Genomic DNA, 571,090 nt, shown 5'->3' on the forward strand with positions numbered 1-571,090 from the left:
ATAATGTGTTGTGCAAAAGTGCAGAAGAATTCATGTGTGAGTGTGTGTGTGTGTGTGTGAACTTTGCTGGGTCTGGGAGGAAAACTTCTTTTACCTTCTTAGTTCTGTGGCTGGCCTAAGAATTAAAGTGACATAAAAGAGATTAACAGGAGAAAAACATCCACATTTATTTAATTTTTTTTTTTACATGAACATGGGAGTCTTCAGATGGAAAATGAAGACCTAAAGAAGCCATCAGGCTGCAAAGCTTATATACATTTTTACACAAAGAATGATAAATCGTGGGGATGTAAGAAGACAAAGGGGCTTGGGCTAGAGGCAGTAAGCTGTGGGACAGTGACTAGAAATTATATGAAGCTTGTACATGTCCATTTCAGCCATAACTCCCAGTCTGGTGATAAGAATGTTCTCTTCTTGATCCAGGGAAGGCTCCTTTCTCATTGGAAATTTTATGAGCTGCTCTTAGGTAGAAAGGAGGAGGTACAACAGTCTTCATGCATCTGCTGTTTCTCAAGTGCTTTCAGCTCAAAATAATCAATATGCCAAAGTGGCATATTTTGGGATGGCATGTTCTGAATCTCTTCACCTGATAAACTTTTCAAATCAGGAAAAAGGAAACAGCAAAAGAAATCTTTTTAATTCCTACTATGCAATAAATAATTTTGAATCCATAGATAGTGGTACATATGTATGCCGATTGTTCATAACATCACGGTAATTTGCACAGTAAACACACCACAATCCTTCAGTTAACAGCCTGATAAATAGACTGAGGCTTGTGTGTAATTTAGTCAAAAAATAAGCAATTTGATCAGCAAAGATTTTCAGGCTGATCAGTAAATTGTTAAATCAGTGAGATACTTAAAATTGTAATGAAAAAGATGTACTGCTAGCATGACCTTTTCTCTTTGAATTGATCATTAATCCCAAAATACTTGAATGATGTGATAAGGGAATATATTCAGAAAACCAAGGGACAAAACTGAACACTAAAAAAAGTTTCTTGTTCTAAGCCAATCAGTTAGAAGGTCTGATTTGATTTGCCAAACACTTATGAAATGATGAAATGGAATAGTAAGTGAATGTAAAGTTTGGAAAGACAATAGACGATGGAAATAAATGTAGATAAATTTCCATATAATGTAAAATATGCGCATTAAGGTATTTACAAAGCATGTGAATTTTTATAATGCTGACTTTAAAAGTGGAAGAATCAAAGATAATACAAACACAAATTGTATAATAAAAAAACTAAGATAAGGTATTTGTGTTTCCTCGAAACTAATATTGAATTTAGAAGATGTGTGACAGTTTTTCAATTCCTGCCTTATATATATTTTCTGCTGGAATTGCTTTGCGCTCTTCAGATTTTTTTTTTTTTTTTTACTATGTTGCACCTTCAGATTAGCTGTGCCAAGGGTACAATTTTAAAGATAAAAGAAAATTACTTACAGGCCCAGATAGATCAATAGGCATTTCAGGTCCGTGCCAACTACGAAGTGTACAGGAGGCGTTTGCTCCCTGGGATGGAAGCTCTGACTCCAAGCTCTTGGAAGGCCTGAAGTGTGAATTAGCTCTGTGGATGCAAACCCTCTTTCAACTTGAAACATCCTCATCTCCCTAATGTAGGAGGCTCATCTCAAGCTTAGATTTTTGAAAACTTCTCTCTTAGAAAATACATGATTTAGAAGGTTAAAACCTGAAGGAGAAATAGTGTTCAGGAAATAGAGGTCAGGCAGAGCCTTACAGAAGCCCTGAGGATTATTCTGCCATCCACAGAACAAAGCAATGACGTGAGCGGACTAAATAAACCTAATATCTGTGACACATTAAATGATAATGGATATTTGTAGGGTTAATTTTTCTTACTGTACCTTACAGTGTGCTCAAAACTGTTCAAGGTCTCAATTCTACTGAGATTCAGTGGGGTTGTCTTGTTCCAAATAATATGAATCTTGAGTTTTGTTTTCCAGCTGGTGGTGGCTTGTTTTTGTATCTTTGGTCCTTGATCCCAATCCTCAAGTAGCTTTGTCATACAATAATTTTAAGAATTAAAAAAATTTTAAGTTCTAGATTGTCCTTATTTAACCTACTCCATATAGCCAAGTACCTATTTCTTAATCCTCTCTAACCCCTATGGTGATCTAGTCTTAAACTCTCTTCTTGTCGCTTCACGCTGATTATTTCATTCAAGTCTCAATTGCCTCTTTCAGGACACCATCAAAATACTCCTCAGAGGCCTGGAATTTCTTCTGCCTCTTAGGTTTTCTTTCTTTTTGCTAATGTGCTTCCTCTTCAGCTCAGTTTTCAATTCCCAAACCCCTTTTTCCTCTTTTTAAATTACCATAAACAGAAGTACTTTTCAGTTCTCAATGGCTAACACTGAAATGTTCAGGTTTCAGGAAATAGAATTGAGAAATAAAGCTGTTTGTCACAGAATTTCCCCTAAGCGAGCCTCAGGTAGAAGCAGTACCCATCAATAAGAAAATAGCCCACTGTTTGCTCTTGAAACTCAAATTATTGCGGTTTCAAGGACTGAAGGGCAGGTGTGTGAGAGGTGAGCCAGAGGCACAGGCCTCAATGGATACAGAGCCTGAAGGACAACATGGACAGAAATATTCAGGCCACTTGTCAGCAGGTCCCTGATTACTGCAATACTTGAGCAGACCAAGATGTATTGAATTCCTAAATTCACTGTCTACGAATTCACTGTTTAAATTCCTAAATTTTAAACATCTCTATAGAGCTCTGAAATGAAATATTTTTCAGGTCTTGTAGTATTTAGTACCTGACTCTAAAAGCCTTCCAAGAGAGCCAAGGTTAGCATTTCATGTTTTTTTTTAAAAATTTAATTTAATTAATTTATTTTTTTATACAGCAGGTTCTTATTAGTTATCTATTTTATACATATTAGTGTATATATGTCAATCTCAATATCCCAATTCAACCCACCCCCCTTCCCCCCTTGGTGTCCATAAGTTTGTTCTCTACATCTGTGTCTCTATTTCTGCCCTGCAGACCGGTTCATCTGTACCATTTTTCTAGATTCCACATATATGCATTAATATACGATATCTGTTTTTCTCTTTCTGACTTACTTCACTCTGTGTGACAGTCTCTAGGTCCATCCACATCTCTACAAATGACCCAATTTTGTTCCTTCTTATGGCTGAGTAATACTCCATTGTATATATGTACCACTTCTGCTTTATCCATTCATCTGTCGATGGGCATTTAGGTTGCTTCCATGACCTGGCTGTTGTAAATAGTGCTGCAGTGAACATTGGGGTGCATGTGTCTTTTTGAATTATGGTTTTCTCTGGGTATATGCCCAGTAGTGGGAGAGCTGTGTCATATGGTAATCCTATTTTTAGTTTTTTAAGGAACCTCCATAGTGTTCTCCATAGTGGCTGTATCAGTTTACATTCCCACCAACAGTGCAGGAGGGTTCCCTTTTCTCCACACCCTCTCCAGCATTTGTTGTTTGTAGATTTTCTGATGATGCCCATTCTAACCAGCGTGAGGTGATACCTCATTGTAGTTTTGATTTGCATTTCTCCAATAATTAGTGATGTTGAGTAGCTTTTCATGTGCCTCTTGGCAATCTGTATGTCTTTGGAGAAATGCCTATTTAGATCTTCTGCCCATTTATTGATTGGGTTGTTTGTTTTTTTGATATTGAGCTGCATGAGCTGTTTATATATTTTGGAGATTAATCCTTTGTCCATTGATTCGTTTGCAAATATTTTCTCCCATTCTGAGGTTTGTCTTTTCATCTTGTTTATAGTTTTCTGTGCAAAAGCTTTTAAGTTTCATTAGGTCCCATTTGTTTATTTTTGTTTTTATTTCCATTACTCTAGGAGGTGGGTCAAAAAGGATCTTGCTGTGATTTATGGCAAAGAGTGTTCTTCCTATGCTTTCCTCTGAGAGTTTTATAGTGTCCGGTCTTACATTTAGGTCTTTAATCCATTTTGAGATTATTTTTGTGTATGGTGGGGGTATTCTAATTTCATTCTTTTACATGTACCTGTCCAGTTTTCCCAGTACCACTTATTGAAGAGACTGTCTTTTCTCCATTGTATATCCTTGCCTGCTTTGTCATAGATTAGTTGACCATAGGTGCATAGGTTGGTTTATCTCTGGGCTTTCTATCCTGTTCCATTGATCTATATTTCTGCTTTTGTGCCAGTACCATATTGTCTTGATGACTGTAGCTTTGTAGTATAGTCTGAAGTCAAGGAGTCTGATTCCTCCAGCTCCATTTTTTTCCCCTCAAGTTTGCTTTGGCAATTCGGAGTCTTTTGTGTCTCCATACAAATTTTAAGGTTTTTTTGCTCTAGTTCTGTAAAAAATGCCATTGGTAATTTGATAGAGATTGCACTGAATCTGTAGATTGCTTCAGGTAGTATAGTCATTTTCAATATTGATTCTTCCAATCCAAGAACATGGTATATCTCTCCATCTGTTTGTGTCATCTTTGATTTCTTTCATCAGTGTCTTATAGTTTTCTGAGTACAGATCTTTTACCTCCTTAGGTAGGTTTATTCCTAGGTATTTTATTCTTTTTGTTGAAATGGTAAATGGGATTGTTTCCTTAATTTCGCTTTCTGATCTTTTATTGTTAGTGTATAGGAATGCAAAAGATTTCTGTGTGTTCATTTTGTATCCTGCAACTTTATCAAATTCATTGATTAGCTCTAGTAGTTTTCTGGTGGCACCTTTAGGATTATCTATGTATAGTATCATGTCACCTGCAAACAGTGACAGTTTTATGTCTTCTTTTCCGATTTGTATTCCTTTTATTTCTTTTTCTTCTCTGATCACTGTGGCTAGGACTTCCAAAACTATGCTGAATAATAGTAGCGAGAGTGGACATCCTTGTCTTCTTCCTGATCTTAGAGGAAATGCTTTCAGTTTTTCACCATTGAGAATGATGTTTGCTGTGGGTTTGTCATATATCGCCTTTATTATATTGAGGCAGCTTTTTCTTATAATAAATTAAACATGAACCCTGGCCCAGAAATTAACTGTTTCTGGCTTAACATCTTTTTGGCCAAATGCTTTGATTTCTTAGTTACCAGACATTTCTAGATGTGCTAAATGAAGATTTGGAGTCTGGGGGGATGGGAGAAGTGCATTGTATTGCTTTTGACTAAAAATCTGGTTTGTATACAAATAAAACCGAAACTCGGAGCTGCTGTACCTAGTCAGATTCCAAGGTCTTCTCAAGGTGAAATAGCAATGGCCCAAAGTGTGTCATTGGTGGCATTTGTAAAGCTGTGAGGTAGGGTGCTCCATGTTGTAAAATACGACTCTAGACTTGTAACCATACCCATCATGTTAAAAAAAGGAAAAGGTATGAAAAACTGAAAAGCCAAATCAAAACTACCATCCAAAGCAAAATGCTGATACTAGGATTTTGGCAGGGTTTCTTTACTTGACTACAATCATTTCAAGGGAAATGTAGCCTCTTTCCCCAATCTCATCTTTTCAAAGAAGCAAACTGAGGCAGAAGAATTAGCCCTGATCTTCCTCCTGTTAGGACTCAAAGTGCAGCAGGGAGCTGTGTAATAAAGTTTATAGCATGAAACTCTTGTTTCTGTTTTCCAGAAGCTAATCTGAGGGTTGTCATGGTAACTCACCAGGGTATAAGACTATTGTCAGCTTCAGGGTACAATTTTGGGCTACATACTTAAAAGAGGATATCAAGTGCGTGCATTAAAAGAGTTAGAGAAAAATCTTTTAGAAGTGGATTGAAACTGATTTCAGATTTTGGTTTGGACTTTTGAGACAGTCGGTGCCTTGGGAGAAAACAACAGAAATATCTTGCTATAAAAGTCTTGCTAAATCTTGCTAAAAGTTTGGTGGGGTGAGAGGGGGAGCAGAGGAGAAGATAAGATTCACACCAGGTAGTAGGACTAAAAGAAAGAATCTGAAAGTCAAAAATAGCTCGAGGCACTTGGTAATTTAAATATACACATTCTTATAAGAATCAAAGATATAAGAGGAATTGTGTTCTGCTTTTAGCTTCTCTGTTGTTACTTATGGAAGATTCCATTTCAGTGGATTTTATCCTATATTCTTTTCATTCTGAAATCGTTGCTTTTATGTATTAATAACTTTATTCAGCTTTTCCCCTTTTCACAGAAAATCATAAATGAAACAGATTCTCTTTGCAGCAGTGTATTTTCAGAACAATTATTCCTGGTGAAGCTATTTAACTATATGGAATTCTACAACTAAATTTTTATTTAATTTTTTGAGTATGGTAGTATCGAAACCTGCCTCTTTGGTTTCTCAGATTCAAGTACCATATCCTTGGAGGAACAGGGCTCTGTACAAACCAGCATTGCCTTTCTGGAGCGTTAGCTTTACTAGAAAATTTAGGGTAAAACAGATTATGGGATAGAATGCCAAATTCACAACAACATTTAAGACAGAACTAGAAACAAATTTCCATTTTGAGGCTGGACAGCTTTGCACAACCTGCACTTCCCACACCTGCCCTGTGATTCTCACTGTTAATACTTTTGGGAAAATTTTGAGAAGTCACCATTCAAGCAGTCAGTCTCTTGGGGAAACCTGAGGACACATCTAAACAGTGCAATGTGCCAGTAGCCCTAAATTATTATTTAATTATTTACACTTGGTTGGGGGCCTTGTGATTTGTCCTTTTATAGCAGTCACAAGGTGGAGTGTGGCTTAGTGTGACTTTAAGCCAGAGGTCAACAATCTACTCCCCAAATGCTGAATCAGGTCCCACCACCTGTTTTTCTACAGTCCACAGGCTCAGAATGGTTTTTATATTTTTCCATGGTTAAAAAAATCAAAAGAATATTTCATGATATGTGAAAGTTATATGAAATTCAAATTTCAGGCGTAAAGTTTTTATTGGAATACAGCCACATTCCTTCACTTATGCATTGTCTGGGGCTACTTTCTTGCCATAAGGGCAGAGTTCAGTAGGTGCCACAGAGACCATATGGCCCGCAAAGCCTACAATATTCACTATCTGGTCCTTTCAGCAAATCTTAGAGAACCCTTAATCTAAGTCATGATCTTTACCACTGCCAAGTGGCAGCCTGGGTTATCTAACCATAAAACATCAATCAAATTATATTAATATACTCCACTAATGAGAGCTGTTCTGATAAGAGTTACTTGTCCTGCTAAAGAAGCCTGAAAGTGCAGAGACCAGATTTCTCAATGGTAACCAAGAAGATAAGATACACAAAGAGAATACAAGAGATATTGTTACACTTCTAAGTAATCTCTTCCAAAGGAAATGAAAAACTTTACAATGCTATTTGCTGTTAGGTTTCCTTTTTCATATCAGAAACCAAAATGCCCTAGTTTCAACCCCGTGGAAACGGTGGAGACACTCCCACTTGATCAGCGATTTTCTTTCTGAGGAATTAATGATCAGTGTGTGCAAGCTCAAACTCTGACCTTATTTGTCGAATTGTCACGTTGATTGTGCTGGAGAAATGACAAAAGGAAGGAAGCATTTAGATATATGTCTTCTGAGACTTCATTCATCTTTGATTAGCTGAAGAAGCCATAAGAAAAGCTTTCTGGACAGATAACCAGCTTGAAGAAAGATATTCTTTTGAATTAAAAAGCTAGTTGTGATTTGTGATTCTCTTTTAGCCAAGTCTCCTGTCTAACTCAAGTCTGGAGACTGTAGTACTTTTTCTTGGGTCTTAGCCAATCTTCTAAAAAAAAAAAAAACAGAACAACTGGATAAACAATTGTATCATTGCCTTATTGGAGTGCTTCTCAGTTTTCCTGCCCAAGCACATACTGGGTGATGTTCATGTATTGTGTGCTCAAGGTGATACATAATCCCAGGATCTGACTCATGCAAACACTTGTTTCACACTCAGGCTTATAGAATACAAGAGAATATATGGAAAGTTATCAATCCACTCATGTATATTTTAAATAAATCTCTGTACATTTATGTCAGTTTTAGGACTTGTGAACAACACATTTCTTGAGACACATCTCACACAAATGAGTCACAAGACCTCAGTTGAATGAGAACTATTTAACCGAGGCAATATACCCAAAACACTGGATGCCTTGGCCCTATAGCCTCGGGAGAGCATTCTCAGGGCAGCAACCTGGATAGCAGTGGAGCTGGTCTCAGCATCGGCGTCACCGTACTTGTGTGAGATGAGGCTCCCGGAAGTCGAGCTTGAACTGCCTCGTACAGCCCACATTTGGCTCCGCCCCTGGCACACCTTTCCTCTTTCGAATTCGTTGCCCATCAGTGCAGTGGGCTGCTCAGTCCTACTGGACTCAGGTACAGATAAGGGCTCAACCCTCATCTCTATGGCATTCCCCACAAGCTGCCAAGGGTTCTCAGAATCCTCACAAACTGCTAGGAGAAAGGCTTTGTGACATCAGGATTACTTATTTCTGTGCATGCTCTCCAGAATTTTCAAGAATGGACTCATTTTCTTTAGACATAAAGGACGCTTTTCAAGGTCATACCTTCTCAGAATCTTTTGCCCTTAAGTGTTTAGGACAGCAGGTACTTCAGGCATGAGCAGCCTCCAAAATTGTTCAGTGTGAAAGAAAATCATTTCGCACGTCGTGCCTTCCTTTAATGAGTTTAAGAAATGGAGGGGAAAGTTCTGGTACAGTGAATTTAGGTTAAAAGGATTCCTAGTTTTAAGGAGAGAATGAAACCTCTTCAGTCAATACACTGGCTTTTAGATTTCCTCTGTTTCCTTTCACAGCAGCCTGTGGCTTCATCAGATGTGAGTAGCAGAACTGATCCAGCAGATCAGCGGGGGAGTGCCAGGCAGCAGTAATGTGGCACCAGGCAAGTTAGGATAATTGTGAATCTGCGGGGAATCTTCATTCCTTAGAGAGTTGCAGGTCTAATTGCCAAAAACAGGGACACGTCCCTAGTCCTGAAGTGGAAGAAACAAAGTCATTTGAATATGAATATGGTGGCTGCAGTGTGTTCTGCAGAAGCAAGAAGTCTGCTCTGAATAGAATAAGGCTTGTTGTAAAATCCAAGATTTAATTAATATCAGATCTCTAGGTAATATATTCATACAATATACAACTTAATTTCTGGAAATGGCCTACACTACTTGGCGGCCACAAACTCGACACTAAGGCTGCCCACAGAGCCCTGTCCATCTGGTTTGACTTTTCTACTTGTGCCCCCTGATCAAGAGATAAAGCTTTTTCTTTCTAGAAATAAACAGTTCTTATTTTCTGACTTTGAACAATATCCTTTCTTTTTGTTTATTTTCTCTTTTTACTGTCTTAAATGCTTTATAACAAAGTCATTTTTTCCTCATTTTTCATTTTTTGTTTGCTTTTCCCACTTAGTAATTGTGTTACTTCAATTTAAAATATGAATATGCTGATGTTTTCAAACATCCTCTTTCAAAAGAAGAGATAGGGTTTGATAGATTTTCCTAGTGTCAGAAATCCATTTAGCAATATGTTGAAAAAAAAATGTACCATTGATTAGACTGGATTTTTCATGTCATTCTTATAGTTTCTATTTTTTACAGCTTTATTAAAGTACAAACTACATACAATAAAATCCAATAATTTTAAGTGTATATTTAGAAGAGTTCTGATAAATGTATAAAGCCCTGTAACCACTACAAAAATCGACATAGAGAACACTTTCATCACCCCAAAGACTTCCTTCCTGGCCCTCTGCAGTAAATCCTCTTTTCCTACTCCCTCCCCCAGCCCCTGAAGGGCCACTCATCTCCCTGTCACTACAGTCTGCCTTTTTAGAATTTTGTATAAATTGAATTATATTGCATTATGCTATTGACTCTGGCTTACTTCACTCAGCTTAATGCTTTTGAGATTTGTCCACGTCCAGTAGCTTGTTCCTTTTTATCGTTACATGTATCAGTAGTTTATCCCTTTGGTGAAATGGTTTTCCACTGTATGGGTCTACCACAGTTTGCTTATCAGTTTACCAGTTGGTGGGCATTTGGATTGTTTTCGATTTGGGGCTATTACAAAGAATTTTCTACAAACATTCCCATACAAGTCTTTTCGTGGATACAAGTTTTTGTTTCCCTTGGATAGATACCTGTGAGTGAGATTACTGGGTCATATGGTAAATAAATGTATGTTTAACTTTTTAAGGAACTTCAATTTTCCAAAGTGACTCTTTTGCATCCCCCTAGCAATATATAAGGGTTGTGGTTATTCTACATAATTACCAAAACTTGGAATTAGCAATCTTTTTCACTTGAGTCATTATAGTGGTAATTTATGTGATTTTAATATGCATTTCCCTAATGAATAATGATGTTTACTTTATCTGAAAAGATCTTTGGATTCATTGATTTTTCTTTCTGTTGTCCCTTTGCTGATTCACTGATTTCTACTTTTATCTTTTCTCTTCCTTCTGTGTACCTTGGTTTAATGTGGCCTTCTCCTTAATTCTTAATTTGATTGCTTAATGTGAAAGCTTTAGATCTTTCTTCTCTCCTGTATAAACATATAGCATTGTAAATTTCTCACCAAACACTGCTTTAGCTGCATCACATAAATTTTGCTGTGTTGTGTTTTTATTTTTACTCACTTCAAAGTATTTTCTTTTTACCATGTGTTATTTAGAAGTACATTGCTTAATCCAGATATTTGAGGATTTTCCATGTATCTAGAAAATTGATTCTTATTTCCTTCCATTATAGTCAGAGTCATATGTTTTTAATTTTCAATTCTTTTAAATTTATTGAGATTTATTTTAGGCCCAAATCTGATGTATTTTCTTGAATGTTCCACATACAGTGAAAAAAAAAACCTGTGAGTTCTGCTCTTTCTAGGTGGAGTGCTCTATATGTGTCAATTAGGTCAAGGTGGTGATAGCACTGATTTTGTTTACTACTGCATCCCAAGTACCTAGAACTGTCGGTTCTCTAAACATATTTGTTGTATGAATGAATAAACAAGTGAATACATGATCTATATCATGACTATAATTATTATTTTTATCCTCCACTCAGAATTCTAAATATGGGGCTGGCTGAAGAATAATCTCAAATCTTAACTAGTGCCTCAATCTCAATGGCATCCAAACAATCTCATATGAGCAGTAAGTTGAAAGGCCATTCAGATCTCATTTTCTCCCTTTTATGTCGTTTCTAAATCTATCACTGCAGGGTTTACTGCATATCCCTGGTTATTTAAACTTCAAGAGATTGCTGATCATTTCCTTCTAGAGGTAAATTACCTTTCAATAATGTTCTGAAAGGAAACATCCAGAAGAAAAGACATTAAATATATTTAAGGAGAGTCAGCACATATTTGATTTCAGGCTGGACTGCTGAGGATGGTGGGGGGGTGGCAGAAGGAAGGGAGTTGATGGCACTGAAATTTTTATATCATAAGTACATTCTTCAGAGATTGCAAATCTTTAAAAAATTAATTAATTAATTTTTTTTTTTTTTGGCTGTGTTGGGTCTTCGTTGCTGCGCACGGGCTTTCTCTAGTTGCGGCGAGTGGGGGCCAGTCTTGTTGCGGTGCACGGGCTTCTCACTGCGGTGGCTTCTTTTGTTGCGGAGCACGGGCTCTAGGCATGTGGGCTTCAGTAGTTGTGGCTCACGGGCTCTAGAACGCAGGCTTAGTAGTTGTGGGGCAAGGACTTAGTTGTTCCGCAGCATGTGGGATCTTTCCGGACCAGGGCTCGAACCTGTGTACCCTGCATTTGGCAGGCGGATTCTTAACCACTGCACCACCTGGGAAGTCCTGATTGCAAATTTTTTATTGTACTCTTTCTTTACAAAGCTTTTCTTTCTTTGCCTGACCCTTTTAAACGAGATATTAGTCATGTTTGTGGTCCAGGAATAAAACTTGTAGTACTTGCAATCAAGATGATCAGTCTTTTTAGAGTAGCCTCACCATTCCCCCCAGAAGTTATATTTCATATTTATTTCTTTTCAAAATTCAGGCCAATCAACATTAATTTTATTTTGAGACTTTTACAACATCCTTGAAATCACTGTAGATATACTAGATGCCAGAAAGCCACGATTTCTGGATTGGAATTGTAACTGCTTTGTCATTGTGAAGCCTATTATCTAGAGTTATGGTTTGTGTAGTCTCCAAAAGTGGCGGGAGAGTTATATTTTTCTAAATTAATGCATCTAAATTAATCCACGTAAAATTTGTGCATTATTAATGTCCAGCTTGAGTTTCTGTCATTTCAGTTCTCTGAGAGACTAATACCTTTTTCTTCTTTTTCTTTTTTGACTCCCTACAAGGAAACCTTGATAGAAATCAAGTCTGTCCAGTTTTGTTAGTTCTTGCCTTAAGTATAAGTGCTATCTTTAAAATCATAGAGCCCTGCTTGCTAGTCTGAGGTATTGTTAATTAGGCCAAAACATGTCTTAGCCTGAGAATTCATCTGCATAATTTTAAGTTTTAATATGTAAGAAAGCTAGTCAAGAGAATACTATGTGTGGGTTTTTCTTTTTTTTTTGGTTAAACCTGTTGAAACTAATTTAACACAATTCTTTGTAAAAACTTTCCTCTACCTCCCTGAGATAGTTTAACTAGATACTGCTGTGAGTATGCAAACATTAACTGGACATTCTCTTGTATTTAGCTCATGGTCTCCTACACTTTCCCCCTCACTATTTCTTCTTTATTACTCACACAGGTTACTACAACCCAAAAGGGATTCTTTGTGGCTTGTTTTTTTAGGTAGTCAGGAAGAAAGATTCTGCTCTGGTATGAAGGAGAATTATTCCAAATCCAAAAAGAACTGCTCTGTTCTGAGAGCCTGAGAGGGAGGCCATTAGTCACAGCTTTGGGGACCGACAATGCCCCACTGAGGAAGAAGTGGGTTGTGTGGGGACTTAGGCAACAGGGGCCCAAGCTACCAGTCCCCAGGCTGCCACGGCACCCGGTGCTCCAGTCAGCAAGAAAGACACCACGGACCCTGATCCTTCTGATGCCAAGAGGAGGAAAAACATGCTTCCTCTGAAAAGTGGGTTATAAATCATGGTGCAAGTCTATAGTAATATGGGTCCTCTTTGTCACCTATACATAGGAATTCAGTTGGGACGTTCTGGGATGGTACCTTGAGTCCCTAGTGCCATCCTGCTTTTGAAAAACCTTTCACTTTTGAGTGTGCTTTCATTCTGAGGCTGCACAGGGCCACTGACTCATTCTGGCTTTAAGTGGAAAAGGCACCCCTCCCTAAAAGGCAGGTGAATGCAGCCCTGTGCAGGGCACTCTGCTTGCCCAGTGTCCTTATGTAGTAACAGCCTGCACAAGTGTGTATGTGGCTGCCCTGTAGTTACATCTATGACCATTACCCTAGGGTCATTCTTGGCAGGAAATAGTCTGTCCTGGATGTCTCTTGAGATCATCTCTGAATTGTGATAGTCAGCAATTACAGGAAAGTTACAGGACAGATAAATCTGGCAATTATCACAAGCGCCTCAGAGAAAGGCCATAATGTGTGGAAACCATGTCTGCTCTTTCTTTGGCCTTTCAGCTTAAATTTCCCTTCCTCAGAGAGGTCTTCCTCTATAGACACATCTAAAGTAGAGTCTCATGTTTTTTCTTCTTACAAGTGACAGTTACTGGATTTGTGTGTTTGTCTTATTACCTTTGTTTTCAACTCTCTCCATGAGGTGTTCACAAATATAGTCCCAACACAAAGCTACTACTTGACACAGAGTTGGCATTTAGTAAATACTCCTTGAATGAAGAAATGTCTTTGGCAACCTCTGACAATGGCAAAGATGGGAGGTATGAAGGTGATCTAAAAGAACAAGAGAACAGAGAGTGAACAGCAGCTCTTTTTTTTTTTACACCAAAACTGTTTTATTTTTTATCCTCTTGTGCAGATTTGTTTATTCAGATTTTTTTAAACATCTTTATTGGAGTATAATTGCTTTACAATGGTGTGTTAGTTTCTGCTTTATAACAAAGTGAATCAGCTATACATATACATATATCCCCATATCTCTTCCCTCTTGCGTCTCCCTCCCTCCCACCCTCCCTATCCCACCCCTCTAGGTGGTCACAAAGCACCGAGCTGATCTACCTGTGCTATGCGGCTGCTTCCCACTAGCTATCTATTTTACATTTGGTAGTATATATATGTCCATGCCACTCTCTCACTTTGTCCCAGCTTACCCTTACCCCTCCCCGTGTCCTCAAGTCCATTCTCTAGTAGGTCTGTGTCTTTATTCCCATTCCTGCCTCTAGGTTCTTCAGGACCGTTTTTTTTTTTTTTAGATTCCATATATATGTGTTAGCATACAGTATTTCTTTTCCTCTTTCTGACTTACTTCACTCTGTATGACAGAGTCTAGGTCCATCCACCTCACTACAAATAACTCAATTTCTTTTTATGGCTGAGTAATATTCCATTGTATATATGTGCCACATCTTCTTTATCCATTCATCTGTCGATGGACACTTAGGTTGCTTCCATGTCCTGGCTATTGCAAACAGAGCTGTAATGAACATTGTGGTACATGACTCTTTTTGAATTATGGTTTTCTCAGGGTATATGACCAGTAGTGGGATTGCTAGGTCATATGGTAGTTCTAATTTTAGTTTTTTAAGGAACTTCTATACTGTTCTCCATAGTGACTGTATCAATTTACATTCCCACCAACAGTGCAAGAAGGTTCCCTTTTCTCCACATAGTCTCCAGCATTTATTGTTTGTAGATTTTTTGATGATGGCCACTCTGACTGGTGTGAGGTGATAGCTCATTTGCATGAACAGCAGCTCCTGATCAGAGGGATACAATCTATTGGATATCCCATACTCCAGGGGCTTTTCTTGACTCTTCTACCTTTTTACAGATAAGAGATGCTGAGCAGCTGATGTTTCATTGTTTGTTTTTAGCTGACATCCACTGAGAATGCCAGGCACTGTGCTAAGTGCTTTATTTACATATATTATATCATCCGACCTGCACAAGTACCTTACATGTAAGTACCTTACAAGTACTTACATGATTGGACATGTGAATGCACGTTTGCATCTTTGAAAGTTCGCAATTTGAAGGTTTGTATGCAGGGGACTTACTGTATAACATTTCAATATATGCAAATTGCACTATAACTTTTAAATTTCATTATTCATTCAAACATGTGTGAAGGCCTAGGTGACAGGGAAGAAATAAAGGTAAGTCAGTCGACACCAAGAGGTTAAAAATCTAACTGTGATTATTTAAAACAAGACCCAGATATAATGGAATATTTTGATCTTCTGTTTCAAATCCTAATACCCAGCTTCCCTTCATTAACCAGTCTGACATATGGACCTCCTACCCACAGGACCTGAGCTTCTATTCCTCTGTGTCCTGGTGATGGTTTGGTAGCTTAGCTTGCACGTGAAGAGAACACAGGCACAGGGTAGGGGACGGAGGAGCACTGAGGGGTAATCCATTCCCCTCCTCCTTCTCTGCCTCCCTGGCCCCAGCAAGTGAGAAAATTCAGGCAACTCAGTCTGTGACTTTTCCAGGTCTGAATGTGGGGTAACATGGAGACATATAATCCAGTGATTCACCAGTTTTTTTTACAATCTTGTGTACTACAAAGATATGGCTGAAGACAAACTCAAGTTTAAGCTGCATTTTATTTTGTAAATGTTTTGTAAAGTTGTACTTAATTTTTTTTTTTTGGCTGCCTTGCATGTAGCTTGCAGGATCTTAGTTCCCCGGGCCCATGGCATTGAAAGCACGGAGTCCTAACCACTGGACCGTCAGGGAATTGCCATACTTCATGTATTTTAATTCCCCTTGGTTATTATCCATGCTAGGCAGAAAGTATTTAAAATCGCGAAAACACTTCTGTCTGCACCTTGAGGCCTACACCACCAAACATTAAGAATGGTTCATCTTTCAGGAAAAAAATGGGAAAAAAAATAGAGCTCTTTCAGGAAAAAAAAAAAGAAAATTTCTTACACTGCAGTTTGAAGTCAACCATGCTACTCTTCTTTAGGTTGTTTTGGTCACTCTACCTTAATTATGTGCAGTCAAGATGAAGATGCCATTGGAGATAAATGTTTTCTACATGATCCTGAGCAAGACCAAGCAATTTATTTCAGTTCAGCAAACATTTATCACAAGCCTAGGACCAGGCTAGAAGCTATAGGCAGAGAGTATAAAGAGTAGTAGAATCTTAATAGGGAGATGAGACAGTACAGAAATGACTATGTTACAGAGTAGAACGATTATGTAAACGAGAGAGGAGATTGCAGCTGGTGAGGGTGTGGGTGTGGGAGGAGAGTATGGTAGAGCTGGTGCTAGGAATTGGTGTACAATATCATTTCAATGAAGAATTCCTCCAGACCATGACCTCCTCGAAGGCAGCAGGCAGGACTGTATCAAGGGTCACTGGTTTCTGTTTGGGGCATTACTTCTCTCCCACTCATGCTTCTCCCTTCCAGCCCCACTTCCCTCACCAAAAGAAGAGATCGATGCAAGGGAAAATTCTCTCTCTTCAAATGCAAAATGTATTATTTGGCTGAGGGCCAATAATGTAGACAAACCATCCACAAAATATAGTGAAGGTAAGGGCATAATTCACGCTATGAGAAAGTGATACAAACCTTTTGAGATCTCAAAGAATCATTCACAGGACTAAAAATGGAGGGGGAGCAAGTAAAGCAGAAAAGCCAGGATATGTGTGTTGCCTGTTTAGTATAGTCATGGTGTTATAAAAGGATCCACCCAGATGACCTTGTTTTATTTATTTAATCAGTTAATCACACTCTCTCCGAAACTTTTGGACGCAAGTGCAGAAATAAAGGTATTCACGAAGTCAGACTTGCACTTGCCAGGAAGTAGTAAAGAATGTCAATTTAGTCTCTGCTACCTGGGCAAGTCCCAAGGGGAAGATGAGCTCATGAATGCGTACACAGATCATTACAAGGCAGAATTAAAGTACATTAAATATGAAAGTCGGATATGAACCCCAAGGGTTATACAACATAAAAAGAATAGTTGAAGAACGACCTGAAGCTTTAAAAGGGGGAACAGTTACTACTCGCTCTTCAAGGAAACACATATAAAGCTTAGGATTTGAAAACCGTAGTTCTCCAGCTGATCTAAATGAATGTAAATTGAGGGGGAGGGCCTTCCTTTATCCTTCCTTTTGTGGTCTCCACAGGCTCTGGACCCAACCGGACCTATAACTCTTACCTGAATTGGATAGAGCTGAAATAAAGAGGTAAACATCCTAAATCATCCACTGAAACCTTCTTGAAAGGGTAAGTTTGATTTATTTACCAATTTTTAAAAATGATATAGTTACTTAGCAAAGTATATGCTGTCGGCTAAAAAGTTGAACATTTATTTTAATATTTCATTTTTGGGTAACACTGTCTTCGGTGTGCCCCTCCCCCAGCCCACCAGAAGTGTCACATTCAGGGAGTGTGCTGCGCTATAAACCTTTGGCATATTAATGAATTGGCGTCACTAGGGGACTCAATGGGGACCAAAAGTTTAAACTTTAAAGACTTTAAAATAGAATAAAATGGCTGCCAATTAAAATGAAGAAACATGAAAATTCATACAAAGGAATAGGAAAAAAATGTGAATTAAAGTCAAGACAATGCCGAGACTATGGAAGGCATTAAAAAACGGAGAAGTAGGAATAGGAAGGAGAGTTATGTGCAAAGACAGATTAAAGAACCATAATGTGGACAGGGGATTTTTTTTTTTTTTATGCAGGAGTCAGTTGAAGATTCTCAAAAATAATCCGAAGTGATTGAAAAGAGGTATTTGGTCCAAAAAAATGAACTAATATAGACATTTTTTAAAATTGAAGTATAGTCGATTTACGACGTTGTGTTAATTTCTGCTGTATAGCAAAGTGATTCAGTTATACATATATATATACACATTATTTTTTCATATTCTTTTCCATTATGGTTTATCACAGGATATTGGATACAGTTCCTTGTGCTATACAGTAGGACTTTGTTGTTTAGCCATCCTATATATAAGAGTTTGCATCTGCTAACCCCGAACTCCCCACTCCATCCTCCTCATGCCCCCTTCCCCTTGGCAACCACAAGTCTGTTCTCTATAGACATTCTTTTTGACAGGTAATGACTATGCTAAAAGTTGTGGAGAACCACAAAAGTAAACAGGGAGAGTAAACATTTTGGAGTAATGAAGAAAACATTTACACTGCATAGGTATACATTATTAAAATTTCAGGAATGTCTGCTTACTGTAATAACTAACATGAAAAAAATCAGGAAGACAAAATCTAGAAAGAAAAAATACTGATTGGTTTCTTGTAATCTCAGAAATGGACCTAACCACACATATTTATAGTTAATGGAGATTAAACGATTACTTAAAAGTGGGTTTAGGCTCACAAGCAAATTTATCCTAGAGAATTCTGAAGCAAAAACTCAGCAGTCACAAACCTGAAAACCTGGATGATTCTACCTGACAGACAAATGAGCCTCCAATATTGAAGGAAGTCCTTTTATTCTGTGGTATAATTTCAAATTCTTATTTACTCTACATTCAGCAAACTGAGAATCCTACTAGTAAAAAGTAAATAACAAAGCACACCACCTTGGAATTCTGCATGTCTTTGACTGCAAAGAATCTTTAGCAATACTGCAACTAAAGACCCAGGTACAATTCTTTCAGTAACAAATTCTGACTTAATTTGAAAGTAAATAAACTAATTTCAGACTATAAGTTTCTGAAGGAATAAGGCATTAAGAATTTAAATCTTGTTCAGTGCTTTTCTTCCACAGAGACAAACTAAAATGAGATGGGGGAGAAAAGTCCTGTAAAGAAAAAGTATTCAGTCAGCTTTTGAGTTCTTTGGTGTAAAGAACTGGTCATCAGAGTGAAATTTTACTAATCATTGGATTCTGGTCTGCTCATTTAGTTTCCATCTTGTATAAGCAGAACATCATGTATTTGCATGTTCCTTTATTTGAAGTGATTCCACGTTTAGGGTCAGTTATACCTTGAGAGGCTTTGTGCTTGCTTATTATTCCTGGTATAACAGAAATATTAGCCAATGTGCCTTTAAAGCTTAAAAGACCAGCAAATGTAATTCAGTATCTAAGTTTTAAAATTCTTTTGGTTATCTTATTTGGCATTTAACCGACCTTTTTACGAACTTCACTTTTTACTTAAATGAGTAAATTTTATTTTTTCTGCAGGTATTTGAATCCATAATGACAATTTTGTAGATGCTTACACATGCTTTGAGAAAGTGTGTTGTGTGTGTTCATAACTTAAAGAAAATCAATATCTGTCTCGTGTGCGCCTATTTAGAAGTGTTCACCTAACACATCGAGGTATTATTCTATGCCACAGAACAGATGAGTCATCAGCCTTTGCCCTCAAAGACATTACCATCCATTTTAGCTAATTTAATTTACAATTTATGTTCTTTTCATAGGATGAAAGATTAATAAGCTCTGCGTGTACTGAGTAGGCACCTTGCCTGAGCAGTTAGGAGATAAAAGGATTTTGAAGTCAGATGGACCTGGGCTTGAACCCTGGCTGTGCACACTTAAGACTTTTGTTCCTTGGAGGCTGAGATTTCCACTTATAAAATGTGGGTGCTGATGTTTAGCTTACAGAGGTGTCAAGAGGGTTAAGTGTGATAATGCATATAAAACACCTATCACGTAGATAAGCCCTACATTTTTAGCCTCCCCCGCCCCCGTATATGTTATTTAAATGAAATGCTCAGCTTTAACATTGTCCATAATTTCCTCCATTAATTTTGGTCTAGGATTTTAAAATAATTTCGTAAATGCAACCAGGTTGTAATTGGAGTACTTTGGGAGGTGAATGAGGCGCAATCTAGTTGTTTAAAATTCAGAGACCACATAGGAATGCCAGAGCATGAAGCTCAAAAGCCCAGCCACAACCCTTCACACATTTATCACCAGTCACAGCCTCCGCTGTTAGAAATGATCTGCCAGGGCTGGGAGTGTCCCTAGGGAGAAGAACAGGAGAAAAAGGATTCATCGTGTTTCTAAAAAACCTGGAGAAAAGTGGTGAAGGAGATACAGATTTGTTTTGCCAGTGTTCTATTTAGAAAAGAAAAAAAAAAAGGGCACATAAATTACATCGACAGAATTTGACTAGAAATAAATATTGGGACTTCTCACCCTTCTGCTCCCAATTTACCAGATCCATTGTGTAGTTTTTCACGGAGAGAACACAAAGGGAAGTCCTTTCATTCCTAGCCAGCTCTTTGCCCATAGCCCTCCCTCCTTTTCCCATTCTGTTTAATCGAGTTGAACCATAAAGGAAGTAAACTTGAGGCCAAACTTTAATTCTCTACCTGAAACCCAGATAGTCGGTTTCCTCTTTGTCCTACTGGTCGCTCTTTGTCCTACTGGTCGCTCTTTGAAACAATCTCCCTCAAAAGAGAATCAGGGTACTTCCTACAATGATTGGGGAGACAGAAGGGTGTCCCTAATCAAGAAATTCTGAAACTTAACTGAAGTCCTCAAACCCTACTAGTCTGGGGGGGAGACTTTGTCATTCTTTAATTCTCCTCTTTCCACATTTCATGCCTAATGATTTAGGGAACGTTAAAAAAGAAAACCCTGGATGAAGGGTTATTTTCCTGTATTTTTTAAAGTGGGACCATCTCTTTCATTTTTGTTGAATCTATTGGTATTTTGGTGGAGGCTTTCTAGCTTGTTTTTCTTCCTCCACTGTGATTTTCTTTTAATTTCATTTAAGAAAATTTAAATTGCAAAATAACGTACATAAAGTGCACAAATCTTAACGTATAGATAGCTCAGTGAATTTTTTTTTTCCCCCCCCCCCCCGATACGCGGGCCTCTCACCGCTGTGGCCCCTCCCGCTGCGGAGCACAGGCTCCGGACGCGCAGGCCCAACGGCCATGGCTCACCGTCCCAGCCGCTCCGCGGCATGTGGGATCCTCCCGGACCGGGGCACGAACCCATGTCCCCTGCATCGGCTAGGCGGACTCTCAACCACTGCGCCACCAGGGAAGCCCCCAGATAGCTCAGTGAATTTTTATATATTGCTATACCTGTATACTTCAACCAGAACAAGATCTTAGGATATTTTTAGCACTCATGGAAGGCTCCCTGGTGTCACTTTACATTCAATTAAGCCCTCCATGGTAAACAATCTTCTGACTCCTAAATTTTGCCTGATTTTGAACTTCCTATAAATGAAACCATAACTGTGTACTTTTTTGGCATATGGTTTATTTTGAGCAAAATTAAGTCAGTGATATTCATTCATACTGTTCCATATATCAATAATTTTTTCTTTTGTTTTATAGTATTCCATTGTGTGAATATACCACAATATATCTTTCCCTGTTGACGAATATTTGTGTTGTTTCCATTATTTGGCTGTTTTTAGTAAAGCTGCCTTGAACATCTCCGCTGTGGATTCTTAATTTTCTCCAGGCCCCTTCTCTGTAGGATTGTGATGAGTAGAATTGTGGGGAGGATTTACATGCACAAGTTAATCTTGCTCCAGGTTCATTCTTCAGATTACTTTGGTACAAGGAAGGAAGGGAGGAAGGGAGGAAGGAGAGAGAAAGAAAGAAAGAAAGAAAGAAAAAGAAAGAAAGAGGGAGGGAGGGATGGAGGCAGGAAGGAAGGGAGGAAGAAAGAAAGAAAGGGGGAAGGAAGGAAAGAAGGAGGGAAATGTGTAGGCATGTTAGTAAAAAACAAACTCATAATTCTTTGCAATGGCTAAGTAAGTAATGCTTCCATGATTACAGACTTCTTGACCTCACTTTTGGAAATAATCCATGCCCTCTTGAAATTACTTAAAGAGCTTTGACATATCCCTTTAAGATGCGATAAAGTCATAGTGTCAAGTGCAAGTTCCAGAGCCAAGTTCACTAGGAAGGTTGGTTGACCTTTGAGTATATTTCCTAAAAGGTTTTTGTTTTTTTAACTTCATGAAGAGTCCAAACAGTTGAACAAATCCCAGAGACTGAGGAAAACAGTGAAATGCAGTTTTAACTACTCGCTGCTTTATGACGCTCCATTGCTGACTCTTTATCTTTTGATTCCTTATTCCACTTCCCCTAGATTTTTCTGCTTTTGTTGTTACTTAATTTGCTCCCTCAAATGTGAAAAGTCATTAGACATTCAACTTTTCCTTTGCGCCCTAGAATCTACTACGTTAACAAGTTAGCTAGACAATTACCTAAACACCATCCCTTTTCAACTTTTATATATAGATCATCTTAGAAACTGGTCAATTAAAATAATCAGTGCATGGTAAGTAGCAAATTAATTTTCAACAGTTTTTTCTTATTACAGAGATTTTCCTTTCTATCATTAAGATTAAGGATAGTTTTTAATTGTGTGTTCATTTTGGGAATGTTGGCTTATTTTTAATTGTGTTCTTGTTTAGTTATGGGGAAATATAGATATTCTTTGTAACATCATCACTCAGTGTTTGAAGTCAGATTATAGTCATTTTCAATTAAGTTCATGCCAAATGATGATTGAGAGATTGCCTGAGAAATCAAATTATATCAAGCCATAGAACCTCCTAAGAGAAACCACTTGGTACGGTAGAATAAATTGCAAATGATATGAAAATAGTGACAAATGGCTGTGCAAACATGGCAAGCCGAATTCTGGACGTCAATTCTTTAACCAAGAAGTGTTAATCTAAAAACAAACAAACAAAATTTGTCAATCTCAGGGTTTTAACAATCATAGGTAAAAATTTTAAGTGTGATTAGAATTTGCCTATGACATTTACCCCCAGCATTTAGGGCTGTATGAGTGGAGCTTCTTTGAGTGTTTTGCCTCACCACTCATGCTGGAAACAGTTTTATTTAAAGACAGAATGGAAAGTATATAGGTCAAAGTTGAGAGAGAAAAGGTTAAGTATTTGTGTTAAAGGCGGTGGCCATAGAACTGCATTAGATAAGTATATGAAAGGCTCGTTCTTTGTTACATTGCTTGGAAGGACATTTTTGAGTCTGCTGTGTCTTCTTTAAAAACCACATTAGCAGCTCCATCTGGGAAAGAGTTCTCTGTCCTAACCAACATTCCAAGGCCAACGAGCCCTTTGTTAGCTCTGTAGTTCTGGGCTCAGAAAGGCTGAAGTGATAAAAATATAAATTGTGATTCTATTTAGGAAAAAAATCCAGCGAGAGCTGGTTTTAAATTCCTGTGATAGTGTTTAGCTTGTTCAAGGTTCGCATTCAACATTTACAATTGGCTCAGTGTTATGGAGGAGAAACCTGTTGATACAGCTCCTTTAAGTGCGATGGGTTTCAAAACAACCCTGCAGATAGCACACATTCCTGTGGTGGGAGTCCGAGGGCGAACCGAAAGCCTTCCCCATTCATTCAAAGAAGGAGAAAGAAACTGAACTTACCTCCCAACAGGTGAAGTTAAGCACGTCCTGTAAGTGGATTGATTTGTTCTATAAATCGAAGTTCTGTTCACAGGGGCCTTAAGAAATATGCTTTCTCACCCGATACCCTTCTATTCCCCCACCTCACCCTGACAGCCCCCAGGCTCACTGCTGGGAAAATATTTATTTCTTCTTCAGAGATGCCTTTCTTCCGCCTTGATTATAGTATTTTTTTTCTTTCTTTTTAGCTCAAGAGGAGAATTTTTCCCCCTTTTCATCCTGCATGCCTTGTCTGATACATTGTTTCTCTTTTCTTTTGTTACTATGCTCCTGCACATCTTACAAATGTGAGTTTTATATCAAAATAATACAAAATAAATGCATGCTCTAAAATAATAAAGAAATAGTACAGCTCTTCTCAGTGATTATATTCTATGAGCATTTAAACTTTTGAAAGTGCTTAGAAATTTCTTTTTAAAAAAACTATCAAAAAACTTCTTACAGAAACTCATTTTGTGAAGTTTTTTTTTACTTTTGCTCTTATGGATTGTTTATAAAAAATACCTAGTGTGTTTCAGAAATATGCATATTTTAGTGTAGGGGAGGTTCAATAGTTTAAGACTTTAGACTGATTTTTCATTTGCAATTAATCTGTACATTTATCCATAGAGTGATTTTTATATAATTTTCCGCAGAGGTAGATAAAACATTACTCAGTGCAACAACTTAAAAAAAAAGAATACCATAAGAGTTGCTGATACTGTTCTTTGAAAGCCATGTCCTAGTATTGCCACTTAAAATTTTGTAACTGTTCTCCGACTCTGTAGCAAAGTAGAGGCTTTCTGAGGTGTATCTTTACCTGTTCTGAATTCCTCCCCTTCCCTGTGTTTGGCCCCCCAGTCTCAGTGGTTCTTGATATTCAAAGACAGGCTCCTGAGCTGCTGACAGTGTCTAGTTGGAGCCATGGACTGCTCTGACTCATCCACACTTTTATCTTCTGAGACCATTCATTTTAGGAGCAGTGACATCAGTTTTCCAGGAGGCTGGCTAACTAAGACTACCACTGAAGGAATGAAGTTAAAGGACTTGGAATAGCACCTGATTCATAGTAGGAGCTCTATAGGCATTCGTTAGACAAAAGTTTTCAACTCTTTCTTTCGTGCCAGTTATATTTCTAACCAGGTCATGAGGGAGTGAATTTTCTTTTTTGTTTGTATTGCAGTTATAACCCTGGCTTTGAAAATATTGTGACTTGACATGGTCCAAATTAAGTAAATAAGTTTTACTCTAGCATTCCAAGCCCTCCAAACTTTCCTAGCTTTATTTTCAACATACCCTTTATTTTATTTTTTAATTAATTTATTTAAATTTTATTTATTTATCTGTTTATTTTTTGGCTGAGTTGGGTCTTTTGTTGCTGTGCGCTGGCTTTCTCTAGTTGTGGCGAGCGGGGACTACTCTTTGTTGTGGTGCGCGGGCTTCTCATTGTGGCGGCTTCTTTTGGTGCGGAGCATAGGCTCCAGGTGCGCGGGCTTCAGTAGTTGTGGCACGTGGGCTCTACAGCGCAGGCTCAGTAGCTGTGGCGCACAGGCTTAGTTGCTCTGCGGCATGTGGGATCTTCCCAGAGCAGGGCTCCAACGTGTATCCCCTGCATTGGCAGGCGGATTCTTAACCACTGCGCCACCAGGGAAGCCCTCAATATACCCTTTAAATTTTGCTTAAGGGAGTCGTGAGGGAGGGCTGCTGAGCTGGTGGTGCTCCAAAATCCCTGCCCACCTAAATGAGAGCAGAGTTGCATATTGAACTTTGTTGCACACACGATATTGTTGACTGGGATGGTTTAGCTGAGCGAGAAAATTTAAGTAAATAGCCAAAATCTGCATTGAAAAACTTCTGCCTTAAAACAATCTAAGCCTTAGACAAACTCCACTAATTCACCATTCCCTCTCTAGCAAATTGGGAGGACCCAGTCACCTTTTGATGGGTTCTACCTAATTTCAATTACTTGCATTCTTGCCAGCAGTATAATTGGAAAAATTAGAACATTTACAACTAGTGGGTATGCGTTTCCTCTGGGAAATGCCGATACTACTTAATGAATGGTCACTCCCTTGGAAAAGGACAAAGTTCTCTAGAGCAGAACTTCTCAAACTTGACAGTGTATACAAGATTCACTGGAGACATTTTCACAGTGCAGATTCTGATGCTGTAAATCTGGGTTGGGGCCTGGGGTTCTGCATTTTTAATGAGTCACAGGTGATGAAAATGCAGCTGGTCCACACTGTTGTTACCTGGGCAGTTTTTTAAAACTGTAGCTGCCTGGGTTCCTCCTCCATTTTATCCTCCTATCCCCTTCCTCACCCATGTTTCTAATTGAATCGGCCTGAGTTATGGCCTGAGCATGGAGATTTTTTTTAATCTCCCAGGTGGTGCTAGTATACAGCCAAGCTGAAGAACTTCTAGATCTTGTTTTTAATCAGTTTCTACTTGGCAATCCATCACTTAACACGCATCACCTGCCTGGCTCCTGTAGGCATTTGATTTTCTGCATTAAAAATACCCCATCCTTTCTCGAAGAAATCACATCAGTCTTTCAAAACCCCTTTTCAAATATTACTGCATTTTTCAGATATATAATACATTAAAAAAATTCTTCCGGCAGTCACCTTGCCCTAAGTCCCATACAACTTTATTTGTTATCCTAAGGCAAGGACTGGATTCTGCCTTATAATTATACGTGTATTTATCTTAACCTCCCAAGTTGATAAACTACCTAAAGGCAGACATTGTCTCACCACTTTTATCTTCCCCTGTGGTTTCCCAAGCAGGGCCCCCGCACAGTGCCCTGAACACTCGTGTCTTCACTCAACAAACTTTCATGAGCTGATGTGCCAAGCAGCCTGAGCTATGGTGAGACATGCAAAAGCAGACAACTTCCTCTCCGCCTCTAGGAGCTTCACAGTCAAATGAGGGAGACAGATAGCCACAAATAATGTACAAAAACTAGCATAAGAGTTCAACCAAGACTTGAGGGAATCTGAACTTTTCCAGATTGGAAAGAAAGTCTTTTGGAGGAAATGATTAAGGCCTGAAGCGTGGCTAGGTGGAGGTGGGGAGCGAGGATAAATAACATTTCAGAGAGAGAAAGCTGTAGCTTTTGCATGAGTTTTCAAATAAATTAAAAATTTTTTCAATAAAAAAAGTCTTCCTACCCCATCATCTGTCCACCTAGGTCCCCAGAGAGGTGCGAACTATTATTGGTGTCTGGTGAATCCTTTCAGAGTCTCTTTAAGCATGTTCAAGCAAATGCACAGTAAGCACTATCTTTTCACCTCTGAACCGTGCTTTTTCCTCCTTAACAATTTGTATTTCTTCTCATTTCAGTACAGAGAGAGCTTCCTTATTTTTCATAAGAAAACACTTGTCTTAAAGCTGAACATTATTTTATTGTGTGCATGTATTAACTAGTATATCCCCAATAGTTGGATTGCTTGCAATATTTTGTTACTGCAAACAATGCTGCAATGAATAATCTTGTAATTTAGACGTTTTTCACATATGAAAGTAGATCTGTAAGATCATTTACCAAAAGGGAAATTGTTGACTCACGAGCACATGCATGTGTGATTTTGAGAGATACTGTTAGATTGCCTTCCATAAGTATTGTATCATTGTACATTCTCACCAGAAATATGAGACCCCTTTTCCTTACTGCCTCCCATTAGTATGTTATCAAACTTTTCAGTGTTTTTCAGATCTAATGGGTAAAAATAATGATGTCTTAATAGTTTGAATTTCTCTTATGAGTGAAGTTGAACATCTTATGATACTTTTAGGAGCCATTTACATTTTTTTTTCTGTAAACTTGCTGTTTTCTTATTCCTTGTCCATTTTAATATTCAGTTGTTTGGTAATTTTCTTGTTGATTTTTAAAAGCTCTTTATGTTTTAAAGATATTACGCTTTTTTGACGTGAGTTGCTAATGTCTCCCAGTCCTTGGCATTTACTTACAGTGTTGTGCAGTTTTTTGTCTGTTAGTTGTTTGTTTGCTTGTCTGTTTTTACCTTACAGTTGATTTTGGTTTTGACAGAGTTAAACTTATCAATCTTTCCTATTTTGATTTCAGTATTTTAAGTCATAGTTAGAATGGCCTTCCCCACTCCAAAACTATACATGAATTCTCCCATGTTACATCCTAGAACATTTATAGCTCTGCCTTTTTACATTTAAGTCTTTGATCTTTCTTATACATTTGGTATATGACGTAACGCATGGATTTGAATGTTTTTGTATGCCCATCCACTGTCAGAATACCATGTGTGAAGTAATTTTTTTAAAAAGAACTGTGAGAGCACTGAGAAAGGGAAGAAAGACTCAAGTCTAAGAGACCAGTTCTGATGAATTGGGAGATTGGGATTGACATATATACACTAATATGTATAAAATGGATAACTAATAAGAACCTGCTGTATAAGAAAATAAATAAAATAAAATTCAAAAAAAGAAAAGAAAAGAGAGACCAGTTCTAGGGAAATAAAAAGTCATAGGGTACCAAAGCACATGAAGGGTTAGGGAAATTTAAACATTCAATTTGTGTAGCAAAATGGCCATCGTTTCCATTCCATTACCACCAGCTCTTCTTGGTAGACATGACCTTCTCCTTAGAGCATTGTTTCAGGCAGCCACTTCCAAGTAACCGAAATTGACACATTTGCCATCCTTAATGCAGGGTTTGATTTGGGAGGAATAGGGGAGGAAGAGAAGTGGCAAGAGAAGGGGCTGAAAAGGCAGGAGATGTCAGGGTCTTGAATGCATATTAAACAATGGAGACAATGTGATTTTTTTTTAAGGCAAAAAATGACTTGGTAAGTGTTTTGAGAAAGGAGGGAATGATGGATTGAAGGAGAGAAATCAAAAGCTATTGTAGTCCAATCCAGAGATGCTGAATACCTGAACTCAGATTGTAGAGTGAAATAGAGGGGAAGGGCCATATTTAAGAGGTAACTCAGCAGAAGTTGTAAACCAATTAGCTATACGTATGTAGTGAAGGAGAAGCTAGAATAAAAAATTATTGATCCCTCAAACTTGGGCACGTAGTAGTGCTGAGACCTAGACAGAGAACTTAGGAGGAGGAACAGATCTGGGGATGAAAAGACAACAAAAAGAATGAGTTTGATTTTAAGCTTTTTAGATATCAATACTATATTTGAACTCTTTGCATTTGCCTAGCACTGGGCTAAGACTATGATGTGTTTAGGACTAGAGAGAAGATTTAATGTTGATTCATACAAGGTAATTACATGAGGAAAGAAAATACATATAGAGAAGCTGGAAAATGACAAGTTTGGTCTATGAATTCCCAGTATGTGAAAGATGACTGCCTCTGAAATTGTCAGAAAAGATGGACTTGGCAAATAGAGCATGTAATAATAAGAACAACAAAAGCTGATACAAGTCTACATAAACTAGAACAGGAGGCATGAGTCAGTCTTACAATAATATTTTAGCATTAGTTCCACTTGCCAGTCCCAGCATATTATGTCCGAGCTTGGGCTCCAGGACTTCAGGCATAAAAATCCTAGAGAACATTCAAAGAGCAAGAAAGATAAGTAAAGGGTTAGAAATAATAGCTGAGGCATGAAAGTGTACTTGAGTTGGATAGGAGAACAGGAGAACAAATGAGGACTCCATTCACAATAGGTGAAGGCACTAAAGAAATAAGTATTTGCCCAGAGGTCAGAAAGGGAGTAAACTGTAAATTGATATGCATGAGATAATGGGGTAAAACTTCCTGAGATAAAGGTTAAGTATTAGATGACCCTTATGTTTGGTAGTTCAAGTTACCTGGAGGTTGTGAAATCTTCTGTCTATGAATCTTTAAAGCATGGAGAGCATTTCGCAAACACTCTGTACTTAAGGATCCAGTTCCTGATCCTGTCAGCAAAAATCCAGCACAAATCTTGTGCAAGTGGCTGCCATAAGATCCCTCTTCTAGGAGGTCATCTCCACCATCAGTGCCCCTTCAAGAGCCTTTCATTATTTAAGGACTATTTTTGGATGATACATGTGAGATGGTAGTTTGGGGGCTAAGGAAGGGGAGGAGGTGAACAAAACAGAAGAAAGAGTGTATCCAAAGTTGACGGAGTGTGGCCCTGCATCAGGTACTGAGCAGCTGGCCGCTCACTCCTAAAACCCATCCTCTTGAAAGTCTGCCTCATGCCACGGTCCCCACTTCCTGAATCCTTCCTCTGTTTCCTCCCAAATTCCTCCTGAGTCTGGTATCTCAGAGGTCAGTGCAGGGCACTGGAGCGTGCCTGCTCCAAAAATAAGAAGACAATTCAAGAGTCTGGATTTAATATTTTACAAATAGAGCACAGACTGTCTGTAGTTTTAATTTGTCTCAGAATCATTCAAGACGTAATTTATTCATTGAGCTTACTTTTTTCCTTTTGACTATCTGGTGTCTGACTGTCACTAGTGAATGTGACAGCGTGATGCTCAATGATGGTGGTTACTGGAGATATATTTTAATAAGGGAGTGACTTATTTTAATTGCTCAGATAGGCAAAATCAGAATATACATCACTTAAGTAGTCTGTTTATGTAATACATGTAGATATACCATGTATTTTTAGATGTTTAGTAATGCAAAATACTTGGAAGGAAAGCTGCTACCAGAATATATGTTTAGAAATTAGCTGAATGTTGTTTAAAGGCATATGTAGAATTGGAAATTGATTGCCATATGGATTGTGAGTTCTTTGATTTCTTTGAAGACAGTGTTTGATGGAGTTAGTGTCCTTGGTACTGAACTCAGCATAAAAGCACAGGGCTGTCTCCATCTTTGTAGAAGTCAACCATGCAGATTTAGAAGCTACCTATAGGACAGGAAGACATATTCCTCCCGTTATTTTTATTTACAGGTGCTTTGAAGCATCCCCATATCACTTGATTCAATTCTCCAGGTAGAGAACGTGGCAGTAGCAGAAGGATTAAGGAGAAAAGTTGCAGGGCCAGCACAACTGGAAAGATCATTTTACTGGTAAAGTTTCCAGCAATTCAGAGATGTGCAAACTAACCAGAATAAATTTGTAGCAAATAGTATGAAGTGACCCAGCACTGGAGCAGAGTTTGGCTTGGAAATATAGATATAACGGGGGGTTTTTTTAACTGTACATGAATAGGCAGATTTGATGACTCTTGGAGAACAGAAAATATAAGGAGTTGGGGGAGGGATCCAGAGCATCCCAAAATTAATTGTGTTTTTATAGAACAATTACCTATGACCGTAATAAATCCAATGACCAACTTCCCAAGTATAGGAAAATATGCTAGGTGCTTTATAAACTTATCCTGTTAAATCTTCATAGGTACTTTGTAGTGTAAGGAATATTGTACAGAAGAAAAAACTGAGGCCCAGATAGTTAACAATTTTCCCTACTTAGAAAATGGTGGTGCTTGGATTCAAATTCAAATCTATCTGGTTCCAAATCTGTACTCTTTCCTTATATCACATTGGTCCTTACTATTGTCCCTATTAGTGCACTTTTTACAAAACGAGTGATTTAGACTTTTCCTTTTAAGTTCAAGCATTCCAACACTCCCAGAACTGTTTTGGGTTAAGTAGACCTGCTAAAGTGAACTTTTGCAGTTTGAGGCAGTTAGATGACAACACCAAAACTGTTACTAGTCAGCCATGCCTCCCAGAAACGGGTCAAAGGGATATTTGAAGGACAGAGGGTTTAAAGAGAACTCAAGTGTTTGAAAGAGAAGTTGTAAATAAAGCCAAACAGTTTGGACATCACTGATGATATCTGAGTGTGAGAAATGAGCAAAAAGGGCAATAGCAGAGTTTAGGAAGGCTAAATCAGCTGAGCCCAGAAAACATAACTGAAAGAGATACAGGAAATTAAGGGTGAAAGTTTGTCTGTTAATGAATGATGTCACTTTCAGGTAGAATTTGAAATCCATTTGATAAAAAAGTCTTCTGTATTCAAAGGTGTTCTGCCAGATTACACAAGGACATGTGTTTTCTTGACATGATTGAGTGTGAGTGTTCTGTTCCATCAGTAATCTGACTTTTCCCCTAAGTGTAAGTTGCAATATTTAACTATTAATATTTCTGTTTAAGGTTTGTTTAGAATTGCTTTAGCTAACTTAGAAGTTTTTATAAGAACATAGTCTCCTCGCTCTCCCCTCATTCCCCACCACTCCAACCTCACCCAGTAGTATATAATTTATTTAAATAGATTGTTTCGTAATGATGCATTTTTGTACTAGAAGTAAATGTGTCCTTTTGGGCTCAGTATACATTTCTTTAAACAAAAGAGGCCATATTAAACCAAGTATTTACTGTGAAGCAAACAACCAGTACTCCACACATACAGAGTCTTAAGGAGTAATTTTTATTTTGGCTCTACACCGCTAAAGTTAAAGGCAACCCATTAATGGCATGCTTTAGCTCTCAAAAAGAAGTTTGGCCCTGAAAAGAAAACACTTGGCTTTATAAAGTGACTTATCAAATTTTAAATGGGGCAAAATGAACATACTTTGTTCTATACCTTTATTTATATTGTGTTTTTTCTCAGAAACTTCCTTTGAAAATGAAAGTCTGAAAACATTGTGAATATACTTTGTAACATTGCAAAAGTATTTCATCAAAGTAAAGATGTTTTAGTCTTTCATTTAAGAAAAGCAGAACTCAAGCAAACAAACAAAAAACCACACATGCGCATGTATACACCCTCGTAGGTATATTGACTGGGAAAAATTAGACCAAGGATTCAAAATGTAAGTAAAGGCTTTGTCATTTCCTGAAAATGTATACTCAGGAAGAAAATAAAGAAGGGAGATTATTCAGTAGTCCAAATCTGGTGACCCTTTCCATTGTATCCATCTGTGAAAGAAGGCCTGTTGTTCCCATGTACTGAAAATACAAGATGTGGTGATTGCCTACCCAGGAGGAGGGAAGGGTGGATGTTGTACTCATAAATTAGCAATTTATGTGACTATTTGAGAATAGTCATAATCTTTGTCCAGTAAGGCATTAGCAATTTAAAACTTTGCTGACAACTCTGATCAGCCAGTTATATGAGTGCCCCGTCACCACTGTCCATCCCCATCCCCAAGCCATTTATGAAGTACCTATTGTGTGTAAGGCCCTGGGATGAGAGATGAATGAGGAGAATGCATGCCTAAGATAAGATCTTTTGCCCATCCTGGACTGATTGCTCAAGGACACCAGCAAAGCAGGGATATAAAAAATTGAAGAAAGCTCAGCAAAGATAAAGTATCCAAATTTCTGCATACAAAAAATAACTGGAGAGAAGCTCGATTTATGTATGCATGTAAATTTTGTATTTTGCAGTTTACACCTTGGTATTGACTTTATTTGAACAATACATGAGGAATCACAATCTTTTCAGAGCTCCAGCCCTCAAAAATTCTAAATGAGGCCCTGTCCTTGCCTCCCTTATCTTGAGGAGATGAAAAGCCTCTGATATTTTCTTCTGCTATGTACTCTTCCTTATTTTTTCTCTGGAGATAGCAGTCATATGATCAGAAACGCTAAAATGTGTCAGATTCCCCTTGGGATAAGAAGGCCTCAGTCAGATTTAAGTAGTGAGACCCTGGCAGTAAAAAATCTAATTCTGTCTTGATGGTCTGACTGTTTAGTAGGGCTTCTCTGCAATTTACCACTTCCTTCTTGATGGCTTTTTTCCTGAAGATTTGAGATGAGAGAGTAATGAACATTTTAATTTGACATATGAAAGAGAAAATAATACAAGTACTTATTTTCGTGACCACGAAATATAGATTACTAATCTGTATAATTTCTTAAAAAATAACCACAACAGCAACAACAAGCCTTCTATAATTCTGTGGAAATGAAAGTAAAAGAGCCTCCTTTGAAAAACAAAACCACTTCTGGATTTTGGGAGGATTTTAGAGATTCTTATTGCAGGGCATAGACAGTAATTAGAGAGTGTCAGTTGGAGAGTAACTGTGCAAAGTGCAGATGAGGGTGAAGTCGATGTCAGGGAAAATATCGTCAATGGGTAATAATTTCCCCAAAGAAAAGAGTTTTCTATACAGAGTTACTCATCTGTACCTCAGGCTCACAAACTGGCTGGCAAGTTTTAGTGGCAGGAAAATTGATAAATAGTTGTAGCCTGGAGATACAATTTCTCTCCTTGCACATACATGTCTTCCCATATCCCTTGGCTGTTTTTATCTCCAAGCATTAATCTATGTTTCTTGGGAAAAATAAGTTCCTGATGATGCATCAGTAAATTTTCAACACCTCAAAGATTGCCTTAAAATTATATTTTAAAATGTTACTTTTCTGAATTAAGTTAAGGGTTAACTGTTACCTAAGAAAGTAATCAAAATTGTGAGATTTAAACCAAGGATATATATGAATTCCAATTTGCTGTGACTCTGGATAATTTATTTATTTATTTATTTATTTTTTTGCGGTACACAGGCCTCTCACTGTTGTGGCCTCTCCCACTTACGGAGCACAGGCTCCGGACGCGCAGGCTCAGCGGCCATGGCTCACGGGCCCAGCCGCTCCGCGGCACGTGGGATCCTCCCAGACCGGGGCACGAACCCGAGTCCCCTGCATAGGCAGGCGGACTCTCAACCACTGCGCCACCAGGGAAGCCCTGGATAATTTATTTTTGATCCATCTCTCAAAAATTTGAAACGGTAGGTTTAGAAATCTGCATTAAAACAAAACAAAACCTCCCTCTATGACTCATAATTACCATAATGATTTATTTAAACAAAATAGCTACAACTTCAATAATTGTCCATTCTGTTTTTAAATGGGGTAAACAATGAAGATGCTCATTTAAATAAATGGCCAGTTGACATCATTCTGTGTAGAGAGAGGGCTGGTGATGTGATTTGAGCAGTACCAGCTTCCCACCATTAGCAATGCACCCTAAAGGCAATTATATTACCCAAATTAACAAAACGCAGAAGATAAAGTAACTACATGAATAGCTGAAGAGTGAGGAAGGGAGACTTCTAAGGACTTGCCAACTCTAACATTCTGCAATTCTCAGAATAATTTTTTTTGGTAACCCATAGCCAGACGTTTCTTGTACAATAAGAAATAAGACCAGGAAGGAATTGGAAACAAGACAGGTAGTAAATCTGAGAGAAGGAAAATGTGCATCTGTATATAGTATACTGAATGGCTGGATGTATTGAAAAACTTTAAATACTGAGGGGCAGCCAAAACCCACTGGTTATCTTAGAGGGAAACAGCAATGCCACAGATGGGGGCAGTTGGTTGTCAGTATTTGCAGACTTCACACTTCTGGTGGTGTCTGCTCTATGTACAGTCTATTAAGTGTGTTTTGGAAGAAATCTCCCTGTGAGTTAGACCTATTAAAATCAACTTTAGAAATGAACTTCTGGTATAAGTAACATTTACAAAGTTGTGTACATTGAGCAAGACAGGCAAAATATGAGCAAAATCAATGTCATGTCCACCTCGTTTACTAAAGTTATAATTGAAATATATAAGTAAATGTTTCAATGTAACAATTAAAGTGTACATTGGAACTATAAACATATATGAGCCATTCATCATACATAAGAGAACCTTGAGGCAGATATAGATGAATAACACAGGCTCCAAACTGGGAGCTTATGATAGAATACTTGTACAGTTGATGAATTGTTTGTACTCTGAACATACAAGGTTCTCTCCATAAACATTCATATATCACAGACCCTCCATGGAGCATGAAACTGTAAACTAAAATGCTTGAATTCTTTGCTATTTAATTTGTTCTTTCCTTAGAAAAGTTCAAGATAAATGATAATTGATTCACATCTTACATTGTTTTATATATGTATTTATATTTTAATAGTTGCTAAATTGTTGTGATCACCTTAACAGGCTCATCTTACATTCACTCAGTATTCACATCCACTTTCATTCATTACTCAATACTTAGTATTTATTATGTGTCAGGCACTGTGCTAGGCACTGGGAATACAAATTGAAGCAAATGGCCTCTGCCCTCATGAAACATACATTCTAGTGGAGAGACAAATACAAAATAAATAATCACAAATAATTCACTGCAAATTATGATAGGAACTTTGATGATAACATATTGGGCGGGGTATTGCCTAATTTAGATTAAGGGTCAGGAGAAGTCTTTTGAAGGACGTAAAAATTAAGCAGAGACCTAAATATATAAGGAGTTAGTCAGGAAAAATAGGGTAGGACAATTCCTCAAGTTTTCCAGGCAGAGGTCCTGGGCCTTCTTTCCATTCTACCCAGTTATTCTTGAGCAATCTTATCCAGCCCTGTGGTTTCATCTAAATACTGACAACTCCAAAATTTATTATCTGACTCACACTTCTCTTTGGAGCTTGACCTAGATATTCCATTACCCACTTGACATCTCCACTGAGATGTCTCTTAGGTATCTCAAACTTAAAATATCTCCAACTATTAAGTCTTCATCCTCCATCCCAACCTCCACATCCACCCCCCTCCTCCAGTCTTCTCACTCGTGGCAGAAGATACCTCCGTCTATATAGTTATTCATACCAAAAACCCAAAAGTTACCCTTGATCCCCACCTCACCCCACACACATTCTTATCCAGGGTAGAGCCAAATCTCATCAATTCTACCTCCAAAATGTATCTCAAATCTGATACTACTCTTGACATTACTTCTACACCAGCACCTTTCGCTTAGATTACTGCGATGGCACCAGGGAGTTCAAACTGAACACCTGTGTCTGGATACAACCGCAGCTATGGAGCCACAGACTGAGCATGTCAGTCTCAGATTGGTGGAGGAGACTTTCACTTAATATTTTCCAGAGTATGTTATGACAGGGCTTTGCACTTATACAAATGTCTTACAATTTTTTTTCAGATGGCTAGTAAGGCTACCAATAACTTGAAACTGATTTTTCCCTGTGGCACCCGATTGAAAGGGACAATTTGAAGAAGAAATATTTTCCGTACTGTTGCTGGAATAATTGAACAAGTTATTTCACTTGACATCTATTTTTAAAATGTCAAATTGAATCCCTGATTAGAAAATTCAATCTCTAATTAAAACACCAAACACATCTTAGCCCCGAGTTATACATATGCTTTAAAAAAGTTAAAGATGTTTTCTCAAAACACAACATTACTACAAAGTTTAAAGAAACTTTTTTTTTTTTTTTTTTTTTTTGCGGTACGCGGGCCTCTCACTGCTGTGGCCTCTCCCGCTGCGGAGCACAGGCTCCGGACGCGCAGGCTCAGCGGCCATGGCCCACAGGCCCAGCCCCTCCGCGGCATGTGGGATCCTCCCCGACCGGGGCACGAACCCGCGTCCCCCGCATCGGCAGGCGGACTCTCAACCACTGTGCCACCAGGGAAGCCCTAAAGAAACTTATTTTTAAAAATTATTATTTTTTTTAATATTTTGGCTGCTCCCCATGGCATGCAAGATCTTAGTTCCCCGACCAGAGATCAGGGATCAAACCTGTGCCCCCTGCAGTGGAAGTTGGGAGTCTTAACCACTGGACCGCCAGGGAAGCCCCTATTTTTTTAAATGAGAGCAAATTGTTAGATGAATTTTTAATTTAATTCATGTAACCATAATTTACTTAAAAGTTGCTGATACCTTGTCTTCTGTTAGTACTTCAGGATGGTTCAATAAACATGTTACTGAATGGAAATGGATTAATCCTTGGTGGGTCTTTGATTTGGAGTTATCTCTGAAAAATAACCTTTGAAAACAATCTCAATTTGTGATTAAGAATATTTACCAGTATAGGAATTCCCTGGCGGCCCCGTGGTTAGGATTCTGTGCTTCTACTGCAGGGTGCACTGGTTCCGTCCCTGATCCCTAGTTGGGGAGCTAAGATCTTGCATGCTGCGTGGCATGGCCAGAAAAAAAAAAGAATATTTACTAGTATATAATATCTATGTCCATTTGCAATAGGAATGTGGGGAAAGTATTGATGTCATCACAAGATGAATTTTACTACATTCCTTTTTTTTTTTTGGCTGCGATGCGTGGCATGTGGGATCTTAGTTCCAGACCAGGAACTAATTTATATTTATATAAATATAAATTATAAATATAATAATTATTATTATAATTATAATGATTATTATTCCTCTATATTAGAGGAAGTGAATGTTGACTTTTACAGAGAGAGATGGTTATTTTCCTAAAGCCATTCATTATACAGTAGACTAGATTTTCCTTGTAGAGGCAGGAACTCTGATCTTGGAAGGCACAAATAGCTGTGGGTCATTTCTGGTTTTCCACTGACACACAGAGGGGAAGTAAATAGGAGAAATAAATGAAATTGATTAATGTTAATTAATAAACATTAACATTAATAAATTAATGTTAATTTTTCCTATCTAGAAGACAGTTTGTTTCCCTTTTATTTCTTTGACTTATTTCCCCTTCTGAATCTCACAGTGTGATATTCAAAGGTTAAAAAAATTGAATTAGAAATCTTCAAACCCACATATAGGTATCAAAAGATAGGCCTGTTTTATCTTGAAAAGAACTCTTTACTATAACCTGACAATTCACAAATATATTGTTACTTCTCTTACTCATGACCACATCTCCAACTTTGGTGGTACAACATTTGTTGTGTTAACACAGAATAATGAATACTTCCTTATTGGTCTACTACATAATCTGAAATTTGATGTTTTAAAAAATTTTTATTTTATATTGGAGCATAGTTGATTAACAATGTTGTGTCAGCAAAGTGATTCAGTTATGCATATACATGTATCTATTCTTTTTCAAATTCTTTTCCCATTTAGGTTATTAGAGAATATTGAGCAGAGTTCCCTGTGCTATACAGTAGGTCCTTGTTTGTTATCTATTTTAAATATAGCAGTGTGTACATGTCAGTCCCAAACTCTCAATCTATCCCTCCCTCCACCCTTCCCCCCGTAACCATGTTTGTTTTCTAAGACTGTGAGTCTGTTTCTGTTTTGTAAATAAGTTCATTTGTATCTTTTTTTTAGATTCTGCCTATAAGTGATATCATATATTTGTATTTCTCTGTCTGACTTCCTTCACTTAGTTTGATAATATCCAGGTGTCATTTGATTTCTTGACACTTGGATAGGTTCCAAGGGTTTTGCCTCTGAACGCCTGGTTGCTTTCTGATCCTGATTACTCTATAATTCAGAAATAGTGTTTTTTTAGTCCCTCAAATTTTGTTATTATATTCTAATCCCTTTAATGGTTCTCATGTTTTTATTAAAATTTATTGTTGTCTTTTATTCGATTTGCCTCCATATAAGACCAATTTTAGTTGTTCGAGTTGGTATGCCTCCTTCCAGCTATTGTTAAATGGCTTGTAATAATTTTATTTTGCTGCTCATTTCAGGAAGTTTGGAATGGATCTAGCTCTAGTGTACAGGCTTTTGGCGTCTTTTGAATACTGATGGGTTGACAGGAAGTGTAAGATTATGTATGAATAAAGATGCTTTCATCTTTAAGGAACATAAAACCTGTCAAAAAGTCATTTAAACAATAAGGGAAATTATTACCTCACACAACGGGAATTCTAGAGATAGGGAAGTTTTGAAGTTGAATAATTCAGTGATTCAACAATGACATCAGTTTGCCCAGATGTTTTCCATCTTTCCACTTTCTGAAATTCAGTGTGTTATTTGTCCTCGTGGGCAGGTTATTGCTAGGTTTCCCATGTAGATGACAAAGTCCAGAGGCAGAAAAGGGAAATTTCTCCTTCCACATATCTTATTGGAAGGAAAAACCTTTCTCAGAGGCCCCTTTGGCTTATTGACCAGAATTATGTCACATACCTGTTCCAGAACAGATTGATAAATGAAATGGAATATCATATTGGCTTCAGTCAGCAGTGGTTTATGGAACCTGAGGGCCCTGTGATTCTTTCAGGGAGTTCACAATGTTAAAATCGCTTTCCCTAATAATGCTAAGATATTATTTGCTCTTTTCACTCCACTGTTAGTGGAAAACAGCAACAGTGGGTAATGCTACTGGTTGCTTAGCACAAATCAAGGCTATGATATCAAAATGTACTAGTAGTCATTGTATTCTTTACCGCCAGGCTCTCACATAAAGTTTGTTGTTTTCTGGTCCATACTGAAGCACTTTTGTTATTTCAATCTCATATTTTAAGATTGAGTTGTAAGCTGAAATGGCTGCTTTCTTCATGGAACACTTAAAAAAAAAAACAAAAACCTGAGAGACTGACAAAGTATGGTTATTCAGACTTGGGTGTTTTGCTGACATTTTCTTGAAAATGAACAAAGTGAACCTGTCACTTCAACGAAAACAACTGACAATACTTGTTGCAAATGATAAAATTTAAGCTTTCTGGTGAAAATTAGAATGCTGGATAACTTGTATCCACCACTGTGAGCTTGACAGCTTCCCAGTACTTATATATATTTTCTGATGATATTGGTGGTGATATTAACAAAAGTGATTTTTTGATATGGTGTGATGAAATATGTCAGCATTTGAAAGATCTTCATAATTCAGTGAGTCAATATTTTCCCAATGACCAATGCATGTTACAAAATCACTCATGGGTGATTCAAAGACCAAAATAGACTAAAAGATTTAAGGGTAACTGAGCACAAAATTTTATTGATCTGTTTTCAGATTCCACATTATAATTAACCTTTGAGGAACAACCACTTTTTGAGTTTGGATGTAGTATAAAAGAGTATCCAAAGCTATCTGAAGAGGTTATTAAATCTTTTTTTCAACTATTTATTTGTATGAGGCTGGATTTTCTTAATGCACTTCAACCAAACAACAGATTGAATGCAGAAGCAAATATGAGAATCTACTTTTTCTATTAAGCCAGACTTCTCAAATTTTTTTCTTATTCTGAAAAATATAGCTATTTTTCCAAAAAATATTATTTATATTAATATGTAACAGGTTTATTATTTTTATTTTAAAATTAATGTCTTTAGGATTTTTAGTTTTTAAAATGATAAACATTAATAGAGATGACTCATAAATAAATGTACTTTGCACTCTTCAGTACTTTTAAGAGTGTAAAAAGATCCTGAAACCAAAAAGTTTGAAAACCACCTGGTTTAGTCCAGAGCTTTACCATTTGGGCCCTGGTAGATGATTTTATGTTGTCTCAATAAAATCAGGATTCTATTGACAGGATGGTTAATGGTTTCATTAGAGAGCTGTGATCTGGCCACAGTTTAAACTGAAGGAGAATTTTTCCACTGGCATGTGGCAATCAGCAAACTGTGACTTGTCTTTGGGCAATGTTGGTAAAGGGTTCTCAGGCCTCAGGGACAGGGACCTCATACTGCAGTGCTTCTGGGCTGCCAGATTCTAGGAGAAAGCTTCTTCAAAGCTACACACAGAAAATGGACAGAAGTAGTTAGTTGCCTTTCATGCCCATTGGGGATCAACCTGAGTCTCTGGTCTGCTTCCCAAAAGCAATGGTGTTCTTTGTCCCAAGCTGGGGATGTTTCTTTCTTTCCCAGGGAACACAAAACAATGATATCTCATATTACTGTCTCACACCAGGACTGGAGATCTCAGCTGTCCCTGGGCTCACCTCCAGGTTCCACAAGTCAGCCAAGGCTGTTTTGATTGATTGATTGATTGGTAATTATTTAGGAAAATTAATTCAGTGACAGTTGAGGAAGCAGGTACAAATAGAATTAAACAATATTTGTATGAAATCAGAGAGGATAATTGTGGTAAAGGAAACAGTCATAGATATATGCAAGGATCCTATTAGATGACTGGGCAATTATAATTCTCTTAATCATGATTGAGGACATAATAGGAGCCACAGGATTAGGGTTTAAAACAAGGGCTTCTCCTTTGAACATATTTATTTTAGTATCCCTGAGAGTCTGTAGGTAGATATATCCATTAGGCAGTTGGAAGTATGGTCTGACTTTTAAAAGAGAGATTAGGCTTAGAATACAGATCTTAGAATGTTCATCATGAAAGTCATAGTTGAAGTTATTGGAATTGGTAAGATTTCTTTCCCCCTGAGAGATAAAGTGATAAGACAAGGCAGTCAAAGGTAGAAATGTAGGAAATATCATTAAGGGATGGGAAGAAGAAGAATCCAGTATTAGAGACTGGAAAAGAGTGCTCTTCAGGAAGAGAATAAAGAGAAGTATTATTGAAGATGCTAAAGGAAGAGAGAGTTTCCATAAGGAGACTATCCTACAGTGCAGGATGAAGATTATGGAAAGGAAATATTTGGCAAGTAAAGAATTGATGATGACTTAAAAAAAAAGTTTTTAGAATAGTTTTAGATACACAGAAAAATTGTTAATCGTACAGGGAGTTCTTATATACCCAACATCCAGTTTCTCCTATTAACATCTTATGTTGGTATGATGACATTTTTGTTATAATTAATGAACCAGTATTGGTACGCTATTATTAACAAGTCCGTAGTTTATTCAGATTTCCTTAGCTCCGGACGCGCAGGCTCAGCGGCCATGGCTCACGGGTCCAGCCGCTCTGCGGCATGTGGGATCTTCGCGGACCGGGGCACGAACCCGCGTCCCCTGCATCGGCAGGCGGACTCTCAACCACTGCGCCACCAGGGAAGCCCAGATTTCCTTAGTTTTTACCTGATGTCTTTTTCCTGTTCTAGAATCCTATCCAGGTTATCACATTATATTTAGTCATCATATCTTCTTCGGTTTTGGCAGTTTCTCAAATTGCTTTCGATGACCATGACAGTTTGGGGTCAGGTATTTTGTAGAATGGTCCTGATGTTTTTCTCATGATTAGACTGGGGTTATAGATTTTTAGGGAGGAAGACCACAAAGGGAAAGTGCCATTTTAATCACATTCTTTCAAAGGTACATACTATCGACATGATTTATCAGTGTTGATGTTGACCTTGATCACCTGGCTGAGTTAGTGTTTGTCAGGTTTCCCCCCTGTAAAGTTACTCTTCCCTTTTCTTTCTTTCTTTCTTTTTTTTTTTTTTTTGTGGTACGCGGGCCTCTCACTGTTGTGGCCTCTTCCGCTGCGGAGCACAGGCTCAGCGGCCATGGCTCACAGGCGCAGCCGCTCCGCGGCATGTGGGATCTTCCCGGACCGGGGCACGAACCCGTGTCCCCTGCATCGGCAGGCAGACTCTCAACCACTGCGCCACCAGGGAAAGCCCTACTCTTCCCTTTTCATACTGTCCTCTTTAAAAGAAAGTCACTTTGTATAGCCCGCACTTAAAGTGGGGAGTTATGCTCCCCCTCCTTGAAGATAGACTATCACATAAATTATTTGGAATTCTTCTACATGAGATATTTGTCTTTTTTGCCCCATCTTAAAATTTATTTAATCATTTATTTATCAGTATGGACTCCTGGATATTTATTTTATACTTTGGGTTGTAATCCAAAACTGTATTTATTTCGTTCAAATTGTTCCAGCTTTGGCCACTGGGAGCCCTTTCAGTGGTTCCCATGTCTCTTTTACACAGCCCCGTTCAGTGGTGACTTGAGTTAGCCATTCCACCAGAGTGGTGAACACAGGCGTAACACTGTTAAGAAGTTAAACAAGTGGTGAAGCAGTGAAGCAGAAAAACAGCTAAGTAGTGCCCCAAATCAAGATGAAGCTTAATATTTGTCTTTACAAGTCCTCTAGACACTGTAATTTCAGAAAAACACAAATAGATGGAAGTCCTAGCTGTGCCATGAAAAGCCCCGAAGCTTTAAACAAAACAAAACAAAACCCAGAGTGATCGAATTGGATGAATACTGAGGAGCCACTTAAAATTTATATCTGATGAGACCAAGAAAATAGTTATGGTCTGTTCTTACTACTTTTATATTTGCGGTATGCTAATTTTTTCTTTTAACAGACAGTAATGTGGTAAATGTTAATTATAATGTAAGTATGCCAGAATTTTTGATGTATTCAAAACTTCTCTGTGAATGCCAGCAGTGCAGGATTACAGAGAAAATGATTTGATTTTAGGTCTTATTTAAACTCCGGCAAAGACCTGATCTTCAGAAATGGTATAAAAATGTTTTCCAATGAATGTAATTTTTCTCACAATGAACATCTTCTAGTAGTAAAGCAGTTTAAAAATATTTGGAAGACAAAAGTTGTGTTCATTATATTCCCTGATCATTTGAATTAACTGATGATGTTTTGAAATTTTACCAGGGGCCAAAGAATCAGGAGAGGCTTGGAGATGTTATTTGATAGGGTGTGGACCGGGTAAAGATGTAGAGACAATATTAGCTTATAACTCTTCCCACACATACTGTTATCAGCCATGTTTCATGTTTTGGGTCCTGGGAAGTCATTTCCAGCAGCCATCCCACTAGTATTTACTCCATATCTACTTTGCAGCAAGCAATGTGCTAGAGACTGAGGATACTACACTGAACAAGCAACAGTCCTGTTAACAAGCAATTGGAGAGTATAGGAGACAAAGTTTGGGGTAGACGAGTAAACCACAAGTGCCGTACATTGCAAGCTATGTGCTGTGTGTGCAAGCATATAGGAGGTACAGCTAACCCAGAATTGGTTTGGGAAGGAAAAGGGGCAGGGAAGTTCCTCACTGTAATATCTAAACGAAATCCTGAAGGACAAGTAGGAGGTAATCGGATGAAGGAAGGGGAAGGGGTGCGGAGGAGAGGGGGCACTTTAGGCAAGGAAAAGTGTAACATTTGGGGGAGTAACGAGTCTTTCAGTTTGGCTAGACCGTAGAGTTGTAGAAGTATAATGTCCAAATGATGTTATGGAAAAACCCAAACGAACTTTTTGGCTAACCCAATATGTAATGAAAAAATTTTTAGAAGTCACATTAAGACCATAAAAAGAGTCAGGTAAAATTAATTTCAATAATATTTCTGTTTAGCCCAATATTTTAAAGATCATGTCATCTCAGCACGTAATCAATATGAAACGTTATTAATGAGACATTTTTACTTTTCTTTGTACCATGTTTGAGAAATCTAATGTGCAAAGTACACTTAAAGCGCGTTTCAACTTGGATTAGCCACATTTCAATTGCTCAGTTGTCACATGTGGCTAGGGGCTACTATATTGGACAGTATAGTTGTAGAGTGAAGTGATAAGAGATAAATCTTCAGAGATAATATGGGAACAGATTAGGAAGAATATTGTTTGTCAATGAAATTACTTAACCCAAGGGTGATGGGAGGCTTTGAAAAGTTCATGCATGGAAATGATCTGCTCAAGTTAGTGATAATTCCCATTTTCACTGTGGAGGATGGGTTGGAGGTAGGCTTGACCAGATGCCAACTAGTTCTAGGCAAATAGTTCTAGTTCTAGGAGTGACTTGGGTGTACTGAGAAGTAGGAGTCAAGCGTCGTAAGGAGAGAGTGAATTGAGAGAGGAGGCAAGAGTGACTATTTCATTTCTACTTTTTTTTTCTCCCTTCTGGGAGTATAGCAAAACCGTTTTGAGAACTAGGGGAAACAAGAGGAAGAATGTCAGGATTGGGAGACAATGCGTTCAGTTTGGGACTTCTTAAATTATGAGAGTTGCCTGTGAGACATCAAGTGGAGTGTTTATACCTGAAAACAGGGTGATAGATGTCATCACCATGTAGATAGGAACTGAAGCCAGGGGACTGGATAAAATAATCCAAGTTGAGTGTATAAAACAGTAATTCTCCATCCTGACTTTTTTGTAAGAATTATCTGAGAGGTGATTTAAAATTCAGATTTTGATTTTCATCCCCAAGATGCTGGCTCACTAGGGTGAGGGTTGGAAATTGTACTTTTAATAAGAAGCCCTATAGTCTCTGATGCTGATGCAAGTTGTCCTTAAAACACTCCATTAAAAACACTGGTGTAAAATGATAAATTAGAGAACCCAGAAGAAACTGCCTACATGTATAGGAGTTTAGAGAAAAAAAGACCTTGAAGAAAATAGGAAAGGAGCCACTAGAGAGGCTGATGAAACATCAGAAGAGTGCTATCTGCTGTTAATGTGGAGGGGGAGGATTCTTACCTGAAGAGGGGAGCAAGGCTGGTGGTGGGAAAGCTAGGCAGGTGCCTGACTTGTTGGGCAATCAGCCTGGGAGAAAGGTACCACCCTCTTTGGCTACTTTCAAGCTTTGTGTCCTGGGCAAGTCTTCCTAAGCTACCACCAAACCCATCAAATTCCCTGAGTATTTGAAGGAGGAAGTGGTTTAAACTGCCTCAAAAGAAGCAGAGAAATCAAACAGAATACCCAGTTAAAAGTGACAACTGAATTTAGTAACTAAGGTCATTGGTGGCATTTGGATAACCTGGTAGGGGTGGAAGCCCAGTTTCAGTAGGTGAGTTGAGAAAGTAGGCTGAGTGAGTGTGTAAAAAAAATTATTTTTAAGAATCTTGGCTATGAAAGGGAGGAAAGAGAAGTCAGAATGTATAAATATCCATTGTTCACTCAAGAAATAATAAGAGATACATGCCCTTCTTCTGAAGGTCTGTCCATCCTTGCTTCATTTCTATTGTGTGGACCGATTCAATACTGTAAAATCTCCATTCATCCTTCATAGAAGATAGTTATTAAATATTATTTTGCTTATACATTCAAGTCAATGAAATAATATTCAGTCATACTATCACCTCTTCTACTAACTGTTGGAATGGATAAACCATTTTGCAGAATAATTACTAATGGTTTGAAAGAAGTGCCAATTTATAATAGCTTGGGGTTGGATGAGGGAGACAAGAAAGAAGAAACCAGAAACTTGAACCTGAATTTCTCAGTCTCCTTCTTACCTGTCCTCTACTGGCCAATCATGTGTCACTGGTAGAGCTTGCCTCACCAGTCCCAAACTGGTAAGATTCTGTCATCACTTAACCATGGTTAGTCCACAAGTCAATTCTTTTATCGCTGATAAAGAAGAGCTTACCAAAACTTCACTGTTACAGTAATTTTGTGTTAGCTGCTACGTCCTCTCTACCACTCAACACTACTCCCATTACCAGGTTAATCTAGAACTGACTGATTATCCGTCACCAAACTTTAACGATGCTGTTAAATTGTAATTTAAATTTAACAGTTTAAATATTGAACAAATGCAGTAAATATTTAAACGATGTGGTTTGCTTCCAGTATGGAATGCTACAAAGTATAAAAATTCAAATGAAATATAAATAGGGATGTTAGAGCTTTATTCTAAACATAGCTGAAAGTTCAATTAAGTTAAATGCACATTAGTTATTTTTTTGTTTCCTTCAAAGAGGTGGGTCTATTTTAGAATGGAGCTAAATAATTTTAAAGTCACATTTGCATCACTTTCAAGGCGTGCCCAGTTTGCCCCACAAATGACATGACAGCATCATGTTGGCTGATGTCATTACTGATACATTTTGGTTATCTCACAACTGCTCCAGCTACAAAGCTACTGTTTTGTATTTGAAATTCTTATTTAAAGTATAGGGGGAAAAATTACAGACTAATTTTGAAAACTTATTCCCAAAATTACATTAAAAAACTCTAGATTTATAAAATCATTTATATGCTATAATTTGGTCCAGTTCCTAGAACATTATAGACACTAGGTATATTTGGTTAATTTGCGTTATTGCAATGCTTTATTTTTTTTTACTGTTATTATGGAATTTTTTAAACACAAAAGTAGAGAAAATAGGATGCGCACCCATATAACCATCACCCCCCTCAACAGTTTAAACAGGAATAATCTTGCATCATCTGTACCCTCACTGGATTATTTTAAAGCAAATCTCAGACAATTTTATTTCATCCATAAATACTCCAGTCTATTTCGCTAAAAGAACTTGTTTTTTTTTTAAGCTCAATTTTATTACCATACATTTAAAAGTTAATAATTCCTTATTATCAAATATCCCATTGGTATTAAAAATTTCCTGATTGTCTCATACTTCCTTTTACAACTGGATTCTTCAAATTATGAATCAAGCAGTCTCCCATATTGAAATGCTGTATTTTTTTTTTTTTTTTTTTTTTTTTTTTGCGGTACACGGGCCTCTCACTGTTGTGGCCTCTCCCATTGTGGAGCACAGGCTACGGACGCGCAGGCTCAGCGGCCATGGCTCACGGGCCCAGCTGCTCCGCGGCATGTGGGATCTTCCCGGACCGGGGCACGAACCCGTGTCCTCTGCATCGGCAGGCGGACTCTCAACCACTGCGCCACCAGGGAAGCCCGAAATGCTGTATTTTGAATACTTATTTAGCTATAACTTCATCCAACAATCTGTGCAAAACAAAAATGTCACATGCTCCATACCTTCTAATAGGTTATCTTCTCTGCTAACTTGCCATGTTGCATAAAGGGTTTATAAAATCTATGAAGATTTTGATTAATTTATTTTTTTAATTTTTTTATTTTATTTTATTTTTTTGCGGTACGCGGGCCTCTCACTGTTGTGGCCTCTCCCGCTGCGGAGCACAGGCTCCGGACGCGCAGGCTCAACGGCCATGGCTCACGGGCCCAGCCGCTCCGCAGCATGTGGGATCTTCCCGGACCGGGGCACGAACCCGTGTCCCCTGCATCGGCAGGCGGACTCCCAACCACTGCACCACCAGGGAAGCCCTTGATTAATTTATTGACCACCTTTTTATAAATATATTTATTCTTGAGGATTTTTTTTTTTTTTTTTTTTTTGCCTTTGGGAAGAATTTTTTTTTTCAATTATTCACTAAAGTATTAATGACCAGTCAGGGCTGGCTTCATCATGACCATGCAACCTGTACAATCACATAGGACCCCATGCTCAGAAGGGCCTGTGCTTGGTTTATTGCTCTGCTGTTGCTGTCTTGAAATTCTTAATATATATATATATATTATTATTTTTATTATTATTTTATTATTAATTATTTTTGGCTGCTTTGGGTCTTCATTGCTGCACATGGGCTTTCTCTAGTTGCAGTGAGTGGGGGCTACTCCTCATTGCAGTGCGCGGGCTTCTCATTGCGTTGGCTTCTCTTGTTGTGGAGCACAGGCTCTGGGTGCACGGGCTTCAGTAGTTGTGGCATGCAGGCTCAGTAGTTGTGGCACATGGGATTAGTTGCTCTGTGGCATGTGGGATCTTCCCGGACCAGGGTTCGAGCCCATGTCCCCTGCATTGGTAGGCAGATTCTTAACCACTGCGCCACCAGGGAAGTCCCAAATTCTTAACACTTTTGATCAAGGAGCCCCACATTTTTATTTTTCACGGGGCCCTACAAAGCTATATCGCTGGTTCTCCTGGCAGTATAAAGGCTAGGTAGAAAACACATGACTCCCTCCTAATGTCTCAAGTGGGTTCTCAATAATTATTAGAGTCTACCTGAATTTCCTACCTATATCTAACAGGAATATTAAAATCTGACTAGACTTCAAGTTACTGACCAAAGCACCTTTGATCAAGCAGCATCTTTTTTGAACAGTACCCATGCAAAAAAATGGGAATGGGTTTGAGAATACTTTTTTGCATATTTAATATTTCTTTGTTGACCGTCAATAATGTAAGACTTTGGAACATCAGGGCCTGCATATAGTAAATGCTCTAACTGCTTGTTATGATTATTATTAGTCAATTATTATTATCATTTAATATTGTGTTATTTAGTATCTTGGCTCTCGGTGCAGCTTTTAGAGAAGAAGACTTGAAATGCTTCAAAAGGCATTCTTTGACAGATACTAAATTTGGAACATAATTGCAAAGAGATTATTTTCTAAGTGATCATTATAGTTTTCCAATTTGGTCCCCATTTCAGTAGCACAAATACCACCTGGCCTGATACAGGCGGTCTAGCCCTCTGAACCAATTTAATATCACACACACAGATTCCAAACTTTCAGGCTTTCTGACCTTGTCTTTCAAACTTCCTTAAAAGTCCTAATGGACACAATTATATGTTGGATCTAGTACTTAATTTGGGGGAGCCATTCTCAAGGATCTAGTGTTTGATCTAGTCTATGGATGGACTGGCTAATTCTCCAGGGTTTTCATTAGAGAAGAGCAACTTGGAAATTTTGATAATTCTGTTGATACCTATCAATTTCTATTTCCTACTCCCTTATAACTATACAGTTATAAAAGGAAAATTAGGACATAGAAGACAATGCAGGTGATTCATAACATTTCTCTTTGATAATAGCAAACGTGCAAATATTTCCCAAGTGTGGTTCCTATTTAATAAAAAGGTGTAGGGAAAAAACCCAAACTCTCTCTGCTACAGAGCTTGGTTATTCCACAATCAATATCAACTGGAAAGGTCAGGATACATTCCACTTACATTTCTAACATTGCTAATGAATCAGACATCTTAAAATAAAAGTGTAAAGAACTGGGAAACATACAGGAAGAGGCTCATGCTAAAACCATACTCAAAAGTAGCCACTCTGTTTTATGTAAATTCTAGAGAGTTCAAGTAAAGACTAATAACAGTCACACATGCACATGTGCAGTTCTCTATAAAGTTATTTATAATGTTGTGGACTCACTCCACCCTTAGAAGATAAAAGGCTTTCATAAGAGCACACATTCTGGGTCTCTCGGGACATTGCCCATGCACAAGGTAGAATAGGAGACACATGGTTTCGGTATTCTTCATGTAGAAGCCTCAGTTTACCTGTGCCTACAGTGAGCCAGGGAGACTGTGTGAATGAAGGGGATTTGGTCTTGGACTTGTATAAAGCTGGGAGTGCCATTAGCATTTTTGCTGCCATAGCAACCCATATTATCTCGAACATAGCACTTGTCACTCTGTACTATAATTGTCTCTTTAATTACCTCCCTGACTGGACTGTAAACTACTAAAGGACAAGAATCATATTTTGTTTGCCCTCATTTTCCAGCTACATAGTGGCTTACACATTAACGGAGCACACACTTTTGCCTGTAGGTCTTTTCATCCCTTAAAACTTGCCTTTTTTTCCAAGGTAGACTTAGAGACTTACTGCAAGATTCATCTAAATCCAAGGACTGCAATAAGCAATCCCCTAAATGAATTTCAGTTTAAATCCCCTAAGTGAATTTCAGTTTAAATCTGCTGGGATATATTTGCCTGCACCTGACCAATTATTCATTGATTAGCACATTAATAGCTCATATTTATATGACTATGATCAAAGTCATTAACATACACCTGATTCTGCCTAATTTTTAATATAACTTTACTGGTATAAATAAATACTTGAACAACTACATCAAATCACCATAAAGAGGGGAAAGCTTTCATCTAAACGTGTAACCAGATTGGCTAATTAACATTCTAATTTAAGAGACTGTGGCATAAACATCTCCCTTGGAATTGATTCAAGCTAGTCAAGCTGAAAGATAAAGCAAATGTTCACATTATAAGTATCTTTAAATGTTTTTACTCTATTCTCTATTCCATTTAAAATTTTCATTGACCTGTGACATTTACAGCCTGGGAAGCCACCACTTTATGGTTCTATTTTTTTTAACTACCAACTTTTGCAGAGAAAGTATGTAGATATTCTCACAAAAACTGGGACCTGCACAGAGTCTCTAGATAAGAAGCAAAGTAATGTAAGGATTAAGAGCATAGCCTCTAGAGCCAGACTGTCTGGACTGGGGTCCTGGTTCTGCCACATGCTAAGCACCTCAGTTTTCTTCATCTATGAAATGGGCATAGTAATATCTGCCTTGCAGGGCTGTCATAGCAATAAAATTAGTTACCATATTTAAAGTATTTAAAATGGTGCCTGGCACATTTTAAACCATATACCTTCATGTGTTTAGGGTGGGAAGAAAAACTGTGAAATGTAGCTGCTTAGAGAAAGCAACTATCCTTGTAATTGGAATGAAGTTTGAATGCGATGAAATTATTAGAGCCTGTAGATGAGATCTACGAGAAGGGTAAGCATGTAGCTTGCTAACTGTTGGGCACTGCCAGAATCATTCCTCACAAAGTATTAGGAAGTTTCTAAAACTTGTAAAGATGTGTGCTGGTAAGAAGAGGTGATTTATGGGATTCTGTGGAGAATGCAAAAGTGGCTTATTCTAATAAAAATAAAATGATTTGAGTTTTACTTAGAAACAGTGCAAGAAAAATTCAGAAAGCTTTAGAAACAAGAGAAGCTTCTCTTGTTTTGACAATTCATTTATTGCCTTCTCTAATATTTAGAATTCTGTGGCCTTGTTGCTGTCAGATTTTTAATAAATAAAGGTAAGTAATATTTGTTAAGATAAACCAAGTGTGTCTTGGTTTTAAAAGATGTACTTGTTTTCATAAATGTCATTTGTGAAATGAGTCCCATTATTAATTACCTTGGAAGCCCTAGGCAAGATTTGAAATTTGCTCTCATGTGGTGACATTTTAAAATGAATTTTAAAGTGAGTTTATTAATTTAACTAGTTACACAAATAAACCTGTTTTAAAAAATATTTACATGGTAACTTGTTAATTCATTTCCATGTTGATAATTTTTATTAAACTGGACCATAACCATCCACAAATATTCTTCAAATCTGTAATATTCATGTGGGTATTTATATTACTTCTTTATTCCTTTGGAATAAGAGTTAAGGTTTGGAAAGTTGATTTCCACACCACTCTGCCTCCAGAATTTCAAAAGATCCAAAATGGCTGCCTGTTGGCATCTAGGCCCCCTTGGTTGGTATGAGTGGCTGCTTACCAAGCCTACTGTTTTTCTCCTTGTTAGTATTCTGTGAGTGAACAAGGCTGGCTGGAAGCAAGATTGAGAAGTTGGCAATTTGTCCGTTTTTCCTTCTGTCCCTTTGTAACACACTACCCTTAAGAAATCTGGATACTCAAATTTTCTCTCTTCTTAAAAATTCCTCTTTAGAAAACACCAGAAAAAAATATATTCTCAAAGCAGTATAGATAAGTAATAAAATGGTAGTAACTTCCCTCAGGGTCAAAGTCTCTTTGGTTTCAAGGCCCAGAATGGAATTCTAAATGTGGAATTCCAGGGATTGGTGAGAACAACAGAGTAGGTTTGCGGGAGAAGCTTTTCTGATAACATCATGTGGTCACATCTGTTGTTGGCCTGTTATCCTTGCTCTAGCTCTGAGCTTCTTGATTTTGTTTATTCTTCTGAGTGAGTCTTCCCCTTTCTCCTAGGCTAGGTCTCATTCCTATTTTGAAAGGACTTGGCACGGCGAATCAGAGGCTCGAATCAGAGGCTCTAAGCTTCTCCATTATTGTCTTTCTCCCAGTAGAGATGTCTAATGCTAAGGGCCTTTTGTTTGTATTGCAATGAATTGAAACTAAGGGATCTGGCTAGTCTAATGTTAGCATCATCTAGGAAAATCATATAGAAGTTAATTTTCTACCCTGCTTGAATTGCTGTTTTCATTGTTTCATTTCTCTAATCTATTTTTATTTCTGCAGAGAGGCTGAAACTTATTTTATTGAATAAGCCTAGCAACTCAAAATGATCTCACTTGCTAGGCATGTCAGTCACGTTTGTCTCTCACCAGGGTGGGACTGGTCCTTCTCTCCCTGCCTTTGTGTACCCGTTTCAAAGTGGTGGGCTCTCTGGATGAGGATGGCCTTCTCCATTTCATGAGTGCTGCTTTTTAGAAAGAGATGCAGGGGCAGCTGTGCTTCTCTCTGAGAACTTCCATGTAAGCTCTGAAGGCCTGTTTATCTTCATTTTAGGAATGGCAAGTCTTTAGAAGAGATGGAGCCATAATTTCTCAAGGGATCAGAAAAAGACTGCTCCACGGGCCTCACTTCCCGTCCTCACCATGGGGTTGACATGTTAGGTGTCACCCAGTGCCGCAGGCCTCAAAGAACAGGGAGGAGGATGTAACTTTTATATTTCTCTGGCTTCAGGTCTAATGCTGGGGCCTTAATTTCCAGGCTAAAATATGTAGTCTGTAAAAGTGAATAGGCAGTTGTTAATTTTTTTTTTTTTTTTTGCGGTACCCGGGCCTCTCACTGTTGTGGCCTCTCCAGGCTCCGGACGTGCAGGCTCAGTGGCCATGGCCCGCGGGCCCAGCTGCTCCGCGGCATGTGGGATCCTCCTGGACCGGGGCACGAACCTGTGTCCCCTGCATCAGCAGGCGGACTCCCAACCACTGCGCCACCAGGGAAGCCCGGCAGTTGTTAATTTTGAGGCCTAGATTTAGAACATATTCCTGAGGGCTTCTTTTCCCAACTCTTTAACACCTATTCCTAGTATTTAGCACTCTCCACATCAGGGCTATATATCAATATAATTTAGTCTTCCTTCTCTAGGTATAAACTTATCTGAACCAAACTTTTTTGGCCATATAAAAATCAGTTTAAACTGAACATGGATTTAAGGAGGTTTTGTTACCTTTGATTGTTACTAATCTTGATTCATGGAAAGAACTATTGAGCTTGCAAGGTTTGATTTCTCAGAAGCAGTCATGTTCTTAATAAATTTAATTAAAGGCTCAACTTTGTTGTGTATGATGACAATTTTCTCCTCTATTAGAGGGAAAACCAAGTTTATGACACAGATTTTCTTTATTCACAGCAAAAGATTGAGGTATGAAGTATGGTTCTTATTTTCTCTATTTATTGTAGTTGGTTCTTTTCTAACCCTCTGAGGTGCAAAAAAAGCCATTGGATTTATTATATCATGCTTCACAAAGGTAGATTGGTCATGCTTAAAAGTTTAGATATGTGAAATAAAATTGTGACTGAAGCAAAACAAATGAGAGGTAAACTATTTACACATAGTTCAATACTTTCTCTTCCCCGCATATGCTGCAAATCGTCTGTACTGTTTTATAGTTCAGATGAGCTTCTTTATGAATCACATGAGACGGCTGGAAAAAAAAAAGTCTGACCTTTCAGAAAGTTCCATGATTCTAACATATTAGAAGTTCCTTACCCTAAAACTGGTATAAATATAAAACTGGTGAAAATAAAACATACGTTATAGTGATACTTTTGCTGCACTTTCCATTGTTTACCTCAGCAGGTGATTTTGAGTAAGGCTCGAAATCATTTTCTGAGATTCCTTTTTCCAACAGGAAAAGTAATACACTAGTTTGCAGCTCAATCATTATCCTACTGAGTAATTTTGCTCGAAGTCCTGCCCTGGTCAGTGTGCATATACTTGATCATATATAAATGTTTGAGTGAGTATATAAAAGTGGTAGAAGACAGTCTATTTTCAGTTAGATTACCCTATAGTGTTATGCAGGGATGATATTTAAAATACAAAAATTAATAAAGCATAAGCACCAACAAATTGGAGTGGAAGTCTTTGAGAAGAGTTGGGTCCTTCGGTTTCTTTCTTAGCCAGACATTAACCCTTTAGTTCCTGAAATGTGGGAGGTCTAGAGAATCCTCAGAGAAGGGGCTGGTACAGGGATGGGGATCACAGCCAGAATTCAACTCAGAGATGCAGCTGTTGACCAACTTGTATATTTCAGTATTTGATCAATGGGTCTCTGTGCCTGTGTGTACCAGCTGAACATTGTTAGCCTTGTAAATACATAATTAAAAAGCAGTGAGGGTGTGAGGGCCCTAAAATGTAAGGAATGTAAGTGCTATATTTTATTGAAATTTAGGAGCAAAATATCACATGTATTTTAAAGTTGCTGAAATAATATGTTCAATAAAATAATTATGAGGCTTACAATATCAGGATAATTTGGAAGCTTTTTATGCTTTCGACCCAAAAGACATACTATATTTATATTGATTTTATGAAATCTAAAGACTTTAGTTCTGATTTTATAAAATCTAAAGACTTAAGAATAAATTTAGACCAATTCCCTTAATTTATCCATGAATCTGAGGACCGTGGCCATTGTCTTACACAGTTAGTGACCATGGTAAGACCTGAAGCTAGGACTCAGACTTGATCTCTTTCCTTTATACATCAGGACTGCTCCCTTTCCCTAATAGCAGCATGGAAACCGGCAGGAGTGAGGTCGATGGCTTTTCCAAACAAAACAAAAAAAAGGGATATGAGAAGCTGAGTATCCTGGCAGTCAGTAGGCATTTATTGAGCACCTAAAAGATGTTTTTTGTAGAGATACAAAACAAAAACAAAACAACCTTCCTTCATTAAATATGCAGAATAGCAGGAATATGTAGCCATACTAACTGGGTTTGGATCCCAACTCTTCTCCCTACCTGTTCTGAGGTCTTAAGCAAGTTACTTCTTGTGCCTCAGTTTCCCGGTGTAGGATAATAATACCTACCTCGTCGTGTTATGAGGATGAAAGTAATATACATGTAGAGCACATAGGAAGTACTTGACACATAGTAAAGCTTGCTGTTACTATTGATCATGGTTTTATGCACTCTGCTAGACATCAATAAGGTACGCCCAGGACTCTGGCTGGATACAGAAACAGGCACGCCAGACAGAATAGATAAGCCTCACCATGGAGATCAAATAAGTGCCAAGAAGCAGGGTAATGGAGCAAAGGAAAAGTGTCCAGAGCCACCTTCTAAGAAAGTACGGGCTGTGAATTGCTTACAAAGAGGAGAGGAGACAATTCACATGTCAGGTATGGTGTGAGCAAAAGAATGGAAAGCAAGAATGACCACGATGTGGTCAGGAATCCATGAAATTGCTGGGCTGGATCGGGAGGTGTTGCTATTGGGTGTTAATGAGTTTAGCAGTAGGAGGTGGTGGAAAATTTTGGAAAGTTGTCAAAATCCTCGAGAATTCCTCTAAGTGCGTGATATGCTCTCTGGACTCAACTTCTTTTCGGCTTGTAAGGCCCACAGGAAGTGCTCTTCAGAATAAATTGGGAGGAGGGAGAACTATGCAAAATACCTCGCACTTAGCACTAAATCAGTATTAATTCCTTTCTCCCTTCAGAGACTGAAAGTTTACTTTAATAAAGGGGAGGGATTAAATTAACGTAGATGTTTAACTCGTGTACAGGTAAACATTCTAATTTATCCATCTTAAATCTTCTGGCTGAATCGTTTGCGTTTAGTTTCCCTTACTCATCCGCCTCGCCCGGGCCGCAGCAACCGCCAGGCAAAGCCGGGAGAAAAGGCGAGAGGTAAAAGAGCGCTCCACGCATGCGTTAGAAGCCGCCCCAACTACCTCGCGGCGTCTTTTCTTGGAACAAAACTAGCGCGGAGCCGCGGAGCTCCGCACTTTGCGTAGACTCGAATTTCCTATTGCTCTCACGGTCCGTGTGGAATCCACGAATGGTGCAGTTCCGCTACGCAAGTTGCGTTATTCGAAGTGAATGGCTGGGTGGTGAGTGTACGCCCAGAGCGTAACACCCATAGGCGGACGGGGTGCGGCTGCGCAAGGACCTGAGTGGGCCGTGTACGCCGCTAGCGTAGCGTGGTGTCTGACGCTCAGGTCTCCGCGACGCAGTTGGCGCAGCCGGCTTTGGTGAATACACGATTTAGTGCAGCCGGGGTTTGGTACCGAGCGGAGAGGAGATGCACACGGCACTCGAGTGTGAGGTAACTATAAAACCCCGATTTGTTTACATTCCCTCCCCCAGAACCGGCCCCTTGCGCGGCGGAGACTGCGAGTCCCGGGACAGCGGGGTGGGGGTAGAAAGGGAGACAAGGACCGGGGAGTCGTGGCTGAGTCCCTCGGGGATCCGGGCGCTGGGCTTCGCGTAGCTGCTGCTGTCGTTGGCGGCGGCGGCGGCGAGCCGGGCAGAGCGCGCTGTGGGCTGCGCGTGGGGTGCCGCAGCTTCTCGTGTGCGCTCTGGGCTGCCGCGGGATTAGTGGCTGGGCAGCCTCCGTCCCGCGTGCGGGACCCACGCCCAACTTAGCCCCCTGCCGAGGCTGGGGGCCGCGCGGAGAGTGGGGCAGTGACCACTGGGCAGAAGGTGGCGGTTGGGGGGCTACGCGCGGGCGGCCTGGGGGCCGAGGGTGGCGTCGCCGCCGGAGGCGGGGACACGGTGGCCCGAGGGTGGGAGGATCCGCAGTCCGGTCTCGGCGAACACCCCTGTTCTTCCTCTCGCGTGGTCCTCTCCGGTGTATCACGGTGACCCCGGGATGGAGCCTGGGCGCCGCTGTTCCGGCCCCGGGAGGCTAACGGACGGTGGCGCCTGTGTTCCTACCGCGGGAGGCCTCGTGGGAGCTTGCATTCTCCCCAACCAACCGGAAAGCCGAGGCGGGGCGCGGGGTGGTTAATGTTGAAGCCAGCTGGGGTCCCTGGAGCTGAGGGCTCGGGTTGGGCTGGGGGCTGGGTCGGAGGGGGAGTTCGGGTGGGCCGGGAGGTGGCACGGCAGCCCAGGCTTTGTTCCTGAAAGCTCTTTGGCTGAGAGCGATGGGGGGCCCTGCTGCGGCAGTACGTCGGGGAACCTTCGCGGCCCCCTCCCCGGGTCTCGGGATCTGCTCAACTCCTTGCTTCCCCCTTGGGACCCCTGAGTGCCCAGGCTAAGAAGGGGGCCTGGTGAGGGCGCAGGCGACGTGACGTTGGAGGTCTTCCTGTGGCTTCTGTAAAGAACTGTTCACGTGGGAGTCTGTCCACATGGGCTGTCTTTATGAGCTGGGCAGGAGGAAGAAGCAGGATCCGCAGCCCTCAGTTGGAAGGGTCCTTCACTCAAGTCCCTGTTTTAAGTAATAAAGAGTGACATTAAAGCACATAATTTAAAAAGAAGATGGTAGGTTATACTGTGTGTGTGTTTATTTTTAACTTTAATTTAACGTCTTTTACGCTGTTCAGTTCTCTAGTTTTACCTTGGAACTGAGTCATTCTTGGAGCAAAACAAGCATGTGACAAGTTTGCATTTCATTTGTGTGGGGTTTTTTTTTTTTTTGATGGGTATCTAAATTCTACATAATTAAGAACAAGAAGTAATATATGGGAAAAGCTGGAGATTTAGAATGTAGTTGATTGTAGTAATGCAGTTGAAAGCCTTAAGTCAAGACTTGTGTACTGTTTTTTGTTAGGACTTACAATTCTACAAATTTTAAGTACCTTGAGGCAGTCTCTTGCTCTAGACTTTGGGGTCCACACCAGACAATTTACATCCCTCCATGTGCTGAGTACTCCCATAGGAGAGAGAAATAGGTAGTATCAACGATGAGTGATTTGAAGAAAAGAAAATAATAAATGTACTGGAGGGCCTTTTAAACTTTTTTTGTTTGATGAAACTCTGAATGATGAGTTTAAATGTATGGAAAACGTAGGATTACAAGAGAAACCAGTTGTATTGAAATATAATTACCCAAATGTTAAATATTTATGATGAAGTAATTCATGCTTTAGTAAAGCATTAAATATCAAGAGTAGTGGCAGGTCTGATGACTAATTTCAAACTAGTGAGGACTGTAAATGATCTTTATAGGATTTAATTTGAATGATTTATATTAAGTGTCAGGTGCTGCATATTACTGTGCTTTTTGCCTACATTTATAACTGAAGGGATAACTACATTTCAGAGATCAATTACAATTAGATATGTCTGTCTTTCGTATCCAAATTCACAAACCTGAATTCTTTACACAGCCCCCTGGTTAAGAACCCCTGTGTAAGAATGACTTTGTGCTACTTTAAAAGAAGTGGTTAACTATGAGGTGACATCGATAATATATTGCATGATAACCTTTACTTATTCTTCATGTTAATTTGTATTCTACTAACAGATAGCTTAAAAGCCAACACAGTTCTTCCCCTTTTTTGAGCACTTGATTTGAAGTAGGAGGCCTCAAGTCTGGTATGCAGGTACTAGTCTAGGGGGTGTTTTTGTTTGTTTTTAAACAGATTTATGGAGAATACAGGGTATAGGTATTATAACAAGGGAAATTATTCAACAACAGGAATCATTTGCTTTTAATTAAAGCGAATTTACATTGTTACTATTCTATTACCCACCTCTCCCCCACTTCCTCTACCCCCAGTTTTGGCCGTTATTGGAAAGAATGTACAGCTTTGGAGTGAGACTTAAGGTTCAAAACTGACCCATTATTAACTAGTTTGGTTACCTTGAGCAAGTTGCTTTATCTTAATCTTTTATCTGTGAACTTGAAGTACTAGAAAAACCTACCTCATGGGTTTACTGTGACCTTGAAATGACTTAATGAGCTAAAGGGCTACAGATAATTCATTTTACCTTCTTTCTGCATAGACGTTTGAGTTCTTCATTAGCAGTTGAAGGACTACTTTCTGTCTTGATTCCAGAATGAGGTTTAATGGTCTCTACTGGGCCATTGCAGGGATAAAATTATCTTATTGTTGTTATTCATATGTAATAATTCATAGAATTTTTTCTGCTTTTGCATTTTCTAGTTTATAATTACATACATATATCTTGTTTTCCCTGCCAGACATTCCTTGAGGGACACACACTCCACAGCTTTTTGTGACATAATGCTTGTGACACCTTATTCAGTGAATGTGCAAAGCTTGGTTGTCAAGCTCTTTAATCGAGTTAAAAATGTTAAATGAGTGATACAAAATTTAAATTCAGTATTAACCCAAGGAAATATTAATACTTTGGATTTTGATATGTCAGCCCTTGTCTGTGTAGTGTCTACCTCAAGAATGGAAATGCTCATTTAAAAAAAATTTTATATCAAAAGGACTTTATCATGAGTGCATTTTAAACGTATTCATAAGATGCAAAAGAAAGCACACAGTAGGAAATGGAAAAGAAGTGCAGGTAATCAAAACAGAAAGCTAGTTTTTTTCCTTTATAACAGGTTTTATAACCCTATAAGCCATTTTTCATTATAAGTGTAATTCTCATTAAAAATATACTAACTTTAGCTTCAAGTTTACAAGTTAGAAGAGTGCTATTTGTCCCAACAGTTTGATGCTGCCCCCTAGTGTTTGATTCCCCTTGAAGCTTTCATGCACTTACCTTCTTCATCTTCACCTTTTCCTAAAACAAGACTGTTTAAGTTGTAATTAGATTCCTTAGTGCTATTTATCTAGTCTACCTTGAGATTTCCTCCAGCTGGTTAGTGTTACTAATAAGAGTCATTTTGAACTGGTTAACTTTGATTGCTTTTAACCCTAGTTTTCTGAATGGGGGTGAGTTTGGGTGGAGGTAGAACAATATAAGGCCAAGTTTCCTTGCAAGTTATGTTGGGGGTGTTTTCAAACAGGAAGAGGGCTATATATTAAATGTGTATCTTTGAAGTTAGCTTTGCATATGAATAGCAGCAATTACTTCAGTCTGGGCTGCTTCTGGCTTAATTTAGTCCCATATAACTTTGTGTTGTCTCCACTGTACTGAAAATAATGTTAAAATCACGTGGTGAGCTTTTTTTTTTAAGTTCAAGTGTTTTGGAACTTTGACTTTTATAGAATGATTTTTGAAAAATAGAGCCTCAAGGACCTGTAATAACCACAAGATTTCCCATAGTCATTTATGTAAACTCAAGATTTCAAATTATATCAGTTATCAATATTCCAAACTATTTTTTCATTTTCATTACTTTTTTCATTATTTTCTAATAAGTTTTGTGACTAGACCACACAATGACTTTTAGGTTTTTCCAAAATAAGCAAATATATTCTTGACAAATATTTACTACAATCAGAATATTCAAAAGTGTGTTCAGTAGTTATGAAGGCAATTTTCAACTGAAATTGTAAAGCTTTAAATAACAGTAGCATTATTGAAATTATTTCCAACTGCTTAAGAGACCACACTTTCAATGTTCAGAACACAATAGTTTATCGTCATAGCACATCATAAAAAAATAGTGTCAGATTCTATTATCAGAACATAAGGTTTTCTTTTTTTGTTGTTGCCAGATATAAGAATTGGATATTTAATAGACTTTTAATGTTAAAAGATGTTATTAGAATGGCGTGGTGGTTACAGGTTTGTAAGTATAGGGATAAAATCTAAAATCTTTTTCAAGTAGTGTTTCAATTATTTTCATTAGGAGTCAGTGGTATATGATTTTGTAATTTTATAGTTTATATTTACCCATTATATTGTATATTTTACTGCTGAAAGGGGAGGTATCAGGTAATTGTTCTTGCATTAACATTTCTAACAACGGTGTTTACCCTTAATGTGTACACTGTTTTGGGGGACCATCCATCCCATTCAGAAAAGAGGTTTTTGGGGATTAGAAAAGTGAATCAGAATGTTGTCGGAAATATCTTTATCTTATTAATATAAGATTATGTGCTTTCATAGGACCCAGAAGTATTGTTATTGGAGTTACTGTGAAGTACTGTGTGAGTTATTTTTAATGCTCTAGTAAGTATCGAAGACTTGTCAGTTAGTGATCACTTGAGTTTTTGCATTTGTTTTCATTCATATAGAAGCAGAAAATTAAATCGTTTTCAGTTGTAGTAACAAGGTCACAAATGCATATATCCCACTGCCCTGTTGCTTTAATGTCTGTAAATAAAAAATCATTTCAGATGTGCCTTCGTGCCTCTAAACTTTTTTCTGAATTCACTTTATATATTCAGTGAATGTTTGAGTTTTACAATAGTGGTTTGCCCTGTAGTTGTCTGTTGAATTGGTAAGTTTTAAAAAATGTGTAGATTAAGTCAGGGGTCAGGAAGCTATGGCCTTGGGCCAAATCAGTCTGCTTTTCTAAATTAAGTATTGATGGAACACAGCTTCCTTGTACATTTATATATATTGTATATTGCTGCTTTGTACCATAATGGCAGAATTGAGTAGGTGCCACAGAGACTACTGCCTGCAAAACCTAAAATATTAAATATCTGACCCTTTTAAGTCAGCCAACTCCTGGATCCAGTTCTTCATATTCTGTCATTATTTGATGTGTTGCTGCTTTTAAAATACTTACATTTTCCTACTACCTATATGAGTAAGATACTTTAGTATAAAAGCATTCAAATCTAAATGAATGGGTAATAATGTGAGTTCTCAGGTATTCTTCACCTAAATAGTGTAGAAGCTTTTTGTCTCTCCCCCTTTCCATTTTCCTCTGTAGGAGGAATAGCACCTTTATTTATGATGCTTGGATTTGGAATGTGGCCTTCAACCTTGAGCTACTACTTAACTCTATCACTGTCACAGTTTACCGTCTCTAATTTAACAGGTGACTGTGTCTTCCTTGTACCTCCTTCAGAGCAGAAAATGTTCATATTTTTTATGCCTTCTCCCTGCCCCTTCCTCCTGTCCCCTTTCCTCCTTTTTCCTCTCCTCCCACTCCCCTCATAAAGCAGTTCATGATTGCATGTTTACAGGCCTGTGAACAAGTGTTTTGGTGTAATTCTTCTTAGTGTACCTTTGCTGAAGATGAATCATTACTTTATGCTGTTTACATGTGAAGAAGTATACTTTGTGCTATGTTGTAGAAGAACATAGCCTCTTGATGAAGGGGGCTATGGAAAGATTGATTTATGTACCTTATCAAGCTATGTAGAATAAAATATGATTTATTATTACATTGTAAATCAATGAGATCAGTAAAACTATATTAGAAAAATATTTTATGTAATTATAATGTAATATTTAACTATTACATTATTGTATATACTTACAGAGAACAATTAGATATTATGTATTGTATATAATATATATCATAAAGCAACAGATCATGTTTTCTTTTCCCATGGACCTTTTTTAATGTAGAATTTCAGCTGACTTTGTAACTTGTTAATGTTTAAAACATATTTTAAGATTTTTTTTTTTTTTTTGCGGTACGCGGGCCTCTCACCAATGTGGCCTCTCCTGCCGTGGAGCACAGGCTCCAGACGCGCAGGCTCAGCGGCCATGGCTCACGGGCCCAGCCGCTTCACGGCATGTGGGATCTTCCCGGACCGGGGCACGAACCCGTGTCCCCTGCATCGGCAGGTGGACTCTCAACCACTGCGCCACCAGGGAAGCCCAAGATTTTTGTTTTAAATGAGCATACTCTAGTTTTTAAAATAAAGTGAATAATTTGATATATATAACCAGTGTAAATAAAAAGTTTATTTTCAAGAAAATAATCAATTTTTAAAAACTGAAGAAGGAAACCAAGTAGCTACAAATCAAATCACTGAAAATTTTAAGAAAGTGTTGTTTAAGTTCACTGTAAATACAGTATTATATAATACATAATGTAATTTATGATTTATAAAAAATGTTAAAGCTTTTCCCCTGAAGATTTCTGCCTAAACACAAGTACTTGAAAGTTTTGCTGAGGCTAAAACGTAAACTTTCTTAGTTAACAGATATAAGACTATTGTTTGTTAGTTCAGTGGATGTTTTATTTTCCCTAAAAAAGAAATGGATGTTAGGGGTCATGTTAATTTTAATTATTGCTTTTTTTTCAAAGAAGAAAATATATATTAAATATAGGGAGAAAAAACATTAAATTTAGAAGTCATAAAGAAATTGCAAAAGATGTTCACGGGTTTCAGTGCATGTACGTGAAAATGTCTATACGTGAAAGGGAAAACATTGTAATCAAAGTAAAAAGGCATTAGACAGAATTGAAGATGTTTTCTGCGGAAAATATGACCAAGCCATGTTATGTAAAAGCTCATGCATGTTTATAAAAATATTGAGACACCAGGAATAATTTGAATATAAGAATAAGGTAATTTTACCTGTTCCAAAATTAATAATACCAACTACTAATGAGAATACTATGACCGTACTACTGGTGGCAGTATAACCAAACTTAATTGCTCTAGAAAACAATTTGGAAGTATGTAACAAGACCTGAAAAGTATTCAAACTTTTGTGGTCTTTCCCCACATCTTGGACTTATCCAAGCCAGTAACTAAAAATAATAGCACAAATTGAAATTAAAATGATTACATATTGTGATTAAAACCCTGTAAACAAATGCTTGTGAAAATCTTGAAACTGTAATTCATTTTCTTCCACATGTGACATAAATGTGATTTTGTTCAACAGAAACTTTTTTTAAGATTTATAATTGCTGACTTTTATATTTAGTTTTTTCAAAGTTATGCATGAATACAGTTCTTTAAAGTTTTTAGGGAAAAGAAAAATCAGTCTCCTGCCTGGCTTCTTTTACGTTCTGTCTAGAGAGATAAGGAACTCCTTTAGTTTCTCTAATTATTTTGCTTTTCACTGCTGTGTCTCCAACATGTTCATAGCTTGCTGATTTTCAGTTTTAGTCATAGTCTGCTTCGGATTTAGCACTCTTTCCACCTCTCCATGTACTCATTTCCTATACCCCAGTTTTTCAGTACAATTGTATTGAATAATTTTGGTTTAGAACAGTATTTAGTGTTATATTTTTATGACTGTGAATGTTATTTACAATTGAGTCATTGTAATAAACTGTTACTTTTCCTGCACAACTTCCCCCCCCCCCGGCATTAATAATTTTTTTCTTTTTCAATGTATCTGTATATTACAAAATCTACTGCAGTCTGTGTATCTGAGTGTGATTCTATTAAGAAAGAGAATGTGCCTTAAGAAAACTATGTTTATATAATTTATGTAGTTTTCTTTATGTTGGACAAGGTTGAACTTGGTAATAAAGATGGATTGATACTTGACAATGAATTGGTTGTTTGCTAGTAAAAATTAAGTAGCTTTGACACTTGAACTATACTTTTGTAAGATTCTGCTAAATGGCAGAACTGAATCATTTAACTTTGTTCAAATAACTGTAAGGACAGCTAAAATTAAAGCTTCCCTGGTGAGGAAGAAGTAGTCTGTGTTGTCAGCAGCATCAAAAAAATGTTAATGTTATGAAAATATTGCCCTGGGGACTTCCCTGGTAGTCCAGTGGTTAAGACCCCAAGCTTCCAATGCAAGGGGTGCAGGTTCCATCCATGGTCAGGGAGCTAAGATCCCACAAGCTGTGCTGTGTGGCAAAAAAAAAAAAAAAATTGCCCTGGGTATTCTGTGATTTTTTTTTTTTTTTTTTTCCTAACCTTATGGAAAGGAGAGATCATTTTAGCTGGCAGTGCTTATGAATGGCAAGCTGGTACAAAATCAGGGTCATGTAACAGTGACAAGATGCTGAAAAAGGAAAACAAAGTAAGAGTGAAGATGAATGGAGTAATAAAGATTTAAGGCGGTGGCAGTAACGATTCTTAGAATGAAGGTAACTGAGGGGTGATGAGTTGAAAGAGAATACAGCTCTGGAAGTTGAAGGGAGAAGGCATGTGTGTCTAATTCAGGTCCTAAGGTTAGTGCTCTGTCTTTTAAGTCCTCTTTGTGATTATATGTTGTGTAGGTTTACATGCATCTGTAGTGGAAAGAAGTTGAAGCTTATTTATTGAAAGGGTAACTAAAATTGTAAACATTTTAGTAGCTTCAAAAGGCCTCACAATATTTTGTGACTGATAAAGGTATCCCACCTCATGCATTTACTAATCTCAGATGCTCTTTGTATTCACAAGCAGCACAACAGGCATAGGAATATCATACATGGCTTTCTACATTATGGTTCCAGACTCCTTGTAATGAAAGCTTGAAAAGCAGAGACTTCAGATAATTTTTTTTGAATTTTATTTATTTTTTTATACAGCAGGTTCTTATTAGTTATCCATTTTATACATATCAGTGTATACATGTCAATCCCAATCTCCCAATTCATCCCACCGCCACCACCATCCCCCCCGCCACTTTCCCCCTTTGGTGTCCATACGTTTGTTCTCTACATCTGTGTCTCTATTTCTGCCCTGCAAACCGGTTCATCTGTACCATTTTTCTAGGTTCCACATATATGCATTAATATATGATATTTGTTTTTCTGACTTATTTCACTCTGTATGACAGTCTCTAGATCCATCCACATCTCTGCAAATGATCCAATTTCATTCCTTATTATGGCTGAGTAATATTCCATTGTATATATGTACTGCATCTGCTTTATCCATTCATCTGTCAGTGGGCATTTAGGTTGCTTCCATGACCTGGCTATTGTAAGTAGTGCTTCAGTGAACATTGGGGTGCATGTGTCTTTTTGAATTATGGTTTTCTCTGGGTATATGCCCAGTAGTGGGATAGCTGGGTCATATGGTAATTCTATTTTTAGTTTTTTAAGGAACCTCCATACTGTTCTCCATAGTGGCTGTATCAATTTACATTCCCACCAACAGTGCAAGAGGGTTCCCTTTTCTCCATACCCTCTCCAGCATTTCTTGTTTGTAGATTTTCTGATGATGCCCATTCTAACTGTTGTGAGGTGATACCTCATTGTAGTTTTGATTTGCATTTCTCTAATAATTAGTGATGTTGAGCAGCTTTTCATGTGCTTCTTGGCCATCTGTATGTCTTCTTTGGAGAGATGTCTATTTAGGTCTTCTGCCCATTTATTGATTGGGTTGTTTGTTTTTTTGATATTGAGCTGCATGAGCTGTTTATATATTTTGGAGATTAATCCTTTGTTGGTTCGTTTGCAAATATTTTCTTCCATTCTGAGGGTTGTCTTTTTCTCTTGTTTGTAGTTTCCTTTGCTTGGCAAAAGCTTTTAAGTTTCATTCACAGTTTCAATTTCAGTGCTTGTGACTGGTCTGTTTATATTTTCTATTTCTTCATGGTTCAGTCTTGGGAGGCTGTGCTTTTCTAAGAATTTGTCCATTTCTTCCAGGTTGTCCATTTTATTGGCATATAGTTGCTTGTAGTAATCTCTCATGATCCTTTGTTTTTCTGCAGTGTCAGTTGTTACTTCTCCTTTTTCATTTCTAATTCTATTGATTTCAGTATTCTCCCTTTTTTCTTAATGAGTCTGGCTAGTGGTTTATCAATTTTGTTTATCCTCTTAAAGAACCAGCTTTTAATTTTATTGATCTTAGCTATTGTTTCCTTCATTTCTTTTTCATTTATTTCTGATCTGATCTTTATGGTTTCTTTCCTTCTGCTAACTTTGGGGGCTTTTTGTTCTTCTTTCTTTAATTGCTTTAGGTGTAAGGTTAGGTTGTTTATTTGAGATGTTGATTGTTTCTTGAGGTAGGATTCTAGTGCTATAAACTTCCCTCTTAGAACTGCTTTTGCTGCATCCCACAGATTTTGGGTCGTCGTGTTTTCATTGTCATTTGTTTCTAGGTATTTTTTGATTTCCTCTATGATTTCTTCAGTGAGCTCTTGGTTATTAAGTAGTGTATTGTTTAGCCTCCATGTGTCTGTACTTTTTACAGGTTTTTTCCTGTAATTGATATCTAGTCTAATAGTGTTGTGGTCAGAAAAGATACTTGATACGATCTCAATTTTCTTAAATTTACCGAGGCTTGATATGTGGCCCAAGATATGATCTATCCTGAAGAATGTTCCATGAGCACTTGAGAAGGAAGTGTATTCTGTTGTTTTTGGATGGAATGTCCTATAAATATCAATTAAGTCCATCTTGTTTAATTTATCATTTAAAGCTTGTGTTTCCTTATTTATTTTCATTTTGGACGATCTGTCCATTGGTGAAAGTGGGGTGTTCAAGTCCCCTACTATGATTGTGTTACTGTCGATTTCCCCTTTTATGGCTGTTAGCATTTGCCTTAAGTGTTGAGGTGCTCCTTTGTTGGGTGCATAAATATTTACAGTTGTTATATCTTATTCTTGGATTGTTCCCTTGATCATTATGTAGTGTGCTTTGTCTCTTGGAATAGTCTTTTTTTTAAAGTCTGTTTTGTCTGATATGAGAATTGCTACTCCAGCTTTCTTTTGATTTCCATTTGCATGGAATATCTTTTTCCATCCCCTCACTTTCAGTCTGTATGTATGCCTAGGTCTGAAGTGGGTCTCTTGTAGACAGCACATATATGGGTCTTGTTTTTGTATCCATTCAGCCAGCCTGTGTCTTTTGGTTGGAGCATTTAATCCATTTACATTTAAGGTAGTTATTGATATGTGTGTTCCTATTACCATTTTCTTAATTGTTTTGGGTTTGTTTTTATAGGGTTTCTTTTATATATTTAAAAATTAAAAATTAAAAAAAAAAAAAGAGGAAGGAAAGAGAGAGCAACCAAATCAAAAAACAAATTCACCAATGATAACAAGCTCCAAAAAGTATACTAAAAAAAAAAAATAGGACAGACAGAACCCTAGGACAAATGGTAAAAGCAAATCTCTACAGAGAAAATTACACAAAGAAGCATACACATGCACACAAAAGGAGAAAAAGGAAAAAAATAAATAAATAAAAGGAAGAGAGCATCCAAATCAATAAAGAAATCTACCAATGATAATAAGCTCTAAATACTAACCTAAGATAAACGTAACACCAGAAATAAATTAGATGCAGAAAGCAAACCCCAAGTCTACAGTTGCTGCCAAAGTCCACCGCCTCAATTTTGGGATGATTCGTTGTCTCTTCAGGTATTCCACAGTTGCAGGGTCCATCAGTTTGATTTTGGAGATCTAATCCTCAGTTTGATTGTGGAGATCTAATCCTCTGCTCCTGAGGCTCCATGGAGAGATTTCCCTTTCTCTTCTTTGTTCACACAGCTCCTGGGCTTCAGCTTTGGATTTGGCCTTGCCTCTGCGTGTACGTTGCCTGAGGGCATCTATTCCAGGCCCAGACAGGATGGGGTTAAAGGAGCAGCTGATTAGGGGACTCTGGCTCACTGAGGCCAGGGGGAGGGAGGGGTACAGAATTTGGGGCGAGCCTGTGGTGGCAGAGACCGGTGTGATGTTGTAACACCTGAAGCATGACATGTGTTCTCCTGGGTAAGTTGTCCCTGGATCATGGGACCCTCGGCGTGGCAGGCTTCACAGGCTTCCTGGAGGGGAGGTGTGGATAGTGACCTGTGCTTGCACACAGGCTTCTTGGTGGCTGCAGTAGCAGCCTTAGCGTCTCATGCCTGTCTCTCTGCGCTGATAGCCATGGCTCGAGCCCGTTTCTGGAGCTTGTTTGGGTGGTGCTCTGAATACCCTCTCCTCGTGCACCCTGAAACAACGTTCTCTTGCCTCTTAGGCAGTTCCAGACATTTTCCTGGACTCCCTCCCAGCTACCTGTGGCGCACCAATCCCCTTCAGTCTGTGTTCATGCAGCCAACCTCAGTCCTCTCCCTGAGATCTGACCTCTGAAGCCCAAGCCTCAGCTCCCAGCCACCAGCTGCCCTGGTGGGTGAGCAGAGAAGCCTCTCAGGCTGGTGAGTGCTGGTCAGCACCGATCCTCTGTGTGGGAATCTGTCCGCATTGCCATCTGCACCCCTATTGCTGCGCTGTCCTCCGTGACTCCAAAGCTTCCCCCTGATGCACCCACCATCTCCGCCAGTGAAGGGCCTCCTTAGCGTGTGGAAGCTTTTCCTCCTCCACAGCTCCCTCCCAGAGGTGCAGGTCCTGTCCCTATTCTTTCGTCTCTGTTTTTACTTTTTCCTTTTGCACTACCCAGGTACATGGGGAATTTCTTGCCTTTTGGGAAGTCTGAGGTCTTCTGCCAGGTTCCATAGGGGTTGTGTAGGAGCTGTGCCACATGTAGATGTATTTTTGAGGTATTTGTGGGGAGGAAGGTGATCTCCACATCTTACTCCTCTGCCATCTTGAAGCTGTCCCTCTAATTTCTTTCTTTTACATGTAGCTGTCCAGTTTTCCCAGCACCACTTATTGAAGAGGCTGTCTTTTCTCCATTGTATGTTTTTGCCTTCTTTGTTGTAAATTAGGTGCCCATATGTGTGTGGGTATATCTCTGAGCATTCTATCCTGTACCATTGATCTATAATTCTGTTTTTGTGCCAGTACCATACTGTCTTGATTACTGTAGCTTTATGGTATAGTTTGAAGTTGGGTAGCCTGATTCCTCCATTTTTCTTTCTCAAAATTGCTTTGGCTATTTGGGGTCTATTGTGTTTCTATATGAATTGTAAAATTTTTTGTTCTAATTCTGTGAAGAATACCATTGGTAGTTTGATAGGGATTGGATTGAATCTGTAGATTGCTTCGGGTAGTATAGTCATTTTCATAATGCTTTTTCCAATCCAAGAACCTGGTATATTTCTCCATCTGTTTTTGTCATCTTTGATTTCTTTCATGAATGTGTAGTTTTCTGAGTACAGGTCTTTCGCCTCCTTAGGCAGGTTTATTCCTAGGTATTTTATTCTTTTTGTTGCAGTGGTAAATGGGAATGTTTCCTTAATTTCTCTTTCTGATTTTTCATTGTTAGTGTATAGGAATGCCAGATTTCTTTGCATTAATTTTGGATCCTGCAACCTTACCAAATGTATTGATTAGTTCTAGTAGTTTTCTGATGGCATCTTTAGGATTTTCTATGTATAGTATCATGTCATTGGCAAACAGTGACAGTTTTACTTTTTCTTTTCCAATTTGTATTCCTTTTGTTTCTTTTTTTTCTCTGATTGCTGTGGCTAGGACTTCCAAAAGTATGTTGAATAAGAGTGGCGAGAGTAGACATCCTTGTCTTTTTCCTGATACTAGTGGAAATGCTTTCAGCTTTTCACCATGATGCTTGCTGTGGATTTGTCATATATGGCCTTTATTATGTTAAGGTAGGTTCCCTCTGTGCCTACTTTTTGGAGAGTTTTTATCATAAGTGGGTGTTGAATTTTGTCGAAAGCTTTTTCTGCATCTATTGAGATGATCATATGGTTTTTCTCCTTCAGTTTGTTAATATGGATTATTACATTGATTGATTTGGGTATATTTGAAGAATCCTTGCATTCCTGGGATAAACGCCACTTGATCATGGTGTATGATCCTTTAATGTGCTGTTGGATTCTGTTTGCTAGTATTTTGTTCAGGAGTTTTGCATCTATCTATGTTCATTAGTGATATTAGTCTATAATATTCTTCTTTTTGTGATATCTTTTTCTGGTTTTGGTATCAGGGTGATGGTGGCTTCATAGAATGAGTTTGGGAGTGTTTCTCCCTCTGCAATTTTTTGGAAGAGTTTGAGAACGATAGGTGTTAGCTCTTCTCTAAATGTTTGATAGAATTCGCCTGTGAAGCCATCTGGTCCTGGACTTTTGTTTGCTGGAAGATTTTAAATTATGGTTTCAATTTCATTACTTGTGATAGGTCTGTTGATATTTTCTAATTCATCCTGGTTCAGTCTTGGAAAATTGTACCTTTCCAAGAATTTGTCCATTTTTTCGTGGCTGTCCATTTTATTGGCATATAATTGTTTGTAGTAGTCTCTTATAATCTTTTGTATTTCTGCAGTGTCAATTGTGATTTCTCCTTTTTCATTTCTAATCTTGTTGATTTCTGTCCTCTCCCTTTTTTTCTTGATGAGTCTGGCTAAGGTTTTATTAATTTTATCTTCTCAAAGAACCAGCTTTTAGTTTTATTGATCTTTGCTATTGTTTTCTTCATTTCTATTTCATTTATTTCTGCTCTGATCTTTATGATTTCTTTCCTTCTACTCACTTTGAGTTTTCTTTGTTCTTCTTTCTCTACCTGTTTTAAGTGTAGTGTTAGATTGTTTGAGATTTTTCTTGTTTTTTGAGGTGAGATTGAATTGCTATAAACTTCCCTCTTAGAACTGGTTTTGCTGTGTGCCATAGGTTTTTGGTTGTGGTGTTTTGATTGTCATTTGTTTCTATGTATTTTTTAATTTCTTTGATTTCTTCAGTGATCTCTTGGTTATTTCGTGACGCACTGTTTGGCCTCCATGTATTTGGTTTTCTTTACTGTTTTTTCCTGTAATTGATTTCTAGTCTCATAGCTTTGTGGTCAGAAAAGATGCTTGTTACGATTTCAATTTTCTTAAATTTTCCAAGGCTTGATTTGTGACCCAAGATGTGATCTATCCTGGAGAATGTTCCATGTGCACTTGAGAAGAAAATGTATTCTGTCACTTTTGGGTGGAATGTTCTATAAATATCAATTAGATCTATCTGGTCATTTAAAGTTTGTGTTTCCTTATTTATTTTCTGTTTGGATGATCTGTCTGTTGATGTAAGTGCGTTGCTAAAGTCCCTTACTATATTTGTGTTACTGTCAATTTCTCCTTCGTGGTTGTTAGCATTTGCCTTATGTATTGAGGTGCTCCTATGTTGGGTGCATAAACATTTATAATTGTTACATTTTCTTCTTGGATTGATCCTTTGATCATTATGTAGTGTCCCTCCTTATCTCTTGTAACAGTCTTTATTTTAAAGGCTATTTTATCTGATACGGCTAGTGCTACTACAGCTTTCTTTTGATTTCCATGTGCATGGAATACCTTTTTCCATCCCTTCAGTTTCAGTCTGTATGTGTCCCTAGGTCTGAAGTGGGTCTCTTGTAGACAGCATATATATATGGGTCTTGTTTTTGTATCCATTCAGCCATTCTGTGTCTTTTGGTTGGGGCATTTAATCCATTTACACTCAAGGTTATTATTGATATGTATGTTCCTATTACTGTTTTCTTAATTGTTTTGGGATTGTTTTTGTGGGTCTTTTTCTTCTCTTGTGTTTTCCACCTAGAGAAGTTTCTTCATCATTTGTTGTAAAGCTGGTTTGGTGGTGCTGAATTCTCTTAGCTTTTGCTTGTCTGAAAAGCTTTTGACTTCCGCATCGAATCTGAATGAGATCCATGCTGGGTGCAGGGTATACTTAAAGTGTTGGACTGTTTTTAAGAGGGAAATAAACTTGCTTGTTTCTTAAGCCACCGCCCATTGAGAGAAGTCTCTTTACAATAGCTGCTTAGTCTATGCTGACAAATGCATACTTCATTCAAGTGATTCTTTGGCACACACTTGCTATATAGCTGTTCTAAACTAAAGTTGCAAAGTTTATGTATGATTTACTTTGAAAAGTACTTAACAGAGGGCTTCCCTGGTGGCGCAGTAGTTGAGAGTCCGCCTGCCGATGCAGGGGACACGGGTTTGTGCCCCGGTCCGGGAAGATCCCGCGTGCCGCAGAGCGATTAGGCCCGTGAGCCATGGCCACTGAGCCTGCGCATCCGGAGCCTGTGCTCCGCAACAGGAGAGGCCACGACAGTGAGAGGCCCGCGTACCGCAAAAAAAAAAAAACACCCCCCCCCCAAAAACAAACAAGCAAACAAAATACTTAACAGAGATTTAATATTACCTTTATGATGTCACTCATGTATTTTGCATTCCTATCGTGCTCTCTTGAATGTAAATGATTAGGTGACTTTAGATATTAGAATCTTTGCAGTAAACAAATTGAGTACTATACACTCAAAAAGTAGACACAAATTAAAACTCATATAGACCACCCACAGTTTTTGTGTTTCATGGAGTCATTCATTTGATGTTGCCTGATCAATATATATTTTTTTTTTTTTTTTTTTTTTTTGCGGTACGCAGGCCTCTCACTGCTGTGGCCTCTCCCGTTGCGGAGCACAGGCTCCGGATGCGCAGGCGCAGCGGCCATGGCTCACAGGCCCAGCCGCTCCGCGGCATATGGGATCCTCCCGGACCGGGGCATGAACCCGTGTCCCCTGAATCGACAGGCGGACGCTCAACCACTGCGCCACCAGGGAAGCCCTATATGTATGTTTTATTTTTACCACTGGTACCTATTCATTTGACAGTGAGATAATGTTCACTGAAGAAACTACAAGACATTTACATATCAAATGAACACAGCAGCATTCATTCAGAGTATCGCCTTTCACTAGCATCTCCAAGTGGAAAACCAAGGTAATTGTAGGGAGTGTAATGTCCTCTTTCTGCTTAATAGCGATTGTCTTCATCTGTTCCCTTTCATCTTCATTAGTGTATAGGTAAAACTATGTTTTAAATGGTGACTTTATCTATGAGACTATTATATAAGAAACTGAAGCATTTGGATTAAAAACAAAATCTCAAACTTAATGTAGCTTTGGGATTAAACATATTTTATAGACTAATTATTTTCTAAAATTCTTAAACCACGTGTGATAACTAAACCTAATTCAGGTAATCATAATATTCGATGTAATTAAGTATCATATGAAATCAATGGGAGTGTTTATATAATTAATTTGTATAGGTAGTGGCTCTCAAACTTTAGCTAGCATCAGACTCACTAGGAAGATTGAATGACACAGTGCTGAGCCCTAACCCCAGAGTTCCTGATTTAGTAGGTCTGGGTGGGGTGCAAGAATTTACATTTCTAACAAGTTCCCAGGTAACCATGATACTGCTTGTGCTGTCCTCCAACACGTTGATTAATCACTGATGGCGGTTAGGTATCAAACTTACAAAAAGTATATACAATGCAGATGGACTCCGATTTACGATATTTTGACTTTTCAGTGATGCAAAAGCGTTATGCATTCAGTAGAAACCATTCGTTTTGAATTTTGATCTTTGTCCAAGGTAGTGATATGCAGTACAGTACACTCTTGTGATGCTGGGCAGTGGCAGCGAGCTGCAGCTCCCAGTCAGCTGCGCGATCACCAAGGTAAACCATTCTGTACCCATACAACCTTCTGTTTTTCACTTTTAGTACAGTATTCAGTAAATTACATGAGATTATTATTATAAAACAGGCTTTGTGTTAGATGATTTTGCCCACCTGTAGGCTAATTAATGTAAGTACTCTGAGCGCATTTAAGGAAGACTAGGCTAAGCTATGATGTTCAGTGGATTATGTATGTTAAATGCATTTTCAACTTATGATATTTTTCAAGTTAGGATGAGTTGAGACATAATCCCATCTTTAAGTCGGGGAGGATCTGTATAACACACACCTGAATCCCATTATGCTGCTTTTACAAATATTAAATGTTTTGTCACATTGCTTCAGATTCCCCTCACTTTTTAAGAAATAAAACACTGCAGATGCAGCTAAATATGCATACTTCCTCTACCATCTGACTCCCCTTCATTTCTTCCTGAAAAGATAACCACTCTCTAGAATGTGATCATCCCCATGTTAAGCTCTTGCTACATGTATGTAGAACCCAAATTAAGGTATTTTGCATGTTTTTAATTGTGTATAAATGATATGACATGTACCTTTTTGGAGTTTACTCTTTATGTTTCTAAGAATTGTGTTTGTTGTGTATTTCATAGTCACACATTTATAACTTTAGCATAATCTTTAATTACATAAGTATGCCATATTTTTTTATACATTCTTCTACTGATGGGCATTTAGGTTTGTGGCAGGCACTAATGGTTATATAATCAACTGACATTCCTCATTTACCTCCTTTTTGCTTGCTGTTAGTATGCCCTCCATATGCATAGGAAAGGTGGCTTCTTTCCAATCTCAAGAGAATGAATGTCGATTTGTCTAAGCCGGTCATGGTAATTTCTTCCTTTACCAGTTTTGTTTTGTGTATATAGTACAGCCCTGATGAAAGATATGTTAAGGGAAATCTGAGAGGAACTTTCAGGAAAGATTTTTCTCCCTGGATGAAAAGGAAAAGATAAACCTTCCGTGCTTTGGATATGGTTGTGCAAGGATGGAGTGGTTGTAGCAACAGCAGTTTCTTGAGATTCTGAGGAGAAAGATCTGAGGATGAGAGAGTTTTTGCTTGTGTAATTGTCCTGAAACCACCATTTTCCCCAACTTTTTTTTTTTTTTTTTTTTTTTGTGTGTGTGTGTGCGGTACGCGGGCCTCTCACTGTTGTGGCCTCTCCCATTGCGGAGCACAGGCTCCGGACGCGCAGGCTCAGCGGCCATGGCTCACGGGCCTAGCTCCGTGGCATGTGGGATCTTCCCAGACCGGGGCACAAACCCGTGTCCCCTGCGTCGGCAGGCAGACTCTTCAATCACCGCGCCACCAGGGAAGCCCTTCCCCAACTTTTTTCTTTTTTACATTTTTTTTCCTCATAATGGAGACTTCACAGAAGCTTTGTGCGCAGTCTATAAGCGAACTTCAAGAGTTACTCCTTTGGCAAGAGCACCGGTGCAGACCCTTGGGTCTGTACTGTTGCTGGAGTACATCAGTGACCTTAGAATCAGCCCCTCGGGTCCTCAGCTCCCCAGTGGTATGTTGGCTCTGGGACGTTTCTGCCTCCTCACGCCCAAGCCCTATTTATTATTTTTTTTGCTGTACGCGGGCCTCTCACTGTTGTGGCCTCTCCCGTTGCGGAGCACAGGCTCCGGACGCGCAGGCTCAGCGGCCATGGCTCACGGGCCTAGCTCCGTGGCATGTGGGATCTTCCCAGACCGGGGCACGAACCCGTGTCCCCTGCATCGGCAGGCGGACTCTCAACCCCTGCGTCACCAGGGAAGCCCTCCCCAACTTTTTTAATGTGAAATTTTCCTCTTTGTTTTAACCACTTTTAGTTGAGTATTCTGTTATTTACAAGATAGTTAACATTAAAAAAAAAAAATCAACAATACTGCGTTAGAGATTCTTGAATTTGTCTCCTGAGCATAGTGTAAGAGTTTCTCTAGGGTAGATAGATAGATAAAAGTGGAATTTTGGGGCTGTGGAGTGTATTCATATTCAGCTTCAGTAAATGTCAGATTGCTTCCCAAAACGGTTGCACCAATTTCTACTCCCACCAGCAGTGTATTTTTCTATTTCTTTTTCTATTTCTTTACATTAGATTTTTGCTTAACACCTGGTATTTTCAGATATTAATTTTTGCCTCTTAATGTCTTGGTGTGTTATCCAGATTGTTAGTGATCATGTCACTGCTTAACCATCTGTCCTGTTTATAACCTTTGTATAATTGTCTATGCAGTATTGGAGTGTTTTGTATTTATTTTTATATATATATATGTTTTATATGTTCTGAATACTGATCTTTTATATGCATTGTTTATATATACACATTGCAAATATCTTTTAGTGTATAGCTTGTCATAAACTTTGTTTATTGTGTTCTTTATTGTAGAGTAATACTTAAAGAATTTAGTATAATTAATCAAAATTTCCTTTTAAGGTTTGTGCTTTTTGCATCTTATCTAAAATTTAGTTTAATTAAATTATCTAAAATTTCCTTTTAAGGTTTGTGCTTTTTTTGTCTTTCCTTAGCCTAAAGTCATGATAGTCTCCTATATTTTATTCTAAAAGTTAAGAATTTTTTTGTTTTTCACATTGGGTTTTTAATCCTCTTGGAATTGACATTTGTGTATGGTGTGAGGGAGAACTATTTTTTCACAATCAATATTATTGATTCTTTTTTTTTTCTTTTGTGGTACGCGGGCCTCACTGTTGTGACCTCTCCCGTTGTGGAGCACAGGCTCCGGATGCGCAGGCCCAGCGGCCATGGCTCACGGGCCCAGCCACTCCGCGGCATGTGGGATCTTCCCGGACCGGGGCACGAACCCGTGTCCCCTGCATCGGCAGGCGGACTCTCAATCACTGCGCCACCAGGGAAGCCCCTATTGATTCTTTTTCTGAATTCTGTTGTTTCTTTGGTCTATCTGTATGGCCCTCTGCCAGTTCTGTTATTTTAGTTATATAACTTTATAAGAAGAAGTCTTTATCACCTTGCTAATTTTGTGAACTGTGTTGGTTGTCCTTGGGTTTTTGCTCATCCATATGAATTTTTAGATTAGCTTATGCAGTCTCACGAAAAGCAGACAGCTTCCGGGATTTTGATTGACACTGAATTAGATTTGCATATACACTTGGGAAGACTTTATATACCTTATGCCATTTATTCCGTCCATGTAGGTGGTGTCTCTCCAGTTTTTGCAAATAATGTCATATACATTTCTCCTTTTAATGGTCTTGTTCTATTTATTTCTAGGAGCCTAATAATTTTTGTTTATAATTACATTTTCTAATTGGTTTTCACTGGAGAAAATTTGATTTTTAAAAACTTTTAATTGAAGTACAGTATGTGTACAGAAAAGTACAGAGTATGATAAGTGCAATGAATTATCACAGAGTAAACATATTTGTGTAACCATTACTCAAGTAAAGAAAGAGAACATTACTACAATTTCCAGTCCCAGTTATTACCCTCTACCTTCCCTTCAAAAAATAATCATTGTCGTGGTTTAGTTTTGCTCATTTTAAATTTTATATAAATAGAATTTTGCTCTCTAGTTTATTTAGCATTTATCTTTGGCTCAGTCTCAATTTGTGAGACTCATCTGTGTTAATGTGTGAATCTGTGATTATATTTTCATTCCTGTGCAGTATTCCGTTGTAAAATTATTGTTTTGTTTATCCATTCTACTGTTGATGGACATTTGGCCTTTTTCCTGTTTTGAGCTATGATGAATAATAGTTACGTGAACTTTCATGTTCACTCATGTCTTTTTGTGTCTCTGTACATGTATTTCTGCATATATCCAGGACTAGAATTGCTATATGAGTGGATATGCTTATGTTCAATTTCTGGCAGATCCTGCTAAATAGTTTCCCATAAGATACCAATTTGCAGTCCCACCAGCAGTATATGCAGGTTCCAGTTGATCCATATTCTTGCCTACATCTTTTATACTTTACTCATTCTGGTGGGTATATCGTGGTATCTACTTGTGATTTTAATTTATAATTTTCTGATGACTATTAAGGTTGAGAATCCTTTCATATGCTTCTTAATAATTTGGCTATCCTCTTATGAAGTGCCCGTTCAAATTTCCCATTTTTCCATTGAGTTGTCTCATAATTTTCATATTGATTTGTAGAAGTTCCTTATATATTGACTAGTAACATTGCCATAATTTTCTCCCAATCTGTTGTTGCCTTTTTAGTCTCTTAATGATATCTCTTGATGAATAGAAATTTCTTTATTTTAATGTAGTGTACTTGATCAGTCTTTCCTTCATAATGCACATTATGTCCTATCTTGAAGGTCTTGAAGCTAGTCTCCCAAATAAATCTTCTAGATCTATACTTTCCAGTACAGTAGCCAGTAGCCACATGTGGCTGTTGAAATGTGGCTAGTCTGAATTAAGATGTCTGTAACTATAAAATACATGCCAGATTTCAAAGACATAGTATAAAAAAGAATGTAAAAATTTCATTAATAATTTTTATACTGATTACATGTTGAAATGATAATATTTTGGATATAGTGGGTTATATAAAATACAGGATGACAATGACTTTGACCTGTTTATTCTAGAAAACTTTAACATTGCATGAATGAATCACATCATATTTCCATATTCTAGAAGCATGCTGTCCAGTAGAACTTTCTGCGATGATTGACATGTTCTTTGTCTACACTGTTCAGTATGGTAGCCATGAGCTACATGTGACTATTGAGCATTTAAAATGTAATTAGGTGACTGAGAAACAGTTGTTGTTTTGGGAGCTTTTCTTTTGGGCCGTGCCGCGCAGCTTGTGGGTTCTTAGTTCCCCAAACAGGGATTGAACCTGGGCCACCAAAGTGAATGCACCAAGTCCTAACCACTGGACTGCCAGGGAACTCCCAAGAAGCTGAATTTTTAATTAAGTTGTTAGTTTAAATTTAAGTAGCTGCCCTTGACAAGTGGCTACCATGTTGTGCAGCACAGTTTTGGACCCTGTTTTACCTTAAACTTTACTGTTTTAGATTTACATTTACAATCCATCTGTAATTGATGTTTACATATGGTGTGAGGTAGGGGTCAAGTTTAATTTATTTTTCTTCTATATCGAAATCTAGTTGACCAAGCACCAAGGAAAAGAGAATCTTTCCTATTTTTAGACTATGTTATTTATTTGTTCTTACACCAGATACCCACAGTCTTTAGTAACTGGTAGATAGAGTGTCTTGTCCATTTTTGGCCCTTGGTTTCCATGTAAACATTAAAAATACCTCATCAATTTTCATAAAATTATCTCTGGGATTTTGATTGGGATTACATTGGATCTATGTCTCATCCAATCTTGAACATGATAAAGCCATCCATTTATATAGGTCCTTCATTTCTCTCAATAATATGTGATCTTTTTTAATGAAAAGGTCTTGCACATCTTTTGTTAGATTTATTTCTAGTTATTTGCTACTGTAAATGGTAAACTTTTTCTAATTTCATTTTCTAATTATTGCTGGTGTAGAGAAATACAATTGATTTTAGGTTATTGTCCTTAAATCCAGCAACTGTGCTAAATTAACTTATTAATTCTCATAGATTCTTTTGGACTTTCTGCATACCCAATCCTGCCATTTGTGAATAATGACAGTTTCATTTCTTTCTGATTCTTACATATCTTATCACACATTTCATCTTACTGCCTTATTGCACTGACCAGGACCTCAAGAACAGAGTTGGGTAAACTTTTCTGTAAAGGACCATATAGGAAGGAACCAACATTTACTGTATAAATGTGTATAAAGTATTGTGCTTAAAGGGAGTCAGAGTAGTCTTGCGGATGAGTTTTAAGCAAATTTGTATTAATTTGAAGGGCCTTACACTATTTTGATAAAAGGGGCCATTTTTTATAGAAGCTTGAAGAAGAAAAGAACGATTCATAGGCATGAAAGAAATGGGGTAAAACAATTTGCCTAGTGAATTGGCAACTGCTGGTAAGTTTGTTTATTTTGAGTGTGCATAAGTATAAACTAATGCTTGTTTCTCTTTCCCTTTAGGAAAAATAGAAATGAAGGTACATATGCACACAAAATTTTGCCTCATTTGTTTGCTGACATTTATTTTCCATCATTGCAACCATTGCCATGAAGAACATGACCATGGTTCTGAAGAGCATCACAGACACCATCGTGGAATGACAGAATCGGAGTCAAGCAAATTTTCAGTGCTGGATGCTGAAAATGAAAAAAAATATTATATTGAAAAACTTTTTGATCGTTATGGTGAAAATGGAAGATTATCCTTTTTTGGTCTGGAGAAACTTTTAACAAACTTGGGCCTTGGAGAGATAAAAGTAGTTGAGATTAATCATGAGGATCTTGGCCACGATCATGTTTCTCACTTAGATATTTTGGCAGTTCAAGAGGGAAAGCATTTTCACTCACATAACCACCAGCATTCCCATAGTCATTTAAATTCAGAAAATCAAACTGTGACCAGTGTATCAACAAAAAGAAGCCATAAGTGTGATCCAGAGAAAGAGACAATTGAAGTATCTGTCAAATCTGATGATAAACATATGCATGACCGTAATCATCGCTTATGTCATCATCATTGTTTGCGTCATCACCTTGATCATAACACTACTCGCCATTTTCCTAATGATTCCATTATTCACAGTGAGCATGGGGAGCCTAGCCATGAACCTTCTACAGAGACCAATAAAACACAGGAACAATCTGAAAGTAAGCTACTGAAAGGAAAGAAGAAGAGAAAAGGGAAGAAAAGTAATGAAAATTCTGAGGTTATTACACCAGGTTTTCCCCCTAACCATGATCAGGGTGAACAGTATGAGCATAATCGGGTCCACAAACCTGATCGTGTACATAACCCAGGTCATTTTCATGTACGTCTTCCAGAACATAATGGTCATGATCCTGGTCACGGACACCAAGATCTTGATCCTGATAATGAAGGTGAACTTCGACATACTAGAAAACGAGAAGCACCGCATGTTAAAAAAAGTGCAATTTATTCAGCTGCTAGTCACAAAGATCATAATGAAGATGACCGGCAACATGAGGTAAGCAGAACAAGATGGTTGCTCCGTAATTCTCAGATGATTGTGGAGCATTTTTAGGTAAAAAGAGAAGTAACAGAGGAATAGTCAACCATATTCAAACTTACTTCCAGTTACAAAATACATGAAGGAATCAAAATCAGATTAAAGATTTTTAGCTGCATTTTCACTTGCATTGTTCTCAAATTTGGGTTCCTTCAATTCCTAAATGTTTAAAGGTTGTTAGAAAATATATTCCTTATTTTTGTTCCTTATTTTACTCTCTTGCTTAAGACTTGTTTTGACTCCCCAAATTAGTTTACATGTTGTTACTGTTAGCTGGTTTCTAGATATTTGAAAATTGAAGACTTTTTTTTGTTCAAACTGTTTTCTTGGGAAGTTCCTAGACAGTTTTTTTCATAATTGTTAACTTATTAACTATGGAGTGGTTCCCAGTTATTGATCTAGCTACGAAGTCAGGTATTTTGCACATGTGGTAGGTTTGTTTTCTCTGTCACTTTATCATAGGACCTACTTGCTCATATTAGTCTTTTCTTATGCTTTCAACAGATGTACAATGAATGCAAAAAGATATAATAATGGGAAACTCCAATAGTAATGGAATGGTTTTGTTTTTCTTTTAAATTTTCATGCTCTTTTGAATTCTTTCACATTTGATTGGTTCCTTCTTGACTTTTTAAAAAAACTATTCACCTTAAAAACATTTTTGTCTCATTACAAGTGTATCAACACCCTTATGTATTCTTATATTTAGCCCTCATTAAAGTTTAAAAAAATTTGTTTATTGTTCGGATGTAGAAAAAGCAGCACCATCTAATGTGGAAAATGACCTCAACCTTTGTTGTTTCTGTCTCTTATTATGGAAGTGTGTTTTACATCTAAGTAAATATCTTTGTTTATTTACTGGACAAATCATTAGATATTTGGTTTTTAGCAAATTTAAAAATCTTAGTGTACTTTTAAAGAAATATATTAATTTGTTACTATGGGTAATATCCTAGAGTCTTGTTGATAATAACTAGACATTATCAATAATGTTTACTTTTTGTATTCTACTTGTGGGGTCTGGATCATCAGACTTGTTATTTTGTATCCTCATAGGCCTGATGCATACTGAGGATTTTTTCAAGATTTCTGGAAATATTCTATGCATTGGATAGGGTAGTAGTATCTCATGTAAAGGCCTGAAAAAAATCATTTTTTTTGTTTGTATGTTTTGATTCTGTTTTTTGTACCATAGATAAAATAAGCAAGCATGCAACCAGAGTGCATATGTATGAAAAAGGTAGTGCCATCTCCTTTGCCTCAATTTTAGATATTTGTTTTTACTATATGATGGGTCCAGAATTTTTTGTTACTTGTTTTCTTCTTTGTTTTGTTATATTTTGTACTTAAAGTACCAGTGGATAAAGCTGCCTTTTTTTAATCCTCCAGTTTTAGCATTGGGATAGAATTCCCCTATATGATATTCTTTTGGGGTACCTTAGTGAACATGTCTATATCCTTGTATATTTTAATATAAAGTTGTTAAAGAACTCTTAAGTCTGTTTAACACTGTTTCACAAATAAGAATCTTGAGCGATTGATGATTACACTTTGACTAGGGAAGTGATTTTTTTCCTCACCCCTTAAGGATCTTGGGAATATAGTTCTAAGTCATTCTTATTGATGGCAGAAAGTCATATCTTTTATATGTTGCAGTGGAAAATGGTTCAAATCTATTAAAAGTTTTGGATAATCAAGTTGAATGTATTCCTATCATAAATTCCTGTCAAAAATCATTCTTTGTAATAGGTATCTATATATTGCAGATTATTTTCAAATAATATTTAGAATATATTTTACTATATAATATTTTCTTTTTCTGCATAATCTTCTTAAAGTACTCTTAATTTTTTTTTATCAATTTCCTTGCAGTGTTTGAACGTCACTCAGTTGTTAAAATACTATGGTCATCGGGCCAATTCTCCAATCTCACCTGATCTATTTACGTACCTTTGCCCTGCTTTGTTATATCAAATCGACAGCAGACTTTGTATTGAGCATTTTGACAAACTTTTAGTTGAAGATTTAAATAAAGATAAAAATCTGGTTCCTGAAGATAAGGCAAATATAGGGGCATCAGGTAAGAAAGATTTAAGTTCTTTCTCCTCAAAAATGTCTCTGTACTTATTTTTTATTTTAATGTAATTGAATGAGGAAGTAATTCCAAATGATTGCTTTCCTTTTGGTGACTTTCAGTATGTTTTAATCATGTTTAGGTATGTGTGTTTAGAAAGATTGGGGGGAGACAAGGAGGCACAATACAGTTTACTAATGTCTTCTGACACTACAGAGGAATGTTTTGCTACAGACAGAACTAATAGATTAGAAAGGAAATACAGGTTTGTCATAAATAGATTCTTCTTGATGGGCAAATGTTAATAAGGGGACCCCTAATTAAAGTTATATGATGTTATAATTACTTAACATTTAGCAGGGTGAGGGGCTCTAATGAAAAGATTATTAAGTTCCTGAGGAAGTAAAAAGGGAAGCCAGTGTGGTGAAACTCTAGGAATGTCTCAGAAATGCCAGTGATTGGCACATGAACTTCATCATGGGCACTTCTAGAGAGTAAAACCAAATGGGTAAAACCAAAACTATTTTTAAACTTCTCTCTAGGCTCTTTTTCATCATATCCAGTTGGCTAGATTGCTCCACCTTGGTGTTTACAGATACCTCCCATCTAATATTTCTGGAACTTCTACTCCACAGGAAGTTCATACCTCTTATAGAATCCCAAATGCCATTCCAACTCATTCTTTTGATAAAATCTGAAAATCTTTGATTTTTTTCCCTCTTATGGTTTTAATTTTCATTTCCTATTTCCCCTTGTATAATCAGTTGTCAAGTCCAGTTGAGTCTTAAATATCTTCCAACTGTATCCACTCTGTCATAACTTTAGTTCAGATCCTCCTTGGTTCTTTCCTGAATTGTTGAAATGCCTTCATAACCTTCCCTGCCTGTGTTTTTGTCCCCTTTGTAGGTCATGCTTAGCATTTAAGCTAGATTTATCTTTCTAAAATGCAAAGGAGATACTCTGACATAGATTTTTCTTTTTAGTGATAGCTGGCATTTATTTAATACATATGTTTTCCTTTTATTTATTAAAAAACATGTATTGCAGGCACTGTTCTAAACTCAGTTCATTTACTCCTCACAACAGTCTTATGAGGTGGAGAATGTTACCCTAATAACTTTCCCAGGGTCTCAGAACTAGTGAGTGATAGTGGTCAGATTCAGTCCTGGGAAGTTTAACCATTTTGATATCCATGTTCTAAGTGTTTTACATGCTTTTTTTTTTCTTTTTAGTAAATTTTAATAATAATTATTGAATTATTATGTGAGGGAGCTATTGTATGATTCTTGTTTTTACAGATAAGGAAGCTGAGGTATAGAAAAGTTTAGTAACTTGCCCACAATTCCCAGACCTAGATAAAACCCACCAAGTCTGAGGTTTGTCTGATAAATGTTCTGGGCAATCACTGTGCTATTATTTTCCAAATTTAGCTAATTCTGGTATCACCTTTATGATTTTTGCCACATATTGTTACACTAATATTTTTCATTAGATCTCTATATTTTTCTTCACATTTTTTGTATTGTAAGCAGTAATAGCTATGAGAACATGGATTTGATGTGATGTGCTAGTTATACTTTTTTCCTCATATATTTTAGAATACTGCATTATGCTATGTTGTTCAAAGTTCAGAGTGTTGTTTTTTTTTCTCCTAATCATGCTTTCCAGAATATGATCCATACCTACCTACCTTTCCATCTTTATCCTCCACCATTCGTTTCTTCCCTCTTAGCTCTAATCATAACAAACTCATGGTACTAGATTATGCTGGTTTACCTTCATGCCTCTGTGCCTTTTCACGTTGTAAACCTCTCTACTTGGCTGACTACTATGATTCCTCAAAGATTCAGCTCAAGGATTAGTCTCTCTGAGATAACTTAGTGACCATTCTAGGCTTAATTAAGTCCCCTACCTTGATACTCTCTGGATATTTCCATCATGGTACAGAGTTCATAATTGGATTAGTTACGTTTTTGTTTGACTTCAGTTGCTTAAAGGAAGTGACTGGGTCTTTCATCTCAGCATCCCTAGTGCCTAAGATAAAGGGTACTTTGGACAAAAAGTAAGCACTCATATATTGATTAAATGAATAAGTTGCTTAATATTAGTCTATATGTAAACTTTCAGTTCTAACCTAGGAAGAACACTTGTAAGCCAGCCTAGTGTACTTTGATAATACAGTGTTCTCACTCAGAATGAGTTGTATTTCAGGAACTTCATCATTTGCAAAATCATGATGAATGCAGTTCTGGTTGAAATGCCCAAGATATAGTGATGGTATTACATAGTAATTAAAGTGACTAAATAGATGTGTATGAATATGAGCTGAAAACAGAATTCCAATAAAATAGATGAAAGATTGAAAGAGCAGCATTTAAAATTTTTTCATAGTGTAGCAATAAGGTAGACATGTTTAAGAATATCACATTCTAGTATGAGTTTTATATGATAGAGACATTTCTTAAAGCTTAAAAGAGTACACATAAAAAGAAATGCGCTCAATACATAACTAAGTCTCCTAGGTTCCTGCCTATTCTTGGTTAATTTCTTTGCAATAGGAAAATGACTTCAGAATAGATAAATTAATCATAATAGCCTATATTTATTGGAACCTTACCATGTGCTATTTTAAACACTTTTACAAGAGTTGTTTAATTTGTTACACCCATGAGATAGGCACTTTTACTTACTTCTTTTTGCTGAGGAAAGGAGGCTTTGAGAAGTTAAGTAACATGCCCAAGGTCACATAGCTGCCAGGCAGCAGAGCTGTGATAGGAACTAGAGTATTCTCCATCTAAAACCTGTAATGTAACCACTATGCTCTTCTCCTATGCTGTGCTCTACTGCTTCCTGCTGAAAAGGTTCTTAAGTGTGCTTTGCTAAAATGTAAATGACAGGGAGATAAGGAGAGTGTTAGTGATTTGACAGATAATGCAGACAGAGACAGGAAACGGGTAGAGGTAAATATTGATATAAGTAAGTATTACTATAAGTGTAGATTAGTCATTAAAAAAAAAAAGAAAACAACCTGAGAATAGTCTTCTAGTTAGACAAGCTGGGTTCAGTCTGTTAAGATCTGGAAAGGCAGAGAAAAGTGATTTCACATGCTAGACTTGAATAATGATCTTTGGATAGACAAAATATGTCCTCTTTGTGGCTTCATGCTCATTGATCTTTGTAGATGAGTAAACACCTTGAGAGCCACAGTCTCTCTCAGGTGCTTATAAATTCTCCCTGGCAGGAATAAAAGGGGAAGCTAGGTCTAAGATTATTTAACTTAATAAAAAATAAAATACATTTGTTCTTTGCGGGGAAAAATGGAGACTGACAAGATTGTGGCATCTGGAGTTAAAACTAATAGGCTTTTTTGTTTTTATGGTTTCTTAAAAAAACTCTAGTTCTTTGTTTTCTCATCAGCTGTGGGTTATGACTTAGAGTTGTCTATGTTGTAATATTGACATAATCTATATATTTTAACAAGGCTGTTGACAGATGCTTGACTATAGTAATGTTGAAAATTACATTTATTAAATATGAAAAGCCTTAGAGGAAATTGTACTTGCTTTGAAAACGAATACTTTACTAATGGTGAATATTGATTAGTTGTTTGCAGGTGGTTATTAACATTCTCAGAAATGAAGCTTGAATTAATTATGTCCTGATAGATGTTAATAATTGTTAGAGAGAATGCTCTGCTAGTAATTATTTTCAATGACTGCTGCACCATTAAACAAGGTTAACTTGTTCTGTATAAATCTCCCATAGTGACACAGCTACTACCTCATTAACTATTCAGAGACTGCTGTAAACCAAATATGCTGTATATACTGTGTATGGTAGGAATCGTTTGTTTCACAAGATTGGCTCATTTAGTCATAGAGTTGACCCTAGCTTAATTATCAAGGGGAGTTGTGAATAGGCCGCTCAGCATTTTCTGCCAATTAAAATGCTGAAACAGTGTAGAAAACTGCCATCTTGCACATGCTTTGAACCAAGTTAATTAGAAAGTTTCCACAGATGAGCGCTTCTTTTTAAAAGAATGCATTTTCTCTCTAGATAATGAGAAAGGGAGTTGGTGAATAACTAAGCTTGAAGACCTTTAACGTTTTAAGAGACCTAATTTGCAGAATAAGTGAAGCTTATTTCAGACATTTAGCATTTTTTATTGCATATGGTATCTTGGGTACAAATAAAGAAAACATTTGCTAGTTGTACTTAACAGTTTGCATAGTGTTAGGTTGGTATAAGTTTTATGAGATTCCTTTTATTGTTCATTGTTTATCCTTGTTATTTTGCTTTTTTATGGCTTTATACCAAATTGTGATCGAAAAAACACAATACTTTGGTCGAGAATCAGAAAAATTTTATTACCTGAGTTGCCTTTTTTCTACACCTAAGAAATTATGATAGAGTTTATGTGAGCTTTAAATGTGTATGTTATTAATTCTAAAAATAAGTACATACTTAAATAGCATGGGAATGTATTTCAGGTACAATAAATTCAAAACAACTTTACTTCTTATAGTTCAAAGAAATCGTAATTTTCCTTGAAGAAAATGTAAGTTAGGAGAATGACTACTCCTTAAATTTTTAGTGCTAGAAAGCTAAAATTACTGTTAAAAATTAATAAGAAGTCAGTATAAGAAAACGTATCTGTAATAACATACACTTATGGAATAATAGGGCTGTTTTGCTAATGAAACAGTTGTGATGGAATAGTTGTAATCTATACAAAATATCTAGAAAATTTCTGATTTATCTGAAATGGTATTTCTTCTTATTTTTATGTTTAATTATACTTGTTTTTCTTGTAAATCCTCTTCTATGTGAAGCCATCTCCCTGGGGGTAAATACATAAGTGGTAAATAAATCACTTGGCCAAGAATTCTCTGAAAACACTTTGAGTTACTGGAGAAGACAGTGGATTCAGGAAGGACTTTGGGTTTGGTTTTTTTTTTTTTTTTTTTTTTTTTTTTGCAGTACACGGACCTCTCACTGTTGTGGCCTCTCCCGTTGTGGAGCGCAGGCTCAGCAGCCATGGCTTATGGGCCTAGCCACTCCGCGGCATGTGGGATCTTCCCATACCGGGGCACGAACCCGTGTCCCCTGCATCGGCAGGCGGACTCTCAACCACTGTGCCACCAGGGAAGCCCGGGTTTAGTTTTGACTTTGCCATTTTAGCTAACTGTTTAACTATTTTTTATTATGGTAAAATATATATAACGTAAACTTTGCTGTCTTAACCATTGAAGTGTACAAATTAGTGGCATTTATTACATTCACAATGTTGTGCAACCATCACACTACTTGTAAAACTTTTTTTACCCACCACCCCAGATAGAAACTGTGTAACCATCAAGCAATAGCTCATTCCCCCCTACCCCCTACCCCCAGCCCCTGGTAACCTCTAATCTTTTTGTCTATGAATTTGACTATTGTAGATAGTTAATGTAAGTGGAATCATACAATGTTTGTCTTTTCTGTCTCTTCTTTATTTTGAAATACTCAGCATAATGTTTTTAAGGTTCACCTATGTTGTAGCATGTATCAAAACTTCATTCGTTTTTGTGGCTGAATACTAGTCCATTGCATGTATATACCACATTTCGTTAAACCATTCATTCATTGATGGACGCTTGGCTATTGTGAATAATGCTGTAATGAACAAGGCATACAAGTATCTGAGTTTCTGCTTTCAGTTCTTTGGGATATAGATCTAGGAGTGGAATTTCTGGGTCATATGGTGATTCTGTTTAGCTTTTTGAGGAACTACCAAATCTTTGCTACAGTGGCTGCACTATTTTATGTTCCCACTAGCAACGTAAGATGTTCCAGTTTCTCCACATCTTTGCCAACATGTGTTCTTCTTTTTTTCAAAGCCATCCTAGTAGGTGTGAAGTGGTAATGTTTAGCATTTAACATCTCTTTGCCTAAATATACAAATACAAATCTCTAAAGTAAAAGGACATTGGACACATTGGGGTCTGCTAAATTGTGTTCTTCAGGATACTGGCTCATTGTGCTATATTAATAGGTTCCATGATCAAGTAAGTTAGAAAAATACTGCATATTATTTCCCCCTTGCAGAAATTCACATTGCTCATTAAACTGTTAGAGGCTCTGAGGGAACTTGTTTAATCCAGAATTACCAAGTCTTTTTTTGATTATTAAAATTCTCTCCTCACTCCCCTTGGAATGCCACCTATCTCATAGAATTAGATGAGCAGTTTGAGAAATGCTACTGTAGATTATTAAAGTTCTTTCTAGCTATACAATATGACAATAGCTAGTATGTTGCCAGTTCAAATAGCTACAAGTAAGCAAGGAATTTTAAAAATTCTTTATAAAGGGGCAGAATAATTGGCCTCTTTGAAAATTTTTTTTTTTTTTTGGGGTACACGGGCCGGTCACTGTTGTGGCCTCTCCTGTTGTGGAGCACAGGCTCCGGATGCACAGGCTCAGCGGCCATGGCTCACGGGCCCAGCCGCTCCGCGGCATGTGGGATCTTCCCGGACCGGGGCACGAACCCATGTCGCCTGCATCGGCAGGCGGACTCCCAACCACTGCACCACCAGGGAAGCCCTGAAAATATTTTTTATAATTTCCAACTTTGTCAATCAAGGCAGCATATTCACAGAGGAGTAATTAAACTCAATATATTATAATAGTCTCAGTTGTGCTCTCTATATTTTATGTATAAAAAATGTTACTAGAGGTTATAGGATCCTTTTTAGTTCTAGAATTTATTTTCTAAAATCAATTTGAAAACTTTTGAAGGTAGCAAGCATATTATATATATTTCCTCTAGTTGAAAGAATGAGAAAACTCTTTTCATAGAATATCTTTGGGAGTGTTCTTTTCTCTTCAACTTTTTGGCAGAGTTTGAGAAAGATCGGTATAAGTTCTTCTTTGTATGTTTGGTAGAATTTGCCTGTGAAGCCGTCTGGTCCTGGACTTTTGTGGGAGTTTTTAAATTGCAGATTCTATTTCAGTTCTAGTGATCAGTCTGTTCAAATTATCTGTTTCTTCTTGATTCAATTTTGGTGGGCTGTATTTTTCTAGAAACTTGTCTGTTTCTTCTGGGTTGTCAAATTTGTTGTCATGTAATTGTTCATAGTGTTCCCTTACAGTTTTTTTGTATTTCTGCAGTATCAGTTGTTATGTTTCCTTTTTCATATCTTATTTAGTTTGAGTTGTCTTTCTTTTCTTCTTGGTGAGCTTGGCCAGTGGTTTGTCCATCTTGTTTATCCTTTCAAAGAGCCAGCCCTTGGTTTTATTGACTTTTCTCTTGTTTTTTTAATCTCTATTTTATTTATTTTCTCTCTGATCTTTATTATTTCTTTCCTTCTGCTGACTTTAGGTTTTGTTTGTTCTTCTTTTTCTAATTCTTTTAAGTGGTAGGGTAGGTTGTTTATTTGAGAGTTTTCTTGAGGAAGGCCTGTATTGCTATTAATATCCCTCTTTTGCTGCATTCCATAGATTTTGTATGGTGATGTTTTCATTGTCATTTATCTCAGGGTATTTTTTAATTTTCTCTTTGATTTCATCATTAACCCATTGGTTTTTTAGTAGCATGTTGTTTAGTCTCCATGTAATCGTTTTTTTCTCATTTCTTTTTCTGTGGTTAATTTCTGGTTTCATGCCATTGTGGTTGAAAAGATGCTTGGGATAATTTCTGTACTCTTAAATTTGTTGAGGCTTGTTTTGAGCCCTAGTGTGTGGTCAGTCCTAGAGAATGTGCCATGTGCTCTTGAAAAGAATGTGTATTATGGGTGTTTTGGATGTAATGTTCTGAAAATATCAAGTCTAACTGCTCTATCGTATCATTTAGTATTTCTGTTGCTCTATTGATTCTCTGTCTGGAAGATCTGTTTATTGATGTGAGTGGGGTTTTAAAGTATCCTACTATTGTTGTATTCCTGTCAGTTTCTCCTTTTATGTCTGTTAGTATTTGTTTTATTTATGTGGGTGCTCCTATATTAGGTGCATATATGTTGATGAGTGTAAAATCCTTTTCTTGTATTGATCTTCTTCTTGTATTATCATTATATAGTGTCCTCCTTTATCTTTCTTTATGGTCTTTGTTTTAAAGTCTATTTTGTCTGATACAAGTATTGCAACCCCTGCTTTCTTGTCATTTCCATTTGCATGAAATATCTTTTGCTATTCCCTCACTTTCAATCTGTGTGTGTCCTTTGCACTAAAATGGGTCTCTTGTAGGCAGCATATTGTAGGATCTTGTTTTTTTATCCATTCTGCCACTCTGTGGTTTTTGATTGGAGCATTTAGTCCATTGATATTTAAGGTAATTGTTGATAGATATGTATTTATTGCCATTTTAAGCCTTGATTTCCTGTTGATCTTATATTTCTTTTTTGTCCCTTTCATTGTCTTTTTGTTTTTCTTTTTGTGACATGATTATTTTCTTCTATATTATACTTATGTTCTCTCTTTGTTTGTTTTTTGTAAATCTATTATATGTTTTTGAAATAACCAGTTTCTTAACAATCATTTTATTGTATAACCAATAAAAAACATTTCTATTAAGTATTTTTAAAAAATGTGAGTGTGAGTGTGTGTGTGTATGTATATATATTAACTCATTTTGGAGGGGCAGCTGTCCAAGCTCAATGTAATATCACTTCATTGAACAACTCCACATGGCATAATTCACATTGTATTCTAAGTAAATGACATTCACCCAAAAATACAATGAGAATGGTGCTCTTGAAGTTGGCCAGTACTATGACCTTGGGTTGATTCATGTAAGGCTTTTGGCTTTGTGGGATTGTGATGTTTTCTTGTATTCTCTGAGTTTCAGGTGTCAGATAATCACAAGTACTAGTGATTTTCTAATCATAAAGTGGGCTTCTCTCTTTCAGACATTTCTTTTAGTTTACAGATTTGCTTTCTCAGGAGGATAATAAGGAGATACAGTTACCAGCACTGATTCATGAGAAATTGTACCTGGGAGAGTGTAATATGTGACATATACCCATTTGTACACATATGAACTCATATACCCTTTCACACAGACTTTCCCTCAGCTACATGTGTAAGCACTTGGCTGATTTAATTTGTTCAATCTGCCAGTGCTTGTTCTTCAGTTATACTGTATTTAGCTCACCTGTCAGCATATTGGCAAATTGATTTTCACTGAATTCGATTTTGGTTGATTTGTCATTTGGTAACTTGAGTTTTGACTAATTGACCAGAAGCCATTTGAGATTGTAAATCATCGTATAACACTGCAAAATGTTTATGGCTTCATAGACTCTTGGACTTTTCTTCACATTCAAGATACCCTGAGCCAGAAGTTTATATGATGAGAGTTTTATAAAGGAAATACTTGCTTAGAATAATGTTCATTTTTAGATATAATTTGTATGATTAGGGAACAGAATCACATTTTCTCTCTTTAATGATTAAACTTGGTAAATATGCTTATAAGAATATATGTTGGTATAATTAGGGTCTTAAATTTCATAATCTAATAAGCACAAATTTAAAAATATGTTTAATGCTAATATTTTATTACTTTGCTAAATTGTATTGTATAATTTGTTAATCATCTCACATGTCTACTGCATCAAATTAATAGTGTTCCCTTATATTAAGATTTAGAAATTTAATATTTATTGCAAATGTCTTAATAGGAAAATCCGGAAGTGAATGCATATATATTCCCCAGCGTAGAATATAATGTAACACTAGGAAAAAGAATAAATCAAGTTAACAAGATTTACCCAACTAGATTTTGGCTAATACAGATTTTAATTTAGCAGCTTAATCTGGTTATATGAATTTTCTTGGACATTGGGACATAGAAATAAAATAAATACTTTTATTGGGTAATTTTGGTGAATATTCCAGTGCATTTTTGGTGAAAACAATTCTGATTAATAAAAAATTCTAATAATTATGAAGAGTTAATTAAATTTGTTTATTTTGGCTAGTGTATTTGGGGTCTTGTCTGTAGTTTTGTCAATACTCATCCATACATATTTACATTAGTGTGTATATACAGTTATTTTTTTCTACTTCAGAGTATCTTGGAATATGAATTGCTGGGTTTTCAGTATCTTTGTGCTGTTTTTCTTTAAGTTCTTGATTGAGGTTGCTTTTGGATTGGCTTTTTTTGAGAGATATTGCTTCTAGATTGGATTATTGCCAAACTAAGGAAAAATATATTTGGGAAGGAGAGTTTTATATTAATATATGAGACATTTTATCTTCAGGTTGATGTTTTCATTGTTAGCCTTGGTGTTTCCCATTTAGTTATTGTCAGTACCTTTTGTCTCTCCCTTTTTAATTTTTTTCCCCACTAGTGTGATTGGAGCTAGAGAGCTGCAGTAGTTTTGACAAACCTTTTTTGGTTTAGTTGGCCAGTAGCTTTATTGGTTCTCTGCCTTCATGTATACCTATGGCCACTTTTTTCCAACTTATTCCCTCAGGCTCTCTCACTCACTGATTTTATTGTTCCAGTCTGTATATGGGGCACACACAAAGTAACCTGGTCATCATTATTAAGTCAATCTTTAAAGCTTATTTGACCTTATATTTTTCTTTATACAACAGGGTTTTTTACCTCAGTTCCCTGTGCCTGTAGTTGCATCCATAGTTTGGGGAATCTCCTTCTTATTCTTTGGGTCCACTAACCAACTTGTTGGCTTAATCCTTCCCTGACCTTGGTCCTTTGGGAGTTGAGTTCCTGTTCCTTTATTGCCCCCAAATCCTTAAAAAGGATTGAAGGCACTGTATTCAATCTCTGGCTGTATTTCAGTGTTTCTGGCCCTTTAGATTCCCAATGTTTCTATCATAGTAATTATCTGTTACATATAGTATAAACCACAGAGCTTCCATTAGTAGTAGATGACCTACTGTTTCATTCTGAGCTAATTTAGCTAACAAGAATTAGCTGTAGTGTTAATGGTATTGGATACTGTGACTAAAATGTCCAATGAATAAACAGTTTTATTGATAAAGGTTTAGCATTTAGCAGGTCAATTAAAGTTTTATTTTTTTTTACCTATCCTTACTTCTCTTTGTCTTTGAAAATTTTAAGTTATCTTGATGAAGAAATGCATTTTTCCATTATTCACTTATCACAAGACTTGACATAAAATCTTTCAGCAGATTTATAGTCCTTTTAGATTTGATTAGAAAAAAATCATTTTAGATTAAACATTTTCAAAATTATAACTCTTCAGTGAAATTTCCTATAGATAAATATTAAAATAAACAAATTTTAAACTTAAAACATTTCCGTTTTATTTTAGGCCATTAATAGGAAGTAATTTCTCATTTTAAGTGAAGATGCCTCACCCCCCCGAACTACTGGCATTTATTTCTGATAATCTTATCTGCTTATGAATAGCCTAGATAAAGAAATGTACACAGAATTCCACCTGTTTCTTACAAGTCACATTATGAAAACATTTCTCCTGTGTTCTGATCTGGTTAAAATTATATAGTGAAATAAAAAAAAGTAGTAAATTGTACAGAAAGCTGAATTGGAGGAAAGGGAGTTTGGAGCTGGGTATGGAAGAAAGATGATACCAAGGGAAATAGGACTGAATTATCCTTTGTAAAAATAAGAAATGAAATACAGTGAGGCTACCAGTAATAAGCTTTTTTTGTGTCTTATCTGAGTATATTTATATTTTGGGCTGATACGTTTCTTAAACTTTGTTATTGGAGAGATTTCCATAGATGATGCTGCATTAGATACTTGGCTTCCTTTAATGCTCACGGGAGAGTTTTATAATTATAGTCTCTAAATAAACAGTTTAAGGCTGTACCTTTAGACATCGGTAAAATTTTATTTAAGTCTAGGTAGTGTAAGTGAACCACAGCCTTAAGTCATTTTCAGTTCCTGTTTCTAATAAGGTGGACCACTGAAGATAACTATTTATAACTTGGTCTTAGTTTAATTCTTTTTTTAAGCATTCAAGTTGGTTATATAGTTGTTTGTTTTGTTTGTTTTTAAACACAGTAGTGCCAAAATATAAAATTTTCTTAAAAAGCATAGTCTAGGTAAGGTAATCAGTCTTCCATGACTCATTTATCCTATGTTTTTTCTTCTTTGGAGCTTTTTTGGTTTATATTGTCATACTAATGTTGACCATTACTTTCTTCCTACAGCGTGGATTTGTGGTATCATTTCTATCACTGTTATTAGCCTGCTTTCCTTGCTAGGAGTGATCTTGGTTCCCATCATTAACCAAGGATGCTTCAAATTTCTTCTCACATTCCTTGTTGCACTAGCTGTAGGAACAATGAGTGGAGATGCCCTTCTTCATCTACTGCCCCATGTAAGAAATCTTTTAAATCTTTTTAAGAAGTAAAAATATTTCAGCTAAAAGGATCCTTCATTTGCAAGCTGTAGCATACTAATCTAATATTTCTGTTGTTTTATTTGCTTATAGGATGAAGTATTTTTTCCATTTGTACAGTTTTAAATTAAGCAATATTAAAATAGATTGAATCATTAGATTTTAAAACAGCAACAAAAAACTGGTAGTGTCAGTTTTAACTTCACCTGTCACAGTGTATACATATCAAATCACCACAATGTAGACTTTAACTCTCTTACAATTTTATGTCAGTTATACCTCAGTCAAACTGAAATTTAAAAAATGCTCTTATTAGCAGTTCTGAAAGTGAATACTTGGACATCAATGAGTGTTTTATCTTTTTATCTTTATGGTGTATCAAGAAAGCCATTAGAAGAAATGTATAAGGGGTTTTATGATGATTGTACACATAGCCAGTGCTCCACAGGCATCTTTATTTGAGCAGGAATAGGCAGACATACTCAGTTAACAATTTTAGGCATTTAGCTCTTTACCCATGAGGCCATTTATCTTTTCACCTGGTGTGCCACTTGTGTTCTTCCATTTGGGAACACTTCTAATGATATGATCATAAGCCCACACTCCTAGTACCTTTACCTTGCTTATTAACCTTTTAAAATCTGTCACCAGTTAAGAGTGTTTGAGCCAGTATTACTGTCTTTCCTTCAAATTACGAAAACAACAGGGCTTTTTTCTTTTCCAAATGTAAAATTATAGGTTTGAATATTTTTTTACGTTCTCATCACCTCCCTTCGGGAGTATTTGGGAGACAGAATTGGATTTCTGTGTTGTGTGCACCTCTTCTCGCCTTCTGCACTCCTGGTTGAGAATTCCAGGTCTAGTATCTAGAACAGTGCATGGCATTGCCTTTAAAAAAAATTAATGTTAAGGCCGTGAATATGCATTTTTTGTTGTTGACTTATTATATATCATTTATTTATTTCTCCCTTATTGCAACCCTTTGCCTGCCCTTTCTACCAGCCACCAGGCATAGCAACAGTCTGTTTCAGAACTGGGCCTAATAAATTAGAACAGTTGAAGTGCGAACAATGTTTAAGTGCTATTTAACTTTTTTTTTCTTAAGAAGTGTTAATTAAATGAAGCTATTACCTTTTGTAATGGTCGTATCTTTGAGAGGTTTAGAAACCTCTTCTGTTGACCACTAGCAAATAGGGAAGGAATACAAACAAATGTTACAAGGAGGGAAAATACTGAAGACCAGTTCTCTAACTCTTACATTCTCTTAAGATAAAGATTTAAAATATAGAAAATTAAACACATGTTTAAGTATATTCTTTTGCTCATGTTCAGCAGTATATGCAGAGATAACATCTCATCACTTCTTTGAAATAATTTATAAAAGAAAAATATTTTAAAAATATAATCAGCTTAAGAGAAGGTTAAATTACTGAATATTAAGGCATATATCTGGGACATGTTCACTTCAGTTTATGAAGGACCCATCATTACCTCTTATCTTACTGCTGGTTTGATTCTTTTACTGTAGGATGTATCTTAAACCTGATAGGCATTTGAGTTTTTGGTCTTTGTTTTAGAGTTACCATGAAATGTAGTACTTTCCAGGCCACTGAGGATAGCAAAATTAAATGGAAGACTACTTATATTCAATTGAGATAATAGGGGATATTTTTTCTGGAGATTATATTCTCAAAATAGCATTTAAATTACTTGTTTAGAAGTTTTTCTTATTCTTATTAACAGTCTCAGGGTGGACATGATCACAGTCATCAACATGCACATGGGCATGGACATTCTCATGGACACGAATCTAAGAAGTTTCTAGAAGAATATGATGCTGTATTGAAAGGACTTGTTGCTCTAGGAGGCATTTACTTACTATTTATCATTGAACATTGCATTAGAATGTTTAAGCACTACAAACAGCAAAGGGTAAGTGTTTTTTAATTGTTTATTTTATTTTCTGAGGTAAAACTCAAAAACCATTGTTTTTGGGCCTTATGTTTTTTCTTAATCATGGTGTTGGTGTGTATTAAATATCGTTTAATAGATTATCTTCAGAGGAAAAACTGACTTTGATCTTTGCCATTTTTTTGTCATTACATTTGTTTTGGCATTTATAATCAAGATATAGGAGTCTCAGTTTCAGTTAATTTTGTGTTGCTTCTTATCTAATTGATTTAAATAGTCTGAAAAAGGTTATTGGCCAATTTATTCTTATTAAAAATGCAAAAATGTATAAATAGAAGCAAATCTCATTGGTCTTCATAGATAATATTTTCAAGTATAGGGGGCTTTCATTGCCATATCTTTTAATGAAAATGATTTTGCACAACACATTTCTTTACCAGAAATGCCTTGCCAATGGTGTAAGCACTAGAGGTATGAAGAATTTAGATTCAGGGGGCTTTGTAGGAAGAAAATATAATGAAATGAAGGAAATGGTGATTCATCTCAAGAGTGACAAACACTTCAGAGATGATGCTTGGATTATTGAACTGTCTTTCATGTCACATTTATTAGAATAAGATAAATACCTAAAAGAATTTTTTTCCCCAAGAAAGTAAGTTCAGGTATTACCATCCACTGTGATTTACACTCCTCCCTGTTCACATTGGTTCACATCTGTCTCTAAGGCTCTGTCTTGAATACATCTCTCACTTAACATGTTTGTGATATTAATGCTGATTGTCTTCAGTATATTCTGTTTAAGTAAGGAAATCCAGAGGACACTTTTAGAAAGCTTTCCACAATAACGAGTTAGAAAATTTTTATATCTTGTTAGTTAACTACAAATATTCAAAAAAAAATTCTTCAAGAACACTGGATAGTCATTATCATAATATATACAGCCCACTCTTATGATAAAACTTTAATGCTGTTTTTATGGATATATTCTTGTTTGTGTATGTATGTGTTTTGTATATATCCCCTTGGGACAAAATATGGTATTCAGGGAGAGTGATTCTAGTTCTTGCCCAGCCACAGACTAGCTCTGAAACTATGACTCATTCATCATGATTACCAGTTGCTATCTAAATGCATGGGAAATAAATCCTACTTCTCATCTGTATTTTCATATCATATTCCAAGTAGTGTATTTAATTTTAATGGCCATATTTTAGTCAGGGCATCATATTTAATTGCTTCCAAAGGAGGGTTGATCAAGATGGTGCGCTCAGTGAAGTTTTATCTGAGGAATGCTCAAAGGAACTGGGAAGGATCAACTTAGAGAAACGTGAAAGAGATCTAACAGCATTTGGTTTGGGAAGGGCCATGTGGAAGGTCATGTGGATAGGTGAAGAATTGACGGTGGTGGGAGGGATGCCAGGGTGAGATTGGCTGGAGGGAAATGAGTCAGTGAAGGAGATTACTGCAGAATAATTTAGAAGAGAGGTGCAGAGGGCTTGAGTCATGGCATAAGAAATTGGGAAGAGAAGATGATTAAGAGAATTATTTAAATGAGGGACTCAATAAGAAAACATTGATTAGATAAAGAATTTAAAGTCCATCTCTGTGAATACCAAATTTAGAACACAAATACAAATTGCAAAGTATATAAAGAAGTTTTGGAATTACTGTGAAGCCCTAATTTTCTTCAATTGTGTGTACCTACTAACACTGAAGCAGCAAATATGAAGTATTTAATGTATACAAAATATTAGGGACTGTATAATTTACAGATAAGTATAAAATGTAGTGCTTCAAGAGATAGTCCTTCAAAATAAAGTGGTTTTATATTTTTTATAATTCAACCTTGATCTCATTTTGAACCTAGACTTACTGACAAAATTAAACACATTTATTTTTATAAAGTAAAGTAATATAGAAGAATAGAGTCCCCAGAATATGGCAGGCTTTTGGAAATTTGAAATTGTGGGAAGTAAAAAACTGAAAGTAACACCATTTGCAGAGGGGTACTCTAAATGCAATAGTGAGGAATTCATCAAGTACATCAAAGAAAGGAGTCTAGGGAGATAAATAAGTACATCTCCTTTATAATAAATAGGACAATAAGTAACTAAGATGAAAAAGTATATAGCATTTTTTGAAGAAAGGGAATTAGTGATACTTGAATAGAACAGACATTTGACCGTCTGTATAGAAGAATTGGAAGGAAGCTTTCAGAACATAAGTTAAATAATACACCAGATGCTGACTAGTTCAGCAAGTTGCGGCTTTGAAGGTAATGATTTGGCAAGTTTTTAGGAAAATGGACAATCAGAACCAAAGCAATTAAACAAAATCCCAGCTGATGTTTTCCTTTCTATGTCTGTCTCATTGACTTTTGTACTGTTGTTTGCTCCTCCTTCCTCTTTTTTTTTTCTTCTTTAACTCATGTTAAAACTGCTGTTTCTTTTCTTCTCTTTAGGATGTCTCCATATTATTTTCTTTTGAACATTTTCTATTCCCCCAGTTTCTGTTTTCTATTGCTATGAAGCAGAACAACCCCAAAAATAGCTTGTAACAACAACTTATTAGTTCTTTTAATTTTGTCAGGAATTTAGGCAGGATTCAGCTGGGCAGTTCTTTTGCTCCACTTGACATCAGTTAGAGTGATTCACTCAAACTCTGCTAATCTGGGTTGGCTAGGGCAGTGCAGAGCTGGAAAGGTCCAAGAATGCCTCACTCTGTGTCTGCATCTTGGTACTCCTCCACATGGCCTCTCTTCAGAGTCTAGACTGAGCTTCTTCATAGCATAGTGGCCAGACTCCCTGAGCGAAAGCAAAAGGTGCCAGTCTTGTTGCAGACTAGGCCAGAACTGGCACAGCATCACTTCTGTTGTATTCTGTTGGTCAAAGCAAGTCAAAAGGCCTACTAAAATTTAGGGGCAAGGAATAGACTCCACCTCCTTATGGGTGGAGAAGAATGCTTACACAGGGAGGGAAGAAATTGATGATGGCCATCTTTGGAGACTCTGCTACACATTCAGCTAGCCACAAGAAGCCTACTTATGCAGCAGTTAGAAGACTCAAACATCTGAAACATAGCTCACAGCTTATAAGCAAAACCAACAAGGAAATGCTCTGCCAGTCAGTAAGGATCTTCCAGAGAACTTGATTTTTACTTTCATACTGTTCCAACATACTTGATTATTTGCTTTTTAAAATGAACATTGATTAAAAGTAGAAATTTAAGTTGGAAGAGTTGTTAGTGATAGACTGATGAGAAGAAACCAGACTATTAAGAGAGAATATAGGAAAATCCAAACTTAAACAATGAATTACAATAATTAGAATTTATTAGTAGAGGACAGCTTAAATGAGAAAGAAAACTTGTCTTGATTGCATAGCTGTTAAGTCAGTTACTGCTAGGTCATTTTCATACATCACCTCATTTAATCCTTATAAGAATCTCATTTTCATATTATAGATGAGTATTTTTAGGTTTAATAAATTTAACAAACTTCTCTAAGTCTCATAGAGGTAAACTGTAAATTTAGGATTTTAAGTCAAGCTTGACTCTGCCTATTATGTCACATATGGGGAAAAGTGAGATTGTGTTAAACACAGAATGAAATTGAAAGGATTAAGCTTTCGTTTTTTGGAACTTCCCATTCCCACACACTATTAAATGAGAGCAATATTACATATATTTCACACATTTCATTCAGGTTGCATATAATAATACAGTACTATGTACCCTGTTCTTAACTTGAAAGTATATGAATTGGACCTTTTAGTCGAGTATTCGAAAAAAAATAACATGCAAATTTAGTTGGCTTTTTCATCTGGTAGACCCTTTGATTAACTTCTAAAAAATTTTTCTCACTCCTTTTCTAAATAATGTATAAAATTACCACCATTTATCCCCATAGATGTTAACAAGTGAATACTGTTGCTAATTGTGGCTGTAGATTCAATGCTAATACCAGATGTTTTTTTCAGGGGAAACAGAAATGGTTTATGAAGCAAAACACAGAAGAATCAGCTATTGGAAGGAAGCTTTCAGATCATAAGTTAAATAATACACCAGATGCTGACTGGCTTCAGCTCAAGCCTCTTGCCGGTAGACAATAGTTCTGACTAAAGAGAAACCTTTAAAAGTTGAAACATTGCTTCTAAACTGTGCCTGAGTTGTTTGAAATTTCTTGTCTTTGTTGCTTCTCTAATACTAGTTTCTTTTATTTCCTTACATGTATCTTAACTGATTTTGTTAGTGTTTTCGTTATTTTCAGTGTTATTTATACTGGAATGTGGGACCAATTAATCATATTACAGGGCAAGGAACGCGTTGCACTTTTTACTTTACAGAAGAAAAAAATGAAATAAACAGAACGGCTTTGGATTAGTGTTTTATTTCTTGGTAATGCAAAAATCTCCATGCCCTCCATATGTGATTGTTTTCATGTGAGAAAAGGAGAATTGGTCTTTGTACTTAAAGGAGAGTGGTCCCTGTACTTAAAATCTCTGCTTATCCATTCATCTACTGTGTTTCATGATAGATGTAATGAGGTAGCTTACAATTTTCAGGGAAATAATATTTAAACATAATTTTTCCCCTTTGTGAACTTGTGTTTCCCCTGAGTATACTAAGGATTTTCTGCAGAAAAGGGAGAGCCTAGACGCTAACTGTAGACTCTGCCCCAAAATACAATTTGGAAAGCATTAGAATCTTTGTCACATAATAAATAGCTTTTGTAAACTAGGTGAGAGGACAACCTTAATTAAAAAAAGAAAAAAGTATCAGTGTTATCACTTGTATGGGTTTTTGAGCTTCATTCTAGTAATGATCTAGAATTGATCTTGGTCAGTTAGGTAGAGCACTAGAGGATGCAAGCGATTTAAATTTTGTCTTTGTTTTTTAAATGATAAGAGAAGGTTAGAGTGGGTAAACTTTGTTCTCTGAAAAATTATGGGCATATTTTGTTACCCTGTGAATGCTACAGTAACTTTCCACCCTTTTATTTTCATCAACTGTTGATGATGTGCGCCTTAAGTTTCACAGTATCTTCATGCATGCCAATTTATGTCCTCACTTCACCTGCTATTTCAGTTCCCTTCCATTTACTTCATCTGGTTCATCTTTTGGACTCTCAAAACCCCAGTTTGTTTTGTGTGTGTGCACATGTGTATTTACTTATTTATTAGTTTGATTTGTTTTTTTATATTATTTAGGAATTTTAAAGACATTCACTTAGGAAATGTTCATTACATTACTGCTATTTTGCCTGGGTTTAAATTAAGCAAATATGCATTCATTTACTTGCTGATAAAGCATATCCTTTGCCATTATAAATATAGGAACTGATGACTCGGTTGTTTCTGAAGATCGACTTAATGAAACTGAACTGACAGATTTAGAAGGCCAACAAGAATCCCCTCCTAAAAATTATCTTTGTATAGAAGAGGAGAAAATCATGGCCCATTCTCAAAGTGATGGATTACATGCCATTCATGAGCATGATCTCCATGCTGCTGCACATAACCACCATGACGAGAGTAAAACTGTGCTGAGGAAGCATAATCATCAGTGGCACCACAAACATTCTCATCATTCACACGGTCCCTGTCATTCCGGATCAGATCTGAAAGAAACAGGAATCGCTAATATCGCTTGGATGGTGATCATGGGGGATGGCATCCACAACTTCAGTGATGGGTTAGCAATTGGTAAGTAGGCTTGAAACTTGGGTTATAATTTGTTATTCTTTAAGACCATTTTCCGTCTTCCACTGTTTTAGTACTGTCTTGGAGCTTAACAAATATATTATTATATATTATTCCGTCATTTGGCTTTTCCAAAGGCTATGTTAGTGTTTTTGATAAGTTTATTTGGGGGCATAAAGGTATAATTTCAGTGGGTTTTTCTTTGAACATATAAACAAATTCCACAGTGTACTTCTTTGATACCTTGATTTCTTACTGAAGGCATAGTTACCATATTGAAGAAGCTACTTTAACATATTTTCAATACATTTATATGTTTCTGATTGAGAACAAATGAATTTCAATCTTGGGTTTAAAAATTCTTTTACATTTGAAAAAGTGAAGAAAAATTTTACAATAGTAAAAATCCATTATATCAAATTCAAACATCATATTAGAATCTTGATAATATATACTGATGTTACCAGTTTAGGAGAACATTAAATGTGATCAATACATAATTTTCTTTGAGACCCAGACTCTATTAAATAATCATTCAGAAGTAGGCCTTGGTTTCTTTCAAAAGAGACCATATTTTTGAAGCCACAGTGGCTGTCAGTGTTAAAGAGTAAAGAATTTTACTAGTAGCATCAGATGCATTTGTGCCTCTGATTTCAGTATTCAGGACCATCAGACAAATAATAATTTATGCCATTTATGCTCTAGACCTAGAAAAGTTTGGATAAGGATACTAGGCATTTAAATATCTATAAATATTAGTATGCGAGAGCAAGTGCAATTATAGACTTACATGACTTAAGATTGAGGGTTTCACACTACCAGTCAGGGACTGAAACACTAAAAACTGTTACTACTCCGAAGCTATTAGTGAATTAGAAGGTTACACAAATAGAGAATTTAATTCAGTAGGGAATGTTTCTTTCATTGAGTAGCTCTTTCTCTGGTTGTCACATACCTATTGCACTTCACTCAGTGTATGTTCAAAAGCTATAGTGTGTGAGATTACTGAGTCACTCATACATTATGAAATTAATTTAGATAGGCAAAAGAGAATGCAGCTGTCATTATGAATGAAAATAGAAAAACAGGGCTTCCCTGGCGGCGCAGTGGTTGAGAGTCTGCCTGCCGATGCAGGGGACATGGGTTCGTGCCCCGGTCTGGGAAGATCCCACATGCCGCGGAGCGGCTGGGCCCGTGAGCCATGGCCGCTGAGCCTGCGCGTCCGGAGCCTGTGCTCCGCAATGGGAGAGGCCACAACAGTGAGAGGCCCGAAAAGAAAAGAAAGAAAAACAAAAGATCAGTAAATGTCACTTGAATTTTTTTCTCCCCTCCACCCTCCCACCTCAGGAGCAGCTTTCAGTGCTGGACTGACGGGCGGAATCAGTACTTCTATAGCTGTCTTCTGTCATGAACTGCCACATGAATTAGGTAACATGACCTTAAAATTTTTACCAGATTTCATGAAATGCAAGACTTAATCTAAATGCATCTAAATTTTAGAGATGTTAAAGCGTAAAAAATGGCTGATGGCAAGTATACAGTATCATCATTCTCTTGTTTATTGTATAATTTTTGTTAATTTGCTTCTAAAAAATGTGTATTGTTTTATATGTATTTTTATTTTATGTAAAGAGTATTATGTTATAGCCCACTCTGTTTCTTATCTTATTTACTAATCATTACGTTTTTAAACTCCAAGCAGGTTACCATGAGTTAATCTAATATGTTGTTTCTGCCCAGTACTCAGAGGTGTACATTTACCACATTTTTACGTATTTAGCACCTAGTATTGGACACACCACCTGTTCTTTAATTTCCTGCCACCACAGATAATGGTGCATTGAACATTGGTAGACTTGGTGCTTAGAGACCCTTGTGAGAACATCTTTTGGGGTATATACCTGGGAACAGAATTGATGGGTCCTAAGATATGCATGCCTAAGAGTACCATATCACTATCCAGAGTAGCTGAACTAGTGTCCTCTCTACCAGCAATAACTGAGAGTTCCTATGTTTCCACATCCCTGGTAACACTTGGCATTAACTTTCTAATTTTTGCCAATTTATAAGGTGTACAGTGATATTTCTCTGTTGTTTTAGTGGGCATTTATTGATCTAGCAATGGTTTTTTAGTTTCTCTTCTTGTGTTTTGGTTTCCTTCTATAAATTGAAAAATGGAAGAAAAAAATGTGTACATTCACATAGAAAATATCTGAGGGATGTGAGATGATGTTAATTTGAAAGAAAAAAAAATACATCTTTTCAGTATCCAAGGAATTTCTTCATGTGCCCTTTCTAATTTAAGATTTTTCTTGAATTTATCAGCCTGTGAGACATCTATCATATCATTTGACTGTCTTGATTGGCAGTACACTTATTTGCTCCCTTTGAATAGAATTAATTCATATAATTTTCTTAGAAAGTTACCAACTGCTCACATAAAGCAAAAAAATCTCTTAGTGCTTATTTGGTGCTGATTCTTTAGGGCTTGATTCCTTATAGTTTTGTTTACCTTGTCAACCTTGGACATGCAGTCATATATCTTGCTTATGCCACATAATCCTTTACCCAGACCCTTCATTGTCTTTTGTTTGGGCAGTTTACATAGTGAACGTTTATATCTCTGGTTTCATTCTGTTCCAGTGTGTCTTTTATACCTATTGCCAGATATATCTTCTTGCCATGTGACTGTGTTATTATGTGACTAGATGTGACTTGCTTATTTAATCAAAATCTTTCAGTCCCCTTTCCTTATATATAAAGCAAAAGCTGAGATTCATTAGTTCTATTCTCAATGACCTTCACATCTGCTTCTACCTACCTTTCCCGCCTCACTCACTGTACTTGCTGTTTTCCACTTCACCCAAACACAGTTCACCAAACATGCACTCTGGGTGCCTGAACCTGTTTCTCTGCTTATTCCCTCCTCCTAATTGGCTTGTCCTACTAGCTCTATCTAGTATAGCATGTTAAGAGTCTTTTTTCCTGTAACTTCAGTACAGTCCTCCGGTACCCCATGCCTCGGGATTACTATTTCCTCTAAACTTTATCACTTACTTTCTCTAGGTCCTTCTTTTGGTGCTTAATGTATTTCCATTTTAGATGGAAATATACTAAGCACCAAATAGATGTCCTGCTTCTTACAATGTAGGTTCTTTTGTGCAGATACTGTATTTCACACCCTTCTCTAATTACTTTCCTATGTTAGTAAGAGAATGATATGCCAAATACTTCCTTGCACTTCCATAGCAACACAAATCAAGACTTGTCAGTTTTTATATATAAGAAACATTGCCTAATAGTTTTAACCTTTCTTTCTTTCTTTCTTTTTTTTTTTTTTTGGTCACACACACATCCACAGTATGCTAGGGAAACCTTCAACTTCCTTCCTACCCACCCACTACCCCCTAACAGTAGTATGTCAGGCCACTTCATGATTAAGTGTGGTTATACTGAATTGCCCTTACCCCCCATGATCCACTTCAGCACAGAACTGGTAGCAGAGAGTTTGGGAATGAGGGATGGTTGCCTTCCTGGCACTTACTCCTTTTTTTTTCCTATTGTTTCTTATTGAGGGAGTGACACACAACAATAGCCACATGTAAAACAAATGCAATACGTATCTTATTGGCTAGGTAAGCACTTGCTTGATACCCAGTGCAGAGCTCTGGTGAAAGCTTGAGCCAGGACACCTCAGTGAAATATTGAGACCCAAATCTTTGTTTTACCCCACAAACCAGAGATTAAGGTGTTACTGTTGCTGTGAAAGGAAATACCAATCCAAAGTATACATCTGCTTTGCCAGAAGGAGAGGAGTGAGACATTATGAGAATGTACATTTTTCCCCAATGCCTTGTGCTAAATTGACATAAACTGCCCCATATTCTAGTTGCCTGAGCTGCTAGGGAAGAAAGATCATAAAGAAATAACTCAGCTTCCTCCTCTGGAGGTGACAGAAAAGGCTTCGGCTTTTTTATCCATCAACAAGGTGGAAGTGGTCTAAAGGAAGTTTTAAAAAATGCTCATGTGGGCTTCCCTGGCGGCGCAGTGGTTGAGAGTCTGCCTGCCGATGCAGGGGACCACGGGTTCGTGCCCTGGTCCGGGAGGATCCCACATGCCGCGGAGCCGCTGGGCCCGTGGGCCATGGCCGCTGAGCCTGTGCTCCGCAACGGGAGAGGCCACAGCAGCGAGAGGCCCGCGTACCGCAAAAAAAAAAAAAAAAAGCTCATGGAACCTAATTTTTGCCTTTAAGGCATAGTAATGGAAGTACTTTGGTAAAATAGGGCCAGATATATGCCTCTGCTCTGATTAGATTATCTACTCTTACTCGCTTGGGGAGGAATAGAATATAGAGACAGACATAGAAGCTTCTTAGTTCGAATTCCCAGGCAAGGGAAAAATCAGTCCCCTGGAGGCTGAGAAAGATGCATGGCAGGTGGATAGCGACAAGTCCTCTTCTCACTTAATAGGTTAAGATGTTGGCAAAGCAGCACAATACGTCACATTCCAGGATAATTTATTTAATATAAAACCTGTTTTGCCCTAGCTAAATTTTTTATTATGAATTCTTAAAACTAATCTGAGATTTCTATACTAAAGTCATACCCTAAGGGGGTATGCAGTTGACCTTTGAACTGTATAGGTCACTTATATGCAGATTTTTTCTATAGTAAATACTACGGTACTACACAATCTGCAGTTGGTCTGCACGTGTGGAATTGAGGATATGGAGGGCTGACTGTAAGTTATATGCAGCTTTTCGACTGGGGCCCTGCGTTGTTCAGGGGTCACTTATGTTGAAATTACATTGTAGTACCTTGGAGATCCTGATCCGCAGTCCAGTCAGTAATTCCAAGATTTGATGTTCCTCTTCTGAACAGATTGCTGTTTCCCTAATGGTGTTCCAGGTAGGGTTTTTTTTGTGTGTGTTTAGGAATGTGATATGAAAAACCGTGTGTACTTTTAAACCTTAAAACAATATAGGGAGGTTCACTCTGAGGTGTGCAGAAATTGAAACCATCTGAAGAAATAGAGAACCCATATCTCTCATTTCATGTTTGCTGCGGGGTGTGGTAATGGATGAAATTACCTGATTTATTACTACTCTTTCTTCTATTTTTGCCAAACTTATATAGCTGAATTTAAGTAAGTTGCAATATTATTTTGTTGCATTCTCTCCACTTTTTTCCACCCTTTCAGTAAGGAGCTGTATTTGAAACATTTGAAAAATAATTTGTAAGAAAACCTGTATAAGAATGTATAAAGGGGAAGTGAGGTTGAGGATAATCCAGAAGGGCAGATGATCCAAACTCTCTTCTTGACATTGAGTAATGTTTCAACTTCAAGGAAATAACATTTTGATAAATAAATGTAGCTATGTTATTAAGACTTCGCTTAGAGAGGCTATCTGTAATGCTGTCCATTTTTTCCTTTCCTCTCGTGTGTACTGAGTTAAATAGAAATTAAAAATAAGATACTCATAATGTGCCGAATTGTCCAGGAAAAACTGAACATTCACTGTTTAGATTTATACATGTGTATACATGCATTATTTAAGACAAAAAGAACCTCAAAATACTTTTAAAAATCTCAAGAGTTGATATTAACAGATACTGACATAATTATAACATTGGATCACATTAACAGCTTTGGCAGACACACCTCATTCTCTGTGCCAATGATATCCTTTGTCAGCAGAAAGGAAAGAATATTGACTTATCAAAAGATGAACAGATTTGCTTATTCAGTGTAAATTCCAACTGTGGATATTCCTTTTGATTTATTTTTCAAATGTTTATACAGGTTCTTACTGAGAAGGGAAGGGTAGAAAAATATGCAGATAACTTTGAGGAATTATAACCTGAGGTAGGACTAGGACAAAGATAGATTTTTAAATGAAATAATTCATCTTGATACAAAACATCATATAAAAGTCATTTATATGCTAGCAATGAACAATCAGAAATTGAAATTTTTAAATAGTACTGTTTACAGTAACACCAAAAAACACAAACTACTTTGGTTAAATCTAACAAAATTACATAGAATCTGTATGCTGAAAACTACAATTTGCCAACAAAAGAAGTCAAAGGAAACCTAAATGAAGATCTATTATAGGTTTATGGACCAGAAGACTCAGTATTTTTAATATACTAATTCTCTATATAGATTCATTACATTCCCAGTTAAAATCCCAGCAGGCTTTTTTGGAGATAAATGAGTTTTTTCCAAAAGTTTTTATGGAAAGGGAAAGGAATGGCCAGAAGAATTTTGAAAATGTACACCAAAGTTGAATTTAAGACTTATTGTAAATCCACAATAATCAAAACAATTTATATTGGTTACAGAATAGGCACATAAATCAGTGGAACAGAGTATAGAATCCAAGAAAAATGCAAAGGAAATTCCATGTAGAAAGAATAGTTTGTTCAACAAATGTTGCTGCCATAATTGGATGTCTACTTGCAAAAAAAATCCTCCCACCACAGACAAAAATTAACTCAAAATGGATCATTGATCTAAACGAAGAAAATTTAAATATAAAAGACTTTTAGAAGAAAACATAGGAGAAAATCTTTGTGTTTTTTTGGATTAGGCAGGTTGTTCTTAGATACAATACCAAAAGCATGCTCCACTAAGGAAAAAAGTAAGAAAGTGGACTTCATAAAAAGTAAAAACTGCACAAAAGACATTAAACGAATGAAGAGACAAGCCACAGTCTGGGAATAAGTATTTGGAAAATATTTATCTGACAAAAATTTGGAAAATATTTATCTGACAAAAAACTTAGGATTTTTAAAGAAAACCAACAATTTTTAAGGAAAACCAACACTTCAACAACAACAAAAAATGGGTAAAAGACTTGAACGGGCATTTCAGTAAAGAAGTTGTACCGATAACAGATAAACAAATGAGAATTCAGGTACTGGATTTGTCATCGTGGGCTGAAAAGGGTGGGGAGCAACCAGAACTCTCATAAGTTGCTGCCAGAAACCCCACTCCTAGGTATCTACATGCAAGAGATGAAGACTTTCGCTGACACAAAAATCTATTTATGAATGTATATAGTGGCTTTCTTCATAATTGCCCCAAATTGGAAACAACCTAAACGTCTTGAAGCTGCTGAATGGGTAAACAAGCTATTGTTCATCTTTGGGATATCACTTAGCAGTAAAAAGCAGTGGTTTTCTGATATAAATTGTAACATGGATGAATCTTACACACATCATGCTAAGTGAAAAAAATGCAGACTCAAAGGACTACATACTGTATGATTCAATTTATATGATGTTCTGGGAAAGGCAAGACTGTAGGGACACAAAGCAGATCAACGATTGCCTAGGACTGAGGGGCCTGAGGAAATTTGCAGGGGCAGGGGCAGGTCATGATGAAATAGTTCTGTAGTTTGATGGCGGTTATGGTTACATGGTATGTACTTTTGTCAAACCTCATAGAACACAAGGTCAAAAAAGGGGGGAATTGTGTATGTAAGTTACACCTTAATTTTTTAAAGTATTAACTAAATAATTCATCTTGAATCTTGACTAGTTAATTCATGCTGTTTGGTTGTTATTCAGGGATGAAAGCAATCATCTTCCTACGCAGTAATATCAGGGAAGGCATCAGAATTGATAGAGTTTTACCTGTGATATTTGGTTCATTGAGTATTCAGTAATGCTCCTTTTAAAATCCTATTTTGAAATTACAAAAGGAAACACTGTATTTTATAACCTAAAAGACACTTCTGTAGTCTCATTTTGTATTACCTAATTGCCTGCTTAATGAAATTGTCCCTTTAATACAACTGATGGGTGAATTATTAAAAATATGGTGAGGAGATTTGCAGAGGAAGAAGTTAGGGAACTCTTTCCTTAGAGGAGGCCGAGGAAGAAAGGCCAGAGGAACTTAAAACTCTAGGGGAGAGAAGTGGTAAAAGCTGACATTGAATCCAAGTCTCACCAGGAGAATTAAGTATTTAGGATCAGAGGGAAAAGATGTAGGAAGAATAGTATTAGATGGAAAACTGGAGAATGGCAGTTTAGAAGCCATTGGTAGATAATCTCCTTAGGTGTATTATCTTAACTTTCCCAAATAATGTTGCAGGATGGAGTTTGTAGCAATTCATTGAAACATGGAAAATAATGCCTTGCACTGATTTCTTTGCTGTTAACTTCTGCTTCTCTGTTGTAAATGAGAACCTTGTAATGATAACTTAAAAAAAAAAACAACCCAGATCATGTACTTTTAGTCATGTAAGATCTTCTTAAGGGAAAGAAACAAGCCCCTGCCCCCCACCTCAGTATTCTATATATTACCTTGCATATACTGAATGTTCAGTAATTGATTGGACATTGGCATATTTAGTAACAAAAGTTAAAAAAAATTGTTATAATTAGTAAAACTATTGCTTTTGACCCTTTAGCTTAAAGACTATTAGTTCTAGCAGCATTTTGCCCTTCTAGTAATGTCTCTCTAAACAATATTTAATCCTTTCTTTACCTAGTGTTCCAGCTTTAGATGAGTAAGAAAAGTCTCTTTATTCTTTTTTTACATTTTTAGGATTTTCAGAATTAAGATTTAATTTTTCTTTTGGAATAAATAAAACATAAACAGTATACAGTCTGTTACCTCTGTTCTTTCTTAGCCCATTTCCCTTTGAAAAAAGGGCAGAGATCAGAGCAGAAAGCTCTATTTGCCACTCACGAAAAGAGCAGTGGTGAAGTTCTTTTTTTTCTTATGTTTTTCTTGTGTTTTTTAAAGTTTTCATTTCACGTTATCCAGTAAAATTGACCTTGCTTGTTGATGTACAGTTCTTTGAATTTTAACATGTATATAGATTTGTGTCAGCGCTGCCACCATCAAGGGTAACAGTTCCATCACCTCAACAAACCCCCTCATGCGATCCCTTTATAGTCACATCCCTTTTCTGTCCTTGCCCCTTGATGACCACTGAGTGTTCTCCATCACTATAGGTTTATCTTTTTCAGAATATCATATAAATGGAATCATGTATAACCTTTCAGACTATCTTTCAGCATCATGCCTTTGAGATTCACCCAAGTTTTTGCATGTATTAAGGTTTAAGTAAAAAGTGAAATTTCATTATAAATCTATATCTTTTTTATGTCATTCTTAATTTTGTTTTTTATTGGAGTTTTCCTGCATTTGTGTGTAAAATCCTGTGGTTTTAAAACTCACATTATGTCTTAACTGCAGGTGATTTTGCAGTTCTTCTTAAAGCAGGCATGACTGTAAAGCAAGCAATTGTATACAACCTCCTCTCTGCCATGATGGCTTACATAGGCATGCTCATAGGCACAGCTGTTGGTCAGTATGCCAATAACATCACACTTTGGATCTTTGCCATCACTGCAGGCATGTTCCTCTACGTAGCCTTGGTGGATATGGTAAGACGGCTTATTTTATATTTTTGTTGTTACACTAAATCTAAATAGAATGCAACGTCCCAAAATGGAAGAAATCTGGATGTAGTTTGAAAGACTAATAAATATAACCCATTTTAAAGACATGTGATATCTTAAATAAAGAAAAGACATTTAGGGCTTCCCTGGTGGTGCAGTGGTTGAGAGTCCGCCTGCCGATGCAAGGGACACGAGTTCGTGCCCCGGTCCGGGAAGATCCCACATGCCGCGGAGCGGCTGGGCCCGTGAGCCATGGCCGCTGAGCCTGCGCGTCCGGAGCCTGTGCTCCGCAACGGGAGAGGCCACAACAGTGAGAGGCCTGCGTACCACACACACACACACAAAAAGATAAAATTACAGAATTATTATACTACTTTGAAGGTTTTGTAATATTGGGGTGTAAATGTTTTTTTGTTGTTAACAAAGTGATTCTTCGAGCTTGCTTTATAGCAAACAAGAAGGAAATACTATACCTCTTAGGTAAGCCAGTCTTCTGCAGGAAATGATGTATATTCCAAGGGATTTATGTAATTTCCCTTATTTCTAACTTCAGTTTAAAGTTAATAAATCTAAACACTAACAATTAATTTTACTTTAATATCCTAAATATGTTAGGCAGTGCGTTTGCAGAACTAACAATTGGTTACTTTCTGTTTTTAACTAGATATTGTATTCACTTTTCTTTCTGGTGGGATCTGTTAGATAGTCTCATATCAAATTATATAACCTAAATTTTTAATGACTATTTATTATAGAAAGTTTAGAAAATAAGAAAAAATAAAAATTATTTATATTTTGTACCTAGAGGCAGCCATTTCCCCCCCCCCTCCGTAGGCCTCTAATACCTCATTTATTGTCCTCACGCTCAGCTGATGACCTTGCTTCCTATTTCATGGAGAACACCGAAGCCACCAAGACCAGCTCCAACCAGCTCTCTCATCACCGTTTCTACTCATTTCCCTGTATCGATGCCTGTTTAACGTCGTTCTTTTTACTATGAAGAAATGTTTATGTTCCTAGCTAGAGCCAGCTCCTTCAGACTGTTCCCTAGACCTTATCTATCCCCTCTCTCACTAACTCCCTTAAATTTCCCCCTCTTTTTCCTGCATCATTTGTTTTTCCCTCTCTGCTGGATCATTTCTATCATCGTATAAACCTCGTTACTTTTCCCATCTTAAAACGGTAGGGGAAAAGGGTCTTTTTAAAATCCAGTTTCAGTTTTAGCTACCACCCTATTTATTACTCTCCTTCCCTGTTATAGCAAATCACCCGCTCTTGTTTTTTAATTCTCTTCTCTCAAGAGTCTAGCTCATCAGGTTTTCTCCCTGACCGCTCTGCCATGTTACTTTGTCAGATCTACCACTGACCACGACGTTATTGCTCAGTCCACTGGTCACTTACCCTGTCCATCTTCATTTCCCTTGTCCTAACAGCAGCATTTGGCTGTTGATCATTCTCTTCCCTTTGGGATGCCTCCTGGTCCGTTGGCTTCTGTACCACCACCATTTCCTGGCTTCCCACCTTTCTAGCTTTCTTAGTCTTTTGCTGGATCTTCTTCTCTTCCCTTACCTCTGAATGTTGGTGAAAGGCCTCTAAGTAATCTTACCTAGTCTCATGGCTTTAAATAGTTATTGGCTGATAATTCCTAAGTTCACATCTTTAGCCCAGGCCTTTTCCTTAACTCCAGATTAGCCTGTCTACCTGCTTACCTGAATATCTAGAAGGTGTTGCCAACTTAATATGTTCAGAAACTAGCTCTTGATATTTGTCAACCCTGCTCCTTGCACCAGCACCACCTATAGAATCCCACATCTATTAATAATAACTTTATTCTTCTGGTTGCGCAGATCAAAACCCTGAGTATCATTCTTTGGCTCCCCTCTTTCTGTCCTTCCCACATCTGCTGAGGGCTCCCATCTCCTCATCACCTCCACTCCACTCTCACTCCAGCCACCATCATCTTTCTCTTTCTAACTGTTCTCCCTGCTTCTGCCCTTGCCCTGTCCACCACACTCTATATCTACAACGCACCTTGGGAGATTTTTTTGTGTGTGATCCTTGTAAGATTAGATCATGTCACTTGTGAGCTTCAGATCCCTCCATGGTTTTCCATCTCATTCAGAGTAGAAGCACAAAGTTCTTCTTTTGACCTTCAGGGTTTTTAATCCTCCTGAGCATTACTTCTCCCTTTCCATCCCTAACTAACTTTCCTAACCTTACCTCACCTCCTCTCCTGCTCCTCTACGAGGCACACTGTGCCTCAGGCCCTGGTTCCTGCTGGTCACTCCTGTGGGATATCTCGCAGACATTCTCCTGGCTAGCTCCCTCACTTCTTGAGGCATCCTATCTAAAATGTCAGTCTCTGCACCGACATTTCACATCCTCTTTTCCTACTTTACTTTTCTTTCCTTTGCACTTGTATCTCAATCTACTAATAACACATTAAACGTTTATTGAGCTCATTGTGTGTCCCACTATGATATCAGTTCTGGGAAGGCAGGCGTTTTTGTCATATTTCATTTACTGCTGGAGATGTACCTCATAATTAGTTGAATAAAGAATGAATGAGCTAATTCTTACATTAGAGAGCTAAAAGTGTAAAAAGAACCAGAGAGTCATTACAGTAAGGATTTATATTCTAATGAAGAAGAAAAGCAGCCATTAATTATAATTCTTTGGATACGTGTTATGATAGAGTGGTGCAACGTGTTTGTGGAACTACAGAGGGAGGCTGGCTAAAAAATTGGGTAATAAAATTAGGGAAGTTTTTCTGGAATAGGAAATTTGAGCCAAGTCTTAAAGAAGGTAAAAGAGTTCATCGGAAGCAAGAGGAAAGGGCATATAAGAAAACAGAATAATAAAATAGCATCATTCGTTGACCAGTGAGTCTACTCCTGGGACTGTATTCTGAGGAAATAAAGTAAAATGATTACTGCTAATAAAACAAGCAAATAAATAAAAATAAAACCATACGAAAATGTTCTTTGCAGAGTAGCTATAATGTCACAATTGGGAACACCTAAATATTCTAGAAGACAGGGACAAACTATCCACATATATTTTAGGGTTCACTTAGGAAATAGATAATATATCTACAGTGTCATTAATTAGGTAGTTGGTGATCGGATCATGAGTCACACAACATGCCATGTTAAAAAGATTAGAGCTCATCTTGTAAATTTTGGGGGACCATTAAAAGGTTTAAGCAACAATGACATCTCATTTTTATTTTACAAAGACCACTTTGGCTATAAGGGGGAAGTTTTTATTGATGTAGAGTCATTCAGTAAGATAGCAACAGTACCAGAAGTTTTAGTACCTTTAGGATACCCAGTTGGAAGCATCTGGTTTTTAGGGGGCTTTGGATAGCACCTGTTTATCAACCAATCTGGAGCATTGTTGCATGTTAACAACTGTGGTCAGAGAGGTAGGTACTGGCTGGCTCTTAGCTGTGGTTATGACAGACAACATTGGTGTTGGCATTCAGGATAGAATTGAAGCACTGTGGTGCCTCTTGTTGTTGGTATGTGCACATATCTAGAGGGGATATTTCTGTGAAACATACAATGTTTATGCTTAAGTATTAAGGAAAGTTAGAACTGAAAGTTTTTGTAACTATAAAAACTTGGGGGAAAACGTAATAAAATAGTCTTCTTACTAAAACCATAGGTAGGAACTGGCCAGTTTTAGTCTTAATCCAGGGGTTGGCAAGGGACAGATAGTAAATATTTAAGCTTGTGGACCATATAGTCTCTGTCACAATTATTCAGCTTTGACATTTGTAATGGTCTCTGTCACAACTACTTAATTCTGCTGGATAAGAACAGTAACCTCCATTAGCGTAAACTACTGCCTTAGACTTCTAAACAGAATAGATGACCAGCATGAAGTACTTCTTAAATAGGACCCTCAGGTGATTGTTAAATATACTGTAGCACTGTCAGAGCATGGAAGTTGGATTAATTGTACTCATTATTTAATAATGATTAAGGACGTTTCTTCCTAGGCAGGCATTATGTACTTAACGCTACATTTCTCCTCCCTAAACCCCAAAGCACCAAGATATTGTTTGGAGTAAAGCTTAGTGTCCAATAGAGAGTAGCATATCAATGTCATCTTTCTGTAGATATTCACTGCAAACTTGAAAAAAAACAGAAAAGTGAACATGAAAATTGGGAATAGTTCTTTTGCAATTTTGATTAGGTTTGGGTGGGAAGAATTTATGCTTACAATCACATACATTCCATCTTCAGCAAATCTCATTTCCTTAGACACGTTAAAGATTTAAGTTTTATACTTTGAACTATGGATTTATTTTTAAATTTTTTTAAAATTTATATTTTGGCTGTGTCGGGTCTTCATTGCTGTGTGCAGGCTTCTCATTGCAGTGGCTTCTCTTGTTGCAGAGCACGGGCTTTAGGCGCGCGGGCTTCAGTAGTTGCAGTATGTGGGCTTCAGTAGTGGCTCGCGGGCTCTAGAGCGCAGGCTCAGTAGTAGTAGCAGCGCACGGGCTTAGTTGTTCCGCGGCATGTGGGATCTTCCCGGACCAGGGATCAAACCCGTGTTCCCTGCATTGGTAGGCGGATTCTTAACCACTGCGCCACCAGGGAAGTCCCTGAACTATGTCTTTTTTTTTTTTTTTTAATAAGTTTTATTTAGTTATTTTCGGCTGGATTGGGTCTTCGTTGCACGCAGGTTTTCTCTAGTTGCGGCGAGCGGGGGCTATTCCTCGCTGCAGTGCGCGGGCTTCTCATTGTGGTAGCTTCTCTTTGTTGAGGAGCACAGGCCCTAGGTGTGCGGGCTTCACTTGTTGTGGCATGCAGCCTCAGTAGTTGTAGCTAGCGGGCTCTAGAGCACAGGCTCAGTAGTTGTGGCACACGGGCTTAGTTGCTCCGCAGCATGTGGGATCTTCCCGGACGAGGGCTCAAACCCGTGTCCCCTGCATTGGCAGGCAGATTCTTAACCACTGCACCACCAGGGAAGTCCCTGGATTATCTTTAAATGTAATATATGCTTGTGCTTTAGAAGTTGAGTTGTACTTTTCAATGCACTGTGCCTTTAAAGATATTGGAAACTTTAAAATTTAAAAAATTTTATCACTTACGAGAATAGAGTACAGTGTGAAGGCAGTGTGCTTAACTTGGTAGTTCTGCTGTGTAGCCTTGGTATACTATTTTCTGTGTCTGTTGTCGGAAGGAAAATAATGGCTTTTAAGGGCATAGAGATACCAATTTTGGAATTGTCTGTTAATGTGTACCCTTGATGAAATGTGCAGTTGGAAATGAGAATTTTAGATGGAAAAGGGTGAAGAAATGATACAATTTTGAATGAAATATCCCCCAAAGGAATCTTACTTTCTCAGTGAGCTTGTAAATGTGGGAATTGTGGTGTTCTTTTCTGAGAGTCTTATTTGCAACAGTAACTTGTCTTATACTTTAGCATAAATGTCAGTGGACAGTAACTTTAAAAAAGTGACTAGTACATATATTATGTGCATTTGTTGGGGGATGAGGAGGGTACAGATACAGTGTTTACTTAGTACACGGCTAGAGCATAAAATTTCTTAGTGTTTGACTAAAATGTGTGTTATGGTTAACATTGTTTCAATAAAATAGTTATTAGTAGTTGTGCTTTAGTCACTAGTTTTCTTATGTAGGAAAATGTAAACAAAAATGAGCAAAATATTATACAAAATTGCTTTAAAATATTTATTTTTTAGCTTCCAGAAATGTTGCATGGTGATGGTGACAATGAAGAACATGGCTTCTGTCCAGTGGGGCAATTCATTCTTCAGAATTTAGGATTGCTGTTTGGATTTGCCATCATGCTGGTAATTGCCCTCTATGAAGACAAAATTGTGTTTGACCTCCAGTTTTGACCATTCCCAGCAATCACTGCTGATTACAAGAATGTTACCATGCAGCTTTGCATCTGTTCCTTGTACTGTAAGCACATTGCTCAAAGAGAAGTCAGTGGCTTGCACTACTTACAAGTTCACAGATTTGAGCCTGACCACAAAGACCGGTGCTCAGTACTGTTTTCCCTGCATGAAGGGGTCTTTTAGAAATATAAAGCTTGTGATAAAGAAGGGAGAAAAACGGGACTCTGTGAACCGATGTTGATATAGGTTTGATTAAGACTTTTTAAAAAAATAATCATATAAAACACTAAAGTAGTCTCTTTATTAGTAGAAACTTCTGTGGCTATGCAGAAATAGAAATTGAACCAAAAAAAATCCCTTAAACTTTAAAACTATTTTAAATGGACTTTGGGAAGACTTTTCTTTGTGCTGAAAATGAATTGTATTGTCCTTTAATTCAGCTCCATGTATACATGTGGTAACAGGGATCAACTTGACACAGCTTTGAATCTGCAGAAAGTAGACTATAGCACCTAGAAGAAAGCTCAGGCTGCATTAGAATATGGATTTAGCATTGGGAAAAGCCCTTATTCTTGAATCTAGAGTTACTATTTTTGTATATATTTGCATAGGATTTAAACTTGCAGCCTAAACTACTGAAATGTGTGATTGTACATTTGTGTGAGCTTCAGTTTAATGAAAGATTCATAACGGTCCTTTTATTAATATTATACTTGGTGTTTGGGTTTGCTTTTTTTAACTTTTGTTTCTGTCTTGGGTTTTCTGGTGGGGGTAAGGGGTTGGAGCACGTGGTAAAATGTTTTTTCCTTAAAATTGTAAAAAACCCTTTAGAAAATGTCAGTGAAATGAAGAGCCCAAACGTGGTCTAAATATTCAGATTTCCTTTAGTTATTTGGGAAATTTAAGTTTTAAATGAACGTAGTGCTCTACCCGTTTGGCATTGGAACCTAGAGCACATGCTCTGGCTGGAGGTAGCGTTGTAAGGCGGCAAGTTTACCGTGTCCATAATCTGTACGTGGAGTGTCAAAACGGATATGAGGATGATCTCCATTGATACCATGGCTCTCACGGTACCAGGTAACTTGGAAGATGCATTTAAGTTCAGTAACTCAGCTGAAATCACGTGATCATTTTGTGCCAAGATATGCTGTTGGTGCCTGATAGGAATTAGTCTCTTTTTTTTAGGTACCCTGTTCTCCTGCCATAAATTGTGAATGATTTGTGAGAAATGCAAGCCATGTTTATCCTGAATTTTGACCTAATAATTTGTAGTATTAATCATATGCATGTAGCTCTCTGTGTGCCACATGGTCTTCATTTATGCCAGGTAAACTGTATTTGAACTACGTGCAGGCAGCTTTGTTTTGATCTGCTTGGCTACCTGTGTGGCTGCTTTAAAAATCTTATTGTTCAGATATTTAAGAGCCAAACTCGTTCCATTCCATTTGAAATGTATTCATTTAGTCCTCCTCCTTTCCCCAGTTCCTTTCCTCTTACTCCATGAACTTTAAAACAAAAAACAAAACTGAAAGCAGCACATGCATTCAGGTATTAAGAGTGTTGCCAGTATTTCTTCTTTATGCGGTAAAGCAAGGGAGCTTATTAGATGTTATTTCCTTAATTTATGCCTGAATTTGAAAAATTATTTCTGGCTTTCTCCATGGCCTCCTGTGACAAGTAGGAGTTTTATACGTAGATCACTTTCAGCACTGGGCACTGAATTAGGACAGTCCTCATCTCATTGCTTGGCCCCTCAAGCAACCCAGCTCAAAGGTGCTGATATTTTATTTAGTACTGCCAACTTGAAGTAATTCAAATATCTTGCTTTCTGAACCAAGATATATTTATAGTTCATTTTGGGGTTTTTATGCCCAAGGAGGATTCTGCATTCCAGCATTAAGTCTGCTTATTTTTAAAACTTTTATGAAAAGCAACAGCTGGAATATACTCCCAGACTTAAAAAGAAATGCCTGATTTAAAGCAAATAGGTTATGCTGAAGTATATAAAAGTTTTATATCCTCTCAAAACTGCTATTATCTTTATTTGCTAGATTTCTTTAAACTTTTAAGAGGGCTGTAACAGTTGCTGCTAGTGTTTTGTTTAGGGTTCCACCAGTATTTAGTTTTCACATCATCCTAGTGTATAGTTTCAAGTCTTACTAGACAATCTGAATTCCACTACATTTCTCTTTGGCTCCAACATTCCCTTTAGCCTGACCAGTCTAATTTAACATGTGTTTGTTGGAGGTCATTAATGTTACTTGTACAATGCTGTCACTGTGTGACATCCATATGAATTTTGGTGTATATCACATTGCATTCAATCAGCCGTGATTATGCTTAGAAATACTGTAGTGAGTAGATGCAGTGTGAATTTATTCCATTAACAGTAAGTCAGTGGCTTAAATGTGATTATGGTCCTGCAAGGTGATACTTGCTAAAATATCTAAACTTTTTTTTTTGTTGTAACTGAATCATTTTTTAAAAATTTATAAAGCTGGAAATGATCAAATGCTGTTTTTTTTTCATTGTCAACAGTGGTGTGTCATTTTATGTATGTTCCTAATGCTTATGGAACGCTCCCAAAATAAAGTTATTCAAAAAGAGCAAATATACCAGTGTGTTTTGTTTAGTCTTTATGTTAGATTCCTCACACTGAAGTATGAATCATTTTAAATATAGGCTGCATTTGCACATAAATGAATTTATAATTAAGTATAACTAGTCAAATTGATTTAAACCAAATAACTTCTTTAAAAAGTAAAATATAATTTCTACTCAACCATCTAACAAGAAATAGGAACAGGGAAGTGATACCTTCTAATTATGAATTAAGTTGACATAACAATGCTACACCCCGTCCGATCCAGTGCTCCTTGGGTTGGTCAGAGGGAAGAGTCATGGCAATCACAAAGTTTGTAGAATGGCCAGTGGTGGACAACGTTCCTCTCCGCTCACTTGTCTTATACAATGGGGCAATATAACTTGGTCGTTCTGGTATATCTACCCTCTTACAAGGCTTTAGCCACATCTAGAAGAAAGTAGACAAAATTTAAGTCAAGGCTGTCGTTATATTTACATATAATTGAACCTAATACGGAATCGTTGGCATAAAGTTTTAGTTATGTCTGCAGATTTCTGTGGGCTAAATCGATTTTATCTTTGTCAGCAGTGCTGCCATTGCTCAAAACATTCTTCTTTTAGAGCTCTCAGAGCTATCTTCAGAGCCAGTATATACGAGGCTAAATGAGAAAAGAGTCATTTCCACCTACTCTCTGAAAAGGCATACTATCCGTTGTTTATGCATCTCCCTACCATACCTACCTGAGGATGACCTTTGGTGCTTACAATAATAAAATCAGGTATACTTTTTCAAAGGTTTATCTGCCACCACTGATACTCAAAATCATGTTGCTTTATTAAAGGCCAATCCCAAAATATTCTGAAAGGATTTTTATCAGTGATTGTAGAACGAGGTCGCCTCCCCATGTTACGTGGCTATTTTAAAGGGCCTATTATGTATATTGTGCTGTTTAAAACATAGTTGCCTTTATAACTACACTACAACCACACTATTCTTAGAGGGTCATTAGCCAAGTTCCTAGAATGTTAAGCATAGTTGAACCTCACCAATCTCAATAAGATTTTAGGGCAAGTTGATCTCTGAATATAAGAGTAAAGAGCAAACTGTCATCAGAAAGGTGAAACAATGGTTTTAAAACTCGAATTCCTTTTTCCAGTAGTAATAATAGCAATACTTGAGGTGATAAGTCTCAACAGCCCCACTGTTTGGAGCCCTTTTTCTGGTTTCTCAGGTTTAAGCACAAATTGTATGAAGGAGCTAATTAATAAGGGTGCTAGTCTCTCTCCCACATAACTGTGGAGATCCATAAAGCAGTTTTTCAGGTATCATTAAATACAAGGACTTGCAACACTCAAGTTGGACGTATTTCAACGAAGTGGATTTTTTTAATGAGAATTTTTCTTACTAAATGACTTCCTTTTTTGGGAGAATTATCCACTTATAAAATGCTTCTATTCACCACAAACTTAAGAGTTTCCATATGAAAGGAAAAAATGGATCCAAATCAACTTCTGAAATTGCAAACATTTGCCCTTGTGACTTTCAATTTGGGTCCCATATTTGAAACTTTCTCTGCCCACAGTATCTTGGTATATATGGTAGGTTTCTTGCAATTGGCTGTCAGCTGGTCCCTCACTGTACCTGTTAGAGCCGCTCTGAAGGATTATTGCCTTTGAGTAGCTTCCAGTGTCCCACAAACAGAATTCATGTAAAATTCAGCCTATATTTTATCATTATCCCAGACCAACCCTTTACATTGTGTGAAAATCTATCTAGTCATCTTCTCATGATGCAGTAACAGAAACTTAGCATTTATATAGCTTAGTATGCCCATGCTGAAGATGGGTCCTAGAAAAAAATTTTTTTATGTGTATGGTTTTCATATAATAATCTTTTAATTTACAAGTTTCACATTTTTAGGTCAAGGTATATGTAAGAAAAAAAATCATAAACATATGTATGTGTGTGGGTGTGGATATATGTATACAGTCAATCCTCATTATTCCTGGATTCTGTATTTGCAAATTTGCCTATCACTAAAATTTAGTCCTAATCCTAATGTCAATATTCTGCACTTTCATAGTCATTCACAGGCATTCTCAGAGCAGCAAAAAATGAGTCACCAGCAACCATGTTCCCAACTGAGATTGAACCTGGTGACATTCTGCCTTCTTGTTTCAATTCTCATAACTATAAACAAGTATCCTTTTGACGGTTTATTTAATGCCAAGGTTTTTGCATTTTTGTGTTTTTTGTTGGTGATTTCGTTGTTTCAAATGGCCCCTAAGTGTAGTGCTGAGGTGCTGTCTAGTGTTCCTAAATGCAAGAAGGCTGAGATATGCCTCATAGAGGAAACACTATAAGCGTTGTTCAGGCATGAGTTACAGTCCATGAGTTCTGTGTTAATGAATCAACAGTATATATTAAGTAAGGTATCTTTAAACAGAAACACAAATAAAACAAGGTTATATATTGATCAAGTAACAAAAATGTGACCACAGGATCACAGAAACTTAACCTTACATTTCGCCTAGGAGCTCAGTATTCACTAATTCAATGTTGGAAGCAAGCTTATAGAACACAGCTACTGTGAATAACAAGAGTTGACAGAATATGTGTATGTCTGTGTATAAAATAGCCTCCCATGTATATATCATTAGAAAATACTAACCACAGGTACTGTATCATAAAGAATTTTGGGATGTGATTCTGCAAGTTTCTTGATGTTTCTATTCCAGGAAGCTCCATCCAGAAACAGTCCATGAATGAAAACACCTAAATATAAAAGAAGCAGGTTAATACAAGACTTTACGTATGCATATTGATTGAGTTCTGAAGCTGAAATTCCTGCCGGTGAATGCTGTGCAGGTGACACTAGGTCAGCAAATGAAGGCCTGCTTTAAATGAAGGCAATGTTCTAAGTTTGTGTTAACATTCTTACTTCAAGAATAGCTATACTTTGCCTAGTCAATTAATTCAGTAAAATTAGATGTGGAAGATGAAAAGAGGAAAGGAATATTAAATTAGTCTATGTGAAGTTCTCTGGGCAAATGCTATCAGGTTTATATTTTAACTGACCAATGAGGATAATGTTGTTAAGAGTCCACAAAATCTACAAGAAAATGTCTTAATGTAATTGTAGGGATCCAGTGGCTTCTAGGCAGCATGTGAACAAAATACCCTTCTGCTGATGTCTAATGTCCTGAGAGTTAAATTTCTCCTCCCCTTTTAGAATCTATCCAAGGCCACGCCTCAATCTGTATGCAAGAACACATGGATGAACTCCCTCCAGAATGCAATGTCATACACGAACAGCTGAAGAACACAAATTAAGGAATCCATGAAACCTGGATCACATGCCCTGGCTATCCACTTATGTAAAAGCCTCATGAATTGAACAGGGGTATCTGCACGTGAAAATATTCATTGTAATTGTTGCACAGATATGAAGAGAAGCAATGAGGACCTTAGGAAGACTTAGGTTTTATCTCTTAATGTGCTGTGTGACCTTGAACAATTCATTTAACTTTAGACCCGTTTTTTATCCAGAGGACAACTGGAAAATATTTGTTAAAACAATAATGCCTGCTTTGTCTACCTTGTAGAGTTAGAATCAAATCAGCTATACTGGTGAAAGCGCTCTGTAAAAGTAGGATATAAAAATCTACTTGGGCAGTGCTGTCCAATAGGGCTTTCTCCAGTGATGGAAATATTTTATATCTGTGCTTTCCCATATGGTAGCCATATTTAGCTATTAAACACCTAAAACGTGGCTGGTGGGACTGAGGGATTGAATTTTATTTAATTTTGGTTATAAATTTAAAAGGCCACATGGGGATAGCCCAGTGATGGATGTTAAGGGAAGACTTAACCTTTTCTTCTCTCCAGGTTTTAACTGACGGAAAGCATAGTTGGAATAAAATGTCAACTACTGGCAAAGCACTTGACCAATAACTTCCCAAGTATTACTCTAGTAAAGCTGAATTACAAAATACATCTTGAGCCTGGGGCCAGGTGGGGGGTGGACCTGCCTGCAGGAGCAAGAGAGGTCTGCAAGCACATCCTACATGCTAACGTCTCCAGCCAGACCTAAGCCCACTGGCCAGTCACAATAACAGATGGAAACAGAGAAAGTAGAGGAGACCCTACAGACAGGTCCCAGAGAGCCATTTAATACCCTGGCCTTGCTGACTTGTAGGCACAGTCCAGTAAATCTCTGACTCTAAGCAATAGGATGATCTATTCCTTACGTGGGAAAGATTATGTCAGAGAGAGTAAAGAGAAGAGTTCATTTCAACACCTAAGAAAAGTGGCAATAGGGATAAAAGTTCCCTCCAACCTAACAACAATTTTATAAGAAATGTGATGGGGACAATCAAATACGTTTTTGTTTCTCATGGTCAATAAGGGCCTTAGGGAAAACACAAAATACAAAACGACAGGAGATACTAACTGGGACCTGTTTCACAGGTGCTCCTGCTCTGTGAGTCACACCTTTGCCTCTGTGAGCCGTGGTCAGCACAGGGTGGTGGCCACAGCATCCCCAGGCCCTCTCGTTCACTCCTTCCTGTCCCCTTCCTGCTTTGTAGTGCTCTCCCTGTTGATGACTCTGAGTCACCCTGTAGTGCCCAGTAGTTCAGATAAGATGAATCTTAGGCAAACACATCTAGAAGGTATGACACTAACACTAGGTAGATTTACAATGGCATTGTGGCCACTTTAAAAGTCACTTTAAGAGTGAGTAGCTGGGGCTTCCCTGGTGGCGCAGTGGTTGAGAGTCTGCCTGCTAATGCAGGGAACACGGGTTCGAGCCCTGGTCTGGGAGGATCCCACATGCCATGGAGCAAATAGGCCCGTGAGCCACAACTACTGAGCCTGCGCGTCTGGAGCCTGTGCTCTGCAACGAGAGAGGCCGCGATAGTGAGAGGCCCGTGCATCGTGATGAAGAGTGGCCCCTGCTTGCCACAACTAGAGATAGCCCTCACACAGAAACGAAGATCCAACACAGCAAAAATAAATTAATTAATAAACTCCTACCCCCAACATATAAAAAATATATATATATAATAATAATGCTCAACTCAATACAGAATATGCTATAGAACCACCAACTTTAAAAAAAAAAAAAGAGTAGCTTTTCTCATGACCCCAAAATACACAACACCCCACAAAAGACCTGGAATAACCAAAGCAATCTTGAGAAAGAAAAACAGAGCTGGAGGAATCAGGCTCCCTGGCTCAGACTATACTACAAAGCTACAGGCATCAAAACAGTGTGGTACTGAAACAAAAACAAATAGATCAATGGAACAGGATAGAAAGCCCAGAAATAAACTCATGCACCTATGGTCAATCTACGATAAAGGAGGCAAGATTATACAATGGAGAAAAGACAGTCTCTTCAATAAATGCTGCTGGGGAAACTGGACAGCTACATGTAAAAAATGAAATTAAAACACTTTAATACCATATGCAACAATAAACTCACAATGGATTAAAGATCTAAATGTAATACCAGATGCTATAAAACTCTTAGTGGAAAACATAGGCAGAACACTCTGACATAAATCACAGCAAGATCTTTTTCAATTTGTCTCCAAGAGTAATGGAAATAAAAATAAAAATAAACCAGTGGGACCTAATCAAATTCAAAAGTTTTGCACAGCAAAGGAAACCATAAAATGAAAAGACAACCCACAGAATGGAAGAAAATATTTGCAAACGATGTGACTGACAAAGGATTAGTCTCCAAAATTTACAAGGAGCTTATGCGGCTCAATATCATAAAAACAAACAACCCATTCAAAAAATGGGCAGAAGACCTAAATAGACATTTCTCCAAAGAAGGCATACAGATAGCCAAGAGGCACATGAAAAAATATTCAACATCGCTAATTATTAGAGAAATGCAAATCAAAACTACAATGAGATATCACCTCACACCAGTCAGAATGACCATCATCAAAAAATCTACAAACAATAAATGCTGGAGAGGGTGAGGAGAAAAAGGAACCCTCCTGCACTGTTGGTGGAAATGTAAATTGATACAGCCACTATGGAGAACAGTATGGAGGTTACTTAAAAAACTAAAAATAGAGCTACCATATGGTCCAGCAATCACACTCCTAGGCATATATCCAGAGAAAAACATGGTTTGAAAGTATACATGCACCCCAGTGTTCACTGCAGCACTGTTTACAAAAGCCAAGACATGGAAGCAACCTAAATGTCCATCAACAGATGACTGTGGTACATATAAACACTAGAATATTACTCAGCCACTAAAAAGAATGAAATAATGCCATTTGCAGCAACATGTATGGAGCTGGAGATTATCATTTTAAGTGAAGTAAGTCAGACAAATATCGTATGATATCACTTATATGTGAAATCTATTAAAAATGACACAAATGAACTTATTTACAAAACAGAAACAGTCTCACAGACTTAAGAGAATGAACTTATGGTTACTGGGGGGGAAGGGTGGGGGAGGAGGGATAGACTGAGAGTTTGGGAATGACGTGTACACACTGCTATATTTAAAGTAGATAACCAACAAGGACCTACTATACAGCACAGGGAACTCTGCTCAATACTCTGTAATAACCTAAATGGGAAAAGAATTTGAGAAAGAATAGATACATGTATATGTATAACTGAATCACTTTGCTGTACACCCGAAGCTAACACATTGTTAATCAACTATACTCCAATATGAAATAAAAATTTTTTTAAAAGAGTAGCTTTTCCCATGATGTTTAATTTAACATTAGGTAAATGAGGTTGACTTCTTTATGAGCCCCAGAACCAGGCACATCCTGAAGTTTGTATGAGGAGACAGACTGTGGACTGGTAGAGGTGAGAAAGAAACTGTGCTTCTAGCCCCAGTTGTTCTCAGGTCGGATCTGTGTTCCTTCCCTTAGGGTCCCGTGAGAAATTGTTCCTTGGGGAAAATTCCATTGCTCCAAATCATTCCATGGAATCTCCTTTTCTTTCTGGTAATTTGCTAAGCACGAAGGAAAAAGCTAGAATGACAAAAAGGCTAAGCTGTGGATATCTGTATTTGGAGGAAAATGTTTGTGTGTGTGTGTATAAAATTAATAAAATTCATGATTTAGTGAATCTCTATCAGCTACTGTAAATCAAACCTGGGCTGATTCTTTGGTATTCAGTAAACTGGTTTACTTAACTGATGGCTACTCTTTACTAGGGATCTTGGAACACTAAATGGTCTTTATTGATCTTTAAATAAGTTGTGCTTTATACCTGCTCCACTGTTTTCAAGATAATTTTGGATTTTAATAAATTTGGATCTTTAATAAGAGCAGTTGTGGGTTAAATTAGTAAATCAGTGTAAACGGAAATACCAACTACCTTGTACATCTGAGTTTATATATAACAATTGGAAATTCAAGAGTTTAATCTTAGATATTAACTAGTTTATAAACTTCAGGTAATGCTTTTTTAACTTCTCTATCTTTTAACTGAGTTCAAAAACAAAACTTTGATGGGCAGCATATACTACTCAGACTTCAATTCAAATGCCATCTTCTGCCTTTTATCATAATGATATGAGGAAAATTGAGGGAAAACAATTATTCCATCTGATTTAAATACTTAAGAATCAGCCACAGCTCTTCAAGAAAACTTTCCTTGGGCTTCCCTGGTGGCGCAGTGGTTGAGAGTCCGCCTACTGATGCAGGGGACATGGGTTCGTGCCCCGGTCCGGGAAGATCCCACATGCCGCGGAGTGGCTGGGCCCGTGAGCCATGGCCACTGAGCCTGCGCATCCGGAGCCTGTGCTCCGCAACGGGAGAGGCCACAACAGTGAGAGGCCCGCGTACCGCAAAAAAAAAAAAAAAAAAAAAAAGGAAGGAAATGAAATAATTACAGAGTGTGATTAATGTTTTGAAGTTAATAGGCAAAGTTGTAAGAGAGGCTAACAAGGTGGAGTGAGGGCTTCAACAGATGGCCCTCACTTTTCAGTTATTTGTAAAGCAAATACTTGCTTTACAATGTTGTATTAGTTTTCTGCTGTACAGCGAAGTGAATCAGCTATACACATACACATATCTCCTCCCTCTTGGACCTCCCTCCCCCGCCCCCATCCCACCCATCTAGGCCATCACAGAGCCCTGAGCTGAGCTCCCTGTGCTATACAGCTGGTTCCCACTAGCTATCTATTTTACACATGGTAGTATATTTATGTCAAACCATAAGGAAGTGCTTTCTGATGAACTATAACATATGCTCAGACCTGAAGTCTGAGGAGTGCCCACCATGCTAAGTCTGCTTAGGAATAGTACTACAAAGATCCCAAAGAGAAAAGAGCTTGAGGTGATCTAGGAATTGTGAGAAGGTCCAGTGTGCCCTGTGTGGGGTGGCACAGGATGGGCTCCAGAGGTGGACAGTGGCTAGAATGTGCCTGGCCTCATAGTCATGGTAAGGGGTTTAGAGTTTATTCTAGCTACAAAGGGAAAATGTCATTATTAACTTACTTAGTCCTCTGAATTTCAATGGGGGCTTAGTGGTGACATGATCTGTTTACATTTTTTAAAAACTTCTGTGGCTTCTGTAGAAATGAAGGATTATAAGAGTGTAACACTTGTAGGAAGATAAGAGGCTAGAGCAAAAGTCTGGATAAAGATGGAGGTGGCAGGGCTTCCCTGGTGGTGCAGTGGTTGAGAGTCCGCCTGCCAATGCAGGGGACGCAGGTTCGTGCCCCGGTCCGGGAAGATCCCACATGCCGCGGAGCGGCTGGGCCCATGAGCCATGCCTGCTGAGCCTGCACATCCGGAGCCTGTGTGCCACAACGGGAGAGGCCACAGCAGTGAGAGGCCCGCATACCACCAAAAAAAAAAAAAAAAAAAAAAAAATGGAGGTGGCAGGAGCATTGTAGATGAGCAACTGCATGTGATGTGAGTATGTGAGGGAGCAGAAGAACGAAGAATCCATGGGTTTCTGGCTGGACAGTGGTGCCATTTGTCGCAATTCATTATAAGTTTTACATATCCAGGAGAAAGCAGAAGTGGAGATGTCAGGCAGGCAGTTGGATACAGAGGTCTGGATTTTAGAGGAAAGATTTACACTGGACATTCAAATCTGGAAGATATAATCCAGGAGGTAATATTTAAAGACACAAAAAGTATGAGGTCACTTGGGGAGAGGATGCAGTTAGAAAAGATAAATGCAATTGGGGTCCTTGGGAAATCCAACATTTAGAGGAGGAATAGCTAGCAAAAAGCATGAATGTATCCAGTAAGAAAGGGAAAATCAGGAGAGGGTGATGACTTAGAAACAAAATGAGAAGAATGTCTCTAGAAAGAAGAAGTTGTCAACTGGTAAAGACTGCTAAGAGGTTAAGATGAAGACAGAAGAGAATTCATGGGATTTGTCAACATGGAAGTCATTAGTAATTCTGAAGAGCATCAGTTGACTGGAGACGATGAAAGGTAGACAGGAAAGAGGGAGTGAGAAGCTGGAGACGGCACGAAAATTGTGCTGCAAAGGGGAGCAGAGATTATGGGACAGTAGCTGAGGGGATACGGATATTTAGACAAGTGGCATTTGTTGATTTGTTGTAAGATGAGAGATTCTGGTTGCGTGCTGGTAGGAATTATCCAGTAGTGAGGGAGATAACTGCTGATTCTAGAAACAGGGGGTACAACTGAAGGATAAAAACCCTTGGCAGGAGGAAAAAAATGAGATCTGGACTATCCAGTGGATCTGAACTACCAGAGGGTGCAGCAGTCAACAGGTTTCTGGATTTGGTTGTGCTAAAAGCCCTATTCTGATGGCTGCTTATTTTTTCAATGAAGGATGAGGTGAGATGCGGGGGCAAAGGGCAGGACAAAGAAGGCATACGTGGTTGCTTTGAAAGTGGGAAAGCAACTCTTCCAGGGAACAGTGGTAGGACCGCTTCATAGTGTTATGACCCTCCTTGAGATTTCTGACAGTCAAGGTAAAGTAAAACCAGCCAGCACGGTAATAGGATTATCACACGCTGTTGTGATGACACATCTACTTGTTAGTATCTTCCACCAGAGTACAGATTAGTTGAGGCTCAAGATCCTGTCTACGGTATTCACTGTTGATATTCCCCAGTGTCTAACAGAGCGAGCCAGTGAATTCACCATTCAGTGGTGAATAAGGAAGCAGGATTACCTTTGACACATTAGTAAAAGCAGGGCACATTAATGGTCATTTAGAAATTGTCATTTAAAGACAACACCATTTTGGTATAATTAGGAATCGATAGTATTTTTAAAATAATACTTTTGAAAGGTAGTGGCCCCTTCCATTAAATTTGAAATAAAACATTAGGGTGGCCACTGAGTATTAAAAAGACAAATGATTAAGAAAACAAATTTCCTCACAATGTTTCAATCACAGAACATATGCTCATATTAGCTATTAACTGTATTAAGTTTTGGAAGGACGTATATAACAGGAAAGAACGCATATCTTAGGAGTCTGCAAAGGTGTGCTCTTCGAGGGACCAAGAGATCCTTCTTTTTAATGTTGTGCTCCCCTAATTCCCCAAGGTCACCATAAGACTGTGGTTGATTATCCCATGTATTGTTAATTTGATGATTCCTTTCTACCTAACTTTTTTAAGAAATAACTTCAAAATTACACAATTTTGTAAAACGAAAACAATGCAAGGGACACCTACTCCTTCCTCAGATTAATTTCATCCCCATTTATTTTCTTATTCTTGCTCTCTCTTGCTCACTCTGTCTCTTCACAAATTTGTTTTTCCTTAACCATCTGAGGGTAAGTTACATACATGATGATTAAATTTTTAACAGCTGGGCGAGAGCAAGAATGTTACACTTTTGTTCAGTGTTGAAATATAAGCCAACTCATTCCATCGCTGCACTTACCATCTTCCGGAGCATGCTTGTATTCTTTGTCTTCCATCACTTCATAGTCAAACCCAAGAAGATCAATAGGGATGGTGTATTTCCTGGCATAGTTCTGCTGGGCACCAGTCAGGAAGGCTTGTGTGAAGAAGAAGCCAGAAAGCCAGAACACTGGAGGAGGGCCAACCTCGTACCATTGCTGTGGTGTCAAAGCACAAGTGTCCTGACAACAGGGTCTTTCAACTTTGAATGCAACATGGCTTAGTACAATTTGCCACAAACACTCCGCCTATTATCTTCTAGGTAAACTAATAAATAAGCTAACACTTTGAGGAATAAAAAGTCATACTATCCAAGTTTGAAAAATAGGCAGCATATTCAGCATTCGTTCTGACTTCAATTTCGTATCCATTGCACCAGCTCATGCAATGATATGAATCATAATGTGTGTGAATGCAGATACAAATGTATGTTTTATACATGCCCAGTGATTCCTTCAGAAAAGCTCCATGCAATAGTGAGTTTCTAATATACATTATTGCACGCTACATCACGTTGTTTAATTGAATAAAAGAAGATCTCCCTACAAGGTCTGGTCAGACGATAATGTTTCTTTCACTTTTTTTCCTCTCTGGTTGTTAGTACCCGGTAGAATATTCCTTTTGAAGTCTTCCCTTCTACTTCACCAAAATACAGTGAATCTAACATATGAAGACATAATATTGTACAAGGAACTTCCAGAAGATACAGGGTAGTGAGAGCTTAAGATCTTTATAAATACCAAGATATCTGGATATTCCGTTCATATCATATATTATAACAAGTAGTTGAGTTACTGACTCTAATAGTAAATTATAGAAGTCAGTCTGAAGAAGTGAATTTGAAGAACTTTCCCCTATAAGAATCCAAGGTAGAGTCTTCACTTTTCAAGAACAATCTTAATCCTTCAGTACCAAGTCTAGTATCAAAGAAGCCCTATATTATGGAAGGGGTGTTTTGTCATTTTATCCCCGGAGAAATCTCCTCACAGGCAATTTTTGATGTATTATGTATAGTACCTAGGAAATTAATCAATACTTCTGAGAAATATAGTTGTTAATAATAACATAGTTAAGCACCAATATTGCCAGATAATTAGGAGGCAGGCTTCTGCCCACTCTACATTTCCAAGACAATTAGCCTTTGAGGTTATTACTGACTTGGGCTGAAATAGCAATCTAGTGATTTCATGACCTGGAGGGGTGCTGGACAAGGAAGAAATAATTCTCCTTACTAGTAGCTTGTCTGGCTTTCTAAGATGCTGTGCTGTAGGAATCTCTTTTAAAACTAAATATTTAATGGAAATATCAACATAGCCAGTCCTTTTCCCTCTTCAAATGTCCTTGGCTTGAATGTCTAACTTCACTGAACACAAACACCTGCTCCTAAAGAAGCTTTCCGAGGTTCTACTTCCAATGTTAGTATTTTGACAATTCCATGTAACAGTTCCACAAACTATATGCAATATTGGGTAGTGGTCACTTGTGCCTGGGATGCACAGAAAAACTAGAGAGTCATACTTATTACGTTAGGCAACCTGATGAAGAAAATGAAATCAGAAGAAACTTAATATATGAGCATTTGGATGAACTCACCTGCAAAAACTTTAGTCTTGCAAGGAAGTCATTCACATAGCTCCCAAGTGGTTTGAGGCTTGGGTATGATTTACCCATCCACATTCCTGGAATTTTGACATTCAGAATGCTGCTAACCACTTCCTCAAGATCTGTAGACATCACTACAAGTCCCTGAAACGCATTTAACCATTGTTTAACACAACTGTATTCTAGGTTATGAATAATTTTATAATTGTATTTGTTTACAATTATGATTAGTTGAGTCATATAGCAAAAAAAGAAAAAAGATACTTTCTTTTGCTCACAAGTTGTGGAGTCTTTGAATTATTCCTTAGAAAAATATTAACAATTGTAATCTAATCAAACTTTAGTGGAAAATTTCTTTTCTTGAAATATAATTGACATACAACATTAGTTTTAGATGTATGACATAATGACTCAATATTTGTATATACTGTGAAGTGATCATCACAGTAAGTCTAGTTAACACCCATCACCATACATAGTTACGGCATTTTGTGTGTGTGATGAGAACTTTTAAGATCTACTCTCTCAGCAACTTTCAAATGTGCAATACACCATTATTAACTATAGTCACCAAGCTGTACATTACATCTCCATGACTTATTTATTTTGTAATTGAAACCTTTTGACCCCCTTTACCCATTTTTTTCCACCCTGGAAGATCTCAACACTTGGCTTCTCACTAGCTATTAAATCGCAGCCTAACTTTGACTTAGTTTACTTGTCCATTAAATGGACAACTAATATATCTCTGTCCTGCTTTCTTAAAAGGATAGTGATAAATATAAGATGAGGAAAATGATACAAAGTGCCTTGAAAGGTTAAGAAATCCTGGATTGCAACTATGAAGTCTAACTGATCTTATCCCATTTTGAAATGTAAAATAGATCATTTCATTTCATTGCTTAAAACCCTCTGAAGGCTTCCCTTTACCTTTACACTTTAGAATAAAATTGAAGATCCTAAGAGATGGTAACACTTTGAGGCCCTTGAAAATTTTATTTGATCCTGCAATTGGGCCAGTTGCCATCATCATTTCTGTTTTCTTCATAACTGACAATATAATTCCAACTAACATATGGAAAAGATTTTAGAGAAAATTTAATGGATTAAACATCCACATTTCATTTGCCTCCTTCCCCAAACCCTGAAACAACAGTAAAGGAATTTATTTGTTAGAGGCACAAGCCTAGGGACTTCCCTGGCAGTCCAGTGGTTAAGATTCTGCACTTCCACTGCAGGGGGCGCGGGTTCGATCCCTGGTCAGGGAACTAAGATCCTGCATGCCACACGGCGTGGCTAAAAAAAAAAAAGCCTCCAAGTGCAGGAAAAATAGGAAAAGGCAAGGCAATATTTGGAGCTACAAAGCATGTGGACTGTTGGTAGTTGACTTAGTAGTCAGGAGAAACTGGCAGACGGGAAAGTTAAGAATCGACTAGATATACACTAGGATACTCAAAGTATCAATATTTGGAACTGATGGCCCTAGCTGAAAGGGAGGAGAGGAGGGTGGTGCTAAATGAAGATTGTTGAAATCTGGCTTAAAAAATAGATTCCTGGGTCTTCTCCCACAAAACTGTACCTTATTCACCTTGAATGAAACCTGGAAAGGAAAATGAAGACATCCCTACAGTGGAGGGGATGCCAGGCTCAGGTGGGGTCAGAATTCCCATACTGAAATCAGGAATTAAGTGAATTCATGTGTATTGGTTGCTGAGCTCCCTGAGGCCTGTTTCCCCTTTTATCTCCCAGAATGCGGAAAGCCAGGCCTTCATCTTCCAGGAAGGATACAGGGAGGACCAGGTTAAGGAGAAACACAAGACACTGAATATTTCTTAGCCAAACAGCCCAGCCAGATTATACCACAGCCAGGCGGGCAGACTCCTCTCTCCATGATAACTCATATCCAACCACTCTTCTCCACCTCCACTGCTACAAGAAACCAACTCAGCGGGACTACTGCAATCACATAATTGGGTTCTGCCTGTGCTCTTGTTTCCCTACAATCCTTTCTGCAGTGGTCAGAGCAAACTTTAAAAATATAAAATAGATCATTTCATGTCATCACTTAAAACCCTCTGAAGGCCTCCCTTTACCTTTAAACTTTAGGATAATATTGAAGATCCTAACCTTGGCCGAGAAGGCCATCACGAAGCCCACGCCTTCCTCTCTCTGTCCTACCATTTCCCTCGTGCTCTCTACTCTAGACAAGCCAGCCTTCCCTACCATGCTCCTGGACCACGCCAAGCTGGTTTTCTCAGGGCCTTCGTGCTGGCTGGACCCTCTGCCCAAACGTTCCATGGCTTGTCCCTCCCATCAGGCCTCTCTCTTCAGAGCAGCCTGACCCCAAATGACTGAGTTTCCCACCCATCATTCTCTACATCCTTGTCCCATTTTATTTTTTTCCACTGAACTTACCAATGACTGAAAAAAATAAATTTATTTGTTCATTTTTTAATCGTTTGTCTCCCTAAGAAGTAAGCTCTATGAGAGCAGAAGCTTTGTCTTACTCCTTAACATTTTATGCCGTCTTAGCATATGTTCCATCCAACAAATGATCGCTACATGTACCACATCCTGTACTCATTTACACATTTATTAACTGTCAGCCCCAGAATTCGATACATTTTTTAAGGGTGGGGATTTTTTTTTCCATCTCCGGAACCAAGAACAGTGCTTTCACAGAATCTGTGCCCAATAAATATTTGCTGAGTAAATGAATGATATGTTTATTTCAATGATTTGTCCTTGCTGTACTTCCCCTTACCTTGATTGCTTTCTGGATGTTAATACATGATTCTCTTATGATCTGCAGCAACTTATTGAACCGTCCCATCTCTTGGACAAGCACCGTGTTCATGCTCTGAGTGTAAGTGGTTGGGTATCTCCTCATTGCAGACTCAACATTGAAGTTGTTTGGAAGTTTACCCAAGATGTCCCCAGCGACCTCATGTACTACTTCATCCGATGATTTTGCACCAGACTCTGCTGAACGAGACTGGAAAGAATCCAAACTACGAATCAGAAATCCTCATAAAAAAAAAAAAAAAGAAATCCTCATAAAAGTCTAAGAATTGCTGGATAGGAAAACTCCTAAAGTAAACTTTATAAGAATGAGTACTATTGATACTTTGCTATTTTGACTATGATTCTTCTCCCCACGAGATTTATTGAAGTGATGATAACAGGCATGGGAATGGAGTTTCGGGAGAAAAGCAATTGTTAGAAGGTAGATGTACAATGTTCAGAGGCAAAAGAAGGTCTGGAGGAGGCAAACAAGCTGCACATTGTGCTGCCCGGGGTCAGGGGAAGAGCAGATGGTACAGACAGAGGGAGAAAAAGCGTTCATGTTGGGGGGGGGTGGTCAAGTGACGACGGGCATCAAAGCCCAGGAGGACGAAATCTGATTTTTGCTTTCGCCACAAAATATATTTGGTAATAACTCTGGTGCCTAGTGGTTGCCAAAAGCAGAGATAGAGTTTTTTTTCCTTGAACCAAGAGGACAAAGAAAATAAGCTCATCTCCTCTAAGCAGTTGGAAGAGTTATGGCGATAAGGCAGACTTTAGGGATTCACACTGGAAGCAAGGAAGGGGAATTTCGTTTCAATTTTTATTTTTTATGTTTATAGTGACACCATGCAAATGAATCTATATTTTCTGGGAAAACCCTTTGAATCCTCAGAATAAATGAATGTGTGTGTATGTGTGTTGAGAGAGAACAAGCACTATTAGAAGATAAATGAATACATCTCATACTTTTCCAGTCCGTGGAAACTGTGTTTAGTCTTATTTCAGATTTTATATTTTCTAGTGTCTATATTAGCTCTATTCTATAAATATTGACTGTTACTTCTACTTAAGTTTCTAGTGAGATTTTTAATGCTGCCTAACACATTCCTATGAAGTTGTACAATAAAAAAATTAAATGTTGGTAAGTGTTAATTACATGCTAGCAAAAAAAGGCATATGCCAATATAGTAATCTTTTATCATGATCCCAAAACATTAGGTTTACAACTAAGTATATAAAACAAATTACAGAGAACAAAGAAGGTAATGAACATTTGGCCAAAACCAGTGAAATATCTATTCCCATTGCATTTAAAGAATCATATGCTGATTTCTATTTGTATTTTGATGTGCATACAATATACTATAAACTCAACCATTCCTATTTTCTAACAAGAGCTGTGCCTCCACCAAAAAACCCCGAAAAAAAAAAAAAAGAATCTTAGCCCTATAGCCCTTCAAAAATGTAAGAAAAATAATTTAGTAACACAAACATTTCTATACCTATTCCTCACACACCAAAATCACACAATTGGGGGGGGGGTTTGTTTTAAAAGTAATACCTAACTGATATTGAGAATTAAGAGCAAAAGAGTGTTATTTATTTGTAATTATATAACTTAGCTTTTTTCCTTTTTACCACTTTCCCTTAGAGTTTTCACAAACACCGTTTGAAATCTAATGGTCGTTGCCCTTTTATTAAACAAATAAAGATAAGTGGGATCCATTTTCAAGGAGACATCATGGAATTTAGCCTTCCCATTTCTAGTTTCACAATATTTTAGGTTGAAACAATTTTCTTATTCAAAAGAGAGTCTGGCACACTATAAAACTCTTAGAGGAAAACACAGGCAGAACACTCTGTGACATAAATCACAGCAAGATCCTTTTTGACCCACCTCCTAGAGAAATGGAAATAAAAACAAAAATAAATAAATGGGACCTAATGAAACATAAAAGCTTTTGCACAGCAAAGGAAACCATAAACAAGACGAAAAGACAACCCTCAGAATGGGAGAAAAGATTTGCAAATGAAGCAACTGACAAAGGATTCATCTCCAAAATTTACAAGCAGTCCATGCAGCTCAATAACCAAAAAACAAACAACCCAATCCAAAAATGGGCAGAAAACCTAAACAGACATTTCTCCCAGGAAGATATACATATAAAACAGAAACTAACACACCACTGTAAAGCAATTATACTGCAATAAAGATGTTAAAAAAAAAAGAAGATATACAGGTTGGCAACAAACACATGAAAGGATGCTCAACATCACTAATCATTTGAGAAATGCAAATAAAAACTACAGCGAAGTATCACCTCACACCAGTCAGAATGGCCATCATCAAAAAATCTACAAACAATAAATGCTGGAGAGGGTGTGGAGAAAAGGTCATATACCCTGAGAAAACCATAATTCAAAAAGAGTCATGTACCACAATGTTCACTGCATCTCTATTTACAATAGCCAGGACATGGAAGCAACCTAAGTGTCCATCAACAGATGAATGGATAAAGATGTGGCACATATATATAATGGAATATTACTCAGCCATAAAAAGAAACGAAATTGAGATATTTGTAGTGAGGTGGATGGACCTAGAGTCTGTCATACAGAGTGAAGTAAGTCAGAAAGAGAAAAGCAAATACCATATGCTAACACATATATACAAAATCTAAAAAAAAAAAAGAAAAATGGTTCTGAAGAACCTAGGAGCAGGAAAGGAATAAAGATGCAGACACAGAGAATGGACCTGGGCTTCCCTGGTGGCGCAGTGGTTGAGAGTCCGCCTGCTGGTGCAGGGGACACGGGTTCGTGCCCCGGTCCGGGAAGATCCCACACAGCCCATGAGCCATGGCTGCTGAGGCCCGCGTACCATAAAAAAAAAAAAAAGGATAATGGACCTGAGGACACAGGGAGGGGGAAGGGTAAGCTGGGACAAAGTGAGAGAGTGGCATGGACATATATACACTACCAAATGTAAAATAGATAGCTAGTGGGAAGCAGCCACATAGCACAGGGAGATCGTCTCGGTGCTTTGTGACCACCTACAGGGGTGGGATAGGGAGGGTGAGAGGGAGACACAAGAGGGAGGAGGTATGGGGATATATGTATACGTATAGCTGATTCACTTTGTTATAAAGCAGAAACTAACACACCATTGTAAAGCAATTATACTCCAATAAAGATGTTTTCTTTTTTTTTTTTAAAAAAAGAGAGTCTGGCAGTTAAGCATAAGCAAAAGAGCTCTGCAGAAGTAACATTCTCAGCTCCAATACTGGCTCTTGTCATTTCAAAAGATATTTTGGTTAAATACACAAGATAAAGGTCTTGTCATTGTGACCTTGCTCTCCGACCTGCAGTTCTGGTCTATCTCATTGCCTCTGAATTGTGGTTAATCCCGATGTAGAATCACTGAACTCCTGCTTACCCATTACTATAACTGTACTTGCCAATCTGAGTTGGAGGATATTGAAAGAGGTTGTTTAATTACATACTGAGAAGATACCCCAAGTGTATTTAAACTTATTTGCTTGGCTGTGAGTCATTTTCTGTTGGACTGAGCCCACTGCTTCATGTGGCACAGCCCATCAGGTTTAAATAAAACCAAAAGACACTATAAATCTCCTGCTGTCAGACGGTTGTGTACTACAGGCACTGATGTTCCTAACAATCTACTTACTCATGTCTGTGTATATGCTTTCATGCTCAGGCAACAACTGATTTTAATGGTATTAACGTGTAAAACGGACATAAAAAATAATCTTTGTCCTTTCTGCCTTACGAGTAAATGTCATCTTACAGTAGACCAGAGCTAGAAGTTCCATGAACTCTTCCATCAGTGACAGCACACCATTTCATGCTCCTAATCTGGTTCTTTTAGCTTCCCGCCCCCAACTCCCAACCCAGCATCTCTGGTTATCTGCCTTCTAGGTCCTATCCCATGTTTAGAATCTAGAAAGAATATCACATAGTGGTTCAGAACACAAATTCTGGAGCCAAACTAGTGGGAGTCAGACTGCTTGGCTTTGAGGGCTGGCTTGAAATTGTACTAGCTGACCTTGAGTAAATGACTTAATCTTTCTGTGTCTGAGTGTTTTAGCTGTAAAATGGGCATAATTAGCACCCTCACTTCATAGGACTGTCGTAAGCATCACACTGTTATACATAAAGCATTCAGAACAGTGCTCCCATACAGTAACCACTGTCAAATTATTAACTATTATTAGTATTAATCTGAGATTCCATAAAAATAAAAAAGACCAGCTCGAAATCAGTTTGGGGGATAATTTGCTTGACTGAATAAACATCCTGAACTTACTAAAATTTCATTCAATCACTAAGGGAACTCACCGTTTGGACTAATTTGCTTTCAAAAATAAAAAAAAAAAAAAAACAAGCATATCTTCTAATGGGAGAACAATACAAGGGAAGATCTCTAAATAGACAAGCAAGATTAAATATCTTTCATTCAAATGTACTGACTCGTGCCCAGGGCATGCTGAAATCTGGTGCCTTGGAAGGTCATTCTCCGACATGCGCTTACATTTATGCTCTCACCAGTGGAGCCGCATGTCTAAGAGTCAAAGGTTCTCCTAAACCTTTTAATTTATTTTGTACTGACTATTATATTCCTTAAATATTATGTAATCTGATAAAATACTGATGTGAAAGAAACTATTTCTATGTAAACTAGGTTAAATGTTCTAGAATATTTGATAAAGATAAGTCATTTAAAAATGTTGAATTAGTAAGAGAGAAAATAAAATAGGCAGAATTCTAGATGGATTCTGGCGTTAAACTGCTTCCAGGTATCTTTGAAATTCTTCTTCCACTTTAAAGGAAGTAAAAAAGGATAATGTATTAGGGCATGATTTAAGCAAGAAAGGCAAAATGGAACTCATAGCAGCAGAATGATATCAAAGAATACTCAAAGAATATTATTCAAAGAACTCTTGGAAGCAGAATGATACTCAAAGATTCTTCCCAAATCAAAAGACTGATGAAAACAAAACCCACACATTCATTTACTTTATGTTTAAACCCATTTTTAAGTTACGTATTTTTTTTCTCTTCCTTAAAGTGGTTCTCCACTTGAAGAGATGGAATTCTGTGCCTGGGCCTCTACCGTGTTGTCTCATGCTGCTTGGGGAGCATCCTTTCCAGCCTCAGAAGCCAGTTCCTGCACAGATCACACACCTGCGTGAGAAGAATGTTATCAAACAGCAGTTGAGTTTCTGACTGATCTTTAGTGATATCTGCATTGGCATTCATCCCAAAGATTTCCGGAGCTGGGGTCAGCGGCAGTGTCTTTGTGTATTCGATGTAGCTTTTGTGCTGCAAAGATGAGTAACAAGGAATCAGGAGGTTAGAAATCAGGAAATCAGGTTAGAATTACAGAAATCTAATTATCCTGTAGAGCTTGCTCACTGAAAAGAGATAATTTTTAATACTCAAGTTACTGAGTGGATGAGCCTGTGAGCCTGGACACTGAATGCTTTCATTTTCTTTCAACCTGGGCCAAAGTGTTAAAAAAAAAAGAGAGAAAAAAATGTCCCATTCAACTGGAATGGATCTGAAAATGGAGAGAGGAATATCCTGGCTGCTTCATTTAGAAATTCTTCCAGAGAAATCTTTCTGTGTTGCATTTGCTGATGACTGTTCTTAGTTTATCACAATATTTTTTTTTCCGCTTTAGTCTGATTTTTCTGTTTACTCTTATTGTGATAAATCCACGTAATTCAGAAAAGTGAAAATCATCTGAGATTTTATCATGAGATAACCACCATTAATATGGTAAATCTTTTTATATATATGCAGACATGTTTTATATTTTATTTATGTGAATTTCTATCAAAATTCCATACTTTTCCTGATGCTCATATAATCATATCTGAACATTCATATATTGGGTTGGCCAAAAAGTCTGTTCATAAGACGTTACAGAAAAATCCGAACGAACTTTTTGGCCAGCCCAATACATGTACGGTAGCGGGGAGACTGGTCACTGGTGGTTTTTCGACATGGGTCATGTTACATAACCTGACTTCATCTTTGGCCATCTTCTCACTTACCAAATCATCACTGGAGATCTTGTTACCATGACTCCCTGTGTTGACTTGCCCCACCCAGTCAGTGACCTGGGCTCTGGGACTGATTTTTCTCTTCATCTCTATTAGTGTCTGCCCTCAGCTAGAATCCATCCTAGTGGATGATGGGGTCATGGTTATGTGCCTCCGTTGCCTGTGGCTGTGTTTTTAACTTTCAATATGTGCCCTTTTGACTTCTGGGAATAAAATGAGAACCAATTTAATTCTGCTGGCAGTCCCTAGAAGTCTACTGTGTGATAATCTGAAGGCAGATACCACATCTTCTACTAGACAGGACTGGAAAAAGTAGCAGAAGAGAACCTTGGTCTTGTGAAGCAGGTGTGATACTCTGTCCCTTTCTACCTGTGGGATCTTGGGCAAGTCATTTAACTTTAGTGAACTTACTTTCTCACTTGTAAAAGGGAAAGAAAGAATAATAACTCAAATGTTAATTAGATGCTCCAGTGGGATAATTACATGTAACTGCTTTGTAAATAAGCATGATCTAAATGTTAACTATTATCGTTAATACGATTTTGTAACCCCTTCTCATGTGTATTTCCATTTTAATTGGGGACCATGCCTTTTTTCCCAAAGCACTGAATTCACAATAATAGGATTTCAGGTCACTGAGGAAGCCATTCTTGGGTGAGGAACATTTCTGATAGTCTTCACATTACAGCAAATAGGAAACCACTAACTCCATCTTTGCATGGGATTTGCTCTGTCCCTATAGGACCGAAGAAAGTACACACAATGGTTAAAAAACAAGGCTTCTTTTTTTAAAAAAAATCACCTTTTTCTATGTCAGAGGAATTCCACATTTTACTGCTTTTAGTTTTCTTGAAGAGCATATGTACTTACATCACCAGAAGGAGGCACAAAATAGATGCCACTGGAGTCGAATTTATAGTGCGGATTCTGAACTAATTCCGTGTTGAAGAATTTGTTCAAGATGCTGCGCAGCGTGCGCCGGTCCCAGTCGTCAGTCACGCGGCCGCCGTAATTGCACTCGCCCGTCATGTACTGCAGGGCGTCGTAGGGCAGTTCCTAGAGTAGAGGTCAAGTCGCTCAACCAGTCAAGACTTAGCAGTGGCACATCATACAGGATCGTGTTTCTTGTTTGCTCATGTTATTTAAACAGTTTACGGAAAGTTTGCATCAACACAATTTCCCTTTATGTACTTCCCGGCTAATTTCCTGTAATTTTCCCCAGGCTCTCTCTCTCCTTCTCTGATTTGTCATTTCCATTAGGTCAGTGCAAAGAATAGAAATCCTCTATTAACTTGTGAACTCACCTCTGTTCAACCAACATTAATGGACCACCTACTATGCCTGATGCAAAATTAGTTAGACCATAATCCGATTCCTGAAAATCCTGCACTGTTGAATGACATTCAAAACCAATCCAATATAATTCCGAGATAATCAGTGTTCATTTCCTTCACCACCTCTTTATATCTGTATATGTTTGACAATTAGAATCACACTATATATACAATTTTGCATATAATTTTTCACCAAATCTCATATTATGAGATATCTTTTACTGTTTCACGAAATACTCTTTGAAAAGAGTTTTTAATAACTATCTTCTAATATTGAAGATTTCAGTTGCTCCCAATTTTCTACTTTGTTAAATTGTTTCATTAAATATACATCCCTTAAAATTGCTAATGATTCTTTAGTCTAGGTTCCTGAAAGGGAAATAACACTGTCAAAGGAAAGAAGTTTATAAAAAGCAATTGACTAATGTCACCAAACTGCTTTCCTGAAAGGCTGTAGTAATTGTAGGAATCAGTTTTAAAATCTCTGCTAATTTGATTGACCAAAGGTAATTAATATTGCGTTAACTTGCATTTTCTAGAATACTAATGAAATTTATGATATTTTCATATGTTTAAATACATTTGTTCTTCTGTGAACTAGCCTATTTTTTTCAATTAGTTTTTTGAATTTTTTAAATTTTTATTTATTTATGGCTGTGTTGGGTCTTCGTTTCTGTGCAAGGGTTTTCTCTAGTTGCGGCAAGCGGGGGCCACTCTTCATCTTCATGGCGGTGCATGGGCCTCTCACTATCGCGGCCTCTCTTTTTGAGGAGCACAGGCTCCAGACATGCAGGCTCAGTAGTTGTGGCTCATGGGCCTACTTGCTCCGCAGCATGTGGGATCTTCCCAGACCAGGGCTCGAACCCCTGAATTGGCAGGCAGACTCTCAACCACTGCGCCACCAGGGAAGCCCTCAATTAAAGTTTTAATAGTTTTATTTGTATAAGCTCTTTTATAAATCTACCTTTATCAAATTTCTTGAAATATTTTTACTGTAGGTTTTCCTTTTTATTATATTCTCTAGTACATAGAATTTCTAAGTGTTTATGAATGCAAAAGAATTGATTTTTCATATTGCGATTTTATTTATCCTAAGCATAAATACTTACACAATTCAGTAATATAGAGAATTCTCTCACTGCTCACAACAAAACTATTATCATTTAGGGAAAAAAATGATAATTAAACAATAAAATTGTTTTTAATTTAATTTTTTGGGATATAATTCACATATTATATTAGTTTCAGGGGTACAAATAACGATTTGATATTTGTATATACTGATCACCACAGTAAGTCTATTTAACATCCATCACCGTAATCACAATTTTTTTTTGTGTTGAGAACTTTCAAGATCTGTTTTCTTTAGCCACTTTCAAATATGCACTATAGTATTAACTATAGTCACCATGCTGGACATTACATATCTTAATTTTATTTTACTTATTTTTTTTTTTGATATTGACATTTAAAAAATGTTTATTCACCATTTGTATTTCTTATTGTTAAATTATCTACTTTATTCTTTTATGTGTTTTCCTCATATGAATGCTTTCTTTTTTCATTATTAAAAGCTCTTTATAAAGATACCGAATCAGTTTGTCAGAAAAATTTTAGGTATTTTCTCCAGTTTTCATTTGTCTTTTATTTTTATTGTGTTTGTTTTTGGTATTTTAATATAGCAACGTTTTAAAATGTTTTCTACTAAAATACAGCAATCTTTTTACTTTAGGATTTTTTTCACCATTTTTGTGCTATAAATGCCCTTCTGGCAGTTATCGGCTAAAAGTTAAAGTGTATATACCCTACATCTCAGTGATCCCACTTGGAGGAATCTCTTCAGTAAAAAACAACAGCACTTGGGAAGAATAGGTGGTAGTGATTAGACAGAAGGAATTTATTGAATTCGGGCTTGGGAATTAAGAGACTTGTTACTTGGTAGAATTGGAAGTGAAGGCAGTGAATTTAGGAGAACAGCTCAGTGACCAAGACGTGGTGGAGAAACAAGCAGAACCAGGAGGGAGAACAACGGCACGGTGTTGAGGGGCATTTGCAGATGCAGGCAGTGCTCGGGTTTGCCTTGTTGACAGGTCCCCACCTCATAAAACTGAAATATAGTAAGAAAACTCCTGTGTGAATTAAATAGTATATGAACATGAGCTGGGCCCTGGGAGGGCTTTGTGAGGCAGACATAAGATGAGATCTGGAGGGGAGGAGTTTGGCTTATGTTTAAAGGGTTAAACCTGCCAACATTCCCCTGAGAGCTGATGGGTAAACTTGTTTCTCTCAGTAGCTTGATCACAACCAGGGCCAATCAAACTGGGGAATGCATTCTTCCAGGCGCCCAGGTCCATCGGCTGAGGTCGCAGAAAGAGTAGCAGCTCGCTGCTGGGATTTCTTCTCTGTTCTGTTGTTATAAGAGGGTTGAGACCACAGGCCAGGAGAGAGTGCAGAAGTCGGCAACTATATGCAAGGTTATATATGAAGTTATTCACTTTAACATTACTTATTAGTAAGAAATATAAAGTAAATAAAATCGTGATAGTCGAAAGTGGGAAATGCTGTGTATGCAGCCATTAAAACAAAGATCTGTATCTATTTTGGAAGTTGTCCACAACATATGTGAGTGAGAAAAGCAAGCTGAAAAATGACATACAGATGTAATTATGTTTTTGAGGAAAATGTGTGCGTATATTGTATATATAACTATTTGTGCCTAGGAAAAAATTTGGACAGGCCCTCCTAAGCTGTGAAATTGACTGCTTTGGGGGTGAACTTAGGGTGAGAGTGAGGGGGTGAGCCTTTCTCTCACACACAATCACACACACACAACCCTCCCAAAGGGAATTACCCATTTGCCAAGTACATTATATACATCCACTTGTATTTTCTTCTGTTACAGTTTACTTTTTCTTATTTATGTTTTTTAAATTAAAATATATAAAGAACTCATACAGCTCAATAACAAAAACCAAAAAATCTGATTAAAAAATGGGCAGAGGGGCTTCCCTGGTGGTGCAGTGGTTAAGAATCCGCCTGCCATAGCAGGGGACACGGGTTCGAGCCCTGGTCCGGGAAGATCCCACATGCCGTGAAGCAACTAAGCCTGTGCGCCACAACTACTGAGCCTGAGCTCTAGAGCCTGCGAGCCACAACTACTGAGCCCGCGTGCCACAACTACTGAAGTCTGCACGCCTAGAGCCCATGCTCTGCAACAAGAGAAGCCACCACAATGAGAAGCCCATGCACTGCAACAAAGAGTAGGCTCCACTCGCCACAACTAGAGAAAGCCTGCGTGCAGCAACAAAGACCCAATGCAGTCACAAATAAATAGATAAAATAAATTTATATTAAAAAAATGGGCAGAGGACCTGGATATTCTTCCAAAGAAGATATACAGACAGCCAATAGACACATGAAAAGATGCTCAACATCATTAATCACCAGAAAAATGCAAATCAAAATTACGATGGGATGTCACTTCACACCTGTCAGAATGGCTATTATCAAAAAGACAAGAAATAATACATATGTTGGTGAGGTTGTGGAGAAAAAGGAGCCCTTGTGTACTGTTGGAGGGAACGTAAATTGGTGCAGCCCCTATGGAAAACAGTATGGAGCTTCCTCAAAAAACAAAATTAAAAACAGAACGACCGTATGATCCAGCAATTCCACTTCTGGGTATTTATTCAAAGAAAATGAAAATACTAATTTGAAAGGCTATATATCCCTATGTTCATTGCAGCATTATTTACAATAGGTAAGACATGGAAGCAATGTAAGTGTCCACTGATGGATGAATGGATAAAGACGTGGACTATATGTGGAATACACAATACTATTCAGCCATAAAAAGAATGAAATCTTGCCATTTGTGACAACGTGAATGGATCTTGAGGGTATTATACTAAGTGAAATAAATCAGACAAAGACAAATACTGTGTGATTTCACTTAAATGTGGAATCTAAAAACACAAAACAAGTGAACAAACAAAACAAAACTTATAGATACAGAGAACAGACTGATGGTTGCCAGAGGGGTGGTGAGTTGCCGGGAGGGCAAAATGGGTGAAAGAGATTAAGACGCACAAATTTCCAGTTATAAAATAAATAAGTCATGGGGATGTAAGTACAGCATGGTGACGTTAGTCAATAATACTGTGGCGCAAATTTGAAAGTTGCTAAGAAAGTAAATCTTAGAAGTTCTCATCACAAGAAAAACAATTTTTTTTTAACTCTACGGTGACAGATAACTAGAAGTATTGTGGTGATCATTTTGCAGTATATACAAATGTTGAATCACGTTGTATACCTGAGACTAATGTAATGTTGTAGGTCAATTATACTTCAATAAAAAAGAACAAAATTTTGATTGCTGAAGGATTACGTTCAATTTAGTATCAAAGGGAACTGTGAATCACATTCCACAAAGAATATCTCTGCATTTCTTGATGGGTTATATGCCATGCATGAGTAGCAGTTTTGTGCAGTTTGCTATATGATCACTGTGCTGGAGGAACAGGAGGTACGGCTCAACTGTCATTTCATAGAAGGAACCAGTTCAGTCAGTCCCACGCGTCATTAAAAGATTCTCTGTAGCATTTGCCAGGATGGACAATTCCTGATATTCCATATTTACTCAGTGTGCTCACTCCCCCTTTTTCTCTGGCTGTTTGGCCTGCATTTTCCATTTCTCCTGTCCTCTCTCCTACCATTGATATTGGGTGTTCACCAGCAGCCAGGCTTTAGTTCGTTTTTACGCTACAAGGCCTCCCTTTTAAATCTCAGGTGTTCTCAGGCTTCTCCTTACACATTAACAATTCACAATTCTCTATTTGTGCTCACTCTCTTCTCTCGGGCTTTATGTCCATATGCCAAAAGCCTACCAGATACCATCGATATCTACACCTAGACACCCCAGATGTATCAAATGTACAAGACTGAATTATTTATCCACTCACCCACCCCCATTCCACTGACCCACCTGCTATATACCCATTAATTCCTGATACCTATTCCCTTTCTGGATTAATGAGTGGTGGTAGGACCACCAACTGAGACCCCAAAACTAACATTAACAGACTTCTCCCTCTCCCTTTACCATTTACTATCTAAGTCATTTCAATCCTTTTCCCTACATATCTATTATATCTCTTCCACGTTCCCCATCCTAGCCCAGATGCTTTAGTTTAAACTCATATCATCTCTTGCCTGGGTTATAACTAATACAGGAGACCATTAGTTTTCTAGGGCTGCTGATAGGTGGCTTAAAACAACAGAAATTTATTGTTGAAGAAGTTTGAAATCAAGGTGTTGGCAGGGCCACACTCCCTCCACATCTTCTAGGAGGATACTTCCTTGTCTCTTCCAGCTTCCGTAGCCCCAGATGTTCCTTGGTTTGTTACAGCATAACTCCAATTGCTGCCTCTGTTTTCACATGGCTGTCTTCTCTGTGTATCCAAATTTCCCTCTTTTCATAATGATACCAGTCATGTTCTATTAAGGACTCACCCTACTCCAGTATGACCTCATCTTAGTTTAACTGATTATATCTGCAACAACTCCATTCCCAAATAAGTTCACATTCTGAGGTAGAATGGATTAGAACTTCAACATATTTTTGGGGGAGCGACACAATTCAACTCATATCATCTTAAACTGGCGTGTCATCTAAATCCCTCTAATCTGCTCTCCACTCTGTTGCTAGAGTGGTCTTTCTAAAATGCAAATACTCTCCTAAAAGCAGACCAATAACAATATAATAATTCCAGATCAGCATGGCATACAAGGATGTTCCAAATCATTTATACTTAACCAAACCTTTTTACTTATTGGTACTTTTTTTTAACCTTTTTATTGCTGCTTCTTTACACCATCCACCTGAAAACCTTCTATTCATTGTTTGAGTCCCAAGCAACTGCTCCTCTGTGGAACCTTCCCTAATCACATCCAGCAAGTTGCTTACCTCCTTGTTTGTGTTCATATCTTTAAAAAGCTAGGGTGACCAAATAAACTACTGTCCAAACTGTAACACTTTGAGAGTGAACGTGGGCACTAAAGACAATTAGTATTATGGAATTTTAGAGTACTATATATATATATATATAAAATAGTATACATATAGTATATAACTCTATTTTTATATTGGCAGACCTGTAAGTAGTTTTATTCAAACATTGCTTTTAAAATAAGATAATTACTTAAAATAAGAAATTGAAGCAAAAATTTTATAATGATTAAGAGTTTAAGCAGAATAACTTTTCTTAGTGTATATTCATGTACTTTAACTTCTTAGACATCTTTCTCTCTCAAATAATGTCTCCGATGTTTTCCCGAAGAATGTACTTTTCAACATGGTCTCACTGTTCTTTTTAATTTTTAAAGTAAAATTGTCTATAATGTTTTGCAAAGTTTCATTTTATGGTTACTAAATTTTAAATTGCTGACACTTTTAATTGACTCCACTACATACTATAATATTTTAAATTAGAATATACTCTACAGGTTCGTGAACAAATTGCTAATTAAAGGAGCTCCTCATTCTTTTTGTTTGTATTCAAAAGTGTAATTATTTTAGCTCAAATACTTCCACATGCATTGTTTCATTATAGCTTTTGCCTCCATTCTTAGTATGTTTTAAAAATAAATATTATTACAAGAAAGAAATTCATCAAATCTATGCTTCTTTTGAATGTTTCACCAAATTTTAATGCTGCAAAATCAAAGGCCTTCTCAACTCACTTCATTTTAGTACAGAATACAAATTTGCCCAAAGAAACACAGAAGACCAGACAAATGTTCTTCACCTAAGTTTAGATATGTCATTTGAGCTCTCAATATTTATTTTCTTGTTTTCTCCTTTGTTTTTATAGAGAGAGGATTCAATGACTTCCTGTTTGTAAGCCTTTCTTAAAAAAAAATCACAATTCACTAAAAGTTTCAAAAACCAAAGGTTTTTTTGATACTCCATTGATTGATTTAAAGATTTCCAACTAATTTTGAACAAAATTCTATCAAAATTTAGAGGATTTGCTTTCGAAAAAGTTCCATATCCTTTTAGGACACTTGCACTGATTTACCAAGCACTTCTTCAAAAGTTCAAACGTGGGGCTTCCCTGGTGGGCAGTGGTTGAGAGTCTGCCTGCCAAGGCAGGGGACACAGGTTCAAGCCCTGGTCTGGGAAGATCCCACGTGCCACGGAGCAGCTGGGCCCGTGAGCTATAAATACTGAGCTCTGCGCGTCTGGAGCCTGTGCTCCGCAGCAAGAGAGGCCGCGACAGTGAGAGGCCCGCGCACCGCGATGAAGAGTGGCCCCCGCTTGCCACAACTAGAGAAAGCCCTCACACAGAAACGAAGACCCAACACAGCCAAAAATAAATAAATGAATAAATAAATTTAAAAAAAAAAAAAAAAAAAAAAAAAGCTACTGCCTGAGGCTTAGACTTCTAATTTAAAAAAAAAAAAAAAAAAAAGTTCAAACGTGTTAAAATCCATCTGATAGATAAGCAGCAAAGAGAGAGAGAGAGAGTACATGCATGTGGGTGCACGCGCACAAGCGATGGCGAGAGAGAGAGAAAGGAGAGAGGGGTGGGGAGAGGGAGAGAGAGAACTACAGGGGATGAAATGTGGTTGAAGTGATGACAGTACATTGTGGGACTTCTTCCCAGAATCTGTACCTCAGGTTAACACCAATGACTTAAGTAGTTTGATCGGGACAAACGGCCCAAACTCTGGAATAAAACTACAGTAACATTTCCGTAAAAATAAAGTCATGTTCCAGAACGGAGGGAAATCAGTCTGTTTTTTTTTTTTTTTTCATTTTGGAGACTGATTGATGTTTATGTGTCAAAATAAATGATAAAATACAGGTTCCTAATAGACAAACTGACATCCTAACTACCTACTATGGCAGTTATAATATTCTGTTATAATAAAGTCCTACTTAATAAGCTTTTGGGAACTATCCTCCTATTCATTTTGTAAAAAAAGAAATTAATCAGAAGTCCCTGCTCACTGTACAAACACAACGTGATAAACAGCACAACAGGTAATGTCCTTGCTGTGAGTTTTATGGTACCTCATACTGGTTCAGGAACATGTGGAGTTGCTGTACGCTGATTCTTAGGTCAGTCTCGTTGAACTCATAGGGAATATTCCACCCCAGGGGTCCAAACTTCCGTCTCTCTTGTACCAAAGCATGAAAGAAACAGAGACCATATAGTAACTTCTTGAATTCCTCCTGTAATGAGAAGAAATGGTGTAACATCATTATTTCTTCCCCTAATAATGCATTATGCTTATCATATTTTAAAATGAAAGTAATTAATTCCTTTTGCTTATCAATATATCCATGCCAAAGTAAAACTAAAACAGAATTAACTGTTTCTACCGGCTATTTAGGCTATGCCTATTTGTATACACGCTCAGTTGACACACATAGCTTCTACGTACTGTCTACTTTAACGTTACCTTAGAGGATTTGGGGGGTTTCAACTTAAGCATCAGGAGGCAAGGAGCATGAATTCCAGTGTTTGGTCCCAGATCACCACGGAGAAATTTCAAAGGAGATAGTTCAACCCAATTAAGAAGCTCTACAGGCACTTTGGGGTTGAAATTTTGGGCAGCCTCATGGCTTTTCTGGTTGCTTTTAGGTAAGAGAAGTCCTATCGTCACTGTCAACTGCAAAGCCAGCCTTGATTCAGAAATCAGAAAGTACGATGCAATATATTAATCATTTGTACCCTCCACAAGGAGGATATAAAAATGGTCAAAATAGAGCTTGAGAGACGATTTTTTTGTTTTTGCTTTTTTTTGTTTTTTTCGGTACGCAGGCCTCTCACTGTTGTGGCCTCTCCCGTTGCGGAGCACAGGCTCCGGACCCGCAGGCTCAGCGGCCATGGCTCACGGGCCCAGCCGCTCCGCGGCACGTGGGATCTTCCCGGACAGGGGCACGAACCCGTGTCCCCTGCACCGGCAGGCGGACTCCCAACCACTGCGCCACCAGGGAAGCCCGAGAGAGGATTTGTGAAGAGGTTTCCTTGGAGAGAAGAGCTGCTGTGCTGGGAGTCTCCTTGTCCTCACCTCCAAGGGAAAGGGGAGTGTGGGGTCCAAGATACTGAGAAGGAACTAACGGGGCCCCTTGGGGAGCTGATACTCACGCCCTGAAGCTGGGATGGAGTGGGACAGTGCAAAACTCATGCCTGGAAGAGTAGAGCAGTCTATGGCCTCGGGTCGTGGACTATGGGAGGGAAATCAGTAGCCCTTCCCCCAGATGGTGGGCCAATCTGGCGTGAATCCCAAGGAGCAGACAGGGAGCTGGGCTAGGAATGTCAGCCAGTGGTCATTTTAATGGTTTCCTATTCAAGAGGACTTGTGTCACAGAGTAAGGAACCCCAACAGTAAGAGCCTGTATGAAATGAAGCCTGGAGAACCAAAAGCTGAGAGGAATCAGGAACAGCCAGCTGAAGGGGAGGCACTGCCACGGGTGATGGGGTCACAGAGAAGTCCAGCACGGGAGCTGTAGGAGAACCCATGAGAGACCTCACGAGGCAAAAAAGTCAGCTTTAAATCCCCGCCAAGTCCAAAGAGCTCCAGGCAATAGCAGCCCAGAAGAGGAACCTCTGCCCCTCCTGACTCACCCCTGCACAGGCCCTGAACTGAGCACTCAGTATCAGCAGCTATCATGTGCAGGAGCAGTTACAAAAAGAAAGGTGGGGCTTCCCTGGTGGCGCAGTGGTTGAGAGTCCGCCTGCCGATGCAGGGGACACGGGTTCGTGCCCCGGTCCGGGAAGATCCCACATGCCGCGGAGCGGCTGGGCCCATGAGCCATGGCCGCTGAGCCTGTGCGTCCGGAGCCTGTGCTCTGCAACGGGAGAGGCCACAACAGTGAGAGGCCCACGTACCACAAAAAAAAAATAAATAAATAAAATGTGGCCCAACAACACATGAAAAGATGCTCAACATCACTAATTATTAGAGAAATGCAAATCAGAACCACAATGTGCTGTTATCACCTCACACCATTCAGAATGGCTATCATCAGAAAGACAGCAAATAACAAATGCTGGAGAGGGTGTGAAGAAAAGGGAACCCTTGTACACTGTTGGTGGAGATGTAAAGTGGTGCAGCCACTACAGAAAACAGTAGAGAGGTTCCTTTAAAAACTAAAAATAGAGCTACCATATGATCTAGCAATTCTACTTCCTGGGTATATACCCAGAAGAAAATGAAAATTCTAATTCAAAAATATACATGCACTCCAATGTTCATAGCAGCCCTAGTTACAATAGCCAAGACATGGAAACAACCCAAGCATCCATCAACATATGATTGGTTTAAGAAGATATGGTGTATATATACAATGGAATATTACTCAGCCATAAAAAAGAATGAAATATTGCCATTTGCAGCAACATGGATGGACCTAGAGAATATTCTACTTAGTGAAATAAGTTAGAGAAAGACAAATACTATACGATATCACTTACATGTGGAATCTAAAAAAAATAAAACAAATGAATCTATATACAAAACAGAAACAGACTCACAGACAGAAAACAAACTAATGGCTACCAAAGGGGAGAGGGAGGAAGGGACAAATTAGGAGTGTGGGATTAACAGATACAAGCTATTAAACATAAAATAGATAAGCAGTGAGGATTTACTATATAGCACAAGGAATTACATTCATTATCTTGTAATACCCTACAATGGATTATAATCTGAAAAAAAAATAACTTAATCACTTTGCTGTACACCTGAAACTAACACAGTATTATAAATGAATTTCAATTAAAAACAAGGAAAGATGACAACTCCATTCTCTTTCCCTAGTGGCATGAAGCCCACCAACTATAAGGCCCGAGGCAAAGTGCTAGAGAGTTGAAACCTATGTTTTGAATAAAAGTTGAAATATTGATTAATATATTGTGTTGCACTTTCTGATTTCTAAATCAAGATTGGCTTTGCAGTTTAAAATGACTATAGGTCATTTCACTACCTGACACTAACCAGGAAAGCCATGAGACTGCCCAAAGTTTTATTCAAGGGCAGGGGGGAAAGTTTCCCCCATGGAATAAAATTGAAAGGGAGTGTGTGAAACAAGAGGAAAGTAGCATAAGTTTGACCACAAAGGTGGGAAAAGCAAAGTTAAACACGCTGTGCTAATTCTGCAACTCTTCTCGATATATTAGAGAATTGAGCAAATCAGTAAAATGTGTTGATGATGTGCAAATATGGAATGAGGAAGAGCAGGAAAGAACCCTGGGTAGAGGGACTGAAATTGAAGGTATTGCTAGGAACTCATTACTTCTAAAACATGTATATGAGGTGTGTGCATGGACTTGTTTGTACGTACTATATGTGTGTATACAGACTTGCATATGTGTATTTGTGAGTACATGTATATATTTCCAAGTTCTCTCTAAAAGGACTCGAACCACGGACAATAAATGCTACTTGTTTGGCACCCAAATCTTGGTCTCTAATACCATTCCCCATGAAACAGGAACCAGGGCTGTTCAGAAAAATGGCCGGTTCCAGGACTGGGATACAGATAAGCCTGGAGCAGCTTTTGCCAGAAAGAGGAATAATAATAATAATAATAATAGGACCTATAACAAGTACAAAAGGAGCTCCCTCTGACCAATTCTGGGACAATTTGAGCAAAAGACTTAAGAATAGTAATGAATTATAAACCATTGGAAAAAATGCAAGGAATTCATGAGTCCACACCAATAAAAGATAAATAAATGGAATGGAAGGGAGGGCTGCTGCTGACAATAGCACGCCAAGTGTCAAATGTGGAGGGAGTGCTGGAGTTGGAATCACCAGCGGAAATAAGTGGGTCAAGCAAGAATCATCACTGGCTACTAAATCTGTGTCCCAGGTAGATTTTGATGAGGAACAGGCTATTTGCATGGTCCAAAATGTCTCCTCACAGACTGATTATTAGTTGCAAGGGGCAAAGCAGTTATTATACAGTGAAGAAATCAGACCACGCTTCATCTGGGGGATCAAAGTCAGTAACATCAGCGAGGGATAAATGGGCACCGTGCACCTCCCAGTATGATACTCGAGGACATGACTTCACCCATGTCGTATTGTGGCTCAGAATGCATAACTTGAACCTAATATCGAGGAAATATCAAGCAAGCCCAAAGTGAGAAATGTTCTATTAAAAACAACGTGGTGGGGGGGGATGAATTCTTCACAAATGTCAGTGCCATCAAAGACAAAGAAAGGGGCTTCCCTGGTGGCGCAGTGGTTGAGAATCTGCCTGCCAATGCAGGGGACACAGGTTCGAGTCCTGGTCTGGGAAGATCCCACATGCCGCGGAGCAACTAGGCCCGTGAGCCACAACTACTGAGCCTGCACGTCTGGAGCTTGTGTTCCGCAACAAGAGAGGCCGCGACAGTGAGAGGCCCGCGCACCGCGATGAAGAGTAGCCCCCGCTCGCCACAACTAGAGAAAGCCCTCGCACGGAAACGAAGACCCAACACAGCCAAAAATAAATAAATAAATAAAATGAAAAAAAGACAAAGAAAGGCTGAGGCAATGGTCCAGATTAAAGGAAGCAAAGAGGCATGGTGACTAAATGTGATACTAACCCTGGACCCATCCCATGGTGAACACGGAAAATGCTCCAAAGGACATCACTGTATCAATTGACAAATTTGGGACACAAATACAAATTTGGGTAGGTTAGATACAATAGTGTATACTTGCTAAATTTACTAAAATAATAACTGTAATGGGATAAGATAATATCTCTATTCTTAAGAAATATACACTGAAGGACTTATCTAGGAATAAAGGGCAGTGACATATCTAACTTACCTGCAGATGGTCATGTTAACAGGAGACAAATAGAAGTAAAGGGCATAGGGCTGTTCTTTGTACTACTTTTAAATTTGCAACTTTTCTGTGAGTTTAAAATTATTTCCAAATAAAAAGTTAAAACCAAAGGATTATGGTGTATTGCTTTGGCATTTGAGATCTTGGTTTGGGTTTGGATTTTGGTTCATAAACGCCTGGACTTCCAATCTGTGTGACTACTGCTGGAAAGCCCTCTGGATCTGGAAGAAAGGGAGTAAATTTTTGCAAAAGGGCTTCTGTCCAGCCATCAGGTGCAGAAATGCCCTCACCACCTACCTGGGGGTAACCTGCTCTCTCTGGGCCAAATCATGCACAAGTTTGTCTTAGATGCTTAGGATAAGGTTTGACTTAATTTTAAATACAGGTCCCCCCCCCCCTTTTTTTTTTTTAGTATCCCAGACTTTTGTTTAATGAAAGCACTTCTTTATTCTTAATACTTTCTTTTGATGTGTACTTAAAACATATCCCAACATCAAGAGTGTGAGCTTTTTAACAGCAAAAACTTACCAAGGTTCATAACCCCTCTTAAAAAGAAACTATTCCATTTTTAATTATGGCAAAACACTGTGAAACAATTTTAGGTCACAAACATTCACACACAGAATTCTAATCATGAAAGCAGTGGGTGGCTTCCCTGCTCGCCTGGTGATGCTAAAAACAAAAAAGACCCTTATGAGCCCATCAATCAGGGAGTAAAATCCTTTTGGCTCTCATTACAGTTATATGGAGGAAATATTTTTATGTGTTAATTTAAAGATATGGCTCCAAATAGCAAAGGGCTCAGTTAATATCCTGAAACAAGATTCTCCAACCTTGCACATTTGTACTGGGAATGGCTTACGGCTGACTTTCTAAATAGAAAGCTGCATAATTAATGACACTCCACTAGATCTCAGCTGAGCAGGAATGAGGCTGGCGGTGAAATAAAATAAAATATTAATAAAATTGACTTCAGTACAGTCAATAATCAGTAATCAAAACCAACAGTGCAGGAGGCCTATTTAATTTGCAATTTTACTCAGCACACACATCCAGGATCACCGGGGGCCACTTGAATTGCTTTACGGGGCAGAGGTAGCAAGACCTAGCCATTACTAACATGCTTTTTGCAGCTGCCAAAGAACTCAGGGTCAGAGATTGGGTCCATGAGGTATGATCGAATGATATTAGCCCGTAAACCTTTCGGTGCTTCATTGGTCATTTTCACTCCATTCTGCAGTACAGACACAGGGAAATTTGGAGATGGGTAACTTGTCAGCCAAATTCGGAAATCTGGATGTGTCGTTTCTGCACTTAACTCCTGCAACAAAAGAAACCAGATCCAAAAGGGTCATAAAATGCAAGGAAAATCTCAATCATGTGTGCATGGGATGGGCTGGAAGTGGGAGGAAGCATCTTTACAAAATAGGGCTTATTGCTGCAGTTTAAGGCAAAGGCCTTAAAAACTGATTCTTCCAGGGAAGCAACATACTTCATTGGGAAGGCCCAGAGTTGCTGTCCCTCTCCCTGTTAACAATTAAATCACATGACTGTAAAGTTTACAAAGGCATTACATAATTCAGATTTGGCCGCGATAAAGACTAAGACATTCCAAAAAGTCTTGTATCTTCACTGATGTTGCTGAAATATTTGTAGAAAGACTTCTCTGCCCCAGAGCCAGATTAAGAATGATGCCTTCTTGCTGTAGCCAGGTTGTGAGAATAAGCGACACACTCAGATAAATCCATATTAAACCAAGTAGGGATGAAAAAAAAAGAGCATTTTGAAAGGGAAGAAGAACTGGTATATCCTGAAGCACTAAACCATATCACTATTAGCACCGCTTGTTTACGGGGATAGTCAGGCCTGCACTGTGGAGGGTGACAGAACGCTCATCTATGACTGTCGTGAAGGCTATATTGGGCCTTGGAATAATTACCATGGGTCTTTCCCTCTCTCCTGTTCTGCTCCACTCCCTACTGCTAACTCCTCCAACTGTCCATGTCAGTGGTGTCTATGTTTTTTTAATTGCAAATCTTTAACAGTAAAATAATTTTTGAGCACTCAACTGGTGAAGGGGTGGGTAGGGGAATTGGAAGGATGCTAAGGCACCTACATTTTTAAATAAATGGTGAAGGTACCATATTTCCTCCTACTAGCTGCCCTATGCCCAGTGACTTAGGTAGCATAACTCACAGGACTTTGGGCCAAGTTCACCATCCACTGGGGACAGCTCTTCCCTCTTGGATGACTCTCTAATGGGTATACGATACAATTCAACAGGTCATGAGAACAGCCTAGAGACTGAGGAACCGTGAGGAAACAGGCACAAATACAAAGTCTTGAATATAAGGCCCGAAGCTTGAGAAGATGTTAGTAAGGCAAAAAATATTAAAGAATAGTTTTGCAGATAGAAATAACATCTATCATGGAAGCCTACGTTCTTGAGAAAGTGTGCTCTCCCAATGAAAGTGAAAGAAGGTCAAATGGCTAGAGCACGGAAGTCAAGATGGGAAGTGGCCAGAGACGAAAACTGAGAGGCAGGCGAAAGTCAAATGAAGAAGCCACGATGGGGACATGAACTTTGTCTTCATGCAGTGGGAAGCCATTGAAAGGCTTTATTCATTCACGAGCTCAGGAAAGATTTATTGATTATGTCCCATGAGCCAGGCACTCTTCAAGGTGCTAGAGGTAAACCGGAGAATAAAACAGCACTTACATTTTAGTGGGAGATACAGACAAAACAAAATGGTGACAAGTGGCATAAAGGAAAATATAGTCCGCTCCTTAAAGTGTCAGGTGGATGTCTGGATAGTGCAAGTTATATCAATTTAGTAGCTCGAGGGACTCTGAAGAGAGGGCTAGAGTCACGGGTAATTACGTGGAATCCATTGCCAGGTTTTCTGTTTATTCAGTTGAGCAACGTGGGATTTTCTTCCTGGAATTTCTGCCCACAAAAATAGGGAAGTACCGTGGCCCACTGCAAGGAGGGGGGGAGGAGTGCACTTTTGGTTTCAGATTCATCCTCTGTGGCAGGGTCACTAGCTAAGTGGGTGAGAAGTATAATTAAAGAAAAGTTACATCCTGAAGCCTTTTGGTTTAGAGGGGCCACACTAATTTCCCCCTGCAAAGCTTTCTTTGTTGTTTTTGGTCCACTGCTGTAAAAAGTAAATTGGTTTCTGTCTACCCTGTGGTTTATTCCTATCTTTGAGGCTGCTCCTCTGATTAAGGATATTTCTGACCCACGGGATGAGCCCTTGCCTCTAGTAGGAGAGATTCGGCAAGGCCTGGCCACGTGCTGTCCTCTAGTTCCCAATGTGAACCCATCTCCCCTATAACCCAGCCATCCTGAAACCCTCAAATTACAGGGCAGGAATGGAGTTACTTAGATGGCATGTACATCACTAATTCTACTGGGGAGCTATGATCTTATAAAAATAAGCTTGCATTTTTACCTCGCAAACTTTCTCGAGGGTTGGCATCCAAGAGGTGGCAAGGTGACAATTCTGAAGAACAACCCATGTTCCTTCTTTGACAGCTTTTTCTAACATTTTCATAGCTATGGGCCCTTGGCCTTGACCAAGAGATAAAGACCTGAGTTTTGATGCTCCACATCCCTGTGTACAAGAATAGTGAAGACGTTATTTTAAATCACATTTTAAAGAAGAATCAATATCATCATCACAGGAAATGTTAATATTAAATATATTAAAATTTAACCATGCAGCATCCCTCAAAGGTTCTAGGGCACACACAGCCCTAGAAACCTCTTACTGGTTAAGAAGCCAATAAACAGACAAAAAGCAAGCCAGTCCATGAAGGAAACAGTCGTGGTAATAAATGAAAAATTCTGTAGAGTCTTTGCTTGTTGAGATAAGGGACGGGAAAAAATTAAGAAGACTTTTAATATGAGGAGGAGATGAAAGAGCCCAGCTATCAAGCAGCAACTCCTAAAATTCAAAGCTGAAAAGAAAACTATGAATAGACAGATGAATTTGCCCCAGTTTCCTCCAGATCTCTGAATAATTATATCTTAACTAATTTGGTTACTGCATAAAGTTCAGAGGAAAAAAATCCATTAGCCCCTAATTTCTATTCAAGTTTATTTAAGGAACTCTGTGGGAATGTCTGTCTAGAATTCATTTCTCCTATATCCTGATTCATCTACAGCTTCCAGATATGGTGTCTGTGACCCCCTGGTCTATTTCTAGGGCAGTTACCACCTGAATGCCACTTTGGAAAAGGCCTTGAGTTATGGGAGCAGTATAAGAGAAGGCCCTGTCTGAATGTCCACAGGTTACTGACACAAGCGAAAATAGACGTTTAAGGTACCTGGTCATCGGCAAATTTTAGAAGGGCAGCCATGGGATCTGCTCCAGGAGAGAGCACGAAAATCAGTGGTGCGCAGCAGTTACTATCCGCAAATGCCTTGGATAGATCAAACGGGGGTGGTTCAATGAATGCACGTCCCAATCTGTTGTTTATAAATTCTTGCAGCATTGGAATAATCTAGAAAGGGACAAGAATATGTTTGAAGGAATATTCAAAATCTGCCTAAAACCTTAAAACTTCACATTCAAAGGTGTCTTATGACAAAGGACCTCACATTCGCTTTGGTATTTATAAACGTTGGTAAAGAGTCAAAGGCATCACTTCATACAGTTGTCTTTTAGATAGAAAGAAACTATACATTATTGAATTAATAAAAGGTGGGTGGTCAGTGACACCAGAATTCAAAGGCATTTTTCTTCCTTTTAGTGAGTATTCGACATATCCTAGATGAAGGATATAAAAAACCTTAATTCTTTACTTAAGTTTTAAGTAAAACTTGACTATGTTCCAAAGTCCACAACTCAGAAGTAGAAATTCTAGTGTGATATATACAATCCTATACCACAAAGAAAGATTGATACAGCTGAAAAAAGAAAGAAAAGGAAAAGCACCGCGAAAGAGAAGCCATACTCCCGAGAAACAGGCGAAACTACGTCGTGTAAACTTTCTGATAATACGCCCGTGCATTTTCTGGGAGCGTGTTTGAGAAAGAGCAGAACTTTGGGGCTTGGGGGTCCCTGTCAGGCACTGCTGTGGGAGCAGACTTGTAGAAAGCAGTATGGCTGAGGTACAGCCTCAGGTACATCATTCCTTCTTTCTGATGAAGGGTCTACACCACTCATCTCTGGGTGATGGCTTAGGTGTGTGCCAAGCAAGTAATAAAGCTATGTTTAATGTATCTAGCTTAACAAATTATGGAAGCATCCCAGGAAGAGAAGTAATGAAGTGACAAGAGCACAAAGAATTTTTTGAAAGCTTCAGAACCTCTCTGACTGGACACCTACTTATATCTGAGGATGGAATTGTGTGTAACACACAACACTCCAAATTAGGACAGCAATTCCACCACCCCACTTTTCTGAACTTAAAGCGAATTGCAGGAGCAATTTGCAGATACCACGAATCTCAAAAAGGGGGTCTCCTCTGGAGAAAGTTACAAACATTGCCAAATTTTAACAGTGCATTCTCCAGAACCTCTATCCACACAAGGTTTGTAAGTAAAACTCATTGACTTGTCACAATACTTTATAAACAGTGTCAATCCTGGTATGGATGTGTGTATGTGTATGTGTATGTGTGTGTGTGTGTGTGTGTGTGTGTGTGTGTGAGAGAGAGAGAGAGAGAGAGAGAGAGAGAGAGAGTAAGAGAGTAAGAGAGTAAGAGAGACAGACTGACTGAGGGTGTGAGGGTCTGGAGCTGAGAAACAGTGAAGAAATATCTGTACTTAAATTTTTTAATCCCTCCACAACAGATTCATTCAAATATGGAAAGGTATAAATAGCCAAGATGGGGAACCAACCTAAATGTCATGGACAGATGAGGGGATAAAGGAGATGTGGCATATATACACAATGCAATACTATTCAGCCATAAAAAAGAATGAAATAATGCCATCTGCAGCAACATGCATGGACCCAGAGATTGTCATACTAAGTGAACTAAGTCAGAAAGAGAAAGACAAATACCATATGATATCACTTATATGTGGACTCTAAAATGTGACACAAATGGACCTATCTGTGAAACAGACTCACAGACACACAAAACAACCTTACGGTTACCAAAGGGGAAAGGAGGTGGGGGAGGGATAAATTAAGACTTTGGGATTAGCAGATACACACTACTATATAAAAAATAAACAACAAAGTCCTACTGTATAGCACAGGGAACTACACTGAATACCCTGTAATAAACCATAATGGAAAAGAATCTGAAAAAGAATATATATATGCATATATATATATATATACACATACATATAACTGAATCACTTTGCTGTACACCAGAAATTAACACAATATTGTAAATCAACTGTATGTCATTAAAAAGAATTAAAAACTATGGAAAGGTATAGAAGGGTAATGACACATGTATAAGTGCCACGCTGGCATGGATCTACCTAACAAGATTACTCATATATTGTTCCTATGCAATAGATATCTACTGAACAAATGAATGAATAAATTAGGATGCTCTCTTTTGTGAAGGTGGGATTCTAATTACGGAAATTCTAAACAAAAATTACAGAATAATAAATTCATCTATACATCAAGTTTCGTTTCTTGATAAGTTATTTCATGTTTCAGATATTTTGAATGGGCACAGATATCAAGCTTATGGCAGAAAACTAAAAATATCCTAACTGCCTGTCTCAGGCCTTGTCCTTGCCCTTTTCCCTATTATTCTTTTCCTGTGGCTGTCTTTTCTCACTAGATTAAAAACAACAACAACAATTAACAAAGGAAAACTAAATGGTTTTTTAATAACCTCTCTCCTCTCAAGGCTAACTTCTTCACTAAATTATAATTTTACAAACACAACGAAAGCACATGGCTTTTAAGTGCGTGGTTTTACTTTTAGGAAGTTTGAGCTCTAAACGGCCCCTCTTCTGTGAGTGTTTCAGGCTGGCAGCATCCACAGCTCTCATGCAAACATGGCTGGCGGAAACTGATTCTTAATGTTAGCGCCAGAGAACCCAGTTAGGGGTGCCTGCGTGAGGGTGGGCACAAGTTTCATTGTTTCATTTTTAATGTTAAAACTGAATAAGACCTGCTTGCTCTCAAGACTGAACAGTAACTCCTGAAGTAAATGAAGCTGTGCAAGCTATTCAGTTTGGAAGGCGATGGAATTGGGTTTGCTTCTGCAATCTGATTATGCCAGCATCAGGTTTATAAAATAAAATCTGTCAGTAACAAAAATTATAGACTAATTTAGGCAGCCATCTTCCCAAAGGCAGAAAAGAAGTTTGTGGTCACCTATGTATGTTCTTCTGTGTCTTGCAAGTTCCTATAGGATTTATCTGAGGTCAGAGAAACATATTAACTTATATTTGACAAGTTTCTTATTGAAAGCTGATTAATTTGCTTTTTGTTTACTGTCCAGAAGGAGAGGACTGTGGCCAGAAGCTCTTCATTTTTTTTTTTTTTTAAACATCTTTATTGGGGTATAATTGCTTTACAATGGTGTGTTAGTTTCTGCTTTATAACAAAGTGAATCAGCTATACATATACATATGTTCCCATATGTCTTCCCTCTTGTGTCTCCCTCCCTCCCACTCTCCCCATCCCACCCCTCCAGGCTGTCACAAAGCACCGAGCTAATATCCCTGTGCCTTGCGGCTGCCAGAAGCTCTTCATTTTGTAAATGGGCTCAAAACATTCCACACCTCCATATTTATCCATCTGATATGCTTTTGTCAATAAAACACTATAAACTATTAAATTCTATGGAAGGTGCAAACCCATCTCATTTGTCCTACTGGTGATTCAGTGAGCATCTTTTACATTTTTCCAAACTAGAGCATTAGATAACCTGGCATCTGTGGCTTCTTACCATGGGACGGAGTTGGTTTTGAAGGGAGAGCAGTAGAAAGGAGACAGAAAAAATTGTGCTGACAAATAACATATACTGTAAACTAGAAATCAAACAATTGCTGATTTTCCTAGGGGTGATATATATCTCATGACTTAGAGGTGGCAAAGAAATAATATCTATGTAGCACTAGCCCAATTATTAGCCTCATATAGCACTGTTCCTTTCTCTGGCATGCTAATACCATTTTGTTTTGGAAAATCATTCTTTTAAAAGCATAAGTCATATATTAATTTTAAATATATAGATTCTAACGTCAACGATTTACCACTAGAAATTAAAGTACCTGGCAACAGCAAGACTGAAGGATTTGAGGTTGCTAGTAATATAAGAGCACACTAATAATTATTTCTATATTAAGGATTATGGGTGTGACAGTATAGATAATGGTAACTAGTTAATCACATAGGATAACTTGAATTATGCTGTAGTAGCACACGATTTCCAGATCTCAGTGGTTTAACAAAAGCTTATTTCTTGTCCCAGCAAAGTCATCTGCGTGTCCAGGCAACAAACTCTCCCTGTGCTGGCTCAGCACTGCAGCCTGTTTATGGCACTCAAATATCCACATGTGATTCCACAGTTTTGGTGGCAGGGGGGGAGTGCCCTGGAGAATCTCACACTGGTAGTGAGACGCTTCTGCCCTAACACTTCTGCTCACATCTTACTGGCCAAAGCAAGGTTTATGGCCACAATGCCCCCACCTCGAGTGTACTCAGGAGAGGAGAACCAGAAATACTGGTGAGTAGTGTTAATGTCTACATTCATCCACCAATCCAAAAAAAAATACTCTAGAGGAGATATGGAAACATACAAGAAAAAGTTATAAGACAAGGTGCTGAAGTATTGTGCCGAGTAGGCAAGAGAAGTATGAAACCTTAAGTTTAACCTCAAGTGACTGAAAAACAAACAAAAAGATACAAACAAAAATTCCTCAGCTTGAGTATCTAATTCCCCAGCTCCCTCAAATACACTTTAAAAAGAGAGTGACTATGGAAAGTAATACTGGATCTGTTTGGTAGCTCAACATATTTTCAGATTAAAATGTCCAATTTTTAAAAACAAACTGGGGAAAAGGTATTTATAGATGAAACTGCTGCAATTAGGAAACGGCTCATTAATCACTTCTAATTAAACAATATAAGACATGAACAGAAACTTCTTTGTTTATCAAATATCGAGGGGAGAAGGTCAATGGTACATGCAGAGTCATTTAGCAGAACAGTCTTTAGCTTAGAAAACAAAGTAAAAACCTTTGAAAATTTTAATAAAAGCTTTTAAAGGAAGAAGCCGTATTAGGCAAGAGTTTGAAGCATTTCATATTCTTCCATATTTAATAGTTGAAGTGAAAACTTCTGATGCTTAACGCTAAAGTTCCCGTGAAAATTCATTTTTAAAAGGGCCACCAAGGGGGAGATGTTTCATCAGTTTAATAATGATCCTCAACAACGGGAGGTACTTCCAGCATCTAAGAGCTGGGCAGCATTATGATGTTCTGGGGCCCTCGGCACTTCGTGGGTCCCTTCTTCCATAAATAAATATAAAAAATTGTATTTTACAACTATTTTGGTATAATTACAAATATAATACAGACTGATTTATTTTCTCATTTTAAAAGAAATTAAAACATTTTCATGAACCCCTAAGAGTGTCATGGGCCCTAGGCCCTGTGCCTAACGGATACCTTTGGCCCTGGCTAAGGCCACACCGCCAAGTCAAGCAAGAATGACATGTGTTCATCGAACAGACCATGGCTTACAGAGGAAAGAATGCCGCTACCCTATATTATCACTGATGTGCAGAAAAACTTAAAAAAAAAAATACACTGCTTTCACCACCTAAGCTCTGCTTTTTCTGTTGTTGTTAGAATGGAAGTATTGTATTATATTCCTCAGCAACTCAAATTCTGAATACAGTAAATTTTGAAATAATTATGTATACTTTTACTCAAGCAGTAACAGTGGACAATTAGAATATTTTGTTCAATTTATTTTTCCAACACTCCTAACGTCTACATTTTCTCAGAGTATGTAGATATCTCTGTGGGTATGGGTCTTTACAATTAAGTGAACAGTTGTTTTTTTAAATGGAATTTAATAATACAAATGAGGATGTCAATGAGTACTGCAATCTGTTGATATGACAGGTCAGCTGATTCACTGGTTATATAATTTATCATTTAAAGAAATGAAAATTAATAGTATTGACATTTTCCTTTGTAGTTAGCAGTGATGAATATCTTAATATTCTACTAGCTTTCCAAAAGCCAACAAAAAACCATGTACAGGATAGCATTTGAGGAGCCAGAAAGTCTAGTAAATCAGCTTCATGTAAACCACATTGACTAATTTCATCGAAACAGTAAGAATAAAAATGAGATTACTGCATGTAAAGGAAGTAGATTGTGAGGAATTGGGGAAGCATATAATAAAAGGAAGAATCATAACATAAATAAAACTATAAAATACAATCTGGTGAGTTACTAATTTAGTGTGGTTTTAATAAATATACACTTTTTGAAAAATGGCTGCATTAGAAGGAAGTGGGGTAATTTCCCCCAGGCTCCTTTACGTCCCCCATGACCCACGATTACATAAGGAAACACGTGTTTGGCTGGACTGTGGAGAGAGGAGGGACTGGACTCACTGAGCTGCTTTCAAAGACCACATTTACCTTGTCCGGTCTCAGGCAACGAATGATAAGCATCCTTTGAAACTCACTCGCTTTACCTTCCCAGTCGTCAGGAAAAACCTCATGATGTGGCTCCTAAAATGACAGTGGATATAACTCAATGCTATTTGGAAGACTATTTAAAAGAAAAAAAAACCCCCAAAAACAGTATTTTGACTTTTAAATCGAGTTTTACAGAAAACATATAATGACTAAATGAAATCAAGAATGCTAATGTAAATTTTATTAGGTTGGGCAAAGTTATGAAATAAGATATAAAAAGAAAATTTTAAATGCCACTAAAAACAACAAAACTAAGACATGAATTAAGCGGGTTAATGTCAATGTGAATATTAATCGATAGCACAAAATGATCCCTGTTATTAAAAAAATAAATGTGCATGAGATTTTCCCCATTATTTCTCCAAAGGCATTTTAAAAACCTACCAACTACTCTCATTATCTATTTATAAAAAAAACATTTATTGCAGAAGAAGGATATGTGTTATTTCTTATTTTGAAGAATTTTTGGTACCTTTTTTAGAAAGGGATATTTGAGAATGTGTATATCAAAGAAGAAGTCAAAAGAGTGCTATTAAAAATATGCAAGAAGAAAGGTATCAAGATTCCAGGAAGAGGAGTAAACATGGAAAAAAAGACATCTGCACCTTTGAAACGTTCAGGAAGGCTATGTGGTATCTCAGATCAGAAATCTCCATGCTTTATCATAGGGAAATTTCTATTTAAATTAGAATCAACTATACACAAAGACATATTTGCCTCTGGGAAATGTAGTTTTGTTACTAACTAGGAGCGATCCAAAAGAGATCCAGCCCAAAATATTTAAATTCAGGTGTAGACACAATCTCAGTATCATGTATAATACAACAAACAGGTCACCAAAGAAAAAGTGTTCTCCACGCATCTGGCTCTTTTTCCCCTCCACCCTCCCCTGCAACAGAACTGTTGCATATTAAACCCAAGGAAAGCAGAATGTCCAGAGAGTAGAAACAATAGAAAAAATTAACTGGGAATCATCAAAATATTAGCCCTTGTACTAAAAGAAAAGTGAGGGAAGGCAACAATTCCTACGTATTCTAGAAGGGAAACTGAGTATCATGGTAAATGTCAGCTATCTCCAATTAGCAAGATAGGGTCTCATGAAAATTATTTGAGAACTATTAGCTTTTCCCTTTCATCAAATGACAAAAATATTTATTAGTTTGTGTCCTGTATTCAGAAAATCTAAACAATATCTGTTTTATAAAATTTTAACTCATCTGCCATTATGATTGCCAAAGTACAAGTTGATAATAAATAAAAAACCTGGCATGGAAATTCAAAAAGAGTACTTTTAAGGACCATGCAGCTTTTTTGCATCTCTATATATTTCAAGGAATTTGAAAGAAGTGCAAACAGACCACCAGTTTTGAAGGTGGGGATAGTTTAATCGAAGCACTGATTTTAATATTTGACCAGTTTACAGCTTACTTAAATCTTGTTTTTATTCAAAGATAAGAGTAAATTGTTTGACATTATTTTCTCCATTTAAAAACTCTGAAATAAGCAAGAGGGATAAAAACATACCAAACTATCATATACTTTTTTCCACCCATCCTTTAAGTGCATAAACTCCCTACGAATGGTTTTGAAGGCAGGCAACTCATCTAGTCGACATATTTCATCCCAAGATTTTTGAGGAAGCCACGTACAAGGGTTGGCATGAGGATTATCCAGTCCAATGCCACCAGTTAGCAGAAATCTCCACTCAGCTTTATTAATCTTTGGAAAACAAAGTAGAATGAAGAGTCAGAAATGAGTCCATCATATACATAGTACACTTACAACCATTTAAAAAGAATTGACTATTTGATTTTTAAGCTTTAGGTATGGTCCCCATAAAAGTCTATAGTTACTGGTATAGCTCAGTATTTATTCATAAGAAACCAGTGTATCCATTATAACCAGTTTTCAAAATAGTTCCATTTTAGATAGGTATTTTTGATAATTTTCCCCCAGAATTACTGATCTAAAAATGGAAATCTGAATTTATTCTTTTTGAATATATGCTTTCCTAAATGACTTCTTAGAGTTTTATTGGCTCTAAAAATTGTTGAGAGGCAATCAATCTGTTATGTTTTCAATTATTTTCCATAAAACATAATGAGGTACTGCTACGAAATTTTTGCAAGAAATGCAAAAATAAAGCTTCTACTCCTTCAGAATTCAACTAATACAGTGCCATATGAAATCAATAAATCTTAAACACATAATATAAAATAGTGAACTTATACACCTCTCTTCTAGTCTTAAAGTGCTTCCTATATTTTAATAAATTTGAAACATAGCAAAAATTAATGAATGGTATCGTTAAGCCCAATGGTTAGATTTGACGAACTTGCAAAAGTTTCTAAAAATACGGCCATTTATACTATTACTTGGAGTACATATATCAATATATTTAATTTATATGCATACTTATATGAGATTCTGATAGAAACTATTTTAAACTAAAACATACAAAAATTTAAGTAGTAATAGTTATATAATGAACTCTGCTTATTTTTCACCTCTGTGAAATTCAATCTAGTTGTGATGCCTTAACTATAATTAACTATTTACAATCCTTTTATATATATTCCCACACAAGTTCATAAATTAATGAATTCACGTTAATATTTTTTTCCCTACAAATTAAAACAATACTGACCAAATGCTCATGTATCATCAGATTTACAGTTAGACAAAAGGAAAAGAGTAGTTTATCCTTTTCAAAGAGGGATCGGCAGACGTTAACATAAAGGGAATAAGTGAAGTGATCCTTGAGAATTTGAAGCCTAAGGGTCAACAGAAAGAAAAGTAAATAAATAAAAATGCATTATCCTTTAAGAAAAAATGCTCTTGGGGAAACCTATTATAAACCATTTAGATGTGTGCTCTTCTAATAAGCTTTCTGGTCAATTACTCCCCAAACAAATCAAGGATCCTTATTAACTGGGGGCACCAATTTGAGAGCTACACAATGTAGAAGCATCTCAGTAGAATTGCATTTTTACTGTTGACTGATTTTTTAAAAAACTTAATCTTCCTTTTGGAAAAAAGTCAATGCACAGTATATTAATCTATTACATTTAACAGTTTTTGGACTATTTCTAACTATAAAACATTTCTTGGGGTAAAACTGGATTTCTTTATTCCATAAACACTTCCAAATGTTCTATATTATATATTAAATGAACAGACTAAAGTTAATAGCTCCTTTATTAAATTAACATTAAGTTTAGTAGTGTGCTACTCTGCTCATAAATCCATAAAAACCAGAGAAATCACAAAACTTGATAAACTACGTTTTTATTTACCACATAGACAAGACACAGAAATGTGAATAATCACTATAGTTGCAACTAACAACTTCCTAGTAAGTGCTAACATGTGTGATCTGTATTCATAATAATTCTTAACATGAATATAGCACTTTAAGCATTTTCACTAATTATCTCATGAGGGGTAAACTACAACTGAGACAAAAGTTTTAAAAATACTTTTATTACATAGGTTATACTAGTTATAACAGAAATAAAGTTAGCTGAAAACATTTGTAGTAAGCTAATGATTTATATAGATTAATGACCTAAATTATCTAAAGGATAAAGTATCTAAAGGGAAAATTAGCATAGTTTATGATTAAACAAAATTACATTGGTGTTTCTTAATGTGCCTAGAAAAAAAAAATATCTAGCAGTATAACCATATCTTGGTTATTTCCAGACTGATATCCTAAGCTGTAGATCATCCCTGCTCTAGTTTCTTCCTTACCTCCCTATTTCTTTAACTATTTTATCCCCTGGCAGCATTCCCATAGAAAGAATTACAACAAATTGATATATTTTATTTCTAATTGAGAACTCTGAAAAAGGCTTGGTAGAGAAGTCCTTGAAGCTAGTCGCTGAGATACAGTTGAATTCTTTGAAAATTCAAAATAATCATACAATTCCTGTCCCCATTTTTATGCTAATAGATGGTCTTTTCACACTTGGCATTTAATTTCTCTCGTGTAACAGTACAATTAATATAGGGTGACTCAAATTTGGTCTCTCTAGAATTAAATAATTTCTGCACTTTAAGACAAACTTCCTCTTGTAGAGAGGAAGATAGAAAGGAAAATTATAAGGGTCAATCATACTAGAAATTCAAGTTCATTTTCATTAAATGCCAATAAAAATATATTTATTTTTAAATAAATAGTTTAAATATTTCTAAATACTTAAAAAGCAAGTATTTAAAATATTTTATTAAAATGTCAATTAAAATATATTTTAATAATCTGTTACAGTATAAAAGAGGATAAATTATTTTCAATGCTGATGTGCGGCACAGTGTTGTAAGACAGTCATGCTCCTCTGATGGAACTGTACATTTGAATAACCTTACAGGAAAGGAATTTATATCAGGAGTCTGAAAGAAATGAACAACTGTGTCCTAATTTTGGGATTCAGCCAAAGGAAATAATCAAATGTGGACATTTATATTTATTGCAGTGTTATTCATAATACAAAAGCTGGACACTACTTGAAAGTCTTACAGTAAGAAAATTATAAAGAAAATTATAGTGCATTCACTAAAAGATATATTGTACAGCTACTAAAAATTATATTTCAGAAGAGTATTTAATAACATGGGAAAATCATCTTGACAGAAGTAGAAGGAAAAGAAAAAACTCTGTATGCACCGGCATGTGTGATCTTACATGTATTATTGAGAGAGAGAGACAGAGACAGAGACTGATTTCAGTTTGGTTCCTGTAACAAAGCTATATTCTAGTCAGATTTTTGTTTCTGTGCTTATTTTTTTGCTAGTTATTTATTTTGCTATAATAAATTCTGATGCATTAAAAATTTTATAAAAGATGATCCCGATTATTATGGCTATTTCATAGTACATACCATAGTAGTTATAACATAAATTTAGTTATAACATATGTTTGGTATTATTAAATAATAATTATTACGAATAATAACTATCAGAAGACCAAAAAAATGAAATATTTTTATCTCTGAGTAAAAGGAAATTAGAGATAATTTTAGACCAATATTAAGATTCTCAAACAATTTAGTACTCTGGTGTATAGTCATATGCTTTCTATGCCTTTGTTATAGCTATAATTCAATAGTTGCCCAGAGAACACGGGTTACCTAATTTTTTTTGTTTTTTCCCCCAGCTTTATTGAGGTATGATTGACAAGTAAAAATTATACATATTTAACAGGTTACCTGATGTTTATCAATGATTGACAAAAAACGATTTCTATGAGAACTCTATCTTTAATTTCTGAATGACAGCTAGCTTCTTACTACTTACTTAAAAAAAAAAAAAAGAAGGAAGATTAAGCAGGACTCCTAAAAGAGTCTCCCTTGCTGTAGCCACTTTGGAATTCTGTTTGGCAATATTTATTAATTATATTTTTTGAAATTAATTTATTTTCTTTTTTTTTTTGGCTGCATTGGGTCTTCGTTGCTGCGCGCAGGCTTTTCTCTAGTTGGCGGTGAGCAGGAGCTACTCTTCGTGGCGGTGCACAAGCTTCTCATTGCGTTGGCTTCTCTTGTTGCAGAGCATGGGCTCTAGGTGTGTGGGCTTCAGTAGTTGTGGCTCACGGGCTCTAGAGCGCAGGCTCAATAGTTGTGGCGCACGGGCTTAGTTGCTACGCGGCATGTGGGATCTTCTCGGACCATGGCTTGAACCCGTGTCCCCTGCATTGGCAGGTGGATTCTTAGCCATTGCGCCCCCAGGGAAGCCTGGCGATATTTATTAAAATGGAAAATATGCATACCCTGTGATCATCAATTGTGTTCCTGTATATATACCTACCATACGTGTGTACATACAATACCCACGTACAAGAGTGTACAAGACAGCAAAAATTCATAATAGCCCTAAACTGGAAGCCACCCAAATGTCCTCAACAGTAGAGTGAATGAATAATTTGTGGTATAGTGAAAGGACAAATAAAAACAAGAGGTTTACTTTTTTTACACTGAAAATGTTAAAAAGAGATTTCCCTCTCCTCCTTCTTCTTAGAGAATTTACGTTTGAAAAGTTAAAATTATACATACTTTCTCGTCTCTTTGAAATGTGTATGAATTCTTGTGAAAACTAGGCAGGCTTTCTGTCAACTTTATGACCCAGGAATGTCCTTCTCAAAGACCTGAGAGCCATCTTCATGGGCACCTGGCTCTTCATTGCAAAACTACCTCTTGTCATAAAGATAAGACATTTGCTTTTCCTCTGGATGAAGCCAGTTTGCTAACTCAGTTGGTAAAGTCAGGAGAAGATTTCTGTCTTTGCAGTCTCTTAGTGGATTGCCGGTCGATGCGGATCACATTCTGGTTTAATAATTATTCAATAAAAACCTGTTTTCTTTCTCTACCACTTTGTGGAGAAAACTCCTGGATTGGGAGATTTGCTTTTACACTTGCCCAACAATAATGAGCACAGGGAATGCGACTTAACAATGAAAGTGAATAAACCATTGCTTTGCACTGTGCAAAACAATATAAATTTCACAATGTGAAGTGCAAGATGCCAGACAAAAAAGAGCACAGGCCATGCGATTCCTTTTATATGACGTTCTGAAACAGGCAACACTCATCTCTAGTGTTGAAAGTCAGGACAGTGATTACCTTGGGGGATGGGTTATAGTGATTAGAAGGGGACACAGAGTGGTTTCTGGGCTATTGATGACGTTCTATGCCTTGACCTGGCTGCTAGGTACACAGGTGTGCTCACTTAGGAAAATACTTCTGACTTCTACATGTTTCTGTAAGAATATTAATAACTTCAATCAAAGTTTTCAAGTGCATTTTTTTCTATTTACTCTTTGGTCCCAGAATTATATTTTTAAGATCACTTTAGTCATAAATATGATTTTCATAGTTTCTACATTAAAGGATTTTAACTAAAAATAAAAAGGCACATTTTGTTTTCTGGATTTCAGTCAAATCTTACATCTGGGGAAAAGAATTTTACTTCCTATAAATCGTAAGGGGCTATATCATAGTTATGAAGAAGCAGATGTCATATTTGTGGCTGAGTCCTAATTTAATATAATGAGGTAATAAAGGAACCAATAACTATTTTTAAAGCATAAAATTGTCCTAATTTTAAAATCTTGTACACAAAATATGTCTTTAAGGGACAAAGCAAAGAAAGTTTCTTCCCTAGACTCTAGGACATACCTTGATTTTAAACTAATTAAAATGATAGCATTCTGGTGACCTTGTTTTGTTTTGTTTTGTTTTAATAAATTTACTTATTTAATTTATTTATTTTTGGCTGTGCTGGGTCTTCATTGCTGCATGCAGGCTTTCTCTAGTTGCGGCGCGCGGGGGCTACTCTTCGTGGTGGTGCGCGGGCTTCTCATCGCGGTGGCTTCTCTTGTTGCCGAGCACAGACTCTAGGCGAGTGGGCTTCAGTAGTTGTGGCTCCCGGGCTCTAGAGCACAAGCTCAGTAGTTGTGGCGCACCGGCTTAGTTGCTCCACGGCATGTGGGATCTTCCCGGACCAGGGCTCGAACCCGTGTCCCCTGCATTGGCAGGCAATTCTTAACCACTGCGTCACCAGGGAAGCCCAGTGATTTTGTTTTAACCAAGGTAGAAATTAAGAACTGCAGTGAAAAGCAGAACATCACATACTATGTTGCTCCATGTGATTAGCTCTGTGATAAGTTCTAGGTTCTAGGAATATTAAAAAAAAATCCTCGCCTCAGGGAATTCAGGATCTAGTGTGAAAACCAGACATGCATGTTGAAGTCAATAATGCAAAGGGCTGGGAACTTTTCTAAGAGTCACTTAAATTTTTGTTTTCTGTACTCATTAGTCCTTGCTAACCTTGAAAATGTCAGATACTGGAAGAAATAGAGAAATAAACTAAACATTTTCAAATATCATAATATAAAAAGAAACTTTAAACTCTACCATCATGCATTCCTTCTGTAAAGATACCATCTTCTTCCCTTTCTTTTCTTTCTCACGGGCAGACATTTGAAAAATTGTTAAGCCAAGTGTCAATCCAACAGCTTCATTAGCCTCATATACAGGCTTGTAAAATAATGAATGACACTAACCAAAAATTGCTCGGTCTAAGAACATTTAAAATTTAGCAAAATTCTACCACGATAAATGAAGGAATTCAATTTAGATTTCAAGAGATGAGCACTTTGGATTTCTAAAAGATAATTCTTAACTGTGGGTGATAAACAGTAAATCAAGTTTCTTTTATGGGTATGAAGTATCTTGCTTTGTATTGATCGATAAAGTTATAAAGGGCAAAGGTTGCAATTATTTGTTCGAGAAGTAATTTAATGTTAGACTCTATTAAAAACATGTTTTAATACCAACTAAAATTTATCTCACTGACAACAAATAAAATGAAATTTTATTCTCTCAGAGACTTACTATTAAGTAGGTCTTAGTTCCATTACTTACTGCCATAGCCAACAGTAAAATAAGGTATTTTATATAAATAAGAATAACAAAATCACAAGATTATTTTTCAAAAGCCCTGTTATCTGACAAATTTTATACATGTATATATCAAAATGTGAATATGTAACTTTTCGAATGCAAGCTTACAGAGGTTAAGAGTCATATCTTTTAGGGGGACTACCTCCTCCTTCCACACCTCCCATCACAAATAACTTTTGCAAATGATACACAGAAGTAAATGTTTCCTCTTTTTAGAATTACATTATAATCCCATTATCTATTTAAACAAAGTCCCAGCAGACTGCATTTGGTCACATCTGTTCAATTTATAACCCTCAGATTTATTTCTGGTACAATTATTAATCAAGCTCACGCTAGCTGTGTGGCTGCAAGGTGCACACCACTCTGAAACAACAACGAAGGCCACCGATTACTATTTACTTCTCATGCATTAGCTACTATTAGTATTAATTAGTATTGTTTTTTACGTACCTTTTTGACAAAATTTCTGATTTCTCTGAATTTTCAATAGACAGGATGAAAAGGTTAATAAACCAGGTCAGTGAGTATTGGTACATGGGATCGATGTTAGCTAAATCAGCGATAGAAAAAAACAGGATGGAGGAATGAATGGCAATAGGTCGATAGCCCATGCGGGTGGCATCAATCTTTTTCTCCGTCTCTTCCGCTACTTCCTGCTTTTGAGAAATCTCATCAGCCAAAGCCTTGGAGGAAGATAATATCTTAATGGCAGTTTCATCTTCTAATATATTGCCTTCCGAAGATGAAAGAACTTCTAAAATCTTGTCTTCTATTTCTTTTAACTGCCTGGAATAAAACAATTTTCTCAGAAGAAGAAGAAATCATTAAAAATCACTTCATGTATATGTTCTTTCCTAAGAAACAAAGAGCTTGTAACCTTAAGAAATGCATCACATTGTGACAAATATCCATAACGGTGATGCTGTATAATTAATTTCTTATCTTGCAAAATGTCAAAAAGGCAGGTCTTTCTGCTCCACTTCTCTTTCTAATGATCATTTATGTGGTAACTAGAGAGAGAGATGGTAAGCCCATCTACTCTGCCATTAAGAACCTCAGCCCCCAATGAACGGAAAGTATCACTCCATTTATTTTCTGAAATTTTTCATGACTTCTAGAGCATTACCCTTTTTACCTATGATATAGATATTACAAGCAGAAAATGGAATGCAACATATTCATTCAGACTATGCTCCAGTGAAAACAGGTAACCTCAGTTACATAATGAATACTGAAACTTTTGTGCTAAAACTTCATTGAATAGTTGAAAATATATTGCTTTGACTTGTGGCAGGCCTCTGAATTCTTCCAATGCCTAAGAACTTGTATGTAAAAATATACTCTGCAATGCAATTTTCCAAATTAACATAGAGACTCTGTAATACCATATATTTTCCACTTAAGTCTTTCCATTCAATGCACCTATTAAACCTAACAAAGTAGATCTTTAAAATGTACTTTAATTGATTCTAAGTAATCTTGAAACAAGTAAGAATAATTCTGTGTTTTATAACATTTAAAACCTTTTGTTTTCAGCTCCTTGTAATATCAAGGCTTGCTTTTCTTCTTCAAGGTCTGGCCTTTCTCGTGCCACCACAATTCCCAAAAGCTGATCCTGCATTCCCTCTGAAGTGATCATGAAGTTTAACAGTGTCACCTATAAATGAAAGAGTACACAACAATTGCATCATTATTTCTGTTGAGAAAGCCTCAACAGAGAAAGCCTCTGCTTATACACTTCAAATTCTGATCTTAAAACTGACTCTATTTACCATGGTAGTATGTGTGAAAAGTGGAATTTGTAGAGATGGTGATTAAGGGTATAGGCAAACTGGATTGTTGGATTAAAAACCCACTGAAGTTTCTCATGGTCATAAATGTAATACTTCAGAGGGTTTTGTTTGGTGATCAATTTATTCTTATTTCAAATTGGTCCAATTTCTGACTACCTTTTAATCCCCAAATCAATTAGAATCAGGCTAGAGGCCATCCTTCATATTGGCTGGACTAGCTGATTTATGTTTTAAGGATCCCAGTGGTGTCAAAAAGCAAAGGAGATCTTACAAAGAGATGAGAGAAAAAAGAACAATTACTTGTCATAAGTATATACAGTATTCACAATATGACAATCATATTACGTATTATAATGATATATACAATAATATAATCATATTACAACATAGCATATATTATGTTGCATTATATTATCATATTAAAATATGATACTCAGCCACTACTATGAACTAAGGAATATACAGTTCAACAGTGTCCATCAAGATGCAGTCTGCTAACCCTGCTTCATCCCGGTACCTAACGGCTCTTACAGGCAGGTCTCACTCTGTTGCCCACAACTTAAAGTACTACCCCTCTGAGAGTCCGCCTGCTGATGCAGGGGACACGGGTTTGTGCCCCGGCCCGGGAAGATCCCACATGCCGTGGAGCGGCTGGGCCCGTGAGTCATGGCCGCTGAGCCTGCGTGTCTGGAGCCTGTGCTCCGCAACGGGAGAGGCCGCAACAGTGAGAGGCCCGCGTACTGCAAAAAAAACAAAACAAAAACTCCCCCTCCTGAGTCTTTCCCATAAGTGGGAAAGTAATCATGCTTAGGTCACTCTTTTTAAAAAGCAAAAAACAAATCATCCACACAATCCCTTTCAGCTACTGAACCATCTCCCTTTGTGCCTTCATAACTATATAACTGCAAATGTTACTTGTATATGCTTTCTGTCTCTGCCTCATTTCATTCCTCAGCCCTCTACAATCTGCTCTCACTCCTGCCTCCACATACCTATCAATACACACAGCAATAAACTGCAGAAACTTTCTGGCTCTGGTCACCAATGAACCGATAAACACTCGACCTTGGCTTAAGCTGACCTCCCCCGCCCACCTGCTTTTTTAAGCCTCTATTTTGCAGTCTGCCTGCCCTCACGTCTTGAATTAAGGTCTGCACCTATGTCTTGAGCATCACTTCCCATTCCTCCCTTTCACGTGCCTTTCATTGTAGCTAAGCTGAACTGATTGTGAAATCTCAGACACACACTATGAAACATCTGCACGTGCTTCAGCCCTGACTGAGGAATGGGAGAACTTGGGTCTCCCCATCTTCCCTGGTAAGAGCATATTTCCTCTTCGTGAATGGAGTAACTTTGTTTGTGTGAGAAATTTCCTACCTGTGATCAGGAAGTATGAAACAGCTCCTTGCTGTACCCTTGTGAAGGCAACACCCTCCTCTGCCCAAACCCAGGCACCTTCTCCATGGTGGTGTCCTCGGGTTAAACCGTTCCCCCTGGCTTGCCCCATGGCAGGCCTTGGATGCCACTAAATGTAGATTACACAGGCATAATCATAAATTTATATGGAATAATAAGCAACGATTCTGGAAACTGAGCAATTAAGAATGATTCAGTGTTGTTATGCAATTCTCTACTGCTCTGGCCTTTATTCATGGGAAAATTATCATTAATGTTTTCAAGACATTTTTCCTGTTGGCATGAGAAACCAAGTGCACAGGTTACACTCGCTTTACTCTCCAAACCATTGTCACAGTGCTGAGGGAAATGTATGTTTTACAACTTTTACCTCAGGCACAAAGAGGTATTCATTCATATTCCATTAATGTTAGATGTTCTGAGATCAAGATTTTGCAAATCTAGACATTTGCTCACAAATAAACATTTAAGATCATACAAATATGATTTCATAATTTTACTTTCATTTAGATTCAAAAGAACTATAGCAGCACAATACCATCCCCTGGGTACTTTTGAAAGCAAAAAGTACATAAAAGATCCTAAAAATAAGATCAAGAGGAAGTATTTTAACTTGTAAATGAAAGCAAATAACCGCCTCACTATGTTTTCTAATCCCTGTTTAATCAATCCCAGCAATTAAAAATAATGAAGCAATAAGACATTCTAGGGATCTAAAGGATTTCAATACTGAATCATAAAATAGTTTCCTCTCCACGGTGGTTGGTTTATGACTTCTACTATAACTAGTTATTAGTGTACATAAATTATTATTTATGTCATTTGTGATATTTTCATAAATTTTAATGAAAAGTAAAAAAGGTTTTCCATGCGATTTACTAAAAATTTTTTTTGGTAATGCAGCTTTGGGATTTCTTTTCTTTTATATGTCATTCTTTTTCACATATATTTAAAAGTTAAATAATAGTACTAATAGTTAACTCTCATAACACTATTGCTGGGCCTTACTGTAAGCATTTTACATAGATTATTTAGTATTCACATCACTCTGTGAGATAGACATTTATTATTCCCATTTTATAGACTAGGGAACTGAGGCACAGAGAGGTTAAATAACATGGCCAAAGTCACACAACTGGCAAGTGACAGAGCTGGGATTTGAACCAAGGGAGTTTGGCTCTAGAATCCATGCTCTTAACTACTAGCAGATACCGCCTCTCCTAATAGGTGAACACATGACCCAATTTTTAGGTGTTTAGAAAGCACGTTTATTTTAATTAACTGAAAACAGTCACTAAGAATGTTCATATTTTAACACCGTGTCTTTCAAACTAAGCTCAAGGGTCACCCCACCTTCCCCCAGTCTTCCTGACTTCCCTAAAGGTCCAGTCTAAAGTGTGTCCCCTATGTCTTCTGAGTTCCTCTATGTCTTCCTAGTCATAAATACTGTCACTTGACAAACAGCTTATTTACAGTGTAAGCCTCTCGAGAGCAGGGACCATGAGTATTCACCTTGGAGGGTAGGAATTATGTCATCTTAGTGCCTCCTCTGTCTCTACAGAGAGATGCCCATGTTAATTTAAATATTTCTAATAAAGGACAGCATTTGGATCCTCTGGATAAATCTTGCCTCTATATGTTTCTTTCAAAATCTGAATATTTCTTAATGTTCCCTCCTCCTAGCTTCTATAAATGAAAACTATCCTTCCCTTCCTCATTCGCTCATCCTAAAAACATTTATCAAGTGCCAACCAGGGCTAAGAATTGGGAATAAAAAATGGACTAACCTCCAGAAGCTTGGTTACAGGTCAACATCTCAAGTCATTTTATGAACTTACTTTTTTTTTTTTTTTTTGCAGTACGCGGGCCTCTGACTGCTGTGGCCTCCGCCGTTGTGGAGCACAGGCTCCGGACGCACAGGCTCAGTGGCCATGGCTCACGGGCCCAGCCGCTCCACAGCACGTGGGATATTCCCGGACCGGGGCACGAACCTGTGTCCCCTGCATCTGCAGGCGGACTCCCAACCACTGTGCTACCAGGGAAGCCCTAACTTTACTTTTTAAAGGAATTTTTAGTATTTTAAAAGAACGAGTGATCTAAAATAGTTCCTTTAAGTAACTATATAAAATCAGATAGCAGCAACCTTATTCTGAGAAAGAAGAATGGAGTTCTGTTCCTGAATTCCCATTCTAAGAATTAGCATATTATCATTTATTACAAAGGAAAAATGTGCATATATGTCATCTATTTTTAACAATGCAAATCTAAGAATAATATCACTTGCAGAAATTAGATTCTCATGGTCTTTTTTCACTGCATACTGAAGGCTCCTTTATTACTTGCATGCACATACAAAAGCAACATTTGGAAATTATTATAGCAATTTCAGGAAATGCCAAACAAGGACAAAATCCATTTTACTTAGGAAGACCTGTTTTTCTTATGGCTCAGGAGGAAAATTCAGCCATTAATTGTAAAATCTGGTAAAGAAACATTTGTTTTAGATACTGGCCTTTACTGAAGTTTCAGGAAGATAATGAGGATTTCTTAGCTTGGTAGTAATATAGAAGCGGAAGTCTGGTGAATACTCAATGGTAGAGTCCCCGAGTCGGATACAGGTACTCCCACCCTGCTTAAAGGTCTGTTTTAGTAGAAGAGGTTCCAGGATTGGATCTAGTTCTTCTCCAACATTTTCTAGCAACACTGGAATAAAGTCAGAAAAATATTTCATGTTATTTTAAATACTGACTGTAAACCTTCAACCCTCCAAATTCTTTCAGCCTTCTAAACTGCTACTGTTTCTAGTTACGCATAAAACTATTTCTGTCTTCTGAGTATAAAGAAATGATGCCATACCATCATTAAAAATTCCACAAATGACAAATGCCGGAGAGAGGTGTGGAGAAAAGGGAACCCTCCTTGTAAACTGGTGCTGCAGCCACTATGGAGAACAGTACGGAGGTTCCTCAAAAAACTAAAAATAGAGTTGCCATATGATCCTGCAATCCCACTCCTGGGCATATATCCAGAGAAAACTCTTAATTTGGAAAGACACATGCACCCCATTGTTCATTGCAGCACTATTTACAATAGCCAAGACATGGAAACAACCTAAATTGCCCATCAACAGACGAATGGATACAGGTGTGGTACATATACACAATGAAATACTACTCAGCCATAGAAAGTGAAATGCCACTTGCAGCAACATGGGTGGACCTAGAGATTATCATGCTAAGTGAAGTAAGTCAGAAAGACAAATACCGTATGATATCACTTATATGTGGAATCTAAAATATGACACAAATGAACTTATCTACGAAACAGAAACAGACTCACAGACATAGAGAACAGACTTGTGGTTGCCAATGGGGAGATGGGTCGGGGAGGGATGGATTGGGAGTTTGGGATTAGCAGATGCAAACTGGTATATATAGAATGGATAAACTACAAGGTCCTACTGCATAGCACAGGGAACTATTATATTCAATATCCTGTGATAAACCATAATGAAAAAGAACGTGAAAAAGAATGTGTGTGTAGATATATATCTGAATCACCTGGCTGTATAGTAGAAATTAACACAACCTTGTAAATCAACCATACTTCAATAAAATAAATTTTAAAAGTAAATAACTAAAATAAAATGGGTAATTGCCAAAAGAAATAATTTTAAAAAGAAATGATGCCATAAAAATAAATGGATGTATGTGGAAAGGGCTTCATTGGTGGGGCTATCTGGTCATCCTGCCTGCTTCCATAGTCTTAGTCAGAGTGCTACTCAGGGCTCCCCCCGGCTCTGGGATTCACTATATGCCTAAGTATGATGGCAGTGAGGTATAAGACACCAGAGAAAAAGCATTTCTAGTTGTAGTTATTTAAACGGTTATTATATTTTTTAATTACAAAAGTAACTCACACTTACTGTAGAACATGTGGAAAATATAGAGAAAAAATAAAGAAATGTTAAATTAATTAAACAAGGAGGCCATTAGACTGAGACAGCTGTAAGGTGTGGTAGCTTACATAAGTAAACCAAAATTTAAGCCTGTAAATGCCTCAAGGTTATGAAATCAAAACTCGAAGGACAACCAATCACAAGCAGCCAAACAGGCTTTAAACTGTAGTCAAATAGTTTCCTTTCTTTGCTTCCTCACTTTTTCTGTACAGTATACATCTTTCCCCAGCTCCTGTCGGAGAGCCGCTCCTTATCACTTTTGGTTTGGCACTGCCTGGTTTAAATGGATTTTTGCTCAAACTCTCAAAATTTTTGATATGCCTCACTTTCAACAGATGAAACTGGAAAACAACCTCTAGTCATATTTTCTTAATCTTTCCCTCCCCAAAATATTTTACATAATTTATTCATAGTATATATAACTTGATAGAAAAATGACATAAAACTACATATGAATTTAAATATTTTTCTTTTCAGTATTTTTAATTTTTTTTTGCGGTACATGGGCCTCTCACTGTTGTGGCCTCTCCCGCTGCGGAGCACAGGCTCCGGATGCGCAGGCTCAGCGGCCATGGCTCATGGGCCTAGCCGCTCCACGGCATGTGGGATCTTCCCAGACCGGGGCATGAACCCGTGTCCCCTGCATCGGCTGGCGGACTCTCAACCACTGCACCACCAGGGAAGCCCAGTATTTTTTATTTATCTTTTTCTATACACAGTTGAGACTAAACAATATATCTAATTTTATATCCTAATTATTTTCCTTGACATTATAGCATAAATATTTTCCCATGTTACTAAAAAACACAATAAACATGCTTTTAATTACTGCATAATAATCTAAAAAACACAATAAACATGTTACTAAAAAACTAAAAAACATGTTACTAAAAAACACAATAAACATGCTTTTTTTTTTTTTTTTTTTTTTTTTTTTTTTGCGGTACGTGGGCCTCTCACTGTTGTGGCCTCTCCCGTTGTGGGGCACAGGCTCCGGATGCGCAGGCTCAGTGGCCATGGCTCACAGGCCCAGCCGCTCTGCGGCATGTGGGATCTTCCCGGACCGGGGCACGAACCCATGTCCCCTGCATCGGCAGGCGGACTCTTGGACTCTCAACCACTGCGCCACCAGGGAAGCCCAATAAACATGCTTTTAATTACTAAAAAACTAAATAAACATGCTTTTAATTACTGCACAATAGTCTATAATATTCATGTTCTCTCATTTTTAACCAATACTCCATTATTAGATGTTTGGATTGTTTCCTGTTCTCAAGATTATATGTAGCACCGTCTACAAAAACTTTGTGTTATACAGTATTTCCTTATGATAGCATTCTAGAAAGGGAATCCCAGATCAAAGGCCAGTGACATTGCTAAGGTTCTTGATACATTTGCCAAATTGAAGTCTTACATTTTGGTGTTTGGGGTGCTACCATAGCCAAACTCGAATGGCATTTTGTAGGAGTCCTTCAAGGGACGGGATGTGCACTCTGGATGGGAAAGCAGCAGCTCAGGGCATTGGGATGACAGGTATTTGGATCTCTGTTGCAGCACTTCTTCCCACAGGTTACTCCTGGCTAAATAACATCCTAAAAGTGTCTTGTCAATTTCCTTCACTGCTGAGACTTTAACAAAAACAGGTATGTCAGATGATTTTTAAATTCATTATAATTTTCTGCTTGAATAAAATGATTATTTTTCATGGGTAAATAATATGAGTGCATCATAGTATATTAAATACATTAATCTATTATTTAGATTGTTCCCATTTTTCCAACTGTTAATACTGCAGTGAACATCTTTTTGAATAAACCCCTGTGTTCATCTCTGATCACTTAACCAGGCTGGAGTCCTAGAAGTGCAATTAATGGTCAACAGTTACAAACATTTTAAAGGTTTTTTATATTGCCAAATTACTTTCCTGAAAGGCTGTAGAGGTTTCAGAGTTGCAATAAACACTCACTTTGCTGTTTTTAAACCTGTTTTTATATAATATCACTGTACTTACAAACACTAGGCATCATGTTGGCATTTTATTTTGTCATTATCCTCACAACTTTAAAAAGCATCAGGGGACTTCCCTGGTGGTGCAGTGGTTAAGAATCCACCTGCCAATGCAGGGGACATGGGATTGAGCCCTGGTCTGAGAAGATCCCACATGTCGCGAAGCAACTAAGCCCGTGCGCCACAACTACTGAGCCTGCGCTCTAGAGCCTGCGTGCCACAGCTACTGAGCCCGCATGCCATAACTACTGAAGCCCGCACACCTAGAGCCCGTGCTCTGCAACAAGAGAGGCCTCTGTAGTGAGAAGCCTGTGCACAGCAATGAAGCGTAGCCCCCGCTCTCCGCAATTAGTGAAAGCCCGCACGTAGCAACGAAGACCCAACACAGCCAAAAATAAACGAATAAATTAATTAATTAATTTAAAAAATCTATCAAATATTATTACCCCAGCTTTACAGATGAGGAAACTGAAGCAAGGCAACTGTAGTAAAATTTTCAGTTAAATCATCTCGTGAATGACAAAGCAGGAACTCGAACTAAGCAATCTGGCTCCTTACACAGCTCTCTTAACCACTGTGTGATACTGCCAGCATTAAATGTTATATTCATGACTTTTACAATTTGATAGGTAAAAAATATTGTTAAAATCTGTATTTTGGGCTTGATGTTTTAGGTGCTCCTTGGCTAATTATACTTTTTCTTCTAGAAACTGTATGCTAAAATATTTGCCCGTTTTCCTATCGTGGGGCATGTTTTCACCATTAGGTTCAGCGGCAAGTGATTAAAAAACCCCAAATAACAGTGACACGAACAAGAAGGAATTTATATCTCACGTAAAGAGGAGCCTGAGGTAATCTGTCCAAGACTGGAAGGACAGTGTGTCTAAACTGTCAGAGATCCAAGTTCCTGCCATCTTGCTGCTTCACCATTTTTGGCATACAGCTTTATCTCTTCGGCCAAAAGAGCCTTTCAGAGAACATGCACATTGCAGCCATCAGAAAAAAAAAGAAGAAAAAGAAAAGGAAGAAGTATCCTTTAAGGATACTTTCTGGGGATCACAAATGGTACTTCCACTTACATCTTGACGGCCAGACCACAGTCACATGATGACAGAAGTTAGGAAATTTATTCCTTTACTCTGAATTCAGTGTGCCCAGGTAAACACAGGGGGTGCTAATAGTAAGGAGGTGAGAACGGTTATTAGGGAACACTGGGCACCAACTGTCACAATGTGCTAGTTTTTTAAACTTTATTTGTATTTTTTAATATTGTTGATATTCTCTCTTAAGTTTCTTTTATATAATGTTTCTTGGATTAAATTATAAATTTGTAGAGTCAAATCTATTATTCTTTTCCTTTTGTATCTTTTTCCATTGCGTATTTTCTTAGAAAGTTCTTTCCCATCAAAGACAACTTATTCCCCTATGTTTTCTTTTAGCATTTATGTCTTCTCTTTTTTTCTTTCATATTTAACTCTAATTCATCTGGAGCACATTTTGATGTAAGATGAGACTATGACTTGATATGTTTTTCCACAAAACCAATTTTTGCAGCACCATTTGCTGAATGACCTATCATTTTCCATTGTTTTATAATGCTTACCTTCTAATGCATTAAAGGCTTACATGTATCAATATTAAAGTTTATTCCAGAACAGTTAATTCCAAACTTACTCTTCTTCTGAATTTTTATTGCCTCTGTACTTTCTTCTAGGCTAACTTTAGAAGTAATAACTAGTATTATTTCTAAAACGTTTATTTCTGAAAGTGTTGATATCTTCACAACATTTAGTTTTCCTATCAGTGAAAAAATGATGTCTTACTCAAGTCTTCTTTTTTGTGTGTGTGAAACTTTCTCGTTTTTTTTCACTATGCATTGTTAAAGTCATTCTAAGTTTTTGTTTTAGATAGCTTTTCAGTTAATTCTTTTTGGTTTTCTAGATGAAATATATTATCTACAAATATGATAATATTGTTTCCTCTTTACAAATATTATAGCACCCTCATTGAAAAGAACTTTCCTAATAATGTTAAATAACAATAGTGATAATAGATATCAATTTCTCATTTTTATTTTTACATGATCAGACTTTTAAAATCTATTAATTTGCTAGAGTGTTATGGACTGAAATTGTTTATGAAATATTATAACATATAAGTTTTGTTTAATTGCCTCAACTTTTTTTTTTTTTTTTTTTTTTTTTTTTTGCGGTATGCGGGCCTCTCACTGTTGTGGCCTCTCCCGTTGAGGAGCACAGGCTCCGGACGCGCAGGCTCAGCGGCCATGGCTCACGGGCCCAGCCGCTCCGCGGCATGTGGGATCTTCCCGGACCGGGGCACGAACCCGTGTCCCCTGCATCGGCAGGCAGACTGTCAACCACTGCGCCACCAGGGAAGCCCTGCCTCAACTTTTATTAACAATTTCTGCATAAAATCTAATATTTAAATTATTCTTTACTAAAAAATGATATTATACAATTTCATCCCTTATTCTCCCTAAATTGTTTTAGTTTCACAACGAATTAAGAATGTCTACATTAATATGTATAAATGTCTTTTCTCAAAGCTAAAATATACACTATAAAACTTAAGTATTACAGACTTGATTCTTTTCCCTAAAAGTGAAAATTTATTTCCTCGACAGTAGAATAAAGTCTTAAGCCTGTTAGGAAAGATTTCTATAGCGTCCAGATTTCAAAGAAATATGTTCTCAGCATTGAATATTTACTGTATTATAAGCCTTACTGGAAAAGCAAAAGTATTCTAAGCTTGAAAACAGAAAAAACACAAAAACAAAAAAACCCCAAATCCATATATACATGAATTACCCAGAATGCTCTCCTTAATTTATTGACCCTAACTTTTGATTTCTTTCACTTTTAATTAAATCAAAGTATGTTTCATGTTAAAATACAGGAGAAAATTTATGAGACAGGCTTCTCTTCATATTTCTATCATCAAAGTTAACAGTATGCTGGTTTATGTAAAAACCTCCTTTCTCATTCCCAAAAGCCAGCCCATCACAGTATTTGCAAACCTTGTGGGAAGCCAAGACTGGGAATCCAAACACATGGCTGCCAATGTCTTTGAGTAAGGCAGATCATCTTGCTCAAAGCAGTTGTTCTTAGCAACAAAGAGAACCGAGTATTCTTTTCATATTTCTTTTGCATTTAGGACATTAACTGATACCAGGTTTTTAATTATGAATTATCTACATTAGCCTATGTTAGACTTCAGATTAATAGGAAAAACTCTGCATAGTATGTTCAGCTGCGCAGCATATTGGATTCAAAGTAGATTAATCGATTACTGGGTACCCTCAAAGAGCTGGAGTTGAGAAACATTTATGTACACAATAGCAATCTGTAAAAACCATAGAAATCTGTGAAAGCTTCAGTGCTGGCAGTTCATCGGAGAGGTTAAGAGAGATGTCACAGAAAAAGCTGTTTGAGCCTCATCTTAAAGGGTGAAATTTAAAGTAATTCACCAAATGGATGGAAGAGCACAGACGAAAGCTAAGAGATGAGAAACAACCCCATGTTGTTATATGTACTGCCTGCCCTCGTGTACCCCGTACTCCCATCTAATCCTCACCCCACGTGTAATCTCTGTCTCGCTCTTTAAACCAATAAGCTCCAAGACAGCAGACATCAAGTCTGTCTGTGCGTGCTCTGTTTTCAGTGGCACATGCTAGTTGCAAAATAAATATTTGTTACGTGAATGAATAATGAACAAAGAAATGAGCAAATGAAAGAAACATTGAGCCAGAGGTAGTTTCGCCTCCCTGATACGTTATATGCAAGGGGGGAAGAAAAGGAAGTGCTAGGAGATAAGATAAAAATAAGGAAGGCTCAGATAATGCTGGGTTTTGCTCTAAATGCAAAGAGTTTTTTTCATGGAGTTAATGGAAAGCCATTAAAAGCTCCTCTATACAAGTTGATTTCTTTTTAAAAATTAAAAAAATATTCTTTTATTCTTCCAGTTTTATTGAGGTGTGAACAAATTGCCTTATCAGCAATATTAACATGAATAACATCCTATGCCCACCTTATCCATTGGTACAGCTAATACAGATGTACCTCTGTTTTCTAGAACATTGGCTTTCAAACATTTTTTTTTAAGCAGCAGGATACTTTTTTCACAGAGGATTTTATCTTAAAACTCAATATAAACAACAAAAAAAGGGAGGCCTGCTCTGGTTGAACACAAGGCGGGTGGGTGAAGCCGAAACCTCTGCCTTCTCTACCCAGGCTGCCTGCGAGGGATGAGAGATCAGAAGCCACTGTCCTGGAATAGGTCAAAATCTAAAGAGAACTTCTTAAATGGAAGAGTCTTTAACTGCTTATGTTTTAAAACTGTAACAGTAGCTGATTCTTTTACTTGAAGATTAAATATAAAAATAGTTACAAAATCTGCCATCTGTTTCTCTCTCTATCATAGATTTAAAACTTTTCACTTCTCTCTGATGATTAATGTTAGAAGGCATTGTGAATTATCATTATCCATTTTTAAAGTTATTTCATTCCAAAAAGTAGGTTAAAGCAACTGTGAGTGACACAGTAAACAATGAACAAAGGCAGAAGACCTGGGGACTAGTTTTAAGACTCCCCTTAACTAGAGATACAGTCTTAGTTAAGCCACGTAACATTCTCTGTCACCTTACCTTGTTAATAAAATGTAGTAGTTATTAGAATTACTATTGGACTTCAGATTTTTATGGCCACAACTCCAAGTAAGAAATACATTTTAAATCTTTATCAACTACACACATATGCATAAAACTTCGAAAATTTCATGAAGTAATGCTTACCTTTACTCCATGCTATGCAGCTTTATATGTTCTATTCCACTGCGTTTCATTTAAAAACGCTGGTCATGACCCATTATGTGGGTTCTCTCTCCCACAGTTGTGACCCATAGTTTGAAAAACACTGGACAGATTGTATGGCCCTTTCCTCTCTAAAATGATGCAATACTAACATCAATATATGTGACTGTGATCACACAGATCTTCAAAATGTCAAGCACATGGAAGATGCTCAATTATTACTTGTTTTTACTGTGTCAAGGAAATTCTTTGAATATTTAAGTTAAATTAAGTAATTTTAATTGAAGTATTTAAGGTGCCAATCCCTTCAAGAAATTTTCCCTTACGTAGAACAGTATGGAGTTTCCTTAAAAAACTAAATATAGAACTACCATACCAACAGCAATCCCACTCCTGGGCATATATCTGGAAAAACCATGTTTCGAAAAGGTATATGCACCCCAATGTTCATTGCAGCACTATTTATAATAGCCAAGACATGGAAGTGACCTAAATGTCTATCAACAGAGGAAGAGATAAAGATGATGTGGTACATATATAAAATAGAATATTACTCAGCCATAAAAAAGAATGAAATAATGCCATTTGCAGCAATATGGATACCTAGAGATTATCATATTAAGTGAAGTAAGTCAGACAGAGAAAGTAAAATATCATATGATATCACTTATACATGTAATCTAACAAAATATGATACAAATGAACTTTTTTACAAAACAGAAACAGACTCACAGACATACAAAACAACCTTATGGTTGCCAAAGGGGAAACGTGAGGGGAAGTGATAAATTCGGAGATTGGGATTAATATATACACACTACTATATATAAAAGAGATAACTAACTGTAGCACAGGGAACTCTACTCAATATTCTGTAATAAACCTATATGGGAAGAGAATCAAAAAAAGAATGGATGTATATATATGTATAACTGATTCACTTTGCTGTACACTTGACACTAACACAACATTGTAAATCAACTATATGTCAATAAAAATTTTTTAAAAAATCTTCCCTGATTGCTCTAAATATTCATAGTTCACATCTGTGTCTTTCTTATTATACAAAATAATTATGTATTCTAATACATAATTCTAATATAATTAAGAGATAATAAAAAAGAGATAATATACATAAACCACATAGTAAATCCCCAAACAAAAAATATAAATTGAGCTTATCAGACACTGTCGTAAGTACCCAAATTACAGTAACTCATTTCTTCCTCACACTATATGGTCAAAGTATAAATGGGGAAACAGAGTCTCAGAAAGGGTCACTGCAACCAAGTACTAAGTAACAGAGGCAGGTACTCTGATTCCAGAAGTGCACAGTGGTCCTAAGAAGGGTTAGTGAAGTATGTCCACTTTCTATTTTTATAACAGTTACATAGATTGTCTGATCCTGCCCATTTAACAAGCAAGATATTTGATAGTAGAGAGCAGGTTGTCCCTTTTTTGGTAACTCCATATCATTATACTATACTCCAAGAACACCAGTTGGATGAATGAAATACTATTTGTGTGTCTGTGTGTCCATACATATAAACACAACATTTTGTAGGTAGACATCGTTTTTTTCATTTCATGCTCACCCAAACCAAGCCTAAAATTGTAATTAATATCTTAAAGGCTAACTCATTATTAATATGCAAAAATAAACTGTCTGTAAGTCTATTTGGTATATCTCTTTTGATTCTTCCATGTAACACTCGTTCTATTAGCAACTGGGATTTGCCAAACTTGTCCTGGGGCTAAATATATTGTCCTTTCATAATGTTGGCAATTTACTTGGTTAAGTAAATAGTCAAAATTTGATAGGTAACATGAATTTAAAATGTGACTAATAAGCCCAACATACTTAAATCATAAGCATTTTGGTTTCTGTTTTGACAAATGTGACCTGTGCATAGAGCTTCACTGAAAAATTCTTGTCATGTCCTTAATCTCCCCATTGTAAATGGCAGATAATAGTCAGCCACGTAAAATGTGCACTCACTTCTCTGCCACTTTTGTAGGATAAGTCGAGAGAAGAACAAAGAGATAGTTGGACTAATATTGTGTTAAAATACTTTTGGCATATTAAGTGGCCCTTTTAATTGCAGAAGTGGAGAGATAATGAGAACTAAAGAATGGCAAACAACAGACAAAAATTAAAACAGCTAAATTAGAAGACGTATCCCAAATGAATCTTGAGACAAAGAAAGCATCCTAACCTGTTAGAACTATAATCTCTAAAGTTCTCACTTGATTCATTACCAATAAATAACGAAAGATATTAACAAAGTAATCATTTAAGATGAGTCTGACACAAATATCTTCAAAAGAAAAAAAAAAAGCCCTACATCATTTTGGGTTAATTGTGCCCTCTCCAGGCAATTCCGTAATGTATGCTTGTTATTCAAGTACATACCGGGGGTGCCAAACTGGATGCAATTTTCCAGAGTCCTGGCATAGTCAGGGTCACTTAATTTAATTAGGTGAAGACTATTGGTTTTTTCCATGTTCTTGATCCATTTATTAGCCTGACCTTGAGGATCTATCATCAGAGGCCACCTTCTTGCGTTCCTGAAAGGGAAAGAAAGACAATGCTGGTCAAGCCATGATCTGTCTCTCTGCTATTTAAGAGGCATGCATCACTTTCTTACAGTTTAAACTTTATAGTATTATTTTACTTTTTAGCTTGTTTTGAGAAACTGTGTTCTTGAAGCAGAAACATTTAAATTGAGAAGGCTACTAGAACGGCAACTACAAAAGCCATCTGGCAAACTTAACACAAGTTCTTTTACTCCTTTAGAAAATTACAATTCTCTAAATGTTAAATTATATTTTTGAAAATGTTTGCTGCTCTTGCTAATTAAGTCACAATGATAACCATCAAGAGTACTAGAAATCAGGAAACTCCAATTCTTCACTAGGCCCTGCCATTAATTAATTCTGTGACCTTGGGCAAGCCACTTCATTTCCTCAACTTCTATCTGCTGTCATTTGCGCAAGAGGGAAAGAGAAAGGATGGAGACATCAAATCTCTATTTGAAATCTAGACCATTAAAGATACAGTGGTCTAAAATAACGGTGAGAAGCAAAATTTTATATCATCTAATCTTCATAATAGCCATCGATCCTTAAGTGTTAACACAATTGTTGACCCAGTAATTGTTTCAAATAGCTGTATATTTAATGTCACATATGTAGTTTACTACATACTTGCCTAGAGGTTGTGAGCTTCTTATGAACAGAAATATATTCTATGAAAGTCAGGGTTTTTGCAGTATGAGAGAGCTCATACTTATTGCTTTATTCTCACTCACATCTCCCTTTTAGGATAAGAACAAGAGCAGTGAACCACCACAAGGCGCCCAGTTTACTGCCCAGGGAGTTGTTGGGTCACAAAGAGTTAACCAGTATCTGCCATCATGACATGGTATCCAACCACAGAGCTTTCTATCTGCTGTGAAATGTAATCAGCATTAAGATCACTGTTCTTTTTCTTCCTCTCAGAAGTTTCAGTAAACACAAGTCATAATTTTGGCCAGTTTCCTAAAGATACTGTCATACTCTTCCAAAAGTGAGCACAGCAAATTCATGCCAAGCATCAGAAGAACAGGAGGAGAAAATAAAAGGTGACTGGGGCAAAAAAAAAAAAAAAAAAAAAAAAGCTGGGGATGAATCAGGATAATCTATTCGATTCCATCTCATTACAACACAAATTTAGTATTTCATCGGATCATTTGTCCCAAATGAAAGGAACCATAGTCCTCCAATATAAGCATTACATAATGTATTAGTGAGCTTGGGCTGCCATAACAAACCACCACAGACTGTCAAACAGCAGAAATTTGTCTTCTAACAATTCTGGAGGCTGGAAGTTCAATATCAAGGTGCTGGCAGAGGTCTCCCTCCTTGGCTTGCGGACAACACAGCCCTCTTGTGCCCTCAAGTGGCCTTTGCTCTGTACGCAGATCCCTAGTGTCTCTTCCTTTTCTTACAAGGACACCAGTCCTACTGGATGAGGGCTCTACCCTTATGACCTCATTTAACCTTAATTACCTCCTTGAGGCCCTGTCTCCGGATATAATCACACAGTGGGTTATATCTTCAACATATGATTTTGTAGGGGGTGGGGGGACAGAATTCATTTTATAATATTAATTATATTTAGGAAAAAATGAGACTAAAAGAGTAGATGCAAACAACTAATAAAACGGGAACCATATCCATAAGAAACTAAAGGGAGTAAGAGGGAAATTAGAAACAAAACTTATATGCAAAAGTTTCATTCTGTTACATTTTAGAAATATTTTTAAGGTTGGAGGATTATGTGAGCTTTAGACAGCATTTATGCTTTCCTAAAGAAACTGAAATGACTCACTCTTCTTTCTGTTGCTTCCACATTTTTTTTAGCCACAATACCCCTGTTCATGCTGTTTCTTTGTCCAAAATGCACTTCTTCCCCATCCTTTCATGTTCAAGTACTACTCACATTTCAAGTTCAATTCAAATGCTATGCAGTTCACAAAGCCTGTCTTGATCTCTTTCCTCACTGAACTTCTTTAGCCATTCATCCATATTATATTTATGGTACTTTCATATAATGATAATATTCTATTACGGTAATTCTATAATTTATTAGCTGCATCACCCAACTAAATTGTATATTCTTTGAGGGACGGGTCCATGCTGATTCTTCTTTTTCCTCTTTTCCTAGATCAAATAAAGCTTGCATATGATGATCCACTGGAGTGGGAACAGCAAAAAGAACATCTGACAAACACCATACAAGTTAACTCATTCTAAAAATGGATATTTTATAAGAGATTATCCCTGCATAGAGAAGACTGGTCCAAAGAACACCATCTCAAAATTAGAGGAAAGGACTTCTGGTGTTGACCAAACTGGGTAAAATCCACTATAGCCTACCGTTGTCACTGATTACAATGAAAACTTTAGGATAAAATACAAAAATCAACTACTTGCAGATTCTAAAAAGTAAGTAATAAGAAGTGAATGGGAAAAAAGTTACAACTTGAGTAATGACCAATAAACAGGTGGTGACTTTCTTGTGTGTGTGCGCATGTGTGTTTTCTCCTTATCTTCTGGCTTTGGTCTGAGAACAGGCCTAATGGGGGGAACTGTGCAGCAGGCACAGGTAGCAAAAACTCAAAGTAGAAGATGGAGAAAATGATCATGTGTGAGCCAGAGAGTGGGGGTGGGGGGAATCTCTCTGTTCTCTCTTTTGTCCCTACCCCCAGGTCAACCCAGCCAGAACTATATTACCATGGCAGAGCAGTGGTAATTCAGTCACCTAAAACACTGAGTGAAAATCCATCTCTCTGTATAGAAGAGCCGGGAAAAGGGGCCTCTGTTGTACATAGAGTCTGAGGGGTGTCATAATCTGCTCAGGCTGCTATAACAGGATTCAGTCCAAAATTACTTGATATACAAAGAACCAGAATGTGACTAATTCTTAAAGAAAAAGTAAGATGTTAGATTTACTAGAAAAATACCTTTAAGCAGTTATTATAACAACTCTTTATTTGGTAACAGTGAATATTTTTTGAAATAAATGGAAAGAGAGGTGTTATCAACAGAGAAATAGAAAGTTTAACAAGAACCAAATGAAAATTTTAGAAATGAAAAATATGATACCTGAAATAAAAACTTTACTGTAAGGACTCAACAACAGAAAGGAGACAACAGAGGAAACAATCAGTGAACTTGATGACCCGTGAAAAAAATAATCCAATTTGAATAATAAAGAGAAAAAAAGATTGGGAAAAAAAAGAACAGGGTCTCAAAGACCTGTGAGAAAATATTAAAAGGTTTAACATTCATGTCACTGGGGCCCAGAAAGAAGGAGAAAGAGATTGGTGTAGAAAAGATATTTGAAAAAATGGTTGGAACGTTCCCAAATTCAGTGAAACACATAAATTTACAACTTCACAAAACTCAATCCTTAAACAGGAGAAACCAAAAAAACAAAAAAACCCCACCCACACCCAACCTCATTATAATCAAACTGCTGAAAACCAAAGAAAAAATGTTTTTTTTTTTTTTTTTTTTTGCAGGCCTCTCTCTGTTGTGGCCTCTCCCATTGCGGAGCACAGGCTGCGGACACGCAGGCTTAGTGGCCATGGCTCACGGGCCCAGCTGCTCCGCAGCATGTGGGATCTTCCCGGACCGGGGCACGAACCCGTGTCCCCAGCATTGGCAGGCGGACTCTTAACCACTGCGCCACCAGGAAAACCCAGAAAAAATATTTTTAAAAAAGCAGCAGAGAAAAATGATATATTACATTTGGATGAAAATTATTCAAAAGACTGCAGATTTTACATCAGAAATCATGGAGCCAGAACAGAGTAGAAATGTCAACCCAGAATTCTACGTCCACCAAACATATCCTTCAAGAATAAAGACAAAATAAAAAGTATTCTCAAATGAAGGAAACTAGAAAATTATTTGCCAGCAAATCTGCTCTAAACAGATGCTAAAGTTCTTCACCCTTAAGGGAAATGATGCCACAGTGAACTTTAGAAATAAAAGAAGATCAAAAAATGATAAAGATCAAAAAATGATAAATATGGGCTATTTCCCCCCTCTTAGTTCTTTAAAGCATACATAAATACTAAGACAAAATATTATCATTGTGTGTCTGGGGGGCAGAGTTTCAATGTATGCAGACATAATATATATGACTATGATAATATAATCAGAGGAGGGTATAGGGGACTTGTATGGTTACAAGTCTTCTACATTTTAACTGAAGTGGTAAACTATCTCTAGGTAGATTGTGAAAAATTGTACTAAAAAATAATCCAAAGTATTATAGTAAAAAATAGATAAATTAAAGTGTGATACTAAAAATGGTGGATTATTCAAATAATCTAAAAGAATAAGAAATGAGGAACAGGGCAACAAAAACCAAATGTAAAAACAGAAAAATAATAAAATGTCAGATCTAATTTCAATGATATCAACCATATCAAGTATAAAGTTGTCTAAATTTACTAATTGAAGGAGAGAGATCATCAGAATAGAAAAATACAAGGTCAAACTGTATGCTATCCACAAGGTACCCACTTCAAATATAACAACATATTTATATGAAAAGTAAAATGATGGTAAAAGATACCATGCACACACTAATCAAAAGAAAGCTGGACTGGCTATAGTAATATCAGAAAAAAGGAGGCTGCAGAACAAGAAAAATTATCTGGGATAAAGAGAGATAATACATAATGATAAAAGGGTCAGTTAATCAATAATACACGGCAATCTTAAATGCATATGCATCCAACAAGTGAGCTCCAAAATACAGGAAGCTAAAACTGATAGAAATGAAGAAACAAGTAGATGGAATATTAGCAACGATATGGAAGATATGAACAACACTCTCAAACAACTCAACCTGACATTTAAAGAAGTCTCCATCCCATAATATGTCAATTGCACAGGGAACATTCATATAGACCATATTTATGCCATAAAACAAATTGTAATAAACTTAAAGCACCTGGAATCAGATAATGTATGTTCTCTGAACGTAATGGAATTAAGTTAAAAATTAAAAAACAAATAACAAAAAGAAAGCTTAAAAATTCTCAAGTATTTGGAAATCAAACAATACATTTTTAAAATAACCTATGGTTCAAAAAGAAAAAGTCTCAAGAGAAACCAGAAAATATTTTAAAGGAAATGAAAGTAAAAATACACCATATCAAAATTTGTGCTATGCAGCTAAAGCAGTACTTAATGGAAAATATATAGCATTAAAATGCATAGATTAGAGAAGAAAAAAAATCTAAAACCAGTAACTTAAGCCTCCCTCTTATATCAGAAAAAGAAGAGCAATTTAGGTCAAAAGCAAGCAAAAGAAAAGAAACAGTTAATATTAAATGAGAAATCAATGAAATTGAAAATCAAGCAACCAAACAAAACAAAAACCAAAAAAATAAAAAAGGAGAAAAGCAATAAAAGGCTTGTTCTTAGATAGGATCTACAAAATTTATCAAACTCTAGCTAAACAAAGAAGGTACAAATTACCAATATAAGGAATGATAGAGAAAATTATCACAGACCCTGCAGACATTAATAGGATGTTAAGGGAATGCTACAAACAACCTTATGCCCACAAATTTGGCAACTTAGTTGAAATGGACCAATTTCTTGAAAGACAGAAACTACCAAAACTCACTTGAGAATAGATAACTTGGATGTCCTATAAGTATCTTAAAATTGAATTCATAGATAAGATCTTCCAACAAAGATCAAAGAAGATCCAAATAAATGGAGAGATATACTGTGTTCATGGATTAGAAGACTTACTAAGTTGTCAATTCTTCCCAAATTTTGATCTATAGATTCTGCAGTCCCTATCGAAATCTCAGCAGAATCTTCTGTGGATATTCTAAAATTTATATTGAGAAGTAAAAACTAGACAAAACAATTTTGAAAAAGAAGAAAAAAGTTGGAAGAGAGATACTGTTCAATACCCAGTTAACAACTGCATCAAATTAATTTTCTTCAAACAACACCCTCAAGATAACATCTTTTTGATTCAAAAACAGGACAATGTTGTGGCTTCAGTCTACAATGTTTGCTTTTGAAGATCATAGCTCCCATAGTCTCTCAAGTGGAAACTGAATTATTATAGCACCCAGCACTCCAAGTTTTTTTTTTTTTTTTTTTTTTTTTGCGGTACGCAGGCCTCTCACTGTTGTGGCCCCTCCCGTTTCAGAGCACAGGGTCCGGACGCGCAGGCTCAGCAGCCATGGCTCACGGGCCCAGCCACTCCGCGGCATGTGGGATCCTCCCGGACCGGGGCACGAACCCGTGTCCCCTGCATAGGCAGGCAGACTCTCAACCACTGTGCCACCAGGGAAGCCCCCAAGTTTTGATAGTGTTTGTTCTTTTGCTATTGTCTAGAGAGGATAAATATTTGGTGCTCTTCTGTATTTTTGAAAAATACGGACTTCTAACATGATAATACATGTTCACTGTAGTCTGCAAGGAAGGATGGAATTTGGATATATAGCAGTGGAGCATTTCAAAGAGTTGTGGTATTTTCCTCTTTACACACACACACACACACACACACACACAATTAGATAAAAACAGACAAAGAAAGTTGGGTGTTCCTCTCAGTTATTACTGTTGCTGAAATAAACCTGATTTATCTGACTCCTATAAAAATGAAAACTTAAAACATTTTTTAAAAGCAGAGTTATATTAGATATAGGTCTGATCTACTTACCAAGTGGTTAAACAATCCCAATACTTTCCCTGTGAAATGTTTAGATAGAATCCAATTACATTGAATGTTATCACTAGCCCTTGAAATTCTGATTAGCTAAGGAAACATCAAGTGTCAGTAGCTCCAAAAGTTAATTATGTTCTAACTTGTCCAAATTTTACATATTCTTCCAGTTCCCTAAATTACTGACTCTTCCCTCAGCTGAGATAGTATGTGAAAAGCATTTAGCACAGGCTCAGGTCCTTAGTAAGTGCTCCATATTAGGTATTATCATTATCAAGCAAGTATCTCTGGGGAAGGAAGAACACACTAGAAAATAAGTAAAATACTTATTTCCTACTTAGTAAGGTTGCTACCATAACTTCTTGCTAATGCTTCAACACTTTTACAAACAAATAGCAAACATTTAGGGGTTATGGCTCATTAAAACCATTTTCTACCTCAATCTCTCCTGAAATGGAAGTTTGTCTTGAAAAAGATCACTGAAAGATATGGAATCTTAAAAGCAGAAATATTCATCAACAGTTCCAGTATTATTGAAATATGACTGGACCCAAAAGAAAGGGTACATTTATTTGCTAGAATATAAGAAGTATATAAAAAAAAAAAAAAAAAAAAAAAAGAAGTATATCAGCCTCCGCTGGATAAATGGAGTTATAGGAATACATTATAGATGTCCTCCTAGGTAGAACAAAAGTATATAAATTGCAAATCAAAACAATAAAGACATAACTACTACTATGTGGGACATGACCAAGTATATTCACAATTGTCTGGGAAGATCAAAGCTTTTTTTTCTGAGAGGGAAACAATAGCAACAACAACAACAACAAAATTGGACTACTATTTTAGCTGAAGTTAATTGGTCCAGCTGGACAAAAGTAAAAGGTGGACTTCTTTTTCTATTGAAATTTTTAAAATAAAATTTTATTATCATTAATTATTATTATTTGTACAATATTATATTTTGACTTCTACAGCACGCCCACCACCGAAGGTTTAGTTTCCATTCATTACCAGATCTTTGATCCCCTTTACCCATTTCCCCCTCCTCCCACACCCCCATCCCCTCCCCTCTGGTAACTACTACTCTGCTCTCTGTATCTACATGTTTGCTTTGTTTTGTTTATTATTTATCTATCTATCTATTTATTTAATATTTCACATTGGAGCGAAAGCATACAGTATTTGTCTTTTTCCATCTGACTTATTTCCTTAGCATAACACCCTCAAGGTCCATCCATGTTGTTACGAGTGGCAAGATTTCATCTTTTTTATGGCTGAGTAGTATTTCATCGCACATATACACCACATCTTTAGCCCTTCATCTGTTGAGAGACATTTGGGTTACTTCCATATTGTTGGATAGTATAAATAATGCTGTGATGAACATAGGGATGCACATATCTTTTCTAATTAGTGTTTTTGTTTTCTTCAGATAAATACCCAGAAGTGGAATGGCTGGATCATATGGTAGTACTCTTTTTACTTTTTTGAGGAATCTCCATACTGTTCTCCATAGTGGCTGTACCAATGTACATTCCCATCAACAATATATGAGGCTTCCAAAAGATAGACTTCTAAACTTTCAGAAACCTCCCATATTGTCAATGTCCAATGTGTATTCTCACATTAAATGTCTACGCAAACTGTTTGCCACCTACTTGTTAAGTATTTAAAAAACGAACTAGCTGCCATCCTATACTTCTTAAAAGGTACTTAAACATCTGTTTTAGTTGCAAACTAATGCACATATTTATCACTTATCTAGATTCTATGATTTTTCTTCCAGATTAATGTAGATTATCAGAGCAAGAGTACCCAGTGCTTAATTTTAGTCCACCAAAGAAAAGCTTGATAATCTCATCTCCCAATCAACAAAATAATTAAATGTAAGTTTAGTTCCCGGAAAAGTTTGTTTTTCTGAGTATGATTTGCTTGATTGAAAAATAAGAACTGTGTGACACAGCTTTTCTTTTTTACCTTGGTTATCGCAAAGCTGTGAGCTTAATTCAGGACCCAACTGCAAGGATTAGCTTGTCTCAAGTACCTAATAGTAACTACCTCTTTAATATCCCTAGGTGGTCTTATCAGATTTTATCCTATTTTATGTTATATTCAAACTGCACATGCTTCAAATCCTTTTAGAATAGTTCAGTAAATAAATGCTATAGAAATCCATATGTCAGGATCATTTGCTGAGCAGTAAAGAAATTTGTTCACCAGAATTTTAATTTGTAGAATAATTTTCATAAGTGTTACAAACAAAAAATTTAATAATATGGTTTTTACACATAGTGGTTAATTCCATTTTAAAAAATTTACATGCCTCAACCATTTTTACTTTAAGTACCGTCATATCAATTACTTTTTCAGTAGTAAAGTAACAACTACTCAGAATAGTGATGTAACACAGAACTGAACGTTTCCTGATGGTTTCCCTGTGCTATTTCTAACATGCTAAAACCTCCAAAAAGATTGGCCCAGTGATAGAAGGCCCATAGTAATGTGACCTTGAAAATAACACAATCAATGATCATCCTCACACTAGGACAGAGCGAAGTCCTTGGCTTCTAGGAGGCAACAACTTGAGGAAAGGTAAGGCTGGATGAGCCTCCAGTATCCTCCCGGCCCAATCTCCATGGGATTTATCTACTAACCAGGAGATTCCAGGAACAGCACCACTCTTTTAAAAGCCCCAACCAGCCCAGGACCCAGAAATGTATCCATATCATTTAAGGTGGTTGCACACCCAGCAGGGAATAAGACATCACCAACACAAACCTATCCCTGCATGTTTCACTAACCTATAATAACAAAACCCTGTGTTTTATGGGAATAAAAAATTTGGACTTCACTTACTTATGGCAGGGTTTTGTTCTATTTGCTAAAAATTGATAAAAAATTAAGCAAAAGTCATCTGGGGTTTTTAGTTTGTTTACTACTGTCCCCAATGCTCAACTACTCTGACATTAGTTGGAGAAGGAAGTGATTATCCATATTTATTTTAGCTAATTAGTTAAGTAAAACATTTTTCAATACTATAAAAGTTTACTAGCTGTGTTAAAAAGGTACACAGATAAATAAATCCACTGACTGATAGAGATCATTTGTGAGAAATATTTTCCTTACGTTATGATGATTCCGTTATCAATAGAAAATGAGTCAGAAGGTAATCCAGCAATATTCCAGGCTCGAATTGTCACTGCTTCTCCCAGAATACTCATAAGGGAATAATCATCTGAGCAGGGGATACCTCTTCCTTTGCACAAATTTGTCCACTCCTTGATTTGGTTCTTTAAGACATACACAGAAAGATATAAAAATGAGGTTGGAGGTTACCAAATGGATACCGTGTAAACTCCTCAACTACGCTCTGAGTCTACAAAGCATTGTTGAAACTCTACCTCAAAAATGATTTGTGTTCATCATATTTTTCAAATAAAATCATAATTTAGAAGCTCTACTATGTATTCAAATGAAAATTATATATAATGTTAAGATAAAATTTAGATAGATCACTTACTAGTGAAATCAGAACTTTGTATCTGGAAAAAATAATTGCCAATTATGATTCCAAAGCTTCTGTTGACAAAATACATGGAGATCACCATGTTTTTCTACACATTTTCTTTAAATTATAAATATCAGCACACCTTACTACAATATTGTGGTATAAAAGTAAATCCAATTTGAACCAGTAGGGGACACAAAAAACATTTGTGCCTGGCTCTCACATGTCCTGGGGGAGGGACCAGAGCAGGGTTATTAGGCACCAATAAGGATCAGGGCACATACTGGAGTTTTGGATACCCCACCTGGGGCACAGTTTGCTAGGATGCTCAGGAACCAGAAGCGTACTTCAATCTTAGGTTCGCTCAGAAAATCAGAAATCAAGGTCCAAATTGAGGTTATAGATCAAAGGGTTCATAAACAGTGAAAGACATGACTGGAGAGAAAATAGGTTAGAAAGGGGCAAGGAGAAGGTGGATGTATGTGGTGTTGATACCAGTCCGTGGGCAAATGAGGATGCCGTGTGTACCAAGTGGAGCTAGCTGAGAGCGCATGGTGGGTACTACCCTCTCCCTCGGGTTCCTGCTGAGTAGGTTAGACCAACACTCCCTTCGGTTTGCACATGAAAGGCTATGACAGTTTGGGGACAGCTGATGATTTTCATGACCTTGATTAGCCGGTTATTCTGTAGAATGCCCCACAGCTGGGTCTGTGAGGTATTCTGTCATAAGTCAATTTAGGTTATGCACCTTTGGCAGGAATACCACAGAAATGATACTGTGTTCTTCTCATTGCATCTCATCAGTGGCACATGATTTCCAACTGTCCATTTATGGATGACATTTTTATTTTGATTAAGGCATTGTCTGCCAGGCTTCTGTCTCATAATTATATGATCTTAGGTATGATTAAAGCTTCCTTGGAAGGTGGGCCATAACACAAAGACACTCCTATAGATGAGAGGCAGAACTCTTTGTTACTTACAGCTCCAAATGAGAGAAAGCTGATACACAGGAGGCTGCACCTGGACACAGAGTAACAGCAAGGTGGAACTGTAGGGGACAGTTTATAAACATCAAGCAGAGTGGGGTGGAGTTAGCTAGGTTTCCAGGGCTTCCTGATGACTGGGTCCTTTGAATAGTTCCACAGGCACCGGGAAGAAGGGGCTGTCCTTGGGTGTTAGGTATATGGGGGCCTCTGGAAGTTGGATATGTGCCTATTGTAACCCAGGACTATTAGAGCCTGAAAAGGGAAATGGTTGGCATGAGGGCTTAGCAAACTGCCCACAGAAGGGAATTCAGAGTTGTTAACCATGATTCAAAACTGAGTTAAGACAGCACACTCATGAGTACTTAATGACTATCATCTGGGTTTTTACTTGGTTTGGTTGTTGGCACCAGGACCGATGGCATGGCTATATAGGGTGGAGGAGAAGGCAGCATTTCCAGTTTGATTCTGGCTCCTACCTAGTACACAGTTCCTATGGGCATGTTTTTGATTTTTCGTTGGCCTGAAGACTTTTGTGGGGAGGTCTGAAGGTTTTCTCAGATACAGCTTGATGCTGGTATGGGCATCGAAGCCAGTGATACGGGGAAGAAGTAGGGAAAATGAAAGCCATAGTTGCTGTGGAATGCTATCTATAGTTGATAGGTGTAGTATGTTATCACAGATGAACTCTGGCAATTATACATCTGTAAGGGTGTAGCAGCAAAGAATAAGTGAAATGAACATGAGGGACTCTGAACAAGCATCTCAAAAGACAAGCCAAGGATCTTGGCTGGTAATCAGGTGGTAAGATAGTTGGTGGAAATGGAAAACTGACCACTAAGGGTGCCATCTTGGTGAAAGTAACTACCACCACCAAAGCAGTTTTGACTTTGATTATTGGTAGGAAAAGGTCCCTTAGAAAGTTCAAAGTAATTCAGCTCCAGGGCTTGTATGTCCTTACAGCTTTGTAGGATTTTGTTTTGGAGATAGGCATGGGCATTACAATCGAATACTGTGGGCCCAGTTATGCTAGGAGAATAGAAATTTTCTACATTTTATTATGAGGAGTGCCAGAAACTCTACAAAGGGGTTGATGAATAATTGACAACTACTCAGACTCAAGCTTAGAGGGAGGGGATCTAGCTACTTACTGCAGGCTCTTGGTATCCAGAGACTTTGATGTTAGGAAAAAACCAAGATTGTTTTAAAGCCTTTTTGTCTTACTTGGGTTTCCCAGTAGCAGACTCTGACATGAAGATTTATCTGAAATGATTTATTAAAGAAGGGATACTAGGAGAAGCAGTATAACGACCAGGAAAAAGCCAGTAAAAGGTGAGAGATCAGCCAAAGTTCTGCACAGGTGGTTACACCTTATTCCTATAGGGGCTGTAAGTTATTCCTTGCATTTGTTCCAACCAGAGGAAGGGAGACGGAACTTCAAGCTCTCACCTCTGTCAGTCTTTCATTGAGGTTAGCCTCAGAGGGCAGTAAATTCCCAGCCAATTTTAGCTCTCCAAGCACTGTGCAAAGTGAGTTCTAAGAATCCAAGGGAAGTCTACCAAAAAAGCCACAGGTGCTGGTTGTTGAACGTGAACGCACAGGAAACCAGGTGGGGATCTGGGCAGAGCACTGAAGTTGCCACTATTACCCTCGTGCTTAGAATCGAATGGGAAACTTGATGGGGCGTAAACTACCAGCTGCCCTGACCCAGGAGAAATAGATAAAAGAGATGATTACAGAGCAGGATTCAGAGAATGAATTCAAAGGAAGGAACAATGACGTTAGAGATTAGTTAAGTAAAAGCCTAGGTTGCTACAGTAAAGCAAGGAAGGGATACAATTGCCTTCAAGTCTTCTTAGATGGGACGGGATAAGGTGTCCTCTTGAATCAGGGGTGGGGACAGTGCACAGAAGTTCACAGAAGGAGTTATGAGCTTTGCTTGGAGCTTGTGTCTAGTTTAGTGTTGCTTTGCTTCTGTCCATAAATTTCAAGGTCTCAGTTCAAGCCTCAATGCTTCCTTGAAGCATTTGTGTAGTGGTCTAACTGGCAGCCCCCATTCTGGTGGAAGCAGGTGACCGGGGAGTCAAGCAAGATGCAGTGCTTTGGAAGGAGTCGTCAGAGAGGGCTGGGTTGGGAGGAGTGGCCCTGGCTGGTGACTTCCAGCACGGCACTGGAATGCTCAACAGGAGCCAGTGCAGACACCCGGGGGTATGTTGGGAACCAGCAGAGGAGTGTAGGAGGCTCTGCAGATACCACTTCCATCCTTCCAAGTTGACATTGAAGAGTAGAAAGAGGGCTAAATTAGGATTCAGGTGACAACAAGTCTCATTTCTGCTCTGTCATTAACCAGCTGTGTGGTTCTGAGCAGTTTTCTTAATCTTCATAAGCCTCAGTCTCTGAAAATGTCGAGCAAACAAGTCTATGACTAGGTAAATAGTGTCATGTTAAAAGTTAATTATCTGAACTACAAGATGTCAATGCCATAACTGCAAACAGTCATTCAGACACAAATGAAGACAGAAAGCTAAGAAGAATATGAAAGCCATGCGCCAGGACAAGGGCTACCAGAACCAAAAGATAAAGACAGAAGCATGATCAATGTGAGGATTTTAAACTAGTTTGGTTAAAAGCAAACAAGCAAACCAAAACAGTGGCCACCAAGAATCAACCCTACTTAAGCGAAAGCCCTGAATTCAAGTGAAGCTCAACTGAGACCACGGGCAAAGCGAATGCTTTGTAAAACCTGATAAAGCCACACACAGAAGTGGGTTTTCATTTACTCTTTCTCTCCTCCGTTGACACCAGAAGCTATGGGCAAATGTTTCAAATTTCTCTCTTCTCTTTATTTTCACTGCCTTCTTCTCCTTTTAAGTTTTCTAAATCTCTCCTCCTGCTTTGACAGGGCCATGTCCTGGGTTGTACTCCTAGAGAGAGCTGAAAAATGTGCTGGGTGTCATTGAGAAAGGGACTGAACAGTGGAACAAAAAAGCTGGGAGAAGAAGTAGGGGTTAGGAGTTGGATCAAGGAGGCAGAATCCGTCAAAGGGGTGGGAATTCGAAGCATGGAACCTGCTATTTATTTTCTTAGGAAAGAAGTCACTTATCGATTGGGTTTTAGGTAGGTTCATCTTTTCCTCCCATAAAGTTTCAGTTTCTCAAGTCATTTGGAAATGATTTATTATTGAGATTCATAGAGAGTAGTTGACTAAACAGCCCCCAGCCCCCCAAAATATCCCGATACCTTTATACTTGTTTGGGAACTGAAATTTTATCATTAGAGCCTACCATTTCACATTACATTCTAAAGTAGATCTTTTTGTTTCTAAAACAATTAGAAGAGTATTTGATATAGCACTTTTTTGGCTACCAAGTTAATTTATTGAATAATTAAAATACACAACTAGAAATCACTTGAAAACATTTTTCTACCTCGTACTTACCAAAAAATCCAAACAAACAAACAAACAAAAAACCCCAAGATTAATGTTGATTGTAATGGGAGGGTCAGGAAGAGACCCTAGAGGTCGATGAGTACTCCCTACCTGTCGATAGTTAGATGTAAAGGCTCCGAGGTAAGCGACGACCCCTGAGGAAATGAGGATGTCCCCTGTCAGGTTGATGTACAGCTGCCCCAGCTCCAGAGCTGTTTGGCTCCAGCGAGTTTTCTCACCCCCAAGGCCTCCGATCAACTTTTCAGCTCGTTCTAGCTTTTTGCTACACAGGTCAACCTCAAAAATAAAAGTAAACTTTTATCAACAACTACAAGGAGAATAAGTTAAAAAATTATTTAAATTTCAGCAAGATTTTACCCTGAGGGATAAAGTTTTACATTACAAACACGCCTGGAATTTATTTTTTTTAACATTCTAAAAGAAAAATGTGCAATATCTAACTATGAAGACCGGCAAGTCCATGACCTTTTAGAACATTTTTCATAATAAAGTGTGTACATTAATATAATTTGTGAAATTTGTAACAGATATTTATCATATAATGCAAAGAATAGCTCTATTAAAGGAAATGAGCTACCGTATGAGACACTGAAAGTTAATTAAGTAATAAAGGACATCCTCTTGCAAATATAGACGTTTCCCCTCCATTTTAATAATCTAAATGCATTTTATTTTAAATATTCTATGAACGTTTTCCCCTCATTTAACTTGTGTTTGATTTAATGATAATTTTAAAGGTTAAATGTTTAAAAGTTTTAATAATTTATGCTTACTTACAAAGCACAATTTTCAAGTTGTTAAATTGTGTCAACCTACTCAGACACTTGCAATTAACCTTAAATTAGGACATCAATCAATAGTTGACAGCCTACTTTGTGCAGAAGACTGTCAACCAAGTTTGATTATACATAATTAAGCAATGTTATTTTTAAAAAAGAGGAAGGGTAATTATGAATATGGCAAACTTTGGGAAAAGCTATTTCAACCCATGCAATAGCAATATTCCAACAGAATACCTGAATTATTTTGATTAATTTTAAGTGACTTAGCATCATTATTCTTAGAAGATGACAAGATTAAGTAAAGGTTATCTTAAAGTTCAAAATGAAATAATTTACATGAACAGAAGTAAATAATTGATAAAAGCAGAGACAGATTATTTTGGAATAAGAATTTGTCTTATACTTTTTCTTATGCTATTAATATTTATATTAAATAAATGCTTTTAGATTAAAAGATATAAAATACTGTATCCGTTTATCTAAAGATAGGTTTAAAAAAAGCAGAAGGTATGTAATTGGTAATATTTTTGATACTTCCTAAATAAAAACCTTTCTCTCTTAATTTTCCCTCCTTTAATATCTTTTGCTTCCTAGTTTCTTTCTTCACCCATTCTTCTTTCAACAGTATTAAAATGTTGAATCAGGTCTTGGACTATAATAAAGTTGCCATCAGGAGCCACCAAGTAAAAATATTTTAGCCAAAATTTCTCTTCCAAAAGTAGATCTTTAATACACATATATGCATGCATTCAATTTACATTACCATAATTTTCCAACATTTTATTATGAAAAGTTATTTCAAACATACAACACAGTTGAAAAATGTTTACAGTAAGCAAACACATACCCATTTTTTAGTTATATTATTTAAACTAAAACTGATCACTTGGAACCCATGCCTAATAATAGGTCACATTTTTAAGATTAGCACAATGTCACATATTGCACAAATACAGAATTTGTGCACATATCCTACAGAAAGAAGCAGTCTAGTACAGTGAGAAAGAGCATAGCTATTAGAGTCAGATTGCCTGGGTTTGGATCTTAGCTTAGAAGCTGCATTGACCATGAGTAATTTGCTTAACTTTTCTGTGTTTCAGTTATTACAAAATGGTTCAGAAAGATTACCTCCCTCAGAAAGCTTTTGTGAGAATCAATGAGATAATATACATTGCTCTCAGAACAACAGTGCCTTGCATATAAGCACGCAATAAGTGTTAACTGTTATAAAATGTTTTGACTTTTTTCTGGAACATAATCAGACACTAGCAATTAATTTTTGCAAATGGTATCACTATCGAAGAGCAGTGATTTTAGTCTTAAAAACATTTTCAGTGGACACCCTGTGGTTCTGGGTATTGAGTTCTAATCTCAGCTCTGCCATTCACTCTTTTTTTAAAAAAAATAATTTTTATTGGAGTATAGTTGATTAACAATGTTGTGTTAGTTTCAGGTGTACAGCAAAGAAAATCAGTTATTAACTCTTATATAAGTCACTTAACACTAAGTCACTTAACATTTTGGTTCTCCATTTTCTCACTTATAATGAAGAATGATGTAAATCATCTAGCTCAATATTCTAGTAATCTGCAACAGAGATTATTGACAATTTTTTTCTTTTTGTGGGGTAAAGAGCCAGAAGGTAAATATTTTAGGCTCTGTGGACCAAGAGGCAAAAATGAGGATCTTATATAGGTACTTATATAATCAATCATTTAAAAATGTCAAAACCATTATTAGCTTGTGGGCTGTACAAAAACTGACAATGGTGGACTTGGCCTGTGGTCCACTGTTTGCCAACCACTGACCAGGAAGAAAATAGGATTGCTGTGTTTGTGCCAGCATGAACATCATTTTTATTTAGAATAATTGAGGATTTGCCCACATTTGTCTGTATTATCCTATACCTGGTTTTCCAAGTCAGCCTTCTTTTGTTTATTTAGTTCGAGTGTGTCCTGAAGCTTGGTCAGCTTGTCCTGAACTTCCCGAAGCACTGACTGCTTCTTTCTGAGACCATCCATGGCAATTTTAAGCTCCCCTTCAGCTGCAGCCAGTTTTATCTTTTTGGGAGCTACTATTTTTGCCACTCTGCCAAAAGTAAAATTGGAAAATTAAATACATGTTTAATATTCTAGTGTACTTTCTATCACTGAATTTACTTTTCTAATATCCTTACTATAACTCAAAACGCATCTTCATGTATAACCTATACTGATTTCTATATTTTATATTTCATTTAGGAATCAGTCAAATCTGATCTCAGCACGTAAAACATGACTATTAAAATAGATATCAAATACACATAATGTTTTCAAATAAGTAATTTTTTTACCCAAAATAAAATATTCAGTTGTCACCAATGTCAATTTCGGTGATTTTGGAAAAGGAGAATAAGCATATACATGTAAAATAGAGGAGTGTTTGTGGAAACTAGCCTAATTCGTTAAGGCTTAATTATGATGAGAAGAAGGGTATTTTATTTACATCATTTTACTCTTTCATTTTTAAAAAAAATTTATTATTTTAAATAATTAAATGGGTTATTTTATTTTCATCTCAAAATAGTTAAAATGATTTTGTGTGTGTCCGCCCACTTCCTTAGTTCCCCAACTCTTTTTTTTCTCTTCCAGTTTTATTAAATACATCTAAGAATGACACTCCTGTCTTTATATTGTACTTTTCTCAAATTTCAGAATATATCCATAACTAAAACCAGCTAGCTTATAAATATGTATGTTGGTAATAAAAGGGATTATGTAGGAAAAAGGATGGATCTAAATTCTTTTATCTGGAAAATGGAATTAAGTCATGTTATATTTCTAAATAAATGATAAAACATTAAATTAAAATTTATCATTAACATAATATATCATGGTCCAAAATATACATAGCCTGTAATATATACGTACAATGATTCAAACTGTTTATGAGTTTGAAAGACATCCAGTAATAGTTCCTGTTTTGAAGAAATAACCAAAATTTTTTACTCTGTTTTGTATATAAGTATTTCTCATACAATCATCAAAAAAGGCTATTTGTCTAAACAAAGAATAAATGTTAAGGGTGGTTTTCAAAATGTGGTCCAAGACATGTCCCCTCCCCTTCAGGGACTCCGAGAGGTCCTCCTTGTGCAACTAAACATCTGTGTGAGGCTGCATTTTCCTCATATACTTCAATCAAAACAATATATCCCACAACAGATTGAATGAAGAAGCAGATCTGAGAGTCAAGCTGTCTTTTAAAGCACACAGTAAAGAGATGTGCAAAAATATGAAACACCACCACTTTTCTCACAACTTTTTTTGAAAATGTGGATGAAAAAAAAGTTACTTATGTAAACGTGGAGTTTTTTATTGCTATTTAAAAATGAAGTAAATATTTTTTAAAATTCTCAGTTTTAATTTCTAATATGGTAGATAAAAAAGGTTTTGGGGTCTGCAATAATTTTTAAGAATATAAAGGGTTCCTGAGTCCAAAAAGTTGAAGTATCATTGTATTTAGTTGGTATAGTCTTGCCTCCAGTAAATATGTCATATAACAGGCATTAGACAGGATTTTCTGAGGACCCTCTCACCTATGTAGCTCTTTATATTATTTAAGTGGCCAAACCTGAAAATAAAACACACCAGTTCATTTTCTTTTTGTTAGTACTTACTTGTCATATGAATCCATTGCTATGACCCATTTGCACAGACCTTCGGCTGCTGTGGAAGCATTTCTAATCTTTTCTGGAACAAAATCTGGATTTGGAATATAATTTTTTCTTATGATGTTCATGTAAGCTGGAGGAATATTGTCCTTGTCATATTCATGAAGTGACTGTAGAAATCGAATGTCACCAAGAAGTCTTTTGGCGGGACCCCAGAAATCCTCAATTTTTTTCCCTGAACCCGTTGGGTCAGGGATTTTGTCAGCTTTGATGCCTTTCAAGATGCATACAGCTTCCATAACAAGCTTGACACCAGCGGGAGGACTCTTCATGGATTTTACCACTGTAATGTCCTTGAAATAATAACATGCTATTATTAAAAAAGAATTGTTTACATATGACTTGTAATCCGTTCCTATTTTCAAACTAAGTCATAAGATAGAAACTCACCGTTCATTAGGTAGAAATGGTGAAAGTGATAGAATTGTGTCAAGAAGTGTTGAGAAGTTTATCCCAAAGGAAAAGTTACAGACAAAAAAGAGTAACGGGAAGATACCCTATATGCGATTACTTATGACATGAAATCTACTTCAAAGACACAAGAAAGAGAGTTTGGCTGTCACAAAGTAAGAGTTTTGTTGCTTCTGAAAAGCTATAAATGTCATAGATGCAAACAGAAAAACACAGAGAAATTATACATATGAGTGTCTCCTATAAACCGACTATATATAGTTAGCTCTTGTAAACATTTTCCTTTATATTCCTCTATATCTTTTTCATATGTATACGCTATAAACCAGTGTATATGCTGTATTTTAACCAATGGAATCATAGTATACTTAACATACACGCTGTTTTAAAATCTGTTCTATTTCAATCACAATACATAGCGAACATCCGCTCATGCTAGTAAACATTTGCATCATTTTTAATGGCTGTATAGATAGCCTTCCAATGCGTAGATAAGAACCATAATTCTCATACCCTATCTGTGCCTTTTTCTCTTTTTTACTATTACAGTTGCCGTATTGAATTAAAGTCTTAATGTCTTTTATTGTTTTAAAGCTTTTGACAAATACTGACAAACTGCCCTCCAGAAAGCAGAAGGGTGCCTGCTGCTTTACTACCTACACCCTTAGCAACACTGGTAGGCATTCTGACAGGCCAAAGAAATTTTATTTTGATCTGTATTTCTTTAAATACAAATAAGGAATGATATGTTTATTGACACTTTGTATTCATATGTTTATTGACTATTTGTATTTCCTCCTTTGTGAATTAGTACTTCTTTATACCATTTACTATCTTATCTTAAAGCTTGTTATTGATTTGTAAGAGCTTTTCACATAGAAGCATATTAATATCTTGTTTACCATATAGTTGAAAAGTTTTTCCTCAGCGTTTCTAAAGTTCTGTCCATGGTGTTTATATCAAACAAAATGTGTTGGTTTTTAGGTACTAAAATTCAGTACTTTAAAAAATTTTTATTATTTATGAAAAATACAAAAGAGAGCATATACATTACGAACAATATTGCTTACTGTTTTTTTGTTCCTGATTTCTTATACCAAAGAAACCCTAGGTTCTAGTTTACATTCCAAGATTATTAACATCTGACCCACATTTTCAACCATTTTTATAGTAATATAACTACTTATATTTAAATTTCAATCTGAAATCTATTTTGGAGTAAGGTGTGACGAAAGGATCTAACACTTTCTCCCTTACCTCACCCAAAAGTTTAGCCAAGATTCCCAACACTATTTATTTTTTAAAATTCATCTTTATCTTTCTTAATTGAAATATTCACTTTCACACCTTAATTTTTAATAAATTTCAAAGCTTAGACATGCTATTATAAAATATAACATTATAAGCCATATTATGTATCACAAAAAACAACTGACAAACATTGACATAACACTTTATCATATATACTGTAAGGTATATTCCAATTACAAGTGTCTAAATATGAAATAGGTGCACATAGCATCAAAATATGTACTTGGGTCTTATACCCCTGTTGATTAAAGTTGCTCTGCAAAGTTCCTGAAATAACAGTTGTTGTACGGTTGTTTAGAACATTTGGAAGCTTGCTTCTTTTTCAAAATTGTCTTAGTCATGCATGTTCATTTCTTTTTTTCCAGGTGAATGAGGGAATCTTTTTGCCAATTTGAAAATGATTTCAATCGCATTAAATGTGGAGACTAATTTGGAAAGACAGACTAGATTGTAGCACACAATATTAAGTACTTTCTTAAGCTATGATGATGCGTCTCCCAGCAAGCCTGTGGCTGTGCTCTTACCTGTGCAGTGAGAGTGTCAAGGGCAGCTAGAGCTGACTCTAGTATGGGCAAGGCCCCTGCCAGGTCAGCATCACATTCATCTTTGATGGCTTTGGCAGCCATAGCTTGTTCATTTGCTATTGTTTCATCAGCTTTCACTATTTTTTCAGTTTTGGCAACTTCTACAGACTCCCTCTCAATGATCATCATCATTTCATCAACCTCTTTGCTAGCAACTTTTAATTGAGGATGTAGAGCCTCTAACTCGAATTGCATTGTGGCTACTTGAGATGCAGCAGAATCCAGTTTATCCAAACCCACTTCGTACCTCTTTTTCATTTTCATTACTTCACTGAAAGCAAAGATAAAACAAGGTTAGCTGTCAGGCTCTAGCTCCTCCTTCAAGGAAAAAAATTAAGTGTTCTTGAGCTTTTCAGGCTTGTTCAAGGCATAACTAAAGAAGTGGACCTACTGTATAGCACAGGGAACTATATTCAGTATCTTATAAATAACCTATAATGGAAGAGAATCTGAAAAGTTATAAATATATATAACCGAATCGCTTTGTTTAATACCTGAAACTGACACATTGCAAATCAGGTATACTTCAACTTTAAAAAAGTGGTCTGAAAGTTTTTCACATATATTAACAATTTTGTGAAAAATATAAACTCTAGAACTTTAGATTGTGTGCAATTAAAAGTAGACAGTATGTCTAGGGATTTTTTGTATTTCTAGTACCTGACACAATATCTAGGCATATAACAAATTCAAAAGATAAATACACTAAGTATAAGTCAAGGAACCTCCTTATACCAAGATGAACGATGTGCCTCTATAATTAGTCACCTTGGGAAGTTTATTCCAACAACATTATTGTTCCTTAAAATCTTTTTATAATCAGTTATTTTAAATAGACTTCAGTGCCCAAAATATATTATTTTGAATGCTGCCAAATGTGGCATATAATTTTAAGGTGTGTTAAGTATCTTGAAATAGGAATTTTTAAATTTAAGATAAAAGTGGCCAATAGAGAATAAAGCTCAACACTTTTTTGGTGCAAAATTATTATAAGGTAATAATTGATTCAAAATAATGTTATATATATATATATATATATATATATATATATATATATATATATATTTTTTTTTTTTTTTTTTTGGCGGTACGCGGGCCTGTCACTGTTGTGGCCTCTCCCGTTGCGGAGCACAGGCTCCGGACGCGCAGGCTCAGCGGCCATGGCTCAGAGGCCTAACCGCTCTGTGGCATGTGGGATATTCCCGGACCGGGGTACGAACCCGCGTCCCCTGCATCGGCAGGCGGACTGTCAACCACTGCGCCACCAGGGAAGCCCAAAATCATGTAATATTTTAACATACTTTAAATTTTTATCTGCATTCATATGTGTTCTAGAGATAATTATACATTATGAGTAGAGAAAACGCTTCTTTATAATTTGTTTCATTTTAAATATTTGAGATGCCATAATGTCTCAAAGTAAAAGGTGACACGTTTTAGAAATTCTCTTCAAAAAGTTGGTTGGAGTAGGTAACAAACCAACCTGATAATTGTCTAAAGGTGGAAGCGCACTCTTCAACTGAGTGCTTAACTGGCTTGAGCTGGAAAACTGAAAAGGCTGTCATAGGGAAAAAAAAAAACATTACAAGTCAGGACATGCTACACTTCTGGCATTTGTGATTCCCTCCGAGCAAAACTTGTTACAGCAATGGGAACTGAGGAGACTGGATAGAGGATACCATATTATCTGTGAGTTTGGTTTCAGTGGAACCTGTGTGGAGCAAGCACTGGAAAGGTCTCACTCCTGCCAACATGAAGCAGTTTCAGTGTGGTGGTTCATCCCACATGATGCTTTGCTGGCTAAAACACTGGTTTCTTGGCAGGGAACCTGATAACTTGCTTCGAGGTTACAGTACTACCTGGCTATAAGGAGATCTAAAGACTTTAGCTATTAAAGGAAGAATAACTACAGGGTGGGAATTCTAGTTGAGGTAAAGGAGAACATTTCTAAAAAGAGGAAAGTTGAAAGGCCAACAAGAATATCTAAAAATGTCTAGAAAACTATTACTTTCAAACTTTCTCTAAGTTTGTATATCATGTTTATAATCTTTCTTCCAGTTAGGATGGCCTTAAATACTGTGAGCATATAATCAAACAGAAAGATGAGTGATACCCCCAAATTAATCAGACTCCCCAAGTGGTTTTGATCTCCCTGGATGGGAAAATATGGGGGGAAAAAGCAAGATTCCATTAGGTTAAAGATCCTAAGATCTACATGGAAAGAAATAATAAAATGACAGCCAAAGAAATAGCAAAATTCAGCTAAGTCATGTAGCAGCCTTGGGTGGGACTTGCAGATTTCACTAGGTAGATGGGAAAAATACCATTGGTATGATTCAACACGGGGTATGTGCCATGATGAATAGGAAAGCTATGACACTCCTGCTGTGGAAGGCATTACAAAAGTCACTATAAATGCGGCTAAGGAGTTTCCCAGCAGTATCTAGGTAGCATCTTGGACAATACGAAAAAAGGTACTTCAAAATGCCTAAGATAGTGAGTTAGCCATAGGAAGATTTAGAATGAACTATATATAGTTAATATGCAAAAACTAAACTTATTATTTTTTTGTCAAGGAATCTATGCACATTTGGTGTTTTAAGTATTTTTTTAATATTTAGAAGAATTTGGTCAATTAGATGAACAGATCAGCCTTGTACTCCAATATAATTTATGTAATTGATCAACAGAGCTAATTTGTGCTTTGAAGTAAAAAAACTCATTAAGTTTTTAGACAGTAGTCAAATACTGAAAAGAACTTAAGGCTTACCATATGTATAAGTTTAACTTACTAGATTTTAGAAATTATTTAAGTACCTGGGAAAGTTTAGTTTGATAAATCGGACTTCAAGAGGGAAATAAAAATATTAAAAATTACAAATGCAATATAAAAATTGCTTAAATTCATATAAGTTTATTGATGTTTGTATTGATGTTTTCAAATAAGAGTTTACTTAAAGAAGGAAAGCTGGTTATGTATATTGAGTGGCTGTCTCTGGGTTTCAGCTGTTCAATACCTAAAGAGAAGGTTTATTTATTATCTAATTACTTATTAAAGAAAAATTACTCCCTAGTGTTGTTTACCCAATAGCATTGTCAAAGTATCCTGGAGCCTTACCACAGCTCTGAGTGGCACACCTTCATTCCTTAAACAAATATGATTATGCATTTATCATGTGCTGGGCAATGCCTCTGCACAAAAGAATAAGCCCTGTTCCCTACCCTAAAAGTGTCTGTGGAGTAAATCATTTAATGATGTAACAAAACTCACAGTATATACATATATGAAATAAATCTCTCCCACGTCATTGCTATGTCATTTTTGTCCACACAAATGTTTTTAAAACCACCACAGCTTACTTTGAAATAAGAAATTTTGTTTTTACCTCCTTTTCTTTTCCAACAACAGTTTGAAGGTAGAAATTAATTCAAGATAAGAGGTAGGAGTCACATAATTGTATCTTTGAAGTTCAACATAGAAGGATGTCGATAAATCTACAGCAGAAGTGTGAAAGCTTTTACACAACTCAATACAGCCATCTCGTATTTCCTCTGACACTTCAGTGTCTTCCAAGAAGCGGGAGGCAACTGCCTGTAGTGCATCTTCAGGCCAGGACTGAATTTAAGATAAATGCTTTAGCACATGATCCAATTTACTGACAGGAGTTTGTTATTACTGCGGTCCTTCATGGATGGTGGAAATGCAGGGGAAAACATGAGGGATGGGGGGGGGACAGACACTCATGAGGAACCCCCAAGTATTTGACCCCTTATGACAGGGAGCCAGTAACTAATGTGTATAATATTAACCCTTCATGGTTTGTTCAGGGGTTAGAGAAATTGGGCATGAGTATTGCAGGAGCAAGGAAGAGAAAAGGAACTAAATTTATAGAATGTCTATCTTTGTGTGCATTCTACTATTATTATCTTGTTTAATTCTCCCAACAATTCTGAGGTAAATGTTACTATCCTTTCCCCTAAACTCCAGAATTAGATCAACAACTACCTCTTTGATTTCTCTTATAACCATCTCAAATTTAACAAGTCTAAAACACGGTTCTTATCTCCCCCAAAATAGTTGCAGTCCTCCCCAACTTAGTCAATATCTCCACCATACACCCAGTTGCTCAAGCTAGTCATCCTTGATCCCTCTCCTCTTCCTCAATCCTACATCTATCCCAAAAGCAAGTCCTATGGGCACCATCCCTAAAATAGCTTCCAAATCTTTTCCATTCTTTCTATACCCACAACCATCATTGCAGTTCAACTCTGTGTTACCATCTTCCTGGAATTTTCCAACAGTGTCCTAACTGGTCTCCCTGCTTCTGAGCTCTATGCAGCTGCCAGAGTGATCTTATCAAAGGCAAATTAGCTCTTTTCACACTCTCAATTTACAATCCTTCAAAGACTTCCCAGCACATTCAAAATAAAATCCGGGGCTCCCCTGGTGGTGCAGTGGTTGAGAGTACGCCTGCGGATGCAGGGGACACGGGTTCGTGCCCTGGTCTGGGAGGATCCCACATGCCGCGGAGCGGCTGGGCCCGTGAGCCATGGCCGCTGAGCCTGCGCATCCGGAGCCTGTGCTCCGCAACGGGAGAGGCCACAACAGTGAGAGGCCCGTGTACCGCAAAAAAAATTAATAATAAAAAAATAATATCTGAAGCCCAACTTGTAAATGTCTACCTGATCTGGCGCTTCCCACCTTTCTGACCTCAGCTCTACGACTTCCCCCTCAGTTACTGTGCCCCTGTCACCCAGATTTTCTCTCACGCTGTTCATTCCTTCTATGTAGCTCCTTGTCTTCACTAATTTATTCTCTTACCAGATCCTCTCAAAACTGGCACTTTTTGTCCTTCATCTTTCCTCGTAAAGGTCACTGATTCAGAAAACCTACATGCTACCCTGTATGATGAATTATTTTTCACTAATTTGCAAGTAAGTAAGCAAACGCAAGGAAAGCAGAAGCCTAGTCTATTTCATTTTCCTATTCACCTCCAGCTTTAGGATAAGACCTGCTACAAAGCAAGAGTTCAATAAATATGTCTTTCGTGAAATAATTAATCTTAGCAGGAAATGGAGGAACAAAGGGGCTATGTAAATTCCCCAAGGTCAAAAATTCTTATGTGTTAGATCTCACTTACAGGATCTCTGCCACAGCTTGCAAACTTCCTACCCCACCCCCTTGTCTGCTCAGCACTTCCTGATACTGAAATTTACTAGAAAAAGTGGTCTCTGGGGCTTTCTTCCTTTTGATGCCCTGCTGGGTTTGCTAATGGAAAGAGGCTGGAAAAAAAAAAGAGGTAGAGGCATTTCTACCCCTCTTCCTTTCTAGCAGAAGCTGAGCTCTAGGTTTTGGGTTCCTCTTCCTATCAGACATTCCTATTTCCTCAGCTCCAAGTTCCAGTAACACTTCTTCCCCTCATTCCCTTCTTTACCCAGCTGTAGTAACATCTTCTTACTACACTCCACCAGTTCCTGCCTGACCATCCCTCTCAAGTTCCTTTAATCCTGCTTACACCTCTATGAACAGTCCCCTCATTCAACTTTCCTCAGTGAGGCCTTCCAGGGTGCTCTCTGCTCCCTGTCAGGAACCTGACTGATACACAACTTTATCCTAAAACTTTCTACAATAAATTGATGTCAATGACTGTATGCACTGGCAATAAGAAGTTATTCTATTATAATGATTTTTGAATTATTTCATAAAATACATTATTATTGATCAGAAAATTCTGCTAAGCTACAATTTGGTGGGGGGCTCTAAAATAAGTCATGCTCATGATGGAGATTCAATATTTCTAGAAGTCTATCTAAATTTACATGACAATACCTGAAACCAGTCAATGGTACAGCAGTTAACAAGAGCAGGGAACTTTCTAAGATGAATCCGAAATGCATCTCCAATGGGACTCATGGCAAGGACAACATGCAGTTGGTTGCGGCAGCGATCAATAAACATGTTGAAAAGAGCTATGGGGCTTCCATCAGTTTGTTTGGTTTTATCCCGTTGGCGATCTAAATGACGCATCTTATCACATATCTCCTGCTTCTCATCCAATGCAAAGAGATTCGGAACCTCCCCAGCATTTAGTAGATTGTTGACATCTTCTAGAAATGACTCCTTTTTAATCTGAGTATCTGTAAACAGGAAGACACCCTGCATCTCCCCTTCTGCACATTTCCTTAAGATCACTTTTAAGTCTTCATGCCACTCAGAATTATCATAGCCCTTGGAGATTTCAACCTGGAAAACTGAAGAATCAGCCATGTGGGCAGCTAATCTGGTGACAGACTGCCTTCCACTCCCTCCAACACCAACCAGAAGAGCATGGCTGCGAGGCTGCTTCAGGATCCTGGAAATTCGGCTGATGTGCTCTATGGCAAATCGGAATAAGACAAGGTTCAGGGTTTTTTTGCTCATATTGTTGTATTCTTCTAGATGAGCTTCTACTATCACCCGGAGAGCATCTACATTTGCAACTTCTCTGTAGTTGGTATCCTCTCTCTTGGGATCATGGAAATCACAAAACATTAAGCTGTGTAGGTCGTCTTCTTCCACCACTCCATCATTATCAAAATCCAAACTTTGAAAAAGCTCATGAAAATTTTCATGCATACAGTTTTTCAAGATTTCTTGAATGTAGTTGATCAGCCAACTTCTGTCTGCATTATCCACAAGGCGATCGTAATACACTCTAAGCACCTGTATAATAATTAAAAAGCAGCTTTAAGAACTGACTCCTATTTTTTTAGTTTCATTTCTGTGTTCATCTCAAGTAATATAAAAGGTGCTGTCAAGAAATTTCTATGGGTTTTATTAAAAGCATATCCAAACGAGGACTGGTTCATAATAATATTCACTTTAAATATTAATTTTAACCGTATATAGTTGGAATAATACATAGTTACACTGTTATCAATAAATAAAGGTAAATTGGGGGAACTGAAGTAGATTAAAGATATGCAAAGAGCATTAAAGACTACAGAAGGGAAAAAAGACTAGAGAAGGTAAGGGACTGCATTTGCTGCTCACTCAGATATAGATAACAGAGCTGGGCAGTACTGGTATCTAGGGTTTTGCAACTCCCTTGAAGTGATCTTTTCCTTTTCTCAGCCAGATAACATCTTGAAAATTGTTGTCAAATCAATATATATATATATATTTTTTTAATAAAAGTACATTTTCTAGATAAAGAGGGAAAGTCTTAGGTGGAGGGCAAATTTGTCTTATTTTTGTTGTAAGTAATTGCAGAGGGCAATCTACTAAAATAAATCTCTGCTTATCTGCACATGTTGTGGGACTGCAAAAAGTAGTTAATCAGGCTTGCTACATAAAATAACTATTTCCTCAGAGTGGTATGAATGTCCCTTGGCTGCAGTCTGTTTGGGACTGAACTATGTTCCCCCGCATATTCATATGTTGAAGTCCTAACCCCCTTAATGTGACTGTATTTGGAGAAAGGTCCATTAAGAAGGTAATTAAGGTTAAATGAGCTCATATGGGTGGAGTCCTAATCCTATCCACTGCTGTCCTTACAAGGAAAGGAAGCAACACCAGAGCTCTCACTCTTTCCCTGCAGACACACAGAAGAAAGGCCGTGTGAGGACATAGGGAGGCCCTCTGTGAGCCAGGAAGAGAGCCTTCACCAGAAATCCACACTGACGGCAACTTGATTTTGTATTTTTGGCCTCCAGAGGTGTGAGAAAATAAATTTCTGTTGTTTAAGCTACTCAGTCTGTGGTATTTTTGTTATGGCAGCACTAGTAGACTAATACACACGAAAATAAGTAATGCATATTTTTGTCAGCAAACTTTCTAACATTAAACCTGTCTGCATCAGCTTCTTCACCTTATAAAATAGAAGTAGTAATACCTGCCTTACAAATCTCACAGATGCATGGCAAAAATGAAATGACAACAAATGTGAAAACACTACAGAACTGAGAAATGTAATTATTACAAACTGTCTTGGAATCAGCCTAATTGTGTTCAAGAGTAATGATTTTATGATTTCTTTCCTTCTGCTAACTTTGGGGTTTTTAAGCTCAAAATGGATTAAAGACCTAAATGTAAGGCCAGAAACTATCAAACTCTTAGAGGAAAACATAGGCAGAACACTCTATGACAGAAGTCACAGCAAGATCCTTTTTGACCCACCTCCTAGAGAAATGGAAATAAAAACAAAAATAAACAAATGGGACCTAATGAAACTTTAAAGCTTTTACACAGCAAAGGAAACCATAAACAAGACCAAAAGACAACCCTCAGAATGGGAGAAAATATTTGCAAGTGAAGCAACCGACAAAGGATTAATCTCCAAAATTTACAAGCAGCTCATGCAGCTCAATAACAAAAAAACAAACAACCCAATCCAGAAATGGGCAGAAGCCCTAAATAGACATTCTCCAAAGAAGATATACAGATTGCCAACAAACGCGTGAAAGAATGCTCAACATCATTAATCATTAGAGAAATGCAAATCAAAGCTACAATGAGAAAGCAATAATACTCCAATAAAGACTAAAAAAAAAAAAACTACAATGAGATATCATCTCACACCAGTCAGAATGGCCATCATCAAAAAATCTAGAAACAATAAATGCTGGAGAGGGTGTGGAGAAAAGGGAACACTCTTGCACTGCTGGTGGGAATGTGAATTGGTACAGCCACTGTGGAGAACAGTATGGAGGTTCCTTAAAAAACTACAAATAGAACTACCTAATATGACCCAGCAATTCCACTACTGGGCATATACCCTGAGAAAACCATAATTCAAAAAGAGTCATGTACTAAAATGTTCATTGCAGCTCTATTTACAATAGCCAGAAGATGGAAGCAACCTAAGTGTCCATCATTGGATGAATGGATAAAGAAGATGTGGCACATATATACAATGGAATATTACTCAGCCATAAAAAGAAAAGAAATTGAGTTATTTGTAGTGAGGTGGATGGACCTAGAGTCTGTCATACAGAGTGAAGTAAGTCAGAAAGAGAAAGACAAATATCGTATGCTAACACATACATATGGAAACTAAGAAAAAAAATTGTCATGAAGAACCTAGGGGTAAGACAGGAATAAAGACACAGACCTACTAGAGAATGGACTTGAGGATATGGGGAGGGGGAAGGGTAAGCTGGGACAAAATGAGAGAGTGGCATGGACATATATACACTACCAAACGTCAAATAGATAGCTAGTGGGAAGCAGCCGCATAGCACAGGGAGATCAGCTCGGTGCTTTGCGACCACCTAGAGGGGTGGGATAGGGAGGGGGGGAGGGAGGGAGACGCAAGAGGGAAGAGATATGGGAACATATGTATATGTATAACCGATTCACTTTGTTATAAAGCAGAAACCAACACACCATTGTAAAGCAATTATACTCCAATAAAGATGTAAAAAAAAATGAGTAATGATTTTAATGTTTTCACTGCTGTCTGGTTGACATAATAGTGTCATCCTTTTTTCTAACAGCAGTAGCTACACAAATGGTATGACTGAAGCCTCCCACATACTCCCCCCACCCCAGTTCAAAAGCTATTCCTCTATGAGACAATTGAGTTTCCCAACATATGACAATAGTCTCTTCCTCGGATTGAGATACTGAAGACCTCCTCCTTCTTATGAGAAAAAGGAAACTAAGACAACCTCACATATTGGGCATCAGTGTCTAAGCGTGAATCAAGTATATTATTATCTAGCTGCAATTTAGCAAGAACCTAAGGCAGTGTTTCTCAGGGACTGTCAACACACATGAATCTAGGGCCCCACTCTGGACCTGCTGACTTAAAAGTTTTGAGGATGGCGACTGGGAAGATCTTTATTTCTTTTTAAAAATTTCCTTACACGAGGCACAAAAATCTTACGTGTACACCTCCAGGAACTTTTACACATATTTACACCCAGGTGACCACCACCAAGATCAAGATATAGAACATTCTCAATACCTTAGTAAGCTCCCTCACTCTCACTTCTGCTGATACCTGCCCTCCTCTCTTCCGTACAGGGGACTATTATTCCATTGCCACCCCTTATATTTTTAAAAGTTGACACATAAAATTTTCCATTATAAATCTAAATCTTTGCAGGGGAAGTAATTTCTGGCATATTTATATTGTATTTGTGCTTTGAATTCATTTGCCTCAAAGTCTTGATTACAAATTGCTTTAATTGGTACATAATTTACACATCATAAAATTCACTCTTTTAAAGCATACGATTCAATGGTTTTTGTAGAATAGTCACATAGTTGTGCAGTCATCACCACCATCTAATTCTAGATCTTTATCATCACCCCAAAAAGAAAACCTGTACCCATTAGCAGTCACTTATTATTATCCACACCCCATATGCCGCCACAGCCCCTGGCAACCAGTAATCTCCTTTCTGTCACTATGGATTTGCTTATTCTGGACATTTCATATAAATGGGAAAATATTATATGTGGCCTTTTGTGTCTAGCTTCTTTCACTTAGTGTAATGTTTTCTAGGTTTATCCATGTTGTAGCGTGTATCACTATTTCTTTTTACGGCTGAATAGAGTTCCACTGTGTGTATATAAACACACACACACACACACCACATTTTGTTTGTCCATTCATCAGCTAATGTATATTTGAGTTGTTTCCACTTTTGGCTATTATGAATACTTCTGCTAACACTCATGTACAAGTTTTTGTGTATACCTATATTTTCACTTCTCTTGGGTATATAGCTTGGAGTGGAATTTCTGGGTCATATGGTAACTCTATGTTTAACATTTCGAGGAACTACCAAACTGTTTTCCAAAGCAGCTGCACCATATAATATTCCCACAAGCGATGTTATTATCCAGTTGTTCTTTTTTTAATTACAGCCATCCTATTGGGTGTTAGGGGGTACTCCACTGTGACCTTGATTTGTGTTTCCCTAATTACTAGTGACGTTAAACATTGTTTCATGTACCTATTGGCCATTTGTATATCGTCTTTGGAGAAATGTCTATTCAAATTCTCTCTCCACTTCTGAAATAGGTTATTCATCTTTCACTATTGCTTTGTAATAGTTCTTTATGTATTCTGGATATTAGACGCTCATCGGATACATGATCTGCAAATATTTTCTTCCATTCTGTGGGTTGTCTTTTCGCTTTTTAGATAGTGTCTTTTGAAACATGAGTATTTTTAACTTTGATGAAACCCAATTTATCTATTTTTTCTTGGGTTGCTTGTGCTGAGTATCTATATTTAACAAGCAAACCAGATGTTAGGCACATTTACGATTGAGAGCAATGCAGAAACCAAAGGGAATGCAAAATAGTAAGCCAGTTTTATATCTCAAAAATCATTCAGTGAAATTATGTTGGGTTGTCTAGTTTGGCAAAAGTGTGTGGAGAGGAAACAGTCACCTAAAGTAGTGAACTCTTTTTGAGTAAACAGAAATAAAGCGCAAGTTAAGAGTGTTAAACTCAGTCACGTTCTATTGTTCGAGATGGTGAGAACAATGTGCCTAGCACTGTGCTCAGCAGTGTGGACAAATCCGTGAGGGAAAAAAATCCTCTGCCCCCAGGAGCTGGCATGCCACCTGCAGGAGACGGACAACCAACATAACAAATGGACTGTGCAGCATGTTAGAAGGTGCCACATGCTATGGAACTGCTATGGAAAGAAGAAGAAGAGAGCAAGTCAAACAAGACTGGAACTGCTAGTGGGATGTGAGGCTGTAGCACTAATTAGGGTGGTCGTTGTGCCTCACAGAGAAGGAGAGATTTGATCAAAGGCAGTAGGGAGCCAGCCCAGAGGGTCAACGCCTGGGGGGAGAGCATTCCAGGCAGAAAAAAGCCAGGAGGCCTGTGTTGTGGGTGGACGAAGGTGAGAGCAGGAGGTAACCTGAAAAAACTGGGGAAAGGTACACATACAAGGTCTTATGGACTGCTGGACTTTTATTCCAAATTCCTCCCCACAAAGTCAGGTGCCATTTCAAGGTTTTGAGCCAAGGACCTAAACTCATGACACTATATGAATATGAAGTAGTCACTATAAATGAAGAGTTATTACATTATGAACCTTATTAAATGCCCAAAGAGCTCAACAGCCATTGTCAAAACTCAGTAATCTGACATCTGAGGCAGGACAGGACCTGAAAAAGGCTAAAAAGTTTAACTGTACATACCACAGATATACAACAGCAAATAGGAACTGCTCTCATGATTGGAAGAAAGCAAATCATTATAATCCCACATGACGAAGCATGTTATGGACAGTAAGATGCCTTCTTTCTTCCCTTTATGCACTCATTTGACAATATTTCTGGAGTGCTTGTCATGTATCAGGCATTGTGGAAAGCAGTGAATAAATAAAGCTGCTGCTCTCATAAAGCTTCTGTTCTAGTAGAGACAATAAGTAAGCAGAAATATAGACGGGGTCAAGTGACACTCAGTGTTACGAAGAATAAAGCGAGACAAGGGATAGAGAGCTATAGCGCGTAGAGATGGTCTAAGACGAGCCTCTATGGTAAGGTTATATTTGAGCTGAGATCTTAAGGAGGTAAACGGGCAAGCCGTGTGGATAATGGGTGGAGTGTCCTAGGTAGAAGGAATATCAAGGGCAAAGTTCCCGAGCTGGAGGATGCGAGATGCTTCCTAGAGGAAGATTTGGCCTGTGACCAAATGCTGTCTTAGGTAATGTGCTCCTTCAGTGAAGTCAATGACATCCTCCCCTCCCGCCACTCTCCCTCTATACCTTTCAGCACATTTCTGTCACCCGCGTGGCCTACCAGGCTGACAGCCTGTGTTCATGTCCCAGAATATGGACCCCACTCAGGCAATTAAGTGACCTACAGTGGAATCTGCAGATCATACTTTTCCAAAGAGTCACTTTTAGGGACCTTGCTGTGGCCGAAATTTCTGAGTGGGATGGACCTTCACTTGGGCATATATTTGAATGTGTGAGGATACAGAAATTCAAACTGTAGATCTAAAAAGCCTACAAAGATCGAATTTGGTAAAGCCTTTCTGAAATTTATGTCTCTGTAACACATGGTTTTAACATAGCAGTACATTTCCATTTTCTAGATTTCCTAACTACATTAATTAAAATTAAAATAACCATATTAGTTATATATTAAAAAGAGAAAATTTTCCTCCCACTTTCTCATATTCTTTGCCTATTTTAAAAATATTAAACTTCTTTCTTTTTTTTTGGCTGCATTGCGTCTTCGTAGCTATGCGCGGGCTTTCTCTAGCTGGGGCGAGTGGGGGCTACTCTTGGTTGCGGCGCACGGTCTTATTGCGGTGATTTCTCTTGTTGCGGAGCATAGGCTCTAGGCATGCGGGCTTCAGTAGCTGCAGCACGCAGGCTCAGCAGTTGTGGCTCGTGGGCTCTAAAGCGCAGGCTCAGTAGTTGTGGCTCACGGGATTAGTTGATCCACAGCATGTGGAATCATCCTGAACCAGGGCTCGAACCCATGTACCCTGAACTGGCAGGCGGATTCTTAACCACTGTGCCACCAGGGAAGTCCCTGAACTATTATTTTTGATGCATTATTTTTTGTATTCTTTTTTCTTTCTCTCCTGCCCTTCCTCTACAAGTTTTTACAAGAAAATGTTCACCCATGTATCTCTTCCCAAAGAGAAATATATTTTTATATAATTTCTATGTTCTCAAGTCTAGTTTACTCTGTAGTTCTTTTGGCATCTAATATCACTACAAGTAAGTAATGAACATAAATACATTCACTTCTAATGAAAACAAAAGTGTTCCATCTCAAAATTATTTGAAGTCAAACTAACAAGGATTAAGTCACTTCAAGGAGACCAAGAATGATACCTACTTTGAAATAGCCTATAAATCAACAGAAATTCCTGAAAATGAGAGATAAGGCATCTTAAATGTCATAAAACATATTAGCAAAAAGTATTTTTAGACATTATCTTGACCATTGGCCTTCAGAATGCCAAATAGTGGAATCCATTTATTTAAATTGCTGAATACTTCTTTCTATGCAGTTGTTGGCATGGTAAAATCTTTGTTTCCTGCATCATCATATAACAGTAACATGGAGATTTACCTCATGAACCCAAAGACGTTTAATCACATCTTTGGTTTCTGCTGTTTCTGGTCTTGACAAACACACACCCTGAATGACACGGGAGAAATCTCGGAGGTTGAACAGGTAGTGAGATTTGGCTGGAGTAGGCAAGAGATTCTTCATTGCTTCTTTATACAGAGTCATCGTACCATTTACAATTTGTGTGGTCAAATCTAGAAAACTGTCTGGAAATTTATAACTTAAAAAAATTTTTTAAGTAAAAAGAAAGAAAAATGTTAGCAAATACAGAATTATGATACATAAATGATATTTAGTATGACTAGCATGAATTTTTTCTTACGATTAAATCAATTGATTTTGTTTACAAAATTACCATTTCTTGATATGATAATAGAATTTTTACTTCTTTTAAAGCTACTTTCCATTCATTATTTTATTTTATGTTCAAAGGAACTCCATGAGTAAGCAGGACGAATTTAATGAACTTAAGACTACTGACAGAAAAGCCAGCCAAGGAACCCATATTAAGTAACTTAAACCCAGAGTCCACTAAACGATGCTTCCTAACCCCTTTCACCCCCTGGCATTCTTAATTGCATAGAGATAGAATCCCTGAAGAACACTGGTGAAATGGGTATTTTCAGAGAAAGGGAAGGGAGAAAATAAAAACACAGAAAAAAAATAAAGAAAAGGGAACAAGAAAAGGAGAGTAAAAAGAAAGTAAAATGAACAATGAGCCAGGATTTTTTTTTAAGGGCAAAAGGAATAATTAGGGTAGAAAGAACATGGGGAAAGAATATCCATTTGAAAAAATTGGCTCTATTTCACTTCTGGCTTGACAAGGGGTCCTCCATCATCACTGGATAGGGCAAGGAATGACAATTTCCTGAGGACGGTGTCCACATCAGGGAGCAAGATTTGCACTGCTCAGGTGCACTTGGCTCCCTGACCTCCAAGTATCTTGTGGAGAAGTGCTGAGTGTCCAGAGCTAGGGAGCAACATTTCCCCAGGGTACAGGCTCCAAGGTTATACTCAAACCTGGACATGGACACCCCTGGGGAACTCAAGAGTTTTACTACTGGGTGTCAAAGTCACAGGATAAACCTGGCAATCTTTCCAGCATTAATTGAACTATGTGGCAAAAATTCAAAATATTGATCATTCCAACATGGACATATTATACAGCGTGAGGCAAAACGTGTATGGATTTTTAGGTTAAAATCCAACACTTCAGAAAAATAAAGGAAAAAGAGAAAGATACTGCAGTCCCTTTGTGTTATGTTCCCATACCTGGAGATGGGAGCAAAGGAGGGAAGCAACGTCACCTGTCTTCTTCCGTGTCTAAAGGTGCTTTCATGGAAAAGGTTGAGAAGCACTACTTGTACTGACATGTTCCCCAAAGATTTTACACCCCCCCCAATGAAAAAAATAAACACACCTTCAATTACCTACCAGGTTTTTAAATGCCAGGTTAAGATTCTAGAGAAGATTGTAAACATGGATTTATCACTAAACTCATTGATTGTTATAATATTGAAATGTCGCGTGTATCGAGGAGTTATTGGATTTCGACCACCACCTAAATATTAAAAAGGATAACCCTTAACAGTGTTATTTGTATATACCAGAGCATTTTCTCTACACTTTACAGCATAAAACAACGTGCAAGATGGATAAATTCACAGCACACAGAGAAGAATAATCGATTATTTGGATAACCTTGACCTCAAAACAGTTTTCTCCTCAACCTCAAGGTGTTGTTTTCTAGTTCAATGATCTGAGTAAGTTCAACTAATTAGATATAATCTTGGTCAAGTGTATTTACCAAAGGAAATTCGACCAGACAGAAAGAACCGATGGACACTTTCTCCACGACTCATACACAGCCCAAAGCGGTAAACCATCAAACATTCTCATTACAATACAATATTAAGATACAATGTTAATATTGTATGCAGTATTAACATAACCCTGGTGATTCTCACCGACCATACTTTAGGGTCCTTTCCACATGGCTGAAATTCAGCATGACCTTGGCATACAGCCTCATTCTTCCCCCACATCTTGAAATAAATTTCCCTAGGACTAGTCTATGTGGTTCACATGGCCACTTCACTGGCTGCCTGTAATTGTAAAAACTGGGGGGTTATCTTATTTTCACTAAATACTGATTACATTTTCAAATATGAAGTTTTAGTAACAGACTTAGAATGTAACGTCACTTTACAAAATTGACTGATATTATCATCTTTACGTGTATAGACAAAATGCATTTTCTCTTTAAAGGGATTCTATCATGAAATCTTTGGTAAAGAAGTGGTGTTAAATGTGCATGATACCTTTATATTGCTTAAAAATATGTAAGTTCATGTCTTAAGTTTGTTTTAAACCCGGTAAATCTGTCTTTTGCTTCTACCACTATTATACTGTGCTGATTCTGAAAACATGGATAATGTGTGAAAGCATGTAACTAGTTGCCTATAGATCAAAACAGTTATGTATCTCTATGTATTTAGACGCTTATAATAAACACTGATTTACCTGGGCAAGCTTAAGGAGATGGTAAAAGGGCTGCAGAAGGAAAGGTCAGAGATCATATACTCAGCTCTATCTTCAACCCTTCCTCCCAGAGAATACTCAGAAATGGTGGTCTTTTTAGAAAATGGGGTCCAAGAGGAAAAGACACCTCATGGATTTAGCCTGCTCCTCTGTCCAGTCCTTGAGGAGGCCAGGAAAGTGGAAACTTAGTACAAATGACTGCTGGGTAGTGGGGGAGAGGCAAAGTGGAGCTAAAGTCTGGGACCCAGGAGCAATAGAATTAAAAAAAAAAAGAGTGGGGGGAGGGGGAAAGCATTCAAAGTGGCCCAGGGAGTGTACTGAGAGCAATTACTGACTCAGAGCAAACTGTCTGCATTGTAGGTCAGATAAAGGTCAGGTGGTTCAGAGGCAAATACCGGAGAGATTCCTTGAAGACATGGTACATCAAAAAGGGGAATTTTAAAAAATATAGGATACCAGCTTGAGTTCAGGAAAAGAACAGTTAAAAATGTCCAGTCAGTTGAATCAAGCTGTTTCAGATATTCTAGAATAAAAAACTTCCCCTACATAGAGATCTCTTTGAGTTTACAAATTTCCCCTGAAAAGTATAAAGGATCTCTAAGAGTTAATTATTTTGGCCATCTCCTACTCAAATCCCCCCTCCACAGTCTGTCTAAATCCAGAGACTCACTAAAATGGGAATTGATTGGGGTAGGGGAAAGGTGTCTATTGAAGCAGGGATGTTTCGTACAGTTGAAACTTTAAGGAATGAAACGGAGGAAAATGAGCTTCCCCAGGGGGATCTGGGTTCTCAGGGGATCTGGGACCTCAGAATGCAGGAACAGGAAATGGAAAGCAGAGTCCCAAAAGGTGGAAGAAAAAGGATTTGGAAGAGCTGTTTGGTTTGATGAGAATGACTCCAAGCAAGTCAACCCACTCTGCAGTGCTGATCATTGTGGTCACTCTGTTAGGTCACAACGTACAGACATAGAAAATATATACACAAAACATTGTAACTCAAGTTATCCGATTCCTCTTTCTTTCTTTCTCCTGCCTTTTATATATAGCCAGAGTGATTTTCAATCTTAATCACAAACTCAGAAAACGTACCTGGAGGTCCCATAGCACACATGATTTGAATGTCCACTAGTTTAATCATAGAACAATCTTTTAGGTCATACCAATTCCAGTGATCTAACCATTGTCTAAGTAACTCGATAGGAGGTTGAGCCCCATACACCTCCCGAGCAGGCATATTGACATCATCTACAAAGACAACCTGACAACGAAAGGAGAAGAGAGATTAGAAAATATTAACATCTTAATATAGTGTCCTATGGTGCAAACACTGTTCAGGCAAAGAATCAGGTTATCTTCTTGTGGGGTACATATGTGAGAAATGATGGTTTCTTTTCACATCAGGAATATCCCTTAGCATCCATGTTACCAAGGAACAGGGAGACAGTCTTATTACTAACCTTTATAGTTAAGAGTTTAGAACTTATTAATCCTCTCATGCAACTTTTCTCAGTATTCCTTCTCTTTTTTCCTTGTACAACTTCAGTACATTAAAATAAATGAGGAAGGTGTGATTTTAAAATGATTATAACCTCTGAGTGATGACAGTAAGGTTGGGAAGTGTATTCTTTTTTTTTCTTTTGCGGTACGCGGGCCTCTCACCGAGCCCGTGTCCCCTGCATCAGCAGGTGCACTCTCAACCACTGCGCCACCAGGGAAGCCCGGGAAGTGTATTCTTGGTAGAGGAAAAGTCAATTGATAGCTTGGTTGTTTAAAGGCCAAGAGAGCAAGAAGCAAAGACTCCGATGAGTAAAAATGTTAATGAGAGAACTAGGAAGGTAGGTAATTTCCCAGATGTATATTCTACTTCGAATTCAAAGGACAACTGCTTGTTCTTAATGTCAAGTTGCCTGATGCACATACAAATCTGAACACACTTTTAAGAAAACTTAACCAAAATCTGTGATAAAAAAAACTGTACAAGGGCTTCCCTGGTGGCACAGTGGTTGAGAGTCCGCCTGCCGATGAGGGGGACACGGGTTCGTGCCCTGGTCCAGGAGGATCCCGCATGCCGCGGAGCGGCTGGGCCCGAAAGCTTGGCCGCTGGGCCTGCGCGTCCGGAGCCTGTGCTCTGCAACGGGAGGGGCCACAGCAGTGAGAGGCCCGCGTACCGCAAAAAAAAAAAAAAAAAAAAGAAAAAAAAAAAAAACTGTACAAAAAGACATCCAGTACCAGTATATCTGGCTTCCTCGTTCTGAATGTAACAACGCCCATGAATAGGACCATTGCTGTACTATACGTATAGAAACAGAGAGTAATTACCATTTTCTTGCCCAAAGGAGGTCCAAAAACTCCCTTTCTTCTTTTGTCCAGTTTTGACATGATAATATTCTGAGTTTGAGCTGCTGTAGTTTGTGCTGAGAAGTTAATCAGCAGAGGCTTGTATGTATCTTTACTGAGTTGATTTAAAAGAAAATTCTGTATAACAGGAAATAATGAGCCATAGTTGCAATTATGTTTTGACATTTCAAAATAACCACTAAGCATCATTGTTGACACACCTGAGTTTAATCTTAGAGTGTCATAATGTAAAAGGAAATGGAATCAACAGAAATAACAGTTACCAAGTCAATGGAGTGTGTCTATTTGTCCAGGCCTCCTGGACACGTGGCTTCTCTGATTTCTAAAACCACCATGCAGAGTACACATTCCTGCCTAACATGAAGTCATAGGGACTCAGGGGTTAAGAAACTTGGTTAAGGTCTCAGAGATGACACAAGAATTTAGACTGCCATTTGTCTCTCTCCAGATCAACGTTCTCTGTAATATAGCTCATTAGCTTTCCACTTTCATCAAGTTATCTGACCGTAAGTTAAGAAGCTTACATAGCATAATTTGTACTTTCAAAATGGAATTCACTGGAAAGCAGGTAAAATTACAATGATTCTTAACCAACGTGTTGTTTTCTACAAATCATCTTGTAGAATAATAATGGAATAGGAAAATATTTACAATACCTTAAGTAGAAAAAAGCAGATTACAAAATAAGATGCAAATTATGTTCCCCAATTTTGTGAAAAGTAATTCTTTTTGGCCTGGGCAGTTTATTACCTGGGCTGAATTTGATCAGGGTACCAATGACAAAGGCTTTATTTTTCTCCACCCACTGCCTTGAACCATGTCAAGTCTCCATTCCCTAACTCTTGATAATATCTTAGATAAATCCATTAGCTTTCTGTACACTTTGTTATTTTTTAAAAAAAATCCAGTCCAACTCAACACCTTGATTTAAAATCTCAGTCTAAACATCTTCCCTCCCCACTCCTGGATATTTCTTGATACATACAGCATTTAGTATGATAAAGGTGACATTTCAATCTGTTGGGAAAGAGATTATTCAATAAATAATACCAGGACAATTATTCTACTATATAACCAAATATATTCCAAAGGATTAAAGGACTGGATTAAAATATAAAATCAATAAAGAACTAGAAACAGGTACTGTCACAACTGGGAGAATGTGAATTGACTGGGAAACTGCAATGGGAGAGGGGCCACCGATAGCTCCTCCTCTCTCCTCCACCTCCCTTCCCTATCTTCTTCCTGCCCACGGTCGGGTAGTGGGCAGAGCTGGAGGAAGAGAGGCAAAATTCCCACTTCACTGGTGTCACTGTGGTTCTCTCTTGGCTAATGCTATCTTGCCTGCTGTCATGGCAAGCTTCCAAATGTTTGCTCTCTGAGAAGACCAGATGTGCAGGTTCCTTTCTTACTCCCAAGGGACATTCACATTGCACAGTTCCCTGACCTAAGGGGACTAGTGGAGTTCCCTCACTTCTGTGGGCAGCCATATAGAATGGACTCCCAGGAAGGCTCAAGTCCAGTTACCTTCCACACTGTCCAACTGACCCGGGGGAAACTTGCACTTACTTGCCATGTCAAAGGCTGGAGGTGCTACTCATTAATAGCTCCAGCCAGCTTTCTCCTTTCAGAAATCTGAAACTAGAGGCAAGAACTGATCTTTGATCAGTATGATCCCCTAAACACAAGGGAACAAAGATTTATAATGCTACTGAGATTTGGGGCATATCTGTTGCAGCAGCTAGCATTTTCTTACCTAACACACAAGAGGTGTGATTCCAGAAATCATTAAAGAAAATCAGTCTTATTACCATGTAGTAATTGTTTACATATTTGATACTTTAAAAAATTAAATATCAACCAAAACACCCTTTTTAAGGGAGATAAAATTCTTCATCCTGTATAAGCTATTTTCACTAAAATAACTTTAAAATGGACAATAATTTAGTGATATAAAGTAGCATAATATCTTTAAACAACTTTCAAAAATAAATAGGCAATTACTCAAAAATTCTCTGTGGCTGCAACATTGAAATACGTAAGTATTTAAAAATCATTGCCTACCAGTTCAGGTAGTTTAAAAAATAATTTTCTTAGGACTATCATGCACATTTTAACATGTAGATTTCTACAATACTTACAATAATGTAAACACTCTTTCCAGTTCCTGTTGGTCCTACAAATATTGAAGGCTTTTGATGGGTGGTCAACAATTCCATTAGTGCAGAGCATCGAACTGTGTCCAGAGTTGGTACAATGATTTCATTAAACATCACGTCCTTAGGAATTGGAGGAGCTTCTGCCAACTTCTTTACCCATGGTTCCCATTTTCCTATTCCCTGTTTACAACCAATAACCAAATAGTGAATGTCATGTTGTAAAATACTTTTAGATGGCACTCCTGTGCCATTGCAGAAAAGACGAAAGATCAAGACAACAATCCTTGATATTTATGCACTTGTTTTTATCCTTTAAAACTCTTCACTCTAATCTTTTTAAGTTAAATTTTGTGTTAAATTAAGGAGAAATTGGGCTTTTATATGAATAAAAATGAAATGGCAATGTTGTGATACTTTTGATGTCCTGAAACCACTGACTATGTCAACCCAAAGATCAGTTATTTTGGCCAATCGTTAGATTCTTTAATGGCATTGAGTAAACTGGTCTAATCAATGTGTTAAAGAGTAAAGAATTTTATTCAATACCTGTTCACACAGAAACTGTTCACATAGAAAAATTTTCTACATAGAACATCAGCTGCATATTGTTTGACTTTTATAATGGTACTTACAACATCAGCTTATTATTTCAAGCAAGATTTCTCTTTCTTTCTTACAAAAATTTTTACTGGGGTAGAGTTGATTTTGACTTTGTGTTAGTTTCTGCTGTACAGTAAAGTGAATCAGTTTTATATATATACATATGTCCACTCTTTCTTAGATTTTTTTCCCCATATAGGTCATTACAGAGTATTGAGTAGGGTTTCCTGTGCTATACAGTAGGTCCTTAACAGTTATCTATTTTATTTATAGTAGTGTCTCTTTTTAATTGTAGTAAAAAAACACCTAAAATTTACCTTCAACCATTTTTAAGTGTACAGCTCAGTAATGTTAACTATATTCATGTTGGTGTGCAACAGATATCCAGAACAGACGAGATTTCTTAATATGAGATTATTACTATGAATTAACATTACACTATATCTTTTCATCCAATTAGCTTATGAACTAAAATTTTAATTTGCTAAGGCAGTGTCTATAAAAAAAATTTTCAAAAATATCACGTTAACTCTCTCTCCTTAGACAAACACCACTGGCCTCTCCTTTCTTACAAAATCCAATTTAAGCTCCTGGCCTTTCGAAGCATGTTAGAATTTAGACCCATTCTTCCTTCACACCTTCTTCATGTTCCCCAAAACCCAGCCTCACTGATGGGCCTACGGTTACAAAAATGCCCTGTGTCCCTGGACCTTGACATATAAGACTCTTCTGTCCTACAGTATACATGACACTCTTCTGAAGAGGTTAGGAACTCACAGAGGGCAGCACTGTGCTTTATTCATTTTTGTATCTTCTGGCAGTGCTGTGCACATAGCAGAGAATTTGAGGAGGCTGAATTTACATCAGTCTAAAAATAGTATTGCAAAGAAATTCCTAGAACTTTCTAAAACTGATGAAGAAATAATGCTCTTTCGATACTCTTGATAATCTTTTCTAACATGGATATTTTGCCACCTGTGGGGAAGGAAAACTTAAGAATCACAAAACCTAGAACAGAGAGTCATTTAGAGATTGTGTGATCCTGGGAAAAATCACAAAATATCTCTGAGCCTCACTCAGTTCCCTCAATGGTAAAATTTGAAAAATAATCCTACCTTTACCATTTCACTGAGATGCTGAGAAACAAAATAGAAGTGATTGTGGAAAAGCTTAATAAACTGCAAAGTGCTCTGAAAATGCAGGGTATGGTTAGTCATTTGAAGTAAAATTGGCAAAGATATAAAGGTATCTTGTGGCTGGCAGGGTGAAGAGTCTCTTCTGAGGTGAGGTTGGCAATACATTGTCAAGAGCCATAAAAATTTTTTAAATGATACAGTAATTCCTTTTCTAGGAACCTATCTTAAAGAAATAATCAGATATGTACGCAATGACTTGTGCACAAGAATATTCACAAAAGCATTAAAACTAAAACAACAGAAACACTTCAGTGTCCAAGACTACGAAACGCAATGGATCATGGTCCATCCAAATGGTAGATTATAGGGAGGTTTTAGAAAAATAAATTTATTAAAGAAATATCAGGGCTTCCCTGGTGGCGCAGTGGTTGAGGGTCTGCCTGCCTATGCGGGGGACACGGGTTCATGTCCCGGTCTGGGAGGGTCCCATGTGCCGCGGAGCGGCTGGGCCCGTGGGCCATGGCCGCTGAGCCTGTGTGTCTGGAGCCTGTGCTCCTCAACGGGAGGGGCCACAACAGTGAGAGGCCCACGTACCGCAAAAAAAAAAAAAAAAAAAAAAAAAAAAGAAATATCAGTGAGACAGAGAGTTGTTTTCTTTATTAAGGGAGGAAGGAGGATATACAACTACCCAGTGAGGATATGGTGTGATCCCAACCTCACTTAAATCTGCATATATTTAAATAATATGTATACCAAAACTTTGTCCTCATTTACAGTACTTATGGGAGCTGTTACACAAAAACAAACAAGTGAACAAACACCACCCAGGTTGTATTGTCCAATCTGTTTGAGAAGGGCTGAATTCCTCACCACCCAGCGGCGGTCCTGCAGGACCTCTTAGCCTGTGATGTGCTAACATGCACCATGAACCTCCCAGAGGTGTGTCCTTGAGCAGTACTCGCCTGGTGCTGGACTGGATGTCCTAATGTGTGATTTTTTGCAATGAGTACAACTGGCCCAACAAGTATTATTATTTGTCTCATTTTATCAATGAGAAAAACAAGGTTCAGGGAGATTAAAGAACTAGTCCAAGGCTATATGGCAGACCCAGGTGTGCCTGACTTCACAACCAACGTGCCTTCCTCTACTCCATGCTGTCTCCTAAGGTAAACAGTGGTGACAAGGTGGCCACAGAGCCTTTATGTGCTGTGTGTCTCCAAGGAGACTCTGCCTGGTTGGCAGGTACAACTCTTGCTTCAGAACTCTTACCTCAGTGACAAACTGATAATCATAAATTGTTCCTTTTTCAGGAAATGGAACAGTTAGTGTTTTTGAAGATGCTTGCTCAGTACCACTCAGTAATTTAAACCTATTTCGAGTTATATCTGAAATCGGGCCTTCCATTAGTTCTCGAAGAATCTTATTAAATTTCAACCGATCATCATCTTTACAAGAAGCACCAATGGACCAGATCAATGAAAACAGAAAAATGCCCTGAATTGGAGAGATGAGAAGATAAGTGTGCATTAAAGAATAACTTTAATCTATTCTTGAAGCTTAAATCATATCTGCCAGATTAATATCTTCGAAAGGAAATGAATAAACTGAAATATGGTAGTAGGTTATCTCAGGATTTTGTAATAATTAGTTTTTTCCTATCAAATTACGTGTCTTATAAAGTCTTACTATCAGAGAAGATAATACAATGCAAAGTATAAATTCTAGGCATAGTAAAACCTTAGAATGATTAGTCTGGTAAATCAGATGATAATTTAAATATATGGCTGAACTTTGATATTAAAAAGAACATTGAGATAACTTTTTATTAAAGTACAAAAGCATATTTTAATGAAGAATAATCAACCCACTCTATATATTTATTAAATTTAAATTCTGATGCAGTGTTTTTTAAAAAGTAGAACAAGTTCATATACTTTTATTCACCTGTTGTAATAATTACCTGAGCATTGATTGTATAATTAGAACTGCTAACCTGCAAGCTTTCTTACCAGACTCAGGCACAGGGAACAGGGGAGACAACAAGACACACCACTCAAATGAGAAATCCTGTTCGATAGCTTTAAAATCAAATCCCCTTTTTAATGCCATTAAAACATATACATGTTTTAATGCTAAAACAGTCTTGACTATGCTCATAAAAGTTGTGAACTCCGGCTTCACACTATTCACCTACTCGTAGATTACTCACAGACTGTCTCTCTCTGGAAACTGTTTTAAATGAAACTAAAAATTTATTTCATAAAACATATGGAAAAAGTGACTACATTAGAAGTGCTACCATTAGCCAATACATAATTTTTTTATTAAAGAAGATTCAAGGTCTGTTGATAATTTTATTCCTATATTTAAAACGTTTATAGATTATCTATTTTCTTGCTTTCCTCATTTCAAATATATACTTATACTCAATACATATATATATTTTTAAACATTTATATCTCATGAAAAAGGCAGAAAAGTAAGGAGAAAAAGCAATGAATTATAATTTGGAGGTTGAAGGGGAGGTGAATCCTGTTGTCAATGGTCATTGACATTTTGAGGATTGATCATCTTTGAGACAGGCCAACTGACCCAAGGTAATCAGTAGCAGATCTGTGGGAATCATCGGGCTCCACCCAAACTTCTTGATCCAACAGAACTGCCGGTCAAGGAGCTTTCCTACCAGCACCTGGCATTTGGAACCTGACTTCTTCCTCACTCTTCAGCTACCACCCATTGTCCAGACTCCAGTTCCGGGAAAAATGAGGTTAATTAATTAGGAAGCATTGGGGAAAGCAGTGGATGTCTTCTAGTGCAAGACTCAAAGAGAAATGGACCTACCTCAAGTAAAGAGTAAGTTTCTCGATCATTTCTCTCTCTTACTTTGACTTCATCAGCAAAGTCATTCATAAAACAGTCTATCAGATTCATTAGGGATCGGACTAAGTTTGTATCTGAAGTAGGAGATAATTCCTGAAAAATCAGAGAAAAAAAGTCTGTGAAACAATTTAAATGAGGCACTAACTGAAATAGTATCAACTAATTTTTATTGAACTCATTTAGTTCTAACAGCCAAAGTATCTATGAAAAGGTACTACTGTTATAATTCTAATTTTATAGGAGGGAAAACTGAGGTACATATTAGTTCCCTAGAGTGAGGCAGCAATGGATGTCCCATCCAGGTGGCGTGTACTCTTTAATCACTCTTATACTGATTCTCAAATTGAAAAAACTCAGTTACAAGTTTAGTTAATTTAATCACAAACATAGATTCTATGTTATACCAATTTCATAAACCAAAACACTAAAAAAAAAAACCTTTCAGAGCAGGAAATTAATTTGCTTATCTAACATGTTCAATAAATAAAGCCCATTTTAGAATATCTTTATAAGCTACATCAGTACTCGGAGTAAACTCATGAAATATATTTTTAAGTCTTGAAGAGCATAAAATGTTTCTGGAGTGCTGTAAATATTGTGCACTTTATTTCTCTGGGTCTCACCATGAGAATTTATAAAATAAATAATGTTACAGTTCCTATAACCATGCAGCATACAGCAAGTTCTCAATAAACATTTGTCTTCTTCCCTCCAAGCTCTCTTCCAGCCTTTACAGTTGTATTGCTTCATGGTTAACATGTAAGAGTTAACTCTGAAATGGACTCTCTGAAGATTAGAAGCAGGTGACTTGATATTTGGCCACTGTCCCAGTAGAAGCAGGCAGAAGTGACAACTGAGTGTCTGATTAAGGACAGGGACTAAGTGTTACTGCTGCAACCCTAAAATGCAAACAGTTAACTACTACAAATAAGACAGATGCGTATTACTACTTAGTAAATAACAGGCATTCATAATTTTTTTAAATTTATTTTATTGAAGTATAGTTGATTCACAATGTTGTGTTAGTTTCTGGTGTACAGCCAAGTGATTTAGTTATACATATATATGATAGTTTGCATCTGCTAATCCCAAATTTCCAATCTATCCCTCTCCTACCCGCCTCAGCATACACAGATCTGTGCTCTACAGGCATTCATAATTTCTTCAAGAAAGGACAAAAGTGCGTAAGTACCTTTCAGGAAGTTTATATTAAAAGTGATTTTTAAAAATTCTTATTACAAGAACAAAATTCTACGTATGACAGATATTAACTAGACTTTCTGTGGTGATCATTTCACAGAATATACAAATCATTATATTGTACACCTGAAACTAATATACTGTATGTCAATTATACCTCAATAAAAAAAATTTTTCCCCTATTTGCTATTGAAAAGAGCAGTTCCAGTTATATGGAAAATCCATTTATTTGTAACACCTACCTTCTGTGAAAATGCCAGGAGAAAAAAAACCCTATAGCTTATTTTATCTCAATTGATGCATATTTAATTGATTTTGAAACATGATTACTTCATATGTACAACATATTCCATTACAGCCAAGTTTCCTGAAAGAGCAGCCTACACTCACCATCAAGTCAGTATCACCCACATTCCTAACCAACCGCCCTGAAGTACTCTTGCCTCTTCCCTCAAAGTGCTGGGGCCAGAGCTCCCTCAAGATCTCTACTGCCACTTCCAAGGGACACATGCCAACCCTTTCCTTCCTTCACCTGACTCTCAGTAATTTCTGATAACACTGGCTACTTACTACTCAAAACCTTCTCCCCATTCCCTCTCTCTAAGTTGCTGGTATACCCAGGAATACAGCCTTTGTTCTTTTTTCTCTGGATTTGTCTTTAAGTAATCTTTATCACCGTGGTTTTAAATTTTACTTTCCAAATACGAACACTGAGATAAATACCTGCCTCAAGCTTTTCTATTATATTTCCAACAGCAGGAGAAATCCCAACCCTGTTTCCCTATATTTGATCCGGAGCAAAGTCATGCTAAAAGACCTTTGGTCCACATCTCCCAAAGCAGAAATTAATAATCTTTCCCTACAGTTCCCAGCTGGAGGGTGTTTAAGAGCCTCACTGGAACTCCATCAACTCTCAGAGGCAAGAGACATCCATGCTTCCGGAAATTCATGCTGTCACTTCTCTCCCTTCTACCTTTCCCCCATCTCATCCCCAGGGTGTACTAAAAGAAAGAAAAATGGATTTGTTTGCTTTAGGACCTCTTTCAATTCTTCTACCACAGGCTGGCTTCCCTTTCCGAATCACAGTTGTATTAGCTATCCATAGTAATCCCTAAACAATTAGATGCACTCATGCTAAATATAGCTGATTCCTCATTTAGTATGTCTAAAAAGCAGTAATATGTGTTTCTCCATGTGACCCACTATCCAGTTCTTTGGAAGTCATAAACGAGATTACTTTTTTCACTTGTCCTTTTTCTAATTATAAAATAATATATATTTATTTTAAAAGCGTTGGAAAATAAAGAAAAATTTCAAAATGAAAACTTGCTCCGGACGCACAGGCTCAGTGGCCATGGCTCACGGGCCCAGCCGCTCTGCGGCATGTGGGATCTTCCCGGACCGGGGCACGAACCCGTGTCCCCTGCGTCGGCAGGCGGACTCTCAACCACTGCGCCACCAGGGAAGCCCCAGAGAGAGAACTATTTAGAATATTATTAGGTGGGACTTTGAGTTTGTTTCTTAAGAGAGAAAAGATCCACACAGTTTTCTCAAACCACAGGATGCTTCATTTAACATATTTTTTGGAGAATTATGTTAATTAAAAAATTTAAACTTTAATAAGAAAAGCATTTTTAGTCAAACTAGTTAAGAACTTATTTTAATATCTGGTAGTTGGCAATAAAAGTAGACATTAAAATGTATATATATGGCTAATTTGGATTTTCCATTTATTTTTTAAATATTAAAACTTTCATCCCTCTTACCTTTGTATGCTTTCTAATAAATTCAACAGAAACAGGAACCATTCTGTCAAATAAGCCTATTATAAATTCCTTCTGAATAATACTGATCACAGGAGGTAAAAGATTTATCCAAGACAACATCAGCGGTCTCCAGCCCAGCATATGAGGCTCCATGTAAATCATCCCACATCTGGAAACCTGGAAAAACAATCATTGTTTACCTCCAAGGAACTGCTTATAAAAGAAATATGACTTGATACATCTATTTCTTACAACCTTCAGAAAACTCTTGGGGAAAAAATAGCATACTTTTAGATAATTTCCTGATTTAATTTTTGTGTACGACTTTACCAAATGGTCCTAGGCAAAGAGGAAAATATGCCTGACACTTATATTTGTCAAGGTATGTCGACAGACACGGCTGCTCTTGGAGAATCACAGATGGCTGTTAAAATGAATTCTATAAATACTTTTCATCTAGAGTCAAAGTTACTAAGCAATAAACGCATTTATAACATTTCAAATTTATAAGCAGATGTGAAAACTGAGAACTTACAGTGGCAGGAGAAGCAACTTCTAAATCCATTGGTTCAAAAATAAGATTCATTTGTGGTGACATTTGGATAATCTCCCCGCTCATCAGACATAGTTTTTTGTTGTCATCCAGCACAGTGTTCATATTCTCAATCCATACGGCATCTACTGGCCCATCAAAAACTAACCATTTCCTATCTGGCGTCTGGTTCATGCATACGGTGAATAAAGGACAAAATTGGTCATGGAAGGGAAAAAGTTCAATAATATTATTTTACAACTTTAAAATGTAACCCCTAAAACTAATTGCACCATCAAAATGTAAAGGCATCTCTGGAATAAAGTGTGCATACATGTGTGAATATATATATATTCACTAAAGAAGCCTATATATGCCATGGATGAGACAGATATATATAACATCTTAAGATTCCATCTTTTCCAATGTTTCTAAACTCATATATAACATGTTTTAGAGAGTATCATAAGTAAAACAAACATGTAATTGCCAGGGAAAACAATTTATATTCAGACTGTCTGACTCTATAGAGGTTCTCTTTGGTGTTCATACAGATTACTTACTCTTGGGCATTAAGTCAAATTTTTTGTTCCCTCCACTGAATGAATTAACACGCACATCCTTCTTGGGCTGAACTGTCTCATGGTGGTACAGGGCATTAATATCAATATAACCTTCACAATCCCACAATGAGAAACATGAAAATATTTACATATTGTCCAGAATATAGTAAATGTTCAACAAATATTAGCCAGAGGGAGCAAAAACTGATTCTCTTTTCTAGATCCTTATGAAGCAGCCCTTCTGAGGACACAGATGATGCTTTGGTTCCCCTTCAGCAAATGTGAATTTGAGTTGAAGTAGTGAAGGATCTGAATCCACCTTAACACATTCTCATTCCCTGTGACCAAAGACATTAATCCACAAGACAGTGGGCCTGTCTGGGCTCAAGCCACCCATACCCACACTCAGAAGCTAGCTCTGGCCACGCTCAGGAAGCACGGAAGAGCCTGTTATCTCGGAGATCACCTTCAGAGCAACTTTTCCTCCTGCTGTTGGGTTCCCAGGGCTGCTCATCTTCACTCTAAGATTGCCCTGTAATGGTTGAGTTGTTGGGCTGTGCAGTCTGAAAGACCTCACTTTTAATCTGATTCTACCACTTCCCAGCTGTGTGACTTTGGGACAGCTACTTAACTTCCTGGAGACTTAGTATTTACGGGATGTAGCTTCCTGGAAAATATAATGTGTACTATGTAGCTAAGTGTAAAATGGGAGATATCTCATGATTATTTCTTTATAAATAATGTAGCTGCATACATTATCTGGAGACTTCACGTTAATCTGGGCCAGAGGACATCCACTGTGACAAGAAAGGATCTGAGACATCAAAGGATCTGGGACACCAATGGTCCCAGACCTCTGCCCGCCCCACCTGTGTCCTGAGAGCCAATCCTTACATTATTCATTGCTCAAGGCCCTTCAGGCAATAAAAGCAGAGCTGCAATTTGATGTTTTTCCTGTTATTACACTGACTCATGACGGGCTGGTCCTTAAGTAGGTAAAGAGCACCAAATTTAGGATGTATGGTAGTCAGAATAAAGCAAACATTTATATAAAAAAAGACTTAAAACAAATGTCTGTAGCCTAGGCCCCTTTTCCTGTAAGACTAGCCTTAGCAAGCTGTCTCCATGTAATCACACTCCACTGCTAACATACGACAACCAAGTTAACATTTATTGGTCTGTGGACCCTTTTCTGTAACAGTGGGAAGCTGCCACTCAGTAGGGTAAGCCAGGAGTAGGTAAGTTCCCACTCCCCTTCCCAGCAGCCAGCAGCTGGCACACCCTTTACCTCTTCTGCTTTCCACAGGCAGCCGATTCTCTTCCTAACACACTAAAGGGTAAGTGTTGGAATTTGTAAGACATCATTTTATAAAGGTCTGCAATTTCCTCTCTAAGCACTGGAGTCTATCTAACAATTAGTGGGTGTGACACTGACAGCTAGCTGAGCAGCAGGGCACAGGAAGAACATTATTGAAGGACTGAAAGGATCACGTTACTCAGATGCTCTCTTTCCTGGGTCACTTAGCCTGGAAAAAGAAGATCAGAAATACTCTCCCCAGTCTTCTTTGCTCCTGCCCTCTCTTCTGTGCATACTGAGGAGAAGATGCCTGCCCTCATGGTCTCGGGCCTCTCTGCAGGCACTAACAGTGCTCTTCACAGAAACACTGCCAGATTGTTCAGTAATGTGTTTTATTTATTTATATATTTTTTAACATCTTTATCAGAGTAAAATTGGTTTACAATGTTGTGTTAGTTGCTGCTGTATAACAAAGTGAATCCACTATACATATACATATATCCTCATATCTCCTTCCTCTTGCGTCTCCCTCCCACCTCCCCTATCCCACCACTCTAGATGGTCACAAAGCACTGAGCTGATCTCCTTGTGCTATGTGGCTGCTTCCCATTAGCTATCTATTTTACATTTGGTAGTGTATATATGTCAATGCCACTCTCTCACTTCATCCCATCTTACCCTTCCCCCTCCCCGTGTCCTCAAGTCCATTCTCTACGTCTGTGTCTTTATTCCTGTCCTGCCGCTAGGTCCTTCACAACGTTTTTTATTTTTAGATTCCATATATATGTGTTAGCATATGGTATTTGTTTTTCTCTTTCTGACATACTTCACTCTGTATGACAGTCTCTAGGTCCACCCACCTCACTACAGATAACACAATTTCGTTTCTTATAATGGCTGAGTAATATTCCACATTCCACATTCCAAGATATGTACCACATCTTCTTTATCCATTCATCTGTCGATGGGCATTTAGGTTGCTTCCATGACCTGGCTATTGTAAATAGTGCTGCAATGAACATTGGGGTGCGTGTGTCTTTTTGAATTATGGTTTTCTCTGGGTATATGCCCAGTAGTAGGATTGCTGGATCATAGGGTAATTCTATTTTTAGTTTTTTAAGGAACTTCCATACTGTTCTCCATAGTGCCTGTATCAATTTACATTCCCAAAAACAGTGCAAGAGGGTTCCCTTTTCTCCACACCCTCTCCAGCATTTGTTGTTTGTAGATTTTCTGATGATGCCCATTCTAACTGGTGTGAGGTGGTACCTCATTGTAGTTTTGATTTGCATTTCTCTAATAATTAGTCATGTTGAGCAGCTTTTCATGTGCTTCTTGGCCATCTGTATGTCCTCTTTGGAGAAATGTCTATGTAGGTCTTCTGCCCATATTTAGATTGGGTTACTTGTTTTTTTAATATTGAGCTGCATGAGCTGTTTCTATATTTTGGAGATTAATCCTTTGTCCACTGATTCATTTGCAAATATTTTCTCCCATTCTGAAGGTTGTCTTTTTGTCTTGTTTATGGTTTCCTTTGTTGTACAAAAGCTTTGAAGTTTCATTAGGTTCCATTTGTTTATTTTTGTTTTTATTTCCATTACTCTAGGAGGTGGATCCAAAAAGATCTTGCTGTGATTTATGTCAAAGAGTGTTCTTCCTATGTTTTCCTCTAAGAGTTTTATAGTGTCCGGTCTTAAATTTAGGTCTCAAATCCATTTTGAGTTTATTTTTGTGTATGGTGTTAGGGAGTGTTCTAATTTCATCCTTATACATGTAGCTGTCCAGTTTTCCCAGCACCACTTATTGAAGAGACTGTCATTTCTCCATTGTATATTCTTGCCTCCCTTGTCAAAGATAAGGTGCCCATATGTGCGTGGGTTTATCTCTGGCCTTTCTATCCTGTTCCATTGATCTAAATGTCTGTTTTTGTGCCAGTACCATACTGTCTCGATTACTGCAGCTTTGTAGTATAGTCTGAAGTGAGGGAGCCTGGTTCCTCCAGCTCCGTTTTTCTTTCTCAAGATTGTTTTGGCTATTTGGGGTCTTTTGTGTTTCCATACAAATTGTGAAATTTTTTGTTCTAGTTCTGTGAAAAATGCCAGTGGTAGTTTGATAGGGATTGCACTGAATCTGCAGATTGCTTTGCGTAATAGAGTCATTTTCACAATGTTGATTCTTCCAATCCAAGAACATGGTATATCTCTTCATCTGTTTGTATCATCTTTAATTTCTTACATCAGTGTCTTATAGTTTTCTGCATACAGGTCTTTTGTCTCCTTAGGTAGGTTTATTCCTAGGTATTTTATTCTTTCTGTTGCAATGGTAAATGGAAGTGTTTCCTTAATTTCTCTTTCAGATTGTTCATTATTACTGTATAAGAATGCAAGAGATTTCTACGCATTAATTCTGTATTCTGATACTTTCCCAAATTCATTGATTATCTCTAGTAGTTTTCTGGTAGCATCTTTAGGATTCTCTTTGTATAGTATCATGTCATCTGCAAACAGTGACATTATTACTTCTTCTTTTCTTATTTGGATTCCTTTCATTTCTTTTTCTTCTCTAATTGCTGTGGATAAAACTTCCAAAACTATGTTGAATAAGAGTGGTGAGAGTAGGCAACCTTGTCTTGTTCCTGATCTTAGTGGAAATGGTTTCAGTTTTTCACCATTGAGAACAATGTTGGCTGTGGGTTTGTCATATATGGCCTTTATTATGTTGAGGTAAGTTCCCTCTATGCCTACTTTCTGGAGAGTTTTTATCATAAGTCGGTGTTGAATTCTGTCAAAAGGTTTTTCTGCATCTATTGAGATGATCATATGGTTTTTATCCTTTAGTTTGTTAATACGGATTATCACATTGATTGATTTGGGTATATTGAAGAATCCTTGCATTCCTGGGATAAACCCAACTTGATCATGGTGCATGATGCTTTTAATGTGCTGCTGGATTCTGTTTGCTAGTATTTTGTTGAGGATTTTTGTATCTATGTTCATCAGTGATATTAGTCTGCAATTTTCTCTTGTGACATTTTTTTTGGTTTTGGTATCAGGGTGATGGTGGCCTGGTAGAATAGTTTGGGAGTGTTCTTCCCTCTGCTATACTTTGGAAGAGTTTGAGAAGGATGGATGTTAGCTCTTCTCTAAATGTTTAATAGAATTCACCTGTGAAGCCATCTGATCCTGGGCTTTTGTTTGCTGGAAGATTTTTAACCACAGTTTCCATTTCCATGCTTGTGATTGGTCTGTTTATATTTTCTATTTCTTCCTGGTTCAGTCTCGGAAGGTTGTGTTTTTCTAAGAATTTATCCATTTCTTCCAGGTTGTCCATTTTATTGGCATAGAGTTGCTTGTAGTAATCTCTCATGATCCTTTGTATTTCTGCAGTGTCAGTTGTTACTTCTCCTTTTTCATTTCTAAGTCTGTTGATTTGAGCCTTCTCCCTTTTTTTCTTGATGAGTCTGGCTAATGAGTTATCAATTTTGTTTATCTTTTCAAAGAACCAGCTTTTAGTTTTATTGATCTTTGCTATCGTTTCCTTCATTTCTTTTTCATTTATTTCAGATCTGATCTTTATGATTCCTTTCCTTCTTCTAACTTTGGGGATTTTTTGTTCTTCTTTCTCTAATTGCTTTACGTATAAGGTTAGGTTGTTTATTTGAGATGTCTCTTATTTCTTGAGGTAGGATTCTAGTACTACAAACTTCCCTTTTAGACCTGCTTTTGCTGCATCCCATAGGTTTTGGGTCATCGTGTTTTCATTGTCAATTGTTTCTAGGTATATTTTGATTTCCTCTTTGATTTCTTCAGTGATCTCTTGGTTATTTAGTAGTGTTTTGTTTAGCCTCCATATGTTTGTATTTTTTACAGACGTTTTTCCTGTAATCGATATCTAGTCTCATAGCATTATGGTCAGAGAAGATACTTGATACGACTTCTATTTTCTTAAATGTACCAAGGCTTGATTTGTTACCCAAGATATGATCTATCCTGGAGAATGTTCCATGAGCACTTGAGAAGAAAGTGTATTCTGTTGTTTTTGGATGGAATGTCCTTTAAATGTCAATTAAGTCCACCTTGTTTAATGTATCATTTAAAGCTTGTGTTTCCTTATTTATTTTCATTTTGGATGATCTGTCCATTGGGGAAAGTGGGATGTTAAAGTCCCCTACTATGGTTGTGTTACTGTCAATTTCCCCTTTTATGGATGTTAGCATTTGCCTTATGTATTGAGGTGCTCCTATGTTGGGTGCATAAATATTTACAACTGTTATAGCTTCTTCTTGGATTGATCCCTTGATCATTATGTAGTGTCCTTCTTTGTCTCTTGTAATAGTCTTTATTTTAAAGGGTATTCTTTTCTAATATGAGAATTAATACTCCAGCTTTTGATTTCCATTTGCATGGAATATCTTTTTCCATCCCCTCACTTTCAGTCTGTATGTGTCCCTAGGTCTGAAGTGGGTCTCTTGTAGACAGCGTATATATGGGTCTTGTTTTTCTATCCATTCAGCCTGTCTATGTCTTTTGGTTGGAGCATTTAATCCATTTACACTTAAGGTAGTTATCAATATGTATGTTCCTATTACCATTTTCTTAATTGTTTTGGGTTTGTTTTTGTAGGTCTTTTCCTTCTCTTGTGTTTCTCGCCTAGAGAAGTTCCTTTAGCATTTGTTGTAAAGCTGGTTTGGTGGTGTTGAATTCTCTTAGCTTTTGCTTGTCTGTAAACCTGAATGAGATCCTTGCTGGGTAGAGTAACCTTGGTTGTAGGTTTTTCCCTTTCATCACGTTAAATATGTCCTGCCACACCCTTCTGGCTTGCAGAGTTTCTGCTGAAAGATCAGCTGTTAACCTTATGGGGATTCCCTTGTATGTTATTTGTTACTTTTCCCTTGCTGCCTTAAAAATATTTTCTTCATATTTAATTTTTGATACTTTCATTAATCTGTGTCTTGGCATGTTTCTCCTTGGATTTATCCTGTATGGGACTCTCTGCACTTCCCGGACTTGATTATTTCCTTTCCCATGTTACAGAAGTTTTCAACTATAATCTCTTCAAATATTTTCTAAGTCCCTTTCTTTTTCTCTTCTTCTTCTGGGACCCTTATAACTCAAATGTTGGTATGTTTAATGTTTCCCCAGAGGTAGCTGAGACTGTCCTCAATTTTTTTCATTCTTTTTTCTTTATTCTGCTCTGCAGTAGTTATTTCCACTATTTTATCTTTCAGGTCACTTATCTGTTCTTCTGCCTCAGTTATTCTGCTATTGATTCCTTCTAGAGAATTTTTCATTTCATTTATTGTGTTGTTTATCATTGTTTGTTTGCTTGTTAGTTCTTCTAGTTCGTTGTTAAACATTTCTTGTATTTTCTCCATTCTATTTCCAAGATTTTGGATCATCTTTACTATCATTACTCTGAATTCTTTTTCAGATATACTGCCTATTTCCTCTTTGTCTGGTCTGGTGCATTTTTACCTTGCTCCTTCATCTGCTGCATATTTCTCTGTCTTCTCATTTTGCTTAACTTATTGTGTGTGGGGTCTCCTTTTCGCAGGCTGCAGGTTCATAGTTCCCGCTGTTTTTGGCATCGGCCCCCAGTGGGTAAGGCTGGTTCAGTCAGTTGTGTAGGCTTCCTGCTGGAGGGGACTAGTGCCTGTGTTCTGTTGGATGAGGCTGGATCTTGTCTTTCTGGTGGGCAGAACCATGTCCGGTGGTAGTTTTGGGGTGTCTGTGACCTTATTATGATTTTAGGCAGCCACTCTGCTAATGGGTGGGGTTGTGTTCCTGTCTTGCTAGTTGTTTGGCATAGGGTGCCCAGCACTGTAGCTTGCTGGTCGTTGAGTGGAGCTGGGTCTTAGTGTTGAGATGGAGATCTCTGGGAGAGCTTTCGCCACTTGATATTATGTGGGGCCGGGAGGTCTCTGGTGGACCAATATCCTGAATTTGGCTCTCCCACCTCAGAGGCTCAGGCCTGACACCTGGCCGGAGCACCAAGACCCTGTCAGCCACATGGCTCAGAAGAAAAGGGAGAAAAAAACAGAAAGAAAGAAAGAAAAATATATAAAATAAAATAAAGTTACTAAGGTAAAAAAGATTTTTAAATATTAAAAGTAAAGTAATAAAAAAAAAAGAAAGAAAGGAAGAAGAGAGTAACCAAACCAAAAAACAAATCCACCAATGTAACAAACGTTAAAAACTATCCTTAAAAACAAACACCGGAAAGAAAGAACCGTAGGACAAATGGTAAAAGCAAAGCATATGCCTGGCACAGTATTAGATGCTCAAGATACAGGAGTGAACGAGAGAGATGATGTACTTTGGCCTCCTGAAGTTTATATCCAGTTGTATTTATATCAAGCAGGGCATAAAATTTCCTTGTCCCAACTCTCTCATCCGTGGAGGGAGAAGAGACAGGCACCTCACCCACTCACTGCACTCAGGGGAAAGCGCTCCGCATTCTCGGCCTCGCGAGGGTCTCACCCCGGCACGTGTAGGGCAAGGATGGCGTACCTAGTGCCCAGAAGCCTGTCTCCTTGCGGCATCTGGGAGGTAAAGGGGGGCCACTTTACCTCCCAGCGGGAAACTCAGCGCTCCCGCCCCCAGCCGAGGAACCGGCAGTCTAAAGGCCATGGGCACACGGAGGCGAAGGACGCGGGGGCTTGGCTCAGACACTGGCTGGGGCGGCGGCCGGCGCCTCAAGGATCCCAGTAATGTGTTTTAAATAAGTACCTTGAGCTACAAATACAAATGTTTACTTGAAACAACTGAAAAAAATCATAACTCTTCATAGCATTGAGAAGTGTTAGCACTTACCGATGAAGCAGCAAATGCTCTAAAACTGACAGCGAGGATCCCGTCGGACCACTCATGGGACACTAAATCAAACTGCCCATACAGCTGACCCATGGTGACAGACTTAGGATTTAAAACAGTGATCTGAACCTTGTTTTCTTCCATTAACCCCTTAATAGAAAAAAAAAAAAAAAAAGATTATTTATTTATTTAAAAGACTACTAATACTGTCATTATTCATGGAAAACATGATTGGGCATGTAGAAAATCCTAAAGATTCTACACAAAAACTACCAGAAGTAAAGAGTTCATTTAACAAGGCTGCAGCAAACAAAGTCATTATACAAAAATTGATCGTATTTTCTATAATGCCAATGAACAACTGAAAAATAAAATTTAAAAATACCATTTACAATAGGATTTAAGAACTCATAGCATACTTAGGAATAAAGTACCAAATGTTGGTCAAAAGCATATAATATTTACCAGTGATAGATCAACAGGTTACATATTCTTTTCTGCTTGTCTTTACAAACCTTAAAAATATTAACACCATTCTAAGCTCACTGGCATCACAGAAACAGGCTTTGGGCTGAAGTTGGCCCATGGGCTGTAAGTGGTTGATTCTTACTACAAAACATTCTCTGAGATAAAGTTAAATGATTTAAATATAGGCAAATATGTACCATTCTCACGTTGTGAAAAAATTAATATTGGTAAGCTGATAGCTTCCACCAGAACCTTGAAAGCTGGTATATGGAATTAATAAGAGATGTTAATACACTTGGGGCATAGGCTTTTTAATGTTTTTACTTAATAGACTTTATTTTTTTAGAGTAGCTTTGGGTTTACAGAAAAATTGAACAGAAAATATAGAGAGATTCACATATATTCCCTCCATCTTCCCGCCACTCACACACAGTTTCCCCTACTATTAAAGCCTTGCATTGGTGTGGTACATCGTTATGATTCCTCAATTCCTCAGTTCCTCCGCTGATACGGATTCTTTATTATTAACTAAAGCCCATGGTTTACATTAAGGTTTACTCTTTGTGTTGGACACTTCTATGGATTTTGCCAAATACATAATGTCATGTATCCACCATTACAATATATACAGAATAGTTCCCCTGCCCTAAAAATCACCTGTGCTCTACTTATTCACAATCATTTCTTTTTTATATAACAAGTTCAACTTATAACAGAACAAGTTCAACTCTTTCCCACACTGCTTTCTGCCCACCACCACTGGAGCCTGGGACATGAAGTACCAAACTGAAGAAAACATGTGGCAATAATAATGTGAAGCAGTAAAAAAAAAAAAAGCTCAAGGTCTATGTTTTCTTCTCTGTGCCCAGAAAGGGAATAAAGATGTGTCATCCTTAATTTAGAAACATGGGAAAGTTCTATCACCTTAGTCAGAACAAAGTTGCTGCCATTAAAGCAAGGTGTTTGTCCCAAATGCAACAAAGCTAGTGTGAAGCTACAGCTTGCAAGCAGTGGCTATGGAGCCTTGCCCCTTTTACATTACCACAGTGTCACTCTTAGAATTTCCTGATAATGAATCACTTTCGGGCTTTATATTGGACCAGAATACACGCTCATACCTTCATCTTCTTTAATCTTTGAGTGGCACCACATTTGGCTCTTTTAGAGACTTATTTTTTATAGCAAAAAATTCGCCCCTATAACAATAAAACAACAAAATAGGAAAAATGCAAACAAAAACTGAGGAAAGCAAGGCAGGAAGGATAAAGGGAAAGGAAGGGAGGCGAAGAAAGGAAACAGCATGAAAGGATAAAACCATAAAGGAACAGATGACAGAAATAAGTACATATCAGTTTGTTTGATAATAAATACAATCGAATTAAAATTCCCCTATGAGAAGATAAAGGCCATCAAATTGGAGAAAATAAAAGTTAAAACTAATTATTCTCCATACAAAATAAATCACAGTGACAGCCAGAGTCACAATTAAAGACATGGGCAAATATATATGCAAGGAGAAAGCAGGGGTTGCAATACTGAAATTAGACACAGGGGATCCAAGGCAGATACTACAAGTAGATAATTTTATACTGGCTGAAGGGAGGCTCCACAATGAAGATGTAATGATCACAAATCCCATTTGGCTACAAACACTGAAATAAATGAAGCAAGAACTATTTGAAATACAAGGGTAAGTAGACAGAAATGCAATATTAGTTGGAGAATTTAAAACAGCCTCACTCCTTTAGCCTATCAAAGTAGACCAAACTGAGATGTGTAGGACAGGAATTTTGAATAATATAATCATCGTTATTTACTACACTTACATACGCATGTATTATATAATGCATGCGTATGCTCATGCACGCACACACACGCACGCACGCACACACACACACTTCAGTTAAGTACCACTAGCAGCCACTAACAAGTTTGCATTACAAATCTAAACACCAAGAAAATAAAAACTACTCTCCTAAGAAAGTATAAAAGAGAAAACTGTCAGGTTTTTTCATGTCTTCAGATTTTTTTCTATAATGAATGTGTTATCTTTATGATTAACCTCTTTAAAAAAAAGAAACAAAAGGGCTAGAGGCAAATCTGTGGCATACCCTTTGTATACTGAACTTCCTACTTGCTTTGTATTACTTTTCTAATTTTATTTCCTCTGTATTTTCATAAGTTTAAGTTGCTGCATTAAAGTACCCTTTTAAATAACCATACATTCTATCTTGCACAAAGCTGATTATCAATAAATTAATGCATTAATAACACACTTACCTTCTCACATAGATCATTTAGTGCTCCAGCTAAGACGCGATATGCACTGGTTTTTCCTCCAAACGGTTCTCCAACAATCATAAAGCCATGACGCACAATCATCATTTCATATATCTGAAGAATCTTCTCAGAAAAGAATCTGGTCATTTGCAAATTCATGGAGTCACAGTTGTCTTTGATGGCTCCCAGCAAATCACTGTAATCTGGTTTTGGTAATTTCACCCCAGGAAACAAATCTGAAGTAATTCCCTAATGATAGATGATTTGGGGATTTACATTATCTATCTATACATTCTCATATTCTCTCTCTCTCTCTCTATGTATGTGTATATGTATATATACATATATATATATAGACATGTAGACATACATAAACTTGATAAAATTTCTTACATCCTTGTATTTAACATTGATGGAAATAGAGCCTTTGAGTAATAGTGCAGTATTTTTAACAGCTTCATAGAGGTATGATTGACATACAATCAACTGTTTATATTTAAAGGGTACAATTTGATAAGTGAAACCACCAACTCAATGAAGATAGTCAATATACCAATCACAGCCACAAGTCTCCTTGTGGCCTTTTCTCCTCTCCTTGCCACCTCCTGTCTCCATCCCCAGACAACCAACAAACACTGATTTGCTTTCTGTTACTATTTTTACTTGCATTATCTAGAATTTATTACGGGTGAAATTACCCATTACAGGTACTACTTTATTTTTTGTCTGGCTTCTTTCACTTGTCATAAAGATTTGGAAATTCACACCTTTCACAGCATATATCAATAGTCCATTGTATTGAAGTGTTCCACTGTACTGAGGTGCCAGTTTTTAAATCCATTTTCCTGTTGATGGACATTTTCATTGTTTCCAGTTTGGGAAATAAATAAAGCTACTATAAACATGTGTATACAAGTCTTTGTATGGACAAATGCTTTCATTTCTCTCAGGCGAATAATGAGGAGTGGAATACCTGGATAGTACGGTGAGTGTGTATTTACCGTTTTAAGAAACTGTCTGCTTTCCAAGGTTGTTGTATTATTATATTACATCCCCCCAAGCAGTGTATGAGAGTTTCAATATTTGATATGGTCAGTCTTCTTAATTTTAGCCATAGTAACAAGTAACAGTATCTTCTTGTGGCTTCAATTTGCATTTCCCAAAGATTAACATTTTTTGCATGTACTTGTGTGCCATATGTATATCTTCTTTAGTGAAATGTCTGTTCAAATCTTTTGCCTATTTTTAATCAGTTTATTTTCTTCATGGTAAGTTTTGACCATTCTTTAAATATTCTGCATACAAATCCTTCATCATACATCTAATATGCAAATTTTTTTCTAGTCTCTAGCTTGTCTTTCATTCTCTTACCAGTGTATTTCAAAGAGCAAACTTTTAAATTTTGATGAGTCTATTTTATGAATTTATTGTTTCATGCATTGTGCTTTCGGTGTTGTATTTAAGAAATTTTTGCCTATTCCAAATTCACAAGGGATTTCTCTTGTTTTCCTCCAGAGATGTTGCAGTTTTACATCTTTTTAAGTTAAAAAGTTAGAGGATGAACACGATCTGATTTGAAGGCTTATTATAAAGATGGGGTCACATTAGTATAAAAATACAAAAATGTATCAATGGAACAGAACAGGGAGACCAGAAATAGACCCACACACATGTGAACAACTCATCCTCAACAAAGACTCAAAGGCAATCCCGTAGAGAAAAGATTAAAAAAATAGTCTTGAGCAAATTATGCTAGAGTACCTGGATTTGTCAAAATAATGAACTTCCATCCATGCCTCATACCATATACAAAAATTAGTTCGATGGTATTTTAATCAATCATTGTAGTGGGTAGTATGTTAATCAGCTTAGCTTCTCTCAAAAATGTATGTGCACCTGGAACCTCAGAATGTCCCCTTCTTTGGAAATAAGATCTTTGCAGATGTAATTAGATAAGATGAGATCATACTGGAGCCCAACTCCAGTGATTGGTGTCTTTATAACAGAAAGGAGAGGAAGACCCAGACACAACGACACCCAGGGAAGAAGGCCATCTAGTGGTGGGGACAGAGACTAAAGTAATGACAGGCCGAGGAACATCAAAGATCACCAGTAGCCATCAGAAGCCAAGAAGAAACAAGGAAGGATTCTTTCCTAAAGGCTTCAGAGGGAACCAACACTTTAGTTCAGACTTTTATCCTCCAGAACTGTGAGAAAATCAATTTCTATTGTTTTAAGCCACCAAGTTTGTGGTACTTTGTTATGGCAGCTTTAGGAAACAAATACAATCATATAATGTATGATTGGAAAGAATTATACTTCCATATTTAGTGTATATGAATATACAGAGTTGATTTCAAGGTCTAAGAAACATCCCTTTATAAACCGCTAAGGCTTTTTCATAAGTATTATAGCAACCTATGTGATAGATACAACTATTCATTTTACTCTGAAGATAAAAGTGAAAATTCAGAAGAGCTTAATATGAAAGCATACATTCAAGCTATACCTTAAAACTGACAAACTACCAGTTTAATCACCCCTAAATTTAATCCTTTAAATCCTGTTATGGATAAACTGATCCCAGTTCACTGGAGCAGTAAGTTTCCTTGGGGCAAAGGAGAGAAAAAGGCAACGCAGTAGGGTCTTTAAGATCACTCTACAGCCTAGCTGAGCGGCTGGAACCCCCTCTCCCTCATATACTGGCCATGAATACAAGTTACTTATGATCTCTGTGCCGCAGTTACACCACGTGTAAAATGGGGATAACAAGAGCACCTGCCCCGTTAGCTGCTTATGAGTATTAAATAAGTTGCTATTCATAAAACTCTTAGAATAAGGTCTGGTCCATTGTGAATGCATAGTGTTTGCTAAGTAAACAAAAATATCTTCTCAGATTGTTCAAATTATTTATGGTTAACCTTGAAAGAAGCAGATAATTCCAGACCATATCTGGTAGTCAGTAGGTCTCAGCAAAGACCAGTTCCCTTCACTCTCCCGCCAGGTAGAGAGTTGGGAATATGTGGAGCTGTCCTTCTGGTTCTCACACTGGGAGAGTCCAGAGACACTGGGGGAGGAGGGATGCCAAGTGTTCTGCAGCGTATGGGACAGTCTCTCACAACACGGAACTGTCCTATTTGAAAATGCCAGTTGCGCTCCATTTAAGAAATATTGTTCTTAATATTATTCAATAAATGTTCACTGAATGAATACACAGCTGCATAAGAATACAACTAGGTGAGGTATACTTCCACTTTATAAAAATAAATATAGCTTTTACTCCTGGAAAATCTGTACAGTGTACTAGTACCAAAGAAACTGAGGGAAATTTTTAAGAAGAAAATTTGAACCTATTCCTTGTAGATTTGATCTGCAAAACATCAGCACTGTCAACTCTAAATACTAAGGGAAGTCCCTTTCAGAGTGATGAAACATGGTTGCTATGGATAGCTAACGACACTGGACCACACTACAGTGGCAGTGTCACGTCTCCACCCTCCCTGTGACAGCCTTACGACTTCAGTCTTTAAACTTTGGAAGCTAACTGCCCATACCTCAAGGCAGCACAAGAGAGAGCAACATCTACCATGTGTCAGCAGCCCGCTCCCAAGCCCTCCCCCAATTTCTTCTGAGAATGGGAAAAGGAAAAGAATGATATCACATGACAAAACAGGAACTTTAACCATCATTCTAATAGCTCTTCTCAACTACTTATAATTTAATTGTTAAAATGCAACAAGATTATTAAGCCTAATTCTTAAATTATCCTGAAAAAAGAATTTCATAAAAGCCATTGTACTCTTCTAAAGAAATTAAGCTTATTTATTTTTTTTATTTCTCCAATCATTAATTTGACAAACATTTACCAAGTATCCATTCTGTGCAAGGGATTCAGTGATGTGTTAGACCAATTACTTTCCTCCACGGAGGAAATTCTGGTGAAATTTATAAGCAAACATGTTTTGTAACTTTTGTGTACTTATATTCTGCAGAAAAGATGAAACTTAAAAATCCCAAGTTGTTAAAAGTTATCCAGGGGGCTTCCCTGGTGGCGCAGTGGTTGAGAGTCCGCCTGCCGATGCAGGGGACACGGGTTCAGTGCCCCGGTCCGGGAAGATCCCACATGCCGTGAAGCGGCTGGGCCCGTGAGCCATGGCCACTGAGCCTGCGCGTCCGGAGCCTGTGCTCCGCAACGGGAGAGGCCACAACAGTGAGAGGCCCGCGTATCGCAAAAAAAAAAAAAAAAAAAAAAAAGAGTAAAAAGTTATCCAAGGGCTTCCCTGGTGGCGCAGTGGTTGAGAGTCCGCCTGCCGATGCAGGGGACACGGGTTCAGTGCCCCGGTCCGGGAAGATCCCACATGCCGCGGAGCGGCTGGGCCCGTGAGCCATGGCCGCTGAGCCTGCGCGTCCGGAGCCTGTCCTCCGCAACGGGAGAGGCCACAACAGTGAGAGGCCCGCGTAACGCATAAAAAAAAAAAAAAAAAGTTATCCAAAACAACAAAGCTAGCTAACACACTTCAAATAAAACAGAATGATCTACGTTTTTCTTTGCCATATCATCGTTTTCTGTAGTGGAAGTTTCTCACAGGGAGTTGCAACCATGGACGCTTGATAAATACATTATTAGAAGAGTTTTGATACATTGTAATAATAAAATGTTCTTACCTCAAAGAGTGGTAAATCATGGGATAAAAATTTTGGTAGATTTACATCAATAATAGATCTAAGCAGAAGAATTTCTTCATTTTCATTTGGATATTTCAGCTGAAAGAAAATATGCTCATAATGATATCTGCAGCTATTAACTGCACCCCCTACATGTTCACACACACACACACGAACACCAGGCCCCAGAGGCAATTTAAGCCCATGCAAAAGTGTTGTTCTTACTTATTTCCATTTAATTGGACTGTTATTAATTTTAGAAACTGATGATTATACTTGGTGAATTTTCTACCAGTTTATAATGAAAACCTAAGTTGAACTGACTACTTTTTCACAGATGCCCTGGGTAAAAAGCTATTGGCCATGAATTCCATATAGTTTGGGAGCTGCCGTTGCCTCTATATTGGGTAAGAGCTTGCTTGTCCTATGCATTCAAGACCAGCAGTGGGTTGGTAAAGTGAAAATAATCATTAAAGATGGGCAATCATTTTTAAAAGATGCACTTACATTTAAAACATATAAACATTCACTCACTCTGCCCATATTTTGGTGCCAAGACCTTTTCTCTGAGGGTAGAGTTTTGGACCATTTTTCTTGTTGGAAAAAAAACGCATCAATAATGAATCATCTGCTCTGTCCAGTTTTGTTGTGTTTTGGTTTTGTGTTTTAAAGATGATCATGGTCTTCAGAGATACTTGGGAGACAATCTAAGTGCAGCATCCTTAAAATTTTTAAGGTTTTTTCCCAGTTTTATTCACTTTTCTTATCCATACCTAATTCAAAGTCATTTTTTTTAGCATTTCATCTTCACTGAGTCTTTCTTAAACAATGAACTTAGTTTTCATAAAAACAAAACTCTTCTTTTCATGCTCATATACCATCAATTCCATTGACAATTAATTAAACGACATAACGACAGTAACATGTCCGACTGGCTTCAGGGAGTTTTGGGAACAAGCCACCTGACTCTGGGTGAGGAACAGTTCATCTGATAGAAGGTGGGAGGGCAGAGCAGCACGCTGCCTGCTGGCTGCATGCTTAGTACCAGCGCGCTTGAGTGTGATCCCCAGGCAGAGTGGAGAGGGCTCGTTAATACACTAAGTCACTTAAGTAGAAGGTGCTTCAGAAAACTTACGTTGAATTCTAAAAAATCTGTGGTAAACCCAGAGTTTACTAAAAAATCTGGTTGAACCCTCAACTTGTTGCTCATGTCCATAAGATGGTTCAATAATTCACAAAAAAATCTGAACTCAGAAATATTTCTCCCAGCTTCTATACTTTATTCAACATCGTACTCCAAAGTTTCTCCTACCATCATGCATTTAGTTTTCCAGAATCCTCTTCTTTTTCTCTAGAATCTTTCTAATAAATCCCATGCTCCTACTTAACTGGCTTTAACCTTACAAAGTCAGTGACGCCTGGCAATCAAGGTTAGTTGTCTCTAAATTTCCAGGGCCTCCAAAGCCAAAGCTAGTCCTATTCATATGGACTTTGGATCAACCTAACCACATGTAAATTATGGAGTGTCAGAAGTCTCTTTTGTTATCTGAGAGGCTATCATCTTAAAGCAAATGTTTAAATTGCTTTTTGACATAATAGAAACAAACTTCAAAATATTCAAGCCAACACATTCAACAATTTTCAATTAGCTTTTGACAAAGAATGATAGGATTCATTTGCTGCATAACTTTAATAGCTCAATTCCATAGTCAAGATGTCAGTGATGACATATACTAGGACAATGCATTTTCTTTCCCATTATCTGACCACAATGTAATCATGACATGCCAGGTTAATACAAATTGTTGCTTCTAGTTGCATTTGTTTATTACAAAAAAAAAACAATGACTTGAAGTCATGTTAGGCTAATGTGAAACAGAATATCACCACTATATATCAGAATCCTTGGTAACATTATCATAGAAGATTAAAATGCATGCCATTGTTTTTAATCACACAAGATATATTTCAAAATCTTTATCTTCTGCAGTCATGAACATGAAAATTTTATAAGCTCCAAAGCCACAGTTTGCATTTTGCTGTTAATTATAGCCTATCTTGCTTACTTTGATAAAGAACAAATGTACAGTTATATTTTATGTTTCTACAAAAGACTTTCAATGAAAAATTACCCAAGTCTTCAAACGTTTTATCAATATAGTTATGATTTATACCATCTTAAAATGCAAACATTATATTGTCAATCTATTACTGCTAGTCTGCAGTTGGCTGCAACTGTGTAATTATATTAAGTAACAATGTCTAGGGGCTTCTGTATATATTTATTAATTATACATAGATTATTTCCTTTAAAGCTATTCAATATATATGTTCATATATAAATGCTTTCAAAGTATTTCTCAGCAGCAAGGAATTTTACTCCTTAGTAGAACCTAGTTTCATACAGTTAAAATTGTGGAATGGAACTCAAATCACTGATCACATGTCTAAGGTTTTACAAATCATAAAATGTCCTTTTTCACGTGTGCAAATAATTAATTATGTTAGTACGATAACTGAACTTTTTTTCAGTTGATGAAACTAACCAGTTAGTGTAACTCTTGTGAAGACACATGGTCCTGAGATTTATAAACAGGAAATGAATGAGTAAGAAGCCACTTGAGTTTTTTACCTTTAGATTCCCAGCTGCGGTGAGCACTGACTTCACGGCTCTCATTCCATAGTCATAGTGATGTTGTGATGACAACTGCTCTGAACACAGGCGATATGTAGCCACAATCTTTACCGACAGTGGCCGAGCTGTGACAAAGCCACAGGAGTACAGGACTATTTCGGCAATCATGGCATAATCAGGCACCATCATTGCTACTGTCCGAAAGAGTGCCTATGGGAGGGGAGAAAAGGTGCTTTTTGAAAAAGACCATCATGGAGATAAGCCTACTCTTTCCTTCATAGCATGTTACAATGTTATAGCTTTTCTGCAATAATATTAAGTTACAGTAGCCAGATCATATAGATAAAAACACTTTAAAATGTGACTTCTTGTTATTGTATATAATAACTAGATCATTAACTTTTTATATAAATATGTTTCCTTAAATTATGCTTTGAGAACGCTTCAAATTTCTATCATACCTAGACCTTTGGTGAATTATTAATTTACTTAAGTGTTAAGTATCCATTACGTTCTATTTTTTGTGGGAAGTAACATGCTATAGGGAAAAAGCAGACTCTGCTGGGATGTCCTAGAGCCGGGCTTCTCATCTGGGCTGGTGAGAAAGTGCCTGGTGTTGGGAGACTGGGCTTCAAGTGAAGCTCTCTGGCATCTAATTAATTAAATGATTTGGGTCTCATCAGGTAACCCCTAATAACAAGACTATGTTACATAAATGGTGTAATTTGAGATATTTTTTAACATTTTTGAGTCTGCAGTCACCATGTCAGTCTTTCACCAAGCATAATAAAGGCAAGAAACTGAAAATAAGTCCTGGATAATTATTACTAGAGACGAATCAATTTTCCAAATTCTAAAGATAATTTTTTCCTCATAGTATTTTAAACATTGTGGGACAAATAAATGTTGTGTGATGGAAAGTAAATAGAAAACTGAATAGATTTTAAAAGAATAAATAAGAAAATTTAAGTTTAAAATGTTAGTATGTGTCAGGATTTACTTCAATAGCTCATACATGAAAACATGGCTTTCTTGTACTAAAGCAGGAGAGCAACAGTGCTCTAGAAAAATGATAATCATATTCAGATAGTGAATAATAATTATAGTAAATGACAATTTACTATAATGCAGACAGTTCAGACAGTTTATAAATATCTGCTGGGAATTAGCTGAATTACCGAAAACACAAGGCAGATGGAAAATGAGGACATTTTACTTAAGTGAGCTGTTATGACACTAAAGTTGAGAATAAAAGATTTACATCAAGCAAGATCCTTCCAGTGTGTTACATTAATTACTAGCTAGAGGCCTTAGTACTGCTATTTTATCAATAAGGTTACCATTCAAGAAAGGCAAGAATAAAATGTTAAAAGTATATAGCATGAGCAAATAATTCGTTAACAGAGAAGCTTAAGCAAGTGCTCTAAACCACTACCTACCTGGGAAAAAAGACTGCAAGAGAATTACTATACACATGGTACCTCTTTTAAAGGGTAGGTTCTCAACAACTTTCTTTTAATGAATAAAATAGAGAATGAATGAATGAACAAATGAGTTAGCTGGTCAATGGCTAGGTTAGGGTGATACAATCTTTCTACAATAGTACAAATTGCTACTAGCTTGGGAACAACATCCAGGTCTGTGTGTCAGGTCTCTGACACACCAGGTACTTTACAAATTCCTATTCACATTCTCTTAGCACTATTAGCAAAGTGGTTGTGGAACACAATGAAACAGACATATCAGTGGCCAAGAGAACAAAAAATAAAGTACGGTACAGAAGTTTCAAGGAGTTATCATGGATTCTTATCACAGAGAAAAGCATCCTCATCAAAATATTTTTTTAGGCCTAAACTGTTATGGTGGTAGACATTCTCATTCATTGATTCTCAAACAGAGTGTGTGAAATACTGATATGATACGGTTTGGGATCTGTCAGAGATAATTTTTCAGTAATAGCAGTAGGTTTAAGGGTAATTTAGTGCTCTAAAAAATTAATTTGGATTCTGGTTTAACCAATGGCATACTTTCTTGAGTGTAAAAAAAAAAAAAAAATGGGAGGGTATAGATCCAGGTAACCTGCCAGGGTTTGAATAAATTCCAGTACATGTAATCAATGTGAGTATTACCCTCCATGTTTACCTCAGCAGAAATAAATGACTGACAATAGTTATTTTATTGCTTCTGTCCTATAGAATGGACGAAGAAGGGTGGTACATAAGGAATTACATACACTTCCTAGAGTATGCTTCCAAAGGACTACATTTTGGAACAACGTCAACAACAAAATTTCAAGCAATAACTTCTTACCATTTCTTCCTTTAAGGATTGGAAATAGATTTCATAAATGCGACCTCTTCAGGAATTAGCTAAGTATTAGTTGAGTGAAATGGAGGATTCAGGATCTAGTTCATTTTTTTTCTCTGTACTAATAGGGTGTTTCATGCTACTCACTCTGTGGAAAGTTATGGATCATGTTACTGACTTTGTGACATCAGAAGATCTAGAATACGCCTATCCTCCATACTACCCAAAGCAACCTACAGATTTAATGTGATCTCTATCAAATTACCCATGACATTTTTCACTGAACTAAAACAAATAATCCTAAAATTTATATGGAACCATAAAAGACCCAGAATTGCCAAAGCAATCCTGAGCAAGAAAGAACAAAGCTGGAGGCATAACCCTCCCAGCCTTCAGACAATACTACAAAGCTACAGTAATCAAATAGCATGGTATCAACACAAAAACAGACATAGGAATCAATGGAACAGAACAGAGAGCCTAGAAATAAACCCACACAGCTACAGTCAATCTTTGACAAAGGAGGCAAGAATATACAATGGAGAAAAGACAGTCTCTTTAGCAAGTGTGTTGGAAAAGTTGGACAGCCACGTGTAAATCAATGACGTTATAACAGTGCCTTCAAATCCTACACACACACACACACACACACACACACACACACACACACACACACAAAACCCTCAAAATGGCTTAAAAACTTTAATATAAGACAGGACACCACAAAACTCCTAGAAGAAAACATAGGCAAAACATTCTCAGACATAAATCATAGCAGCATTTTCTTAGGTCAGTCTCCAAGGCGATAGAAACAAAGGCAAAAATAAACAAATGGGAATGAGCAAACTTATAAGCTTTTGTACAGCAAAGGAAACCATAAACAAGACGAAAAGACAACCGTCAGAATGGGAGAAAATATTTGCAAACAGTGCAACCAATGAGGGCTTAACTTCCAAAATATACAAACAGCTCATAAAACTCAATAACAAAAAAAGCAAACCACCCAATCAAAAAAACAGCAGAAGACTTAAACATTTCTCCAAAGAAGACATACATATGGCCATCAGACACCTGAAAAGATGCTTAACTTCGCTAATTATTAGAGAAATGCAAATCAAAACTACAATGAGGTACCCCCTCACACCAGTTGGAATGGTCATCATTAAAAAGTCTACAAATAATAAATGCTGGAGAGGCTGTAGAGAAAAGGGAACCCTCCTGCACTGTTGTTGGGAATGTAAATTGGTACAGCCACTATGGAGAACAGTATGGAGGTTCCTCAAAAAACTAAAAAGAGATTTATCATATCATCTAGCATTTCAATTCCTGGGCATTTATCTGGGAAAAAAACCCAGAAGTTCTAATTCAAGAAGATACATGCACTCCAATGTTCACAGCAGCACTATTTACAATAGCCAAGACATGGAAGCTACCCAAGTGTCCATCAACAGATGACTGGTTTAAGAAGATGTGGTATATATACATATACGCAATGGAATATTACTCGGCCATAAAAAAGAATGAAATAATGCCATCTGCAACAACATGTATGGACCTAGAGATTATCACACTCAGTGAAGTAGGTCAGAAAGAGAAAGAAAAATATCATGATATAACTTATATGTGGAATCTAAAATATGACACAAATGAACCTATCTACAAAACAGAAACAGACTTACAGACATAGAAAACAAACTTATATTTACCAAAGGGGAAATGGGTGGGGGAGAGAAGAGGGATAAATTAGGACTTTGGGATTAGTAGATACAAACTACTATATAGAAAATAGATGTACAACAAGGCCCTACTGTATAGCACAGGGAACTATATTCAATATCCTGTAATAAACCATAATGAAAAAGAATATGAAAAAGATATATAAATACACACATACATATATATAAATGGAATCACTCTGCTATACATCAGAAAGTAACACATTGTAAATCAGCTATACTTCAATTTAAAAAATAGGATAAGTCTATTTTACCATTGCTTCTAACATTTAACTATTCTGAAATGATTACTGATTCTTCAGAATAGTTTTAATATTAAATACAGCTTCTCTAAAGTGGAGATGTGTTTAAGAAATTGCTCTACTATGCAGGTTTTACCTAGATGTACAAGATGTCAAAACTTGAGTCTTTCTTCATGACATGATACATAGCAGTTACCGAAGTATGCATGATCTGCCCAATAATTTACAAAGGAAATATACACAATTCTTGAACCTTCCCATTTACTTGTAGATCATAAAGCATTTGAGAGAATAAGGAAGGAGGGAGGATTTGTAAAAAGACTTCCATCGAAGGGAGGTTTCCTTATGCTGTGAGTCTGCATAAGCCCCCCTCCTCACTCCCAAGTTCAGTAAGAGTTTGATGGGTATCACCCTGTTGCGGGGGAATATAGATTGGTGCCTGACTCACGCCTGAGAAAGCAAAAGTAGCCTGGGGCAGCAAGATCACAGTGGCCTTCACTCCCACAGTCTGTTGGGACAGAAGATGCATGAGATATACACGATAAGGGAGAGAGAGAGCGAAGTTGGGGCCATTTTAAGTCCTCCCCAAGATTCCCTCTGGCAAAGTGAGAGCTCTCCAACAGCAAAATCTACGTGGAATCATCCACCAGCGATCCACGCAGAGTGGAGGGAATGACAACTGGAGAAACAGATTCCATCACTCAAAGTCTCAGGAGTTCCAAGCGGAGAGACCTAACAGGAGTCCCTGTAGAACCCATGGACACGTGCAGGATAGAAAGATGCAGCTGCAAACCTCTGCCAGCTCCAGGGGCTGGACCCAGGTGGTCTTATCTGAACTGTATGTATGTTCGGTGGCTGACTGCTAGCTTAGAGGATGAGTATGAATTTGTCAGGCAGGACAGTGGTGGCTTAGCAGAGCACTCAAGAGAGGGTAAACAGCATGTGCAAAGGCATGGGACCTTCAGAGGCTAGTGAGGCCTGTGTGACAGGGAGATGCAGGGAGCTGGTGGTACAGACGCAACTGGGTCTAATGCCAAAGCTCTTGCAGATCAGGCCAAGAAATTTGAATTTTTTTTCCTGTGGGCAAAAGGAGCCTGGTGGTTTTTTAAGTCTGGAAATTATATGATTAGATTTCTTCTGACAACACAGGTAGCATTACAATGGGGAATTCATTACAATGAATTTCAGTAGGGACTCTTGGTGACAGGTGAGCTGCTGCAATAAGACACACAAGAGAAGACTGAAGAGGGCTGGGAGCAAGGCGTGGCCGTGGGGCTGGACGGGAGCAGCAGGCGTAATAAGACTTACGAAATAGGATTTTGCTGGTTTTGGTAACTGGCTGAATCACTGCGTGAAGAAGAGAGAAGCGTCGAGGATGACCCTGAAGACTGATGATAATACTCTCTGGGCCTCAGCAGGCTTTTAAAAAATAGTATATCTATCTATCTATCTATCTCTCTTTCATTTCAGACTAAGACATTTTTTTCAAAATTGTTAGGTATTTCCATATGTACTTGAAAACAGATATTCTATAGCAGCTCTAACCAAGAAGACTGCACAAAAGTAACAACGAAAACAACAAAAAGCTATCAGAATTTGAGAGCAGTTTTTGGCCTAAAATAGAAGGAAAATACCCCAAGGTGAATATTTTGACACTGTTTCAACATTCACAATAAATAAAACATGGAAAAGTCTGCATGGGGCATTAACAGACTCAACCAATACTGGTCCCAGCTTTTTATGATTAGCTACTCACAGATGTTTGCCTTTACAAATATTTATGTATTCAGATTGATCCTACTGAATAAAAGGAAAACATGAGTGAATAAAAGTACTGCTACAAAAAGAGCTTTCCAAATGTGTATCCCAATAAAAAGTTGCAAAATGCTTCTTAGATGAAGGAGGATTTACCAGTTTCTATTTTTAAGTCACACCATCCTTCACAAAGGCAAAGTACTAAAACATCACGTCTAACATATAAAAGTGTATGGAATAAAAATACCACAAAAATACTTGGCAGCAGTGAGTCCAATCAAAAGTGTTTTCGATGGAAAAGTACCTCAACTAGTCTGAGAAGCTGTCGTTCTAAAAATGTGGATAGTGGAAGGAATGCAGGATTTAGAGTCAGAAGACTTGGTTTTGGATCCGCAATTATCACTGCATTATTCTTCAACATTTTCTCTCTATGTGCTAGCCATAAACATGCAATTCACCAGAAAAGGATATAAAATGTCTAACAAAGATATGGGGAAAATGTCATATTTCACTAATAATTAAAGAAGTTTGTTTTTTAAATGAAGATTCTAGTCTATTCAATTAGCAAACTGTTTTGTTCTTACAAAAAACTACTGCTGGGCATTAAGGAGACTTGAGAATTGATATAGGATATAAATTGTTTCAACCTCTGTTGGAAGGCAATTTAGCAACACAGCTCTTGGCCTTATGACTCTCCTAAGGAAGTATCTTAAAATAGAGAAAAGCCTTAAGTAAAAATTGCTCATTGCAATATTATCTATAATGAAGGAAAACTAAATGCAAGCTAAATGTCAAACAGTAAGCACAGTTCAATAAATTTATTTACAGTTTGAATTATGTTCATAAAGATAGGAAAATGCTCATATTATAATATTAACTTGAAAAAAACCTCAGAATTCACAATTTTCTGATTTCAGCATTTAAAATTGAGGAATACAATATAGTAAGCAGTAGAATGGGTACCTTTCTCAATATTTCCTATGTCTTCTAATTTGTATAATTACCACGAATTTTAAAATAGAAGTTTTGGAAATTGCATAGCTATTTTTTAAAAGTACTCAAAGCTTTAAAATTATTTTCTAAAACAGTTGTCTAAAATGTAACATCTAAAAGCAAAAATTTTACATAAAATTCAAGAACAGCATGTGCTTTCTTTTTATATATTAACTGTGTTAATCACAGAAAGGAAATCGATGATATAATTGCCTTTTCTGTACCTTCAGATTATCCGGAAGTTCTGATCGCCCAGCATATCCAGGGTTCATTGTTATAAAGACAGCGCACGTGGGGTCAAGTTTTAGCTCAGTTCCTTCAAACACTAGTAAATCCACACCTGCATTAATACCTGTGAGTAATCAAGAATGAAATGACTTAGCAATTCCACATATAAATGGGACTGGTGCCATTCATTACTTCCTATATTTCTACTGTTTTCACACAATGCAGAGATAAACTAGTCCATTACCTCTTTGGAGAGTAAGAATTTGTTGAGCAACCACAGACAGTACTTCCAAATCAATTCTGTTAAACTCATCAAAGCAAGCCCAGGCTCCACAAGATAACAGTCCCTGGGAGAAAAGATCAATGAAATTTTTCAATTTTATCTGATTGAATATTACATTGAAATTTGTATTTTCACCTCATCTTTTCGCGGATTTAATATCCTATCAAGGAAATTGCTTATTCACCCTTATCTTTAAAGCTTTAAAGACGGCTTATTCTTTTATTACCAATTCATTATTCTGCATGGACAAAGAGTTCAATCAACTGGAAAATTTTCCAATTGATTTTTTTTTTTACTTTCTGTGTATATCTTTTGCCATTTAGATGTATATCTATAATTTCATAGCCTTTCTTACTTTTTATTTACAAACTGATTTTATTTGCTTTTTCCTATGGACTCCATAGAATGGATTGTAATAATCCTTTAAATAAGATGACTTCTGTTGCCAATGAGACTACTCTCTGGCCTGAGCACCTTAATGAACAACTAACACCGTTTGAGGCACTAGCTTGCAGTTCTAACTCACAGATACCTCATAAGTATGTGCCATTCGGTCATAAGGAAAAACTGGAAAATCAAGCTTGAGTAGCCGAGTCCAAATGTGGACTAACTTTAAAAAATCAACGCAAAAATATGCATTGAATGTACCTTCTATAGATTGCATATGTATGTATGTGTGTTTCACTGAGTACCTAGTATATGCCAGGCATGATGCATGGCACTTTGTATATATCTTTTATGCAAGGAAACTAAGGCTATATCACATAAGATGTTAAGTATCAATAATTAGTATACATCTAACCGTGGCTGACCTTGGATTTGTGTACAGTTCAATCTATTGAAACACACTGGATTAAACATGAATGGCATGCAATCAAAAGAGTAGTACATTTTCATTATTTAGAGAAGACCCTATGACTTAGAAATCTAATACACGATAAAATAAAAGGATTAGAAATCACAGAACAGAATGCTTATGAAGTCGCATGTTCAAACAGTTATACAGATTGTGAGGTTATTAATAGTAAGACCTATGTCTTTTTTATTTTGTACCCCCATTATTCAGCATGATCCTAACACAAAGTGTCCATATGATCAATACTTAGCAATAATCAAATTTAATATTATAAGTATATGAATCTATATCAAAGAATTAAGAATATCATTATATAGATTTGAAAACTTAGCACATACCAGACTTTTCTTTAAACATTTAGGAATATAGTGGCTATTCAAACTACACATAGAATCTTTTAGATTTGCTGTTTATTTCTTTAATCATTACAACAAGGTTGTATATCGTGATAGAGGATGATTAAAATAGTTACTGGTCACTCAAATGTTTTCTTCATGCGTTATTCATTATAATATTTTCTTTTATTTTATTCTAATTGGTTCAGCATCACAAATGTAGAGACTTTTTATGCTCCAAATCTATTATAAAATGACTAGGCCATACTTCAGGGAGGAATAGTTTACTGTATGGGGTAGGGTTGTTATATTCCTTTTTGTTAGTTTGTGTATTTTTTTTTTAATGTTAACTTTGTCTGGAGATACTGTTGAAAAGGATTACAGAATCTTTAAAATGTACTTTGAAAAGTATAGAAAAATAGAAATCAAATAAACAAATAAGTAGAGCCCATAATCCCACACGGATAATTTTGTGTTCAATTGTACCACCTAATATTTTAAGGAATAACAGGCTGTAGCAACAAAGCACTAAAATGACCAGATGTTCATAGGTTACACTGATGAACTTAGGGACTTTATACTTTTAACTCCCCTTTTTGCAATCTTACAGACTTATAAGAGTGGGAATCTGACTCAGAATAAAAAAAAACAAAAGAAGGATTTCAAGTTCACCAAAAAGATTAACAAAAAAACAAAAGAAAGATTTCAGGTTCACCAAAAAGATTAATCAGAATGTATCTATAAAAGTAAACCACTGAACTTGTTAATGATTAATGAACTTGTTAATACCAAGATCTACTGGACGAAGAAGTCTTTAGATACCACAATTTCTACATGATGCAGTGGTTCTCAAACTTCTAGCTGTCCAGTATACAGGAGGGACACCACTCATTCATTTCTATCAGTAATACTGACCCATTATAGCAAGGACTAGAGGTAGAGCTCCTTCTCAAATAAGCTTTTGATATAACCCTACTTCTCTCGAGAATTATTGAGATAATACTTTAACTTTAACTTTGCTTAAACTACAGTAAATCTTTTACTTTCATCAAATTATGTTTCATTATGAACAGCCTTTCTGAGAAGTTATCATATTGCAAATGACGAGTCAACTCAAACCTTAAAGAATTTTCCTAAAGCCAGATAATCCAACCCATCAGAACAGTTGAAAACAACACATTGTTTGGCTACAGCTTTGGCTAAATCTTTTGTAGTTTCAGTCTTTCCAGTTCCAGCTGGCCCCTCAGGTGCTCCTCCAAGGTGCAGATGAAGGGCTCCAAATAAGGTTCTGAAATATAATAAACGATCTTTGTTGAATAATGTGATTTTTATATACATTCTGAAAAGAGGAAAAATTTAAGCTGAGAGCCAAATTTTCCACTTCCCCATCAATAATTCCTTCCTTCCTACTAGTCTATGAAAATCTTTGGGCACTACTTTTGTCTGTTATTATGTTTTACTTCTGAATAGCTGTATATATGACAAAAGCAGAACAAATTCACTTTTGAAATTCAGTGCTGACTTCTGGTCAATACGGAGAATTCAACTGACCCTGAGTCACCCAGTCCCCCTACTGCAAACATATGGAAATGCTACATAAAAGAAAAATATAACAACTTTTGAAATATACAGCCATTTTTGAACGAATGAAAAGGAAATTATCAATGAAGAGGGAATGCATAGCTGGAAAAGTAATTAGGTGCTAGAGCTGTAGAGGTGCACATTGGTTTGGAATTTGCATATAAACACAAGTGTATTTATACCCACATAGAAAATAAATCCTTAGGACTGAGCAAGCTGAGGAGCTGGAATGGATTCACTATTTAAAGCTAGAAGACTTGAAAGGCTGCCTTGTGTGTAAATGGGAACTAAAATTACTCCAGCAACCTACTCAAGAGACAAAGAAGAGTCAACTAAGGAAGAGACAGGAAGCTTACGCTTCATACAGTGCCCAACGAGAAACCTACATTTCACGGAGGGTGGGATTCAGTTCCCATTACTGATGGGTCATGAACCCAAAATGAGAAATTAACATTAAAATTTTGTTCTGAAAACCCTAGAGCCCTCCACAGAGATAAATGTAAAACTGCTCCACATGGACACCTCCACAGCTGAGAAAATGTAAGACTACACCGGGAAACAACCCCTACTAAATTTAGCTCACAGCTAAAACTGGAAAGAGAGATCAGAATTAAGAATCAGACTTGCAGTGACAAAGGCAGTTGGACAATCGTCTGGGAGGGTTACTGCACATATGGCAGTCTGCCTTCTTTGGTATCCTAGCAATTTTTTTAAAATAAGATTTTAAATAAAAAGCAATACACGTCGGCCTTCCCTGGTGGCGCAGTGGTTGAGAGTCCACCTGCCAATGCAGGGGACACGGATTCGTGCCCTGGTCCAGATCCCACATGCTGCAGAGCGGCTAGGCCCGTGAGCCATGGCCACTGAGCCTGTGCGTCCGGAGCCTATGCTCTGCAACGGGAGAGGCCACAACAGTGAGAGGCCCACGTACCTCCAAAAAAAAGCAATACACATCATAAAATTGTGGGGAAAAACAGAAGCCAATTTCATAAGAGAGGCAACATGAAATCTAGCAATGATAAATACAATCACTGAACTTTTGAAAACTCAGTAAACAGAATAAATAGCAGAGAAAACCTAAAGAAACAGAATTATGCACTAGAAGATAAATATGAGGAAATCACCCAGGGAGAGAGGTCAACTATAAGAAAAGTTAAAGACATAGAAGAAGGAAGGAAGAGAATGGGGAAAAGGCAAAATTCAAAAAACAATGGCTAAGAATTTGCCAGAATTAAAGATATTAATTGAAAAAGTCCCAAGTAGGATAAATAAAAACTCATCCACATCTAGTAACATCCAGTGAACATCAACAATAAAGAGAAAACCTTAGAAACTACAATGGAGAAAATTACCTATAAAGGAATAATAATTAGAATAACAGAATACTCAGCAGGAGCGATGAATGCCAGTAGAATATCTTTGGAGAGCTGAGGGAAAATTACTGTTCATCTAAAGTTTTATACCTAGCTAATCTATCATTTAATAATCTAGTGAAGACTAAAAGAAAAAAAAAGAGAAGAAGAAGAAGAGAAAGAGGTAATTTTAGATAAACACTGGTATAGCTCACTACTTGCAGAGCCTCACTTGAACAATTACTAAAAGCTATTGCCTAGTAAGGAGAAAAATTAAACCAGAAATCAGACAAAGAAAGAAGCAATGGCAAGTAAAGACACTGATAAAAGTTTTGGTAAACCTACATAAATATTAGTTGTAAAAAAATGTGTAACGGTATATAAACACAGGTCGTTCTGTGTTAGAATTTTGACTAAAACCCCAAGCTGAGAGCTTTAAAATATTTAAAGTCAAGAGAATGCCTGCAGCTTCTCCTGATGGCAGAGTAGGAGAAAACAGGGACGGTAAGAAAGATCCACTCTTACTGATGGCAAAACAAATGTGTGTATCATCTGGCCAGATCTAGATCCCACTGGAAGGGAACCAGATTTGAGTCAAGCTGAATGGGACCCTATGCACGAGGCCCATGTAGAATCAGAGGAGACCCCAGGAAGAGGGTCAGTGTGTGGTGGACCTCAGCAGAGGCTGAAGCAAAAGTCACCAGCAGCCAGCCAGAGAAGGCATTTTCTGCAGGTGGGAGAAGCAGGTGAGTGCAGACTCCCAAAGAACCCACATAAACATCCCCTGGGAGATCTGGTACATCTAGACTTGTGCCATCAAGGAAGGCACTAAACAGCCAGGAGATAGTTGTCACCCAAGACACCTGTCACCTATAAACCTAACTCTCCCTTTCCTTCTCCTCTCCTCCATCAACCCCCAACACTAGAGGAGCTAAAAGATGAGCTATTGAGGGATGAATGCAAAGGACAGGGACAAAAATGACAAAAGACTGACCACATTTACCTTCCCAAATGCAGGCCATGAGCTTGAGTCAAGCTCGAGCTGGAAGGGAAGGGATGTTTTAAACTGGCTGAAAAATAGTAACTTTCATTTTAGACCTAAATGGACTTTTAGTACCTGAAAATAATAACACTATTCATTAACATATTAAAGTTGCCAGAAAGAGTAGGAATCTACCTTAGATTTCATCCAGAAATGGGGAAAATATTTGATAGAGCAAGTTTAAAAGAATGGTGATAAAAAAGAACAAAATTGCTTTCTGCTTGCATCCTGAGACTGGTTTCGTCAATAAACTACTTACAGTTGAGAAAATGAAAAAAACAAAGATTAACTTAGTATTTGACAATAATTTGGAGTATGGGAGATGTGACCTTGGCGTTAAACATAAAGGTCTTTTATTATTCAGAAGGACAATAAAAAACAATGTACATGTAAATACCTATGAGATATCTGATGGAGATATCCAGCAGGCATGTGTGTGGAGAAACTTAACAGGAGAGAGACCTTGGCTGGCGGTACAGGTTTGGGGATCTTCAGAATGTAGGCTGTTAAAGCCTAAGAATGGATGAGGGCATTCAGGAAACCATGACGCATGAAACAAAACAATACATAAAAACAGAATTCTAGAAAATTCCTTGGAGAAGGAAGAAGGATGTCTCAAATGATCCAAAAGGAAGAGTCAGAAGTTTCAAGAAAGGAGAAATGAACAAAGTAAAAAAATAACAGAAACACCTGATAATACTTAGAGCTCTAGAGCTGAGAGGTAGATGCCAGCAGAGAAAGAAATTGAAGGTCATGTTGAGACAAGAATTAAGGGTCTAGGCAAAGATAACAGAGGATACATTTGGTGCTTTAAAAATTGAGTAATTTAGGAGTGAGTGAAAGTTGTTCCAATTAGATCTTTAAATTAATGAGTTTACCTGTAACACCTGTCAGTGAGTGGAGTAATAACCAGCCTAGGAGAATTACCCAGATATTCATATCCATATCGTAAACCAGCATTAATCATCTTTGTTTCTAAATGATTGTCCTAGTACAAATCAGATAAAATGAAGTTAGCTTAAATAATAAAAATTTAAATAATATGAAACCTCAAGCTCTTAAATAATAGCCATGTTGTAAACAACAACTTTAAATTTCACTTTTCAGGCATCACTTAATTCAATAGAAGAATTCAATATCTAATTTCCTTGGATAAGTAATTGAAGTCACTGGCTTCAATTTTCCCCATAGAACAACTTTGGAAAATGTATTTATTCTTTACCTCTCTTTTCTTTTTTTAAACTTGCTAACACTATTTTATTAAGGTATAATTGACATACAACATTATATTAGTTTTAGGATAAAACATAATGATTCCATATTTATATTTATTGCAAAATGATCACCATAATAAGTCAACATCCCTCACCATACATAGTTAGAATTTTTTTCTTGTGAGGAGAACTTTTAAGACCTACTTTTCGCAAATTTCAAGCATGCAATACAGTATTATTAACTACAGTTGCCATGCTGTATATTACATCCCCATGAATTACTTATTTTATGACTGGAAGTTTTGACCTTTTGACTCCTTTCACCCATTTCTCTCACCTTCCCTACCCTCGCCCCCAGGCAACCCCCAATCTGTTCTCTGTATCTCTCAGCTTGTTTTTTATTTTTATTTTATTTTGTTTTTTAGATTCCACATGTAAGAGAGATCACATGGTATCTGTCTTTCTCTGACTTATTTCACTTAGTATAATGCCTTCAAGGTCCATTCATGCTGCTGTAAATGGCAATATTTCATTTTTTATGGCTTAGTATTCTATTACATATATATATACATATATATCACATCTTCTTTAACCATTCATCCATCCATGAACATTTAGTTTGTTTCCATATCTTGGCTGTTGTAAAAAAAAATAATGCAATTAACATGGGTGTGCATATATCTTTTTGAGTTAAGTGTTTCTGTTTTCTTCAGATAAATACCCAGAAGAGGAATTGCTGGATCATACGGTAGTTCTATTTTTAAAGTTTTTTTGAGGAGTCTCCATACTGTTTTCCATAGTGGCTGCACCAATTTACATTCCCACCAAAAGTACACGAGGGTTCCCTTTTTTCCAAATCCTTGCCAAGATGTGTTACCTCTTGTCCTTTTGAGAACAGCCATTCTACCAGGTGTGAGATGATATCCCACTGTGGTTTTGATTTGCATTTTCCTGACAATTAGTGACGTTGAGCATCTTTTCATGTGCCTGTTGGCCATCTGTGTGTCTTCTTTAGAAAACTATCTATTCAGATTCTCTGCCCATTATTTATTTATTTATTTGTTTAAGTGTCCAAGAGGTGCTTTATTTAACATCTTTATTGGAGTATAATTGCTTTACAATGGTGTGTTGGTTTCTGCTTTATAACAAAGTGAATCAGCTATAATATACATATACCCCCATATCTCCTCCCTCTTATGTCTCCCTCCCACCCTCCCTATCCCAACCCTCTAGGTGGTCACAAAGCACAGAGCTGATCTCCCTGGGCTATGCGGCTGCTTCTGCCCATTTTTTAATCAGATTTTTTTTGCTATTGAGTTGCATCTGTTCCTTATCTATTTTGGATTTAACCTCTTATCAGATATATAATTTGCAAATATTTTCTCCTATTCAGTAGGTTGCCTTCTCAATTTGTTGATGCTTTACTTTGATGTGCAGAAGCTTGATACAGTCCCACTTATTTATTTTTGCTTTTGCTGCCTTTGCTTTTGGTGTCAAATTCAAAAAATCACCAAGACCAATGTAAAGGAGCTTACCACCTACGTTTTCTTGGAATTTTATGGTTTCAAGTCTTACATTCAAGTCTTTAATCCATTTTGAGTTAATTTGGGGGTATGATGTAAGATAGTGATCCAATTTCATTCTTTTGCATGTGGCTGTCCAGTTTTCCCAGCACCATTTATTAAATGTCCTTTCCCCATTTATATTCTTGGCTCCTTTGTTGTAAAGTAATTGACCATATATGTGTATGTTTATTTCTGGACTCTTTATTCTTTTCCAATGATCTATGTGTCCCTTTTTATGCCAATACCATACTGGTTTGATTACTTTAGCTCTGGTAGTATAATCTGAAATCAGGGAGTGTGATGCCTCCAGCTTTGTTCTTCTTTCTCAAGACTGCTTTGGCTATTTGGGGTCTTTTTTGTTTCCGTAAAAAAATATTAGGATTGTTTGTTCTATTTTTGTGAAAAATGCCATTGGAATTTTGATAGAAATTGCATTAAGTCTGTAGATTGCTTTGGGTAGTATGGACATTTTAACAATGTTGATTCTTCCAATCCATGAACACAGATCTTTCCATTTATTTGTGTCTTCTTCAATTTCTTTCATCAGTGTCTTATAGTTTTCAGTTTATAGGTCTTTCACCTTCTTGGGTAAATTTATTCCTAGGTTATTTTATTCTTTTTGAGCAATTGTAAATTAGATTGTTTTCTTACTCTTTTTGATGGTTCATTATTCTCCTATATTTTCAATCATTTGTTCAACTTGTTTTCACTGTAGAGGGAGTATTATCATCATCACCATTTTACAGATAAGGAAGCGGGTGCCTGAAGAGAGTAGGTAATTTGCCCAAGTCACACAACTGGTAAGGGGAGGATGTAGCACTTGAAACAATCAGTCTACAGTCTGAGCTCCTAACCACTGTACTCACGGCCTCATATGGTTTTCCAGGGTTCTGGTTCTTGTAACTCTTCTCTTCCCACTCCATACCTCCCAAAGCCTTTCACAAAAGTGAATATGATAACTTCTGAGTCTCTATCTCCAATCCTCAGCTCTCTCTTCCCATTCTCAGCAGGCCCAGCCTTGTTCACTGTACTGTTCCTGCTCCTCCTGCCTTCCTGATGGTGACTGACATCACCAACTACATAGATCCCCCGATAAAAACCTTCCTCCGGATCATGTTTCTGGTTAGTTCAATTGATCAACAAGAGGAAAGTTTAATGACTAAATCATACTAAAACAGTCTGATTTGTACACTCTTTAGATGCATCAGGAATCTAAGAACACAATTATAAACTGATTAGTTTCAACATTTTACAGATTCAGCAAGCATAATGACTAATTTCAAACGAGTAATTTTTTATAATTACTCATAGTTTGTGTGCATCTATATATGTATGTGTATTTCTATGTAACTATACATTTGGATACAGATATAAACACAGTTTTCAAACACTTGACATATAGTTTTTGGCTGCCTTAATCTTCAATCTGGAGAATGCTTTTTAGGTATAGTCAGCCATCAGCTAAAATCCTAAAATCCTGTATTACTGATACTATTTCTCATGTGAGCTAGCAAGCACAAATTGTATACCTGTGAGCTGAAATTGCTGAGTAATAACATTCAGTGATATTACTTACTTGCCAATAGTACCTAAGCTGACTTAACCATTCAAACTCAGAGTCATCACTAACTTTCTTTTTAACAAGTGTTGTGAGAACATCTCTAGCATGGACATCCAGCACCACGAGGGCTCCCAGAGTAACACGATTCTGCTTGGACAATTTGCCACGAACCAAGGTGACAATATCATCAATTTGTTTGTTACATTTTTCCAAGTATTGCTCAAGAGACTGAAAGAAAATAAGATATAATTACTCAGTGTGATCAGAATCCTTTTGAACAAAAAATTTTTGACCTAGCATGTATACAGAGTATTTTCTACATTTTTATTATAATTTTCCATATGACATAACTTAAAAAAAATTTTTACTACAAAAGTATTAGGTGAACAAGCTCAATCAGGCCAGACATAGTTGACATACATGGTTTGCGCCTACCCAACATTCCCTCCTTTCCATTTCTGCTCTTGTATGCTCTTGTGGTTTTGTGAGCTGTCAATCATATTGCTCCATCTCCAAGGCAACATGAAGGAGGGCATGTGTGACCCAACCAGAGCCAATCACAGTTCTTTCCAGGGACTGCTATACAGATGGGAAGAAAAGTGCTTTTCACTAGGCTTGGGAGACTCTCAGAATGCCAATCCGAAGCTACTGAAAGCCTTCACCCCACTGCAGAAAAAAGCCTGACAGAGACCAGTAGAGATGAAAAGTAGACAACAAAAGAGAAACTGCAGCAGTGATGAAGCCCTGAGATCCTGATTCCAAATGCTCTACCTTAGATCTCATGAATCCTTCTAGTACTACTGTGTGAGCTTCTGAGTAGGATTTGTGCCACTTGAAATGTAAAGATCCTAAAAAACAAAACAGCTAACATTTTAGTTTACGGTGAGCTAAGGCCAGTTCTAAGGATCAGGCTCTTGTGGGAGGGGTCTCTTTTCTGGTGGGTAAATCTGATCAGTATGTGAAAAAGAGAAGAGGGTTTAGGAAAATCAAATTAAAATCAATGAAAACTGCTGTACCTAAGGGAAGTGTAAATATGCTGCAGCAGGCTGATGTGGTCACTTTTCCCCACTCTAATAATATTTAATAAGCATTGGGCACCAATGAGTTTATTTCACTCCTTTAGGACCAGGTTAAGTGGTAGCAATGAAACTAAAAATGAGGATTTCCAAGGATGAGAAAAGCTTAAAGGGTAGAGTTGGAGACTTGTTTCTTTAAGGGTCACTTTTATTACTCCTTGAAATATTTTATCCTTTTTTTTAGGAAGTCATTTTTTCAAAAGTTTGGTGCTTGAACACTCTTCCATTTATATCATTTTCATAATTAATTGCTATTAATTTGCTTCATAAGTAGTGAAAAATAAAATTCTGTCCCACCTATGTTTAAATAACCCCAAGTGTTTAACTTCTTGGAGCCAATTGGTGAATTTAAGTATATTGAGTACACAGATTAGTAAGAATAGTTTTGCTCCTAAGAACACAAACTACCCCAGGTGGTGCATCTTAGTTTCCTAATCAGTAAAAGTCAGGATCTTTGAGAGCCTTACCAGTTCTCACATACTGTAGTTCAACACAAGGCATAAGATTAAACTTTTAATGTTTGGACCTGACGGTATAAATTATATGTCCATAAGAGTTTGTTACTATTTACATCAGCAGAATGTATTTTGCTATACTAGAGAAACAGATATAGGACTAAAATTTAGCTTCAAACTGTGATGAACTAAGTTCTTTAGGAACTATATTATAATAAATCAATGAGAATTCAGATCAGCTAGATTGAAAAAAATGATATTCAATCACTTTTGTTACATTTTATTCATTGTAAACTGTTCTGTACAGTGAACTAATGAATCTAAAGGTAACTATCAATACTTTATATAGCTATCCAAAATAAACCCTGTCTGGAATCATATTTTTATCATACCTAGTTCCCTCTACATACACAATGATAAACAGACTCAAAATCATAGCAATATTTGCAACAACCCAAGCTCTGTGACAGTGGTGATTCTTTCATTCATTTTTAGCCCCTGTAATAGCTCATATACTGACTAGTTCCACAGTGACTATTCCTTGAATAAATAAATGGAAACAGATCCTGAGGGGAATGGGTCCTCTGGAAGTGGGACAGTACAACATGGTGCTATCATAGCATCAAGTTCCAGACAACCTGGAGTGTCTGCAGAGAATGGAAATGTCTAGTCTCCTCTGAGGCTGCCAGGAGTCTCCAGTTACTGAACCAAAGATATCAGTTTCGAATGTGAACCACACATTAATTAAGGAAAAAGTCATCAACACACAGAATACTAAAACATGTGCTACCCTCCCCTGATAGAAACACATATTAAATCACCAATGCTTTAGAATACTAAAACATGTGCCATCCCTTCCTGATGCTGCTACAGAACCTAAACAAACTGAATATGCACGAGATACAGATAGGGACAAGGTACACAGACAGCAGATGAAGGGCATATTGAAGCAGAGTATTCACAAGCAGAGGAAAAAGGAAAGAATTAATTGTTAAGGACACATACAACGCTTAATTTCATTCCATGAAATTTAGCTATGTGAAACATCACAAAACACAACAGAAGAGAACAATCCAGCAAGTAACAGCAAAAAAGCATTGCTAAGTTCCACTAAATTACAGCTTTAGAGGATCTATGTCTATGAAGCTGAGTCCCCCTGGAGTAGTAGTCACTCAAGGCATGGATTCATTCTCATTTTGGCTTTCTCTGTGAATGAATGGCTCCATACGTGCACCATATTACACGAGTGGGATAAAATGGAGTAAACTAATAAATGAGTGAATAAATAACCTCATCTCGGTATCAGTGGATACTGTTGTAAGCCAAAAAAAAAAAATCTATTTGTATCTGTATAAAATATGGTAAGAACAATATGGTAAGAATTGTAGGCAGATAGCTTTGAGCAGAGGACACATTGAAATGCAATGACCTAAATTGTGTGTCCCTTGAGATACAAATTACGCCTGGGAGATGAGTAGAAGCATGAAAGGTTTACATTTAAATTCTCTACCTCAACTCCTACCTGTTCCGGGGAAAAATATCGTTTTGACAGACGGGTGGAGGTTTAACAAACACCACGTTTAAATTGAAGAAATGTGGAAGATGCCTACAAATTTGTCTTATTTGCTCACATTTGCTTCTTTGTTCCCTCTATTTCCCATAGCGATGAATGAGAAAGTTGGCATGGTGGTTTGGGGGGCCAGCAAGCAAGGAGCGAGATCCATGTCCCCCCAGTAACCCACATTGGCGATAGAGGAATCCCTTTGTGTGGGGAGGTGGCTGCGTGGTAGCTTAAAAGTAAACAGACAAAATGAAGTTTCTGGACCCACAGGGGAGAAAAGAAACATGCACATAGACAGCCAAGAGCCCAGGAGTATCCCCAAGGGCTTACTGCTGTAAGGGAAACCCTCATTCCCCGTGCTCTGTTTTCCATGAGGAAAGACTTTTTCCTAAAAATCCCTGACTTCCTGCCCTATGCCCTTATCCTTTCCTCAGAGGAGAAATAAGTGACCTGTTGGTAAGTTGGAGTGAACTAAGCATGTGTCACTCAGCTCCCTCCTCTATGAGACCTGCCTGCTTACAGAGAATACGAGTCTCTCTCAAATCCGACACTCACCAGTGCTCAACAATACCTTACAGACAATAATGCCAAACTCCATGTAAAAAATACATTAAAAACTCATGGTTTTAAACAACATCTGCAACTGCTAGATTCCAACTGACCTATCAGTCAACCAAAAGTTGACCTGCTTGGAATCCTACCTTATGGATAAAAATGCTGCTTCTGTTTTTAATATTATTTTAATATTATTATTTTAATATTATAATATTAAATATATATTTGTTAGAATAATTAATATTAAGCATCATTCAAAATATTATTATTTACTAAAAATCAGTACACTAAAAATTAAAATAGTCAAAATAAGTCAATTAATATCTTTTGTCTTCATAGGGTAGTTTTACTGAAGATATAAAAGAGAATTATGTTATGTTTTTCCTCCTAATCTTTCTGAGTTTAGGACATTTCTTTGTCCTACTATTACTGTATTTTTAAAGGCATAAAAATGTATATAATAAAAAGATCGAGGCTCCAGTATGCTTGGCTTTTTGAGTGGATTGTCTTTATTTTTTTTTAGAATAATTGTATTTTGGCAATTATAACTATTTAAAAAGTGCTGCGAAACCTGTGGGTAATAAAAGCTTACCTTTTGTCCTTTTGCAATAGCTGTTTGTACTTCTATTGTCCAAAAGGTTTGGGATACACAGAGAACTGTTTGTCCAGGCCAATCTCTTACCCAGTTAATTCGTTCATGTTGTGTATAGGCAAAAAGTGCATCTTTAATTACCTAATTGAAAAAGAAAATGCTAAAGGTAAACAATTTCATACTTTACTTGAACAAGCTAAAAAATGAAGAGCTAACTCCTGAGTGGATTATCTGGTACTGCTCAACTTCTTACAGCTTAGCCAATGATGAAGATTTAAAGCACGTAACTGGACAATTTCAAGTTTTTCCATACACCTGAGAGCAAAACAAATATATTACATAGCATTTTATTTTGATGATACATAATCTATTTGTGTGAACCACATTATATGAAATATTTCCTTGGCCAGTCGTAGCCAAAGATGTCCTAGGTACATTTGGACTGAACAAACGCAAGCAATTTAATCACAAAACGTAAGTTCAAATAATTCCAAAATGAGATCTGTCAAATTCACAAATTATTTTCTTTGAACTTAATCAGATCCCCACTCAGCCATGTGTATATTTGTACATGCACACTCAAGCACCCTACACAATTCCTCTAAAGTTCCTCCTGTGTTTCCAGACCTCGCTCCCTCTCAGTCCTGTAGTTTGATGCCCAAGGCTATGATGACAGGGTGGATATATAATTCATTCATGGAGAGTTGAGAGCTTTAAATTCAGGAAGCCTAAGTCATGTACTTTACTACATATGTTTTCAGTGAATTCATAGATCCACTTTTTCTATCAGCCATCAGTGGGAAACATTCCAATCTATTATATGTATCAATCAAAAATAGTAGCATCTATGAGGTGATAGTCACGTTAATGTCTGAATTTCAGAAAAGATTATCAAAATTACATTTTTCTGAGAAATACATAAGGATAGGCAAATCTTTCTGGATTTCTAGTTTAGCTAGGATATTTACGGAGTTGAACAGAAATGAAGGGCAATGTTGTGTATCGATAATAAAGAAAAGGTAAAAGGCCAGAGGAAGCCACAGAAAGGGCAGGTGAAAAGGAGAAACTGAGAGATGGGAGGAACACAGGAAAGAATAGAAGGTACAGTAGAGAAATGCCAAAGATGGAATAAATATGTGTTCTAGAAGGACACTGTGGAGAGAATAGGAGGGAGGCACTAAAATCTAAATCACAAATTTCTATACAGTTGGATGAGGAGAAATATGATTACATAAAGTCCTGTAATATTGTATATAAAACTGTGTATGCCATATATGGCATTATTAAATTGTGTTATTAAACTGTGTGTGCCATATATAAAAAATAACATATTTTGGCAGTAGCAAGCTGCCAAACTACAGCAAACTGCAGTATTAAACCCATGATAATCCAGTAAGATAAAAGGGCAAAGGTGCCAAGAACATGATTTTTTATTATTTAGAAATGACACAAAATTCACTTAATTTAGGCATGCAGTAGCCTTTCAAGCATGCAAATACGTGTAGCACAACACAGTAACACACACAGCTCCTATCTGTAGTATTTTACATTGCGTTCACTTGCATTTTTCCCACCGACACAAACTTACACATGAACATTTGGGGAAGACATTTCCTAGCCGCTTACTTGCCACCCCATCTTAATGCTCTGAAATGGTAACCAAAATATTTTCTCTGAGTACTCTGACAAACAAAATTAAAAGAATAGTTGAAATAGTATTAGATATGTCTAAAATAATGAGTTACCACTGTATACATCAAGTAACAAACCATATAACCAATTCAATGCTGCTAAGTAGTGGTCCAAGTGAAATGCATTTAGCTGATAGCTAAATGGGATAGCTGCGTAAATGCTGCTGATAGCTGCGTAAATGGGAAAGCTGCTTGTCAATACTTATCAAGCCCTACGAAAGCTCATCCTCTTTTGCCCAGTGATTCTACATATGAGAAGTTATCATAAGAAAATAAATAATTCAATCAAAGAAACCAGTATGCATAAGGACATTCATTATCACTTAATCCATAATAGGGGGAAATGGGAACCTGTCCAAAAGATTTTGCATCTATTGAAAAAATACAAAGCAGGCAGATATTAAAATTATATTTAACAGAAAGGAACATTAAGACACATGATGTACATTAAACACCTAGATTCCAGTGAATTTTTCAATAATGTGTGACAGCATCTGAAAAATTCATGAAAACTGTTGTTGATTAGGGCTTGATGCCATATTTCCTTCTCATTCTTTCTCTCATGCTTCCCTGCTCAATCATGATTTTTATTCCTGGTAAGGAACTTGAATGCTAAGTCTACATTATCGTAAAAAATTAATTAACTGCTCAATTAAGCTCTATCTGCTCCCTCAACTTAAAATTCTCTACTAACAAAAATAATTACAAATGATTGAGGTGGTAATATGCTTTCTGAGATATGGAAAATATGAAGTTACTGTTAATTGTAGAAAGTACTTATGATTTTCTAACATTTTGGTACATATTTTATATATTCACAGAACAAAAGGAACCACCAGAGGAGCATACATGTCAAGGAGACTGATGTGAAACTGCAGAGAGGTGCTTCCAAGGCGAGACTAAAGACAGACCATGCAGACCAAAGTGTGTCTAACATTGAAAGCACAGGAAATGAGACAGACTCATGACTAAAACCCAAGTTTGTTGTAGTATGTATGGCATTTTGTCCCACTTTTCAAGTGAGTCACTACAAAATTAGTATCAGAGACCATATCTTTGCCTTCAATCTATCTGTTACAATTGAATTGGTAATTCATGACTCAATTTGTCTAAATAAAAGTGCATTTATCAATAATACATTAACGTTCTATCATCTTTACTAGAAATAATAATAAATACAGTTGACTACCTTATGGATGGATTTAATCATCACTCTCTCTAACTCAGCCAACCACTTCTCCACTTGACCTCTGGCTTTGGCTGTTGAAATGGTGTCTACGAGTTCCACCACTTCTCCTTCACTACTCTTCATGTGAGTGATGTCCAAACTTTCCGTAAATTCCACCTTTGCAATTCCTTCAAAACATTTCTTCAAGTGAGGTTGTACTCTATCAGGAAAAAAAAATGTTTAAGGGACTTAACCAAATAAAAGCAATCCCCTAAATATCAGTGTTCTTTGTATACCAATCTTCACTCAAAATTCATAAATGTGCACTATGCGTGAGGCCCCTGCTAGATGCTAGAGATGAAGCGCTGATAGAAAAAAAAAAAAAAAAAAAGACAATTCTTGCCTGCACGGATTATACAGTCCAGTGGGAGATCATCATTAATGGAATAATCACAGAAAGATCTGTAAAATTACAATTATAATAAGAGCTACATGAGGCTTTGTCTCCAACACAATGAATCAAAAGCTGTTAAAAGTAATACAAGGACCAAACCAATCTTGACCAACAGATAAAATACTAATCTGAAGAATCTTCAAATGCACAAAAAGTAAGATATTTCAACTGGGATCTTCAGAGACTGCTCGCAAATTATGAACTAGGTTTAGTGCTTTAAGTAAATCAACTACTTTGAAGGTGCCCAACTTTAGTCTATTCATTGTAATACAGATGGAACTGACTAAATTCCTCATTCTTGGCACATTACAAATGACCAATTGAATTTATCTTTCAAACAGGCAAAAAATGGGCAGAGTATAAAAAGTCAGGTGGAAATCTGAGTCTAAATTTATCTTTTTGTCTGGATTACTTGTCTCCTACTTTGAAGGCACAAGACACAAAACTGACAAATTTAACAAATGTCTATTCACTGACTGATGTAAACCAGACTCTCTTCTAAGGAACAGGGAATCAGCTGAGAGGGGGAGAAGGTCGAAAATCTCAGCCATCATGGAGCTTATGTTCTGCTAGAGGAAAGCAAACAGTAAACAAAGAAGCACATTATAGAGTAAGCCAGATGATAAAAAGTGTGCTGAAAGAAAACGAGGCAGAGAAGATAATCAAGAAAGGTGACTAGGGAGTGCTGGAAGGGGGTGCCATTTTAAATAAGTGGCCAGGGAAGGCCTTCTTGAGTGGCAGATGTTTGAGCAGGTTTCCACAAAGATCTAGAGGAGGTAAAAGAAGTCTTATGGATATTTGGGTGAGGAGGATCCCAGGCAAAGAGAACAGTACCCTGAGGGAGGAGGCTGCCCCTTTTATGGGAGAATTACAAGGACTGTAGCAGAATAAACAAGAAGAAAGCTAGTGGGGGATGACTAGGAAGGATCATGGGGGAGCATCTGCATGGGTGACTGCAAGCCACTGAGAGGGCGCTGACTTTTATTCTGCATGGGACGTAGAAGAGGGATGTGTTCTGAAAAATCTGTAAGACAATATGTGATAAAACGAGAAATCCACTCCAAGATTCATCATATTTGGAAAAATATCATTCAATGATATTCCTTACGCTTTTAATCGTTATTTAAGTTGATTATTGATATGATTTAGAATAGTCTTGAAAAAAGTTATTACATAAACAAAATCATATATATTTAAGTTCTGCATTATTCTGAAAATTAAAGGCAACAAACTTAGTCATGTATTATATACATATAATATATATGTATATCTTACTTACCTAGTGGGATCTTTAGTCTCAGACAGTATCTCAAGAAGTTCATCGTTAGACAAGAAAAAGAATCTGGGGAAGAAGAGACGCTTCTTTTCCAAATATTCATTAAGTCCTTTAAGAATGAGTTCCAAAAGTTCATTAGATTTTTTCAGCCTCTCCAGCATTCTCTCAATAGTTACAACTGCCAGAACATGTTTATCCTAAAAATAAAAAATGTACAACTCAAAAATACTTGATATTCATATTGACTTTATATTCCTATTATTTTTGAGATTGCATGGCTTTAAATATAACAAATGTTATTCAAAATTTAAAGTGAATACTTACTTATGTTTTAAAAGTACTCTTGCATAGTCTAGATCTAACCAGCCCTTTAATTGTGTAAAAGCCACGTTGACTTGGTCCTCATTGATGTTGGCCACAATTTCTCATTCTAAGTTGGGAACTGTGAGAGACAATGAGTGTGGCAGGAGTGGGGAGGGGGACACTATCTGAACTCACAAGAAGGACAGGAGGAAACAAAAGAGTATGAGATATGTTTGTCTATTGTTCTTCGAGGAAAAGTACTCTAAAAAGATGTCACCATTATAATTATTATTTTGAATATTATTGTTATCAATAATAATAAAATAACAATTCCTGTTTTATGAGGGTAGATAAAAATAAGGGGTTGGGAGCGTGGAGGAAGGAGCTTTCCATAAAGATCTTACATTGCAAAGAACTACCTTTGGAACCGCATTATAACACTCTGCTTGTTGAAGGACTGAAGTTCAAGGTGTGTTCTTCCTGAACTCTCTAGAGACTAAGATTGTTCTACTTTCAAGGCATGGATTTCTGAACATTCTATCACTTGAAAGTGTCACCGTGAGCTGTTTGCTTTAAAGGGATTCAAACACAATCAAGTATTTTTAAAAGCTTTCTTTCATGCTGTAGGATTCAAAATAAGAATGATACCAAAAGCTGGTCTTAAGAACTGATATTTTAAGAAATAGTTTACTGATTTCTCAAAATACCCCTACAAGTAACCACCAGGCTTATGAAAATATTTAGAAATACATATTAAAACACAATCTAGACAGAGCTGAAATAAAATTCTTTTTACTATTTTTCCTTAACACATGATTGATGTCATCCAGGTCTAGTCTTGGTCTTATAATCCCAAACTCAGTGTTCACCACTGACACCAATGACAAAGAAAGAAGAATTCTTTACTAAGTAGGCTTAGAAGTGTGAGAGAGAGGTGGCAAAACACATTAGAGATTTTAATCACCAGACCAAATAAACTTCATGAGAATATACTGGTACATTTAGAAAATTTACATGAAATTAAATCAAGGGAATATTGTTAAAAATTAAAAAGAATTTTAAGATTAACTAATTTAAACCTATTTTTGGTACTTAGCCAAAGGGAGTTTGGTACTGACTGTGAGATCAATCAAAAATTTCAACTGTAAATTGTTTCACAGAGAAATTTTATTCTACTGCAGGAACATGTTTTTGTTAATATACTTTCAATGTGACTGGAAAGATAATTTTCTGCTTTGTTTTGAAATATAACAATGTAACTTGGGAACACAGCAATTTAATCAAAGAACAAAATAATCATCAATACCTGTTTTTTTTTTTTTTTCAGTAGAACAGGTTCATATGGAATATGCAACGTATGCAATTCACTTATCTTTAAAGAGGCACAATTTTTTAAAGGCATTTTATTATATTTCCTAAGAGTTTTATGTTTCAACTAAACATTTAAAAATGCACACAAAAAGAAGCATGACAGAGATTCAGGTCATAATTTAATGTTCAGTTCATTCGACAAAGTATGGAGCAGTACCCTTGTACTCCTAAATTCAAAAACCAAAATGGTGTTCTTAGAGTGCCACCTTCTGGAAGAGTATGCTTCTCTTTGTTGGAAAAAAAAAATGTTGCTAATAAATGTGAAAACTTCCTTTCACAAATTAACAATGTTTGTTTTATTCTCAGCCAAAGAATTTATTGCAATTCGCTATTTTGGATCTGAGATTTGAAAGCTAAAATAAAATCAGTTATTTAAAACAACAGTTCATATTTCTTTCCCTAAATATTGCAATTACAAAAGAAATACCCCTTGGAAGCACTTAGCATTTGAGCAAAAAAATTTTTATTGGATTCCTGAGGTCAAACCTATTTATCTAGATCAGCTCAATGATGCTGAATCAAATATGCTAGTTCTGAATCAACACAGGCGATAATCTATGTACCTTGGTATATGGACTTAAGAAAAAAATATAGAAAAGTAATCAATCATCTCTGGACTGGAAACTAAACACTCTCTTCTCATGAGAAGGTAAACAGAACAGAGACTACATCAGATGAAGAGAACAACAGACCTGGTTCCTAATCACTTAATTAACCTGACTCTCTATTTTCTTATCTCTAAAATGGAGATAAGAGCTCTCTTTCAAAGTTGTTATGAAGACCAAATCAGACAAAATATTGGAAGCACCTAATATGGTGCCTAGAACACACATATGCTTGAAACTACCCTTTCCATTTCGCCTTCTATAACTGTCTCTTGATGAGATACAGACAGAGAGACACTACTCTGGGGGAATTCATGGAGTAAGTCACTTACATCACTCCATTGGTTTAATGGAGTCAAAATAAACATTTTATAAACTGCCATCCTTCTGGTAAGATATTCATCATAGTAAATTAAAACTGGCTTTAAGTTCCTTTAAGCATTGCCACAAAATTCTAGTACAGAGTAGGCATCCCATAAATATTCGTTGAATGCTTGAGTGAATGAGGATGAGTTAAGCCTGCAGACACACAAAGGCACTCAAGGAACTTACGACCCCCCCATTGTACCAACTTATTAGCTAAGGTTCTCAAGACAGAACAATAAGATGTTATAACAGGAAGCTACCAGAAATTTGAAACTAAGTATGACTCCTTTGACGCTTTAATTACTTTTCACCTTTGGGGGAGGAAAAGGAATTATTAACTGCTATTACTTTTTGGTATTAAAGAAATAATTTTACAAATTTTACGTGTCTTCTTTTGCTTCACAAGTATCACCAATCTCATCAGCTTAAATGACAAGCTACTGGTTGATTTACATTTCTAAACCAATTGCCTGTGATATCAGGGCCTGAAACTTTAATTGGGGTACACAGAGAGAGCATTCTAATTACTGCTGCCAGGAAGCTTCACAGAAAGTACACTTAATGGAATTAAGCTCAAGCCAGTTCTATAAACTTCCAGAAGCATAAACTTCCAAATCAGAAAACCCTGGACAACAGAAAACTAATAAGATCCTCTTTAAACCTTTTAAGTACTAAGAAAGGAAATGTGCATTCACTGAGTAGACCTTTATGCTCCCTTACAACTTTCAGATCCTTTGACCTCACCAAAAATAGAAATTCTTTCAAGATGCAGGATGTTTCTAGGATTAATCCAGCTCTTAGGACCCAGGTTTCTAACACTGACTTTTCAGGGAAGGTTTTTCAGAATTCTTAGAACTAGCAATAATTCAAGGATCAATCTCAATTTAACTATTTACCCACTCACTCAACAAATATTTACGGAGGACTTGATAGATGTCAGACACTGTTCTCAGTGCTTGGGCCACAACATGAACAAAACAGACAAACATCCCAGCCTCCATGAGGAGACAGACGATAGATAACAAACATAACAATTCAAAAATCATACACTAAGTTAAAAGGTAATAGATGCTGCCAACACGGAAAGGGGGATCAGGATTGCCCGGAAAGGCAAAGGCAGGTTTCAATTTAAATACGATGCTCAATGTGAGCCTCTTTATAAAGGTAATATTTGAGAAAAGACTTCAAAGAAGCAAAGGTACTCATTAGTTCTGCAGATATTTGGAGGTACAGCATTTCAGGAACAGGGTCCAGTCAGAGCAAAGGTTCTACAGCAAAGGGTGCTTGGCATGTGTGATTGAAAAAGAAGAAGAAGAAAAAAAAAAGGAAGCTAATGTGGCTGGAATAGAGAGAGTCAGGTAAAAGTTATAGGGACAGAGAGGTAAAAGGGTAGAGGGAGAAAATCAAGAACTTCCTGTTCAAGGAAACCATTGCCATGTCCCATCAGAAGCATTTCTCCCTTGGATACTAAGATATTTCAACTAGCAAGAACAAAAGCAGGGAAGCAAAATTGTGAGTTTATTGGGTGAATTGGTATAAAGTGTCACTATCATTTTCACTTCTTAATTTCCAGACCCATGTACTCTGCCTATGGGAGAAACTCTGTATTTGGAGCTGGTTGAGAACTTATGCTATGTATCCTCTAGAACTGCACCCCAAACTCACACTTTTCTTCCTGCTGGAATAGCAACTGAGTCTTCAACATGAGACATTCCACTTTTTACGAGGTCAATGCTCACACAGGACCTGTAAATCTTATGAGTATCAGTCAATTGCCTCATTGCCCTTGTAGTGTGGGTTCCTTAGCAGAAGCAATGTTGTGTGGAAACTGTGACAATAAGTCATTCTGTAAGTCAGTGAATGACAGTGTTGACAGAAACTTGGAATAAGAAAGAAAATCCCTCTGGTGCAGAAAAATCACTGATCCCTTCTAAGTTGAAAGAGGTCCAATGTATTTAATTCCTTCTAAATGGCTGCCTGGTCCCTTCAGGTGTGACCCTGTTTCAGGAGCATGTTGTTAGTTTCTGCTGTTGGCAGCTTGGACACTCAGCAGTGTTGGGTAAGGGACCCGATAATGACAAGTCCTTCCTCTGCCATCATGACTTCTTTGTAGCTTGAGTGACCATATAACGCAGTTTGATGAGGAGAGTTCTGGTCTATGTTTGCTCTCCTAGCTTACGTATTAATTGCTTTAACTATCAGAAATTCTGCAGTCTGGACAACATATCATGCGATTATTCTATTCACACTCACTGTGCATACAATGGCATATACTGACTGACATTCACAAAATAGATCAACTGGGTCAACTAATATTATCAAGTGCCTCCTTTTGCAGTGCTGCATTTTATTAAACACTTACATGGAGCACAGATATACTCATATTCTAGTCTATTCTGTGATCCCTTATACCTCTTCCTCAGACCTCCTTGTTGCCAGTCTTTCAATCTTGTTTCTTCTAAGTCCTTGATCATACAGCCAAACTGTTTGCTACTGACTTTGATCAATGTAGAGCCACACTGCTGGCCATTTGTATAGTCAAGGTCTAAAAAACCCCTAATGTTTATTGAAGTTGTAGGATTCCCTTCCTACTACCCTTTAAGTCAATCCCCTAAGTAGGGGGCGGGGGAGGTTGTAATTTCTGCTTCTGGATGATACACAAGAAATATTTTGCAGAAATCTATAAGCCAGTCTTTAATTTCTTCAAATCATATCAAGGATTTTTGGCATTTCAACTTCATTTAGGTGGGCCATCACGGAAGCCAGGTTTTGGTCAAAAAAGCGAGTAAAACAGAAATCATTCACATCTCCCTGACTAGCTCGTGGAAACCAGGATCTCTGGTAAGCGCACTCACATCAATACATTTGCCCGTATCTAACTTAGGTTCTCCCTAGGCAAGCACTATTGCAATATAATACCTCCTTTACTCCTTAGGATTCCGGCAAGGGAGGCTCTCAGTGTGAGGGTCAGCGTACCCAAAGTCAATCAACTCCACCCAATTGTCCCCATTCTCAGTTCTCACCATCCCACTCTTTCCCAGTAAGTAAATTATCTTTCACAGAACAGATCTGGCAAGGCTGTGAATTAAATTACATTGTAATTTGGCAACCTGCTGGATCAGACTCTATAATTTTTGGCTATGTCAAATTTGTAGCTATGAGAATTAAGAGGTTCTCGAGGGCAACCACAGAAGCACCCTAATCCTCTGACCATGTCTTGAGCAAAGAATTTAAGCCCTGAATTATGCCATTTCTTTCATTTGTCCAGTGTTTTAGAAAAAATTCAGCCCATCTCACACCCCTTGTATTTCAGATTTGTACTCTATTGACCTACCACAGCAGTGAGTTGGTCCACCAAAGCACTGCCTGTAAAACAGACTCTTCATTCCAGGAAGCCAAGAGAATAATTTAAGTAAGTAAATTTTGGAGTGCATGCCAGGTACCACCAGTGTTCCATTTTCAGATGGTAACTAGATTTTAACTACCCTAAGATCCAACTTGGTCATATAGACCAAGATCCTAGATGCCAACTTGGAGGGTTTGATATCTTTATTCAGAGTTCAGTGCAGAATCCTTCTAGGTAATTAAGCAAAAGGGAATTTAATATTGGGAATTAAGTTATTACAAAATCATTAGAAGGTCTAAGGGAGCACACTCCAGGCTGGGTTTCCAGGAAAGACTCCTAGAACCTGTGGAACTGATCTTCCAGGAGTGTTGCCACTTCTGCCTCAGTAAGGACAAAAGGACGCCACCACTAGAACTAACTGCATTCAAGAACACACCACGGTGACTGTGATTCTAGGATCAGAGAGCAGGATCATGAAGCCACTATCATCATCGGCTGTAAATACCCATAAAACTGGTGACCAAACACTGAAGTCTGTCGGAAAAGAAAAAAAAAAAGGTGATCTTACTTGACAGCAGAACTAGCTAAAACGGCAAGAAGATGGCCACTGTATGCCTTCCAAATCCCAAATGAGCGCACCTAACCATCAAAATCGAATTCACTTCCAGAAACTTAGATGCTAAGGAGTCTGGGAGACACAATTTTAGCTTTCCAGCTCACTAGAAAGAGGTGAGATGCTTGGTGCCAAGTGATCATATTTACTATAGTAAAAGGAAAGAGAAAAATAATGACTCTATACTTGTGGCCTGAAAAACAGGGGGAATAGTGTTCATATTTACTGAGATGCGGTTAGACTACAAAAGGAAAAGGTTTGGGGAGAAATTCAAGAGTGCCTTTTCCTGCCTTGTACGAAATACAAAAGACTCATGTGGATCAAAAGTCAAGTTTGGGTACACGCAAAAGATTATCCACTTCCTTCAACCCCAAATGATGGGCAATTCACTGGTCCTGTATTAGGGAGGGGGCCCAAGAGAGTCCCTAGAAAGGTTTTCAAGTGCATGTAAAGAGAGGAGGCTAACGTCTTCTTCTCCAACTGGAAGTCTGTTCCATCACCAGCATGCTGACCTGTGCCAGTGCTATCAGAACAGGAGAAGAACTCTGGGAGAAGGTGGTATGGTGGGACAACCAGGTGAAGGAAGGGCAAGGACCATGTGCTCAAGGTTACCAAGAAGTACAGAAGATGGATCCCAGGTGCTGCAGACCCCAGGTGAAATTAAGGGCTACAGATCTGTGAAATACTACTAGAATATGGGGCCAAAGACATGCATATGAGAGGAATGTGGCAAAAGCCATCATTGGTAGATCAGTTGGAAGATGGAGTCAAGTCTGGCAGAGGATGACCAAACCTAGGGGAGATGCTCAAGATAGCATCCCTCAGCAGCTAGAGCTTGTCGGGGTCTTCACCTGTCCACACTGAGTTAATCTGTGGACTTCACCTCTCCGCAACTTGTCAAAAAGCTAGACTAGTTGTGATGATCAACTGTAAAGGCACAGTGCAGGTACCAGAAACAGGAGGCCATCCACCTTATGACCACCAAAGAAAAGAATAGCCAATTTGGCTGGATCGGTTACATCAGTACATTTTCTCTCCCTCTCCCTCTTTTTCTCTCTCTCTTCCTCTTTCTACTTTCTCCCCCTCCTTCCCTTTTTCTCTTCACCTCCTCCCTACCTTCTTCCTGTCCCAATACCAAGTGATAAGACCAGGAAAGAGAGAAGCAGTGTGGGAGAGCGCAGTCCCCACCCCACCAGAGCCTCAGGGTTACCTGACTACGGGTAGGAGAAGAGTTCTAAGTAGAACAAGAGATTGAGGTTTTCAAACAGGTACAGCTCAGTCTTCATAGGCAAAACTATCTTAATAACCAAAAGTGACTGGAAAATTCTGGAATTACACTGAAATGTCACTAAGGGAGCTTTCCCCAGTGAGAAACAGCCTTTGGCCAAGTGTAGTTAGGAACAGGTACCAAAACGTACAACTATTTCATGCCTATACCTTAAGGAACCAAGATAACCTCAATTCAAGCCATTTATATTAACAGCATCATTTACATTCTGTTTTTAACCTCTGAGCCTTTTCTCTTGGCATAGTTCTAAAAGAACATTTATTAGAAACCCATAAGACTGAAAGTGATGGCTTTTTGTACCTAGCATTTAATCCAGTGGCTTCTACTATACAGATCATCCTCATTAGCCTTCCTGAGAGAATATGGATTTATGTTTCCTTTCAAAGCTCCGGAGAATATGGACAAAAGCTGTCCTGAATACTAACATATCGAGAAAAAAAAAATGTAAAGCCAATTGAAGAAGATAATCAAGTCTTATAGCAAAAGTAAATGAAGTGTCATCCAAAGAAAACTGCTTATTTGGGAAGGAGAGGAAGTAATGCTTTTCTGTTAATATGTTTTTAATGTGGTTTTATAGAATTGAAAATCTTTCTCCTTTATTTACTAGACTCAGCATAGCTTCCCCTTTCGCAGGCATTGAACTATCTATAAAATTTCCCTAGCAATATGAATTTTGAAGAGTATTTTGATCGAATGTCAAAAAAAGAATTTTTTTAACTTCTAAAATTATATTGAATAGGAGAATACAAGCATCTACTTTTTTTCTTTTTTGGGCAACAAAAAAATTCTACTTCAACCGCTTCCAAACAAAAATGTATACATGTTTTAAGGGTTTTGCCCTGTTGTAAGGAAACAATATAAGAAAGGCTAAATTTATAAAACAAATTAATTAGAAATGTGTTACAAAGTGACTCACCAGTAGGCCCTTTAAATATGGAATTCCAGTGTGATTAATTCAAAAAAGTTTGGTTTATACAGAAGCTTTGTTTCAAGTATTATTACATAAAATGAAGTAAACTTATTAAATAAACAGACCCATGTCCATCTTATGGAATATTTTCCTATAAAATCATATAGTTGACATTGATACAGTATCATCAGTATTTAGGATTAGAGTCACAATTTTCAAAGTTTAAATAATAAAAATATGCATATTTCCATTTTAGGGTAGAAAAACTTCAAGATAATACTCTTCCTATCTTACAATATTGTATTTGATCAAAACACCAGTAGAGAAGTTTACATTCATTTAATGATATAATTTAATAGCTAATATTTCTTGTATTTTAATCTTAACTTCCACTAACACACAAACCACGCTTTGCAGGCAGTAAATAAATAAATGTCTTTTGAGCTGAACGAAAACCATACCTTTTTTGGTGTTACTGGTTTTTATTAAATTCCCTCCTTAACTTAAATTCTAAGTTCTCCACTGTACTTGTGTGGTGACTGATTGGTAGATTGCATTTTGTTTGTATTTATTGGGCTCTTTAAGTATATTTACCTTTGCAGCAGCTCTTCTTTTTTTTTTTTTGTCCCTACAGAGAAACTTGTTGATTGAGCAGTTGGCATGCTGACCTTTTCCCACCATGGCACATTTCAGTGGTGGTGCAGCCAGTAACATGGGGGCCAGAGAACAGACAGGACAGTGCGTGCTGAGCACACCGTCTTCCTACCAGAGCGTCCAGTAAGAACCACTGCTAGAACGACTATCATTAAGTAATGCAAATTCAATTTTGACCTTAATAAGTAATCAGGACAAAATACCTATTTTCCTTTTGATGTTTCTTGCTCCTGGGATTCTAAAATAATATCTGAAAAGAAGCCTACGTGGGAAAAAGACAATGGCTTATTTAGATTGTTTTGAACACAAAAATCATGTCACTTCAACAAAACAATCACATTCTCAGAGATTTTTACCTACCTGTACTACGCTTTTCATTATATCTCTCCATATTTTATCCACGGTTGTAAATCGTCTGCCTTCCTCAGGCATTTGAGACATAATGTCCGGAGAACTAAAAATGGGCTCTAAATACAGCCACGTGGCTTGGACCTTGAGCCATTCATCCAGAACCTCCTGAAGCAGCAGGAGTTTGCCCTCCCATTGCCTGAGAAGCAAAACACAGTGGCTCTTATCAACAGCAAACCAAGCAATGTTTCCGATGATAAAACTCAAAACCATGACTAGGCTGTCAATCTTATATGCAATGGTGTTATTCCAATTTCCATTCTTCTACCTACTAGCTTTGTTCTACAAAATCTGTCTCTAAATAATAGCATCAACGTTTATGCTAATACAGATATATACATGTTAGATGTACCTATCTACAAATGGGTTGGTTTCTGTATATCAGTAAACCTTTCTGCAATCCGATTCTATGGACAAAGGGTACAAACTGAGAAATGAGATTTTAGAGATACTAATGGTATTCTCAATCAAGGGCACTCGGAGCTTCTTAGGAAAGGTAATTGCATCCAAGATTTATTTCCTTTAACATTCTTATTTTTTCAGTTTTTAAAAACTTTGGGGCCATAAAGGCTTTATTTCCAGAATAAAATATTTCAATTCATAAGATATAACTGGCATTTAAAGAAAAATCTACATAATCTTAAATACACTAGTGTGGCATTCGTGAGAAGGAAGCATTTTTGAATTTACAATGAGTTATCAGTTTATTTCTAAATATGGAGAACAAAAACAACTTAACTTCCTCAAGAATAAATATTATAATTACAGCATAAACTGACAATTTTACAAGCACAGTTCTATGGTCTTTGCATGTATTTGCTCTATCCTCACAACAACCCAAGGAGGCAGAGTCCAGAGTGTTGTATCTTTTTACCAATAGGGAGACTAAGGTACATAGAGGTAAGTACCAGGTTCAAGCTCACTCAGCTAATAAACAATAGAGCCAGATTTGAACCCAGACCGCTGTAACCACTACACTATAAGAGATAACATAGCCATAAAGAAGAATGATTGGTTAATGGCAACAAAACTTAGAGATGGGATGGCTTTATGTGTAGATTCATACATTACTCGTCATTTATAATTTTAGATTGTTAAAACCAAGAAATGTATACAGGAGTTCAAAAAGTCGCCAGGCATTTTTAAATGTCTTTCTAAAATACCTTCCTTTCAATGTTCATCAATAAATGTGTCTTTCACACAGAGAAATGAACGCCTCTACTTCCTTCTGGTACTCTTCCCTCTTTCTCCATCTAACCCCTGACTAATGCAAAAAATTTCTCACTAGCTAATGATCTCATGAACAGTCCTTAAAAATAGAATCTAGATATACCACTTTCAGAGAAGTTCAAAAATTACTCTTGATGAGCACATTGGAGCAAGCTGGGCAGGAGGCACAGCAATCAAACACTGAGCCAACACCAACAGCTGAGCAAGCTCAGGTTTAGGATAATATATCAATAACCAGAGGCTGATATCACCAAGCAGGTAGCTTTCCCTCACCATGCAAATTCACACTGAAGTTGGTAGTCTGACTTGGATTTACTCTTTTTTTAAGATAAAATATAAGCTGCTTAAAACAAATCACAAAAAATTTAAAAACTGACAGGATGGGCTTCCCTGGTGGCGCAGTGGTTGAGAGTCCACCTGCCAATGCAGGGGACACGGGTTCGTGCCCCGGTCCGGGAGGATCCCACGTGCCATGGAGCGGCTGGGCCCGTGAGCCATGGCCGCTGAGCCTGCGCGTCCGGAGCCTGTGCTCCGCAACGGGAGAGGCCACAACAGTGAGAGGCCCGCGTACCGCAAAAAAAAAACTGACAGGATAAAGGTCAGATTTAGTTGGCTGCGTCAGACGCTCAAAATTCCAGACGAGAATCATAGTTTCATGCTTTTGCACTTATCTAGCCATCCTTTATGCATATGAGTGGAAATTACAATAGGCTTTGAGGAATCATCGACAACAAACTAATTAGTATATTTGGAAAACTACATTATCATCTTCAGTTTTACAGTTTATATGTTCTATAAACTGTGTTCATAGGCATGAGACTATTTTTGAGAGTCAAATGTATAAGATCAGATTGTGGGCAATAAAAATGAATATCTGGAAGCTGACTGTCTACTACCTTTGTTATGAATATACATGACAGCAAAAGGATCAGGACTCTTCCAAAAGCAATAAAGGTTATCATTGCTTACAATACACTATTTAACATATTAAGCATAAAGTACAGAATCAATTTTTAAGAACTGGATATGACATATGAGTGATAATTTTGGTAACATAGTATAAACACTGTCATATAAATAACACTTTACCTCATTTGTTTCTCATAGGGTTTAATGAAAGGAGACCCTCGCATAGTTTGTGTCTTAATAATATGGTCATCCAACAACATCTGAATTTCATCAACTGATGACAAAATAAATGTCCCACTTTCTCTATAAGGAAGAATGACAAATTCCACTGCATCCCATTCATTAATCATCTTCTCCATGGCCTTTTCGAGAGAATATTCTTTGCTAGCTGCTTCACTAATACCTTCAAACCTATCTAAGTATGGTTCCAGATTCATATCTAAAAAAGAGAAGACAGTGGAATCATCTGCTGGCTCCAGGGGGTAACCAACGATGCTGGACATGGCCTCCCAGTGCCTGGGGCGCAAACCAGGATTACAAATCACTTGAATGAGAGGAATGTGCTGCTTGAAATCTTCCACCTTTGCTCTTACTTTTTTTGTCATTGCCAATGCATTTGGAGAATCATGGAAGGTTTTCTCCAGCTTATACAGTCCTCTCCAGTAATTTCCAACTTCTGTTTCTATTTGGTCTGGATTCACCTTGTGATACGGTCCTTCTGTCCATGCCCTGTGTTTGGTGCTAAATTCTACAACAGTTTCATAGAGACGAAGATAAGGGTTCAAACCATCTTGGATTTTTTTACGTTGAGGATATATTGATGGTAGCCAACCAAACGCCTCCTCCTCAGCATTAAGCTGCTCGATCTGGAAGGACAAGTATTAAGTATGTTATTCTGAAAGTGAATGATATTCAAAATAAAGTTTTAAAAAATATTTATATCAAATGTGACCAAAAAAACCTCTCATTAATCCCTAAAGTTAAATTAGGCCATAACTAGAAAAACTGAGCAGTGATCTTTTTTCCTATTTGCTTTATTTTGTTTATTTTTGTTGTTCCTATTTCTTTTTTATTACAGTTTCCAGAGAAAAATGACTGGTTAAGTTAGTTAAAATAGTAAATTTATATATATAAAAAGTCTCTGCCCATCCAGATATACTGAGGATATAGCTTCATTTATTTTATTTTATTTTATTTATTTATTTTTTTTTTGCAGTACGTGGGCCTCTCACTGTTGTGGCCTCTCCCGTTGAGGAGCACAGGCTCCGGACGCAAGGCTCAGAGGCCATGGCTCATGGGCCCAGCCGCTCCGCGGCATGGGATCTTCCCGGACCGGGGCACGAACCCGTGTCCCCTGCATCGGCAGGCGGACTCTCAACCACTGCGCCACCAGGGAAGCCCTAGCTTCATTTATTAACTCACAAGAACTTAATTACTTTTTAAAAAATTTATTTATTTATTTTTGGCTGCATTGGGTCTTTGTTGCTGCGCGCGGGCTTTCTCTAGTTGTGGCGAGCGGGGGCTACTCTTAGTTGTGGTGCGTGGGCTTCTCATTGCAGTGGCTTCTGTTTGTTGCAGAGCACGGGCTCTAGGTGCACGGGTTTCAGTAGTTGTGGCACGCAGCTCAGTAGCTGTGGCCCACAGGTTCTAGAGCGCAGGCTCAGTAATTGTGGCCCACAGGCTTAGCTGCTCCGTGGTATGTGGGATCTTTCCAGACCAGGGCTCGAACCCCTGTCCCCTGCACTGGCAGGCGGATTCTTAACCACTGTGTCACCAAGTAAGTCCCAAGAACTTAATTACTTTTAATAAACACAGCATTGTGTTAGATACTGTGGAAAATAGAAAAAAGTATATTGCAAAGTACCAATTCCAAGAGTCAGTAATCCAGATGAGGAGTTAGATACCAATTATTTAATAATATAAGGCAACAGAAGAGATGTGTTAGAGCAGTAGCCATTTAATATAAAATGAATGGTGTACTTTTAAAAATGCTATCACTCAGAGACAAGAGAGCCTGCTGAAGTAGCGCAATCACAGATGCTAGAGAAGCTACAACCAGGGCTGGGTCTTGAAGGTAAGTAGGATAAGAGACACAAGGAAAGCATTAATTTCCTCTTAGATTAGTAGTGAAGTTGTGAGGATATGGGAGATGTAGATGAGAAATCTATAGAATTGAAAAGAGTGAGATAGATATGTAAATTATGTAGATTACTTAAAATTTCAGTGGCATCAGGTTTAAAAAATCTACAATTTCTCTTGTCTCAACATACATTTACATATCTGAGATTATTATAAACTATTTAATTACCTGAACAAAGATATTAAAATCTTACAATATATAAAAAGTGGTAGAGCATCATAATATGGTCTGTTTTCATATTTCCCCTTTTTATAAAAAACGCAATTAAAAATTTCAAACTTCTAACATGGCAAAGAGTATGGCTTTTTCCCACCCAGCTGCTTCTAATGAGACCACTGATTTCTGAAATAGCGGTACTGGGAACAAAGTAGCTTGATGGGAGAAAATAATGGACCTAATTTAAAAACACAGCCACCAAATCTAAGCTGGCTTCCATGGAGGTGGGAAATCTAAACAGTAACCAGGTATTGTCACATAACGTAAATGATCAAGATTAAAAAGCAGGTGCAGATATAACTCTATCTTTAAAAGATGAAGGCCACTGAAATGTTATTACTACCAATAGAAAACAGCAATGCTGCTCCCTCCTTGAAGCATGTCTATAAAATCTATTGGTGCCATTCATATTCATCTCTAATTAAATGTAGTTTAACTCTTTTATTTGAATCCATTTCTTAAAGGTGAATACCCAATACAAATTCAAATGCTCATTCTGTTGAACTAATTCATCCTATTAAGAATTTTAAAATTATACCTTGTCTGCTGCTAAATCCAACTTTCCATTCAGTGTCTGAGCCTTTTTCAGGTACCGCTGTATATCTTGAAGATCTCCAAATGAGTAGAATTCTTCTGACTGTTTAGCATAACTCTGCAATTCCTCCACAAACCGTTCACACCGTAACTGATAAAAACAATTATTTTCGTTACTATTTTTAAGAGTAAAAACCCCTAGGCATCAAGAGAAAATTTTAGAATTTGTAAGGATTGTCAGAATTATTATTATTATATTCTGTCACTGGCAAAATATGAAGAAAGGGATGATCTTGAAGATGACTGGGATTCAAAATATACAGAATTTTTAAGAGTTGGGATTTAAGATTAATGGATTAAGATTCCTATAATTCACAAATTAGAGAAAGTTTACCCTTGTATTATCAAGGTAGGAAGTTCTAATAAAATGAATAAGAATGTGCTAAACAATGGTATTTCTTTAGTATGCTAATGAAATACGATCACTTGAAAAAATCTCACAATAATCAAGTATGAGGCTAACAGTGAACTCCAATTTTTTTTTAAGGCCTGTAAAGGTAGCATTTTTACAAACAACTGGAAAAAACTGAATTTCTTTAATTGCGTTCTGATATTCAGGTATCTCTTCAATCAGCAATGCTAAAACAAAGGATTCCAAAGTTATTTTTCTTGTCCCATGGGCTCTCTTCACAGGAAATAAAAGAAATAAATCCAGATTTAAAAGCCGAAAAACGAAACCCTGCCAGTATAAAACAGGTGTGTGGTTTTTTTTTTTTAATGAGAAAGGCTTCTTACGAAATTGTCATTGGTAAGGCATTCCACATTAAATGGCTCTTGAAAAAACAGCTCTGAATAAAATATTCGGAAGTCAAATCCAGGTTATTCAAAAATAGATTTTATAGATTATCTAGGTTGATTTCTGTCCTCTTTGGTTTTCTGGCCAATTTATTGCTCTGGCCCAGTGGGGGAAGGAAAATGAGAGGACAAATTCATTAACATTATGTGTAGTTTGTAGAATGGTATACATTACAACGAAGTATAGCTAATTCTGGGCCACCTAGTGACTTCCTAAGGGTCTATTATATTGTAGCATAAGCATCATATACTCACGATGCTTTCTACAGGTTCTAAAAATTTCTGAAATGGCCTAAACATAAAACAGAAATATAGACTTAAATATAGACTTATAGTTTAAAATGAAGGGTTTTTTTTGTTTTGTTTTAAGTCTATAATTTATTCTGCAAACAACATATGCTGAAAATGAGACAGCCCTGTCATCAAGGAGCTGACCAACTAATGGGGAGATGGAAATAATAACATAATGATCAGATAATTAGCCCGGTGCAGGTGTGTTAAAAGTGTCATGGGAGCAGAGGAGAAGCAGTACTGAGGTCTGACTGAAAGGGCTTCTCAGAAAGTCAGCTGACTTTGCTAGATAGACAGGCGGGGCGGCAGGTCACTCCAGAGAGAATGGAGAGAGCAGGTAAGAGATGAGAGGTGTAGGAGAGCGGGGACCAGAAGTTGCTCAGGGTTACTGAAGAGTCAAGAGCAAGAAGTGGGGAGAGGTAGGAGGTGAGCCTGGACAGGTAGATGGGGGGGATCACACACCATCTTATACGTAGGACACACACACCAAAGGTTCAAGTCACGGAACGTTACAGTGGTGGTTCTGGGCACGGTACTTAGGCAAGTTGGTGATTATGAGGTGTGAAGGCTCACCTCACCAAGGGAGCTTTGACCTTAATAAAAAATAAACTCAAGACAGTACTATAAACCGTATAAGATAAATACTATTCTTATTAATGCTCATTTGTGGGCAATATATTCAAATGTTTTCTCCCTTGAAAAATGAAGAAATGATGGCACATCCATCCATTATGTGTCCTATCCTCTACTAAGACTTATGAGAGGAGAGGGCTAAGATATACTATCTGTGAAATAGAGGAGCTGACATTGCTATGTAAGAAGTTAAATATTTCCAGAAAGTGAAAATAATTTAAAATATCCATGATTCCCACCTTAAGACCTTCTTGATATTGTTCTGTTTTCTCCTTAATGATCTTCCTGTGTTCGTCAAAAATTTCATCCATTCTTCCATACCACTGGAAGAGATTATTATTTAGCCTGATGTCTGCTGGAGAAAAGTTGGTACACTCAATGAGGAAGGCGAGGCAGTTTTTAGAATCCACCAATCTCCGTCCCAGTTCAATCATATCAACTGTCTCTACTTTCTGAATATAAGCCTGAGGGAAAACAAAAATTACAGATGGCATTTTAAGGAACAGCTCATGTCAAAAAATAGCCTGTAGAAATACACTGCATAAATATGTACAGACTTGTTAGAAGTATAGACTTTTGGTTCCAAATAGGGGACTGCAGCACAGTCTGCTTCTCATCCATCCTGAAAACCTTTACTGACAGAGCAGGGTGAAAACCAGAAATACTGAACAACACACAAAGAGCACTGGAAAACCAAACGATGCTATGGTTCTCTGGAATATAAGAAGCAGATGCTGAGTGATATCATTTATTCTTTCAGAAGAGCATTTCGGGCACCTATTATGTGCCTGATACTGTGCCAGGTGCTGGCAATACAGTGTGACAGAAACAGACCTGGGCTTTGTCCTCAGACAGCTTATAGTTTAGTGGAGGGGACAGTTAGTCAAATAACCACCAAAACAAATGTAAAATTGCAAACTTGCAACAGACACCAGTGCTGCAACACTTTCCTTAGTTATAAAACTAAAATATAACTGCAGAGAAATTTAACAAGGAAGGTGCTAAATCTATGAGGAAGACTACAGTACTTTATTGAAGGACATTTTAAAAGTACCAAATAAATATGGAAACCCACGGTAAAACATAATATTATAAGATGTAAATTCTCCTCCCACCAGTCTAGAAAGTCAATGCAATTTCAATCAAAATTGCAATGGCATTTAAAAAAAACTAAATTTGATGTAATTTTAAAAGTCTCTGAAAGTACTCAAGAGTAGGCAAAGATTATCATGAAAAAGGAAAACGATCGAGACTAGCCCAGCTAAATAGCAAAATACACTATATAGATGCAATAATTTAAACCGTTCCTGTTCTGGCTCAGGAGTAGAGAATGGAACAGAACAGAGTTTAGAAATAGATCCAAGTACAAATGGAAATTTAGTGTTGAAAGAGAGGCATTTCAAATCAGGAGTGAAATGACAGATCATTTAATAAACTGTACTGAAGTAATTGGCTATTGATTTTGGAAGAAAGTAAGAGCCCTATTTACTTAGTAGAAGTACAGAGAAGGTATACTGTTAAGTGAATAAAATAATTTGCAGGAGTAATGATTCTGTTTTTGCAAAGACAAAGCTCTGTGTGTGTGTGAGTGGGTGAATATATAGGTGTGTGTGTATGTGTGTGTGTACACATGCACATGGAGGTGCCCATGTGTATGGACATATATACATGTAGCTCTCTCAAACCTCTTTTGAAACATACTAATTTATGCATATATCTTAATAATATAAATTCTGAAAGAAACCTGCTACCCCACTGAAAAATGAGAAAACTGCCAATTACTTGTACCTATCTGTGTTTACCTTCCCTGTTATACCCCACACCTCCCTGTCTATGAAGTAAATGCTTCTTTTCTTAATGCTTTTAAAGTTCTTTTAAATCTCTAATAACCACCTCTCTCTGGCTCTCCCTTTTCATCACTCTCCCTAGTGCCATATATACACATAAGTTTGGAAAGAACCATTACCCCAAAAAAAGGAATTATGGAAAAAGAGGAACTTTTACTTTGTACAGTTCCATATTGTTTAAATTTTCACTTTTGTAATTAAAAAGATAAAAAGGACATTGCCTTAAAAGCTTTCATTGATATGTCATTCTAATTAGGATGTTTTTCTGTTGCAAATCCAAACAGTGATCTAAGTGAAAATACATTTTTGTAATTTGGTTAATCAGCTTTTTATGTAGTCAAACAACTGCATTTTTATTTCCTCTTACTGATAAAAAAATGACTAATGTCTGTATTGAATAAACTGAGAAGATATTTATGCCCTTACAAGAATAAACTTTTTCAAGATACAGAAATATTTTAAATATTAGGTAATGAATCCTATTTGCTAATTCTGTGAAATGTTTCTATGAACAATAGAAATTCACACTAAATAACTCCAAATTCCTAAATACTTCCAGTGATGGTTAAGAGGGTAAATAAATAACACTCTTCATACTCAGTATTCATTTTTTTCAAAGGAATTTCCAGCTATGGAACTCTCCAGCTACCTTTCAAATCATCCATAATCAAAGTATCACTCGATGTTCTATAATAACTCATGTAAAATATAAAAAATTCTAAAAAGGATATCATAGGTTTGTTTGTATTTGATACACACACATACACATAAATTCACATGTTAAGAACCCCAATCCAAGTACAAATACTTTAAAGGACATAGAACCCTTTAGAGGCTGATATGTAAAATTTGGTTCTAGTGATTTTCACAAATTTTTCTTTAAGTGAATAATTTAACGTACGTAATCATTTGAACACCTTTTGTAATTTCCTACCTATACAAAGTTTTGAATGATTTAACATGTTTTGCTGGGTTTGCTTAAATATTTTAAAATCTAGGAACACAAGGGTTCTATTTTGGATCTTCAGATTGCTAGAAAAGGAAAAAGAAGATCCTGTAAAAGTGTAATGTTGTAAGAATGGAAAAGGAACAAAATAACTGGATGATTAACCAGGTGTTTTATATTATTTTATTACCATCAGGTAGACTTCAAGCAGAGGCAACAAGAAAAATGATGCAAGACTTCTCTAATATTTTTAGTACCATAAGTCCTATGCTCAAAACACTTTTCAGCAAACTACCACAGAAATGTCTAATATATAATAAAAGCCTATCAAAAACAAAATAAAATATTACTTAAGGATTAAATATTTGTTGATTAAAAAAATGAAGGATGACTGCATATCTCAGGTTGCCCAAGACAGTCCTGGTTTATGCCTGTTGGCATGGTAACAATTATTAATAGTGCTCTCAAAAAGATTCTTGTAGACAACTGCATTAATAACTCCAATACTTCACCTCTCCCACTGTCTGTCCTTGTAGTGTCCTCTCACTGGCTCTGTGGCCATTTTGGTCAACAGGCTATTCGCTAATGTGACACAAGCAGAAACTTGAAAAGCATTTGTACAATTGGGCTTGCTTTTGTGCCTCTACCATACCATGAAGACATGCCCAGGTGAGCCTGTTGAAGTTTGAGAGACAAGCGAAGCAGAGTCAAGCTTCTGAAGCTAATTACACTAGTCAACCCAGCTGAGAACTAGCTGATATGATTGAGTCCAGAAGAACCATCTAGGAGGAGTGTCCAGCCTGAATCACCAAACTTCACACTCATGAGGGGTGTGTGTGTGTGTAACTTACTATTTTAAGCCTCTGTTTTAACTTTTGGAGCGATTTGTTATTGTATTATTATGTCAATAATTATAAAAGCTGGGGAAAAAAGAAAAACAACTTACTTACACACACGACTACACAGAGCTTATAAACAATACCTTCATTTCCATCAGTTCTGCTGTATTTGGAGGAGTGCTAAGAGCCTTTTCAGATATCTTCTCAAATTCCTCACATAATCTGAAACACCAGACAAAACCCATCTTCTATAATGAAATTTTATTCCTAAATATATTCCTGTGTACTATTTTAATGTTCTATTACATGAAAAATACAGTCAGATTACGTTACCTATATGACATCTAATTAATTAAAAGCAAATTTGTGCTCATTTACTCATTCATTCAATACACATTTAATGATGATCTATTCCATTCCCAACTACAGTAATAAGTGACGGAGGTACACAAATGTGTAAGATGCAATAATGGTTCTCAAGCAGTTCACAATCCAGTATGGAGAGCAAGACTATGAACAATCATTTCCAACCTAGAGTTTTAAGGGCTCTACCAGAGATTTAGTTGAGATGGCACAAAAAGTTGGTCTACTTGGAAGGCATGGTTAAAATGGGCCTGTGTGCTCAGAAACTTCTGGTAATACGCAAATACTTCCTACGGATTTAGGTTGTGGGCAATATAAACAATGAACTTACTATGGGATTTTTAAAAAAGAGTAGTGAGAGCTAAGGAAGTTCAGATAACATCTGCAGAAATTTCTTCAAGAAGATTGGCTGTGAGGTGAAGGAGAGGGAATGGATGGTGATGATGTTGGGTTGAAGTGGAGGGTTGGAGGACGGAAGAGGGTTTTGACCGTGTTTGTAAATTTCAGAGGCAGAATCCACAGTGAAGGAGAGATTTAAAACGAGACACAGAGGGGACGACTAGTAGAGCCAGGTCCAGAGGGATGGGAGGCAAGGGGGCTGAGCTCATAGGTAGAGACGAGAACAGTGAGTGGCTGACAGACTCTTGACCTCTGAGAATGTGGGGAGGCAGATAGGGAGGGGTTCGTAGAGAGGTGAGATGAGACATGTAAGGGCAAGGAGTTGAGGGCATTTGTATCTAGTGGTTCCTATAACAGTCCTGGTATATCCTCTATACAGCCAGTGAGTCTGGTGAGAGGCATAGTTAAGAGAAAAGGGGAAAAAGTAGAACTGGCATGAGCTCTGGGGGCAGCTAAGAGGCAGGGAAATAGTTATGAAATTAAAGCAAATATTTCACTCAGCATGAAATGCTGTAAATAAAAGACATTTCACTATTCTTCCAGTACTTTTAGAGGAAAAGGTGTTTCTCAGATAAGCCTCCCGAGTCCTAACCCTTTTCCACGTGGTGCCTCCCTCTTCAGCCTCCCCCGCTCACAGTATCCGTGAGAGCAACACAACCCACTCCTTGTTCTTGGAATACACCATGCCATTTTCATACCTATCTCACTCCCTTCTACATATTATTTCCTCTAACTGGAATTATTTCACCCACATCATTCACCTGGCGGACTCCTACTCATCCTTCAAAATGAATTCCTACATCACCTCCTCTTTGCTGACTTCCCTGATTTCCCCCCTCTCCTCCAAACCTCACCCTGAAAGGAAATTAATCACTTCCTTCTCTACTGTTCTATTCTGTGGTTCAGGACAGAACTTATGGCACCCTGTTGTAATTTACTGAATTGGATGCCTATTTCTCCTTCTACAATGTAACTTCCTTCAGGGATTTTTTTCATATTCAGTCCAAGTCTCTAGTGCTGTATCTGACGTATGGTAGGTAAATGAAGCTCCCTCCAGGCTTCTTACAGGCTAAAAGAAATATCTTTTTAATGCTTTTTCCCTAACACTATAATTATAAAAAATTCTGATGATTTGGGGGTTTTATTCCATGTAACTGATAGCAGAAAAGAGGTTTCTGGAGCCACACTATCACCAGTGCTAGAAAACTAACTACACTTCTTGTCTTAAACAGGTATTCTGCTTCACACATTAGCATTCTGTAAGTTTACTTAACATGAGTCAGTTTTCCTAAAAATCTCCAGATCGGACAACAAATGAGTTTGTAGTTAAGGTAATGTGTTACCATGGCCTTGAAGGGTAATTACAGTAAAATGATGTTCCAGATTTGAGATCCTTGACAACTACTGTGTATATCCACTGTGAAAACTCACTTTGTGTATTGATTACACAAACTTAAAAATCTGAAGTTAGATAATGTCCACCTGACTTATACAAAAAAATGCAAACACATTTTAACACCACCCTAATTCAGACAACTGGGAAGGCACATTCATGGTGAAAAAATACTAAAAATCACAAAATAACACTTACAGCCAAGTTGAAATAAGTTTGGCTTTATCTTTTCTGTCATTTACGACACTGCTCTAATCCATTACTTTAGTTGAGTGACAGTTGATTCTATTTAATTCCTCCACCCGCCAAAATAAAAATATAATATTAAATAAATACCTTGTATTTACTTCCTGATGGTCTCTGAACATTTTAGCTATAAGTTTTCCACAAATAATATCTGCTCGCTTCACCAAAGTTCTGATTAATTCCTCACAGCGCATTTCAAACATTCCTAAACGAATAGTCTGCAATGTTAGGTATTAAAAGTTTAATAAACATGAAATGATGTAAATGATTCCCACAATTTTGCTTTTTTCCATAATATTAATTTGTGTGTGTATGATCTAATACAACTGAGTTTTTTATTTTAATATGATGCAGGCAGGGTTTTGCAAATACTCTTTTATATTTTACCACTATCTTCTGCGTGAATCTCCTTGAACAGTGTATCTTGGAAGCCAGTTCTATTTCAGGACAATAATTGATACAAAAACTTTGGAGAATTGAGTTATTGCTACATAGATAGTGGGATTTAAATGTTATACTTTCTCTGTACAAAAAAGTAATGCATGGTCATGGTGGTAATTTGGGAAAATATAAAAAAGGACAAATGAAGAAAATGTTTAATTACCAGTCTCCTACTAAACAGAAGTAACCACATTTTGGTATAATTACCATATTTTCCAAAGGATTTGTACACACCAAAGCAAAAAAAAACAAATAGTTCTTGATATTTTTGAGGGGCCAAGTTAAAATAAATTACTTAAAAGTCAGGCTTAGGGCTTCCCTGGTGGCGCAGTGGTTGAGAGTCCGCCTGCCAATGCAGGGAATGTGGGTTCGTGCCCCGGTCCGGGAAGATCCCACATGCCGCAGAGCGGCTAGGCCCGTGAGCCATGGCCGCTAAGCCTGCGCGTCCGGAGCCTGTGCTCCGCAACGGGACAGGCCACAACAGCGAGAGGCCCGTGTACCGCAAAAAAAAAAAGTCAGCCTTATAGGGTACACCTTCAGCTCTATGAACATAAGAACTATGTGTTTTGTCTCCCTCTGCATAGCCAGGGCTTACCACAATGCCTGGCACATAAAAAGGCCCAACAAACAGTTTTCTGTTAATGAAAATGGTCTAATTCTTTCACTGTATGGTCTAGAAATACATCCTAATAAAACTGGGAAAAGATCACTAGGTACAAAGAACAGTTGTACAAAATGGGTCATTTACCTTTCTAGATGTGTACTGTATATCCTCTATGAGTTTTTGGTACCTGTGAATTTCTTGTATTATTTTCTCATAATTATGATTTTCTGCAAGGAAAGCATCAGCATCTTGCTCAGCTTTTTTGGTAATTAAAAAATCATACTTGTCATAGAGTCTGAGGTGCTCATTCAGTGCCATGCTCTCACATACAACCACCTCCTTAATCTTTTCTTTGTGAGCTTCAACAACTTCCTTCAGAATTATCGGCTTCAAAGTTGTTGGTTGAGACTTACTAGCCTAAACAAAGGAATAAAAACAATATGAGTTATTTAAAATACTTTAAATTAAGGTAACCATATCATTCGGCTTTGTAAAAATGCCCATCTTACCATATTGTCTTTTTTAATTTATTCACAAGTTCCCTTGGATTTTCTAATCTATATCTGTAGAGAGTCTAATTTTAAATCTCTAGGTTTCATATGTTTTGTTTTTCTTAGAGGCTACCTGGAGTGTTTTGTTTTTCTGTATGGAGGAAAGAGCAGTCAATTGAGAACATACACAAAATAAGAGTTGGAATATCAAAACAGCAAAATCCATGTTTTATTTGTACAGTTGTATATGCCAGCTTAAAAGGTAGCACTTGCATCACACATTATTTAAAAAAAATAAGTCAGCTCAGTGTCATATGATCACAGTCTTTGATCACAGTCACAGCCCTTCTTCACCTTGAGGAGTAATGTATGTAGAACAAAGAAGCATTGCTTACTCATTCGCTGACCTCTGAGCTTTCAGAGGTCAGTGTGAACAGCAACCAGAACAGACTAAAATCCCTAGTTGCAAAATTTGCATTCTGCTACCACCATTAGAATAATGTGGGCAAGAATGTATCAGACAACAATTTTAAATAAGCAAACAAACCTCAACAACTTGTCTCCTTCTCTTTTTGAATAAGAGGACAAGTAAATGTGCATATATGGTTTATTATCTTGAACCAAGTTACACTTAAAAAATATATATGGGGCTTCCCCGGTGGAGCAGTGGTTGAGGGTCCACCTGTCGATGCAGGGGACACGGGTTCATGCTCCGGTCCGGCAAGATCCCACATGTTGTGGAGTGGCTGGGCCCGTGAGCCATGGCCGCTGAGCCTGTGCGTCCGGAGCCTGTGCTCCGCAAAGGGAGAGGCCACAACAGTGAGAGGCCCGTGTACTGCAAAAAAAAAAAAAAAATATATATATATATATATATATATAGTCTCTACCTGTTGTCCAGAAAAAGGGATTTTTAACTGTAACAAACAAAAATCATTGCCAGTAGTGAATATTCTACAGCTTTCAAATTGAGAATATGAAAGGATTCCTTAGAGAACTGGATAATTTGTTCAGGTATCCAGGATGCATTTGTCCGCTGTGCCCCCTAGTGGACATTTCAGGAAATCACACTTTTTCAGAACTAGATACTTCATGACTACATTAGTGAATCCCACCATCATCACCACTACCTCACCCCCAGGGCACAGCAGATGTTTGGTGTCATCTTTTTTGAAAAAGAACTTTAGGATAAAGCAATATGTATTACGTACTGCAATGTGAAATTGTTGGATCTAATGTGAAGCTCATTAATATTCAAGTACCCTCTGTATCACTTGTTTCCAAACTTGAGGGACTGCCAGAATCATCTAGGGATATTTTACCAGTACACCTACTTCTGAGTACAGACTGTCATTGTAAATCTACATCTCTAGATGCAGGGAATGGGGGTGGCAGGGACCCCTGGATGTTTTTGGGTTTTTTTTTTTCGGTACGTGGGCCTCTCACTGCCGTGGCCTCTCCCGTTGCGGAGCACAAGCTCCGGACGCGCAGGCTCAGCGGCCATGGCTCACGGGGCCCAGCCGCTCCGCGGCACATGGGATCCTCCCGGACTGGGGCATGAACCTGTGTCCCCTGCATCGGCAGTTGGACCCTCAACCACTGCGCCACCAGGGAAGCCCTGGATTTGTATTTTTAAAAGTCACCACATGACTCTGGTACATAGGGTTTTAGAATCATTACCCCACGTATAATGCCCCAGGTAAGACCTATCTCTCAAAATTTGAAACCAGAAAAAATACCTGAGCAGTCTAAAACTTGTTATATTTTCCTCTTTACTGTAGAAACCAGGAAGCTTAGAGCCATATTTTATAAGCATAAAATCATAGCAACTGTCTTCATTCAGATGATTATAATACTTTTTTCCACTTCAAACTTTATCTAGTAACTCTTATTAACCTGTTATATCTGTTTCATAAGCTACATCTAGTCATTCTTGAGGAAGGCAGGGTATGAGCAGAATACAAAAGGATGCAATAGGTGAACTGGAATTAAACAAAAAAACAAAGTAAACAGTAAGTTTCTTGAGAGACTTCTATTTATGGTAATATGAGGAATAGATACCCTCTTTGAAAACAACGACCTAGTTCAAAACACATAAATATGCTGGGGAAAATGCCAAATATAACTTTTATAGTGCATGGTTAAGGCAGTAAAATAATAAGGAAAGGCTAAGGGGCCAAACATGAGATAATACATGAATCGGGAGGTAACTATATGCGGATGTGAGCAGCTGCCCTGGGGACTCTGCTGATCCCTGGTGGCCTAAGCTTTGCTTTAATGAGTCTCCAGCAGGATGGGCACATATGTGGGGCTGGGTGGCATGGGTGAGAGAATGGTTGTCAGGAAACAAAGCCTGAAGCCTGAGTAAGGTGGGAAGTCAACTGATACCCCTACATAAAGCCAGGAACAATGAAAACAATGAAAAGCGACACAACTTCACAATGAGGGTTCTAAGGACACAAAACTTCAGAATGCTGAAAGCTGACAGAACCTTTAAATGAGGGGGTAAGAAAGGAAAATGTCTTGTTTCGGCCTTGTTTTTCAGTGGAGAAGAGAAAGGATGGTCGTCTTAAGAATTTGGAACCACAAGCCTGTTCTCTTACACATTTGGGTAAACACTCACTGCCAGTGTCGTCCACAAAATCCTCAGGCAAGAATTTTGTTTAAAAGGGTCCTGGGGGCATCCCTGGCGGTGCAGTGGTTAAGAATCCGCCTGCCAATACAGGGGACACGGGTTCGAGCCCTGATCCGGGAAGATCCCACATGCTGTGGAGCAACTAAGCCCGTGAGCCACAACTACTGAGCCTGCACTCTAGAGCCCACGAGCCACAACTACTGAGCATGCGAGCCACAACTACTGAAGGCCGCGTGCCTAGAGCCCGTGCTCTGCAACAAGAGAAGCCACTGCAATGAGAAGCCCGCTCACCGCAAGGAAGAGGAGCCCCTGCTCACTGCAACTAAAGAAAGCCCACGTGCAGCAACAAAGACCCAACGCAGCCAAATAAATAAATAAAAATAAAGTTCCCTTAAAAAAAAAATCATTAAAAAAAATAGCGTCCTGGGTTTGCAGGGGCCTCCAGAGCACATGTCAAGAGAATATGCAAAATCCAGAGGAACCAACCCAAATCAAGGCCTCAAAGACTTCCCTGCATAAAGTTCTTGTGTGTAGAAGCCCATAATAATAAATAAAAAACAGGGGCTTCCCTGGTGGCGCAGTGTTTGGCCGCGGCAGTGAGAGGCCCGCGTACCACAAAAAAAAAAAAAACACCCACAGAAATAAACGACCAGGAGCAGGAGTCAGATCAGCAAACAGAGAAGAGTAATGAATACATGACTAAGTACAAGAGACTATCAAAAGTGACCAGGCCGGGCTTCCCTGGTGGTGCAGTGGTTGAGAGTCTGCCTGCCGATGCAGGGGACATGGGTTCGTGCCCTGGTCCAGGAAGATCCCACATGCTGTGGAGCAGCTGGGCCCGTGAGCCATGGTCGCTGAGCCTGTGCGTCCGGAGCCTGTGCTCTGCCACAGGAGAGGCCACAACAGTGAGAGGCCCGCGTACCACACACAAAAAAAAAAGACCAAGCCTAGTTGAAAAAAAGAAAAGTTAATGGATTCCGAGAAAATAAAAATAAAATGATAAAAAAAACTAGAAGCTCTATGAAGAAGACAATATTCTTAACATGAATAATATCACAATCACAGTGTTAAGTAAAGTAAAACAAGTCATGGTCTATTTATAAGACGACTCCAGCTATACAAAGACATAGAAAAACTAAAGAGAAATTGTTTACAGATATACAGACATGTAGTAAGTTTATGTTTAAGAATTCAGAGTAATAACTACAAAATGCCCAATGGTCACTGCAGCACTGTTTACAATAGCCAGAACATGGAAGCAACCTAAATGTCCACTGATAGAGGAATGGATAACGAAGATGTGGCATATATATACAATGGAATATTACTCAGCCATAAAAAAGAACAAAATAATGCCATTTGCAGCTACATGGATGGACCTAGAGATTGTCATACTGAGCAAAGTCAGACAGAGGAAGACAGGTGTCATATGATATCGCTCATGTGTGGTATCTAAAAAAATGGTACAAATGAACCAATCTACAAAATAGAAATAGAGTCACAGATGCAGAAAACAAACTTATGGTCACGAAGGGGGAAGGGAAGGGCAATAAACTGGGAGATTGGGATTGACATATACACACTACTATACATAAAATGGATAACTAATAAGAAACTACTGTATAGCACAGGGAACTCCACTCAATACTCTGTAATGACCTATATGGGAATAGAATCTAAAAATGACTGGATATATGTATATGTATAACTGATTCACTTTGCTGTACAGCGGAAATTAACACAACATTGTAAATCAACTATACTCCAATAAAAAGTAATTAAAAAAATAACTACAAAGTACAAGATAGTGATTCCTTTGCTAGAAGGTAGAAGGATAGGGATATGAACAGGGAAGAACAATTGGGAGGTAGAGCTTAAAGGTAATAGTCATTGTTTAAGTTAGATGGAAGGTATGAAGGTGTTTACTCTATTACTGCTTAAAACTTTAAACACTGGCCTCCTGTACTCTTTTGTATGTATGAAATATTTGTACACTATTTAAAAAATGAAAAAGGAAGAAGAAAGCTACTGTTTGGACTTAGAAAACTTGAAAAGCCTTTAAGTTAAGGAATTTTCAGACATGCTCATTTCATATACTAGACTGCAATAACTACTGTTGAAATATCGTAGTTCAGCAGAACTTTGCTAAATATTTGGCCAGAGAGAAAAGGGAAGTAGGATCTATGATTTGGAAGTAAGGAGACATGACTATTCCTGGAAGAAGGTGTATCAGGAAGGTAGCTAATTGGAGGAGAATTTTACAGAGCTGGAAAAGTGTAACAGCAGTCAACAGCATGGTGTGAATGCTACAGCAAATGCTCATTGATGGCTTCAAACCAGATCACAACTTTAATTCTTCCCCCTCAGAAAATTTTCAGCTGAGTTCAATAGAAACCAGTATTTAAGAGAAGCTAATGGGAAAATAGTATGTTTTTAAAGCAAAACTGCCTTATAAGCCAATGTTACTAGGCCATTGGTATTCTGTAAAGCAGAGGATACCTGTCTATACTAAAAGAAGTTATTTGAAGCAAATACCATCATCCAAATTGAAGCAATCAGAATATCCTTATTACTTACCGACTTGGAATACAATTTTGCCTCAACTCTTGGCACGAAACTGACAGCCTTAATCATGACATCATAAACATTTAGAAGGATGTCTATATAGTCATTGAAATCAGGTTCAAACTTAATGGTGTCGTTATCAAGAATCAGCCTTATGACAAAACCTGGATGTTCAAAAGCTCTAACAGAATCCTGCAACAAAGAAGTTATATATATATAATAAAGTATACATATATATATGCATACGAATTGTGATAGAGTAAGGAGTGCACTGGTCCCAATTAGGATACATGAGAACTCACCCTTCTTCTTATGTCCTAGACAGTTAAGCCAAAGAGGAACTGTACCGAAATGGGCAAGAGCCATTCCCAGCGAGCCATTCCCAGCGAGACTCAGTTGGTATCCACTGAGCCTACAGATCAACTATAGGGTCAAGATTCCAGAAAAAGGAAGATGTGCACAGCAGTGGGGCTCTAGAATCATCAAAGAAGGAGCCCAAGAGGAGAACATTCAAATTCCCAGACTCCACTCACCCTTTAACAGGACCTTCTTCCAGAAAGAAAAGAGTTCTTTGGAGAAATCTTCCCCAGCCCTCATGACCCAAATTTCCCAATTATGGGAATTTTTACTTATTTCCACTAACCTCACCAATGTGATGATAATAATATATCCTACATATGCAGGTTGACATTAAGTCTTTTTTTAAAAAACACGTAAGTGTAATAGGTCTAAAGGTATACTTTCTGCTCTTCCACTGGTAAAGGTTATTTTATAATTATCCACTCTGAAAGAATTGAAAAGAAATACATTGGTAAATGAATACTGGTGTAACTGAACCTTACTTACGGGGGGTTGTGCAATTAAGTCCGTGAAATCTTGCATGGAAACCAAAGTGAGGTCCTGCAGCTGGAAAGTCATAAGTGTAGCAGCACAGTTGAAAAAAGATTCCAACTTGGCACTGCTGTCACCAGTTGGCAATAGCTTTTTTTTACTACCTTGGTAATAAATATTCTGCACTTCTGGAAACCACCTTCAAAGAACAAAAGACTTTTAAAAGTTACTATTTTCAATGAATTACTCCTCTTACATTAAGCATTAACAGTAACTTCTGAACATCTAAAGGTCTTTATAGGGAGGTATATTGCCAAGTCACATTATCCACTCTGAAGTATAAGCGCTAGCATGTTTCACTCCTCCTGGGAAAAGAAATTTTAATCATAGCCCATGGAAAATGGCTCAACGACATGACGCTGTGATAAAACGGTAAATCAAACTCCTGGAACCATTATTCCTGCACTTTTTGAATAATATGACAATTAACTTTATTGGATATTACAAGATACTCCTCCCCAGTCTCTGAAATCGCTCTTCAGGGAATGGATTTGTCAGTTTAAAGCTAAAATGTGAATAACATTAAATCAAGGGAGGGCTTGTTTGACTCAGCCCACCTAGTAATTTATGCTGTTCTATTTCACAATGATAGTTGAAAACAAGGCACAAAACAACAAAATCAAGTATATATTTTTTTTATCCTCCTTAATGAGAAATCCTGAAAGAGTGACCGATTTAAAACAAGTTCCAAATGTATATGTATCCTTGTAATAAAAGGAAAACAGTGAAATTCATATACAGATACATTATGATGATAACAAGTGAAGTTTTCAGTTTACAAAACCACTGTCCAACACTAAAATTAAGGAATATTTGTACCTCTTTCATAAGAGATAATACATTTTTTAAAACAAGGAGTCAATATAAGTTCAGGAGTTGCCTGAATGCTCCAAGAGAGATCAAAGTTTTAAATGTATGTATTCATCACTTTAACAAATACATGTTTAGTGCCTACTGTGTGCTAGGGACAGTGTCATGGGAGATATGAAAAGATATGACATGATCCCCTCTCTCTCATAATAATGAAGGCAATGTGTCATGGCAGAAAAACAGCTTTGAAATCAAAGAATAGAGACATAATTTTCTATTTAAGTAATAGAGAAGGGTTCTATAGTGAAGATGGCAAATTTCACTGAAGAATAGATAAAAATGAAATGAGGAAGACCTGACAAAAGGACCTGAAGTAGAATATACTAAGAAAAATAGGTGGGAGAGGTAGGGCTAATATATCTGATCATTTCACTGTCTATAACGGAGCTAATACACTGGAAAGTAGGAAAAAATAAGTGGAGGGAAGTCTGTGAGGACTTTTGCAGAACTTGGGAGCTAAACACAAGAACCTGGGACAGGCTCACGCTCTGTGAATACACAGCAGATCCTCCTGCAGTGGGGCATCACTGTTAAAGCAATAGGTAAAAGGACAAAGGAGGCCAAGTACCAAATACTAAGTAGAGAAGGGCAATGCCAGATTAATGAAGTAGAGAAGTAGAGAAGGGCAATGCCAGATTAATGAAGGGGATTGAGAAATCTCCAATAGTCTAGGCAAGAGATGGAGTAAGTCCAGGGCTGTAAGTAGAGAAGGGCAACGCCAGATTAATGAAGGGGACTGAGAAATCGCCAATAGTCCAGGCAAGAGATGGAGTAAGTCCAGGGCTGTAAGACTGGAAAAAGGACAAAGAACAGAAAATACACTGAAAAAAATTATTCAATCATTGTCTCAAAAATACTTACAGGGTTTCCTATTATGTACAAAACATTTGAGGTACTAAATATTACTCAGTCCTCAAAGTACTTATAGGTGAGTGGAGGGGAAAATGCACACACATAAATATGTATTATAAAAGGAAAAAGTAATAAGAGTACACAGTGTCAGAGGCATTCAGAAAGAAGAGATCACTTTTGATGAGGTAACAGTAAAGATTTCACGGAAGAAGGGTCATTTGGTCTGGACACTGAAAGACACAGGGGGGCTTCTCCGGGAATGAGCTGCATTATGTGCTGTAAACAGCGTGAGGCATAATTTTTTTATTGAGGTATAACTGATATAACATTATATCAGTTTCAGGTGTACAGTATGACGACTGAATATTTGTATGTATCGCAAAATGATCACAATAAGCCTAGTTAACACTGGTCACCATAATTAAAGTTTTGTTCTTCTTGGGATGAGAACGTTTAAGATCTACTCTCCTAGAAACTTTTAAATACACAACACAGTATTGTTAACTGTAGTCACCATGCTGTGTACTACATCTCCATGGGTTATTTATAACTGTAAATTTGTACCTTTTAACCCTCTTCAACCATTTCATCCACCCCTTACTCCCTTCCTTTAGCAACCACCAATCTGCCCTCTGCATCTATGAGCCTGGTTTTTGTTGTTGTTTTAGGTTTCGCATACAAGTGAGACCATATGGTATTTGTCTTTCTCTGCCTGACATATTTCACTTAGCATAATATCTCCACAGCCCATGCATGCTGTTGCAACATCTTCTTTATCCATTCATCAATCGATGAACATTTAGGTTGCTTCCATGTCTTGGCTATTGTAAATAATGCTCCAATGAACATGGAGGTGCACATATCTTTTCAAATTAGTGTTTTCCTTTTCTTCAAGTAAACACCCAGAAGTGGACTTGCTGGACCATACGGTAGTTCTATTTTTAAAGTTTTTAGGAACTTCCATACTGTTTTCCAGAGTGGCTGCACCAATTTACATTTTCAACAACAGTGCACTAGAGTTCACTTTTCCCCACCTCCTCACCAACACTTGTTACTTCTTGTCTTTTTGATAATAGTCATTCTAACAAGTGTGAAGTGATATCTCACCGTGGTTTTGATTTGCATTCCCCTGATAATTAGTGATGTTGGGCATCTTTTCATGTACCTGTTATTTATCTGTATGTCTTCTTTGGAAAAATGTCTATTCAGATCTTCTGACCATTTTTAATCTAATTGTTTTTTGCTATCACATTGTATGAGTTCTTTATATACTTTGGATATTAACTACTCATTAGATGTATATTAGTCGCAAACATTTTCTCCCATTCAGTAGCCTGCCTTTACATTTTGCTGATGGTTGCTTTGCTGTGTAAAGTTTTTATAAATATGTGTATAAAACATAAAATTTTGCTAATAGTATCCAAGAGGTTCTTATTCTGTTTTAATCCCCTTAACCTCTGATTAAATCTGATACAATTATGTCTGCAAAGATGACAATGCTAAGAGTCACAGAGTTTAAGTGGGGAGCAACTGAGCAACTTTCAAATTTTCCTAGAATTCCCATCTCACAGATGGAAACAAACAAGGAGTAACTATCTTAAAAACCAACAATTGGTTAAAAAGGAGAACAGAGAGCCTACAGATTTACCAATTGGATAGATATTTAACAATGGTAAGGTATGGTTATAGGCTAATCTTAGAAGCCATGCCGTTTTTAATTTAACGTGACTATTTCTACAGGCATGGCCCAAGGTGAAAGTTTTTTCAGAACTGAGAATAGAGAAGATAGGTTAGGTCCAGGTTGCAGAAGACCTTAAAAGGCAGGTTAAGAATTGTGGATTTATTTTGTCAACAAACGGAAGGCACTGATCTAGGGGATGTTTAAGATTCACCTGGCAGTGGTTTGTAGGCTATATGGGAGGATAAAAGGGCCTGCCAAGGGTAGTAGCAGTGGGAATTGACAGAAAGGAGTACACATGGAAGATGCTTCTGAGAGAGGGTCAAGAATACTTGGTGTCCATAAAAGAAGTCTCAGTAAATATAAAATGATGAAAATCATACAAAATTAGAAAATCAGTAACAGAAGGACACTATGGAAATTCACAAATATGCAGAAATTAAACAACATAGTCCTGAACAGGCAATGAGTTAAAATAAAAAGGGAAATTAGAAAATAATTTGAGATGAATGAAAATGAAAACCCCATATATCAAAATTCATGGGATACAGAAGAATAGTGGTCAGACTTTAGACCTGTAAACACATTAAAATATATTTAAAAGATCTTAATCCAATAGTCTAAACTTTACTAGAAGTCAGAAAAAGAGAGAATACTAAATTCAAAACAAGGAGAAGGAAGAAACAGAGATCTGAGTGGAAACAAACAAAATAAAGAATAGAAAAATAGAGAAAATCAGCAAAGCCAAAAGCTGGTTCTTTGATAAGATCAGCAAAATTGACAAACCTATAGCTAGACTGACCAAGAAAAAGAGTGAAGTCTCAAATTGTTAAAATTAGAAATGAAAAAAAGGAGACATTAATATTGATCTTATAGAAATAAAGGGAACATAATAAACAACTCTATGCCAACAAATTAGATAACCTAGCGAATTCCTAGGAAGACACAACCTACCAAAACTGACTCAAGAAGAAACAGAAAACATGAATAGACTTACTACAAGTAAATACATTAATGATCAAAAAAATTCTAAGAAAATTAAAAGGCCAGGATCCAGGAATAGCTGGCTTCACTGGTGAGTTCTACATCAAATGTTTAAAAAAGAATTAACACCAATCCTTCACAAAGCCTTTCAAAAAGAAAAAGAGAAAGGAATACTTCCTAACTAATTCCATGAGGACAGTATTATCATAATACCAAAACAAGACAAAAATATCACAAGAAGAAGAAAACTATAGATCAATACCCTTGATAAATATAGACACAAAAATCCTCAACAAAATACAAACTGAATTTAGCAGCATATAAAAAGGATTATACTCCATGACCAAGTGGAATGCAAGATTGCCTCAATATATTAAACCAATGGCAATATACCATATTAGCAGAGTAACAGAAAAAACTATCATCTCAATAGACGCAGGAAAAGCATTTGGCAACTCTACATTATTTCATATTAAAAACAATTAAGAAACTAAAAAGTAAAGGGAAATTCCTCAACCTGATAAAGGGCACCAACACAGAATATATAGTCAGCCCTCTGTATCCATGGGTTCCACATCCGTGGACTCAACCAACTACAGACTGAAAATATCACGAAAAAATTCCAGAAAGTTCCAGAAAGCAAAACTTGAATTCTCCATGTGCCAGAAACTATTTACATAGCATTTATACTGTATTTACAACTACTTACATAGCAGTTATATTGTATTAAGTATTGTAAGTAATCTGAGATAATTTGGAGGATACGTGTAGGTTATATGCAAATACTATGCCATATTATATAAGGGACTTGAGCATCCGTGGATTTTGGTATCTGCTGCGGAGGAGGGGGTGTTTCTTGGAATCAATCCCCCATGGATACTAAGGGATGACTGTATAAAGAACTCTTACAACTCAAAAATAAAAAGACATAACTGAATACAAAATGAGCAATGATTTGGATATTTATCCAAAAAGATAAATAAATGGACAATAGACAAGGATGTAGAGAAATTGAATGGTAGGAATACATTGTTGTTAGGGATGTAAAATCTTACAAACCCTTTGGAAAACATCATGGCAGTTCCTCAAAAAGTTAAATATAGTTATCATATAACCCAGCAATTCCACTCCTAGGTATACAACGAAGAGAACTGAAAACAAATGTTTACGCAAAACAAATGCTCATGGAAGCATTATCCATAACAGCCAAAAAGTAGAAACAACCCACACTGATGGATAAGCAAAATGTGGTATTAATATATTCTGCAATGGATTATTATTTGGCCATGAGAAGAAATAAAGTATTGGTACATGCTATAACATGGATGAACCTTGAAAACATCATGCTTAGTGTACGAAGTCAGACATAAATATGGTATCATTCCACTTAGATGAACTGTTCAGAGTAGGGAAATCTACAGGGACAGGAAGTACATTAGTGGTTGTTAAGGGCTTGTTAGGGTGGAATGGGAGTGACTGCTAACAGATACAGGGTTTCATTTGAGGGTGATGGAATTAGTGATGATCATTGCATAATCTTGTGAATATATTATAAACCACTGAATTATACACATTAAAGTGGTGAATTTTATGATAAGCGAAATATATCTCAACAAGAAAACAACAGTTAGCAATACACTGAATATGGCTGGGGGCAGGCTGGGGATGGTGAGAATGTACATGATGAGCAAAGAGACAGAACAAGTCGAAAAGTTTTCAACTTGGCCTGGGAATGGTCCAGAGGAGGAAGAATGGCAGGCTTGGAAGAAAGAATGAGTACTGCTATGGAAATGCTGAGAATCAGGTGCTGACATGGCATTCAATTGGAGATATACAGTAGAAAATTTATCATAAGGGCACAGAGCTCAGAAAACATAACATCTTGAGACAGCTAAGACAGACGAAATCATGAAACTGTCGAGAATATAGAGAAGAAAAACAAAAGCAAACACCTGGAGAGCCCCTACTCTTAGAAAAGGTAGTGAGATTAAGTAGAGCCAGAAAAGGAGATCAAAAAGAAATGGGCAAAAAAAAAAAAGAAATGGGCACAGGGACACAGAACAGAGACTTACAGAAGGCGGTGGTGATTAAACCACAGCAATTGCTGAGTAGAAGTGGAGGATAAGGACTAAGAGAAGACGTTTGGGTTTGGCATAGATGTCATAATTAATCATTTACTAATTGTTTCTCCACTTCGGTGAGCTGATGTTCTGCCTTTTAGCCATGATAAACACATTCTGGCTCACTATGTAAAGCATGGTCAGAGGGCTCTTCCCTTAGAATCAATCAGGAGGCATCAAGAGATACAGTTAATCAGGGCTTCCCTGGTGGCGCAGTGGTTGAGAGTCCGCCTGCCAATGCAGGGGACACGGGTTTGTGCCCCGGTCCGGGAAGATCCCACATGCTGCGGAGCGGCTGGGACCGTGAGCCACGGCCGCTGAGCCTGCGCGTCCGGAGCCTGTGCTCCACAACGGGAGAGGCCACAGCAGTGAGAGGCCCGTGTACCGCAAAAAAAAAAAAAAAAAAAAAAAAAAAGAGAGATACAGTTAATCCATCTTCATCTCTCAGCAAAATCATTCAATAAAGGTTTATCCTCTACTCTGTACTTTGACACACCCAGTCTACTAAAATTTGCAGTAGGAATGTATTCCTGGGGTAGAACCCTGAAGTTATAGATCAAGATAATTTACTCTTATTCTGTCCTTACGGGGTCATATTCTCCTCTGCAATTAATTATGCACTTTCATTCTGCACCTCTCCTCTATTTTTTTTTTTCTGTGAACTAATACTACATAGAAGTCTAAAGTTCTTTCAAGTAATGTCAGACAAAGAATTTGATTCTAACGTATTAGAGAAGAAAAAATATAAAGGGAAGATTCAGTCTTAAACTGTCAAGATACACTTCTAAGTACCTCTTGGAAATCATGAAGCCGTGCTGGAGTTTTATGTCCTCTGTTATCTTAAATTTGATCTAATATTAATGTCCCATTTATAATAACTTAATGGCCCATGACAAAGACAATTTTACTGTATTGTTTCAGAACGTATTATCTGGCACCAGTATCGATAATTATCACATGTGGCTATCCCAATTTGAAGGGCCAATCCAAGATGATGTTTAATTAAGTCTAACTTCCCAATACAACTATAAACTCCTTTAAAGAATATATTTTCCCCACCTAAGCATTCTTTAAACTCTTCTGCATCCTCCATCCAAAACCAAAATGTAACAGGCACATTACCTTGTATGTATTAACAGTAGATTCAAATAAATCTCTGGTGAACGATTAGTTGATGATCATTCCCCCACGTTATCCACCCCTACTCTCAGAGCAGAGGGTAGAAACCAGACATTGAGAAAAAGTATCAATTATAATCATTTTAGTTTCTGTACAATCTATGCTGTGTAGAACATCTGGATAGACATCACAGAGCAAGGCAGTTAAAGATATCATACTTAACTCTCAAACAGAAATGATTACAAACTTTTTAAAATGAGATTTTCTAAAAGCAGTTAAATTGCAGTAGCCCACCAATCACATTTTTAAATTTATGTTTTCATACATGAAACTTCAAAACTTTACATTTTAAGTAGAGTCTCTTTGGCAGATTCCATGTGTTTCATGACAATACTCTGAAAAGTCGACAGCTCTAATGCATCCTGGCAATTGTGAAATTCTTCTACATCAACTAAACGTAATTTTCTGCAAGAGATGAAAATGAACAGTGATTTAAGTATGAGGGGTTTTTTTTTGTTTGTTTGTTTTTGCGGTACGCGGGCCTCTCACTGTTGTGGCCTCTCCCGTTATGGAGCACAGGCTCCGGACGCGCAGGCTCAGCGGCCATGGCTCGTGGGCCCAGACGCTCCGCGGCACGCGGGATCCTCCCGGACCGGGGCACGAACCCGTGTCCCCTGAATCGGCAGGCGGACCCTAACCACTGCGCCACCAGGGAGGCCCGACAGTTTTTTTTTTTTTTTAATGTAACATTTTGCTAATTGATCCCTTCTCAAAAAATGATATTCCTAGGTTTTATCACTAAAATTTGTGTTCCATAAAAATATTCAAGAACATATTTTAATTTTAAAAATAATTAATATAATTAAATTCAGCAGGAACACAATCTGATATTATGAAACTGTGCTGTGCAGTAGAAGAAGGATGTAATAACTGAAATTTGATGGTTAGGTTAGACTGATTTTTGCTTTCAAACTGGAACAATTAAAACAGGAAAAGAGGCAGGGCTCAAAACTTACAGGGTCCAGTACTCCTAATATAAAAATTCCACCCTTTCTGAAAAGAGAGCAACCCTGGATATTGGAGAGCCATGAAGTGAGGGAGTTCTCACACCTAATTAAGACCCAGTGTATAAAAACCTTTTGAACCTGTCTGGTTTTGATTTTTTCAGAAAACACAGTGCTTACTCCAGCCAAGAGTTTTCACTTCTGAGGACAACACTATGATCTTTGTTATATACACGCTTTAGTCAGTTAAGAAGTTTCTCTGGCAGATTAAAGTGAAAGAACAATGCTACCTATTAGTACCATTGTGTTAGTCACCTCAATTTAACTACAGATTTCTTCCCTATTAGAGAAATTGCTATTTAATTTCCACATGATTAAATGATTTCTATGTTATCTGAGATAGGAAACACTATTAAAAAGATCACTTTTAATTTTTACTTAAAAACCAGTGTAAAATACTGGTTAGTAGACAAAACACATTTCACATCTATTTATATTCCTTTCACAAGCAAAAGTCCCTCTCTCAGGTTACCATGAGGTTAGTACGTGACATCAGTGATACATTAGGCACAAAGTAGGTATAACCGTTGCTGGAGAATCTTTGGTAATGTGTTATTCTGGGCAACTGAGCAGTATACAGCAATGTTTTAAATAAAATACTTTTAAAATGTAGCATGACAGGGCTTCCCTGGTGGTGCAGTGGTTGAGAGTCCGCCTGCCGATGCAGGGGACACGGGTTCGCGCCCCGGTCCAGGAAGATCCCACGTGCCGCAAAGCGGCTGGGCCAGTGACCCATGGCCGCTGAGCCTGCGCGTCCAGAGCCTGTGCTCTGCAACGGGAGAGGCCACAACAGTGAGAGGCCCGCGTACCACAAAAAAAAAAAAAAAAAAAAAAATGTAGCATGACAGCACATACCAAACATAATCTGCTTTCTTTATGCTTCTTGGTCAACATTTTCAACATGACTTTATGTTTCAAAGCTGTAGCTATCAATCAGGGTACAGGTGCATGCTGTGTGAAGCAGCACTGAAGGAGAGCAGTTGCTAGGGCAGGAGCACCTAGAATTCACTTTGCCACTGAGCAACCAGACCAGTTTTCCCTGCACTTCCTCAGTGTTTGATTTAGAGACAATTCTAAGCACAGGCCACCCACCTTTCATGTTTTGAGATTGATAGGCCTTTATAGAAGTTTTACAGAACTTTCTCATGAAATCTCTGCTGATAACATTCCCTGTTTGGTCAATAGGCTGAATTGTTAAGAAGATGGGAAAAATACCACCGGACACCGGTCCTACTTTCTCAGGACGATTCCTACAATCATCTGGCAGTAGAACAACAGTTTGTTTTTTGGGGTTTTTTTTGCGGTACGTGGGCCTCTCACTGTGGTGGCCTCTCCCGTTGCGGAGCACAGGCTCCGGACACGCAGGCTCAGCGGTCATGGCTCACGGGCCCAGCCGCTCCGCGGCATGTGGGATCCTCCCGGACCGGGGCACGAACCCGTGTCCCCTGCATCGGCAGGCGGACTCTCAACCACTGCGCCACCAGGGAAGCCCCAGGACAACAGTTTTAACCATGGTAAAAGACTACAGGAAGAGTCAGGAAAAAGAACACTCAACCAAATAACAGCCCCAAATCGCCCAGACTGTGAACCTCAGGTTCTCCTCTGAACTCTTCCTACCCCTTACCTGCAGCATGCAAGCGGACGTCAATTTCGGGAGACTCGGCTGTCAGTCATGGATCCCTCCCACCTGCCACTTGATGCTCATCACAGTCTGAAACCCCCACCTCGATCTTTGGACCCATCACTGATTTCAGGCAGAGGGACTTCAACAGTCCTGGCCCAACACTCTGGACTCAACACCAAGTCAGTCTCTGATTTTGATCTCTGGTTCTCAAAGCTAATCTCACTTCTGACGGGGCCCAAGTTGCCCCTTAAATCCTACTCCAAGTGCCTACATTCCTTGCTTGCTCCATGAATTTAGAAACAAGTTCTGTTCTTGCCAGTTCTCCTTCGTTACATTCAAAGTAGCACCCTCTAGGCAGTGCTCTGCACTCGCTTTCTTCACTTACTAATACATCCTGGAGACCATTCCATATTAGCACGTTGATACGGTTCTCATTCATATTTCATAGCTGTGTAATAATATTCCATTGTGTGAATGTACCATCACTCATTGAACCAGTCCACTATCAACGGTTACTTGGTTGTTTCCAGGCTAATCCTCTTGACAAATGGCACAATAAAGAACCCTGAATCTGGATCACTTCCTATGTTTTCATGTGTATCTCTAGACGATTTCCCAGAAATGAGATTGCTGGATTCAAGTGTAAATGAATTTGTAATTTTGATAGATATGACTGGATTCCCTTCAAAAGGGTGCCCATTCCTCCAATCTTCACCAACAAAGCATGATGTCAGTATTTTGGAATTTTGTCAATTCCATAGGAAATACAGTGATATCCCAGTGTAGTTTTTATTTCAATCTCTTTGCATTTTTCTTATTATGAGTTAAGCATCTTTTTAATACGTTTGAGATTGATTAAGTTGTATCCTCTCTGAGTACTGTACAGTAAACGAATCCACAGTGTTCTAGAAGTATTTTCTTGGACTCACCTTGATCAAATCATGAATTTCAAAAGTTGTTCTTTATCTTCTTATTTTCTTAGACATCCTATTTATACTGTAATATATATCCTATGATAATTTCTATACTCATATATACACTGTACATACATGTGTCCCTGACATACACCATTTTTCAAGCAAAAATACCTGTGTGCTAAGTAGGTTTTTGACTGCATACTAAATGTCATCTCTGACATTAAGTGGGTTCTGTAAGCATAAATACTGAATGACATGAATTTGCACATTTCCATCTAGAGAGCATCCCCATTCATAGAGGTGTTCCTATTCATGCATTTTAGAGTCATTCAGATGGTTTTTTTGTATCATCATCCCCCAACCCACAGCCATACATAGAGATGTCCTGTACCTTCAAGACCTGCTGAGATCCAGGGCAAATGGCTGTTAACCCAGAGTAAGGATGCCCTGCGTGTTCAATGCTGGCTTCTCCTCAGAGGGGCAGCACTTGGGTCTGCCCATCCCACTCTTAATATTCACACAGAGAGTAAAAACAACTTATGCTGGCAAAGGCAACATAGGAGTTGGTGGGGCTCTCTTCCCACCCACCGACTGCAAAGCTTCTTTCTCATTTGTCTCTACCCTGGAAGCTCTGAGGTTTGCTTCAGCTGCTGCAACTAACATCTCTGCCACCACATCCCTGGACACTAATTTTGGACATATCTACTATTTACTGTTCTCTTATCTCGGCTTTGTTACTTTTTCTTCTTCCCCTTCCTCCTTTCATTTTCTTGTCTCTTGCCTCCTGACATTGTACAATAGACAAAGTCTAGCCCTTTATGAACAATATTAGGCAATCGTGCTCATCCTCCAGCATCCAGCCCAGTGTGTTCTAGCAGTTCCATGTATGAATGGATATTAAAAGAATAAACACTGTGGCGGTGTTTTGAAAATGAAATGTACTACTGCATGTAAACATCCTTTGTGAAAGTGATATACTGTATAGTAGGATCTCATCACTGCAGACAAAATTAGATCATGGGCCTTGTCAGGGAGAGATATTTGAGTCTCAATACTCAAAAGAAACAAAATGAGAAAAGTATGGGGCAGGGAGATGGCCTCTTCCTATAAGACAAATTCAGGAAGACAAAGAAATCCACATTATACAGTGGAAACTTGAAAGGATGTGCTTTCTAGGAGTCAACAGTCTCATTGACGAAAGCCAGTTTTATGCTGTGTATGTATATCCACGTATGTGGATATACATATATATTTGGCTACGTGAGCACAAAGAAAAGTATGGGAAGATGCCCCACTAATGGTTATCATGTCTTTGGCTGGGTTGGTAGAAAGAAGGGCATGTTCGAGGAAAAGAAAGGCCAGGCTGGTGGGAGTCAGGCAAAGTAAAGAAAAAAGGGCTGCACTTAAAAAGTGTATATGATCACACTTGTGTAATCATATTAATTACATATGTATCTGTGTAAAGAAATTACATTAAAATTTGTTTTAAAAAGGAAGGAAGGGAGAGAGGGATGGAGTGAGGGAGGGGAGGGGCCTTAGACACCACAAACCCACACTCATCTCACAGGTGGGAACTGGAGAGCGTCTGATGGGAGGGTGGCAGAGCTGGGGCGATTCTGGCTGGCTTGGCTTCCTCAAGCAGGACTGGGAGCAGGGTTAGGGTTATAGGTGCTCCTGAGCACTAAGGATCCCAACTTCAGAAGGAGCTCAGAGAAGTTGGTCGGTGAGGCCCCCCTAGTGTATGTGCAGGGGTGCTTTCCAGAGCAGAGACAACAGCTGTGCTTCTGAAGCACCCAAAGCTCTTAGCTTTCCCTTTGCTGGTCTGCAGGAGGCGAGAAAATGTGCTCATTATTGTGTCCTCATGACAATACCTGCAATTAAGAACCAGGAGACCCTGGAAAACAGACTGCATGTAAACTGGGGCTTTGGCTGGAAGGGTGAGAAAAGGCTCATGGGACCACCTTGGAGGCCAGGCTGCCATGTCCTCTATCACGAGACAGGGACCCATTCAGGTTTTGAGAGGGCTTCTTTAAGAAAAATGATATAAATCTGTATTACTTCTGCATATTTTAGAAATAGGTTATGTCCACGTGTGCCTACTGCTAGGATGCCCCCTCAGTGCCTTGGAAGGGGCGGCACAAGGGAGGGAATATGAAGCTGGAACTTCTCAACTGCGAGGTAAACTGTCCTCAGCCCTAGGGCCAAGGTCTGTAACTCCATAGCGCCCACCAGTCTTCACATCCAGCTCTGCACCTTTCGCACCATGACGACGCCCACAAGGAGATGCATGATCCCCAAGAGTCACCCAGAAACTTCACCTCATGCTAATCACATGGGCAGTATTACCTCGGTTTCTAAACAGTATAGATGACTGTAGCAGCGAATGTTCTGTGGGACTTAAAACGAGGCATGGCGATTCAGCCCCTTAACTGTGATTACCCCTTAAAGTATATATGGTAACCTGGCAGGGGTGGGGAAGGGAGAACTCGGTAAGACATAATGGCGACGCTCACTTTTACCCTATACACTTTTATGTTGTTTAAAACCATGCTTACTTAGGTTAGATTTGTAATTATTTTTAAAATTTATAGTTAAAATAGTAAAAGAAATAATTAAGATGTAATAACTTTCATCTCTCTTAAACAAAACAAACAACAACAACAAAAAAACCTCAGTAAGACCAGAAATACTTACTTAAAAGTACTGTGCCACAAATCTAGCACCGCCAACATTGTAGGGTTCATTGCGTTCAAGTGATCCCTAATATAACTGCTTGCAGCTAAAAAAGATTTCCTCCAAGGTTTTGGAAGAATTTCCATTCTGAAAGCAAAGAGAAAATAGTCATCTGCTTTAAAAATCAGAAAGTCTTATAAAAGTCAAAGTACTTTCTGAGTAATAATTTTATTTGAGTAATAATTTTTTGAGTTATTTTGAATTAAAAATAGGATTTATCCCTTATGGTAATAACAAAACATGTAATTATGTTTTAAAGTATATAAAAATCATACTCTTTGTGGTTTAGTATAATTTTTAACTAACGCAGATAAAATTAGATTTGAATTTTTATCACATAAGGCAATTGTTTTTCTCTAAATGCTTGATGTGATGGAGTCCACAAATAACTAATAGTGATCAAGCAGGAAGAGTAGCCAGCTACGTTTTATATATATCTTAAAAAAAATTTTTAAGGAAACGTTTAAACATTTTATGCCCCTATTGTTTTTAAAACATTTTAAGAATATACTCCAGCCTGGAAATCTTCTTGAACTTCACCTCTGACTGTATAAAGGTCACTTACAAAATCATAAACAGTAACATTCTATTTAAAGATATTTATTCTGTAACTCCTCCGACTTGACTAATCATCTTTTATATACTAAAGATGGGCCATTTTCATCTTTCAGAGTATATTTAAACATTTACATTTTATGCCAGTAAATTTTTTTTATTCTCATTGATTTTAAACACTTAGTCTTGTTTTAATATATAGTAAAGTTAATTCAGTTTTTCATTTGTGGTCATATCACCTTTACAATTACAAAGGATAGTTTTTGTCTATCCCTGGGAGAAAAGCTGTTCTCCATAGAAGATACATCGCCTTTTTTTTTTTTTTAGTTGTTAAGAGAAACAATTTGGGGCACTTTTAAATGATACAAAAGAAAGAAAGTAAAACTGAAGTGGTTACTTAATCACATAAGTTCTATTCTTCAAACTATTTAAGTGATGTATTCCTAAATGTTATTTTAGGGAAAATATATAGCAAGTGGATTTTCCCATATGTGTTCTATATTTTAATCCATGTAATATATTCTGTGTTTGCATATCTTCTGCAACATTCCCACTGTGTTTTGGGGCATTCAAATTGCCTTCAAGCTTTCATGTCCCTAACACATCTAAAGCCTGTGCTTGGAGCTGTGGAGATAAAAGATCTGTATCAAGGTCTTTCGCCAGAGCACTTATGTTTTAACCACATAGGCATCCATCTGTCAGTGTGTGTTTGCCTACCCATCTATCCATCAATTTGTAAACATAACATGTTAGGGCTTAAATACATAAACAAAGATAGTATGATCAGTTGTATATATGCAGTACACAAATTATAAACATACATATGAGAAAATATAACCAGTGTATAAATATATCCACATACAGAGAAATGACTGCAAAAAATCAATATTCTTAGTGGAACCTGATTGCTTACTCAGCACGATGGGGTGGAAGTTCTTCTACCTTTCTGTCATCTTCCTTTTCTCTAGGATCTTTTAAAACAAAATCAACTAAAAGAAAGTTGAAAAGTTCTGATCAACAACCTTATAGTAATTATAGTATTTCCCAAGCAATTGCAAAACTAATTCCTTTAAAATTGTTTACATTAAGTTTTTTTAAAATAATGAGAGATTTGTGCATTTATAAACACAATTTTAAAATTTTTATGAGAAAATCTATGATGTCTGTGTCTTTGAGAATATATATACCCTTTCTTAACAATGTTCCTGTTCTTTCATTCGAAAATCATTGCTCTTAATATTATTGATACATTTTCCTTTTTAGCTCTTCCACCAAAATTGTTCTTGTTGAATTGAAGGTCAACAATACAGAGTAGCAGTAGTTTCCCTTCACTGAGGAAAGATACATATTGCTTTGCTGTTCTCTTTTAAATTGCTTAAGAGCATAGAACTACCTTGTTATGAAATCAGTAAAGTGAGCTACTTCTGCCTCTGCAGTCTTTAATTCAGTTAATTCTAACTTTCTTGCTTTTCTTTGAAGATGCTCTTTCTAAAATGCAAATATGTTTTTATCCCTCTGCCTAAAATCCTTCAGTGACTCTCCTTTACCTTCAAATGCTTAAAAGAAAGCATGTAAGGCCCTTAGTATTCTATCCCCTTCCCAAAATGCACCCTCTTCTTTGGCCATCAGAGCCGCTTGCAAGGTCAGAAGAGCCTTTCGCTCTTGTCTGCCATCATTCCCACCATTTCCTAGGCCATGCGTGTTCCCTAGTCTGTATATGTTCATCCTTCATAACTCAGTTCAGGTGCCAGAGTCCTTCCTAACAAGTCAGGCATGACCTCTTCTCCCTTAGACCATGTTCTCGATTTCTCTCCTCACTGTACTTGCTACTTTGCTTTATAATTTAGTGATTTGTCCATGGCCCTCATTACACTATGAACTCTTTGGGGGCAAGGATATGGCTCTTTACATGATCAAAACACTCAATAGGAGTCTTCAATGCAGTGAATGCCCTCCTCCCTGAAGGGTCCCGCAACCATTTCAAAGCAGTATGATTTCTCCAACTTTGACATAGCATCAATTATATCAGGCTTACTATCACAAGCAATCGAAGAACCTTTTTTTAAAGCACAGATTTGAAAGACTGCCTCCAGAGATTTTAATTCAGATGGGTCTGGAAATGAGTACTTTTTAAATGGCTCTGATAATGTCAGTCTTAGAGCCTATTGGTCTATACCATGAGTCAGCAAACTTTCACGTAAAGGGCCAGACTGCAAGTATTTTCAACTCTGTGAGCAACAAGGTCTCTATCACAACTACTCAACAATCTCTTATGGTGCAAAAGCAGCTATAGATAATATGCAAATGAATGTGTGTGTCTGTGTTTAATAAAACTTTATTCACAAAAACAGGCAGTGGGCCAGATTGGGCCTATGAGCTGTAGTTTGCCAACCTCTGGTCCATAGCAGTAGTTTTGTAATTAATCACACTCTAGTTTATGATATCAGTAATATTAATATTAATTAATTAACATTTTAAAATTTGTTTCCGTTATGTCCTTTGTTTAGGGGATATAGCCCTACAAATAGAAAGACGGTTTTTAAAAATTTTTGCTATATTTTATTAATGAAATTTGCCTGAGATCTTAAGCAATGTAACCACAATACAAGAAACAGCCTAATAAATATAAATAGTTTCAAATATAGGTGTTAACTTTAAATTTTTAAAAATTTATCTTTAATAAGACGCATTCAAATTAGAAAGAGAAATACTGATTTACCTATGGATTTTTTTACACTAAGAAGATAATCTTCTCTCATTTCATCAGATAATGCAAGTATGCTGTTAGTGAGGACTTTCAGATGTTGGGGGACTAAATTCAATACATGCTCCAGCCAAGAATCTTCCATTGGGGCTACGTGGTCCGTATCAATTCCATGGTGGATATAATAGTAATATCTCTACAGAAAAGATAATGAGAAATGGAGATGGGTTTAATACTATAATAAAAGAAGTATTTATCAAAACTAAAACCACTGAGCAAAATTAAAGTTTTAGTAGAAGAGAGTATTTACAAATCATAAAAAATTATTTTTTGCAATTCATATTGGCATTATTTGAGCTCTTCTAAGTTAAAAAAAAAACTTATTTCATGAAAATTAAAACTCTTACCTTAATTCATAACTACACCCTAAAACTTGAAGTTACATTACTAAATATATGATGTACTAAACAGAACTCATATGTGGAGGTAGAATTTAGTGTTCTATAAATGTGTGAAAATTTAGTATGTTCGTTTTTGTCCTTGTGTTATTGATAATCAGAAGTAGATCTTAAAAGCTGTAAGTGAATCAGTATCCCTATTCATTAATCTCAGAAATATTATCCAACAGGATTTACAAAATTTCCAATTGGCCTGTTAATATTTCATGCCATAATTTTACAGATGTTGTTAAATATGTACACAAAAAATTCATTTTAAGACATGACAGTATTTCTCTAACAATGGACATTTAATGTCAATATACTTTCCCAAGTTTTTACATGTCACTTATCAGAAAAAAATTTAAACATCAAAAAATACTTTCAAATTAGCAATGTTAAAGTCACTGACATTTGCTTTTAAAAAATTCTATATTTGAAATCATTGAAGAATTACTTTTTTCTAAAGTAAGTTAATATGCTCTGTGACATGTACATTAGGTAATTAAAATAATTTCTCATAGAATAAAGACATGTAAAAGCTATACATGACTGAGGCTAGCTTTAAACATAGGGAGCAGGGAGACTTGAGATTCTCTGACTGTGGCCTTAGGAAACGAGGGGAAGAATAATTTCCTCCATTAATCCAATAGAGCAATTTTATGGAACTTCATCTTTACTCCTACATCCATGTATTTGCACAGGAAGGAGCACAGAATAAACTCAAAGGCACAAGAGCACCTTCAAGTGCTTCCTTTACTTTCAATTATACTGACAAAAGAAATAGCTTGTTACCAAGATGTCTCTCTCTATTGCAGAACTGGTTAGTTTTGGCAATGTGCTTTCATCCAGAGTAGCTGAGTCTAAGACAGCATCTTGTTGCCTAAGAAAATGATAAACACACTATTCAAATGTATATAAATTGCAGTTAGGACATAAATCAATAGATTTATCTGTCAGACTGTCTTTTATAAAACAAGAAAAAAAGGCATTGTGGAACATTTTAAAAATAGTAAACATATTTATTTGGTACCGTATTCCTCCCAGAATACCTTCTCTTTATTCAGAGAGAGAGTTTTATTGAAAGTGATTTGAAAGATCTAATTCAGAGGCCACATCCTTTTTGATAGGCTTTATTCATTCTTGCTCATTGCTCCAAAATCATCTCTCTTCTCTGAACTTTTATAGGAATGTTCTTGCATTATTCCTAAAACATGTATGGTTATTTATAAATATGACGTTTAGAAGAGCACCGATGGGAAAGACTCTAAATGTAGTTTTGCCAGAGACACAGATACATTCTTCAAGAGACCATTTCTCAGATTTCTAGGAACACATATTAGAAGTTAGCAACAAATGACATAGAAGCTCACATGCTCCTATGTTTTCATTATTGGCTAACTGTTCATATAATACTATAACGTTTCTAGGTATAATTCAATTCAAAACCTATATCAGATATGAGCTACATTTTGTAACTTCCTCTGGGGCTCCAATGTGTGAAAAGTTCACATCTTCAGGAAAATAAGTTTTTCTGTGATACCTTTAACCTCTCTATCATTGAATGTATCATGCTCCAGGTCCCAACTTCATCAGGATGAATACAGGTTAGTGATGCTGTGTAATAAAATACTTCTCCCCACTAATTGTCCAGTGAGTGGAGACTGTAGGTTTATTGAATATCTGTCTGAGATATCATACCAAAGTAGGTACCCAGAATGGATCTTCTGACTTAGTTTTTTGCAAATCTTGGAATCCACTATCTTGTGAACTTTAGACTTATTTTTTTCAACTAAATGGACCAGAGAAGAGAGGCAAGGCAATGTCTCAGGAATGTCTCAGGAATGTCTCAGATCTTCAGGGTATTCTGTGGCTTGAAAGAGAAGGGTTATTTTAACTGCAAAAGTAATCATCTCATTATTTTGGTGTTTGTATAGTAATAAGATACTAATGACAGTAAGGTACTTCAGGAATCAGGACATCTGGGTTCAGATTCTGCCACTAGAAAGTATATGACCTTAATAAATGGATTGGGTTTTTTTTGTTTTTTAATGGAAGAAATGCTTATCCTATCTACTTTGCTGAATCCTGACGCTCAAACTTCATCCTCTGTGTGAGTGATGTGGACCTAGAAGGATGCAGCAAGGTCAGGAGAGGTGAAGAGGGAGGAGGTTAGGGGCTATAGGAGAGGCTGCAGAAGTTCTTGCAGTCAGAATGAAGATCCTTTCAGCTCTAAAACTCTATAATTCTATCCTTCGGTGGCCGCAGGCAAAGATCCTGCTGCTAGGAACAATAATAGAAGCTTTCTCTAATCCCCACACCTACTGTTACAGGAGACAATGACATAATTATCCCCACTGCACAGATGAAGAAACAATGTCAGAGAGATTAAATAACTTCCCCTTCATCACACTGTTAATTAAATACAAAACCAAGGATTTGCCCATCCATATGTGCTTCTAAACTGTCATGCTCTTTCCATCAAAGCAACATTCCATTCAGAAATAAATCAATCAATACTGGAGACACTTTGCCTGTTAAAGAGAAAATATGATGTACTTTATTTCTCAAAACTGAAAGAACTATATTGATATTTTTTCTCTTTATCAATAGAGATTTTTGGTTCAAGATGGTGACATAAACATTCTTTTTTTCAAGTTTTCCTATGAAAATGGTAATAATTTGAACCCAGGACTGTAAAGCAACTAGAGGGTCATCAGCTGAGTAGATACTTCAACAAATTTTTGGAACATGAAAAGAAGATAAAGAACAGATGAAACAACTGAGAACACCACAGACCGTAACTCATGCAGGAAGGAAACCAATCTGCCTAGGAGACCCCTAGAAAAGGCTCTCGTGTTGCAATCAACAGGTACCAAGGGAGGAAATGTATAGGAAGGCTGACAGCAAGGAAATTATCTGAGCAACTTTATGCCAGCAAATTAGACAACTCAGGGGACTTCCCTGGTGGTACAGTGGTTAAGAATCTACCTGCCAATGCAGGGAACGCAGGTTAGAACCCTGGTCCGGGAAGATCCCACATGCCGCAGAGCAACTAAGCCCGTGCGCCACAACTACTGAGCCTGCACTCCAGAGCCTGCAAGCCACAACTACTGAGCCCACGTGCTACAACTACTGAAGCCTGCACACCTAAAGCCCATGCTCTGCAACAAGAGGAGCCACCGCAACAGAGTAGCCCCCACTTGCCGCAACTAGAGAAAGCCCGTGCACAGCAACGAAGACCCAACACAGCCATAAACAAACAAATAAATAAATAAATAATTCTTTTAAAAATTAGACAACTTAAATGAAAAGAATATATTCCTAAAAGGTAAAAAAGTATCAAACATGCCTCAAGAAGAAATAGAAAATATGAAGAGATCTATATCAAGTAAACTAATTGAATTAGTAAGTAATAATCTTTCCACAAAGAAAAGTTCAGGTCCAGATGGCCTCACTAATAAATTCTATCAAACAAGTAAGGAAGAAACAACACCAATTCTACACAAATTCATTTGGAAAATAGAGGAGGTGGAAACACTTAACTCATTTTATGAGGCCAGTAGTACCCCGATACCAAAGCCAGACAAAGACATCACAAGAAAAGTACAGTCCCATATCATTCATTAATGTAGATTTGAAAATCCTTAAAATTTTAACAAATCCATTATGTATATTACATATACATAATGATTAAGTGAGAGGAATGCAAGGTTTAACATATGAAGATCATTTAATGTAATATGCCATATTTCAAAAGGACAAAAATCAAATGATCATCTCAATGGACATTGAAAAAGCATCTGACAGAAATCCAGCACCCACTCATGACGATACCTCTCAACAAACTAGGAAAAGAAGGGAAATTCATTAATCTAATAAAGAGTATCTTAAAAACCTACAACTAACATCCTACATAAATGTGAAAGACTGAACGCTTTCCCAATAAGACTGGGAATTTCACTATCACCAGTTCTATTCAACAACGTACTGGAGCTTCCCTGGTGGCGCAGTGGTTGAGAGTCCGCCTGCTGATGCAGGGGACGCGGGTTCGTGCCCCAGTCCAGGAAGACCCACATGCCGTGGAGCGGCTGGGCCCGTGAGCCATGGCCGCTGAGCCTGCGCATCCAAAGCCTGTGCTCCGCAACGGGAGAGGCCACAACAGTGAGAGGCATGTGTACCGCAAAAAAAAAAAAAAGTAAAAGAAAAAGAAAAACAATGTACTGAAGGACCCAACAAGTGTAAAATGGAAAGAGAGAGAAATGAAAAGCATCTAAATTGAAAATGAAGACATAAATCTATTATTTGCAGACAACATGACTGATATGTAGGAAATTCTAAGGAATCTTTTAAAAAGCTCCAGAACTAGTAAGCACGTTTAGTAAGGTCTTATGATATAAAATTAACAAGCAAAAACTCAATAGATTTTTCTATATACGGAGAAAGAATAATCAGAAAATGAAATTACATAATTTCATTCACATCAAAAAGAAAAATACTCAAGAACAATATTTTTAAAGTCTAAGACTTGTACATTAAAAATACAAGACACTAATGAGAGCAATTAAAGAAAATCTAATTTAATGGAGAGAAATAACATGTTCATGGACTGGAAGGCTCAATATTATTAAAATGGCAATTCTCTCAAAATTGATTTATAGTTTCAATGCATTGTCTACTATATCTCAGTAAGCTTTTTCTTTCTTTTTTTTTTTTTTTGCAGAAACTGACAAGCTGATCTTAAAGTGTAGTATATGAAAATGCAAAAGACCTAGAATAGCCAAAACAATTTTGAAAAAGAAGAATAAATTTTGTGGAATTAAACTACCTGATTTCAAAACTTAATATAAAGCTACATGACAAGTGGTGTAAATACAGACACATAGGTAAATGCAAGAGAAATAGAACCCTATATATGGTCAAATGATTTTGGACAAAGATACCCAGGTAATTCAATGAAAACTGTCTTTTCACCAAATGCGGCTGAAACATTTGGATATCTATATGCAAAAAAATGAACCTTAACCCTTACCTCATAACACAGATACCTCATTGAAATAAAGCATGCACATAAATGTAAGAGCTAAAACTAAAACTAGAGCTAAGCTAAAACTTCTAAGAAAACATAAGAGAAAATATTTATGATCTTGTGATAGGAAAAGTTTCTTGGATATGACTCCAAAAGCATGAACAATAAAAGAAAAAAATTGATAAGTTGAGCTTCATCAAAATTTAAAACGTTTGCTTTTCAAAAAATGCCAAGAAGGAAATGGAAAGATAAGCCACAGACTGGGAGAAAATACTTGCAAAAGATATATCTGATAAAGGACTTGCATAGACACTATATAAAAAACTCTTACAAGGCAATAATAAGACAAACAACCCAATTTTTTTAAATGGGCAATAGGTTTAAGTTGACAGTTCGCCAAAGAAATTATGTGAATGCCAAACAACTACAAAAAAGATGTCCATCGTTATTAGTCATTAGAGACATACAACCTAAAGCCATGATAAGATACGACAACACATTTACTAGAATGGTTAGAATGACAAAACACAACAAAAGACAAAGTGTGGGCAAGAATGTAGAGAAACTAGAAACTTCTTTATACATTCCTGTGGGAATGTAAAATAGTATGATGATTTGGAAAACAGCTTAGGAATGTCTTAAAAATTTAAACATACACCTACTACACTACCCAGAATTTCTATAAATAGGTATCTACGCAGGAGAAGTGAAAACAGATGTCCACAAAAAGACCAGCATGCAAAGCTCATAGCAGCATCATTCATAATAGCCCCAAATAAGAAACAGTAAACAAGATGGATTTCAAAAACATACATACTGTATGATTCCATTTATGTGAAATTGTAGAAAAGACAAAGCTATAGAAACAGAAAGCAGATCGATGATTGCCTGGGGCAACCAGTGGTAGAAAGGATTAACTGAGATGGGCAAAAGGGAACTTGTAAATGACAGATGTAAATGACAGAAGTATTCTAAAACTGGATTTTGGTGAAGGTTGCACAACTACAGAAATTTACTAAAATTCATTCAATTGTACATTTTTAATGTGGATGAATGTAATGGTATATAAATTATATCTCGCTAAATCTGTTTTTTACAGACTATATAGAAGGCTTTGAAAAGACAAACTGACAGTACAAACAGATTGCAAACAAAGAAGTAACAAATAAAGCAAAAAAGGCTTCTCATCAACAATAATATATGCCATCATGTGGCTATAGATAATACTGTATCGTGTAATTGACATTTGCTAAGAGAGTAGAACTTAAGGGTTCTCACACACACAAAAAAAGGTAAATATGTCAGGTGATGGATGTGTTAACTTGATTGCTGGAAATCCTTTCACAATGTGTAAGTATAATAAATCATCACATTGTACACTTTAAATATATTCTATTTTTATTTGGGGAAAATTGTTAACAGTTTTCAATGTTTTCCATATTTGTAGGGAAAAAATTACTATTATCCTTTAACTCTGTAGTGAGCTTAGTCATTAATTCAAGAGTAAGGGCAAAATAGTAGTGACCTTTACAAAAAATAAAAGTCTCGAGTTTACTCTCCACAGATCCTCATTGAAAGAACTACTAAGGGAAGGACTTCAGCAAAAAAATAAAATGAACCCGGAAGTGAGGAGTGGAATGCAAAGGCAACTTTCTAAAAAATTAGAAAACATGTTAGTAAATCTAAGTAAGTAGGAGCTTTAGAAAAAGAGTATGGGGAGTTTAAGGACTTGGTAAAACTAAAATATTATAGAAATATTGGTAGAAACAAACAATCACATGAAAAATGCAAAGGAAGGTTCAGAGCTAAGTTAAAGCACTCGAAGGTCCTTTCATATTATTCAGAGGGAAGATGGATCAAATGAATTTTAAACTTTTAAAAATATAAGTTATTATATGTGGCTTTAAATGCTAGGGTAACCACTAAAAGAATAAAAATATATTTGATAACTTTTAAGCCAATAGGAATAAAGGGACAGAAAATTCAATTCAATAGAAATAATAAAAAAGATTAAATAAGCAAAGGTAACATACAGTAAATAGAAAATACAAAATAAGAAATATGTAATACCAATAACTACAAATGGGATTAAACATGCTACTAAAGTCCAGAAACTCAAATTTAATAAGACCATCCATATAGTGTTTGTTAAAGGTATAACTAAAAATGACATAATGATTAAAAAGAGACTTCTGTTTCTTATAACACAGCAGCAAAGATAATCTGAAAAACCTCCCAGTACCATTCTATAAATACTGGATAATTTGCCACAAAGCTCCTTTGAATGCATAGCTGAGCTCACAAGAAAAAAAGGAAATACTCAGGAGGGAAAAGATGGAATGACAAGGCAGAGTAACAGCCAACCCCCGAGGCTACGGCTGCCCTTGTGGGGCGAAGCCTTGGACTTTAATGCCCATGGGGGTCAGGAGATGATTCTGTAGGCTGGAGTTAAATGGAGAATTCAAACCCAGACCTCTGTATGAAGCTGAAACCCAAGACGGGCTCTATCCTCAACCAGAGGAGGACCAAAAATGACAGGCACAGGAAAGTTGTGTCAAGAAGATCATTTGTCTTGGCCAGGACATTGGGAGGAGAAAAAACTGCTTCTATGAGTTTGTAACCAGAGGCCTACCCACCCACGGCTTGGAGTGTTGATTTTACTCCAAGTTCGTGTGTTCTGAGAGGGCTTAATTGAAGAAAGTGGGCCAAGTTGGTAATGTCTAGTGGTGCCTGGCAAAAGCAAACTCCAAACCACTCTCGCAGAGGCACACGCCCACGATCTAACTGCCCAGGAGCCCACATATCTGCCATCCCTTTGTCAGCACACAGTCACCACTGCCCTCCCCTCAAGATGCCTATCCAGCCAGTAAGGTGTCACATGGGGACAGTAAAATGGAGCTCTGTGGGTGAGTGACTTACTGTAATGTGTCACTAAATTCTGTTCACCAATGGCAGTGTGTGTGCGTTGAGAGTCAGGATGAAAGAAAGGGGCTATTGAACAACTAGCGTCAAGCTGTGAAAAAAACAGGCAAAGAGGAACTGGTGACTTGCATCTGCATTGCCCTCCGTAAACAGATCTGTACTTCAGACTGGGCAAGCCCTGCCCTGATCACACTGCTGATCATTTCAGCCCAGTTCCTTCCTTTTATACACAAGGAGACCCACAATGCCAGGGAAGTCACCACATCACCTGAACAGACAAGATGGGGAAAAAAATAACTGCCCCAAATCTTCTACCAGGCAGCATGCCTACAACCAGAATTCCCAGACATTCAGCTCTCTCAACCAACACCAAGTATTAATATTGACACCTGATGGAAGAAATGTTCATATATTGAGGTACGGGGAAGTCTTTCTGGCTTATACATGGTTTGGCTTGAACTTCATGCTAACTCAAACAGCCTGTCTTACGGCCCGTCAAACATGCCTTGTACATCTGTTTCAACCATTAAAGAAAAGATTGCATTTAAAAATCTAAATGGAGTGACTGTTTCAGGCGTTTAAAATGGAGCCAGGTGGCCATTGTGGATGTGGTTTCAGACATGTTCCTGCATCACTGAGAACTTAAATTTTCTGAACTGTTATCAAATTCAAGGATACCACCAGCCATGCTCAAAACAGTATCCACTAGCAGCTGCCAGCTACAACCCCTTGTAACTATGCAACCATTTTGGACCCCAACCAATCCTTACTTAACAAGCATCCTTCCTTCTTGCCAGATCCAATTATAATTCTTGATAAACAACTCATGAAACTAACTGTAACCTTGTAGTTTTTGTCTTTATAAGCCTCCCCCCATTTTGTAGTCTGGAGGAACACAAGTCAAGTGCTTATTGAACCTGTATCTCCTAGATTATAGTCCTCAGTTTGGCTTGAATAAAACTCTCTCCTATCCCTATTATAGATTTTTTTAATTGATCATTTTCATCAACATACCTTTTCAGCTGATGATATTTAAAAGTGAGACACTTTAGAGTTAAGCTCAGTCTTTCGTTATTTATACCCTGACCTCATTCCAACAAGGCTTTCAGGCATCCTTAGAGAGGCACAGAATTCTTATAATTTTAGATTAAAAAGTTCCCAGGGGCTCTAAAGAGGATAACACTGGTTAGCTTATAGAACTTACATAATGACATTAACAAGAGTGCTTCTAAAGTCTTCTCGTTCCTTATGTGGAGACTTGCTCTTTGATTTGGAAGTAGATGGTCCAGCATGACTATCATCAATCTGGTCGAGTAACTTGCCCTTTTTTCCAAAGCGTTCCATGTATTCAACTTGAATTTTTTAAAAAAAGGCATAAATTAGTCATCTAAAAAGTAAGCTAAAATATTTAAGTGGTTAGAATAAAATGCTGAAGCATGTTTTAAGAAAAAAACTACATTCTTTATGTTCTTAAGTAACCATATTTTCTTTCACTACGAGGAAGTTAAACTAACTCTCATTTTATGTCATCATGAGAAACCTTTATTTCAAGAATATTCATTAATTTATATTTTGATTAATGTTAATAAACTCAGATTTTCAATTATATTTGCATAGAACCTTCTTAAAATGAAGATTAAAATTATTATAAAAACATAATATAAAACTATTGCAGAAAATTTAAAGAACCATGATGAAAAAAATGTTAATATTCAATACAATCAATCTGATAAGTCAAAAATATTAATATAAATAATTTAGAAGCAATGTTTACAACTTATTAAAATCCCCCTTAGAAAAAACTTTAGTCTTTGATACAGAGGCAAATTCTGAATACAATAAATCAAAGTTTTATTATAAACATCCCAATTCCTAAAATATCAGCTTTTATAGCATTTACAACAGCCTGAAATAACTAAGAACCGGATTCAATTATTTTCTTAGGGAACACACTTGGGATAAATTTTTCTACTTTACATAAATATTTCAGTTTACGATTTCATTGCTCTAATTAACTAAATATTGTGTGATTTTTTTCTCTAGAAAATGTCCTTGAAGTCTAAGATAGAATATTAGAGTTCTTACCATATGATTGTTGATTTTTAACACTAAACTGCTCTGGAATACCTTCATCCTGCTTTACACTCAAATGGAATGACGGAGCCGCCTGCTGCCACTGGGGCTTTGAACTCACCTGAAATATGAAATTTAGATAGCATTAACAGAACAAGGTCAGGGGAAAAAAAAAACTTTTTTCATGAAATGCATGAGAATGTATAAACACAGACGTTTTCTCAAACAAATTAGGACATCTGTAAAGAAGGCACAAATACCCAATAGCAAATCTCACTGAAGCCTGTGAATGGCACGGTGTGTGACATCTGGGACACATTACCAAAGGCTCTGCTGCTGGTTTGATGTGGGCACCTGTTACCTAATTGAGGTGTTCATTCCACAGAGTTTACTCACCCACAGACATTGGCAAGTGATTTTTTTAAGCCTTCCATCTTAATTAGAGCCACACCGTGCTGGACTCCAATGCTAATGAGTTCCTCTACATTCCAGCTCCAAAGGATCTTCCTGTTCTCATGGCTTCAGAAGCTCTAGATTACCCTGGCAACTCACAAATTCATTCCATCGTTTAAGGCAGGGGTTATAAATTCTTATATCTACACAGTTCTGGCAGGTATCATGAAAGAGGGAGGAAAGGTAGTGATGATAGCTAACTGGCACTCAGCTTCAGTGCTGGGAAATATTAGGGGGTGGTGGGGACTGTGGCCAACAGGAGAAAACCTACATCTCCTAAAAAGGCAACAACTAATTAGCTCGAGCCGGTTACTGCGATAACAGAACACAGACCCACTGTTGCTAGAACCTATGTCTCTTCAAGAAACCCAGATGGGTGGGTTTTAAAGTAGAATGTACATATTTTTAAACAATGACAATTGAATCTATGTCTTCCTCTCACATTCAGGCCAACTTGACAGCCCATGCTTGTACTGGCTTTTATCGAATAGTTTTACTCTTCCCAGCCCTTTACTCCTACTTTCAAATAAACTACCTGCACAGAAGCCCTTTTTACAGGCTCTTCTTTCACAGGAAAACAAGCTAAGACAATTAATAAGTCAATGCTTTTCCATCCTTCCCTGCCTGCCTTTCCATTCTTCTGCTCTCATCTTGCTCCATAAAGGATTTCAGATTCATGGGTGGGCTATGAGTAAGGTGTTCACAAAGGGTGGGAATCAGGTCACCAGCTCAGAGGGGTTGGGAGCCACCAGCACTGGGTCACCCTTGATTTCAACAAGGATCACCACCAGAAGCATAAATGTCTGTAATGAAAATCACTCTAGGGCTTAACTACTGCCGGAAGATTTTATCCAAGTACAAACCTTAATATTCAAATGAAAATTGTTTGTTTGCTTTGGTCAATGGATTTTTAAAAATCTCTTAAAAATATCATCTCCCTTAACACACATGAAACTGAGAAAATGAATGCTGAGAACATGTAAGATATGGCCAAATATGAACATAAAACCAAGTTTAAATCAGCCAATAAAAGCATTTTAGACTATTATATGCCAATGACAGGAAAGGATTATTATTCAACTCAGCCACTGAATATTGAATCAGGAAATTTTAATTGAGTTGACATCTCTAAACCTATATACTAATAAGACACAACAAACAAGGGTAATTTTTATTTTTCTCTTTTAAAATTTGTCAAATTTTTAAACAGAAAATGCCTATTCCATTTCAAATCTTGTCTTTTAAGCTAGAACATTTAAGAGAGATTTTGCAGAAGCACAGAAAAGGTGCTGTGGCTCAATTCTATAGAATCTGGCATCATTAAAACAATTCAATTAAAATGTATATTTTGAAATGTTCATTTACTTTATCTAAGAATATTAACTCAAGTTTTCTAAGTGAAAAATATCCTCCGCCTTAAATTATCAGGAATCTTTCTCTATAAAGCAACACAAATTCAATTTTATAGTTTGTTCTCAGCTTTTAAAATATCTTTCAAAAAATAATGCTTTGGATGAAACTTGAGAACATTATGTTAAGTGAAATAAGCCAGACATAAAAAGACAAATACTGTATGATTCCACTTATGAGGTACTTACAGCAGCCAAATACATAGAGACAGAAAGTAGAATGCTTGTTGTCATGGACTGACAAGAGGCGGAAACAGGGAATTAGTGTCTAATGGGTACAGCGTTTCCGTTTGGAAAGATGAAGAGTTCTGAAGATGGATGGTGGTGATGGCTGTACAACAATATGGATGTACTTAATGTCTATGAACTATAGATTTTAAATGGTTAAAATGATCAATTGTATGTTATGTATATTTTATCACAATTTTAATAAAAACAGTGTTTGCACTGAACCTCCACTTAAGCTCAGCTTCCAGCAGTTACAAGAGCAAAACTCAATGGCATTAAATTCAATATAACTACTAAATGGTAAAATTTATCACAGTCAAGTACATCTTACCCAGCACTTGTCAACTGAAAATGTCTATTAACTGCCTCCTCCACAGGACAATGACAATTTTTAGTCATAATAATAATAATAAAAAGGATGGCAAGATCTGAAGAATCTTCTGTGGAATAGCATTTCAGTGCCAGAAGATGCATCTCAAAGGTCATCAACGCTTCTTACTTTCAAACTCAGAAACTGAGGCTTGGAGAGGTAAGTGACTCCCTCCGATGGCAGGGCCATTAGTGACGAGGATGTAACCCAAAGCCTCATCTCTTAATTCCAACACTGATATACTTTCTGCTAGACAATCTTGGAAATACTTTTATCCAGAATATTCAAACAGACTGTACACACTATTAGGAAATTACAGCTTACACTTACTTTATTAAGATAGTTATTTTTCCTTTTATGTGCACCTCAGAATTTCTCAATCAGAAAATAGTCAAATTGAGTACAAAATTCAAAATCATAAATTCAGTTACTTATTTACAAGTTTCAAACTAGTAAACATTTTTAAAAGGGCAAAAATCCAATGAGAGTCTATAGGTAAATTACCTTAGGCAATTGTGGTAAAATTCTTACTGGTGTCTTGGATTTTTCTTTGCTGGATGATTTATCCTGCATTTAAAGAAAAAAAAAGTTTACTCTGTTAATGATAAAATTGATTCATTCAACCAAATTTTACAGAGGATCTAAAGTAAAGCACTTAGTATTCAAAATATTTAAAGACATACTCTACTACTTTAAAAAAATTTATTTATTTATTTTTGGCTGCATTGGGTCTTCGCTGCTGTGCACTGGCTTTCTCTAGTTGCGGTGAGTGGGGGCTACTCTTCTTTGTGGTGCGCAGGCTTCTCACTGTGGTGGCTTCTCTTGTTGCGAAGCACGGGCTCTAGGAGCGTGGACTTCAGTAGTTGTGGCATGTGGGCTCAGTAGTTGTGGCTCATGGGTTTAGTTGCTCCACGGCACGTGGGATCTTCCCAGACCATGGCTTGAACCCGTGTCCCCTGCATTGGCAGATGGATTCTTAACCACTGCGCCACCAGGGAAGCCCCTCTACTACTTTTTAAATTCTCAATGTTTGTCTTAGAATTGCTTTTTCATAGCAAGGAAAGAAAGGAAAGTGGTATCCAACAATACCCATCAGAAAGCTTTAAAAATGTGCAAAGGCTTTTATCCATTACATCATCCCCTAGGAATTTAATCTGAACCTAGTTAGTGTCCAGGGCTTACTGTACTCCACCTCCCTTCTCTATCACTAAAATACCATTTCTGTTCTTTTGACAACCAGAATGCTCCACTTCCTAAGCTGACAATGTATTCAGGTTAATGCATCGTCAGGTTACTGTAAGTAACATATACTTTTTAGCAGCAACTTTCAGGGAAAAGTGCTGATATCTTCCTTTGAGTAGAGGATGATTCCATGGTAGGAATTCCACCTAGGTAAGAGGAAGCACTGTTGAGAAAAATACTTCGATCTATAAAGCAGATTGTAAGTCGTGCTTTTTGCCAATTGTCAATTTATTGCCTCTCAGCTCCAAACCTACCCTTTTGCCCCCCTTTGTGATTGGGCAGGACTCTGTAACACTTCTCCTTTGCCAACCAGCATTAATATTACAAATGGTGTCAAAACAACACTGTGAGAGGAAAGGACTCTCTTCCTGTTTCCAGGGCTTTCTGTCACTGCTTCCATGGTGTGGCTGCCAGCAGTCAGCATCCTTGCCTGTGGGCACCTTCCCAGCCTGTGATGTGTGACCCAGTGACAGACACCCTCCAGCAGGGCTGCAGGTTTCACGGGCATCCCGAAGGGCAGCTTCCCAGAAAGTTTCCCTTACATCATAGAGGGAGACTTTCAAACTCTTCAGCACGCAAGCAAGGTGGTTTTCTCACCTACCTAAGCCTAAGCCTGCAACACCTCCCCAAACATCTTTGCCATCCAGGTGGGCCACAGCCATTCCCTCTCCAAGGGGTCTTAATCCAGGCTTTGGAGAAGAAATGTATCTTCCAAGTTTCTTCCTCGAGCACTCTCCCTTACTCCTAAAGGGAATGGCTACTTCTTATGTCTGCTAACCCTGTATTTTTTTTAAGCTACATTGTCCAAAACAGCATCCATTAGCCACCTGTAGCTACTGACCACTATGAAGTGAGATGTGTTTCAGTGTAAAATATGTACTAGATTTTGAAGACTTAGTATAAAATACAAAAAATTTAAATTATCTTGCCAATCTTTATATTGATTAGAATATATATTGATTACATTGTGTGCTGTGTATTGTTTTAAGAAATTTACATGAATTATCTCATTCAGTTCTCTTTACAACTCTGTGAGGTCAGCAGTACACCACTTTTTTTCCTACTGTATACATGATGACTTTTTATATGAGATACTCTCTACCCACACAAAGCATACATTCCAGTCAATATTTTTTTTAACATCTTTACTGAGGTATAATTGCTTTACATTGTTGTGTTAGTTTCTGCTGTATAACAAAGTGAATCAGCTATACATATACATATATCCCCATATGCCCTCCCTCTTGCGTCGCCCTCCCACCCGCCCTATCCCACCCCTCTAGGTGGTCACAAAGCACCGAGCTGATCTGCCTGTGCTATGTGGTTGCTTCCCACTAGCTATCTATTTTATATTTGGTAGTGTATATATGTCCATGCCACTCTCTCACTTCGGCTCAGTTTACCCTTCCTCCTCCCCATGTCCTCAAGTCCATTCACTACGTCTGCACCTTTATTCCTTTTCTGCCCCTAGGTTCTTCAGAACCTTTTTTTTGAGATTCCATATATAGGTGTTAGCATATGGTATTTGTTTTTCTCTTTCTGACTTACTTCACTCTGAATGACAGACTCTAGGTCCATCCACCTCACTACAAATAACTCAGTTTCGTTACTTTATATGGCTGAGTAATATTCAATAGTATATATGTGCCATGTCTTCTTTATCCATTCATCTGTCGATGGACACTTAGGTTGCTTCCATGTCTTGGCTATTGTAAATAGTGCTACAATGAATACTGTGGTACATGACTCTTTTTGAATTATGGTTTTCTCAGGGTATATGCCCAGTAGTGGGATTGCTGGGTCATATGGTAGTTCTATTTTTAGTTTTTTAAGGAACCTCCATACCATTCTCCATAGTGGCTGTATCAATTTACATTCCCACCAACAGTGCAAGAGGGTTCCCTTTTCTCCACACCCTCTCCAGCATTTATTTTTTGTAGATTTTTTTGATGATGACCGTTCTGACTGGTGTGAGGTGATACCTTACTGTAGTTTTGATTTGTATTTCCCTAATGATTAGTGATGTTGTACATCCTTTTGTGTGTTTGTTGGCACTCTGTATACCTTCTTGGGAGAAATGTCTATTTAGGTCTTCTGCCCATTTTTGGATGGGGTTGTTTCTATTTTTGACATTGAGCTACATGAGCTGCTTGTATATTTTGGAGATTAATCCTTTGTCAGTTGCTTCATTTGCAAATATTTTCTAACATTGTGAGGGTTGTCTTTTTGTCTTGTTTGTGGTTTCCTTTGCTGTGCAAAAGCTTTTAGGCTTCATTAGGTCCCATTTGTTCATTTTTGCTTTTATTTCCATTTCTCTAGGAGGTGGGTCAAAAAGGTGGTGGATCTTGCTGTGATTCATGTCATAGAGTGTTCTGCCTATGTTTTCCTGTAAGAGTTTGATAGTGTCTGGCCTTGACTTTAGGCCTTTAATCCATTTTGAGTTTATCGTTGTGTATGGTGTTAGGGAGTGTTCTAATTTCATTCTTTTACATGTAGCTGTCCAGTTTTCCCAGAAGCACTTACTGAAGAGGCTGTCTTTTCTCCATTGTACATTCTTGCCTCCATTGTCAAAGATAAGGTGATCATATGTGCATGGGTTTATCTCTGGACTTTCTATCCTGTTCCATTGATCTATATTTGTTTTTGTGCCAGTACCATACTGTCTCGATTACTGTAGCTTTGTAGTATATTCTGAAGTGAGGGAGCCTGATTCCTTCAGCTCTGTTTTTCTTTCTCAAGATTGCTTTGGCAATTCGGGGTCTTTTGTGTTTCCATACAAATTGTGAAAGTTTTTGTTCTACTTCTGTGAAAAATGCCATTGGTAGTTTGATAGGGATTGCACTGAAACTGTAGATTTCTTTGGGTGGTGTAGTCATTTTCACAATGTTGATTCTTCCAATCCAAGAACATGGTATATCTCTCTCCGTCAATTTGTATCATCTTTAATTTCTTTCATCAGTGTCTTATAGTTTTCTGCATACAGGTCTTTTGTCTCCGTAGGTAGGTTTATTCCTAGGTATTTTATTTTTTGTTGCAGTAGTAAATGGGAGTGTTTCCTTAATTTCTCTTTCATATTTTTTGTCATTAGTGTATAGGAATTCAAGAGATTTCTGTGCATTAATTTTGTATCCTGCTACTTTACCAAATTCATTGATTAGCTCTAGTAGTTTTCTGGTAGCATCTTTAGGATTATCTGTGTATGGTATCAGGTCAACTGCAAACAGTGACAGTTTTACTTCTTCTTTTCCTATTTGGATTCCTTTTATTTCTTTTTCGTCTCTGACTGCTGTGGCTAAAACTTCCAAAACTATGTTGAATAACAGTGGTGAGAGTGGACAACCTTGTCTTGTTCCTGGTCTTACAGGAAATGGTTTCAGTCTTTCACCTTTGAGAATGATGTTGGCTGTGGGTTTGTCATATATGGCCTTTAGTATGTTGAGGTAAGTTCCCTCTATGCCTACTTTCTGGAGAGTTTTTACCATAAACTGGTGTTGAATTTTGTCAAAAGCTTTTTCTGCATCTATTGAGATGATCATATGGTTTTTATCCTTCAGTTTGTTAACATGGCGTATCACATTGACTGATTTGTGTATATTGAAGAATCCTTGCATTCCTGGGATAAACCCCACTTGATCACGGTGTATGATCCTTTTAATGTGCTGCTGGATTCTGTTTGCTAGTATTCTGTTGAGGATTTTTGCATCTATGTTCATCAGTGATACTGGCCTGTAGTTTTCATTTCTTGTAACACCTTTGTCTGGTTTTGGTATCACGGTGATGGTGCCCTCGTAGAATGAGTTTGGGAGTGTTCCTCCCTCTGCTATATTTTGGAAGAGTTTGGGAAGGATAGCTGTTAGCTCTTCTCTAAATGTTTGACAGAATTTGCCTGTGAAGCCATCTGGTCCTGGGCTTTTGTTTGTTGGAAGATTTTTAATCACAGTTTCAATTTCAGTGCTTGTGATTGGTCTGTTTATATTTTCTATTTCTTCCTGGTTCAGTCTCAGAAGGTTGTGCTTTTCTAAGAATTTGTCCATTTCTTCCAGGTTGTCCATTTTATTGGCATAGAGTTGCCTGTAGTAATCTCTCATGATCCTTTTTATTTCTGCAGTGTCAGTTGTTACTTCTTTTTCATTTCTATTTCTGTTGATTTGAGTCTTCTCCCTTTTTTTCTTGATGACTCTGGCTAATGGTGTATCAATTTTGTTTATCTTCTCAAAGAACCAGCTTTTAGTTGTACTGATCTTTGCTGTCGTTTTCTTCATTTCTTTTTCATTTATTTCTGCTCTGATCTTTATTTCTTTCCTTCTGCTAACTTTGGGTTTTTTTGTTCTTCTTTCTCTAATTGCTTTAGGTGTAAGGTTAGGTTGTTTATCTGAGATGTTTCCTGAGGTAGGATTGTACTGCTATAAACTTCCCTTTAGAACTGCTTTTGGTGCATCCCATAGGTTTTGGGTTGTCATGTTTTCATTGTCATTTGTTTCTAGGTATTTTTTGACTTCCTCTTTCATTTCTTCAGTGATCTCTTGGTTATTTAGTAGTGTATTATTTAGCCTCATGTGTTTGTATTTTTAGTTTTTTTCCTATAAAAAGAACTTACACTGCAGAACTACAAAGGATCATAAGAGATTACTATGAACAGTTTTATGCCAATAAAATGGACAATCTAGAGGAAATGGAGAAATTCCTAGAAAGTGCAATCTCCCAAGACTGAATCAGGAAGAAATAGAAAATAGAAACAGACCAATTACCAGTAATGAAACTGAATCAGTAAAAAAACAGACTTACTCTCAACAAACAAAAGTCCTGGACCAGACTGCTTCACAGGTTAATTCTACCAAACATTTAAAGAAGAGTTAGCACCTATCCTTCTCAAACTATTCCCAAAAAATGCAGAGGAAGGGACATTCCCAGACTCATTCTATGAGGCCACCATCCCCCGGATACCAAAACCAGACAAAGATACCACAGAACGAAAAAATACAGGCCTATATCACTGATGAACATAGATGTAAAAATCCTCATCAAAATATTAGCAAACCAAATTCAACAATACACTAAAAGGATCACACACCATGATCAAGTGGGATTTATCCCAGGGATGCAAGGATGGTTGAATATTTGCAAAAATCAACCTACATGATATACCACATTAACAAATTGAAGAATAAAAACCATATGATCATCTCAATAGATGCAGAAAGTCTTGGACAAAACTCAACATCCATTTATGACAAAAACTCTCAACAAAGTGGGTGTAGAGGGAATATATCTCAACATAATAAAGGCCATGTATGATAAGCCCACAGCTAACAACATACTCAACAGTGAAAAGCTGAAAGCACTTCCTCTAAGATTAAGAAAAAGACAAGGTTGTCCAGCCACTCCACTTTTATTCCACATAGTATTGGAAGTCCTAGCCACAACAATCAGACAAGAAATAAAAGAAATCCAAATTGGAAAGGAAGAAGTGAAACTGCCCTGTTTGCAGGTGAGATGATACTATATATAGAAAATCCTAAAGATGCTACCAACAAATTACTAAAACTCATCAATGAATTTGGTAAAGTTGCAGCATACAAAATTGATGTACAAGAATCTGCTGTGTTTCTATACACTAAAAACAAACTATCAGGGCTTCCCTGGTAGCGCAGTGGTTGAGAGTCCGCCTGCCGATGCAGGGGACACGGGTTCGTGCCCCGGTCTGGGAAGATCCCACATGCCGCGGAGCGGCTGGGCCCGTGAGCCATGGCCGCTGAGCCTGCGTGTCTGGAGCCTGTGCTCCGCAACGGGAGAGTCCACAACAGTGAGATGCCTGCATACCTCAAAAAAAAAAAAAAACTATCAGAAAGAGAAATTTAAGGAAACAATCCCTTTACAGTGCAACAAAGAATAAAATATACAAGAATAAATATAAGGTAAAAGACTTGTACTTGGAAAACTATAAGACACTGATGAGAGAAACTGAAGACAATACAAAGAAATGGAAAGATATACCATGCTCACATGTGTAGCTGAACCAAACTGACTCCATTCTGTCAGCTCTATCTTAGGCCCACTGTCCTATCCCCTCCTCCTTATGCATGACTGAGCCTTAGCCTAACACACAAGGAATGTGTCCAAGCCGGATGAATTCCCATTCAACTTTCACCCTTGCCTTCATCTGATACCTAAAAACCAGAAGTGTGCCTTTTGCTGATGCAGATGGTTAATGGTCATGAGACATCCAGGGGAAGGAAAAAAAAACCCTGTTCCCATCCATGTGGACATGCTTCTCCCTAGTAGTCAGATTCTATTTTTAGCTTTGACCCCTTTAAATTCCCCTGCGCCCCTTTCAGCGGTGCTAAGTGCAGCTGTGAATGTGGATCATGTGTCCACCCAATCCTTCCTGCCTAAGTTACCCACAATACATTTCCTAATTGTTGTTTATGAAGTTGCTCACCTCATTTTTCAGTCTCAAAGTTCCTTCTCAGTTTGGAAGACATTATTCAATATCTCTGACTACCAACATCAGGGATTAGAAGACTCACTACTGTTAAAATGATCATATGACCCAAGGCAATCTACAGATTCAGCGCAATCCCTATTAAAATACCAATGGCATTTTTCACAGAACTAGAACAGAGCTAAAATTTGTATGGAAATACAGAAGACCCTGAAGAGCCTTTTTATCTTGTTATCTCAAGATAACAATCTTGAGAAAGAGAACAAAGCTAGACGTATCACACTCCTTTATTTCAAACTGTACTATAAAGCCACAGTAATCAAAAACAGACACACAGATCAATGGAGCAGAATAGAGCACCCAGAAATGAAACCACATTCATATGGTCAATTAATCTATGACAAAGGAGGTAAAAATATACAATAGGGAAAGATAGGCTCTTCAATAAATGGTATTGGGAAACTGGACAGCTACATGCAAAAGAATCAAACAGGACCACTTTCTCACACCATATTAAAAAAATAAACTCAAAATGGATTTAGGACGTCAATGTAAGATCTGAAACCATAAAACTTCCAGAAGAAAACACAGGCACTATGCCCTTTGACATCAGTCTTAGCGTTTTTTTTTTTTTTTTTCTTTTTGCGGTACGCGGGCCTCTCACTGTTGTGGCCTCTCCCGTTGTGGAGCACAGGCTCCGGACACGCAGGCTCAGCGGCCATGGCTCACAGGCCCAGCTGCTCTGCGGCATGTGGGATCTTCCCAGACCGGGGCACGAACCCACGTCTGCTGCATCGGCAGGTGGACTCTCAACCACTGCACCACCAGGGAAGCCGGTGATATTTGTTTTGCTGTATCTCCTCAGGCAAGGGAAACAAAACCAAAAATAAATAAATGGGGCTACATCAAACTAAGAAGCTTTTGCAAGGCAAAGGAAACTATCAGCAAATGAAAAACCGCCTACTGAATGGGAGAAGATGTTTTCAAAGGACATATCCAATAAGGGGTTAATACTCAAAATATACAAGGAACTCACAAAACTCAATGTTAAGAAAACAAATAACCCAACTTTTAAAATGGGCAGAGGACCTGAATAAACATTTTTCCAAAGATGACATACAGATGGCCAACAGGCACATGAAAAGATGCTGAACATCACTAATCATTAGAGAAATGCACATCAAAACCACAATGAGGTCACCTCACACCTGTCAGAATGGCCACTGTCAAAGAGGACAAAACTCACAAAGAAAAAAATTTTCTCCTGTTTCTTTAATGTATCTATATGAGATGATGAATATTCACTAAACCTATTGTGGTAATCATTTCATGATGTATGTATGTCAAATCATTATGCTGTACATCTTAAACTTATACAGTACTGTATGTCAATTATATCTCATTAAAACTGGGGTGGGGGAATAGCAAGTGTTGGTGAGGGTGTGGAGAAAAGGGAGCCCTGGTGCAATGCTGGTGGGAATGTAAATTGGTACAGCCACTATGGAGAACAGTATGGCGATTCCTCAAAAAATTAAGAATAGAACTATCATACAATTTAACAATTCCACTCCTGCGTATTTAGCCAAAGAAAATGAAAACACTAATTTGAAAATATATGCACCCCTATGTTCACTGCAGCATTATTTACAATAGCCAAGATATGGAAGCATTCCACGTGCCCATCAATAGATACATGGATAAAGAAAATGTGGTATATATAAATACAATGGAATATTACTCAGCTGTAAAAAGCACGAACTCTTGCCATTTGTGACAACATAAATGGACCTACAGGGAATTAAGCTAAGTGAAATAAGTCAGACAGGAAAAGACAAATACCATATGATTTCACTTATTTGTGGAGTCTAAAAAGTAAATGAACAAACATGACAAAACAGAAATAGTCATTGTACACAAACAGGTGGTTGCCAGAGGGGAGGTGGGGTGCAAGGATGAGAGAAACGGGTGAGGGAGATTAAGAGGTACAAACTTCCAGTTGCAAAATACGAGTCACAGATATAAAATGTACAGTGAGGGGAATATAGTCAATAATTATGTAACATCTTTATATTGTAACAGACGGTAACTGACTTGTGATCAGTTTGAAATGTATAGAAATATCGAATCACCGTATTATGCACCAGGAACTAACAGTGCTGTATTAAATAGGTCAATTGTACTTTACAATAGAAAAAGAGATCAGATTTGAGCTTATCAGAATCTGGGGGTAGGTAGTCTAAAGGTACAAACTTCCAGTTATAAGGTAAATAAGTATTAGGGATGTAATGTACAACATAATAAATATAATTCACACTGCTCTATGTTTATTATAGGAAAGTTGTGGAGTTCTCAGCCCAAAAATATTTTTTCTATTTCTTTAATGTTGTATCTATATGAGACAATAACGTTCACTAAACCTACTGTAGTAATCATGATGTGTGTTAAGTCAGATCATTATGTTGGACACTTTAGATTTACAGGGTTGGATGTCAATTATATCTCAATAAAATGGGAAGGGAAGAAGAGTAAAGGGAAAGAAAATTGCAATGAACTTCAGACAATACTTCCCAAAGTACAAACACCAAATTAGGTAACTGTTTCATACATATACAGTGCTGTACCACAAACGGCTCTGTTTTCTTTAATCCCCAATGGACCACAGGGTACAAAGGGGGACATGAGCACAACGTTTTCAAGCTAAAAGTGCAGTAGGTGTTCTCAGAGTGGAAGGCTTCCCTTTAGGGAGAATAAGGATGTGGCAAAGGCCTAATAAGAATGCAGCTGTAGGGCTTCCCTGGTGACGCAGTGCTTGAGAGTCCACCTGCCGATGCAGGGGACACGGGTTTGTGCCCCGGTCCAGGAAGATCCCACATGCCGCAGAGCGGCTGGGCCCGTGAGTCATGGCCGCTGAGCCTGAGCGTCCGGAGCCTGTGCTCCGCAACGGGAGAAGCCACAACAGTGAGAGGCCCGCGTACCGCAAAAAAAAAAAAAAAAGAATGCATCTGTAGATGATAGAAGGAAAGGGACATATGGTCCAAGTGCCTTAAAATTCTCATACCGTCATACAGAGGCAACTCAAATGAGGTCTACTGTAATGGAGCTACTACAAATGTACAAAACACCTTGCTTAACCCAAGCCTTCGACACTGATTCCCACACACCTGACTTCTTAGGATCTCTACAGCACCCATTCTGCATGCTGAGCTACCACCCCCAGTCTCATCAGCACCCTGGGTGGAGAAGGGTGGTGAGGGCCTGAATGTTTCCTCTATACCCTTCATATATATATATATATATATATATATATATATATATATATATATATATATATATATATGAAGAGTTTATAAATAGTGGCCCTTGGCTAATCACAAACAGCAGCCACACATAAGTCAGAACACCATCTAGCTAAGTAATGCTGATCTTCAATAAAACCAGAGGGGTGGATTTTAAAGTAACATCTACATATTTTTAATGCTGATTAGCAATTCCATTTTAGTCTGTTTTCTCCCTTCAGATGATGACAGACATATGCACTCCTTCCCTCTGCTTTGGAACTTCTGTGAGGCTGGACTAAGAATTCCATTGACTTTTCTATCAGAAAACTCGTTTCACTTCCTTTCACATCCTCTTGGCCTCACCTCTTGATTCCAGATGTGGCTGCAGTGAACAGTTCTGTGCTGGCTTCAATTCGGGTAGGAATGACAGGGTTTCCACTCAAGAAACTGTCTTTTGTTTTGTCCTGTGTGGCTTCTTTGATGCCACAGCATGGGACCCTCGGGGTAGCCCATTCTGCACTCACACGTGAGCAGCCAGAAATAGGTGGAAGTTAACATCCTCAGGAGATAGGATGAGAGCTGATGGATAAATGCTACCACCCTGATCATCAGGCAGATGATTCCAGGAAGCATTCAGAAGGTCGGGCAGGATCATTCAGCTGCCCCGTACTGGCTTCTCCTCCTTCCTAGTTTTACTCTCCCAGATCCTTTACTCCCGCTTCCTGGGATCACCTCTCCAACTCTACACGTGTCCTATTTTCAGGTTCTTCTTTCACAGGAAAACATCTAAAACACTTAAAAATCAGTGGTCTTCCATCCTTCCATCTCCCCTTTCATTCTTCCATTCTCATCTTTCTCCATAAAGGATTTCAGATTCGTGGGAGGGCTATGAGTGAGGTATGCAGGGTGAGAGTCAGGTCACCAGCTCTGAGAGGCTGGCAGCCACCAGTGCTGGGTCATCCTTGGTTTTAACAAGGATCACCTCTGGGAACACGAAGGTCTGTAATGAAAATCATTCTAGGCCTTCCAGGTAGAAAGGGCTTATATGTTCACATACTCACGTGGGCTTAGATGCCTGGGGGTTATTTTTTTCATCTAATTTCTGGGACCCAAATCCACCACTTTTTAAATGCCAATCTCAATTTCTGCCAGTTGTGAGAACTCCAAACCATGGGTCATCACAAAGTATGTTTAAAAATGCTGGATGTGTGCACCACGTAATACTAGAAGCTGACTTTGGAAAAAAGTGGGTGCTCTGCCAGAGACTACGAAGCAAGCGGTCTGCTCCTTTATGACCTGGGGTAGTCAGAGCAGCCCGCACTACCCAATCCGCACTCATAGCACCTTTCTTCATTTAGTGAAAGAGTCTATTTCCATGGAAGCTATGAGGGCAGAACTGACTAAAAAACAAAAACAAAAACAAACAAACAAAAAAACTGTAGGTAACTTCAGTGTTTTCCGCAACCCTCCCCCTGAAAAAAAACAAAACAAAACTGTGTGTCGCTAAAAATGGCCTGAAGGCTCCAATTCTGCCATTTGTTTTTCCAAACATTTACAATGCCTGTTACTGAAGAACACACCAGTGTTTTACCAAAAATGTAAATAAATGCAATTATTACCCTTCCCCCCCCAAATCTTAATTACTGCCGGAAAATATTATCCAAGTGCAAACCTTAACGTTCAAATGAATTTTTGTTTTAATTAATGGAATATGTTAAAAATTTCCTTCAAATATTATTTATCTTAAAAGACATAAAACTCAAATGATACGAAAGAAAGATTGCAAGACAAAGTCAAATATGAGCACAGTATAAGGTTTAAATCAGCCAAATAAGCATTTTAAACAATTATTTGCCTCATGGGCTAGGAAGGATTATTCATCTCAGCCACTGAATATCTATTCAGTAAGTAAATTTAAATTTAGTTGTTATTTCTAAACCTATATACTAATAATATTTATTGCTAAACCTATACACTAATTTTTTTAACTAGTGGCAATTTTATTAAATTTAAATATTTTTTAATTTTTAAAGAGAAAATTAAATGTCTATTCCATTTCATATCTTTGGCTCTTAACACAGAACACCTAAGACAGATATTTGCAGAACTAAAAAAGATGCTATGATCTCATTTCATAGAACACGGTGTGATAATCTTGGCATTATCGATAAAATAGGTTCACAATGAAAACGTGTACTTTGAAATGTTTAAGAGCATTCACCTGAACATTTTCATTGGAGTGTTTTTTTAATCTGAAAGAATCCTTAATTTCAAATTACTAGAAATCTACTCTGTATGAAGCCATTCAGATTCCATTTCATAGTTCATTCTGAGCTTTTAAAATGTTTCAAAACAAATAATGTTTGCATTGAACCTCCATTTAAAATCAACTTCCAGGAATCACAAGAGTATAACTCAACAATATTAAACTCAACGTAATTATTTGACAGTAAACTTTACTGCAGTAAAATCTAATTTGTCCAGCACTTGATCAACTGAAAATGTCTATTAACTACCTCTTCCACAGGACAATGCTAATTTAACATCAAAATCATGAAAAAGGATGCCAAGATCTAAGAAATCTCCTGTAGCTAAAAGTGCTAGAAGAGACATCTCTTCAGAGATCAAATCAACTGTTCTCATTTCAAACTCAGAAACTGGGGCTCCAAGAGGTAAGTGATTCTGTAATAGTCACAGAGCCATTAGTGAAAAATCTATAATCTAAGTCCTTGCTTCCTAACTCCAACACTACTTCTGCTAGGTCATCCTCAGAATTCTTTTATTCATAATACTCAAATATCCTGCACATACTAGGTAATTATAGCTTACAGCTCCTTTATTAAGACAGTTATTTTTCCTAAGATATATACCTCATAGATGTTCTCCATCGGAAAAGAAATGGAGCACAGAAATTTATAATAAAAAATTCAGTATCTTGGGCTTCCCTGGTGGCTCAGCAGTTAAGAATCCGCCTGCCAATGCAGGGGACACGTGTTCGAGCCCTGGTCCGGGAAGATCCCACATGCCACGGAGCAAATAAGCCCATGTGCCATAAATACTGAGCCTGCGCTCTAGAGCCTGCAAGCCACAACTACTGAAGCCCGTGTGCCTAGAGAGCCCGTGCTCCGCAACGAGAAGCCACTGCAGTGAGAAGCACTCACACCACAACGAAGAGTAGCCCCCACTCGCCGCAACTAGAGAAAGCCTGTGCACAGCAACAAAGACCCAATGCAGCCAAAAAAAATAAAAACAAAAAAAAATTCAGTATCTTATTTGCAAGTTTGAAAACTAGTTAACAACATTATTACAAAAGCAATAAAATATGAGATATTTGGTAAATTACCGTAGACAACTGTGGTAAAAATCTGACTGGTATCTTGGATTTTTCTTTGCTGGGTGCTTTATCCTGCATGGAAAAATACAAAAAAAAAAAAAAAACCCAACCCAACACTGTTTACTCTGCTAATGCTAAAATTGACTCACTGAACCAAGTGTTACAGAGTGTCTAATATAAAGTAAAGCACATATCATCCAAAATATTCTAAAACACACTTTATGGATAGCATGATGTTGTGTACAGAAAACCATAAGGCATCCACAAAAGATTAGAGCTAATGAAAGAGCTCAGCAAGGTCGCAGGATTCAAGATTAATACACAAAAATTGTGTTTCTAGATGCTAACAATGAACAATCCAAAACTGAAATTAAGAAATTTACAATAGCATCAGAAAGGATAAAATACTTAGGAATAAATTTAACAAAAAGACGTGCAAGACTTGTACAAAGAAAGCTATAAAACATTATTGAAAGAAATTAAAGAAGATCTTAATAAATGGAAAGACACCCCATGCTCATGGATTGGAAGACTAATATTGTTAAAATGCAATACTCTCCCCTCAAAATAACCTACAGATTCAACACACCCTCTCTCAAAATCCCAGATGCTTAGTTGTAGAAATTAACAAGATGATCATAAAATTCACATGGAAACGTAATGGACCCAGAATAGCCAGAAGATCTTGAAAAAGAACAAAGTTGTCAGACTCACACTTTCAGATTTCATGACTTACTACAAAACTACAGTAATGAAGACTGTGTAAGGATAAACATATAGATCTATAGATCAAAGGAACAGAATTGGGAGTTCAGAAATAAACCCATACATTTATGGGTGATCAATTTTTGACAAGAGTGCCAAGACAGTTCAGTGGGGAATTGGCCATATCTTCTTCTAGGAATTTATCTAACGAGTGCCATTCACTTAGCCCCCACCTCCTTTCTCCATGGCTAAAACTTCATTTTTTTTCCAGAATGCTCCACTTCCTAAGGTGACAATGTATTCAGGTTAATGCATCCTCAAGTCACTGTAAGTAACATATACTTTTTTTTTTTTTTTTTTTTTAAACATCTTTATTGGGGTATAATTGCTTTACAATGGTGTGTTAGTTTCTGCTTTACAACAAAGTGAATCAGCTATACATATACATATGTTCCCATATGTCTTCCCTCTTGCGTCTCCCTCCCTCCCACTCTCCCCATCCCACCCTTCCAGGCTGTCACAAAGCACCGAGCTAATATCCCTGTGCCTTGCGGCTGCTTCCCCCCAGCTATCTACCTTACTACGTTTGTTAGTGTGTATATGTCCATGACTCTCTCTCGCCCTGTCAAAACTCACCCTTCCCCCTCCCCATATCCTTAAGTCCGTTCTCCAGTAGGTCTGCGTCTTTATTCCTATCTTACCCCTAGGTTCTTCATGACATTTTTTTCCCTTAAATTCCATATATATGTGTTAGCATACGGTATTTGTCTTTTTCTTTCTGACTTACTTCACTCTGTATGACAGATTCTAGGTCTATCCATCTCATTACAAATAGCTCAATTTCATTTCTTTTTAAGGCTGAGTAATATTCCATTGTATATATGTGCCACATCTTCTTTATCCATTCATCCGATGATGGGCGCTTAGGTTGTTTCCATGTCCTGGCTATTGTAAATAGAGCTGCAATGAACATTTTGGTACATGACTCTCTTTGAATTTTGGTTTTCTCAGGGTATATGCCAAGTAGTGGGATTGCTGGGTCATATGGTAATTCTATTTGTAGTTTTTTAAGGAACCTCCATACTGTTCTCCACAGTGGCTGAACCAATTCACATTCCCACCAGCAGTGCAAGAGTGTCCCCTTTTCTCCACACCCTCTCCAGCATTTATTGTTTCTAGATTTTTTGATGATGGCCATTCTGACTGGTGTGAGATGATATCTCATTGTAGTTTTGATTTGCATTTCTCTAATGATTAATGATGTTGAGCATTCTTTCATGTGTTTGTTGGCATTCTGTATATCTTCTTTGGAGAAATGTCTATTTAGGTCTTCTGCCCATTTTTGGATGGGGTTGTTTGTTTTTTTGTTATTGAGCTGCAAGTAACATATACTTTTTAGCAGCAACTTTCAGGGAAAAGTGCTGATACTTCCTTTGAGTAGAGGATGATCCCATGGTAGGAATTCCACCTAGGTAAGAGGAAGCACTGTTGACAATAATGCTTTGTTCTATAAAGCAGATTATAAATCGTGCTTTTTGCCAATTGTCAATTTATTACCTCTCAGCTCCAAGTCTACCCTTTTTGCCCCCTTTGTGATTGGGCAGGACTCTATAACATTTCTCCTTTGCCAACCAGCATTAATATTATAAAGGGTGTCAAAACAACACTGTGAGAGGAAGGGACTCTCTTCCTGGTTCCAGGGCTTTTTGTCATTGCTTCCATGGTGTGGCTGCCAGCAGTCAGCATCCTTGCCTGTGGGCACCTTCCCAGCCTGTGGTGTGTGGCTGACCCAGTGACAGACACCCTCCAGCAGGGTTGCATCCCTAAGGGCAGCTTTCCAGAAAGTTTCCCTTACATCATAGGAGACTTTCTTTCAAACTCTTCAGCATGCAAGCAAGATGGTTTTCTCACTTCCCACGTTGATACTTTCCTGATTTTCACAGCTGTATAGTACTCTAATGTATGAATATGATGTGATTCATCCATTCCATTCTCCTGTAAATTAACATTTAGCTTATTTCCAATGTTCCTCTCTTACAAAAGATGTTCCAATAAACATCTTTGGTCATATGTTTTAGTATACACACAATTTTATTTCACACACACATATATACTATACAGTGTGTATATAATACACATATATTACACATGTGAGTATGTAAATATCTCTTTTGTCCCTTTAATTCCATTGGTATATTTGTCTATCTGTAAACAAATTGTATGACATTGTCTAAATTACTATGACTTCACAATAGGTCTTGAAATCTGTAAGGCAATTCTCTCCACCTTAGTATTCTTAAAAATTATTATGTGCAATCTTGACCTTTTCTCTACCACGTGAATTTTAGGATCCACATTGCATGAAACTTTGGGGGATTTTGACAGAAACACACTGAATGCCTAGAATAATCTGGAGGAAATTGATATTGTTATGATATTGACTTCTTCATGAATACAATATATTTCTTTATTCACATCCTTGGAGCGTATCCTTCAAAAACTTTTTGTAATATTCTTCATAAGGGTGTACACATCTTTTATTTATTTATTTTTTTTGCAGTACGTGGGCCTCTCACTGTTGTGGCCTCCCCCATTGCGGAGCACAGGCTCCGGACACGCAGGCTCAGCGGCCATGGCTCACGGGCCTAGCAGCTCCGCGGCACGTGGGATCTTCCCGGACCAGGGCATGAATCCGTGTCCCCTGCATTGGCAGGCGGACTCTCAACCACTGCGCCACCAGGGAAGCCCTGTACACATCTTTTGTTAGACTTATTCTTAGGTATAAAGAATTTTGAGTGAAAAATGCATTACAGGATCTGAACAACTGACTTACCAACTTTTAATCCCAACTAATTTGTAAACAGGGAAATGTCCATGAAGGCTGCATCTACATATAATAATTTCTGTGATGGTTATTCTTTGTTTGCCCCAATCCAGTCTCCATGTTTTCCTTCCTGCTCTGTGCCTAGAAGGCTGACTTCTGTAGACAGGCAGCACCTGGCCTCCCAGCCCTCTGGCTTCTGCTGGGGATTAAGCAATGAGAGGCACCTGTAGGAGACTAGACAGGATGAAGGGAGAGAGTTTTGGATATTTCTCTCGTAGTCTCCCTGTTTCCCATAGTTCTGATAGTGGCTAAATTCTTCCAGAGCTCAGCTCCCGTCAGGAAGCTACCATTCCAAGCCTCCAGCTCTCACCAAGTTCTGAGAACGGGGTTCAATTTCCTTGACCCATCAGGCCTAGGAATGGCAGCGACTTCCTGTTATTAATCCTTAGGTGCATCCTCATCCCTGTTGGTTTCTTCTCTTAACCTTGCCCACACCTCTCCAAATGGTCTTTTCGTAAGTTTTCTTCAATTTAATCCTTTTAAGCATGCCATCTGTTTTCTGTTGGGATCCTGACTAATATAATTTTACATTACCAGAATTAAAATTGCTAAAGAGTCAAGGTCTTCCTTGAATACTCTGGCTTGGCACTTAGTTTTTATTTCACTGATTTTCAACTACTTGTCTATAAGAAGGGATATTTGAAACCTGGTATAATCCAAATTTAACTGTTCTGATGAAATGACCAGAGTCTATGAATGTATCTGGTTAAAATCAACAATAATCCTGAAGTTGTCTGATTAAATCAACAACCAACTCTCAAAATTTAATAGGGTTGATTTAAATATAGTCATCATATGTTCTGAGTTATGGTTGTTAAAATTATCACCATGCTGTTGGCCTCATACCCAACTGTTTTCACTCTGATCTCCTTTTTAAGCAATAACATCAAGGAGACAGGATGAAGGAAAACAGAATGAGCATCATATAAATGCAAAACTACTTAATTTAACAACTAGAAAATGCGCTAAGGTAGAGATAAGCTGACAGCTTTTCCCTCTTCTCTGCCCACAATCTGTAGTGGATTTTGTGGGGAGCTTCGTGCTCTTTGGATATCTGTATTTTTAAACCTCTGAAAGTTCTTCAACTGAAACTCAAAAAGCCTTATGTTTTAACTAATTTTAAAAATGAAAGAAGCAGTTCCAAGAGATTTTTCTTTTAAATACCTAATTTAAGAGTTCAAATTGCTATTCCTGAAAAATGCCATGTCACTCTAAACCTTCCACTATTGAGATGAATATATTAAAATCTCCTTCAGCAAATATGATTTTACCACCTGCTTACTTTTTCAAACTAAATGAACACGTAAGTAAATGTCACATCAAAATGTTATTTCCAAAAGTTTAATCCATTCTGTTTGTTTCAGGTTAAAATATAAAAACTTTCACCCTTTCAAAAGGAAAACTACACTCAAAATTAGCATAAATGAAAGTATCAAGAGTTTTAAAAGTACAAGTCAACAAAAGCAGCCAGAGAGAGACCTCTACTGTTTAAAAATAGTATGTAGAAAATGTAAATAGTCCTAGATGGGCTCATGCCCATTCTTTCAAGATCCCACTGCCTTTTTAGTAACAGAGGTTCCTTTGGGGTGGGGGCGTGTAATTTCCAAACATCACTTTTATTAAGATAAAGTGAAACTTAAAACTTAACTGTCGATAGGTTTTTAGTGGATGCTTTTCAGTTATAAATTGGTCAGTTTGGGCTTTGTGAAACAACAGCTATTCAGAAATACCACTGCAAATATGGTAAAGGCATATTTTAAATTTCAACACCACAGCACATGATTCAAAAGCAGGTCAAAGACTGATGTGGGCATCAAAAAAATAAGTTATTTTTGATTAATTAATGAATTAGGGTTTTGACATTTTCAGTTAGTAATCTACAACTCAGTGTTACTTTTAATCTTCTTCCCACAGTAAACTCTAACACTACCAAAGAAATTATGAAGCTTGAAAAAGAAAAGATTATAGTTTAGTGTCAAACCAAGAAGCTAAGCAAAATCTACAGGCTTAAAAGCAACTGTTTTCCATTCAGTACCAGGATGCTTAGGGGGCCTTTTCCATACAAATCTAGAGAGTTAGAGTTGTTTTCTAGCTAGCCCAGAATAATGCCCACACTTAACGTCTTCCCATTCTGTTCTGGCATTTAAAAGGTTGACCACTGTTCATTCCTTTTGTTTACAGTTACCCTTAAATTCAATAAAGAGTTCTAAAAAGTATCTACTGCAACATATGTTACCGGTTCCCTTTGTCAGAAAAACAGCAAGCCAAAACGCTGAGACATCCGAGGTTTGCAGCGAAGACAGGGCTTATTCACAAGGCAGCCAAGGCAAAGACAGACGAACAAATCTCAAATCTGGCTCCCGGAAGCCAAGGGGCTGGGGTACTTATGGGATAAGGAGTAACGCAGCAAGGCCGTCTGAGGCGTAGGGAGCGTGAGAAGCGTGGGGAGCGTGGGGAGCGTGGGGAGCGTGGGGAGCGTGGGGAAAGGTGATTGGAAAAAGGTGTGGTAGGCGTGGTAATCACCCCTCTGCTCAGGTGTAACTAAGCTACAGGCCTCTAGTTTCAAAAATGCAGGCGCTTAACAGGATCTGAGGGTGGAGTTTTCAGCCCTCTGATGCCAAAAGGTCACCAAGCCATACTTGCATATGCCCAGTTGGAGGGTCAGGGAGCCTATGCAACCTTAACTAGCTCAGCCCCAGAGACACAGCTGACTCCAAGCTCCTGCAAAACAACTCCGGCAAACATCTTATTGTTTAGGCTCCATGTGGAGTGGAGGACCTGCAAGTCTTTTGTAGCAACAATTAAAAGCAAACTTGATTAGTGGAGGCCAGTGAAATGGATTTGACTAATGATGATTCCCCACGGTTTCATATGCATCTTTTGTTACATGCCATGGGGATGTTTTCCTAAGAAGAAATTCCACTCGCCACTTACCAAACCCTTTCATGTGTGGTATGGTATGGCATGGCATCTTGTTTGAACTTTGTAATAACCTTAGAAAGGAGGAAAATTTGTTCTGATTCCTCCCCTTTGCATAAAAGAGAGAGAAGGTTTAGAAAAACCAAGTGATTTGCCCAAAGTCGCACCGCTAGGAAGGGGCTTATATTCCAACCCTAGAGCCCAAATCCAAGGCAACTCCCCACCGAGCTTCCCCCCAGACAAACACAGCCACCGTTAGCACACTGGGGACACTCTAGGGCTGTAATTTAAACTGCAGGCGCTCTGCTCCACTGTGTTTGGTTGTTATGACAACACCAAGTACGAACGGTTGGGAAGAGAACATACAAAAGTTTTCACCGAAAACGCTCAGTATCCCAGATCATAAGTGGGATGAAAGAAGCTATACCCCGCGAGGCCACAACTGCGGAGTCCGGAAGACCTAGGCTTCCATCACTTTTGAAATACAAGGGAAGTTTCGCAGCCGGACGAGCCTGGCGAGGAGCCAACCTCTCACCTGCCGGCTGCTCATGGCTGTGAGGACGCGCTGGTGGCACCCGGTGGCCCCTGGATCGCTCCTGCCCGGAGCCCCGAGGAACCGCTCGGACGAGAGATGCGGCGCCCGGGGACAAGGCAGTCTATGCTCCCTCAGGGCCGGGGCTGTCTAGCTTCCCGGCTGCGTTCGTTGCTAAGCAACAGGCCCGCGCAGGTTCCATTTCCGGTCATCTGTTGCTCCTGGGACAGCGCCCGGGAACTGGCAGTGCACTCCCGCGGGAGGCACTTTCCAGGGCGCTGGGTGGCGCCTGAGCCCGCGTGGTGCGTTAGCAGCGGGCGAGTAAATAGCTGAAGGCGGTGGGTGCTCTTCCTTCTGCCTCGAGGAGTAAATACCCTTGGATTACTGACCGGTCACTTTTGCACCCTCCTAACTTAGCTGGGTGCTGCGGGTCCCTGCCTTAACTCCTATTTTCCTATTTAACTTTATCTGTGCCTAGGAGGTCTCAGAGGACTAGTGGAATGAAATGATTGCAGATTTCACAGCTTATGGGGGCAAGTGGAATTAGGAGAACAAAGCATGCAGAGCTTGGAACCAGTAAGCACCTTTCTTCTATTTTCCGTGGGTTTCCAACTCACGTTCTTTTCTTGACTTTTCCCACACACTAGAAAACTATCCTTTAGAAGAATACCGGAAAAAGAAACTTCAAGAATTCATTTAAACCAACATTCCCGGATGGTCTACTGCATGAAGGGTGCTGTGCTAAGGGCTAGGCATACAAACCTGACCAAGATGCCATCCCTTCAGCACCGGCTAAGAGAGTATTCAAATAAGCAGTTAAAATGCGGTGCAGGCAACATGGGAAGGAGGATCCTCAGGAAGAACACAAAGCAGGAACTTAATTTCTCCTGGAAGATGTGGAAGTGATGTGAGATCTGAAGGAAGAAGACATGGCTGGACAATGTTGAAAGCAAGCAGATTATATATATAAAGGCCCTAGACAAGAATGGATGGCTGATGCAAGGATTAAAAGTAGTTCTGAAAGTTTGAAGAGTTGATTTACGTAAAGGGAGTTAAAGAAAATCTAGAGATGAAGCTGAGGTGACATGCAGGTGCTATATCTTAAAGGACCCTTTAAAACACGGTGTAATAGGGAAGAACAAATCTGACTCCATTTTGGATCTGTTTCTTTTACTTTAACCTTAGTATTCTATTGTTTTCACTACAAGTTAAGAATGTTGCCTAGGGCCTGAAATATACAGGACAGCCCATTCTCAAGGCTCTGACCTTTAAAGGTATAACACTTTTCCATTCATAGAGAGATAAAAAGTTGAAGAGCAGAGAATAACATTTGTCTTGTCAGAGGTTTACAGGAACAGCATGACCTGACCTACCTGGACAGCTGCAAGAACAAAGGATTCCAACACCAAGAAGTTGGCAACAACCAACTACACCCCCTCCCCTTTTACTATAAAAGAAGCCTGAATTCTAAGTTAGGTAAGACCGTTCTTTGGGACACTAGTCCACCATCTTCTCAGTCTGCTGGCTTTCCAAATAAAGTCACTATTCCTTGCCCCAACAACTCCTCTCTCTATTTATTGGCCTGTTGTTCTGCGAGCAGTATGAGCTTGGACTCGGTAACAATGGTATGGAGTTTAGACTTAAAGGGAAAATGATCTCCACTGAAAAGTGTTTTGTTCAGAAATTATAAGAGCCCATCCTAAAATTCACAGGGAATTTCAAGGGACCTAGAAGAGGCAAAACACTCTTGAAAAAGAACAAAGTTGAAGGACTCACAATTCCTGATATCAAAACTTAATACAAAGCTGCAGAATTAAAAACTGTCTTTTCAACAAATGGAGCTGGGAAAACTGGAGATCCACATGTAAAAGAATGAAATTGGCCTAACACCATATACAAAAATTAACTAAAAATGGATTAAGTCCTAAACGTAAGAGCTAAAACTATGAAACTTTTAGAAGAAAACATAAGGGAAAAGCTTTGTAACATTGGATTTGGCAATGATTTCTTGGATATGACACCAATTGCATAAGCAACAAAAGAAAAAATAGACAAATTGGACTTCATCAAAATTTAAAACCTTTGTTCATCAAAGAACAGTGAAAAGGTAGCCCACAGAATGGGAGCAAGTGTTTTGCAAATTACATATCTGATAGGGATTAATATCCAGGATATATCGAGACTTCCTAAAACTCAACAGTAACAAACAATCTCATTTTTAAAAATGGCAAAAGGACTCAATAAGACATTTTCCCAAAAAAGATATACAAATGGCCTATGAGCATATGAAAAGATGCTCTACATCACTAATCATCAGGGATATGCAAATCAAAACCACAAGATACCATTTCACATCCACGAGAGTGGTTATTATTAAAAAGAGAAGCAATAAAAAGTGTTGATGAGGACATGGAAAAATTGGAGCCCTCATACACTACTGATAGGAATGCAAAATGGTGCAGCCCTTATGGAAAACAATATTGCAGTTCCTTAAAAACTTAAAAATAGAATTACCATATGATCCAGCAATTCTATTGCTGGTATTTGCCCAAAAGAACTGAAGGCAGGAACACAAACATATTTGTAAATCCATGTTTATAGCAGCATTATGTGCAACAACCAAAAGCTAGAAGAAACCCAAGCACCCACCTAAGGATGAAGGGATGAATAAAATACGGTAATACAATGGGAATTTCTTTCATAGTGTGCCTACTGGTATTTATTTATTTTTTAAAGTTATATAGGCGTATGAAAAACGCTCAAAATAGAACAAAATTTTACAAGAAATAAGTCTCCCACACCTGATCCATTTTTCACCTCCTCAGAGACAACCAGTGTTACTACTTTCTTTGGTAGACTCTAGAAATTTCCACACATAAATAGACATATATAGCTATCTTATTTATATAAATGTTTGCATACTACACAATCTATTCCGTAATGTGCTTTTCCTATTCACAGTATATCTCAGAGATGGATCCATATCGTGCGCTCATTCTTTTTGACACTGGACAGTGTTCCACGGCAGATTCTCCACAATTTCTTAACCAGTTCATTACTGATGGGTACAATGGGAATATTATTCAGCCTTAAAAAGAAAGGAAGTTCTGACACACGCTGCACCATGGATGAACCATAAAGGCATTATGCTAACTAAAATTAGTCACAGAGGAACAAATACTGTATGACTCTACTCACATGAGGTACATAGTCAAATTCATATAAACAGAACGGTGGTTGTCAGGGGTTGTGGGTAGGGAGGAATGAGATATTACTTTTCAAAGGGTACAGAGTTTCAGTTTTTGCAAGGTGAAAAAATTCCAAAGATGAATGGCAGTGGTAGGTGCCCAACAGTGTGAATGTACTTAATGCCACTGAACTGTACACTTAAACATGGTTAAAACTGTAAACTTTATGTTATGTATATTTTACAATTAAAAAATTTTTAATTCTTTTTTTAAAAGAGGAAAACTAAAGCCAAATCATGAGGAGGAAGAGGAAGAATGACAGGATATTTCATTTTTTTAATGATGCTTTATTAAACAATGATTTGACAGAAATATTTGTTATATAAACTTAATTACTGAGAAGTTTCTTTTCTTCTTTCTTTCTTTTTTTTTTGGCCACGCCGTATGGCACGCAGGATCTTAGTTCCCTGACCAGGGATCAAACCCGCGCCCCCTGCAGTGAAAGTCTTAACCATGGGACTATTATGAGAGTTCCACAAGAGATGATGGTGGCTGGAACTGGGGTAGTGATGGAGGTAATAGAGATTCAAGAGATATTTAGGAGGTGGTTCCACTAGAATGTGGATGTTTAAAATGGAGAAATAAGGTTGGGGACCATTTTACTGCTTTGGATACCTGTATGAATGATGAGATAGAGAAAAGAGGAAGAGGAGTGGGCTTTAAAGAGAAAGCAATGAGTGTGGGACATGGCGACTGTGAGATAACTACAACACATGTAAGTGCATATATGGCCAGTAGGTATTGTACATAGCAGTCAAAGCTCAGAAGATAAATTCTGAGCTAAGGACATGGATTTGAGACTCACTAACATATAAGTGACATACAATCCATAAGCATAGATGAGATGGCTCAGGGAGTATGTAGAACAAGAAGAGAATCTAGTATAAAAAACAAACAATATTTGAAAGTTAGACAGAAGGGAACCCTGGAAGGAGAACTGAAAAGTGGCCAGAGACAATTGGGAACTGAGAGTATAGACCCATGGAAACCAAAGAAAAGAATATTTCAAGAAGGAGAATTTGGTCAACACGGTCAAATGCTTCGGAACTGAGATTCAAAAGTATCCATTGGATAGAGCAATAAGGAAGTCACTGGTGAACGTGGCAAAGGGATTTCAGTACAATGAGGTAGGAGGATGTGGGCCCAGATACCAGAGGCTGGAGAATGAAGGGAGGGAGACTGCCAGTGTAGGCAAATCTTCAAAAGTATGGGTTATGGACAAGAGGGATGGAGTGGGGATTGAGGGGAGTCATGGATACAAAGACCTTATTTTTCAAACAAGAGAGTTTTGCTTATGTTTACATGCAAATAGTAAGGGGGAGGATAAAGATGAAGGGAAAAGTTAAAAGGAGATAGGATTACTTCCAGATGAAGAGACACCCTGTAGGGACACTCACAAAAGGAGGAAGAAAGATGCATGGAGATGTGGGTGTTGAGAAGTTTGCTGGTGTGTAGTTGGGGGCATTTCCAAAAATTGAGTATCATTTTCTCTGTGATGTAGAAAGCGAAATCACCTACTAAGAACTAGAGGGAAGGTAGGAGTCAGGGGTTAAAGGAAAATTTGAGCAGAACCAAGAAGTTTTGAAATGACTACTTGGCAGAAAAGGAGAGAGAACAGAAGTGATCAAGGAAATTTAGGAAAGGCCTAGATGAAGTTGAAGCCTCTGAATTAGTGGTGACAGAAATCTACACTCCAAACATGTTCAACAGACCAGGCTCAGGTTCAGAGAAGACCAACACACAGCACATTCCCCAGGCCGGTATGACAGCAGGATAACTGGTGGCTCACAGATAGACTAGAGAAAGAGGCAGACAGACCACTTCAGATTGGCAGGTGCCAGGTTTAATAAGCCAGGGAACTTACATACAAGACTTGTCTTGGGTACCTGCAAGATGCATACATCTCTGCACCCACCTGCCAGAATCTTCAAAGTTTATATGGAGGCATTAATGGAGTTCAGTCACATATATGGTCCAGATGGTCTCAACAACACATTGCTCTATAAGGCTGTCTCTCTGGAAACAGCTCCCACTGTGAGAACAGAGGAGTGTATACTCCAAGGACCGGGGAGGGAATGGGGAGCCTCTGATTGCCCGGGTCCACCTTGTGTATCCACCAGCAGTCACATCCTCTCGATGACCTCCAACAACAACAGAGCAAGAGAATGGGGCATCTGGTAGGAGTGAAATTGAAATAAATAATCTCAGAACCTAAAATCAGTAGAGGAAGAAAGGGCTGTTGAATGGGGTGGGTGGGGTCTTCGTGGAGGCTCTAACTATTAAAGCAGAAAGGATAAGAGTGAGCGTATTGACTCTGTGATTTCAGAAGTGGAGCAATTCCAGATGTTGACAAGGCACACAACTAGCTGTGGACATGGGTGACTAAAGTAAAGGACTTTGCCCATGGAAATTCAAGGAACTAAGTTGCTAAGGCTATGGCTGTTCCCGTGTATGCTGAAGTAGTGGAGTGGAGAGGACAGCCATGAGCTAAAGTCCTCAATGAATGAAGCAGGAGAAAAGGAGAGAAGATGCTATGAGCCTAAAATTAGTAAGAATTTTTTACTAGAAAACAGAGAATAAATGCTGAAGACCCCATCTCCTGAACTTGGAATGTGGAAGAATTGAAAATCCCACATAGAAACAGACCCTTCAGGGAGAGACAAACTTCAGTCAAAACCTGGAGCTAGGGGTAAGGTTCAGAGACTGAGGGGAAGAGGTAGAGTGCTTTCACAGCCCCAGAGCACAGTGAAAAGATCTGAAAGCCAGCAGAGTGCTGGAAGGTTGAGTCAACCAAAGAGAAGCAAAAAGCACCTAGAAAGTAAGACTCCGAGAAGCAAAAAAATGACCTTTAAGGGCTCACACCACTGGCAATAACCAGGAGATATAAAGCGGTGATTGGTTTAGTGACTGCCCTACATGCTGCCAAAAGAACTAGTCCCAACAGCTCCCAGGTGTTAGAAGAAATTAGGGCTCTTGGTAGAAACCCAGCACCAACTGGATTGCTTCAGGAAGGGTACCTGTCCATATGAGCAGGCCAGCGAGAAACAGAAGGAGTCACAGCAACAGTCTAGACAGAGATGAGCCTGAAACAAGTCAGCCATTCACCCTTTCCCCATCTGCGAACTTTCCTTCTTCAGTATTCTGCTGTCCCGCTCTCTGCTCACCACAACCTCAAAAGCCATAATTGAAATAAACAAGCAGCAGGGTACTCTGACTTTCTACATTGTCTCCATTTCTAGCTCCCCTTGGGGTCGATTTCTCATTTGCAGAATCCTGTTTCTAAATTTGTCTTCTGTAGTGCACCTTGCCAGCATTATGGAAGGAAAAATAATTTTATAAAAATTGGCAAAGACAGTTCTTTTGTATTTGTCAGTTACTGTGATCCCTGTCAAGCAAGAGGAATATGGCTCCAGGGGTTGAATTCCCATTGCAATTCTCATAGCAGTCAGTAATGTCACCAACCATACTGCGGCTGAGATATAATCCCTGTCCTCACCACTCAGGTTAAGGCAGGCTCAAAAACCTGACAAGAATCAATATATTTCAAAAAATATTAGGAATGAATTTTTTTTTTTTTTTTTTTTTGCGGTACACGGGCCTCTCACTGTTGTGGCCTCTCCCGTTGCGGAGCACAGGCTCCGGACACGCAGGCCCAGTGGCCATGGCTCACGGGCCCAGCCGCTCCGCGGCATGTGGGATCCTCCTGGACCGGGGCACGAACCCGCGTCCCCTGCATCGGCAGGCGGACTCCCAACCACTGCACCACCAAGGAAGCCCCAGAAATGAATTTTTGATTAGACATGTTGGATCACTGGATTGCTCAAGTTATAGAAAGACACTTTACTTCTCCTGCTATTTGTCCCCTTAAAAGACTGCATCATGCAATTACTCAGGGCTTAGTTTGGGTACCGTTATCTATATGCTTTTGACTTACTAATCTACAAATCTGGAAATCCATTTTAAGAGAAACCACCTGGGAACAGAAACTGGTTACCTCAGTTAACCAAATATGAAAGACCACATGGAGAACAGAAATTGACTTGTTGATATTTTGGTTCCCCGAGTGTCAAGGTCAGTTGCATTTATGATCGTGTATTTTCTTTGATGGTTTGGGTGTGTTTTGCTAAAATTTATTTTATTAGACACGAACCAAATGCTTCCTTACGGACTGTATGCCCAAATTTGTGCTGAGCCTATGGGAATCTTTTATGAGAAGATATTTTGTTTTCCTTTAAAATATATAAGCTTATGCTGCTGAGTTCCGACTTATGTTGTTATTTGTTACTACTCATTATTTTAGCTTCAGCTTTTGAAACTGTAGCATGTGTGAAAGGAAGGACTGTGAGTTACACATGTTCCTTTTGAGGCAGTGTGGTAGCTTTTTATGATTGTGGGGCATGGTATGAGGCTGAGAAAATTAAGTGTACAACTTAAAGCAGAGTCCAGGACACCGTGTTCTTTTCTCTGCCCATGCCTTTCTCTCTTTGTGAACCTGTACTCATCCACATCTTCCTCATCTTGCTCAGTCAACAAATATTTCTTGAACACCAGCTGTGGGCCAGGCACAGTTCTAGGCATGGGAGAGACAGGGGGCAGCCAAGACCTCAGCTCTTGTTCTAGTAAAGAGAAAGAGAAAACTAGCAAGAAAAAAAAATAAGTATATTAATCAATTTTTATTTCAGATGATGAAAATGCAAGAAGAAAATGAAACAGGGTAATGGGAGACTGCAGTCAAGGAAATTCTTGCTGAGGAGGAAACATCTGAGCTGAGACTTGAATGACAAAAAGGAACCAGCCGTTCAAAGATGAGTTTCCCAGGAAATGGCCAAGCCCAAATGTGAGAATGAACTCGGCACATTCAAGGGCCTGAAGAAGGCCAGGAACACAGTGAGGAAGGATCTTATTTTAATTGGGCGGAGAAACTATGAACTGAAATGGAGTGGGAGTGGAAGCAGGAAGGCCAGTTAGGAGCCTCTTGGGGTAGGTCAGGGAAGTAACAACAGTGGCTTGAACTTGGGGAAAGTAATGGAGATGGAGAGAAGGGGACAAATCAGGGATATATTTTGGAGAAAAACCCAATAGGACTTGCTGATGGACTAAATGTAAGGAATGAGAATAGGGTAAAATGACTGTTAGGGTTTTTTGTCTGAGCTACTTGGTAGGTGGTAGTACTTTTAACTGAAACGCAAAGCGGGGTTTGGGGGCACATGCTGGAAGGTGCAAGAAAATAAAAAAACTTGGTTTTCAAACATGTTAAGTTTGAGATGCCTGTTAGATGTCCAAGTGAGATGTTGAGGAGACTGAAAGCTATACAACCCTGGCTATAACTCTGGTCAAGGAACAGATTAGAAGTTCAGCCGTAGACAGACGGTAACTGAAGCCATGAGGTTAGATGAAATCAAGTAAGACAGAGTAAGTAGAAACAAAAAGAAAGGTGGTCCAAGGATCAAGCCCCAAGGCTCTCATATTCCCTTTCTGGAAACTAGAAATTTAAAAATTACGTACTTTGTCAATCCTTTAACAGAGAGTTATGCAGTACAAAGTTAGAGTTACAACAGATATCTTAGATACAAAAGAATCCTATGACATTTGGTTGACAATTCATGCATGTGGTATTTGTTTGTGAAAATATTGAGCTATATATGGACCAATTCCCATAAAAACAAATAATGATGCTGGCTTATTACCACACATTGACCTTTGACTAATCACAACCAGATCTGGAAAAACACAAGATTGCACTTGGTTTCTTTGAACACTAGAGGGAGATATATACACCTGCAAATTAAGGAAACATTTTTTCCTATACAACTACTTTTACCACAGAATCATAGAATATTTAAAATTTTGATATTCTTGCAATCATCAAGAAATTAGTCATGGGCTAATGCTAAAATAAATTACACATGTTTGGAAAGTAACCCATTTTCTTTGTTAAACCAGGTTTTACTAAATGGCTATTTCGTATATGCTTATGATATGCTATACTGTCAGGTGACGTCTTAGTCATTTTTCTCTTGGGCAATGTGAAGCAATAATATAAAAATCAGTCCTTTTTTTTTTTTTTTTAGATTACAGTCCATTTTTATTTGGGGAAACATCAGTGTTTCCTCCCCAGGAATTCTGGTAATATGCTCATTGTAAGCCAAATTGTCAAAAGCTTTGACTCTTGACCTTATGTCTGTGGACACTGGGAATGTGCTGTACTTCATCACGTTCAGTGTTTTTCAGGTGGCTTAAAGGTCATTAGCACTGACTTAATTCTGGGCTTTTTATTTGCCCAATAAAATGCTCTTCGACTTTGCTAGGTAATCACATAGATATGTAGTATTTTCATGATTGCTCGAGGCAGCTAGAAAACTTTTTATTTACTTTGGTAATCTTTCCAAGGAACACACTGTACAGTGTCCTCTTTTCCTGATCAAAGGTTGAATATGAGCCTGATCCAACAGCTCTTAGCCTACCAAATACTTTCTTTGACCTTGTAACTAATTTAATAAGCCCTCTTTTCTGTAACTTCAACACTGAAATGCTTCTGGTAATTGAAGGGAGAAAAATGTCTTTTCTATCCCTAGGGAAGGAGTATAGTGTAGGAAAAGAGGCTATTTTCTGGAATCAAAGCTGGTATGAATCCTGACTTTTGGTGGATGTTAACTAAACATATTATGGTGATCATTTCACAATGTATATCAAATCATTATGTTGTACAACTTAAACTCATACAATGTTATGTGACAATTATATCTCAACAACAAAAAAAAAGTCCTGACTTTGTCTCTACTGGCTGGTGAAGGCAAACAAGTTACTTTGCATTTCTGAACTATTTTCTTTTTCTAAATCGGAATCACAATCTTTCAGAATTGTTGTGTAGACTGATTCAGATACTAAAGGAAAAGCAGCTAGCTTAGCTCCTAGTAAAAAGCACGCATTCCAAGTTCCCTGGGCCTTCCTCTTTTCCTTCCATGTGAAATGCTTTATAAAATAACCCTATAAATCACATGTTCATAGATTATGTGCTATGACGTATTTGTCAAGTGTTGGTGTTACGTACGGAATGTGACCTGGGCCACATTGCAGCTGTACTGCCCTGTGCTCTATAGGACAAGGACAGATATAGGACCTTTCCAAGTAACCAACCACTCATAAATATGCGTTTGTGAGTGGCGAGAGGGGAGGGGTGGCACTGGAAATCTAGTGAGGACTGTTATCCCTGAAATGAATGACTTCCCCTTTCCCTCCACAAATGTGATTTCCACCTCCCCAGCCCCATAAAGGTCCAGTTCAAATCCTCCTTTTTCCAAGAGACTTCTCAGCCTAAATGAACTCATCTCTCAAACCATCTGTAACATTGATCCGATTCAATCACCTGGCAATTCATGCCTGGCATTCCCACTTAACCATTTCATTTACATATTTCTCCCCAACCAGGTAGGTTCTTATAAGGCACCATTGCTACTATGTCATATTTCGTAGTGCTTCACTTTAACACATATCACAGTGCTCTACATGAGGCAGGCTGTATTTGGATGTATTTCCATGTCAGTTTTCCTTCAACTTACTTTGTGGCATGCAGTTTGACAATGGAACTCATCCAGAGTAACTGTGTAGGTACAGCTTAGATCATTCTGCTGAAAACATCTGAAAGTTATCTCTTTCCTTTAAACTATAGATTGTTAAAAAGAAAGAACCAAAAAGTATAACATATTAGCCTTACATTTGTGCCATTTACTCTGCTACCTCTGCCATGATTTTTTTTTTTTTGCGGTACATGGGCATCTCCCTGTTGTGGCCTCTCCCGTTGTGGAGCACAGGCTCCGGACGTGCAGGCTCAGTGGCCATGGCTCACGGGCCCAGCCGCTCCGCGGCACGTGGGATCTTCCCGGACTGGGGCACGAACCCGTGTCCCCTGCATCGGCAGGCAGACTCTCAACCACCGCGCCACCAGGGAAGCCCCTCTGCCATGATTTTGATGAGTATTCACTTTCAGTTGGAACAGTTTTGTTTCCATGACGTAATGATCATCACTCACAGATAAAATACAGCAGAGAGTGTGTGATAAACATTTTCCTCACCAGCAAGCCACTTTTTTTCTTTTTAAACCTCTTAGTCAGATCTTATCATTGGTCATAAGATGTATGAGTGGTAATGTGACACCTGTAAAACTCTAAGAGTTGGCATTCATGACTCCAACTTTACATACATAGAATGGAAATAGACAATGAAATTTTATCATTGTTTATTATTCAAACTGGAGAATGAAAGGGTGCTGAAGCTGGAATTAGGATGCTCTTCAAGGTCATGGTGGGTAAAGGCTCACCCATGAAATGCATCACCTCGTCCCCAAGTGTCAAACTGTAACACAGGAAAGTCATAATCCTAAATCTTTACTTAGCAGCTCTGTGATGTGACCCTCTTGAAGTGTGACTCTGCTTTAGGTGGGCCCCACCTTTCCTCTAAGCACCTAGACAAGGTTCCATGTTCTTCAAGAAAACAGTACAGGAACGTACCTTCAAATACGAATAAATAGAACTGAAGCAGCATTACTTTCAAAAGAGTTGTATGGTGATGCATTTTTTTAAAGAATATTCAGGTAAAAAAAAAAAAAAGAATATTCAGGTAATGGTGACAGTTTTTAAAAAATAGATGCCGAGGGCTTCCCTGGTGGTGCAGTGGTTGAGAGTCCTCCTGCCGATGCAGGGGACACGGGTTTGTGTCCCGGTCCGGGAGGATCCCACATGCCGTGGAGCGGCTGGGCCCGTGAGCCATGGCCACTGGGCCTGCACGTCCGGAGCCTGCGTTCTGCAATGGGAGAGGCCGCAACAGAGAGAGGCCCGTGTACCGCAAAAAAACAAAACAAACAAACAAAAAAAAACACTAAAATAATGCAGAATGACTCCATCTTGGGTTTGGTGTCATCCAATTCTATTTCAGAAGAGTATCTTTCAACTCCCTCCTCCTTACCAATCCACACTTATCTCCCACCATTCTCTTCCCTATGCAGTCTCTATATTGTGCAACATAGAACTTCTACTCAGATTGTGATCCTACACATTTTGACTGTGTTTACTTTTCCTTTGTATTTTTCTTTATCTAACTTTATTCCAGCCAAACTCAAAGGCATTATATCAATTAAGCTTTTGCTCAAACATCTAAAATGGTCTATTCTTTTTTAAAACAAGAATTCACATGGTATCATCTTCTAATGTATTAACCATTATTGTTTGCATGAATGCTGTTCTCTCTTTTACTATGTTTAAGTCCCAGTTCAAAGATCACTTCCTCTACAGCATTCCCTGACCCTCCCAGGCCTGGTATCCCCCAAAGATACCTGGCATAGTTATAGGCGTGAAATTGAACAGATGCAAAAATATTCCAGTTGTTCTGTATTTTGGAGAAGAATGACCTTGACGAAATTCATTGCCTTCTCAGACCCAAAGGATGCATACATAAATTAACAGGGAAAGAGGATATTTTTCTAGGTTAAGATTGGTATTATTAGTAGAAGCAATAAATAGAAATGAACTCTGAGCTATTCTACTTTCAGTGAAATTAAGCAAAAGCTTTTCACTACAGTCTATGAAATACTTATCACTATAGTGTATATAAAATCATTATTTTTGTTTTTATAACATTTTCTCTAGTTACAACATTAACAAATTGATACCATAATGGTGAATATATGTAATTATACATTTGTTATAGAATGTACAACACAAAGAGTGAACCCTGTGTACATACACATACACACGCGCACACACACACACACACACACACACACACACACACTGATTGCTTGACCTGTTCCATGGGTCCCTGAGGCTCCATCCACTTTTTTCCCTCCAGTTTTTGCTTTCTGTGCTTCAGTTTTGATAGTTCCTGTGCCCCGTCTTCAAGTCTTTTTTTCTTTTCTCCTGCTCTTAATCTTTCTAATTTATCACTGAAAAAACCTCCTTGAAGATGTTTTCATGGACCAGCTCCTCTCTAAGCCACCTGCCCTTCTATATTTCTGCCTAATAACACACTGTAACCAGCATCCGATGGGCCTCTTAGAGCAAAGCCTTTTGCTCTTCCCTCTTCCCCTCCACTTCCTTCTCGTACTGTCAGTGAGGAATCTTCCTCTCTTAAAGGATTTCAACAATAACTCAGCCCCAGGAACTGAAGTCATGCTTGGTGAGTTTCTAGCCTCATTTTCTTTTTCTATTTTTCAATCCCCATTGGCCAGAAGCCCCCTTCTAGAAATCAAAACATCATGACTGTTCTGTAACATGTACCTTCCAGGTGACCTTCATGTGGAACAAACTTGGAGAATCACAGACTCATTTCAGTAACATGGCATTGACCAAGCTATCCGTTTCTATCCCCGTTGGAGGGGTTTACTTAGTGGCTCTCCTCGGTGAAGGGAATCTTCCATCTGCAATCTGAAGAAGAGAGTTTCCACTGGTCATGTTTCTGCCAAGGCTCTGTCCCATCACACCTTTCCACTCCTCCAACACATACACACACACACACACACACACACACACAGAGTATACCACTTCTAAGCACCCACTATAGTCACTGTTTCCATACAGATACAAAATCCTTTTCTGTTACAAGAAGCTGATCATTTTGTCACAATATCATTATCTCTATAGGTTGGCTTTTTGGTTTTAATAATAATCTTACATAGAGATGTACTTGAATAGGACATGGTACTTAGCCAAAGATATCCAGAAGGTTTGCTCAAAAACATTTCTTGTTGGGTCAGCCTTTATTAAATCCTCCCCAGGAGCTGATATTTTGGGAACAAAATATTACTGGTAAAGAGAAGCATGTGAAGTTTCCAAAAGCAAGGGAGTATGTAACCAATGAAAGGATAAAATTTCAAGGCCTGTACAGTAAAGCAGCTGTTAGATGATTTACTGGAAAATTCCTCCAAAACGTAACAGAGGCTTCCTACTACAAAGGAAATATTTTCCTTCAAATCCATAATATTAAAGTTCACTATGTTATGTACTCAAAAGACCTCTCTAATAAAACCTGGGATTTTCACAATAACCTCCACCTTAGGGACTTGACTTTCTTTCCATCCCTCCGAGCAGCCAGGGTGCCACTGGTGTGAGAGTCACGATGTGTGTTCTAAACTTCAGAGATTCATTCCTTTTGTGCAGTTTCCAGTGTCAATAACAGGCTAGGACTTCACTTCTCAGACATACCAGTGACTCACGCTAAACTAAGCAAAGGAGATAACCTCTCACTTTCAATTAGAGGAATTATCTTAGACTCGCCAGCATGTGTGGATTTACAAGGCAGCAAGGACAAGTGCAAAGCAATACTTGTAAGGGGAGGGGAGGGGTGAGGGAGAGAAAAACAGACTCTGGCCAGTACCTCCCCTTAGCTTTCTCCATGGGTGACCAACACGCAGGCGGACTTTCTCAGATGCTCCAGCACCTGCGTGCTTTGGCCAAGTCCTGGTCGAGGCCTGTGAAAATGACCAGAGAGTGAAGGCAACTCCACAGAGCGGTGACTGTGGGAGCACCCCTGTGACCGAATGGGCCAAAAAGCTCTTAATAATTCCCCAAACCCAAACTTCCCCATCTAACCTCATCCTTGACTCTGCTGACCCACAAGACCGTTTATTAGGAGGTACCAGAAACCACTTGGACTCTTAAGGTCGTATTTGCACATAAAACACCCGCTGGCTCAAACTTCAAGGAGGAGCCCACCTATACAAAGGGCACTACTGAGCTTGCTGAGGGGTAATCACTCCCAGGACTTTGATCAACAAGAGAAAAGCAGAACGGTAGTGGAGGAAAGAGACGCAGTGACACAAGCTGAGGTCAGAACCAGAGGTGGCCCCTGCCACTTGCCTCCTTTCGGATTTTGAATGTGCCAACCAGTTCCAGCCCTCCTGTCCCTGGATGTACCAGAGGTGTGGGCTAGGCCATCACAGCAGGAGCAGTGCTCCCCAGAAGACAGCCCTTTATCTGCTTACTGATCAATGGCAAGGAGGCTGCTCTGAGCCTTGTTTGGATATTCAGACGGTCAGAAGGGACACGGCTTCAATATGCTCATCTAGTTGATTGAACCTCCAGGCTAAACAATCCTACTTTTCTTAAGAAATGAACATGGAAATGGTCCATTGGCAACAGGAACACTGATCCTGGAATGATCTGTTCAATAACTCTGACACGCCTCTATGACACATGAGTCAAACGTCCGGAGTTGGATTCTGACCTAAGCCGATACTGTGGGAGCAGGAGAACTGAGCTCTCCGCGCACAGAGGCTCCGCCTTGGCCCCCAAGGCCACAAGGCAGTGAAGGTTTGAGTCCCTGTGTCGGTGACTCAGCTCTGCTTCTGCTCTGGGAAGATAAATTAGGTGCCATGTGCTTTACTCTAGGTAAAATAGGTTATTCAGGGAAAAATGTAAAAAGACTTCGAAAAGATTCCAGTCAATATGAAAGGTCCCCTATCAGAAAAGGTGCATATTGGGGCCATGACAAGAACTTCTTCCTTCCTTGTGAAAAAATAGTATCCTCCAAGTTGTCAACAACTGTTTACTGCATGGGCCCTTTGAGTTGGGCTGATAAGGAGGGAGGCAAACCCCACTTCCAGTGATACTCTGCAGGCTGTGAGGGCAGCACGCCCCCTGCCCTGCAGCACGTGCTACCACCCCTGTCCCAGCTGAGGAGCAGCTATGAAGTCTGTTCTCATCACAGCAGCGAATGGGCCCGGGGCCTATTATTTCCACGTGGTAGGAGATACCCTGGGATCAGCTGGAGAGTCGTTTGTCATGAGTGTGTTGGGCAGCTTTCCCTTCTGCACTCTGTGAGGGTACGTGTCCCAGGAAGCATGCCCCCTTGTCTCCCTCTCACCCCCCTGTGCTGACAGACCCGTGGCCTCATTCAGGGCTCAGGCAGCAATGTGCTAACAGTAGTTAGGCTCAGGCCCAGGGATGACTCATGACTGGCCATTCCCCTTGGCCAGTGATGGGTGTAGGGATCAAGTCCAAAAGAAAAACAAAACAAAACAAACAAACAAAAAAAAAACACACAGCTTACAGGCTTTGGGAAAGGCTTTCCTCCCTAATAAAAGGAACCTTGACAGGACTGAGCAGCTGAATTAACCCTTCCCGCAACCCTACCTCTGAACTTCTTGTTTAGGGAGAGGATATAATTCCTATTGTTTAAACCCCATTGGATATGGTGAAAATTGCAATGAAAGGCATCCTTACTGGCCTTACTGGTTCTCAGTGGTAGGAACCTGAAGTTACTTTCCATCTCTGGAAGAGTGCTACAAGCCACAGGCTACCAGCTCCTACATAAGCAGAGAAAATAAGCACTCACTCGTGGTAAGCTGCGTGAATCGAGGCAATTGCAGCTGAATTTGCTCATCTGTAAAATGGTTTTAGGAGCAGCAACAACTTCAGAGGCTTATGATGATTAATTTAGTTAGTACGGATAAAGTTCTTAAAACAGAGCACAGAGTAGAGACTCAATCTAAATGTCAAATGTCATTATTATGGAGAGGAGGCAAAGAGGACTGACCATCCTGGGCTAAATTAGGGCTACCAACGAGAAACCAAGAGAAGATTCCAGCAGACACTGGTAAGATAAAGGAGACAAAAATTGCAGTTTAACAATGTCTTCCTCACACTCATTCTCTCCACAAGAGTATACGGGTGACCTGGCTGTGACAGCAGTTCTTGCCCCTTTCGTGTCCAGGGTTGGCTCAGTTTACCTGAAGTGGTAGACTGAAAGATGTCCCCAAAGATGGCCATGCCCTAATCCCCGGAACCAGTGACTGTGTTACCTCACATGACAAGAAGGACTTTGCATCTGGAGATGGGGAGGCTACCCTGGACCAGGGGTCCCCAGCCCTCCTGTTAGGAACCGGCCTGCACAGCAGGATCCCCATCGCTTGTATTACACCCTCCAGGTCTGTGGAAAAAAACTGTCTTCCACAAAACTGGTCCCTGGTGCTAACAGGATGGGGATCGCTGCCCTGAACTATCCAGGGAGGCCCAATGCCCTTATAAGAGGGCAAAGGAGATCAGAGTCAGCAATGGGAGGGTGCTGATGGGAACAAGAGCCCGCAGTGATGGGAGGAAGGGGCCACAGCCAAGGAATACAGGCAGCCTTTAGAAGCCGGAAGAGGCAAGGAATCTGATTCTCTCCTAAACTTCCAGAAGGAACTCAGCCCTGCCAGCAGCTTGAATTTAGACTTTTGAAGTCCTGAATTGTAAGAGTAAAAAAATTGTGCTATTCTAAGCCAAAGTTTGTAGAAATGTGTTGCGCCAGAAATAAGAAACTAGTATTTCTGGCTAACCAGGTGAGACATGCCCCCTACCTCCTTGTCTTCATTTAGATATTCCTGCTGCAAGTAACAGAAGTCTCAACCCAAAATGGCTTAAGGGATCTGTTATCTTACATATTAAAATCAGAGTAACAGAGCCAAGGTGTTATAGGTTGGCTAATTCGGCAGCTCAGAGACCTCATTAGAGATCAAGTGTTTTGTTTTTCCAGATTCCTGCTCTGCCATCCTCAGCATGAAGGTTTATCTCTTCAGGTTGGTCCACTCATGGTCAAAAATGGTGGCTGTGCTTCAAATCACTATACCCCTCCACATTAATGTCCAAAGGTTGGAAGATAAAGTCACTTCTTTCATGTGTCCCTTTTTAGGTACCAGGAATAATTTCCCAGAACTTCCCAAGTAAACTTTGCCTCTAGTGGCATTAGCAAGAATTGAATGATTCCTCTATTTCTAAATCAGTCACTGAGGAGAATGGAATTAACATTCAGCTCTGGTATAGCAGAAGGGCCAGCCCCTCCTGAAAGTACTTGGCAGCCTACTTTCTAGGTTGTATTAGTAAGGAGAAGAGGGATGGTAGGTGATGTGTGTAGCAAACATACACATCCTACATTCCCTCCCCATAGGTCCCCTTTGAGCAGACAACTGCATCAGAGAGAAAAACCTTCCAAAATAGAGGAAGGCTGTCCTTCCGGTGAAGTGTGCTAATGTCTGTAACCCTCACCCTCTGCTCAAAATCTTCTGACCTGGAAGCACATTCATTTATTTAATATTTTTCTTTGCTCAGAGTAACTACTAAATAAATGTTTATGAATCAAGGGTCAATAATTGTTATTTTGTGCCTCTAGTGGTATTATTTTCTGATTGTTTGTTTCTCAACAGTCGGGAGGTATTTAGAAACTACTGGAGATTTCGTTAGCATAGATATTTGTATTAGGTGGAATAAAAATAAAAATACTAACTCATATAACATTTTCTCTGAGCCTGTCATTACACTAAGGACTTGACGTAACTCATTCAACCTTAGCTATATGAAGTGGTACTGTTTTTAATCTCCATTTTATAGATGAAGAAATTCAAACACAGAGAGAAAAACCATTGCTAATCCATAAATTCCTCTGAGGAAAAGGTTAAGCAATGGCAAAGACTGGTCGTCTAATGATATTTTAAAAGGAAATAAAAACAATTTAGGACAAGTGGCCTGATCCATTGATATAAACTACAGGAGAATTTTATATTTCAAAAACATTTTTTTTGATGTAAAATTAAATGACACAAGCAGCATTCAAACCTATACCAAGGGGTGGATGAAAACACAGCGCAAAGTGAAAAGTGTGTCTGTCTGTGGGAAAGATACCAAAAGAAAAAATAAAAACATTATAAATTATGATCCAACAGTCATGAACTAGTGAAAAAACTTGGGATTTCAAAGAGTTGATTTGGAAGCAAGATCTTTTGGCTTCCCCTAGCTGGAGACCAATATTTTGAATGGCTTTTATCTGTTTCTATAATTATTTTGACCTTTCTCTGAACTAACACCTTCTTTTAAAAACACGTATGGGACACTGCGTTACAACCATTCTAGACAAAAAGGCATATATTATGTTTTGGCTATTGGGCTTTTCTAATCACTATTCACTCACTTTGTTGTTATGGATTTTGGATATAATGGAACAAAATGATTCCATCAGTTCTTGCATACAGATATAGTCAGTACTAAACTTCATGTTAAATGTTAGGATTCCCTTCAAGAGAGATGATGCCTGCAAATTCCACTGTGCTTTGTTGGTTGGCACTGCAATGGAGACTGAGATGTTTTTTCAATAATCTATAGAACAGTAGGCATTTTTACACCAAGGGAACAAAAATTACCTCATCTGAATCCTTTTAGAGGTGACAGGGTTTCACTGAAGTTAGGTAGTTATTTAAAGATAGGACATTGTAGATTTCATGACGCAAAGTAAACGGAAGAATGCCTTCAAGAACACAAAATCCTGAAATACGTAAAGGGAAGTAGGAGGCTAATTTATGGTAAATGCAAAGCATGAAACTCAAAAATTCCCGAAACAATTTGCATTGTGGCAGTATGTTGATTTAATTCTGGTTCTACTTAAACTGATCAAACATCCAGAAAGAAAAATAGAAAATGTTGTTCATTTATCTGGATGATTCTCAACAGTCATATATTTGACATAGTAGAACTAAAATAGTAATGATCCAGGTTTTCTTGTTTTAATACTTGACATCTAAAATTGTTCTTGTGTCAACATTTCCTAAAAGGAGTCAATGTAAAGACTTCATTGATGATTGTTAAGTGTATTTCTCTTTTTCATTTAGACCAATTTATTGTTGCCAAGCATGTCTGGACAGGTTCTATCCTCTGAATACCCAGATTTTAATTTGGTATTTCTATGGTACTCTGAATCATTGCTGGTAGAGTTTTAATTAGTCCAATGCATTGGAAACTAATTTGGCAGTATATACAAGAGTCCTACAATGTTTGGGTATTTGACTCAGGGGTTCTGCTTCTGGAAATCATTTTCAGGAAATAACACAAAATTCACAAAACATATTTATGTTCAATAATATTTGTTTACATGGTAATTATGTTAGCCAAGATGAGATACAACCTAAATGCCTGATAATAGCAAGATGGTTAAGTAAATTATGATATATCCACTGAAGGATGTTACTGTCTCTAAAATTTATAATAAAATGAGAAAATTCTTAAATATAATGACAAGTACAGAGGTGGGCAGAAGGCAGAAGCAAAATTGTGTTCAGCATTTGATCATAACAACATTAAAAATCATATTATTTTAAAGACTGAAAGAAATATATCTCCCAATGTCCATTACAAAAGAAAGGATAAATAAGTTGTGGTATAGGCACATGATAAAATATTATAAAATTGTTAAATGAGTGGACTTGAGTCATATAAGCCAACATGGATGAATCTTAATAAATATACCAAAACAAACTAAACAAAATATTACATTATTTAGATACACATATGTATACATGTGCATGTGTGTGCATTACGAAATTAAGAAAAGGAGTGGTGATAAACACAAAAATGTGGGACAGTAGTTATCTCTGGCAGGGAGGCACAGGGTTAGGAGGAACAGGGAAAAAACAAGCAGATAGAGGTCAGTTACTGGTAGCATTCTACTTCCTGACAGGGCATGGGGTCTTTTGCTATTCATTATGTTATATAGTAATGAATAAGCAAAATAAAAGATGTCCATGCCTGAGCCCATGACAACAGTGTGCTACAACTGAGAATTATGATTTACTCATTTCTTAACTTTGTTAGAAGATGAGATTATAAATGACTTTTTTCCCTTTATACATTTCTACAATTTCTATCATTAGCACTATACTTTCAATTTTTAAACACAATAAACAAATCTAGGAAGCCTGTAGATATAAAAATTCAAAAGACAAATTATACCTGAGGCTGGATGAGCTAGAATTACCAAATTTAAGTCAGGCAATTGAACCAAAAGCTTGGGTTTAATTAACAGTAACCTGCAGTTAGTGGTTACATTATGTAGACCTGATTTTATTTTCTTAATCCTGATGATTCCAATTCTTCTCTGAGAAAGTGACCACACTGGGGCCTAACTATAAAGATCTAAAAATGTTATATTTTCTTATAATTAATTATAATAGCTAGTATCAATTATTACTATGTGCCAAGTACTGTGTTAAGTGCTTTTCATCCATAGTCAGATTTAATGCTCACACTAAACATATGATAGTTACTAGTATTGTCAAAATTCAACAGATGAGGAAACTGAGGCACAAAGAAGATAGGTGCCTTGCCCAAGATCACACGACCAGTAAATAAGGGAGCTCAAAATTTGAGCCTAGACTTACAATGGATCAAGCCGCCTCCTGAGAACTAAAAAAATCTTATCAAATGCTGATCTCAATAAATGTGTACATATCAAAGTAGAAGTGTAATAAGTCTGAGAGAGGGCCCTAGAGTTTGGTTCTCAGAACCATGTGTGAGGGTAGATGTAGGGGCATGGTTTCCCAGGGCAAGGATCTGAAGATAGAAGTCGGAGAAGTATAGACCCCAAGGATACCTAGAAGGCGGGCTAGCTCGGTCCCTTGAGCAGGGCTCTGAAGGCCACGACTACGTAGGTTTATAGCCAGGCTTCACCACATACTAGCTTTGTGACCTGAGAAAGTTACTGGAATTCTCTGTGTTTCATTTCCTACGATTGTAAAATTGTAAAACAGTCGTACCTACCTCACAGAGTCATTGTGTGTATTAAATGAATCAACCTATGTAAAGCACTCAGAACAATTCCTGGCACATAGTACTCATGAAATGTTAGCTATTATAATTCTGGTGTATATTTTCCCAGTACATAATCTTTTCTGTCTCTCTCATTGTACATTCATCGGTTGCTTTGAATTATCTGGGAAATGAGAGAAGTTATAAATAAATACAGAATGGAAAAATAACCTTTATAATATTAATAAATCTACTTTTATGATACTGACTAGAGGCTTAAAAATGCATACGCTGGTTTCCTTTTGCACTTGAAAGAACATAATTCTAGGACCAGGAGATGTGAATTCAGGTCCTGGCTCTGTCCGTAACTCTACAACCTTGGATAAATCTCAACTCTATCAGCCTCTGTCTTCTTGCCTCACAGTGGAGGTGATGATGCCAGGATCACCTCCCTGAATGCTTTATTCTGGCGTGTGTCAGCAGGTTTGTGCTTTCATTTCATAAACCACACTTGGTGAGCAACTGCTCTGTACCAGACTCAGTGTTGGAGGTGGGACACGAAAAGTTTGGTACCTTGAGGAATTCAGGGCAGAGGAACTGCAATCCTGACTGAAGAGTGTGAGCCTGCATGAGCCCGCAGGGCTGGGGAAGGAATGAAAGCAGATATTCCAATTCAAATGATGATTTTCGAATTCTAGATAGTACACCAACCATACAAGGAGGAATAATAGCTGGCATTATCTTGGCCATTCAGAAACAGGTCCTTTTTTTTTTTTCCATCCTGAAACATATGCACATTTCCATGGGACTCTCCACCTATAACTGCCACCATCTGAAATATTTTGCTTTGCATTTGTTTTGAATCCTTTAAGATTCCACAAAACTAACTCACTTTCTCAGCACAGAACATTTGTATTTGTTTGGCAGAAATTTTCCCACCGCTCATGTCCAATTATTAAGTTGGTTAGATAGAAAATAATGATATTACTACTCTTTCATGCTTATCACCCTTGACATTTTCCAAATGGAAACTTTGTTCATTGGCTGAAATCCTGTTTAATGCTATCCAACGTCAAAGACAGGTTTGGTACACTAATCTCCTTGGAGAAAAGGATGTGGGTCTCTAATTCAGTTACAGATGGAACTGAATTTGATAGCCCCAGACTATTTGCCAATAATATTTTTGTAGCCACAAATAACCTGGCAACTCAGCATTTTAGTTTTGAGTCAGGTCAGGAAAAGGTCTACTTTGGGTCTGATTAGTTATTTGTTTGCACAGTTTTTCAGATGTTCATGTAGTGCCCAGGTGCACGTCCATCCAGAGCAGAAAAGCCCACCAAGCTGACCAAAGCCACAGCTAGGTGTCAAATTTTAAGGTTTGACCCCCCCAAACCCCAAATTCTATGCCTGTGGCATCTATATAAAGGAATCAGACTCCCCCCCAAAGAATAATCTAAAGCTTTTTTGTTAACCTATCATCACAATATTTGATGTTGCTCAGACTGCACCAAATTTTTTTTTAATTGTTCTTCTCAAAATGTAATAAAAAGAGAAGTACAAATGGCTGATAAACCACAAAAAGATGCCTGGCCTCATAATGATAAAAGAAATGAAAAATAAAATATATTTCTCCTATAAAACTGATAATCTCTTGAAAATTGATAATAACCAACATTGGCACGGGTGGGGTAACAGGATCTCTCACTTAGCTGTTGGGCCTTAAAATATTAGTAAAATTTTTCCAGAAGGAAAAACACCCTGATATTTTATGTATCCTTTGACCTTGAGATTCTACTTTTAAGAAATTATCTTCGAAGGAAATAATTATGAACGTACGCAAAGATTTGCCTTCAAGGATAATTGCTGTATTGTTTTCAATAATGAACAGTTAAAAAAATTAAATGTCCAAAAATAGGGGATTGATTAAATAAAAGATGCTATATCCATACAATGATATAGTATATAACCATTAAATATGTTATAATATTTTGTGGCAAGAATATATTTATGATATATTAAGTAAGAGTCATCGTCATTAGCAGCAGTTATACCTAAATAAGAGATCTAATTTGATTTGTAAATTTAAAAAAATGTTTTGTTTTCCTGTATTTTCTATGGTGAATGCATTTACCACTTTAATAAAAATTATAAACTATAATATAATTTTTAAAAACTTATGAACTGTAATGTAATGCTTCTTAAACTTGTATAAATTTCTAAATGTTATTAAAGCAAATAGATATTGGCATTCACCTTATAATCTCTGTGAGAGTAACTTTATTAAAAGTTATACTTTACGAGTTTTTATCAATTTAGTGTCAAGTAATATAGAATGCAATATTTGTTGAAGACACTGTAGACACATAGACATTTTATATAATATAGTGGTTGTGCACTATTTCAGTGGAGAGCTGAGATTTGCAAACTTGCACTCCTGTCCATGGGAAGCACATGGAAATAATAGGAAGAGCTGACAGATGTAGGTACTTTGTAGTCTAGTCCAAAATAATAGGGGTAGAAAGCCAACACTCACTGGTATCCGGGGAGGCCTGCACTAAATTCCTGCCGCTGCCCCTCATAGGCTGTGTAACCTTGGCCAACTCACTTAACTCCAGCAAAATAGGGATAACAATAACATGCAATATCTACCCCTTCCAGTGGTTGTGAGATTTAAATGAGAAAAGAGGGTTAAAAGCAGAATTTGCATTACACGTGGCAAATAAGTACTCAATAAACCTAAGCTGTAATTCCCAGCCATAGGTTCATCATGGGATTGGTACATCCAAAGCCTCCTGCTCAGTCCTCTGTGACTAAACCAGAGGAGGAACGACAAACAGCAAAATCAGTCAACAACCGCCCACGTTCCTCCACGTTGCTCAGGTTCCCCAGGGAATAAAAAGTGCAGTCCTTGGAAAGGAATTGAACGTGGAAATGCCCTTGCATTCCTACTTTGTGTGTGTGTGTGTGTGTGTGTTTGCCTTAATGGAATCCTTTTGTTTAAAAAAAAAAAGCAGTGGAAGAAGAGGCCCCATTCACCATAGTTAATATTGCCAAGCCTTGGGGAGTAATACACTCACTGCTTTGTGACCCAGAGCCCAGTAGGATTAAGCTTCAAGGGGTCCTCTTTGAATTTCATGATTTTTTTCTCTTTTTTAAGGTTGTTTAAATGTTACCAAACTCTTAAGTCCCTGGATGGATGAAAGTCGCTGAATGAATTGGTAAATGTTGCTGAAGCCGGGGGATGAGGGTCCCGACACAAGGAAGGGCCTGATTTATTCAGCGTCTGAGCATGAGGAACAGTGACCTGCTAAAACAATGATCACTTACAGGAAAAATGTAAGAAAAGTTGACTTAAACCAGGAAAACGTTGGTAAATTCACTGTTGCCTTTGTGTCAAATCAGTAATTGAAGACTCTAGCTCCATGTTCTTAAAGTAAAACCCCTCAGTCCTGAGCAGGGCAGGGAAAAAAAAAAAGTTTGCTTCCTGAGAAACACAAAAGCTTATTTTTTCAGATCTTAAAAAGAGATATAATTTAGAAAAGGGATAATCACAAGCAACACTTTCTGCTGAGAACAAAAACCAAAGCAAAAAAATATTTATGGACATTCCCAAGAAACCGCTATGGCAAATCTCACTGGAATTTAATTCATGTGGAGGCTTTGAAACATCAGCACACAGCAGGAAATGAAAGGGCATTTGAAAAATAAAGGACAACTCCAGCTTCTCCTCTATCCATACCTCTATAAGTTGCAAAGAAAGTCCTTATTTTTAGCAAAATTGCTATCACATTTACAAACTGCAGTCTGGACATGTGTCCACAGCTTGGTGCCAACATGGCTCTATCACCACAGATCCAAACCCACCAGAACATTTTGTTTTTCAGAAGTCAGTTTTCCCTTAAAATACATTCACGTGGAGAGTGGGGAATGAGAACTGTCGTGGATAATGAGAAGTGGGGGCCTGAGGACAAGAGAAATCTGCTGGAGAGCTCAAGGAGTATACGGTGAGGAAAAGTTCTTTTTTAGCTCCCAGTGAATTCCTCAGCAATTAGTGGTTTGTCATGAAATGATAGCAGTTGCAAGAACTGTGGCCAGAGACCCATGGCCTGCCTGCATCATGGGAATATCCCTGGCCTCTGAGACAAAAGAAGCTGCATAGAGTTATGGTGGTACAAAATATGTTTTTCAAAGCTTTATAGGCCCCTCTTTCAATAATATATGAAGCAAACAAACAAACAAAGCTAAGCAAAGAAAAATTGTCTTTGATCAGGTTTTAACAGACATTTCAAAGTAGAGGAATGTGTTAATACTGTAAAGTATTGTTTATGAACAAGGAAATATGTTTCAGTGTGCCAAGCTACCCTCCAAGAAGCATCTTAAACTCTTGGAGGAATAAAGTCCAAGATAAATGGTTGTGGGATTTTGCAGGTAAGATGACTCTAACTTGCTGGCATTACTCAAAAAGATATATAATAAAGTGCCATGAAGAACTTCCAAAATCATCAGAATTTGTTAAAGACAGTATACTATTTTAGTTTTACATTTTTTGCGTTATTGCTAAAGCAGCTTTGCCCCCTCCCCCCATCAAATGCCTGATTGTAAAAGAAATGCGTGCTTATCGTAGATAACTGGAAAGCATGGGGAAATATCACCTATCATTCCACTGCCCACGTGCTGATATGATTAGTATACTGGCATATTTTTTTCTTGACTTTTTCCTACACGTATTTTTTTAAACTGGGTGAGATTACACTGTCTCTGTGTGTGTATGTGTGCGCAGGCGTTTACACGTAGTGTATCACAGAATTATCCAAGGTCGTGGAGCACACTTCACTATTGTCATTTGCTTAACTGTTTCCTGTTATTGTACATTTGTACACTCTTTGAGTGTTCTGTTGAATTTCAAGTAATGAGGAGCTTTTCTTGCTAAACCATGAAAGAATTGTACCTTATATATATATTTGTACGCATAACTGTGTGTCTCAGTTTTGGGTGCTGACACAAAATATTTTGGTTTATCTTATATTTATTTTCTTTGATGCAGTTCCTCAGAAATTAAGGAGACCCATTTTTATCTAGATGATGTAAAAAACTCCTAAAATCACTAATAGAAGATAAATAACCCAATTTTTAAATGGGCAAAAGATCTGAACAGACATTTCATCAAAGAAAATATACCAGTGGCCAGTAAGCACATGACAAGATGCTCAACATCATTAGTCATCAGGGAAGTGCAAATCAAAACCGCAGAGAGATTTAACTTTATACCTACTAGGACGGCAATTATCAAAAAGACAATAACAAGTATAGGGGAGGATGTGGAGAAATTGGAACCCACATACTGCTGGTGGGAATGTAATTTGATGTAGTCACTTTGGAAAACATGGTGGTTCTTCAATGGTTAAACATAAAGTTACCATATGACCCAGCAATTCTACTCCTAGTTATGCACTCAAGAGAACTGAAAACATATATCCACACAAAAACTTGTACACAGCAACATTATTCTTAACAGCCAGAGTAAAAACAACCTAAATGTTCAATAACTGATGAATGGGTAAACAAAATGTGATATATCCATACAGCAGAATATTATTCAGCAATAAAAAGGAATGCAGTGCTGATATATACAACTATATGGATGAACCTTGAAAACATGATGCTAAGTGAAAGAAGCCAGTCACAAAAAGTGATTTATTTTATGATTCCATTTATATGAAACGTATACACTAGGCAAAGCCATGGAGACACAAGTAGTTTAGTGGTTGCCTAGAGCTGAGAAGTTTGGGTTTTCTTTGTGGGGAGAGGAAAATGTTCTGGAATTAGATAGTGGTGATGGTTGTACAATTCTGTAAATATATTAAAAACCACTGAATTGTACACTTTAAATAGGTGAACTATTTGGTATGCAAATTATGTTTCAATAAAGCTGTTACTTAAAAAGAGTACTCAGAACATTGTGGGAAATGTTCAGACATTGGCTCATTTTTCATAGTTAAAATGTATCACTAAGCACCCACCATGTTCTTGGCAAGACAGTTTTCCTGGCTGCAAAGCACCGTTTGGTATCAAATTTCTTTAAATGTGTTTGAGACGTTCTTATAGCCACAGGAGATAATTACTAAAGTTTCTACTCAGAAGGTTGACTTATAAATGCCTGCCTTTTTAAGAACTGGGTTTAGACTATGCATCCTGAGTGAAAGTAAAGATTTATTTTTAAGAGAAATTCATCTAATTCACAGAGGGTTTACTTTAGGTTCAAAGTAAATGTGAACTTTCTGTATCCAGAAACTGGAATAAAATTTATTTACATTTGCTATCATTTTGACAAAAACTCTCTACAAATCTCACATATAGTGAGGTTATTTCCACTTCTAACCATTCTAAGAATAAATGTAGTCTGGCCAGTTTAACTTAGATGGCATTTGTGTATTTGTTTAGTTTTCACAGGCATTTTGGACAGCCCACAAATGACACCTATTTGCGTAGTCACACAGCGGGGACGTGGCCAGGGGAGGGGCCAGGTTGTGGAAGAACATGAGGGATCATAAATATTTCTGTGGTTATTTTTCAGAAAATATAATCTGCCTCTAGGGGTGACTTTTAAAGCTTATAATAGTCATTTTCACTTTTGCATGAATATATTTCAGATGCTTTATGAGACAAGGTTTTCATAAGAGGGACAGAACCTGAGTACAAAGCCTTAAAGGAACTGGGAAGTGGGCAGAGAGGAAAGAAGGAAATGAGGTGCTTACAGAAGTAGAGACAGGTTTTATCTACCACCACTCTGGCAGGGCAACCCACCTTGATTTGTAGCTTCAAGGCTGGCCACACCATTGAGCCAAATCCACATAACCAAAAGCCAGCATCACAGGCAACACATCACAGGTGAACTCGTCTTTCTCTCAAACATGCCCTTCCTCTGCTGTTCCCTATATTACTAAATTGACAACCACTGAAATGGTTACTCAAAAGAAAAACTTGAGAATCATCCTTTATATGCTCCATCATCTTACACACCCAAGTAATTAGGGAACTCTATCAGTTCTCTCAAATCTCACTTGAATCTGTCCCTTTCTCTCAGCTTCCTCAGCCACCACCACCTCTTGCCAGGACGACTGAGATATTCCTCCTAAGTGGGTCTCAGCCTTCAGATTTACCCCCTTTCAGATAGCCTCCACACCGTGTCCAAACAATGAAAAACACAAGTTACGATTATGTGAAACTCTCATTGAAAACTCTTCACTGGCATCCCATGACCTTAATGTAAAAGCCAAACTGGTTGATACGGCCTCTGCCCACCTCTCCAGCCCCTTGTCTCACCTCTCTCTGGAGATCTTTTGGTTGCTTCAACGAATCAGGCATTTGGTGCCTCAGAGCCCATTCGGCCTGAAGAAGGTCTTCTTAGGAAGGCTATTTAACAAGAGGTTTCTCAGATGTTATAGATGAAGAATTATGAAATTTTATACCAATTTCTGTTCCACGTATAACAAATTGTGTGTGAATACAGGTACTCTGTACAATACCTATTCGCATGGTACAAATGGCTAACTAGGAAACACTAGTGAATTATTCATGTCTCTCCTTCCTATTTAGCAACACTACATTCTGTAATGCTGTAAATATTGCCATTTAGATGATTCAATCCTAAGTTTAACTGACTTTATGATACATTTTTAGTTTTTAATCAAGCATGTATAAATTAAAATGTAACCCAAACATTTTCTTAAATAATACAGATTCTAATCACTTTCTCCTGTTTTGTAAAATTTAATCCTGGAAAATTTAATTCAAATCTGTTGTGATAGAAAGGGCAAAGAAGGCATTTGAAGTCAGGTAAACTTGAGCTCAAATCCCCACATATGGTAATTAGGTAACTTTGAAAAATTGCTTAACCCTTTTATTTATTTATTTTTTGCCCCGTTGTGCAGCATGTGGGATCTTAGTTCCCCAACCAGGAATCGAACCCTCGCCCCCTGCATTGGAAGTGCAGAGTCTTAACCACTGGACCACCAGGGAAGTCCCTGCCTAACTTTTTTGAGACTCAGTTTCCTCACCTACAAAATGAAGATAATACAGTCAACCCTCAGTATCCATGAAGGATTGGTTCTAGGAACCCTGAGAACAGCAAAATCTGCAGATGGCCGAGACCTTATAAAAAATGTCATATATGCATATAACCTATGCACAGCCTCCAGTATACTTTAAATCATCTCTAGATTACTTGTAATACCTAATACAATTGTCACAACACAAGTTCAAATTCTGCTTTTGGGAAACTTCTGGAATTTTTTTTCAAATATTTTCCAACTGCTCTTGGTTGCATCCATGGATGCAGAACCAGTGGATACAGAGGGCCAACTGTATTCAATTTGCAGAGTTGTGAAGATTCAATGAAAACAGCATGAATAAAAGAGCCAAATATAATTCCTGATTCACAGTGGGGCTTAGTACACTGCATTCTTCCTTCTTTAATTTATATCTTACATATCCCTGAATAGGCATACCCACAGGCAATATTTTTTATACAGACACACACACCCATTCTATAAACACATACCATAAAGACCTTCCAAAACGAAACTGATAATTAGATACAATGTTGTGGGACTATTTGTGCGTGTTGTTTGGGACATGGGGGCAAAGCCAAAGTAATTAAATCTCGTATAAATTTAATGATATAAGTGGCCCCAGCCATTGGCCATTGTGATTATTCTATTTCTGGGAAGAAAGGAGACAGGTTTATTTGCAGTATCCCATGCTTAATCATTAGTATTTAATGAATTAGGACCAGGACTAATCAAAGAAGCAAACAGCTGATTACTGCTGTTTTGTCAAAGAAAGAAGTAATTGATGTTCGTGCAGGTTAAAGCGGCCAAAAAGGCCTCTAAATACACGGCACAGCTCTTTTTCTCCCTTTATAACTTGTTTTCAATGGTCTTTAGTCTGTGATTACTTAAATATTCACTTATTTCAGAAGCCTTTTTGTGCAAATCCCAATTAAAAAACCAATCACGTTCTTAATAAATTGGGCTAACAACATCTTTCAAAGGAAGAAACAAATAAATCTCAATGTTTCATCTCTAAAGTTTGAATTTGTATGACTTTACAGGCAGTTAATTCAATTATAATCAGGAAAGCCTCATAAATTTATTCATGATGATTAATTTATAGGGGAAAATAAGTCTGTGATATGCCTTCTGTGACATGGGGAATCTATTGTTTTCTTTGTTCAATAATACTACCTTATAATTTTCTCCACATACATTTTGCACTCATTTGTTTACTATTCAGTATAACCAGAGTGACTCTACAACCTACAATTGTATCTTTAATTGGTGACCCACTTGCATTTTACCATCTGGCTAGAAATATTGGTATAATTAGTACATATCTTTCTTTTGGCCTTTCAAAAGGGGTATTACAATCACTAAATTTAAATTCCAGTGGTGAACCACAGAGGGCGGAATCCTTCCAACTAATTATAAAACAATCCCTTTTTTTGCTTATTCTGAAAGTTGACCACAGCATAGAGTTGGCATAGGACCTAAATGTGAGAGATTATTCATTTGATGCTGACTACACTTGCACCTAGCCTTGTGCATTAGAGAGATTGTTGAACAGTTTCCTTAGTAATATATTTAGAGGAAAGGACTTAATCTATTTCAATAAGCTAGAAGACCTATTTGCTTTCTGTAAGTAAAACTTTTACTTTTCTATATAATAATAAGATAGGAAATTGTGTGTGTGTGTGTGTGTGTGTGTGTGTGTGTTTGTGTGTAGTGAGGAAACTACGTATATGGGAAAATGTTGGAACTTCTCTATTCTTATAGGAAGGCTTTGATGAATAAGAAAGAATTCAGAAGATATGGAAAGACCCATGGTGGTTAATTTCATGTGTCACCTTGACAGGGTTAAGGGATGCCCAGATAGCCGGTAAAACATTATTTCTGGGTGTGTCTATGAGGATGTTTCGGGAAGAGATTAGCATTTGAATTGGTAGATTGAGTAAAAATTACCCTTACCAATGCAGGTGAGCATCATCTAATCAGTCGAGGGCCTGAATAAAACAAAAAGGCAGAGGAAGGGATAGTTTGCTCTCTTTGCTTGAGCTGGGACATCCATCTTCTCCTGCCCTCAACATTGACCCTCCTGGTTTTCCGGGCTTCAGACTTGGACTGGGATTTATACTATCAGCTCCTCTGGTTTTCAGGCCTTCAGATGTGGACTGGAATTATACCATGAGCTTTCCTAGTTCTTCAGCTCACAGATGCAGATGGTGGAGGCTCTCAGCATCCAAAATCACATGAGCCATTTTCTATAATGTCTCCTCTTATATATATATATATATCTGTATACTACTGGTTGTGTTTCTGGGGAGATAGCTAATATAAGGCCTTTGCCTTTAGGTGAGGAATATATTACAAATGAGTTAAATTGATAGAGATGAAGGAGCAGTGAGAGTGCAAACTGCTGGTTCTGGAAGCCGAGCAAGGCATGGCCAGCTGAGAGTCCTCAGCAGAAAGCCATACTAATGACTTCCAATCAAGAAAACACCTTCAAGGTGCTGCCAAACCAAACTTGGGTCTGCTGGCTTGACGCACAACAAAGCCAATCTATTGACACCAAATCGTGGTGAAGGAAAGTACAGTGTTTCTTGCAAGGAACCAAGCAAGGAGCAGAGGCAGCTAATGCTCAAAAGACCCAAACTCCCCAATGGCTATTGAGAAAGACAAAGTGAGGGAGACGGTTGTAGGGAACGTGATCAGCTCCTGTACAATTTTCCGATGGTGGGTGGTAAGGTAGCCAGATGAGGTCACAGGGGTTAACGTTATCAATTTTCAGGCTCCAGCCAACTGGGGGACTACATGCTTATCACCACTCTCTGTCTGGTTGGGGTATGGTTTCTGCAGAAAAACTGACTGCATTAGACTTTATCTTTGCCTTTGAGAGAGAACTGGGAGTCCTTGGGGCTGATTTATTACGTTATATTTTTTTTTCTCTGCCTGACTGCCCTATCTTTGTTTCTGCACTCCTTAGCTTTGCCAGTCATCAAATGCTGGGGCTTGTTTCTTTCTCTCTCTACTCATGGATGGCCTGGGAAGCCACAGTATATTTCCACAGTTTTTCTTCACTAATCACCAGTAAGCAAGGGCCACACTGCGGGTTCTGCCACTAGGAAGGCCTCTACGTAAGTCTACCTGGTTTCAAAGATACTGAGAATCAGAGTGTGTTGTATCAGAACCTAATGATGATTTCTAATAAAGGTGCAAAGCTCACAGTGCTAAAAAGAGTGCTAGTGAAAATGGTCTTACTTGGATCAAGAATTAGGAACCTGCCCTTTCAAATTCCTTCTCCAATATAAGAGCTGGTTCCCACAAAATAACTTGCAGTCTATTCCTGGATAAGCCAGATCTTTAAAGATCTTTGGACTATGTTGCTTTGGCATCTAGTACAATGTTTTCCAAGTAGGTGTCCATGGATAACTATCCAGAGAGATGTTAGCTTGGTCAAAGCAGTTATAAAACACCATACACATTAGGTTCCTCACTTGGAGGTTCCCAGTGTAAGGTCCCCAAGCAATCCTGCCGTAAAAATATATGTCTAACACTGTTGAAGGTAGTGTTTCTAAAACATAAATGGGCATACATGCTTTCTTTCTTTGCCACACACCTAATAACATTATGAGAAACGCGAGTTTGGAAAACATTGATGATTGTGTCAATTAAGATGCTTTTAGCTGCCAATAACAGAAAACCTGAAACAGAGTGGATTAAACAAATAGGACATTTTAAAAAATCACATACTGAAAAGTCAAGGAGATGACTGCTGCCATTGCTTCAGTGGCTTCAGTGGGACAATAACGTTAGGACCAGCATCTCCAGGATTCCCTTGTCAGCTCCTTCATAGTTACAAGATGGTGGAAACAGTACCCATTCCTTTACGTATTTCACACTCCAAGAGCAGAATTAAGTAGTTGTGACAAGGCACTGTCTGCCCTGCAAAGCTTTAAACATATTTAGCAACTGTTTTTTTTATAGAAAAAGTTTGCTGACACTTTTCTTGATGATCTAGATGATCTAGATATAAATGAAAGAATGTGTACCAGTAAGAATCGACAGGAAATGACTCTAAAATATATAAAGTAATATAATTGATAGAAATTAATAATTAATAGACAGACATGCAGTAAGGAAATAAAATTTTTAGAATGAAACCCAGAGATTTCCAGCTGTGAAGTATGGGTAAGTAGTGCTGTGTTAACTAAGGGAGATGACATGAATCCAGGAAATTTGGGTGAGGAGGTAATAAAGAAAGGGAGAATATGATCATCATTTTACTTAGAGCTGTTCTACATTTGAGGATACTTATATCCAAATAAAGATAATACATGTAGCTTCAATGTCTAGGAGGAAAACAGGCTAAAGAGAAAAATTGGGGAGTGAAAGAAAGACAGACAAGATGAAAAGGCAGAGGGCTATGTACCAGATGAAGGAACAAGACAAAACCCCAGAAAAACAACTAAATGAAGTGGAGATAGGAAATCTTCCAGAAAAAGAGTTCAGAATACTGATAGTGAAGATGATCCAGGACTTCGGTAAAAGAATGGAGGCAAAGATGGAGAAGATGCAAGAAATGTTTAACAAAGACCTAGAAGAATGAAAGGACAAACACTCAGAAGAATTAAAGAACAAACAGACAGAGATGAACAATACAAAAACTGAAATGAAAACTACACTAGAAGGAATCAATAGCAGAATAACTGGGGCAGAAGAACGTATAAGTGACCTGGAAGACAGAATGGTGGAAATCACTGCTGCGGAACAGAATAAAGAAAAAAGAATGAAAAGACAGCCTAAGAGACCTCTGGGACAACATTAAACGCAACAACATTCTCATTATAGGGGTCCCAGAAGGAGAAGAGAGAGAGAAAGGAACCAAGAAAATATCTGAAGAGATTATAGTCGAAAACTTCCCTAGCATGGGAAAGGAAATAGCCACCCAAGTCCAGGAAGCGCAGAGAGTCCCATACAGGATAAACCCAAAGAGAAACATGCTGAGACACATAGTAATCAAAATTGCAAAAATTAGAGACAAAGAAAAATTATTGAACGCAGCAAGTGAAAAATGACAAATAACACACAAGGGAACTCCCATAAGGTTAACAGCTGATTTCTCAGCAGAAACACTACAAGCCAGAAGGGAGTGGCATGATATACTTAAAGTGATAAAAGGGAAGAAACTACAACCAAGATTACTCTACTTGGTAAGGATCTCATTCAGATTCAATGGAGAAATCAAAAGCTATACAGACAAGCAAAACCTAAGACAATTCAGCACCACCAAACCAGCCATACAACAAATGCTAAAGGAACTTCTCTAAGTGGGAAACACAAGAGAAGAAAAGGACCTACAAAAACAAACCCAGAACAATTAAGAAAATGGTCATAGGAACATACATATCAATAATTAGCTTAAACATGAATGGATTAAATGCTCCAACCAAGACACAGGCTTGCTGTATGGATACAAAAACAAGACCCATCTATATGCTGTCTACAAGAGACCCACTTCAGACCTAGGGACACATACAGACTGAAAGTGAGGGGATGGAAAAAGATATTCTATGCAAATGGAAATCAAAAGAAAGCTGGAGTAGCAATACTCATATCAGATAAAATAGACTTTAAAAAAAAGAATGTTACAAAAGACAAGGAAGGACACTACATAATGATCAAGGGATCAATCCAAGAAGAAGATAAAACAATTATAAATATATATGCACCCAACACAGGAGCACCTCAATACATAAGGCAACTGCTAACAGCTATAAAAGAGGAAATTGACAGTAACACAATAATAGTGGGGGACTTTATCACCTCACTTACACCAATGGACAGATCATCCAAAAGGAAAATAAATAAGGAAACAGAAGCTTTAAATGACACAATAGACCAGATAGATTTAATTGATATTTATAGGACATTCCTCCAAAAACAGCAGACTACACTTTCTTCTCAAGTGTGCACAGAACGTTCTCCAGGATACATCACATCTTGGGTCACAAATCAAGCCTTGGTAAATTTAAGAAAATTGAAACGATATCAAGCATCTTTTCTGACCACAACGCTATGAGATTAGAAATGAATTACAGGGAAAAAACATAAAAAACACAAACACATGGAGGCTAAATAATACGATACTAAATAACCAAGAGATCACTGAAGAAATCACAGAGGAAATCAAAAAATACCTAGAGACAAATGACAATGAAAACACGACGATTCAAAACCTATGGGATGCAGCAAAAGCAGTTCTAAGAGGGAAGTTTATAGCTATACAAGCCTACCTCAAGAAACAAGAAAAATCTCAAATAAACAATCTAAGCTTACACCTAAAGGAACTAGAGAAAGAGGAACAAACAAAACCCAAAGTTAGCAGAAGGAAAGAAATCATAAAGATCGGAACAGAAATAAATGAAATAGAAACAAAGAAAATAGCAAAGATCAATAAAACTAAAAGGTGGTTCTTTGAGAAGATAAACAAAATTGATAAACCATTAGCCAGACTCATCAAGAAAAAGAGGGAGAGGACTCAAATCAATAAAATTAGAAATGAAAAAGGAGAAGTTACAACAGACACCCCAGAACTACAAAGCATCCTAAGAGACTACTACAAGCAACTCTATACCAATAAAATGGACAACCTGGAAGAAATGGACAAGTTCTTAGAAAGGTACATAACCTTCCAAGACTAAACCAGGAAGAAACAGAAAATATGAACAGACCAATCACAAGTAAGGAAATTGACATGGTGATTAAAAATCTTCCAACAAACAGAAGTCCAGGACCAGATGGCTTCACAGGTGAATTCTATTAAACATTTAGAGAAGAGCTAACACCCCTTCCCAAACTATTCCAAAAAACTGTGGAGGAAGGAACACTCCCAAACTCATTCTATGAGGCCACCATCATACTGATACCAAAACCAGAAAAAGATACTACAAAAAAAGAAAATTACAGACCAATATCAGTGATGAATATAGATGCAAAAACCCTCAACAAAATACTAGCAAACAGAATCCAACAACACATTAAAAGGATCATACACCATGATCAAGTGGGATTTATCCCAGGATTCTTCAATATACACAAATCAATCCATGTGATACACCATATTAACAAACTGAAGAAGAAAAACCATATGATCATCTCAATAGATGCAGAAAAAGCTTTTGACAAAATTCAACACCCATTTATGATAAAAACTCTCCAGAAAGTGGGCATAGAGGGAAACTACCTCAACATAATAAAGGCCATATACGACAAACCCACAGCAAACATCATTCTCAATGGTGAAAAACTGAAAGCACTTCCTCTAAGATCAGGAACAAGACAAGGATGTCCACTCTCACCACTATTATTCAACATAGTTTTCGAAGTCCTAGCCACGGCAATCAGAGAAGAGAAAGAAATAAAAGGAATACAAATTAGAAAAGAAGAAGTAAAGCTGTCACTGTTTGCAGATGACATGATACTATACATAGAGAATCCTTAGGATGCCACCAGAAAACTACTAGAGCTAATCAATGAATTTGGTAAAGTTGAAGGATACAAAATTAATGCACAGAAATCTCTTGCATTTCTGTACACTAATGATCAAAAATCAGAAAGAGAACTTAAAGAAACACTCTCATTTACCATTGCAACAAAAAGAATAAAATACCTAGGAATAAACCTACCTAGGGAGACAAAAGACCTGTATGCAGAAAACTGTAAGACACTGATGAAAGAAATGAAAGACAATACCAACAGATAGAGAGATATACCATGTTCTTGGATTGGAAGAATCAATATTGTGAAAATGACTATACTACCCAAAGGAATCTACAGATTCAATGCAATCCCTATCAAACTACCAATGGCATTTTTTACAGAACTAGAACAAAAAATCTTAAAATTTGTATGAAGACACAAAAGACCCCGAATAGCCAAAGCAGTCTTGAGGGAAAAAAATGGAGCTGGAGGAATCAGACTCCTTGACTTCTGACTATACTACAAAGCTACAGTAATCAAGGCAGTATGGTACTGGCACAAAAACGGAAATATAGATCAATGGAACAAGATAGAAAGCCCAGAGATAAACCTATGCACCTATGGTCAACTAATCTATGACAAAGGAGGCAAGGATATACCATGGAGAAAAGAGAGTCTGTTCAATAAGTGGTGCTGGGAAAACTGGACAGCTGCATGTAAAAGAATGAAATTAGAACACTCCTTAACACCATACACAAGAATAAACTCAAAATGGATTCGAGACCTAAATGTAAGACCGGACACTATAAAACTCTTAGAGGAAAACATAGGAAGAACACTCTTCGACATAAATCACAGCAAGATCTATTTGATCCACCTCCTAGAGTGATGGAAATAAAAACAAAAATAAACAACTGAAACTAGTGAAACTTCAAAGCTTTTGCACAGCAAAGGAAACCATAAACAAGATGAAAAGACAACCCTCAGAATGGGAGAAAATATTTGCAAATGAATCAACAAAGGATTAATCTCCAAAATATATAAACAGCTCATGCAGCTCAATATTAAAAAAACAAACAATCCAGTCCAAAAATGAGCAGAAGACCTAAATAGACATTTCTACAAAGAAGACATACAGATGGCCAAGAAGCACATGAAAAGCTGCTCAACATCACTAATTATTAGAGAAATGCAAACCAAAACTACAATGAGGTATCACCTCACACCAGTTAGAATGGGCATCATCAGAAAATCTACAAACAACAAATGCTGGAGAGGGTGTGGAGAAAAGGGAACCCTCTTGCCCTGTTGGTGGGAATGTAAATTGATAGAGTCACTACCGAGAACAATATGGAGGTTCCTTATAAAACTAAAAATAGAATTACCGTATGATCCAGCAATCCCACTACTGGGCATATACCCAGAGAAAACCATAATTCAAAAAGACACATGCACCCCAGTGTTCACTGCAGCACTATCTACAACAGCCAGGTCATGGAAGCAACCTAAATGCCCATCAACAGACAAATGGATAAAGAAGATGTTTTACATATATACAATGGAATATTACTCAGCCATAAAAAGTAACGAAATTGGGTCATTTGTCGAGACGTGGATGGATCTAGAGACTGTCCTACAGAATGAAGTAAGTCAGAAAGAGAAAAACAAATATTGTATATTAACGCATATAGTGGAACCTAGAAAAACGGTACAGATGAACCAGTTTGCAGGGCAGAAATTGAGACACAGGTGCAGAGAACAAATGTATGGAAACCAAGGCAGGGGGAAAGCCGCGGCAGGGGTGGGGATGGTGGTGTGATGAATTGGAAGATTGGGATTGACATGTATACACTGATATGTATAAAACTGATGACTAATAAAGACCCTGCTGTATAAAAAGATAAATAAAATAAAATTCAAAAAAAAAAGAAAAAAAATTGGGGAGTATCTGTGTGCCAGAAAAATAAGATATGGAACCTGAAGGAAAAGCACTCACAACTGAGAAAAAGTTCCAACTTTTTATCAATGTCTCCTTCCTACAAATTCAATTGTCAAGTCTGCACACCATTTCTCTCTCATCACACTTCATGCTTTTTACATGGTGATTTTATTCATCTTTATGCAACACACAGTGCACTGCCACGCATTGACATTTTCTGAAAGTATCTATTATTACTTACACGAAGTGAACAGACCTTCCTGTTTCCAAATTTGTGTTTTTTCCAGCAGAAAGGATCTAATAAACATACCTGTATTGGAAAGGGAGTTCAAAGATGACGTGTGTCAAAGGCTAGAGAGCCTCCAGGCAAGGAGGTAACAAATTTAGAAATACTTTAAAACAAAGACAACCACAAATTTTAAAAAGTGCTTTTTAATCCTTAACCAAAAGGATAATTAAGTAGATGTAATTTGTTTTTTTACTAGAGTATTCATAACAATGTAGGTCAATATGCCTTAAGCAACATGATTATTGAATAAAAGTTAAGATGGACAGCAGTTGTAATTTGTGTGAAATTTATACTTGAGTTTAAAGTTCTTTAAACTTTTATAAAACTATAAACTGATAATAATTCCCCAAGTTGGAAGTCAGATAACTTAATTTTAATACAATATGAAATTAAAGTACACTTGTTTACACAACAATGAATAAGGACAAGTTTCCAAGTCAGATATCAAACGGAAAATTCAAAAATAAACAGAGGAAATGTAAACAGTTATAAAATACCAGCAGTTATATAAATGTTGCTTAAAGCAAGGCTATTCAAAATATGGTCTATGAATGATTCGTGACTCATCCAAAATGAAAGAAAGAACTTGTGCCAGAATGAAAATCTATTTTGTTACTAATTGGCCGACATTTTTTTATAACAAGACTTTCTTGATAAAGGAAGCAATGTGTTGATTTATATTCTGGTACAGGTGCCTCATCTCATTACTGACTGGAGAACAGGTACTGCTTACTTCTTTAAAGTGTCATTATAATTTTACTGCTTAGAGTTAGGTTAACTTTACTGTGGGGGGAAAAAAGTTAAAATGAGACTTATGATTGTCACCTATACCTCATCTTTTTAATCCCATCTATCCAGGGCTCCTATCCAAAAAGCAAATTAAACTTTATAAACTCACCACAATTTAACATTAATCTTCAGATGTGTTACTGACATCTATTCACCTCTTGTTTTCAATCTTGGGAGGAAAAAAATAAGAATTGAGTTATTTGTTAATAAGTTCTCTCTAAAAATTGGTTTATTTTCATATTTCAATCAGAGAAAATAGTTAAATTCACCTTTATAAAAAAACTGAATTTTTATACTGTTTGCATAACCTACTAGTTGCTTTTTTACAATAAAAATTGGTAGGAAAAAAAGGTATGGAAATTTACAACCCTGTGTATTCTATTAACTAAGGGGAAGGAGATAAACTATTAAAAAATTTCTCAGAATAAAAGAAAACTCATATAAAATATTTTTTTAAGAAACAGTTTATAATTCAAAATTTGAACATTTCTTGATTTTTGCTTTTTAGTATGGCATAATTCCTCTGGAAAGTTAAAAATATAATATGGTCTTTTGTCAGAATAATAATTTCCTCTTTCTCCAATGACTTCCTTACTAAGCTTTACCTGCATTAGCTTAATACTGAAGGCAAATAAATGGGCAACAACAATTTAGAAAAAACTCATCAGTTTTAGATACTTTTAGATACTTGGGCTTTAGAAAGCCCAATTTAGCTTCCGCAATGATTAGTTTATTGAACCGATAAACTACTTCTTAAAGAAGTTAAATGTATATTTACATGTCTTAAGATGAGCTCCTTTGGCACCTGAGTTGAGTACAATATACCAGAATGAAGAATCTCTAAGAGAAAGTTGTCTAAGGACTATATTTCATCTATCTATACATATATACATACACCTATACAAATACATATACACATGTGCACACACACACACACACACACACACACACACACACACACAAACAGAAATAGCTTTTCCTTTAAGAAATGCTGAGGATGCTGAGAATTCATTTAACCAAGTAAAGTGATCTGACGGTTATTAAAAACAAGTTTTAAGTTATTTGGAGTGTTACCAAGTTTCAAGAAGTCAAAACTTTTACAGTAATATATAATTCAAACGGAAAAAACCAAAGGATTTCTTTTGACAAAACCTAATTTCTTTTGATACAGTAACATGGTCATGAATTTACAGTTATCTTAACATGGTAACATAACAGAGTTTTTAATAGTCTCCAGGTGGAAAGTCATCAAAGATTACTCAAAAAGGAGTAAATCTTCCCCGCCCCCCACCAACTAGGACCAAACATAGTCACCGGCCACCCAACAAACATTCTGCTGTCCCTGGACTGTGACTTGCACTGGCCCCAGCAAAAGACCATTAAATGCCACTGTGCAGATCTCCTGCTAAGCCTCCTCACTCACTAGGAATTTTACACAAGAACTTTAGAAGAGCTTGATGTCATCCTGCTTTATGAGCATATCCACCTTGCTACTGCTGACTCTGGCACTGTGTTAATAGTACTACTGGTGCCATGATATTTTTTATGCATACTTTTAGAACTCTGAATAATTGGCTTCTATTCTAAGACTTAGAAGATACCTAAAATTCTGTAAGTTGCATAAGTCTGTCAGCACTTTCTTCTACATTCAATTAATAAATATGTTTGGTTGACTGAAAACAGAGCATACTCAGTTTTACCTAAGCATCTTCTACTCTAGAGATTCTGGAGGACGAAAATCCTCTACACCTCTGTACCCTGTATTCTCCATCTTTTACACCTTGTTAAATCTGACGTATGTTGAGAATGGGCAAAAGACATTTGAGCTAAAAATGATGCCATGCTGCTCTTTCCTCTCCTTCAACTTGTATAGAATATCCCTAATCTAGTTTCTAACCCCCTCTCTGCTCTGGTTAAAGGACTGTCTCATATAGCAGACCATATGTAATGGAAATCTTATGCAGTTTCAAAATATCCATGATTGAAAAACATTTTCAAGTGTAAAATATCTCTTAAGCATCTATAAAATAGTGTATATTCTTATTTAAACTTGACACTGTTATCCTAAACAAAATTTTGTCAATAGAGGCATGGTATAGAACTTACCTTGGAGAATCTATTAAATTCAAATGCCTTCATTTTGTTCTGTTTACATCAACCATAATATAACCCAAGTTACTTTTCCTGATATGTAAAACATTTTAATAAATCCATTTGAACTTCAATTCTTTCATTAACATGTAAACTCACATGTACAATTTTATTTTTTGTCACATATTTAAATATTTTGAGAGCTGATATCTCAGTACAGGAAATGAAATTATGCTAGTAACTAGCAATTTAGCATTAAAACACTTCCCTAAATTCTTCTATGCTAAAGTGCATTTACAATATAAACATGCCATATATGAAGCTATAAACATGCCATATATGAAGCTATAAACCACAATCTCACACTGAAGTGGATTTCAAATCCGACATTCAGTTCAAATGAGTCAAAGAGAAAAGTGCTAACAGAGCAAATCTGAAACAAGTTCATGGGGATTGGGCAATGAGTCATCAAAGCGGAACCTTTTGGACACCATGCTGCTATCCTCCGGGATATTCTCTTTGTCTTCTCGGTCACTGCAGGTTCCATTACAAGAGGGTTTAGAAGTCTTGTCTTCAGAGGACCTTATTGTATGATCCTGACTTTGAGAGGAACTGGAAGTTTCTTCAGGGTGAAACAAGTTTCCAAAGTCCCACTGCTGGAGCCAAGAATGAGAAAGGCAGATTTCGGCTGTTGGTCTTTTCCTTTGAATGAAAACACCAAGGGAAAATTGAGAACCAAAACTCAGGTTGGAAATGTCTGCAGTTCAATATATTATAGACTTATTATTTATTTATTATGAAAATAACACATACTCATAGTACAGAAGGGAATAATAATAGGAAAAGTGGAGTACCTAGAGTTTAATTCTGACATGTGCTGAAAATTCAATTTATCATGGAGCTTACGGATGAGACTATCTAGTCATAAAACTGGAAACATATTTTAGGCTCACAAATAAAGATTAGTAAAATTATAAAGACTCCTGGGTTTACAAACCCTTTGAAGGAAAATATATGTAATTTATAATCTTTATTATTATTTTGTGTTCTTAAAAAGCAGTTAACTGTTAAATCTTGAAAACCAAGGCTATTCTTCAATGACGTTTATCCAACGTTTTTAGTTTTTAAATTTTATTTTTGCTTGTGAAAGCAATATGGTCAAATATCACAATATTTCAAAAGGAAGGAAAACACCTATTTATACTCAACTCCAACCTTAACACACCCACCATTACTATCAGAACATAGGTTTCCTTAGTCTTTGATTTTATTGTTCATTTTTTCCTGATAATAAAAATTAAGGTGCTCATTATAGAAATTTTAGAATCTAGATGAAAAAATATTTAGGAAGATAAATACTGTTTATAACCAGAAACAAATAGTATTATTGCTATTTCTAATAAATAACCATTCATGTTCAATATAGAGCCAGTGAAAGTTTGTTCAGACTTGCGTTAAGCCAATAAAATAATTAACAAACCTCTGAGGGTTTTTTTCTTAAACAGATAAGGAAACTGAGTCCTCCAGGAGATTAAGTAATTGTAGGAGATAAAAGACCTGACAAGCAACACAACCAGGATCCCAGCCCAAGGCACTATATCACAGCTTCTGCATTATGTACAGCCAGGCCGTTTTAAAGTAAATAGGAGATTGGGATTGACATATATACACTAATATGTATAAAATGGATAACTAATAAGAACCTGCTGTATAAAAAAATAAATACAATAAAATTCAAATAAATAAATAAAGTAAATAGGGCTGATCCAGGTAAAGAAAAAGGAGGTCAGCTTTTTCTTTTCCTGCTTTGAAGTTGCCAATGAATGAGGTAAGAGTCTTAAGACATAGTTTCATGTCCCTTCTTTAGTAGGCGGTCAAAGAGCACCTGCTGCTTAGAAATTTGACAATCAGTAATTTGGACTTGTTATACAACTGTAGTTATTTAACTATAAATCATTCATAACAAAGTCTTACCTTAAGCAGCCATGTGTATTGTAAACCTTATACTTCTAATTATTTTAGGGAATTTCAGGGATTAGTAGCAGGTTGAGAGAGAAATAACCCAAATCTTCTCTTCAGTTCAAGACTTCCTGTTACATATTTTGTATTGTCTATGTTTGAACTTATGGATTATTATTTAATGATCTTTCATACCACCTCTCTCCCCATTTTACCTGAAACTTGAGAGCATACATCTAGTAATTTTATACTGTTTTAGAGTATATCTTTCTTAATAGTCATATATAATTCATTTTATAATAGTATTTAAACAAATTAATGTTATTACTTACTCTGGATTTTTTACTAAAAGGCTCTGGATGAAGTCTGTGGCCAGCTGTGAAACTGATGAAAAAGTTTCTTCTGAATAATCTACATTAACTTGGGAAATATTGAGGTATGTTTCTTGATTATCTTCTCCCACAAATGGGGATGTATGAGTTAACAACATATATGTTATTATACCAACGTTCCTGAAAAAACAAATAAGGGAGAAGATGGGAACTTAAAATGTGTGCTAATCTTAAAACACCTATATAAAGTCAAATTGATTCTCAACATATCCCTGTCCTCAAAACTTGTACAGTTAAACTACAGATTTTAAATTGCTTTTCAAAGTTCCTACGGTATACTACTAAAACTGAAATAATTATGTTATCTCAAAGTTTGCCTCACAGAAAAATAATATGAGGGAATGCACATGTGTGTTATATAATTATAAATATGATGTATTAAACATATATCATTATATCTACAGTCTGCCCTTCACACAGATACCTATGTTATCAAGTACACAAAGCTGCCCTGAGCAGCATTTCCCAAATGGTGTCCAATGACACAGTAATGGTCTGTGAGACATAAACAGGATACCATGCAAACAGAATCTGCAGGTTTGATAAAGCACAATATTGGGCAGGCAGATTTTTTTTTCATTGCAAAACGTTTAGAACCGTAAATATGTTAATGACAACTCCTGTGTTCAGGAACCAGAAAAAGACAATACATATAGTACCTATTTCACCCAATTATTTAGCCACAGGACCCTTTTTTCTTGGCAAATCCATTACAGTCCCAAACACAGAACACAGGGAATAAGTCTAAACTCTTCTACTTGGCCTTACGGAGTCAGTCTTCCACTGTGGTCCCAACTGAAGTTCCAGTATCAATGCCAGTTCTACTCTATGACATTCTCTCTGTGTCAGCCACACAAACTCACAATACCTGAGAAATATACTCTCATAAAACTAAACTTTGCATGGCTCTGACCTCATTTTTCTGCTGAGCAAATACCTTCCCTAGTTCTCCTAGACCTAGACCAGATGTCTCCCAACTGGTGCTTGTCTGCTAATTCCCCCATGCTTATTAAATAGCATTTTATCTTTTTTATAGAACATGTAACACAGTACTGTGGCTATTTTGTTCTTTTACCAGAAGGGGTCTTCCTCCAGGAAAGGGATTTTCCTATTTATACCTGCACCTTTGGCTCACAGCCAGAGTGTTATTAAAAAGAATGAACAGGTAAATGTTTTCCTGTGGCATAATAATGATACTTGAATAAAATCTTTTAAAGAAAGCTTTATTATTTACTTCTGGAACCAAAGAACCCTAGAATATATGCTAACCAGCTTTTAATAAAGGCATTCAAGTGATTAACAAAATCTTACCACATGTCTGTTGCTGTGGTAATAGGATCATAGTTCAGGATTTCTGGAGCTGAAAGAGAAAATAAAATTCAATACTGACAAATTTAAAAATGTGAAAATTACTTTATATTAAACTGGATTTAATTTTAAAGAACTACCAATATGATCAGTAGAAATTCAGCATAGTATTAATTATCCTGTGATTAGACATTTAAACATATCTAATGTTGAGAAAATTATAGAACCAGATGGTTCAAAAGCACCAATTATATTCTTGAAGTAACCAGTAGCTATGTAGTATTTTTTTTAACCATTGAGATTAATCTCAGGAGAAACAATTATGAAGAAGTAAAATGTTAGAAGCTGGAATCTTTCTACAGTTTACAGTTTAAGTTTTATCACTCTGTTAGGAATTAGTTTGAGTTATTTTATTAGACTGATTTAAGTTTTTCTTCCCAGGGTAAATAGAATCATATGCATTTACAATGACACTATGAGCAAATTAAGCTTCATGGAAGTGCTTTAGATTTTCAAGTAGATTAAATATTCCCTTAAACTACAGAAAACCTAGTTTCCTAAGCAATTAATTTTCCACTGTCTCCTCCCCCACCAAAAACATTTTTTAAAAGGTGCAACATAAATTGTCTATACTTTCTAAACATTACCATAAATTTCAAATCAGTAGAGTCCAAACTAGGATCCGTGATTGAATAACTTTTTTGTTTCACAGTATAGTTTCATAATTTTTCCAAAGAGAGATTGTTTCTTAAAGCTTAACAATTTTGTTAAAGCCTTTGAGTCACATATGTTGTCAGCCTCCATTGCACCACCTACCACCTTTTCACATACTTCTGTGAGCTGTTTTATCTCCAATTACAATCATTATTCTAGGACATGGTAGCCTCTATTAGCATTCAGAAGTTAGTAATTTGCTTTGCTTTTCATTTTGGGAAAGTCAGCTGCCTAGCTGAGTAGCACTTGTTCTGTTTACTTGTATCTTTTCAATGCGTGCATGGGACTATCAATATGAGCAACAACAAAAAAATGTAAAAAACTTGTTACTATAAATTAAAATACTTTATGTACTGCTTCATACAAGTTAAAAAATCTTTCATCTGCATGATCTTATTTGTTGATTTAGTACAGTATTCCTAGATTATCTAACTATAGGTTCTTTTTGACACCCCTATGAAACAGGCTTCAAACACAGTAACATTTGCTTCTGTTTTCCTCTTTTTCCATTTTTTCCTGCTCCCTAACTTCCCTTTTACCTATGTTTCTCTATGTACAAAGCTTTTACACACAAACATTAAACTTTTAACTTATATGTCCACTGTCCTGTAAATTGTTGTGAATGTCTCAATTCGCTACAGTTCATTTAAATGTGTCATAAGCAAATTTCAATGCACTAAAATATCTGAGCCAAATATATCCTGGAATTATATGCCCTAAAATATAGTTCTATACAGATATCATTTAGTTAATACATTTCAAGATGGTATAGAAAGTAAAAAGAAATTCTTACCCAAGTATTCTGGTGTTCCCATGATTTCCCGAAGTTCACATGCATTCCCTATTTTTCGAGACATTCCAAAATCTACAATTTTTATGTCCCCAAGAGGGTATATGCTGCTCAGTAATATATTCTGTGGCTAACAAAGCACAACAAAACAATGGTAAGTAATACAAAACAATAAAAGAATACTAATCTCAGATCAGAGGTAAATTAAGTGGAACTTATAGTTTAGCTATTAAACATTTTATCGAGTCATCCATCGAACACTTACTGAACTACTACTTAGGAGAAGCTATATATTCAATGATAAAGTAAAAAATATACTCCAAGAGGCTTCTTGGTTTGAATAAAAAAGATGGGTACATAGATTAATTGATTATGAGATATAGAATACTCAGTAGTAAAGACTACTTAATTCTGCCCATTAGAAAGTCCAACAAACCTTTGCAGTAGAGATGATGCTTAAGCTGAACCTTAAAGGATAAATAGAAGTATGCCAGTTAGAAAAGTGTTCTGGGGAATAGCATGACAGAAGGCATGAAGGAATAAAAATGCATATATTTCCAGGAACATAATGGTTCAATACACTGTGATGGTTCTGGGTCTGACCATTCCCAGGTTTCTACGTGAGACAGAAAGAGGCGTGGTGGGGTAAATGAAAGGGAGATTGTCCAGGAAGAGAAGAGTCCAATGTTCAAACAATAAGAGACAGTTTGATCCAGATTTTAACGTCCTTGTATGGCTGAAGAGGAAGGATAAGGAGAAAGGATAGTAACATGAGAGGCTGAAGTGGCATCTCAGGGATTGGGAAGGGGCCTGAATGGTCTGGGGGCGGTGGGGGGAAAGGAGAAGCCAAAAGACTGAAAGCCTCAAGGGAAAGATGAATGAGTATAATGGGAGCAAAGGAGTGAGGACTAGTAGGTTATCTTCAAGATGGAAATCAAAAGTAAGTATTTTAGAGACAGACAGTTTTATAAGATAGAAAGGTCCAGGATGTGGCAGTAAGAGTGGGATGGAGTGACACGATGGCAGGACTAGAACATATAGTAATGATGGTTTTTAAGAGCCCAGTGATTAATCTGAGCTGCTCACACATGCAGTCTTCTCTCTGCCAATACAGGGTTAGTCCATGTGCAGTCTAGACAAGCATGATCTGACTGCTGTGTCCTCTCAACACCAGCCTGCAATGAATTGTGCAAAGCAAGAGCAGAGAAGGAACAGAGATGTAGTGTTACTTAAAATCACATTACATTACCTTTAAATCAAGGTGTACAATGTTATTCTGATGTAGATAATAAACTCCTTCAAGTATTTGTTTAATGAGTCTGATAATGTCATTTTCAGAGACCATTTCAGCCAACTCAGGTAAACACAGATTGAAAATTTCTCCACCTGCAGCACTGAATAAAATTCAAACAACAGAAACTTGAAAAATCATTGACCTAAAAATGACAACTTTTAAATACTGTATACCTTTAATTAAAAGACAAGGCCATCGAAACTTTATTCTCTCTATATACACACATTTAATGGGGGGGTGGTCCTGGGTGGGGGGGAATCTTTAAGGAATAAAATAAATAAGAATATTTCAAATTCTGGGTGCTAGTACTTATTTATGAGCTCAGCTCTGTTCTATTCTACTCATTTATTCATTATATATAAATACAGTTATCAGCTATGTATAGATACAGATATTTTGATCCTCATGACAATCAAGTGAGGTAGGTGGTTATCATTCGCATTTTACAGATAAAGAAATAAGTACAAAGAGGTTAAGCTACTTGTACAAGGTCACATAGTAAATGGGGGTTGGGGGGACAGAATCTGAATAATATGGATGAGAATCTGCATTCTTTACCAATATCCTGTATTGCAGCTTCACAAAGAATACTTGGGGCCAGAACCCATATCTTAATTGTTTTTTTTAAGAACTGAAAATCTAAGAATGTTGACAAAAAAAGCATTATGAAAAATTCCTAGGTTTGAAATAAAATGATTTAAATTTAAGTCCTAAACCTGCCATTTATCAGCAATATAATTTAGGGTCAATCACTTATTTGAGCTTTCACATCTGTAAAATAGAGATATTACTGAACTCAACAGATTTTTTTTTGAGGACTAAATCTAAATAAATGAGATAAAATTTGTCAGCCAGAACATCGTGCAAAAAAATCTAGATGGTTATTAATCAAATTTATAAGGTATGTTTGGGAATATCTCAAGTAAAACCTATTCTATGTAATAAAATAGAAACTCATTTATTTCACAAAACACTATTTTCCCCCCTTTGGTTCACTGCTGTATCCACAGCATCCAGAACAGTGTCTGACATGTAGAAGGTACTCATTCTCTTAGAATGAGTTCTTTGCTAGGCCCTTTATAAGATACATCTGGTAAGAAGTCAGACCAAATAATTGGAAAGTATAAGAAAACTGTACAAAATAATGACTTATATCCACTATTAAGATATGGAACATACCAAAAAAATATGGAAAATACCAGAAAGATCTGAATTCTTCAGTATCTAGCAGTATATGGCAGCATAAATTCATTCTTGAACACTTTATATGTATATACCAACATTTACATTACACTCACTAAAGTTAATTCAGTAGACAGAACCCTCCATTAATTCTAAAATTCAAAATAGAATCTAAGAAAACATATGTAAAGCACTTCCCAGTGCCTAGACCTAAGAGGACAGCAGGTTGCTTATAGAAGTGCCTACTGAAATCAAGACTGCCTGGCTTCCACTCTTTACTCTGCCACTAACGAGCTACCTGAACTGGGAGAAAATGTGTTTCTGTTTCTTCTATTGTAACATAATGATACATAACAAAAAATGATAGCTCCTGCTTCAATGGCTTGTCGTAAGAATCATATTAGATAAACCATGTAAAGTACTGAGTACAACAAATGTTATAAGCCTGAAAGCAGATCATCTGTAAGTATTTAATACAGTGTCTGACACATAGTAAATATTCAATAAATATTAGCTATTATTATAATGAGCCAACTAATATTAATTCCAAATCTAGCCAACATCCAGCCTTACTGAATTTGGGGGCTTCTCGTTAAACTCTGATTATGAAGGCAATTTTAAAAGTCTTTGCTAAATTTAAATTCATTTTTAGAAATACTTATACATATAAAAATGCACATAATATATTCTTAAGTGAAAAAAAGGGTTATAATAGAGTATATTTAGTAGATGACAATTTTGTTTCTACAGGTATACATACATAGACAGAAAAAGAATAATTTTAAAATACAGGAATATGCCATAAAAGTAACCACAGTTTACAAATGATTTCTATTTTCTATACCTTCTAAACTTAACACAATAAATAGGTGTTACTTTTACACCAGGAAAAGTATCCTAAGGGTTTCTTGTTTGTTATTTCAGTAACAAGATCAAACAAACACTATGATGATCAGCCAATCACACTGTCCCTACCTTTTAGTTTGGCAAGCTGACCAATGTCTTTTGTAGGAATGCCATTTTTCCCACAAAAGAGGGAAAGCTCTTCACCACAGCTCTCCATAGGAGAAGCTATGGTAAATAGAAAATGAGGAGGAGTTAAGAGGAGGGGAAGAACAGATAACATAAGAAGCAGACCGCAGAAGTTAGCGGAAACTGGAAACTGGAAGCATAAATGGAAGCAGAGTGGAGTAGTAGACTAACAGACCCTTTGTTAAAACGGCACCCAGAGCGGTGACTACAGAGAAGAAAAGATATCTCTGTAATCAGAGAAGCCACCTATATCATTATCATTGCCCTGGAAGGTAAATTCAGGTATTTCTACTCTCTCTCTCTGTTGAAGAGTTTGTCACCTGAAGGAACTCAACCAAAAAATTTAGAAATTTGGAGTATTCACGTGCTTTTGCTTATGTATTTGTATATGTGTTGTGTACACTGTCTCGTAAATCTATGTGCTATATACTACTTAAATCTACATTTGCCTTTTACAGCTTTCTAACGCACAGTTTAGATATCAGTAGGGAAGTAGAGAATTATCCTTTAGAAGAACTCCCATAACAATAAAGTTAACATGTAAAAGATTAAAATCAGAATATTTTCCTATCCAAAATAATAAATTTCCCTGGGTACTAGAGAGCCAAGATTTTCAGTAAAACAAAGCAATATCTCCCTCATCCATAAATGACAAATCTATGCATATAGCTTTGGAAATCATAGTAAAGATTTTTAAATTAAGTATTTATTTTTAGTGATCAAAATGAAGTAGTTTTAAATTTTTCATATTGAGTATCTTTCAAAATTATATTCCAATGCTAATGAGGGGAAACAAAACCCATGGAATTTCAGAATGGAAAGAAACCAGCCAGAGTATTTCCTGTCTCTAAATTAGAATATGTGAAGTAAATACCAATCTCCCTTTTTGGAGGATTATTTTAAAAATCAAATGAAAATATAAAGTGCTTAGCATGGTGCCTGCCATATAGTAAATGCCCAACATATATTATTGTTGAAATGTTTTGCTATGGTCCTCATCATTTTCTACTGGGTCTATAATATTTACTTAAAGATATTTAATAGGCAACATAAGCTGGTAATTTCTTCACAGAAAGAAATTATTATTTCTCTTCCATATAATTTCATAGAGTTGACTTGATAAACTTATATTTATCCTAACCAATTTCCCCTATCGAACTTTGCTATATCTAGGACAAAGTTCTTGTCCCACATTTTCTACAGATTATACATACATATTCTTTATAATCAATTTTAGTTAGCTCAAAACTCAGCATTGAAAACTTAATGTGCCCAATTAGACAACACCTTCTTTCCAGAAGTTTTTAAAAAAAACTTTGTGTATATTTTATTTAATTATCCAAAAATGCTTTAAAAACATTTGCTATAGAAAAGTTGTTGCCTCACGGAGAGTGAAGATGGTTTGACTCAACTACCCTCAAAAATTTCCCCCAATTTATAAAGATATCTAATACTAACTCCAGAATAGTATTTATATGACTTTTCAAATAGTTAAAGAAAGGGCTAAAAAATAATTTAGACTTTATAACTGGTAATGAAATACTTTCCTGTGGACTAAGTATTAAGATAAAAATAAAAGATTTAGTAATTGTTAAAAACTGTTACATTGACTGCAAGAAGTTAAGTTTAATTCACAAAAGTAAACAAGTTAATTTGGTTCAAACAATTGGTTTAGGTTAAGTGAAGGCAAAACAAAACACAAAAGCAAAAATAAAACAGAGCTATCAGAACCCATAGCTTAATAGTTCCAAAGGAAGATTAAAGTTAGAGTCATATAATTAACAAATAGTACCTTTTTAAAGTAATTCTGTACCATCCATATAAAGAGAAATTTGACAACACCTAATACAAGCACATATGCATTTACTCCCGGACCTTGCAATCACATTTATAGGAATTTACGCCAAAACTATACCTCCACAAATGATGGCCATCCAAAGAAGACTGAACAAATGGTACACCATACAGTGGAGAACTATACAGGCATTTAAAAATAGCAATAATAATAATAATATTAAAAAAGATGTCTATGAACTATGAATATGAAATGATTTCCAGGATATAATGTTATTTGAAAAAAAAAGCAAGGCACAAAAAGGCATATATGCTATTTTTTCTGTAAGAAAGAAAGGGAAATATACATATATACAAATTTGCCTATATTTGCAAGAAGAAACACATAAAGAATGAGCCAGAAACTAATAAATATGGTTACCTATAAGGTTGAGTGCGAAGAGAGTGGAAAGGATAGGAATGACAATAAGACTTTGTAGTATACTTTTATAATAATTCAAACAAATAGCATTAATGGTTACCAAAATCACTAGATAAAAAGCTGTTAAAGAACAGAATATTCACAGTGTTAAAATATTACCACATAGGTTGCTTATTAATTATAAAGGGGAACATGTTCCTTACAATGTGGAGGGCTGGCAGACTCCACCTTAGCCATGTTCTAATTAGAAAGACCAATAATGGAACAATCCGAATGTAATTGTCACCTCATGTTTTACAATAAGAAATACACATGATCATCCACAATGTCCCCTTGCCAAAAATATTTAACCTAAATCTAGTCATGAGAAAACAAACACACGAATCCAGGATGTAGAATACTTCATGTGAAAACAGATACAGATTTCCCCCCCAAAAGACAATGTCAGGAAAAATAAAGTGACTAAAGAAGTTTAGCAATCAAATATAATGTGTAAGTCTTGATTGGCTCTGGTACCGGAATTAAAAAAAAATAGGTCCATAAGACATTTCAGGGATAATCCAAAACATTTAAATATGAACTATATATTTGATGATAGTACCGGATTAATATTAACTTTCTTAGTTTTGATACTGGTATTGGTTATGTAAAAGAATGCCATTACTCTTCAGAATAAATACTCTGGCAAGTGAAGAAGAAATATCATGATACCTACAACTTTCAAATAGTTTGGCAAATATGGCAAAATGCCAACATTCGGTGAATCGAGCTAAAGATTATGAGTGTTAATTGTACTGGTCTTTCAACATCTCTGTAGACTTAAAATTTTCTCAAATAAAAAAGTCAGGGAAGAAAAATGAGTATGCAGAATAGTTTGAAAAGAATATCAAATTGGCAACAGTAATTAGAGTAAAGGATTCCATTGTTTTCTTTTTACCACATAAAAAATTATGCCACCTTATTTTACATAGCTAAACCTGCCCAACACATTTTTACCTTTGGTTGAGATTGTGTGATGTGACAAGGCCACCTCAAAAGTGATAGGCATAGTAATAAATTTTAATAGGTCCTAGTTGCTCTGGTAATATATTTATCCACTCACATTTACTGATTGCTTGCTACATTTCAGCCACGAGATACAGTTCAGCCCTTACAGAACTCAGTTTACTGGGTAGGGTATCTGAATTAATTTTCAGAGTATGAACAAGGTCCATCCATAAAATGTGTTAAAACTTTTTGATGTATTTTGTTGTTGCTCTTAGGATGAGCACCCCCAAGAGAGGATTTTATGAAAGTGGTCAATGCTCCTATTGTATACTCACTCTCCAAACCTAGTATTCCATTAAGTACTGTTTTTGAAAAATATTAGCTACTGTTCACATACTTCAAACATGCAGATGTCATGCAAGTAGATAACTTTTTAAAGGTCAGCTTAAGAATTTGACAAAAATAAACCAAAAATGTATGAAAATGAAATCCTATTGGTAGAATCCCGGTCTTCTCTGCGATTCTAATTTATTTTGAAGGTACTATAATATACCGTAATTGGTATGTTGCTGTTCTGGGAGATATACATAGTATTCATTCTTAAACAAACTACTTGTAGGTTTAGCATTTTGCAAAATAAGCATTTTCATTTACAAGTTCACTCTAGGCAATCATCTTTCCTGGTACAAAAATATTTAGATTTTTAAATAAATATATAAGCAAACCTATTCATCCCTTAAAATAACTGAACCCTAAAACTTGACTAATATACTTTTATTTTATTTATTTATTTTTTTGCGGTACGCGGGCCTCTCACTGTTGTGGCCTCTCCCGTTGCGGAGCACAGGCTCTGGACGCGCAGGCTCAGCGGCCATGGCTCACGGGCCCAGCCACTCCACAGCATGTGGGACCTTCCCGGACCAGGGCACGAACCTGTGTCCCCTGCATCGGCAGGCAGACTCTCAATCACTGCGCCACCAGGGAAGCCCCTGACTAATATACTTTTAAATTCAAAAAGGCAATAGTGCAGTTAGCTACTAAAAAGAATTACTATATTTATAATTTTTTTTTGCTAAAACACCTCTTTAGTTTTTTTTTATAAAAATTATTTTGTAATGAACTATCAGAACCTAAAGTACACTAAGCATAAACTTAGCTGGTCTCTACTAAGTGTTGCAAATGTTCAGATACACATTTTACATAATTATAATAAATGTGTCAGACTGTCACATTTTAGAGTAACACATCAATAACAACACTGTTTTAGAGTAACATGTCAACATATTGGTTAACAAGCCAGTTAGTTTAACCATATTCTATCCCGACTTGACAAATTATTGAAATCTAGGTGTTTTCAACTTTTCACTGACTTGTGGGACGAGATATATATTTTTTCTTATTGCTATAATTCCTAACATAGTGTTTTGCACATCACACATACTAAATATATGTGTTTTTTTAACGAACTATGTGGTTTACCTTTCATTCATGCAAGTTTACCTTTTTTTTCTCCTTGGGTCACTTCCTTGGATGTGCTTTTCAAATAACTGAATATACAAATTATTTCAATCCTATTTGCCCACCAGATTGTTTTGCAGAAAACCTCATCAATTTTCTGTGCCATTAGCAATGAAAGTATACTCATTTCACCATATTCCGCAAACACAGTATTGTCATTTGTTTACTGAATGCTGTTTAATTAGTTTTTGGGTATGTGTGTGAGGCTGCACATTAAGTTTTGTGAAAACATATAAATATACACTATGTTCCTCTAATATTTTATCGACAGGAATCTTTACAAGTTCTTGTCTTACTTTTATCATTCTTGTTCTTGACATTTCAAGCAACCTTATCCAACAATTAAAATAGGTACTATAAATTTACTTCAATTTTTAAAAATGTATACTTACTGTTCCAATATCAAAATGATTTCATTTGTATTTTCATAGACTTCATGAAGATTAATTACATGGGGACAGGACTTTGCCAATTCAAGTACTGCAATCTCATGCAGAATCTCTGCTCGACAATCCTGTCCTCTTCTTCTCTTTTTCAGAAATTTTGCAGCATATTCTTGACCAGTAGATTTTGATATACATTGTCTGACCACAGCAAATTTTCCTCTGGGGGCAAAAGTGAGGACAATCAATTTTAACTTTTCCATAGAGAACAATATTAGTATAACACAGATACTGTTATACCTCCAACTCTGTCCATCCTTTCAAATATTCATGTCATCAGGAATTTATCTTTGTTCTCTTAACCTAATCAACTACGGTATGTATTTTTATAAAATTTATAGTACTATCACATGAAAATATAAATATAAATATATTTAATATATAAATTTATATACAAATGTATATATATAAATATATATATTTATATAAATATAAAATATATATAAATAAATATATAAATTTAATATATAAATATATTATATATATAATATATAAATATAATATATTATATATATAATATATATAAATAAATATATAAATTTAATATATAAATAAAATATAAATATAAATGTAATAACAAGATAAGACAATTATATTTATTCTTTACTATCCTATCATTAATATGATACATTACTATTGTAGGGGGAGATCTAATTTGCCTACCAACTCCATGCCATACTCTTGATATAAATTATTGTGTTTAAGTATCACAACAATCCTACATAGTAAATATTATTCTGTTTGGCAGACTCCAGAGAAGATATGTATCTTGGTCTATTTTCAAAGACCAAGAGTTTCACATTAACCCTCTATGAAAAATTTTAGCTTTCCTTCAAATGAAAAAAATTAAATGCAGAAATGGGTATTTGACTTATTTACTTTTATTAGTGTAATCATTCTGCCTTTCAACATCACTTTTAACAAGCTTTGAAGCTTTCTATCACAATTTGTCAATTGTTCTACCAGAGTATCTCTTAGTATTGCTCAGTACCATGAAGCTTATAACAGATACCAAAGGTATATACATCTTACGGAGAGTATCCAAAGACACTTCATGATCAAGTAAGAAAATTCATGGTTATCAGTAGCTACGTACAAACACACCATTAAGGTCATATTTATCATTTTAGGAATAAACGCGTTTTACCTCTCTCCAATAACAGTGCTCAACATTTCAGCCAAAAGTTTAAAAGACTGGCAAATGATGTATTCTAAGCCTATAGTTGCCCAAAATTTAGTTTCTCAAAGACCTAAGCTACTTTGAGTCAGACTATTTTAAGAAACTAATAAAAGCTATTGACTGCCTACCCAGAAAAATGTACACATACCCTTATATAGAAAGTTTTACATATAATTTCCGACGGTTTTCAGATTTCAAAGACCATCCATAAACTTCCTAAGCCTGGTCCAGGGGGTCCAAAATTAACACCTTCTATCCTAAGGCTCAAATGACTCACTGGATACTAACAAATCAGGTATAAATAAAAACCTATCTTTAATACACTTGGGTTCTGGGGTGGGAGTCGGGGACAGAATAAATTGCTTGGCTGTATTTTTACTTGCTATTCTCAAGCAGCAGGATGACAAAGATCCCTACTGTTTATATCCCAAATTTCCTCAAAATTGGTACCAATGAAAAGCACTGGAAACCAACCTGAGAAGGTATAGTTACTAATGCAAAAAACTATTTTTTAAAAAAGTGGCCAAGCTATAATTTGATTCTTTTACATTTATCAAAATAAATATCAACTCAGAAAATTTGCATGCACAAACTTGATTTTTTGATAGAACTTTTCATTTAAGATTTGAGAATGCTTAATTTATTATTTTACTTATTTATTTAACATCTTTATTGGAGTCTAATTGCTTTACAATGGTGTATTAGTTTCTGCTTTATGAGAATGCTTAATTTAAATTATATTTTCTTACTATATACAAAAGGAATACAAATCAATGCATTTTAATGACCACACACAAAAAGTTAATCAGTTCCTTTGTTTTATACTCAAACTGCCCATGTTTTATAGATTTTATGCTGGATAAACTGAGTCAAACTAAGAGTAAATGACTCATGAAAGGTTATATATGGAAATGGAGTACCACGACTTAAATTGTGGAATGTGAAATCCTAGCTTTCTCTTCTGACCATTACAAAACAATTCCTCCCTTTAAGATAGATTTTTTTTTAAAGAGGTAAATTCACTTTTGCCAACTCTTAGATTTAGAAGTGAAAATTTGTCTAAAACAAAAAGGAAACTTTGAGTCTTATGAAGAAATTCACCTTGTAAAACTTAGGAAACAAACTAGTTAGCCAAGAAATCTGTCCATCTGAAAAAGTTTATAGTACCAATTATGACAATTAAGTTCTGCTGTAATTTTACAATTATATCTATAAGCCAGAATTTTCTCAGGAACAAAGAGCAAAATTAAATAATAACACTTTTACCTAATTGTTTCAGGTATTCTTATGAGGCTTACAAGTATAGTACTCATTAATGCAAAGCAAAGATGACCAAATGATATTGGTAATAATTTGCCAATGTTCATCACTAAGTAAAAGCTCCATGAGGGCAGAAACCCTATCTGTCCTAATTACTACAGTAATTATAAAATCTACACTTCGCTAACTAACACATAATAGGAACTGAATATCTGTTGAATGAATGCAAGAGTTATGAACCTACTATAGTACCACACATTGTGCTACTTTGTATACTGTACTTAAAGCATTTACATTTTTAAAGTTTATTTGAGACTCAAATAAAATTTTACATATTCATTTATATACTGTTAAATAAGGTAAACATTTTTACCATAATTATCAGATGACTTAGGGAAAAAAAGCAAGTATTTGTTTTCCATTCTAAAATGCTAATTGTCATTTAGAGGTATCAAAAATAATATTTAATATATAATGTTCCTATATCAAATTTAACAGAAACATTTAAGAAAATTTAAAACCTTAACAATAGCACTTAATTCATACCCTAAAAAGGCAAGGCTGTCTAGATTTCCCAGCAGCTAAAAGGCCTTGTTAGTTACCCTTCTACATTCTAGAATAGACAATAAAATGTGAAAGGACGGGGGAGGGTAAGCCACAAAGGAAGCTGACGTTTATTTTTGCATCTGCCTCACCCTTCTAACCACAAGAAGTCCTATGAAACCTTGATTCAGTTGGGGGAGGGGTGGAAAAAACTCAACCAACATGTTAAAAAACAGGAACAATGCAAAGTTTTTTGAGAACAATCAAAAATGAACTGTTAACTTTTACATATTTTCTTCTAAGTTGCTGAAGAAAAATAAATTCTAAAACACTAACATCTTAAAATTAATTAAAAAACTGATTTATAAAGATAATTCTGTAATCACCACATGCTAGAATTATATGTTTGTATGCTTCAAAATGTACGAGCCTCAGAAGAAACAAGATTATGATACTAATTTTCACTTTGCAAAAGTATGGGATAATATCAAAATTGGTAAAATATTGAAAGAATTTAAAGCAAGTTCATGGCACATGAAAGGGCACAATTTCCAATTTATCAAGGTTTACTAATTAGACACATCAATATTTACCATGTAACTCATTAGCCCATATCAATTAAAAGAAAAAAGTTAGGTCTCTTTCATGAAGGTATTAGAAGATGAAATATTAGCCATCTGAATTTGTTTTCATCAGATTCTACCATGAATTTTTGCTCTAAAATGTTGTATACTGAGTCAAGTTTATGACTGTGATTTATGATGGCACCCCATTTACAAAACTTAGAATTATTAATATTGTTCTCAAAGTTTAAGTTATCAATATTGTTCTTAAAGTTTAAGTTCTCTAAAACCCTCAAAGAAAAAAAATTAGTCTTTCTAGCTCCGACACAGGCTATTTCAATAAAGTTTTGTTGTATTCTAGATGATAAGATATTGACAATACTGTGTCCATTCTAGACTTTCTCATTTTAAAACTGATGATGAAAAAAATACAAAGTGGTCCAGAAGAGGATAACTGGATCAAGGAAGGCTCTCTGAAAATCAGGTCATAAGATGACCATTTAAGGAAACTGGCAACATTTTGCTATATTCAAATCTCTGAAGGGTTTTTACATGGACATTATATGCAGCTACAAAAGGAGAACTATGTATAGTGGGTAGAGGTTAGCAGAATAGAAAACAGAATTCTGTGCCTAAGAGGTGCCCACAAAATGGAACAGACCATTCTGAGGTAGTGAGTTCCATCATTGAAGCATTCAAATTGAGGCTGGGTAAAACACTTGTCAGGAAAATTTTAGAAAAGACTGCTGCACTGCATAAAAAAATTACATTAGAAGGCCACTGACCACTGAAGTCCTTCCAATGTAAAGATTCTATGACTATTTAATGAATAGTGAGATACAACTAAAAGAACACTTACTCTTTCCTGTATAATGCAAAGAGAAATAATACAGATTTAGAACTAAACTATTTCTTGAAAACATTCTGAAAGGGTTTTGAAACTATATTTTATAAAAAAAATAAACCATTAGAAGACTCAAATATTTTGCACACAAAATTAAATAAATATGACAGGAATACTGAAATATGCTTTCACATTTAGTTCTTAGTCTGATGAGGTGGATATTATCACCCTCATTCTGCAAAAGAAAGACTGCATCCAATATCTGACAAGTGAAAAAGCCAGGACTGGCCTTTATCCTTGACATAAAAGACCACCAAGAATAGAATTACTTGCCATGGTTCAGTCAATTTTTGTTTTCACATTGAGATTTTCAAAGATAAAAAATCATTCACACTATTTTACTGTGCATCTATCAATACAAACACGGACTTTTACCATTTTAATGTAAAAATCAAACTGAAAACAGAAAATGATCATCATCCTACCACCCTTTGTTAAGTGTTTTTAATTTAAAGCTCAAAATGCTGAATAAATAACAAATTATTTGGTATATCTTTTGTAACTTTCATATATATTAAAATGGTAGTGCTAAATGGTTTCATAATCTCAGTTCACTCCTTGGTCTTAAGGAATTTACACCTTCGTTAACCCAAAACAGATTAGTACCAGTGTAAATACAGGTTTTACTTACAGTACATGCATTGTTTGTCATACAGAATTATACTATCTAATATGAGTTAATTCATTTTGTTTAGAAAAGAGAAGGAGAATCTCCATATTCATTTTTTTTAGCCCAGCACAATACCCTAATTAAAAATTTTTTTATTCAACAAAAACTTCTATGGTGTTCTACTAAATACTTTACAAATATTAACTAGTTTAATCCTCACAACAACCATATAAAATAGATAACAATTATCTTCATCCCTGGTTCTCAGATGAGGAAACTACAGAACCAAGAGGTACAGTAATTTAATTGAGGTTAAATAGTAAATGGCAGAGCCCAAACTTGGATGTGGCAGTCCACTGTGCTAAGCTGCCTCTTCCCATGCACAGCCTCAAGTAAGAACCCTGACTTCCTACCATGGGCTCTGAAGCGAGGTGGGATGTATCCTATATGCTCACTAACCCTCCACGGATTTGATTTCCAAGTCAGTTAAGACTAAACCCTGTAAAACATCAGCAGAGATGAGGACTTTTCTTTCTAATCACTGCAAAATAATCATCAAGTGAGTTTTATGAAAGTATAGACACAGAAATCCTAAATGTGAATTTAAACACGTACACATCAAAAGTTTCCTTACCTTCCTAGCTCTTTGGATGTAAGTGTATAAAAATTACTAAAGTTTTCCATTTTAATTGGAGTTTGAGGAGTTGTAGTTAGCAAGCCCGAAATACTTCGACACTCAAATCTTCTCCTCGACATGTTAGATGACTCTCAGGTAGGCTTCTTCAGTCACTTATTTTTACCTATTTAAAAAAAGAGAAGATGCAGGATATAACTTAAATGCAATTAAGAAAAAAAAAGATGTTATCTCAGATAGGATGTGCGTTATATTATACAGCTCAAAATATAGCTATAAGATACAACCAAAAAAAAAGAAGAAAGAAAGAAGATTTAAGAGCATATTCTACCCAGAAGGAAGAAAAACAAAAAGCATACACATAAACTGGTATCTCCTCTATGGTACTTGAACTAAAATACTGACTTCATTTCAGAATAAAACTACTGAAAAATCCTGTAAGACCTCCCAAATTCTTAAAAAAACAGTTAAAATAAAATTGTAATACAATCATTCAATCTCTTTTTTAAAAAACATTAAAAAAATTTTTTTTAATTTCATTTTTAAACTCTCATTCTTTAAAGTTATATCTTCACATAACAAGATAATTTAACACAGCATGATTATAACACATAATTATAACACATAACAAGAAAATTTATAACACATAACAAGATAATTTAACACAGCATGATTATAACACAAATGATTATTCATTTTACATTTAATTTCACATGGCCAAACAAATTTGACGGTAAAATCACATGTGAGTTATGTTACTGACATGTGAATGACTACAAGAAATGGACTTGTTTCATAGGCCTTAGAGGCAGAACACAGCACAGAGCCTGCTATGCATGAAGAGCTCTATAATTTTGTTGGATGAGTGAGTGACCACACATAAAGCCTTATTCTAGAGTTCTAATCTGTAACTGAAGCTCATATTTATATGGAACTTTATATTTATGAGTATTCAGTTTTAACATTAAAACTACTATTTCATATTAATTGAATTCATATAATAACAGCAGACTATATATTTAAGATATGCCTGACTTTTCTGCTATGCCTATCTAATAAGAAATCCAGGATTCTTCTTCTAGCACCCTCTTATAAGAGGGTGTAGTTAGCAAAATGTGTCTCTGACACATTTTTCCTCCCCTTACTTCCTACTTGACATGTTCTGTTCTTTATCTTCCTAAATTCAAATGCCACCTATATTCAACTTAGCAGGTACGCAGTATGATTAGAGGGGAGTGTTTTCAGTTTCTGTGGCCTTTGAAAAAACAAAGCCCTAACTAGTTTTGAGGTACATCTCTAGTATTCCAAAAGTAGCGGTGTAGAATTCTGAAAATAACATTTGGACTGAATCACATCTGGGTCTGAATCCCATTTATCCGTCATACCAGCTATGAGACATTTAACTTTGCTAATGTTATGGGGTGAATTATGTCCCTTCCCTCATAATTCATATATTGAAGTCCTAACCCTCTAGTACCTCAGAAAGTGACTGTATTTGGAGAAAGGGTAATTAAATTAAAATGAGGTCATTAGGGTGTGCCCTAATCCAAGAGTACAGGTGGCCTTATGAAAAAAATGAGATTAGGATACAGAAACATGTAGAGGGAAGATCATGTGAAAACATAGGGAGAAGCCCATCTACAAGAAACCAGCCCTGCTGACACCTTGATTCCAAAATTCTACTCTCCAGAATTGTAAGAAAATAAATTACTATTGCTTAAGTCACCTGATGTACAGTACTTTGTTGTGGCAGCCTAGCAAAGTAATACAGCTACTTTAAAAAAGAAAGAAATATTTCAAATGTGTAGGAAGGGATACAAATATAACAAACACTTGGGGTTTTCAATCTTATTACTTAGCCATATTTTGTTTAAATTAAAAATAAATAAGGCAACATAGACACAGAGTCGGTCCCTTCTTTCCATCCCACTAGCACTGGGTAGGAGAGCTTATCATCTCCTTGCCAACATTTGCCCCATTCAGACAGTTTTGTGGTTTAGTTTGCATTTCTCTGATTACTAGTGAGGACAGCTTCAATTCTGCTGCCCCTAAAGTATGGATGAATTATAGAATGTATCTGGCAGTACTCTAAATATTAAAAATTAAAATATGATGAACTCACGTAGAATCACACTGGTACAGTGCTAGTCACGAAAGCACATCATGATTGTTCAATAAATAAACACTGTTACTATTCTACTGAAAGATGCTCTCCACACTCCTCTGCCATTGTTGAATAGCTGGACCCTATATTTCCACATACAAAACTCTCACCCCAAGTTAGCTTAAACTCAACTCTTAAATTCTGTCTTTTTATTCTGTTTTGATGAACTATTTGTATACTTTTAGCTCTGATGGCACTCAGTTTCATTGGTCACATATTCTTCTCTGAAAAATCAATATGGTTACCAATTTCTATGCTCAACATTTTTTTCTTCAGGTTATCTTTGGACTTTTAAGATTTTTTCCCCTAAATTTAAGTCTATGAATTTGCATGCTTATGACCACATTTATACATAGAAAAAAGGGATATACCTGTATTATAGATACAAATTGGGCTACATTCCCAACATGGTTCCAAATCAGGCCTTAGGAAACATGAGCACAAGAACATGTCAAATTCACTCATATAGAGAGAGTACAGGCTCTTGATTCTAAGATGTTCACCTCATCTAGATTCTAGAATCTAAGATGTTTATCTCATGCTGTAATATATCAGCTAAAAAGTGACCTATTCATAAGAATCTAGTAGAATGGAGATATATTTTATAAATAATTTTCTGCTCTCAAGTTTCAAAAGAATCAATATGGATCTTAGATATACTCAAAGACTTATGTTTAATGAAGCATGATTTATAATAGTTAAAAAAATATAAAGCCTGTAGAATGAATGAATCCCAAAGTCCAACAATAGGGAAATGGCTAAATATACCTAAATAATAGGATATTATATACCTGATAAAAATTGTGCTTTCAAAGAATATTTTTAACTCATATAATACTAAATGAAAAAAGGAAGACAAAACTTTACATACAATATGATAATTTTGTCATATAAAGTATATGTATTTGTTATATATAATTTTTGATATGTTACATAATTTTGTTAAATATAAAAGCAAATAGAGGAAAATACTGGAAAACTATGGCAACATATTAAGAGTGGTTATCTTTGGGTGGTGAGATTATGGCAGTATTTATACTTTCCTGTGTTTAAGTTATCTACACCAAGCAGGTATAGGCGAAAACTAATAAATGCCTTTGGGTAAAAAAGATGGCTTTGAATATATATGACAAGACTCTAAACGCAGAAACTTACCCATTTTTAACAGCAAAACATATCTCTTTATACATTAAGTGTTACTTGGCTGGAAGTTCATGAGCTATTATTGCTCAGGTTTTTTAAGGCCTCAACGTTTTCTCTGCATTTATTTAGAGCATATGGTATTCATTATCCAAATAACATGTCTGTTCTTATGCAAAGACCATATAAGCATTTAGGGTAAATACTAAGCAAGAATTAGTACCTTGTTTAATACTGCATAGAAAGAACAATTTCATAAATTCTGAATTAATGTTATAGTTATAATTCTATATAATGAATAATAATTTGTAACCTTAAGACATATGGCTTTATTATATCACTTGGTGAAAATCCAGATTCATCCCAGGATCCCTCCAAAAAAAAAATCCAAAATGTGATATCCAAAATATAATACTAATAAGTATTAAGTTTTGTAATACCTATTCAGTTATATTAGAAGGAAAAAAAACTTACCTTTTTTAAAAAAAGGATTGAAATAAGTAGTGATAATAAAAACAGGGCCCATTAATCAAGCTACTTAATAGCATTTCCTAATACTAGACATTGGCTTGTGTTTAATTTTTTACCTAACAGATTTTCCTCCCCTCACATGTACTGTTGGTCATCATAATGGATGAATGTACCATGGTATTTGTATATTTGTATGATTATAAATGCAGCTGAAAAGTGTTGGGTAATCAGCAGTTTTTAAAATACATGTTAGTACAAAAATCATTTTCTGAATTGTGATAAATTTTACTCTGTCTCTGAATATGCTGGAAACACAAGCCATGTCTCAGAAAAAAGGAAAAGCACATTTCTGAAGGTTGAACTTTAAGCTTATCTACTTATTGCAAATATACCTATATTACAAACTGCCTTAGGGATCCATATAGCATCCCTTAAGCGTAGCTTCCTTCTATTTACTGCACTTGCACCAGTTGCCACAGCCTAGATATTTTTTCCATTTCCTCTCCTTTGGCCAATTTTGCATATAGTGGAGCAAGAATGTCACCTTTTTCCACCAATCCCTCCACAAACAGCTTGCTGCCCTTCATGTAAGATTTAATCCTTGGGCACAAGCAGGTTATCAATCAGCTGTCTTTCCTTGCATCTTCCTAAATTTCCCACTGAATCCTCTTTAACTCCAACAATCACAGACCTTTTCTTGTTTTCTACCATAATTCACAGACCTATAACTGACTCTAAATTACCAATAGGTCTCACTCCATTTGAAATGCATCTCATAACACTATTAGGCTATACTAATAAAAAATCTCAAGGTACTTAGTACGTAAATTTGTGTGTGTGTGTGCGCACACATGAGTAGGTACACAATTATAGACACAATCAGGCACTAAAAACAGTAAGAGGATAATAGAAGAAGGCAAGATACAATTAAGCTTCCAATTACACAGTACTATCAATACTAGGAAAAATGGCACCTCAAGTTTATTTGCAAAGTTTTTTTTTCATTAACTCCCATTACAATAATCACAATAAGAATTCAGATTGGATCAGTGAAGGAAGGAAAAAAGGAAATGTTAGGCTTGATCTGGGCCTTTAATTTATTTGAAGGGAGAAAGCAAATGTGATGTGATCAAAAGTAAGACAAACAGTCCCTATAAACCTCTAAATAGCTCTATTTAAAAATATTCATCACGGGCTTCCCTGGTGGCGCAGTGGTTGGGAGTCCGCCTGCCGGTGCGGGGGACACGGGTTCGTGCCCCGGTTCGGGAGGATCCCACGTGCCGCGGAGCGGCTGGGCCCGTGAGCCATGGCCGCTGGGCCTGCGTGTGTGCTCCGTGGCGGGAGGGGCCCCGGCACTGAGAGGCCCGCGTACCGCAAAACAAAACAAACAAAAAATATTCATCACGATATTCATTTCAAAGTTATATATAAAAATGTTTTATAAAATAGAATACATCATATAACACTAAGTAAAAACATCTAGAGAATTAAATTATCTGCTTTGATCCTTGCATTAGCTTCCCAGTAGCTACAAGTTCAAGTCCTTATAGCACGCACACAAAAGCCTTTGAGGCCAGGTACACACCAGCTTCATTTCCTGCCACACTTGTAGCTCATCTTTTGCCTCCACATCTCTCTTATACTGTCCTGTCTGAACATCCTTTCTACCTTTCTTTAAATGCAAAAACTCTTCGTATGCATCCTTCTTACCTCAACAAAGAATGTCATTTCCTCCAGGAAGCTTTCCCTAAAACCCACAGGTTGCCTTTAATGCCTGTCCTTTACGCTTCAAATAGGAGGAACCTTGACATACCTCTTGACCTCAACATGTAACATGTTAGCCTGCAATTATATTTAGTGTCTGAAGGGTTGCAACCATTTGCTTTCATGCCTAAACTCCCAGCACGGTGTCTGGCACCTGGTAGGAATTTTTTTTAAATGTCTGATGAACTGAATTGTTAAGAATTATGAAATATAGCAAGAAGAATTTTTAGGTACATCTCATATCTTCAAGGGTTTAGCAGAACTTGAGATCCATCTTGAAATTATCATACTGGAGCTTCAAATGCAGCTAATCTCTGTTTAATTCAGTATTTGGCTAAATAAAATAAGAAATATTTTAAATTGCTATCAGAGAACTTCAGTTCTAAACAGGATAGCCATAGTCTGGAAACATGGATAAAATTATAATATCATATATTGTAATATAATACCAACAGGCCATTTATTTTGTATTTACCTATCTTTCCAAACTAGGTGGCCACATGATACTATACCTACTTCAGCTAAGAATATCAATATTTTAAGAGCTGCCTCAATCAGGAAATCCAGACACTTGTCCTGCCAAGGACTGATAAATCAAGATCTTCATGAAGTAAATTTGAAAGGCAATGGAAAGCAAAGTAAGGCACAAGATGAGAGGGGAAAAAAACTTTTTCTTTCTACATTAGCATTTATAGCTACCAAGTTTTCCCTAGGAAACAGAGGAACTGTAGATTTATTTATCTAGAATCCATCAGAATAAAGGAAGAACTTTCTGCTAGTGTGGTAAAAGGATACATTTTTAATTAGTCATTGATCAGAAGCAAAAGTATTTGTGTAGGGAAAGGGATGATGATGATTTTCAATTTCAAGGAAGAGACTGTTCCTTATATGTATTCTACTAACAGGTTTGTTTGTTCTATTAAGATTGAATAGAAAGCATAATTCAAGAATTTAATCCTTTGAAAATCACAACAGGAAGCCAGCTGACTCTAGTCTAACTAGTCTAATCTAGTATATACTATCCAAGGGCTAAAGTCCCAGGTAATGACCCCAGGACTGATTCTGTGCCATGACAGGTAAGTCCTGGTGCTGTCTCTTCTACCTTCAGAAGAAGAATTAAACCCTATAATCATGGACCAGGATGGAAAGATGTTGAAAACGGAAATATAGTGGGCCAACAAACATACAGTGCTTGTCATTCATCAGATGGAAAATTAAGTTTCTGTTGTAAAATAAAGCACTGTTTACTTACAGCATCTCTGAAGTACTGTTTATTCAGTAAGTATTACAATGTAAAACGGAATATGATCCTCGGATTACAGATGAAACTATCATCTCACTGTTAATATTAAGATTTTTAAATGCTTCAAGTATAACGATTCCCTCTTTTGAAGAAGTTGCAAAGGGTCCAGGGTGCAGCGACACATTGCATATAAATATTAAAAGAAACTGACTAGTTTAGATGTTTAAAGTGACACTGAAGTTCAAGGTTAAATATATTTGGGGGAAAAAGGATAAATTAAAGAAATAAAAAATGAACAAAGTATGTCTTGAAAATTACATTTGTCACAACATATTTATATAAAAATATGCGACTTAATTCCTAAGTACATTTGTTAATTATTTGTCTATTATCTATTAATGTCTATTATGATAATAGACATTTGTCTATTATCAAAGAAATATCCTTTGATAATACTCTATCATAGAATATAAAATACTTAAAAACAAAATCATTGAGGGACGTCCTTGGTGGTCCAGTGGTTAAGACTTCACCTTCCAATATGCAGGGGGTGTGGGTTCGATCCCTAGTCTGGGAGCTAAGATCCCACATGCCTTGTGGGCCAAAAAACAAAAACCCCAAAAATGTAAAACAGAAGGAATATTGTAACAAATTCAATAAACACTTTAAAAATGGTCCACATTAAAAAAAAAAAACTTTAAAAAAATCATTGAATTTTGTCATCAATATTGTGGAAAATTAAAATAACTAAAACATTTAAAGTTTTCAAAAGTGGAAAGTAAGTACATAAATGACTTAATGTCTTTGACACAATCAATACCCACAGAACACAAAGAATTCTTTTAAAAAAAATTAATCAAAATCCTTTAAAAGCAGTACCTCTAGGGGGCTTCCCTGGTGGCACAGTGGTTGAGAGTCCGCCTGCCGGTGCAGGGGATATGGGTTCGTGCCCCGCGAGGATCCCATGTGCCGCGGAGCGGCTGGGCCCGTGAGCCATGGCCGCTGAGCCTGCGCGTCTGGAGCCTGTGCTCCGCAATGGGAGAGGCCACAGCAGTGAGAGGCCCGCGTACCGCAAAAAAAAAAAAAAAAAAAAAAAAAAAAAGCAGTACCTCTAGAAGCACTGTCCTACGTAGCTGCCAGTTTTTTTTACAGGAAATACGCACTGCAATATAACATACGTGCAACTGTAAGACAATTTTAGAATTAAGTGAAAGTGTCAGCAATCGATTTCCTTGATTCCTGGGTTTTAAATTAGGTCTCTAAGAGAAAAACAGGGAAATTTTGATAAGGAAATTCTCTCTTATAATTATCAAACAGCTTCAAAAACAAAGCTTTTAAAACATATTTAAATGTTTACTTAACACCAGTAAAACACTGTCAGTGCAAGTCTAAAGATAAAATTGTAAACATGCCATAAAATGCCTGTACCTTCTTCAGCTTTGCTGTTAATACGCTGACACAGTGATCAATTTGTCAAGTCCCAACGTTCCTAAAAACTGATTCTATCTTAACCAAATTGTAATTCACTATTCAATGAGCCCAAGAGAAACTACAACCATTCTGTCCACACACAAAAATGAAAGGCCTTCAATAACACAATTTTTACTTTTAAAACTTGAATATATTGCCATGTAAACACATTTCACTTCAATTTCAGATCCATAATTTAGAAAAATGATGCAAAATGTATGATATGTACCTCAAAAATAAAGCAGCTATTAACAACTTCAGTTATTAAAATATAAGAAAAACTTTAAAAAACTGAACATCTGCTCAGAGGAGGATGAAGGGGGAAGAAGAGAGGTCTTAAACTAGGACATTGCTTCTATGGACTAGCTTTTTCAAAAACACACACTTTTACGGGTGTGTGATTTAACATTTATAAAACGAACATTCTGGAAGTTGTTGAAAACTACTTCTGGACAGTTTACTATAAAACTATAAAATGGTGAATCAATGACAAAGTGGGTTTATCATCTTTTCCTTTAATAAAATTGTGCTCCCGGGCTCAAAACGCCAAGTTACATTTGCTGCCACTTGCCCAATCATCTCAGTAGACCGTGCCGTCTCAGGGCACATTCTCAAAGGCTTGAGAACCTAAGGTGGTGACACCATATCAAACATCATTGCTTATCATCAGTCCCAGGGATGTAAACATTACGTTGGCAAAACAATCAGTGGATGTGACACACCGACCTAATATAATTGAATTCTGATCAGCATGTGGCTTTAAAATGTTTTCTCTTCCTTAATTTCAATTTGCAAATTGATGTTGGAGGGCCTCTAGTCCCATCACAGACAGCGGAAGAACGAACATCAGCTACCAGCTGCCCATAAAGTCTCTTTCAACTTCGTCTCTACTTGCCCCCCGCAAGGGAATTCAAATGAAGAGCTTTTCCCTACACTAAAACAAAGAGCTGGGTAAATGTCAAAATCGTAGCCGTCACGTAGTTGTATAGTTTGAGGATGGGTCGTGTACCCTTTGCGGTTTACATGGCGTCAAAATAAAACCAGATCGCTAGAAATCACAGAAACAACTATAACTCGACTTCTCTATTCACTGACTTTAAAAAACTGTTCACAAGTAGTAACTGAAAATCCCCCACAAGATGAGCACAAACTTCTCTCCAGACGAAAGACAGCTGTGAGCGGGACGTGTCCATGAGTCCAGATGTGAACACGTCCTGTGCCTACACCACAGCTGTAAACTCGGCAGGGACCTGAAGGGACCACGTTGACGCGACGTGGAAGGGACGCGATCGAGCCGGTCGCGAAGGGGGCCCCAACGGGACGCGACCCAGGGAGAGTCCGTGCCAGCCAGGCGACGGCGCGCACACAGTCAGACAGACAGACACACACACACACGAGCGCGCGCGCGCGCTCCCCGGGCTGAGAAGGGTACTGGGAGGACCAGCCGCCGCTCCCAGCGCCGAACCCGAGGGAACCAGGGAAGCAGGACTCCAGCCGGAATGCGGCGAGGGATTCGGAGCAGTCGGGCCACCTAGGGGCGGCGGTGTCTGAGCCCATCTTCCCCAGGCCGGGGGTCAGAGGGGACCCCGGATCCGCCCACACCGCCTTGATCCCTCCTCGGGACCCCTCCCACGTTCTGGGTCTCTGTTCCACGGGTAAAGGGGGCTGGTTCAGGGGTTTGGAGTCGCAGCCCCCAGTCCACCCGCCAATCCCGGCAGGACCGCGGACGCGCGAGGCGGAAGACACTGACCGCTCAGGCAGCAGCAGGTTCTCCCGATGCTGCCCCCTCCAAGGGGGCTCCAGTCCCGCCCCACGCAGGTGGGCACGACAAGACGCGTTCTCCAGCTCTAGCTCCGTGAGGTGCCGGGTAGCTCCAAGCGTGGCAGGACCCACTTTTACTCTTCTGGACAACGGCCAACAGTTGTGACCTGACCTCCCCGTGAGGTGGCTCCCGGCTACGGCGGCGAAGACGGTGACGGAAGGTTACAGTTGAGGTTTGAAAACTGCAGCCGCGTTGCGGGGCAGAGCTGTAGGCTAGAACCCACCCCCTCGGTCGCGAGAGCCAATCCGAGCGCGCATGGAGGGCTGGGCTGTCACGTGAGGAGAGGGCGGGGCGCCAGCCAGCGGCGCGTGCTGCGAGGCGGGGCCCAGTGGTGAGGGGGTGCGGCCGCCGCCCGGCGGTCGGAAGCTGGGCGGAGCTGCAGAGCAGGTGGGGCGCGCTCTCGTAATTGCTGCCAGAAAGGAGTGAGTAGGGCGCCAACCTGACCGCGCACGGGGCTGTAACTCCGACCCAGTGCATCCCGGCCTTCAGATGGCAGTCCACGCGGCGTGAATATCTGAGACTGGGGAGAGGGAAGAAGGAAAGTTAGTCGCTGCTTCTGACTCATCCCCAAACTTATGTGCCTGTTTTCTGACTCTTCCCGGTCGTCTTCCTTATCACCTGAACACACTCGGCCAGTGGAGAGTCCAGTTTGCTCGAACTTGGCAAGCATCAGCATCGCTGGGGGATTTATGGAACTTGGGCCCCACCGCTAAAGTCCGCTCCAGCGAACTGAGTTCTTCTGAGGCATGGTTGAAGGCAGTGAAAAGAGAGTCCAAATAAGATGAACTGCTGTTTTTGCATATAGGGTACTAAGGGAAAAGATGAAAGCTCCTCAGCAAGCTACTCAGGATCTGTTATCTCTTCGAGAGAATGAAAAATTTGAAAGTCCTGTGCAAGACACAACTGCGGGTTTTTTGTTTGTTTTATATGATCTAGGGTTGGTTGCAAAGTATATTTACAGTAATTGTAGAAGACTATTGAGAAAATATGTTGGGAGGGGAATCGTTCTCTTTCAAAAGACTTCAACACTCAGTCAGCATTTAAAGAGGAGATTTTCTTGTTCTATCCCAGTAAGCTGAGCAAATCGCCATCAAGCCGTCCATTTGCTCTTCCGTACTGTATGCTTCCCAAGATAAGTGCTTAAGATGCCTCACAGTCATCTACTCGTCTCCTTGCTGTCACTTAACTAACTCATCCCAGTTTAATGTGTCTAGTCCCTAAACCGTGTCACTTGGAGAGTATTGCTTCCATCCATCTAATTTCTTGTTGCTAACAATTGGACTGAAAAGTTCAGATGGAGGGGAAAAAAAGCCCTGCATGCTGAAATGGACTTTTCAGCTATTATTATCTAAGAATCCACAAACAGTGAGACTGTCCCCATCTTTTCTTTTATGAACACAGGGGTGGTTCCTAGAAGTCTCAGCACCAGCACTGGAACCAGTAACCAGTAACCAGAAATCTCACGACCGCAGCATGGCGGTGATTTCTGTTTTGCCTGTGCACGCGCGCGTGTGTCACTCTGGACCTCCTGAGTATCAACACTTGATCAATAGCCAGCTCTTAGCAATCTCTCACACTCAGTCTATCTTCCCTTCTGTCACTAATCCCACGTAACCACATCACTTCACACCTAGATGCAGACCTTTCTCTCTCCCGTCACTGCCTTAAACCAACCCTCCGTGTGGTCACAAGTCCTCTGCTCTAACCAATCATCCTGCTGGGCTGATAGGCCTTTTCATGTCTTGTTTTCTCCTGCCTCTGCCTAGGCTCCAACTTTGCACCATCCTCTTCATCAGCACCTGTTCATCAATTTCCAACCTGAAGAAGTTACCCCCTCCAGAAATCACAAATCTTTGCTGATTTCTACTTTCCACTCCCAGCCCGATCACCTCTTTTCCCTCTGTCCCTAGGTGCAGGGCTTATACTTGTTCCCTGTGTTTCTCTTATGCCCCTAAATAGATTGTTAACCCTTGTGCCTGATGTCAGATTTGCCAGCTAGGATTTAGCTCAGCTACTTACTTGGTCTCAGGCACTGTGGTTCAAGTAACGAGGAACTCCTGGTGCTGAGGAGGAGACTGTACCATCTGTGACCTTGCAGGAACGTTCGGGAGTCAGCACATCCCTTCATCCTACCTCATTTACCAAAAGTCATTCATAGCCGTGTCAAAGGTGCATGTTCTTGCTCTCCGTCCCTTGAGTGGGAAATCCCCATGTGACCTAATGGTCATTCTGTAGTCATTGCCTCTGACTGCACAGTTCATTAAATTGATCCTTGAATGCCACATACTGACCAGAGATGGTGGTGGTTATGGGCTGAATATGTTCCCACCAAATTGATACATTGAGGTCCTAATACCCAGTACCTCAGAAAATGACTGTATTTGGGGACAGGGCCTTTAAAGAGAATTAAAGTAAAATAAAATTGTATAGTTGGGCCCTAATCCAAGACAAAAAGATTACACCATCAGGAAAATGAAAAGGCAGCCCACTGAATGGGAGAAAATGTTTTCAAATCATATATCTGGTAAGGGGTTAATATCCAAAATACATAAAGGACTCACACAACTCAACAGTAAAAAAACCAATCCGATTAAAAAATGGGCAGAAGATCTGAACAGACATTTTTCCAAAGAAGATATACAGATAGCCAACATGTACTTGAAAAAAACACTCAACGTCACTAATCATCAGGGAAATGCAAATCGAAACCATAATGAGATATCACCTCTCACTTGTCAGAATGCTTATTATCAAAAAGATAAGAAATTACAAGTGTTGGCGAGAATGGGGAGAAAAAGGAACACTTTTGCACTGTTGGTGGGAATGTAAATTGGTGAAGCCACTGTGGAAAACAATATGGAGTTTCCCCCAAAAATTAAAGATAGAACTGCCTTATGATCCAGAAATTCCACTTCTGGGTATTTATCTGAAGAAAATGAAAACATTAACTGGAAAAGATATATGTGCCTCCATGTTCATTGCAGCATTATTTACAATAGCCAAAATATGGAAACAACCTAAATGTCCATAGATGGATGAATAGATAATGTTGTATGTATATGCAATGGAATATGACTCAGACATAACAAGGAAGAAATATTGCCATTTATCCAATATAGGTGGACCTGGAGGGCATCATGCTAAGTAAAATAAGTCAGAAAGACAAAGAAAAATACTGTATCATCTCACTTATACACAGAATTAAATACAAAACAATACACAGTCACACACTTACATACCCACACACTCACACACCCAGCTTACAGATACAGAAAACAGATTGATAGTTGCCAGAGGCAGGGGATGGAGAATGGGAGAAATGGGTGAAGGGGGTCAAAAGGTATAAACTTCTAGTTACAAAATAAATAAGTCATGGGTATGTAATGTACAGCACGGTGACTATAGTTAATAACACCGCATTGCATATTTGAAAGTTGCTAAGAGAGTAGGTCTTAAAAGTTCCCATCACTAGAAAAAATACTTTTTTGTAACTATGTAAGGTGGTGGATGTTAACTACACTTACTGTGGTGATCATTTTGCAATATATACAAATATCAAATCTTATGTTGTACACCTGAAATTAACGTTATATGTCAATTGTACCTCAATCTAGAAAATAATTTTTAAAAAAAGGGATTATGACACAGACAACACAGACTAAAGGATGACCACGTGAGGACACAGTGACAATGTGGTCATCTGGAAAACAAGGGGAGAGGCCTCAGGAGAAACTAAAACTGCCGACACCTTGATCTTGGAATTCTAGCCTCCAGAACTGTGAGAAAATAAATTTCTATTGTTTAAGCCACCCAGTCTATGGTATTTGTTATGGCAGCCCTAGCAAACTAATACAGTGGTGCTCCTCGGTCAATCCAAGTGAATCCCCATCAGTGACCGGGGACGCTGGTCCTTTCTGATCACGCCACCATACTCACCACATCCTCTCCAGGGAAAACGACCGTTCCCAGTCGCACCAGGTCAGTCACCACACGCTGACCACACACTGACCAGAGAAGCTGGTCTTCCTTGATCATACATTTACTCCCTACAGATGCAGAGAGGGGGGCAGAATTTTAAACAGAGGAAAAGACCCCAAATTCAAAACTCCCGCCCTTGACACACGCTCCTTCCGAAGAAAGCCTTACCTGTTATTTTTGTGTCAAGATCCTACAATTTAATCCATGTGGAAAGAGCAAAACAAGTACTACTATCTCCAGGTAGCACTATCTCCAATTGAATAAACCAGAAATTTGTGGCCAGACTAACGGCAACTAACGGGTTGGCCGGGGTGTGGGCTAGGGTGGCGGCAGGAACAACCTCTGAAGGCACTTGACTCAAACCTCCACCCAACAGGGGTACTCATGCTGAATGGAGACAGGCTAGTCCAAAAAGATCCCCTCTCTGGAGGCAGGAGTGCCGAGTGTACTCAGATGGGTAAGTCATGGTACATTTATCCATGGTGCCTACAGCATCCCAAGTATGGAAGCATTGGGGACCACAGAGACCTCGCATCCCCTGGCTCTCTTCAAACACGCCCTATTAGCAAAGGTAATTAGGGCAAGTCTTTCCCAACAAGAATAATGACTCAGACTGGTACAAATGTCTTCCTCAAAAGGTGACACTGTTATTTTCTCCAAAGCACCAAAGCATGCAGCGATGTCAGAAAAAAAGAAAAGAAATATCACGCAAGCCACATATGTCATTTTACTTTTTCATATTGGCCATGCCGCGCAGCATGCAGGATCTTAGGTCCCCGACCAGGGATCTAACCCTCGCCCCCTGCAGTGGAAGCGCGGAATCAACCACTGGACCGCCAGGGAAGTCTACCATGTATATCATTTTATATGTTCTCATAATCACATTAAAAAAAGTAAAAACAGATTAAATTAATTTTAATAATATATTTTACTTAACCCCATATATCCAAAATATTGTCATTTCAACATGCAATCAATAAGAAATTATTAATGAGATATTTTACATCCTTTTTTAATATTGTCTTAAATCTGGTGTATTTTACATGTACAACACATCCCAATTCAGGTGCTAAATTTTCATCAGAAACACTTAATCTGTATTTAGACTGTACAAAATTTGTTGAGAAAAGATTCATATCCCTACATTGTTTCAAACATAAAGGTTTTCAATAACTGAATACAGTGTTAGTTTCTGAATTCAAATTTAATTTAAATGACATAAAATTATAGTTCAGTCACACGACATTTCAAGTGCTCCACAGCCACACGTGGCTGGTGGCTACTGTATTGGACAGCACAGGTCCAGAGGGCTAGAAATATGCCTTCTAATTGCCTCTAAACTTTGAATTGTTTAATGCAGTACTAGACACAGTGTAGGTTCTCGGTAAATCATGGCATCAGAAGAGTTTGGAACTTCAAAAATCCTTAAGGTTCAGTAGATTAATTCTCTTATATTAGGAGGAAAACCTACAATGGGCGAAGTTAAGGGACTTGCAGAAGATCACACAACTGAACTACTGGCGCATATCTGGACAAGAATTTAGGTCTCCTGATTTTTAATCCTGTGGTCTTTCCACCTCATTACATCAGACATACTTCAGGAAAAAAAAAAGATTTTAAAATTTATTTGAATAGTCACTTGAATGATACAGGCAAATAAAAACATACTTATATTCTAGTTGTATTTGCATAACCTGATAAAGACAGTGCATTCTAGAATATTTAAGCCTCCTTCCACTGTGGTCTGGGGTCCAGGTAGTCTCATCTGTCAGTCCCTCTTACCTCCACCCGTCACTGCTTCCTCTCCTTGGAGCTGCCTCACTGCACATTCCCCCCTCCCCCACCCACAGAGCATCCGGCCACATTTTTCTGTCTGCAGCTGTCCTCTCCCAGCTGTCTACCACAATTTGTTTAAGGTTGTGCTTCAGAGAATTCTTTATATTTGCAAATCAAAGTATTCAGTAGAAACTTCAGCAAAGTTGGAAAAGAGCTACTATTCTCCAGCCACAGACACACCAAGCTCTGAGATCCTGCTTCCTGAGAGGTGTGTGTGTGTGTGTGTGTGTGCGTGTGTGTATGTGTGTGTGAGAGAGAGAGGGAGAGAGAGAGAGAGAGACAGAGAGGAGAGAGAGAGAGAGAGAAAGAGAGAAAGGATGGATGTGTGGTTAAGTGTGTGACATCAGACAGACCTGCACTCCAGTCCCAGTTCCACCCATTCCTAGTTGTGTGACTTTGGGCAATCCTCAGTTTCCTCCTTTGTAGAATGAGGATAATAATAATAGCTTCCTCTGTGAGATTTCAGTGTGATAGTGCATACGGAGCCCAGTGCCTGACAAGAGTAAGTCCTCCGTTCATACAAGCTGATGTTATTTTCCAGTGGTCTGCGGGCTCCCTGAGGAGGACTATGTGTAGCTCTCGGGCTCAATACCACACCTCGTGACTAGCAAAATCCCTGAGACATAGTAGGTCCTAAATGAATATTTGTCAAATGAATTTATAATATGCTTATGATTTCCCTCAAATCTTATAATGGATGCTAAGAGACATAATTGGGGAGGAAATGGTGGTAAGGAAAGGGGAGAGGGAGGTGGCTGCTTCCCCCTTCAGAATCTACCTGGCGGTGGCACCCAGGCTCATAATGAAACTGTAAGGTCAACAAATAGTGATGTCCAGGGCTATGTATGATAAAAGAATTAGAGTCATAGTGTTTAAAGGGGAGTAGATATGGAGTGGAGCAAATAAATAAATAAAGGTGTAAAATTGTCATGTATTTGATTTGAGTAGATAAATGTCTACTAGTTCTCCCCATCAAATCTCCTCCCTTTTCACCTCTAAGACACTTCCTTTACCAACTGCAAATTCCATGAATCACGACCTGGTGTCACATTCCCCAGAGGACATGGCAGGTGAGAAGTAATAAAGCTTCCAGGAAACCATCACTAAGTGAGTCTTCTTACAACAAGCAGTCACAGGTATAGATAAGAGAGAGCTAACTTTTAACTCCCTTCTTGGGTGACCTTTGCCTCAAGTGGCTTAGGTTGACAGCATGAGTATTGAGAAGGCCAATCTACTCCACTAGCTGAGTCCTTTCATGGCATGAAAGTGGTGGTAATGTAGGAAATGATAATGATGATCACTGCGTATACAACAAGTATATAACAAAAGCAGGAGGAAGGGGCTAGAATGATCCATGTGGCAATAGATTTGAGTTAGAGACATCAAGAATATTTAAAGCATCCTTGCGTCTTTTCAGTAGTTAGCCTTCCCTTTAGAGTTATAGAGTAGCACGTTATAACTTCATTTAAAGAAGAAAGAGATATAAGTATAGAGCTGTTCAGAAACTCTTTAAAGGGCATAGTTTATGAGAGAGTGGGCCTGTAATTTACTAGCTGTGAGACTTTGAGCAGGTTATAATATCTCTATGCCTCTGTTTTTTCATCTGTAAAATATAAATAATAATATACTTACCCCTTAGGGTACATAGTAACAATAGGTCATAAACACTGATCCTGGCCCTGTTCTAAATTTGCTGGTTGTGTTAACATTTAATCCTCACACTCCTGTGAGTAAAGTGCCCGCTCTGAAGATAAGAAAATGAAGAGACAGGGAAGTTATATACTTTCCCACTGTAACCTGAGTTACTAGTAGAGTACTAACAAGAGTTAAGCTTACTCTCTATAAGGCTTTTTACTATGGATATTTAAAAACTGTAGCTATGAACAATAGAGAACAGGCTCTTGGATGTTTAATTCTTCTTAGTCGCTGGAGTTCCTGCTCTTTTCATCCTTTTGTTTCTCTCATACCTACCATTACAAAATTTCTCCACTGTTAAAATAACTTTACAAATATATAACAAATGCAAGAGGAAGTTGGGGGGTAGAATGATCCATGTGGCAATGGATTAGAGTTAGAGACGTTGGTATGAACTAATGTTTAGTTTAATAAATGCAGATGTTTACATATAGATTTCTTTATAGATATCTGTGCGTGCGTGGGTTAATATACATACACATCTCCTTGCTCTGTCAGCTGCGAGCACGGAATAGCAATGACACCCCAATAAGCACACCTATCACTCAGGTCTTGTTTTTGTTTTTTGTGGGTTTTTTTTGCGGTACGCGGGCCTCTCACTGTCGTGGCCTCTCCCGCTGCGGAGCACAGGCTCTGGACGCGCAGGCTCAGCGGCCATGGCTCACGGGCCCAGCCGCTCTGCGGCATGTGGGATCTTCCCGAACCGGGGCACGAACCCGTGTTCCCTGCATCGGCAGGCAGACTCTCAACCACTGCGCCACCAGGGAAGCCCCCAAGTGTCATTCTTATTACAAGTGTCATTCTCATTACATCATATTAAGGGTACCTATTATCAAAATGACTTATGACTAATGTTAACTTTGATCACCTGATTGATGTATTATATGTCAAGGTCTTCACTGTAAAGTTACTCTTTTTTTCCTCCATTTCCATATTGTGCTCTTTGGAGGAAAGTCACTATGCACAGCCCGCACTTAGAAAGTCGGGAGTTAGGCTCCACCAACTTGAGGGTGGACTGGCTACATAAATTATTCATATTATTCTTCTGCATGGGAGAATTGTCTATTCTTTCCCATTTATTTATTCAATAATTTACATTTATCTGTACATACTCATGGATATTTATTTTATACTTTGGGATATAAGCCAATAGTACTTTATTTATTATGCAGCTCAAATTGTCCCAGCTTTGGCCATTGGGGTCTGGTTCAGTTGGCTCCTGAGTCCCTTTGACATACTCCCGTCATCGTGTGGCCATTTTGTTTGTTTGCACTTCCTTCTTTCTGATACTACACAATGTTCCAGGCTCATCTGTCTGTTTCCTGCCCCAGTCCTAGAAACATCAATTTCTCCACGGAGCTTTGTTTCCTTTTATTGGAGGAAGATATTAAAAACCAAGACCGGGCTTCCCTGGTGGCGCAGTGGTTGAGAGTCCGCCTGCCGATGCAGGGGACATGAGTTCGTGCCCCGGTCCGGGAAGATCCCACATGCCGCGGAGTGGCTGGGCCCGTGAGCCATGGCCGCTGAGCCTGCGCATCTGGAGCCTGTGCTCCGCAGCGGGAGAGGCCACAACAGTGAGAGGCCCGCGTACCACAAAAAAAAAAAAAAAAAAAGAATGACACTTGGCCTCTGTGGTCTTCCTCCCCCAAACCCCATAACCCCATTTCAACCATGAGAAAAACATCAGACAAATCCCAGTTGAGAGACATCCTACAAAATACCTGATCTGTACTTCTCAAAACTGTCAAGGTCATCAAAAACGAGGGAAGTCTGAGAAACTGTCACAACCAAGTGGAGCATACGGTGGCATGATGACTAAACATAATGTGGTGTCCTAGATGGGATCCTGGAACAGAAAAATGACATTAAACAAAAGCTAAGGAAATCTGAATAAATTATGTACTTTAGTTAACAATAATGAATTAATATCAATCACTATTTATGACAAATGTACCCTACTAGTGTAAGACACTAATAGGGGAAACTGGTTGTGGGGTACTCTATGGATTACCATTGCAATGATTCTGTAAATCTAAAACTGTTGAAAAATAACAAGGTTGTTTAAAAAAAGTAAATGAGTCTATCATTGCTTACAATATCCAAAATTAGGGAACTACAGAATCAGATATTAGAGTTGGTAATTAGCTTTGAGATCAAAGGAGAGGACATAACTCCAAAAAATAACCAAAATACATTCCTGCTATTATTTTTGCAGTCTATTCAAAATATCATAATAGTAATTTGATATAGGCTCAATCCTGTCACCCTCTGAGCAAAATGTCCAAGTCTTGGGTAAAAATATATGTGACAGGATGTAGAAGAAGATCCAGAGAATTGTGTGTTTCAATATAATATATATCATCTAATTACAACCACAAAGTAAATCTTTCATCTAGCAATTCTCAAGCTGTGGTAGGGAGACCCCAATACCTTTTTAGGGATTCTCCAAAGTTGAAACTATTTTCATAATAACACTAAGATGATATTTACCCTTTTCACTCTTATTCTCTCAAAAGTATATGATTCAGTTTTCCAGATATTACAGAATGTGTGATATTACAAAAGATTAATGTAGAAGCAGATATGAGAACCCAACTGCTTTCTATTAAGCCAGAAATTAAACAGGTTGCAAACATGTATACCACCCTTATTATTTTCTTTTGTTTTGGATAGTATAGCTATTTTTCATAAAGCATGTCATTTATGTTAACATGTAACTGTTGTTATTGTTAAGGTGTAATTATTATTTAAAATAAACTAATAAATATTTTTTTAATTCCTCTTTTAATTTCTAATATGGTAAATATTGATAGATACAACCTACACAAGCAAAAATTCTTTGAGGTCCTTAGAAGCTTTTTTTTTTTTTTTTTTTGCGGTACGCGGGCCTCTCACTGCTGTGGCCTCTCCCGTTGTGGAGCACAGGCTCCAGACACGTAGACTCAGCGGCCATGGCTCACGGACACAGCCGCTCCGCGGCATGTGAGATCTTCCCGGACCGGGGCACGAACCCACGTCCCCTGCATTGGCAGGCGGACTCTCAACCACTGCGCCACCAGGGAAGCCCCCTTAGTAGTTTTTGAGTGTAGAAAGTTTGAGAACTGGAAAGGTTGAGAATTACTGTGCTAATCATAGTGACCAGTTTGCTCTTTCAGCTTTGAGACAATTGTCATTCTATGGTCACCTTGCATCCTAACCCATCTAGTGTTTTGAGAATTCCTCACTTTTGCAGTCTATGGGAGTGAACATGCCAAATACCCATGTTCCCAGCCTTATGCCTTGCAGCTAGGGCGGGAGCAGTTACCTTAGGTCCTATCGACCACCTGAACGCACTTGAGCCTTGGAACATGGAGAAAGTGAGACTGGGGACAGGAACAGGTTTATCACAGAAGCAGAAGTGGCAAGGAGATCAGGTCCTATAAGCTGTAGTTCTAACGGCACCTTGTTTGTCCACTGTGAGTTGTGTCGACAGCACAAATTGCAGTGTACAATCCTGTATTTGGGCAGCAGTGGTATCTTCACCTGAACAATCCACATATGTGAATCTGGATGTTATTCACGGTTATCTTGTCCTGACCCTGGATTTCCAGCCTGGATCTCTGTTCTTTGAACTGCACAATATCCTTTAAATAACGTTCCTTTTCAGCTTTAATCATCCAGAGATGCTTAATTGCTTGCAATTAATAACTCTGACTATCCTACCAAAAATTGATTTCTTAGTTAACTTCTGTAGTTATATATCTTGACCTCTTTTAACATCAGTCTTTCTGAAATCGCACAAATCATCCAAGGTTAATTAAAGGAAAGAAAAAGCAAACTAAACTTACCCTTTGCTTTATCTACTATAGAAAACAAGCAACTACATAAATCAATTTAAATGTTTAACATTTTGAAAGATGAAAAAAATGTTGGCCTTCTCTAGCTCTAAACTTTTACCTACATTTTGGAATTGTGACCCAACTTTCAACCAGCAGAGTGTAAGATCTTCATGTGTTACTTCCCAGTTATGCAATTTCTATAAAGCAGTCAAGAGGATCTGAAGAGAATGACTTATGATGCCATGCCATGTGCTTAGCTCATTATAAGTCATTTCAAGGCCCTCCAGCCATTCTGAGCCAATCAAAACAGAAATGTTCTAACACATTTGAGAGTATCTTGTTTTATAGAGTGCTTAAAACGGGCAAGAAAAGCACACTAGATTTCAAATGTACCAAATTATCCAGAAAGGATTTTGGAACTGGGTCCTATTAGGTTACTTTTCATTATTATTTAATGTGATATATAAAATATAATGCTTTTCTGTTTGAGCTCTTAGGGCCTGGAATACTTCTGCCTTCTATAATTTTGCAAGCAAATCTTAAAGTATTTTTATTCTGCTCACTTTCTTGCTAGATTTCAAAAGTGAAAAGTATGAGGCCAAGTTAGGCCCTACAGATCTTCCCAGTTTTATGCTAACTCAGATTGTGAGGGGCTTAAATTAATTTTGACTAGAAAAAGCATCTTCTTCTACAATTGAAATACTACCTCAGATTAAGGATCCTTTGAAGTAGTGTTTCAAAATAATTTAGGGAAAACATAACGAGGGAAGTAACCCATTGCTTTTTCCCTCTTATGCGTTCGATTGTCCAGGTGTGAGTGTAGGGGGTTCTTGGATCTGGATATCTCCACATTTAACTTCTCAGAGGAAAGGTCTGTTTACAGGAGAAGTCAACAGAAAAGCATACAACAGCACACCCCACCCTGAGAACAGGTTGAGGAATTGAAAAACAGGCACACATTATAACCAATAATAACGTATTCTTGCAAGCTTAATTTAGGGGTGCACCTTTTAAAATATGAGGTTTTTGAGCACTTTGCAGATGATTACCTTGGTGTACTTGAGAGAAGCTGCATAGACATGAACTCATTTGTCTTCATTTTTTCCTGTCTCTCACCCAGGGCATCTTTTTCTCCACTTGCTAACAGGAAATGGCAGAAAATAAAGATTTGATCAGTTCCCATTACCTCAATGAGACTTGCTCAGTTTAACTTAGGCCAACAGCACCTTTATATTTGCCCCAATAAATTACACAATATATCAGAACAGACTAGTCCTGTGTAGTTTTTAACTCTCTTTTAATCTTCCAAGCCTTGAGTTCTTCTCACTATTAAAAGCCTGTCTCGAGAAGGTTGCTGTTTCAAAGGAAAAGTAGGCGGTACCTTTGAGACAATTTCCATTACTCAGTGACCTAGAAAAATCCCCTTCTAGCAGCTCCGTCTTGAGCAGGTGTAAGAAGCTTCTTGGCCAGCCATGCATGTGAATGTGGCACAGGATAGGCTAATATTAATAGCACCTGAAATCCGGACAGCATTTTAGAGTGAATATAGAGCTTTCACATGCAACATTCTGTCTGAGCCTCAACAGTCCTGCGTTTACTGTAAGCAAGGCTAGAATTGTCCCATGTTACAAATGAGAAACTAGACTCCGAGAGTGACTTTCCCAACTGAGGTGAGGGCTCAGTCTAGAACTGCAGACTGTAGACCATCTGGGCCACCGCTAAAAGAGAGGATTATCCACAGAGCGAAATCATCTGACCATTTTTCACTCCTCTCCCATCCCCATCCTTTTCTGAAACATTATAGGAAGCCCTACGATTGAGCAACCATGGATATTGGGGAAGAAAGGAGTACCCAAAGGCCGGATGGCAAGGCAGGCTGAGCCCCTTGGGTAGCTTACCTGCGGCTACGTACAGCACCAGGAGCCCTGTTATCACCCCAAAACTTAGCATTCACTTCTCCCCAACCGGCCAGACCATGCTCATTCCCTGGATTGCTTGAGGCCATTTTGGGTGAGAATTAGGAAAGTCAGGAATAATTTACCACCTGAAGTAATAAGATTTAGCACAGAACTGAGAATTCCAAATCAATAGCCAAGGTTTGACAAAGAAATTTAAGAGAAAGGAATGTACCTGCTTTTAGAAGTTGACATTTCTGTAGTGAGACTACATAAATACAAAGGATTTAAGTTTTGTAGCGAAATGACAGGAATGTGCTAAATAAAGCATGGCAATACGTTTTTCGTGCAAGCTCCTCTGCATATGTCATTTCATTTAACTCTTACAACCTGCCTTGAGGTCGCCTTTATTATTCTTGTTTCTCATATGAGGAAACTCAGGCTCAGAGAAGCTGAGTGACCTGCTTGAAATCATACAGCTAGAAGTGGAGACAAAATTTGAACTCAGACGACAGATCCCAGGTCTTTCTCAGTATACTGCACTACATCCTACGTAGTAGGTTACTTGTTCTCACTTTTTTATTTCTCTTTGTGTCCCATCTCCGTAACTCATTACACAAATGAGTTTTTTTAATATTTTAATTTCATTTTTCCTTCTTTCTTTATTGGCTGGAATGACTTTTATAAAGAGACATTTACAATCATCCATTCTTTGGTTACCTGGAGGTACAACAGAGTTCATTAGGAAAAGTCAGAATAAATAATTCTATTGTATAACAGCTTACAAAATAATGAGTTTGTATTACTATAGCGAAAAGCTACTTACCTCGCGGTCCAACTTCTAAGGAACAGGAAGTATGCAAAAAAACTCTTCTGAGAAGCAGAATAGACGTTACAACAAGCGTTCATATGTGAGAAGGCTGTCTTTGGTGGTGATTATGTCTTTTACGTATACTCTGTAATTATTTGGGATGTTATAAGACTTCAATGATAGGATACTGCAGGAGTTTTCCCTCTGATCTTTCCATGAGTGGCTGCTCTTCCACCTCGAGTTCTCACCTGTCCATCGCTGCGACCTGTTCTTTTAGTACTTTTTATCATAATTAATAATTATGGATTTATTTCTTACTACCTGTCTTCCCCATTAGATTGTAAACTCTCCACAGACAGGAATCATGCCTGCTTTATTCAGCAGGGTTTCTCCAGCACCTATCGTGATGCCTGACACATAGTAGCAATTCAATAAATGTTGATTGGATGAATGGATGGATGGATGATGGATGGATGGATGGACAGACAAGTGAATCATTCCCAGAAGAGTTTCCAAAGATCGGAGGAATAGGTGAGTTGGTAATCTGATCCAGGGAAGGCTGGATAACTTTGGGGGCTAGGGTGGGTCAGTCATCCTTTCCCTACAAATAGGCCTGGAAGCTGGTGTCTTCCCAAGGACAATACACAGGAACTGTGAGGCCAGTCCACCAGGACAGAGGGGAAAGGGAAATCAATATACTAAGCATTACCAAGTGCAAAGCAATGTGCTAGAAACACATTATCTCATTTAACATAAAAGCACTGTATGAAAAAAGAATTATTTCTATTTTACAAAAGAAAAAGACTGGTGAGACTCACCTCAGACTGGTGAGGTTGCCCAAGGTCATGCAACAAATAAGTGGCAGAGACAGAATATGGAGCTAGATCGGCATATGTCAAAGATGATACTTTTTATTTTAAGCAAATTCACTTTCTTTAAAACGCTTCTTAGAGATACAGATGTAGAGAACAAATGTATGGACACCAAGGGGGGAAACTGGCAGGGGAGGGGTGGTGGTGTGATGAATTGGGAGATTGGGATTGACATGTATACACTAATATGTATAAAATAGATAACTAATAAGAACGTGCTGTATAAAAAATGAATAAAATAACATTAAAATTAAAAAAAAAGTTTCTTTTTTTATTGGCCTATAACTTACATACAAGAATTGATCCTATTTTAAGTGTACAGCTTGATAAAATCTAAATATGTATACATCCTGAAACCACCATCCAGATAAAGAAACAGGACATTACTAGCCCACTAGAGGTTCTTTGCACTTTGTCTCTGTCAATATTCCCAATGCTACCACTATATTTTTTTTGCCAAAATATATACATATATTATATATATATATAAAACATTTTTATTGGAGTATAATTGCTTTACAATGGTGTGTTAGTTTCTGCTTTATAACAAAGTGAATCAGTTATACATATACATATATCCCCATCTCTTCCCTCTTGCGTCTCCCTCCCTCCCTATCCCATCCTTCTAGCTGGTCACAAAGCACCGAGCTGATCTCCCTGTGCTATGCAGCTGCTTCCCACTAGCCATCTATTTTACATTTGGTAGTGTATATATGCCCATTCCACTCTCTCACTTTGTCCCATCTTACCCTTCCCCCTCCCCGTGTCCTTAAGTCCTCTAGTAGGTCTGCATCTTTATTGCCACCTTGCCCCTAGGTTCTTCATGACCTTTTTTTTTTTTCTAGATTCCATATATATGTGTTAGCATATGGTATTTGTTTTTCTCCTTCTGACTTACTTCACTCTGTATGAGAGACTCTAGGTCCATCCACCTCACTACAAATAACTCAGTTTCATTCCTTCTTATGGCTGAGTAATATTCCATTGTATATATGTGCCACATCTTCTTTATCCATTCGTCTGTTGATGGACACTTAGGTTGCTTCCATGTCCTGGTTATTGTAAATAGAGCTGCAATGAACATTGTGGTACATGACTCTTTTGAATTATGGTTTTCTCAGGGTATATGCCCAGTAGTGGGATTGCTGGGTCATATGGTAATTCTATTTTTAGTTTTTTAAGGAACCTCCATACTGTTCTCCATAGTGGCTGTATCAATTTACATTCCCACCAACAGTGTATGAGGGTTCCCTTTTCTCCACACCCTCTCTAGCATTTATTGTTTGTAGATTTTTTAATGATGGCCATTCTGACTGGTGTGAGATGATATTGCATTGTAGTTTTGATTTGCATTTCTCTAATGATTAATGATGTTGAGCATTCTTTCATGTGTTTGTTGGCAATCTGTATATCTTCTTTGGAGAAATGTCTGTTTAGGTCTTCTGCCCATTTTTGGATTGCGTTGTTTGTTTTTCTGATATTGAGGTGCAAGAGCTGCTTGTAAATTCTGGAGATTAATCCTTTGTCAGTTGCTTCATTTGCAAATGTTTTCTCCCATTCTGAGGGCTGTCTTTTCGTCTTGTTTATGGTTTCCTTTGCTGTGCAAAAGCTTTTAAGTTTCGTTAGGTCCCATTTGTTCATTTTTGTTTTTATTTCCATTTCTCTAGGAGGTGGGTCAAAAAGGATCTTTCTGTGATTTATGTCATGGAGTGCTGTGTCTATGTTTTCCTCTAAGAGTTTTATAGTGTCTGGCCTTACATTTAGGTCTTTAATCCATTTTGAGTTTATTGTTGTGTATGGTGTTAGGGAGTGTTCTAATTTCATTCTTTTACATGTAGCTGTCCAGTTTTCCCAGCACCACTTATTGAAGAGGCTGTCTTTTCTCCACTGTATATTCTTGCCTCCATTATAAAAGATAAGGTGACCATATGTGTGTGGGTTTATCTCTGGGCTTTCTCTCCTGTTCCATTGATCTATATTTCTGTTTTTGTGCCAGTACCATACTGTGTTGATTACTGCAGCTTTGTAGTATAGTCTGAAGTCTGGGAACCTGATTCCTCCAGCTCCATTTTTCTTTCTCAAGATTGCTTTGGCTATTTGGAGTCTTTTGTGTTTCCATACAAATTGTGAATTTTTTTTGTTCTAGTTCTGTGAAAAATGCCAGTGGTAGTTTGATAGGGATTGCCCAATGCTACCACTATTTCGACTTTGGTCACAACAGGCTCCTGTTGCCTGTTTTAAAACTTTATACTGATGGAGTCTTACAATATGTCCCCTTATATGTCAGGCTTCTGTCTACAGGACTCATCCATGTTGTTGCTTGCAGCAATAATTGATTATTTTTCATCACTGAGTTATATTCCAGTGAATTGATATAAACACAACTTATTCTACTATTGATGGACAATTGCATTATTTCCAGTGTTATTAATAAAGTACTATGAACATTCTTGATTGTGTGTTTTGGCGGGACATACATACTCATTTCTGTTGGATATCCACTCAGAAGTGAAATTGCTGCTCATAGCTATTACAAATGCTTCTGCTTCTTGCATGAATCTGACATGATTCTCTTCCTAACTCTCTAGTAACTCAGGAAGATGGGTTTCTCATGTCTGGACACACAGTGGGTGAAGTAGACTCTCCTCAAAGGATAGAACAGACTCTAACAACGGGCTCATGAATGTGATTGAGGCAAATGGACCCACTGAGAGAGAAGTGGGTCATAGCAGAGGGAAAAACATTTCCCCTTTGATCAGAGCAACAGACACCTCCAGCAAAGGGGATACTAATGTCTCATCAAAGCAGGTCCATGTTTTGAATACCAGAGCAGGACTCTTTCATGTAAGGAAGTGCCCACCTCATGTATCAGGTCAAACATCAGACAATTACCACCACAGTTATCAAATTTTGAGCACTTTTTATATGCCAGTCATAGTACTTCATACTTTATAGAATGCAGTTGTTAGGACTGTTGAGTTGTAAATAACAGAATCCAACCTGATTATTAACAAAGATTAATTCATTTAAATAATAGTTCTTCATTCTGAGATTGCCTTTCTCTTCATGTAGGTGTTAAAATTTATTACATTTCATATAATAACGATAAGAGTGGATGATAATTGCTAATTGTTATAAGTAAATGTTCCTTTCAACCATATGTAAAGCTCCTAACACTAAACTATTTCCCTGCCCCCACCAACCAAGTCTTTTACTTTTGGGTTGTATATTGGGCTGAATTTTATTGTCACATGCCACCCAGGTGGGAAAGCTACTGCTTCACACGATTCTCTAAAACCTGGGCATTTTCATTCTTTTATCCAAGAATAACCCTAAGGCTCTCATCAATATCCTATTTATTAATGTAGCAAGAATGTTAGGTGAGTTTACATGATAGTGACATGTCATTATTTACTAAAGTCCATGCTTTATTCAGATTTCCTTAGCATTTACATAATGCCCTTTTTCCATTCCAGGATCCTATCCAGGATACCATTGTGTCTCATTAAGCTCCTCTTGGCTGTGACTATTTCTCTGTTTCTCAGGGTTTTCTTGGTTTTGATAACCTTGATAGTTTTGAGGAGTACAGGTCAGCTATTTTTAGAATGCTCCCATACTGGAATTTGTCTTATGTTTTTCTCTTGGTTGAACTGGGGTTATGGGTTTTGGGGAGACCACAGAGGTAAAGTGGCATTTTTATCACATCATATAAAGGGAACATACCATCCACATGATTTATGACTGTTGATATTGGCCTTGATCACCTGGCTGAGGTAGTTTGTCAAGTGTCTTCACTGTGAAGTTTCTCTTTTCCCCTTCCTCATTCTATGCTATGCTCTATGGAAGGGAGTCATTATGCACATCTGACATTTAAGGGTGGAGTATCTACACAAATTACTTGGAATTCTTCTGCATGGAATATTTCTCTCTTCTTCATTTATTATTCAAGCATTTATTTATCAATATGGACTTATGTATAGTTATTTTATATGTTGTAATAGAATTCAGTACAACTTTTTTTTGCTTGGGTTGTTCTAGATTTGACCATTTGGAGCCATTTCAGTTGGCTCCTTTACCCCTTTGATATACTCCCATTGTTGGTGTTTTTTTTATTTTTTAAAGTATTTCCTTACTTTGCAGCACTACAAGATGCTCCAGGCTCATCTTATGTTTCCAGAATCAATCATTTCTCCAAGGAGTAGGGCTAAAATTTTTTTTTAAGACAAATGTTATTCTCTCTTCTGTAACTTTTATTTTTTTTTTATTTTTGGCTGTGTTGGGTCTTCGTTGCTGCGCACGGGCTTTCTCTAGTTGCAGTGAGCGGGGGCTACTCTTTGCTGCAGTGCGCGGGCTTCTCATTGCGGTGTCTTCTCTTGTTATGGAGCATGGGCTCTAGGCACGCGGGCTTCAGTAGTTGTGGCATGCAGGCTCAGTAGTTGTGGCTCGCATGCTTTAGAGCGCAGGCTCAGTAGATGGGGTACACGAGCTTAGTTGCTCTGAGGCATGCGGGATCTTCCCAGACCAGGTATGGAACCCATTTCCCCTGCATTGGCAGGCAGATTCTTAACCATTGTGCCACCAGGGAAGTCCTAGGGCTAATTTTTGGAATATGATTTAATATATATGATTTATATCTTAACTAAGGACCTTAGCTCAGGACAGGTCAAAGTCAGCTAGAAAACATTAGTTTACTAGTATGTACATGTACAACCATAACCACACCCAAACAGTGTGGCTTGTTAGAAAAGATCTATACATACCGTCCCACCACAAAACTATTGGATTTCTTCTTGGTTCCAAGATTCAGACAGCCTGTTATCTTCATTCCTCCTTAAATATTGTTATGAATGTTATAACAGACAGGTTAATTGAAGACGAGAGAAAACAAACCCAAACATTTTAGCTCCTAATCATCAGTAGTATTGTATGAGGAAGAGATTTTGATGACATAGACATTGCTATTCAAACCAATGAGTGCACACCCCAAGATAACCAGTTTCGGCCAGGGATCAGACAAAATCAAAGTGGTATCTTACTGGATCATCACTTTTCTTTTATATCTGGGGCAGTGGGCAAGCAGTTGTTATTAAAGCTAATGGGAAAAAATTTCTATTTTCAAATTAAAAACAAGTTTGATGATATATGAAAGTTTACTGGAAAGTAAATGAAGCATACATATGATTTTATATTGGTAGGGCTGACTTAAAGTTATGTTTCTGTATTTGGAGGGTCCTCTATCACTACTGGTGATTTGATGCAACATTTAAGAAACGACAAATAACATACAAGGGAACTCCCATAAGGTTAACAGCTGATTTGTCAGCAGAAGCTCTACAAGCCAGAAGGGAATGGCATGATATACTTAAAATGATGAAAGGGAAGAACCTACAACCAAGTTTACTCTACCCAGCAAGGATCTCATTCAGATTCAACAGAGAAATCAAAAACTTTACAGGCAAGCAAAAGCTAAGAGAATTCAGCACCACCAAACCAGCTCTACAACAAATGCTAAAGGAATTTCTCTAAGTGGGAAACACAAGAGAAGAAAAGGACCTACAAAAACAAACCCATAACAATTAAGAAAATGGTAACAGGAACATACATATTGATAATTACCTTAAACGTGAATGGATTAAATGCTCCAACAAAAAGACACAGGCTTGCGGACTGCATACAAAAACAAGACCCATATATATGATGTCTACGAGACTGACTTCAGACCTGGGGACACATATAGACTGAAAGTGAGGAGATGGAAAAATATATTCCAGGCAAATGGAAATCAAAAGAAAGCTGGAGTAGCAATACTCATATCAGATAAAATAGACTTTAAAAAAAAGAATGTTACAAGAGACATGGAAGGACACTACATAATGATCAAGGGATCAATCCAAGAAGAAGATATAACAATTATAAATATATATGCACACAACATAGGAGCACCTCAATACATAAGGCAACTGCTAACAGCTATAAAAGAGGAAATCAACAGTAACACAATAATAGTGGGGGACTTTATCACCTCACTTACATCAATGGACAGATCAACCAAAATGAAAATAAATAAGGAAACAGAAGCTTTAAATAACACAATAGACCAGATAGATTTAATTGATATTTATAGGACATTCCATCCAAAAACAGAAGATCACACTTTCTTTTCAAGTGTGCATGGATCATTCTCCAGGATACATCACATCTTGGGTCACAAATCAAGCCACATTAAATTGAAGAAAATTGAAATCATATCAATCATCTTTTTTGACCACAACGCTATGAGATTAGAAATGAATTACAGGGAAAAAAACGTAAAAAACACAAGCACATGGAGGCTAAACAACAGAATACTAAATAACCAAGAGATCACTGAAGAAATCACAGAGGAAATCAAAAAATACCTAGAGACAAATGACAATGAAAACACGATGATCCAAAACCTATAGGATGCAGCAAAAGCAGTTCTAAGAGGGAAGTTTATAGCTATACAAACCTACCTCAAGAAACAAGAAAAATCTCAAATAAACAATCTAACCTTACACCTGAAGGAACTAGAGAAAGAAGAACAGACAAAACCCAAAGTCAGCAGAAGGAAAGAAATCATAAAGATCAGAGCAGAAATAAATGAAAGAGAAACAAAGAAAACAATAGCAAAGATCAATAAAACTAAAAGCTGGTTCTTTGAGAAGATAAACAAAATTGATAAACCATTAGCCAGACTCATCAAGAAAAAGAGGGGGAGGACTGAATTCAATAAAATTAGAAATGAAAAGGAGAAGTTACAACAGACACTGCAGAAAAACAAAGCATCCTAAGAGACTACTACAAGCAACACTAAGCCAATAAAATGGACAACCTGCAAGAAATGGACAAATTCATAGAAAGCTATAACCTTCCAAGACCGAACAAGGAAGAAACAGAAAATATGAACAGATCAATCACAAGTAATGTAATTGAAACTGTGATTAAATATCTTCCAACAAACAAAAGTCCAGGACCAGATTGGCTTCACAGGTGAATTCTATCAAACATTTAGAGAAGAGCTCACATCCCTCCTTCTCAAACTCTTCCAAAAAATTCCGGAGGAAGGAACACTCCCAAACTCATTCTATGAGGCCACCATCACCCTGATACCAAAACCAGACAAAGATACTACAAAAAGAGAAAATTACAGACCAATATCAGTGATGAATATAGATGCAAAAACCCTCAACAAAATAGTAGCAAACAAAATCCAACAACACATTAAAAGGATCATACACCTTGATCAAGTGGGATTTAACCCAGGGACGCAAGGATTCTTCAATATACACAAATCAATCAATGTGATACATCATATTAACAAATTGAAGAAGAAAAACCATATGATCATCTCAATAGATGCAGAAAAAGCTTTTGACAAAATTCAACACCCATTTATGATAAAAATTCTCCAGAAAGTGGGCATAGAGGGAACCTACCTCAACATAATAAAGGCCATATACGACAAACCCACAGCAAACATCATTCTCAATGGTGAAAAACTGAAAGCATTTCCTCTAAGATCAGGAACAAGACAAGGGTGTCCATCTCATCACTATTATTCAACATAGTTTTGGAAGTCCTAGCAACGGCAATCAGAGAAGCAAAAGAAATAAAAGGAATACAAATTGGAAAAGATGAAGTAAAACTGTCACTGTTTGCAGATGACATGATACCATACACAGAGAATCCTCAGGATGCCACCAGAAAACTAGTAGAGCTAGTAAATGAATTTGGTAAAGTTGAAGGATACAAAATTAATGCACAGAAATCTCTTGCATTCCTATACACTAATGATGAAAAATCTGAAAGAGAAATTAAAGAAACACTCCCATTTACCACTGGAACAAAAAGAATAAAATACCTAGGAATAAACCTACCTAGGGAGACAAAAGACCTGTATGCAGAAGACTATAAGCCACTGAGGAAAGAAATGAAAGATGATACCAACAGATGGAGAGATATACCATGTTCTTGGATTGGAAGAATCAATATTGTAAAAATGACTATACCACCCAAAGCAATCTACAGATTCAATGCAATCCCTATCAAATTACCAATGGCATTTTTTTGCAGAACTAGAACAAAAAAAATCTTAAAATTTGTATGGAGTCACAAAAGACCCTGAATAGCCAAAGCAGTCTTGAGGGAAAAAAGCAGAGCTGGAGGAATCAGACTCCCTGACTTCAGACTATACTACAAAGTTACAGTAATCAAGACAATATGGTACTGGCACAAAAACAGAAATATAGATCAATGGAACAAGATAGAAAGCTCAGAGATAAACCTATGCACCTATGGTCAACTAATCTATGACAAAGGAGGCAAGGATATACCATGGAGAAAAGAGAGTCTCTTCAATAAGTGGTGCTGGGAAAACTGGACAGCTGCATGTAAAAGAATGAAATTAGAACACTCCCTAACACCATACACAAAAATAAACTCAAAATGGATGCAAGACCCAAATGTAAGACCGGACACTATAAAATCTTAGAGGAAAACATAGGAAGAACACCCTTTGACATAAATCACAGCAAGATCTTTTTGATCCACCTCCTAGAGTAATGGAAATAAAAACAAAAATGAACAAATGGGACCTAACGAAACTTCAAAGCTTTTGCACAGCAAAGGAAACCATAAACAACATGAAAAGACAACCCTGAGAATGGGAGAAAATATTTGCAAATGCATCAACGGACAAAGGATTAATCTCCAAAATATATAAACAGCTCATGCAGCTCAATAATAAAGAAACAACCCAGTCCAAAAATGGGCAGAAGACCTAAATAGACATTTCTACAAAGAAGACATATAGATGGCCAAGAAGCACATGAAAAGCTGCTCAACATCACTAATTATTAGAGAAATGCAAATCCAAAGTACAATGAGGTATCACCTCACACCAGTTAGAATAGGCATCATCAGAAAATCTACAAACAACAAATGCTGGAGAGGGTGTGGAGAAAAGGGAACCCTCTTGCACTGTTGGTGGGAATGTAAATTGATACAGCCACTATGAAGAACAGTATGGAGGCTCCTTAAAAAACTAAAAATAGAATTACCATATGATCCAGCAATCCCACTACTGGGCATATACCCAGAGAAAACCATAATTCAAAAAGACACATGCACCCCAATGTTCACTGCAGCACTATTTACAATAGCCAGGTCATGGAAGCAACCTAAATGCCCATCGACAGACGAATGGATAAAGAAGTTGTGATACATATATACAATGGAATATTACTCAGCCATAAAAAGGAACGAAATTGGGTCATCTGTAGAGACGTGGATGGATCTAGAGACTGTCATACAGAGTGAAGTAAGTCAGAAAGAGAAGAACAAATATCGTATATTAACGCATATATGTGGAACCTAGAAAAATGGTACAGATGAACCAGTTTGCAGGGCAGAAATTGAGACACAGATGTAGAGAACAAACGTATGGACACCAAGGGTGGAAAGCAGCCGGGGGTGGAGGTAGGGGTGTGATGAATTGGGCGACTGGGATTGACATGTACACACTGATGTGGATAAAATTGATGACTCATAAGAACCTGCTGTTTAAAAAAAAAAAAAAGAAATGTTGACATGGTTTCCTGATTGAAACTGGAACGACAGTAAATCTTCACCAACTGGTGAACAGTTCTTTAACCAACAGTCAAAAATGGTTTGTTTTGTTGTTTTGTTCTGGCAGAGGCAGGGAGAGGGGTATGTTGGCAATGTCATGAGAAGGTTCAAGAATTTGGATTTGCGTTCCATTTTCCAATGCCGACTAAATACCAACTAGAAGTGAATTATTATACTATCCAAGTATTTTGTGTTGCAAGAGGTAGTATTTTATAACAATATTACAAATTGTCAAAGAAATATATATTTGACAATGATTTATGGCTTGGAAATTGCTGGCTTTTCCTTTCTAAATGAATAGTCAGTTCATTAAACTAGACACCATCTAAACATATTTTGAGATGACCTATAATGATGGGGCAAATAAAATAAGTGAAATTCATTTCTATCGATATATATATTATATTTTTATCAGATATTCTCATTTCAATTTATTATTGTTACGCCAAAGTTTACTTTGGTTGACAAATGGAATACTAGTCAACCTAGTATCTATTTAGAAGAAAGTATCTGTTTAGAGGGAAAAAAAGTCATTAATAAAGTTTTTTGATCAAGAAAAAGTGGAAGGTATGAAGAAAAACGCTTTTCCATTCCTTGATAAAGGGGTTAAATGCTTTCTGGTTAAAGAGTTAAATAAAAAAACATCAAGAAAGACTTCCTGGGGGCAATTAGCAGGATGGTGGGAATTATGCATTCTTAAAACATTCACTAAGTAGGTTTCAGGTTTTATTCAAACAATATAATGAAGGTAGATAAATTTATCATAATGAAAGCACACTGAGGTCAAAGGTTACACAGGGAACATTGTGACACAATAACCAGGAAGTCAGTGTCATAGATTAATCTCTTGCTCTTCTCTGTCAATAATAATGTCAAACTTTAGTCAGTTATAAAGGATGAGCCTTTGCTTAACTGTTCTCATGTGATACAGGAAATTCATTTCTAGTTTAAAATATAGAATAGAGCTTAATGGCACATCTGTTTCACAAAATCTTGACATGGATCCTCAACTTATATGAATTAACACGATGAATTGATTTTCAGAATGATACTGGTGGGTTTCCCTGATGGCACAGTGGTTAAGGATCCGCCTGCCAATGCAGGGGACAAGGATTCAAGCCCTGGTCCGGGAAGATCCCACATGCTGCAGAGCAACTAAGCCTGTGCGCCACAACGACGGAGTCTGCTTGCGCTCTAGAGCCTGCAAGTCACAACTACTGAACCCGCGTGCCACAACTACTGAAGCCCGTGCACCTAGAGCCCATGCTGCACAATAAGAGAAGCCACCGCAATGAGAAGCCCATGCACCGCAGCAAAGAATAGCCCCTGCTCGCTGCAACTAGAGAAAGCCCATGCTCAGCAACGAAAACCCAATGCATCCAAAAATAAATAAATAAAATAAATTTATAAAAAAAAAAAGAAAGAAAGATACCGGCAAACACAGATCATTTTCAAGTACATCATTTAGTGATTATCTGCCATTACAGCATATATTTGCCTTTTTCCTTTCCCCATCTCTTCGCATTAACTGCCATATCACAGTAATATTTTATTTATTTGGTCAGTTCATTTATATTACCAATCAAGTATAAAGTAACATTACTGAGTAAATCAAGGGTTCCAAACTGGGGGACCTGCAAGCAAATTCAACCTACAGACATATTTGCTTTGATCCACCCAGTATTAAAGAGATCTAGAAACGCCATATAAAAATTTAGATTTCTGGATTTCTCTTATTAAACCAACACTGGCCTGAGTCTTTCAACACTGACCTGAATCTCATGTGACTCTAATCTTCTGGAGCAAAATATTAGAATGCCTCCTTTAGGTAAACCCCACCACACTCTGTTGCTTACACCCAACCAGTTTCATTCATTAAATACCTACTTGGCCCCTGCAGGCTTGTGAATATGTGACCCCTCGATTAGACTGATGTGGGTAGTAGTGGTGGTGGTGGTGTGCGTATGTGGTTACGAAATAAGCATGCAGCCAAGATGGTTTAACAAAGTCTCAACCCATGTGACTTCAGAGATTATGATTCGTGTTAAATCATTTCTTTAACAGTAATTTATGGCCTATCAAATAGTGAAATAATCTTTTAGGGATAAACAAAATAGATTCCTACTTATAAATATCATGAAAAGAGAACTTCCTGTCTACACAAAGCTGCATACTAATCCCATGAGACCTTTATCCCTACTTTGTTCTCTTCCCTCTTGAGTTTTTTCCTCCCCAAATATATCACAGAAAAATCATAATCTATTTTTTTAAAGAAGATTTATTTTGGATTAAGTGATTTCATGATGCAACATGGTTTTAAACAAAAATAGAGATCAGTATGAAAATAAAACAAATTGTACACATTAAAATATCTTTCCCTCAAAGCATTTCAGAGTCATAAAAAAATACAACACAAAAGTCAGGGGTTCAGGTTAGGATAAGAATACAGAAAACAAACAACAAGTCTACATTTCAGAGTCCCAGGCTCCATTTAATACCACCCATGATTCATTTCTAGGATGTCAACAGTCTGTATTATTTGCTTGGGAAAAAAAATAAAGATGAAATTGAAATATAAGGTGAAATGAGAGCTGTATAATTTCAGTGTCAATAGCAAATACTTCCCATTATTATTCTCTATTAAAAGTCACATTGAATAAATATAAAGCTTAAATCAACTCAACAAAAATAGAAACATAACTATTAATTGTGACATGGTGTAATAGACACAATGGGTGGAGTTGGTGAAAAGAAATTGGAAGGCTTAAAAAAATACACGACCCGTGCTCTACGTCTTAGAAATAAATGTGTTTTTCTTTTACAGAGCCTTAATATTAAAAAGTAAGCATTATTATAAAATTAGATTAAAACTTTCAGTAAGAGGCAAGAGAGATGCATGTATTTTTATTTATTTATTTTGGAATGCCTGCATCCCTATTATAAAAACATGTAATCTTATGCACTTTCCAACATATAACAGCCTCCATTTTACTTATGATATCATATAAAGAAAAATAGGTTGTAATAACATCCTTTAGAGCATTAGGGTCCTAAAAGAACATTCATTTTGTGTGTTTCTTGGTTAGTCCTTCCAAGGTATTTCTTGAACATTATCCATCCTTTTTTTTATAGAAGGTGATAGTAACCAAGAGTTTACTAATGGTTCCTTACCTGCATCAGCAATAGCTGATTCAGTTTGAATCATACACTATACCTATCAACACTCCTGAGGGCTGTAATATCTTAAAAGAAAATTGGATAGAAAGATATCACCTGCCCAAGGCCACTAGATGTAAAAACCACATATTTAAATTTAATTTTCCTGTGTTCCCCAGAAACCGTACAAGTAGGCCCTTCCAATTCTGCTGAACTGTTCGATCATGAAAGCCCAATAAACTACCTAACAGATTAAATCTAAGCAAATGTATTTCAGTCTTGATGAATTTCTCAAAAAACTGGAAACACTTATTAGGTCTCCATTTGCAGTTCAGTAACCTAATTCTTAGGTTTCTGCTTTTTAGATGAACAGTGAACATTTAAGTTACCATTAGAAACCAAGAAAAATGTCTCAAAAACGATTGTAACATCAAAGAATGTCTGCTAAAAAACAAATTAGGCAAAATAAATGTGTCAAGCAACAACACCCTCTCTCATTTTTCCCATACAAAGTTCAGTAATAGTAACGATAATTCTTAAATTAAAAATAGTCCACAACATAATTTAATGCTAAATTGTTGAATCTCCTGATTGAGCTACAGTTAGCTTTAATACTTTGGGGCTAAGTTCTGTTTTGCAACACATAAAATGTTATCAACCTACTTAAGTTATAAAATAAGGGTATTTCCCACCAGGTAGATTACGAAGCAGTGCTCTCATTAGGCAGCATGGCATTCTTCTTCTCTAAGTCAGAAACCAAAGTATATGTTCCTACACCCACCAGCAAGCCCTAAGATGATCCTTCCATCTTGGTTTTAACTTTCCCTCTGCTACAGTCCTGTGGACTGCTCTGATATGGGTAGTGCACACACATTACGTATATCCTTTGTGCCAGCTCCTTGGAATGCAGTTACCACTCCTGAATCTTGAAGGCTGGTCAATAATTAGCACTACATTCTTGGCAGGGGTCGGGGAGGGAGGGAGGCACCACTGCTGGGCTCCTCTTTTCTGATTTTTGTTTCTATCATCTTTCTAGTGGGCAGCAAGTCGTTGGCCTTAAGCCACAATTCAGAAAGCTTGACGTCGCTGACATTTCTTTGCTTCCATACTAGAAAAGCAAATCTATCTAGAAAACACAATCGAACTAGAAAGGCAATAGTTTTTGCAAAATTAGGATCTATCTGAAAGTGACATTCTCATTAATTTAAACTCAAATTTTATAGAAGGTGTCTAAGATTTAGAGTGTTTTCATTCATCAATTAAATCAGAAAAAAGGTAAGAGAGCACAAAAGGGCCTGAAAGTCAGATTCAGTTTGAGGATGAAGCATGTTCTTTATTTGCGTTTTTTTCTACGCAGGGTGATAGGTATCTTGTAATGATGGTATAGCATCATTTCATCCTCGGTGGGAATTTTCCGAATTGGGTTGAATTGGAAGAAAGACTTTAAGGCTATTCGTTATCAGATGTTTGCCTTAGAAGTAGTCAAGTCATAAATACAATTGGTGCAGATAGAAAAAAAAAAGTTGGAGGAATGTGAGGAGGACAGAGAGGAAAAGAGAACCTGCAGTAGTTCCTTCATCCACTTCACTGGAACGCAGCTATCAGGGTTTTCTAGATCCATCCTTGTCCAAAATTTAAAAATAAAACCAGGCTTCTAATTAAAGTGTTTTTTCATTACTTTGCTTCCAAATAATATTTGAGAAAACTGAACTTACTATACTATATAAATCCACCAAAAGCAATCAAACTTTGCAGTTTGTTTTTAATTTCTCATAACAAGTAGTAAAAGGGAAACATTAAGAATATGGGGGGCTTCCCTGGTGGCGCAGTGGTTGGGAGTCCGCCTGCCGATGCAGGGGACACGGGTTCATGCCCCGGTCTGGGAAGATCCCACATGCCGCAGAGCGGCTGGGCCCGTGAGCCATGGCCACTGGGCCTGCGCGTCCAGAGCCTGTGTTCCACCACGGGAGAGGCCACAACAGTGAGAGGCCCGCATACTGCAAAAAAAAAAAAAAAAAAAAAAAAGAATATGGGAAGGTTTTCCATGAGTATGTTAATTTCTTCATGGACTTTTCAGAGGTGTCACATTTTAAGAGTGTTTGAAAAAATGAGAGTTTGGGTAGACAAAGCAGCTTGTAAACTTCACTGAAATTGGAATAGCTTGGTAGAAACATTAGTCTCCACATTTCTCGAGATGAAACCTAGAACTGTAGCTGTAAAGTACTAAAATTGATCACACAAGCCACCTGTGAAAATCAGCCTCAACCCAGATGGGACCTGATACCTTCTACCCCACAGAGTGTGAAGATCAAGAGAGACTAAGCACTTACAAGTGCTTAGCAACAGTAAAGCGCTGTTCAAACATATTCTACCGTTACTGTTAATCATCTGAATGCAGGTTTTTTTAAACTTCTGATTGTTAAGCAAGTACAACAAATTTTCCTTCATTTATTACAGAACTTCTACTTAATTATAAATACAATATATGGTAGAAAATTGTGACCGCACTTCTTTGACCAAGATCCATTCATTTTGTGCACAAGAAAAAAGTTTTGACCCCAGTGGTGGATGGGCTCAAGGATCGGGATTTTTCACACTGAAAACCAAAGGTACACTGTAGTGCAGATGAAGGGAAACTACTGAACTTAATTTTGGCATTTTTTGGGTAATTTGAAGATCCTTGAGTTGGTCCTTCACAGTTCAGCTCCCCACCTGCACACTTTAAACTCTGTGTGTAAACACACACTGGGCTTCCACACTTGACCAGTATCATCACACTGTTACACGCCATTAGTTACCAACAGAAAGAACATTTATATGATTTTTTTTTAGCCACAGTATCTCCCACGTATGAACCCTTCACTGGAACCCCCAGATGGAGCAAGCCATTCTCTCCTCATTCCTTGACTGTAGAACATACCAACTTTTATTTAAAATACTTTCTTTGAACCTTGGTGTCTACTCCACTAGACTGTGAGCTTCTTGAGGCAGATTTCTGAATCTTGCAGCTCCATCATCAAACACAGTGGCTGGCACAGAGTGAATGCCAATAGTGGGCCTCTTCTCTCACCTAACAGAAGCTCTGCATACATATTTGATGTACCGTGACTGTCTTTTATAGTATAAGCATCACTTATGAGTTTCTTAAAGAAAACAAGATCAGACAGCCAAATTATCTAGGTTCATAGTCCAGAAGAAAATATTTACAGATATTTCTATTTGTAGAGTATATTAAAGTCTAATTTATTCTGTGGAAATGTTATTTAATATTTTAAATAGTTATTATTGGACTCTTTTACTAATGAATAATAATAGATCAGTTATCATGGTGTTCTGATGTGAGAGGTCCATCTTGGATAATTCCCAATTCTGAGAATGGTAGCAGCTAGACGATTATACTGGTATTTGGAAAGAAGCTGGATGCCTTAACAAAGAAGTATATTTGCTAAAAATAGTTAAAGAGAGATATTTTATTTCAAATCTCTTTTACCTAATAATGTGTAATATGGTAACAAAGTGTCACAAACCAAAATGCAAGCTGACATGGTCTATGAAAATATTTTTGAAAGAAATGCAACCTTCTATATCAGCTGCTTAGAGAATGCCAGCTCTGAAACATATACCATCAAAAATGTGTGTTTTTTTTTTAAAAAAAAAGCATGTTATACTATTTTTCCTTATAATGAAAAAAATACAAGTAAAAATAGTTTGTAAGATTAAATATATACTTATATTCATGATAAGTAAGTACAAACTAACATTTCCAGTTCAAATTTTTTTCTCTTTCTTTCTGATACAATTATAGTACACAGATAAATCTTTCCTTCTTATTTCTAGATTTCTGAAACCTTTTCCCCAGAACGTTTCTCCACACCACAGTACTTGCCTTTAGAGCAGGAATGCAACATGAGTGGTATTCCTCCTGAGGGTCCCAATAGTAAATGTAGCTTAACCAACAGTGAAATCAGTTCTTACAAACCACCTATGAAAACCATGCATTTGACCTCCATAAAATGTAGGATTGCCAACACCTCATAATAGGAATTCCATGGTTGCTTATAAATATAGTTCTCAAAGAAGTATTTGGGCAATGCCTGTAATACCATAGGCTGGCGAACCAAATGTTTAATCCAATGATTTTATTACCCTCAATTTAAGTTCACTCTATTGAACACCCGATTAGTTACGACCGTAAGTCAAGAAATAAACAAGGATGTGGAATAACCCCAAAGCAATAAAAATGAAGAACACCCTCTGATAAACTAAGCAAAAATAACTTTAGTGATGTCATGCAGTTTCTGAGATATCATAGAAAAATTGTTTCTTAATATTGATAAGAAAATTATGCATCAGTGAAAATGTAGGCTTAGAAATATAGTACTGAGAGTTTCAATTTGTGATGTCTTCACTGATGAGGGAAAATGGAATTCTTATTACTAAAGAGAGCTGATCTCTTGGGTGTTTCTGATGGCTCCCTAACTGAGCTTAGTGTTTAATGATGCTGTACAAATAAAAAGCAGTGGGGGAAATACGAAATATATGTATTAAATGCCATCCTGAAAAGTATTTGATGGATGGAAGAGAGTCTAATGCATTTTAAATAAATGCATATCATACTATCACATAGAGTGAATCTTAAAAAATTATTACTTAGATGCACAGTCCTTGTAGTGGTAGACATGGCACTGTGAAGAAAGTTTGATTTAGAAGCTATTTTCTATTATACTTGTCAAGTGATGGAGTTGCTGTTAGTCATATTGTAATGTCCCTTCAACTTTGGTACATTCAGTGCAAAATATTTTGGGGAATTTTTTTGTACCTTTATAAATATAAAAGGCCCTTTTGTTCCCTTTGAGAGTGCTTAAAAGGATACATATTAGCATGATGCCCTAGTAAGCATGGAACACAAAAATGGAACACATGATATGTACAGTATGATAGGTAGGTTCTTATATACATCTTAGAGAACATAAATATAATGAACTTATAAAAAATAAACAGAACTCACTGTGTACTTTTTCCTGATATGCTGTGATTAATTGCTAGTTATTTTAAAACTGTTTTCATGCATTATAAAGCATAAAATCTGTCATTAGTAATTCACTGAATAACAGTTTGTCTTCGGCCATAATTACACACATACCACTTTGCATATACATTGTCACAGACCACCTTATTGCAAATCTTTAAGGTTACCTCATATTGACTTGGTTTCATTTTCACTGTGTCCCATGAAAGCTGAAACCTATGGTGCACACCATGCAGGCACTCATAAGCAAGAAAATGAATATTCTGTTATAACTTAGGGCTTAAATGAATGTATTTTCAGGAGATATATTTGTTTTTATTCTGTTATTTAACTTGCACTAATTTGGAGATTGGGCCAAGTGCTGCCAGTTTGGCTTGAATCATGTTCAAAGGTAAGTTTCAAGATTCTCCTGAGTCTCTAAAAGTTATCATGGAGCTGATCGTGTACAGGTTCATCTTCGTCTTGGAACATAACAAATGGAAAAAAGTTTGGCAGTCAAGAACTGTTGATTGAAAGATTGTTGGGTGGTTCCCTGCGCATCAAGCTCACCCAAATCCTTCCAAGAGTACTCATCACCACTATCCAGTCCCCAAATGTGACAGAACACGTGTTCCTGGAAAATAACAGCACTCAGCTTTACTCTAATGGAAGTGTACTCTTGAAACTTCCAATGTTCAGCCATTCTTCTAGAGGGCAGCTTCTGGAATTGCCTGTCTACACGGAGCGGGGCATTGTGCCTCCAGGTCACTCAAGTCCAAAGGTACTGGTCTCTTCAACTGCTGTCAAGAGTTTTTCATAAAGCATGGAGAAGGATGGGTACGGAGGGAGATCCAGACGGTTAAAACAAGTGTGAGCTCTGCAAACAGAAGAAGCAGTACAGAGTTCAGAACACTTTGAGTGAAACGATATTGTTTCTCTGTGTGTCTGCCTGTGCTTGTCTTTCATATTCAAATGGGTTTGTTGCCAATTTTCACATTCCTTTTGGAAACACTTTGAAAACGTTTCAACTTGAAAAATTCAGAATTGAATTTCTTTAAGGGAAATAGGATCTTTAAAAAATATTTTCCTTACATTTTCACAACCGTTTAAAATCCATATTACATACATATCACTATTGTTTAGTTGTCTAAGAATTACAAAGACAAGTTTGAATTTTTGTTTCTCTTTTGATGTTAGATTTTTTTTTTCCTAAAAGACATGACTATAAACTCTTGCAAGTAATTCATTTTCAGAGTTGGCATTTGCCTGAAAGTCTCTCAAAAAATCTACGGTTTTCCATTTTTTCATTTTGTTGGTCAGGGAAGAGCACTGAGTGTCTCTGAAGACCTGCAGACACGCCTCATGGCTTAAGAGTTTTGGGAAATTCCCTGGCTGGACTTTCCTGTCGAAGTCAGTAGACCATTGTTACTTCTTTGACTCCAGTGCTATAATCTGTTTTCTCCTAATTCACAATGCAAAATAATGGCCATTTAAATCATTACATTACATTCTTTTTAGAAACACCTCCCCTTTTGCCAAGATAGGAAAAAAACATGCTTTCCTGTTATTTGCACCTGAATCACAATAAAAAATAGACAGTCTCCAAATAGTACATCTTATCAGGAAGTAAATCTGCACTTTTGACATGAAATAGGAAGCATTTTATTTGGAATGTACAACAGTTTGTTTGTGGGAGCTAAACAACTCTGACTTTAAAAAAATGCTCCTGAATTAATATGGAATTTTGGGAGCTGTGATTTTTAACAGGCTGTTTTTACAAAGTCACGTTTAAGTTTTTATTCTTATAAATTACTTTAAGACTAATGAAATATAGTTATACTCCTAGATGCAGCACAGTGTCACGGGAAGATCAGAGATCTACAGTTGGATAGACTTGGGTTTGAATTTCAGCTCTGCCAACGAGTTGTGTAATTTGCAGTGAGTTATTAAAAATCTGCCACTCAGTTTTCTCACCTATAAAATCAGAAGCATATCATTTGTTTCAGAAGGATATGAGGATTACATGAAATCACAGAAACATGCTTAATACCATGCCTGGCTCACAGTGTTTGACCAATTAATAAGATATATATTGTTAGCTACATTTCATTACCATCAAAAAGATTTACCCCAATTGCGTTCATTAAACTGCCAAAAGATAATGATGACTCGTGGAAACTATGAGATAACAAAGAGATGATAAAGCAGGTGTGTGGCCACATGGCTTATTAGAAACAGTAACTCGAAGGGGCTCTGTTATATTAGAAGAATGAAGATCTTCCTCAACTTACAATGGGGTTACATCTTGGTAAACCCCTCGTAAATTGAAAATATAAGTCAAAAATGCATTTAATACACCTACCCTACCAAATATCATAGCTTAGCCTAGGCTACCTTGCACATGCTCAGAACACTTACATTAGCCTACAGTTGGGCAACATCAAACACAAAGTCTCTTTTATAATAAAGAGTTGAACATCTCATGTAATTTATTGACTATTGTACTGAAAGTGAAAAACAGAATGTTTGTATGGGTACAGAATGGTTGTATGTGTATAGTTTTTTTAGCCTCGTGATCACGTGGCTGACTGGGAGCTGAGGCTCACTGACACTGTCCAGCATCATGAGAGAGTGTGGCACTGAATATTGCTACCCTGGGAAAAGATCAGGATTCAAAACTGGAAATATGATTTCTACTGAAAGTGTATCACTTTCACACCACTGTAAAGTCGAAAAATTTTAAGTCAAACCCTCGTAAGTCTGAGACTGTCTGTACCGGTTTTAGGACACAGAGATAGAACTGGCTCAGAGTTTACAACTCTTGTTATTACAAACTCTAGAATATATTGGGGGAAAATCACCTAATCAGTCTTTGCAAGCAAACACTTTCTTTGATATAATAAACCACTTCAGAATTGCATTTAACATAATCCATATTACACCTTCCTTACACCAGAGCCTCAACTTGGGTCTCAAGAACAATGTTTTACTTTTTAAAAAACTGAACTAGCATACTGAGAGTCTTAGGAATGGTTTAAATATCTATCTTGTATAAAACATTGGTGTAAAAATATTAACTGAAGACTTAAATCTGTCATACGGAAAGGGGAGGAAGAAGAGAAGTATGTTTTGAATGTAATTATCATCCAGACTTTGTGTGTCAGATGGAACGTAACATTCATTGTCCCATTAGACTAAAGATGGTACTTCTTTTAGATGAAATTGAAACATTTTCATTTCTTTGGTTACCAACAAGGCTGAGAATCTCTCCCCAAGTCAGCTTGTTTGTAACATTTCCCATTTTGTGATCTACACGTTCATCTCCTTTGTGATCTACACGTTCATTCCCTTTGCCCATTTATCTTTTCTTTAAAAATTGTTTTTATTGTGATAAGATACCCATCACAGAGGATGTATCATCTTCACCATCATCAAGTACACAGCTCTGTGGCATTAAGTACATTCACATTGTTCTGCAACCGTCACCACCATCCATCTCTAGAACTTCTTCCTTTCCAAACTGAAACTTTGTACCCAGTGAACACTAACTCCTATTCTCTCCCGCCCTTGCAACCACCATTCTTTTCCCATCTCTATGAATTTGACTACTCTAAGGACCTCATGAGAGTGGCATCATACAGTATTCGTCCTTTGTGACTGGCTTATTTCACTTAGCATTTTCCAGGCCCACTTTGTAGCATGGGTCAGAATTTCCCTTCTTTTTAAAGCTGAATAATATTCTATTGTTTGTATATACTACATTTTGTTAATCCATTCATCCACTGATGGACACTTGGGTTGTTTCCATCTTTTGACTATTGTAAAAAAGTGCTGTTATGAACATGGGTTCCAATTTTCCTACATCCTCACTGACACTTGTTATTTTGTGGGTTTTTTTTTTTGGATAATAGCCATCCTAATGAGCGTGAAGTCAACTTATTTAAAACTTCAGGATTTCTTATTGATTTGTAAGAAATACTACAAAATAAAGAGACTAATTCTTGTTTATCTCTAGCTAATCTCTTCCAGCCTGTTCACCTTTTTACTTAGTTATGCATTTTATTTACAGAGCAATATTAATCTGGTTACTTGTTACCCATTTTTGATACATTGTCTTTCTTCAGCATGTTGCTGTGATAAGAAATGTTGAAAAGATGATCGCTAATGTTTACACCTAATAGAAGGTTTTCATTGCCTATTTTTTTCTTTTGGTAGTGCTGGTATATGAAAGAGTGTGGCAGATCAACTTTCGGGACAACTCTTAAAAGAGTAACTCATTTTATACAGTTGTAATCTTGAATAGATATGTGTGAATTCATTTTTGTGAACTGAATCATACTGGGTAAACTAGGAAGTAAAATAATTCAAGCAAACTCTTTATCTAGGTAAGCAATAATCCATAATTAATGTTTTATTTGCTTAGGACAGGACAGGACTGTAGGTGTAGTATATCTATCACATGGTAGTTAAGCCTGTTCCTTCCCTCTTGATAACCAAATACCTTCCCTTAACTGAAGGTTAATTTTACCTAGTCAAGAATTAACAAAATGGCCGCATACATGAGAATGAGAATTCATAAATAGTAATGTTTGAATCCCCCAATTGACTTCTTACGCATACTTGAACTGAATGATGAATTTTAATTCACTGGGGTCTTATGGTAGGCAGAGTTCTAAGATGATCTGCCATGACCTATATACCTTTGTATAATCCCCATCATTTGAGTGTGACTGGGGACCTGTAATTTGTAACCAATGGAATATGGCAAAGGTGAAGGTATGCTGCAGATGCAATTAAAGTCTCTAATCAGTTGATTTTAAGTTAATCAAAAGCGTGATGATCCTGAATGGACCTGACCTAATTAGGTGAGACTTTTAGAAGAGCATCTAGAGATCAGAGACTCTCACTGTTGCTAGACTTGAAGAAGTAGGCTGCCATGAATTCTATAGCTGCAGGCAATGAATTCTACCAACAACCGAAGGGAGTTTGGACGCAGGTCCTTCCCTAGTTGAGCCTCCAGATGAGAATGCAGTCCACCTGATATCTTGATTTCAGCCGTATGAGATGCTGAGCAGAAGCCCTGGCTAAGTTGTGCCTCGACTCCTGATTCACAGAAACAGACATAGTAATTGTGTGTTGTTTTAAGCTGCTAGATTTGTGGTAATTTGTTATGCAGCACTGGAAAATCACTACAGGTCTCAATGTAGTACAACAATCTAAGAAAAGGTAGTAAGTGTGATATAGTAGCATCATCCCTATCAAGGGCAGGCAGTGGGGCCAAGTTGGGAGTCAACAGCAGTCCTTTCATTCTCCCAGGTTTCTGAGTAAAGAAAGAGGAACTCTGCATGTCTCTGCTGTTCAGTAACTCACCCATGAAATCCATAAGCCTGGGTACTCTTTCTTCGATAGTTTCAGTTCTCAACACAAAAAGAAGGACTGGACAACTTTTTTGTTTTTTTTTTTTGCGGTACGCGGGCCTCTCACTGTTGTGGCCTCTCCCGTTGCGGAGCACAAGCTCCAGACGTGCAGGCTCAGCGGCTATGGCGCACGGGCCCAGCCGCTCTGCAGCATGTGGGATCTTCCCGGACCAGGGCACGAACCCGTGTCCCCTGCATCGGCAGGTGGACTCTCAACCACTGCGCCACCAGGGAAGCCCTGGACAACTTTTTTGATCCTCTTCAGTCATAAGACATAATCACCATCACTGATCCATAGCCTAAGGCTATCACTGCTTCCTAAATTACATCTGGTTGCATAATAGACGGTTACCATAACAGAACTTTCCTTCTGAATAAACTGAACAGCTCCCCTGGAAAATGTGTCATGAAGATGGAGAAAGTATGCATTGTTGAAGGGGAAACTGTGCAGAAAGATTAAATGGTTCTCCCAAGGTCAAATCAGGAATAGGACTGCAACCTTGGGTTCCTAGGGGAAGTCAAACATTAAACAGAAAGCAGGGAGACTAATCCTCTTTCACTTTTGGAAGCCTGACTGTTAACTTCATCCCACCCCTGACTTTTAACTGCTAGTCCTCAGCATCCTACCAGATTACATACATTTTGACGATAGGAATTAGCAAAATAAAGCTTCAGATATTTTTTAACTGAATGACTCAATCAAAATATACGGGCACTCTAGGGAAAATGGTCCAGATTGGGTCAGTCCAGAAAACTCTGAGAGATACCAGGGGATTTTTAGGTGCTCAAATCATCTAGTTCTATCTCATGCTCACCAGAAAGCAGAGATACTCAGAGAGGTATGGTGAAATTCATCAGAATCACCCAAGAAGCTTGTTTACAATGGAGATTTTTGGGTGTACCCCGAGATTCTACTTTAGAAGGTTTGGGGTGGGCCTAGGGATCTGCATTTTAAGTATCACCCCAAATGGGTCCTGATGCAGGTAGGCTCCACTAGCGGAGAGACATCAGTTGGATTAGAAATAAGATATCTACATTGGCTATTTGTTTCTTTTTTTTGAATTTTTGAATTTTATTTATTTTTTTATACAGCAGGTTCTTATTCGTTATCCATTTCATACATATTAGTGTATATATGTCAATCCCAATCTCCCAATTCATCACACTACATTGGCTATTTGTACCAGTGTTTTGTGTGCTTGCAAAAATTTCAAAACTCCTTATAAGCAAGACAGCATTGCTAATAAGGAAATTGAGGAATAGTGTGGTTAAATAAATTGCCCAATATTTACCATCAACTTGCTGTATGAGCCAAGAACAGGGAAAAAAAAAAAAGCAAAACAAAAGACAATCCTCTGAGGCTTTTCACACCCCCTCTCCCGCCCCATTCCATGTCCTAAGAAAACTTAGCAGAAAATAACAGAAGGGCCCTTGGACTATGTTGACATTGGCAGCAAAAGCACATCCAGTTATTCAGTCTCAATAAAAGAACATTTTTCAAATCTTTCAAAGCCAGCCACACTATGGCTATAATGAGTTTACCTCATTTTCATCTATGCAGCCAGAAACACTCAAGGAGGGCAGGTCTGAACTGGTCTTTGGGAAATCATGCTGGCATCAATATAAAGAAGATTTAAAAGCCCTCCAGACATCTGGTCTGACTTAATAGATCTCTTGGTGCCTTCTGGATTCTTTAAATGTTAACCAGAAGGTCACATGCTCAACCTTCTTTTCTTTCCTATAGATAGACAAGTCAATTATCCAAACCCAATGAGCCCAAAGAATCACAATTACATCTAAAGCTTCATCAATCAATTAACGAATTAATGTATTTCTGTGTGTATGTATTTATTAATTTATTCTCCATTTCCCCAGAGTGATTTTTGGTAGCTTGTAAGGACTCAAAATATGAGGCGAAGAAGAAATTACAATCAGGATTTTAAAGAGAGAGAGAGAGAGAGTGAGAGGTGAAAAGCATGGGCCTCATTTTATCTGGTAGCTATAGCCCGAGAAATAAAATGTATGTAAATCGAATAAATTTTTTAAATTTGCATTATCATTTATAATGTGTTTTATCTCTTTCTTTTTGATTGGCAGTGGTGCCTAATCCTAATTTGTTTCCTTACTCCTATTCCCACCTTTTCATTAAGTAATTAATCAGTCAAAACCAAATACTTATATATGTATATGTATAGCTGATTCACTTTGTTATAAAGCAGAAGCTAACACACCATTGTAAAGCAATTATACTCCAATAAAGATGTTAAAAAAAATACTTAAAAGCATTCTGGAAAATTCCTAAGGGATACTAGAGCTTATCACTTTTTAATGTCATGATTTCTTTGGAAATGTGAGCATTCCTGACCGAGTTTACCTGTCAAGTCCAAATTTTCCTCATCTGAGACAGGGCCTATAGGCTTCCCTACAGGGGAATCAGGTGCTCCCGCAGTTCTGTCGGCAGGCAAGGCTGGAGGGAGGAGCACAGTTGGCCTGGAGCTGGGCTATGAGGTAGGCAAAGAGGGACTCTCTTTGGGCTCTCAGGGCCCCAATTCAGGGCCCACTGAGTGTTCAGGTAGCACCCAAGCACTTTCACCTGCAGACCCTCTTTTATTATGTCCTCCATTGAAGACCCCATATTTTGAAAGCTTGTCATTCCTATACAAAGTGCCCTGATGAACAAAAGTTAATTTTTCAACTTACATTTCATTTATTCCTTCATTCATTGAACAAATACGTACTGAGGTCACACTGCATGCCAGACATTGAGCTGTGCCCTGGTAGATGAGGATGAATAGCCTGCTCTCTGCCCACAAGAAGTTTGCACTCTGACAGCAAAATATGCAGGCAAATGGGACCCACTAAAGGTTATGCAGTCTGTGCTCTGTACTAGGGGAACTGGCTGGGGCCAGTAGGCACTGTAATCCAGCCTACCTTTGGCTCTGCTCACCAACCCATAATCCCTAGCTCAGGGCTGCATTTCTCCAGAAAACTGTAAGAAACCTTTGTCTAGTCCAAAAAATTCATATGGGCTCTCAGTGGCCCTGCACACAATGAGTTACAAGTCTGCTCTGCAGAGTCAGGAAAGGCTTTATAGAGGACACTATCTGTGCCAAGCCTTGAAGGATTTATAGGTGTGTAGGGTTTGTATGGATCAGCAACAAGAAGGACGTTCCCAGTAGACTGCCTGGAAGTGTGAGGAAGCATTGCATCATCGGGAAACCTGAGAACTACAAGTGCTTGAGCGATAGGAGCCAAGGCTGGACGTGAAGCCAGAGAGGGAGGTAGGGTCACATCAGGAAGCGAGGTGTGCTCATGCAGAGACCTTTCCGATTTATTCCATGCATTAAAGGGAGCTAGTGACTGGGCGTGGAGCTTGATATGGCACAGGTGCCATTAAACACACCAGGGAACAGAGGTAATGGGCATGGTAGATGATGAATTCGGAGCTTGTAATCAACATGAGAAATACAAAGTTACCAATCACACGGAGTGATAAATTCAATGGACGTAATTCAGTGATTGTTTTGTTAGCCTAGATAGATTTATTAACACAAATAAAGGTATAACTTTTGTTATGATTTTTAAAAAATATTCATAATTTCTTTATGATCCCAATTAATACTTTCTTAGACCATGAGATTTAGGGCAGGAATTCTCACTAAGACTAGTTCACAAATATCTGGGTAACCCATGGTGGCACAGCACAACCCCGACCCTCACCAGATGTTCAATAAATGTGAATCAATGGAAAGGAATTCTATGGCACTTACTACGCCCACTACTCATGTGTCATATACCATTTGGTGGCAGTGATGCTGGTTATCTATTCATTTAAATATCTACTACTTCCTTCTCTGTGTTTTAAAGTCCATATGGACAGAGATCAATTTATGTCTCCCATAAAGTTTTGCATATAATAAATGCATAATGAGTATCTAAAGGTTTGTTGGAGGAATTAGATTTACTAACTAATTAATATCTTATTCTAAAGTCTCATTAGGTTGTCTTGGTTAAAAGGCATCCGGATCTATAAATACAATGTGGAATGTTCCCACAGTGGGAATTCCTGCATGGGGGATAATTAACAGAAGAAAGTCTTCAAACTATGCCTGGTAATCAGGTCACTTCTCACCTGTGGATGCCCCCGGGAATAGATGAAAAGTACATACTTTTCAAATGTAAGAATTTAAACCCAATAGAAGAAAACCCAGTAAGGAACAGTTCCAGAATGAGAACTCTTAGAAGCCCAAACAAAATATAAATATCCTGGGTGGATGCAGCACATTTCTTGAACACCTAAAGACTGTAAAATGCCATGCCAGCTCTGAAGGCTAGGGATTAGGGCCAATAGTCAAAATAGCTGAACTTATTGAATAATGTGTCAGGCATCATTTTAAGCACTTTGTATATGTTATCTCACTTAATCTTCAAAACAACTTTGTAATGTAATTATTAGTACCAATCCCTATTGTTCAGATGAGGGCATAAAGATAACAGAAGCGATTTTGGCATATCTTGTCTGGAGTGGTCCAGAGTCAGACCTGAAGTTTAAGAAGTCACTAAAAATATTGAGTACCAATTATGCATTACGACTCAGCACAAGGGGCAAAACCACATTCAATTCAAACAAGGTCCTTGTTCTCACGGGGTTAGATCCTAGAGGGGGAGATAGACAGTCAACAAGTAAACCAATAACTAAACACAATGACTGAACCGAAATAAGTCCTATAAAGGAATTAAGGTATGACAGAGTGGCAGGTACACTGGCGGCAGAAGCCTGGAGGGCCTTTCTGAGCACTGAGCTGAGTCCTTAGGGATGAGAAAGCCAGCCACGTGCAGAACCAGCAGAAAAGAGTTTGGGCAGCAATTTCCAGAGTCTTGAGGCAGAGTTAAGTTTGGCACATTTCCTCAAGAAGGAGGCTGGTGGCTGTAGCTGGCGGGGGGAGAGTGTACGTGTAGAGGTTAGAAGCGTAGGCCAGAGCAGGCCACCCACCTGGTAGTCCTTGGCAAGGAGTATGGATTTTACTCTAAGGCACTGGAGGGGATGAGCAGGGGAGGGAGGTGATCCGGAGATTTCATAAGCTCACTCTGGTTGCTGACCACAGAATGAACTACAGGATGTACGAACAGAAGCAGGTGTGTAGCCAGCAGGCTGCGGCAGTAGCCCCAGGCGAGAGGGGCTGGTGTAGTGGACTAGGGTGGTGGAAGGAGATGAGCCCAAACTAGGTTTTGGTCTTGAAGCCAAAGAGAAGGGGATAACCATTCCTTAACAGCTGTAATGTCTGTCACTCACAAACACACACTTTATGATTTACAGTTGTTGTGACTTGGACGACTCTATTCTGTTGGCAGCAGCAATGCAAACTACTTTCATTCCATTCAGTAATTACAAATTATTTCAGTAGTATTTTACATTCATTACCGGAGTCCTTCTTCAGGCAAAGTATGTTTTACGATCATCTTACCCACTTCCCAAAGTAAAGACCAATCCAAAAGGTACAGCATGTTTAAGGATTTTTAATAAGGTAATATTCCTAGTCATCACTGGTGTATTTTCATTAGCATGTGCTGATCCAATGACAGAATACAGTAAAACCTTAAAATATTATTATAAGACAGTATAAATTGAGTAAGTGGAAAGAAAGGGAAAGGGTGGAAGAGGGCCTTGTATCAGAGATTAAATGACGGAGCAGACTGCCGTGGGACCAGCAGGTGGTGGGGAACTGGGAGACCAAGGGGGGACGTCCCAAGGCAGGCACAATACGGAAAAGTGGTGGTGTCACCAAGCGATCCTCCCAGTGTCCATCGCTTGTTCTGGATTTTGTTTTAATTAAAGAAAGTGACACCAGCTCCTCAGTTACTTTCCAATTTCCAAGCTGATAGCTCCAGTAGACAATGCTCTCTGTACTAGAGGAGGAAAAGCTGAATTATTGATAACATTGTAAAGTAGTATTTAATGACATGGAAAGTTATTCATGATTAGTGATATGTGATAAACAAAAAGCAGGTCATAAACAGTATAGGCGCTATGATTGTATTTTTGTTTTTAAATGTGTGTCTTGTGTGTGTTATGTTTGTAGAAATGAGTGGAGGCATGTTTAGAGATTATCTCAGTAGTGGACTTTATATATATATATATGTATACATGTATATTTTTATTATATACACACATATATTATTGTATTATATGTATTATATACACAAATATTAAAAAATTTAAACTTCTTGGCATTTTTGTGAAATATTTTCTTTACATAAGAATAAAAAGCAGAGTTTTAAAAATGAAAATAATGTCTAGCAATATAGGTGTAGGGGAGTGAGAGGTACAAACTATTATGTATAAGAGAAGCTACAAGGATATATTGTACAACACTGGGAAATAGCCAACATTTTATAACAACTATAAATTGAGTGTAACTTTTAAAAATTGTGAATACTATATTGTACACCTGTAACATATACTATTGTATATCTACTGTACTTTAATTAAAACAATTTTTAATGAAAAATGTCTCATCTTTAAAAAATAGCTTTATCTTTTTAAATTCTATTCCACTGGAAAAGCTGTCTCCCTGAAACATTTCATAATTAACTCTTGCTTCTTATTTTTTAATTTGGGTCAGCATTTCATTTGTAATAATCTCCAGATGCAGCCATTGTCAAAAATGAATGTTTCCTCCCTTTGGCAAAACCAACACTCCCGCATCACAACTGCGGCTCTCCAACTCCTCTGTCCCATCATCCTACTTGGCAAGAACCTCTGAGATGAACACATAAAGTCTATACCACCCTTGGAGAGAGGATTTGACCTGCATTTTCCTGCTGCCATGTTAGCAGCCTGTTTTTCGGAATGTTTAAGAGCAACTGGAGTAAAGTGAATTTACAGTCTCCTAAGTCCATCAGAGCACAAGGGACCGGAAATCTACAGAAATGCAAAATATACAGCTAACTACCAACCATGAAGCAGAGGAAGTACAGATATGTGTTCAGGCTAGAAGCCTCCACAGAGACACCCGTCTGCCTCCATCATTATTTATCATCTGGTCTCCAGTTACTTTATTACCACAAGACAGAAAAAAAAGAGCCACGGATTCAACTTGTACTGGCTTCAGAGAAAACCCTATATACTTTAATACACTTCTTGGCCCACACTGTGAGTAGTGCTATTCACTGCTACCGCAGTGTGGGACTAGGAAATCTGAGAAAAGAATGAGACTCACATTTGCTTTCTTGAAAGGTTTAAAGGCCTTCAATCATCCGTTTCTAGAAAGACTAAGATGCCCTCCCTTCTGCGGGTACTACCTGCCCTCATCCTTTATAGCCACTTGCAAGTCTCCAGGGTACAGCCTCCCATGCCTGACACGAGATGATGCCAGACCTCTTAGGGAATACACTTTTTAAGTAAGAACAACATTCAACCATTTTGTCTCCAGTGTGTACAAATGTCACATTTTAAATGTTAAACATCATCTCGCTAATAAGAAAAAAGAAATACATTGGGGTTGACCAGCTTGAGACAGACCAGTCCTTTAGCTCTGCAACTCAAACCTAGCCGGAAAGATGGCTTCAGTGTATCTGTTCTGACGGTGGGAAAAAATGGACTCAGTCATATAAAACCATCTTTTTAGACCACAGCCAATCTTACAGATCTTTTTCACACTTAAGTAACACCCCACATTTCATAAAGGGTGATGACAACGTTATCAGTAAAGAAATCACTTCTGGGCTTCCCTGGTGGCGCAGTGGTTGAGAGTCCGCCTGCCATTGCAGGGGACGCGGGTTCGTGCCCCAGTCTGGGAGGATCCCACATGCCGCGGAGCGGCTGGGCCCGTGAGCCACGGACGCTGAGCCTGCGCATCCGGAGCCTGTGCTCTGCAGCGGGAGAGGCCACAGCAGTGGGAGGCCAGTGTACCGCAAAAGAAAAAAAACCCAAACAACAACCAAAAAAACCCAAACAAACAAACAAAAAGAAATCACTTCTGATAAAATTATATGGTCACGCATTGAAGTTCTCCTTTTGTGTTTTTCCTCCAAATGTACTTTTTTTGTGGAGCACATTTTAATAGTTTCAGCAGTATGGTGGCTCACAGAAGGTTCACAATAAAAGGTTTAAAAGAACAAAGAGAACATACTGTCCCTAAGAACTTTCATACACATTATCTCACTCACTTGTCGCAAATACTCTTTGAGCATGGCATCGTTATTCCTACTCTTCAGAGGTGGATCTAGGCTCTTAGGATCACATTGCTAGTGTATCACAGGGCTTAGGTCTGCATTCATGCCTCCTAACAAGGCTCTAGAAATTGATGAACTGTGAATTAGAATAGCCAAGTAGCTCTTTCTTCCTGCTGGACCTAAAAAGTCAGGGCTTGTCAGAGACAAGGTATGAAAATGGTCTGCTCGCCTAATGTGCCTCATATCATCTTTATGTATGGCTATTTTATAATCTAGGTAGAGCTAGGAATCTAGAACCTAGAGCCTTAGGTCATAATGCAGAAAGGAAGAAACAACAACGCCTGTTGCTCAACCGTATGTATGCAACAATGTGAAGAAACCCACCATTTATGATGACTCAGCACACGAACTTCCTGGAGCTCCAGGCGGAAGCAGACAAGTGAATAGGGCCCGACCCCCAAGATTCTTCAGCAACCTGTTGGTGCTACTTATTGCTCCACTAAACCTAATATACCACCCCTTCCCTGGCCATTTAAAGATGGAGAAATGGAGGCCCAGAGATCAAGTGATCTTCTAGGTCCCAGAGTTAGCTGGTGGCAGAGGTGGGCAAGAACCCAGGGGGTCTAACTGCCAACCCTGTGCTCTTTCCAATATGCTACAGTCTGACATATATTACAGACAATGGTGACAGAAATCATAATGGCAGCCACCATCGACTGGATGCTTACTCAGGGCAAGGGTCAGTAGTAAATGTTTTATATGAACGATTTCCTTTAATCTTCAGAATTACTAACCTACAAGGTAGATGAGGAAACAGAGGCTCAGAACAATTAGGCAACATCTCCAAGAGCCCACTGTGGGCAAGTAACAGAACTGGGATAGAGTCCAGTTTCTCTGAAGCTTAAGTTTGTTGTTTATACCAAATTGCCTTTCTCTGCTCGGCAGGTTTGGTGAAAATTACAGTGATTAAATATGAACAGCTGATATATCTGCCTATTGTTACAGTTTATTCCGTCTACTTTACATAAGCAAGCCTTTACAAAAACAGATTTCAAGAGAAAGAACACAATTCATCTGTCCTTTCCTGCCTCTTTAATGCTAATCCTTGAGTTTCTCAGAAAAGTGAAAGGTCCTACTCAGATACTGTAAATCTGCTTTTGAGTTGCAAATTTGGTCTGAGGGGAAAAAAGCTGATTCAGACATAAACAAAATAAAGTACTTCTTTAAATAATGAAATTAAAGTCTCTTACATTTGGAACACCAGGTAAGCCAGCTAATTACTTAGGTGTTTGGATGCAGTACCTCTGTTCACAGACCGAGATGCACCCAAAGCGACTGAAGAGGCTCAGGCAGCCCTGAGCTTGCTCTATTCATTGCTCTCTGTATCTGTATTTTCAGCATGCTTTTTTTCACATGTTGATGCTTAGAACGTTATTCTTAAGAACCAGTGTTGTGCAATTGCTAAGAAGACAGTCTTGTTAACAGGTTTCTCAAAGTCACTTGTAAAGTTGTCCCTTGGTATCCCCAGGGCATTGGTTCCAGGGCTCCCTCAGGGAATACCAAAATCTCGGATGCTCAAATATAAAATGGCATGTTATTTGAATATAATTTATGCACATTCTCCTGTATACTTTAAATCATCTCTAGATTGCTTGAAATACCTAATACAATGTAAATGTATGTAAATAGTCGCCATAACATAGCAAAATTCAAGTTTTGCTTTTTGGAACTTTCTGGAACACCCCCACCCCACCCCCCGTACGCGGACCTCTCCCATTGCGGAGCACAGGCTCCGGACGCGCAGGCTCAGCGGCCATGGCTCGCAGGCTCAGCAGCCATGGCTCACGGGCTCAGCCGCTCTGCGGCATGTGGGATCTTCCAGGACTGGGTCACGAACCCGTGTCCCCTACATCGGCAGGCGGACTCTCAACCACTGCACCACCAGGGAAGCCCTCTAGAAATTTTTTTAAAAAATATTTTTGACCTGTAATTGGTTGAATCTGTGGTTGGTTGAATCCGCGGATACAGAGGGCTGACTGTACTTAAACTCAGGATAACATCTTGAGGAAACTAATATCACTCGGGAAGATTTAACCTCCCCAGATTGCAATTTCATTATTAGTAAAATGAGAGGCAATCCTTTTTACCTCAAAAATTCAATATATTACTGCTGACTAGATAAAGGAGTTCTGAAACCAACTGTTCTCTACTCCTCTTTTGTTCATTTGCTCCCTCCTTTTCTCTTGCTTCAGCTCCAGTTTGCTCCATTCCCCACAAAACACTTTTTTTTTTACTCACCAAGACTGCCTTACTAGTCTCTTACATTTATTAGTAGCAGGGGAAGAAAAGCAAATTTTTCCACTCCAAGGAAATGTATCATCTTATTACAAATGAGAGTACAATGCAGAGAGCATTCCCAGGGAGGTAAGGCATGTATGATAGAGACTGAAGAGGCACAGAGCACAATTACATGACTTAATATTCCTTAGAAACCACAATGGTCATTTTTAGTGAAGGGATTCTAAATAGTTACCAATGATAAACTTAAAACTAGAGCTTCTGGAAATGTAAATTAGAGCCACAATCATAAGAAGCCACAAGTATGATGACCAACGTTGCTTTTCCTCTTGCTAACAAGTGCTTTGGTTCTGTTGCGTTTTGTATTTTAAGATATGTACGTATGAATATACGTTATTGATACTATGTATAAAATAGATAACTAATGAGAATCTACTGTATAGCACAGGGAACTCTACTCAGTGCTCCGTGGTGGCCTAAATGGGAAGGAAATCCAGAAAAGAGGGGATATATGTATACGTATAGCTGATTCACTTTGCTGTACAGTAGAAAGTAACACAATATTGTAAAGCAACTATACTCCAATAAAAATAAAAAAAGATACGTATGTATGTATTCCAAGTATGACCAGGAAGACCTTTTTTCCTTCATTTAAAAAGGTAATCTGAGGTAAATTCATTCTAAAAGTTTTTTCCACTCTCCCAAACTTTCAACATAAAAATGGTAATAAATCAATATATATATATAAGCTAAAGGTCCTACCTAGAACACTGTAGTGACAGTGAAGAAATATTTTCTACTTTACCTGGGAAGAGCGGTGATTTTCCCCCATTTCTCCACACAGAATCTTCTTGGGCCGTTACTCCCTCGGAGAGAAGCAAATCCTTCATAGGGGATGCTGGATGTGCCTGTAACAAACTATCAACCCAAGAAAACAGAAGGAGAAGGTGAAGCCAAGAGACCAGGCTCCAGGCAAGGTTGGCATCGTTCATGTGCAGAGGTGCTGGGGAAGAGCAGCTTGCTGCCCACTGGTGGAAAAGCTCCAAAGATAAAACTTTACAGACACAGAATACCTGTAACACGAGAATTCTGACAAAGAGCTGGAGAATACCAAGGAAGGACAGAGCGTTATAAAGAGGAAGGGGATGCGGAGGATCTGTAGAAGATACAGCGTCCTGTACAGCTGACCAGCTTAGAAGCTCAAACCATGTATACTTCCCATTCGAGATTAATAAAGTGGGCGTATCGATGAACCTAAGTCAACTCAGTATTAGTCCCTGATCGAACTGAGGTGAATGAAAAACAAAAAGAACTTCTAGTCCTGCAAATGTGAGACCCAGATCTGTGATCCAAAGGAGCCAAGATCCAGCCTACTGGTAAGGCTTTGCCTGAGTGACCAAAAGGCTTCCTCATGTCTGATATTTCTTTAGCTGCAACCAACCAGCAATTGCCCTGTATAACTATAAACACCACAAGAAAATGAGTTAGTTTTCCCAGTATTCTTAAACTTCAATATTATCTCAAATTTGTGGAACGTTAGATGGAAGAAAAGAGAGGACTCTTTATCAAGGAACTGGGTCACTTCTTAAGGGACTGAAGATTATCTCCTTCAGTTGCCAGGGATGCTGGCCTGCAGAGTACCCAGGGACCTCTTGTGGAAGGGATCCAACTGCTGTAAAGGCAGACGCTGTTGCTGGGTTTCTTGGATGGGAGTTGGTACTTCCTCACAACTCTAATGACATGCTTGGACTAGGTTGGGGATGTTCTGCATAGTGATGGAACCACAGACCCACGCAGTCAGGAGAGTCTGAAGACAGTATATCCGGAATATGTAGATAAACCTAAATATATTTACTGAGTATACTTAGCAGTTATTAAAAATTTGTAATTCCAAAAATAACTATATTAATGCATTAAAAAGATGAACTAATGGCATCTTACCTGTAACAACCTTAGTCGCTGTTCATTGTTGAATCTTTCCACTGCAGCCCAGAACCACCGAATTACAATATGATTGTCATGATATCCTATCAAACCAATCATGAAAGCCCGTGTTACTTTGAGTTTTCTATCTTAAGTCACCATGACACTGGCAAGTCGACAAAAGACCCCCAGACATAAATCATCATCTTGGATTCGTTAAAGGTTATTTATAATTTAAGACCAAGGAATTACACTGCAAATGTGATCACATGAGTGTCAGAAGTTAAACAAAACACTAAATGAAACCAAGAAACCTCTGTTTCCATTTAGTGGTCACTAAATGAAGCTAGCGGAGGGAAGAAAACAAATGAGTTATTTTAACCATGTCATTTCTGAAAAATATAACTGCTGTTACTGGAAATGTTTAACCCTTTTGGTCATTTATTTAAGAAATAATTTTCTAGCACTGCTATGCCAAGCAGTGTCCTAAGTTTGGGGGACAATGGCAAAGGAAATAGTCCCTCACAGGGCTTCTGGTAAAGGAGAGACGTAGATCAAATAATTATTCAAATCAATATATAATTGCAAACCATTTTAAAACTATATATTATGTTCATATTTTAAAAGCAAATTACTTTTTATTAATAAAAAGGGAAAATAAGTTTATTACTTTAACTCCTTCAACTAATAAATCTCAAATAATCATCAACCTAAATGTTACTTTTATTCCATACTTTACTAGAATTTAATAAAATGTCAAAAGTATCATCCCACAGGTGGATTGAGGAAGTAGCTGTGGATTCTAAAACCTTCTGCCGAGAAAAATTAAGTTCAGAGAGAAGGTTGACGAGGATTAAGGCACAGTTAGTGATTCAAACCAATTAGCTGACATATTCAATGTATAGAGAGCTATTCTAATTCTGAGTCAGCAGCAGTTAAGTCCTAAATAGAAGGTAGGTGGAAACCATTTTCATTCAAATTTTTCCTCACATGTTTCCGTGGCTGTAGGATTTGGGGAGAATCTTGCCTTACTCTTTACCATTTGATCAGCGATGCCCTTGGAGAAGAAAGGGATCCAAATGAAGCGTAAATACAACTAGACTGGACACGGAGATGCATAGGCTCCTTGTCCTGTCTTTGGCAAAGACCAGCTGTTTGGTGCTGAGCAAATACTTTTCTAATCTATAAAATAAGTGCGTTGGCTCTTTATAGCTTTAAAGTTTTCTGACCCTTTGAATCAGCCCTTTTATGCCTCTCCTTTGCTGTCTGTGCCAAACCATTTGGAGGAGGAGGAGGAGTGAAAACGTCTCATCCTATTCTCTATAAACAGCTGCCCTGTGAACATATGGCAAATGGCAGCAAAGCCGCCCCTTCATTCAGTGCCAAGTAGCTGGGTTAGCAAACATGGCAGCTGGGCATGTCGCCATTTTCCTGCCCCCTCCCCCCAGCCCTCTCCTCTCAAGGATTTCATTTGATAAGACTGACAATAACCATAGAAATAGGTACTCGATTAGTCATATACAGTGAATAAAAGTCTATACTGTGTAAATACAAAACTGGCTGACCTGATGAATGGCATTGCTATTAGAATCTCCTGGGGGTTGGGGACGGGGGGAAGGAATGAGCTAATAGCATTTATGGTAAGATGTAAGTTATGTAGCATGTTGGAGAAACTGTGTTCTAGTTAGTGAAAATAGTTAACAAAGTTATAATAGCCAAGGTCATATTTGGATTATACACGGGGCCAATGGGAAAAGAGTTATTACAGCAACTGGACTTCAGAAATAGCAGCAATGGACACTGAAGTTTAATATCGTCTTTCAGAGAAAATGGACGGGCAAGGCCAGCCCAGGGCAACAGTGATGGGCTGGAAGAGCCAAGCAGAGGCCAAAACAAAAGCAACTGAGCCAATGTTAAGGTATTTTTTGTACTCCAAACTTTTTAACTGTTTTTTTTTTTTAAATCTCTGTTTCAATTTACAGATAATTGGAGAACTGCTCAACTCTCATTTTAGTCTAACTGATTAATTCAGTGACTTAAAGATTGTATTCTTCACTCTCCAAGTTCAGAACCACTGCTAACCTCTTACATTCTGAGTTCAAAAACAAAAACAAAAACCAACCGTCACTTGTCACGACTTTCTGAACACTTTATAACACTACAATAAATTTCAGAAAATGTATTCTTTCTTTGATTAAAAGTATTGAATAAAACTTTAACTCTGGGTTAGCATCAGGTCCCTTTCCATGCGTCTTGATTCAGCAAGTTTCACAGGCTTCGATGCCAATTACTAATTGAAAATTTGTATTGATCTACAGAAATGCCAGTCCTAAAACTTCCCATTTGGTGACGTGTGTAGTTTTTAACTAACCTTACAGCAGTTTCCTTTTCAGTTGAACTTAATGCTTGAAATTTAGAAGGGCTTGTTCAAGAAACCTTAAATCTGAGAACCATATCTTACTCCATTCATGTGTTTCAACTGTGAATTACAACTGGTAAGCAGTTCAAGTGAAATGTAGAAAAACTGTGTTTGTTCATTAAGAAGCTCAGAGGGTATGCCTCTTCAGGTTTGAGAATGAAGGCAGAATAGGTGGAGTTTGACCAGCTGGATATGAGCTCCCTGGTGCTTCACTAACAACACCGTAAAACCATTAATTGATGTTCCTATGGCCACATTTCTTCACTAACAATTAAGAGTTATGACATCCTGAGATGGTGTGTAAACAGCTCTCCTTCCACTTGACAGATGAGGTAGCTAGGGAAAGAAGGGCATGTACCTTGCCCAAGGTCTCAAAGGAGACTGCATCAGACCTATGATTAGAGCGCAAGTGCCTCTGTCTGTCCTGGATCCAGACCAACGTACCAAACCGCTTGCTTCCCTCTCATCTGAAACTTTAAATCCAGCTTAAACTTTATAAGTCAAATTTCACCTCCTCTATATTCTGTGTTGTTCCTCCAATCACTTAGGTCTATTTCAGCTGTGCCTGCGATGACCAGTTCTAGTTCTCTCGCATCAAAAACAGATACCAGTCTGGCATCCACCACCTGTGGAATAAAAAGAATATAGGACGTGGCTTAAGAACCTGGAGAAGCCTCAGCTATAACTAAGCCTCATCAGAAAAGGAGGGCACAGGGAGTGTTGGGAATACTATGGATGTATTCTGTGGAGGCACTTTAAAACATGTAAAGCTCTCTACAAATATATTTTTAGTACAAGGTTGATGAGGTTTTCAACAGAATTTTTGTTTTATAATTGGTCACTGATTAATCCAGTTTTTTTTCTCTTTGGGAGAAGATCTAGTGCTCCAGTCACTTTCACAGTTTATTTTTATTTTAGCTATGGCTTTTTCACAGAAGAAGTCATATGGAATACTTGTTACAACTCATTCTGACCCTCAGATACAATCATTTCACTTATCAGGCATGAGATCTGATTACACATATCTAAGCATGAGTAAAATGCGTGACTTAAATGTTATTAGTGGTCATTAAATCGTCAAATGCTATTTGTATGCAGGTCATTTTATTTCAGTGTTTTCTTGTAACAGGGCAATAAGCTTTTTTTGTGTGCTTAAAACATACAGGGAAAATTGTTGAAGTGTTTGAACTGAAATAGCAACGGTAAATATACCAAAGAGAAATGGAAATATTGCACACATATGAAGTACAGTGAAGTGGACCAAGGTATTGCTGACATCAGACTGAGAACCCCACTCCTGCTGATTGTCTTTACCTCATAAAAGCCACGCACTAAGCTCTCTGTTTGCTGCACAACACCCCTCTCAATCCTCCATTTCACCATCCTCTCGATGTACTCCTTCTTATTCTTCTCGGTGACTGGGATGTTAGCACCCCCTGGTTTTAATTCTCGTTCGGTAATCTGCGATTAAAAAACAAAAGGACTGACCATAAAGCAATACTCTTGACGTTGTAAGACCACTGCTACCAATGAGCTGGAATCAGCCAGCTACCTGTCTCTGCCCTGGCCTGGGTACATCCCACAAGCAGGGTGTGTGGCACCAGCACAGAGCCCAGGCACCCACTGATGCTCAGGGAAAGCTAAGTAATGAGCAGACGTCTGAGAGCCTCAGTGGTTAAAAATATATGTGTTGCGGGGCTTCCCTGGTGGCGCAGTGGTTGAGAGTCCGCCTGCTGATGCAGGGGACGCGGGTTCGTACCCCGGTCCGGGAAGATCCCACATGCCGTGGAGCGGCTGGGCCCATGAGCCATGGCCGCTGAGCCTGCGCATCCGGAGCCTGTGCTCCGCAACGGGAGAGGCCACAACAGTGAGAGGCCCGCATACTGCAAAAAATATATATATATGTGTTGCAAGGTTAAGCTTTAAATCCTGATTAAACAAATAAGTCTTTTAAATGGAAACAAAAGGGCTCCAGATTCTGTCCCACTGCTATTTGAATGTTTGACAAAAAGACATTTTTACAAATTCCTTTAGGATTCACAATCAACTATATATAGAAAGCCAATATTTAGGTAAACGTTTACCTTAAGGAAGCAGAATTACATTCAAGCGAATGTTAAACTGAGAACTTCTTTTCCAAAATACGAAATTCAGGAGACCAGCCAAGTATTAATGTTTAACTAAGAATATTAATTATGAGCTAGCATAAAATTTCTGAAAATCTTTTGACCAACTCTTCTACCAACTTTTTAAAAAAACAATGTTTCCAAACCTTCACCAAAATATTGTTTACTTTCTCTCAGCTTCAAAACAATCCATTTCAGTTGTTAAACATGAATGAGAGTTAAGTACAAGGGCCAATTAAATAATTTAATATTCAACTCTGGGGTAGCATGGATATTGAAAAACTGTATTTGGTACAAGGCATATTCTAATATCTTATGAGGGTATTTTAGTTGGAAATAAAAAGATTGTTTACAACATACAAATAGTGCAGTCTATAAATTAGAAAATTTTAATCTGAAGTCGGCATCAGAATAACCTTTATAACCAAGAATATTGTAACTGTACATAAACCTGGGTTTAAACCACCCAACCAACCACAAGTAAATAAGCATCTGATCTTAGGCCACTGAATTAATTCTTCACTAACCAATAGCCTTCAATTACCACACTTAGTCACCAGTTATTCACACACACAGACCTGCCCAAAAACTTCTTCGTTCACAGTGAACGTGAGGTCCAGGATGTCATGGATGTCATTGTCTTTCATCCACTGCAGGCTCTGGTGAAATTCTTCATCAAGGTATTCTAGATCACTCAGGTCACAGAGACTAAGATGATAAACAGATAGAAAAAAAAAATGTAGTCATGGCTATCAGCAAAAACCCAGAGTTGTGAGGAAAGAAACTAAGAAATAATGACAAGAACAAGATCAACTAAAATAGGCAGTGATTTCTGGAATGTTCTTCATCAAAGTTAGTAACCAAACCAGTGAAATAATTCAGAAATTTGACATAAAATTGAAAAATTCTGATATATAAAGTGCCTTAGGAATCACTCAGTTTGTTTTGTCTTTTAAGACACAGAACTGGAGGTGCAAAGAGTGGCTGCCATTTGCACAGTCACCCACAATTAAGGCCAGAGCTGGAAATGGAACTCGAGTTGACAACTTGGGTTCAGTATTCTTTGGCTATGTTATACAATCTTAAATTATCATTCTCCTAATTAGAAATTCTTCATATGTTTCTATACTGTATTTTAACTTTTTTTTAGAAGACTAGATTCTGTGATCCACATTCACATATGTCCTTTTTTTCTTCATGGTTCTTATTCTTTCTGTGATTCTGAAAACTGAAAGCTACAGAATTGCTCTACAATTATAATGGTTTTCTAAGAGAAGATCTACATGAGGTGGAGTTACTATTATATGAGCCTGTTGTAAGATGGTAGCAACTGATTTGCTTTAGTTGTCTTGAAACTTCCTCCCATCAGTCCAACTTCAAAGACCATTTTGTTTAGTTCAGTCTACACATGTATTAGGCATCAAGTATGTGCCAAATATCTTAATAGCTACTTGATAAACAGTTACTGCCCTCAAGGAGCTAATGGTCTAGTGGGAGAGACAGGGACACAAATAGATAAGTTAACGTAAGGTGATAAGTGATAGCCTAGGGTGGGTAACACTTACTATTAGTGCACTTTTTTATATGTACATTACACTTCAGTTAAAAAAAAAAAGATAAGGTAGATATAGGGACCTCCCACAGCAAACATGCAAAGCATTTACTTTGACCTGGAGATTTAGAAGAAGCCTTTTGGAGCAGATGATACCTATATTAAAGTTTGCAGGATGTTTCAAGCTAGAGAGGTAAAGGGGAATGGATGAAAAGGAGAAGAAGGGGAAAAAGAGAGACAGGAGAAGAAGACAACCTGAACAAAGCACAAAGGGATGGAGTATACAGATTTTCCAAGCATACTGGCAGCACCAGAGAGTTAACCACAAGACAGAATGTCTAAAGAATGAGGCTGGAAAGGTAGCTGGGAGCAGGTCTGAACGTCATTCTAAGGAGCTTGGTGATTCAGAACTACTGAAAGGTTTTAAAACAGGGAATGACATGGTGAGACACGAGATGTGACTTTAAATTGTTCTTCTGGAAGTGGCAGTGTTGAGGATTACTTAAAATTGGGGGTGGTGGTGGTAATCATTGGGGTGGAAACCAATTAATAGATCACTACAGTAATCTGGCCAAAATAAGATAAGGATTCTAATTAGGGCACAGCTATTAGGGTAGAGAAGATGAATTTAAGAATTATTTAGGAGGTGAATGTGGAAATTAATAAATGGTTTTACTGGGTAGTATAAAGAAGTATATCTAAAACAGGATGGCAAATGAACTCAAGTTACAAGACAACTCTGATTCATTGGCAGTCTTGAGGGCCAAAAGTTGAAAAATTCCTGAGGCCACAACGAGTTCAGCAGGAAAAAGTACCTAAATGATTTGTGACCTGTACCATGGGAATGGGGTGGGAGGTGGGGAAGAGAAGAAATTGTGCTGTGTATTCACCATCCCTGTTTGAGGATGACGCCCAATTTCTGACCAGAGTGACTTGAGAATTTTGGCACCTTGATCTGTAACTGGGCATATAAGGGAGAAGGTACATTTTTAGGTCAGGAGAAATTGATGAGTCTAGTTTTAACCATGTTGATTCTGAGGTGCCTGTGAGACATACAAGAGGAGATATTCAGTGGAATGTTGACTGCTTGAGCCTACGACTCAAGGGAGATCATGTCTGTGGGTGCGGATTGGAGAGTAGATGAGACAGGTAAAGAGATATCCCGTGAGAGCACACAGAGAGAGGAAAGCAAGGGGACAAGAATGGAAGCTTCAGGAACATCGAGGTTTAAGGGCAAGTCAGGACGTCCACAAAGGAGGCATAAAAGTGAAAGGAGAACCAGGAGAGCACAGTGTCACATAGGCCAGTGAAGGAAGAACGCAAGAGAAATGGGTGGTGGGGTTGGGAGGGGTCAACAGTATCAAAAGCAGCAGAATGTTCTATTAAGATAAAGACTAAAAAACATTCTTTAAAAGCTTCCATAGGTTATTGATGGGGAAAAAAAGCCAGGCTAAAATGTGTTGAGGGTGTGTCAACAGTCAATGTAGACTACTCTTTCAGGAAGCTTAAATGGAAAATGAGAGATAAGGCAATGAAATGGGAAGGTGCAAATGGGCCAGAAGAACCAGAGAGGTAGAAGCCAGTGTCCAGGTGCCCAGGACTTCATCGGTCCATATACCAAATGGGAGGATGGCAAAGGTCTTCCTACTGACCCTCTTTAAGAACTATTAGAAATACTTTGCTTTCAATTGAGCTCTAGGCATCCATTTTGACAGAAAGCAGATACATGGCCTTGGTTAAGGAATGAGCTGGTCAGAGCCATGCAATCATTCTGTGTTTTCTCATTGCAAGTTTGAGCTACTACCCTCACAGATAGTTGCCTTCCTCTGTTCATCCTTGAAAATGACTACTGATTCTAGGACAGAAACGGTTTGCTCTACATTTCACAATAATTGCAATCTTTCATTCTGCTAACAATGAAGAAAAAATTCTGTGAATGCTAAATTTTCATCTGCCATTGTAAATGACTGTCTTGCATATAGAGAGATCTCAAGATAAAAATGGGACTTAAAAAATACTGCACACCTCTAACAAACAAACAAATTAAAAAAAAAGAGAATGAAAATATGAACCAAGAATAAACAGTTGAAAGTTTGCATAAAGCAAAATGTAAAATGCATCTTGTGAAAGATGGGGGGCTGTGAGTCACCAAGACTAAGCCACAACTATTCTATTAATAACTGGCATTAATACCACAGGAATTCCAGCACTGTATTTGAAGTACAAGTGTTTTGAAGACACATGTGTAGCAACAAATGAGGATGAATTATTCAGAGTGGAGCAAAACTAAGCCTCTGGGAGCAAGACAGGAATAAAGGAACAGAAGCTGGAAAAATCCAGTAACCACATTTGAAATTATATTAGTTGATTAGTTTCAGAAATCTAAATCACTATTAAGTAATAGATTTGAGATAGTGAGCCGATAAATGACATTGTCAAAAGACCCTTTTTGATAAAGGAAATATTACATTCTTTACATGCTAATTACATAAGCAATAAAAACACTCTTACATTCTGAGAAGAGCCTTGTAAAAGGGCCGTGTGAAGAAGGCATCCAACAAATACTGGTGAATTAGTGCAAGACCAAGGATCCTACCACTGAACCGGAACCTGTGAAGGAAAAGCAGGAGATGGCTTACACATCATGGAGCAATTTCTTTCCTTTTTTTTTTTTTTTTTTTTTTGCGGTACGCGGGCCTCTACTGTTGTGGCCTCTCCCGCTGCGGAGCACAGGCTCCGGACGTGCAGGCTCAGCGGCCATGGCTCATGGGCCCAGCCGCTCCGCAGCACATGGGATCTTTCCGGACCAGGGCACGAACCCGTGTCCCCTGCATCGGCAGGCGGACTCTCAACCACTGCGCCACCAGGGAAGCCCCATGGAGCAATTTCTGAACGGTTCAATTTGCTCTCAAGAATGCTTTCCAGCTCTAATCATCTAAGTTTGTCCATGAGAGTCTGTGTGCACTGCAGGCTGGGTCTTCATTAGGCTGATAGTCACATCTCCTTGTAGAAGAAATCTGTTTCACTCTGATGTTCAGAGAGATACTGCTCCACTTTCACCCCGTGTCAGTAATGTCCACCATGTAGCACCCTACATGGCCAACATGAATTTCCTGTTAGCATGGCAGTGAAATTTCCCTATATCACTTCTAAGAAATGTTGACAGAATGAGACCAGTGTTGGTGGGGAAAATGTTGTCCCCTTGTAGTTTGCTTGCATGAATATTAGCAGGATTTCTCTAATGCAAACCTAGTGGCAATTCCCTTTTGAGGAAAAGCCCAGTCTCAGAGTGAGAAAGTTCCTATTTCTGTTCTCTCTCAAACCCCTCTCTTGATGATAACTCACAATCCAAGAATTATGCATGTGTACATTTGAGGGAGTTTCCTCATGGGACATTCTGTTCTTTAAAATTTGAGTGCTCAATTCTATACTGAATCACTTCGGAAAATTTATTAAATATATCTGTCACGACTGGGTTTGCTGAGATGTACATGTATTTTCTTTTTCGGAAGTATTCAAGTTTCTAGCTCTTTGAAAGCCTGATGCCTTCCGGAAGTGTAAATCCACACTGACGTTCATACTATTCATTTGTAATTTTAGTGTTAGGCAACCATTTTAAGATGAATGTCCAGCAGCTTTGTTTTTCTTTATCCACTTATGTTAGTATAACTGCCATAGCTACTCTTAGGAGGACTCCAAATTGTAGTTAAACGGAAGTTAATTTGAAGAATAAGTCCTAAAACTTAATGCCCTCCACCCACCAATATTAACCTCATGACTCAAAGAAATTGTTTCCATGAGTCGTACTCATGTTCTCTTTTTTGTTACTATAGTGAAAATGAACAGGAACAAGCAAACAGGGGTTATAAAGATACTTCAAGTCTATAAATGCAGGCATGTAAAAATAAATGTCATGAAAAGAGTGCAATTTGGGATTTTCAGAATAAATAATTCCCAGATGGGAATCCTAGCCCAGTTTTCCTTGGTTTTGTGTGAGAAATTAGGAAAGGGGCAATTCCTGGCTACAAACTTGAACCAGTCACTAGGGTAAGGGGCCACTGCTGTGACTCCGCACTCCTGCCTGCCTGCCTGCCAGCATTCTCTTCCACCTTCCGTTCCTCCAGGGCACCCCATCCTCCCGCCCTCCCTCTCCCTAGAACACCAACAGCCCAGCTGCTCTGCCCCTCCCCCAGTGTTAGCCACTTCCCCAAGGGCTGCTCCAGAAGCTGCCTGACCTCTGGGTCAGGACATTCCCCTACTCATGCCCCACCTGCCCCCGTCAGATCTCAGAGTGGCCCAAAGCTGCAGAGAGGGATTTAGGGTCTTGCTGAGAACCTAACATCACCCGCAACTTTCCTTCAGTGGAAAAAACCTTTTGAATTCTACCCAACTCACTTAAAATTGGTCTTATGGAACATAATCTATTCCTAGCTTGGAGACTGCCTGTATATTAAATTTGACAACACAAACAAGAGTCAAATGAGGTAGTTAACTGAAAATATGATTTTCTCCAAGGGAAAAAATGTTTAAAAAAGAAGTGTGGGTTCCTATAAAAACTAATATCACAGAAAATCAGCTGAAGAAAAACGTTGGAGAAAAAAAGTACTTACCATTCATGGTGATTGTCTACAAAAGCAGACATGGGACTTATTTGTACTGTGTATGTGTCATTGGCTGAATATTCAAATAAGCCATAATATGGGTTAAAGAGTTCTCTGGATACCAGGAAGAAAAACTCTCTGGAAGGTCCACTGTAATCCAGCCTTTAAAAAATTCACAAAAAGAACAACCAGTTATTATTGTTTTCTATTTATTAGGCACATTTTCTACAGGGCTCAACTTTCTACAGAACACTCCTTAGAAGTCTAATTATCCACATACCAGGATTGTCCAAAACACTGGATGTTGAATGATCATGATTCCTGATCTCAAACATGTTTTGACCCAAAATAACGTAATGGACATTTATATGGAGCATATCTAAAACTAAAGCTACATATCAGATAATGGGTGAGATAGGCAGTATGCTAATAATTTGATTGTATAAATATGCAGAAAAAGGTAAATTGAAATGCCCAGAGCCAGGTTATGGGGAGAGAGAGTACAGTGGGAATGCTTTATTTAAGCAGGTTAAACCAGAGGGCATCAGCTACATACATCCATGGGACATGGAGTCCTCATGGATTTCTGAAACACTTTTAAATGGGAAGGAAAGAGACTTTAGTGGATTGGTGAGAGGATATTACAGATACAAGGCCTCCTAGGGAGATCAGAGGCAAAAGATGGAATGATAGGGTTCACGTGAAAACTTTAAATTATAAAATGCCATGGAAAACTATAAACAAGAAAAGTGAGGGTGTCTAAAGCTTCCTCGGTAAGGTATTTGGAGAAGAGGCTGAAACTCCAGCGCCTGAACTACAGTGTAAATTCCATTTTACTTACAAAGACATCAGGGTCAAAGTAAATTTTGAGAAATTATTGTGTGAGGTTTGAGGAATGACAAGTGGCCAAAAATGCTGAGAGCAAAAAACACAGCAAAGAGGAGTTTGCAATAAAGCAATTTGATATGCTCAATTTAAAATGAAAAATGTAAAGTACATCTACCCTATGATAAAAAGTTTACACAAGGGTTCAAAGACAGGAAGGAATTCTGAAGGGGGAATGAAAGCTACAGATAAGTTGGGGTGGTGGGATTTTATAAGACTTCCTTTGTTCACTCTATTTTTTTTCCTCTTATGGAATTTCCTCCAGTGGGCATTACTGTTTTTTTTTTTTTTTTTTAATGACAAAGAAATCATCTGAGTCTTGGGTGGTGATGGGATTGTGTGATAGAGAAAAGCATCCTATTATAGGTAGAAGAGGGAGTTGGAATACTAGTAAGAAAAGTGAAATGGCTTTTATATGTCTTAGACAAGAGTTTAATAGAATTTACTTAGAACAGACCTCAGCTATCCACCTAACTACTTTCTCAATTTTTGCGATATACGCACTGCCATTTCCTTAATATTTCTAGCTTTACTTGCTTTTCCAATGTAGCCTTGTCTTACACAATATTGATGGAATTACGATGTGCTAGCTTTATATCTTTTCTAATACACATTAAAAGAAACACATAAACATTAAAATAAAAAATGTCAGTCTATGTAATAGCTACAATCATTTCACACCTCACCAGTCCACACTGCACTTTGGGAGATATGAGTGTAGACTGACAAGAAACCTATGTGTACAGAAAAATGCAAACACAGCAGACTCTCAAGGCCAGAGAGGCCTTAAGGTGACATGACAGAACTGCCTTCTGGGGCAGCTGAATATACTGTGGCTACCAGGAACCGTGGGACTATGCTCAGATCACCCTGCGGGGGGGCTCCCAAAGCAGCCCTCTGGCTGCCTGCCAGGTACAGTGACGCAGGCTACCCCTCTTGGTGCCGAGACCAAGGCAGCGTCTCGTGGCTTCCTTCCACTGTCCTCGTTGTGGTCTCTGACGCCACCAAGAACAGGTAGAATACTTTTTCCACTTGAACGTTCTTCACATACTTAGAGGTTTTCTTTCAACAAATATTTGAGTGCCTATTATGTTTTGGGTATTAATCTAGATGCTAAAGATGTAAATTTTTTTTCAAAAGTCATTTTCTACAAGGACTCTAAGTTCAGCAGTTTCCACATCCTTGGTCCCTGCCCACTCCTCACTCATGAACACAGACACTTCTTTCAACCTCCTCTCAATGCAGGGTAGGGAATTCCCTCACCACACTGGTCCTCTGCTCTGGACACTCTCCAGGTGTCAAAGTCTGACCTAAGGGGCAGTGTCTATGCTGATCACAACACTCAAGGTGTGGTCTCGTTAACAAAAACTTAGAAAGGGCTCTTGACCTCTTTTCCTGGAACTTTTCCCCACTAATGCAGCTTAATGTCACTCTGCCTTGTGGGGCAGTCACTTGACTCTGTTGACTCATCATGAACTAGTCATCAGCTCAAACATTTCACCTATGCTTCTTTAACCTAGGACTCTCCCATACTGTCTGCACGTTCACTGTATCTTTTTTGTTTTGTTTTGTTTTTTTGCGGTACGCGGGCCTCTCACTGTTGTGGCCTCTCCCGTTGCGGAGCACAGGCTCCGGACGAACAGGTTCAGCGGCCATGGCTCACGGAACCAGCCGCTCCGCGGCATGTGGGATCTTCCCGGACCGGGGCACGAACCCGTGTCCCCTGCATCGGCAGGCGGACTCTCAACCACTGCGCCACCAGGGAAGCCCCTCATTGTATCTTTTTAAAACCTAAGTACTAGACGTTATACTTTTCCTACTAAATTTCACTTTTTAGACTGAGTTCATGATTCCAGTCTACCTGGATCCCTGTGGATGCAAAACATCTCTAAATTTCGTATCGATGGTGAATTTCAGACCCCTGTGTCTCTTCAGAAACAGAGAATGCCATCAATAGTATCTGAGCAGTCATTTCGCCCATCCCCTCATTTCATTGAGAAGACTGGGGCTGAAGGAAATCACTGATTTGTATCAAATGAAAGCTGCAGTGGAGGATCCAGGTCTTGACACTGGTTTCCTGATCCCAAGCGTAATGTTCATTACTCCTTACAGCTCACCCTTCAATAAATTTTAAACGCTCATAAGCAAAACAACGTTGCTTATATGGCCTTAGGCAAACTATGGCCTAAGGGCCAAATCTGGCCCACCCCCTGGCTTTGTAAATAAAGTTTTATTGGAACACAGCCATGCCCATTTGTTTATGTGTTGTCTGGGGCTGCTTTCCTGTTAGGATGGCAGAGTTGAGTAGGTGCAACAGGGAATGTATGGTCTGTAAAGCCTAAAATATTTACTATCTGGCCCTTTACAGAGAAAGTTTGTCGACCCCTGCTACAGAAGAAAGTAGGAGGAAAATGCTGCTTTATTAAAAAACCTGACTTACCCTAAACCCTCTTCTTTAGTGAGGATCACTTCAAGGCAAGATAAAATGACAACGATACCCTAGGGTATATGCAACCTCCAGGAGAGTTGCACACACCCTAGGGCGAGACCGTGAGTGAGTCTTGGCCTGCGGGGTCCCTGCTCTGCAGAAACCTTCAGACACAATCAAGGCACATGAGGATAAGGGTCACAGACAGCTGAAACGTGAGTCAAACACTGTGAGTCAGTTTTCTTACAAAGAGACAACTGGTATAAGTAAAATGGGTTTTTAGCTGCTTAAAATTAAACAGTGGCATTCAGTTAGAAACAGCAGGTTTTCACTGAGCTTCAGCTCTCAGTGTTTTAATAATACCGCACTTAGCAGAGTGTCTTATAATTGTCTGCCTATGTGTCTGCCTCCCACCAGACACACATCTAAACTGTAACCATACTGAGGGCAGGGACTATGTCTTTCTCATTTTCGGATCCTGAGTACTTAGCCTGATACATAGGAGGGGATCAGTTTATATTGTTGAATCACTGAGCGGAGCTGTCTGATGCTCTCTAAAGGAAATCAACATAATTTACATTGTTATTTCACATCTAGCGCAGTGAACAGTTTTGCACAAGTCTGCCTTATATTCAATGCATTAATAGGTCATGCCAGTCCTTAAGAGACAACCCGATTAGCAAACACTGTCAGAAATCGCTCAAGTGAATTACGCTTAGAAAGCTTGCTCCTTGTCTTTTCCAAGTCTAATATCTTCTAATATGGTAGAGTTTGTTAAAACAACAAAGATGGACCTCACTGATTGGTTCCTTTTTCATGATGATAACTAAATCTGGCTAAAGATACAATGAATGTCCCCTGAGGAGTTAAGTTGAAAAGTAAAACTCCTTTTTTTCCCAAGAGAGAACAAAGCTAGCAGCTCCTCTAGGAGGGAAATGTATCTTCCTCAACTGCTCAGGCTTTTATCTGCTGTTTTTTTAACTCTAGCAGCACTGATAGAGTCACTCTATAGCCAAGACAGTTTTTAAAGTTTGATTTGATTACAATCTGAAATTTAGAACCGCGTATCTGAGGGCAGGTTGTTGACTGCATATTACCTATGTCTACCTAATTCAATAAGACGTGTCCCAGCAGGATACCTTATGCATGTGCTTCCTGTCTTAGCAACCTCTTCCATATAAATAGTTAATATGACTCATATCACAGGGCTCATTTGTTACATTCCCGTTCTGCCAGTTAGGTTGGTTCCACAGCTAAAGACTTGGCATGGAAATAATGAAACTCCGGACAACGGGTGTGTAGCCACACAACAGCTGCATCTGAGGCCATTTCGGAATAAGCACAGATGTCCTTAGGGTGGCAATGTCGTTTTGAGCCCCATGAAGTGCTGATAAGGCATTTTAAACACCATCCCGTTGCTGGGCTGACACCACCCGAGTTGTTAGTAGCAGCCAGTATTTGTTAAAATAAATAGTTCTATTCTCCTGTTCTTTATTTTCAACTAAAATTTACCAAGTATTCCAAAGGAAGTAGACTATAAAATGAAAGAGGATGGTGCCATTGGGAAGTCTCACTATCATTTCCTACAAGTTTTCTGGAAGACTCTGCTTTCTTACAAGTTGGTTCAGGCACAAATGGCCTACACAACTGATTCAGCCTCAGATACTTATAGCAGCAAGGCTTTGGTTCTTGAGCCACTTAAGAAGGCCTGATGGGTGAGTAAGGAATTTTGTGAGCAATTAGTATGACAAAGTTTTACCTGGTGATACCAAGCCAAAGCCTAGATACAGAAGCACCCTTCTCTAGCATGGTATGGATCAGTTAGGTTATCCTGCAAGTGTCTCTTTTTAGAAGAAAACAAGCAGCACCATAAAGTTTCACTTGAAGCTTTACAAATTTCTGAGGAATAAATGATCAAGCCCAGGACCCCAAACAACTTCTAGATCAGTCAGATGTTAAGAGCTGCTGGTTATTTTATAAGCAGGGACCCAAGAAAACCTTTCAGATCTCATCCTCCCTAGTTGCTTCTGTCTAAGCAACTAGGGAGGATGAGATGCTTCTGCCTAGATGCTTCTGTCATCTGTCTAAGTAGAAATATCACAGGAAGAGTGCACCTGTTCTTAAACCCCCAAACTAAAACTGTTTGCACGCATCCCCTCCCTAGTCCAAGTGTGGCTTTGCAAGGCAGATGACTAATGTCACATCAATGGCACCTTACATATAATGAACTCATTCTTTCCTAAAGAAAGGTGCCTTTTATAGAGCTGGCCATGGAGGAAAAAAAAGAGGCGAGGCAATCACAGTGTAAACATCCTCTCTTTATCCAGGCCATTATTTCCTTACTTGTTTTGGGTACTAAGAAGTGAAAGTACACCTGAAACTAACACAATATTGTAAATCAACTGTACTTCAATAAAAAAAAAAAAAAAAAAGAAGTGAATGGCCCCAAATGTCCCATCAGAACACAACAGTCTGCCTAGCTAAGTTTTGACACCACACATTTAGAAGAAAATAATACACTAGAGAATATGCGGTATTCTACTGGCTCCCTTCCTAAAGAAGCAACCTCTAGGCGGACAGAAGCACAACAGAAAGAGGCAACTAGAGTATGTAATTTCCCACCACATTCAGTCAAGATGACTCAGTTTCCAAGCTCTTCCACCACTGCTGTCTTCTCCTCTTCCCCACTTTGGAAGAGCAGGTAACCAAATTAAGTTGGGTAGAAATTTTAATGACTAGAACAAAACCTTCAGCGCTGACCAAATTAAATCACAGTGTTTTGCTTAGAGACCGTCTGCTTTTCAGAAAAAAGCCAAGCATAACATGAAGCATTACTTTAGCGAGATATAATAATTAGCTGTCAACTAGTATATTTACATTAATAGATTCTAGATTCATTTTTGTATTTTTAATTGAATACAGGCATCTCTACTATTCTGGGGTTAATTCTACCTCACATGGAATTTGTAGTCGTCCTGTAAATTTATGACTATAACATTTCCCATCATTTCTCTTGACTCAGCTCTTCCATTTCAGGAACAACCTACATATCATGTGTCAAGACCTACGCAAAGAAACATCTTAAAGCAGAGCTGAAGTCTCTGAGTGAATCTGCTAATTCACACCTTTTTGGAGGGCAGGCAGACGCATTATTCTTAAAAATAAATCCTTTTCTCTTTATGCTCTCACTAATCTATTATAAATAAAGACCCTGATTATGACAGGTAGAAAATACAATCAGTGAGATGGTATCAATAAGAATTGCAAAGTGTTATTCCCTCACAGATAATAAAGTTGACTTTAGCAACACAAAATAATACTCTATACATACCAATCAATACCTCTACTAATTCCTTCCACAGAATTAACTGTATCTATATACTTATTACTCTCCTGACCTCAAGTGCAAAAGGAAGTATACACATACCAAAAATTACCCTGGTGGCAATCACTCATCAGACAGCAAAGAAATAAGAAAAGTTGTTCAGGGAAACATTCTCTAAATCTCCCCAAATCCTGACTCTATGCTTTCTTTAATAAATGTTCTATTTTAGATTAGTTTTTGATTTATAGAAAAGTTACAAAGACAGTAGGGAGAATTCTTATATACCTCACACTCAAGTTTCCCTCTTATCAACATCTTACATAAGTACAGTACATTTGTTACAAAATGAACTGATATTGATACATTATTAACTAAAACCTATACTTTAGTCAGATTTCTTTCTTTTTTGCTTAATGTCCCTTTACTGATCCAGGATCCCATTCAGGATACCACATTACATTTAATTGCCATGTTTCCTTAGGTTCATCTTGGCTGTGACAGTTTCTTAGATGCTTTTGCGTTTTGATGACCTTGACAGTTTTAAGGGGCACTGATAAGGTAATCTTGTAGAATGTTCCTCAATTTGGATTTATCTGATGTTTTCTCCTGATTAGACTGGTGTCACATGTTTTTGGGAGGAAGACAGTAAAGTGTCATTCTCATCACATCATACCAAGGGTACATACTATCAACAGGATATATCACTGTTGATTTTAGATTTCAGCCTTGATCACCTGGCTGTGTGTTTGTCAGGCTTCTCCACTGTAGACTTAACTTCTTTTTCCCCCTTTCATACTGTATTATTTGGAAGAAAGTCACTATGTGCAACTCACAATTAAGGAGCAGGGAATTATGCAGAATTATTTGGAAATCTGCACAAATTTGTCTATTGTTATTTATTTATTTATTCAATTGTGTATTTATATCAGTATATAGATATTTATTTTATTTATATCAGTATATAGATATTTATTTTATATTTTGGGGTTCTAATCCAATACTACTTTACTTTTTTTGCTCAAATTATTCCACCTTTGACCACTGGCAGCTCTTTCAGTTGGTTCTTGTGTCCCTTTGACATCACTGTGAGCTGTCTGAGCTCCTCTATACTTTCTGGCACAAGATGCTTCAGGTGCCGTCTTGTATATTTCCTGCCCCAGTCCTAGAATCACCCATTTCTCCAAGGAGCCCTAGTCTCTTTTATTGGAGAATGATATTGCAAGCCAACATCTGGGCACTAGGCATATACGTTTTTTAATACCTATTACTAGAGCTAGACATGAAGAACTTACAAAATGACACATTTTGAAGGCATTAAAATTAATGAAGGAAAAGTGACCAGAAAACTTTCAGCTTCATTTCACAATTCCATAGAAAAACCTAGGTAGCTTTTCTCTTTGGGTATTTATTATAATTCAGAAAGAAATGTTATGATCTTTAATTTTAATGTAGTAAGATGACAAAGGCTAAAATAACTTCTTAATTTTATGTTGTTTTGAGGTTTCAATTTTTTAGCAAGCATACTGCATTTATCTTTCAAAATAGTATTATGTATTCCCAATGCCTTAATAGCAAAATAAAGTCTATATCTAACAATCTATACGTATGATACTGACATGATAAAGCCATGAGACCAGAAGTTATCTGGCCCCATTCCAGTTTCAAAAAACCATATGCAGAGGGGCCTGATTAAGAGATTGTCCCTGAGGGCTGAGGTCACACCTCAAAATATCCTCCCTCTTATTTTCCTTCTAGGGTTACAGGAAGAAGACAAGAAATGGAGGCAGGAAACATTTGGACATTAGTGGCAATTAAATAAGGTTTCAGGCCCCACTCTGCCTGGGTCTCCTCCTAGGAATGGATGTCAGTCCAGACCATGGGGAGACAGCTTTAGGATGACCAAGCATGACAGCATCTGTTCTATTCAAACCTAAGTACCAGGGTTTCCAAAGACGCTTGCCTACATCTCTGAGATCTCAACAAACTGTGGTCCAACAAAGAAGAAAGGCAGCTGGAGTTCTGGGGGAGGAAAAGTATTCTCATCCAAACCAGACTAGTTATGTAAGGAAATACCTGGAATCCCATGCATACCTGTGATTAGGCTAAAAACATTTGCCTTCATTTTCAATTGCCCACCTGCATCTTTAAGACAACTAACAAAAGCTAGAACCATTAAGGCTTGTCAGCAACAAAAGGCTCAAGTCTCAGGCAAGCTTCTCAAACTTTGTCACATTATATTGTTTTCCCATGTAGTATTTTACTTTAATCTAGTCACAGCTGGGAGACTATACAACACTATATGTGACAAGAGAAGTTATCAGTCACTAGCCGGAAGAGTGAAAAGATCCATGGGTAGGAAAAAATTCAGATAGATCAGAGTTCAGGAGTTTTGCCTAAATCCCAGTGCTGGTCTAAGAATCCTGGATGGAAGACAAGAGACCTAATTTTAAATCTCAATTTTACTATTATCTAGTTCTACTAGCACATGTGAATTATTTTATACTTAAAAAAATTTATTTTTGCGGTACGCAGGCCTCTCACTGTTGTGGCCTCTCCCGTTGTGGAGCACAGGCTCTGGAAGCGCAGGCTCAGCGGCCATAGCTCACGGGCCCAGCCGCTCCGCGGCATGTGGGATCTTCCCGGACCAGGGCACGAACCCGCGTCCCCTGCATCAGCAGGTGGACTCTCAACCACTGCGCCACCAGGGAAGCCCTATTTTATACTTTGACAGCTCCATTTCATCAACCATAAACCAAATGGCTGAATTTGTTGAATATTATTGCTACGATTCCATAATCTAATATACTTTATTCCCGGCCAAGGCTGAGAGAGGTAGCCTTAAAATGATCCAAATCAACAGCAGTTAAGGAGTTAAAGAGAAGACAACCCGAGTTCAGACAATCACGTGGTATTTTTAAAATTCACTCTAGTGATGTCTACAAAGAAGGTGCTGAGACTCCAAACCTAAACCTGAAATGAGGAAAGAGTAAGGGGTCTAGGAGAGATGAGAGCTTTCATCTCCTGAAGAGTCATAAAACCACCGTTATGCCTATTTGAATGCAATAAACACCGTGTAAGAGTCTTCACTCATTCATTTCCTAACCCTTATCTCTATGAGCACACTCATGGAAGAGTCATACAAGGCTGGACTCTGTTTATGGCAGGCAGTTATTTTGGTAGGTGTGCCAAAGAAAAAGTGGGGACAGAGAAATAAGAACCAAGGCCCAAGAGATACTGCTGGGGAGATTTCCAGGTAGAACAGAAGGATTCTTCTTTTTTCCTCTTTTTCTATCTTTTTAAAATTGAAGTACAGTTGACATACAATATCATTTTAGTTGCAGGTATACAACGTAGTGATTCCATAATTTGATACATTGTTAGATGGCCACCACTGTGAGTCTAGTTACCATCTTGTCAGCATACAAAGTTATTACAATGCTATTGACTATATTCCCTTTGCTGTACATTACATCCTGTGACTTCTTTATTTTACAAATGGAAGTTTGCGCCTCTTAATCCCCTTCTCCTATTTCGCCCATCCTGCATCCTCCCCACGCCCCCTACTCTCTAGCAAACACTAGTTTCTAATTCGTGATTCTGAAACTGAGCTTATTTAACAGGTGAAGTACGATTTACTTAGCATTCCTGTGCACATAACAAGATCATAGATGTTAAAATGCACTTCCTTGCTTTTTTTAAATCTCAAAGCCCATGTTTTGAACCCTCTTACACTGTTGGTGGGAATGTATATGGGTACAGCCACTATGGAAAACAGTATGAAGCTTCCTCAAAAACTAAAAATAGAGTTGCCATATGATCCAGCAATCCCACTCTTGGGCATATACCCAAACAAAACTCTAATTCAAAAAAAGATACATGCACCCCTACGTTCATAGCAGCACTATTCACAATAGCCAAGGACATGGAAACAACCTAAATGTCCTTCGACACATGAATGGATAGAGAAGATGTGGTACATATATATAATGGAATACTACTCAGCCATAAAAATGAAATGATGCCGTTTGTAGCAACATGGATTGACCCAGAGATTATCATACTAAGTGAAGTAAGTCAGAAAGAGAAAGACAAATACTATATGATATCACTTATATGTGGAATCTAAAGGATGACAGAAATGAACGTATCTACAAAACAGAAACAGACTCACGGACATAGAGAACAGACTTGTGGTTGCCAGGGTGGCGGGGGGGTGGGGGGGAGGAAGGGATAGAGTGGGAGGAGCTTGGGGTTAGCAGATGCAAACTATTATATAGAAGATGAATAAACAACAAGATCCTATTGTATAGCACAGGGAACTATATTCAATATCCTGTGATAAACCATAATGGAAAATAATTTTAAAAAGAATGTACATATATGTATAACTGAATCACTGTGCTGTACAGCAGAAATTAACACAACATTGTAAATCAACTATACTTCAATAAAACAAACAAACAAACATGTTTTCCCTTTGAGAGAAAGAGTTACGGGGAGAAGAAACGAAACTAAGTTTCTGTTCTCAAAAATGATCTATAGTTATGAGCTTTTACCAAAGAATTTCTATGTCAAATGATTTAAAAATCAAAGGAAGCTTAAAAAAAAACACAAAACTGAAAGGTTTAAGTGTATGAGAACAGCATTTTCCGTCAGAAGGATTTCCTGTTTCAGGCAACCGCAGGGGACAGTGTGGGGAAACATCCTCCGGCAGCCACAGCCTGTGCTTCACAGGCCACTTCTCTGTGCTACTCACCCTTCCTCCCCAACAAATGTGACATACAGCTTATTTCTCTGCAGGTCTTTTCTGGAGTAGCCCATAATCTGATTAAAAGCATCTTCGAGCAAGTGATCTCTTCTGATAATTAACCTGTCCAGAAAAAGACAATTTGAAAAATACAGATTATTTCCTAATCCTTATCTTTCCAGAACTGGGCACTTGCCATCTAATTTCCACTTACCACAATTAATTAGGGGAAAAGTGGAGTGACTTACTATCATAGCTATCTGCAATAAAGCACACATCTGTCTGTAACTCTTAATAGCATTAACAAGTTACAACAGAGAATCATTGGTAAATAGAGCACCCCACCTAAGACCTGTAAAACCAATGCAAGAGTCCTTTCTGAATGGTCACATCAATTTATGTCAGAAGGAAAATAATTAAAAAACAACACACACACACAAAACATTTGTTTAGGAAAGGAAGAGCAACCCTAGGAGGTAATGTTTTAAGCCTGAATGCACTTAGGAATTCAATTCTTAAGTACCTAGAAAGATAACAGTGAGAACAGGAAGGACAAAAAAATTCTCAGTGTCCTCCAAAGCAGTGGAGTTTACTGTTGTGCTTAGTATTTTTTTTTTTTTTTTTTTTTTTTTTTTGCGGTACGCGGGCCTCTCACTGTTGTGGCCTCTCCTGCTGCGGAGCACAGGCTCCGGACGCGCAGGCTCAGCGGCCATGGCTCACGGGCCCAGCCGCTCCGTGGCATGTGGGATCTTCCCAGACTGGGGCACGAACCCGTGTCCCCTGCATCGGCAGGCGGACTCTCAACCACTGCGCCACCAGGGAAGCCCTGTTGTCCTTAGTTTAACTTTAAAATTAAGTGAATCTTGAGATTCCCTAAGTGAGAGATACAAATGAATGATACTGGAGGTTATTAATCTACTTGTGACAATGACAATTTAAGTCACCCTTAAACAGGTGTCAATTTTCCCTTAATGCAAATAGTAATGGAAAGGGAGATGATAGGGAGGCTGAAGGTATGAAAGCTTGATCAGCAAGACCTTAGTAAGTGAAGCTCAGAGAGGTATGGTGTTTGGGGCGGGTTGATGTTTTCGAGGGTGATGAAAGGGGAACCTGTGAGTTCAGATGAGCAAGCCCTGCAAGGGGGGCAGTGAGCCATGCGCCTGTTGGGCTGGGCAATTCTCTCACACACCCGGGTCCCGACGCTTCTGCAGTCAGACCCTCCCTCCTCTGTCCTCTCTCAAGTGGCATAGTGATCTCTAGTGGGGACACGGGACAGGGGTGGAGGTGGGGCTGAAGGGAGTATGGGTAAGTAGGAAGTTCAGATAATTCTAGGCCAAACAACAGGATGATGTTTCAATTTCCCCATTTAAAGGGCGGTGGATAAAGACAAGCAGAAACAACATTCATGACATATTCCGTTGGACAAGTTAAGCTTACTTCACAGAAGGAAACAGCTGAGCAGCAGTCCTACACTCAGGTCAGCCCAGGAGACAGTGACGTGCAATACAAGACACTGTGACAGCCTTATATCTAATGAATATGCGATATAAGTCAACCAAGAGGTACTTTTCAGGAGAACAAAATAAATCAGCTTTTAATTTTGCCTTATTTTTATGTGAAACATGGTCATCTCTTTCCTGTCTGTTTTAAAACCGTAAGTTTAATTGTGCTTCATTCAAGAACTATGTTTTAGATGATCCTGTAATTTACACATGCCCAAATAATTATGCCGACTAAAACGAAGGCTGGTCATCCCTAATCAATCCATTTCCTACATTCCAAATTGCATCCCATCTTTTCACCATCTACAAATCCTGGGGTTTGTATTATTTTGACTTACTTTAATTTCCCTGGGCCTTGTCCATATCCTTTAGTCTCTAACTTCCTGTAAAAGTTTCTTAGTTTGGCTTCAAAGTCTCGCTTGTAAGGGGCTGGAGCACGGGCATTGGCACGCTGAGTACCTACAACAAAGCACGAAGAGACGAGGGTGTGGATTTGTGCGATGTCCTTATGTTCATCACATCACCATGAAAAATATTAGCATGGGGCTGAGACCACAGTTAACAAGTAAAAGGAGGCAATACTTTTAGGTCCCTGCACTTTTCACCTCTCCAAGTCGAAGGCTGTCACAGAGCTTAACCAGGATCTTAAGATGTCTTCTTTGTGGCCTTCAAATCCTGTTTGAAGAGTTACAATGGTGCCCATGTGTTAGTCAAATATGTCCCTCTTTTCAGTCCAAATCAATATGAGTCAGTTATTCATGTCTAATGGTAACCGTTCAGGGTGGAATATCTTTGCTTGTGGCTGAGATGATATCACAGCAAATAGACAGGAAGTTATAGTGTGAAAGTATGTGGTATGCAAAGCAAGAACAGTGAGTTTCCATACTTGATGAAAAACCTACAACATTATATTTCATACCGCAGGGTAGAATAATCTTGATTTGAAAACAGAATTCAGCCATAATTGCAGAAGGCACATGTCTCCTGGTTATGCAGAGTAAAAATACTGTGATTTGTTGCATTCTTAATACATGCCAAGTACTGTAATTATCTACAGATTATCTAAAGATGTCATGTCATTACATGTCATTCCACGGCAAGCATCATTAATAAAATATAAAAGCAACATGGTTTGTTCCTCTTTCCATAGAAAAATCTGGTTTTGTGTCACACTGTGACCAACCAACAAGCGGGGATACAAAACTGATGATGAATATGGGAATCGGCGCCATGACAAAAACACTGGATATTTCCAAGACACATTTCACAAAACAATAAAAGAAACCAGAAAACAAAAATTGTGATGTCTTGTGCATTACATACCATGTAAGATCCTTAAATATACCTTTATGCATGAATCAACTAAGTGATGATTATTTTTTGCTAATACTGTGTTAGGTTCAGCAACAGATGCTCAGAATGGATAAGGTCGGGTTGCTGGAGTGGATATCTTGGTTGGGAAGACAGAAATAGAACATATCAAACAATTAGAGAATGTTTAAGTCTTAAACTAGATGGTATACAAACTCTAAAACAGAAGGAACAAAACGATAGCCCTGGGGCTATACCCAGCCCTATAGATTTTGTTTGCCACACAATGTTCTAAAGATTTAAAATTAACTGCCAACATTTAAAAATGAGGAGATTTCAAGTAGAAAAAAAAAATCCTGATTTCTCGTGAAAGTCAGTTGGGAACTCTTGCAACAACTGGCTTGCATTTCCCTGGGGCTACAGAGGGCAGCTGCCCCATTAGGTGAAGCACGTGCTCTCCACTGTGCCACCGCCACTCAGCGAGGATGCATCTGAGATCAGTGTTATAGAAAAGTAACAGTAAATGAGGATAAGCAGAGATCAAAATGGAAAAGACTTCGGGGAGGAGATGTTATTGGAACCAGGCCTTATAAACATGGGAGAACTATAGTCTATACTGGGGCAGGGCAGCAAGAGCTGGAATAAGCATTGCCTGCATGTTCAGAAGACACGGAGGAGACCCCACTAACCTAGAGCAGAGGGGGAGTGCTAGGACGTAAGTAGGAAATTAAATTGGTCAGAAGTTTGGTATGAAATTATGAGAAGAATTTTTAAAGACCTAGCTGAGAAGTGTGAGCGTGCCACTTCTGCGCCACCAGGGAAGCCCAATATAAAGCTTTTTAAACAATAACAATAGCTGTCATTTGTTGTGTCTGCTATGCATTAAGGACCATTCACTTTACAGAGAGGATCTTGGGAAATCCTCACAAGTCTAAGAAGCAGGCATTAGTGTTATTACTGTCATCACCACTTTGTAACTAAGGAAACTGAAGTCATATGACAGTGAATAGTAGATTTAGGATCTGAGCCAGGTCTGTCTGATGCTAAAGCAGCATGGGAAATGATGCTGGTGGACAGGAGCATATGAGGCTTTCTACATACTAAGCTGGAGAGGACAGCTGCTCAGGTGGATATACCTTGCGGACACTTGAAAATATAGTACTGGAGTTCCAGTGAGAGATCCGGGCCACACTTGTGGACTAAATGAATTAGTGTATGTGTGGTATGGCACTTCGCGCAGCGCCGGCTGCATAAGCAGCCCCATGTAAACGTCAGCTGTTATTGCTATTATCTGCATAGTTGTGAATACTAAACACATGGGGAAATGTACTGAGGTCGGGGAATGGAATTTAATAAAATGGGCTATTGATGAATAATATGTCTAGAGTTCTGTTGGCACAGTTATGAATCTTTTACCCAAAGAGCTAAGAGCTATGCCATAAAGGAAACAAATAAACTTGACCTTAAAAGGTCTGGGATGCAGAAGACTCCTAGGCAGTGGTTCTCAATCTTGACCGCACATTAGAATCACTCAGGGAGCTTTTAAAAATCCCAATGTTCAGGCCACAGCCAGGACATATGACATCAGAATCGGTGGGGGTGACACCCAGACATTAGTGTGTCATGCAGCTCTCCAGATGATTCCAACGTGCAGCCAAGTCTGAGAACCATTATCTCCCACAAGAAGGTCAAAGGTAACCAATGAAACGCCTGGGCATCATCCAGGGACCAACACAGGGGAATACTTCCCATGTATTTGAAAGGTATCATTTGCAACATGAAGGACCATGATCTGCATGGACTCTGGGCTCCTCTCTTGGATGGCTGAGGGACAGAGCCATGCAGCACAAGTCCAGTTAGAGTGGCAGAATAAAGCTTTTGCTGCTGCAGTCTGAGTAACTGCAGACTACTAAACCCAGACAGCTCAGAAAGCAGCCATAATGAATCAGCTTTCAAGAGCGCGATCATTGATAGGGAAGAGGAAAAACAGGAACAAAAGACCGAAAATCTTCCAGGACTCAAAAGAAACCCGATTCTTGAAGAGTTGATTACTTTTGAAAAACAGCACATATACTATTGCTATATAATTTGAGATGCTTAAAAGGATGTGGCAAATGCCGTAACGCATTCCATCAATATCAATACAGACACTTAATAAAAAATAGCTCTGACTCCTTTTAAGCTCTAGGTAAAGGAATTCAATTATGGAGGCTCTGGAGACAGAAACTGTTAAATGCAAAAATTCTTTTCCCAATAGTTCTATGATGAAAAAATCATTTACACATTACATCATGATTTAAAAATTACAATAAATGATGCTGTTGGCCCTTGTCAAATTCTTAATGCAAGTCAGGTGCAACTGCCAAGAAAATCCAGGGCAGAAACAATATTACTTCCACTTTGGAAATAAAACATTATCTTGGAGACTGAGCTCACAGAACTAAGAACCGTAACTGTAAGTGAAGTTCTAGAATATAATTCTCTTATAGAGAGAGTAATGTCATAGTCTTTATGGTCTTAGGAAAGGAAGTCAGATACGAAAAGGTCAACGTTACATATAGGAAGTGATCAAATGAAAGGCTGGTTTTATGGACAGTCAGTATTATGTTAATTATTTATGGGAAAAAATTTCAGTAACAGATATCAGACTTTTTAAAAATCATCTCTAGGCAGGCCTAAAGTACTTCCATATAGTGTTACACTGTTTCCACATTCTGTTAAAAAACTGCACAATCACATACAAACTAAAGAATTCTACCAGGCAAAGGATGATACTAGAGGTGATACTAAAGGTGATACTAGAAAAACCTTGGCATCAAACAGCTAAGAAGTCTGGGTCTTTTTTGACGCTGGGTGTGCCACCCAGAACCCAGAATGCTCTGATGACTTGCTCTTGGTCTGCAATGGAGGGGGATGAAGCTCAGCCTAATTCAGCATGGTTCCAGGCCTATGTACTGGGATGGCTCAGAAGAGAATTTCTTTTCTGTTCACTTTCTAAAACAGATAAACTCTATGACATTTTTTTTTTTTTTTTTTTTTTTTTGCAGTACGCGGGCCTCTCACTGTTGTGGCCTCTCCCGTTGCGGAGCACAGGCTCCGGATGCGCAGGCTCAGCGGCCATGGCTCACGGGCGCAGCCGCTCCGCGGCATGTGGGATCTTCCCAGACCGGGGCATGAACCCATGTCCCCTGCATCGGCAGGTGGACTCTCAACCACTGCGCCACCAGGGAAGCCCTCTATGACATTCTTAAAACAATAATTCCTTGTTAGTGAATGAGAACAAATTATCAAGCATTATAATAATTTCTGGAAAACTATCTTATGGAACATAGATCAACAATGGAAATTAAGAAAAAAACCAACCAACCAACCAAACAAACAAAACCTCAAAAAATAGCTGGCACAAAGCACAAGCAAGGAAGTCCTGGCATTTTTGCTTTATTCTCTAAGAGTAATAAAAGGCCCTCAGGTCATTGTTTTGACCTTGTTGATGCTTCCATTTACCTACCATTTATTTATTTGATAAACTGATTTTTCAAATGTTGGCAAATTAAAAGCAATTTATTAAAAGGGGAAAGCTGGAGGGCATGCCAGTGACAGGCATCTTCTGAGAGCGTTAGGGGTGGGAAGCAAGGGAGAGTAACAGCAACAAAAAACACAAAAATAAAAATACCTGTATATTGTGACAGAGATAGTATTTGGTTTTCCTCCAGTCTCTGGAATCATAACTCCCCCATCCCCACCTACCCAGAGAGCATCCTTCATTTGTACTGTTTGGTTCCTAGATCATCCCTGTGGGGCTTAGAAAAGAGAAGGGATAGAACACTTTTTCTAACAACAAGTATAAAGCTGCTTCAGAGACTGTGGAAAAGGGGAGGGATGGAAGAGGGAGAAGGGAGGGTGGGAGGAAGTCAAAGAAGGAGGAAGGGAGAAGAGGGAGAGAGAGACGCTGAGAGAGAGAGAAAGGGAGGGAGAGAGGGAGGGAGAGATGGAGGGGGAGAGAAAGTGAGGAGGAAAGGAAGGGGGAGGGGAGGGGTGGGGAAGGAAGAGAGAATATTTGTGAAAAGAGCCGATGAGATAAGCAGCAGCTGGGATACTAAGACTGGAGGAAGAGAGGGGAAAAGAAAGTCCTGTGTGTTGAGAGAAGTAACTGCCCTGAAGACAGCCTTCGGTAAAGACCCACACAGCTCTTCAGTGCTCTCTCGTCTGTTTTACTTCTCTTGAGTGTGATCTGGTGCTCTACTGGCTTCCAGAGTGTCCAGTTCTAGTCAAGTTATAACAGCTCTGTATGCTGATCCCCCCGAACCGTGAAATATCCTCAAGGCACTGTGTCTAGGGAAGCAGGGAGAAGTATAATGTATTTATGAAAGAGTCTCAGCAAATGGTGGGTTAAACAAATTCTCAGATGTCTAATGTCACAGCTTTGGTCACGTGGAAAATTCACATAAGTAAGCACGTCTCCAACAATATTAGGTAAATTAGGTGTTCTTGCATTTCAATTCCTAGAAATGTACAGCTACAAAAAGTCCTTAAATAAAATTCTGGATCCTATTATTTGGCATAATAAACCATATGGTAATTGGAAAGATCTTTTCCTTCTGGCATAGCTAAGGTTGGGACTGGCATTATAATGGTCCTAGAAAAACAAACCTTCACATTCCAAAATTTTGACAAATTTTAGGTGAGCACTCTAACAGCTGCAAAAAGCAGCGAGTCCAAGTTTCCAAAGCCCCTCTCTCTCCTGCACTTGAAAAGACATGTAAATGGGCTTGGAATGGGGAAAAGTATGGAAAGTTTAGCAGGTTCCTGGGTGTTCTGAAAGAAGATCATTAAAATTTATGATTGTCGTAATTTTTCCAATATTATTCTCATACCACTAAAAGGGATGAAATTCTAGTCACAAGAAGGAGCATCAGACAACTTGAAAAAATCTGTTAGAAATGTTTTCATAAGAACTTTAGGAGTACTGGTAGAAGAGGCTATTTTACTCAAAGAAACATCAGATCCCTCCACAGGGTAAATAAGGCTAGTCCTGTCCTTGTTTCATGTGGAATTAGTTATAGTTACTTCCATTGATATCAGGCAGTACATCCCGATTTCAAGATCAAATAAAGTCCACTGAAATAGAGTAGGCCAAAAATATGGAGATGATTCTTCCTGAAAATTAAAACCACCACAAACACTGCTAGCAATTTAAATATATTTGGGTTAGACATGTCTTTGGAAAACGTTTAACTCTCAATCTGCTTCCAGAATGCATTTATTACCACCATGGGTTACTTATGTACATTTGTGATGCTACATGAAAAGAAGAAACTTAGTCACCATTTAGAATGTTCACAGAGTCTCAAGTCCAGCCTGTCACCGAGAGCACATGCTTTTGCAGGGCTCAGAAGGGAAAGAATCCGGTGAGCTACTTTTTCTCTAGGAGGAGAGGCCACAGAAAAGGTCTGGAAAAGAGAGCTTTGACTGGGATGAGCAATACTCCACAGAGCTTCATTCCTTTAGCCATAAAGCATGAGGTGAAGGGACAGCCCATTTAAACCCCCTCGTAGGTTCTAGCTAAGATTAAGGCCAGTCAGAATGATTAAATATCTAGGCAGTCGGTTCTGCAAACATGATATAGATTTATATATATCAGTTATTAGTAGTTCAAATCTTGACAAATTAGACTTCTCAGATTTCCAGAAAGAGAGAAAAAGGGATAAACTAACATTTATTGGATGCTTGACATGTTTTAGGTACCAGGTGAGGCATTCTCCTCCAAATAGCCATGGGAGGTGATTACTATCATTCCCATTTTAAGGAGAAAGAAATTCAAATTCAGGAAAGGAAGTAAACTGCCCAAAGTCACACACAGTTGGTAAATGACCAAGGCCAGCTGTGAATTCCATTAATTTTTCCCCTACACCTTTACACTTACCCATAGAGCCATATACTTATTTTCTTTTCATCCTGTATCATCAAAATAAGTGTCCCTACTTTGTTTGAAAGTTGACCTGTGCTTTGCCTCCGGTGTCCTGCCTTCCCACGGGCCTGTGCTGTGCTGACTGTTGCTTCTTCACCCAACAAACCACTTTCCTTCCACCCACATTATCTGACCTCCGCACACACATGCTCAACTTCCCCATCCTAAAATCCCTTCCTTAATTCCTCTTCTCCTTCTAAGTACTGCCTTATTTTGCTTCACTTCCATATTTCATGAAGAGAGTATTTTTCATGCCTGTTTTCTACTTTACATCTTCTAGCATCCTGTAACTGGTAACATTCCAGTTCATGACCTATTAATTCATAGAAACTGCTTTGGCAAAGGCCACATATAACTTCATGATTTTCAAATCTAATGGCCTCTTCTCAGGCCTCATCCTTCTTGACTCCTTTGAACACCTGGCCCTGTTGGCCACTCCTTCCTTCTTGAAACATGGCTTCCCCGAAAAGACTTTCCTAATTCTCTTCCAAAATCCATTGGCTCTCTCACTTTCACTTGCACCCTCAGCCCCTCCCTTAAATATTGGAGCTGCTCATGTCACCATCCCCTATTTTCTCTTCTTTTCACTGACCTGTCCTCCCTACTTCCTCTGTCTACCCAATGGGCTTCAACTGCCGCCAGCACACCTGTATTCCTAGCTGCTAACCTCCCCTGAGCTCCAAGACTCTGTTTCCAGTTGTCTTTGGGTTTCCATCTCCAGTTGGATGGCCCAAAGATTCTTCAACAAAACATGTCTCAAACCAGCCTTTCACCTCTCCCCTCCAGTCTAACCCTTTTCCCTTTCTTGGTAGATGGTGTTACCATCTGTCTAGCAGTCTATGTGGTGAGAACCTTAGAATTTGCCTTGACTCTTCCCTACTTGGACTTAAAGTTCTAGAATCTCTACATCCAACATAGCCTTTGAATTAACTCCCTTTTCTCTATCACTGTTACTCCAGCCCTTATCATGTCACCTGGGTTAATGCAACAGCCTCCCAGATGGTTTCTCTAACTTTAGTCTCTCATCTTCTAATACATCCTCCACATGGCCACCAAACTGAACTTTATAAAACAGGACATTCCTGTTTGTAAATTTTCAGTGGCTCCACATGGAGTACAAAGTAACACTTCAGAGGCCAACCAACTCTAGCTTATCTTTCCAACCTGCGCTTTGAGAACTTGCCTTTACTTGTATCTATTAATTTGTCCTAAACTACTTTCATGCTTCTGTGGCTTAGCTCATGCTACTCCTTAGAATGTCCTCGTTCCTTTGGTCCACCTGGTAAAATCCTATTCATCATTCTTCAAGACTTCCCTTTATACCTTTCCCCAAACACCCCACCCCCATCTTGAATGAAGAATTGTTCCCACACATTTCTTCATTATAGGACTAAACACAGAGCTTTTGGAGTCACTTGTTGACTTACTGCCCCACCGTGAATTTTCAAAGGCAGAGACTGTATTATTCATCTTTGTAGAACCAGGGTCTAATTCAGGGCTTGGATCATAGCTGGATGCTCAATAAATCTCTATTAAATGAACAAATTAATAGACCTTTTTCTGTTTGCAGTATTCAGTTAGGCTGTAGCTTCACTATGATACCAATATATGAAACAGGTGTTATATATCAGAGAACACAGAGCAGCTTTTAGTGACACATACGGAGTTTGGATTTCTATTAAAATAGTTTTAAATTCTGATAACTGCTACAGTGTGAACTATATATGGCTTATAATAAGGATAAATAGAGCTGATGTTCTGTCAACATCATGACTACTTTCCTTAAAAAATAACTCATTTGCTAAGCTGCATTATCTACTACTTATTCATTCATCCATTCATTCCTCCATTCACACCATACCCCTTTCAAAAAGAATTTAAACTTAAGATTTTTAGTTAATTTCATCTATCAGCATGTTCTACCTGCCCATGTATCTCTGGTCTTCCTATCTAATGCAGTTAGTAACTACTGAAGGGAAAAAAATTATCCAAGACCATTAAACTCACTAATTCTAATTCTATAATATTTCTTGAAAATAGAGATTTCTCTTTATTATTCATTGACTCAATCTCCTAACTAGAACTTTTTAAATCCAAAAAGCTAACATAGCATTTTGTGCCCTACTATTTTCCAAGATATATTAGGCACTACATAACATAATGAAAAGTAAATTCTACATCTGAGTATTTCATACTGCTGACATTTATCCTATTTTGGAATGTCATTATTTTCCTGTCAAAATAAATCCCCATGGAAACGAGCCAGTTTTAAGAGACAGGAAGTACCACAGAATATGTACCTGTGCTAACAGTACAGATGTACCCAAAGTGTTCCCTTACTGTCCTTTATGAGGACAGAACATGTGACTTCAGGGCTCACTCCTCAGAGAAACTGCATGCAGCCGGTGGACTCACCTGGTGAGTTCTGGGGAGAGGACACAGGAGAGCCACGTGGGGACTGACAGTAGCTGGGATGGAGTAAGGCATGTGGAGGCACATATGACATTATCTCTTCTTCAAATAAACTGGGGAAAGACAAGAAATAAAATGCATACTTTAGCCAAAGAGGTGGGTAAATGCCTTGTTTCCGCAATGAGTAAGTCGATCTCTCGCTCTGACCAATTCCATCTGAGGTCCATTTCACGTCCTAAAGAAAGCACCTGTCCCCCTTCTCCTGCAGGTAATTAGTGGGACAAAAACAGTTGGCTCTTGCATATTTTGTGAAACCTGTGGTTATTTGCCTGTTTTCCTACCAACTTTGGACAGCATGATCTCTATTTTGTTACTTTTTTTTTTTTTTTTGCGGTATGCGGGCCTCTCACTGTTGTGGCCTCTCCCGTTGTGGAGCACAGGCTCCGGACGCGCAGGCCCAGCGGCCATGGCCCATGGGCCCAGCCGCTCTGCGGCATGTGGGATCTTCTCTGACCGGGGCACGAACCTGCGCCCCCTGCATTGGCAGGCAGATTCTCAACCACTGCGCCACCAGGGAAGCCCCTCTATTTTGTTACTTTAAATGAGTTTGAGTTTGCACGTTCATCTGAAAATAGCCTGGATTTTTACGTCTAGGAATATGAGTCAAACACAAGAGACAATGTTTATGGAAGACCCATAGTAAATACACAAAGTATGTTCATACCTTCATTCCAAGGCACATACAACATGGTCTCAGCCTTCAAAGAGCTCGGGATTTCTTTGCAGAATTAAAAGCAAAATAAAACAAAACACCTCTTAAATAATTATAACTGCTAAATAATAAGCTTCCTCATTTAGTCTGGCTTTATAATGTTTTTCAGATGTGAGGATTTTGATGTTATTCAACCTAGTGTCTTCTTTCTCCTCCATACTGAAATTTCTGTTTCTAATACTCTCCTAAAAGATAGTAACCAGGGATCTGAGATCTTGGAATCCTAGACTTTTCATTAACTGTTATGATAAAGAAATGTACTACTGATTATCAAATATACAAACACTTGACAAATAGAATCAACAATATAAGTAAGAGTACTTGTGTTTTTTAAATTAAGAGTAGAAGTAGCTTTCCCTCAAATTTGGTCACATCTAGAAACCTGCTACTTGTTTTCAAAAAACACTGAGAAAAAGTGCCAACAGTTTAGTCTTGCGAAGATTTAAGGAAAGAACTCCTCAGGGTTATAGCACTGGTTTTCCACTGAGGCTATTTTGCCCTTCCCCACACTCTATGGGGACATCGTACAATGTCTGAGGATGTGTTTGGTTGTCGTAACTGGGAGAGGAGGTGCTTTCGGCATCTAATGGGTAGGCCAGGATGCTGATAAACATCTTACAATGCACAGAATAGCTCCTTGCAACAAAGACATATCCAGCCCAAAATGTCAATACTTTTAAGGCTGAGGGACGCTGGGTTACAGCAATGCAATAACAACCTGATAATTCTTTCTCTGGTTCTTCATTCACCTGCACACGTCTGCTAAACCACTATCACAAAAACATTTTTAGACACCATAGTTTTTTAAGCCATATTTCCACTTTTAAACTATAAAAGTCAAAAGATTTAGAAACAGAAGCAATAAGTAATTGTATTTGTAATACCAAATTAAGCCCTGAAACAGTCAATTCTCTTTCTCAATAAATCAATAACCATTGAAATAATGTGAATTTTAAGTTGATTGCTAAGGAAAAATGCCATATAAACAGTTGATACCATAAAGGTCTAGAAATTCATAGCTAAATTAATTGAAAAGTAGGAATTAGCACCCTCTCCTCAAACATCTATACCTGTGTCCTTTGCTCCATGACACTTACTTCCTTTAAATACAACCAATATGCAGAAATCGTTCTTATCGAGAGAAATTTTTTTTTTTTTTTTTGCGGTACGGGGGCCTCTCACTGCTGTGGCCTCTCCCGTTGCGGAGCACAGGCTCCGGACACACAGGCTCAGCGGCCATGGCTCACGGGCCCAGCTGCTCCGCGGCATGTGGGATCTTCCCGGACCGGGGCACGAACCCGCGTCCCCTGCATCGGCAGGCGGACTCTCAACCACTGCGCCACCAGGGAAGCCCGAGAGAGAAATTTTTTTATTTGAAAAATTTAATATAGGAGAGATAGCGAATAACATAAAAACACTCAATACATATCATCCAGGATTAGTACATGTTAACCCTATTACTTTTGCTTCAAACACACATGCATACTTAGAGATGTCTATATATCTATATATAGATGTACCTATATATCTGTGTGTATGCATGTTATGTATATGAAGTCCCTTTTGAGTGCCTCTATCATGACTTTAACATATCCTTCCATAGTCTGATATTTCGCAACATATGTACAGATGAACAATATACAGTTTTGCCTTATGCGCTGCTAAAAAATTATTTAAATACTTTATAAGTATACTGAATTACTGAACATTTTTTATTCAACAATATATTTCTGGTATCTGTCTGTGTTGATATATAAGGGTCTAATTTACTACTTTTACCTGCTATGTAGTATTCCATTCTATTAATGTATTAGTTTATTTATCCATACCTTTCTTGACAAATATTGACTTTTTCCCCAACTGTATGCTTTTTATCAATAATGGTGCAATGGATATCCTGTATGTATCACCTTGTATACATGTAATACAGTTTCTTAGTGTAAATATGGTATATTTCTAAAAGCAGAGTTGCTCAGTCATAGTGTGTATGTCTTTTTTTTTTAAATAGATCTTTATTGGAGTATAATTGCTTCACAATACTGTTTCTGTTGTACAACAAAGTGAATCAGTCATATGCATACATATATCCCCATATCCCCTCCCTCTTGAGCCTCCCTCCCACCCTCCTAATCCCACGTCTCTATGTCATCGCAAAGCACTGAGCTGATCTCCCTGTGCTATGTTGCTGCTTCCCAGTAGTTAACTGTTTTACATTTGGTAGATGTTAATGCTATTCTCACTTCGCCCCAGCTTCCCCCTCCCTTACCGTGTCCTTAAGTCCATTCTCTATGTCTACGTCTTTATTCCTGCCCTGCCACTAGGTTCATCAGTACCTTTTTTTTTTTTTAGATTCCATATATACATATATATATATATATATATATATATATATATATATATATATATTAGCATACAGCATTTGTTTTTCTCCTTCTGACTTATTTCACTCTGTATGACAGACTCTATGTCCATACACCTCACTGCAAATAACTCAGTTTCGTTTCCTTTTATGGCTGAGTAATATTCCATTGTACATATGTGCCATATCTTCTTTATCCATTCATCTGTCGATGGACACTTACGTTGCTTCCATGTCCTGGCTATTGTAAACAGTGCTGCAGTGAACACTGTGGTACATGTCTCTTTTTGAATTATGGTTTTCTCAGGGTATATGCCCAGTAGTGAGATTGCTGGGTCATATGTTAGTGCTATTTTTAGTTTTTTAAGGAATCTCCATACTGTTCTCCATAGTGGCTGTATCAATTTACATTCCCACCAACAGTGCAAGAGGGTTCCTTTTTCACCACACCCTCGCCAGCATTTATTGTTTGTAGATTTTTTGATAATGGCCATTCTGACTGGTGTGAGGTGATAGCTCATTGTAGTTCTGATTTGTATTTCTCTAATAATTAGTGATGCTGAGCATCTTTTCATATGCCTCTTGGCCATCTGTATGTCTTCTTTGGTGAAATGTCTCTTTAGATCTTCTGCCCAATTTTTAATCGAATTGTTTGTTCTTCTGATATTGAGCTCCATGATAGCTAAAAGCAGCGTTGCTCACTCATAGTGTATATGTCTTTTTAACTGTACAAGATATTGTCAAATTGTCCTCCAAAGAGGTTGTAGAAATTGCAATCCATTGAGTCCAGAAAACATGGAGTTCCTGCTTCTCACTTGGTATTACCAGACTTTTTGATTTTTTCAAATTTAATAGTATGAAATAGTATCTCATTATCTGAAATTGCATTTTATGATTACTAGCATCTTTCCATGAGTTTATTGGCTATTCATGCTTCAATTCCTTTGAAATGCCTTTTTATATTCTTTTTTTCTTTAATTTCTTTATTTTATTTATTTTTATTTTTGGCTGCGTTGGGTCTTTGTTGCTGCATGCGGGCTTTCTCTAGTTGCGGTGAGCAGGGGCTACTCTTCGTGGCGGTGCACGGGCTTCTCATTGCGGTCGCTTCTCTTGTTGCGGAGCACAGGCTCTAGGCACGTGTGCTCCAGTAGTTGTGGTGCGTGGGCTCAGCAGTTGTGGTTCAGAGGCTCTAGAGAGCAGGCTCAGTAGTTGTGGCGCATGGGCTTAGTTGCTCCGCGTCATGTGGGATCTTCCTTGACCAGGGCTCGAACCCATGTGCCCTGCATTGGCAGGCCGATCCTTAACCACTGCGCCACCAGGGAAGCCCCTTTTTATATTCTTTTTTTTTTTTTTTTATATTCTTTTTTTTTTGCGATACGCGGGCCTCTCACTGTTGTGGCCTCTCCTGTTGCGGAGCAACAGGCTCCTGACGCGCAGGCTCAGCGGCCATGGCTCACAGGCGCAGCCGCTCCGCAGCATGTGGGATCCTCCCGGACTGGGGCACGAACCCGTGTCCCCTGCATCGGCAGGCGGACTCTCAACCACTGCGCCACCAGGGAAGCCCCTTTTTTATATTCTTTATCCATTTTTCTTTTGGGTTATTTTCTTTCAAATTGATTTAAAGGCATGCTTTGTGTATTCATAATATCTTTGTTTTATGTGTTGTGATATATTCTTCTAGTTTGTTGCCTTCTTTATGCCTTTATATGTGGTGCCTTTCATTACATAAAATTAAGAATCCTAATGTAGCCAAATTTATCAATCATTTCCCATATAAGCTCTGTTAAAGGCACACTTCTTACATTAGTTGAGTTAGTGACAGAATACATGAAATAGAATAACAAATACAACAAAGTTATTTTAAAGTTCTTGAGTTTTGTAATAGCTATATTGGAAAATAACCTTACATGGGTTTATTTAAAAATGAATAATTTCCTAGAGCTATATCATTTCTACATTGCAACTTGCTGATGATATTCAAGTCCATTTGTACCAAGAGTGACTTTCCTTTTTAAGAAACAGACAATGTATATAGGTAAAAATTAAATAAGATATAAGGTTATAATGTACAGCACAGGAAATATAGCCAATATTTTTATAATAACTTTAAGTGGAGTATAATCTATAAAAACACTGAATCATTATGTTGTACACCTAAAACAAATATAGCATTGTAAATCAATTATACTTTAATAAAAATATTTTTATTAAAATGTAATTCACATACTACAAAATTCATCCAAGAAAATAAATATTTTTAAATACAAAACAGAAAGAAATAGACAAAGTATAAAAACAGAAACAGAGACTCCATCTACATATCCAACAAGTCCACTGCCTGAGTTTATAGTTACTGATTCATGACTCAAACTCCAAAGTAAAATAAAAAATATAGAGCTGAGAATATCCCAAAATGTTTCAATAATCATTAAATATTATTTATTAAGCATGCACATGTAATATATTGTGTCACAGCATACAACTATTTGCTCATCCAAATGAAGTAACAGTCTAGAATTAAATAACGTCATTTGTCATTTGTATGTAATAATTATAAAGCTACTATATGTAAGTAAATTTCTCACACTTCTCCAAAGGCTCAACTTCAGAAAACATGCTTATTTTCCCAAAAGGGCAAAAATGTAGCCTTGCTCTTTATATATAAATCAGTTTTCAAATATTTTAAAATTCAACCGCATAACATATAGAAATTCATGCCAACTGTGGTGTTTAACAATGTACAAATATTATAAACTTTACTGTAACTCAAAATATTTAGGACCATACCCATCTAAGGATTATTTAACTAAGGACAGGTGAACAATAATCATGATTTCTGTTTTGCAATCATTTTTGTTTTTACTAATTCCAAAAGTAGAGCTCTTTAAATAAAAAAACACAGACTTCTAGAACGAATCAAAAGAGTCCTATCCCAGCCAGGATTTTGTAATAAATGTTACTACTTTATCAACAACCAAACTATGGTAGAAACATCATACTCCATATTAATTGCCCAAGAGTCTTCATGAGTATCTAGCATGCTACATCCTGCTTTCAGAACTGCCAGAACACAACAAGTTGAGGGTCACCACCTGGGCTGAGAAGTGATGCCCAACCACCAATACATCTTGTTCAGGATAAAATGAAGTGAAATCCCTAAGGAAAGTGATTATATCCCTTTGAATTATGCTCCAACCACAGAGTAAAAGAAAATAACTTTTTGGCTTTAGTTTTACAAATATGGCAACTATCGAGCATGCAGTAGAAATGGTTAGAGTTAAGATTATCATGAATAATATGAATGAGACTATTAACACTTTGAGATAAATAAAACATTGCTGATATGGCCAAGCATGACTTCCCTTTAAGCCTATGGAGGTTATAGTAGTAGGTGCCCCAGTCACTAGGTACGGCAAAGCATTATTTTACTCTGATCTCCTACATTTGAGAGATAATATCAAAAATGAAAAAGTCTCATGAAAACTTGCCATTCTAAGCTACTCTAAAGTTTAAAACTAAAGCTCACCCAACCATCAGAAAAGAAAATATAATTGGTCAGTATTAGGAAGGTCTATCAAGTTGGCAGTGAGCACCAGTGACCAAATTTCAACTTTCTTATCTGATTTCCCACCTTAAATTCTCAAAACCATAAAGTAAATAGATAACGTCAAGTCAGCAAACAGGGACAAAACACCTTTCGAGAAAAAAATTTTGGACGAAAATATAAATACAACCTCTCTTCTACTCTGATGAGGCAAGCAGGTATAACCTCCTGCTCCATTCTGTGATGGGACATTCTACTCATCAGCCTCTACAGACTTTCCATTCTCCAGTACCACCTCCTTTGCCAGCAGGGTGAGAACAAAATCAAACTGATTCCAGTGATAAGAAATGAAATCTGAAATGAATTATCACTAAATCAGCATCTTATACCTTCAACATGAGTATTCCACGAGTCTTTAAGAATATAGGCTGCCAATATTGGCACGTTATTTTTTAAAATGCTCCACGATGCCTGATGATAGGAGACTTCCCACTTCAAGAAGCGGTTACGTACCTCAGCAACATAACAAGGTCGGCATCACTTGAAAGACGCACCAATCCTGGGGTTCCTTCAGTTCGGATAAATTGGATCTTCTCCCTATTCAAGCAAAGAAACAGCTCAAATATGTGTAGTAGACTTTTGGGACATAACTCAGTACTTTAGGCACCATTTTTTTTTTTTTAAACAATGGTCACAACATTTTTGGGGGGACTATTATATGGCAGCTACTGTGCCCTAGGAATACACATCCAAGAAAAACATGGTCCTTGCCTTCAAGGAGGACCTCGCGAGCATGAACATCACCCAGTTCTAACACTGCCAAAAAAATGATTTTATCGCTTTCATCTTTTGCTGCCTAAATACTACTGTGGGTAGCAGCACCATCCAACCAATAAAACTCAGTTTCTGCTTTGAGTTAAAAGCCTTGTTGTGGGCTTGAATCTAAGCAACAGTCTGGACCATTCAGGCTGACTCTCTCTTATTCCAAAAAGGGAGTGTGTAGGGATGTTCATTTATTTTCCTGAGGATATACCTCTACATTATGTGTAATGAGTACATTCCTACTTGGAAGCAGGTAGTATCTATAAATTATATATTCAATATAAAAGCATATGGCCCTCTCAAATAACTGAAACCTAAACCATTTTCAGTTACTACAGTTGGTGAAATAGATTGTGCGTATACTTGTGCAAACGTACATATACATACACACATCAAACACAACGATGTGAGTTATCTGGACCATTATTTTATTATAGTTATATGTAATAACACAAGTTTTTATTTGTTTGATAAGTCATCGTTTTGCTAGTTTCAATTCTTTGTATGAATATAAATTCAGTAAAATGTTTCCTGGTTGCTTCCCCTCATTTACATCATGCCATTTCAAAGCACACCATATCAATTTTGATAAGATGAGGACAAAAAATAAGAACATAAACTATGGTACTGAAAGCATTACATTTGATAGGAACATAGGGGCCGACACAAGTATACCATTTTACTCTAAGTGCTAAAGACAATATATTCTGATTCCTGTATACTATGAAATAAAATATCAATCTCTGATGTAAGTATTTATTTAGATTTAGTTCTTTTCCACAGAGCATCTTGTTTTCCTATTTGATATTTACACAAAGCTCTAATGAATTTTTTATTCCCAAATTTCAAATTCTAATTCAATTGCATGCAGGCTTGAAAGTAATGAGGTGAAAGGCAAGGTTTAATTGTTGAGATGAAAAATTCCCTAACGTACAGAAAAGTCAACTGATATGCTCTTAGCCACACAGCTTACTGGGAATGATAAACAGAGTTTAGTCCTAGGCTTCTTCTGCCTAGATCCATTTTACATAACCTGTTAGCATATGATGCACCTAATCTTTGATATTACCAACTTTTCTTTTTGGTCCTTTATTACCAGTAGCAATATTACATGTTTTATATAATTTTTATATGATCTAATTTTATATTATGAAATTTTAAATTATAGCTATATTATATATTATATATGCTATATATAGTAGCTTGCTACTGGCAATATAGATACAGATATAGCTATACATATAGATGAATGGCAGACATATATATAAAGAAACTATTCAGAAGAGAAAGTCCAGCCTCTCCTCTCTGCTTAAGGTTATTTCAGTCTGAAGTCTCAAATCAAGCAGAACATTTTTCCTCAAGTGCTACAATCATATGTCTGAAGCACATGACAGAAACCAAGGTCCATTATCTGGTAAATGGTTTTTTGATAAGAGATGTAAAAGTTAGTTTAAAGAAAGCTAAATTAGAGAAAAGTTATCTTGGAGAAAAAAATGAACTTGACCAAAGAAGTACTCTTATAAGGGTCAGTAACAATATGCTTTGATCTTGAATAATCAAAAGCTGTCTCCAATAAATACAGTTTATCTCCTTAGTCTATCACCACAATGAACGGGGCAAACCGAACACAACAAGAAAAGAAATGGGCTGAGCACTCTCCTTCACTCCTTTAACTGGAACCACACAGAAGGGGTTGAGTGAGGAAAAAGATAGCATGCTCCGGACTATGGCCTGTATGTATCCTGTGATAGCCTGTGAATAAGGAACAGATCATAGCTTCCTGAGTCAGAAGGATGACAGGGTGAGGGAAGGAAAGGGAAAGACACCAGAGTAAACATGCCAATTGGGAAACTTTTCATCATTTTCCAGATATTACCTAATGAGGCAGTGAAGGCAACTGGTCTGATTCTTTGGGCCAGAACATACCAGAGGCAGGCTGAGACTAGTTCTCTATGGGCCCAGCTAATTTATCACAATGGCAAGTGATGGGTCATGTGCTTCCAGAACAAGGCACTGGAGCATGTTATCTGATGTACATCACACCACTAAGGACTTTATTATATTAATATGCGTTCATTCAGCAAACATTTTCTGAGTGCCTACTGTGTGCTGGGCATGGTACCCCATACTGGGAATCCAACTGGGTTTAAGACACAGCCCCTTCTCAAAGAGTTCATGGTGCAGTGGAAGACAGACAGTCCATGGGCAATTCCAGTATGACATGAAAATATTTAAATTATTCCATTCACTTAACTGAGCTCGGTTTAGGCCTTATACCCACTCTTCTTCTAATAAGTCCTTCATAAAGTTATTTCACATAGAAACAAAGAAGGCATTGGTTTATTGACTGTCAAGAAAGCAGATCAAGGCTGAGGAAGAAAAAGAAGTCAGTAGCTATCCTCAGAAATGTCACCAATCTGTCCTGAAGGGGAAAAAACGGGAACTACTCCTCGGTTATCAGGTCCTTGCCCAATATTCTACAGGCTGGTATTTCTTTTCTTTTCTTTGTTTTTTTTTTTGCGGTACACGGGCCTCTCAGTGTCGTGGCTTCTCCCGTTGCGGAGCACAGGCTCCGGACGCGCAGGCTCCGGACGCGCAGGCTCAGCGACCGTGGCTCATGGGCCCAGCCGCTCCACGGGATGTGGGATCTTCCCGGACCGGGGCACGAACCCGTGTCCCCTGCATCGGCAGGCAGACTCTCAACCACTGCGCCACCAGGGAAGCCCCAGGCCAGTATTTCTTAAACTGGCGTCATTGCCTACTAGAAATCTACAGACATAATCTTGAGTTCTGGGAGAATTTAAAAATGCTGTGTTTTCACTTTGATGATCAAAACTGCTAACATGAGGTAAGCTATTTTGGACAATCTAGATGACATTCATGACTCAACATCACTGACTTCACCTCCCATGTTTGCATTTACAAAACACTTGTTGCCAAGTGATCAGAGGTGAACTTTCAGGGTGTTGATGAGCAGGGCCTTGATATTAAATATGATAACAGTCCCTGTCTGCTCCTCACATGCAATTCTTTCACCATTTAAAAAGACAAAACTTTTCTTTGGAAGTATTAATTTGCAAATTAAATGGTCATGATGAAGTGAGACAAGGTAATGTATGTATAACTTGCCATAGGCTAAAGAGAAAAAAAAATAAATGGACTTAAGAAGTGAATTATGCATTTATGCTAAATAAAGCAAAAAAGATGTTATGGTTTATTCTAAGAACAAAAGTTTTAATACAGTTTAGATGTAGAAAAGTGGCGGTAGAATCATCATAGGGTACGTTTAATGATATATTTTTCTTCAGTATTGTACTTGGGGGTGCACCATTAAATGAACTGGCTCTTCACATAGATAAAAATAAGCTATTTGTTAAGAAAGAAAAGTGATGACCACAATAATGCCACAGATGCACGATATACCATTAGATGCAAAATCAAAAGAATCGAGTCATAACAAGTGAAACCAAAAGCATAAATGTATCTTTCCACTGACACTGGTCTTAACATCAGTGATCTGGCTTCTGAAAAACAAAACCTTCTCACAATATCATTAATTCAAATGTTATTTTTTTAGTTTTTACGTAATTTATATTTCTTTTGGTTTTATAGCTTATAAAAGCTGTAAGGATAAGAAGTTTATGCATATTTTATATTTGTACACATTTAAGTTTCACTAAAATAAAAGTGGTTAAAATCACCATTGTAGATCTGCAATGCTTCTTTTCCTTTTAGGATGGAAAATAACAGATTTGGCTCCTAAAAAATTTCCATGAGTCCACCCAGTGTCTGAAATAAACATAACAAGTTTGAGAAATGTTGTTGATGATTCACATGACTCTGATTAGAGGGACATTTGAAAGTTACATTAATATATTTATTCAAGTTTATTTTCTAAATTTATAGAGTCAGAAGGAATCCGTGGCAGTCCTCTAATTTCCTTCTTTACTGCCTACACCGTAATGAAGAAATTCTATTCAATTTTAGTGGTTTATAATGAGAATTAAGATTACATTCAAATAACATTTTATCATTTGACCGTCTCTGCATGGGCATGTTTCTCACTGTGCCCTTTACAGCACATTCCAGCATTTCCTCCACCGCACGTTCTCACACGGCCACTCAGTTATAACTTCAGTTCCTTTTGAATTGTGAGATCCTGGAGGGCAAAAGCTCTTCCTCCTTTACCTTTGTGCCTCCAAGTACCTAGCACTATGCTATGCACACGAGAAGTGCTCAGTAAAATCAAACCAGGCACATGATCAGTTAACCCCAAAACAGATTTGGCTCCTAACAAATTTCCCTGTGTCCAACTCAGTATTTGGAATAAACTTATATTTATAGCATTTTTTGTTGTGGTGGAGAAAAGAGAATCAGAAAGCTGACATTAGATTATTTACTAAAACAGAACCCACTGTAGGAAGCACAAAGACAGGTAAAGGCAACCTCTTGATAAGAAAACATAGCTGCTATAACTAAGAGATTTATACAGATGCCAGACTGCAATGTCTACTGTAGTAGACATAGCGAAAACCTCAGGAAAACGTCGCTGGCTACTGCTGTCTCTCAGATGCCCACGGCCTTCAGACCTTGGTAACCACTTCCTCAAATGCATAGAATCACCCTAGAAGATCAACTCAAGCAGAAGATCATCTGAGGATAAGGAACATAGTCTCAAGACCGGAATTCCCACAGAAAATATCCTCATTGAAGCCAACCAACATTTTGGTGAAATTAAAGTAGGGCACGTGATCAAAAACAATCAGAAGCAGGAATGCCTCTAAACCACAACACTCTCTGGATTGTAGACTCTGCACACACATGGTTCCTGTAGATACAGTTTAGTAAACCTTCAAAAATATATATGTTGTTAAAAACTGCCTTAGGGCAATTTTAGAGAAATCCCCATGACTTCTCTGATGGTGTAACGTCAAGAAAGTAAAATTAGTACCGATCATTCATATTTCTGATTACAGTCACAGGGCATGGTCTGACTTGAAGGGTAAGAGCCGGGCAGTAGAAAGGTCAACTTTTCTTTCTACTTCCCATTATACAGGTTAGGTTTGGAGATACAGGTCCATTATTATCTCGTGATTCTTATGGACGCACAGAAGTGACATCAATTCGCCATATATGTAGAGGCAATATTTGTTGTAAATGGATATAAATCAACTTTGCGCTCAGAATTCAGAGAGTTACTTAACTCTCTCTCTGCTCATTTCCTCATCTTGAAGTAAGTATAGTTATACTATCTGCCCCATAGGTTGGTGGAAAGGATTTAATGAAGAAATGCAAATAAAATGTTTAACACAGAACTATTATATAGTAGCACTCAACCATTTTAGGATATTGAGTATATTATAAGATATGCCTCATAATTAGTTATTACTTTTTCAATGGACAGAATCATCTACTGAAAATAGAGCAAAATAAGATGTCTAGTCATACACTCCTTTTTTTGTTTCTGTTGTTGGTAAGTTATTTTAACCATGCTATTTACCTTGGTGAATTCCACAAATATCTATTGATTACTTCTATAACACGCAGTAGATAAGACTCTGACCTCTCCATAAAACTGAAATAATGCTGTGAGTACCAAAGAGATAATACATATGAAGGGTTTACAGTTCTCATAATTCAATGGATAATGGGAAACATTATTCTCAGTAAAGCAAAATTCTACGTAAAGCAAAACCATTTTGGACTCTAAAAAAGGAATTTAGTTATTATACCAAAAAAACCCATGTGGTTATAAGACACCTTACCTAAGGCATTCTAACAGCTTACACTCTAAGCCCATCATTATTCTGAAGAATTAGTATCTAGGGTATACTAGAACGCATAACTGGTGGTTTATATTTTCTTATGAATTATAATAATTTATGATGTATTTGATAACAAATGTTTTAACTGAAAATATATTCAGGAATTGAAACTATGTTATATATGAATATATTTTATTTTAAAATCAATATATATATATAAACAAAAGACCCCAATTGGTTATAATATAAGACATTAGAACGGATAAGTCAGTTAAAGAGCGTGTAAAGGGGTAGACAAGGATAAGGCAGTATTTTTTCAACAGTGATATAAAATGACAAGGTAAGGGAAAAAAGAACTTCAGGCACCAATTTTTGGAAAATAGTACTACAAAAACTAGTGGTTTTCTAGATTTGGCAGTTATTATTTAGAAAACTAAAAACAAAAAGTCCACCCACAACCGAAACAAAAACATAAAATACTTTGGGAAAACCTAGACAAGAAACATTCAGTTCCTAAATAAATAAATAAGAAAATTTTATTGTAGGAGATGAAGGGGTTGAACACATGAAAAAAACTGTAGTTGTAGAACAAAAAATGGAAAACCAAATATTCTAATTGTATCCAAAGTAATTTAAAAATTTTTTTAAATCCCCATCAAAATCCCAATGTAATTTAAAAAGTTGAGAATATTATTCAGAATTTCATCTCAATACTCAAAATAATGCTATGTACTAGAGAATTTTAGCCAAGTTTTCAAAATAAATCATTGTTATGCTATCATTTCCTGAGATCTAAAATAACATACTGGAACATACAAAGATATATAAGTTGTTGTATTAAAAAGATGGATTATTTATATATGTGATTTTGTGTACTGGAAATGTAGTTACTTGCCCTTTGGGATAAATAGTTTTAGGTGCTATCATTAAGTCCCAAATATATTGCTATGAAATTGATTAATTTACCAAATATTTCTCAAACACCCACTTTATTCAATATAAGATGTGAGGTCCCATGAGGATTAAAAAGATGAGCAAGTTACATATCTTGACTTCATGTAGCTTGTACTTGACTTGGAATAAAGTGTGTAAGAAAACATATGGTAGAAAAACACGAGATGTTTTTAAACATTTTAAGCACAGATGGTAACATTATGCCATTTCTATTGTAAGCTATAAAATTCAGACACATAAGATACCTGATTTTTGGTATAAGGGCACCCTGATGGGTCTGCAAGAATGTTTTCTGTAAAATGTACCCTCAAGGAACAGAGTAAGGACTTATTCAATGGGACGTACCCATTTGTATGTAGGACAATGTGCATGAAATAAGGAGATTTTAACTTTAGCCAAGTAAATTTTTCTGAAGACAGTTCCCACAACTATTTAAACCCACTGCGAAAGACCAAAAAGAAAAAAAAAATTACATTATTAACATAGAGGGGATGTGTATTTTGTTTGCTTTGTAAGAAATGCTTCTGATTTACTAATAACTTAGAAATTTAAATATATATGTAAAAATCATATTTCATTGAAAACCATTTTGTGCTATCACAAATGGTAATGCATTCTGCATGACTTTATTATTCTCTTGAGTTTGGGAAAAGCATTGAGGCTGGAATCCATACTGATATTTTTCTTTGGTCCACACAGAGTCCACATCTGATGAGCTACTGAAGAAGGATGACATTTTGCTGAACTCTTTTCTTGATAAATGCAACAGAATATAGCAAAAATCAATAGTGGAAGAGACATACCTAAAACATGGTTATTCTTCATGTAAGAAAATGGTCTGAAAACCCTGATTGAATCATTGGTTAGCCAGAAAATACAAGGCTTCGGAATAAATATCCAGTGGATGAACATACTCGTAATTTGGGAAATCTTGAAAAGTTATATGAAGGAACTTTATTTATGGGAAAGTGGTTTAACAAATACCTGGGTGTAATACTTAAAGAGAATCTAAACTAATCTTGGCTATGAGGGTTTTTCTTTTGGGCCTCTTTTATCTTAAGTGATTGTATAGTTATTTAAAAATTAATCGTTACAAGATTCCACGCATGGAAAATGTGAAAACTAGGTATTTACAGGATGTACAGGTCAAAAGCCTATAAAACTACTACATCTTGGCATATCCATTCACATAAAACATAAGCAGCAATTATTCCTTCTGCAGAAGCCGTAGAATAGATATCAGGGACTAAGAATCTGTGTTCCTTACTGTCCTAGGTAGCAATATCTCAAACCTCTCATTAGATCTACGAGAAGATTACTGCCTGAGAAGATGTTTTAATTCAACTTTGGATGGCTTCTAAAATGTTATGTCAATGACTTTGCCATGATGTTTGGCCTTCAGTAATTTGTACTGAACCTTGAGCCAGAAGGCTCAGTCCTCTGTGCAGGCATGGAGCAGTGAAGGCTGGTTTCATCACATACATGTAAACAATTTTAGAACAAAGCTTCCTATAGGACACAGTATAAGCACAACACTAGAAAACCTTCCTACACAGAAGTTAATTATGGAACTCAAGGTACCCTTCCTGTATTTTAACTATGTCCACAGAATCACATGATGCCATTTATGCATATGATCAGTCTTAGGGATAATGGTATTGAGAATCAGTACATTTAGGGGTAACTTACTTTAAACTGAGTCCTTGTAATACAATAAAGAAGTGAAGGACAGATTACTAATACAATATTACTTTAAATTTGTTGTATGCTTTCTATTGCTTACGTTGTACCAGGGGCTGTAAATACATTATCACATTTAATCTTCAAAAGGACACTGCAAGTTAGAAATTCCTATCACCATTTTACAGATGGGGAAACTAAGAGTTGGAGGGGTTAAATGCCTCATTCAAAGTCTGGTGAGTAAACTGCAGAGCCAGAATTCAAACCAGGTCTGTTTGACCCCAAACCTGAACTCTTAAGATCTATATTCTACTACTTTCTAAGTGTCATTGTTAATGCTGGTCTCCCAGTTGGGAGACAGACCAGAACTCTCCAAATAACACTATGTGGTGTCAATAAATTATTTTAATCAGGTGTTTAAAAAAATTCAGGAATTATGCTTATGCAAATTTTTCATAGGAAAATAATAGTTTCAATGCAGTTTTCCTGTTATATAAACAAGAAAGTTTGTCATGTCGGTTCCAGACATCTGAGAGAACAGTAAACAAATTAGGAGAAGACGATGAGACAGAGCTAGGCAGGTCATAACAGGAAAATGCACAAAGATTGGCAAAGGGAAATTTATGCTATTTTGACCAAGTAGATCAGATGTTAACTGAGATTAACATTTCCAGCCCAATAGTAAATGCAGAAAAACTCATCTGTTATAAAACTGGACAAGAAATAAGTTAGAAATTTTGAACACTGGAATTTGTTTTATGAAAGCCAGCTTTTGGGAACTTTAACTTTTTATTTCATAAAATTCTGTATTGCTTGATAATTTCACAATGGATGCACTATTTTTAAAATGAAAACAAAATTAAGAGCATAATTTTAGCAATAACAAAATTCTAGGGCTCTTAAAATGGGATTATGGGAAGAAATAAAAGGTCAGAGTGCGTTTGCTTCTATTCTGGTGAACCCTGAGAGACGTATTCATTTATCTTTTTTTTTTTTTTTTTTTTGCGGTACTCTGACATCTCACTGTTGTGGCCTCTCCCGTTGCGGAGCACAGGCTCCGGACACGCAGGCTCAGCGGCCATGGCTCACGGGCCTAGCAGCTCCACGGCATGTGGGATCTTCCCGGACCGGGGCACGAACCCGTGTCCCCTGCATCGGCAGGTGGACTCTCAACCACTGCGCCACCAGGGAAGCCCCTCATTTACTTTTTGTAGCTCAGAATTTCTTGACTTCCAAGTTATTGATTTACCAGTGACATAAAATAGGAAATGGCCCAATTTACCCAGAAGAGAAAAAAAAGGTATCACAGATCACATCCTCACGGGAAGGAAATTTTTTTAGGAAGCACTCAAGGAGGAATTGACCTAGAGCCCAAAATAATTATCACTGATGTCTGAGGAAAGCTGGACTAGTAGGGAGTAGATTTACTGGTTGAATCCAATAGTCACACAAAAGGGGAATTCTCAACTCAGTTCAGTTTCATGGTACTTAGCTCCTTGTTCATAATACAATGTTGTACACCAAAAAGTTTATTCAATTTGTATACATTACATTCATCTGTAAAATATGCTTAAAAGGTTGTTTTTTAAATGCATAGTTTTTTAAATGAATACATTTGTCTTTGGATAAAATATTAGAGCATTTTATTTTAATGTTATAAAGCTTTTTAGTAGGATTACTGTCTTTCACTGAGAACCAAGAGTAGGATATACTAATCCAACGGAACTTGATCCATTTGATGGAGGTGGTACTGACTTCTGGATGTTGAGTTTTCTGAGCAAACCTCTTCTGAGGTTAAAAAAAAAAAAAAAAAGAGGACAACTTGGTAGCATGCACATTTGCTTGATAGATGAAGTTAGAAGAAGTGGTGATTTGAAAACAACAGTTGAAAGCAAAAGCCACATCCCAATGCACGAAAAACCATAGCCATTCTACAGGAAAAGATACACAAGGCGGGTCTCAAGGAGGAGAAAGCTGTATATGGATACAAACTAAACAAACTGTTTGCTATCCTCTGGATAGCAAGGAATCGCAAGCAAAACAAGAAAATCACAAAGCACAGAGGTGTACCTACTTGAATCTCCCAAGGGCTGATGCTTATTTCCTCATTATGTTATGGAGAAAATAAGAAGGGATATTTCCTTTAAGTGGCTGTACCACGGCTGATGAAGTGTACACAGAGCTCGGGATATGAATATAGTTCCACAGTTAGCTTTGACACACAATCAGTGACTCCATTCCATGCATAAACTTCTTATCAAATATATCACTGAAATATGAGATTCAAGAACCCCAGCGAGTTCCCCGCCCCTTCATTTGTGGGAATGCTCCTTACAATGCAGTTTTTAACTATATGAAACAGGGTGTTCCTTTAGATGTACAAACTTCCCCATTATGTTGTTATGATAAGCAAAATGCTAAACTATCAACAGCTTTTCAGACTAAAAGCACACTGTGACACACACTCTGTGTAAGAGGAACAGCATTATCTCATTGATGTAAGTTCCTGCTTCTTTCTACTTGTCATGACCGCTCATGCTTTCTATGGTCAAATTCTATAGCTATAGAAAGAGTAAAAGGACATTTATAAATAAGTTTTGAAATAAGATGGAAACTTATTTTAAAACCTATCAAATAATATCTTAGCAATAGACTACCACGTGAGATTGTACTTAACTGAGGACCCCGGGTGTCATTAAAAAATAAAAATCTTCAACAATCTTTAGGAGATTAGAGCCTTTTAAGACTCTAAAAAGCAGAAAGGAAAACAAAAACAAAACTGGAAGCTACCAAAGGGGCCTGCAGCTTTTTCTTCTTCAGGATTGGTTAAGGATCTCTTAAGTCATTAAAGAAAAATGATGTTAGGGCTTCCCTGGCAGAGCAGTGGTTGAGAGTCTGCCTGCCGATGCAGGGGACACGGGTTCGTGCCCCGGTCCGGGAAGATCCCACATGCTGCGAAGTGGCTGGGCCCGTGAGCCATGGCCGTTGAGCCTGTGCGTCCGGAGCCTGTGCTCCGCAACGGGAGAGGCCACAACAGTGAGAGGCCTTAGTACCGCAAAAAAAAAAAAAAAAGGATAATGATGTTAGATGCCTTGTTCAGGTAGATTATATCATCTTATTTCTCTGATGAGAGAGATGTGAAGATATGTTAAATTAATAATAATGTGGAGGTGCAGAGCAAAAGTAGAAAACTTCTTGAGTTCCCTTTTTCTTGCTTTTTGCTGCGGCACCGTTCTTTCAGAGGAACAGATATTGACTAGACGTGGGGGGAGGAGGGGTTGTGGCTGAAGTTGGTAACAAAGAGAGAAAATAGAGTTCTCCTTATTTTGTGCTTTGCGAAAGAGCAGGGATTTTGTTTGTATGTTTGTTTCTTTTGTTTTTCAGCCCAGAACCTCTAAGATCTCTCATTAGAAAACTGAGGGGCTCATTTCTGCAACGTTATTTTTACAGAAGACTCTCTAGAGGACCATGAGTTGCTGAGTAGATGCTATAATATACAAATATACAAAATTAAAGCTTATATAATTTTTCCTGACTGAGAACAGCACGCTTACCAAGTTGGGGAAAACACTGAAACCTGAGTTAGATGTTAACTATGTGAAACCAGGAGTTCTGTATAAGCAATGTTTGTACTATCATACTTGAAATTATGTGTACTTCTAGCCTTTAGAAACTTTAGAAAGTAATGATGATTTTAAAGATATGAGAGACTAAGAACATCATAAGAAGGATATCTGGTAAATTATATTTCATATAAACATATACCTACATTTCATATTTCATATCGACATACACCTACTTTTACTATATATGCAAAGTGCTATTCTAGATATTTCAGCAGTGAGGAAGGAGAAATAATGAGGAGTTGGATGAAATCCCTACTTGCAAGGAGCTTATAACCTAATTGGAAAATTAAGCATAAGGACTTGAAAACTGAAATTAAATCACAAAAGTCACATAACCAAAATAATAGGAGGGACAACTTGATACATAATTAATGATCAAATTAGTGTCTAGACCAGAGGTTATGACACCTGGATGAGCCACTGGAATTACACAGAGAGTTTTTAACATCTTTATTAGAGTATAATTGCTTTACAATGCTGTGTCAGTTTCTGCTTTATAACAAAGTGAATCAGTTATACATATACATATGTCCCCATATCTCTTCCCTCTTGCATCTCCCTCTCTCCCACCCTCCCTATCCCACCCCTCTAGGTGGTCACAAAGCACCGAGCTGATCTCCCTGTGCTATGCAGCTGCTTCCCACTAGCTACCTATTTTACGTTTGGTAGTGTATATATGTCCATGCCACTCCCTCACTTTGTCCCAGCTTACCCCTCCCCCTCCCCATGTCCTCAAGTCCATTCTCTAGTAGGTCTGCATCTTTATTCCTGTCTTGCCCCTAGGTTCTTTTTTTTTTAGATTCCATATATATGTGTTAGCATACGGTATTTGTTTTTCTCCTTCTGACTTATTTCACTCTGTATGACACTCTCTAGGTCCATCCACATCACTACAAATAACTCAGTTTCATTCCTTTTTATGGCTGAGTAATACTCCGTTGTATATATGTGCCACATCTTCTTTATCCATTCATCTGTTGATGGACACTTAGGTTGCTTCCATGTCCTGGCTATTGTAAATAGAGCTGCAATGAATATTTTGGTACATGACTCTTTTTGAATTATGGTTTTCTCAGGGTATATGTCCAGTAGTGGGATTCCTGGGTCGTATGGTAGTTCTATGTTTAGTTTTTTGAGGAACCTCCATACTGTTCTCCATAGTGGCTGTATCAATTTACATTCCACCAACAGTGCAAGAGGGTTCCCTTTTCTCCACACCCTCTCCAGCATTTATTGTTTCTAGATATTTTGATGATGGCCATTCTGACCGGTATGAGATGATATCTCATTGTACTTTTGATTTGCATTTCTATAATGATTAATGATGTTGAGCATTCTTTCATGTGTTTGTTGGCAATCTGTATATCTTCTTTGGAGAAATGTCTATTTAAGTCTTCTGCCCATTTTTGTATTGGGTTGTTTGCTTTTTTTATATTGAGCTGCATGAGTTGCTTGTATGTTTTAGAGATTAATCCTTTGTCAGTTGCTTCATTTGCAAATATTTTCTCCCATTCTGAGGGTTGTCTTTTCATCTTGTTTATGGTTTCCTTTGCTGTGCGAAAGCTTTGAAGTTTCATTAGGTCCCATTTGTTTATTTTTGTTTTTATTTCCATTTCTCTAGGAGGTGGGTCAAAAAGGAACTTGCTGTGATTTATGTCATAGAGTGTTCTGCCTATGTTTTCCTCTAAGAGTTTGATGGTGTCTGGCCTTACATTTAGGTCTTTAATCCATTTTGAGTTTATTATTGTGTATGGTGTTAGGGAGTGTTCTAATTTCAATCTTTTACATGTAGCTGTCCAGTTTTCCAGCATCACTTATTGAAGAGGCTGTCTTTTCTCCACTGTATATTCTTGCCTCATTTATCAAAAATAAGGTGTGTGGTTTTATCTCTGGGCTTTCTATCCTGTTCCATTGATCTATATTTCTGTTTTTGTGTCAGTAGCATACTGTCTTGATTACTGTAGCTTTGCAGTATAGTCTGTAGTATAGCCAAGGAGCCTGATTCCTCCAGCTCCGTTTTTCTTTCTCAAGATTGCTTTGGCTATTCGGAGTCTTTTGTGTTTCCATACACACTGTGAAATTTTTTGTTCCAGTTCTGTGAAAAATGCCAGTGGTAGTTTGATAGGGATTGCATTGAATCTGTAGATTGCTTTGGGTAGTAGAGTCATTTTCACAATGTTGATTCCTCCAATACAAGAACATGGTATATCTCTCCATCTATTTGTATCATCTTTAATTTCTTTCATCAGTGTCTTATAACTTTCTGCATACAGGTCTTTTGTCTCCTCAGGTAGGTTCATTCCTAGATATTGTATTCTTTTTGTTGCAATAGTAAATGGCAGTGTTTTCTTAATTTCACTTTCAGATTTTTCATCATTACTGTATAGGAATGCAAGAGATTTCTGTGTGTTAATTTTGTATCCTGCTACTTTACCAAATTCACTGATTAGCTCTAGTAGCTTTCTGGTAGCATCTTTAGGATTCTCTATGTATAGTATCATGTCATCTGTAAACAGTGACAACTTTACTTCTTCTTTTCCAATTTGGATTCCATTTATTTCTTTTTATTCTCTGACTGTTGTGGCTAAAACTTCCAAAACTATGTTGACTAAGAGTGGTGAGAGTGGGCAACCTTGCCTTGTTCCTTATCTTAGTGGAAATGGTTTCAGTTTTTCACCATTGAGGACGATGTTGGCTGTGGGTTTGTCATATATGGCTTTTATTATGTTGAGGAAAGTTCTCTCTATGCCTGCTTTCTGGAGGGTTTTTATCATAAATGGAGGGTTTTTATCATAAATGGGTTTTGAATTTTGTTGAAAGCTTTCTCTGCATCTATTGAGATGATCATATGGTTTTTCTCCTTCAATTTGTTAATATGGTGCATCACGTTAATTGATTTGCATATACTGAAGAATCCTTGCATTCCTGGGATAAACCCCACTTGATCATAATTTATGATCCTTTTAATGTGCTGCTGGATTCTGTTTGCTAGTATTTTGTTGAGGATTTTTGCATCTATGTTCATCAGTGATATTGGCCTGTAGTTTTCTTTCTTTGTGACATCTTTGTTTGGTTTTGGTATCAGAGTGATGTTGGCCTCGTAGAATGAGTTTGGGAGTGTTCCTCCCTCTGTTATATTTTGGAAGAATTTGAGAATGATAGATGTTAGCTCTTCTCTAAATGTTTGATAGAATTTGCCTGTGAAGCCATCTGGTCCTGGGCTTTTGTTTGTTGGAAGATTTTTAATCACAGCTTCAATTTCAGTGCTTGTGATTGGTCTGTTCATATTTTCTATTTCTTCCTGGTTCAGTCTCGGAAGGTTGTGCATTTCTAAGAATTTGTCCATTTCTTCCAGGTTGCCCATTTTATTGGCATATAGTTGCTTGTAGTAAACTCTCATGATCCTTTGTATTTCTGCAGTGTCGGTTGTTACTTCTCCTTTTTCATTTCTAATTCTATCGATCTGAGTCTTCTCCCTTTTTTTCTTGGTAAGTCTGGCTAATGGTTTATCAGTTCTGTTTATCTTCTCAAAGCAGCAGCTTTTAGGTTTATTGATCTTTGCTATCGTTTCCTTCATTTCTTTTTCATTTATTTCTGATCTGATCTTTATGATTTCTTTCCTTCTGCTAACTTTGGGGTTTTTTTGTTCTTCTTTCTCTAATTGCTTTATGTGTTAAGTTAGGTTGTTTATTTGAGATGTTTCTTAATGCAGGCTTGTATAGCTATAGACTTCCCTCTTAGAACTGCTTTTGCTGCATCCCATAGGTTTTGGGTCGTCGTGTTTTCATTGTCATTTGTTTTTAGGTATTTTTTGATTTCCTGTTTGATTTCCTCAGTGATCTCTTGGTCCTTAAGTAGTGTGTTGTTTAGCTTCCATATGTTTGTATTTCTTACAGGTTTTTTTCCTGTAATTCATATCTAGTCTCATAGCTTTGTGGTCGGAAGAGATACTTGATACGATTTCAAATTTCTTAAATTTATGAAGGCTTGAATTGTGACCCAAGATATGATCTATACTGGAGAATGTTCCATGAGCACCTGAGAAGAATGTATATTCTGTTGTTTTTGGATGGAATGTCCTATAAATATCAATTAAGTCCATCTTGTTTAATGTACCATTTAAAGCTTGTGTTTCCTTATTTATTTTCATTTTGGATGATCTGTCCATTGGTGAAAGTGGGGTGTTAAAGTCCCCTACTATGATTGTGTTACTGTCAATTTCACCTTTTATGGCTGTTAGTATTTGCCTTATGTATTGAGGTGCTCCTATGTTGGGTGCATAAATATTTACAAGTGTTAAATCTTCTTCTTGGTTTGATCCCTTGATCATTATGTAGTGTCCTTCTTTGTCTCTTGTAACAGACTTTGTTTTAAAGTGTAGTTTGTCTAATATGAGAATTGCTACTCCAGCTTTCTTTTGATCTCCATTTGCATGGAATATCTTTTTCCATCCCCTCACTTTCAGTCTGTATGTGTCCCTAGGTCTGAAGTGGGTCTCTTGTAGACAGCATATATACGGATCTTGTTTTTGTATCCATTCAGCCAGTTTATGTCTTTTGGTTGGAGCATTCAATCCATTTACATTTAAGGTAATTATTGACATGTATGTCCCTATTACCATTTTCTTAATTGTTTTGGGCTTATTATTGTACGTCTTTTCCTTCTCTTCTGTTTCCTGCCTAGAGAAGTTCCTTTAGCATTTGTTGTAAAGCTGGTTTGGTGGCGTTGAATTCTCTTAGCTTTTGCTTGTCTGTAAATCTGAATGAGATCCTTGCTGGGTAGAGCAACCTTGGTTGTAGGTTTTACCCTTTCATCACTTTAAATATGTCCTGCCACACCCTTCTGGCTTGCAGAGTTTCTGCTGAAAGATCAGCTGTTAACCTTATGGGGATTCCTTTGTATGTTATTTGTTGCTTTTCCCTTGCTGCCTTAAAAATATTTTCTTTGTATTTAATTTTTGATACTTCCATTAATATGTGTCTTGACATGTTTCTCCTTGGATTTATCCTGTATGGGACTCTCTGCACTTCCTGGACTTGACTATTTCCTTTCCCATGTTACGGAAGTTTTCAACTATAATCTCTTCAGATATTTTCTCAGTCCCTTTTTTTTTCTCTTCTTCTGCTGGGACCCTTATAACTCGAATGTTGGTGCCTTTAATGTTGTCCCAGAGGTCGCTGAGATTGTCCTCAATTCTTTTCATTCTTTTTTCTTTATTCTGCTCTGCAGTCATTACTTCCACTATTTTATCTTTCAGGTCACTTATCCGTTTTTCTGCCTCAGTTATTCTGCTATTGATTCCTTCTAGAGAAATTTTCATTTCATTTATTGTGTTGCTTATTATTGTTTGTTTGCTCTTTAGTTCTTCTAGATCCTTGTTAAACATTTCTTGTGATTCTCTCCATTCTATTTCGAAGATTTTGGATCATCTTTACTATCATTATTCTGAATTCTGTTTCAGGTAGGCTGCCTATTTCCTCTTCATTTGTTAGGTCTGGTGGGGTTTTGCCTTGCTCCTATCTGCTATGTTTTTCTGTCTTCTCATTTTGCTTAACTTACTGTGTTTGGGGTCTCCTTTTCGCAGGCTGCAGGTTCATAGTTCCCGTTGTTTTTGGTGTCGGTCCCCAGTGGCTAAGGTTGGTTCAGTGGGTTGTGTAGGCTTCCTGGTGGAAGGGACTAGTGCCTGTGTTGTGGTGGATGAGGCTGGATCTTGTCTTTCTGGTGGGCAGGTCCACGTCTGGTGGTGTGTTTTGTGGTGTCTGTGGCCTTATTATGATTTTAGGCAGCCTCTGTGCTAATGGATGGGGTTGTGTTTCTGTGTTGCTAGTTGTTTGGCATAGGATGTCCTGCACTGTGGCTTGCTGGTTGTTGACTGGAGCTGGGTCTTGGTGTTGAGATGGAGATCTCTGGGAGATTTTTGCCGTTTGATATTACGTGGAGCTGGGAGGTCTCTTGTGGACCAGTGTCCTGAACTTGGCTCTCCCACCTCAGTGGCACAGCCCTGATGCCTGGCTGGAGCACCAAGAGCCTGTCCTCCACACGGCTCAGAATAAAAGGGAGAAAAAAAAGGAAGAAAGAACAAAGAAGATAAAATAAAATATAATAAAATAAAATAGGGCTTCCCTGGTGGCGCAGTGGTTGAGAGTCCACCTGCCGATGCAGGGGACACGGGTTCGTGTCCCAGTCCGGGAAGGTCCCACATGCCAAGGAGCGGCTGGGCCCATGAGCCATGGCCGCTGAGCCTGTGCGTCCGGAGCCTGTGCTCTGCAACAGGAGAGGCCACAACAGTGAGAGGCCTGCGTACCACAAAAAAAAAAAATAAATAAATAAATAAAATAAAAATAAAATAAAGTAAAATAAAATAGTTATTAAAATAAAAAATAATTACTAAGAAAAAAAATTTTTTCAGTAATTAAAAAAAAAAACCCGACAGAGAGAACCCTAGGACAAATGGTAAAAGCAAAGCTATACAGACAAAATCACACACAGAAGCATACACATACACACTCACAAAGAGAGAAAAAGGGAAAAAAAAAAATATATATCGTTGCTCCCAAATTCTACCTCCTCAATTTGGGATGACTCGTTTTCTATTCAGGTATTCCACAGATGCAGGGTTCATCACGTTAATTGTGGAGATTTAATCCGTGGCTCCTGAGGCTCCTGGGGGAGATTTCCCTTTCTCTTCTTTGTTCGCACAGCTCCGGGGGTTCAGCTTTGAATTTGGACCCGCCTCTGCGTGTAGGTCGCCTGAGGGCATCTGTTCTTCGCTCAGACAGGACTGGGTTAAAGGAGCAGCTGATTCGGGGGCTCTGGCTCACTCAGGCCGGGGGGATGGAGGAGTACGGAGTGCGGGGTGAGCCTGCGGCGGCAGAGGCCGCCGTGACGTTGCACCAGCCTGAGGCACGCTGTGCGTTTTCCCGGGGAAGTTGTCCCTGATCACGGGACCCTGGCAGTGGCGGGCTGCACAGGCTCCTGGTAGGGGAGGTGTGGATAGTGACCTGTGCTTGCACACAGGCTTCTTGGTGGCAGCAGCAGCGGCCTTAGCGTCTCATGCCCGTCTCTGGGGTCCATGCTGATAGCCGCGGCTCGCGCCAGTCTCTGGAGCTCCTTTAAGCAGCGCTCTGAATCCCCTCTCCTCGCGCACAAGGAAACAAAGAGGCAAGAAAAAGCCTCTTGCCTCTACTGCAGGTCCAGACTTTTTCCCAGACTCCCTCCTGGCTAGCCATGGCGCACTAACTCCCTGCAGGATGTGTTCACGCTGCCAACCCCAGTCCTCTCCCGGTACTCTGACCAAAGCCTGAGCCTCAGCTCCCAGCCCCCGTCAGCCCCGGCGGGTGAGCAGACAACCCTCTCGGGCTGGTGAGTGCCGGTCAGCACCGATCCTCTGTGCGGGAATCTCTCCGCTTTGACCTCTGCACCCCTGTTGCTGCGCAGCTTCCCCCCTTCCGCCACCCGCAGTCTCCGCCCGCAAAGGGCCTTCCTAGTGTGTGGAAACCTTTCCTCCTTCACAGCTCCCTCCCACTAGTGCAGGTCCCGTCCCTATTCTTTTGTCTCTGTTTTTTCTTTTGCCCTACCCAGGTACGTGGGGAGTTTCTTGCCTTTTGGGAGGTCTGAGGTCTTCTGCCAGCGTTCAGTAGGTGTTCTGTAGGAGTTGTTCCACGTGTAGATGTATTTCTGGTGTATCGTTGGGGAGGAAGGTGATCTCCGCCTCTTACTCTTCAGCCATCTTGAAGCTCCTCCAAGTTGTACTCACTGGCACAAGGTGGCCATCCCTGGCTTCACATCAACATGATCTCAGGCACAAACCTCCTTGTTTTTCCATTTTGTCTTTAAGTTACTTGTTGAAACAACTGGCCCGCAGTCCCAAGGACTGTCGCAGCTTCGACTGGTGGGGCCCCTCCAGAGCTGGCAGTCTCAGTGAGGCTACCCTCCCCTCGGTCTCCAGGGCAGTTCAGTGATGGCGGAGGGAAGAGACCCCGAACAAGCTACAGTGAGGTTTTAAGAAATTAAATGCTTGAGCTCTACCCCAGACCTCCTGAATTAAATTTCTGGGCAGGGCATGGGAGGACAGAGGGTATAAATTCAGAGAAGGGAGAGGAGTTGGGGGAAGCAAGACCTGGCATTCTGTACCTTATAAAACTCCCCAGTAATGCTGATAAAAACAGCTTGACGCAACTTAGTGGAGCAATATTTGAGAATCACTGCCACGGGGCAGGATGGCACCATTGGGCAAATGTATTCCTGTCAGTTAACGTGGCATGTAGACCAAATGGGCTTTGAGTTATGCAGGATTTTCAGCAGAAACTCCCACGTCTTTCCATCTCCACCTCTCTGATGCCTAGCACACCAAAGTTGAGAAATACTACACTAGATCATGAGCCTGAGAGTCCACAGTGGGGCCGATAGGCTTCAAGGAGGGGCATCTTACATTGAATTTAAAAAGAAAAATCTTGCCAAACATAGAAGAAGAGAAGAGTTGCCAAGGAAAAGGAACAGCATGTATTCAGGAAAGGAAAACTGGGCTTAAAGTGTGATGCACTGAAGAGTTGTTTAGAAGAAAGGGTTCCTGCAGGGGAATGCTAGGCTCTGGAGAGGATCAGATTTCTTCCTTGGGTTCCACTGTGTTTTTATTATGGAAAATTGTGAATACCAAGTCTAGGAGTTTATAAATCTCAATTCAATAAACTCTATGTTACTTTTGTTTACTCAAGTTACATTCTAATAGGCAGTGTCTTATTATTTTTGTTATAATCTGCACATCTAGGATGCATTCTTGGCTGTGAAATTTTCATATTTCTTCTTTAAAGTTGGTTCCAGGTTCTTTAGTCAGTTTCATTCAGTCCTCATACTTAACAGAGAAAAGCCAGGACTACATTGACCTGATATTAATAACAAGGTATTTGTGTACAAGATGTCTTTGTTCAGAATGCCACAAAGCAAGAGTGAATTTCCAAGACAATTATCAGTGTTACTGAAGATTTAATGGTTGGGGTTTATGTAACCTGAATGAAATACCAATATTATGGTTACCTGAGTGAGTGATTCCTGGTAAGATCAGGTTGACGCTCCTGTAGAATTTCAAAGATGTTGGGCTGGCGCAGAAATGCAACAATCTTGTCATTGTAAGCTGAAAAAACATACATATGTAACAATATTTTAAAATCTGTTATTTTATGCACATAAATCCAGACTTTTAAAGTTTTGTTTTTCTGGTTAATATTCCTTGTATTCAAAGTCATAGTTTAGAGCCACTATAGATGCTTAAATTCCAATTTGTGTCTATCCTGTTATATGAGTATTGGACTTAGATCTGTTAGGTATGACTGACTTAAGCACTCATTAAACTCATCTGATGAGCCATATTTATTATCAAATTGCAAGATGAGATCACCAACAAGATTCTAGATACTGATTGTTTTATGCTACTGCTTACTAAAATCAACCTTATAAGCAATTGTTAAAAATGGAAAACCATCTTCTGATTAAATGTCAGCCACCTACAGAGGTGAAGAGGTAGAGCAAGAGTTGCTAAAATACCGTAGTTGCCAGCAGCAACTACCAATATGCAGAGGCAAACCATTCCTAAATTCTACGTGGAAATAAATGCCATTAAGCCACAGGGTAGCTCTTTACCAACCAACTACACCAACAGCTACAAGACGACCAGCATCATCAATTATGTACATAATATTTTAAAAGGAAAATCTATATCTTAGTCAAGGCTGGCTAATGTTTACAGAAATTTTAAATTTAATTAACGTTTACTAAAGGCTCTGTTAATACTCTTTTGTCAAGAAAGTAATTTGCTTACTTAAGATAATTCATCTTGATTCCATTTATTTATAATCAGAAATACAGATATATTTAAATTACAGAACTGAGTGTCTGAATTCTCAAACATCAGAGATCCTAGTTCAGTCAATACTCTTGTGCTCATAAATATGATCAAGAAACATGCCTTATTTTAACAAAATATCACTCAAAAGAAGTATAATTCTCTAGACATTTGCCACTTCAGATTTTAGCTGCATCATGCTAATTTTAGTAAAATGTAAATAAAATAAAAAAAATACTATCTGCTAGTATGGAATCCCATTGTCAAACTCAAAGTGTCCCTAACTGCACATTTCACCACATATAATAAAAACATTTTTATAATTGAGGTTTTGTCAGCAGTTTTTACATCCTATCTAAGATCAGAAACTAGATAACTTTTTAAACGACAATTTTATAGTACTTTAAAATTCTATGTGCAGCATTTAGTATCATATGAGTAACAGCATAATAAAACATAGACTGTTCAATTTCTACCCAAGGTTTCTTCTTATTCAGTGACTGTCGAACCTTTTAGGACATGGGCACTGCATTATATTTCATGGTAAAGTCTTTCTTAAAAAAGTAAAAATTTAAAGCAAAACCAGACAAATGGAGAGTTGCTCAAATTTAAGATGGAACAGGGAGTCCATCTGGCCTCCTGCCAGTCTGTCCACTCCACCTGCCTTAGGGGCTCTAGGTTTGAAAACTGATCTACTTCAACCTCATCATTTTACTAACAACTCAAGTTGTTCTTTAGGCCAATTTGCCTACATTCATTTATTTTTATTTTACAATTTTGGAGACTTTTGCTGTCTTGCATTTGCTACAAAAGCCCTTAAGAATGTGCCATCATTGCTTTCTTATTTTGTGAGGCTCACACACCTTTTAAACTCTGTCTCAAGCATTAAGATATATACTAAATAAATGCTTGTCCAAATGCCTAATTTAAAATGACCACACAATACAGCTGCCTTAAGAACTTATTTTTCCTTAACTTCAACAATCTAATATAATAGTTCTACTCAGGTAAGGTAGAGTAGTAGAAAAAATTCTCATCCTATAGGATTTTACAAGACATAAGTGTTTTGAGACTCAAATCGATTTCTTAGGGATAATGCAGCAGTTTTTCAGTACAGGGCAAATGTAGCAGGCTGACAATAGGGAAGTGTATCAGCAGAGAATGCATGGTACACACGGACATGAAAAGCAAAGATAAAGACTTTGGGAAAGAGATGACATACCCACTGGAACCATGTCCTGGTACTGTGGCCTACTAACTGTATTGAACGTACTTGATGGCCTGGGAAGAACTGGTGGTCCTGCATGTCGAGAATCTTCTCCTACCTGCAAACACAAGCAGTGTTTTTGTTCTGCACCAAATCCTAGAATACTTTACATCAGTACCCCAAGCCAAGTTGTTCAGGACACTTGACAATGAGCATTGTTAAGTACCAACTGATCAGAACAGAGGCTAGCTGAAGAGCTGACACAGGACTCTCAAAAGCTCTGCTTCAGTTGCTGAATTGAGGGGATGGCTTGGGGTATAACGTCCCTGAGAGGGGCCAGGGCAGTAACTGTTGACCAAATGGTAGAGGAGTAGCTCAAAATGTCTACACCTCTTGGGGATGTAGATGCTGAATACCTGTTCCTCAGAAATAACTTCTACCCGACAAAACACAAACCTGCAAAAGTACAATCAGAGAGAACACTTGGGTGGTACAAAATTCATCGGGCAGTGCCAGGATATACCTTCTTTTGGCCAAGGCAGGTCAGGGAATTCCCTGCCTCAGCAGAGGAGGGGTTGAAGAGCAGCAGTCTTCATGTGGGTTTCCGAGTTGGATATTACCTCCTCAGAAGCAATTTTACATGCCTATTAGAGCACCCAGTACAACAGCTTTTTCTGGTTTGAACCTCCCACACCAGCAAGCTAATCACAGCAGGTGTGGAGGAGCTAAATAGGGTTGCCCCAACCTGAATTAGTTACATACTGATTATAGGCTTAGAAACTCATACATACAAGGAGATAAATAAAAACGCCCATTAATAATCTTACCAGAAAACTCTAACACTGCTTTAGCTTCTGTTTTAGCATTTTCCCCCCATACTACAGAAGTCTTTTAAGACAACAGTAGAACAGTTGAATAAGAGTAAGAGAACAAAAGGCAAAACAACCTCCTGGATTTATAAATTGGTACTTTTAAAATACAGTTTCTACTCCCACCCATTCAAACCCTCACAACCATTTTATCATACTGCATCCGTTAGGTGTTCAGAGAGGGTTTTTCTAAAGGCACTAAAGCTGGAAATATCGTCCCCACACTCGACTGCTTGTTTATCCTTCAAGAATGTTCTCATTCATTCTTCAATGTGTAGTTCAAACAGCCCCTCCTCCATGAAGCCTTCCCTTCCCTTCAAGCTGACACTAAATGTCACCTTCTCTGAGCACCCACAGCACTCGGGGTACATTTCTGAAGCAGCTGCCATTATTAACAGTCTATAAAGCATTTTTTGCTTGTATTCTTATTCATCTGGATTATGGTTAGTTTTATATATTCTCTCCTTAATAAGAACACAGGAACATACATTATTTACTTGTATCCCTCACACCAACCACGTTTCTACACTACAGGTGTTTAGTAAGTATTCATTTGTTGGATGGAAGAGATACCAAAATTTCTATTACCTGGAATATTTGCTAACTAAGTCTAAGAGAATGGCTGAGAAGACTTGGGAATGTAACCAGAAATTTCCCACTCTGCTTCTCTTGAGTTATTGGCTCTGAGAAATGAAGTCAGCCCCTCTTGGGAGAGATTCAATCATTAACTATACCTTGTCAGTCACCAAACTTATCATTTCAATCTACCAACATATACTTTCCCTCCTGTCAGTAAGTTGCCTTGTGTCATCATTTCCCAGAACAGCCAAAGGTCTTCTCCTTGACACCCTGCTTCTTCAAACCAGACCATAAAACCAGACCATTATCAGTGGGCAAGCCGTGATAAACGTGTGTATTACTGCAGGATGTGCGTGCTTCCGACAGCTGGGGCAGAAAGCACATTCCCCTCAAGGGTTTAACAACGCTGAGACTGAATGCTGAGTCTTTATGGGGTCGTCTCTGTTCCACTGCTCAACTTCCGTCAATAAGAAGAGAAGTCCTCATTCAAATTTTAATGTGTACCTTAGTATCCCTACTGCTAGACCATGAAACTAATTCAAGTTCTGAGGCAGAGGAGTTGAAAGAAAATATAAGTATAGCTACTAATCTCATGCATGTAGTCCTGATCAGACTGAACAGCCAGCGTCATATTGTGACGTCAAATAAGGCAAGCATCTAAAGTGCACTAGTTGCGCGATAAAACGAGGCAGGGCCCTGATATGCTACATATCATGCACAAGGTCCAAAGGTGAGAGGTCTGTTCTGCTTTTTAGATGAATGCTATTAGCATCATCCAGTTCACCACTAATGTTTTATATGACAGCCAGGTAGAGATTTATTAGCTACTCATAAAACATGAATATTTTTGTGCATACCTCATCCTGCAATAGATTTATATAACATTTTTATGTGAGCTTCTCGTGTGTACTCTTCTATGTCTTCACTTACAACCAGCAAACACACATAATCATTAGAGCCAGTATGTAAATCATGAGGGGAAATTCCAAGAGTGGAATTTTGATGAATCAAATCCAGTTATTTATTACATTCATAATCTTTTCTTATAATAGAAGCTACAAAAATATTTGACATACAATATAATACTGAAAATATGATATGCACATAGATGGAACGTGGAAATGGCATTCAGGAAAAGAATCTTAATTCTTCTTGTCTAAGGGAATTTTTAGAAACAATGTATATCAAGTGATAATATATGACATTCAAAGCGTAAGTCTTTATTAAGGAGAAAATATGTGACCTAAAGCATTCCTGTTTTATTTATTTAACCTGCTACAGAAAAAGGGAAACAGGAAGAGATTATTTCTTTTCTCTTTTTTCTTTTTCTTTCTTTTTTTTTTTTCTGGTTAGATTATTAGACAGCCCTCATGTGGTTACCATGGGACACTGCAAACTAGCAAAGTATAATAGAGTACGGTAGAGCTTTTAGTAATTCTTAATGCTACCCATTTTCTCTAAGCACTTAAGAGTACATAAATCAACCCTCATACATATCCTAACCTTAAAGAATATTAGTGAGGATGCCACAACCCCATAGCATTGGCCGAAGATTTTAATCTAATCCAGCAATCCTCACTTAAGAAACTTCCTTATCTTTAACCTAATTTTAATCCCCTAAAAAAGTTACATTCATTGCTTCCTATGAAGCTGCTCTTAGGTATGCAAAAGGGCTCATCATCATCCTCTCTTGAACACTGTATTGCATTATGAATTCCCTCACCATCCACTGAATTTTTTTTTTTTTCTAAATCTCTAATTTCTTCAAACTTTCCTCACATGTCCTACTTTTTAAACCTGTAATTTAGGCTCTATGAGTTTCCAGAGAAACCCCGTTAACATTCCAACACTTTCAGCCTCCAAATGATAGTCTCTAAATCAAACTAGAAAAACAAAACAATAAGAAAGAGCCAGCACGATTCCATAAACCCCACATCCCGTGCTTCTATCAGCCAACAGGTCGGTCGCTAAGGCTCAGGACTCACCTCGCCTGCGCTGTGGCTGCGCTGCCTGGTCAGGTGCTGTCGATGCACCAGCGCGCTCGTGGGTCTGCTGCTCTGAAGCGGGAGCCGGGGATCGATGAAAGTGGTGGTACGCGAGTTGTGGTCGACAAAAAATGCCTAGGAAGCAACCCACTCAGTCAACACTCCGTACATGGCACACACCTGTCTAGCGGTCCTATCATTTCACACATGCAGGGAAAGACCCACTTTGGAGTGAAAACCTTCGCTCCATTTTCTCGTAATTTCAAATCTTCGGGAGAATTTCTCCTTCTTCCCTCAGGACAGACCAGAAGAGAGGAAGCAACGCTTAGGTTGGATGCAGAATGAAGACAGCAGGGAGGAACATTGTTCCTGGCTTTAGGAAATACAGTCATCAAAGATAGGATCTTAGAAAGAAGCCCCCTGAATGGACATTTGGGCTTCTCTCTTAACTGATGCTCTTTGCTCTTACTGCTATCGGTTATTACCAAGTTTTTCTTTCAAACATCATTGACTTCTCTTTTCCTTCTATGTAATCAGCTACCAAGTCCTCCCCCATTTTCTCATTATAGTGTCTCCTCTATTTGTCCCATCCCAGCCTATCATTCATTCCATTATTTCAGGGTTTTCTCTTAAACATATAATTATTAATAGTTTCTCAGTTGTTCCACATCTCTACAACCTTATTCACTGAATGGCACCTCACTATCAGAATTTTTTTTTCTAAAAGCTTTGACTACATTTCCACTCCAATCCAAAGCCTCTAATGGCTACCTGTTATCTATAGAAAAAACATTCCAACCCTTTGGTCAGTTTTCCAAGACTCTTTACAATCTCCTTCTTACTTTTTTTCCAGTTTGGTCCAGTTTGGGTGATCACACACCCAGATAAATTCTATCACATACAATGACTCAGGGCAAGACACTTAAGTTCTCTGGGCTATAGATTTCTTATAAAAACATGCCTCCTTCATTCATAATAAACATTTCTCCACCATAAAGTGATAGGAAGGAGGAAACCATGTCTGTCATGTTTACTGCAGAATCACTTGTGACATGAAACCACGCATGAGCATAAACCATTTCCCTCAGTTTTGCAGTAAGGATTGCATGTAATGTAGAAAGGCCTTTAAAAATTCTGTTTAATTTTAAAACTCGATGTAAGTGCTATTTTTCATTATCATTAGGAACAAAATGGTGTTAAGTTTGCAATGTAAAATTCATTCAAGGTAATAATGAAGCCCATCATCTCAAGGATAATTAGAAAATATAAGTTTTCCATGATCAGATAAAGTTAATTAGGTCAAGATAAAAAGGACTATTAGGAGAGCCTGGAGACTCATTACTGATAAATGTCAGGAGACATGATATATGCCAAATAACCTAAGCAAAAAAGAACTGATGGAGCTCTGTTAACAAAGTACCTTAAAGACTAGGAAAGAATGCATCTAGGCAAATCCCAGGGGCAGATGGTATATTTATGCTGATTAAAAATTCACCTTTCCATTATGAAACAAATGTTTCTGTAGATAATCAGGAAACAGAGCAAAATAATTTGTAAGTAGCTCCCAAATAGGGGGAAAAATGACTTCTTTAAAAAAAAATGACTTTAAGCAGAATGTGCACTAGAAACAAAGCAGAGAAATGGCCAAAACAAGAATCCTTGTCTGTCCCTTCTCTCGATATCCGATTTCCAGGTACAAAGACTGGATTAAATGGAAGTCTGGTAGGACGGAGTCACCAACCTCACATCCCTGGGTAATGCTCCCTTTTCCATAACCTATCAGGTGGAATATCTTTCTTCTCTGATCTTGTAAAAATGTACACCAACAATAAACCCTACACAGGCTTGTATTGTCAGGCTCTGGTCTCAAATGTGACACTAGTCCCCGTTTGAGTTGAGCTTCTAATACACATGTATGTATATTATTTCTGCCACTATTTAAAATGTCATAAAATAGAAATTCATTTTTTTAATATACATTTCAACATAATAGGTATTATAGTCAATTTAATATTCTCTTTACGTATATTAAGATTAAGCTCTTATTACTACAACAATAATATTAGCCATGTCGTTTTAAGGGGAAAATACAAAGAGTATGAAAATAGAATTGCCTATTTACCTAATGTCTTAGGAATGTTTTGAAGGAACAGGTGGTCATTTAGAGGTAACGATGAATCACTTGTAATTATAAGGACAAATGGGTGTGTACATCTAGGTCAGTTGTGATTTACATGGAGTGTCATAGTCTAATTTGACGTTAAGAGGCTTCTCTAAAATCCATTCTATAAAAAATTATACTGTGAATGCCTTCAGGGTAGGGACCCTTTCTTACTCACCCTGTTCTCCCTAATAGCTTTTAGGGCTGCATCTGGGAGAAAGAGAGTGCTCGGTAAATAAACTGCCAAAAACTCGAACAACAGACTCCTGACCAAAATACAGGAAGACAACTGACAATGAACTAACCAAGTATTAAAAATCGCGTTCTTTTACGCAAGCATAGAAATACTGAAAGATTTGAGAAAAATACATGAGAGAAGTGTGTGTGTGTGTGTGTGTGTGTTGGGTGAAAAGTGTGGAGAGCTGAAGACTATAATACCACAAATAGGATAAAAGGTTTTAAAACACCTCATGTGGACATGGATAAACTATCAAGTTAAAACTTGAGAAGTCCGAGACAAAGTAGTGATTAAATGCTTGGGATCTAGAAAAAGACAAGCCTGGGTCTGAGCTCTAGCTCCACCACTTACTACTGACATAACGTTGGGCAAACTACTTAACTTTTTCAAACTACAATTTCTTTTCTGTTAAACAGGTATAATAACGCCTACATCAAAGGAAGATAAAATGAGATGGTTCATATAAATTTCTGAACATAGTACCTGAGACCCCTTAAATGTGAGTTAATATTATTATTACTAATAATAACAGTATTAACTTCTGAGACATTTTTCTAAGGATTACAGTGGTTCTCCCTGCAGCCCATAAACAAAGCTCAAAAAAAAAAAAAAAGAGGAGAACCAGTGAACCCACACTTCCCAGGCTCCTTGTAGGTACGTATGGCCTAGATTAAGTTCTGGTCAATGAGATGTAAACAGAGGGTCACATGATACTTCTGGAAAACTCCTTTCCAAGGAGATTTTTACAAGGTAAAGCCCTCCTTCTGTACTTCATCCATTCTGCTCCCTGAAACAAAGATGTAATCGCCGAACCCCAGCAGCCATAATGAACCCTGAAGATGAGGGATGGCTGAATAAAAAGCCGTAAGGAGCCAAGGCTCTTACAACTTAAGAAACCACCTTAAGGGCCCCAGACTGCCTATCTCTGAACTGCTTCATGTGACAGAATAAAATCTTGTAGAGTAAACTTTGTATAGGTCTCTGTCACAATGCAGCCAAACCAAATCCTAATTGATGCACTGAAGTCAGCAAAGAAGAACGCATAAGCCGGCCACCACCATGATAAATAAGGATTTTCATTATTTCATAAATAATGATTTCTCATTATTGTTCACCTTTAATACAGTTGGGTGACAGTCCGAGATTTAAGTGAAATGCAGAGTTGGGAAAGTATAAAGCTGAGATTTGAATCCATCTTTCTGACTTCAAAGCCCAGTGAGCAGTGCCTCTTTCCCCTCCCTCTCCTTTTCATAGTTCTCCTCTTTTTCTTCCATTCTTTCTGCCTCCTATTTTTCCTTTTGATGTTCTTCCCACTCCCCTCACACAGTACTTGATTTTAGAAAAGTATTTAAGTATTCATTGAATTAGGCCGACAATAACTGTCACTCGGAGTGCTGGGCCTCACCGTTTCAGTGCTGAAAAGGTTGCTACTGATGCTGGACAGCAAACTGCTCATCCTCTGCACGATCTGTACGGCTCCCCTGCTGGAGGGTGGGCTGTGGCTGGAGCATAGGTGCTAATTTGTATTCCACAAGGAGCTCAGTTTCAGAGTAAATGGAACGTGTATACTGCTTACATGTGCTTTTTAAGTCTGCCAAGTACTTGGGGGCAAAGTCTCAATTAAGACCACTATCGAAACCACGCAGCTAGCACACTAGCGCTAGCCGAGGGCAGCACGAAGAGGCAATTCCTTGGCATGTGCTTTGGCTCTGCTCCCCTCCCTGTGTGACCCTGGACAGGCTTCCTTGGTGCTTTGCTATATCCACGTAAAGGAGATGACTGAGGTCACAACTGAGTTGTGGAAGATGTATTCTACTTTAAAACAAAGATCAAAGCATAGAAAAAATACAGTGCAAATTTTAGGCTTGACATTTCTATTTGTGATGCACAAATCAATTAGGTCACAAAAGTGGATCACTTTCCCATAGGATGTCCTAACTAGTTCAAGCCAGTAATGAAGTTGACCTATTCCTTTTTAAAAAAAATTTAATTTGGGTCACCATTTTATTTTTTTATGTTACCATTCTTGAATAGCCTGCCTTTATTTATGAAATTGTCTACCATGTATCAATAAATACTGTCTGAATAGACAGTATGTTGAGAAGGCAGACCACATCAAAAAAAAGCAATTGTATCAAAAAAGGAGTCTTTTTCAGATTAGCCACTAGCAAAGCAAATTTTGAACAACACAGATTCCCTACTGTTAAGTTTCATTAAGGAAGTTCACTCAAGCTTCCCAGTGCTGACTAGGGCTAACAATATAATCAAAAACTGAAAGGAATGCAAATACCCAAATTCAAATCTCATTTTAAAAGCTTCTACCCTTTCGCTGCTTCAGGGCATGATCAGAGTCAGAAAATATGGGCTGGATGGAGCCCATATTAGTGAGGCCAAACAAAATACACTTCTCTCTTTACACAATTCTTTTTTTTAAGCTTCTATTATTTTAAGAAAAGAAAAAGGCATCAGTATTTGTGAAGAAATACCAACCTCAGGCTCAACAAATCTAAGTTACAGAAGTTTGAAATTGTTTCCACTTAACATTTTGCCAAACCAGGAATCCGTATTAAAAGACCGTGTAAACAAAATAAAACAAAAAGCACTTGTAACTATGCTCCAGAAAGACATCATCAGATCTTTCTTTCTCTAAAGAGCTATGGAAACAAAGAAAGAACAATAATTTAAAAGACAGCAGCACTGCATATTGAATCTGTTCTAACTTCTAGTTTCTCAACTCTATAAAGTCTTAAAATGCTCAAAAAGTTCATTGTAATCTACTTTAATTTTTATAAAGATTGTAATTTACTCACGCATTCTCTCCCTTCCATAATATAAATCTAAGCTCCTGGTCCCCTCTCTAGTATCTCCCCAATTATAAGGAATAAACATGCTATCATTTTCTCTACATTATATCCCAGACAGAACTCCATTACCAATACTGGAGATGAAAAGCACTGAATAGTAGAGTTTATTGTAACTAAAAAAATAGTCATGCTAACATTTTCTAACATTTGGTTCATCTGAAGGAGTGAGTGGTCCCAAATATCTCATGACATCTATCAATAACAAAAAAGTTAAAGAAGGTTATTTTGTTAAACTGCTGTGATCAGAGATCTAAAGTTGCTAGGAGAGAAAACAGGGACACATGGCACCGTGGATAAGTAAAACATCCCCAAAACTTCAGATGTAAAATGTTAGCAAAGGGAGGGGGGTGGTATTTTATGTATTGCGAGTAGTGGTATTTAGGTGTTAGAAGTATAATATAGGGGAGCCAGTGCCATGCTGGGGATGGCATGGACCAGCTTACAGGAGCTGATGGTGAAACCTCAAGGAATTCTCAAGCTGTTGATGATGATGCCGGCAGCCTGAAATTGGCTATGGTGGGAGAATTTACACCATGGAAAATGGCAAATGTTACAGACCAGCCCTCCTCCCCACCGCCCCTGAGGAGCTGATTGCTAAGCATTTATCAGCACGTCACTGCAGAAGACCAAGGATGGAGTTATCCAAATCAGCACATTTCAGGTAGAATAGAAGGGCATTGCCATGAAATTTTAAAATAGTACTCTACATTTTTTAAAAAGAGTCAGTGCTGGTCAGAGGACAACTGTTTAAAGATAAAAGGCAAAGGCCATCTTCATACTTGGGCAATTCCTTCAATATTCCATGAGTTTAGCATTTTACTCAAAAATACATTCACAAAACCAACCTCTGCTTTATTCTCTCATTCTGAAAGGTATACTGCCCTAGAAGGATTCTTCACCTCTGCCTCTCTGTGTGAGTTACTTTTTGGTCTAACAAGATTGTACCCCCCGAAAAATAAGCAAGAGATACTCTAAAAACGATGTGTTATTTGTAAATTTAGAGTTTAATTTCATCTCTACCTGGATTGCTGTGTAACTGGAGGTGATTAAACCAGATAACCACCACAAAGAGGTATTAGTTGTTTCAAAGCAATTAAAGAGACATGTCACAAAAATAACTAATATAGTACTCTAATGAATGAAAAATATATTTTTCAAAGTGTAGAACTTATTCTGCTAAGAGACTTTTGGGATTCACTTGAAACCTCCAAATATTAAGTTGCATTTTACTCATTAAGATGAACCTGACCCAATAAACTGTGGCCATCAGCTTCACGTGGGACTGAAACCAAAGTCTATGTCATCACTGGGGCAACTTCTACAGCCACATAAGCTATTAGCATCTGGTAAAATGAGAATCCTCAAGTAGGCTCTGACTGTGGTAACTTTCACTGTACAAATATTTGTTCTCTTCTAAAAAATCTATCCTCATAACCATAATTCCTACTTGCCACGGTCATCGAAGTTGAGTATTTGGACCATACTGATACTCAAATCCCCAATGTGACATCCAAAGTCACAAACCCCTAGAGTTACAAAGCTTGGCTTTAGAGATGGATGTCAATTTAGCTGGGTGATATTATAGCAAGTGTTTTTTGTAGGGAAAAACACAAGAAACTATGGGAAAAGACATTTCACTTTAAATAAGGAGATGGTTACCGCTTTACATTTTCATTTAAAGAGCCCATGACGTTTATCACTTTTAAAGCTCAAAGTTTCAGTATAGGCTCAAGTAGAATGAACTGGGGAAAGCACCCTGTGTTAATACTGTTTGAGAGTACAAAACAAAGAGGCAGGAAAAAAGTTATGCCATATTTAACATCTGAAAGGGGAGTCAAAAATAAACACTTTTCTTAAAAATTAAACCAAATGGTAAGCCCATTATATAAGCTTATTAATAAGAAATATCAAGCTTTGTAATATTTTTCTAATTGTCCATGTCATTTTGTATCATTCTCTCTGTTATCCTTAACCCTCTGTAGTGATGCTTGCACTGATTTTACTCCATTGATATCGGTCTGTGATTGTTAATTTTATGTGTCAACTTAACTGGGCCACTGGGTGCCCAGACATTTGGCCAAACATGATTCCGATGTGTCTGTGAGTGTGTTCCTGGATGAGATTCACCTTTCAATCAGTAGACTGAGTGGGCCGCATCCAATCAATTGAAGGTCAAAAGGCTGAGTAAGAGGGAATTGCCTTGGCCTGACTGAGTTGGGACATTGGCGTTTTCTTGGGTCTCAAGCTGCTGGGTTTTGGATTGGATCTTACACCATCAGCTCTCCTGTGTGTGTGTGTGTGTGTGTGTGTGTGTACGTAATACAGGGTCTCTCAAAATGTTCCCATTACTTCCTTTTTTTCTCTCTTAATTTTATTTATTTCTTTTTGGCTGCATTGGGTCTTCATTGCTATGCGCGGGCTTTCTCTAGTTGTGGCAAGCGGGTGCTACTCTTAGTTGCGGTGCACAGGCTTCTCATTGCGGTGGCTTCTCTTGTTGTGGAGCAGAGGCTGTACGCATGCGGGCTTCAGCAGTTGTGGCACGCAGGCTCAGTAGTTGTGGCTCATCGGCTCTAGAGTGTAGGCTCCGTAGTTGTGGCACACAGGCTTAGTTGCTCCACAGCATGTGGGATCTTCCCGGACCAGGGCTTGAACCCATGTCCCCTGCATTGGCAGGTGGATTCTTAACCACTGCACCATCAGGGAAGTCCTTTTTTCTTTGTTTTGTTTTTTTGTACATCTTTATTGGAGTATAATTGCTTTACAATGGTGTGTTAGTTTCTGCTGTATAACAAAGTGAATCTGCTATACATATACATATATCCCCACATCTCCTCCCTCTTGTGTTTCCCTCCCACCCTCCCTATCCCACCCCTCTAGGTGGTCACAAAGCACTGAGCTGATCTCCCTGTGCTATGCAGCTGCTTCCCACTAGCTATCTATTTTACATTTGGTAGTGTATATATATCCACGCCACTCTCTCACTTTGTCCCAGCTTACCCTTCCCCCTTCCCCCTCCCTGTGTCCTCAAGTCCATTCTCTACATCTGCATCTTTATACCTGTCCTGCCCCTAGGTTCTTCAGAACCATTTTTTTTTTGATTCCATATATATGTGTTAGCATACGGTATTTGTTTTTCTCTTTCTGACTTATTTCACTCTGTATGACACTCTCTAGGTCCATCCATCTCACTACAAATAACTCAATGTCGTTTCTTTTTATGGCTGACTAATATTCCATTGTATATATGAGCCATATCTTCTTTATCCATTCACCTGTCGACGGACACTTAGGTTGCTTCCATGTCCTGGCTATTGTAAACAGAGCTGCAATGAATACTGTGGTACATGACTCTTTTTGAATTATGGTTTTCTCAGGGTACATGCCCAGTAGTGGGATTGCTGGGTCGCATGGTAGTTCTATTTTTAGTTTTTTAAGGAATCTCCATACTGTTCTCCATAGTGGGTGTATCAATTTACATTCCCACCAACAGTGCAAGAGGATTCCATTTTCTCCATACCCTCTCCAGGATTTATTGTTTGTAGATTTTTTGATGATGGCCATTCTGACTGCTGTGAGGTGATATGTCACTGTAGTTTTGACTTGCATTTCTCTAATGATTAGTAATGTTGAGCATCCTTTCATATGTTTGTTGGCAATCTGTATATATTCTTTGGAGAAATGTCTATTTAGGTTTTCTGCCCATTTTTGGATTGGGTTGTTTGTTTTTTTGATATTGAGCTGCATGAGCTGCTTGTAAATTTTGGAGATTAATCCTTTGTCAGTTCCTTCATTTGCAAATATTTTCTCCCATTCTGAGGGTTGTCTTTTCATCTTGTTTATGGTTTCCTTTGCTATGCAAAGGCTTTTAAGTTTCACCATACACAAAAATAAACTCAAAATGGATTAAAGACCTAAATGTAAGGCCAGACACTATAAAACTCTTAGAGGAAAACACAGGCAGAACACTCTATAACATAAATCACAGCAAGATCCTTTTTGACCCACCTCCTAGAGAAATGGAAATTAAAACAAAAATAAACAAATGGGACCTAATGAAACTTAACAGCTTTTGCACAGCAAAGGAAACCCACTACTTCTTCAAAGGAACCAAACATAGCCCCCCAGTGTGTTCCTTTTTCCACGTCTTTACTTTGGGTGTTTTCCTTCCTTTCCCATTCCAAATTTTCTCTTCTCCACAATCTAATTTTATCAAAATCCTAGTCATCGGGCTTCCCTGGTGGCACAGTGGTTGAGAGTCTGCCTGCTGATGCGGGGGGCACGGGTTCGTGCTCTGGCCTGGGAGGATCCCACATGCTGCGGAGTGGCTAGGCCCGTGAGCCATGGCCGCTGAGCCTGCGCGTCCGGAGCCTGTGCTCCACAACGGGAGAGGCCACAGCAGTGAGAGGCCCGCGTACCTCTAAAAAAAAAAAAAAAAAAAAAAAAAATCCTACTCATCGTTCAGGGTTCGGTTCAAATCCAATCTTTACTATGAAAACTCTCCAGGTATCCCATGCCAGAAATAAGTCTTTTTTTACCTATACTAGTGCATGATGCACGTTCTGTTCTTTTATAATCCAAATAAGAGGCATTAGGGGTAAAATGGTCTGGGCAAGGGGTGCTTAGTGGCTTTACACAGGAAGTGCATGATTCTGTGCAAATGTGTGGATCTGATTTCAGTCCCAGTTCTAAAAAGAAAGTTACTTATCTGGCTAAGGATGTTTTTAAAACACTATCTTCATGACCATAGCTTATGGAGATTGCAACCACCAGAGCAGAAGACCACTAATCTAGCAAGAGAACAAATCTACCAGAGAGACCACAATAAACAGAACACTCATAGCAGAGAAACAGAAAATGCTCTGGGTTGTTATACAGGTTTCAGGCAGAAGCAAACACTCGAGGGCAGACTACCATGCAGTGATCAAGAACAATATGGACAAAAAGAACAAGAACAACAAAAGGAATGCTGTTGTGACAAAACTATTCTGTTGGATCACCTCAGTTAAGGGAGGTCAGCTGTTGGTTAAGAGGAGGAATGGGACACTGACACTACTTCTTCAGTGTATCTTTTACGTCATTGTGTATTTCCCATTAGAGTAAGGATTTAACCATCAATAACAAATCTTTATCATTTTTATAAAAGTCTAAACTGATGAAACTCTTTAGTTGTTGTTCTACTTACTGTAGATTCTTGCTTCTACCTAACCATTCAAATCAAGATTTTGGAGAGCTGGGTAGGAATAACCAAGTGAGTAGCATTCCTGGCTTAGTGTGCTGTATGGTCCATTTTATTTTGTAGGTGTTTGAATAATCCATATTTTGCTTTCCCCAAACTAAGTCATAAACCTCTAGAGGCTTGTAATTGTACTGCTTTTATCTTCTACACTATAGATAATAGTAAGTCAATTACTGAAGAAGTTGTTTAATTATAATCCTAATTGTTTTTCTTCCATTTGTAATCCTGTGATTATCTAAGTGGATGCCAACCACAGCTCCAGGAGCTAGACAGGACAGGTTACTAGCCCTCACTTTAGAGAAAACTGAGGTTTGTAGATCCTGTGATTATCTAAGTGGATGCCAACCACAGCTCCAGGAGCTAGACAGGCCAGGTTACTAGCCCTCACTTTAGAGAAAACTGAGGTTTGTAGAAGTTAGATCAGAAAGACAGTGATGGATCCAGGAATCCTGATCCACAGCAGCATAATTTCCTCAAATCCTCCAAATTAAAAATGAGAAGGGGGCTTCCCTGGTGGCTCAGTGGTTGAGAGTCTGCCTGCCGATGCAGGGGACATGGGTTCATGGCCCAGTCTGGGAAGATCCCACGTGCTGCAGAGCGGCTGGGCCCGTGAGCCATGGCCGCTGAGCCTGCACGTCTGGAGCCTGTGCTCCGTAACAGGAGAGGCCACGGCAGTGAGAGGCCCGCGTACTGCAAAAAAAAAAGGAAAGGAAGGAAGGAAGGGATGGAGGGACGGAGGGAGGGAGGGAGGGAGGGAGGGAAGGGAGGAAGGGAGGGAAGGGAGGAAGAGAGGAAAGGAGGAGGAGGGGGGAGGGGGGAGGGAAGGGGGAGGGGGGAGGGAAGGGAGGGAAGGGGGGAGGGAAGGAGGGAAGGAGGGGAGGGAGGGAAGGGAGGGAAGGGGGGAGGGAGGGAAGGGGGAGGGGGGAGGGGGGAGGGAGGGAAGGGGAGGGGGGAGGGGGAGGGAGGGAAGGAGGGGGGAGGGGGGAGGGAGGGAAGG

The 571,090-nt window shown here is 37.7% G+C and overlaps 4 protein-coding genes across 4 annotated transcripts in view; 1 reads left to right on the forward strand and 3 right to left on the reverse strand.

Moving 5' to 3' along the window:
• Positions 1–80,480: 80,480 nt before the first annotated feature.
• On the forward strand, positions 80,481–121,473 carry SLC39A10 (solute carrier family 39 member 10). Its single transcript, XM_065880741.1, has 9 exons — positions 80,481–81,494; positions 83,409–83,616; positions 95,755–95,924; positions 97,689–97,877; positions 101,834–101,954; positions 103,190–103,558; positions 104,903–104,983; positions 112,772–112,962; positions 118,697–121,473. The coding sequence occupies exons 1-9, from the start codon at positions 80,481–80,483 to the stop codon at positions 118,853–118,855; spliced, it is 2,502 nt and encodes an 833-aa protein (XP_065736813.1). The 3' UTR covers positions 118,856–121,473.
• A 140-nt stretch (positions 121,474–121,613) lies between these two features.
• DNAH7 (dynein axonemal heavy chain 7) lies at positions 121,614–369,796 on the reverse strand. The gene is made up of 65 exons (XM_065880632.1): positions 369,759–369,796; positions 362,725–362,787; positions 348,924–348,986; positions 345,972–346,080; positions 345,091–345,238; positions 336,731–336,818; positions 335,514–335,694; positions 333,708–333,783; positions 332,201–332,326; positions 326,247–326,366; positions 318,234–318,417; positions 317,400–317,579; positions 311,844–312,116; positions 310,745–310,872; positions 308,397–308,475; positions 304,861–305,085; positions 302,847–302,993; positions 300,133–300,818; positions 297,766–297,952; positions 287,953–288,146; positions 286,241–286,439; positions 283,361–283,501; positions 279,137–279,349; positions 275,660–275,769; positions 271,926–272,094; positions 269,577–269,679; positions 269,329–269,456; positions 262,069–262,281; positions 259,437–259,535; positions 254,772–255,020; positions 252,024–252,173; positions 243,355–243,537; positions 242,820–242,996; positions 239,815–239,946; positions 238,243–238,467; positions 235,220–235,417; positions 233,040–233,195; positions 231,810–231,978; positions 229,614–229,740; positions 228,180–228,399; positions 219,961–220,833; positions 217,517–217,746; positions 214,071–214,401; positions 211,771–212,117; positions 210,023–210,203; positions 207,424–207,609; positions 202,515–202,678; positions 192,543–192,697; positions 181,849–182,039; positions 177,651–177,784; positions 176,578–176,913; positions 170,316–170,442; positions 169,193–169,387; positions 167,609–167,701; positions 161,345–161,521; positions 160,468–160,629; positions 158,133–158,333; positions 152,235–152,396; positions 143,694–143,879; positions 141,940–142,077; positions 136,715–136,945; positions 133,942–134,094; positions 132,329–132,506; positions 124,114–124,217; positions 121,614–121,889 (listed from the first exon to the last, which is right to left on the reverse strand). Exons 1-65 carry the CDS (start codon positions 369,771–369,773, stop codon positions 121,683–121,685), a joined length of 12,075 nt encoding a protein of 4,024 aa, XP_065736704.1. The 5' UTR covers positions 369,774–369,796; the 3' UTR covers positions 121,614–121,682.
• Positions 369,797–412,605: 42,809 nt separating this feature from the next.
• Positions 412,606–431,836, reverse strand: STK17B (serine/threonine kinase 17b). The gene is made up of 7 exons (XM_065880799.1): positions 431,715–431,836; positions 425,970–426,182; positions 418,599–418,743; positions 417,353–417,479; positions 415,849–415,897; positions 414,478–414,657; positions 412,606–412,888 (listed from the first exon to the last, which is right to left on the reverse strand). Exons 1-7 carry the CDS (start codon positions 431,834–431,836, stop codon positions 412,606–412,608), a joined length of 1,119 nt encoding a protein of 372 aa, XP_065736871.1.
• Positions 431,837–475,211: 43,375 nt separating this feature from the next.
• Positions 475,212–571,090, reverse strand: part of HECW2 (HECT, C2 and WW domain containing E3 ubiquitin protein ligase 2) — a 244,591-nt gene continuing 148,712 nt past the window's right edge. Inside the window, exons 14-28 of the mRNA XM_065880275.1 lie at positions 559,595–559,729; positions 556,177–556,279; positions 554,150–554,246; positions 532,783–532,866; positions 525,598–525,707; positions 516,242–516,362; positions 514,411–514,524; positions 503,026–503,178; positions 500,927–501,025; positions 497,442–497,571; positions 496,052–496,198; positions 495,249–495,363; positions 492,337–492,422; positions 491,201–491,313; positions 475,212–475,382 (exon numbers count right to left, since the gene is read on the reverse strand). Of these exons, the coding sequence (XP_065736347.1) occupies positions 475,271–475,382; positions 491,201–491,313; positions 492,337–492,422; positions 495,249–495,363; positions 496,052–496,198; positions 497,442–497,571; positions 500,927–501,025; positions 503,026–503,178; positions 514,411–514,524; positions 516,242–516,362; positions 525,598–525,707; positions 532,783–532,866; positions 554,150–554,246; positions 556,177–556,279; positions 559,595–559,729 (1,719 nt within the window). The 3' untranslated portion in view covers positions 475,212–475,270. The remainder of the gene's footprint in view (positions 475,383–491,200; positions 491,314–492,336; positions 492,423–495,248; positions 495,364–496,051; positions 496,199–497,441; positions 497,572–500,926; positions 501,026–503,025; positions 503,179–514,410; positions 514,525–516,241; positions 516,363–525,597; positions 525,708–532,782; positions 532,867–554,149; positions 554,247–556,176; positions 556,280–559,594; positions 559,730–571,090) is intronic.

The sequence above is a fragment of the Phocoena phocoena genome, chromosome 7, assembly GCF_963924675.1.
Source record: "Phocoena phocoena chromosome 7, mPhoPho1.1, whole genome shotgun sequence".
Lineage (NCBI taxonomy): Eukaryota > Metazoa > Chordata > Mammalia > Artiodactyla > Phocoenidae > Phocoena > Phocoena phocoena.

Bases quoted from the DNA above. Each gene is read 5' to 3' on its own strand.
- SLC39A10 (XM_065880741.1), top strand. From the start codon at position 80,481: ATGAAGGTACATATGCACACAAAATTTTGCCTCATTTGTTTGCTGACA. The intron at 97,878-101,833 runs GTAAGTGTTTTT...TGTTTTTTTCAG, and splicing joins AGCACTACAAACAGCAAAGG to GGGAAACAGAAATGGTTTAT. The intron at 104,984-112,771 runs GTAACATGACCT...TCTTAACTGCAG, and splicing joins TGAACTGCCACATGAATTAG to GTGATTTTGCAGTTCTTCTT.
- DNAH7 (XM_065880632.1), bottom strand. The intron at 242,997-243,354 runs GTAAGTTCTCAG...TTGTTTTTCCAG, and splicing joins AAGTTGCTTCTCCTGCCACT to GTTTCCAGATGTGGGATGAT. The intron at 207,610-210,022 runs GTATAGGATAAT...TTTATTTTTGAG, and splicing joins AGGCTGACTTGGAAAACCAG to GTTGACCTGTGTAGCAAAAA.
- STK17B (XM_065880799.1), bottom strand. From the start codon at position 431,836: ATGTCGAGGAGAAGATTTGAGTGTCGAAGTATTTCGGGCTTGCTAACT. The intron at 426,183-431,714 runs GTAAGGAAACTT...TTTTGCCCCCAG, and splicing joins ACATCCAAAGAGCTAGGAAG to AGGAAAATTTGCTGTGGTCA. The intron at 412,889-414,477 runs GTAAGTAATAAC...TTTCATTCAAAG, and splicing joins CTTTTAGTAAAAAATCCAGA to GAAAAGACCAACAGCCGAAA.